The sequence below is a fragment of the Myodes glareolus genome, chromosome 19 (assembly GCF_982192425.1).
Source record: "Myodes glareolus chromosome 19, mMyoGla1.1, whole genome shotgun sequence".
NCBI lineage: Eukaryota > Metazoa > Chordata > Mammalia > Rodentia > Cricetidae > Myodes > Myodes glareolus.
Genome location: NC_142044.1, coordinates 33,657,069 through 34,084,362, shown reverse-complemented (window position 1 = coordinate 34,084,362; position 427,294 = coordinate 33,657,069). Strand labels below are relative to the sequence as shown.

General features: G+C 41.2%; 1 protein-coding gene across 3 annotated transcripts; it reads left to right on the top strand.

Annotated features, from left to right (window-relative positions):
* The first annotated feature begins 69,435 nt into the window (after positions 1 to 69,435).
* Positions 69,436 to 350,019, top strand: Fam135b (family with sequence similarity 135 member B). 3 transcript variants are annotated; one of them, XM_048457323.3, is made up of 20 exons: positions 69,436 to 69,894; positions 167,895 to 167,990; positions 220,453 to 220,532; positions 252,148 to 252,287; positions 258,241 to 258,311; positions 263,842 to 264,015; positions 270,098 to 270,224; positions 293,333 to 293,486; positions 296,136 to 296,185; positions 306,086 to 306,241; positions 306,951 to 307,024; positions 316,833 to 316,987; positions 320,502 to 322,509; positions 324,717 to 324,883; positions 327,313 to 327,404; positions 330,904 to 331,001; positions 332,345 to 332,496; positions 335,449 to 335,559; positions 337,140 to 337,253; positions 342,637 to 350,019. In XM_048457323.3, exons 2-20 carry the CDS (start codon positions 167,914 to 167,916, stop codon positions 342,840 to 342,842), a joined length of 4,206 nt encoding a protein of 1,401 aa, XP_048313280.3. In that variant the 5' UTR covers positions 69,436 to 69,894; positions 167,895 to 167,913; the 3' UTR covers positions 342,843 to 350,019. The 3 variants fall into 3 exon arrangements, with proteins under 3 accessions (XP_048313280.3, XP_048313279.3, XP_048313278.3); XM_048457322.3 differs by having other exon boundaries at positions 69,846 to 69,979; XM_048457321.3 differs by lacking the exon at positions 69,436 to 69,894 and adding an exon at positions 130,914 to 131,088.
* The last annotated feature ends 77,275 nt before the right edge of the window (positions 350,020 to 427,294 follow it).

Genomic DNA, 427,294 nt, shown 5'->3' with positions numbered 1-427,294 from the left:
CACACAGGTAAAAAAGATGTCCAATCCAACAGGGTGTACTTCTGGCTGCTCTATGAAGTGGCCAGAGTTGCCACTTCATGGCTATTTTTGTTTCCTTGCTTTCTCTCTAACCCATTGTGAAGATCCATATTGGGGGCCTCCCATCAACAGTATTCTGTAGCACAATGTACACCTTAATGTGTCAAGTTATAGATGGTGAGCTAGTAAAGCCATTTAAAGCCCCAGACCCAGCTGAGATGTGTGAGGGGAGGACTAAGGCTGTCTTCAAGGTAGTGGCCTGAATAGGTGTAGGGAAACCAAGTGATGCCTCAACAACCATATCCAGACCTGTTCTCCATTGTTGCATGCAGACATGTTCAAGGTGTTCTCGGCGACTGATTGGGTCACTCTCTTCAAATCTCATAGCTTTGAGGTTGGAGAAAGAGAGACTGACAAGGAAGACAAACAGTTCTGATGGCTGTGCTGGAAAAGAAGGCCTTGGACAACTTGACCTTTGACAAGCAAGTACCCTTTGCTTAATGGACAAGCAGTTGTCATGGAGATACCTCTCGGCTTGACTGGCCTGCTTTCGCCTTGGCTTTCTGCTGTAATGCTCTTTGTAGTCACACAAGAATGGAGTTGCTGGCAGGAAGGGCTCTGCTGGCTGCCAAGCAGTGCCTCTGCTCTGAAGGTCCTAGTATGTGGGATGCAGAAACCATGGGTATCCTTTAAGTCCTACAAACATGGTCCCTGGTGCCAAGATACTAAAGAGAACAAGTTACAGGCCCATTCTGAAGGAACCCAAAGTCTGATAAGATTTGTGCGTTTGTAACTTCAAAGGAAAGTGTTCCTAAACAGCACACAGTGGGACAGGTATACAAACAATATCTCATAATTTGATTAGTTGCACAAATGATAAGATCTACAAATATAACAGAATTCTTGACAGGAAAAGTATAGATGTCACCTGACAGTTGTACCTATTTTGCGCCCATATTTTTGTCTCACAATTGAAAGGGGGTGGGTATTTCTAGCTTTGTTTTTGGTAACTAACAATATAAAAAAAATCAGAGAGATGTGTTGCTCTAGCCACACAGCAGTTGATAGTCAAGCCCTGAATACCCTTTGGACTCTCAGGAGGTCAAGTTCTTCTGTCTGATTGTTTCAGTACAACAGCTGTGCTGAGTTTGAAACTGATACAGTTTTAATTATTCAGTAAAGAGTTGGCCCCTCCATTTGATGAACAGCCACACTGAAGCTGTCTAGTTCCAATAATGTTTCCAGGCAGCAACGGTGACCTGATTTTTGATTGGAACCCATAGAAGGAAATCATTTCGGGGTGTGTGGAAGCCCTACAGAATGTGACACGGCCCTCCTAATCGTAGATGGGGTGCTGAATCTCACAGATAGAAGGGCAGCCCACAGCCACACTCAGCTCTGCATCTGCTGGAGCAGAGAAGGCACTGAGGGGAGCCTAGGGGTGAGCCAGCAGTCTGGATATGGTCCATAAGGACCTGTGGTGCTCCACCTGCAGAAGATGCTGCCAGGCTTGGCTGCTGGAGTAGACAGCAGAGAGAAGAGTCAGAGAAGGGATGGAAGAGCTTTCAGCTCACATCCACAGAGGCTCTTTAATAGGAAGAGCACAGCCACAGAGGACGTGATGCCTTTGTTGCGGGGGGGGGGGGGGATCCTTTAGAGGACAACAGGTGCTATCAGGGGCTAGGGAACACTGAGGATAGAAACTATCTGGAGATAATGCCATACCCCTGGAAGTTGTGTTCAGAAATGAGATAATACAGGAACACATCGCAGGATACCAGATACTTATCAAGATAAGCACAGATGAATCAGGTCCCAGGTTGGTCAGGGCTGAGTAGGATGTGAATAGGAGATAGGAGGTTATTATGAGTCGTCTTCAAAATGGTGGATGGGAACAAAGACACTGAACAGACTTTATTTCATGTGCCGCTGCTGTCAATTGCTCGGAGGCAGCTAAGTAAGCCACCTTCATGGGAAAAGTGAACCGTACAATAATGGCGAGAGGTCAAGCAACCTATGCCAGGCCTAGCAGCAGATGTGTAGTGTAGCATGATCAAGACAGAGCCTATGAGCATCCTTTCTCTTTTGCTCAGGACTGCAGCACTCCAAGTCCTGCTTCATTAGAGCTCAAGGGCAGGTGATAATGTGATGAAGGTCTGGAGATACTGCCATCTGACAAGCCACGTCAACCTTTGCAAGGTCAGAGGCTCAGCTCTTCCCGGGGTTCCAGGTGGATTGACTTGTTGAAGTAAGTAAGGCATTGGAGGACACACGAAGTGGCATCGTGGTATAGATTAGCGAGGCCCAAGTCCCCTGGGATTAGGGTTCTCTTGACCATGTCTTCTTGGGAGTTTATAGGAAAGTCAAGGCTAGTGGTGAGAGCCAGGGGCATCCATGGTCCAGGCAAAGGTAAGAGAAGCATATTCAAAGCCTGAGATGACACAGAGGTTCAGTCTGCTCTGACCCAAAGAGATCATGAACTTCTGTAAGGTATTAATGATGACTTCACCAGGGGAAGATACCTAGGCTCCAGGGCAGCTGAGAGCCGCTCAGTAACAGGAACAGCCAAGGCTCACAAGGGGGATGTGAATTGCCTGAGGGAAATAGCAAAAGAGTTGCTGTGGAGAACCTGTCTTGCTGTCCTCTACAGGAGTCACCTTGGCCCCTTTACAATTCAGCCCCTTTTTTAGTTAATTTGCCTCTGTTTTAAGTAGTAGTATTACATTGCCTGCCTAGTTTTTAGGGCCAGCACAAGGTAATGTAGGATCCCCGGTGAGAAGGAACTCTGAGGATGTGAGAGGTCTCCTTAATGGCCTTAATTGATGTGGGAGGGCTAGTCTACTGTGAAGGGTACCATTCCTTGGGCTTGGAGGTCTTGAATTTTATGAGGGGGTGGGTAAAGCCTTAAAAGGACTAAGGTACACAAAGTAACTCTTTGCTGTCCACTCTTGACTAATGTGTCTGGTTGCTTCGGATTCCTGCTGCCTTGACTTCCCTATAACAATGTCCTGTACCCTTGATTACTGACAGAAATAAATCCTTTCTCTGTCAGTTGCTTTGGTCAGGGTGTTTTACCACAGCAGCAGGGAACACAGCTGAGGCAAATATCTGTGAATTCTGAACATCTGTTGAATATGCTGATCGTTTTCCCCATCACAGATTGAAATGAAAGCGTAATTACTAAGAGGAACTGTGTTCTCTGCTCAGTCAGGGCCTGAGGGCACCTTTCGGCTAGCATCCCTGGATAGAACATGCATGTGTGCTGATGGGCGTCAGAGGGAAACTGACCAGCAGCAGAAGCCACCAGCAAAGTCATATGACCTCATTGCCTATAAATGGAGTGGCGATCATGGTCCCTGAGGTTTTCAGTGAGGCTGGTAGGGAGCTAATAATATGAAAGACAGCAATGTATATCAAGACAGGATCAAGAAGGATGCTGTGTCAAGCCTTTTTTTTTTTTATTTTGCCTGGAGCAGAGGAATACGTTAAAAACATCGATTCTGTCTTTATTTTGAGTGGAATAATTTATTCTCTGTGGATTTTTCTGCATTGATTCAGAATAAGAAAACCTTCCATCTATTATTTATTCATTTAATATTATTCCTAGCATGTTTTTGAAGGATCGGTCGCACACCTATTATTGGACCTCACTCCTAGTAAATGCCACTATGGGGTGAGCTGTCTAGGATCAGAAGGCAGCACATGTAGCCAAAAAACCAAACCGTCGCCCTGGCTTGGCTGGGTTAACAGATACGTTTACCTGACAAGCTGGCCAGACTATCATAGTAGAGAAATAAACCAGGGGATGAGACAAAGTTCAGAGTGCTCTGGCACTGTGTCTGCCCCCAGACTAGAGCACAGACGGAACGCTGAGGCCAAAAGTGAGGAGTGGATGTCCAAGATGACCACAGTCCAGCACTCCAAGGAATTCCCTCCTGTTGTTCGCACAGCCCGACACTGGAGGGAACTCAGCAGTCTATGGCTGCTTCAACCGGAGGATCTGCTGAGTCTAGATGCACCTCGGCGATCAAACCAGTTTGTGGTACGTTCCTTCCAGACCCAGTGGAGCCTTCGGTCTGCCACACGACTCTCCTCTTTGCCCACATTACAGCTGCCAGCTGAGCTGCCTCAGAAATGGGCCCAGTGTATCTGTCAAGTGTTTACCATTACTGACAGTCTTTCGCCCCTTGGTCCCTTAAGCTAGTGCTTGTGAAGAGCCACAGGATCAGCGGTTGGCCAACAACAGTTGTCTGAACTACAGTTAGCTGTGGGAAGCTTTAGAGAAAGATAGAACGGGGTCCCTGAATTTGTTTGCTAAGCCTTGGAGGGAAGCGGTGGCAGGATTCAGAAGGAATGTTCAGCCTCTTTGATGCGAGGCTTACTTTTTTCTGTGTCAACTTGACTGGATTTATAATCACCTAGGGCACACCCCCACTGGGCATGTCTGTGAGGGAGTTTCCAGAGATGTTTAATTGAGGAAGAAAGATCCTCCCTAACTGTCGGTGGTACCATCCCATTAGCTGGGATGTATTTCCGGCACATTCATCCCTCTCCTTAATCCTCATTCACTTTCCCTACTCCTCATACAACATTGTGTCCTGTTTTGTTTTTTTTTAATCTGTCAAGCACACTTGGTGTTTCCCATCTACCCTTAGATATGTGGCCATCTACTAGAGCTGCGGTAAACACACTAGGACCCCATCCTTAGAAATATTGATTCTCCCTTTCTCAAAAGCTATCAGTTGTCAATAGCTTTTTCACAAGGGATGGGATTTCCTGCCCACCTCTCCTCTCCATACTGGGATTTTTTTTTCTGTTTGCACAGAACTTGTAGACATTGTCCAAATTTCTCTAAGTTCATATGTGCAGTTTCCCTTCTGTGTTCAGAAAACACTATTTCCTTGTAGCCATCAGCCCCTTCTTTTCCTTTCTCTCTCTCAGCCCTCTTCCACAAAGTCCCTGAGCCTTATTGGGTAGAGGATCTCTGATAATAGATGTCCTGTGTAGGAATGAGCATTGTGCAGCCTCATTCTCTGCCCTATGTACAGTCTTGGATCTCTGGGGTCATCACCATCTCCTGCAAAAAGAAGATTTCTCTTATGTGGGTTGAGTGACGCACTCATCTTTGAATGTAACAAGTCATTAAAAGTCAGTTTAGTACTGTTCCCATTGACCAAAATAAAAGTAAGTTTCTCCCTAGGGCCTAGGGCCTGTGTAGTTACAGGTTCATGACTTCAGTGTTAGTGCCAGGGACGGGCTTTGACTTGTGAAGTAGGCCTTAAATTCAATAAGAAAGTGCATTTTACTCCTCTGACATCTGTATGACAGTTGCACCAGGGGGCATGTCCTGATGGGTTAGGGTTGTAGCTTTGTAATGTTGCCAGTGGAGTAAGACAGATGGTTCCTTTCCCCTCTGGTGGTGTGCAGAGCACTTCCCAAAACTATAAAGACTAGCCACTAGGGGTGAAGCTTCCGGGTGAGTCGCTCCTTGATATCTTCATGTTTTCTGAGTCAGAAGTGTCTTCAACAATGGGGTTATACTGTCAGGTTCTCGGAGGTAATCCAAAGCAGTGACAATACCCTGCAATGATTAGGGCTCTATGGGATCTCACTGGCTAACAACTCCCAAGAGTTAACCTGTCCCTGGCATATGGTCTTTTATGTGTTAGCCTATAGCATCCTGTAGGGGCATTGTTGCCCCCTTATAGAGTTAACTCCATTCAAACTCTGCTTCTGTATGTGTGTGTAGGTATTTGAAGAAGGTGCTACAGTACCAAGTTTCCATATGAGTTTAAAAATGGCCATAGTGTTATCAGTCCCTGCCCTTACACCCCCACTCTATTTAACCCTCTTTGTTCCATTATTCCCCTTTAACCATTTATAGCACTGTCTTCTATTCCCATTGCTTGAAATCCCCTCACATGACTCTTTAATGATTTTCTGACCTCTTTGAGCCTTCCCAAATGGAACACACATATCTGAAGATCCAAAGCTAACATGCACGAATTAAAGAAACCATGTGACGTTTATCTTTCTGAATCTATATAATGGGATAAAAAATAAACTTTACCAGCTACATCTGACAGAGTGTTAGTATCTAGAATATACAAAGAAATGAAAATCATAAGCATCAAGTAATCAAACAAACCAATTAAAAATATGTCATGGAATTGAACATACTCTTCTCAAAGATGGAATACAAATGGCTGAGAAACATTCTAAAGAATATTTACCATGCTTCTATCAAGGATATGTAAACTAAAGTTACTTTGAGATTCCAGTCCTCTTTATTTGATAAAGCCCCAACGAATCATATTATTTTGTATTTATCTAAAATTACACATAGTACATAAAGTATTTATATATTAAGTTATCTTTAACTTTGAGATTATAATTGTATCATTTCCCCTTTCCTCCTTCCATACAGTCCCATAAAGTCCCATACAATCCTATATAGTCCCATACAGTCCCATATGGTCCCATATAGCCCCATATAGTCCTATATAGCCCCATACAGTCCCATATGGTTCCATATGGCCCCATATGATCCCATACAGTCCCATACAGCCCAATACAGCCCCCCTTGCCCTCTTCCAAATTCATAGCATCCTGAAACTAGCTCTTGTAGACCACGCTGGCCTTGAGCTCACAGAGATCCGCCTCTCCCTTCTGAGTGCTGGGATTAAAGGCATACACCACCACTGCCACTCAGTCAGTTCATTAGTAATTTCAGTTTTGTTTTTTAAGTCAAGGAATACTAAAGTGACAATGAAAGGGGAAGAATATCAAGGTAGCAGAATTACTTCAAATGGGGAGGAGGCTGCAGTGCAGAGGAAGGGACCAGAAAGAGGGGAAGATGCTGAGTCGGGAGAGAGCACTAACCTGCACCTTCTAAAGTCCTGAGTACTGAGCAGGCAGCCTTGGGCTTTCCTGGATGAGAGCACCCCGAGAAACCAGTCACATCTCCTTCTATAAGATCAAGTCTCTCAGACCCTACACCGATCCCATTTATCAAGAAATTTTTCCTCTTTTCTCTCATCCCTGTAACTTTTTGCCTCCGTTGTTCTCAAGCACTGTATAATCACAGTTCCCCAGTTGCGAGAGTCTTGAAAGAAGATAAATAGCGTAATTACCTATGTGTCAATCCGTGTGCTGTTATTGCACCGAGCAAACATTAACTTGATCTGCTACTGCTAAAACAAGATTAAAATCTAATCAAGATGTTCAAGAACTACACATCCCACCTGTAATTTGTGGTATGAATCATGGCTAATATTTTTATTTTTTTTCTTTTCTCTCAGTTGCTCATTATAACCTATGCTGTTCACGTGAAAAATGCAATCACCTGCTCTCCCTGTCCAGTTGTGTGTGTGTGTGTGTGTGTGTGTGTGTGTATCAATTGATCTTTCACATACCTATAAGTGGAGGGGCTCATGTCTTCTTATAGCATCTGTTTATACACTTGAGCTCTAATTATTTGCTCCAGCTTGGGGTGCATCCCTTTCTTCAGTGTGAGTCAGGAATGTCTATAGTGATATTTTATTTGTGTTTTAGTAAACAAAGCTTGCCTGAAGATCAGAGTACAAAGCCAGCCAAACTAGTCAGCTATACAGGCCAGGAAGTGGCAGCACACCCCTTCAATCCCAACAGCCACACTAGTTAGCCATAGATGCTGGACAGTGGTGGTGCACGCCTTTAATCCCAGCACTAGAGAGGAATATAAGGGGGGATAAGACAGGAACTTGCTCTCTTTCCAGTATGAAGATTTTGTAGAAGTAAGAGCTCTCTAGTGGTTGGCTGCTTTTCTTCTCTGATCTTTCAGCTTGAACCCCAATATCTGTCTCTGAATTTTTATTAGTCATAGTACAAAAACCCAGTCACAGGAAACTTTTCAGTACCCTGTTCATCCAAAAGTACTGGTCCAGGAACAGTAGCAGTATTATCTGTTGCATGGTCAGTGTTGGGGAAGAAACCAAAAAAATAGGAGGCAGATAAGGATGCTAGAGACTTGACCTCATAGCCAGGGATGCCCCATCCTAGACCTATCAAGAGTTCAAGGAAACAGGATAGAGGAGCTTTAGCAAAGCCCAAAGAGATTTCTTTCTACAAAGGTTTTATTAAAGTCCCATTCTACATGAGGAATAATCACAGGTTTGGGGCAATTGTGAACTTGATGGTTTCTGTCCTGAGGCATGGAGAAGAAAAGCCTTGATCCAATGGTTCCATATATGTTGAGCATGAGGAACTTTCTCCACAGTGACTCTTACAGCTGTTCTCAGGCCCCTCGGAACCCTTCTGTTCAGTTTTAGGCAACATGGCATTCCCAAAGTGGAGCTCTGCTCTTCACCCTCTCTACCCCTCCCATAACCCCTCTGCTCACACACATGGGATGCACCTGTCAACTCAGACAGCGTTCTCTACCCATGCTTCAGGTGCCTGCCTCTCTGAGCCTTCAAAATCAATTCTTAGGAAAAACATTTGCATCTTTGCTTCTGCCAGAAGCTTTCTTTGAGGCATCACAAATGCAGATGAAATCATTAGTGTTTTAAATGCTTAGGTAGATTTGCTTCCCCACTAAAAATACTATGTGACAGTAGATTCTCCATGCTCTGTGCTTGTCTGCTTGTCCTCCATCTATTCATTCCAGAAGGCTCAAAATCCCACTTCTCTCCAGTCCTGAATGCCCCCTCTCTTTAGGCAGATACATGTCCTCAACACTCTCTGAGTGTCTTCTTCATCCCCATGTCTTACTTTATTTCCCCCTTGTCCTCCTCCTCCTTCTCAGCCCCTTCCGTAGTGGATCTTTTCTTGCTGGCCTACCTACCATTTGGTCTGCTGGAATTCCTTCTCTTCCAGCAGTACTTCATGACTATTGTCAATTCCTCCCACAAATCCCCACCCCAAAAGGATTTCAAGTGTATACCATCAGATCCTATCTAGCCCATCTAACCCTATGGCTGTAGTTATTATTAGATTTTTCTCATTCCCTGAAGATTTCATTGCCTCACTACTGGTACTAATTATTGATGTGTTCCTGCTTCCCAGGCAAGCTGTTAGTACCTCATCCTCTAGACTACTTGACTCTTCCCTAGGGTCTCGTTTTGATTTCCTCCTTGCTTCTGTCATTGCCTGTGTTGAAGTTTGCTCTAGTTTTAACTGTGATAGTAGATCTCCTTCCGTAACACCACTTCAATCATTCCCTTCCTCACTCATATCTTCCATCATTCAACTGTTTTCTCTTCTGCTCTGTGTCTTCCTGTCACTCTTGTGGGAAAGGCCCCCAGCCCACTAACCCTTCCTTCTTTCTTTCCCAAGATTTTGATGTGTGATCCTTTGTGACCACAGCCTTTATGTCCATCCACCTCTGCCCTCTTTGTCACTATTTCTGCAGGAGCAGAGGCACCAATGTTTCTAACTCTCAATTTTTCTATTTTCTTATTTTTCTGCTAGAACACCCATCCACAATGATGGAAGTCCTGTAATTCTGATCAGTGCTTCTTTATATTAGTCATAACTTATACTGATTTCTTGGTCCTATTAGTCAGTATTACTATAATTTCCTGCTCCGAGATCACTGGTCCACATTTCTTGGTTTTTCTTTTTGACCCATTAGCTTCTTTTTAAAGTATATTATAATGTTGCTTCAAAATATTTTATTAAATCTTTGAAAATATCATGCATGTATATAATGCATTTTAAGCCTTAAAATATCTGTCATTAATTAATTAAGGATTTCATACAACCTATCATGATAATATGAACCATCAATTCCTCCCCTTTCTCCTGTCACATCTACCTCCACCTCCTTTCCCAACTCCATGCCTCTATATTTTTATTTAGTAAAATAAATAACACTGTGGCTCCAGTTCGGGCTGTCCATACACTTCTGAGTGTCAGGCATCTACTGGACTGTTGTTGGTCTTCCAAAGTCATGTTCTTAAAGAAAACCGACTTTCCTTTCCTAAGAAATCATCAGTCTTCCATAGGTCCTCAGCTACTGACGAGGGCTCACAAGCCCCTCCCATTCCATGCTAGAATGTTGAGTGGATTGATCTTGTGCCTGTCTTGTGCAGTTATCCACCGCTGCTATGAGTTCATGAATTTGTTGGTCCTGTCACATCTAAAAGGTACTGTTTTGCTCTGGTCCTCCCTGACCTCTGATTTTTATAATCATTCATTCCCCTCTTCCATGAGGATACTGATCCTTGGGGATGAGGCATAATGTACGTGTTTCATTTGTGGCGTGACTGAGTACTCCACAGTCACTTATTCTTTGCCCCTTGACCAGTTGGGATTTTAACCACTGCCTCATATACAAAGAAACTTCTCTGATGAGGTGTAAGAGCTGCATCTGTCTATGGGTATAGAGATCAAAATTTAGAGAGATGCTTGATAGTGTGCCCATTTAGCAAAATAATAATAGTAACTTTTTCCTTAGGCCTATGAAATTTCCAGCCACAGGTGCTTACAAGGAATTTGTTTCTTACAATAGTTTTGGCCTTAAATGTAATTAGAAAGTGATTGGGTGCCCCATTAACACTGGTACACCCATGAGCATATGTGCAGGTTGGTCATTATTGCAACTCATGATATTCAAAACCGGGTAACAGTGCTGATGACTTTTCTTCCAACGCAGTCTTCCAGTACTGTGAATACCAGCCAGCAGAGTAGAAGGTTTCTTGTCAATACCAACTTGATTTGTGCATCAGAAGTGTGTTTTCTCCTCAGCAATAGGTGTTGAAATCAAGACCTGGTGGACGATTAAGAGCAATGGTGATGGCCTGTTTTGTTTGGGAGGTTTTTAGGGTACCTTTGTCCAACAACTGGAGGAGAGGTGTCCCTTTTGGCACTGAACTTTTTATTTGACAACCTATGTTTTCTATATGCTTAAAAATCTCCACTTCCAGTTGAAATCTGAAATTTATTTCTCTTTCACTGAAGTGGGAAGATGAGAACTCACACTGTCCCAATCTCATGCACCTAGTTCATCACCATCATCACCTCCTGATGCTCAGAGTGGGATCACTCTGCTCTTTCTTGCTGTAGACTCTGTTCCTTATGCTCCATCTCCAAAGTCAAGTACAGGAGGTATCCTCTGGCTTTTTCCTCCTCATTCACACATGTCCCTTTCCTTAGAGCAGTGAATCTCAACATTCCTAATGCTGCGACTCTTTGATAGTTCCTTATTAATAATTTTGTTGCTACTTGTAATTTTGCTGCTCTTATAATTCATGATGTAAATATTTTTGGAGACAGAAGGTTGTCAAAGAAGCTATGATCCGCAGATTAAGAACCACTTCCTTAGACCGTTACAGTTAGCATGCTTTTGTAATATCTTATCATTTAAAATCATCTACAGCATTCCTTGATGTCATGCTCTATTCAGTTGATCCTCAGAAGTTTTGTTCCTTTTTCAGTACATTTCTCTAAAGAATTATGAATAGTCCCTGCACCCCAATCTCTTTTCAATCTGTCCCTATCAGCCATCTAATGATCTGATTTTTGATCAACTCATTCATATCTCAATAGCAAGAATTCAATTGATCAGTTCTCAATTTTCATTTGAAGCATAAAAATCAGAAATACTTGGCTAGGATCACATTTCCACTCTGTCAAAGTTCATTTTTATTTGGCTCGTAGGAGACTTCCCATGTCACTAATGGGCCTTGGGCCTCTGTCTCCCTCTCTTTCTCTCTCTTCAGTCATGTTCACGTCCCTCCACTCTCATTATCTTAGGATTCCGCACCTGAACCTCACTTCTGTCTTCATGACATTATTCATCTCATGGTCTGCAATACCCAATGCATGGAGATGACATCCAAGTTTAGGCTTCTCTGTATCTCCCCTGAACTCCACATGCTTTGCCTTTTGTTGCATCACATCTCCACCAGGACACTCACTAATCTTAAATGGTGTTAGTGGGTTAAGACCACATGCTCTCTTTCCAATTTCTTGTACTTCTATCTGTTCTTTTTTAACATTTGCCCATGTGTGATGGCCACCTTCTAGTCATCCAAATAACAATCCCTTGATATGAATATTGGAAGAGTCCCGAACTCATGAGAGTCTCCACGGAAGACTTAGCTTTAGTTTATTAGCCACACATACAGTCTTAGAAGGTATGGCATTGTGCCATGCAGGGCTCTGCTGGGGGTTTCCTTGAGTACAAGAACAGAGGTCATAGAAGGCAGGCTATGCAATGAACAAAGGGCAATTTGTGCCTCAGTTCCCAAGGGAAGGTATAGCTGGTTTCTTAGGATACTACTGCAGGCTGGTAGGAACCGAACTTAAGCCTGTTAGTTGGAGGACTGGGTGTCCTGATGATCTAACTGGTGGGGAGCTCATGGGTGGAGAGCCTCTTTTTCTTTTCTTTTTTTCCTTACAGCTTTGGAGCCTGTTCTGGAACTAGTTCTTGTAGACCAGGCTGGCCTCGAACTCACAGAGATCTGCCTGCCTCTTTGCCGCCTAAGTGCTGGGAATAAAGGCGTGCACCACCACCATCCGGCAGAGCCTCTTTTTCTATATGAGAAAAAGCATCCTGTTGGGCTCACAACCGCCAATGTAGCAAATAGGTGCTTAGGTTTTATAATACACCATTCATACATGGAGGTCCCATCTTTGCAGTTCCATAAGCTAACAGATTTGTCACCTGGACTTTTTGTCCTCTAGAATTCCCTGAAGCAGATGTCTGAGGTAGGAAATGCTCCTGTGATATCTTGTTTACAGAAATGGAAAGGACTAAATCAAGATAGTAAAGCTAATCACGAAGTCTCCAGAGTGTGACTGAAACAGTCTGGTTTCAGACTCAGTAATCTTAACTCCAATGCCATAAATTCTGCCATTGAAGACTTCTGTCATTTCCTTTTGAACATGGACTGTGCCTACCCTTCCATCCCCTGAAGTTGCCAATGTCATCTAATTCTTTCTGATCAAGGAAATGTGCCCGATGTGACCTATATTATCCCTTGGTTGTTTTCCAGGGTATATCAGTGGCCTCTCTCCCTCACAGATGGTAGGAGGAATTCTACATTAAGATAACAGGATGGTCAGGTGAAGGATTCTGGCAACCTACAGGTGTCTGTGATTGGTTGATTCTTCAGGCTGGCAGGGAACTATATTCTAGTAACCAGTGATGAGCTGTTAACTGGGCAGGGTGTCACTAATACAGAGTATGGTCAGGCTATGGAGGCATACTCAGGAGAGGAGAGACAGGAAAAGGCCCTCCCAGGTTCATCCAAACTTTGGGTAGCATGTAATACTGAGCTTGGATGGTAGGCTTACCACTTGCACAGTCAAAGGATATCTCCCTGTGTGCTCTAATCTCATGGTGGAAGGATGTGTGAAAATGAAACGACTCCAGATTGGGTCCCTACCAGGCTTTGAGCTGCAGAGACCTCAAACCTTTGCCAAGAGTGGCGTGGCGCTTCTGTTACTATGGGAATGTTATCTCCAAAACAGGACACGCCCATGATGCTTCTCCCCAGATCTACACTCTTCCTCTCAGGTAATTAACCCACTTCTAGTCTGAAAAGGGAGATTTGAAAATATAATTAAGATCCTTAATCACTTGGCTTGGGCCGTTGAGCTCTTCAGAGAGGTCAGACACTTTGGAATGGCAGAGTGCATGAAAATGGACCAGACTCATGGTAAGAATTTGAGGAGAGATACTAGAAATTAAGAGAGATCTGACAGATGCAAAAACAAATAGAGGGTTCCTTTAGTCCTACATGAGAAGAAATCCTGCCAAGAGCATAAGGGAACCAGCTCACCATCCTCTAGTCTGTCTTACAGATGATAGCACAGACGCAATCTGCATCTTGGTTACCACATTGGGTATCTCTGAGTAGAGGACTCTGCTAATGTCTGTTGAATTCCTGAGTGACGTGATGAGCGTGTACTCTTACAATCCCATATTTGTGGTAGTTTGTTTTCTTAATATATGCAGGTGCATTAGCTAAGCTTAGCTGGCTTAGCAGTGTTAAGATCTGATTGTCAGTCATGGTGGGTCATCGCAGCAGGACCTTTCCATTTGACCTAGTGGATGCATTTTGGACCACAGCCTCCTTTGCAACAAGGAACCCACCAGCTATCACCTAGACAGTTATTAATTTTTTGAACAGCATGCAGTATTTACACAACTAGAAGTAGGTTTGGCTGTTTAGATGAATTTTGAATCCTCAATGTTCTACTCGGAGGGTACTGAATGGATCTGTGTGAAATGAACTTAAGAAAGGAACTAAGGAGTTCGTATCCTGCAGAGACACCAAACGAGGGCCATCCATGATCATGCAGGAAGGTGAAGAAGCAGAGTGGGCTGGCAAGGTAGGGAGGGATTCTCGGCTAAAATATAAACACAAACAGGGAGACTGGCATCAGCACAGCCTGTGTGAACCTTTGCCAAGAGTGGCCTGAAGCTACAGGATGGAGTTATTGAGATGGACACTGAAAACTGCCTGTTCACAGGGAGAACTCCAACATGTTTTAAAGATCTCATACCTTGTTTCCCAGAATTTCAATGCAAGTACTGAAAGCTGTCAAATGGTATCAAATACTAACTAGCTAATGTGACATTATGAGATCTTTCACAATAAAATACCAAATATTTTCTTTCAAAATACTAAATAAAAATCTTGATCAATCATTTCGGGTCAAGTTTTTGTAATGTGCTAATGCTGAACTTTGACGAAGATAGCATTGATCTCATGATCGTCTATGATGAGAAGACACAATGGCCTGGGCCGCTGGGACACAAATGTATATTCTTTGTAGTGCAGTGCATACTTCTCTTTAATTAGAATACCGGGCTGAAAGATTGAACCTAAGCATACATTTCAGAGGCTGACTTGCTGCAACTCATGGCTTAAACCAAACCAGTAGCTTTTGTTTTTCTAGCTCCTGTTCGGTATCAGGAATCTGTATACATCTTCTTGTAACATCCTGTCAGAGCCTGATTTATGATTAAGGGCTGGAGGGAGAAGCTGTTTATCTCTCCTCCAGAAATGGAGGTACATGTGGAACACCAAGGCATGTGAAGGGGAAGCCTAGAGATATAAGCCTATATTTATTATTTTCTTCTTCTCTTCTTTCATCTTTCCCTCCATCTTCTTCCCCTTCCCATGCTATATTTTCCTCTATAATACATTAGTCAGTATGTTAGACGAAATCAGAAATATGAGACTGGAGAGATGCCTTAGTATTTAAGAGAGCTGACTGTTTTTTTTTCAGAGGTCCTGTGTTAAGTTTCCAGCACCTGCAACAGCAGTTCACAACCATCTATAACTGTGGTTCCTTGAGATATGAAGCCCCCTTCTTCAGTGTGCTAACACGTATGCAGGCAAAATACTCATCCTCAGAAAATAAAATGGAGAATGAATCCCCTGATCTCAGTGAGCTCAGGATCAGTGTACAAATGTAATTAAGACATCTGTACTACTTAGAGCATAGAGTGGAAGTGCCAGGATAGAAAAATGTGAAATATTTAGTTGGTCTACTGACATGCGCATGAAGACTTGACTCTTGGTATTACCGAGGATTTTCAAGATGGTGATGAGTTATGATGGGTGAGTGGCATTTTGTAGGAGTATAAGGCATGTATGGGATCCCCCCAAATAAGAAAAGGTGTGCACAGCCAAGATGACTTGTGTACTCACTTGAAATTATTGGAAGGTAGTACGGGTCAAGTGTCAAGGGAGGTTCGAGCATCAGTGATATGCTAAATGGGGGCCCGTTTCCCAGACTCATGGCTTTTAATGTACGGTTACTAAAAGAAAATGCATGAGTTCTGACTCCACAAGATTCAGATCCCCTTGTGTTATTAACAGGTAAGTATTTTATTTGGGAAAATGTGTATGTAAATTTAAGTAAGCAGGAAGCCAGAGGAGGCTAGTGAGATGCAGATAGGGGTTCAAGTCGATGTGAGGTGGAAGGGCAGGGGGAAGAGGTTGGGAAAATTTCTGAGTTTCTGTGTTATGGATCCCATGTAATGGCCAGTGTAGACTAAGTCTCCTGGTGTCCAGCCTGTCCCGGACTTCTGATAGTCCTTGATCACAGCAGGCATCTGTAGTAGGTGTGGGTGACCCTGTTGCATATTTAATGGATATCAGAGCATCAGAGCTGAGTCCTCCATCTTCAGTGTCTCTCTCATGCTAAAGGATAGGGATTAACTATTCTTACAACCACCACAAAAGAAAAAAAAAACCCTAAAAATGTATAGGCATCCATCAACATCCATAACAGATGAACGTGTACTCTAAGAATACATTAAATGAGTTAGCCCAGCCATGACAGAAAGGACCCCTGGGGAGGGAATGACTGGGCTAACATAAAAAGGACCCAGAATAGGGAAAGACTCAGGACTGACTGGAGTGTGAGAATACCTGGTGAGCGTGAGACAGCCTAAGAGCCTGAGGAGTCATTGAGGAGGACAGTCGAGGCACAGCCAGTTAGGGATTATGGGGAACTTTCTTTTGGGATAAGAAAAGACTGTTACATTTTGGTCCAAGGTAGCGGAAAATCATATGAACGTTATATGTGCCAAATCCTGATGGTGGATATTTGGACTACAGAGATATTAAACCAGGAACTAAGAGATGAAGCAAGAAGCTGCTCTGAAACCAGATGTTTAAAGTGGATGGCAGTTGAACTTCATGGAGGGACGAATAGCAATTGGTTAAGTGACAGATGAGGTATTTGGGAAGCCAAAGGTCCTGACTATGTGCGCTATTAGAACCAGGTGGAATGGGTGCTCTGGACAGAGGAGACCAGTAGAGAGGTAAAGGAATATACCAAGGACAAGGCTTGGTGCGAAAGACCTGCCTTCTTGTCTGAGGTCCAGCATTTAGCTCTGGACTCGCCTCTGTACATGGCTGATGTTCAGAATACTGAGTCAATGAGCCGTGGGTCTTATTCTGCAGAAGCAAGAAGAAAAACAGCCAATTCTCACCATCCCAATTTTCAGTACAGAAAAGTGATTTGCTTGAGGCCAGAGAGAAATTATATCAGGGAGAAAAAGGTTATTGGGGGTTTTTGTTTGTTTTGTTTTGTTTTTATCAGAATCCTATTAAATGTACACATCACTAAGATGGAATCTTGATTTTTTTTTCTACTAAAAATATAATACTGTGTGTGCGTGCATATGGGTATGTATGCATGTGTGCGCATGCATATGTGTGTGCACATGTGTGTGGATGCATATGTGTGGGCACATGTGTGTATGTATGTGTGTGTGGGCATGTACATATTTCTGGAGTATGCTATGGGTATTACTCATAAAAGCTTTTATACATTTTCTTGACAAAATTAATTCCTACCTCTTCTAGTATTTTGTTGCTTCTCTACTGGGGATTTTGATAATTCTACTTAGCAGCTTTCCCACTTGTGTTTTAAAGGCAATTGATTCCTACATATGAATTTCACACATCTGAAGCCCTCTTCTTCAGTATGGTCGCACATACACATAATGCAAGCAGAATACTTATACACAGAAAATAAAATGGAGAATGAATTATCTAAACTCAATGAGCTCAGAATCAGTGTACAAATGTGATTTAGAAATGGCACTACTTACAGCACAAAGTGGAAATGCTATGCCAGAAGAATGTGAAATATTTAGCTGGTCTACAGATGTGGGGTTGAAGACTTGACTCTTGGCAGTTCCGAGGACTGCCCCGCGTGGTGGATGCATTATGATGGGTGAGTGGCATCAATGGTATGAACTTCATACATACATCTAACTGAGTTACCTTGTTGTTTATGGTAGGTTTCTGTTATGTCTCTTAAGAATTACCAATCAACTCATTAGTGCAAACTGATAAATACACAACTTGTATTCCTAATATGATGCCTCTAATTATTCCTCTTCTCTAATTTCACTAGATAATTATTTTTTATGTAACACACCTACTTTACTGAGTGTGATTGACTATGCATGAACATTTTTGTAAAATGCTTACATAGAATTTATGGGAAAGGATAGCTCAGTTTTAATAGTTTAGTATTAAAAAAAACATACCATTAAATATCAAACTATCTTTGTATTCTGTAATAAGCTGTAATAATAGGTCATGGAATACGATTGTGTGAACTCTGCTATGTAAAATTTCCCTTCAGGTTTTGAATTGATACTTCTAAACAGCATATGCCTTATGTTTTAAAAATAAATTTTTTGTTCAGTTTTGGTATTAATATTGCATTCTGTAAAGATAATACAAAAACCCTTATTTTATGGTCTCTAGAATGGTTGATATGGTACTGAATTTATATGGTCTTTATATCTTTTAGGATAAATAATATATTTTGATTTTTGATTCTATATTACCTATTTGTTAATTATATTTATCTAGTAATTGTAAGTACTCTCCTGAATTTCACATTTATTTCCATAGAGCTAACAAGGTATCTCTTGCAACTGTTTTTTAATGCGCCCTGCCTCCAGTGGTTATTTTATTCCTGGTATTCATTCTAAAACATTACCTCTTACAATTGTCTTGATTTTGATTTTCATTAAAATGGCTAGCCATCCCAGGAAGCTGATGCAGCTCTTGAGAACAATCAACTGTAATAAAGGGAAGCTCGTGGGGACTTTGTTTCAATTAAGAGCAAGAGTTGAAAGTGTGACATCTGAACATAAAGGGCTCGAGTAGTTAAGAGCCAGAGGGAACCATAAGAAGGGAGCACATACCCAAGCCAGGAGAAAGGTGAGGAATTCAGCATGGTCAGCAGGCTGGGGTCTGAAGTGAAGGGTGAGGGTGGACTTTTCTCTGTATGTCCCACTAAACAAGTGGAGAGATTTAAATAGAGGGGTTCATGATCTAGTGCAGGTTGTAGATGTTTCCTTTGGCTCCTCTGGTCAGCCAGAGTGATGTGTGCAGGGGTAGAGAAGACAAGGTTGGGAGACCTCCTGCATCCAGATGAGATCTGACAGTGGCCAAGTGGTGGCTGGCAGCTAGAGTTTGGAGAAATGGTTGGGTTTGAAAATGAAATGAAGGTAGAAGTAATAGAATTTCGTGATTATTTTATCCACAATTTTTCTTTGGGGCTTTTATATGTTGTACATGGATGCTTTACTTGCATGTGTATGTGTGTATCACACGTGTGCCCAGTGCCAACTTAGGCCCAAAGAGAGCTGTTGATCCTCTATAATTGGAACTACAAATTGTTGTGTGTTGCTATGTGGATACTGCAAACTGAGCCGAGATTCTTTGCAAGGGCAGCAAGTACTCTTAACCACCGAGCCATCTCTCCAGCCATGTTTAGGGCCTTTTGAGACAAGGTTTCGTGTTGCTCAGGCTGAAATTAGTTTCACTATGTAGCTGAGGACAGCCTAGAACTCTTGATAATCTTGCCACATCTGCCAGTTGCTGGGATTACAGGCAAGCACCATCATACGTAACTAGACTTCCATTTGTGCTGGCACCTTGTGTGTACCAGCTTTCTCACGAGACTAAAGAAGAATAGGTTGCTTGTTATCAGGAGGCATAATGTTCACCATATTTTAAAAGCAGATATGGGCCCTGAGATGGTTTAAGCAGGATCAGGTTTGTGTTTCATATTTTAAGATGCATGTTTAATGAAACCAACTCAAGAGTCTTAATCAGAAAACTTTATTTCCTTCTAGATTCTTACCCCACATACTGTGACAGGGGTGTTGACTGGTCTTCCATGAAAACAGGTAGATGGATGTCTAGGTCTTGTGAAAGTCCTTCATCTGTCCCTTCTTCCTAAGGCAGCAGTGTGGAGGTGGAAAAGACATAAAATGCAACTGCCCACACCAGTTACATTACCTTCCACTGACATCATGAAGGACCTGGGATACTTGACATCAGTCTGGAAACCATATTCAGGGTCTAAAGGTGTGAATAGCAGACACTGGGAGGAGGCTTTCACATAGGACAGATTTACATACACATACGTGGGAATAATCTACTACTTCTCAGGAAGAATACTCTGGCTTGTTTATCTTGATATGCCTGGTGGTGGGAGAACATTGCAGAGGAGGTGGCGGGATGGGGAGCTCCACTGTGAAGTGCAGACTTCTGGACATGATGTGGTTGGGGGCATGAATGAGCTCACAGCAGCTGTAGCTACTTGTACAAGACCTACACAAGCTCAGTCTAGCCAGCATCCCAGCATAGATAGGAGGGACACGCTTGCCACACCTCACTCATTGCAGAAGAGCTAGTGATGGTTGGTAGCTGCTGAGGGAAGGAGAATCATTCTTTTTTATGTTTTGAATGTGTGATGCCTCATAAATTTCTCATGCTCTAGTGAATGACCTCATACCCGTACATCTGTAGGTGGAACTAATTTGACTAAATGACTTGCCAACAAATAAAATAGAAACATAACAGAACATGAAGTTAGGAGGGGATTTGGTCAGGAGTTGGGGACTTGGGAGGTTAGGCAGGAGATGTAATTATTTTTATTGTATGTATATATGTATAAAATTATCAAAAATAAAGAAAAATTAATATAAAACAAAATATATTCAGTGATTTGTGAAAATAAATACAATATAATTTAAAATGAACTACATGATACAAATGTTACTCGGTATTTCTTTAAAAAAACATGACTGGTTGTGTAAGGAGTACAGTCACCTTGGGTATCAGAATTAGATATGTGTGATGGTAAGGATTAGAGATATATCATTTATTTGCATGCTTGGTTTGCTTTGGTTCTAATACAGAAAACCATATTTGTGCTAGGAGTAAAATATCAATGAACACCAGGCAATAGAGCTTACTGGCCTGATGTGTTTGTTAGTCCTGTTTATATTGTATCATTTTTGTAAAGATAAATCACACATCTGAGCTAAAAGAAAATCAATTGTTGTTAATCCATGCATTAACTTCTGGTCTCCATTTGCTTGCTTTGAATTCAACGCCTGTTTTGCACCAGATCCACACTGGTTTGCACCAGAACTTTGCAGCAGATTTTGAGATCCTGTGTCACAGGACTTCCTGGTTTGTTCCTTTTGCTCAAGATTTTGTTAACTGTTCAGAGTAAATTCCTGGTTCTGTATGAAGTTTAAGAATGCCTTTTCTATTTCTTTGAATAGATCATTGGTATTGTTGCTGTATTATGCAGAATCTGTAGATTACTTGGGACAGGACAGAAATTCTAATAGCCATTTCTTCCAGCCTTTGAGTACAGGTTATATTTTCATTAATGACAGAGTTACAGGATTCACACGCAACATAAACACCAGTAGTATTGTGTACAAGTTACTCACATCCGAATCAAATAATTCTTTGACGACAGCAGGATCTGATCATTGCTAGGAAAAAATCCAACCAATGAATTCCTACTATTCCCAAATCCCAGTCATTTCACTGGGGACCCCGTGTGAAGGAATCAAAAGCCTTAGAGTTCTTTGATCACAACTGAAGGCCTAATGAACTCCTTTGTAGTGGGATATTTCCCTGACATTCCCCAGTGAGTTCTCTGAAGATTTGTGATGGTTGGATTGGCTTTCTATAGCCATGTTTCCTAGAATACCCTTCTCTGTCTGGTTCTTACCTGGTACTAACTTTAAGGGAAAGAGTACAGTGGGGCCTTTTTTTATGATCCTGACATTAGTGTTGGGCACAGGTTTTATGGAAACTACGCACACCCTCACATATCTTCCAGAGAAAAAAACGGGCTATGACTCCCACATTCCTCACCAGGTCCTCTCTTTCAGCTTCTGGCCCTTTGTCCAGATATATGTAAATATTGACAAACTTCCCTGTAAGTCATAGAATCATTCAAAGTGGTGGACTGTCCTTGTAAGTTCCAGTTCACCTTCATGAGTTCCCTTTCTCCGTATTCGGTTCTGCTTTGTGTCTAACTTTCGTTTCCAGCTATAGAGATGGCCACGGAGGAGCTGTTCATGGACTTTGTGGCAAGCTTCCTTAATAGTAAAATGCTGAATCCAATGACAGGTTCCTCATTATCCAGTGCTTTCTGTTGTCCCAATTCTCTAATCAAACTTGGATGACACAGGAAGTGTTATAAGAGCAAATCAGAATATAAGTTATATTTATATTTCAATACTATAGTTTATATCTTCCTATAAACTGTTGAAGAGTTAACTAGACAAAATAATTAAAACACTTTATGATATGTGTGTAGTTGCTTCTGATCACTGTGCTATTCGAAATCATGGGAAACAGGGACTTATGAGAAAATGGATTTACACTAGTATTGAGCAAACCCTTCACAGTGAAAAGTTTGGGAGACAAACTTAAAATGATAGCATTATTCAGTGCTTGCAAATTGATTTACTTTTAAAAAAAACCTGGCATAGGGTTTGCTTGTGAACCTGGCTGTTGAGCAAACTAAAGTTCTGGTGTCCTTGGGAAGGCTCAGAAGATCACTTATCTAAATGACTTATCTAAAAACACTTGGGTCTTATAAGGTTAGATGCTCCTATCTACAGAGCCTAGGATCAGAGATATAATCAAGGGGAACAGGAAAGAGGTCACTGCTGTAAGGGAGGTAGCCGGGGAGGAGGAGAGACAAGAGAAGAGGCTGGGAGATGGTGAGTGAATTTGATGACAGAGTTGGCTGATGCATGGACACAGACTGTGAGAGTAAGAACATGAATGAGAGATAACACTGGAGGACTTTAACTTTAAAGAGCTTCACATTGTTTAATCTCTGTCACAACTCACTGTGCTCAGAAAGAGTGATGTGATTAGGCACTATCTCTGATATGGAGGCCGTCACTTGGCAAAGAGGCTGAACGTGAAGATGTACCCTAGAGGCAGTCAAACCTGCTCTCTATAAAACCAGGGTTTAGATAAACTTAGAAAACTAATTTCATTTCTCTGAGACCCCCATCTTCATCTGGGTAAAAGGTTATTGCAATCTTCTTCCTCATATGTTTTTGACATTCATTAAAGAAAATACTTCAGCAAAGTACCAAGCGCTATACTCTGTTCATTGCAAATGCCAGAAAAAAACATAATATTAAGACTAGAGCTGTCCCACAAAATACAATGCTAACATCCATAGTGAATGTGCAGAGGATTTGGTGCCTAACAATGGAAGCTGGTGTATCTCTGGTTCTTTTGCCTACTCTCTTGTAACTTTTTTTTCTCCTGTTGGATTACCTTGTTCTGCCTGGATATGAGGGCTTTTGCCTTGTTTTATTGTACCTTGTTTTTTCCTGTTTGATTGTCATTTCTTGGTGGCCTGTTCTTTTCTGAAGAGGAAATGGGGGAGGGGGTGTAGAACTGGAGGAGGGGGGGATAGGAGAAATCTCGGAAGAGTGGAGGAAGAGGCAATTGTGGTTAGGATGTATTGTATCAGAGAAAAATATATTTTCGATAAAAAATTTTAAAAAACCTAAATCATAAAAAAGACTAGAGAGATCTATGTATGTCATGGACACTTTGGGGAAAAGCCTACTACTATTATCTTGTTAAGTGAATATAGTGAAATTAAGTGACTCAATGGCATTCTGCCCTACCCATAAATGAGTGTACCACTCACACTTTGTCAGAGAAGCTTCTTGCAGTAGATGGGAATTAACAGAGATGTCCACAACTGGACAACATGCAGAGAGTAAGAGACCTTGGAATGCTCAACCCCAGATGGGGTATCCTTAACAAACTGTTCCCCTCAGGGCTCAAGGATCTATGTGGAAGAGAAGGGAGAAAGACAAGAGCCAGAGTTGGTGGCTACGTCGAAGGAAACAGTCTTCCAGATAAAATATGAATGATGCATATATGAACGCACAAAGAGTGCGACAATAAGTATGGGACCTGCACAAGTTCAAACCAGACAAGGCCTGCAGTGAGAAGGGGAAGTAAACACAAAGTCCCAGTCCTAACCAAGAAGATGTTTACAACTGATCCCTTCAAGGAAGGGGAGAATCAGCTTAGTCCAGTGAAGTGACGCTGGTCATATCCACCACACTGAAGGACAAACCTCACGTTCAGGAGCAGTTGGCCAGTGCAGAATGGACTGTGTTCTTTTGGTGTGATTTCTTTGCTTTTGATTTGGTGTCCTGTATTGCTTGAGTTTTTTTTATTGTTTGAGAGAGAGAGAGAGAGAGAGAGAGAGAGAGAGAGAGAGAGAGAGAGAGAAACAGGTGGGAGAGAGAGGGAGAAGTAAAGTAAAGGTGGGTGTGTTCTGGGAGGACTTGGGAGAGGGGAAAGAATATGATCTAAATTTATTGTTTGAAATTTTAAAAAATAACTAAAACTGTAATTAAAGTGGCTTGAGCTCATGTCTAGGGCACAATGTGACTGCCAAGGAGGGAGATGCCTCACTGATGTCCTTCCCTGAGCAAGGTCCAAACAATGGGCCCCCAACCTTACTTCCGATGTCAGGTGAGTCAGTTTTCCTTCAGCCTTGGTTTCACTATCTGTAAGGATAGTGGTGGGTTATTCATCTTTAGCTTAGAAGGGTTCAGTGAACATAAGGTAAATTCTGCCTCATTTAAAATAGCATATCAGTTTCACTGGAGGCTAGTTGCCTCTCAAATTGAATGAACACATTTGGCACTAGTCAGGGGAATTTTATGTGGTTCAGTGAGGGCAACGTCTTGGAACAGGATTTTAAAATCTTCTCATTGTCATCGTTTCCTAAAAGACCATAGTTCATAATTGCTAATGACTCCAGCTTGCTAGTCCCTAGAGTCAGAGCCCTGCTAGTGTGGAAAGAAATTATACTAAGAAATATTGGCCATCCAACTTTAGTACATTAATTTCAAGCATCTGCCAGCTGCCTAGCAACCATCAAGTGTCTATTTACTCTTTATGCCAGTGTGACCGAGTCACTAAAGCCCATGTTCCATCCTGCCTGAGGGAAAATTGAGTTTGATGCCTCAGTGTGCTGATGCCACCCCTTCTCTTCCCGCAGCAGGAAGTTCATCCTGCAGGGGAGATGATCGCTCATCACCTGTCTTCCCCAGAATGAGTCCCGTCATGTGTCCTCTTGTTGTGTTCATCTCTGAGTGGCCCTGGGAGGACAAATCAGTAAATATCTCAGGTAACCATACCTCCATCTGTAACTCATCCATGGAGCCATAAAGGGTGGCTATTCTTAGTGACTCTGGTAAGTTCTTTCATGTTAAAAGAGGTAGATTCTTCCTGGGCACACTTAGTGACTGGCTACCAGCAACCAGCACTAGGATTGATTCATGTCCTTTAACTTCTTCTGCTGCTTTTTTTTGGGGGGGGGAGGGGGTCTTATTGCTTTTTTGATTTAAATTTTTATTATTTTCAGAATTATGTGCATGAGTAATATATTTAATTTTTTCCCTTTCCCTCCTTTCCCTCTTCTCCCTCAGTTCCTCCAATGCCCCCTACTCCCTCCCAAATTTATGATTTTTTTATCTTGGGTTATTATTATTACATAGATACATGTACATATTGTTGTAACCTACTGAATTCATTTAGCTAGCATAGCTCATGTGTACATATGTTTAGGGCTGACCACTAGGATTTGGATAGTGTATCAGCGAGCTTTTCTGCGGATTCTACCTCTCTCATCAGTCATTGGTTACCTTTCGCTCTTCATCTAGGGGTGAAGCCTTGTGAAATCTCCCCCATCTACGTTGATATGTCAGCTGTCGTGTGTTATTGATGCACAATTACAAGATAGTGTCATTGTTCAGGGTTTCTTTAGACAGCTGTCTTGTTGAGGTTCCATAGGTGCAAGTCTTTACCATGTCTAGATGACACCGTCTAGCCATAGGTATCCTGGTCTTCTGGTGCTCACAATAGCTCTGTGGCTTTGTCTATAATTTTCCCATGAACCCTTGGTGTAAGGGTTGTGTTATAGAGTTATTAATTGGGACTGGGCACCACTGACTCTGCGATTTGACCAGTTGTGAATCTCCATAATAATTTCCATTTGCTGCACCAAGAAACTTTCTGATGGAGGGTGAGAATTATACTCTCTGTGGGTATAATGATATGTATTTTGAATACAGTTAGAAATTATATTGATGCAAGAAAATGTCAGTAATGATTTTTCCTCTAGGGTTCATTATCTCACTGACCACAGGGAGTTGGGAGGGTTCATAGTACTAGTCATGAATTCCTGTCTTAAGTTCAATTAGGGAGCTTTGGGTGACTCCCGAGATAAAAGTGCCATTATTGCCCCCTTGTGGATATCTTGCTGGGCTGGCTATTGTTGTATGTCATTGACTTTGAAGTTTGTTAGGACTATTGATTGCTTCTCTCCATTGGCATCTTGCAGAGAACCCTCTGATATACTGAGAACTAGTCACCAGGAGTGAGACTTCCGGATCAATTCCTGTTCTGTTCTTCTAAGACTCATGTCTTAAGTGTGTGGTGCTTACAGCAAGAGAGTTTTAACTTCAAGTTCTGGGAGGCAACCAAAGGCAATGATAATAGCCTGTGTTATTTTGGGAGTCTCTTGAACTATCCTGACTAACACTTTGAAGGCAGGTTTCCCATGCATGCCACTGGGAGATTTATTAGATCACCTGTGGCTTTTGGAATGGGCATTTTCACCCTGTATAGCATAATTACATTTAAACTTCACACCCACACAATGCTAAATATACATATTTAAAGTAATTTTATAAAATGATGTTTCCCTATGGCTTTTCAAAGATCTTCCATGCTATTTATCTTTCTTCCCTTTCTCTCTCTTTTGCTGCCTTTCTTCCCAGCTACAGCCCCCATCACATTTCCTCACTTACAGTACCTGTATCCTGCTCTTGTCCTTTCTAGGACGTGTCGTCCACTGATCGTCCCTTTTTACTTTCCTGGTTTCTATGCTTACTTTGGGTTATATACTTTTATTTAAAAACTTTGGAGCAAGGGTCCACTAATGAGACCGAATATTCAGCCTTTGTCTCTCTGGCTCTGAGTTTGCTCCCTCAGTGTAATAATTCAAGGTCTTCTGTGACTGTGGTGCCCTTTTGGTCAGGCACAGCATTTGGATCTTGCTCATATTTGAACTTGGAAGCTCCATACACACAAGAGTGTCAGGAAAGACTGGAGTATCAACTTCTCAAGGTCAGGCAATGTGTCTTATTCATCTCTACATAGGGCTTAAAGCAACTCATAACAGAGCAAGACAGTAAATAATGGTTGGATGAAATCTAATTGTGAGCAGGTACATGGTAGTCTCCTGGGTCTAGATTCTGAAGTGGAACCATATCTGTGCTTCACTCGATCAACCAGAACAAGGTGAGTTGCAGGATCGATCAGCTGTTGTGTGAAGGAGTGGGTAAGCTGATGCAGTCCATGAAGGGAGGCAGGAAGGTCTAGTTGACTCTCAAGAAATAGGCATCATAACTGTTTGCTGTTGGGATCCTTGGGTTGATCAAGAGTATCACACATGGAGCTGATAGGAGCTGTCAGCAGGGGAATACTGTTTCCTGAGGCTCAGCCAATGTAGCATAAGCAAGAGGATATGGCCTTTCCAAACACGCATAGAGAAACCAATGTCCTCTGTTAGCAGCCCATCAGCCTCGCATTGTCCCAGCAAGCTCTCACTCTCTTTCGTCCCCTTTCCCCTAAATCAAGTGCTGTGCTGGGAATGGAAGCACAAGCAAAATTGTCTCTACGCTCCCGGTCATGTTTCCCTTAACCAGTTAACCAGTTTGCCTTTGGAGGTCATGAGTGGTGTGGTAGAGCTACAGAGGCCTCTGGATTAGATGTGAGATGAGAGGTGTGGATGTGGGAGTGACGATGAAGGTCCATATAGATTATAATAGTATAAAGATGTGATGTGTGCTTGGTGAGTGCATCATTTTGTGTTCATTAACAATTTAAACTGATAAACTCTGCACTGTTAATGTAATAAGTGAAATTCATTATATATAACACACTGATAATTTTTATGTACTTGATGCATATTGAATCTGGCTTGCCCTCATTTTCTATAAAGACCCTAAATTAGTGATTCTCCCAGAGCTGTTCATTAAACTTCAAAAGTCAATGAATAATGAATAGGAAATCCATTTGTTCATTAACTTGTAAAATGAAAAGAATTATATATCTCCCTCTTTGGTATGTCTTGGATTAATTTGGCCCTGAAGCAAGTTAGTGGGTAGGTAACCCTCTCCTTAGGGTTATATCTATTTCTTATAAGGGATTCTAGTCTGTCTCTGCTCTTTCTAGAAGATTTTTGGACCAGGTGGTGAGTGACCTCAGTTTTCATGTGTATGCATTTTGCTTTGTTGAGAGTCAAGATGTTGTCTGTTGATAGTGGCGTTGAGAGTCAAGATGGTGTCTGTCAGCACCACTGAAGACTCTCCTTAGGAAGTGTCCCATTGGAGGACAATCATGCTTTTAGTGGTCACTTGTTGTTTTTAGGTTCTCCAGAAGTGAGAAACCCACGTTAATATGGAGCAGGAATAGCCAACAGAAACCCAATTTGGATCTCTTCTGTGGACCTGTGGACCATTTTATATTTAAGTCTTTGTCAAATGCTGCAATAACTTTGACCACATTGCCTTTAATTACCTGCCCCATCTATGCATCTAGTGATTGAGCCCCATCCATATACTCATCAATTCAGTAATAATGGCATCTTTGTATGATCTGCAGAACAAGACCTGTAAGCAGAGAGAATTCTCCGAGTTATTCATAAGGCTAACAAAGACTTTGTTCCAAAGAACTTATTTACATTCAATTGGGAACAAATAAACAAAGCAGTAGGCCAAACAACATCATGGGTGCAATGAAGAACACAAATGGGCACTCACAAATGGGTACTCAGTGTTTCAGGGGCAAACTGTTCACAAGCTGCAGGTTGCTCTGTGGAATATTTAGAAAACCAGCCTTGAGGACACAGTTCAACCCGATTCCCTTCTCAAGCCAAGCTCAAGGGAGGTAGGAAGAGGGAAGAAAATGAAAGTGGGGAAGCAGTAAGGTTGCTAGAAGAGGAAAGAAAGAAGAGAAAGAGAGATTAGAGGACTAACTGGGTGTCACATGGTTAAGCATTTAGTGTACCATCCCTTTCAATTTTTCCAAACAGAGAAGAAAACTGAATCTCGGAAACGCTGATTCTTCAAGGTTGACCATATAGGAAGGAGGGAAACTGGTGTTTCCAGAAACAGGTGGAATATGGAGGCAGGAAGGGTGAGAGAGAAGGGGAAAGCTCTGAGAAGGACATGGCTAAGCAGGTGAGCACACAGAAGGATGAGGAGAGTAACAAGATGCTTGCTTCTTACAAGCTTTCAAACAAGCTTTTAAGATTTGACAGCTTCAAGGAAATGAATTCTCCCTACAACATAAGGAAGTTTGAACCTGGATCCTTCCAGATGGGGAGGCAGTCAAGTGAATAATTTGAGTTTAGAATTGTTGGACCTTGGCTTCTAGTAACACTCCTGATCCTTGAGACTGTGAAAAAAAAAAACAAAACAAGACAAGACAACTGACTGTTGTATTAAGACTGTGTTTTTTGGGATAAGTTGCTACACAGCATCAAAAATGCTTTCACTGTTCTATTTAAGCCCTTCCTTTGTGACAGAGAGAGAAGATGCTCACTTCCTAGCATAGCTTAGAAAGATGAGGGCTACAATTCCCATGAAGAGGAAAGACACTGATTCCTACACATGGTGAAGGTAGTTTGCATCTAGAAAGGTGAATTTCTCAAATTATGACATGATCCAGTCCTCAAACATGCAAGTATGACCAATCTGTTGGAGGCTGATTTAAGAACACAGATATCTTTAGAACAACTGACGTACTAATGACAAGGTACTTTCTCTGACTCTAGGTCCCTTATGTGTTAGAAACAGAAAGAAGAGCAGCAGCAGAATATTGTTCCCTATGATGATCAAACAAATTGTCCCAAAATAATTTACCACAACATACACTAGGTATCGTGCATGCTCATCAGGTAGGAGTTGCCTGTGTGCCTCCCTAGGCTGGCATCGATGTGTGGTAGTGGTGGTGGGCCCCCATGGACCCAAATATTGTCTATAAAGTTTGTTTATATTTAAAGAGGGATATGCTATAAGATTTGCATTGGTATGGATCTTGGTTTAATGATACAAATTTAAGGTCAATTTTGTTATATGTATATTTCTGCTCTTGATTAAGGTATTGTGTTTGTACAGCTCATTTAAAAATGTAATGTACAATTTAAAAATATAGGTTAATAGATAATCATCTATAATAGTCAAGCTTGTAAACATGTTAGTTAGGTTTTCTAAATATATAGAGATATATTTCAGTTAGATAGGTATTCATCAAATCTTTTAGAGACCTTCAAAATACAGCATTTAAAATGTTTTAAGAGTTTAAGACTTTTTATGATAATGAGACACATCTGCTCCTGGCAACATCAATCTACTTCAAGAGGAAGTTGGGCATTGAAGAGGCTCTTTATGGAGTTGGTTATCCATTTCGGCAAGAAACTGCTCTTGCCTGGACTGCTTGATGAACTGGCCATGCAAGACCCACAGAGAAATGACGGCTAAACTTGCCTAAAGGTGAGATGGTTATTCGGAGTTCCTGCTACACAAAAGAATCTGCTAGACCTTCTGCAGGACACAGAAGAAAGTGACTGACAAACTGCCAATATAGGCAGAAAATTTCCTGCTTCATGGAAAAGTCTGCTGGATACTATGGGCCTGTAGGTTAAAGATGGAAGCCCCAATGGTACAAAAGAACTTTGGGTGACTGGTCCAGGCAGCAAGATGTCTCTGTCATTTCTAGAGTTTTGGAGGTTGCTTACAATGCACTTCCTGTTTACTTAGGTAATATTATATCCTTCTGGAGTTGAAAAATTTTTAGTTATAGTTTTAAATATTGTAACTACAATTCTTACTTGATACCTGTTTTGTTATATGTAGTTTTACTATGATAAAGTTAAGACCATCCATTTTATTTAAACAGAAAAGGGGAAGTGATATGGGATTCCCCTCTGTATGTGGTAAATACCATTGGTTAATAAAGAAACTGTCTTGTCCTGATAGGGTAAAACTTAGGTAGCTGGGGAAAACTAAACTGAATGCTAGGAACAATAGAAGGAGGAGTCAGAGAGAAGCCATGTAGCCCCGCTGGAAACAGATGCTGGAACTTTAGCTGGTAAGCCACAGCCACATGGTGATACACAGATTAATAGAAATGGGTTAAATTAATATGTAAGAGTTAGCCAATAAGAAGCTAGAACTAATGGGCCATGCAGTGATTTAATTAATACAGTTTCTGTGTGATTATTTCAGGAGTCTAGATGGCCTGGAAATGAACAAGTGGCCAAGCAACCTCCTTCAACACCCATGAACTGGCATCAAGGCGTGGGTGGTGGTGGTTGGTACCCATGGACTGGCATCAAGGTGTGGGTGGTGGTGGTTGGCACCCATGGACTGGCATCAAGCTGTGGGTGGTAGTGGGCCTCCTTGGGCTGGCATCAAAGTAGGGGTGGAAATGTGTATTTTATGAGTAAATCCCACTTCTTCTTTAAAAGCTTTTCCTCAGCTTTGGAAAACTAAAAAGTTGTGGTTGGTCCTTGGTTTCTTCTAGCATCTTTCAAACTAACAGCAGTGGCCAAAGTCCCTGAGTGTCTTCCCATAGAACTTGAGCCATGGTTACATCTCTTTCTCCAACTCTGTTTTTTGCCTTTAAGATCTCCTGTCCACATTGAGCGCATAGCAGTGATTTTTTTTTTCTTCAACACTACTCCCTTTGCATACAGTGTGACTATCATCTGGATTCAGGATTAAGATATAGCCATCTTTTGTGAGGTGGTAATGATCCTAATGATCCTGCCTTGCAGGAAAACTATAACTATTTCAATAACAGATTGAAAATGAAAATGGCGTGCTGTATATTTGACACATATCAAGGGCTGAAGCAATTGTAGCAGTCATTGCAGTGTCTTGCTTTAAATTCTGGTTCCCCACAATGAGCTTGGGAAGTGTATGAGTTAGCGTAACCACTCATTTTCTTAGAGAATAGATTGGAGCCCAGAGAAGTGCAGAATTTTGCTCAAGGTCACCAGCAAATAGAGAAGGTACTTTCAGCTCTGCCTTAATAAACCTTGCCATAGGATTGTGGGATAGGATCAAAGAAAAGTTCTGAATAACAAAGCAGTTCCTGCCCTTTAAGGAGAGATAGCAAAGGCCCCAGCCATGCCTCTCTGCTGGGCCATGCCAGAACTCTAATGGAAAGCATTAGTCAAATTGGAAACAGGCTGTTCTCATTAACCACAGAGAAAACCCTATTTCACGCCCAGATGGAAAACATTCCATTATTTTCATCGGGCTGCGCTCCTCCTGGCTGCAGTCTCTGGGATGGATAATTCCTTCTACAAGCCTCACCTTGAGGGATGACTATGCCCACTCCCAAGGGTACCTAGTGAGGTTAGGAGCATTCTGAGGGTTCACAGAGGCCTGAGCATCAGCTCGTGGGGGCAATATTGGCACTGCCAGGAAAAACTTGGAAGGGTCTGGAGCAAGACCTATTCTGTGCACAGCTGGAATTTAGGTGCTGGGATTTACTGACAATCAGACAAATGGAGGCACTCTTATTACAAAGACTGTAAGAGGGTGATAAGAAGAAAGCATCACTGAGATTGAGGGCTTCATGAGTACCCCTAAGAAGAGCTGAGTACAGAGATGTGGAGATACTGGGGGAAAGTCTTGTGTTTCAGGACCATCTAGGCCAGGGGACTGGCAGCTGTCCATGTAAGAATGCCCTCTGCTGTGCCTGCAAAGAAGGAGTGCAGATGATATCAGTCTCCTGTGTAGGCCAAGGAGTGGAGGGGTAGAAAGGCTAGCAAGCACCCTGGTTTACTTGCTGTGGGACAATGGCCTTGTACTCTGTAAAGATTTGTCACTTGTATTAGTTTAATAAAACACTGATTGGCCAGTAGTCAGGCAGAAAGTACAGGTGGGTGACCAGAACAGAATTCTGGAAAGAGGAAAGGCTCAGTCTGCAGTCATCACGCAGACACAGAGAAGCAATATGAGAATGCCTCACTGATAGAATGTACCAAGCCACCTGGCTAACACAGACAAGAATTATGGGTTAATGTAGGATGTAAGAGTTAATAAAAAAAAAACCTGAGCTAATAGGCCAATAAGTTTACAATTCATATAGGCCTCTGAGTGTTTCTTTGGGACTGAACGACTGAAGGACTGGGTGGGACAGAAACTTCTGTCAACACTTATCCCCAGAAGAGTCTGTTCTTCTGGATCTACACACTCTTTCTACAACAAATGTCAGTGATTGTAGGTATTTGTCACCCTGGGGAAGTGGAAGGGCTGGGAAGATGTTACAAGCAGTCTTTCCCAATCTAGCACAGTGGTTCTCAACCTTCCTGATACTGCAGTTCTTTAATACAATCCCTCCTATTGTGGGGACCCCAACCATAAGGTTATTTCGCTTCTACTTTCTAACTGTAATTTTGCTACTGTTATAAATTGTACAGTTGGTATATTTTGCCAATAGTAAAAATTATGCTCATATGTCTAAACAAAGTTGGACAAGATTCTTATAAAGTGAGCAAACCATAAAATGTTAATTATTAAATTGTGTGATTCTATTTTCAGCTAAAAATTTACTGTGTAAAAAAGTCTATAAAAAGGAAAAGCAAAATGGAAGGGAAAAGATAGTAAAATAGCAGTATTATCTTTGGCTGAGAGGTAAGTATTTTTTTTTCTCTTTTGATATAATTTATGTGTCCCTTTGAGCCTATAATTAATGATCCTAGAGAAGCTAAATAGGAAGGTGAACTCAAAGAAAAAATATAGTTATCCTCCTGGATATTGGAAGTAGACAAGATTGCCAGGCAAAAGTTGGGAGCAGGGGGTGGGGGTGAGCAGGGAAGTAGATATCTTAATTAAGGGAGCCATTTTAAGGTTGGCAAGAGACTTGACTCTAGAGGGGTTCCCAGGTGTCCAAGGAGATGTCCCCAGTTTGTTCCTTGGGCAGCTGAGGAGAGGGTACCTGAACTGGCCTTATCCTATAGCCACACTGATGAATATCTTGCATATCACCATAGAACCTTCATCTGGTGATGGATGGAGATAGAGACAGAGACCCACATTGGAGCACTGGACTGAGCTCCCAAGGTCCAAAGGAGGAACAGAAGGAGGGAGAACATGACCAAGGAAGTCAGGACCGCAAGGGGTGCACCCACCCACTGAGACAGTGAGGCTGATTTAATGAGAACTCACCAAGGCCAGCTGGACTGTGAGTGATGGAGCATGTGATCAAACTGGACTTTCTGAACGTGGCTGACAATGAGGGCTGACTGAGAAGCCAAGGACAATGGCACTGGGTTTTGATTCTACTGCATGTACTGGCTTTGTGGGTGCCTAGTCTGTTTGGATGCTCACCTTCCTAGACCTGGATGGATTAGGGAGGACCTTGGACTTCCCACAGGGCAGGGCACCCTGACTGCTCTTTGGACTAGGGAGGGAGGGGGAGGGGGAATGGGAGGAAGGGGATGGAAAGGGAAGGAGGTGGAAATTTTTAATAAAAAAAATTATGTGTCCTTTCATTGAATGCATATGGCTTTCTGAATGAACTAAATACATCAGTAACACTACTGCAACATGTGCTAGGGTGTGTGTGTGTGTTAATGTTTCTTTCCTACCCATCTTAATGGGTATGCTCATGATAAGACACAATGAAAACCTCACCTTCTTCATTAAGGAAATCAATTTGCCTGTCTTGTGGCACAGACTCACGACCACAGGAAGTCAGTCATCCCATCACAGCCATTTGTTCATCACTGTACAATAGAGTCTACATATTATTTTCGCATTCTTGTGGAGTTAGCTTTCTTTTATTGCTCTAATAACTATCCACATTTTGGAACTCTCCCCTGTCCCAGGCCCTCTCCTATCCTTCTAGTCTTGGTCTGCTGATGTGGATATGGACATATCTACTCCTCTTGGTTGTTAGTGATTCCAAAGTCTTGCATGTGAGGCATGTGGTGAAGCATAGCGCTAGAGTGGGCCATTAATATCTGCAGTGACTCTTCTGACTCCATTTCCATCTTCCTCTTCCTCCTTGAAACCAGTGGGAAGCACTCAAGCTACCTCCACAGTGCAGCTGCAGAGTGAATCCCATACAGTTTATAAATGTGAGGATTAACAGACTGGGGAAGCCACCCTCCCTCCTTACTGTGGGGAAAAACACTGTGTATCACACCAACTCTAGGGAAACGTGGGTACCAAAAGAAGCATGTTGACCTCTGAGTTGAAAACTCTCTAGGAATCACAAAAATGGTTTGTCCCTTCTGGTGATGGGAATTGAGAATAGCTTTCCTGGAAGCCGACTGAGCAACCTGAAGCCTACTGGTAGCTCAATCTTGTCTACAACTGCAGACACATGGAACCAATTAGGCCATTCATTCTCAATAGATGCCTGGGACTCACTCACATTGCTCTGGGGGACAAGGGTGCTAATCACCTTGAGAAAGAAGGCAAGGCTCAGCTGGGCAGTGGTGGCGCATGCCTTTAATCCCAGCACTCGGGAGGCAGAGGCAGGCGGATCTCTGTGAGTTCAAGGGCAGTCTGGTCTACAAGAGCTAGTTCCAGGACAGACTCCAAAGCTTCAGAGAAACCCTGTCTCGAACCTCCCCCCCCAAAAAAAAAGCAAGACTCTTACTTTGATGGGGTGCTGTAAATAAGAAGGGAATAAAGATCACTTCGTCTTTGATCTTGTGTTTCTCTGTGGTTTGAGATTTCATTGCACAAATATGATACTGAATTCTTTCCAGGTTTTATGCTGCCTTTTCCTCTCAGCCTGCTTGTGAGTTATAACTTCAGTGTCAATTTTAGTGAAAGAAGATCCATGCCATAACTTAGTTATGAATCATGCACACAAGAAGTTCAGGATCTACCCTCTTGTAGGCAAACCTGCCCCCTAGCCTCTCACTCTTACAGCATCCACTTCCCCATCTCCAAAACAGCACTGTTCTTCAGGTCATGAGTAAGACACAGATTCTTGGATCTAGATGGTCAAGGTTTTGAGTGTGATATACTGCCAGAGGCCAATGCTTGAGACTACCCACTGTGCATACCTAGTAATATCGATGCTGGTTCCAAAATTTCTGTAGAAGAGCATGTAGATTGACCACTACCTAGTTCTAAGTCATTATTTTTTACAGACCATGAGCCATATACCTCCAGAGTTTGGCTGCAATCTCTGTGGCTGCTTGCACCCTCCCTGGGGAAATGGTCATTCTTGTTTCTGTTACCAGTAGCTGACAAGTATTAGGTCCTGGGGCATTGAAGTTGAACTAGAATGTGTGTTTAGCCTACATGCCTATTCCAACAGCACAACTCTCGGGGACCCTAGTCAGTTCTCCTGCTCTGCTGAAGGGAATCTGGGGCCAAGAGGCCTTTGCTAGTATCACCTAATAGAACATCACCTTTCTATGCTAATGGCTTTAGCTGTAGTATGCATGCATGCATTAATGTCATTTACCACTGTAAAGGGTTGCATAACTTTAGCAGCTTAAAACAATGCAAATTTGTTCTTAGTTCTGGATGTCAAGTAGTGCTGTGTTCCTTTGAGAAAACCTAAGGGAGATTCTGTCTCTTTCTTTTTCTAGCTTCTAAGAGTTACTGTTAGCCTCCGCACTTTTCTGTGGATACCCAGGTCCGATTCAGGCGCGCGCTTTTCCTGACTCGAGTCCACGAGAATGGACGATTGTCCTAAGGGTTTAAACAGACACACACAAAGAGACCTGCTCACTTACCAAAGAGTAAATGGCCACTTTATTAAACTCAAGTCAGGTATTTATACCAGTGGGCAAGAGGGTTCAAAAGGGCACGACCCCCTCCCATCAGGAGCAGTGGAATAGGATGACAGGTGCCCGGCGCCCCAGGCAGAACCTGCGGTGGGAGTCAGGCATGGCAGGCATATAGGGCCCGCAGCTGGAACCTTGTTTACAGGTGGAATTACCATAACAAAAGAGAATCAAATTCTTTCTAAGCTATACCCTCAAGCCAGTGCTAGTGCAGAATCTCCAGGGAGCCAGAGGTCAAACAGCCCTACAAATCACCAGGAAGAAAAGGGAAAAAGACCTGTGTACCTACAAGTTACTTGGAATATGTGGCTGATAGCCCACACCAGCCTAACCTCTTTCTTTCAGACTCTATTTCTGCCTTTCTTCTGAATGTCCTTAGCTCTGTTATTCATAAGGTTATATCTTACTGGTAGTGGTATTTCTTACCTATAAGGGCCAAGGAGATTTAAAATAACCTCCCCATCTAAAGATCTTCCAGTCAATAATGTGTATACCATTCCTGTGGTCATGCAAGGTGAGGTCTTCCCAGGATCTAGGAATTAGCAAGTGATTATCCTTAGAAGAGGAGATTATCCATCCCAATGGAAACTCCCTGTCATACTAACTGAAGACTCTTCGTTGTCAATTTCCCATATTCTGCTTCCAAGTTAGTCTTTACTCAGTGACAATTCTGAAAGGGAAAGTAGAAATCTAGTTTAAAATGGCAGTTGTTTAGGTTACCTACAACTCAGAGATTGCTGTAGAAAGAGTTCTATTGTCCCTTTTCAAATAAGCACATTGAAGCTTATATTAATTATATGTTCATTCAATCACTCAGGCTTATTACTAACTAGCTCTTACATTTTAAATTAACCCATATTCATTTTTGTACCCTCTGCCACATGATGGCACCTTTATTAGCATAGCATATTCATCTCCCACTGCCTCTGTGTCTGGCTGGCAACTCCAGACTCTGCCTTTCTTCCTCCCAGTATTCTCTTTGTCTGCCTCTCCATCCTAACCTTATTCTGCTCAGCTATTGGCAAGTCAGCTTCTTTATCTTTATCAATCACAGTGACAAATCTTTACAGTGTACAAAAGGATTATTCCACAGCAATATGTCTGGTGTGAAAGGTCCTTCTGTCTATTGCTTGTATTGGTTAATGAATAAAGAAACTGGCTTGACCTATAGCAAGGTAGAACTTAGTTAGACAGGGAAAACTAGGCTGAATGCTGGGAGGAAGAAGGCAGAGTCAGGGAGAAGCCATGGAGCTACAACTAGAGACAGACATGCTAAAACCTTACCAGAAGACCACGGACCTTGTGGTAAAATATAAAACAATGTAGATGGGTTAATTCTAGATGTAAGAGCTAACTAGCAATATGCTAGTTATTGGCAAGTAACTGGCCAAGCAGTGATTTAATTAATACAGTTTTTGTGTGGTTATTTCAGTTCTGAGTGGCTGGGACAAACAAGCGGACTCCTTATAACATCTGTCTTTGATTGAGACTTAAGAGGGTCTTTCTTTGCAGTTTAGTCTCCTTAGGTAGGAGCCCTCTCCTACTGTGCCCTTCTATAGAAGGAATAAAGTTCAGTGTATCTGAACTTCTCATTTTTTAAGCATTATTATTAATTCTGGGGAGCTTAGAAGGTAACCATGCATCTAAAGTTCTTCTTTTCTCAGCAACTCCCAGGACAGGACCATGGTGATATGTTTGCTGGGCACCTGGTAGGTATATCTAAATTGAACTCTCATGGTACCTGTGACATTTTGCATTGTTGTTTCTACTTGATAATGGCAGAACTGAAAGAGTGCAGAGAAGCTTTCTTCACACAGTTAGTGAGACTGGACAGAGGTGGACATAGGCCTATTTAACATAAACTATGTACACATTTGTTCTTCTTGTGCTTCCTCTATGTTGAAATAACTGCAACCATCTTGGATCAGAGAAACTGTGATCTCTCCTCATAAGATGGGCTCTTTGAATGTTCTCTCCTGGGGAAGGAGGAGCTCATATGGCAAACATGTCTCAGCTCACCGAGTTCTTAGAGTCAGAGAGCTTATGAAATTCAACATCTTTTTCAAGAACAACGAGAGGTTTTCCCCTGGCCATCTAAGAGATGCTCAACTAACCAGCTGGAGTAGTTGGATTCTCCAGTCACTGCCCATCAGTTGACCAAGGGCCTCCTGCAATGCAGTTCATATGACTAGACACTCTTGCTGGAGTGGGAATTTTCATTATTCAGTTGCCCAAGAGTCACCCAGGTGCCTGTGAGGGACTTGTCTCACAAAGCTAGGTTTGGATAGAATCCTCTCTTTGGCTTATCTCTGTCCAGTCTTGGTGAACAGAGATTCTTTATATCTGTGTAGGAAGGTCATGCAGCAGCTGGTAGACAATGTGGTCAAGACTTACCTGGAGTTCATTAAGCACGTAGGAACCCAATGAGATCTCTGGGCAGGGGAAATACAAAATAAATAAAGTGAGGGTGGGTTTGATGGATAAGAACATCCCATTTGCCCAGTATCTGCTGAAGCCACCATTATAATCCATTTGATTATTGTTTTCTTTTTAGCCCCAAATTTCGGCATAATTGTGTCATTTTTCCACTTTGCTCATTGTGTTTAAACATAGCCAAGACTTTCTCTTTTTCTCAAAGGAAAATTGGACAACAAACAATGAAGCAGACACTGGTCCAGTCATTATTTAGAGAAATAGACAGCTTCTGGGAAATGGTGTCATTGAAGCTGAACCCGAGGCCTCAATTTCCATCCTCAGAGTGAAGCAGCTTAATTGAGAAGCATTCTTTGCAAATAGACAAAGAGGGAGTAATAGGTAGGAGTCTGCTTAGAAATAATGACAGGGAGCTGAGCTTCTTAACCGTGTATTCTAAATGTGCTTTCTTTTGAGAAAATTAAGATAACGAATGGCATAATAATTTACCTTTAGTGCTAGCAGTTAGGAGCTTGTGGATGGATTTCAAAAGCAGCTCTCAGAAAAACAAATTGTTGTTTCAAGCTCATCCCACTAGGAAAATGCTTAGAAAACAATTTTCCAATACTTAAAACTAAGCCAAGAAGGTCTGTATATCCTCGTACTGCTCCAACTCGGACATCCACAGAACAGAATTTATCATTGTTTAGTATTTTCTTTTTTTTCTTTTCTTTTCCTTTTGTTTGTTTGTTTGTTCGTTTGTTTATCAGGGCCGAGACTCTGAGGACATATACTTCTTTATAGACTCTGAGAACTCAAAATGTTTCTTTTATGGTGCTGAAGATGACTTTAAAGGTAAAGGTTTAAGTGACCTGCAATGCATTAGTCAATGTCGTGTTTAACTTAGCACACTTTCTTTCTATAAAGTTAATTTGTTCATGCACAGCAGAAACACACGGGGGAAGTGATATTGATAACAGTGTTGTCTGCATAAGAAAAATAGCTACTGCTTCAAAGGCTAAAGGTGCTGTATTCTGGAGTCAAATATGAGTAACTATAGCCAGGGTACACAGATTTAGGTTACACCAAGTCCATGTCCCAAACATAGTAATAGTTCCATAGTTTTTGTGGTAACATAACAAAAAAGTATAAATCTAGACATTTTTTTTCAGATACATTGCAGAAATTTCTACTATATAGGCCTCATTGCTGACATCATTGTTAGGTTTAGGACTGATAGAAGGTACATTGCAAAGAGTTTGCCTACTAGTCACATTGCAAATTAACTCATAAATAGGGGGGCAGCAAATAGCTATGAAAGGGGAGAAAGCTGGCCCCAAATGGTTTGACTTTGGCTCTGGACTTGCAACATTTCTACTGTTCTGCATCACTAAAGCTCTGAGTAGTCAATCAGCCTTGGAGAAGGAGCTTCTTTCTGGGAACTTGTGTGTGTGTGTGTGCCTATGTATGTGTGTATGCATGTGTACTTACATGTTCATATATGCACATGTGAGTAGGTATGTATACACATACATGGTGCTTTGTTTCTTCCTTTGTGTCAGCCTTACAACCTTGCCAGCTTTCAAGTTCATGGATTGCAGGTGTCTTTACAAAGATGCCTATTTTTCTAATGTGCATGAAACTTTTTGAGAATTCTAGTTTGCTAGACAGGAAATGTTTAAACATATAGACAAAATCAGTGAGCAATTGTAGGCAGTAGGGTGAGACAGGCAAAATCAGGAAAGTGCAGAAGGTAGTACCTGTTTAAAAGTCAGGCCCTTGGTGACCGCAGCCAGTGGTTGCCAAGGATTGCCATGCAGATGTCAATGCACCTATTTTTAAGGGAAGACGAAGATCCCGGTTTTATGGGAGATTTGCATTTTTCTGTCCCAATAGGTCTGTTGTCTGAATATTTCCTGTAACTCACCACTGTGTCTGTTAGTCTTACAAACCAGTCCAGTGTTTTGCTTTATCTCCAGGTTCATTCCTAAGGCCTCATGCTGTGCGATGTGTGCATTTGGAGACCAGCGGTCAATGTTGTGTATCTTCCATAATCTCTCTCTACCTTGTTATTTGAGATAGGGTTTCTTTCTGAACTTATATCTCAACAATTCAGGTAAATTAGATGGTTAGCAAGTCCCAGAGATTCTCCTGTCTCTGTCTTACCCCAGTACTGAATTTATAAGCATGCATTACCATGCATGTTTTTGTTTGATTGCTTTTTCTTTAATGTCAATGCCAATGATCCACACTTGATTCTCCATTCTTTCCAGGTAAACCCTTCACAGACAGCCATCTCCCCATGCCCCGGAGTTTCATGCTCTCAGCTTGTGCTTGTCCTCCATCCCCTGGGCTCCTGCAGCTGCTTGCTAGCTGGTGTGGCCACAGCTTGTGTTGGCTACTTCCAGCCCAGTCTCTGTAAGAGCAAGTCTCACTCCGTTCCTCCTGTTTCTTTCAGAATAAAGAACAAAACTCTCACCTTGATCCAAAAGGGCAGTGTAAGCCTCCGCACTTTCCTGTGGATACCCAGGCCCGATTCAGGCGCGCACTTTCCCAAACTCTGGTCCACGAGAATAGATGACTGTCCTGAGGGTTTAAACAGACACACACAAAAGAGACCTGCTCACTTACCAAAGAGTAAATGGCCACTTTATTAAACTCAAATTGGGTATATATACCAGTGGGCACGAGGGTTCAAAAGGGCACGGCCCCCTCCCAACAGGAGCAGTAGAAGGAGATTACAGGTGCCCAGTGCCTCAGGCAGAATCAGCTGGGGGAGGCAGGCGTGTGGGGCCCACTGCTAGAACCTTGATTACAGGTGGAATCACCATAACAAAAGAGAGCCAAATTCCTCCTAAGCTATACCCTCAAGCCAGTGCTAGTGCAGAATCTCCAGGGAGCCAGAGGCCAAACAGCCCTGGAATCGCCAGGAAGCGGGGGGAGGGGGGGGAAGACCAGCTCTTTTCCTGTCTTATGTTTTCCCCCCACCTGTGGTAAGATGTGTTCTTTGAGCTTGTTAAGGGTTGCTTGTGTGTATTTCTCCTAGGCGAGGGTTTCTTGATCCCTACCCAGACTCTCATGGACCTAGCTTCTGTTCATAGTTTAGATCTTATTTAATAATTTTCTCTACTGTTTCTCCTTTATTTAATTATACAGGCACAGTGGATGCAGCTCCATTGCATTTGACATAGACTTTAACATTTTAGTTGGCCAGAAACCCCAGTTTTCATTGGCCGCCAGGAGAAAGTCTAAAACTATGACTATTCAGTGCACTTGACCATTACCCATTTTAGGAGGATATTTGGTTCACATGGAGTTAGAAAGTAAAACCTTGAGTCCTCATCCCATTGGCCTAAGATGTGACGAATGCCCATTTTCTAATGAAGGATTTTTTTTCTTACAGTCTAAGATTGGGTTTTATCTACTTTTATTTTTAATTAATTAAATTTAAATTAGCACACAGAATAATGGGATTCATTATGACTCTTTTCATGTAAACTCAGGTTTTTATTGAACCTCTTCCCTCACATTACCTTTCCCTACTGCCCTGCCCTCTTTCTGCTGACCCCATTCCTCCCCCTACTAATCTCTGTTCTGCTTTCTTATCACATGGAACTTATTACCCTCCCCCTCCAATCCCTCTTTGAAGGAATATAGATATTTCATCATTTATATATGATGGAATACATACATATAATCCTTCACACACATATACATACATATATACATACACACATACACACATATATATATGATCCACATGCAAGAATATGTATGCAGTATTTGCTGAGTATCTGAGCATGTTTGGGGTATCCTTAGAGATATCTGCTTATAACTCTTATACCATGGGAGTTTATTTCATGAAGCTATAGTGATGATCTTTGTGGTAGAGGATCACTCTTGCTAGTTTAAGGTCAGCTGTCTTTGTTGGAAGATGCTAAAGTTAGTACACACTCTTGCTGTGATTAACCTGCCTATCCTCAACCCATTGATCTTAATATATCTACCAACACATGTAAGTTACTTGAACATATATATCAATGAACATCTAAGTTACTCAGAAACCATCTATGCAGCCTGAGGACTGGCTGGATGCTAACAGTGTTGTGCTGATGTCTGAGTCACAGACCTCATCATGAGTGATCATCAGTATCTTTCTCTGAGCTTATACCTCCCTTTTGGAATATTAACATTCTAAATAACATTCCACCAAAAATTAGGGGGCAGGCAGAGAACATGTGAGGGACCCTTACAATGTTAGAATATCCTTTTCCAAGTGCATCTGAGGTTTACCTAATTATCTAAGAAAATTTGCTTCATTGTCAGATGATACATAAAGCATCACACTCTGTGTGACATTTCCTGCCAAGTTGTTGACCTTCTCAGGCAGTGTTATGAAATGGTTTCTGTCCTGTAGAAAGGATAGCTGCAAAGGTCATGGTTCATCAAGCAATAGAACACAAGTCAATTTTGTTGCTAGTTCAGAATATTTATTGCGCATGGTGGAACTTCCTGGAGACCACACACCCAGCATATGGAAAAACAAAAACCGCTGTTAAATCTGCTTAGATGGGGATAGAGCAAACTAAACCAGGGACTGGTGAGATGACTCAGTGAATTAGGGTGCTTGCTGAATAGCCTGGCAACCTGAATGCCATCCCAGGAATCTACAGGAAGGACAGAGAATACTCAAAGTTGTCCTATGGTCTTTGTGTGTGAGCTATGATGTACAAACATATACAGAATAAATAGTTCCTAGGAAAGAATGAAAGGAAAACTATGTCAGAATGAAATATTTTCTAGGCTTCATCATTGCTAGTTGTATTTCATTGTTTATTGTACCAGTTAGTTTAAGCTGGGCATGTACAATGATGACTTCTGACTTTTTTTACAGTTAAGAGTGATTTGGTAGTCTGTTTCGATGTTTGGGTTTTTGGAAGAAGAATCACCAGCTATTTCTCAACAATAGTTACAAAGAAAAACAACCATGAATCAGACCTTCATTGTTTTGCAGATAATCACTCGAATGTGCTCTTCAGTCATAAATGCAAGTAGCTAAGTGTTCTTTGTTGCAGGAGAAAGAATACGCAGAGCCGATGACTGGAGACACAGCCCGGTTATCTGTGCAATTAGTCCAGGCAAATAAAGAGCCCCACTGGGAACACAGAAAAGGGCTGTGTGTCTCTGGGAATAAAGTGAAGTTTGCAGAAAGGTGTAGGTTAGTACTAAGATAAAGGCTCATCAGCATCAGCAGGATGCCTGTGGGCGGCTTGTGCTCTTACCTCCCTGCAATATTACTCTTTAATGATGTTCTTTTATGTTGACTCTGAGCTTAGCAAGTTCCTTGCTTTGGCCAGATGAATAGTGATACTTGTGACATCAGTGGAGCCTGCAAAGTAGCTACATATCTGCTCTTGCTTTAAAGAAAATTTACATTATATTTATGCATGTGTGCCTGCATGTGCATTCATGCATGTGAGTACAGTGTCCTCGGTGGCCAGAAGACATAGTCAATCCCGTGGAGCTGAAGTTATAGTTGGTTATGAGTTACCTGAAGTGTGTGATTGGAATCAAACTTGGGTCTTCACTAAGAGCAGCATGTACACTAATCTCTGAGCTACCTGTCCAGGCTGCAGGTCTTGCTTTTATTTATTGCTCTTGCAATCCCACTGCCAAGTGAACAAACTCTGGAAAACTTGCTGAGTGAAGAGGGACAGGTGGCACATTTGCCCTTCTTACCCGCCTACATTTCCATAATTAATGTTGCCTTTCTTATTCCTAGGGGCAGCTCTCTGTGGCGATACCTTGTTTGTACAAATAAAGCAAGCCTGCATATCAGAGGACAGAGCTAGCCACTAGCTGACCATAGAGGTCTGGAGGTCTGTACAGTCAGACAGGAAATGATATGACTGGGTGGAGAGAGGAAGTGATACGGTGGGAGGAAACAGGGACACAGTCTTTCTCAACTTCCTAGGAAGTTGAGGGGTAAGGTGGCTGTGTGGTTTTGCTCCTTTGTCTCTCTGAGCTCTCAGCATTTCCCCGAGTATCTGACTCCGGGGTTTTATTATTAAGACCTATTAGAACTCACGCTGCAGCTCCCCAGAAGTCCGCTACAAACAGATGGATGGGAAAACCCAACCCGGGCTAGCAGGGGAACCTCTCAGCTGAGGGCAGCTTCCCAGCTCAGGTTAATTGTGCTGTGACACTCTGAGTCTGGGCTTGCATTACATAGCAAAAGCTATTTAATAAAGAGTCTATTTGTGATACATATTCAACTGAGGATGGAAGACCTGCAGATTAGAATCATCCTGCTCCAGTGCTATGCCTTGGGAAACAGCAATGGTGAGAGATAACTGTGGATCCTGGAACACTAAAATAGACCGTGGTTGGTGTGTCTGCCTGAAAGTACAACCTAACAACAGTGGACAAAGTTTGCCTAATGTATGGTGCATCCCAGTTCTCTTTCTCCGCTTCTGACACCATGAAACAGCAGTGAGCTGCTTAGATCCAAGTTCTGTTTCTATTTGACAGCTAAATGCAGCTCTCAGAAACCTTTTGCGAGTGTGTAAATACATGACTAGCTGGGACATTTAACTCTGGCTGCGGTAGGTTTGTATTGGATAGGCAAGTATCCGAAAAATAACTGAAAACATGGGACACCACAGCCATAGAAATTCCCCTGTATTTGGAATGTGTCAAATAGGTCCCCCACACTGCTATTAGATGGCTATTTTGCAAATAGAATCTTGGGTGAGATGAAAAGGAAAGTTAGCAGAGGCTTTCAATCATAAATGGAAAACAGTGGGGAAGGAAGAATAAGGCTTCCAGTGTTGGCAATTAACATCACTGCGGCCCTGGAGAAGGCTGCAAGCAACTTTCCAAATAGCTGGAAACCTCAGGAGCACGAATCCATGTGCTGTAAAAAGAGGGCAGGCCCCGTAGAAAGGAAGGAAGGAGTATGCTTTACAGCAGTGTCTGTCATTGCCTGTCTATGTGCTGGTGGGAGAGAGAATTAATTGAGCTGTGTCTCCAGTTTCTCACTTAGAGAATTGATTGTCAATATCTCGGTGATGGCAGTTTTACATGTTTAGAGCCAAATGCACTGGAAAGCACAACCCGCAGAGAGCAGGATAGACAGGCTGCTCAGTGGGTTTTGTTTAGACCGATGCTGATGGGAGGCAGTTGCCCCAGTCATCCCGACAACAGGGTTGCAGAGGATGGTTGACCCTGTGGGGTGTGAAAAGCTGGTCTGAATATAGGACAGGGATGATCGGAGATGGTGGGCAGAGCCAAGGATTTGACACTGAGATCATCACAAAAGTGAAATTGTTTTCCCTCGCCGAGGAGCTATTGGCAGTCAATAAATGCTGGAGGAGAGAAAGTCACTTATTATTATGGAGGTGGCCACTGATGGACTGCAAATGCTCCAGTAGATGACATTTTCCCATTTGTAATGGGTAGCATTAATTGTACTAAGTGGGTTAAAAATACACAAACAAATGGCAGACATTTAGGAAAGAAGACATGAAGTTAGGAAAGAGATGTGCTGTGGAATTTCTGGAGGTATTTGGAGGTTATGATACATATGATATAGATACATTGTGTACATGCATTAAATATTCAAGAAATAAGTAAAAAGTATTATTTAAAAAAGTATTATTAAAAATATATTCAAGGCCAGGTGGTGGTAGTGCATGCCTTTAATACCAGCACTCAGGAGGCTGAGGCAGGAGGATCTCTATGAGTTCAAGGACAGCCTGGTCTACAGAGCAAGTGTCAGGGCAGGCTTGAAATCTACAGAGAAATCCTGTCTCAAAAAATATATATATATATATGGTTTAAAATACAAAAGTCAGATTGAGAAACCATCTCAATCTTAAGCTTGAAAGTCATCTTATAGTAAAAGCAAACTAGGTTCATTCCTGTATATGATTAAATCTCTGTTTTTCAAGGACTAGGCTATGCCCTACCTGTAGCCTTAACTACAAATGGTTTTATACTGCCTTTTCCAGGTGACCATGTGTTTGCTATGACCAGATTGTTATTTCCACCTTGTTATGACTACTTTGTTATTTCCACCTTGTTGTGACTACTTTGTTACAACTACCTTGTTATAACCACCTTGCAACCATGCCTTTACATCAGGAGGTTGTTATGATCAATTGGCTATGCTTATGATCTGCTTCTGTTACTTTGCCTATTTGCCAGTCAAATCCCCCATTAGGAAAACCCCTATCCTGAGCTATAAAAACCTTTATCTTCCCCATGTCCAATGCTGATCTCTTGAACCCTGCCTTAGGGAGAGACAGTCTGTGTACACAAATTTAAAAAGCTTGCTTTAATAAATTCATCCATGATTTGGGTCAATGGTCTTTCTCCTCACATCTATGGGATTAACAAGACAACACAGGAAAAGGCAAGCCTACAGTGGGGGTTGAAATTCAGTTAGCAGATATAATGGATAAACTGTAGAGATTCCCATAATTTCTGCTTGCTGGTCCCTGTAAGTGCTGGCAGGGACTGTGCCTTCTGCCTAACCAAAAGCATGCAGCAAAGGCATTAGGGAAAGATTGTCTGACTATAATTTCATTGTAGAATGTTGTTATGTCCCCTCCACCACAGAAACCTACACTCACAAACTGTACACACACACACACACACACACACACACACACACACACTCCCATAAATCCTGTCTGCTCGTCCCTGTAAGTGCTTGCAGGGACTGTGACTTCAAAAATCAAAGGATTTAGGGAAGGATTGCCTGGCTATAATTTCATTGTAGAAAGTTGTAGTGCCCTTCCATCACAGAACCCTACACTCACACATTACACACACACACACACACACACACACCATAGAAAACAAAAGACTATTTATGAGTGGCAAGAAACTGTATCTACCCCCTTACAACTTCTTCCTTTCCAATCTGTAGCAACCAACACAGCCCAATAATTTCAGCTACTAGGTTTTGCTATTTATGAGTGGACTACTGTTTATACATTCCTTAACTATGTTTAACTAGTAGCACTGTTTATGTCAATAGCTATTGATCATTTGCAAGGTGGTTGAAATATTAAAAAGCACAGCAAACTTTGCAAGCCTCTGCAATGCTTACCTATGCTCTGCCTGACTGTGTCCACATGCACGCTCACTAAGAAGTCCTAATTCTGGAGATAATTGTCTTTGGTGAGCATGGATTAACTGATTCTCAGACATGTGACTGCTTTTATATTTGCAATCCCCAGCTTGCTTAGACACCCTCCCCTGTATTAATTTGTTCTATTGCTTTGATCAAAAAAAAAAAAAAGACACAATGACCAAAGACAACTTAAGAAAGAGAGAGTCACTTGGGCTTATGATTTCAGAGAGAAAGTCTATAATGATGGGGTGCATAGCAGGAGGTAGTTGTAGCAGGAATGTGGAAAGATCACATATCAACCAGACAAAGGTAACAGAGCAAATGAAGTATGGGGAGTCTGTCCTCTGGCAGGGTTCCACATCCTAAAAGTTCCACAACATCCCCAAACCGCACCACCAGTTCGGAACCAAGTGTTTCAATACACAAACCTATGTGATATTATTCGCTGAAATCACCACACCCCCTCTTTTCCTTCTTGTAGTTTATCCAGTCTTCGGGCTCATTAGAAAATAAGCCGCAGGCAAAAGCCCCCAGACATCCCATCCCGTATACCATAGAACAGTCAGAGAAATAAGGAGCCTTGCCTCAAACCTCAAAGGCTAAAATATTACGAATACTATATTATACATGCACATATTATACCCAGATGTCTGAATGAAGCCCCTGAGCATGAGACAGACAGTGCCTTTTCTATCTTTATAAATCCCCTGTTAAGGGCACAGTATCTTTTCCATCTTCCAACAAGATGAACTGGATCATTGGATGTTCTCAACAAATTCTGTGCAGTAGGCTGTCCAATATGTTGGCATGATGTATCCTGGTATTTTAGAGGTCAGCACACATATAGACATGCATATATGTATGCATATATATATGTTCATAATTTATAAAAATTCTTTGAATCAGTTTTAGATATGATTATTTTTAGTAGGGACTTGCTCCTTGTGAGTTTAAAACCTTGCTTGTTTTAAAGGACAAAAATTAAGAAGCAGTTTTTTTAAGGACATAGCAAAATAAACGCTGTATCTTAGAAACGGATTATTTAGTGTTCTCTGGTACTTCACTTGACCTCAAGAAATTTAGCACTTCAAGACTGGACTCTCATGGGCATGTAGTGTGAGACTTCTAAGGCTGAGGTGATGAGGTAATTGAGGCGACAGAGAGCCTTCTGTGGTCTTGTTGGAGAGGTGTCATATGTCCTTCCTCTACTGAAACCTCCCTCAGTTTTCTTCCTTTCCTTCTTCCCCCCTCTTTCTCTCGCACACATATTGTGACTAGCTTCTGAAGCTCTTGTATCCTTGAATGTGTGCGGCAAGTTGCTAGCTCCCTAGAATGAACACAGTCAGTCCTACATCCTACACTCAGAAACTTCTTTGATAAATTTTCTGAGAATCTCTCAATTATTAACACATCGAGATTTTCCTCATGAATAAATAAAATTCTGACATTCACTCACTTTGCATTTTTTATGATAACCAAACTTACACCTCTAGGAAAGTCCTATCTTTTTACAGTTGAATGTGTCTTCTACTGAGATGGATAAGTGCCTGTTGGGTTTACCTGCCAATCACAGGTAAACTATTGGTGGAGATGGAGACATGATTGATTGAACACAGAGGTGAATTCTGACAGGCAGTGGAGTGTTAGTGTCTCTGCTGCTGCTTTAGTTCCCGTTCCTTGATTTTGTGTTTTACTTCACTTTGCTCCATGGGCAACTAATAAGTTACTTGCTGAGACTGGGCAGAGGAATCTGTAAACTTGTCTTATGACCTGGATATCTAGACAGTTCTGCCAGTGAAATAATGGAGCATAGAGGTCATCTTTGTTAGGTGAGAAATGACAAAAAAAGTTGGTCTTTTTGTTTGTGCCCCTTTGTCCATTTGCACTCAAATCAAATTAAGAATCTTATGTCATTAGAAAGTAGACCTACTCTTTATTGTAGAGCGATTGAAGCACAGACTCTCTCTGTGTGTGTAGACTATGGGTGCATGTCTCTATAACTCAAGAAGTCCTTTACTTATATGGAAGAAGTGACACTTTCCTAAGTCTGGATGATGTCTATAAATTCACTTTCAAGTTTCATTTATATATATGCATATCTATATATGATTCTGATTTATTTATTATTTGTTAAGATAAAATTATATATCTACAGAAGTTTAATATTCTTTTTAATATTTTTATTCCTTGAGCATTTCATAGATGTATTTTCATCATATTAAGCCCTCCCACAACTCCTCTAGTTTTCCTACAACCTACAAAACTCCACCTGTTTTTCTACAACCTAACTTTGTTCTTTTTTTAAAAAATTACTTTTTAATTTTTATACCTGTCAAGCCCAATGTGTGTTACACATATATTCTAGGTCATGTATCTAGCTATTGGATTGAGATGGATTCTAAGAAAACTATTGGACAAATGGGATGGACAAGGCAGTGTCTTACAGTCAAGATCCCGGGGTGGGTTTAATTTTTAAACATCAGCACACCCCCATTCTTCTTCAAGACACAGCTAAATGCCTATCTTTTATTAAGCACTCATTCCATTCCCTGGGGTCCAATGAGACTGCCTCTTTGATGCATTGCATTGTACTGGTGGAGTTTTTTCTCCTGCCACTGAAGCCAGAAAGAACAGATGGTCATGGTGAGTGCTGTTTTGATTAAGGGTTACCAGTCTAAGATACCTCTATAACTTCATATTCACGCACTATCGTACTCACTACCCAGGAAGAAGGATCAGTAGGGGTAGAAGTTTAGATAGCTTTTAAGTGGTAAAGATAGTACTTGGAACTCAGAACGCAAGGCTGCCACTGGGCTTGTTTTTTCTCTCCTCCTGTGCTCTGCTGCATCTGGCTCATCCTAGGAGTCTGCATAGAAGGGAAGGAGGAAAGGACAAGTGGAGGGATGGGACAAAATTCATGTTGCTTGTGCCTGGCTCCTCATGAATACAATCCATGTGCTCGCATGTTGTCAGTGCCCTCCTGGGCTGCTGACTCTGTCACAATACTCTCATCACTTTTCTCCCTAGATCTTTCTTGGTGGTACAAACTGAACGTGCTATGGATCTGTGCAGTGCAACAGTATCCCTGGAGACACACACACACACACACACACACACACACACCTTTCTTGACAATGCAAGTCTTCCCCATGCTGCTGCTTCCTTCTGGAATACTCTCTACCCAAGGATTTCAGCCCAAACCCTGCCTCTTCATTCCCAAACATTTTAGAATACACTCTGTCTTGTCATTCTGAGGCTGTTCCTACTGGGAACTTTGTGAAATGTTTTTTTTTTTTTTATTTAAAACTCACAGGAGCAGTAGCTTAGAATAAAACAGTGGCAAACATTTGAATCTACAGTATTCTTCTCTTGATTCTGTAACCTGTGTTCAGGGAGACAACTTCTCTTGCTGTGGTCTAAACCGTTCGTGTGTAAGATGGAGCTGATGATACCCATCAGACAGTACTGTGCAGGGGACTAAATAGGTTTTAAGTGTTTTCTTAGAGCTGACCCTTAAGATTTGATTTGGCTCTCCTTCTTTTCTTGTGTCCATGAACACTTGTGTCCTGATGTGTATTTTAACCTAGTGAACACTGCAATGATCAGTACAAGATCCTAAGTTTTGAGCTTCAATGTAGCAGGCATGCCTCCTTCAACAGTGAATTCTATAGCAGCCTTTTGCTTGTGTAAAACATGTGCTTAATCAATAATAGAAGACTTGAATTAAATATTTCCTTATACCCTTAGCAAAATAACAGGCCTCTCATTTTCCAGAAGAAGCAGGAGAAAAATCAGTCACATGATTTCAAATCTGTTCCACACACTCCATGGGAAGTGAAATGATGTGTCAATTAAATGTCTGATTATGCAACAGATATGTAATTTTCATATTCATAAAGCAATCATCCATTATTAAGATTTCTTCCTTTAAATGAAAAGAATCCGTTAGGTAGGATGCTAGTAAATTGCTTTTATGTGGGGAGAAATGGAATGCATTTCTTTTAAACATCAAAATCTTAATTGGAGCCTTCACAGCCTCCAAAGATGCATTTGTGTGGAAACTGGTCCTTTAGGGGATGGTTGGAGTTGCTGCAAAATGAAGTGTCTATGCATGAAACTAGCTTAGGTTCTGAAACTAACAGGACTCACCTGTAGAAAGAAGATTGTTTAATGCATTTATGTGTTTTTGTCCTTTTGTTGCTTAAAAGAACCCCCAAATGCAGGTAGAACTGCAGCCATTGTTCTCTCTTACACTTGCAAGTGAAGGCAGAAGCTGAGCAGCTCCTTGAGAATCAGAATATCCACTGGGGATTTGTCCACCCAGAATCTGCGAGACCCTGAGACAGAGATGGAAAGAGTCTTCTTTACCAGGCTTTATCTTCCGGTATCCAGGCATCAGAGATGCTCTGAGCTTCATTCCCCTCCTCAGGACAAATGAAGTGCCAGCATAGAACCAAGGAAGCCTGGAGAGTAAATCCTGCTAAGGACTTTGATCAATCACAACCAGTTCCCATTGTCAAGACCATCCTATAGCAACCCTGTGGATCCCAGCTTGGGGTCTAGCTCAGAAGTACTATTGAATCTTGCCTGGCCCGAGTGTGGCCCGCTGATCCCTCACTTTACTGTTGCTGATAAGGCACAAGAAGCTGCTTATTGTGCAGCACATCAGATAGCAGGGAAAAGCAAAGGCAGGTATGGCGCAGGGGGCTTCCACAGTCCTTGCACCATGTTGTTTGCACCTGTGGGTTCCCAACACTCTCTCTCCTGCAGCTGTATACCTACCAGCAGTGGCAATAATAGGGCCAAAGCAGTAACATCTACCCTTTCCATAAGAAGAGCGAATAGAAGGATGAATGACCATTAAAATAAATAAATTTCTTAAATACAAACTTGGAGACATTTAAATCAAAGTTACTAAAAATAATTCACAGTTATTTTTACCTTGATGATAAAGAGAGAATGCATTCTACTGTGATGTCTGGATTATGTGGAAAGTGAACAGAATATAGAGCACTTTGGACTCCCCACCTATCTTGGTATTGTACATTTTCAAGTTGTTCTGTTCTGTTCTGTTTGCACAAAATTGGGATAATACCATAAAACTGTTTGCTAAATCATTTTTTCACTTTATAGACTGCTTTATTGTTAGACTCAGCCAAAGAATATTTAGAATAGTTGGTTAACAACTCATCTTTTTGTTACTGCAAAGGATGCAACTTCTCTTTGCATTGCAAGAAAAGGGTCCTCGATGACTCAGTGCTTTACTTAGACAACTTACAAGTGGGAGCAGCAAAGACGACCTAAGAGTCTGTCTCCCATGACAAGTTATTAGAAGCAAGGAACATCCTGAAGAGGAGCAGTAACATGACTATAGGATAAATAAGTCAAAATTGTCTAAAGGCCCATTGTGGCAGCTGATGGCATATACCCTGTTCTTGATTGCCCACGGAATATAGGTGTCTAGTTTTAACAAACAAGAAAGTAACAGGAAGTTAAAATGAGAAGGTGTTGCCAGATACGGGCAATGTGTGTTGGTGAGACCCCCAAGGGTCTGGGACATGGACTACAATGGCAATAAAGCCTGTATTAGTCTACCTTGATTTTATGCTAAACAATTTGAATTCTATCACATCTCAGGGCAAACATCTACTTAGCTTTCAGGGTACTTTACCTGGTAGCAGGGCTTATCAAGCATTAACCAGCAGATATTTGAGTGAACTCTCCTCTTTAGAAAGTGCTTGGTAGACCCAAGCTGATTGTGTGTGATAGCCCATGGAGAACCTCCATAAATAAGTCTGTGTTCTAGTGTCCACTGCTGTGGGCTGTTAAGATGTGCTCACATTCAGAGACCACCTCACTGGCCCAAAGACCATGTATTTCCAGAGCCTCTACACTGTTTGGACCACAGAGTCAATGCCTTGAATGAACAAGTGCTTAGCCTTGGTGCTTCCTCCTGCATTCTCTGCGTCGAAACATTCTGTTCCCAACACTCCAATGAGTCCCTATCCATATCCCTCATGTCTGCCTCTCCCTGAAGCAGCACAGATGTGAGTTGCCTTCTAAGATGTTATCTCTGCCCTGAAAGGACAGGTTGTGGGTGCAGGTACCCATGATGCAGAAGTCATGGAGAGCATTACGAACGAGAACTGAGAAGGACTTAATTATTATTTTAATGCCACCCCCGGTTGACTGATACAACTAGTGCCTCAAGGTCATCCCTGATGGCAGGGGGTTATCATACTGGGCAGGAATTCCCATCTTCTTAATCTCAGCATCCGAGTGGGAGAAGAGCTATCCTGTTCTAGCCATTTACCCTACAGATTTGAAGGACGCTGCATGGAAAGGAAGTACGGTTGGACTTTAGATGAAGGGAAGGAATATTCCTGTTCAACAGCAGAGGGGATGAGATGTACCCAGAGATTGTTGCTGTGATGGTCAGTCATGGTCAAACTGTCCTCTGGACATGTCTGTGAAGGAGTTTCTAGATTGGCTCACTTGGAGTAGAAAGACTCATCCTAAATGTGGGCAGCATCATTCCTTGGGCTGGGGATCAGGGTGGGACAAAAAGGAGAAAGTGAGCTGGGGAACAATATTCATGACTGTCCACTTCCCAAAAGTAGGTGCAGTGTGACTACCTTTCTTAAGCTATTGTCATTATGCCTTTCTGTTGTGATTATTAGTTGAAGTTATGTTGCATTTGTTTATGTGGTGGAACATTTATTTAATGATGCAAAGATGTGCTGCATTCTTTTATGTTGTATTTATTTAACTCTGTGAAGCTGGGTTACTTTGCCTAAAACTCCTGATTAGTTCAATAAAGAGATGAACAGCCAATAGCTAGGCAGAAGAAGGGATAGACGGGGCTGGCAGGCAGAGAAAATAAACGGGTGGAGAAATATGAGAAGAGAAGATCAGGGAATAAGAAGAGAATGAGAGGATGCTGGGGGTCAGCCACCTGGTTACACAGTCAGCCATGGAGTAAGAAAGAAAGAAACACATACAGAATAGAGAAGGGTAGAAGTCAAGAGTCAAAGGGAAGATGGAATAATTTAAGAAAAGCTGGCTAGTAACAAGCCAAGCAAAGCTTGTCACTCATAAGTAAGAATAAGCCTCCATGTATTTATTTGAGAACTGGTTGGTGGGCTCTCCAAAGAGCAAAAGAGTAAAAAGTAAAAAGCAAGCAAGCAAGCAAACAAACAAACAAATAAAAAACACCTTTCCTGCCATGAGGGACTGAACCAAAATAAAACCCATGTTTAGTTTGTGAGATACTTTGTCACAGCAACAGAACAGTTATTAAGAAAAGGGGCTCAGCCTCCTCCCTCCATCCTTTCCTCCCTTCCTTCCACGTCTCCCTTTTTCCTTTCATCCTAATTTTATTTTATTTGTTTCTTGGACATAATCCAAGACATATAGAACTAAATCAAAACTAGAGAGAGGATTTCTAGCCAGTACCAATGTATGTAGCATTTGCCATACACTATTGCTTCTGACCGCAGACTCAGGGGTGGTACTAGATATCCTTCTTCAGAGGCTTTGAACCTACGTAGATGACATACCGAAGCCCTATGTCTGGAGTAGTACAAGATTTACAGTGAGCTATTTCTTTCTCCTTTTTTTTATGCTCTCCAATTACAGAATATATGTAGCTAGACAAATCTCTTGATCTCTGGGCTTATGTTGTATTGTCAGTAGAGTGAGAATAATAACATTCAAGTCACATGACTGGCAAAGGGGATTCAGGACAGACATTAAATGTGAAATGCCCTCTCAGTTCTCTTGCTCATCTTGGGAACTTATAAACAGACTATGGATGAATAACGAATGGAAAACAACACGAAGACTGCTTTATTGTATTGAGGGATGGAGGAAGAAAGACCCTCAAACTGTATATATAGAAGCCTGCAGGGAGAAGTTGATTTCATAGAACAGCAGACTGTGAAGGTTACTTTTGGATTTTAAAGCTCACCAAGGACACCTACTTGTGAAGGACCCACCTTCACTTGCTGATGAGAAGGAACAGGCTCTAGCAATCCAGTGATCTTCCCCTCAGTACTACAGTGGAAGGGGCTCCCTGCTGTGCACGGCAGGATTACTTTACAGTTAGCTCCAGAAATAGGTAAACAGAAACATCCACCAGTGTCTCTACCTTTTAATAACCCTTCCTGGGCACAGGGAAACTTCCCTTCTGAGAGACTTTTCAGGGCAGTGCGTCCTCTCACCGAGAATGTTTTCCTCACCTCCTCTTATTTGCTCAGCAGTCACCCACACTCTAACATTTCTTCAGAGTCTGTGCAAACACCACCTCCTCTCTGAGGCCTCGTGGGCAAAGCTAGGCAGTGACTCCCTGGGATCCACAGCGCTGTGCACATCCTCATTAGAACTGCACTGAAATGGGACCCTAAGCACCCATTTCCTCCTGCTTTCATTGCCAGAGGGAGGGGCTCACTATCTGCTAATTACACCTCCACACAAACCTCCCTCATGCTTTGGTCATGGTGAAAGGTAGTTAGCTTTGATGAGACCCACACTCTCTATACCCTGTATTTTCTCTCTCTGCAATACCACTAAGTCTCTCTGGAAAAGTATTTGTGCTTTAAAACTTAAGTTCAAGCATCACCTACTTTGGGAGCTGCTTCATTGGCCACAAGGTAGAATATCTGCCCAAGAGAAGCTTGTTTTGTGTGCTGTTTCAGAGACCACACACTCTTAAATCCTGTCTTAGCCTTTAAGGTGAGTGCTCATGGTGGGGGCTTGTGTTGACGCTGAATGAAGAGATGCACATTCCGAGATGCTCCAGGATGGCAGAGTCATAGGTGACACCCGCCTACCTTTGTTGGTGCTTTCTCTCTTTGTGTTCATCTCCACAGAATGCATCTCTTGCTTTGGTTCTTCTTGGACTCTAGATCTTAGTCCCCACTGTGCAGCAGTTTCTGAGTGAAGGAATTCTAGCCAGCCTGAGTGTGGCAAACATAGCTCTGGAAGGTCTTGCCCTTTTTCTCATTCCCTCTGCCTTGGTTAAATGTTTTTAAGCTTTATATTCTTAAAACTAGCCACCAAGGTCTATTTCTTTATTTGGCCACCTCTTCTGCCTGAGACAGACTACCCAGGTCCAGCTATCAAAGTATTAAAGTCTCCAGCAATCAAAAGCCCCCTTTTGCTCATCTAATTAATATGCCCGATTAAAATTAAACACCTCATTTTAGAAACTGCTATTTGCCTATGGGTCAGATGGGACTCCTCTCTATGCAGAAGCAGTCCTTTGTCCGTTGAGACAAATATCCCTCCCCCCCCACCCCGTTCCCTTTTCTTTTTCTCTCTTTTCCTCATCCTCTATCTCCTCTCTTTGTTTCTTATTCACTTCTTTCTGTCCTTCTGGGGCAAATAAATCTCCTTTGTGCCAGGAACTTGGTCTTGGGGTGTCTTGTGCTAAATACTAATCCCTTCACTCAGTGTCTGTGGAAATGTTTTTCCCACTTTTCCACTGTCCTAACTATGGCATTGCTGACACAAGGACTTTCTCTCTTACTCTTACTCTGGGAGAGATTTGCATGCATTGTAAATTAAACTCCCTCATCCCTGACCTCTCTAGCAGTTAGGATCATGGCTAAGTGTAGAGATCATAGGGTTAGAAAGACCTGGGCTCATCCTATGTCAGAAATGTCCAAAGTGAGTATGGTGCTGTGCTCCTTCTCCCTGGAACAACCTTTTGTCTCTAAGACTGTTAGGACCCCTCTGTTGTGCTGTGGTGAGGATTGCATTATACAAGTATGTGAATTCTATGATGTCCTGAAGGAAAAATTGCAAGGGTGCAATTTGTTCACACAGAGTTTGTTCCATCATGGCTTGCCACTAAAACTCCTCTGTCTCCTTTCCTATGATGTCACTTAGGATTGACCCTACATTTAAGTTAACCCAAACCAAGAACTTTTACCCAGATAAGAATGAATTTAACAACAACAACAACAACAACAACTTCTTCCTCTTCTTCCTCTTCTTCCTCTTCTTCCTCTTCTTCTTCTTCTCTTCTTCTTTGCCGTCATCTATAGAATAGACATAGAACCTCTGCAACTTCTTTTGTTCTGGTCACCTGACTTTTGCTGTTATGGTACTGTGGACAATCTATTTTAACTTTCCTGTTTAGTTTTTGACAAACCCAAACATATACATAGTGTATTGTTATCATATTCTCCACACTACCCTCTTCTACCCCATCATACTCCTGATAACCTCCTTTTTATCTCCAATTACACCCCCTCCTAATTTCATGGCTGATTTGGTACAGGCAACCACAGCTCCTGTGGGTCCAGGTGTGCCAAAGTTGTATTATATCCAAAGTGCATTTCACAGCACCCAACCTCCCATCGTGCATGTCTCTAAGATTCATCTTTTTTCCCCTTACTATTTTGGCTTTTTAAAGGTCTGCATTCATCATTTCCAATCCCAGTTCTTTTTTTCATTTCCCAGCTACTCGTGTTCTGCCTCTTGTTAACATATTAAAACTTCCCTTAATTTTTAAATCTCAAGCTTTCCTCACCTACAGATGCTATAGGCCCTTCTGGAATCCAAACAATTCAAGCTCTCGTCCTTTCCCAATGAACCATACCATCCTGGAGTTCCATGTTTTTTTTTTTTTAAACATCAGATCTCAGTCCCCATTTTACTCAAAACAGTGCTCCAATACACACATACTCTATCATGTATGAATGTGTGCATGTATGTATGTATTCATCTATCTACCTATATCCCAAATAAAATAAGGTTACATCAGGTAAGATTTTTTTCTGCTTTCTGCCCCATGTCTGATAAGAAACAATTTTTCCTTTTTCCCATTCTCTGAAGAATAGGGGTGTCTCCTCTTTCTGAGATGAGTCTTCCCACCCTAGCTTAGGGCATTGGAACCATCCTCTCAGCTCCTGCATTTTGGGGACCTCCCTGTGCTTCCTTTATCCCTAGCACATCCTTAGTGGGTCTTTCTTATTGGCTTATGAATGGGTTCTAGTTGTCTCCATTCAAAGAAGCTGTTTCATCTCTTAAATTTCACTTAGTGACTTTTTCTTCCGTTTAGCAACTGGATCACTGATGAACAGTCCTCTTGCCAAGAAAATGTTAGTAGGCCCATGGTGGTTTCACAGAAGTATTCAAGAATCAGATATCACGGATACAGTGCTAAACACATCGAGAAATGAGACACAGGGATGATTGTACAACTTGATGTTAGGTGTCTGGTGCCACTAATTCTACACCCAGACAAGTTTGGTTGAACAAAGGGAAATTATGCTTGAATTTCATTCATATACAAAGTATTTTTACATACAGACATAACAGTGAGAACAAAAAATATTTGTAAAAATATGGCACATTTTCAAGAGGGGCTTATTTCAGAAGTGTAAGTGTACATTAACAACACAGAACTCATTAATGTCATTTATTATATTAATATAGGTAATGGGACATAGCCCCTTATTTTAGTAGCTATAGAGAGGAGTGTTTAGTAAAGCTAAAAAGACATTATTTAAAAACTTACTACTGTAAAAGTAAAATAAATGTACTTTAGTTGATGAGTAGTAATTATCTACCATTAAAATAAATTGTATATACAATATTGGATCATGGGCAAGCATTCTCCTTAAAGGGAGATTAAGTTAAGATCACACACTATTAATTCCTCTGCTTTATACTCAGCGAGGGAGCAATGGCACAGGAAATAAATGATCTGTATACAGTATAAAAATATTCACAACTGTAGTTATTTGTGACGCCACTCCTGCATCTGTAAGAAACCTAATGAATCAACAAACAATTGGAAGAATCAGTACATTAAAGGAAAATGGTGGATATGCTCTAAATGCCCCACGCAATTCACATGCTGAAGCATAATCCCTGGGTGTGTTTGCTGTTAGTTAGGGGAGGTTTGAGGGTGATGGCAGAATCCATGGACTTACTCCAGTCACAGAAGCCGGAGGGAGATTGTTTGTCCCTCAGATACTGTGAGGGCTCAGCCAGGAGGCTCTGTCATAAAAGCAGAGAGCCCTTGCATGGCATCAGATGCAAGCAACTTGATCAATTTTCTAGATTCCGTAATTTTCAAAACTTTTGTTTTTTATAAGCCAGTTTGTGGTATTTGGTAGAAACCCATACATACTCAGAAAATAATCAATTAAAAACAAATGTTCTCTACAACTGCATTTCACCCATCCATGGCTAGAAAGTTGTATTTTTTAAAGGGACATATTTTTAAAGCACAAACCATGGAAGAGGAAATGATGCTGGGAGAAGTAACCCAGATTCAAAAAAAACAAACATTGTGCATTTCCTGACAGATGCAGTGCCAAGATTTTAATTTTTACATTTGTCTGTGGTGGTGGTGGTGGTGGTGGTGGAATACAAGTGGAGAGAAAGAGATCCTGGGGGGAGAAATAAGTCAGCAGAATACACAAGGCACGCTGCAAAAGTGGGGGGTGGCAAGGAAAGGCTGAGGGAGACAAATGAGAAGGATCCATAAAAATGAAGTATATAAACTCCCTTTTGTGTGATAATAAAGAATTAATAAAGTATCAACACATATATACATATATATGTATATATATGGTTCTTACATTGAAATAAAAATATCCAAATGGATAAAGCAAAAAATTATATTATTGTATAGGAGTCTAAATATATAATACATATAGCCATATATATGTACACACACACATACACACACACACACACACATATATATAAGTATTTTCATAAACGTGGTGGTCACCCCTAATTACTTCGTAGACTCAATAAAATTTCAATGAACAAAAAACTGAACAGCATGAACCTAATCAAATTTCTTCTAAAAATATAAAGAAATCCTCTCCTTCCAGAATCCCTGCTTGCTCTGTGTGGTCAGAAATAACAGATGCCCTCCAAGGAGAGCCAGTTGTGTTGGAAGCCCTTCCTAGAAAGCAAAGCCCAGTATAATACTGGAGTGTCATGAAAGGTGGCATCTTCCCAGAAGGAAAGTACTGAATAACAACAGAGAAAACAGGGATCACTGAGTTGACCTCCTTGTGTTAGAAAACATGATCCCTGTGAGAGTCAATTGAATGACCTCACTGCTTGATTGGATAGAAGACTTTAAAGGTGAAAGACAAAGGCTGATGGATAATATTTAACTATGCGCGCGTGCGCGCGCGCGCACACACACACACACACACACACACACACACACACACACGATATAAGTGCTTGGGATTTTAGCATTCTAAATATAGAAAATGGTCTCAAGAAGCTTCAGCACAAACAAAGAAAACCAGGACAAAGTACACAAGCCCGGCTTTAGCAATACCAAGAAGCTCATTCATTAAGAAACCGTGGACCAGGGACTGGCCTTGACTCTATTGCCTGCTTTTAGGACTCTTTCCTCCCACCAGTTTGCCTGGTCCAGCCTTAACAGGAGAGGAGGTGCCTATTTCACTGCAAGTTTATATGCCATGACTGGCTGATATTCATGGTAGCTCTTCCCTTTTCTAAAGAGAAAGGATGGGTGGGTGTGTTAGAGGGGAGGAACTGGCAGGAAAGGCGGGAGGGGAAACTTCAAATAACAAACAAATAACAAAAGGAAACCATGGAAAAACAAAAGAGAAGTCTTGGACAAGCAAAAGCTAGTGTTCTGGGAAGGTATGTGAACACCTAAACCTGAGAAATTACATCAGTAACTGAAGAATTCCTAAAGATTTACAGGGAAAATACAAATGATCCAAAAGTAAGAATCAGTGAACATTTTAGAGAACAGGAAACACAAATGGCCAGAAAGTACAGATAAAGACCTGGTATTATTTATAATCAGAAATTTTTTAAAAAAATAAAGAAAACACTAAATATCTGAATCAAAATGCATTTCTCGTTTATTGAACTTAAAAAAAAATCAGAGCATGATCATAGCAAGGTGAGGACGCAGTGCTTTGGGGATCCATGATCCTGCTGAAGAGAGTATAAAATAAAGCAATTGTAAAAAGTGATGTGGAATTAGCCAGCACACAGGGACATGTGTGTGTTCCCTTAGCTCAGCAATTGTCTTCCTAAGTATAGATGAGACATCAGGCACACACAAAAATAGCATTTCCAGTGACACAGTGGGGCCTGGTGTGCATCCACATGGCACAAATATCCCTTGGCTGCAGACACTCGTGAGTGAGGTATGCAGGATGCTCAGAATCGAATAGTACGCAGTGAGGGCAAAGAGTGAGCCGTTAACATGGCAGTCTGACTGATTCACAGAAACACAGGCAGGGTAAAAGAAAAAGCAAAGACGCACACATACAGCATCACTCTTTTAACCAAAATACATTCTACATGACACACTTATTTCAGGTATAAAGCATAGGACATAGTACAAAATTCATAATAGTTTGCAGGTATAATAAATAATATGGGTGTGTATATTCTTATATATTTGGTCTGTTTAATTCTTTAAAAGTCTTCTAGAAAATGCACTTGGTTATATTTGATTGAGAGAAGAAAATGATCTCAAATGAGAATAACATATTTAAGTTAAATTTTGAGTTGAACTTGAAGTGTTTCTATTCCAGGCAGCAAAGCATGGGGTAGGAAGGGGATAGTGCACAGTACCATGCAGACTACCCAATAGCAGGGACTTAGCATTCATCTAAAGAGAACTGCCAGTTATAGGGTTAAGGAAACAGGGCCGAAGAGTTACTGAGCACTTTACTAGCAGAGGTGGAGCTGCATAAGATGTGAAACCCTTGCATTATCCTTGGGAGGTTGTTTTATCACTTATGGTGGACTATAAAATCCTTGCAATGAAGAGGACAAAACAAGATTACAGAGTCTGGAAGGAACTGTCCTTAGATACTCCAGGAGTCTATTAGGTGCCAGCTTCCTGGTAGGGTAGCTGTATGCCATCGTTACATTTAAAGTCCCAGACCACCTACAGGGAAAGGGCTCATATCTTATTACAAAGAGGAAAGACAAGTCTCAGAAATAAGGAGAAAAGAAACACTGGGTTCATGATAAACCTTCCTCCTGCTTTATAATTTACTGAGGCTATGCCTTGGACCCGGGCCTGGAGTTTCTGCAGGCAGAAACATTATTGCAGTTCCAAACGCTTGGATCAGAAGTGAGAATGCCCTGGACAACTCCCAAGGCTGTGTTCTTTATAAAAGGAAGAATTTGTCCCCAAAGTGCTACCATCATTAATGGAATGATTCATCAAGCTTGGAACATAGATATATTTTCATAATATATGTATATATAACGTATTATATATAATTTTATTTGTGGAGTTGCAAACGGCTTCATGAGCTCATACTTAAGATGCTTGCTTGTAATGGAGCTCACTGTCCACTCAAAAGAACTTTTTCTTTGGTTTTCAAAGTTGCAGATATTCTCAATGACACCAATGATTTGCTTCCAACTAGCAGCTCTTGTTTAGGTTGCCAAAGTGTTCTCAATAGTAAAGCAAAGGGTGTTGGTAAGTATGATAAATACACAAACCATGTGCTTTGAATTTTACCAGCTATCCACTATGCAGACATTTATAAAGGTTTGTCAGAATGGAGTCAAGTACATAGATCCTGAAGCCACGCTTTTTAGCTCTATTGGCTAGCTGCGCCTCAGATTCCTCTCCTATGAGAGGATTAGATGGCAAACCACGGAACCTCTCACATGCCGTGGTCATGGAAACTCTGAGTGTGGGTTTAAGATAGCTTATGGGTGATTAGAAGTCTGTTTCTCTGTTAATGTTATTCAAATGTGCTACTCCATGACACGTATACAAGTACACTCAAGTCTCAGTGATTGAAAATGACGGTCACTTCATCAACATTCATGGTCTGTCTTAATTTGCTTTCTATTCCTGTGATAAACACCCTGCCTGAAACCAACTCAGGGAAGTGCTTCAACTTACAGGTTTAGTCCACACGAAGGGAAGTCAGATTAGGAACGCAAGGCAGGAACTTGGAAGCAGCAGGAACTGAAGTAGAGACCATGAAAACACACTGCTTACTGGCTTCTTTCTGATGGCTTACTCAGCTTGCTTTCCTACACCTCCTAGGACCACAGTGGGTTGTGCCCTCCCACAAAGAGTCATTAATAAAGAAATTGCCTCCACAGACTTAGATTGTCCCATAGGTACTTTCTCAATCGAAACTTCCTCTTCCCAGTTGAACATGGCTTGAATCAAGTTGGGAAAAAAAAAATCTAACTAGGGTGCAGTCTGATGTGTCATTGTTCTTTGGAGCTTCATAGGGGATTTCAGGAGTGTAACCCAGGCCTACTCTGGGTGAATCCTGCCAGTTGCTTTTCTTTAACATTTTGTTTTCAGTCATGTAGATAAAAGAGGAGATGATTTTACGCAGATGTGCTGATGTTATGCCTTCTTTCTGTACACATGGGAGGTGACATCTCACTTCTGTTTTTTGTACTGTAAGTGAGTTCCCAGTTAGTTTTATGGGACAGTTGTCAGTTGCTGGAGGCTGGTCGTGATGACGGGCTGGAAGTTCTCCAAGCATATAGAAGGATGATGTCTGGAATACTGTTGGACATCCTACAGGGCACAGGAGACCCATTGGGGCTAAGGCTCACCTGGATGCAACCCTTAAGGACGCTGAGGTTGAGAGCACTGTGTTGCAGAATACTGATAAGACACCTGGATAATGTATGACTAGAAACTCTACGGAAAGTGGAAATAAATTGCAGGAGGCGCGGTATGGTGCTTATGCTATGATAAGGACTTTGGACTCACAATCCAAATCCCGACCTAGCTACTATACTTGTGTGAACTCAACTAAGTCTACCATCTTGCTAAGTTTTCTCATCACAGGGATCTCCCAGAATTACTGTAATGGCTCCATGAGATTAGACATAATATCTAGGATAGTGCGGGTGCCCTGGAAGCACTCCCCAATGTGCCTGCTATGATCACTGTTACAAACCCCAGAGAAAGCCTGGATTGTAGCATGTGGTTAACACAATGTGGACTCAAGACAAGAGATGACTCAGCAGTTAAGAGCACTTGGCAGTGTTGCAGAGGGCCCAGGTTCCGTTCCAGTGGCACACAGACATCTGGGACTCTAGCTTTATAGGATCTGGAGCCCTCCTCAGGCCCTATGGGAATCAGGAACAGACATGGTGCATATACGCAATGCAGGCAAAACATTGACATACATGAGACAAAAATTAATACATGATTTTAAAAGAAGATTTCTGGGGCTGAACTGCCATGTGGATAGAGTTTCCCCAGAGCTTAAAGAGTCGCCTCTCCTAGGTCTGCTCCAAACTCCATGTCAAACATGGCAAACAGTCTTTTAGTCAACTGTTCAGACATCGCCATTGCACAACTGTCAGAAAGACCTACATGTTTTTAAAACTAGCTTACGTGTATTGACAAGCAAGAAAACCACACTGGGAGAAAAAATAAATCTTAAATCTATTCAAATACTGTCCTACATCTCTTCAGTGTCATTTGCATGTTCTCCACACTGCGATGTGAGTTGGAGAAGGAAAGATAAAACAGAGACTATTTCCTTAAGAATTTCATTCACAAGCCCAGCAAAGACGACACAATGATCATAAACACTGGCTGCTCTTGCAGAGGCCCCAGGCTCAGTTCCCAGCACCTGGACGGCGGCTCAGAATCGCCCTTAGCTCTATTTTCACGTGATCTGAAGCCTACCTCTGACCTCTGTAGACACCAGGCGTACATGCAGTGCACACACATCCATGCAGTGCACACACATCCATGCAGTACACACACATCCATGCAGTACACACACATCCATGCAGGCAGAACACTCACAGACATAAAATCACTCCAGAAGTTTCTTTTTGGGGGGCAGTCTTGTTCTTCCCAGTCTGACCTAAACCATGAGGCTTGTTCATTTCTAAGAGAAGACCTTCTGGCTTTCTTCACACAGATGTAGTGTGTTGTCTGAGAGCTCTTCCTGACACTTGCTTCTCAGTACCACAGGGTGTCACTATTGGAAACGTGCCTCCCAACCAGGGATGATGCTGGCCTCTTCTTCATGGATTCTTTGCTCACTCACAAGAATCTCAAGCCACCTTTGCTTCTTTATGGGAGAAAACCCTCATCCTAAACCCCAGAGTCAACTTCAGCAAAAATGTTTGTCTCTCACATCCCAGACTGCATATTTTGATGCTCACCCCTTCAAAGGGACTGTTACAATTCTCTGATCCTTTATCAGCCCTCGGATTGGCGAGTGCAACACCTGTCATGGAATCAGTCTCCCTGTATTCAATCCAGCTGGTTACCTCTAAATATAAAGCCGAGGCTACCCCTGTTTCTCTACATACTTTGTAACCATAGCCCCTGATGAACCAGATTCAGAATTCTCACTGGCCTCCTCCATAGATGATTTTGGAAAAACATGCATATTGTGGAACTGACAGCTGTACTTAATGGATGTTATTAGGTGAAGAAAGCAAGGAGAAGGGTGCCTAGGAGCCCAGGAGGTCTCTGGCATCTATGATTCGATGGGTGGGGCTGGGACTCATCCCTGAGAAAGGCAAATAGCAGCATCTATAATTTCTACTTTAGATTAATTCCTAGGGAGTTTCACTGTAGACCTTGTAGTGACTTTTCCTTAGAGGCCTTTTGCATTGTCTGGTTGTCAGGGCCTGGCAATTGTCTTAGTTTCATCTCTTGTTGCTTTAAAATACCTGGACAAAAACAACTTAGGGGAAAAAGGGCTTATTTCAGCACAGAATTCCGTGCTATGGCCCATTATAGCATAGAAGTCACAGCAATGCGAGCTTGAGGGAGTTGATGAAGTCATCCACAGTCAGTAGTTGAGAATAATAAATGTTCCTCTGCCTAGGCAATGGTGCCACCCACAGTGAACAGGTCTCCCCGCCATCATTAACATAATCAAGATAATCCTCCTGATCTAGACAATCTTTCATTATATTCTCTTCACGGGTGTTTTTAGATTGTGTCAAGTTAACAATTAAAATTAAACAAATGTACCATCTAAGAAGTGGTGTAGCAATAAAAATCAATAAAAAAAGAAGATGAATAAAAAAGGAAGTGGATAGACCCAGCTATAAGACAGAGGGTGACTGAACCCAGATGCTATCAACCATCGCTCCAGCCAAAAGACTGATAGTGTCATAATGGCTGATCAGTGGGTATGGTTTTAAGAGGAAGAGCTTCATAAAAGTAATTTATATTGCCATTTTGTCACAAATGGGACAGGGGTAGGTTTGGTGATGTGTCTGATTGGAACATGTGTCATTTGCATATGTACAGGCAATCTATGTAATTTTTTTTCCTCAAAAATTAAACAAGTTTTACAGAATTCATGCCTCTAATCCCAGCCCTTGGAAGATAGCAACAGGAAGATCAGGAGTTCAAGACCAGCCTTGGCAACACAGAAAGTTTGAGACTAGGCTTGATTTTATGGGATCCTCTCTCTCACGATGAAAATATGTTTTACAGATGAGTACATGAAAAGTCTCATTCCCACTCCAAATTTTCCATTCAATTTTCTCCTGGCCTTGGCTATTTCCCCAAGTTTCTTACCTGGCCCCTTCCCCCAGTGTATTTCTATGACAATACAAGACAAGGAAAACACAGATTTGCCTGACTGTTTCTCTCCTTGATTCAGGAGAGCTAAGCCGTTTGAAACATTATTCTGCACTATGCTTTTTTCACTTAACCTATCATAGAGATTTCTAATCTAGATGTTTGAAGGATGTTCCCATACAAGGGAACAATTGCAGCATACCTGCTCTGCTGGGGACCAATCAGTGCAGAGAAAGAAACACATCGGAGGCTTGCCTTGCCTTTCAAAAGTAAGGTTGCAAAGACCTGAAATGCAAAATATTTGTCACCTGATTTAAATCATATTTCAAGGACAAATATTTGCAAAAGAAAGGCAAGCATTTCCCTGATGGAGAAATAAATATTCCTTTATTAGCCATCCTCCCAGTATTTACTTGTGTGTGTATTGTTCCATGCTTGGCTAGATACTACGGGGAGGATCAGCAAAGCAGATGGGTCATTTGTCCTGGACTCTGTGCCAACAGCCCCCTCACAATAACCCGTTTGCAGTAACTTACTGCTGCAGTAGCCAAAGAGGCAGCCTTCTTCACATGATGACCGAGCCTTTTCCCCACGTAAATGCCTTTAGTGTCCCCATTGTGTTCAAGGTCAGGTCTAAGTCCCAGTCCTTGGTGTGAATCTAGCTGATGTCTCACCTTCCCTGGCTCCCTCTGATCTAGCCTTACTGGATGTCCCTTGTGAATACAAACAGGCAAGCCAACAATCAAAATGGGACAGTCCTGTCTGTCTAGTTGTGGGGCTTTTGCCTGCCCCTTTCAATCTGGAAATGATCTTCCCGGTTAATCACCATCACCTTTGATTGTACTCCCACCTTCTTGCAAGTGTCTTTCCCTCATTGCCCTCTTGTTCCCATCCGCTTTTCTAGCTGGTGTGAGTTAGCGTGCCCTAGTCTAATAGAACACTGAACCTCCGCGTACCAGCCCTGGTTCCACTTCCAAGGCTCTCTGTTTCCTGTAACAAGTAGGACACACAAACTTCTTGACACAGTCATGTGGGATGATGCATTCGTAGGCAAACTACTCGCTGAAGGATGGCCAGCAGATGGGAGTTGCCTTATCTTTTCCCCGTTGTTCTCATGTTCTCCGTGGAGCAAATTAGCACACTTCTAAACCTCCAGTGTTCAGTATGAAGAACGTCTGCACATAATGGGTGAGTTGTTGACTAATGATCATTACATATTTAGTAGTGGTGGTATGGATCACTTGGCACTTTTAACCTTTCAGCATGTACTTGTTGCCTCCCCTGACTTCTCCCAAGTTTAATAACCCTCTCCCCTTGGGGTCTAAAAGGAACCTCCCAGTTGCATCTCAGTCTTGGTTCTAGAGGACAGTCCCTGCTTGGGGACTGAGCATGCTCCTGACCAGCTTGGGCTGTTTGGGGCCGGACTTCTCTGGCCCAGCGTCTTGCGCCCTCCACAGGCTGGGCGGGCTGGCAGGAGAGCCTGCAAGCAGGCGGGGTTTGGCCTCAGGGCAGCCTGGCGCGTCTAGGCTCTCCTGGCGGACAGGGGTGGGGGATAGGAGCGGCGCCTCCCAGCCAGTCGCACAGCCTACCGCGGTGCGCAGAGGCTGCAGGAGCAGAGCCGAGCGGCAGGGAGGGCTCTCTAGGCCTTGAGCGCGCGCTGTGTGGTGCTTAGGTTTGGGCTTAGGTCCCGGTGGGGGAAGGAGAAGCGCAAGGGCGCTGAGGTGAGCAAAGCCCAGAGACTCATCCAGGGCTCAAGTACAGGCTCTCATTCTTCTCTCAGGCGGGGGAAGAATTCCCTTAACCACATTCACAACCTTGCCTCGGGCACCTTAGCTGGGGCTGCCAGGAGGCCGCGGTGGCCGGGCAGCTGTTGCACCAAGAGGGGGCAGCTGCGGAGTTCCATAACCATAGCAACCGCATCAGTACCAAGGCGGCAGTGGCGGCGGCGGCGGCGGCAGCGGCGGCGAGGGCAGCATCCTTTTGCTCCTCCTCCAGGCAGCCTCACAGTGGAGACCTGAGACACAGCTCGCAGGTGCCGTGGACTCCTCGGTCCGCCCACGGTCGCTGCCAGTGTTGGCTGCTGGAGAAGGTGAGAAGAAGAGAGCGGGACCAGAGCTGGAACTGGGCCCTAGAAGGTGTGTGTGTGAGAGAGAGAGCCCTGCAGTGGGAGACAGGTAGGTGAGAACGCTCTGGGGTCACCAGCTGTAAAACTCTCTCCTTTGTGGCAGTGACGTTTCTGGAAGCGTGGATGCTAGTTGGATGGCTTTCGATTACTAAGTGAGGATTCTGCCGCGAAATGTGTTTTTATCTTTCTCTATTTTCTCCCAGATATCTCTGTCCTCTGATCTTGCCCCACATGTGGGCAAGTCTTGAGAGGACAAGAAGGAACATTGATGTGACTGAATGAATGAAGTGGTTCCCCGGGGGCTCATTTAGACCTGTCTGTTCAAGTCCCCTGAGCCACTGAACCCAGAGCAAGCTCAAAAGACCTTGTTGAGATGGAGGGGGTTACGGTCTCTGTTCTATGTGGGGCAGCGGACTCAGAGACCTTCTCTTTTGGGGGTGGGATGCAATGTAGTTCAGTTGTGGTACAGAAAGGGACCATATCACACAACAACTCTTCATAGGTAAAACCAGCTTTAAACACAACCACTGCAGGAGACATTTAGTCAAGGTAGTAGTAACTCTGAAGATGTGAGGACCAAGGAGTACCCCAAGAGTTTACTGTGCTGTAGATAAGATGCTTTGATCATCGGCGGATCAGATGGTAAGAGAAATAAGATTTTCAACCAGCGTTAGGAAGAGACTCTCCTCCCATCCTCCTCATCTACTTTTTCCCCCCTCCCTGATGCCAACAAAACCAAAACTGGATGGTGTTCAGAGACACCCTCCAGCCCTGGCCACTGACAAACCATCCCATTTTCAGACAGCTAGAGAGGAGAACCCCACTTCAGCCCCTAATATAAACTAGGGGACAATGTTTTCCACTGGGTTCTAATGCTCTGAATGTTAAGTTTATTTTAAACTCTGGATTCACTTTGGTATCTACACTGTATGATGGACTGTTAACTGCATCTCTGGGCCAGGGAGAGGGCTGGAGCTTTTTTGGCACATGATTTCACCCAGTTCAGTTGGGAGAAGAACCCCAAAAGACCCAATGGGAAGAACGTCGTGTTCGATGGATAATTTGAGTCAAAAACCTCTTCATAGAGTTGAGCAGATTTCTAAAGAATTTCCAGGACGGGTAGCCACTGACTGTGAGAGGGTTCTCTTTTTATATCCTAGCCTCAGGGGACTGTGGTAAGACCCAGTTAAAAGGGTATGTTCTTTAATTGGGCTTTTAATTTATGATGTGGTTATGTTACCCAAGAGGATGTGATCTGACCAGTCTTTCATCTGGGAATTTATGCCGCAAGGAGGACAGTATATTATAGGGAGATGGTACATTGTCATGTAGAGGAAAGAGGGCAAGAGTCTGGAGTCAGAAATGGGTCTGAACTCTGTTTATATCATACACCTGTTGTATGACCTTGACTTGCTCCTACCTAGTTGGGACTTTCCTCATCTATAGAATGGGATACTAGCAACCCTTGGAGTTTGGTAGGCTCTCCTAACAACCAAATGTAATGGGAGAGGGTACAAATGGGGAAGGATTTTAAAGTCTGATGACTAATACAATTTTAAGAAAAGCATCATTTTCTAAAGAACAAGTCTCAGATTAGCAAAGCATGACATAGATATCACCTATGGAAGGAGTGGAAATACTCCTCAGTGAGTCATGGCTGGAATACTGTCTTGTTCTGGAGATACCTGGGCAATATAAAGAGGGCTTTGTTTGGGTAAACACTGCATGTCCTCCTTGTTTATGGCTGCTGAAGGTCAAGAGCTCTGCCGTGGAAGGTGGTGCTCCATTCTGTCCAAACAGTGAGTTCTGTGTAGCACAGAGTGGACCAAACATTGGAGAACGCAGAGAGGTATTTGCAAAAAGTGAGGATTCCTTTAAATGCCGCACACACTGTGGGTTCTTTGTGAGCTGCAATTGTTTCAAATCCAGCTCCGTTCTGTAATGCCAGATTTATTTGATGAACCTGACCAAATCTGGACAGTTTGATTTCACTGCTGAGGGAACTGTAATCTCTGAAAGGAGCCAGGCCTGGTGTTCTGCCCTTCTCTGCTTGTTTGTGCTTCTGCTTTGGCCCATGCTGGTGTCTTTGCAGAAAGTAACCATTCCCCACTTTCTTCTTCTTTTTGTGGACCAAAAAGGCTCCATCATACCTGGAGCCTTCCCAACAGGACATTCTGTACCTGTTGTGACAGGAAGAGTGTGCTGTGTCATTGCTTGTATACACACGTCTTTTGCTTCTAGACACTATGCTTCACTAGGGCAGAGGCTTCTGCCTACCCGGCCTTCCTGGTGGCCCCACAACCTATGGTGAATGGTGCTGAGTGAGAGAATAGACTTTATCAGCAACCTGACCACATGTCCCGGAAGAGGTACCACAAAGTCTGTTCCTGGTACCTTCCTGTCTCGGGATGCAGCAAGCCTGAGTGATGTTTGCTAGTCTGCGATGCATTGTTTGGGTCAGCCCACTGAAGCAGAGTGAAAGGTACCACAGGCACAAACTTAGTCTCAAAACATTCATTTCTTTTCCAGGGACACTTTAGAATTGTTGTAGTCTGGTGCTAAATGGCTTTCATATAACATTTGCTGAGTGTTTCAGATAGGATGTGTTACATTTAGAATGTATTTCTGTTTTTTTCCATTTAACTCTTTTAATGACTTTCATAAAATGGGAAACTGTACAAACAGACTTCAGAGTGCCTAGGACTGGACACAGGTTCTAGGAGGACTGAGAATTAGGGTGCTAGACTCCCCTTTGATCTCAGTTTCCTCATTTGTAGCATATGACTGTTGACATCAAACTCACAGTTGATGCTGAACACTTAGGAATAGCAGTGCAGAAAGAAAAAAAAAACACCTTCCCATGACCCACAAAGTACTCAGCATTAGCACATGTTTTCTTTTACTTCATTTCTTCCAGAAAATGAGCAACATCCCTGAGCTTAATTGCACAGTCTTGGATGAGATGCACTCCAAAGCCCTGCCTCCTCTTCTTGTTAGCTCTCTGTGACCTTCAGTAAATCATTCTATTCCCTCAGCCACTTGCCTTCCCTGTCAGATATCATAATGATGGTTACCTTCCCAGATTGGCTCAGAAGACGTAAAGTAAGAAAAATGGCATGTGACTTCCCAATGAAAAATATAGTTGCCAATTATAGAAGGTTCCGGAATTATTTTAAATGCCCTAAATCCATTTCTTTCCTGTATTGCATCTACAAAAGAGACATTGAGATTGATGAAGGGGGGAGGGAGAGAGGGAGAGAGAGAGCAAACGAGAGAGAGAACACCTTATGGTTATATGTGAGATGTGAGAATCTATGAGGGAGGGGAGTCCAATTAGCTGTGGTTCTGGTTCTGATTCAAGAATGGGTTCTACTTCTGACATTGTTTATAGGACTTTTGACCTACCCGCCCATGTTCAGACCTTGGTTCCATTATCTATAATTGGCCTGGAGGATTTCAGTGGCCCTACTTACTTGTCTTTCAGCACTCGTATACGTTGACCTATGCCCTCTTTTCCGAGGTTTCATCTGTGGTCCTCTGTCTCTGGCTCTCCATCTATCCTTTCCATCAAACCTTAGAACTTGTCCAAAACTCTACACTTCAAAGCCTAATGACACCACTGACACCAGGAGTCTTTCCTTTCCTTGTCAAGGTAAGGTGTTGAACATGATCTTTGGCCTTTGGAATTTTTCGGATACCTTAGACCACCTCTCCCCAGGTAAAATGTTTTGCTGCAATGTCTATCCTGCAGGAAGCCCTTTATTTAACCAGCTGGAAGGTGCATATATGAACTCTGATATTATCTGAGAGGGTTAGTGAAATCTGTGCCATCTCTAATGCTTTTGGATTTCCTGGACCATGGATGATCAGCAATGCTGAATGTTTCTGCTGAAACAGGAACCATTTTTAGGTGACTACACAGCAGTCTCTGAGTTGTAGTAGAGGATGATCGCACCGCCCCCAAAGATGAATCAGTCTCTGTGACCCCCCCACCCTTGGTGTGGGTTGAGTGGGATCCTTATCATTGGGTGTGTAGAGTTTATGCAAAATTTCCTGCTCTCTGTCCTTCCACATGCCAGACCTGGAAGTTCCATCAGGAACTGGGCAAGGTCCTGGTAATAAACTTAGCATTTGTTTTAGATATCAAACATTGGAAGTGAGAAGAATGAACCAGGTCAGGTTCAGGTTATGAGTCAGGGGACATGGCCTTCTACCCATTTCCTGGAAGAGACTGTCAAGGTTGACTTTAAATAATAGAAGAGATCTAAGCTCAGGTCTGAAAGAATATCTCTGTGGAGAACAGAGGGAAAACAAGCAGGGTATAGGAGGTGACATGCAAACGGAAGAAGAAGTGCCAGGAAGTGAGTATGAAGCTGGGCTGAGGTAAAGTGTTGCCCATGGAGTCTGGTGAGGCAGAGAGAGGTGACGTCACTGAGAGTCTGCACACCAGCCTCTTAAGTGTTCCCTTTACTTTGAAGGTCATGGGAAGCCATAATAAGACCAGTAGTTGTGCAGAATGCTCTTTTCTCTCTAGCTACAGAGTGGAGGATAGATTAGAGAAGCTACATCAAATGAAGCATAGCATGGCCTGATAGGTAACCTGGCAGGTAAGAGTTGTTTGTAGTTGGACCATTGGAGCCAGGATGCAATTAGCAGGAGGTAGCAAGTCGTGTAATAATGGTGCCGGAGACCTGGCCATACCGCTTCATCTCTCAGACAAATGTCCGAATGGAGCACTGTTGGGACTGGGGACCAGTGAGGGAAAAGGAAAGAAGGGACACAGTTGTCTTCCTGGCTATCTTCCAAGACTCACTACAATCACTCTGGGTCTGGTCCTTTCACCCTTTACCTGAACTAATCAATCTGACTTTGAGTTGGCACGCTGGCCTCCCTGGTGAGCCTCTGTACACAGCAGCCGGCTTGATGGTTGGAAAATTGAAATTGAATTGAAAGCCCTTTTGTGTTTTTGTAACCCAGAGCCGAAAACCTTTCTCCAAATTTTAACCTTTTCCCACCACAAGTTAGACCCTCATAATAGTCTCTCTTAGTGTCCCCACCTGTCACAATATTCATTTTTAACCTCTGGCCATCTTGATCATATCCAGCAGTCTGCGGAGATGCATTCTCCTGGGATCCATTTTTCTTCCATAAGCAAATGTTCATTTGCAACTTATTTTGGCGGCAGCTACAGCGTCTCCTTATGAGAAAATTAGTCCACCCTTTGTCACCTACTTCTGAACGACATCTCTTCTTTCCCCTATCTTTCCCTGCAGTACTTTAAAAAGTTCACCATGGGACTCCCACTGGTAGAACAAATTCTCTCAAGTGAGGTGTGCTCAGTGTGTGCATAATTGAATAAATGGATTCATGAATAGCTTTGGCTTCTGGGAACTCCCAGAAGAACAACAGGTCCTTTCCTGATGCGAGATGAGTCCATGTTTGTCGAGTGAACAAATATATGAAGGAGTACAAGATTTCTAGACTCTAGGGTAAATGATGATCCCAACATTTAGAATGATGCAGAAGATAAACAATGACATTCTGAATAATAGATTAAAAATTAAACCAATAATCATTACAGGTTACAACCCTCTGATGTACACTGCATGTCCTGGCAGTTGGACACCAAGACCACTCAGACTAAATGCTTCATGAGACATGGAAACCCAGAGGAGACCCTGTTGGATGAGGCCCTAACTTGGCATTCCCTGGAGGGTCCGGCTGCTTGTGCTCATTCATACTATATTCGTACTATATTCATACTATATTTCAGGCATTTTTTCTCTCCAGTCTTTGATGTCAAAGTTACAGTTTAATTTAGTCAAAGTTACAGTTTTTCTTTGTTTGGCTTCACAACATAGGGAAATTGTTTCTTTTCCCCTGACAACTTTCTAGTCTGTGTTAGGTGAAGTGATGTCACAGTTTCTGAGATCAAAGTCTCCAGCTATGAGAGATTGATAAGGGTACTGAATGTTGGACATGTAGCTATTCCAGAGGCAGAGCCACCTGTGTGCCTCTGAGGGAGCATTTTGCTGTCTCTATTGGACATGAACTGTGACTGGAATGGCAAAGATGGTTCTGATTCAGACTTGGCGACCTCTTCCAGTCAGATGCATCTCCTGGAAAGACTCAAGGAAAGGCTCCCGTGGAGGCTGCATTGACATACTAGTACCTCTCTCTCCAATGTTGGTTAAATTCCTTTGACCTCAGCTTTGACTTGAGTGTATGACTTTTTTTTATGTCTAGAAGTTTATTCTTCTTGGACCAGTACATTTTAGTGAGCCGAGTATCTGGGGTCATCCTCTATGAGAAACCTGATAGAGAAAAAAATGAATAAGAACTTAAATATAAGTACTGGAGATGTTGCTCAGTGGTATGGTGCTTGTCACTCTTGTACAAAGTCCTGGCTTTGGCTATCTGTATCTCTCTCTCTCTCTCTCTCTCTCTCTCTCTCTCTCTCTCTCTAAAGTCTAAAACAGGTGATCTAGTGTTGACTCTGAAACAAATCAACTATGTCCCTCAAGCAGGGCTCTCATACCTCCCGGGGGTAACTGTCCCAACTTGTGCAGTGAAGGAACTTGAATACCCCATAACTCATCTATTACCCATAAATCTTCTAAGAACACTTTATGGCCCCTGTTCTGTCCAAGAAGCTTAGTGGGCTAAAGACAATGTTTCTTTCCTTAAGAAGTGCACAGACTATGAAAAGGAACAGAATGGAGAAATCACAGAACAGAGTAGGTCAACCACAGAAGTGGTTCTTTCAAGGATGTGCTATGAGTCTAGGTTAGAAGGATAATATTCAGTCATGACTAGGCCAGGCAGGTAGCTTCTGGGAAGGAGAGACACCTAAGAGAGGACATAAATGGTTGGTTGATTATAGATAGACAAACATGGCGTATGGAGATAGAAGGTGTTTCAGATAAAAGGTAAAGCCAGTGCTGGGACCAGGATTTGCATAGGGCACTGCACACTGAGGGGTGAATGGGTGTGAAGTACCTGGGGGAGGTTTGAGTCTAGGGTGGGAAGAAAGAAAGGTAGATAGTTAAGCACACACTGAGCCAAACAGGGATGTGGGCATCTTATAGGGGAATTTAGTTTTATCTGGATCCAAATGTGAGTTGCGGGAAAATTTTACAGTGAGGAAATAGCGCTAAATTCTGTCCTTAAAGTTTTCCATTCTGTCTACAGTGTAGAAAATGCGCAGGGAGAAGGTAGGCGGTATAGAGGCCAGAGACAGTGGTTGGATGTGGAATTATAGGGCACATGGAAGCAAAAATGTCCCAACACAAATCAAGGTAGTGGGGATGGAGGCGGTAGAAAGAACTGGAGACATGCCAAGTCGGTGGGCTCTGAGGGCTTTGCTAGATGACTCAATACACATTGCAGGAGGGTGGACGGGGTTACTAACTTATTCTGACACATGAACTTGTTGAATTCGACTGGGGGACATACGGGCCAAAAGCAAAGGTTTTAAGAGGCGGAGGATGATGAACTCTCTTTGAAAAAGTAATGTGAAATCTCTGAAACTGTCCATATACATTGTAAGTAAGTAGAGATTTATCAGAAAGATCAGGAAGAAAAGTTCTTGGATTCATATGTAGAATTAAGCCATAGGCAGACATTACTTGAGAGAACAGGAATGAAAGTTAGCAACCTAAGCAAATAAATAAAAAGAAGAACATGGAATGAGAAAGGGGATCCTGAATATTGCTAATTGGGTTTAGTGAGTTATAAAAGAAGACATGAAGGCCGAGATGAAAAATATTTACAGAGACTGGGAATCTGGAGAGAGGGAGGGAATGAAGGATAGAGGTAAAAGTCTTTCAAGTTGCAGTTCAGTAGAAAAGACACTCCAGCACAGCTCACAGTTCATCACCAGGACTGAGAGTAGGGCAGACTGAGCCATCGAGCTGATGACTGCTCCCCAGGATACTGCTTAGCCCAGGGGTGAATGTTTTATCATTTCTTGGGAGTCATTTCCTATTGAGACCAGTAATTATGGGGCATCAGTACAGCCACCCTGTTGCATTTAATCGAAAGATAAGAGCCATGTTCTCTTGGATCGTGATTCTTAACCGGAATGATGTCAAGGATTCATTGAACATGTGATAAAATACACAGCCACTCTTCTCAGACAAGCCTAATGAAACACATCCTGTTAAACCTTACCAGAGTTATCACGGAATCCCCAATTCGCTTACAGTTCCTAGTGAAGAATGTATCTTTGGATAGGGCTTCCTTGGAACTGCGAAGATTCTGCATGTACGTCATATGGTGGATGCATCCTTACTGAGTATCTGCACAGCGTCTCTTCTGAGTACATGTAAGACAGGGGTGTGTCAACTAAAAAGCATCAACTTAAAAGGGAAGCATGTCTTGGGTTGAATCCAAGTGATAGTGATAACTATCACTAGAGTTAACACTTTTTCCATCTCTCCTGAAACCTCTCAGTCCTGAATAACACAGCTGGGATGGTCACACTAGTTCTAATACTTGTTAGTTCAGGGACCCTAGGCAGTTCCTTGGTCTTGTGGATGGGTCTTGCTACTCTGTGTCTTTGGACAAGTTTCTGAGATATAAAGCCAGACATGGTGTTTTTGAGAATGATGAACTGACTGTTGAAAGAGGGCAGGGAAAGAGAGGGGTTGAGGGAGGGAGGGAGGGAATGAGGGAATATGGGAATGAGGGAGAGGGATAAGAGAGAGACGAAGAGAGAGCAAGTGAAAGAGGGAGAGGGAGTGAGAGAGGAGACAGAGAAGAAGAAGAAAGGAGAGGAGAGGGGAGAAGAGATGGAAAGAAAAAAAAGAAAAGAGAAGAGAAGGAAGAGAAGGAGAGAGGACATGCAGAGATGTGGGTATAGTTCTGGTCACAGTCTGATTGTTCCTAAGGCTCTGAGCTCCACCTGGCCCATAGCACAAGGTCCAGGATTGTGTGATGGCCTGTGAATCTGTCTTTGGCCACATTTCTTCTCAAATATTAATGAGCAAGGAAGTTACTATCAGACGGGAACAGTTCTCGGGAAACTTTATTAACTATGTCCTGTGTGTTATCAGCCAACACAAGAATTTGGTGAAGGGCATCCAATAGAGGACCGCTCATCACCTCTAATACATTATAACCTATTTCCATTGAAGCTCACTCAGTCTGTTTTTGGTATAAACCAGATGGTCAGGGGACCCTGAGAGAAATATCCAGAAAAACACACTGCTGTGCAAGGGTCCCCTAACCTTGGAGTGCTTGGAAGTCAGGAAGCCTTGCCATACCTTCCTTTTCCATCTTCGCTGCACTGTTTGTTGCTTGTCTCTCAAAAAACCACGAATGCTAATATATTTTCGCTACAAATAAGAATGAAATATTGTCATCTAGATAAATATAGATGGAGGCATCGTAAGGTCAAATAAGCCAGCACATACATAAAAACATCCAAATGGGTTTCATTCTATGTAAGAGCTTACTGTTTGGGAGAGAACTCACCCATTTGTTGCTCAAGGCCAAACGGTTAACCCTAAAAACAGAAGTGCTGAGGAAGACTCCTGCACAACAGGGGCTTCCTCCCAGATCCTGGATTAGGCACAGATCACACATAAACACCCTTTTCACAGAGAGATCCTTTATTAAGCAGGGGAGAAAAGTTAACCTGACTGCTTTCTGACTCAGGCAGAAAAACAGTAGCAAATGACCTTGCAGGTGTAATTTTAAGGAGAGAAAGAGGGAAGGTTTGTGTTAGAGTGAGCTAGGAGGCAGTAGTAGAGGAGATAGAGGACAAAGGAGAAGGGGACCAACAAGGGAGAGGGGGCGGAGATATTTGTCCCAGAGGGACAAAGGACTGTCTCTGCACAGAGGGGAGACAGACATGGCACATAGGCGAATGACAGGTTATAAAGGTAAAATGGGAAACCTCGTGTTAAGATGAGGTGTTTAATTTTACCTGGGCATGTTAATTAGATGAGCCAAAGAGGGCTTTCCATTGTTGAACTTCAATACGTCAAGAACTGAACCTTGGTAGATAGCTTCAGGAGGAAGTGGCCAAATCTGGGAATAGACCTTGGTGACTAGCTTTAAAATTGTAATCTATTTTTTTTTTAGCAAGGTAGAAGGAATGGGGAGAAGGGCAAGGCCTGCCAGAGCCATACTCACCCTAGAACTTCCATAGTTTATGGATTCAGCAACATTCTTCCCTCGGTCATGGTTAGAAGCTCAACTTCCTCATGGACCATCTCAACACTTCAATTGTGTGTGTTACTTAACTTGTGTTATGTTTGGTTTTTTTACCCCTGAAGGAGCGATAAAATTCATCTCACATGGACCTGTTACTAGTAATAAAACTATGCTAATAAAATGGAACAGATTCAATTACTATTCACAGTTCATAGTGGGAGATCATTTAGTGTTTGCTCTGATTAAAGAGTGACCTGAATACTTTAGTATCCATTAAAAAGATAGAGACAGAATCTTACTCTTTTACTCTTTAAGATAATTATTTATTTTTATTTTATGTTTATTGTTTGCACTGCATGTATGTATGTGTGTGTATGTATACCATGTGTATGCAGTTCTCCTTAAGGCCAGAAGATGGTATTATAGCTTCTAGCACTGGAGTTAGAGACAGTTTGGAGGCTCTGTGTGGGTGCTTGTAATTAAAGCTGAGTACTCTGCAGGAGAAGCAAGTGCTCTTAACCACTGAGCCACCGCCCCCATCCCCTGAAGCAAAAAAACAGGATGCCTGGGGTAGACTTTTTCTTAAATGGTATATCTCATGGAATAGACCATGGGGTGACAGTGTTTTTGTTAGGTAGCACCTTGGACCCTCTGTGTTGCACTTGGGAGATGATCATGATTTAGAAGTTCCAGAATATTTACGTGTGACCATTCTAAGCAAGGAATTATTCAGAAACATAGCTAGCAGTGAGTCTTCAAACAAACAAACAACAACAAAATATTGAACTATAGTCTATAGACTTGACTGGAGTAATACAGAAGAGAGATTTCTGAGGTAAGTCGCATCTGACACTGATGAAATTAAATATAAAGTATTTTTTATTCGAAAGATTGGATATAAGTTATCTGGAACTGGGTTTCTGGGGCACACAACATGTGAACAGAGGCGTTACTGCAGGCAGATGAGATGTGGCTTTTATGAAACCTTGTTGATTTTAAATGAGGGCATAAAACACATGGAAGAATAAATTACCCTTTTCTGTTTGTTTAAAGGAAATATATAAAGATAGGATTAACTTTGGAATCTTGGGAGCAGGGTAGAATCCGTCAAGTGAGGCATTTCAGCATGCCGGTTTCTGTTGGCCTTTGGAAGGAATAGGATGGTTATTTATGTAATTGCTTCTGAATCACACAATAAGGTTTCCTCACTTTTATTGTTGCTTCCTTTTAGTTGTTAAATTGCATGAATATTGGAAGTAAAGAGTGACCAATGCAATCATGTGTAAGGGGTATTTTAGCCTTATCAGTGTGGTGATATTTTCTTTGTGCTATAACAAATAAAGCTATCCTGAGGATCAGAGTGTGGAGTGAGTCACTAATTAGCCTTAGAGGCTAAGTAGTGGTGGCACACACCTTTAATCCCCAGCTCTCAGGGGACAAAAGCACGTGGATCTCTGAGTTCAAGTCCAACCAAGGCTACAGGAGATGGATCCAATCTAAGAGAGAGAGAAGCAGAGCCAGGCCGTGGTGGCTCACACCTTTAATCCCAGCACTTGGGAGTCACATGCATCTAATCCCAGAACTAGGGAGGTGGAGAAAGGAAGGGATATGGCTGGTTGGAGAGAGGAATATAAGACAGGAAGAAATAGGAGCTCGAGGCATTCAGTCTGAGGACTTGTAGAGAGAGGATATCCCTTTCGGTCTAAGAATTTCATAGAGGTAAGAACTAGTGACTGGCTGTTTGACTTCTTTGTTCTTTCAGCATTCAACCCCTAATATCTGACTCCAGGTTTTTATTATTAAGCCTGATTAGAATTCTTGCTACGTATCAGTCAGCACTGAAGATGAAGGAAGGGAAGTTCTTTCTAAAGCCCTCTGTGTGTGGGAGCTAAGGAAGGTTTGTTCACTCTTAGGTAACACTCTTACTTGCTCTCTGTGTAGAAGTTATTGTCAGCCACAGCAGAAGGGGTGGAGAGGAGGCACAGAGATGGCCAGAACTTGCTCTCGGTTGCACAGTAAACCTGAATGGAAGCCAATTCCACAGTAGTTTGGTCGTCAAAAACATTTCCTTTCCCTATCACTCTGCAAAAGACTCTTGTGAAATATCTTTAAAATTTAGCTACTCATCATTAGAAAAAACCAACAACAACAAAGAAAACAAGGCTTAAAAGCCACCCAAAATAACCCTCAGTCCAGTTTACCATGAATTTTTTTCTATTCAGCTGCGAGTTTGGAGGATGTGATTAAACCTTTGTTTGATGACTTGGAGAAGGTGATTCGTTTAGGGGGTTGTGGGTGATGATTAACGCCAGCTCTGCTCCAACATCTTTTGACTGTGAACATGACTATATAGAAATACCATTCATAGGATTAACAAACTGCTCGTGTTAAGTACACAAACAACAGAAGGCTATCAATCCAGGGCAAATCACGTTCTTTGTACTTATTCAGGTAAGAAGTCAAAACTCTAGCTATTTATTTTTCAATATATTATCGACGATTGAATCAAAAGTGAAGGGAAATGCATTCCCTGGAATTCCTCATCTGCCCTCTCCTCTCTGTGTGTGTGGTTTAACTCAGCATCCCTCTGGATGTTTGAATTCCAAATCAGTGGCTAATGTTTATGCTGGAACTTCTGGGATGTTAATGAAATATAGTATGTACATCTAGACTTAAAATCAATATGCTATTTTTAGGATGTGTCCCATGTGAAGTTAAAACTGAGGCTATGTTAAAAGAATCGAATGCAGTGGGAGACAGACATTGCTGAGTTGATAAGTGAGTGTGCCCAGGGCTGGAAACATCCTTTGCAGGTATTCCTGGAGCCCTGAGTTTGGCTTTCAGGGGTATAAAGGGTCAGATATCACCCAAAAGAGGTTGGTGGATTCATTTACATTTTTGGCACAACCACTCTTTCTTTGGAAGAGCATGGGCATGTGCACGCATACTTGATGTCATGCTTGACTTGTTATTAGGGTTCCGAGAATACAAACTCTGGTACTCTGCTTGCATGATGGGCTCTGCGGTAAATGAGCCATCTCCTTAGCCCATGTCTAAGCTTGCTATATATGTATTGTTTAGACATGGAATTATGAACTAGTCTCTGAGGTTTTATTTGATACTTCTCACTTGCCCCTCACAAAATGTGACATAGAGGATATCATTATTCTCACTCTATGAGCTAGGAAGAGAGGCTCAGAGAGTCCATCACTTGCAGATGGACACACAGTTGGTAAATGATGGAACTGCAATGTGTATTGTTCCAGATGCAGAATCCATACTTTTCCCCATGCATCACCCTTCGCAAGTGGTCCAAGCAACACCTCCGCTGTATTCACAGAGCAGATTAAGCATCCTCGGTCTTGCCAAGAAGGAATTGGGGCTATATTTGTTTTCTGTTGACCAGCTGTCTTTCTACAATGAATTTGCAAATCTCAGATAAAAATCACTGAGTCTATTTAAAGTTTAGCTCAAGACACATTGATATCGCCAAATAAAACATGGAATACTGGTCTTTATATAGTGTGCATAGCAAATCTGTCTGGTAGCGCTCCTTGTAGAGGTCTCTAGGGGTGGTTTATGTTTAAAGGACTCGCTCTGTTTATAGTTTTATGTGAACTCACATAATGCTTGATGAACTAAAACAGTAAAAAGAATCACAATTTGATGGGAAAGTTTTCTTTCTCATATCAGTGAGATAATGTATCTGAACATGATTAGCAATTGGCTGGGAATATTGTTCTCATTTATTTTGGCATTGTAGGTAAGTCCCTCTGATGACAGACTGATCTCTGGCAACCTTTTGATGAGATAGTAGTAGGCTGCTCTCATTGGCAACAGCTACCTTTGGCACCCAGAAAGACTTAAAGAAATTGCTTTGAATGGCGTTAGTCAGAATCTGTCTGGGACATTTTACGAAGGCTCATCTCCTCAAAGACAGAAATGAGACGACCAGAGGATTTAGAACTTCTCAAGTATCTATACTCATGAGGTTTGTGAAGGAAGGAACCCATAAGTATCAGGGCATTTATGTGCCCTAAGACATCAGAAGATGCTACACTTCATCACGCTGGCAATGTGGATCTCAGGGGGATATCCAGCAAAAAGGTTTTGGATTGTTCTTGTTGTTTCCTGTTGCAGCAACAAGGGTGTTCCTGTGGGCTGAGGTAGGCGGGGCATTTGGTCAGGTTTAATGGTTAGTTTTGGATTCTGCTTCTGGATCTAGTTGTCAGTCAGGAGCAGAGCTGGTCATACCACCACACTCCTAGGTGTAAGCAAAAGATGGAAGTAGTTTGAGTTTGGGGAGAATTCACCTGATCATTTTATTCCTGCTTCCAGAACGTGCTGGCTCCCATGAAGGGATGTACGTCTGAGTACATGTCATGCTGTCTATGTGCAGTGTAGGACTTAAATGTGTCTCATTTCTAATAAGCCATGTCCCTTTTGTCTTCAGGTAGATATAGATACCAATTAGCACATCAGTTAGCAAACTAGGCACATGGCTTTCTTGGGCTTCCCTGAAGCCGTCTGAGCTGCTGAGGAAGCCACACCTCTACCCATTGCCAATATACCATTGGAATGGTGTCAGCAAGAATCCAGCCTTTGTATTGTAAACTCAGCATGATCATTAGTATCCTTCAAGCCTTCGTAAGCTTCTCTCTATCTCTCTTTTCCCTAGTGGAATCATAACAATTAGCAATCTCCCAAATCCTGTTCTCCTTGGGCTGTGCACCATCTTCCATATTTTCTCACTGTCAAACAAGATCAGCCTCACCCCTCTGCACTAGGAAAGCAAAACGAAATGGTGGCAAGATGGGTACTGCCTCTTACTCAGTACCCCTGTCCTCAGACATGCCACTTCATATTTGCACAGATACCACGGGGAGATAGGATTCCCTCTGCATCTACTGTTCTGGATCCTGACCCTAGAGAATGACATGGGGGAGGTCTATTGCCTACATCTTTACTTGCTTCTTCAGGATATATATATATATATAGCTTTCTTTCTCCTGATCTATAGCTCAAGAGTGTCTGCAAATGATAGAAATTCCTCTCCCTTTTCAAGAGATGTGACCACAGATACATGCGCACAGTGACCCTCCTGACCAGAGACGTACATCCGACATGCATGTTGTGCCCCCTCCTGCTCCTAGACTTCCTTCTTCCTGGAAAGTTCAGCTCAGCCAGTTTGCCTAAACCGGGTGGTCCCATTTCCTTACTTGTCGTTACTCTTCACCTACTGTGTGTGTTCCAGTGCAGATCACAGAGATTCTTAAGTGAGGCAAGCGTCCAGGGAAAGTCTAAAGGTGCTCATTGGAGCACAGACAGAAAATGCTACAGTTTCTTCTTTCTTGAATTTGAGTGATGAGTTCACCGGGGGGGGGGGGGAGACAGGGGTTGTGGCCTATTTCTTTTTTTTTCAATTAAATTTCTTTCTTTATTTTACTGTTTGTGTTTGTTTTCCCCTCCCTCATCTCCTTCCATCCCCCTTTCCTCCACTCCCCCCAATTCATTTCTCCCCTATTTCTGTTCAGAAAGGGGCAGGCCTCCATTTTATCTCAATTATCTGTCTGAGTATAAAATGTGTAAGAAATTCGATGTCTGACCACATCCTGCAGGCTGATGGTGCCTATATCCATCCATCCATCCATCCATGAGGTCATAACCCAGATATATTGAGGTCTTGTAGTGGACTCCGTTATGAAGCAGGAGAGGTGTCCTTATTCATTCTTCCTATTTCAGTGTACAGTTTGCAGGAACTCATTAGACTGACTGGTAGATTGAGGTATTTCATTTTAATTAAACCACACTTACAAATGAACATGTGCCTTTAATAGATTCCTATGGCGAAACTAATAGGTGAAGACAATGCAGATAATTATATTTCTGAGTGGAAATTGAGTAACGCTTTACAAAGTCCCTCTATGAGCGACACAACAACGCTGACCCAATAAAGTTACTTAATAAACGTAATATATCTGAATTTGAAGGAGGGCTCCCTCTGGCCCACACTCAGCATGAGCCCGTCTCCAAGACTGAGACGTCTACAGAATCTGTACAGAACCTGGTATTTGTGGGTATGTGTGTGGGTTATGCATCATTTCTGTTGTCTGCTATGATGTGGGTCTAAAATGTTTCGGAAGTACTTCAGTAAAGCTGCGAGCATCCCACCCATCACAGGTCCTCTGTGGGAACTGCAGTGTTCCTTCTCACGGTGGCTTTCATATTCCAGTCAGAGACCTCCTCTACCATCTCTAGCCTTGCTTTTTAACTTACCCTCATCTCTGTCATTGTTCTATCACCTCATTTATTAGTTGATATAGACCATGGAGAGGAGAATGTCTCTGCTTTTGCTTCAGCTTCAGTCCTTGCACGCTGGCTGCCATACCCACGTGGTAACACCTAGTGAACCTCTGCAACAATGCATACGTGGCTGGTGTCTTTCCAGCTGTGCCCCGTTGGTCATTTATCGTTCTGTTTTCTCAGTTGATGAATTTGCATGTGTGAAATGCTCTGGTTTGAACTAGCCGGCAATCCTGCTGAAATCCAAAGCAACTCCCACCACTCTTTCCCCAATACCATTGATTGTTAGATATCATAAACACGATGTTGACACAAGTTTCATGTGTCATTTTGAGACTTACTTGGTGTATATATATATATATATATATATATATATATATATATATATATATATATATATATACAACCTTGCCTGAAGACATACCAGTTTGCACGACTGATCAAAGGACCTTTAAGTTCTTGGGCATGGGCCCCCATGTCTATCTCTTGATGTCCTATGAGGTCTATCCTATAGTTGCAATAAGTGGATTCAATACTTTCTACCTCCTTGAGCCTTTTCTTGATACTTGACTTTTCTATAGTTTAAGGTGTCCCACAGTACATGAGCCCTCAGGGTCATGGCATGCAGTTTTTATGTAAATTCTCCGGTGCTGAAGGCACTGGTGTTTGCTTAAAGAAGTTACAGCTTTTTGGAGTCAAAAGTCATTGAGACAGAATCGAGAGAGACACAACTCGGGAAGCCAGGTGTCTCGTATTTGATGGGCCGACACAAATATTGCATGCAAATTCCAACATCCAGCCTGGAAAATAAAAAGGAGGGGAAGGAGAAGGAGAATAAAGACAGCAGGTCCGGTGGGATTACGATGGGATGGACTGTTTCCAGGGTGGGAGGAGACTGCTGAAGATTTCACAGCTGCGCACTGCGCAGGCTTTCTTCTGCCTGTGAATACTGAGCCACAGAGTGCTCAACACATGGGTCGTGAGGCATGATGCAATTATTTCTCGCAGCTGACCTCTCTGACACATGTGTAAATAAGACACCGTTGGAGGAATGGAAATATTACCTCACCAGGCTTGGCAAGCATGGGTTTTCAAAGACAAACGGGAAGTTTTGACACTTTGTAGCTCTGGAAACTGCACCGGGATGCTGTGCCACAAAGATTTTCAAACAAAGATTTTCAGTCATGGAAAGAAGCTGCAGAAAGCTGGAATGTGTTCCCAATTTTTTTTTTTTACCGAGATTTCACAATTGTTAGCATTTTGTAATATTTCCCCTAGAAGAATTAGAGTACAGGCATACTTCTCTCGATTATTGAGTAACGAGTTAGCTGTGTTATATGTTATATGTTATATCATGGCATATACCTGTAGTCTTAGCACTCTAGAGGGTGAGGCTAGGTAAGTTTAAGCCCTGTCTGGGTTGCATTGAAACACAGACAGGAAACAAGACTATTATCTCAAAATAGATATGTAAACGAGAAATGAGAAGGGGGAAGGAGTTAAAGATTTCAGGGCAGTGCAATCCAAATTCGTCAGCAGGCTTATTATAATAATTAAATTTTCTTCCCTAACACCCCAACAATGTACCTGCACTAGCGCAATGAGCAATGCTGTAATATTGTTTGGTGGGTGCTCCATATTCGTGTTGTTCCTATTACTTGAGGAAGCTGATTGTAATCAATACCTTCTGGAAGTGTTTTCAAGTAGACTCCAACCAGTGTTTACATTTATTTTGATGTTATGTTTACATTCTTTCCAGCTAATAAAGTCGTTTCTAAATTTCCCCTTTCAAATCTTCAATGGCCTTCACTCACGTCCTCTGAAATCCAGGCTGGAGTCATCTTTGTGGCATCATTTCCCTTGACTTGTTTTTCTTCCCTGTATTTCAGAGACACTAGAAGTTATATCTAAGATGAAACTGCCCCAAAGAAAATATTATAATGATAAAAGCATTCTATATACATAACACTTTATGCTAGCAGCTAGCAACATGCGGTTGTTTATCGCTTGAAATGAGGCTAAGATGAAATTAGAAGATACAAGTAAAAAAAAGTCTAGTAAAATAATTCAAATTAAGTAACTACCTGTGTCTATCAATCTATCATGCGGTTCCAGAAGTTTGAATAAATTCAGGTCAAATATTTCAGTGATCATACCTCTGGTCTGCTTATTCGGCTTCCCGATGTTAAAGTCCGTAGCTCTGTTCACCCTCAGATGGCCACTGGCGTGAGTCCTCTAAAGCGGTCGGCTGTGAATCCCGGACTTTGCTTCACAGTTCCTTCTGCGTGTTTGTAGAACAGGCTGAGTAGTCTACTCATCGATACTGGGGGAGGCGATGGAGATCGCAAAGCGTGTTATTGACCTAGCGCTGCTTTGGAGAGAGGAGACAACTGCCGGGAAAGCCACCAGGAAGACCGGGATCATCGTCATTAGTTCTGCAATCCGTGACTGTCTTTCCTACTTCACCTCACTTTCCAAATAGGCATTTGTCTGTGATCCTAGCCAGTCTTTCAGTGGTGGCACAAATGTCTGATCCTAAACCATCAAAGCGAAGTTCATGTAAATTCGCCGCACCATTCTCATTAGGAAAAGAAAATCTTTAAGCGACTGAGGTGATGCAAACCTTTCATCTTCTGAATGAGACATGAAATAAATTATCCAGAGCACCACTGCCTGCCGTAGAGTTAACTAAAAGCTTTGAGAGGGGAGGCTTCTGATAAGCCACTCTCGCTGCCGTCTGCAGAGAGATTAATTTGCTCTAACCACTCATCTTGTAACAGGCCACATTATTCTTGCTTAGACTCTGCTGTTCGGTCATTAGCTCTGTCAGCAACCGCTGGCCAGCCACCGCCTGTGCAGCTTCGTTTCCTGCACGCTGTCTTGCTCGACGGACTCACCTGCCCATCGAGCCACCAGATCGTTCACTGTGTTCTGTTCCTCTCACTTGTCTACCATAAATCCCTCTCCGTTATTATTTCCAGGCTCACCTCACGCTCAGCCTCACGCTGACCTACTTCTCCCTCCTGACCGAGAGTCTCACCCGTTCTCTTAAACTGGGTCACAGTGCAGTCTCTCTTGCTTGCTCCGACGTCAACCTCAGCACGAAGTCCACGGTGCCAAGAACCGGCCACTCAGTCATTCGTTGGTTGTCCAAGGGGCTCAATTTGACCTTCTCTTGTAGGTTTCTTCCCAGGCCCTCTGCCTATGGGGGCAAGCTTGTCACTCATCCAACTGAAGGAAAAATAAACTTGGTCCTGGCTGACACTTACGGTCAACTTTAAGAGATCAAATGACTCATGTACCAAGCTGTGCACTTAGAAGTTGGCAGTGAGGCTGACATTCACCCCCTGAGCAGGAAGCTTGGAACCAGAGCAGGTTCAGGTAAGGAGAAGCTGTTGCTGTTGGCAGAACAGCCTCCTGCAGCTCCCGTTTGCTGTAATCTATATATTGGGAAGTATAGGGGGCCCTCGTGTGCCAGGTTCAACACAACATGACCCCCAGTCATGCTGAAGAATGGAGCCTGAATTGTTTGGGATCAGGAGAGGCCTATGGGAATGAGAGAGGTTGGGAGCAGCCCTTTGATCATGAAATAACCTGGTATCTGGGAATGAACATCCCTCAGTCTCTATTGTAATACCATAGAGTTTACTGTGTCAACCATCTTAGGACAAAGTAAGTGATGGACCACGAGCCCTGAGTTGTTCATCTGTCGGTTGGGGAGCACAGTTCATCTGACGCTGAGGATGGTGTGAAATGATGTGTCTGCAGGATCTTAGCGTGGGGTTACTACCAGGAGCACTTCTCAGACACCCACAAGGAAAGGATTCTGGAGGTCACTTAACATATGGGGCTGGTAGTGTAAAACATCCCACTCACGCAACTTCAATGTGCACTGCTCCTACCCACCCCCTACACCTAACTGAATTGTGTTTTGATGTGGACAGTGGGGATGGCTTATATTTGTTTCGCTCCTGCTTTGGACTTGACAGCTCGCCTCCTGAAACCGCAGCCTCTAATTTTCTTAATTGCTAAATTGTCCCGCGGCCCGCGATTCCAGCTTGTTGCTGTTTCCTCGCTAATCGTTCTTTAAACAATGAGTGCAGCCTGTTGATGTTTTCCCAACTTCTACTGTTCTCTTCTGTGGCCTCAAAGGTTCCGATACAGACGGTAAAATCTCAGTGCCCACCCGCACAGGGAAGGAGGCTCTGTTTGTTGTGTTGACTGCTGGCCTTGGGGCGGCAGAGGGGCACTTACGGCAGCTCTGCAGAGCTCTGGCAGCATCTCCCTTGAGGAGATGCACCGCCTTGTTTTCGGTCCGAGGATCTGGGCAGTGGGCCCACTGTCATCCGGCAGGCAGCTCTGCTGGGATCATGGCCGAGTAGCTTGAAATTGTTCCATTCTGGTTTTTTCCGTCTTGGAATTTCACTGTTGTCATTTCAGTAAACCTATGTTTGCCGCATTCAGATGTATGGTTAGCTCATCCTCTGTTTGGAAGACAGGGAAGGAACCTTAACCATATACAACTCTGAAGCCAGAGGGCTCAGAGATACAGACTGAATTGTGCCCCCAAGGGGCATGCATTGTTTTACTCTTTTAATCCCTTGTGTCTAATGGGATTAAAGAGAAACTGAGTTCTGGATCTCAGGGGAGGATTATTTTGGTGGGTTCTATACTAAGTTCAATATACTGATGAAGAAAGTGCCGCTCCTATCTCAGGAGAAAGAACCAAGCCTGGTCATCTACTCAGTTCACAAACCCATCTAGTATTTTAGCCATCTCTTTCTCATCCAGGCTGGACCATGATCAACTTGAAGTCAAGGTTGGCATCTACCTTATGTCTCTTCCAGGTTTGAGGTCTAGTGGTGCCTAGCCCCTGGCTCCCAAGGTCATGTATTTAGAGCAAGAATGGGTAAACACAGAGGTTTATGTCTCTAACCACAGACTCTTTTTCCCTTAAAGCAGATGATAAGTGTTTGTTTCTTCCACATGTTGAAAAATTTGTTGAATGAGATCATACAGTCATATAACTCAGAGACAAGGCACATTCTTAAGTACCCTGTGACTGGTCAGTACTTTAATAATAATGATTATTATTATCCCACAATGAATTTATCTGCCAGCTCCCCTCCCATTAGAGGCTTTACAAACTTTAGAATTGCAAATTCTAATGGCTTCTTAGCAGAACTCAGGCATCAAGCAGAAGTCTCCTCCTGAATTTGACTTGTGCTGCCCCTTGAATGACCATCTTTCTGTTTGTCTTCACCCCCTCTCTTCCTGGGAGCTTACTTAAGTTGTCACTTGGTTTTAGGGTCTCAATATATTTTTCATCCCTTGTATGGCCACCAGGAAATTTGTGGTGAGCACCATGCTATAACTTCATTACAGCATCCTTAAAGACATTTTCATGGATTTACTGAGTGATTAGTGGTGAAGCTGGCATCTGCGTTTTCTTGCTTTACTGGGACTGACAAATTGTTTTGTTTTTCTTCTTCATATTTTTTTAAAGTGCATGTGTATGTGTGTGCTTGTGTGTGTGGGGGGTGCATATGCACGCACACGTGTGCACGTATATGTGCCCTTGTATGATAATTCCCTCACATGAGAGTACTCATGGAGGTCAGAAGAGAGCATCAGATTCCCTGGGGCTGGAGCTAAAGCAGTTTTGAGATACTGCACACCTGGGAACTGAACCTGGATCCTCTAGAAGAGTAGCATGTGCTCTTAAGCTCTTAGCTGTTTCTTTAAACCTGGGGTCACATCTTCTTTCAGTAGGCTTTTGCTCTATGGCAAAGCCAAGTCCTACTAGTTAGTGGTTGTATCTAATCTATCACCTCATCCTCTGCACAACGGCTTGGTTATAGTGGGCCATCCCTGATGTAACTCCTGGCTGACTCCATCTTTCCTAGCTCAGAGTCCCTGCCACAGCTGTCCTGTCTTGGATTGTGTCTAGCTAGTAGTTTCCTGTTCCCCAACTGCAAATCATGATGAGGGGAAAGATAGGGTTTTGTTTTTCCACCTCTTTCCTTAATCTATTTAGCAAGAGAACCAGATGAAACAAGCCAAGTACTCAACACATGCTTTTTCACCAAAACCAACAGACACTATTAAGTGACAGGTACTGTCTTTTCAGGGTTGAGAGCTTTGATATCTTCAAGATTACTTGTTGCCCTAGAGATGTCTGTGACTTGAGATTGCAGAACATTTGAGTTACGACGTTCTCTCTGTGTTTTCTATCTTTTCAAAAACATTTCTTTCTTAAAAGCTCCAAATAATATAAACAGAATCACAGAGTGTCCTCTCTACTCAGAAAAACCATTTACCAGCCTGGTATCAGTGTTTCCAAATCAACAGGGATTGCTTTTTGAGACCACTCTCTTTTAAAATGTATTCATTAGTTGTGTGGTGTGAAAAGCATTAGGTTGCAGATTGGCACTACCAGTCAGTACTTGTGTTTGTTGATTCTGCCTCTTGTTCTTTCCCTACATCTTGTTTCTTACTCTCTTGTTTTCAAAATGAGATATAAATTTCCTGCTATTAGTTAATTTCTCCGTGAGCATAGAGCAAACTTTAGACCCTTACCACTCAAATATCAGAGCCCCCCGAAACCCTTACTTGACTCTAGGCTGGGCACTTGTCTGGGCCTGTGCCCAAGCACCCCCACCCCTCAGGTTTGGGGATAACTCCTCCTACTCTCCCAACCCCTACCTCCACACACCTTGCTTCAGTAGCTGTACTTGCCTTGTGTCTTTGCCTCCGATGCTAGTTTTGTCGGGTGGAAAGCTCCCTGTTGCTTTCTTTCTCTTACTTACGGAAAACCATCAAAAAAGTTTGTGTTTCCAGTGAAGGTGAACAAAAACTCCTTTACAGGAGGAAAGCAAGGAGGGTGATTTGGGCTGTATCTGGACTGGGAGGTCTTGAAGCTTTCTCTTGTGTGCCTTCAGGCAGTTGTCAAAGGCCAGCCTCCTCGCAGGAGGAGGGCTGGAACCCCAGAGTTCTGGGTCTCCCCACTGACTCCCCTAACAAATAACTGTGCTGCAGTAAAATGGCCTCCCTTGGAGCTGCCTTAGTGTTCACTGCTACAAGGAAGCCTTGATCTTGCCCTCTTAAAATCCTTGAAAGAACTTAGGTGCAACATGCTCCACTAAGAAGGCAAAACTGCAAAGCTACAGAAAGAAAATGAAATACAAAGGCTGATGGAGTAAAATGTAAATAAAAATAAAATTCACAGAAGGCCTTTGGTACAGTGGAAAGAAAAAGGAAACAAAATATCACATATGAAAATATATGTATGGAAAACATTTTTGTATACATTCTCTGTTTGTAGATGACTTTGCATCCATAGGAAGAAGTCCACTATCCTCCTGGGTACCTGATCTGCATCTTCATTTATCAAGCCAACCTTGAATCAGTGACTCAGCTGGTCATAACCTTGATCCAGACTTATTTTGCAGGGGGAAGGGGGTGCTGACAGCTCCACAATGGTCTATGCATCATTAAGTAAGATGACATACACATGAGTCATGATACTGTAGGTGGGTGGTTATTAGCAACCTTCTCTTACCATCATGGGTTAGGCATAATGAAGAGAAATTTATCTTTGTTCACTACCTGTTGGTTTTAAGAAAATTGGGGACAGTTCCAATGTGGCCATGCGGTGTGTGTGGGGGGGTTCTTCTGTCTATGTGTTGCTTTTATTGGTTAATTAAATAAAGAACTGCTTCAAGCCTATGGCAGAGAAGAGCAGAACAAGGTGGGGAAAGGTAGAATGTATGCTGGGAGAAAGAAGGGTGGAGCCAGAGAGAAGCTATGGACCTGCTGCCAGAGTCAGACATGCCGAAACTTTGCCAGTAAGCCTTTCCCACATGGTGATACACAGATTAATGGAGATGGGTTAAATTAATATGTAAGAGTTAGCCAATAAAAGCCAGAGCTAAGGAGCCAAGCAGTGTTTTAATTAATATAGTTTCTGTGTGGTTATTTTGGTTCTGGGTGACCAGGACAAGCAAGTGGCCCCTCCTTGCAACAGCCATGGCTGACAGAGGGAGCAAAGCCTGGGATTAGATCCCAACAGTCACAGTTGGAGATGAGTTCCTGTAATGATTTATGTTGACTTTGAGCTCTGAGCTCCACCTTTTGTCAAAGAGAATTCCAACTTGCTCCTTATGTTTTCATGAGGGTTAAATGAGTTATATCCCAAAAATCTTGACCCAAAATGGGGTAGTATCTTTATTGCAATTTTGTCTCCATTTAAAGTGCCTTTGTAAGCTTCAACCTGAATTTGAAAATCAGGAGAAATTACATACCAACAGTGAGCCCATGCTTACGTGATTTTTCCGGTAACTTCTTGTATGTGTGTTGCCTGTATCATCTCACAGTATTGTTCAGATCCTCTGCTGTCTCCCTTCAATGCAAAATAAAATGAAAATCATTATATATCAGAACTGAAATGGACCTTTATGGTCAGGTGATTTTACTTCTTTCTTTCAGCAATGAGAATTGATAGCACAGAGAGTGAGTTTGCCCCTTGGGGTCCACTGCCTGACTCTCTCCATAAGAACTTAATACCTCTGCAGACCCAGCAGCTTGGCCTTGTCAGCCCGGATTGCAATCAGCTCTAAGGAACAGTAACCTTTCAGAGTGCTCACTAAATAAACAAACCTAGAGTTGCCTAAGATCAGAAGAGTCCAGCACTTTCCTTTTGTTCTTTATTTCATATTTATACAAAGGGACTCATCCTGGAACTTTTCAGCGATAGGTGTTCCTTGACATCCTTAGCTGTTTGTTTGTAACTCTTGGTTGTGGTATATGTTTATGTGGAAGCCCTTCTGGCATCTATATATACCCAAAGAGGTTGGAATGTTTGGGATTTCCAGTTTAGTGCCCCATTTCATGCTCAGGTTTCGCTCCCCACCCTCAGTGTGCCAAGCCGCAGCCTCTCCCCTGGAAGTGCCCTCTTCAAACTCCACCACTGAGAAAGCCCGCCAAAGGTCACCCCCTCCTTAGGGTTGCTCAAGTCCATGCCTATAGGTTACTTAAGACCAGATAGCCGTATTTGCGACATGACTCCTTTTCTATCCTCCTGAGGGTCACCCAGGAATTGCTTTGCTCTGTTCATGAAACCTGGATTTAATAATTCAGTTTGATTGGCTGATTACATCATCAGTGACGGATTTCCAAGAGTCAGGGATTCAAAACTTATCAGTATAGGGACCAATGCTCTGACATTACCAGCCAAGGGAATACTGGGAAGCAAATATCTGTCTTCTTTTCTCCAGTCTCTGCAGAAAGAAGCCTGGACAAAAAGGATTGAGAGTGAATAACCCTTGGCTTAGGTAGCCAGCAGTCCGTGGCAGCATCTGCCATGCTTGAGTGAATCTTTTCCAGTTTTGAACTGCCTTCAGAATGTCTGCCCTGAGTCTTTCTCCTTTTCAGTGGAGGGCATGGGTGAGTTCTAGTCGAGGCTGAGCCTGGGAGAAAGCTGAGACTCATGGTCTGTGGCTGCTTCAATCTGTGCAGTGTAGCACAGGGGTCCTTCTCTGCCTTGAACTGCGATAGGAATCTTCCATTCCTGCCTTCTCTATCTATTATGAACAAATTATTTGCCTTGTGGACTCGGTCCTCAACATTCTCACCTGTAAAACCTGGACGCTAAATCTGTCAACAGGAGCCAGTGTGCCAGTGAGTGGAAACAAAAGCAATAATGGATGAAATAGGATTGGTAAGGAATGGTTAATGAGTAGAAAGTGCTTAGCACATTGTGCTGCTTGCAATGAGGGTTTAAACTGCAAGCTGAGAAAATGAACAATCGCACTCACAGCACAGCTCCATTGAAAGTGCTTGTGCATATATTGAATCAGTCCCCACAAAAAGCTTAGAAGGAAACTTCTATTGTTATATTCTGCAGCTGAAGGAACCAAGCAATGGTATGCCTGGTGGCTGTTTCAGGTCATCTGCACTTTTACCAAGATGCTCTGGACCCAACAACCATGTTTAATCACTACAGAAAGCAAAATTTGCAGATTTTGAAGAGAGCCAAGCTACTGTCTCTTTGTCTTCCTTTGCACTAGATTAGAAAACAGGGAGCCTGAGGTCTCAGAATATTCAAGTTTTGGCTGCAGCATATCACGAACTTGTTGGCCTCTGCCTTAGTCTAAATTTAAACCAGAATGTCTAAAGAACTGAGGTTCAGGGTGGAGTTGTCTTTCAAGAGGGTGGGATAAGAGTGGGCATTTATTTCCTCCTACCAAATGGGAATCAATAACATTCGTGCTTCATGATCTTTCTGGTCCTCAGTGACACTGTCAGTGAGGAAGTCCATTCCCATGGTGGCTCATCGGGTACTCATCATCCTCTTCGCAGTAGACTACGGAGAACTCAGATGGTCTCTGAAGTGCCTGTTCAGTCGTACGCTTAAAATATCCTGGAGTCCTCGAAGTCTACCGACTCTGACACTATTGCCATTTCTGACTCATTTATCTGGTTTTCTTTCTTGTGATCTTTTGGCAACTGGGAGCAGTGGCTCTGGACTAGTGTGCATGGACTCCCTCGTGCCTGAAGACTGGCCATCATTAGTGGTGATATGGCCAAGCCTTGTGCTGTGTCCCTTTATTTTGCCCCCAGTTCCCCCTGCAGCAGAGCACCTCTTCTCCCACGCAGGGCACTGGAGGCAGAGAGCTTTCTCCATCTCTTTTTGCTTCGGCCTAATTTTTCCAGGAGTCAAGCAGATTCAGAATCCTAGGCTCTACCTTGTTAATCTGACCTTTTCTGCGAAAGGAATTTTATACCCAGACGTCAATGACCACTTGAACAAATTGCAAGTTTCACGTGTCAGAAATCCCACGGTTTATTTTTGTTTGATTAATGAGCCATGTGCCAAATGTGAATCACAATTTATACTTTGCTCTGAGTTCAATGTCACTTCTTTTTAAACAGCAGAAAAGCAAAAGAGGCCCCAAATCATGGGTATACAAAGATAGTTCATATTTTAGGTTCTTCTGCTCCTATGACTTCTGTTACAGTTCCTTAACTCTGCTTTTGGAGTGAGACCTCAATAGACAACACAGAACCAAACAGCTATGTCTATGTTCCAATAAAGCTTTATTTATACAAATAGGCAGGGGGCTGGGTGTGCTATAATTTTGGTACCAGGAAGCAAATAAGATATTCTCTGGTCACATCCTAAACACTTTGGGCTTAATAGTCATCCCGCCACAGCCCAGAAATCTTTGGTGGGGTTTCCCCTTCTGTTAATTTCTCTTCGTAGTAACCTTTGCTGTCTTTTCCGAGCTCATCTGGCTTATCCAAGTCTCTGACAATTTCCCTTAGACTTTTATCCACTAACGTGCCATTCTGATTTCCACATGCATCTGAACTTGACTTGCTCAGCAAATGTTGGATTTCTGCCATGTGGCAGGTGGTTTTATGTTCACCACTAATGCTGTACAGGGGGACAGGTAAACAGCAACAGCAACAACATTTTCCACAATCAGGGAGCTTAAAATTTATTGTCAAAACACAGTCCATGCACTAGACCATGGTAATGTACATATGTGATAGATGATTGATGTAAAAGCATAAAGGAAGCTGACAGCTCTATAATGGAAAACTTGGGCAGCAAACTCCTGCTAAAAACCCTTCCATCCTGTGCCTGATGGAGGTTGCCAGTGCCGGGCAGGCAAACATCACTTGTAGTAGGCCAGGCACAGCATCGTGTCTATTTACTTAGCCGTGGGCAAGTTCCGCACAGTGTTGTGTCTAGTCACTTAGCCATAGGCAAGATCAATTTTCAGCAACTGTTTGTAGCCATGTCAAGGCCATTGGTTTGGATATTTCGGCATGAGAAACTCAGTTCTGAAACCAGAGTGGTATACCCTTGCTGTGAGTTCAAGTACCTTCTATGGTGTGCTGGGTTTTCACCCAGTCTTCCTTCTGCAACCTTCATGCTGGCTCAGTGAGAGAGATGACTGGTGCTCCTCACTGTCCTCATGTTGCCTAACTTGTCTTTCCTTATGTTGGCGTATATCGATTTTGTTCTCATGCCTCCTGGATTTGGCTCTAACTTGTCATCAGTGTCTAGCTGCAGGTTGGCTTACCGTCCTTCTCCTTTCCTATAATATTTTCCCTAGACTTTACCCCTCGACATTTGAATTCTCCTCTTACCTTCCTCTCACTCTCCATTTTACATCTACCCTTTTGTCACAAGCTTCTCCCCAGATCCTCCCATGATGATTTCCCTTGAACTTCCTGCGTTTCATCTTCCCATGTCAGCTATGGGAGAAATGGGGAACAACTTAAGAAAGGGAGTGTGGATCAGGGCTCCACGTCCAGCCCCCCTGCATCTGTGAAGAACTGAAGCTTGTAAACCCAACGCTGAATCATTTTGCCTTCTCTCCCGAGGCAGGCACATCCTTTAATGGGAAAATACACTTCTGAAGATTTACAAGGGAACTTGGAAGATGCACAGTTTGTCCAGTGTTCTGACGAGGAAGCCTAAAATGGCTTTACAATGATTTTGTCTCTCACTGGATACAGAATGATCGTTTGGAATTGGTGGAACCGCACATTGCAGACTGGGAGGAAACCACTACTCATCAGCACCCATCTGCTCATTAACTTGAGGGCGAGGACTCCCTGCTGAAGCTCAGAGAAAGCCCCCTCTCCAGACTGAACCTGAGCATCAACTAGAAAAGGCAAATAAGGACTCTGACAGGCTGTCCAAACTTGCCGCCTCTAGGTGACAAAAATGCTCTCTTCGCACTCCTTCTAACCTTTTCAGAAATTCACATGTTTATAGAAAATCACAAATCTTGGCTAGGGAGATTACATGACTTTGTGGATCACAATTAGCCCTTAATTTGGCTTGATGACTGGGATACATGAGAGGTAGTACATTTCTGTTACACATCTCGTCATATGTGTGAGGACTTAACACGTGTCTAGGGGCTTTGCAATTAGCCAATGGGATGATTCTTTAGGACACCCCAAGTTCTGGATTTTTCAGAGATCACTTTGATGAGAGGAACAAAATTTCATTGTTACGTCACTTCCTGTCTTTCCATGCTTGGTGAGTATCTACTCTGTGTCAGAATACCACTGGAGCCACACACGTTCTTATGAATAGATAATGGATATCTCTCAGGTGTTCTTTTTCTTAACATAAAAATTGAGACTCAGAGAGAGTCTTCATGAAGGCACGTGGCTTTTAGGGGTAAAGATGGATATTGGAGTTCAGAGACAACCTACATAACCACTCTTCTTGGCCTTTCTCCAAACCAACGTTACTGACTGCCAATTATAGGTATCTGGATTGTGAATTATGAATCTGGGAGGCCAACTCTCTACACTAAACTCACTTCATTAGTTGGTTCTAGTCTCTTTCATCCACCCATCTATTTATCTGTCCATCTGCCCATACACCCATCTACTCACCCCTTCACAAGGACAATAATTACAGCAAGAATAAGGAGATCCAGGATTTAGAGGTAGCTGGTCTATTAGAATTGCAAAATTCTGTCACAGAGTCACCTCATCCATAAAACTAGCATATTAAACTAATAGTAGACATCTAAAGATTAAAATTATGAGGATTAAATGAGGTAACTTGGAATTTACTATTATTATGTGTTGTTTCACCTGTATTATGCATAAATGTCCAGAATATTTTCTTTCTATCCTGGAGATTAAATCCAGGCTCTTGCAATTACTAACTGCTCTACCACTGAACCACTCTCAGGAACCTTAAATGATGTTGTTAGATTAAGTAATTGAAGTTTAAAGTATACAAAATCCTGTTTAATTTGGATTTCTTTGAATGCCATCTTTGATGACCATGGGGATTCATACACCCGGGTAGTTAATATTTTCCCTCTACCATAAGGAATTTATTGTGCAAATAAGCAAAGGCAGTACGACTGCTTATGAGTGCATATCACTTCAGGAGAACTTTGAAAAAAAACATGTGTCCAGATAGCACAATTCTTCTTAGTTGGGAACAATCTTATTTACACATTGAAATAGATCTCTCAAGTACTCTTTCTTTCTAAAGGTGGTAAACTTACTTGTAGGTTCTACATTTATATCTGCCCTGGCTCTGAGAAAATCATCCAACAAATCTGAGCTTTTGTTTTCCGATTTGTAACTCAGTACTCAAAGGTTGTTTAAGATTTAAGTGAGATCTTCTGAGTTACTCAACACGATTATTGATTACTGCTAAGTGCTAAGATGTGGGGTACAGTGAAGAACAGAATCTGGACAGTCACGGTCCTTTGCCTTACGTGGAGCATAAAGGAGAGCGGCAGACACACAGCCAGTCCACAGTTATCCTTTATTCCTATCCCTTCTAAGTTCTATGTGGAGCCACAAAAGCACTGAAGAGACTCTTTGCTATAGCACTTTAGTGTGAGGCTGTGGGTGCAGAATGCTCCTCTGTGTTATTCAGTTCAGATGGAAGGAGGAAAAAAGCTATACAGGCTGGCTTTAGCTCTTCTCCTGGTGTTGCGTTTACTCACTTTGTAAAATCAGCGCAGCTTTAGAGTTTGTTTGGCCTCAGTTTCTCCTTCAATTCAGTGAGTAGGTCAAACAGATAAACACCCCCGCCTCTTTCAAAGAAGATGGTGGGATTTTATGATCATTTATAATCCTTGCCAGAGACATGAAACTTTTAAATCTCTTAAAGCCACTATTCAAGGGGGCAGATGTAGGACAGCCATTTTTCATTTGATGGATGGAGAGGAAAATGGGCTACTGAAATGTGGCCCTGGTCCAATAACCCTCTTTACCTGTACCCATGCCAGTACTTAGGCTTGAAGGATTGACCACTGGGAAGATGCCTGGCCAACTCAATGGCTTAAACACTTAGGCTGCCTGCCAAAAAGGCATTTTCAAAATTAAGCCTTTCAATTTTAAGAGCACTGGTCTTGACGTTTCTGCCCAATGTCCGTCCTTCTTACCTGCCTTAATTCACTTTGACTATCTTCCTGGACCAGCCAAGCACCCATACATCTTGGGAGTCAGCATGCAGGAGATGTAGACTTGCATAATCATAGGATTCCTTGTGTTCTCCCTGGTAACCAGATTCTGCTTTAGAGATATAAACAGCATATACCTGATTACTTTATAGCAAAGATTCTATAACCCAATGAAAGTTAGCAGCTGTTTTGTACTATTGATAGGGGGAAGGAACTTTAAAAGTCAGGGCCCAGGAGAAGTTATTTGATTGGGGGATGCCTCTCTGGAATTATGGGATGCCTCTCTGAGATTGGCTCTGTTTTCTCACCTCCATAAAGTGGGTAGCTTCTCCCACAAAATGTTCATACCATGACATAATATATTGCCACAGCCAACCCCTCAAACAAGAGGGTCAACCATCCATAGACTAAAATCTCTGAAGCTAAGATTCAAATAAACATTTCCTTTCTTTAAAAATGGGCATGTTTCAAGTATTTGCTATAGTAATGGAGAACTGATATCACAGTATGAGATTTAATTTACACCTCATATTATAGAACCAGCACAATTTCCTGTGTCATACAGATAGTAAATTGGGGTGTATGAAGGTGAAATATCTTGTCAGATGTCACAAGGATAACACTAAGTTTGCTGGATCTGAATCGGAGTGGTTCCAAGTTCAGTGAAGACCACAACACTCAGATGCTTCAGAAAGAGCCGAGAATAGCTCATGGGCCTTCCTGGTTCCTCAAGTGAGCTTGGCGCTGGGTTCCTCCCCTTACCCATAACTTTTTTTTGATCTTCTGCTAAATCTTTAGACTGATTTTTCACTTCTCTGCTTCAGTGGGGATGTGTTCTCTCACACAGGGACGATCATGATTCTGTTGGCATGGTTTAATTGCTGTTTTTGTTCCATTTGAACCTAAGCGGGAGATGCTGAGGGTGTTAGATTAATTGTAGCACGTATAATAGTCTGTGTGAAGAAGCAGTATTTGCCAATGACCTCCCAGCACTATCCCAAAGAAACACGTGTTCCTATGATGACTGTGTACATGATTGATCTCAAAAGAATGCTGGTACCCTGTAATGGACAGTTTTACGGAAATAATGAGAATACATCAGATATTTCATATTTTTTGTTATTAGGCTTTATTAAGGACATTGGGACATAATGCTGACTAACACATGTCCTGTCCCTTTGGACATCTTTAGAAAATGTAAAGAAGTCATTATACAGTCAGGAGGATGTTTGTAGTCACATGATCTACCACATCTAACCAAGGAGTCAGTTACTCTTTTATTATACACTCTAGACTTTAATGTCCACCTCTAAAATGTCATCCTTCTTTTCCCTGCCCTTCTCCCCTTCCTCCTTCTCCTCTTTCTTCATTTTCGTTTTTGTTTTTCAAGACAGTGTTTCTATGTGTATCTCTAGTCACCAAACTTGCTCTGTAGACCAGGCTGGCCTTGAACTCACAGGAATCTGTCTTCCTCTGCCTCCCTGAGTGCTGGGATTAAAGGTGTGTGCCACCTGGATTCAGTGTTTTCTATCTCTAATCTTCAACTTAAAATTTCCTATTTGTTTTTAGGCTTTATTTATTTAACGTAAAATACAACAGCTCCTTTCTGACTTAGTTATTGATCTTGGGGCTAGATAGATGGTTGTAAGGCCAAGACATTAAGGTATATGCACAGGACACAAGCTGCACAGTATGAAAGTAGTCTCAGATGCAATGGATTCATGGGAGAATGCTTAGCAGCACAGTAAGAGTTAGATTTTCATTTCAGAAAGATTAGTTTGGGGCTCGTGGAAGGTGCATTTGAAGGAGAAACAAGAGGCAATGATTACAGTCAGAAGATAGCTACCATCTGCCAGGCCAGGGATAAAGGAGAGCAGAAGAGCTTTGAGAAATGAAGATAAATGAGTTTTAAAAACCATTCTGGAGATTAAATAAGTGAAGTTCGATTGTCTATTGCATATGGTATATATGTAATCAGGATAAATGTAAGGTAATTTTCCTATTCTTGAGACATGGCCTTCACAGTACAAACTTTCATTTAAACACATGTGCATTTGAATCCCAGTGCTACTACTTTTATCAGATATGGTGTTGAATAAGATGACTGCTGACTCTTAATTCTTTTCTTCCTTAAAGTGAGGACATGACTGTCCTTCCTCCCAGAGTGTTGGAGTGCTGAACAAGCTTTGCACATGCAGAGTCAGGGGCCTGGGCGTGAAGACATTCATTGGGGGACTGACATTAATGTAATCTGCTCCCTAAGGGCCTGACTGGCCCATTCTCACATTTTAATGACCAGATATCACCTTTGCTTCTTTCTTTTCCTCATGTTTCACATTGAATCACTAGATTCTGTTAAATAGTCCAGAAAATTTCATAAATTTACAACTCATGGCCGTTTGTCTCTACTGCTGTCTCAACCACCATCTCACACAAAGTTAATACCCATTTTAGGGTAAGTCACCATGTCTTTTCTCCTGAATTGCAGATAGACCTTCCAGATAGGTCTTCCTACATCCATCTTTGCCATAAACAAGTACCTACAGCATATTATAAACAATAGTAATCTTTAAGGATATAATCTTGTTCAATAGGGTGGAGACATCTAGGATTTATGTGTGAAGGTCAGTTTTTTCCTCTATACTAGCAACTGACAAATAGAACTAAAATAAAAATACACAGTAACATTTATAGTATCACATTCCAAAACAGTATACTTATGTATACATTTAAAAGTATATATAAAAGATCAAGACAAAAGCATTGTAAACACAGATGAAAGAAATCAAAAAAATAACTTACAATGAATTATTACATGTTTATGAACAAGAGGATTCATTATTGTCAATATAACACTTCTTTGTACTTAGATCTGTAGACTTGACATATTGCTGAAAAAGTTTCAGCAATTTGTTTAAGTGAATATTTGCAGGGAGATTCTAAAGTTTATATGGAGAGACAAATAACCCAATGTAATATCAGAGTTAGAAGATTATCAGGACCCAATTTCAAGACTGGCTAAAAAACCTGTAATAATTATTACATGATTATGATGGATAGAAAATAGACAAATTGATTAGTGTAATAAAATAGAGATACCAAAAGCAGTCTCACAATTGATATCTGACATAGAAGCAAAGGTAACATAATGCAGGAAAGATAGGCAATAACAAAGGGTACTCCAATAACTGGACCACCACATGCAAAGAATGAAACTAGAAACATCCTGTGATGAGTAGTTCTGCCAACTGACACAATCTACAGTCACCTAGGAAGGGAGTTTCAATGAAAAATTGTCTAGGTCAGGTTTGACCTGTGGGTAGGTTTGTGAGGGATTGCCCTGATTATTTTAATTGAAGTGGGATGGACCAGTCCACTGTGGGCAGCACCATCCCCTAAGTTTGACTACATTAACTGAGTGGGAAGGATCAGCTCACTGTGTGCAGTGCCATCCCCTGAGTTTGGAGCCTGTATTGAATAGGAGTAGAAAAGAGAGTTGAGCAGTAAATATGTATGCATTTTATTTGTTCTTGATTGTGTGTGACTATATGATGTGACTGTCTGCTTCTAGGTCCTGCCTTGACTTGCCCACAATGATAGATTGTAATCTGGAACTGTAAGACCAATAAAGCATTTGTTCCCTTGCTTTGTCAGGATATTTCATTACAGAAGTAGAGAGGAAACCAGGACACAGAATTTTCATGCTCATAAGAATGAACTCAAAAGGAAACATAGTTTTAAACATTGTACAATCAAGAGTAAAATTGCAAGAAGATAATGGGAAAAATTGAGATGACCTTGTGTCTAGAGAAGACATTTTAGTTTGATACTGATGGGTCTGGGTCTGTGAAAGATCTAATAAGCTGAAGTTGACTATAATTTGAGACTTGGGTTTGGCAAAAGGCACTTAACATTGTAAAAATGGTGGGAAAAAAGTCACGAGCATGAAGGAAATATTGGATATGGCAAATTTACCCAAGGACCAGTACCTAAAACATGTCTAGAACTCTTACAACATAGTAACAGTGATAAATAATGGAATTAAAAATTATCCAGAGTCTTAGCAGACGTTCTGCCAAGATGGTGCTTAGCTGGAAACCAAGGGAGAAGTTCCTCAACATTACTTCTTACCAGGGCATCACAAATGAAATGTAAATGTGATGCCCCTGCAGTACAAATGCTGGCAGCCTTGGTATCTGGAAAGGGCAGTGCTCAGGCAGAGTCTGAATCCATAGTGACCAGCATCCCAGCTGCAAGGCATTCATAAAGGAGGGGTTCGTCCTTATTCATGGAAGAGTAGATCTTGTGATCTATTCTGGTCTTTAACTGATCGGGTGTTTCCCACCCACATTAATGAAGATACTCTGCTATACTCAACTCAGAGTCTATCAGTTGTAAATGTTAATCTCCCAGGAATGCCTTCACAGAAAGATTGAGAAGGATGTTTGGTGACACATCCAGGAACCCTAGCCTATGATCCCATCAAGGTAATTCAGAAAATTAATCAACAAAAATCTATCTTGACACCCATCCTAAGTAGTTTCCAATCCCTTTCAGGCCTCCCTGGCCTCACTCTAGTCTTTCATGTGTAGCTATGATGGCTAATATCGGTGGTCAGCCTAAAGAGGGAACCCCAGTTTAAAAATTGTTTCCATCAGATTCCTTTGTGAGGTTGTCTGTGGGACATTCTCTTGATTGTTAATTGATGTAGGTGGCAGGACTCAGTTCACTGTGAGCAGTACCAACTCCAGAAAGGTGGGCCAGGGCTATATAAGAAAGCTGCCTAAATGTGAGCCTGGCAGCAAATAAGTGAACTGAGTTCCTCCAAAGTCTGTGCTTCTGTTTCCATCTCCAGGTTCCTGCCTTGAGTGCCTGCCCTGACTTCTCTCAGTGAGAAACTCTTAACAGAAGGTGTGAGATGAAATAATCCCTTTCCTCCACAGGTTGATTTTTTTTTTTTTTTGGTTACACTGTTTATCACAGCAAAAGAAACAGAGCAGAGCAGTTTCCCTCTTTTATCTTGGATTGCTTTGAGACCCTGGTTCAGCTCTCCAAACTGGAGCCTTGGAAGAGAACATTTCCCCCTAGGGGGTGTGAAGACAGTCTAAGATTCAAGGACTGCATTCCCTTGTGTTCCTTGGCTAATGACACCCAGAGCAGCAACTTCAGCTGTGCCTTCTGACCTCTGCTTCCTCCTTATTATGTGCAATGTGTGTAGTTTTTGTTTCTGTTGTGTCTCTCCAACCAAAGGCTCTTAGGCCCCATGTGCTCCCTCTACCCTCCTGCTCCAATTTCGTGAGCAGTGTTTAGTAAATACTAGCTGGATTAAGTAACTAATTAACGGTAATTATGGAAGGATGCCCTGGAAAGTCTAATTAGCAATTCTATTTGCAAGTGCTGGCTTCCAGGTTTGATGTAAGATTTTTGGAAGACAATATACTGTCTTTCTTGGTTAGCTTTTCTGTTTTCTGCTTTTGTCTCTTGTAGGATAAGGCTGTAATACCTGAGTATAATATGTGTAATACTGAAGAAAAGTTACTGACATCATGTTTTGTGCCTCCTTTTTAGAGAAATTTGTTGAGATCGTAAAAGAAAAAGGACATTTGAATTGGATGGATGAGATTTCAATTTCTTTCTCAATCACTTATTTCTGGGACATTAAGTTTCCTATTCTATTTTTGGTGTTTGACAAAATCTCCTTTACCCAGATGTGATGAAAAATGAAGCTATTACTGTTTGGCATTAGCGTAGATAATGGACCATATCACTCCACCACACAAGACTCCTCCATTCATTGCCCTGTCTGGAGATAGGACCTCATGGGGTCCTTACCTGCCATTTAATTCAAGCCCTTGTGTGAACCCTGACTCCTCAACGGGGGGAAAGACTTAATGACCTGCAATCCACCAACATAATGGGATGCAAAAAGCACCAGGAGCCCCCTCAATTAAGCACAAGGTAGCCTAGCCCTATCCTCCCCAAGAAGCACCACACAGTTCCTTCAGACTGGCCAGTGTACTGCATAAAAATCAATATATTTCCCAAACTCCCTTGCTGTTCATGTCTTACTGAATTACACAGTCAGCTGGAGTCTATCAGCTTCTTCCTCTGGGAGTGGGGACTCCCCAGCACAGCAAGGCTTTCTGTTGCAGTATGATGTGCTTGGAATTCATTACCCTGGGGACTTGGCGAATTGAAGATCTATTACTTTTTACATTCCACTTGCTGTAGAGTGCCTGGCATAATGCACTGGCCACTTTCCAGAATCTCTGATTGTTTTTATATTTCTGTCTGTTCCTCGTCTTTGTTTTATTTTGCTTTGTGTTTGGTGGCGGAGACCAGCTAGAGATAATAGGGTGGAAAAATAACAATTACAGAATTGGAAGGATAAGGCTTAAGTCACTTACATCCAATAATGTGCCACTTTAAATATATTGACAGTGACGGTAAATGGTAAATAATATCTACTCATAAGCATGCACTAATATGTTTGGCGTATTCTAAGTGCTTGATAGGCATGCATTGAGAAAAAAAACATTAACACAGAAACACAGACTCACATAAATATATTGTGATACAAAAGTGATGATCAGCTGCCCCTCTGGCTTCCTTCTCCTCCTGTTCCCATTCCTTGCAACTTCCCTCCTTCTCTTCGCCCCCTCACTTCCTCTCCTTATTCTCTTTCTTCATTCTCTTCTTCTTCTTGAGGTAAGATCCAAGGTGCTGAGAAGAGAGATGTTCACTACCACATCTGGTCAAGTCCTTCTTATTGTTTAATTATTATTAGACCTATATTTTCATAGTTTATTTATCTGTGGCTTCAACTAATTAGATGGCGAATATATTAAAATTGCTGGTCTGTATAATCATGCATAGATTTTTTTTATTATCTTAAATATTATACTGTAACAAATGCAAACAGTATTTATGGTGTACTGCAGCTATAAGCAATGTAGATTTGAGATATTCAAGAGAAAATAGAAAATAAAAGTGCTATATGATTTTCTATAAGAGGCTCGAGCATCCCATACTTTGGTACCCAAGGTAGCCCTTTCATGAACTTTTCCAGTCAGCAAGTAATATCTATATTTCTCAACTAAAACCATTATACTAGGAAAATCTTGATTCTCATCCTGTATTGACATACCTTACACAAGTCATGCAACATCTTAAGACCTTTTCTTTTTCATATGTGGAATTGGGGGTGAAGTGCAATCCCTAAATGAATCTTCGGAAACTCAAGTAATTGCTCTCTGCCACCTGGAAGATACCTAGAAAATGGATTGTGCTGAATAAACTTTTACATTGTTTTTTTAATAGCATAACAGTTTTTCAGTTTAACTGGCTGTAAAAACTTTAATACATCTGTGCCAGTGCATATATGTATATTTATGTATACGTATTTAAACTTTTTTCTTGTTTAAGAAGTTCATACAAGCATATGATACATTTTGATCAAACTCACCTTTTATTCACCCCCGCCAATTCCTCCACTCTTTCCCCTCCCAACTAGATCCACTATTTTTTTAAAAAAAAACCTACTGAGCAGACTTATTGCTAGTGGTAGATTCATCTACTCAGACATGGGTAGGCTCCCAGTGGCTGCATCCCTGAAGAAAACTGACTCTCTTTTCCCTGAAATACATATTCTGAATTCTGAAAGACCACAATTGTTGGCTGGCCTCCTACTATTATACATTCAAATTGAAGGAGAAATAAAAAGATTCCATGGTAAAAATTTATTAACGGAATTTATATCATTAAGCCAGATCTACAAAGAATTTTAGAAAAAATACTTGAAAAGAGAAACATTGACACACCCAAGAGATCACAGAGAACAAACAAGTCCAGAACACACACAGACACATACACACACAATATACATGTATATATTTCAATAATAAATTTTAGTATTATCAGTGTCAAACCCTCCAAATATAAGCACACTTTTCTCCCCCTTCCTATACTTCCTCATCTCAAATTTCTATTTCTTGCTCCTTTGCACACAATTTCTAATTAATCTCTTGTCTGATCAGGCATTGTTTTAAGTGATCAATAACTAAAGCAAACACAAAAATTCCCTGCTGTCTGGAATTTATGGTCTTTAGGTTGGAGGGGGTTTATAGTTGAGAAAAAAAAGGAAATAATGTGTCAGGCTGTGCTCAGTATGCATGCTAAACTCATCATATCATGATCATGATATGGATAAATTGGAAGACCAGAGAAGTCATAATGCGTTTCAAGGGTCCCATTCTTTCCATAAATTTCCAAATAATATACTCATCATTATTTATAATGCTTAGCTTGTGTCTATTTTCCTCTGTCTGGTTCTAAAATCTATGTTATTTTGTGACTTTTCCTGTTTTTATGATTAAATATCCTGATGTAAGCAAATTAAGGTAGGAAGTAGGTCTTTGTTTGTTTGTTTCTTTCTTTCTTTCTTTTTCTTTTCTCTTTTTTTGTTGTCTGATACATTGAGAGAACAGTCCATAACCATTTGGAACTCTCACAGCAGGAGTTTGAGGAGGCAGCCAGTCACACTACAATGGTAGCAGGACAATATGAATGCTTACACTCGGCTCACACACCCCACCCATGTAATGGTGCTGCTTATAGTGAAGATGGATCTCCTACCTCTATTAATCTAACCTAGATGACCCCTCACCAACATGCCCAGAAGGTTGTCTCCTAGGCAACTCTAGATCCTGCCAGGAGGATAATCAATGTTAATCATCACATAAATAAAGGAACAGTGGTTCTGATTTCTGACTTCCCATACCCGTTGGCCAAGGCACCATAAGACCTGGGCTGGCAGGGAAATCTGAAGCCCAGATGCCCTCAGTGTCTTCTTGTTATTTCGACAAGTCAGTAGGCAGTACCCCTGCTACTCAGGCGCCTGTAGTCATGAGTAGCATCACAAGCAAGCACAGGAGCCCCTTGGTTCCCCTTTGTGAGTGCTGAGAAACTTAATCTTCAATGGAAACTGCAGAGTTCAAGGTGTTTTAACTCTTTGTTTTAGGCTAGCCGTTTCTCTTTAAGGTCAGTATTTCTTGTCTAGGCTTCTTTATGGAGGGACAGGGTCTCCACAAAGAGCAAGGACTGAGGTCTGGCTCTGGAACTCACACACTAACTCTGGCTCTGTTCATTTGCTTTGTTGAAGTGGATTACAGCCAGTTGGATCCCAGGATGTGGAATCTGACTCTACCTCCCAAGGAGATAGGAGAAGAGGCCTACTGTATGAATATAGCTCAGAGGTTGAAGAGATTTTAAACTTATCTTGTCTTTTCAAGGACACTCTATGTATTTTCTTCTTCTTTTAAAATGTATAAAAAAAGGGAGGGGGTCTCAGGCATTCACATGGAGCTCAGGGGCAATTGGAATTCTTCCATCACATGGGTGCTGGGATCAAACTCAGGTTATAAGTTTTTGTGACAAGTGCCTTATCCACTGAGATATCTTGTCAACACAGGGACACCTCTCATCTGTCTCTGTGAAGGGCCATCACTCTACATCCTTTTATACCTAAAAGAGTATTAGGCAAGTGTAGTGAAAGTGAGTTATGTTGTCTTTTAAAGGTAGTAATGGAGCTGTTTTTGATGATGATGGCAAGAGCCTTTCATTATATACAGCTTATAAAATGCAACTTACTTATGCCTTCATGAATATTGTTAGGAATATTTAGTTAAACCTAGTTTTGTCACTATGAGGGTTAAGTGCAGTCTATAAAATAAAAAAAGGTCGTGCTATATTTTCATTTTGGTCAGCATAACTTCATACGAACACCCAAATAAGATAATTACCTCTTAAATGTGTGTATAGTGTTGAGCACAACCCAGATTTATGTATGTTTTTATGGTGGTTTAAGGGGCAGATTGGGCTGGTCACTTGTACATGGTGGGAAAAGCACCTCTTTTCCTGGAATTTTCAGGTCTCTGTGAGATGAGTTAACACAGAGAAAACAGTATAGTGTTGTGCTACCTCCAGGTGAGTGTGGTGAGAGGCTCCTACTGCTGAGGCCATCAGGCACATCCTCCCGATTATTATCCTAAATCCATCTCTACCTATCTTCTTGGTGATGCTCACACCTCCAGCTTTCCTCTTGCTGCTCTTCTGCATCCTTCTGCATTAATGTTCTGTATCCCAAGGGCCATGGATGATCCGGTAATGCATCTCACAACTTGAAGGAGCACCTGGAGTGATAAAGAAAAACAAGGACAAAAAACCCCACAAAGCAACAGTTTTGGACTGCCGGAGTCAAGAATGACTGAGTGCAAAGCCCAACTCTACCATTTTATCTTCCACTGTGACAATGGGCAGTCTTATTTTCTGAGTGTCAGTTTCCTCATTTGCCCAGTGAGGCACAATGCTGCATACCTAGCGCAGGAGCTCAGGATTTGGATAGCATTCCAGAGTGGCTGTGAAGCACCCAGGAAGAGCATCTGGCTCAAGTAGAAAGTTCTCTGCCCCTCGGTTAGTCTGAGACATCACCACTCACAAAAGCCAGGGATCCTTTGCTTTCTCCAGTATGCTTTGAAGTTCAGTATGCTCTCTCGTGTGATGTCATGTGGGCTAGTGTGTAATGTACTTCCCAGGTACAGAGAGAAGCTTTCTTGTGATTCAACAAAGATCATTAGGTCGGTTACTGTGGCAGAATTTAAGAAGCTATTGTCATATGCTCATTGCTCAAGGTAATCTGTCATTTATTTTACCTTCTCCACCTGCATTTTATTATCTTCCTTCTCTTGCCTCCTTTACCTATTTTTTCCCTAACTATTGTCTTTTCTTCTTGAGCCCCCTCCTGCTTTTGTGTTGTGTGTGTGCACACACATGCGTTTATGTATCTATATGTTCTCTCAGACTCACAAATGAAAGAAAACTTTATATTTATCATTCTGAGTCTCTGATTTATTGCTATTAATATATGATTATCCCAATTCTACCCATTTTCCAGAGCATAATTTTATTCTTTTTATGGCTGAGTGTTGGCAGAGAGGGCTTGTTCATTTTCAGACCACCCAGACCTGAAATAATTACACAGAAACTATATTAATTAAAACATTTCTTGGCCAATAGCTTAAGCATATTTCTAGCTAGCCCTTACATCTTAAATTAACCCATTTCTATTATTTTATATTTTACCAGAAGGCTTGTGGTTTACCAATAAGGTTCTGGGGCCTCTGTCTCCTTTAGCAGCTGCATGGTATTTCTCTGACTCTGCCTTCTTTTCTCCTCTATTTCTTCTTGGAATTCTCACCTTGTCCTCTTCTGTGCTGCCACACACCCAAAACAGCTTCTTTATTAACCAATAACATTAAAACATATTCACGGCACACAGAGGGGAATTCCACATCACCTCCTCTTTTCTGTCTAAATGAAAAGGAAGGTTTTAAATTTAACATAGTAAAATTACATATAACAAAGCAGGTATTAAGCAAGAATTACAGATGCAATATTTATATCTATTTTATCTTTTATTTATAACTAAGGAAAACTATAATTAAAACTATCTATTTTTCAACTCCATCAAAGACTCTAGGAGAATATAATATTTCTTGAGTAAACAGGAAATGCATTGTAAGCAACTTCCAAAACTCTAGAATTGGCAGAGACATTTCGCTGCCTGGACAGTCACCCAAAGTTCTTTTGTAACGTTGGAGCATCCATCTTCAGCCTACAGGCCCATAGTATCTGGCAGACTTTTTTATGCAGCAGGAAGTTTTAAAGACAGTTCAGTCTATATTGACAGATTTTCAGTGACTTTCTTCTGTGTCCTGCAGAATGTCTGGCAGACTCTTTCATGAAACAGGAACCCTGAAGGACCATCTCATCTTCTTTAGGAAAGTCCAGCAGTTATTTTTCTGTGGGTCCTACATGTTCAGTTCATACAACATACCACCTAACACTCCAGGCAAGAGTAACTTCTTGCCTAAATGGGTAACAAACTCCATAAGGAGCCTCTTTGATGCCCATCATCCTCTTGAAGTAGATTGGTGCTGTCAGGAACAGAGTCTCATTGTCATGAAAAGTCCTAATTTTTTTGTTGTTGTTGTTGTTCGTGTGTGTGTATGTGTGTTTTGCTTTTGGTTTTTCGTGACAAGGTTTCTCTGAGTCTTTGGAGTCTTGCTCCATTTTGTATACATTTTCTTTATCAGTTTACCTGTTGATGGCCACCTAGGTCAATTCCATGACTTGATTCTGTGAATAGGGTGCATGAGCATGGATGTGCAAATGTCTCTGCAGTAGGTTGGACTATCATCCTTAGCGTATATCAGAAATGGGATAGCTAGGTAGCATAGTAATTGCATTTTTGGTTTTTTTAGGAAACCTGCACACTGATTTCCATAGTGACTGGATCGGTTTACATCTCCTACAGTAGTGTCTAAGGTTTTTTTTTCTCTGCATTCTCAGCAGTATTTATTGTTTCCTTTTTTCTTTTATATATTTTTTTCTCCAAAGAAATTTTATAAATGTATAAAATATATCTGGATGAAATCCACACCTACTCTTCCTCCAATACTGCCAAATCTCCCCTCAACATCTCCTTCCCAACTTCATGTACACACACACACACACACACACACACACACACACACACACACACACAATCCACTGAGTCTGACTGGTGCTGCACCTGCCGGTACATGCATTGGTTTCTTGATAGTCTCTGCCTTGATGGGGTAAGATGGAGTCTTACTGTAATTTCATTTTCCATTTTTCTGGTGGCTGATGAAGTTAAGAGGTTTTTTTTATGTTTATGGTAATTTGTCCTCTGTCTTTTGAAACTGTCTGTTCATTCATTAGCCTGGTTAGTGGTTGCCTTTTGTGCGTTTGTAGTATTTATTTATTTTTACAAAGCAACATTTTAGACATTGGGACTCAGCATGTCAGATTTCTGCATGATTAGCTATGTAATCCCCAGTCTTCAGTCACTGTTCAATGTGCTGTGATCTCCCCTAATACCAACCAATGCCAATGTGACATGAAGATGGATAATTTGTGTGAGGGGGGGTCTACAACACGGAAAAACACTGTCTTTGTGCTGGGCCCTTAACAAAGATTTTCAAGTACGTGCCTACTGGAGCCTGTGTCTTGTAAAGTTCCCCATGAATAAACAGAGGCTTCAAATGGGCAGGAAACAAAGCAATTTCCATGAAAGTTAATTGCTATCTGTGTTTCCTGGGGGCTAATGGCCTGGTGAGAGATGTCCTGAGCCATGCTAATGTGATGATTCAGGCGTTTGTTCAGGTACCAATTATGAACAGAAGTCACATCTGTCACTGCCAACCTGTTTTTAGAGCCAACCACCTCTCCCCTACCCCTGAAAAAGTTGCCATGGCAATTGCAAGACAAGAAATCTTCCCAACAAAAGACAAGAAACAGGAGTGAACTACAGCCACAGAAGTCTGGCCTTCACCACCGAGCATTCGATCAACACTGGAGAGGTTCTGTTTACTTATTTATCTTTTTTATTTTTGTGCCCAGCATCAGCGTAGGCATAGGCTGGAGGGAAAGAAGTCACGAACCCTAGGCTCAAAAGATTGCCTTTTCACAAGGCTTGTTGTAGCTGGCAACAGGCTTCTTCAAGGAGAAATGATCAAACATTTGGGCAGCTCATGGCAGTAAGTCTGAGTTGGTAAAATTGCTGGTACTTTTAGAAGAACCTTCCAGGTTCTTCATGGGCCTTACGTCCTGCTACTCCCATTTCTCATCCATGTAGAAGTCCTAGTATTACATACTGTATGTAACTGTCACAACACAATTTGAAATGTTATTTAATTTTTTCAGTGGTATGATAGGATTCTTTTGAATTAAAAAATTAATTTGCTCTCAGATGGTCTCACTCATGCATGAAAAACATGCTGGCTGCCCTCACACCCACTTCCCTACCGCCCCTGTGCACTGCCTGCTCTTAAGTTTGGTACTTTCTGCACTGAGCTTTTTCCCTTAAATGCATATGGCTCTTCTGTCTTTACTCCAAGGATAAGACCTTACATTTGTTTTCTGTTGACTGTAGGTCACCCCTCTGAACATCAAGTCTTCAGACATTTCTGCAGGTCTATCAGCTTCTATGTTTTCCTCCAGTTTTGATCCTTACCTTCAGTATTCTTTTGCTTCAGTATCTGGTATCATATCATAATGGCAAATGCCACCCTACCTGCTTGTAATCCTCCAATCTCATCCCTGATCACTTTTCCCATTTTAGTGGCTGACAATGGGCAAGCAATTCAGAAATAGCTTTCATTCTCTTTCCTCGTCGGAACCCTCAGGGAGTGCAATGGTTTGACACTCAGAGTCATACCTTCGGCATGCCTTATCACTCCATAGAGTGTCACCATGGTCCCAACCACCAGCACCATCTACTCGCTTTATTGTAATAGCCTTCTAGCGAGTCTCCATTTTGTCTTTGCTCATCTACATTTTGTTATCTTTCCTGTAGTGAAAGGCATCTCTTAAAATACAAATGAGATCAAGTTGAGTCTCTACTCAGAACTTTCCAGAGCCCCTACTTGAACCTATCTAGCTTTCATTACCTGCCAAAATCCTTGTACTCTTACGAGGTCTAAATAGTTTAGCCTCTGCGGTCTCTTGCACCTCCTTTCCTTCTTCTTTGTACCCCCAGTCAGCTGGTTTTAGCCATGCCTGCTGTAAGGGGAGTTCTTTGTGAAAAAAAATAGCCTGCAGGGCTTTTTTGTTTTCTCTTTCTTCGCCCTATAAACCTCTGTAGGTGACCAAAGGACCCACTCTCTTAAAAATCCATTCAATATGTTCTTTCTGAGCTTTCCCTAAAAGTCCCTTTTTCCTGCCACCTCACTTCCCTCATCCTCTGTCCTGCTTGTTTCCTGAAAACTGTCACAGCTGGGAGGAAGAAGCGCAGTGCAGTACAGTTTCTCTCTCTCTGTGTGTGTTTTGTGGGTAGGATAACATGATGAAAATACAGGCAAGGTAGAATGATTTTTTTCAAAGTTTATTAAATTATAAAAGTTTCCATTTCCGCCCCCCTCCCAACACCCTCCCACTCCCCCCACTCCCTCTCCTCCTCCCTCTCCATCCCTAAGAGCAGTCAGGGTTTCCTGCCCTGTGGGAAGTTCAAGTTCCTCCCCTCTCCCTCCAGGTCCAGGAAGGTGAGTATCCAAACAGACTGGATCCCCAAAAATCCAGTATATGCAGAGGAAACAAGTCCCAGTGTCATTGTCAATGACTTTTCAGAAAGACTCCGGGCCAGCCACATTCAGAGAATCCGGCCACATTCAGAGAATCTGGTTGGATCACGAGCTCATTCAGTCCAAGTCCACCTGGTGGCCTGGAGATTGGAAATAGACAAGAGTCCAAGGTATAATGATTATATATATAGAGAGAGGCATGCAAATGTCATAATGAAGTCTGTTAGTGCATATGCAAAAGTAGTCTTTAACATAGTATGAAATAGTATTATAGTATTACCATGTTTTACTGGACAGGAACCTCTGAGGTCTGAAAGTGTGTCTGGTTCATACTACGTTTAAAGATGGTGCTGTTGTATGGTAGAAGCCCCATGCATGTATGTTAAATCTTCAGAGGTTCGGTTAGCTTGCATGCCGCTGCTCTATGGGTCTTGAATGTTATACCCAGCTCACAGACCAGAATTCTAGTCTATTCTTCACGGCAAATCTATTATGTTGCCGACTTCAGCAACACATTTTGACCTGCTATAGAGATAATCTGCTTCCTTAACTTTAATTGTCATCCTCCCATGTTATATAATGATATGTTCAACTTTCTCATGTAGTTGTCCCTGAATTTCACAAGGCAAAATATGTTATTATTTGTTTAATCTTGTTGTCAAAACAGAATGTTATAAATGAACATCCACATGAAAATAAATTAGAAGAGTTTTAGTGACAGATATATATTTCCTATGAAGAAGCAACTTCTTAATATCTCTACCAATAAAGTAGACTTATGGGGGAAATTTTAGACAATCTATTTTAGAAACATCTGGGGAGTGGAAATAAGAAATCAGACATTAAAAGACCATAATAAAATGTCTAAATTGTCAACAATGTCATATAAATGAAGTTTGAAACCCAGGCAATTATAATTGAAGTTGAATGTAGAAAACCCGAGTAATTTATTTGAGTCGATTTTTCTGCAGTTAGTACAATACCTGGAAGATGTGTATTTGATGCTTACTTACTAAATTTTCAATAATTACAATTAATATCTTTTTTGGTTTTAAGTATCTAGTTTATGCCCTGGTTTATTAAAAATAATATCTTCGGTGATTACATTTTTAAAAAACCTTCTTTCCACAATTATTTTAATTTTGACACCCAAGGAATATCAAGGTTGTGTAACTTATTTTCATTTACTGTGGATTTATTTTGAGCATATTTTTCATTATGTGAGATTAAACTCAGTTGTATGCATTCTAAATCAAGATCAATGTAGTCTCTTTTTCCATAGATACTTTTCAAAGGGTGGTTCCCAATTTCTTCTCATGTTGAACAATTTTTAATTGTGTCCTAGATTTTGTGTATGTCATGTTTTGAGACTACTTTATCTTACGCATTCAGTTAGAGTTGTAGTTGATTGTTGTTGGTCACTGGGGTTATTTCTTGCCTTGTTATAGTGGAAAATTAGCTTAGTTGAAGTAAAAAAAAAAAGAAACCTGTATCACAGATTTCTCTTGTTTGTTTTTCTTTTGGACAAGTGATAAAACTTCATTGCATCAATAATGAAATCACTAAAATCTTGGGAACCTCTGTTAGAATAGGTGAATGCATTTTAATGAATACACAGGCAGATTCGAGTAGCCCATGGGCTTTAGGTGTTGAGTCATCTTTACCCTCACATTCACCTAGCTCAGTCCTAATTATCTTTCAACATCCTCAGCACCTTTCCATTACCCTGCTAAGAGGTTCATCTCTCAGCTGTCCCAGGATTCAACTGAGTTCTGATCTTTCATCTTCATGTATTTGGTACTTGCCCTCATACACATGGTCTGGATTCAAAAGATGTGTTCAGTATTTGTACAAAGAATGTGTCCTTTTGGAGTCTTTTCTGTATTCTTTCCTTCACTTTGAAGATGTCTTCTGGTCTTTGGGATTTTGTCTTTTCTAGCAATTACTTCCTGCCTCATGTTAAAGTCACACAAAGAGTAACTTACTGCATTACTTCCCTGACTCTGAAGAAGTCAGTTCTCCTTGAGAACCTGTTTGCTCTCTTCTATACTGTCTTGCCTTCAAAGAGGTGTTTTTGAATCATTTAATATTTTCACTGGCTGGTGTGTAGGAAGATGAGCCTGGTAGGGGCTCACTTGGTCACACTGAAAATTAATTTCAATAGAACAATGTGGAGCATCCTTGAGCCCTGATAAGCGTCAGTCCTACTGGTGATTTGTAAACACATTTTAAACAGTCCAGACTCAGTGACACAGTCGTAGATACGTACAGCTATTGCATCACGGTTTAGAAAGATTTACTTCTTATTAATTTCAACCACTAATTGTGAAATGCTAATACTAGTAACTGCTACTTCCGAGATATTATTTGTTGCCAATAAAGTAGATGCTTATATATAATATATAATTATAGATTTATAGGTAGTTCTGAAGAGATAAGGACTGAAATCCAAGAAGATTTATGAATGAAATATTTAGTTTCTTAAGTCTTTCGGTCATCTCCCAGGCCTGCTTTACTTTCAGTGTAGAAAGCGAGAGGCCTTATGGTGAGGGAGGGGTTGGTGTGATAAAATTAGAGGGCTGGGCAGTTTTACAGGCAGTTGGCAGAAGCATATCAAGATAGAAAAACCCACAAAGGTGTACCTCCCATTGTTCATGATCTTTTTCTTTGATTATAGGTGTGTGTGTGTATGTCTCCACACCTGGTCTAGCAATACTTCCCCTATTAGCCATAGATTATCTAACAAAACCCCAACTCCAAGCATGATTAACCCCCTTTTGAGTTGTTGGTAAGGGCAGGCCAAGAGACAGTTCAAACTTTATAGTCTATTGCTCTTACCTTTGCTTGCCCAGTGGAGGTGGAAGGTAACTCTCTGTTATTGAAGACACCATACACCTCAGACACAGGACCCCAAGGACCTAAGCTGGAAATGTTCTGAAAGCCTTACCCTTGATAGTATCTGGTTTTTCATTATGTCTTCTCTCAAGTGATTTGTGTCCACTGTCGTCAGGAAAAAACATGCTGCATCTGTTTATCTAGGATAACCTATTCCTGATGGTTCTTCTCAATAAAGTCTCCCTTCTTCTAGACTCTGCTCCTAGACCACAGATCCATTTGCTCATGTTGAACTCAGTATTGACTTTATTTCATTCTGTAGTCCTCTGTCTCCTGTCAGCAGTGGTTCAGAAAACATTTTAAAACTACTTTATTATGGCTTTCTATTTTTTTTGAAAACTCTCAGAAGAGTTCCCAGCTGTGATTTGTAGACTTAGAAGCAGCCATCATTTAGCTGGTATTTGAAGGGAAAAAAAAATTCCATCCCCGCTTAATCTTGGCTGCTTTATTACAATATCTAACATTCCCCTGCTTTTGCTGAAGAAGCAGCATTCAAAAAACCTCCCTGGAGTCCCTGAAAACCTCATCCTTAAGTGGGCACAATGGTGTTTTCCCCTAATGAAAGGCAAGAAATTCCAGAAGCTCAGCTCTGCTCAAGCGCTCCTTGAGGAATAAGTGTAAAAATTCTGTTGTAATAAAACTTCACCTTCAAATTGCCTCTTATTCTTAGGGTGTCAAAGTGCTTTATCAACATGAATTTCTAGAAATCTCTTAGGTTAATTCAAATGAACAGGTTTCCTAGACACAGGAGGTGACTGCGTTTATTCTTGGGGGTGTTTCTCCAGGTGAGCAAATTGAAGCACAAACAAGACCTTTGACTGATCAGAGACTTTCTAAGAACCGGTGAATTCGGCATTGCCACACAAGCGAATTACCAAATGCATTGCTCCCCCGAATAGTAATGATAATAATTTTGTGGTTCTTAAGCACAGGCCTCCTTAGGCTTATTTGTGCTACCATTTATTTAACGGCCACAGGCAGTCCTGTGTTGTGCTTGGCACCTGGCTCGCAGCAGGGCACTGTTTCCTTTTCTTCGTGCTGCAGCAGTATAGGTTTTACCTGCACTTGACATCCCAGGGAACTGAGTAGCTGTGCGGCTCTAGCCAGCGCCAGGGCTGGGATGGTAAACTAGGTTCGTGAACTAGCCGTCTATATATTATTCGTTCCCGACTGCCTGGCCTGTTCCTTCTCTATTTCTACACTCCTGGACCATGTAACATATCCCCACCAGAAATAGAAGTGTACTGCAGACCTCGGGATTTAGAATCAGAGTTATACAATGGCAGGGAGAGGAGCTGAAGCCCGGCTGCTGATGGAAATCGGAACACGGAGTGGAGGTGGGGGCTTGCGACACAAGCCAAGGCATTGGACTTTTCCTCTGTATGCCGACGTGCTGATCAATATTCATGCAGCACTCAGTGATCCAATTAGCAAGGGAAGGAAATTTTGCTCTCTAAGGATATAATGCGCTGGTTACTACGGTCAAGACGTTACCAAATCTCATTCTCCCAGCAGCCCTCTCAGGTAAACTCTCGCGGTCATTTCACAGGCCATGAAATTAAGACTTAGGAAGGCTAAACGATGTGTGGAAGGTTGTACAGCCCATAAAAATGCCATCAGTTCATTGAACTCCAATGGTTCGTCGTATCAGCCTCCCATTGTTTGACGGCTCTGTACTAGTCAGACTTGGTGGCCCGAGCAGGCTGCACTGGATGTATCCTCCCCTGCCCCTCTGCTGTACATGGATTTTATATCACTTCCTGGCCCTTTGGCCACGTGATGTGTAGTATTCCTGTTCAGAGTGAGCATGCCATTGGCAAATGTGTATTTAAAGGCTTTTGTGATTTTCCAAATGGTTAGACCCCCAGCATGCAAGAGCATATAAAAACATCCCATCTTTGGGTATACCTTTGTTAGAGAAAGGCTCGCTTAGATTTAAACCTAGACAAGGCCTTTCCTTTGATCCTGTAATCAAAGAACTGTTTTTGGTGTTCTGAATCTCTGTGCCGAGGACTGATTTTGAAGCCTGAAGGTGATGTGGGATTTCCCTTTGTATGCTGTGAGTACCATTGGTTAATGAATAAGGCTGCTTTGGCCTACAGCAGGGCAGAATTGAGTAAGGCGGGAATTCCAGGCAGACTGAGGAGGAAAGAAGGCAGAGTCAGGGAGATGCCATGCAGCTGTCGCAGGAGACAGATGTGCCCTGGAATCTTACCAGTAAACCACGAACCTCATGGTAAAATATAAAATAATAGAAATGGGTTCATTTAAGATGTAAGGGCTAGCTAGAAATATGCATAAGTTAATAGGCCAATCAGCATTTTAATTAATACAGTCTGTGTGATTATTTTGGGTCTGGGAAGCCGGGAAACGAACAAGCAGCCTCCATCTATGTGGAGGATTTGAGTTATCATTACATCATGCAATGAGCACAGTGGCTGTCCACTGGTAAAGCAAGCAGGCATGTTGGTTGATTCCTACTGTCCGCCTGGAAAGAATACAAATTTACAATCACTCCTACAGAATTAGCAACATCTACATTGTGAAGGAATCTTTACGTTATAGCAAAATTCACCTTTGAGTTGTCTGGGGGGGGGATTTCCCAGGGAAATGGGAGACATGGGCATGAGACTGTGACCCCTGCACCCATTCATTGTCCTTGGAACTACCGAGTTGTTTGCAATCATTGCCGCTTTTTCTAACTCCAGGTTCCCTTATTACTGATTGTATTGATTTATCATGTGTGTTTCTTATTTCTACGCTTGCCCTTGGCCACAAAAGATATATATCATCTACTATGCTCCCAGAATGCCACCTTGCATGAAAGGGAAGGAGTCATGTCCTTAGTGACCTTGTATTATAAAGTGAATACATAGGAACCCCCACCACAGCAGGGCACACAGGTTGTCACAGATGGTGGAGGGATGAGTCAGAGAATACAAGATTTAGGAAACAGAAATATCTCTGATCAGCAAGGAAAGCAGAACAAGATAGCTCTGAAATGCTTGTTGAAACCTGATCCCTAATCCTAAGCTCGGTGTCTCAGACTGTTTATTCAGTTCTATTGAGCGGTCTGATTAGAAATCACCACAAAAATATTTAAGTGAAAATTTTAAACACGAGAAAAAAAAACCATACCTGTAATTTAGAAGCATTACATCAAGAGCAGGCCAGAGGGCTGCTCATATTTGGATCCATTTTAGTGTGAACAACCTATTTGGGGTATAATTTTAAAATATTTTGAGCACAAATGGAGATATAATTGAAAATGCATAGAAAAATTTAAAACTCTAATGTATATATAAGTATTATTGCTGCATTTAAAAATATTGAGAAATATTATTACATATTGATAGGAAGTATGGTTTTGTGCAATGAAAATTTTCCCTTTAATACAGTAGTAATAACAGGGCACACAGCAGTATGTCTGTGGGCAAGTCAACATTCAGAGCTTTGATTTCTTTGTCAGCAAAATGAAGAAAACTGTAAGCTTCAACTGTGCTTGGGGGTTTCAGAGGCAGGATCTGCGGTATGTCATCTAGCTTCAATCACGGTACATAGTTTAGCTCCACTGAGGAGATTGAAAGTGTCCCCTTACTAAGGGGAAGAGTAGGTATCGTACCGTAAGACATTTGTGATTGGTGCCAGGCAGGTAGCTCTTCTCTACCCATGTCGGACTTGCTTGAACAACAGTAGCATTTGTCCCCATGTCCCTGGACCATGTTGTCAGGGTAACCAGCTTCACGTCTATCTCTTCCTCACATACACTCCAAAGGGCCAAAGATAATTAGTGTTTAACAATTAAAACAAGGGTTCTAAGAAAGCAATAGACAGAAAACAACACTGACTGGTGGTGGGGATGGTTGAAGCTATCTCTAAATGAGATTTAAACAAACAAACAAAAAACAAAAAAAGAGAAAGGAAGGAAGGAAGAAATAAAGAAAGAAAGAAAGAAAGAAAGGAAGGAAGGAAGGAAGAAAGAAAGAAAGAAAGAAAGAAAGAAAGAAAGAAAGAAAGAAAGGAAGAAAGAAAGAAAAAATACTCATTTGGAGTCTGTCTGCTATCATTTTTTACACTGTAACCAAAAAAGTCAAGCAGGGCTGTTGATAGCAAAGCACACTTAAGGGGAATCTTAGCTCCATCTGACCACTGCCTGTGGCACTCTGGATCAATAAACTGCTCACAGGAGTCTCAGGCTCCTGTTACACAAAAAAAGAATACTTACCCCTGCCTCGCTTTTAAAGTGTGCATGGAATACATAATAAATATCACCTTAATTTTTAAAACCTTTGCTAACTCTTCTCACTCTTCACCCAAAAAGAAGGTTCAGAATTGAATAAATCAAAGAGATTCAGAGACAACAGTAGAGTCCTATTTAGGCAGCAATTGATTTTTTTCTTGGATGAGAAAAATTAGACATCTGCTTCTAAAATATGAAGAGCGGTGGCTATGATTCACGCACACATGATTCACGGTGAAATCTGGAGCTGAAACAGTGAACCTAATAATATTCCACCCTTGTGACTACAGCTTGCCTAAGCTTAGAATGTGTACCCGGAGTCAGGGCTGTCATCTCCAGGACAAGTATGGTGCTGTCTTGATTTAGCGACAGCCGTACAAGCAGAAATGATTGTGATTTCCCCGTAGCACACTTCCCAAAGACAGAGGCATCTGCACCAGCGGCAGCAGCCGCTTTCAGCACACTTGATATAGTTTTTATCTATTCCTTGGCAGAACCACAACAGCAGCTTCCCCTAGTGTCTCCATCTCGGTCTTCGCTTTCAACAAAGCTGTCCATTCTCTTATCATTGGAATGAATTTCTGTTATCAGACAGAAGTCCACTTTTTGACTCACAATGGAATCATCAACTTGAGTATGAAGGAGATGCAGAAAAGTCCTGACATTGTCATCTCACTACCTATCCTTTTCTTCTTCTCAACATCCATTTTCTCACCAGTGAAATAGTTGACAATGATTTCATCATATTGTCTAAGGATTAGATACACATACACACAGCACATAGCTCATGAAATAAAATTATCATCAATACTTTCTCTTCAGTCACTCTCTATAGTTGGAAAATCAGAGCTAATGCTGTTGACACCCGCGAGGCACTCCATGTGTGCACTGTTTATCTTTTGCTTCAAATGCATGGCCCTTGCTCCCATGTTTGCTCCCTGCACCTTTCTTTCTGACATCATCTTTTGCCCATTTGAATCTTCCCAGAACGTATTACTGCAAAGATAAATACTACAATGTCACTCTTTCTCATGTGGCTTTCTGTTGGACTGCTGAATTCTTGGAGAAATATCTAGGTTTTTTAGAAAGTTGTCACCCTGAATGAATTGAAGAATTGTGACTGTAGCCTCTAGCTACCATGCCCACTTCAGGGGACACACTGCAGGATTGCACTGTGTACACACTGTGCTACATGGTGTCATGATAAATGTGAGTGTCCCCTCTTCTGTCACTGAGTTCATATCTTAATCCACCTACAAATATATACTCAGCAGAATTAGGAAAGTACAAAGACAGGCTTGGAATCAGGTTTCATGAATCAAGAAAGGTATATATTTGGAGGACATCGTAGACTGGAAAGGACCAGGATACCAACCTGGCAGCCCCAAGATGGTGGTGGCTATTTTACTTCTTTTAGGGAGTGACCCAAAAGGGCTCTGGGAGTGTGAGTGATTGAGTGAATCTTTGAGTTTTCGTTTAGTTTTCAAGGTCTAATGGTTGTATCAGCTGGAGGTGAACACAAATCCCTATGTAACCTTTGTTCCTACATTAGGTTACTCCACATGGCATCTTCTAGTCCTCCACTCCAAGTGCTATCCAGATGTGGATAACACATCGCCTGACCATTCTAAAGACAGCAGGGCTTTTCTGAGTAGAGGGCAAGTTGTCCCTTAAGGGATTCTGTGAGGTAGCTGTTTAATATTCTCCTCAGGAGAAGGAAGGAGGCTCAGAGAAGTAAAGCATCTTGTTTACAGACACATGGTCAATGACAAAGCAGATCTTTCAGTGCTACGAAAACACAATCCTCACTAATGTATCCCAGTAGTTGTCTCTCAAGATGTCTGTAATATATTTCTAGGGTCTCCTCACATGGTCTCTGCAAAGTGGTCTGATAGCCCACTGAGAGGCAGATCCTTTCTCCAGTCCCTGGAAGCTATGCCAGCTCTGTCACAAGGTTTGAAGAACAGATCACGGCAAGAATAATATTATTTTCTTTTACTCTCTTGCGCGCCAGCATCTACTCTTCCTCCTGGGTTTTGTTCTCTCAGAGGCCAGGGTGACCTGGAACTCTGACTACCCAGTTTGCTGGGGGAATATTGACAGAGGTTAATTCAGTTTCTCACTCACATTCTAAATCTGACCCGGAGTTACCTCATGAGTTCTTTTTATTTCCACTCGTTTGCTGTTAGCAATAGTTTTTTAATTCTTTGAGAATTTTGTCAACAAGATTTTAACATTTTGCTTTTTACAAATGTTGGAAGAATCAGTCAGTTCCTGCTTTCAGCCACTCAGGTTCAAGGTTAATATATGTATCATTAGATACTTGGGGTGCACACTAAAAATACTAAGCAACAATGCCATATTTGTCAAACCTTTGGAAGAAGTGCAAGCCTAGGGTCCTGCACTTCTACTGCATAGGAAATGATCAATAATTAGCGACATGTGTTATCAGATGGAAAAGTACCCAGAGTTCAAGAGCAGGCTATCGATCAGCTGGAAGCATCGTCTCATTGTGGAGCCAGCTATCGAGAAGAGCAGCAGGAGCATGGACTGGAAGAAAGGAGGATGGACTTGAACATCAAGTGCCATGCTCAATGAAAAATCCACACTATTATCAGACCTTATTTGAAGATTCCACCTTGGCTTTGAACTCGTGATTTTTGTGTCTTATCAAAATCATTGGGGATGTTTTAAGGAGTTTTGTGTATGTGCATGCATGCACACGTATGCCCCCAAACACAATGTTGGGAACCAAACTTTCAATTTTGTTACCATCTTTGTGTATCACCTGGAATTTCTCTTCTCAGGCTAGAGGTTCATCTTCTCAGTTTCTGCTCCACAAGGGGGGCTTGGCAGGGTTTCTGAAAGAGCCCTTTAGCAGATGGCGAAAAACGCAAACACCGCTCTTTCAAACAGACACAAACAAAAATGGCTCTAAGACATAAAGCTCCTAAGGACAGATCTCTTTTGCCACTACAGCTTATTTGATCTCTGCTCTGGACTGGATAAGAACACCCTCCTCTCTGCTCCTACTTGCAAGCTGCTGTTTTAACCAGGCTTAATACAAAACATAATCACATCAAATTGGATTTGCAGGCAGCCATTAGCATAAAGCACCACTTGTGCAATTGTCATTAAAGAATCAGAGAGATGCTGTGGGTAAAGGGGCGTCGCAATGCTTGGAGGTCCTTGGCTTAGTCTTTCCTTTTGCCATCAGCAAATGGTTGTTTCTGCTCTTGAGGTACTAGGGTGCAGCGGGAACAGAGATCCTCATGCCCTGCAGACGTCTCTGGTGTTCTTCCCAGGTAGTAAATGGCACAAAACTTCTCGCCCACAAGAATGGCAGAAATAAATGTGATGGTAATAAAAGCCACTTTAAAGGAGCTCTATTAGCCACCTAACATTTGCACCTTGGTAGTTTTCTAGGGCAGAAGATAAAGGTGTTGATAAAGCATGGTCCTTGTGTCACACCTAGACTAGACTAGTATAAACTGCACACACTGCAATGAGTTCTAGCACAGAGCACAGTCAGTGCCAGGCTAATTACCTCTTCCTGGGCACCAGCAGACTTCCCTGACCTCAATAACTAGTTCTAATGCCCAATGTGCTTCTCAAAGTCCCAGTACTCTTCATTCATAGCATTTACCACAGCTGGGAATCGCATTTTTAAGCCATATGCGTTCCCCTCCACATTGGAATCTGTACAAGAGCAAAAAGGGTGGCTTTCTATGCACCACTGAGGCCTGGAGCCTTTCCCTCTGCCTCCTGCATGGTAGTTTCTTAGTTGGTTGAATGAAACAGACAATACAAGGTCCAGAAAAGATTTCCAGAGAGCAGGATGCTTGAATTGGAGTTTGGAAGATGAATAGAGAACTGCATCAGAAATAACAATAACAAAAAACAAGTTTGAAAATAATAACAGCATAAAAGAAAAGTATGCCGTCCCTGTTCATTTGGGGCTTGGTATACTTCCTACTTAATCTCTTGCATCTAGATCTTCAAGGAGGAGGTAAGGTTTGTAGTGCAAGGAGCCTGGCATAAAAGTACTGAGGGTCTGTGGATTTTAAGCTCAGTTCCTATCACTGTTTGCTATGTCTTTGAGTACATTGCTTGACTTCTATGGCTGCATTAGACAGCAGCTACAGATGTTACCCTGAGTTACTTGCCTATCTTATGACTCCTATATTAGCATTCACAGGCTTTATCCAGGGATTGACATAAACCTCTTTATCTCGGCTCCCTACACCCTACTATAAATGGATACGATGCCTGTGTGTATCCTACTGCAGGCCAGTGATTTTCAACACTTGGTTTTGAACCCCATGTTGTCCAGTTCCCAACTTAATTCACAGTCAATTATTTCCTTGTCCTGATCTGAAAATAGGATATTATCGTCCAACTCCCATGGCTCCGGCTAATTTGTTTCCTCACTTGGATATCTCAAAAATCAAAAGTACGTCCAAATTGTTTTGGAGATTATGGAACTTCAAGCTTATATAAAGCCCTTATCCCAGAGCTTTCCACGTCACTGACTCCTGCTTGATGGAAGTCTCTTATTGTGGTGCTGTTACAGCTACTAGGGAAATAGACAAAACCTAATTGAATTTAAAGAGGAGATCCCGAGGTGATTACATCGTTACAGGCATTGAGGAAAATAGGGGTTTTGGACAGAAAACTCTTTTGCTAGGCAAGGCATCCCAAGCATATGGAGCAATGTGGACTGAGACATGGCAGCACACAGCGTGTTTCAGGTACGTTGCGATGGTTCTGGTTGACGGAAAGCAGACACCCATGAGTGAGTGCATTGATACATTAGTGGAAATGTGGGAAATGATCAGAGCAAAACGCAACGGTTTCGATACTATGATTTCCAGGTCTAGATTACCATCACTGTGTCATGGGATACATATGATTTAGTGGACATGGCGTTTAGTGAGCTGTAGAATGATCACATCTTATAGTGAAAGCATTGATCCGACTTACTAACTTATTTACTCATTCACTTACACACACTCATTAATTATTTATTCATTAATTCACTCACTCATTCATTCCCTCTTTTACTCATTCACGCACTCACTCACTGTCACACACTTATCCTCCCAGTAACTCACTGTTACCAGTAACTCATCCCCTCCCTCCCTCCCTCCCTCCCTCCCTCCCTCCCTCCCTCCCTCCCTCCCTCCATCCATCTATCCCTCACTGCCGCACACTAACTCATTCCCTCACTCACTGTCTCTCATTCACAATTCACCCTCTCTCCCTCCGGCATCAACATGTTGCAGATCAATTTTATTAATTACATAACAATTCATTGTTATTTTCATAAGCCTTTTGTCAGAGAGAACCTCATAATTCTCACTTCACATATTGAGGCTTCAAATATGTATTTATGATTCTAAGTTGTATCGTCCTGAGTTCCATGCAGGTATCAACGCATTTTGAGTATATTCCCATTCTCCGCTGGCCTTTGCTTCATCATTCCCTCTCCCATTGGTTCTTTTCACCTGGATGGTTTTCTTCTTATGTTTGCATCATGTATACATATATGCTTTAATGTAGTTATAGAGTCGAGCACCTTAAAGTGAGAGAAAACGAGACCATTTTTCATTTTCAGACTTAATCATAAAATATTCACATAATATGGTCATGTCTGGTTGCGTGTATTTTCCTTCAAATGGCAATGTCTTCTTTAGATCTGGGAAACATTCTGCTGTGTGTATGAACCACCTTTTTGGTACCCATTCTTCCATTAGTGGACATCTAGCTGGTTCCAGGTTCCCTAATTTATGTATTGTGACTAGCGTTGCCATAACAATGACGTAAAAGCACCTCTTCAATGTGTTGACTAGGCACTTGTGTGCTGTCGGTTAAGAACTGTCTACTAATTCCATTAGTCCATTTGTTGGCTGTGTTGTTTGTTTGCTTTTTGGTGTGCAGTTTTGGAGTGATTTGTATATGCTAGATACTAATTCTCTGTTAGGTAAATATCCAGAGGGTAGAGCGAGGTCATAGGGCAGATTGGTTTTTATTATTATTTTTTTTTATTATTTTGGATGCGCTACTTTAATTCCAGTGTTTAGAAAAGTTGAAGAAGGAAGCTTGATACAATTTTGAAACCAGCCAGAGCTACATAGCAAGTTAGAGGATAGCTTGAGCTACAGAGTGATATATTATCTCAAAATGAAACAAAACAAGAAAATGTATATACATGTACATGATCTTGAAAACATTTCTCAAACACAAAGACTAGTTTTTACCAGGCCATGGATCCAGACTCAGAAAACCATTCACATCCCAGGAGCCACCATGCTCCTTTCCATCCACTCTCACACATTACCAGTTACTCTCTTGATACCCAGCAACATAGATTACGTTTACCATGTTTTGAAAAGATTTATGCAAATGTAACCAAGAAGTATAGATTCTTTTATTACTGACTTTCAACGTTACTTAAACATTATTTTGCAATTTGTGCATATTGCTTGTAGAGACAGCTTCGAGTAGTGCTTAATGCTCTGTCATATCTTGTCCAAAGCACAGATATGCCACAATCCATTTCTACATTTTGATGAGATCTTTGTAACAGCAGTGGAGCGTTGCAGGAAATGATGGCTGGTGGCGTTCGTATGCATGTGTGCATGCATTTCTGTTGAATACTTTGAAGAACTCAGCTTCAAAGTGGCACAGGGTTTGTATATTCTGAGTTTTAGGAGACAGTGCTGAGTACTTTTCCAAAGTGGACACATCAGTTTACACCGGAAATGCATAAATATTAATGTTAGCTTCCTATCCACACCCCCACTTGGTGTTGCCCGTATTTTCTATTGGCATTCTAGTCATTACGATGTCATATGTTGTGATTTTAATTCGCATTTACTAGATTACAAATAGGGTTGACCATTTTTCTTCATGACGATTGTTAGTAGTTGGCACATAACCTGGTGAGTTATCTGAGGCTTGGATTTTTCTTTTTCCATGCTCACCTGTTCTCATGACCTTGATGATGCCTGCGGAGCCTTTTACCTTTGCCTGCTTTCAGGTCCTGGGACAACACTTGACAAACTGCTGCCAGAACTCAGGTTCAGGGTCTACAGTGAGGGAAAAATGGATGAAGCCCAGAAGAGACCTGGGGACCTCTGTACTGCGTCTGTTTTCCATCTACTTTGGGGGGTTGACTTAGGTTGAGCTCACACTTCCATCTCTATTGTGCACAAACAATTCCAAACAGAATGTTGGATGCAGTCAGTGAGTGAGGACATTCTTCTAAAGCCTCTCTGAAGCACAGCACCAAGGTCCAGATCTGCACTTTCTCTGGATATCTTTATGGATACCTGAAGATGCTCTGCCCCTACTTGCTCCCTACCTACTTCATACTGATGAGACACCCTGCTCAGATGCTAACTTTGTCAGTGGTACTTAATGTTTCCAAGTAAGTGATCATAGCTGAAATATGGTACCAAAATCAAGTCCTGCCTCTTATCGATCCTGTTCGAATCTTGGTCAGATTACTTATAGTGGGAGTCCTTTCCATATGTACCGCTAGAGAAATGCCGTCCACCTTAGAGATCATCATAAGCTTGAGTGTCCACACAGATAAAATTCTGTGGGGGTGATCCTGGGTACTATTAGGACAGTCACTTAGTGCTGGCTTTTAATTCATTGTCAACTCTTGAAGGATGGTGTTTCAAAATTAGTAAGAGAATAATGATGACAATATTGTTGACCAAATATGGTTTTGGGATGTCGCTGTGACAGTCACATTTTGATGATGACAAATCAGTGAAGCTGAAGGTGGTATCTGAGCTCTGCAGGGGGTTGAATGTATTGATTTGCTGTAAGTTTATTATAAAAACTGCCTGAGAAACCTATGAAGTTTGCCATGATACATGTTTTAAATGATATCATGGACTCTAATTTAAAAAAAATGTTTGAAATGGAATGCTAAATACTCCTCCCCATGTTTTATATTTTATTTGTCATTGTATTTATTTTATTACTAATTATCCAATAAGTCACTGAAGTTAAGGGGATGATTTTGTGGTTAGACATACATAAATATAAATCTTGGTACTCTATTGATTTCTATCTGAGAATCTCAGACCGAGTACAATAGAGCCATAATTTTCTAATACAGACAAGGAAAGTTCCCTGCTTGGAAATCAGACATATTTCTAAATAGTACATAGAAATTATTTAGCCTAATCCTCAAAATGTAGAAAATTATTTCATAAAAGTAGATCTTATAAAAAATAATCATTTTGTGTAGATCAATGAGGTAGAACTGGAAATAGAATTGAAAATAAAGATGTATAGACATCTCTCTTCTCAGATATGAGGTATGATTGCTGAAAGTGGAAAGCATGTTTGGTTGTCAGTTCACTATCTTCAGTGCCTAAGGCAATACCTGTCATAAATTGGCACTTAATAATTTATTTATGAATGAGTAAACAAACAAGACTTATATATGAAACACACAGCTTGCTTCGTGAGGAGAAAGGGGAAAGACAGTCCAAAGCAATAACCAAACAAATCAAAGAGTGACATCGGAATAAAACAAGTCATGCTGTCACATTAGAGTGCATGGAACAGCATGGAACAACTATGGTCTGATTATGTTACAGTGTTGTGTGTTGGGAAGTCACTTGTCCTCAGAAGGTGACTGTGTGAATATCTTGCTGTGAAAGTTAAATGTTCAGGCATCAAGGGAACTTGCCCACTCACAACCAGCATGCATCAGGTCTATTTGACCAAAGCCGAAAGGTTCTCACCTCTACTCTCCTGCTATTCCCATTAGCTATCTGCTCCAGAATTATGAAGGGCAATGAAGGGGGCTGTGCCTTTGCTCTTCTGCATCATACAAGCTGAGCTGAACTTGAGAAGGAATAGAAGAGAGATCATTGCAGCCTGGGTTAAAGATCGAAACTTATGTATAGCTGGGCCAGGAGAAAGGAGAAGAGACTGGGAAGTGCAGTGGAGCCAGATGGAGGGACCATGAATGTCATGCTTGGGAACTGGACTTCAGATTCTGAACGCTGGGAAGTCAGTGAAAATGTCTGATGAGAGATTGAGACACAGCCAGATTTCAGAAGAGGAGTCCACCAAGACACTCACGATCAGAGCAAATAAACTTAATATTTTCACTGCTTCCATTTTGGGACTTAGGAGGAATAATAGACTTGCCCTGGTGAGGGGGGAGTCACAGACCCTGGAATAGCACTTCATACTAATTAACTATCTCTTGTTCCTTTGTCTTCACCCACTTTAATCTCTTAAAATATAAAAAAAACAATGACCAGCTCTTCTTAGGAGGACTTCTGGGAGGCAGGGGAAGGATGGTGGGTATACAGTAGGTTTCACACAGGTTATGATTTGCAATTCTGTGCTCAGGGCTGTCATTTCTCTCCCTGGGGTCTCAGTTTCCAAACTATAAATTGAAAGAGCTGACCTTAAGGTTCCTTCTTCAGCAAAGTTTCTATAATTAAATCTTCCATCATTGTCACCACCAGCAGCTAAACTTGGATCCCACAGGGCATCTTGCAGCAACCAGGATCAGTTGCACATCAGGGGAGGCAAGAGTACTCATTGCACACCTGTAGTAGACTGGGTAAGGAGGCTGTTCCCTCTACTTTGGTGACACATCTTGGTAATCCAGAATTAGGAAAATGTAGGTCTTCACTTGTTCTTTACTTGTATGGAAATCTCACTCCTATTCCTGCCTCCAGATCTGAGATCTGAGATGAAAACAACAAAACTCGTTTCTCCTCAGTGTGTGTGTGTGTGTGTGTGTGTGTGTGTGTGTGTGTGTGTGTGAGAGAGAGAGAGAGAGAGAGAGAGAGAGAGAGAGAGAGAGAGAGAGAGTCTTTAGTTAAGGAACAAGGAACAAGAGTAAAAATGAGGATAAAGAGAGAAAAAGAGTGTGCCAGTCCTGTCCCTGACATTTATAGCTGCAGAATCACACTTCCATCATTGGTTTGGCAATGACCCCTCAAGATTGAACCCAGGGCCTTGTGTGTGTTAGACAAGAGTTGTTCTATCACTGAGTTGTGCCCAGCTCCATTCCACACCTTCTCATGGAGCATTGGTCATTGGTGTCTTAGTCCTTATCCTCCAGTTTCTGTTTCCAGCCCCCTGAACCCTTTAAGGTCTTGTGATAAGACTTCAGCTGGTGCTGGTGGAAATATGAAGATCTTCAGTGCCCCAAACTTTACCCAGGGAGGAAGACACACAGAAGTCCCTTTAAGCCATCTCATTCTCTCATTAGAATGACACACACAGGAAGAGCTGAAGATTACAGAAGAGCTGAGCACCTCAGTCCTAAAACAAAAACAAAACCCTTTCTTCTTGTCCAGTTGTACTAAACCTGCTCTAATCTAGTAAGACCCTTCCTCATTTGATGTTAGTACAGTGGTTTTAACTGTCAGCTCGACACAGTCTAGCATCACCCGGGAAGAAGGTCTTAATGAGGAGTTAGCTAGATCAAGTATGCCCATAAACTTGTCTGCACTGATCATTATATTAATGGAGGTGGGAAGAACTACCATGACCGTGGGCAGGATAATTTCCTAGGCTGAGCCCTGCCCTGTATAAAAGTGAAGAGAGCTAGCTGGGCATAGGCATCCAGCAAGCAAACATGAAAGGGTTTGTGTTCTTTGCCCTTGACTGTGGGATGGGATGTGGCCACCTGCTTGATTGCATTCTTGCCTCGACTTCTCTGAAATCATGGACTGCAACTTGGAAAAAAAAAGGCTCATTTGTTCTCACAGTTGTTTTTGGTCAGGGTATTTTATGACAGCCGCAGAGTGTAAGTAGAACGGTTGTGTCAAGGCAAGACACTGGTTGTTTAGACAGAGGCTGAAATTGGAGTTCACACCCATATACCTACACTGTGGCACTCTAACCTAAATGAGTTGCCACTCAGTAGCTTTTATCTAATTCAAAAGTTCATTTCAAAGTTTGAATGTATGAATTCCAGCATGTCACATGTCCTGGTAACCTGGGAAATACCTGTTTACCCCATCAACTATAGTATAGCAGTGAAGGTCTGCAAGGAGAAGCAATCATCTCCTATTCAGGAATTTCCATTGCATGCTAGCTGCTATCATTGTCACTGCCACCCTCAAGACCTGGCAGATCTGCTGTGGTTTCAGTTTTGCATATGAAAAAACTTACTGGGTCAAGAAGCTTGTCATAGATCACTTACCCTAGGAAAGATCATTAAATAGTCTTGTTATTTACTATGTAGTTGGAAAATCACAGAGCATTTTCAGATAGTAATGTGGTTCCCATATTTGGGGTGTATGTGTGTATGCATGTGTGCACATGTGCATGCGTGAACATGTACATGTGTATGCATGTGTATGTGTGTACGTGTCTGTATATGTATGTGTGTATGCATGTATGTACGTGTGTGTGCACGCGCTAAAGTTTATCAGTGCCTTGCATGACAAATGTCCCAGACACCCTCCAGTCTGTTGATGTCATTGATCTCTAGCCTTTTCTAAAACTGCAGAACGTAGAGTGTATCATACTCTTGCTCTTGATAGTGGAGTCTGCATTGTCAATGGGGGTTTTGGCAGCAGAAAGGTTAGGGGAGGTGGCACATACTTGCTAGCTGGTTTTCCCAAGTTTGCTTGGTGTGATTTGCTTTGTCACTCTGATTCGCTCTTTGAACGCTCCGTGGGGCTGAACTGCACCAATGACAACAAACTCAGGGCTGAGCATGGACCTAGTCGAATGAGCGTGTGGTTTTGTTCTGACCCCCTCCTCTTCTAATACTGAAGTGCATGGATGTCAGATTTAGATTGAAATTGTTAGTATGATGTTCACCAGAAAATTCGCTTTGCCTTTCTTCTTCCATATTGGATTCACTCATTCAATTCGAGAGAGTCATTCTTTGGAGGAAGTATGAACACATTGTGAGACCCGTCCCAGCGGAGTTCAGTGTTGTTAAGAGAAATGAATAAGTTAAAGTCTGTTATGTGTTCAGGGACCTTCATAACACACAGAGAATGGGCGTTCACACCAATGGAGGGGACAAAGGGCAGATTTCCTCTGTAACTGGATGCCATGTCCCTTAAGTCGTTCTATTAAATATAAATGGTAACTAACTAGATGGTGGGAAGTTCTTCAAAGCAAGGACACAAATAAGCAAACACTTCGCACAAAACAGTTCGTGAGACAGGGAGACTCTGAGGTGGGAAAGAATGGCGTAGCACTAAAGCCACATGAAAGAGAGAAAGAAGAAATCATAAATATGGGGGAGGGGATAAAGAGAGAAAAAGAGATCGAAATTTCCCTTAATGTGATTCACAACTCGTTAAATGAGCAATTGCTTTGTGTCTTCCATTCTTCTCTGTTCCCAGGTAGAAAGTGAGAGATTTTAAAAGTAAGTAAATAAATATATACAGACATAGATATACAGAGAGAGGAGGGGGGAAAGGAGAGAGAAGTATTATAAACATTCACACTAAAAAGAAAAAAAAAGATACTGCAGTTGCTCAGTTCATGAGAGCAGGGATTTGATAGTTGCCCACTGACTAAATGCCTCTGATAGACTTTTCAAGACCATGTACTGTCTAAGCAATAGAGTCTGAGATGAAGTCTTAAATGAGCACACAGTCCTGTATGTTGCATTCCTAGGGAGCAAGAGCCAGGATCAGGGAGCAGAGTTCCAAAGAAAGAAGAGTTAATGTAGGCATCAGCCAGGTGGGGGCCATCTCAATGCCTCTTAGCCACACCGCCTGCAGGCGGAAAATACCTGGTGAGCAGAATGAGGGGAACGTTCGGACATCACTTCCAGCTGGCACGGAAGAGGAGCCTTCATATTCATACTTGCCCCTATGGCCAAAGGTTTGCACCATAATAAATTGACTCCCTTGGATGTCCATGGGGAGGGGAAAGCAGGTTGGAGGACAGGGCTGTGGGCTGAGACAGAGTCAAGGTGGGGTCAGCATCTGCCTGCATGAGGTGATTGGAGCCCAAGAGCTGCTCACTGTGAAAGCCATAATCAGAGCCAGGTGAGGGTGCAAGGCTACACAAGTGTACCCCAGACATATGCGGTAGGTTGAGAGTGAGTTATCGCTGTGATTGAGCAGACTACCGCTGGTACTGTTAGCATCTTCAGAGCAGAGACACCCAGTTAGGGTGTTGATGTGGTTAAGCCAGATGATCTAGTCCGGTCTTAATGGTGACATTAAGGGGTATTCTGACTGGGATCTTGGTGACAAAAATACATGTCCAGTTTCTCTCCAATTGTTAGCAAGATTTGGTTAAGCAGGCCGTTCTCCCAATTCCTCCCTTGTTTCCTTTCTCTACCACAGCTTACAAAATGGCACCTGATCTTTTCTCCCTTTTAATATCAGAACCAGCAAGAGACAGCAAGCAAGGCAGAAGCAGAATGCTTGTTTGCTTATCTCCGGAGAGGATTACACAGGCTTCTCGGCTGGGTCAGGGTCATTAGAGCCATCTCAGGGTCAGCTTACCACAGCACACGTTGCATTTCGCAATCACCAAAGTTTCAGGGCAGGATTCTCTTAGGCCTCTGATGTCAGATCTTGTCTTAACTTCAATTCCTTTTTCCTGGAGTTCTTCTGGATAGCACCTGAGCCCCCCACACAGAGTAGTACTCAGTACTTTCTCCATCTGTCATACACATAGAGATAGTTCTGTGCTGTACCCAGGGGCTTCTGGCCATAATCTCTGTGCTGCAGAGACTTCCATAACCACTACTGGCATAGCATCACTAGGCTGTGAAGGACGGGCTTGCCTGTCAGTGTGGGCTGGAAGGTCAGGCTGCTGGGTTCATGGATACTTTGCACCGTGCAGTTTTTTACTGAGAGTGGAATCTGAGTGTCCAAGAGCAGACTCCTGGGACATCAGACTTTAAGTGTGGGGTTCTAGCAGTGTCCTTTCCTGCCATACATAGAGCTTGGGCTAAGCAGTGAGTCTCTTTGTACATTGGTTTTCTAATCTTTGATTAGGAACATCTTCTTCCTTTGCGGAGTGGGTTGAGGGTAGGGCTAAGTAAAGGTCTGATGTATGGTGAGTGCTATGGTCAGGTTCTCATTCATTATTACTTGAAGATATACATTTTGTCTTCCAAGAAAAACAAGAATTTCCTTCTTAATAAGCACTGTGACATTTTAGGAACCAGTAGAATAGCATAAATCTGTGTTCCTAACGACAAAAGCTCGAGTCTATCTGGATGTTCCAAGTATCTTAGGCGGCAGGTGTCTTAGATCCCAGTGATTTAACTGTGGAGCCTTAGCTGTTCTTTCTCATTCCTCTCTGTTTTTATTTTCTGTGCATTCAAAAGAGCTCTATTTCCTAGAAAAAAACCCTGCACCCTTTACCCTTTCTCAGAGATAGGGACACAGAATACAAGTGGTAACTCTTAGTGCCTGGCTATCCTGGGTGCATCACGCAGGTCTGTGGGCAGCACGTCTCCCAAGTCAACCCAGCACGAGTTCCCAGAATGCTGGCTTCTCTTGAGAAGATCCATCACGCAAGCCTCTCAATTCTCAGAAATGATGGGGTGAGTTTGCCTTTGTGGCTCTGCCCTGAGACACATTATCCACAAGTGGCATCTCTGACTTGTCAGTTGCATTCATCACCTGGCTCCAGAGAAAGGAAATGGAGCTGCTTAGTGTCTCTCCCGGAAAGCACTGCATTAAACAGTAGAGTCATCCTTTATTGTCCCAGGCCTGGGCTGTGTCAGTTCGACTAAAGGTGCTTTCCCCCTCCATTGCCCGGGAGTAAAAAAGGAGATTGGAAACACACCCGAGACGGGCATTTGGCTCGGAGCCTGGACCAGTCAATAGATGGGGTCCTCTGAAGTTTTTAGGTGTCTCTTGAGAGATCAATAAAATGCTGTGAGCCTCTTCTGTGGTTTCGCATGGTGCAGATAGTTACGTTTCTACTGTTACTAGCTACAGCAGAGGTTTGTGGCAGGAGCAGCTAAGACTCAGACCATTTCAATGATTTTCTCAGGGCAACACAGCTGTCAGATTAGCCCTTTTCAGAGTGTGGCATGGACCATGGGGCAGGTGATGTCCTACGTAATAAGACTTCCACTGTCAAGAAGGTCATGCTGAATCCTATTCTAGGTCTGCTTGTAGTGGCATCTAGGGAAATACCATGGCAAAGGTTCTGAGAAGCTCTGCAATCCCCAGATCAATTCAATTTAGCGTGTCCCAAGTCTAGTTGAGCATCGCAACCCTTTTATTTTTACAATGCTAAATTAAATAGTTCATAGCACGTCAGATTTACAACATTATAAATAAGTACTCGGCGGGGTACGTGGCGCTCCACTTAGAGCCCATTTTATGAAGTTTCCAAGTTGTTTATTAACGTGTTTGTGGAATTCTGTCAAGAGGTCTCAAAGTCGTTTTTGGTTGTGTTCCTGTAAAGTCACCATCTGTAGAAAATACACTGAAAATAGAAGGTTGGCCTTCATGCTAATACTTCTCGTACCTGGTGGATGTTTGGAATGAGACGCAAGACTGTAAGGATGGCAGGTTTTTAAAATTAGAGGAGCAGGCCACTTTCCCCGAGACTGGAGTCTGTGTGTAGCCCAAGGAGAAAGAGCCTTGCCAGCCTTCGAAGGCAGGGAGCTCTTGACACGAACAGCTTTCCACAGACTGGGGAGCAGGCACGGAGAAACTAAAGGGGATCCCACGGCGTACAAAAGCAGCTCCCGCTACCCAGTGCTACCAGGAGTGGGTGTCTGACCTACTTGTTCGGCACTCATCTCCGCTCCTCCTCCCATTCTTCCTTTCCTCCCACTTGCTTCCCGTGGAGGTGGGTGGAGGGTGAGGCTGGGATAAACTAGGCAGGTCTGAGGGCATGCCGCATGGGAATGAATCCTGGTCTCTGCTTCTAAGCTGACCCTGCATGCTCCACCCTTCTGCAGTCATCACAGAAAAGTCTGCTGCACACTGTCCCCAGAGGGTTCCAGGTCAGTGCAGAAGGATCTTCTCTGTGAATCCTTGCCTTGCGCACTATTTTCACCACTCAGCTTGTCTTAGTCGATTTAGTGTGGCTCTAACAGACCACATGAATGATAAACGAAAGGGTCTATTCAGTTCACAGTTCTGGAGCCTGGGCAAGCCAGTGTCTAGGTGCTGCGTTGTACAAGAGTCTTTCTGTTGCGTTACAGTATAGCAGAGGGTCTCACCTGGTGAAACAGAAAAGGTGTACACACTTGGGTCTCTTGTCTTCCAACCCCCCTAATTCCTTCTTTGGCTCCACTTCTACTAGTGTACTAGATCCTAGTTACTTCTAAAGCCCACCTCCAGACGTGCCATAAGCAATTTGGGGTATTATGTTTCCAACATGTGAATTTGGGGGGACACATTCAAGCTGTGGCATCATCTGAGCCACGGCTTCCCTGGGATTCCAGGAGTCATCACAGCCAAGTACTGCTGGTTTCCGGCACAGAGTCCAGCACTGAGGGCCCGCTCCCTCAACACCTGTGCACCCACTTGAGCGATGCGGGCTTGTTACAGAGCACTAACCATGCTGCAGGAACCGTACAGAATAGATATGAGTGGAAACTAGTGACTGAAGGATGGCTTTGCACAGGGCGGCAGTAACAAAAGCACTCACACTTTGGGGAAGCAAGGGAAAACGTGCTTGTGAATGAACGATTCCCTTAAAGGTGCTATTAAAGGTGTGTGTTTATCCAGACAATTTTGAAGTGATGGTGATGAATGTTGACAACCTCTTTATAACCTTGCCAAGAGTGTGCCTTTGCATCCTAGGAGACCAAGGATGCCTTCTGAGATGATGGGTTTCCCTTCTGTCTCCCTGTGATGTGCTGTAGAGTTGTGATTGCTTTAGTCTGATGCGGTTATTTTGGTCAGAAGTTTTGACATGAATGTAACTGTGCACCAAGAACCTGTGTCAATCGTTTGCAAATTATTTGTCGCCCTAGGGAGTTAAGTACTGATGATAGCTGATTCTGTTGTCCAACAGGCATTCACTATAGACTCAGTGTGCTGGCATTGTTCTAGATATTTCTGTTACAGACAGAAAGTCATTTTGTTCCTGTTTTTTAGATACCAGTATTTTCCCCTAAAGGTGCTTTTGCAGAGGCCCCTGTCTCTCATCTATGAAGTTCACAGAAATGGCAGTGGAACCTTGAGGCTCCATGCTCCTAATTAAGCATATCCCAAGGCAGCAGTTCTCAACCTGTGGGTCATGACCCCTTTGACTAACCTTTATGGCCAAAAATATTTAATTTATAACAGTAACAAAACTGCAGTTATGAAGTAGCAATGTAAGTAATTCTATGGTTGGGGGATAACCACAATATGGAGAAATGTAAAGAGTCTCAGCATTCAGAAGGTGAGAACCACTTAGGGCCTAGGGGAAGTTCCTGATCTCTGGCCTGGGGCATAAGGAGCAACCTGGGACCTTGTGTTCTGCAAAGAGTTGTTGGATAGGGATGGGAGCTTAGTCCTACTTTATATGGATTGGATTTGAACAGCACTCTGTCTCCCTAATAACTAAATCCCCTGTCAGGGCTTTTACTGTCTCGTCAAAGGAGATCACCAATAATGCACTCCATATAGCACAGAGTGTAAGAGGATCAGGTGGTGTGTTAGTCAAGCCCAAATGCTTCTGGAATAAAATGGGGATGCGGTGAGCAATTCTGCTGGGAGCCTAGACCTTGACTGACACGAGACCATGGAATTAAGGACAGTTGCTTCCATTAAAATTATGCTATACACACAGAGCCCCTCTCGTTATCATATTACTCCAGATTGATATTCACAAGCAAAATACATAAGGAATAAATTTTCATTTAGAATCCTGGGTGTCTGTGTTCAAGTTCAATTGGCAACTTTCTTCTAGTTAATCTTTGAACAACAACCTGTCAGAGAAGGTACCAATTGCATGTTACGGGAAAGAGAGGCTAGGATTGGAGATACAAAACTTTGGATGCTAAGCACTCATAAAATGCAAAGCAAAGGCATTCATTCCCTCCTCTTATCTGTCAGCCCCCGTGCTAATGGGTGCTACAAACAGCTTTCCATCATAGCTTTAAAACCATGGCTTCAAGATGCTGCCTTAAAAGAAATGAATGCCCCAAACTTTGTGGAATATATTTTAAACATTCTTTCTCCATTTAGGCCCCTTCCATTACCCTCAGGAGTTTCTGGTTACATTTCCCCCATATCGAATCTGTCTGAGTTAGAATTTATCAACAGTTTAACACAACCTAAACTCACCTGGAATGAGGGAACCTCAATAGAAGATGCACGTTGATCAGATTGGCTTGCAACCATACCTGTGAGAGATTGATTATCTTGAGTGGTGACCGATATAGGAAGCTCTATATCACTATAGGTGCATCAGACCTGAGCGAATAATCCTAGACATTATAAGCAAGTTATCGGAGCAAGCCAGTGAGTTTCCCCCATTTTCCAGGTCCTTGATCTGAGTTCTTAGCCTCACGTAGCTCAATGATGGATTGTGGCCTGGGAGTGTTAAACTCGTTCCTCCCCAAGTTGTTTTTGATCTTGGTGTTTATCACAGCAGCAGAATGAAACTAGAACAAAATCTGTGTTCCACTCAGGTGGATCTGAAGGCGTATATGCTAAACCTCCTTCTCTGGGGCTACTGAGTATGGATGATCTTTGTTCATATCTGTGTCTCACTCTTATGAGCACAATGCATCAGCCCTCGGTTTTCTGGGCCTGCAAAAAGGGGTAGTGAGGTAATTTGTGATTTCTACATTGAAGAGATTCGTATGAAATCATCCATAGAAACCTTGCTATTTTTAACAGCATCCTTTTGACTACAGACACACTTAAATCTCCTTGAAAATCCATTCAGTAATCATTTTCTCCACTGGGTTCTTTCTCAAATAGGGTCAGAAGGATGCCTGCCACGTGTTAGATACCATGCTGGTAGTTCATACACTGAACCATGATCCACGGGGCTCTGATGAGTGGGGGTGGGGGTAGTGCAACATCCCATTGCACAAAAAGCGTGGAACAAATTGTCACAGGGTCAGTGGGCCATGAATAGAAGAGCCATGAATGCAGAACCATTGCCTCATCTGAATTTTCATTACTGGGGCCTGAGGGAGTGAAGGCAGCTGAAGTTCCAATCCAGGCAAGCTCTTAGTGCCCTGTTCAGGAACTTGAGACGGATATCACTTCTTCAGGTAGTAAGGATGGATCTTGTATTCCAGGGGTGCAGCTGCCACTGTGACTAAACAGGAGATCACATGTAGGGGGAAAGGAATCTTTTCTTCTAGGCAGAACAAGCTATGAAGGCAAGGAGTTGTGGCATCTTATTTTCTGAGGTTGGATGACTGAAGCATGGTTGGTCTTGTTGGAAAAAAGAATTTCAGGGACATGAACTTTAAACTTTGAGCCCCTGTAGTTCTGTCAATTGGAAAGAGATTTATCTGTGGAGTCTTAGCCAGGTCATAGAAAACAATGGCAGGGCAGTCTCGAGTTCAGAACTAAGACATAATATGAAATGATCGTAACTAGTTCTTTGAGGAACCAACAGCAGTGTACTAATTTCTACTAAATTTTGCGATATGAATCCTTGTTAGTTTTATTTTTTTTCCCTTCTGCTGTGGTAAAACACCCAGGCAAGAGCAATTTAATGGAAAGAGTTTGCCTGACTCATTTCCATCATGGTGGGCAAGTTAAAACCTTGAGAGCTTGGACCAGCTGGTCAGATCACATCCACAGTCAGAAGGTAGACACTAATACATACAGGCTGACGCTCAGCTCCCTTAGTTCACACAAACAGTGCAGGATCCTCGGCAGAAAAAGGGTTTACCCACCTCAGATAACAGATCAAGACCATCTACCATAGGCATGCCCTTGAGATTCTAGGTTCTGCTGAATACTACAGTGTACAACAGGAAGCACCACAAACATGATGATGCCCATTGCATTTTAAACTGAGGCGAAATTCATAAAAATATATTAACCGTGTTTAAATGTACCATGTATTGATATTTAGCATAGCTGCATGGCTTTGCAATTATGTCCTCTAGCTCCCAGTCATTTTCATCATTTCATAGAGAAACTCAAACCCACGAAGTAATGTCTTTGCTTTCCTGTTGCTATGATAAAACGCTGACCAAAAGAAGCAACTTGAAGAGGAAAGTGTTAGTTTGTCTCACCTATCCCAGGTCATAATCACCGAAGGAAGCCAAAGCAGGAACTCAAGCAAGGCAGAAACTGTGTTCAAGTCTGATCCAAGGCTAGAAAGCAGAATAAGCTAAACCCTTTCCTTGCACAGAAACTGAGACACATATACAGCAAACACGGCATAGCTGCACTCTAAGAAATCCTAAGGCTTAGAATGACATCTCCGTTACCTCTTTCTAAAGGCGTAAACAAGTAATTACCTGAATGTGTTGGGCACGAATGTCCTCGTTTGGGTGATAAAAATGTCTTGATAAAGGCAACTTTAACGTAGGAATTTTAGTTTTACTTGGCTGACAGCTCCAGCTTACAGACCTTCTTCTCAGGGACGTCAAGGCAGGAATAAAAGTAACTAGTCACATGCATCATCCAGAACAGAAAGGGAATACGTGCATGTGCGCTCATACTTCTCAATAGCATGTGCGCTCATACATCTCGGCTCTTTCTCTATTCTCTACAATTCAGGAACCAAATACAGAGAATGATTCTGCCTGCTTTTACACTGTTTTTTGCTCCTTCCAATATCGGCTAACACACAAGCAAGACAATCTCTGGACCTGCCCCAATGCCCACCTGGTCCAGAGAGTCCCTCACTGAAATTTTCTTCCAGGTGATACGAGACTGTGTCAAGGTGACAAGGCTACCCTAAACAAAGGGCTGTAACCCATGACTGTGTTAGCGGGATTAGTCATATTGTGATCATCACAGACATGAACAAAGCAACTTTTAGTTTCATTTCTCAGGTCACCACTATAGAGGGCCAATATGTTAACAAATCCTCCTGGCTAGCTGGCAAGCAGCAGCGAACTGCTTAAAAGCTAAACCTTAGGAATGCTGAGCCTTTTCTCCTTAGTGTCCTCCTAATGTTGGTTGAGCTTCTTCCTCCATATGACACAGAGCCAAGCATTTCATTGGGTCTATATTATGTGTTCAAGAAATAGTTGCAACCTGAGACAGACTCATAGAGATGCCCACCTGGGACCCAAAATGATCAAAGCCACCCAACTTGGCTGTAACTGGCTTTCTTTTGGGCCACCATCTAGCTCCCAAATCATGACAGAGAGACTTTTTATTGTTATGAATGCTTGGCCTTATCTTATGCTTGTCCCACTGGATCCTATAGCCTAGCCTGCTTCTCTTCATCTCTGTTTTGCCTTGGAGCTTTTAACCTTTCCTTCTTTCTGTCTCTTGCTTCACTGCTTCTCGTCGGTCTGGTTGGCAATTGCCTGGTGTCTGACCCCAGGAATGCCCCTCTCCTTTTCTCCCATTCTCCCCTCCTTCTCTCTTCCTTCTCTTAAGCCTAGAGTTCTCCTCCTACTTATTTTCTCTGCCCTTCAGCCACGCTTATTTCTCTCCTGCTTACTTATTTGCTGTACAGTTTTTTTTTTATTACACCAATCATGTGCCTTAGGCAACAAGGTGAAACAAATGCAACGCATCTTTACATCATTAAGCAAATGATGCATAGACAAAGTCAACACATATTTACGTCCTTAACGAAGCAGCATAAACAAATGTAACACCCCTTCCCATAATTAAAGTAATATTCCACAACACTTGGGTCTAAACCCTGTGGCTTACAGAGTTTGGATGAAGGTACCAAGACTACCCAGGTAGCGAACATAGATGCAAGCTGGGTGTTCCCGACCCCCACTTTCCCCTTTGCTGGAGTTCTTTTGACTTTCTGTTATTCTGTATTGGCTCAGAGATGAGCACATTTGAAATGCAAAATAGGAGAAGACCTCTGGGCTACCCAAGCAGGTGCATCTCTGAGTTGTGTTCCTTCTATTTTGGGGCTGGCACATCTGCTAGAAATTTCTCAGAGATGCACACGCTGTGAAAGGGACTTGAGAGCAGAGATAATGGCAGGGCTGTGTAGGCAAATTTATTGTGTAAGTGGCGACATTAAATATAATTAATGTAACTGCCTTCTCATTAGGTAAATCACTCTTAGATTTAGGATGTATTTTTCATATAGGCTAAAGCTACAAGGAAGAAGGGGAAGCATTAGCTCAATATACTGGCAACATGCCCCTGGGCCAGTCAGGGGTTACCTTTAAAAGGGCAGTGCAAAAGGGTAGGGGCAGAGGTCAAGAGGCAGGAAGCAAGTGGCCTAATAGTATCTATAAAATAATTGTCCTTGATTGATTATATGTTCATCCCCGTTTCTTTTAATATTTCAAGATACGTCCTGATATGACTGCTTTCTTTTATGTGTAACGTGGGAGTCCTGGCTCCCAGAACTGCTGCTTTCCTGGACAAGGCCGAGTTGAGGTCTATTTCCTGTAGCCAGTAGCAGTGGCTTCTGGGACATCATGGCCAGTGTGAACCTCTATCGCTCACTGTCCTTAATCCTCTCTGGGACTCTGATACATCCATCTAAACCCAAACAGTTGCTATTTGCTATAGTTCTCAGATGAGGATTTAGATGCTCATAAAACCTTGGTTACTTGTCCAAGGTCACAAAATTAGAAGTGGAGAGAATTTATACTTGGGTATTCATGACAAATACCTCAGAGGAGAAGCAAGGCTTTCTGATAGACAGGAAAACATCAGGGAAGGAGCGGGAAGCAGGCATCTATTTGGGAGTGCTCACCTCATGGCTCAGAAAGAATGCCAAGGTATTGGATGCATACAATTTATTCAGCAACTGCTCTAATTGCCCCCACTTTTTCTTCCCATTTAGTTATTTTCTTCTTTCTCACTTTAGTGTGAATTACCCTAATTAGTTAATATCTTCACAGGTAGCAAAGTACCACTTATGCTTCTGGCCTGCAGAGTTCCTTAATGCAGGCCTGGAGAAGCAAGTAGGGGGAGGGAGCTTAACCTCATGGGAGGGGCTTCTGGGATCGGGGTCTGCAAGGGCAATCCTTATTCAAATGAGATGGTGAAGTTCCAAGACTTATTTCAATAAATGTGTGAAATTCACCATGCAAGGTGTTTTCTTTGCATGTTTTATTCAATTAGGATTTAATGTGAGATTTCCGCCATGCCCCTTTTGGATAGGTGTTAGTGCGAAGGCATGGTGTTATAGTGCTAACTTGGAGATGTCTCCTGGCTTAGTGGGGAGCCAAAGTCATAGTGAGGCTGTCCTGGCTCTGTGGTTTTTTTTTTCTGGGAAACTTGGAATAAATGTCTATTTACCCCAGATGGGGATCCAACAAAAGGAGTAACCAGTGTTGAGTCCGGAGAAGCAATGTGTTGATCAGTGTTCCTTACAGGCGCATGTGCAACTCACAGGCAACCCCATCACCGAAAAACCCACCTCAGCATTAGTGATGACCCAAGAAAACTGAATCCTCAGAGATCCTTGCAGACCACAGAGTCTCCTACAGGACCCGGAGTCTCCTCCAGGACACAGAGTCTCCTCCAGGACACTGGGCTGCTCAGAGAATTCCTCCTTGCACTAGAAGCTGTTTACTGTTTCCATAACCTTGGGAAGGAAGCTTGTCAGTTTCTGCTTCCAGTATTCGTGAGATTTGCTTATTTCCTGGCTCTCATTTCCTCCTTCTTTCATGAGAAAATGTTTCTATTCAGATGAGGAGATCACTACACAACAGGCTCCAATCTAGCTTCCCTTCTGATTTAGTGTATGACCTTCAAGCAAACTGCTCCGCTTTTCTAGATCAGTGAAATGGAATGATGGTAATACCTGCTGCCTTGTAACACAAAGTAATAATATAAAACAGAATGTAAACTATAGATAAAATACAAAACAGAATATAAATCTGCTGCCTTGAAAAACAAAATAATACTTATTATTATTATGAATTATTATTATTATTATTAACAACAGACCTTAGGTTCAGATGAAAGTCCCCAGTATATGTCAGAGAGTGGGTTCTTTACTTGCAATGGGAACAAATAAATTGATGATTGGCAGTCCTAAAATAGTTAAAAAATTAATCCTACTAATTCATGTGCTTAGTCTTAAGGAACAGATAGCTGGTCAAAGAATTCATCTTGAAGAAAATGTGGGATTTTTTTGTGATAGAGATGTTAGGTCAAAGCAGTGGATACTGTATACAGAACTGGGAAAGTGCAAGTTATATTTGGGTTATAAAGTGGTTTTAGTCAGCTGGGACCAGCAGGAATTTTGTGAGCTGGCAGGTAGCCAGGAGATGAGATGTGAAGGGGATAGAGGAGAAATGATGCTGGAGAAGGCTGAAGGAGACTTGTCCTGGAGACTCTAAAGTCCTCCTATGTAGGCTAAGAATCATGGTACACATAGGCGATGATGCTTTCAGTAGTGGTGAGATAATCTAACATTTCACTAATCCATGAGGGTTTAAGACAAGAAATAAGAGTCCATCCTAGAAAGAATAAGCCTTGGGTTCTTAAGCTGCAGGAAGAGAGGGGCTGGTGAGCAGGTGGACCACAGCTTGGGAGATGGATTGCTCTTGCGTATGGGAATGGTCTGCTGATGCCCCTACACTCCTACCCTGTATGTCTTCTTCTCAGTAACTTGGAAAGAAAGAAGGAAAAAGAAAAGAACCCATCACTGAGGTATACTGCTTCATATCTTCTTCTGTGTTCTCCTTCATGGTCTCTGTAGATGGCAGAATAGTGTAGAACCACACAGAAATATTTGCTAAATGACTGGTTACTCATTAGTGAGTACTAGAATATTGCTAGCTGTTATTTATCCACAAAATTTTCCATAAATATTTATTCTGCACCTACTCTCTGCTCTTGGAATAAAGTTATGATGAGTGGATAAACGGAGCCATGCCTATCCACATTTGATTGTCATGCAAGAATATTGAATATATTTTGCTTCTAATACATCCCCAAATTTGCATTACTAGATTGGTTTTTGTTAGGTCTTGCAACTTCACTGGTAAACAAGTGAACTATGGGTCAGACTAAGTGTGTACACCTGTGACAAGGAAAGGTATGAATGGCAACCCACACAGGTGAGTTGGGCAGTGAATATAATACGTGTTCATCCTGACCACTGCTTGCTGAGTGCCCCAAAGGTTAGTGTTGACTTGTCCAAGAAGAGAAATTACAAAGTAGGACAAGAGGAAGGGCTTATTTTTGTTTTCCTTCAGGGTGGAAATATAAATGTGGCAAAGTTCACATAGTTCAATAGTTTTGGGTATTTTCACAATCATGGCAGTGACCACCACTTTCTAGTTCTTAGAAACTTCCAAGACCTCTGAAAGCGATGTCTCATTCATTGGCAGTCAATGTCCTGAATGTTCCCCAGACTTTAGATTCTACTGTACCTCCTTTCTGTGCAGATTTGCTTTGTCTGCATCTCTCTTATGAATGGAATCATAAAGCATATTGTACAACTGTGTATGGTTTATTTTAGTTAGAATCATGTTGGAAGGTTCATTTATATTTTCAAACAACACAGCTTTCTGTAGTTAAATAATATTCTGCACATACAGTCAAGAAAACTGTAATGGTCATTTGTATGTCACTCTGACACAAGCTAGCATCACTCAGGAAGAGGGAGCTTCATTTGGGAAGATGCCCCCACCAGATTGGCCTGTGAGCCATACTATACTTCATTTTCTTTATTGATGGTTGATGTGAGAATGCCCAGCTCACTGTGGTCTTGGGAACTATAAGAAAGCAGACTGAGCAAACCACAGGGAAGAAGTCAATAGGAAGGTCTCCTCATGGTCTCTGCATCAGTTCCTATTTTGTGTTCCTGTCCTGACTTCTCTGGACAATGGACTAATAAACTACAGGTCAAAATAAACTCTTTCTTGCCCAAGTTGCTTTTGATTGTGCTGTTTCATCACAACACTAGAAGTCCTAACTAAGACAAAAAAATCATGCAATCATGATTTCCTGATCAAGGCCTCCTTAAGGTCAAGCCAGACAAAGTCCAAGCATGGAAGAGGCAGGTACTATTGAAGTCCCACCCCTAGCTTAGGAGCTTTTGACAACTCATGGTTGCTGGGAGACGGAGAGTCAGTTTTCTGCAGAGTTGTTCCTGAGAGGCTACCCAAGCTCCAGTAGATGACCCTGATACATGCAGCATAAATGGACTACATGGGTTTGAAAAAAACGGGATGACATGAAGTTGGGTAGGTGGTGGGAAGGATAGGGAAGGAACTGAAGGGGAAGGAGACGGGGTAGATTCAAGCAAAACACATTATATATGTATGAAATTCATGCAGTAAACAATTATAAGATTAGAGGAATAAAGGAAAATTATATTCGCTTGTGTATACCTGCCATGTCTGTTCTAGTGATTCATCAGTTGATGAACCTTAATTTCTTTCCTCTTTTGTCTAGTGTGTATAACAGTTTTGCAAACAATCACACATGAAGCTTTATTTGATCCACTGTTTTTATTTTTCTTCGGTAAATACCAGGTTTCAAATTGGTGGGTCACACAGCAATTCTTGTTTATGTCACCGAAGCTTTCAAACTCCTTTGCACATTGATTGCCTCACTTTACACTTCCACAATCAATGGGCAAGGAACCTAGTTTTTCTATTATCTTGTTAGAAATTTGTATTTTTCAAATTTTCAAATTACATAGCTATCCTGGTGGGTGTAAAATTATGTTACTGTATCATTTTTATGTATGTATGTTGACAGACTCTTTTTAAGAAGAGTGTTACATTCATATATAAAAATGTAGTGGAAGGGATAGAGATTTTCTATTTCCTATTTAACTCCACACTTCTATAATTTTCTTCACCATTAATAATGCCCACATATTAGCACAATGCATTTAAATTATAGGTGTTTATTGTCATTATAATATAAATTTCATGGTCTACATTAGAGTTCATCTTTGATTCTGTACACTGAATGGTTTTGGGCAGATGTATATTGACCCCCACCTATACTGGTGTCTTACTCCCCTAAAAAATCCTCTGTACTCCATCTTTTCATGGCTTGTTATCTCAAAACCCATGACCACTACTGAAGTTTTTTTCAATTTCTACAATTTCACTTTTTACAGAATGACATAGCCACAGTCTTACAATATAAGCCCATGTAAGGTTTTTCCACAAGCTTTCATGGGATGTGAGTCCATTTCTCTTTAGCTTTAACTACCATCCCACGATCTGGATTCATGAATGTTCATTTAGCTTTCAACTGACTGAAGGATATCTTGTTTGCTTCCAATTTTGCATAATTATGATCACTGTGTTTAAACAATCTGCATGCAGTTTTTTTTTGAGGACAGTAGTTCTTGACCTTTGTGTATCTGCCAAGGAAAATAATCGCTGGATCTTGTGATAAGAATATGTTTATTTTTGTATAAAACCACAAACCCTTTTCCAAAGTGACCTCACTATTTGTATTTCTATCAGGGATGGATGAGAGTTTCTGTATCTCTCTCTACCTCTCACTAGCATTTGGTACTTCAGTGTTGTGACTTGCGGTCATTGTGGTAGGTGTGCAGGGAGTGGTGTGTCTTTGTCTTGCTTTGCATGTCCTTGATGACACACTTGATGGATGATCTGTTTCTCTCTTTGTCTTTTTCTTCTGTGTGCCTTCTTTCCTGAGGTTTCTGTTGAGATCTTTGGCCCTTTGTAAATTGGTGGCATTCACTTTGGTTTGAGTTGGCATCTCTCTCATGACTAAAGATGTTGGGACTCTTTTCAGGGATGTGGTGACCATCTGTGTTTCCTCTTTAGAGGACTTCAAATTCATTTAAAGTGTGATAGGAAGCCAACGGGATTTTCTAGCTAGGAATTTCTAGGATTTAATTTTCATATCAAAAGATCCTCTGACTTACAAGTGGAGAACACAGAAAATCATGGAGTATTTGTGAGTGTAGTTTAGGATTGGGGGATCTGGGGAAGATGGTTGGGCTTTGGGAGATAGTGGTTTACAACTTTAGCAATTTCTTTCTGGTACTGTTTCTGGGTGCACATTGCCTCCCTAAGCCCCAGTTACTATCTCTGAAGACAGCACCATCCTCTTAGGAGCAGATACAGACTAAATGAAAAGCTGAGTTGGAAGGACTCACCCTGGGATGTTTGTGCAGAAGGAGCCCTGAGAAGTGGATACCTTTCCAGTAGCATCTGGTTGGCTGCCAAGACCTGGCATCTTCAGCAGAAATCTCAAGTTTTGGTTTCCTATTTCTGTTGTATTCTCTCTTTGCTGTGCTTATGAGAGATGAAAAATGAAAAGTTAGAAAAAATTGGGTACAAAGAGGTAGATTTCCCAGTGATGAACTGTTTCTCCTGACCTATGAAACAGGTCTGGGAGTAGGGGTTACAGGTAGCCAAAACAAGAGGTGCTTATCCCTTGGGGTCTTAGGTCAAGTTTAGGTGTGACATTTTTGAACCAGGACTTAACAAAACTGGTCTACTATCACATTTTTTCTACCCATTTTGCCAGCTCAATAGATCTATGTATCTATTGTTAATTCATCATTTAGTTAATTGCTTACCATTTTTAATCCACAAATGTGTATTTGTGTGTGTGTGTGTGTGTGTGTGTGTGTGTGTGTGTGTGTGTGCTTGGTTATGTGGATGATGAGATTGGTATGAGCTCTGCTTTGGAATAAGTCTTGAAGTACAGTCTTCACTACCTAAACCTGTTCTCTTGTTCTTAGCCAAAATACAGAGATGTCATCCTGTCAACCATAAGGGATAATGAAATGACTGGGCTACTTTTGCAATTTTGAGACAGGGTCCCTTCCCTTATACCTTTCATCCATTCTACTGTGTGATGGTCATCTCATATAGTTAGTACCTCCCTCTTTTGAGTACTGGTTGTCTCCTTTACATCTCTTATACTCACTTTAGTTGCTGATACAACATGGGCTTTTAGTCAATATGAATACTTGCTGAATGATTGAGTAGATTCACCATCTCTTCATCTTAAGAAAAGAGGTCTACAGAGCCTTTGTGGGGACCTATATTGAAGAAGATTGTTTTTGAAAAGTTAAAGGCATAAGTTCATGATTAAATTCATGCCAAAAATAGGTTTATCATTGTCATTTTACAATTATTAATAGCTAAATCAGTATGAAGCTTTCAACTTTACGTTCATTCTGATTCACAGCTTAAGGAAGCTACCAAGATCTTTAAAGTTGGTATTTTTTTTCTACTTGCCTTATATTTTCTTTCCCTCTGAACTCTGCCATTATCTAAAGGTCCTTGCACACCTCTGAGTCCTGTTTTCTGGAATATTCATTATCTTCATTCTCCCCTGGCTAAGAACATCCCAATGAGAGCCATGAAGACAGTTATTAGCTGGGTTGTTTGGAGTAGCTATGGCTGCCCACCTTCACTTAAATATCATTTCACAAAAGCATGAACATGTTCATGATCCCTTGTTAGGTTGCATTTTGAAGCTGTACTAAAATAAAATTTGAAGTATACTGTATTAAGGGGATTGGTTGGCCCTTCTTTTTTTCTGATTTTTTTAAAAAAAATTTCTTTTACTATTTTATTACTTTAAAAAAGTTCCAATCCAAATTCCCACTCCCTCCCCTCCTCCCACTTCCTCCCCACACCCTCCCACTCCTCCCCCTTCAATCCTGGGAGAGGATGAGGCACCCTGCTCTGTGGCAAGTCCAAGGCCCCTCCTACTATATCTAGGTTGAGCATGGTATACACCCAAAGAGAATAGGATCCCCAAAAGCCAGTACATGCAGTAGAGACAAATCCCAGTGCCACTCTCAGTGGCCCCTCAGTCTGCCCCAATTGTCAATCACATTCAGAGGGACTAGTTTGATACCATGCTCTTTCATTCCCAGTCCAGTTGGAGTTGGTGAGTTCCCATTAGCTCAGGCAATCTGTCTCATTGGATGAACCTCTCATGGTCTTGACCTCCGTGCTCATATTCTCACTCCTTCCACTCATCAACTGGACCTTGGAGCTCAGAACATGGCCCATGGCTTAGCATCTGAGTTTTCTGTTTTTGTTTTTTGTTTTTTTTTTAGAACTCAGCCCATTCTCCCTTTTGTGCTTTCAGCACTTATGAAATCCAGTGTCTTTCCTGAGTCTTGTGCTCCTTCTGGGAACACAGCATCTCAAGAACAAAGGTTGCTCTTTTCCAGCAATATAATTTTTCGACAGGACATAGAAACCAAGCAAACAGTTAATTCTGTAGAATGATAATTATTCCCCAAAACAATAAATCAAAATGACATACCAGAGGAGAAAAACTGGGAGCAGACAGAAATTTTGGGAAATGGGCCTTGGATTAAGACCCAAAAGCAATTGAGAACCACCATGGAGAAAACCTCAGCAGCACAAGGAAGGTTCAGTCCAAAGCCTCGGGTACATCCATACAGGCACAGCTCCTGACCAGTAAGGAGCCTGAGAGCAGGCCTATCTTTCTAGGCAGAAAGTATCGGCAGTAGAGCTAGGATGAGATCATGTGGACCACTGGCCAAGGTCAGGGTCTAGAACTTTGTGACCAAGGAAGTAAGAAGTCCTTACGAACTTGCTTCTAAGCAGAGAAGGTACTTCAAGTCCTGTCTTTCAAAGGCTCCAGAACACTGTTGCCTAATTTAAAAGGGACTGTCAATGGAGGGTTAAGAAAATCAAAGATCAATATGAAGATTTATAGACTTTAGGCCAGAACTAAAGGTAGCAGCGGGGGAAGGAGGTAGTTGTCTCTAACTAGAAGTCTGAAATATTTATTTTAGGCTGGGCGATGGTGGCACATGCCTTTAATCCCAGAACTTGGGGGCAGTGGCAGGTGAATCTCTGTGAGTTCAGGGCCATTCTGGTCTACAGAGTGAGTTCCAGGACAGCAAAGGCTACCAAAGAAACCTTGTCTCAAACAAACAAACAAACAAACAAAAAATATTTTATGTGTATGGGTGTTTTTCCTGCATGTATGTCTGTGTACCACATTAACGGTTGGTGCTGATAGAGGCCAGAACAAAACATTAGATCCTTTAGAACTAACTGGAGTTCCCATGTCAGTGCTAGAAACCAAGCTTAGGTCGTTGTAAGTTTAGCCAGTGCTTTTTAACTAATAAGCCATCTCCCCAGTTCTATGGATTATGGCATTTGAAAAACTCTTGCCTCTGCTCCCCTTTTACCCATTATTGTAATACCATAATGCTTATTTGTAGAAATAAGGAATGTAGCTGAATAATGTAACCTTTGGAGAAAATGCAGATGGAATGTTGGGATCCTACTGTTCCGTCCCACATCTGATGTGAAGCTTCACTGGGTAAGGACTGAGACTGTGTCTACACAACTCATTTCTGTGTAGAGCCTTGGCATTCTGACCAGGCGGGAGACACTGGTTAAGTAAACTAGAGTGTTCAGTCTTCATGGATGTCTCCTGGATCTTCTTCTTCTTGTTGGATGGATGTCCATGATTTTACAGACGGCGGAAACTGAGTACAAAGGAGCAAGTGGTACACCAGAAAAATGCATTTTGGAGCTGGGATTTGAACCAAAGCCTGATTTCCTTTAAACACTGTGAGTGAGGAGTTCAAGACACAGAGTGGGTAATGGATATATCTTTGCCCCAGGATTCTGCGTCTTTGTCTAAAGAACCATTTATTCTGGAGCTGAAAGAGGCTGCTACCTTGTCTGGCATCAAGAAGCCTGGGTGACAGCACAGTACAGAAATGGCCATTTGTGGTTGGGGTTAAAGGAGATACCTAACTTGGTTCAGCTTGTGACGTGGCGCATTCCCTTTCACGATGGATGTATCCAGGACAAATTGATGCTCTCTCTCTCTTTCTCTCTCTCTCCCTCCCTTTCTCCCTCCCTCTCTCCCTCCCTTCCTTCATTCCTCTATGTATCTATGATCCCAGGGTAACTTCCTGCCAAGATCATGGTGTAGATAGGATTTGGGAAGAATCACTGTTAAATGAAAACACGATGGAGAATTGGCTCCAGGATTCAGTACTCTTGCTGCTCTTATGGACAGCCTAAGTTAAGTGCCCAGTACCCACATAGTGATTCACAACCACCTGTAACTTCAGTTTCAGGAGATCTGACTCCCTCTTCTAGTCTCCATAGGCATCGGGCACACAATTGGCACACAAGCAAATATTAAGGCAAAATACACTTATAAGTAAATTAAAATAATTTAAAAATTTAAAGAATAAAATCAAACCTCCCCATTTACTCTAAGTGGCCAATATTTCTAACCCGATTGAGAGGATCATTACTTTTTCTTTGTCACTATTCTTAAGTGTTGTCTTTTGTCACAAATACAATGGTAGCCATGATGACTACCTCAAGTGTTTTCTGTCTGTGAGATGCCAAACTGTTTACTATGGAGGGAAGTTATTTGGTTTTTCTCACAGTCCTGACTGGAGAGGGTTATCAACCACCGAGCACAGAGGAGAAAACTGAGAAGCAAACCAGCCTGTGCATATCCAACAACTAGTAAAGAGCTGGGAGTTGTGGTCATGGCAGTTTGGCAACACACCGTCACTCCCTCTGGACCAAGCTGTCCTCCAAACCAACAGCTGCCTCAGTTTTCCTCTTGAAAAGCAGAGGGAGTTGGGTTTGCATTTGTCCAAAGTCCTTCAGCTTTGATACCTGCTGAGCCAACAACTGAAGCTTCAGGAGAGGCCTGGACACCTAGCCAAATGGAGTTTGTGTCCCTGAAGCAGAATGCCTGATGCACAGTTGACACCACCACCAGCGAGTCCGTGGAAGACTAATCCTCTTTGGAATCTGTTTGGATCCCAGAAAATTCCAGAATACATCCCCAAGCATCACCTGTAAATGATTTCTGTCCTTTGTTTCTCTCTCTTGAGGAGAATCAGCCTGGAAGTGTGTGAGAAGGCTGGAATGAAGGCCCAAGGATCTCATGCTCGTGGGTGGTCAGCGTGGGAATGAAGTGATGCAGGCTGAGTCACGGTGCTCTTACAAGGCTAATGACAGATGCTAAATGAAATGAGATCGAAAACTATTAAATCCAGAGCGCAAGCAGAGCCCAACTGAAATGTCAGCTTTGCCTCACCTCATCGGGGAAGCCCGTGTCCTGCTTTCTTGTGGTCAGGTCCTTTACTGTTCATTCGATAAGTGTGAGCCCCTCTGCAGTGCACAAACCAGGAGCTCCTGGGTCGTTCCTCTGGGCAGTCTGCTATGAGGCCCTCTCAGGCACATAGAGTGTACTTGCCTTCCCTGTTACTCATAGACATATATGCAGGACAAAATAAGCCCAGAGTTGAATCTCTTTGTCTATGTAGATGCGGGTTTAAAGTAAGCTGGGATAATCTATATGTAATTACTAAGAAGAGTCCACTGGCTCATTCATTCACAAGAGCATTTACTTTGTTCTCCATTCCTTCTCTTGTCCATCCCTAATACTACTCTATCTCCCGTGATTCCTGGTAAATTTGGTAGAAGTCCTCTTTTAACCAGTCTATGCTTCCATGTAGATGTGCCTTCACAGTATAGGATAAGAAGAAACTTGTGTTGGAGAGGGTGATGCACAGACTGTCTGGAAAGCTGGAGAGGGTTTGCATGGAATGATAATCTATCAAGTGGAGAGGTAAAAGTTAGCCTTACCTTGCTGTCAGTGACAACTTGGGCAAAAAAAGAACAGTGTTATCGAGGAGACAAAATGCTTAAGTGAAGAATGTTGACAAGGAAATTTTGCAGGTTGACTCTGAGGTCATGAACTTACATGACTGAAGTTACTGGTTTTTCTAAGACTTCGCGTGTTTCTTGGAATAGAGGCACACTAGTGCTGGGGCTGGACCTGTGGCATAGTGGGTCTGTCTGTGGAGCCCTATGCAGCACCACACTCTGAAGTCCAAGCTATTAATGTTCCAGTCATGACTTTTTTTCTCACATGGCTGTGTGCCTACCTCTTAAGCCACCAGCAGCTTAGAAAGGGGCTGAGTTCACCTTTTTCTGAGTTTTCTAAAATCTCCAATGTCCCGAGTGCCTGGTGCAGCTCACTTCATTTGCCACACTTTCTGTTAGTGAGACTAGGCACTGTTAGGGTTTCTTGATCTTTTTTAGTTTATTCTATGACTAAGTGACAATCTGAAAACTTTGTTCACAAAGAATACTAAGACTCTGGTTTGGAAATCAAGAGGCAGGATTTCTGAAGAATGCTGAACACAGTGCTTGCATCTGTGTATAAGGATAAGTAGAAGTGTGAGCCTGGGGGCCACTAACTTCCTCAGTGCCTGAGTAGTGCAGATGGACTCAAAGGGTTAAAGGAAGAAGCACTGATCCTAGGCCCGCTGACGTCTTCCCGTGATTCAACTTGAATTGGGTGCGCTGCAGTTATGCAAAGGAAATGCTTCTGAAACATTTATAGCCATTAATGAATGCAGAAACTTAAAATTAGATGGTGTGATATTCATAGACTCTCAAAGCTGTCAGGAAGCCTAGAGGACGTCGACTCAAGGCTCGATCCTAAAGCAGGAGTCCCCTCTTTAGCTTCTGGGGCAGACGGCAGCTGCTGATACTCTGCTGCTGACTGCAAATCTATGCCTTCCAGCAGGTGTGTCTGTCACCTTTTATTTCTGGTGTGGGTCATTTCTATCATTGCTTTCAGACACCCCTCCCCATCAACCCTAATGAATGTGGATCTTACCACCTCACTGACCTGGGTTTCCTCAGGAAAGAGGGAAGAAACTTCTGTCTTCTCTAAGACTTGGAGAGATGGGAAGTCAAGTCAGACCCAGCTTCCCTGGCTGTGACCTGGACACTCAGCATGCCTCTCCTGGTGCAGGGTCCTAGTCAACGGGCCCCGCACAATGCTAAAACCTTTTCCGAGGATCTCATCTCTGACCAGTACTCCTGGTGCTTTGTGCATCTAGTATATTACTTTGGAAGTTGAAGCTCATCTTTAATTATGCTCAAATATTATTATATAATGTATACTCAATTATTGTTAATTTTTTGAATACTATCATTATATACTATTTATTAAGCAGCTATTATATGCTTTTGTTGAAAACATGTATTAGTATTTTTAAAAATTAAACCATAAAGCTAAATAATATTTCGCACACGTATTATTCTTGTAGGATTTTGGATGAAGAAAGATGGAAGGTCTAAAGCATGATTGAGGTAACCTGTGAGTCAAAATAGGATCATCAGATTTGGCAAACTTGGAGCCACTGCAATTCCTATGAACCCACATTGTCTGTGTGGGGGAACTCACAGGAAACTTTGTGTATGTGTGTACCCACACACTTAGATGCCTCTGTGTACACATGTTGTAGTTCTTATCAAGAGTCATAAGGGTGTACCTACTACAGAATGAAGAAGTGTCTTCTCTGGAGTATCTCACATGAGCTGAGAAGTTCTGTGCCCAGATCTGTGGGTGTGACAACTCTGACCAGGGCTTCCTTAGCTTTGCTTCTTCAAAGCTTTAACTTCAGCATATGAACCACTATCTTATGACCAAATTGTGAAATTTTATGTATCTTTGTATAGCAGTTTAAAGTACTGTGTAAGACAAGGGTCCACAAAACCCTAGGAAACACAAACTTGGATCCTCCTATTTTATTTGGCTTGGATGTGTGTGTGTGTGTGTGTGTGTGTGTGTGTGTGTGTGTACGCATGTATATGTATATATGTAGTATATGGATATATACATATCCATATGTACATGTATATGTATAGTATATGGATATATACATAACATATATACATATATGTGTGTATATAGCATATTTTGATTTTTGTGAAAAATGACACAAAGTCTTTAAAAATACAGATCCTTAGTCCACAACTGAATGTGCTTAATAGATGGACTTCTGAGTCCCAGGTCCTGACTTCTTTGGCATCTGGCATCGGGGAAGTCCTGAGGAAGCCTGCCAGCTACAGCTAGCTTATTGGTAGAAATAAATGATTTCTCCCATACACAAAACTGTTTGAAGTTTTTCTCCTTACACTTATCCACCGTTTGTTATACAGCAAGCTACAAAGCAGCTTGTAATGGGAGAAACCGAGTCATAAATAGGTGCCTCTACTCCTTAGGTCTTGCAGCTGATTAGGACAAGGTAAGCTGGTTTTGTAGATCACAGGCTTCAACACTAAGATGCCTGCTACAGTTCTCCCTTCATTCCCATGTCATGGTATCTGTCCCTAGATACTTCTGTGACTTGATTTATTCTCTGGTCTGGGTTTTCCGATGGCCTGGGAACCTCTGATCAGTCATTCTATATCTGTGTCTTCCTCAGTTCTAGAGCATTCTCTCAGTGCACTGAATATAATCTGCCTCTCAACAGTGGGCAAGTAATGTTTGCTTGTGGCAAACCCTAAAAAAAACTGTCCTAAAAGAGCAATGAGCATGGAGGCTCAGATATTAAAGGTCTCACCCATAGTTGAGAGTCACTCAGAATGGCTGAGTTGTCCTCTCTAGATGAAAGAGATCTATTAGAGGAATCTCCTCCTTAATGAAGACATTTTCATTGTTATTCTTTTTATTTTTCTTTTATTAAATTTTCATACAGTATATTTTGATTATATTTCCTCCCTCACCCAGCTCCTTCCAGTGCACTCACCCAACTTCTTGTTCCTACTTCCTTTCCAAAAGAAACTTCAAGCTGCAAATAAACAAATAACAACAAAAGGAAACACAGACACACGTTAAGACACAGAGACACAAATATACACATAGACACACACACACACACACACGCACCATTTGTCCTTTTAATGATGTCCAAGTGCTCCTAAGCCTGAGGCTTACCTTGGAGTGTGTTTGCTATGGCTACCCTGTGTTACTCCATAGAGGAAAACTGACTTCCCTCTGTCAGCTGATGCCAATTACAATAGCTTCTTGATTCATGGTAGGACTTAGGTGCCAGCTTCCCTTTCATGGTGATATTTTGTCTGGTTGAAATTTGTGCAGGTCCTTTGTATGCTGCCCATCTCTGAATTCATATGTGCATCAACCCTGTTGGGTCTGGAAGATAGTTTCCTTTCACTCATCCACCACCCCTGGCTCTCAAAAATCTTTCCACTCCCTCTTCCACATACACTCCTGACCATTGAGGGCAGGGATGCAATAAAGATATACTACATAGCACTGAACAATCCAAAGTATCTTACTATCTACATATTGTCGAATTGTACATCTCTGTGTTTGTTACCATCTACTGCAAGGAGAAGCCTTTCTGATGAGGGTTGAGCAGTGTACTCACTTATGGGCATGGCTGTATTTTGTTAAAAGTCATTTTATTGTTATGTTCTTTTAGAAGAATAGTAGTAATAAGTTTTCCCTTAGACCCATGATCCATCTAAACTCAAGTTCTTAGCCACTTTAGTAGTGTCAAGTATGGGTTCCATCTCATGGGGTTGGCCTTAAATACAATCAAAGAGTGGTTGGTTACTCATATTACATTTGTGCCACTACTGCACCAGAGTTTATATTTTGCAGGTAGGTCCCTATTGTAGCTCTCATCATTAATACCTAGGATGAGATTGATGAATGCTTTTTATCCTCTGGTAGTGTGTATAGTAAAGTCATGGATACAGTGTCTTCCACAATAACTTCAAAAATATTTTTTGGACCATTCTGAGAAATGAAAGGCATGCATTAAAAACTTAAGACATCAAGTAGAGAAACTTATGATGACACCAGAAGATGATAATACCTCCCATACTTACAGATTTATAGGATTAATAGTGTGAAACTGAATTTCCTATCAAAGCAATATATACATTCAGTTAAATTTTCATCAAATTTCAAGATGATTCTTCAGATAGATTGGAACAATGACCTTAAACTTCATGTGAAAACACACACATAAAAAAAACCATGATAACCACACACACCACAAAAGAAAACCTTGATAGCCAAGACAAACTTGGATAATAAAAGAATTCTTGGAGGTACCACCTCCCCAGATTTAGTGTTGCATTACAGAGCTATAGTAATAAAACATTATGAAACTGGAATTAAAACAGACATGTTGATCAATAGCATAGAATTGAAGATCTGAACATAACTCCATGCATCTACAGAACCTGATCTTTTTATAAGAAGGCAAAAGTGCATGCTGAAGATCTGTCTCTTCAACAAACTGTGTTGGTCATTTTCATTCTTAATGAGATCATTTTCCTGAGCATGGAGCAGATTCTTTCACAGCAGCCACGGCATCTGGCAAGTTGTGATAGCACATTTCATTAGAGGGACTGCTTGGAGTAATTCTCTTGAGGAGATAGAAGAGCACAGATTTTAGCGGTGAATGACTGCAAACCATCTCTGAATGAAGTGGAGACAAAGGTTGCTTGTAACCATCTCTGCATGGAATGCGGCAAAGGATTGCTCAGAACAAGCTTTTCACAAACTGCAGGTAGAAATATCTGGGACCAGTTTCTCCATGGTGTGCAGGTACAGGATGCTCAGAAAAGTAGAATTTTCAGATTCTGGGACCATCTCTGCATGAAGCACAGGAGCAATTGTTAGGGAACCATATTTGTCATTTATCTTATAGCTGAGTGAAGTCAGATTGTGCTCACACAGTGTTCTGAGTCTGGGTGTGTGGCTTTGCATGGCTACGTTGTCCTTGAATGACCTCCCATGTTCTCAACCTTCCATGCAGGATGAGAGATGTTTGCGCACCTCTCTTTTCCCAGGCACTGTCTTTTTTAGCACACTAATGCCATGTGCCCTTTTTGCAAAGTAAATGTATATAAAGGTCAACATACTTTTTGAGTTTGTTTAATGTATCAAAGGCTGCACAAATTAAATATTGAAATTTTGGATAAAAACCATATTTTAATGGAAAGCATGCCCATTAAAAAAGTTTTTCCCAGGTAGTATATATTAAAATGCTAGAATTATAATACTTAAAAAACTATATGTATTTATTTTTAAGTTAGATTTACCAAGAAGGTAACTGAAAGCATTTTAAAACATCATTGAAAAATATAAACCACTAGTTAGACATTTTACTCATAATGTAAATGTTCAAGTAATCATGAACATTTAATGAACATGGACATCTCTTCTCTAGGGGCCCCACAACCTCTAAGCTAAAGCAATCTAGTTATTTTGGAGTGGATTACATGACAGAGCTTTGAAGTCCTACAAACTATGTTGAAGAAAAATAAAAACAGCAATGCAATTTAATGCAATCTGGTGGCAGTGGCTGAAACCCTTGAATGTTTGACCATCAATAGTTATGAGGACCACCCTTCTGGGCTGAAGTCTCTTTCCCAGAACAAAGATGGGATCCCCAGAAGACCTCACATTATAGAGCTGAGGAAGGGAGATTAAAGTTCAGACTCAACACGGGAGTGAGGGTAGAAATCACCATCTTAAGAATAAGAAATTCAAAGCTATAAAATATCTCTTGTGTTACACTGAGGGCAAGGAGAAACAATTGCATGGTTCTAGAAACTGATTTATGTTCTAGAAAGCCCACTACTGTAGTGACAGTATAAGTGTTTTCTAACAGGAGCATGGGCTGGAGCAGGTGCGGGTACCCAGGAGACATGGCTAATGCATGGAAGAGGAAGGTGACCACATTCCCAATGCAGCACTCTGGAGATGAGAGAAGGGGTTGGATTCGAGGAACTGAATGTGGTGACAAGTGAAAACCATGCTTGATGGATAAAAGATCAATGTCTAGTTGATCCCAAGATAGCTAGGTAGGCAGTGGCAAACTTACATAATTTAGGAATCCTTCAGATACCGCTGATCCAAGGGTAGAATATTCTCCTGGCCCTATCTCTCAAGGTCAGAGCTGCTGGCCAGTTGTGAAAGAAAGTGAACTCATTCTTCTACTCCCTCCCCATGTTGCTCAGTTTTCAAAATCTTTGACTATACCCTTCTGGATAGTGATGACAGAAAACTAGAAGGAAATTACAGGCACAAAGGGGATCAATGAAATCTGAAGACTTATATCAAAAGAAAGCTCAGATGAAGGACTCATCAGATATATACTTATCCTGGTGGCTTAAACTTTGTGTTTTGAGGAGTCTAAGATGAGCATACTTTGTCAACCTTCTCCTTCCTATAAGGTAGATTGTTTATACGGAGAAGAAGACTGAGGCTTACAAGTTGAATCAAATGGTAAAATAGGTATATAAATCCTGGGTTACTTATATGCAAACCTGAGACAGATAGACAGACACACACATTCACACATACACACTACACACACACACACACACACACACACACACACACATGCTCATGCATGCACATTTACATGCCTCCCATGTTCACTCAATCACGGAGATCCAGGTGCCGCCTTTTACACAACAGTACACAAATCTAGACGGTCTACAGAACTCTAAAGGAAGGAGCTTGAGCCTGTAAAGAGAAAGTCTTAATATTTTGCAGACACTTTCTTGTCTTTCTTTGGTTGTACAAATAGGAAATCGATGCCTTCATCTTATCTCTAGCTCCTCTTTTAGCTCCTGGTTTTCTTCTTTACCCAATTCTCTTCAGAAGCAGATTCAGAGACTACAAACCTTACCAAGCATGTTACTCCGTCTTTTCTGGTGTTGAGGAAGTCTGACTGTTTCACTCAAAAACCTGTATTTTTAACTTTAGGTTTCTAGATGGTTCTTTTATAGGATGGGCAGGGACAAAATGTCAAGGAGAGATTTGCACTGGAGAGACTAGGTATTCTTCTGCCCTCTTCCTGAACAATGAAACCTCTCTGCAGCTCTCTCTTACATCCCCAGGCTCTTCACTCTCCTTTTACTCTCCTGTGTAAGGCCACACTGACCCATGCAGGTGAAGACTTTCAATACTATCCAAGCCAGGACCAGGCAGTAGGTAAAACAGGGCATGCATGAGACCTCACATATTGTGAAAGTGTGTGCCAAGGATGAACGTGCTGACTTCAAGTGATCTCAGATGGCAAAGACCTAATGATCCTTGGCTCCTTTTAAAGAGAGATTGCCATTGATTACTCTGAACAAATGCTTGACCAAGGCTCCCTAACTCAAATGTTAGTTCCTTAGGAAAATTCTGGGCCTCCTTTGAATTTGCCCTCCCTCTCCTTGAGCTCCCAGACTTAAAGTACAATGGTCACTAGATCACCCTTTCTCAGTCTGTATTTTGAGGGAACATTTTCCTTTAAGCTCTGTAATCCTAGTATGTGAGGATGTAGCTTCCAGGAAATGGAGTTGTAGAAACGAGCATGCTGGAATCAAATACAAAAGGATGTTTGCAGCCATGAGTCATGGGAGGCACTGGTTGCAGCAGGAATCACAGAGAATCTGTGATGTGTACAAGGTGAGTATATGTATATGGGTGTTTTGTTATGGGTGTCTTTTATGTGTATGTATAGTGTGAGTATTGTGGGTGTTTGGTAAGTAGTGTGTACACTGTTTGTGGGCACCTTGTAAGTTTCATGGACATTGTGTCATGTGTACGTATGTCAATGTTTGCATACATTGTGTGATTGGTGAATACTGGGTGTAGGTGAAGTGGGTTGTGTTGGACATGTGTCTTGTAGCTGCCAAGTGTGTGTCATGTGTATAGTTTACAGTGCACACAATACTGGATTAAACCTCTAACATTCTACCAGCCACAAAGGATGCCTTACATGGCAAGTGGTCTCAATAATCTGAATAAATCTTGTGGAAACCAGGGAAGAGGAAGTTCAGTCATCATTCAATATTACGTGACTCATAGTGGACCAGCTTAACTCAGGTCTAGTCAGCTCCAACCTTAGCATCTGAGGCAGTCATTTTCAAATGAGTGTATATGTCAGAATTTCTAGAGGATGGAAGAACCTTTGAATGAATCCTCACTCAGCAGATCTAGGTTAGGACTCAAAGTTGCTCTCATCACTGAAGTTGTGAGTTTGAGGATCAAGCTGAAAAGCCAGCAGTTTAAAATACTCATTAATTTTCAATGAGATCTGGGGAGAAAGTTGGGACCAAGGTAGATAATTTTGAATTGTTGAGCATGATTTCCATATTGTGCATTTAATTTCCTAAAAAAAAAACCTGAAGTGAACCTTTAAAATGGGTTGTTTAAAATTTGTGCTTAGCATCTTCATTTAGTGCCACGTGTTAGTTATAGTTTATCATATGGCATTAACAAAAGAATGGCCCCCATGCTTGTGATTACAATTTCCAGAACTCTGACTTTATTAAGATTTTTTTAAATCATAGGATGGTAACTTGCATTTTCCATGGAGAAAATGACAGCATCACATTCTCCATCTATTAAATACATTTTTCTTCTAAATGTTTATTTCATAGGGTTTCATTCACCCAGGAAACCTGCATATAAGCTCTGGAGCTTGAAAGGCACTGTCTTTGGGATCCTGGGTCATCACTGACTCCAGAATCGTAGCAGAGTTTGTGTGAAGCCGAATGTGTAAACTCTTTTGCCTCATTTAACATGTACCAATTGGCATTGCCGTTCTCTCTCCCTCTCCCTTTCCTTCTCTGCCCACTCCCTAGCCTCTACTTATCCAGCCCCAGGGATCACAGAGACCACAGGCTAATTAGAGCCTGGCATCCACATTCAAACGATCAGATGGCTGAGCCAGAACTGTAGGTTTGTGATCATTGAGCCTGCGAGATAATAAGGGAACAGGGAGCTTGCAGTGCTGCTTTCAGTGTGATAAGTGAGTCACAGAGAGAGCTATCTGGCCTTTCCTGGACGCGTCTTGAGATTGGTGTTAAGAGGGTGGCTTCTGACACCCCCCCCCTCAGCTGGTTCTATTATATTGGACAGGACCCTAATTTACTCTGTACTGCCCAGCACAAAGTGTAGGTTAGGAGTTTCATGATTTTTTTTTTGTCTGAAAATTCTTTCTGGGTTAATATAGATTGGTTACAAGGATATGCAGCATTCTCATTTGGTACAGTCTTCTGCATTTTCAGAAATGTTTCCTGGGAGGAAGCCCTTGCCAGTACAGAGACAAAGCGTGACAGTTTACTTAATCCTGAGTGGTCTTTGGGAGCTGGCCTAGCAAGACTCTGGGCAGTTGGGCTCTGAGCCAGGGAGAGAAAGAGAGAAAGAGAGTGAGAAAGGAGAGAAAGAGAGTGAGGCCTTCATAGAAGACCCACAAGTCCATCACCTGTGCCAGCCATGAAAAACTATGTGTCCTCTGCTTTTATCTTCTGTTCGCTCCAACCACCCCCCCTTCTATCTCTCTGTCTCTCTCTATAGCTCTTTCTCCCATAGGTCATACCTGATACCAATAACAGCAGGGCCACAGGTACATTGTCTCCATGACACATTTTGGCAAACTGAGCCTTTGCATAATGAGGAGACTTGCCAAATGATACAAGATTTTGGTTTTGAGTTGCAAGAAAGAATTTCCTTCATCTTTTTTCTTTATCTTAAAAAATAACATGAGTCTTTATCATATAAAGTCATTGTGGTCAAAGCCAGATAGTATGTAAAATAATGTATGCAACACTAAGAATGTAACAGGTGTTCTACTGATTTACTTTTTTTTCCCTTTCAAATATCTCACATCTAGTTGGTCTTACATACTCAAAAATTCAGTCTGCCTGGGGGCCGCTTCTTGGTTTGTTTCCAGTATCAGATGTGGACAGTTGTAATTTAATTTTATTCCAGGTGTCTTGCCCAACATTCTTATCAGCTTTTGCATCAATCTGTCAAATTAGGTTAGCTGTTGCCTGTCACAGCACCCACGCATTCTGCTGCCGCCTCGGTCACCTGCATCCTCAATATCTTCAGTACTGGTGATAGAGTGGTATTCAGTGATCGGTACACATTATCAGTGCTGGCTAGTGTTTATTGAGAGTTTGCTACATGCCAGGGTGTGTGCAAAATGATTAGCGGGGCATTCTCACTTCATCCTCTCCTCAGTTATCCAACCCTGATGCAGTTAGCCGTCCACACCCACTGTTGAAAGAGCACAGAGTCACCTAAGGTTTTATGTGAGAAAGCAGGTGACCTCCTGGTGGTAACTGAGGGTATGTGGCTTCCATGTCATGGGCAGATGAAAGGGCCTGAACCAGGACTCAGTTCCAGCCATAACAGGTGCTAACCGCATGGTACTCAAAAGGTATTGCGTGTTTCTGCTTTTTTTCCCTATTAGAAAAACCTTTGAACACACCATGAAGAAGACACACGGTGCTCTACTGATCCTGTCAGCCACATGTTCTTGTCCATCTAAGCATTACTAAGTTCCTAGTATTGATACCAGGCTATGTTTGGCTGAAGTAATTTTAAGCAATTAATTTATTTCTTTGTTTTTCAGGTAATGAACCTAAAAGATCATGTCTGAAGTACAAGGAACAGTTGAGTTTTCTGTAGAGCTACATAAATTCTATAATGTGGATCTCTTTCAGAGAGGGTGAGTACACTTCAAACTCTCTCTCTCCTCTCTCTCTCTCTCTCTCTCTCTCTCTCTCTCTCTCTCTGTGTGTGTGTGTTTGTGTGTGTGTGTGTGTGTCCAAACGTATTTGTGTGTGGGGTCAGAAGATAAGACATTTGGGATTAATGAAGAATTTTCATTATTTTCCTGACCATGGAAAATTCCAACTATTAGTTCATCTGAGAGTAAAATATGTATTGACTAAGAGCTAATTTATTTGTCCACCTTCATATTCTTTTGCAATTCCCTTCTCTGTTGGTCTTTTCACTGTGTTTTGAGTTGTAGGAAGTGAGGCTTGACTGTGTTGTTCTGGTAAAAATGAATTCTATTTGTAGTATTTGCTGGAGTCATCTCCCCCAAACACACAGTATAAAACTCATGGCCAGATCTTTAAAAACCAGACACTGTTTTTAATCATAACTAAAATATAATTGCTGTCATTATTTTGAGAATGTAATCTGAATTTAGCATTTTAAATGCAAAATGTCCATGAATCTTTGTGACAAGTTACACTCCGGGGTTACTGAATGATTACAAAGTTAAGCAGTTAAGTAAATAAAGCGATGGATCACAGACCATTGCTACCCATTCAAAATGGCTGAAGCCCCTTTACCCACATTACTGACGAGAAAACCAAGTCTCACAGCAGCTGGATTTCTATGCTCGCGTCCACAGAGCCAGAGGATGTCCAGGACACCTACCACTTTGCAAAAGCAACAGCAACAAACCCATAGTGCCTTTGTACGAGAACATTCAACTTATACCATGGTTCTGGGGTTAAATAATTTGGGCTTGGCTTAACTTGTGGGGGTCACTCATTTATACTGGCCTAGGCTTGCCTAGTCTCAGAAAGACATGCTCTCAGGTCTGTGGCCATTGGATAGGAGGTTATTGGTTCTTCTGCCTATGGCTCCCTGTCATATCATAGGCATCTAGATGTGAGAATTGGAGTCACACAAACTCACTATTACCCATTTTATCCAAAAGTATGAATATCTCTGGGATACAGGATGATACTTATATACTTAAACATGTGTAATCAAATTAGAACAACTGTCACCTCCTTTGCAGCAAGTATTTGTCACTTTTCGATGCTGGAATTATTCAAAACCTTCTCTACCTATTACTTTGAAATGTATGCACAATTAATTGTTGTCAGGTAATTTTTCCAAATTATAAATATTATCCCAACATGAGAAGTAATTTCTTCTATCCAAATGAATATTTGTATCCACCAGTTCTTTTCTTCTATGATCTTTTGAAGGTTCTGGTAACCAGTGTGCTTGTGCTGGCTCTATTTATGTGAAGCTGACCCAAGCTAAAGTTGTGAGGAGAGGGGACTCAATGAAGAAAATGCCTCCAATCAGGTCACAGGAGACGACCAGTTGGGCCTATGCATCGCTATTGCTAAGAGTCTTAGATAGGGTCATCCTTGAAGATTTCAGGGAGATTCGATGCACCAGGTTTTCATCTGACACCGAAATGTACCCCCTTTACAGTAGTCTCTTTCAGTACTCCCCCCTCCGTACCCCGACTCAACCTGCTCTCTCTCATATTCCCATCCCTTCCCACCTTCAGTCCACTCCTGAGATTTCTTCTAAATCCCCCTTCCCCAGGAGATCTTGGAGTCCCACCACGAACCCTCTTTGGTACCTAGTCTCTTTGGGTCTGTGGATTTTAGCATAGTTATCCTGTATTTTAAAGATAATACTCACTCATGCATGAGTACCTTTCAGGTTTGTCTTTATCAGTCTTGGTTACCTCACTCAGGATGACTTTTTTTAGTTCCACCAATTTGCCTTCAAGTTTCCTGGTGTCCTTGTTTTTAACAGCTGAATAACACTCCATTGTATAAATGTACCACATTTTCTTTATCCATTCATCAGCTGAGGGACATCTAGGTTGTTTCCAAGTTCTGGCTATTACTATAAAACTGCTATGCCTAGCCCAGTTGTTGTAAGAGAGGCTTCAACCATCAACTGATGGAAACAGATGCAGACCCAAAACCAAACACAAGACAGAATTCAGGGAATCCTGCAAAAAGAGGGGAGAAAGGATTACAGGAGTCAGAGGGGTAAAGTACACCATAAGAAAACCCACAGAATCAACTAACCTGGACTCATAAAGGCTCATAGAGACTGAACCAACAACCAGGGAGGCTGCATTGGAATTGACATAGGCACTCTGCATATTTGTTAAAGTTTTGTAGCTTGATCCTCTTGTGGGACTCCTAGCAGTGGGAATAGAGCTTGTTTCTGACTCTTTTACTGACTTTTGGGACCCTACGCCTCATTCTGAGTCACTTTGCCCAGCTTTAATACACGAGGAAGTGCTTAGCCTTACTACAACTTGCTACGTCATGTTTTGTGGATACTTATGGGAGATTTGTCCTTTCCTAAACAGAAATGGAAGAGAGGTGGATTGGGGGATGGGAACAGAGGGAGGTTTTGGGGGAGGGACTGGGAGGAGAGGAGGGAGGGGAAATTGCAGCCTGGATGTACGTAAATGAATGAATGAATGAATAAATAAGTAAATAAAATTTAAAAAGTAAATGCCTTCATAAGGTAGTGCTGTAGACAAGTCTATAGGGCATCTTATTAATTAATGGTTGATGGAGGGGACCCATGCCATTGTTGGTGGAGACACTTCTGGGATCTATAAGAAAGCAAACTTTGCAAGCCATTATGAGCAAGCCAGTAAAGAGCTCTTCTCCATGACCTCTGTATCAGCTCCTGCATCCAGGTTGCTGCCATGCTTAAGTTAGTGTCCTGGCTTCCTTTGGTAATGAACTATAATGTGGAAGAGTAAGTCAAATAAATCGTTTCTTCACCAAGTTGCTTTTAGTCATGATGTTTTATCATATCAATAGTAACTCTAAGATAGTTCTGTTCTCTAAAAATCAACATTTTCATTTCCATAAATAAGAAACAAAATGTACTATTTGTCTTCATGAGATTAATTTTACTCAATAGAGTATCTTCTCAGCTCTGTGTCTATGGCTGAAGAATATATATATGTGTGTGTATATATGTGTGTAATACATACATGTATATACATATATACATACACATATGCATATGTACACTCATATGTTCAAACATATATGCATGTGTGACTCTTTAATATATATTGTTAGGTATATATATGTGTATATTATCTTCATTCATCTCTTGATGAACATCAGGAATATTTAGATTAAATGGAAACAGAATCAAACCACTAGAGGCTACATACTGATAATTTTTCCATTATATATATATTCATGGTGGGTTTTCTAGATGATTCTGTCACTTTATTTATAGTTTTCTTGTTTCCTCTATACAGCTTTATATAATTATTGTACTATTTTATAATACTGCCAACATGTGCAAGAGTACCCTTTGTGCAAGTCCTTGCCAACATTTATTTGTCATTTTTTTAAAATATTTATTTATTTATTATGTATACAATATTCTGTCTGTGTGTATTCCTGCAGGCCAGAAGAGGGCACCAGACCTAATTACGGATGGTTGTGAGCCACCATGTGGTTGCCGGGAATTGAACTCAGGACCTTTGGAAGAGCAGGCAATGCTCTTAACCGCTGAGCCATCTCTCCAGCCCTTATTTGTCATTTTTAATAGTTTTTCTAAGGTTAGAAGAGATTTCCTTGTAGTTTTAATGGTCCTTTACATACTTAATTAGTAAAATTAGACTAATTTGTTTTCAAATACTGTTGGTCATTTGAGTATCTCCTTTTGAGAAACGTGTAATTTGGTCATTGGTCCAAACCTCTTGATTCCTAGTTTTGGGTTTTACATAACCTATTTTTAATACCTCTGCTAGGTAAAGGAAATCATAAGAACAGTATAGACTCAGGTCAAAAACATAGATAAAAGCTGTCTTTGGGTGGAGAAACCTATGCAGTTTTATAGTCAATCAATGAAATAAGAATCCAGTTCTAAAATGATAGATTAAAATCAATTCCTTTGTGTACCATGATTCCCAGTTTTACAATTTTAGGAGTACGGTATTTACCTCATTTCTACCCTACTCTTCCCTTCCTCCAGCTTCTGCTATGGTCTCCAACTCCCTGTCTAACTACTGAAGTTTTTTTCTTTAAATATGTTTACTTATATTAAAGAATATGATATATATTCCTGTGTCCAATTAATATACCTTATATGTATATGTGTTTATGACTGAATACTTGGAATTGGATAATCAATTGGGGGTTCATCTTTGGGGAAGACTAATTCTCCCTCTCTCAACAGTTATGATTGCCTGATATTCTTAATCTAGGAGTTGGGCCTTATAATATTTCCTCCATTTGTGTTGATATGTCAGCTGATGTTGTCATTCTGCATGTCTTGTTTTGGTGACTATATTGTTGAGATTTCATGGATGCAACTTCCTTCTCATATAGGGAAGACACTATCTTACAACAGACATTATCATTCTCTGGTTCTTACAGCCTTTTCACCCCTTCTTCAGCAATGTTCCTTGAACCTAAGGTATGGGGATTCTATTGTAGATGTATCATCTAGGGTTGGACATATCATGATCAGTTTTTCCCTGTATTTTGACCAGTAGCAGCTTTATGTAATGATCTATATCTACTGCAAAAAGAAGCATCCTTTGATGATGGTGAGAACTACTTTTATCAGTGGGTATATGTGCAAGTATTTAGAATACAGTTAAAAGGTATACTGGTTTAAGAAAGTGATAGCAGTAGACTTTTTTTTAAGGATTCATAACTTCACCAGTCATGCTAGGTTTATACTACAAGGTATGTATCTCTTTTGGAGTTGGTCTTAAGTCTAATTAGATGGCTATTGGTTACTCCAAGTTATGTGTCACTACTGTACTCTGGGGACATTTTGTCATGTTAGTTGTTGTTATGATTCATAAGTTTTGCAGCTGGGTAGGGAGATTACTTTTCTCCCTTGGAAGCTTGCAGAGTTCCTTCAACTCTTGCCTTGTTAAGCATGATTAATAAAACTGAGAGACAGATATTGGAGTTCAACCTGAAGACCAGAAAAGCAAAACAGCCAGATACTGGCTCTTACCTTGACCTCAGTCTGAAAATGGTGATCCTGCCTCCAGGAAACCTGAGAATGAGACTGTGACTGACAGTTGTCTCCTTTTGTTTTGTAATTCTCTCTATATCTAGGACGAAGGGCATGCACCACTACCACCTGGTTTCTATGGCAAGTTAGTAGGGCTCCTGGGATTAAAAGTGTGTGTCATTGTGGCCACTAGAATTGAAGGTGTGTGTCATTGCTGTCTGATTTGTAAGGCTGACCAGTGAGGCTGTTTTACTTTTCTGATCTTCAGGCAAGCTTTGTTTATTAAAATACAAAAGAAGTATCACTACATTTTCCCTTGTTGTCTAAAATAAAAAGAAGGCTATAACTATATATATAAAACTATATGTAATAAGTACAATAACAATATACAATATATACAGGCAATAAATACATCAACAATGTTCAATCCATTTGCATTTGACAAATTCAGAGAAAATACTCCATAGCTATCTTATCTTGGTGAATCCAAAGTTTCTTACCTAATTTACTTTCTATCATAATTTGCTTTCTGTGTCGGGCAAACAGGAAAAACTGTAACTATAACTACCTAGTCTTTCACTCCCTCAGAGACCAAAAAGGAAATAATATTAACTGAGTAAGCAGGAAGCACAAGCAAGCAACTTCCAAAAGATGTGATTAATGTCAGAAATAGCTGGTTGCCTGAGCAGTGATCCAAAGCTCCTCCGCAACATTGGGGCATCTGTCTCCAACCTTTGGGCCTAACATATCTAACAGATTTGTCTGTGAAGCAAGATATTCAAAATGACAGTCTCTCCTTGTCTTGACAATGTTTGACAGTCACTTTGTTTTGGGTCCTGCTTGTCTAATTAGGACGACATACTGTCAGCAGTTCAGGCAGTAACATTTTCTTACCTAGCGGCTTACTTTTGCCACAAAGAAAGTAAACTCCATATGGGGTTTCTTTGATACCCATTATCTTTTCTGTAGTAGATCGGTGCTGCCAGGAGCACACATGTCTCACTGTGATAAAAAAAAGAGCCTATGCTTAATTATGTTATTAAAACATATTAAATGCCATATTCTGTAGATCTCTGAAGTATTTAAAAACCTTTCTAAAATAGATCTTTGTTTGCCTTGAAAATATACCTAATATGACTACAAGTTCAATTATAATAGATGACTAACCTGCATTTCCTTATTATCCTAAACAGTTGGTAAAAATAATTTTCAAGGTCTACAGATGCTACACAGTCTTGCTTAGAATGAAGCATGGTAGGACTGAGTCCAGGCTTTACTCACGCTTCTGATAGGTTCATTGATGTTTCATTCATAGACAACTCTTCAAATTGCATATTTATGAGAAAAGGAAGCAGTTTTGCTAATGCTATCCTGGCATTAGGCACTCTTCTATTTGTTATCAAGTATTCATTACAGCTGAGTTAAGTTTATTTTTAAATATGATTTTATCTATAGACCTATGAAAAATATTCACACAGCTCATCCTAACTGTAAGCTTGGGTGGAGATATTGACAGTCTTTGACAAAATATATACCATTAGCAAAGACTTGTAGAAGAATACATGCCAGGTATAAACAAAACTTTGTGAAGTTGTAAAGGGAGTTAAAAAGAAAATATGAAAATCATAAGGTCAGAATGTCTGGAATGTTTCTTTTCTATCTGAATGCTTGGGAGGCATTGTATAGCCAAGCCTATCAAAAGAAGGATTGTAGGAGCCAGAGGGGTTAAGGAAAACACAAGAAAGCCCACAGAAGCAACTAACCTGGAGTCATAGGGGCTCACAGTCATCAGGGAACCTGTATGGGATGAACTTAGGCACTCTGCATATATGTTACAGTTGTATAATGTAGTCTTCTTGTGAGATTCCTAACAGTGAGAGCCAGGGCTTTCTCTAACTCTGATGCCTGCTTTTGGGATTCATTCCTCCTACTGGATTGCCTTATCCAGCTATAATAGAAGACAGATATCTATGGGAGATCCACCTATATCTGACAAGAAAGAGAGGAGGAGGTGTGGATGGAAGAAGTAGAGGGGAAGTGTGGGAGAGGGGATTGGGAGAAGTGGAGAGGGGAAGTTTTCATTGGAAATAAAATAAAAATGAAATTAAATTAGAACCAAAATCTGTAGGGAACAAAACTTACTGAATAATAAGAAAATAATGTTAGCACATATAATAAGTTTTAAATGGTGGGTTATTTGCAACCTCATCTTGTATTTGAACAATTCTATGTTCTATTTCAGGCTCTGTGTCATATAATAATACTTATGTGAAATTATATGTATATATGCTTGGTCAAAGACATTCTTACTCATGAACATGCAAATCATTAAATCTTAGAGATCACTCATCTATCATAAAAGAAATATTTTTTACAAACTTTCAGTTTGATTATTAAAAATTTATCTTGTGTGTCCACTTACTGAGACAGTGGAACTGATCTAATGGGAGCTCACCAAGGCCAGCTGGACGGGACTGATCGAGCATGCGATCAAACCAGACTCTCAGAATGTGGCTGACAATGGGGGCTGACTGCGAAGCCAATGATAATGGCACTGGGATTTGATTCTACTGTATGTCCTGGCTTTTTGGGAGCCTAGTCTGTTTGAATACTCACCTTCCTAGACCTGGATGGAGGGGGGAGGGCCTTGAACTTCCCACTGGTCAGGGTCCACTGACTTCTCTTAGAACTGGGAGAGGGGGAGGGGGAGTGGGGGAGTGGGAGGCAAATGGGAGGAGGTGAAAATTTTTAATAAATAAATAAAAAATACTATAAAGATAACCTTAATATATTTACGAAATCATAATACACACACACATATCCTGTGACACACACACATATATCCTGTGACAAATTCTTACACATATATAATGTATTTTGCTTACATATGCCACTCATTGCTCTTTCTCATCCCTTCACCAGTCTTGATGAATTCCTTCTTCCTCCCAACATATTCACTTGTTAATTTTGTGTCTTCTCTTTTTTTAATGGTACAAGTATTACTCAGGGTTCTCTAGAGAAGCAGAATTGATATTATTTCTATCTCCATCTATTGATCTCTATATCAATTTATCTATATTCTCTATAATATTTATATATGATTTATCAGAGTTGCTTATAGGGTGTTGTTCTACTGTTCTAACAATGGCTGTCTCTTGACAGAAATGTCAAGAATTCAAAAGTTGCTCAGTCCTCCAGGTTGGATGTTTCAGCTGGTCTTTAGTAAAATGGAATTCTGGAGAAGTAGGTTCTAATACCAGTGAAGGAATGAACTTGCTAGTGGGAGTGAGGGCATGTAAACAAAAGGAACAAGCTTCCTTCTTCTATGCCCTTCATATAGGCTGCTACCAGAAGGAGTGGCCCAGATTTGGGGTGAGTCCTTTTACCACAAATGATCCAATCAAGAAAGATTTCTTATAGGTGCATGCCCAGTAGCTTGGATTTTAGTTAATTCCAGATGCAGTCAGGCTGAAAATCCAGAATAGTCATTACAAACATGGAGTTTAATTAGAGTCATTGGCATAAGTTGTATTTCCAGGGGCATGAGCCATTAACCAGTATCTACACCACTGTAACAAAATGATTCCCCTTTTCTTGGTACTGCCAATCTTCAGTGAGAGGTAGGGCCTCATGACCTGCTTTCCCAATATTTACGATGTGCTGGTAGCCATAACCACTGTGATTTCATTTTATGTTCAGAAGGCAAAATTTCATAACATTTCTACCTATTCTTTGTATCCCAAATTCTTTCTGTCTTTTCTTCTACCATGTTTATTCAGCTTTGGGTGGGATGGTACAGATGTCCCATATAGGGCTGATCACTCAAAGTCACTTATTCTCAACCCACCGAGCTGTCACCAATCTCTTTGTTAACTAGCATCTAGAATATGAACAGAAGTACTCTGTAGTGATGAATAACGTGGCTCCAAGAAGCCATGTCTTATTAAAAGAAAATCCCAATGCCAAGTGTGGAATGCATTCCTGTGAGTTGTGGGTCTTGGGGAAGGCAGAAGTTCCTAAACAGTATAGTCTATTACTGTACTCTTAGTTACTCACTAGAACTGAACAGAAATTTTCCAGCATTTGTTGCAATCATACATTGGTTACCAGGAGTGTTAACATTTGGCCCCATTATTTATATATAGATTAGGTTTTGAGCTTATAATTAAAAATATGAGAGTATACAATAGTAAATATGTCTTCATGGGTTTGGAGAAAATGAATTCCACTTTTAGAGAAATGAGCTCTAGAATCCATAATGTATAATCAGCAATAAAACTCTAAAGTAGTGACCAGCAGCCCCCTGGATTGCTGCCTTCAGTGAGCTGTAGATGGGCTGGGCATGATGCCAACCAGAGTTCTGTATTTCTTAGGAGAGTTTCTGATAGGCACGATCCCTGAGACTCAATATTTGAGAATGTTTTTAGTGTTAATCCCAAAGGAGCCACACTTCCAGAAAAACTTCATAGAAGATAGATGGCTGCATCCCAAGCCTGGTAGGCAAGAAGAGGCCCTAGGGTACCTCCTATAAAGGAAATTAATGGATTTCTGCTGTCAGTAAGGATAACAGCAACGGTTGCTAAAAGTGGTTGATTTAGAGAATACAAGGTTCAATGATTCAATGAATATTGCACATATGATCACTAGGAGGGTCTGCCGTTCAGAGCTCCACCATTTAAACAACTTACAAAATCAAATTAGAAAAGTTTTGTCTTGGTTAACATGTTTGGAAGTTTTGGTTCAAGATAAGTGAGCTCCAATGCCTTAGAAATGTGGCAAAGTGGCACATAACAGAAGTATATAACGGAGCAAAATCAATCACTTCCTGCTGAAAATAAACAGATTGATATAGGAATTATATATATTACATATAATATATATTATAGATAGAGATGTGGTTTAGAGGAATATGGGAAGAGAGAGGGAGTGGGGAAGGAATGGAGTGGAAAGGATAGAGGGAGTCAGGTAGACAGACAGGTTCCAGAACTTCCAAAGGTATGCTCCCAATGATCCAAACAGGGCCCAAGAATTCCTATTAATTTCTCAACTATATCTCAATAGCAAAGAGCCAAGCTTTTACATACACTTATTAAGTAGATGTTCCTGATCCAAGTTCTCTTTCATCAACAAAAGTAAGGTGTGTGTGTGTGTGTGTGTGTGTGTGTGTGTGTGTGTGTGTGTAAGTATGAAAAGTATTCGTTCTACCACTAAGATCTAAAAGTCTTAATTATTTCAAACTGGTAAGATAGAGTTAAAGGATAGGCACACTGAACATTCCTACTTCAAAGTGGAAGAATAAGAAAATGGGCAATGTAGGGTGTTGCGGTTTTTGTTTTCCCATCATAATTAACTGGTATTGTTGTGATACTAAAGACACTGCATGTTTTAGTGCAAGACAGACAACTCAGTCTAGAGCTGACTATGAAACTCACCTCATTGGTTGCTTTTTATTATGCTGGAAGATGCTATCCAGGTTGCTAGATAAGAAAAGGCATCACTGGTCTTATTCAAAGCTAGACTCTGCATGTTACAATACCAACCGGTCCTGCAAAAATTTCCAAATGGTATGACAGAGTCAAAATTGTATGACAGTAACTACTCACTTTCTTGGTTGAATTTTAGACCTGATCTGCAGGAGGAGATTCATACCTGGTACTGTTAAAATGGGTGAAAACCATTGGGTAGGGAAGTCATAGGCCCTAAGGGACATCTTATTGATATTTTATTGTTTGTATAAATTGTCATATTGTCAAACTGCCATCCCAATATTTGTATTTATATTAGTAGAACTGCTGCTTCCAACTTTGTTCAGAGAAACTTCATTTTATATTGAGTAGTGGTTAAGGCAAGCACTCATTCCTGTTCATGATGCAAAGAATAAGCAACAGTGAGTGTTTAGCGATTTATTAAATATCTATATCAACTCCCCTTTCCTAAGACTCGGGGAATATCAAGGAAGAGGAGAAGACACAATGTCAGAGCTGGAAGATGGTGGAGAGCACAGAAGTGCAGAAGGTTGCACGAGAATTGTCCCTGCTAACAGAGTTACTGACTTCTAGCACATTAATATTTGAGGATGGCTTTTCTAGCTCCAGGAAGCAGGATGTCTTCTGATGATGTTTGCTTTGAGCAAACACTCAACTTGCATTTATCCAAAGTCTATATTGGCTGAGGCAAATTCTCAAAGGGGAACATACCTTTACCATAGTCAACAAATATCACAAGGTGTCACACCTACGTTCAATACTAAGACTTGTGCTAACAAAAGGCAGACATAGTCTACTGGGGACCTGGAATTTGGAAACCAGAACGGGATTTGAAGCCATGTTATACCACCTATGAGCTTTTCTTTCTTTTTTTTTTATTGAGCTGTACATTTTTCTCTGCTCCCCTCTCTTCCTCCCCTCTCCCATGATTCCCACACTCCCAATTTACTCAGGAGATTTTGTTTTTTTCTACTTCCCATGTAAATTAGATCCATGTATGTGTCTCTCAGGGTCCTCTTTGTTGTCTAGGTTCTCTGGGTTTGTGGGACTGAAGGCTTGTTTTTCTTTGTTTTATGTCTAAAAATCACTTATGAGCAAATACATATTTTTCTTACTGGGTCTTGGTTAACTCACTCAGTATGTTTTTTTTCTAGATCCATTCATTTGCCTTCAAATTCAAAGACGTCATTGTTTTGTTTTGTTTTGTTTTTTTTTTACCACTGAGTAGTACTCCATTGTATAAATGTACCACACTGTATTTATCCATTCTTCTGTTGAGGGGCCTCTAGCTTGTTTCCAGGTTCTGGCTATGACAAATCATGCTGCTGTGAACATAGTTGAGCACATGTCCTTGTTTCTTTCGTTAAACAAACAAAACAAGACAAAAGAAAAGGCATGAAACAGGGTGAGGATTGCTGATGAGAACAGGTTTAGCAGGAGTGAAAGACAGATGAGAAAGGAGAGGAGGGAGAGTGTGAAAATAATTAGAGTATATTTTATAAATGTATGAACTGTCAAAGGATAAAACCACATGAAATATCATATGGTGTGGACTGGAGAAATGGTTCAGTGGTGAAAAATAGTGGTCCATCTTTCAGAAGACTCAGTTTTGATTCCTAGCACCCACATGGTGGCTAACAACTGCCTGTAATTCCAAATTCAGGGAATCCAAGACCCCCTTTGGGCCGAGTGAGAACCATTCATGCATGTGGTTAACAGACATTTATGTAAACAAGACATTCTTACACATGCAAACAAACAAACGAACTCAAAACATATGGAGCCTTTAAGATGGGAGGAAGAGTTAAAGCGTGAGGAGAGTAAGAGACTGTAATGGAACACATGTTACATCAAAGCAGAGAGAGGACCAACTATAGAGAGGAAGCACACATCAAGCAGGAACAGGGTGGTGGGAGGGGAGGGAAGTGGAGGGTGGATAAGAAGAAAGAAGTATATTGGCATGAATATATATGAAAATTCCAAAATAAAATTTTTAACTTTGTGTGCTAATTAAAAACAAAAATGAAAAAAATGGAGTCAATATCTCATAACCTGTAATAGCTAGCCCTCTCACCATGGGAAGCTGAAAATTATAGAAAAAATACATGCAGTGAGCCAGCATGGTAGCCAGTGTCTATAAGATGCGGTTTGTTCTCTTGTTTCCAGTCTGTCTGTAATACCATTTATGAAGGGACAAACTCAGGGTTATTGTGACCATTCTGCTTTCCTGTTGAGAACCCTCTGTTCCTTTTGCCTTTACTCACTCACTTAGTTCTCAAGTCTTGTATAATTTAATCTTAAACTTTTTCTTCGTTCTCAGAACATTCTTGTTCCTCTGATGTCTATATCTACCTTAAAAATTCTATGCTAAGCAAGTTCCAACTCAAATATATTCCTCAAACCAATTTTTAATGGCTGGTATTGGCTGTCATTTTCTCTTAAAACTAGTATATTAACCAACGGTATACAAATTTTAATGACTGGCAGTGGTTTTTATTTTCTTTTAAAGCTAGTGTTTTAACCAATGCTATGTAAATGCTTTTCTTCTTTTGTTCTTTGAAAATTTCATATATGTATACAGTGTGTATTAATCATGTGGACTCCAACATCAGTCTCCTTTCATTACCCTTCCAATTCCCTCACCCTTCCAACTTCATGTTCTTTCTTTTTCTTTCTTTCTTTCTTTCTTTCTTTCTTTCTTTCTTTCTTTCTTCCTTTCTTTCTTTAATTTTGGATATGTTTAACCCACTGAATCCAATTAGTGCTGCCCATAAATAAATGACCATGAACTCATCCATTGGAACATAGAGAACCAACCAAACTATTGAGGAATAGTGACTCTCCCACAGAAACCATCAACTACCAATAGTTTCTGATAGTAGTGGGACATCAGAATATCCTGTCCCCAAATGCTGCAATTTTAATAAGCTTGATCCTGGAAGATCTTGTGCAGGTGCCATAAGTGCTGTGAGTTCTTGTATGTGACAGCCATGCCACATCCAGACTACAGCAGTTCACAGCACTTCCCACAGTGCATCAGGTCGTATGTTCCTTTCTCCCTTCCTTCCAGATGTTCCCTGAACATTGGGGAGAGGGCTGGTTGACACAGATGTCCACCGATAGTTGAGAACTCACAGTTGCTTCTCAGAACTTTGAACAGCAGTGCTTCTCTGCATCAACCACTACCCGTTATAATAAAAAGCACTTCTGACCAAAGTTAGGAGAAGAATAAATATGTGGGTTTAAATATAAAAAATTTATAAGATAGTTTGACAACATGGCCATGTAGAAGAAAAAAAGAAAAACAAAAACACCCCCTCCAAAAAACAAACAAACAAACAAACAACAACAACAACAAAAAAAACGGTGTTAGTAAATTCTTTCATAGGGCCTGTGCAATCCATAGCTATGAGTTTTGGCCCTGTTTGCAGGCCCAAACTTGAATGTTGAAGAAGTCTAAAATTCTCAAGCCATTTTGGTAGGTTAATCCTACTGTCTTTAGCCATAATTTCATAGCCTATTATTAATCCTATAGTCCCACTACTTTACTGATTCACAAGATGTCTTTTGGGGACCTACATTCAGTTCATCATTGTTATACTCATTATGACATTATATGTGGAAACACTACAATGAAAAGATTGTGCTCGTGACTTCTAGGTGTTTACCACCTAAAGAGAGAGGCAAATACAGATGTGACAATAAGCCAGAAAAGCTGTCAGCAAAGCAGGCATGTAGGGTATCAGGGAGGAATGCAGGAAGGGTAATCCAATTCATTGGCAGAGAGAAGCTATCATGAAGCAAAATTGTATCAGACTGTCACTTGAAGGATGAGGGAAGTTAGCATCTCAGAGGGCCTAACCAAGCAGGAGCAGGGTGGCTCTGATGTCAGAAATATGAGCCTGCCCTAGACTAATGATAATTGTTGAAGAAGAAAAATGGGATGGGTATGAAAGAGGTGAAAGGACTCGCTTATTCATGATTTTTATTTATTTTACTCAGGCTGTAGGATACTGGAGAGAGTTAGGGGTGTTACGTGTAGCTTGTTTACCCTTTGGTAAGTGTAAAACTTAAGAAAGTGAGGATCTGGTCTTGCCATCTTTAACTGTACCAGTCCCAAGTAATGCCTGGTGCACACTGGGAGTGAAGAAGAGCCAGCTTACATCTGATGATTTTGAACTCTGTGTTGCTGTTGTTTTATCCCTTCAATTACAGATGGCATCATGTGGATCTTAATTAAATGGTGTGAGCACAGAGAGGATGATTCCTAATTCCTCTCACAGTGTTTAAATCACCGGAGCCAAAAATGTGGCCCAAGGGCTGCTCTGCCACTCTTCCCCAGGCACGTTCTTAAAAAATGGAATCCATAGCCTCTGCTTTAGACTTCCTAAGCCAGCCCCACAGGAAACCACAATCTAGCCTGTTCTCCAAGTGTTCCTTTTTGGAGTGGGGCTGGGGCTAGTGTTACAAGCCCATCAGTGAAAGTCTAAACCCTGGAAATCCACTAGAATTGACTGAAAGCTGAAACTGGCCCCTCACTAGGGCAACAAAACCCAACATTTCCACTGAGCATTTATGCTAGGGTTCAGCCTTGGCTTGGATTCAGGTCCTAAGATGGGGAAGGGGCGTCAGCGCAAAGAAGTGAATTGTCAGACCTCTAAATGGAGTTTCACACAAGTGGCCATCTTTATCTATACATCAAAAACAAGCTTGCTTTTCCTTACTAACAAACAAGTTTTTCCCATCCTCCAGTGTTAACCTCTAGCAAAAACAAATGTTTTCTTTTCAACTTTTACATCAAAACATCTTTAAATCAAAAATGACACTTATTGTTTTGCTGGCTTGGCCAAATATCAAGCCAGGTACATCCTGTCTTTACAAAATTAAAAGGTGATAAACATAGACACACATTTTCAAGAACATTGATATTGCTCAAAACATATTTACAGAAATAGGGGTGATGTGCCTCCGATCTTGTCAGCACTGAGTCAGAACAGCTCCTGGCATCTGAAGTGACAGTTGACATCTCCAGACAACAAACCTGAGAAGCATCATCTCCCAAAGAATTTTAGGGAAAGATATTCGAGAAAAAATGGGGTTTTCAGAAAGGATTTTTTCTATCCCATGCATGGTTCACAAAATGGCTCTAAAACCACCAAGAGAAAAGAGAGAAGGCAGACCATGCAGTCTCAGCAGTATTCTGTGTTGTGCCCAAGTCCCCTGTTCCTCACCGAGTGAGACTGTCCTCATGGGCTTTTGCCTCATTTGGAGACCTGCTGGACAAGCAGTCATATAGTGCTCTAAAACTAGGCTGCATGAATGCTGTAGGAAATCCTACAGCCTGTAGCCCTTACTTTAGTTACCCGCCCATTGGGGAGTGGCTTCTTATACTATTTATGCCGATGTAAAGCATGCATCTGGCCTCTTTTCCGGTTGCGGGATTCAGTTGCTGTTCTCTGTTCCAGCAGAGGATATTGATTTGTGAGTCTACCCCTAAATAAATAACCCTCTATTATTCTCAATTCTGAGCTAGTATGGGATTTCTTTTAAGCGATCTTCTTCACATGAATCCTACCACATGAACGATTTTTAAAGTTCCCCAGGTGAATCTTCAGATTTCAGATGACTGACTGGATTGGATGAAATGAAGAGTCCACTTGGCCTTCTTCCTATCCATTATAACAGGAAGACTGTGATGTTTCATTGCCCCAAAGCCTTTACATAACCTTCTGCTGTGGAAACTGCAGAGATGCCTCAGGTTTCTCATGGAATGGAATGGTGCTGGGCACAAGGAGGCAGCAGAAAATGTCTCATTTCATAGAGGGCCACAATGTTCTCCTAAGAAAATAAGTTATACCGATAGTAATAATAGAGGAATGATTAAATACAAGACATATCCTGTTCATATTTTATTTCTGTCAACTATGTACATTTCTAATCCATCTGTATCTGTAAGAGAGCAAAAATATTCACTTGTTTGTGTTTCAAGATGTTTATTTTCAAGACAGATAACAGCACTAAGCTTTTGGAGATTCTGTTGCTGAATGAGTGGTAAAAGCTTGCTCAGCATCTCAGGGGAACACTTAGAAGCATCCTGTTCTTGTTCAAAAGGTGAATAAAATGTGCATATAAACCAAATGTCCATAGTTTCCACAGAAGCACAGAGAAGCATGAACATTATCTCTAACAAAGACATTTTTAAAATTAGCAGTAATTAAGCTAAATGTCTCCATAGCCCAGCCCTCCATACCCTTTAATGCAAGATAAACTCACAAGTAACAGTTACAAGAAAGGCAAGCACTCATTTCTAATATTGACAGCTCAGTTGGAACTATCATTCGTTATTTAAAAGAAATTCAAACTTGCTTCTAAGTCTTATTCCTCAAAAGGGTTTTAAGCCAAACTGATTTTCCTTCCGAATGATGTTTTTCATCATTTGATGTTCAGATTCATCTCTTGTCTTCCCTTGACCCTTTCTCCTTCATCTCGTTTTGAAGATGTCTCTTCAGAGGTTTTAGATGAATAACTTCACATAAAGGATTATAATCAGTACTGTCAGATCTGGTGTAGACGTTCGGTCGTTCATAGCCCTGCCAGGATGGGAATCTCTTTGGAGCAAATACACCTGCTGCTTGTCTGCTTGCACTGAAATGCTGAGTTTATAGATCCAGTGATCCCTGGGAGAAGATGCCATCTTGTGTTTCTGCCCGATGTTTCCTATCGCTGCCTAATGCCCAACGACAGCCAGTTCCCCTGTGAAATCAGCTAACTGGCCCTGATGTGCCTTAATAGACTCTGAAATACAATTATCTTTGCTTGCCAGAGATCAGCTAATTGATTTGTCTGGTTTTGTCAGAAACAATCTTGTTTTAACTTCTTTTATTAATCTATATTGAGATTCTTTTTATTCTGTCCCACAGTTTTGAGAGGGTATGGGGTTTATACAGGGGTGAGAAAAGCATTGAATAGCCCACTTCTTCAGGAAAAGGGGTAGAGCTAGGAGCAGCATGGAGGTGGACCGGAGGGAAGTTCACAAGCCTCCGTCGCAGTAATGATTGCACAAACTGAGTGGTCTCTGCCCGTGGGCAGAGACTCCGCAGAAGTGATGGATTTGATATTTCATTTCAGTCTGCTCTGCAATTTTACGTTTAAGAAAAACAATACATTTCTCCCATTTGGTTTAAGCCAGTTTTCTTGAGGATGTGTATTACCTGTAGTTAGGCACAAAGAGTAGAGGAAAATTTCATGATTTTTGACTACTTTTTGCTAAAATAGCATAACTATTATTTTAATAATTTGATCGTCCTTCATGAAATGTCATTATTATCCCTATGAGGACTGACCTGATTCAGTCTCTTGAGTCCTTATGTACATGGGCTTGGTTCATTATTTTTATAGCAAATCCACATGGATAATAACAATGTCCCAGGCCTGTTTTCCCCTTATTTGCCTTTTAATCTGTGACTTCGGGAGCCTGCTGCTTTAAGCCTTTTATCCTCTTAACCCCTGGTGAGGACATGCTCAGCAGGTGGGCAAAGCAAAGACCTTTCCAGAGGACAAGTGTTCCACTGCAGGGCTGGGAGAATACAGCAGGAGAGCTCAGAGCCACCCAGAGGGCCAAGTTACCCCCTGGTGGAATCAAAGCAAGGCACAATGCCTCTGGAAGTAGGGACTTTCCTAGTTCCCTCTCTAAAGAAAGGCACACAGTGAGCCTCACCCACGACTCCCCTTTTAAAATTTTATATTTATGTATCAATTGTGTATGGGTGGCATATGTGGGTATGTGCGTGTGCCTCAGTACGCATGTAGGGGACAGAGGATAGCTTGTAAGGTGAGTCTCTTCTAATTTGTTGAGGCAAGGCCTCCTTGTTCTACCATGTTGTGCTATGTACTCCAGGTGAGCTGCTCCATGAGTTTCCTGATGATTCTGTCTCTGCTCCCACCTCCAGTGCTTGATTACAGATGTGCACCACAGCATCCAGCTGTTTACAGGGACCAGACTCGGGTTATCAGGTCATCGGGCTTGTGTGGCTAGTGCTTTTAGCTGCTGAGCCGTTGTGCCAGCCTTCAACTAGGACTCTTAAGGAGAGCGAAAGGCCTGTGGTCCTGAAGACAGTGAAGCCCACAAGAGGACATTTAGGAAATGGTAGTGTTGGCTGCAGTTCCTCTGTTCTCTACTAGCTGAGACCTATGGTCAAGCTGTTAACGTCTCTGATTTGATTTTGTCTTTGTTCATCTTTATTAGGTGCTTATGAATATTTATAAAGTACACAGAAACACTAAGGTCCACGTTTTGCATAGCAAGTCAAGAGAGCCTTTCCTACCAGCCATTCCCATTGCATTCTGAACCAAGCATCTTCATCAGGAGAGTGTCCAGGATGAAAATCCTGGTCTTCTCAAGCTCTGAGTCTGGTTTTGTTTGAGCATTTAAAGCAGAGGTTTCATACCCACAACAGTAATCCAGCAATTCCTAAGAAAAAGACATTCTTCCTAGTGGAAAGACCAACAATGTGAAGTGGATTCTCTTTTGTAGGAGAAATTGCATTTTCTGTTATTTAAAAGTTTGTGTCCTAGGGATTCTGGTCATAATAAAGAGAAAGACCCAGTTGTGAATGCACATTGTTCACAAGGTCCTATGGGAGAGAGGGATAAGAAAGACAGACCAGTTCAAGCACGGATAAAATATTGAAGGTGAACCAGGATATTTAGTCACCTAGGAAGTATCAGTACATGTTACTTGAATGAAGAATGTCACTAGTTATACAAGAATGGAAGGGGACCTCAAGCCTTGAGAACACAGTGTGAAAAGGGCTAGACATGGAAAGGGCCTGAAATCTTATGAGCAATACTACCCTGCACAAGAGAATGGCTTAGAAGTGATATTTTTGATAGACTGGAAGGGATGGGACTGGCTAAGCTGCAGGGGGATTGACGGTGATGGTCATACGTGTCCTGCTTTGAGTTAGAAATGCATCTCAGATGAGGAGGGCTGTAAACCAGTGACAGAGAGCTGCTTGATTGGTGGGTGGCATAAATGCCAGTTTGAAGACAAAAAAACGATGCCAGTTGGGGTGGGGTCATGTTAGAGGAGGTAGGGAGAGCTCAGAGGGACGGGCTGAAGAATGCTGGGATAGTAGAATGAGAGAACAAGTGTTTTTTGTTGTGCCAAGAGAGGGAAAAGTCAGAACAGTTCTCCCCTGGGTGAGTTAGGTGGTAAAGCTGAGGAGGACTGGGGACAGCAGGAGCTAGTGTGAGTCCAGATACCTTATGGCTAGATAGCACTTGGGTGCCTGCTGGAATCTGGATGGAGATGTCTCAGTTTATGGGCATGGCTGAGCCTACCCAAAATCATGCAGAGACCATGGCTCTAGCAAAGGCTTTTCAAGCTGAGAGCACATACCGGCACCTTCACTGTGCCTACTCCTGAGATGCCATCCACAGCCCTTTGAATTAGGCATTATGATTTTCAAACAAGAACTAACATCACCTGTTTTCCCATATATGTCAGAGCATGAGCTCACAGATATGTGCCTCTAAAGAAAATCTTATTTATATTGCTGTTGGTGACATTGGTTATTGTCATATTCCAAAGAGAAAATTCATGAGTTAACTACATTTGAATGTGGGAACTTTTGCAACTAGTCTAGGGTGGTGCAAAGAGAAACAGGATGACGGAGTCATAGCAACCAAAGGATGCAACAGCAAAAAGAGTGAGCATCTCTTGACTCAGATATTATAGAGGAACAAAGGGTTTGAGGAGCAAATCTTTCTTGAATTTGGTCTCAGGAAGTCAGGACAAGCCTTGACTTGTCAGAACTCTTTGTTCAGAGTGAGAAACCAGAGATTTCAAACTGTGCATAGAGATGTGAGCTGGTTGTGAAGAGGATGCTCTCACCATGGACAGAGGCAGACTACCATAAAATTTGGTATTTACTACCCATTACCATCAGTACAAAGGTAGGGCTTATGGGAATCGTGTTTCACCTCATGGTGTCTCTTCAGTGATGCTGACAGAGCAATGGTGACATGGTGGTGCAGAGGTTTCCTGGAGGAGGTGGCCAAGCACACAAAGGAGCATGCTCCTCACCTTCTGTCCGTGTTATTGGGTGGGTAAGATTGGAATGTCTTCTGTGGTTTGGTTGGGTCCTCAAACGTCCAGATGTTAAGGGCATTGTGCTGGTTAGATTTTTTTTTGTTTTTTGTTTTTTTGTAAACTTGATACTCAATTCATCTCCAATAGATGGAATCTCAACTGAATAATTGTTTCCTCATATTGATTTGTGGGTATGTATATGGGACCGATTTCTAAAATTGACAATTGATGTAGAAAGACACAGCTCACTGTAGGCAGTACCATAATCCCTAGGTAGATAAGTCTGGGCTGAATGTGACCTTGGGAGCAATCCAGTGAGAATTCCTTCACGTTGATTTTCTGCACGCTCTTGCAGAGTTCCTCACCTGGCTTCCTTCCCTTGACAATGGGTTGCAATCCCTAAGGCAAATAAACCTTTTCCTTTTGAAGCTACTTTTGGTTGCAGTGTTTATTGCAGCAACAGAGAGCAAATTAGAACAGGAGTCAGGCCAGTTTGGTAGTACTGGGCTTAGAGGAAAGTTTGAGAGGTAGATTTTTCTGTCTTTGCGATGTGCTCACAAAGAGGCTTTGGAGACGTAAGCGTGGCATGGCTTTTTACTCTTTTTCTCCCTGGATTCTGAGGTGAGCAATCTTCTGTCTCATGCAGTTCCCAGTGCTGCCATCTAGAAGCCGGGCTGTGGAGTCACTAGGACTCATACTGGAGCATCCAGATCTGTGGTCCAAATGTTTCTTTTCTTTTATAAGTTTGTTATCTCAGTTATCTTATTAGAGTGACAGAAAGCTCTCTGTCACAGTGTGCTTTAAGTAAGGGGTGATGTGGTCATACTTGACCTACAGGACAGTTGTCTGAGAATGGAGAGGGGGCTTTGGTCGATACTGTCATTGCCCACCTAGAGCATAACAGACATTTTTTTCTTATGTTTAAATTTCTGTGCTGGATGTGGTTCCTTATGTCAAGTAGATGGGAATAGTGATGAAGACACCTACTGACCAGTAAGAGGCCTCTTACAAACTCCAGTTCCCAACAAGGAATGACTTCTGAAAGCTGGGTTTATGTTTGCAGGAAGCTTACTATCCTCTAATTTTTCTTTCTACGACCTGGTGAGCAGCAGGACCATAGGGAACAGTACTGAAATGAAAACAGCATGCTTAATTCATAGTTAAGGAAGCGTCTGGTACTCTCCTAATTCAGAAACTAAAACAGATTGAGAAATGAAGATAGAGTATATTTAACAATAACCAAATAGAATTACCTTCTGTCTCTTCCCACCTCAAGTGACACAAAACTTTAGATTTGGGACTTAAATGTTTGGAGGCTTCACAGCAGAGGAAGAGGAAGAAGGGGAAAGGAACATTTGAGAGGTTGGATGGAACCTGATTCATATATGTCCATGTTCAAGAACTGTATTTATTTACTGAATACAGGGAAACATCTTGCTGATTTATGACTGCATTGTTCTGGACACTTTAAGCAATGGAATGATATCAACTATTATGCATTTCCAAACTATATCCCACCCTTCGGCCTATCAAATTTGCAAAACTTTTTAAATCTTCACCCACAGATAGGCTCAGCTAACTCTCACAAGGTTAAAGGTCATCTATGCACCAATGACTTACCAGGTTTCATAGTTAACAGAGCCTTCAAGTAGAAGAATCCTCTCAGGATCTTAGATTTCCTGGTTGCTAATTGTGTCTTTTTCTGTTAGAAACATGTCCCAAATTCAATGGGACAATTTCCTCTCTCCTCTCTTGGGCATTTCCCTGTGGCACTATTTGTCATGGTATATCCTCTCTCTCTCTCTCTCTCTCTCTCTCTCTCTCTCTCTCTCTCTCTCTCTCTCTCTCCTCTTTGAATGCATGTGTATCTCTCCTCTGTGTATGCATGTGTATCTACTCACAGTTCTTAAGAACACATCAACAGGAGTGGATACCACCCTTATGTTGCCAGTTAATTTTCCTGTCGGCTTTATCATTTGATTGGAGGACTGGTGAACACACTGTGTTTCTCTTGTCTAGATACCTTCATCTGAATACTGAAGACAGGAACACTGACAGAGGCAAATCAGTACTTGGAGTAGCATATACTCTAGTTTGCAGCTTTGCAATACAAACAACATATCAGATGAAGAAAGGAAGGTTTAGTCAGTAGTTAGGACTTAGGCTATGTTGTGCGCAGGACTCTGAAGAATGAGAACATACTTGTGTTGACTGAGTGCCATTCTGGTGACAGAGGTTTCTGTCCCATCCGGTCCTGCAGTCATTCAGTCCCAAAGAAATACACAGAGGTCTACATTAATTTTAAACAGATTGGCCTAGTAGCTCAGGCTTCTTATTAACTTTTATAACTTATACTAGCCCATAATTCTTGTCTGTGTTAGACACGTGGCTTGGTACCTTTTCAGGTGAGGCAGTTACATCTTGTTTCCTCTGTGGTTGGGTCATGACTGTAGACCGAAACTTTCCTCTTCTCATAATTCTCATTGCCCTGCCTCTACTTCCTGCCTGGTCATGCCACCTATACTTCCTGCCTGGCTACTGGCCAAACAGCATTTATTAAACAAGTACAAGAAAGAATTCTTTACAGGGTTAAAACCATTGTCCCCACAGCATGCTTGGACAAGTGACTATGCTTTTCCTCAGTCACAGAATAAAGGCAATGGTAGAGCTAATGTTTCTGAACAAGGCAGAAGTGTGTATGTATTTTTATGTGACTGGTCTGGGCCCTCGCCCTCTACTTGGCTTTTCAGCAGTGCATGTGAGGGAACATCACCAACAAGTACATCCAAGTGTCAGCTCTGTGTCCAGTCACTGGGAAGTCTGTGCTTTCTCACACATTTGAATTTAAGCCTCTGCTTGGGTCATCTTAGGTAAGAAAAGATGCCTGCATAGCCACAAAACTGCCTTCAGGGAGAGGTTATCTGTCTGTACCTCTATTTATCAAACGATTCATCTATCAGTCCATATGTCCAAATCTATGGCTTAAATTTGAAATGGAGCTCATGCAATTATATTTAGAGTGACTCCGGTTTATAGCACTGTTTAGAAGGATGTGGAGCCTGGGTGGAAGTGTGTCTCTATAGGCCGGTCTTTGAATGGATTCCATTTAGCTAACTACTTCCTGTCTGCAGCCATATGAACAAGCAGCTGTGTATTTACACTGCAAACATTTTATCTACATCATATTGCCACATGTTGGCCTTTCATTTTACTAATGAGCAATCAGAACTCAACATACCTGAAATGAAGCTACGTAGTCTACTCTATCGAGGGCACAGAGCTCACTTCCATGTCAATCTCTCTCGAGGGATATGGTCATTTTCTTCTAATGCTTGTCCATAAACACCCCAAACTTGATTAGGCAGCCCCACGTGAGGGAGTACGGATATACTTCCTTTGTTTTGGGGGCAGCTTTTTCATAGACCAGTGGGCTCAGAGCAGGTATGAGAGTGTCCATTTGGCCATCTTGTGCTGGAGCCATGCGATGGACTACTACTCTTCTCCAGCCAGAGTTCTGCTATCCTTCCCCAATTAAGGTCAGGTGCCCAGGTTAGTACGTCTGAAAATTAGACCTGGCAGTCTGAGACATGGGTGTGCTCTACAAGAAATGGTAAAGATGCAACAGAACTGTGAGTGCCCTCTTGTTGTCTGCAGTAGCAAAGGCCTCCTGGGAAGAAAGGCCAGTGGGATTTGATATCTAGCACCAGGAAATGGACTCTAATGGGGTTGTCTTCTCTGCACAGACAGGGTTACTCTAAGCAAATATGAATGACCTTAGTCTGGAGAAAATGGGGTTCTGATGGGTGGCATCCAGGAAAGCTACCTTTCCTATCGGAAGGTAGTAGTGAGGGATCAGGGCAAAGTCTTCCATTGTTGTTGTTCTCAAGTTCATTTTTTCTTTTAGCGGGTTGACTCATTTAGAAAATCCTGGTCTGTAATAGGAGTCAGGCTATTGACATTAACTGAGAGAAAACCATGGAGGTTTATTCCCAAGCCATGGTGACTTCATTGGATGTATTCCAACCATGAGATATAGCAGTAGAAATAGTGGCAGTAGTACTTCTCAAAGCCTATTGAGTTCTGCACATCATGCCTGATATTCGTCTAGGATCTTCTGCCTATTAAATCTGTATAGTGGTAAGTCTTCTCATAATCAATCAACACAATAAAAAGAAACCCCCAGACATGCCACCAAAGGTAAACAATCTCCTACTGAGATTTCCAAGGTGATTCCGGCTTATATAAAGTTGACAAAACTTGGCCTCTCATGTTGAGAATGAGCCAGGTATGGAATCATGGACCACTGGTCTCAAAGGAGGTGATGATCTGTGTTTTCTTTTGCCTTCCCTCTAGGGAATATCCATGCCATCAGCCTTGGCAGACAAGTTCAAGGCTCATCAGACCTGTTCTGAAACGTCCCGTCCCAGCATGAGTAGCCAGTTCATCATAGAACATGAGTTCAGGGGAAGAAAACTCATTAACCTCAATTTATGTTTCTCAGGAGACCACTCTGTTCGAAGTATCTGTTAAGACATAAAAGGCAGTTGAACACAACAATGACAGTAGAGTCCTAATTTAAACTGACGACTAGAAAAGTATTACTTGAGAATGTAGCATTGAGGAGGAATCCCGAAGGTTAATTAAAAGGTGGTCAAGTGCAGGTAAGAAGAAAGAGAGTGAAGTAGGAAGCTCAGACAGGAGGTTACATGATAGGAATAGCTTATTTCAAAATAGGAAGTGAGGCTGTCATCATTGCTGTAAGATGGGATGCTGCCAGATCAGGAACAGTATCAGTGTTGCTAAGAGGATTATGGACTACTTTGCATTCAGCAGACTGTCATGTAGAATCATTTTTTAAGGCATTCCTCCTGTTTTACCTTTTTGTGTTAATTATTTGTATTTCTGTGCAATATTTTTAATATGTAAATCCATTGAATAGGTTCCTCACTTTTCACTTTTATTTACTTCAAGCATAATTGCTGTAGGCTAGAACTTACCTTGCAGACATATGCAAAGCCCTGTACATGATGGCAATGTATTGAACAGTGTACCTAGGGAAATGGAGCCCTTGATGGTCTGGGATTAAAGGAAGGCCCTTGGATTTGTTGATTATTCCCTACCTTTTCTCCAAGATAACTTAGCAGTTATCTTGTCTCTGAAATTTGCTTTTCCTCTTTCTGGTGTTTTAAAAGCACAGAAGAAGTGTTAGGTGTTGATGCTTCTCACTAATCATTGATACGCAGTATGGCTATGGGGAACAGACAGAAGGGTAGTTGAGAGGAGAAGAGAAGAATCCAAACCACAAGGCAGTCTACATTGCTGATGGTGAGGACTGTGCATCTTTTTTCTTAAATTTGATGATTCACTTTATCAGGTCTGCAAACATGACTTCAAGCCAGCTAATGTGTTCATGATTCATTAGGCATGAAGCATTTGATTTACATGATGATAATAGCAAAAGATGTTGAGGAGATTCTGGACTTTAAGCCATAAAAATCAGCATGTGCATGCCGATAGAGTCTCCTTTCTTCAGCATCATATGAATTCTAAGGGACAGCAGCAAGAATGTTCTCCTGGCTCATTGATAATAATATCCTAGAAGGACATTTTAATATCATCACAGGGTGCCATTTGTATACCATGATACAAAGCCAGGCACCTCAAAAACAAGTAGAGCTATGTTTCACAAACCAATGAACAGATCTACCTTATAGCATAAATAATAAAAACCCAGAGACAGATATTGGGGTTCAACCTGAAGATCAGAAAAGCAAAGCATCCAAGCTATTACAGAGCTCTTACTTCTTTGAAATCTTCAGACTGAAAGTGAACAAGTTACTGTCTCATCTTGCCTTATATTCCTCCCTAGTGCTGGGATTCAAAGCATGCACCACCACAGCCTGGCCTGGATGGCTGACTAGTGTGGATGTTTTGTATTCTGTTCCTCAGGCAAACTTTGTTTATTAAATACCACTGTGAGCATGTAAAGCATAGTTAGATTAAATTGTGCGTGTTGAACTTTTCTTCTGATTCTTTAGTAGTTTATGGATGAATAGACATTCTTAAGGAGTCTTATAGACACTTGTGATAGGACAAAGTGTCCATGACATGCAAACACAAATACACTGCCAGGACAAGGGTGTCTGGACTCTCCCTGCTATGATGGGTCAATAAAGAGTGATGAATGTCAGAATCAGGGTGAACGTTAAAAGGTTATCACACCATGCCATCACCATAAAAAGACATCCCCTGTTAGCTCCAGAGAACTGTTGTCAACTTTGGATATTGCTCAACATTTACTAGAGTTCAAAGGCTCTTGGGTCACTGCACTGGTACACTCTTCTGCCCTCCGTGTCTTCAGTACACCTTACACACCCATTTCTTCTCCAGGTCCACCTTACCAATAACAGTTAGTGATTTCCTCTCCTTTGTCACTTGAATTCAACAAGAATGATAGAGAGGGCAAGTGTACTCTCTGCAGCCAGGTCCAGTTCAGAATTTTTGATCTACCTAATTTTCTTCTTGTGGATTGGGATACATCCACTTAATAAAATCTCTTCAAGTACTGCATGATGTAATGTATATATGACACTGTCCGTCAAGCTAATGATAGGATTATATCAAGTGTGAATGATTTTCCCCCCCTCAAAGACAAAACCCTCATTTGGCTTCTGAGAGTGGCAGCAACCTTGCAATTATGCATCAGAGGAAATTGTGGGCCAGAAAAATTGTTCCATTGAACAGCAGGTGCACATCCAGTACCAGCAGGCTTATTCATAATACTTATATGTGCCTTTCTTTCTTCAGCCCAGATAACCAGTCCTGAACTAAGGCTACAGTGTCTATGGACTTCCCAGAATGGAGTCCTAAGCCTTGGAGCCTTGGGCTCAGGGACGGCATTTCAAGCGCAAACCTAAGCAAGGGTGCAGCTCTCACTGTGGTTTCCAAAAGCCAGAGAATAATTTTGCGAGCATCTTGGGAGACAATTTTGGTGCAGAATTTGTAGAGTTATGTAGTCAATTTCCTTACTTGAGAATCCACTCATCCTAGAGATACTGACTGACTTGTCTAAGGTCGCAGATGAATTCGTGGCAAGGGTGACTCTAGGATCCTCTGACCACAGCATAGTATACCTATCTTTTCCATAAAGTTTATCTCCTTATGACATGCCAGGGATGCCTACAGATGCGAAGGCCTTCTTTATGTTCTACATTCTGTTCAGTTGCTTTTACTTTAGCTTCAATTATACTTTTGTGGAAGAAGTAGAAATGAATCCAAACCAAACGAAACTGAGAGGCGCCCGCTCCCACAGGACTAATAGCAAAGATTTCATTACATGTTTTCTTTATTTTTCCTTGCCTTGAAGTTGTTGTCCCTTGACTGTGTGCTTCATTTTAGAAGACCATTCTTCTACAGAAGGCCTGCTGTTCAAAGTCTGAAATACTTCAGTTTTAAATCCAGGCCCACTATTTTTTGTGGTTGTTGTTGTATGACCCTGGGGAGGTCTTTTGACTTTACTGTGCCTTTTTCCTCATCCATAATCTGGGATTATGAGAGCCAGAGTTTAGGGATGACTGACATAAAACAGTATCTTCTGGATCTGGCAGAGTATTTGAATTCATGGACTTATAGTTGATGTAAGTTACCTGCATAAGACTTGCATAAGATCAAGTCAATCAATGTCTCTACATGAAATGGGGAGCAATCATAGGCCCTACCTCTAGCTGAGGAACTATTGGCTCCTGATGATTGCTGAGAGTGGGACAATCATTTTTTTTTCCTTTGGTGCGTGGCCCCTGGTAGGTTTCCTGTGCTCCATTAGAGGCTCCCAAACCTGTGTGCGTATAGGAAGTACTAATTGAACTCCATAGCTGACACCACACACACACACACACACACACACACACACACACACACACACAGAGAGAGAGAGAGAGAGAGAGAGAGAGAGAGAGAGAGAGAGAGAGAGGAAGGGAGAAGGAGAGAGAAAGAGAGAGAGAGTTTTGGAAGGACATCAAAGAGAGAGGTCTTGGCAGAGTTAGAGAAAAGAAAGTAGTAAACATAAATATTATCAATATACATTATATATAAGAATGAGATACTTGAATAAGAGATAAAATCATGTCTTAAAAGTAAATGAAGCTATTTTCTGTCATCCAAAAGACTAGAGGATTATTTATTTTTATTGAAAACTGTAAACTTGAATCTCTCATATTATTGATCAAGAACGCTCCAGGATCTCAATACGTTATATGTATGAGTCAGATGAGAAATGTGTGCCAAAGTAAATCTTGTTATAATAATGAGTTCATGAATGGAGCCTTTGGTGCCCAGGACTGGATGCTCTGGGAACGCTGTGAAGTCTGGTAATAGTCCCTATCACCTGCTGTGGATTGCATGGACTGAGCTAATGAGAGAAAAATGATTGCTTCCTTTTGATAATTTTGTCTAGAACCTGACAGAGGGCAGTTTCCATGTCCTGCCCTGCAATAATGGAAAGAGAGACCATACAATGGTGAGGATGGAAGAATTCTGTTACTTCCTGACTGGATTAATCAAGGAGCAGAGTCTAGAGAAATTGTATAAGTTTTGTGAGTTTTATAAGGAAGCAAACCTAGCCATGTTCAGGGTGTCTTAGAACCTAAAAATAATGAGTCCTCATGACTCAAGGGCTGCCATGTTACAATGTTCTCATGAATTTCCAGGAGCCCAAAGGGATAGGGTCTTCTCAGGCCCTGATTTTATAAGATTTGGTGTTTGTATTCTAACAAATCAAGACTTGGGAGGGTACAGAGGTTGGTTATCATTACCAGAGACTAATCTGGTGCCCCTGCAGTCAGAACCTTAAATTTACAGCACCTTGACTTCAGGTTAAGGGAGAAATACAGTGAAAGTCAGCTAACTATAAGAGGAAGGAGCTAGTTATGTCTGGTGTGAAGTCTAGAGCCATAACTTCACTCTCAGGGAAGTATGGTCTCTCTCTCTCCCCCTCTCTCCTTCTCTCCCTCTCTCCCTCTCTTCCTCTCTCCCTCTCCCCCCCACAGAGAGAGAGAGAGAGAGGGAAGGAGGGAGAGAGAGAGAGATGGAAATCCCCTCCCGAACAATCAGAGAGTTGTAAACTCAGATTCAAGCTGGCATTTCTGTATTTGGTTCATCTTAGCTTTACCCAGCAGTGTCTGCCTCATGGTTCTCAGTGTGTCTGTAGGGAATCAATCTGTTAAAACTCCTCACTGAGGTCTTTTCACGCCAAGCCCAGGGCTTTTCCTGCACTGTCGTAATGATCTTATGAGTCCAAGTGTGACTGAAGTGCAGTTGCATTGCTGGGTGTTGAGCTGTGCTCTCACATAGTTTGCCTTGTTAATCCTCACAGTGAAACCGTGAGAACCTGCAACTCCCCATGACAGAGTGGCCCCAAAATTGCTTCCCTACCCTTCCCATCACTTCAACCAGAGTGCCATTCTGCAGGATAATTTGCCTCAGGGTGTGTGGTATTTTGGTTCAAAGACCCTTCCTCATTGTAATGAAAGAGTACTCCTATCAGTCACATGCAGCTGAAGGATCTTTGTTATTCTGTGTGAGCAACTTTCAGGAAATAAAATTTTGATGAAGTAATGGAAATTGTTACACCTACCAGGATATCCATTTAAATGTACAGAATGGTTTCAGACCATTCTGATTTATTTCATATTCATAGGAACTTAAGAGACTTGGGGAGAGAGGACATGAAAGAATATAAGCATGCGACAGTGGCACTTCCTCCTTAGAAGAGAGACATTCTGGTGAAACTGAACAACGTCAGGGACATTCATTTGTTTCTTAATATTATTTGCTCACCTACCCATCAAGCAATCTATAGATCCATCAAACCTCCATCCATCCATCCATCCATCCATCCATCCATCCATCCATCCATCCATCCATCCATCCATCCATGCATCTGTCTGTCTGTCTGTCCATCTGCCAGTCTGTCTGTCCATCCATCTATCCATCCACCCACCCACCCATGTCATCACTTATCTACCCATCCTCTGTTCCATCCAAGATCCATCTAGCTCTTACTTCACATAGGTTTCAGTTGTAGCTTATATGTTAACTATGACTAGGTAATTAGTAGGCAATTTTGTCAGAATATGTGTATTAGCATGTTTGTATACATGTGTATATGTATTAGTGAGTGCATGTGAATGTGTGTATATGCAGTGTGTGTTTATGAGTGTGTGTGTGTGTGTGTGTGCGTGTGCACGTGTGTATGCATGCACGTGTGTGAGTCTGTGTGAGTGATTTGTTGGAGGGGAGCGCCGCTTGTTCGTTCCTGGCTACTCAGCCCCGAAATAATCACACAGAAGCCATATCATTTAAAGCACTTCTTGGCCCATTAGCTCTAGCTTCTTATTGGCTAATGCTTACATATTAGTTTAACCCATCTCCATTAACCTGGGTAATCACGGGGTAGTGACTTACCAGCTAAAGTTTCGGCATGTCTGACTCTGGTGGCAGCTCCATGACCCATGGCGTCTCTCTGACCCTGCCCTCCTTTCTTCCAGCATTCAGCCTAACTTTCCTTGCCTACCTAAGTTCCGCCTTGCTATAGATCCAAAGCAGTTTCTTTATTCGTTAATCGTAATCACTGCACAGAGGGGACCCCCACATCAGTCCTTTTGGAAAGAGGCAGAGAAGAAAATATTATCATCCAAAAGGAGATGTAGGTCACCTTGCATGTTTCAAGTACATCATTCATATCTGTCCTTTCCACATGTACTACCGCATACTTCTTGGAATATACACTGGGCTGATGGGTATTATTGTCTATCTGAAATAAATGAGAAAGCAGGTTGTCTGACAAGTGTAATGACATCCCTAATTTAACACACCTGGTAGATGGTACAGCAAAAATCTGAAGGCCATACCTTCCTGCCACCATGACTCTCTTTATTAGGATAATAATAACAACTATCAATACAGCTAATAATGATCCAGTCCTTACTCTGGGATATAGTAAATCTCAACAGCAACCCCAGTCAAACTCGTGATCTTGATTTGTTTATCTGCGTGTCACATGAAGGAAATTATGGCTCACACTGGCTGAGCAGTTTCCCTTCAGATCATCTAGTAAAGCTGTTTGAGTCCTCTTAGTGCCACTAATCTCGATGTTTCCATTCCATGATGGAAGATGCCTTCTATCATAGGTTTGTACAAGAGTGCTACGGTAACTTTGAGAAGGGAGTGACCACTTGTCCTTCCTCACTCTCTGTCCTGCTCTCCGTGCCCAGCTTGTCTGCATTTTCCCCACACTGTTTCATCATATGAAGGGTGAAATTAAATAGCGTGTGAGCTCCGTGAATATTAACTTACATGTGAGCTCTGTGAATGTCAGCTTACATCTGTGACATTAGCCCCGAGTAAGTCAGGTGTACTCATGCCTAAAGCTTTAACAATGTGGGCACAGTTTCATTACAGAGCATTCATTGCTGAAGCAGATCTCAGTGTCTGAGGGGCAGTGTCTGCATTTTTGCACCAATGCCCTCTGGGGAATGCAGACAAACCGAATACACTTGGTCCTTCTCCCCTGAGACAGCATTCAGTAAGAAACTGATGAAAACTGTTGACACTGAAGATAATTCTTTTTGCCCCAGCCTTCCTGCTGTTTATATTGGCCCTGAGGCTTTAGGATAATGTTGCTACTTCATGAGATGAGATATGAAGTCTGTCCTTATCTCTCATGACTTTTTAGCGAATTCTAACCTTATAACCTCTTCTACATTGGGCCAATTGAACATTTTCTGAAGATAACATCACACTCTGTGTTAGCCTGGCCATTCTTACTGGTGATGGGAGCCTGGGATCCTTCTTAGGCCAATGCAGTCTTTCTCTGTTTTGTGTTGAGCTCTATAGGCGGCAACTTTACCACACACACCCTTGTTTTCATCCACTGCCCTGTTGCTGGGTTCCCAGTACGGGTCATTTTTCAGCTGAGTAGAGCTAAGACTGAGATTAGTACAGAACTTGGAATGGCCTCTCCCATTTCTCTATCATGGTCATGGCTTTCTGGTGTCATTCAGCTGGTTTCCAGGACGCGCAGATTGAGTACAATTTTTAAAAATCTTTTTGTCATTGAAGTTCCCAGCAGCATGCTTGCATCCGGGTTCTTCTGTGGAGCGCTGGTTTGTGAGGAAAGTGCTTTCTGCTTTGGACTCCTGTTTCCTTCAAGCATAATGGCATTATACTGAATACCATACGATATCATTCAGGGGGAATGTGAGCCACATGCACGAAGCATCTGGGATGGTCCCTGTCACAGGCTGATTATGAAGTATCTGCTCTTGTTGATATTTGTGGAGTATCTGAAAGGGAAGCAGCAATAATTCCACTGACTTAGGGTTACTGTTACTGCAACGAAACACTGTGATCAAAAGGCAAGTAGGAGCAGAAAGGTTTGTTGGGCTTACACTTCCACATTGCTGTTCATCACAAAAGGAAGTCAGGACAGGAACTCTAACAGGGCAGGATCTTGGAGGCAGGAGCTGGTGTAGTGGCCATGAAGGGGAGCAGCTTTCTGGCTTGCTCAGCCACCTTCTTATAGAACCCAGTACCCGCAGCCCAGGGATGGCACCACGGACCGGAAAATGGCCTGCATCCTGCCCAGCTGATCACTAATTGAAAAAAGAAATGCCTTACAGCTGGATCTTGTGGCGGCATTTCCTCAACCGAGGCTCCTTCCTCTCTGATGACTCCAGCTTGTGTCAAGTTGACACAAAACCTGCCAGCACACGCACTGATCTGCAAAGTGACAGGTATTTTATTGTTTTTTAATACTCTGTGTGTATTCTAAAAGTAAATCATATCAAAATACAATGGAGTGATGGATAGAATGGGGGGGGGCAAAGATAGTAACTCTGAGTTCTAATACAAACCCTGCTCATCTGTAGTGCGTCCCTTCCCCTTTGTGTGCCTATCTCATAAGCAACACATGAGTGTGTCTTGTGTTGTAGAAGAATAAATGTAATTGTAGCTTCTTAAGGAATTGGTACAGAAGGTGTCTCACAGGGCCAGGTGTTCAGTCTGTATTATTTCATCTGTTCCTTAGAACAATTGATTTTTAATGTGAGAAAACCAATGCTCTGAGACACAAAATGAATTACCCAAGGTCATGTACCATTAGTCACTGACAAATGCAGTGTTTAACATGGGGCTGTGTGGGTCAGTGCTGGGACCTTGGGTTCTATCACGTGCTTTCATTTCGTTCTTTGGAACCCTACTTGGAATGTATGTGAGCTGTGTTTATGCCATGACCCCCCACTGCACTTTCTGCTTGGAAATGATTATACATTCCAGATTTGTCAATTAAAAAAATTCCTCTCTGCAGAGACCTCCATCACAGTATGAGATTGCAAGGCAGATTTTCTGGTCTGAGGTTTTAAATTACCCGTGTCATCTCAAGCTGCGCAAGTTGCTTGAAGGTCTCCTTCTGCCCAGGCTCATTTTGTTTTCATGATGAAATTTTTTATTGAGGATTTCACACATGCATATAGTGTGTTTTGACAAGTCTAACCGCCCCCCCCCCCCATTTTCTCCTTTCCAATTCCTGGCCTATTCCTGCTCCACTTTTCTCTCCCAACTGCCTTACTTTGAAAAACTGTTCTCACAATTACTTGAAAAATTCATATAATGTATTTTGATCATATTCACCTCCAATTTCTCCCATATTAGCTAGCCCCTATACCCTGCTCATCCATCTCTGTATCTTCAGTTTTAAAATTCTGGTTTTAGTGAAATACTCTGTCCATTGAGTGATGCCCCTGTGTGCAGTTGAGCATAGACAATCTCTCGGGGGCCACATCACTGGAGAAAACGGACTCTTCCTCCTTTGTCATCCATCGGTTGATAGTAGTTCCTCAGACAAGTGTGAGAGTTCACGAGCTCCTCCTCCACCCATGCTGGTGTTTTGGCTGGTTTGTTTCTGTGCAAGTTTTGTGCATACGGTTGCAGTGCAGGTGCTGTGAGTGCTGAGTTCATAGGTGCAGCTGCACTGCCACATGCAGCAAATGCTGCTACAGTTCAGATGCTTCCTCCTTCCCTTCTGATCCTCCAGCCTTCTCTTCCCGGAGGGTCCCCGAGCCTGTGTCATTTAATCAACAGCATGCACCCAGAGGAAATAGGAAGCTTCCCTTCTGAGGAGCAGCAAGCAGGATCATTTGAGCACACATCATGTGCCAGCATCTTGGAGGGGGAGAAGCTCTTACCTGCAAAGATTGCCTCTCTGATTGGAATGGGTGGAGAGCAGCCACTTTCCCAGAGCAACACAAACAAATGCCCGCTCACACAATTTGGAACTCCCATCTGGTTGGCTCATTAGGTAGGAAATACAGGTCCCCCAGGCAATGGGAATAGAAACAGCAGAGGAAGATGTGGGGTGGGAAGGTGCTTCTCAGTCTCCCAGCACATATTTATATGTATTCATCCCCAACCCTTTTAAAGGGGAAAAACACTTAAAAGTGAAATGATGCTCACCTAATAAGCATCGTCCTCTTCACTTCTTTTCTTTTTATTTCCTAAATGTGTTTTAATTAAAATAGATTTTCATCACTTTCCCCCTTCCTTTTCCCCCTCCAGTCCCTCCCAGGTACCTTTCTTCTAACTCCTCCCAAGCTCCCCTTCTTTCAGATTGTTTCCTTTTCTTTAGTACTGTTACATATGTGTGTGCATCTATAAATATGTATATAGATACAGATATTGATGTATATGTAGATATTCCTATCAGCTTCTGTTTAACTACACGTGTTACTGGCTGATAAGAGTTCTGCGTCGGATGTCCTTTTACAAACACACATTTGTTTTGGCACACACCAGATTTGAGATGCAAGGCCTACAGTATGGATAATAATATCCACCATTTGCCAAAACTCAGTCTTGATTTTCACATTTATTTCAACTTCTCTATTAGCTTCAAAAAGTATATGATGCTTATTTGCAAAAATAGAAATCAGATAATCTCAAGTTGCCAGGAAAACTAAACAAAACACACCACTGCTGTCCTTTGCAGTGGTTGTTTTAACTTTATGTGAGTGAGAAAGAAGGCAAACGGTGAGGTGGCCTCAAGAATACAGACTAAAAGACACATATTGTGGGTGGCCATTCTTTCTTCTAGCTTATCAGAGAATTATCTCAAGAGCCTAATTTATATCACTGTGCTTGATTATATTTTTTCTGAGCAATAAAATGGTTTTTTCCTAAAAGCTCACCAGAGATTTTCTTAGAATTATTCTAGCTATTTTCTTTGTGTGAGTTTTATACTTATTTTGATTAGAAGGATGCAGTGGTAGGTCTGGTAGGGGATGAGGAGCAGTGTTGTGCAGATAAATGTTCAAAGACTGTTTTTTTACAAAGAAAAAAGAAGAATGTATAATGTATCAGGGTCCACGCTCTGCTCCTCCTCCCATCACAGTCAATTCCTGGTGTGGGAGAATTGTCTGTATCTGTCAATCATATTTTAATAAAACGCTGATTGGCCAGGCAGGCAGTATAGGCGGGAAAGCCAGACAGGAAGTAGGGGTGGAGCAATGAGAACAGGAGAATTCTGGGAAGCAGGGAGGTTCCTCAGCCATTCCTGCCCAGACCACCGAAGAGGCAGCATGTAACTTGCCCAGCTGAGAAAGGTATGGAGCCATGTAAGGCTAACATAGATTAGAATAATGGGTTAATATAAGTTATAAGAGTTAACAAGAAGCCTGACCTAATGGGCCAATCAGCTTTTTAACTTATAGAGTTCTCTGTGTGGTTGATTTTCCTTTGGGGCTTGCCAGCTGGACAAGATACTGGGCGGGACAGATACCCCAACAAGCCAGCCCATCATGTTACAAATTCCAACATATCAACTTGACGTCTAGGAGCATGAAGTTGTGCACAATCAATACACTGCTGCCTGGTGAGGGAAACACCACTTGAAAATTCAGTAGCTGTGCTAATGGGGTTCTATAGACATCCATTTTCAAAACAACTGGATGGAACAAATGTTTATTTATTGCCAACAATTCAGATCTCCTGTTACTAACTGTAAAGTCAGGCGTGCAACTTAAATTTGTTGGTTGTTTTATCACTTCCATTTTTTGTTAGTGGTGGTGGTGGTGGTGGTGTGTGTGTATGTGTGTGTGTGTTATTTGCATCTGTGTGCACACACCTATTCATTTATGTGTAGATGTCAGAGGAGATCAAGTGTTCTGATCTATCATCCTGTGTCTTATTCTCTTAAGACTGCAGCCCTCAGCTTGTGGGCTAGGTTGGCGGGCCCACCAGTCCTAGTTATCCTATATCTGCCCCACAAAACTCAGGTTACAGGTGTGCATGGCTACACCCAGATTTTATGTGCATTCTGGACTTGAGCTTGGGTCCTCGATGTTTATACTCAGCAAATGCTCTCACCCAAAGAGAATCTTCTTCCCCAGCCCTTCTTTTCTTATTTTTTATTTCTTAAACATGTTTTAAACACAAGTATACTGATATCACTTGCCCCTTCCCTTTCCCTCTTTCAGCTCCTCCCAGGTACCTTACCTTCAACTGCTCCCATAGACCCCTACTATCCAGTTGATAGTCGTTTCTTTCTTAGTGTTACATATATGTGGGCATAAATATATAAATACAACCTGCAGAGTCTGTTTCTCTTGTTTCTGTATATATGGTTTCAGAGCACACCATTTTGCATTGAACAACCCACAAAGAGGCTCACGAACAACATTAGCTCATACCCATGAGATGCTAATTCTCCTTCTACCTATCATTAACTGTCTGTGGTTCTTTGTCTAGGGATGAGAGAAATTTTCTCCTCTTACATTAGTATCCTCAATGATATTGCTGTTGTTCCAATCTTGTTTATGAAGTCATTTCTGGAAAGCAATGTTTCAAAGCTGATTTCCTGGGATTCTGGCTCTTACTGTCTTTCCACCTGCTCTGTCTCCAATGTTTCTGAGCCATAGATGTGGGGATTGTGGTGTAGATGTGTTTATTGGAGTGGGCTCCCCGTGATCTGTTGATCACAGCATTATGTCCATTTGTGGTTCTCTGTGATGGCCTCCATTTGTTATAAAGACAGGTGTCTTTGATGATGGGTAGTATCTATTCTTACCTATGAGTATAAGGATAAGATTTAGAATGTATAAGGAATTACACTGCTCTAGCAAAGTGTTAGTAGATTCATTTTTTTTCTATTTTTCTTTCATTAAAAAGGATTTTTTTCACACTATATATTCTGTCTAGCTTCTCCTCCCCAACTTTTCCAAGGTCCTTTCCACTTCCTGTCCCATCTGAATCTTTTCTCATTAATCCTGGAAAGTTGACTGGATTTCCAATATCAGGCACGATTTCCTTCCTGTTGAGTGTGCCTTCAGTTCAATTACACAGCTGTTTGGTGCCGCCAACAAGGGAGTGCCACTTGTTGCACCTTTATGTATATCTTTCCATGCTGGTCATTGTCGTGACTCCTAGATGTCATATCTGGGTAGGGATGTTTAACTGATTCCATTCCTTAGCAAATTTCTTAGTATTTTCTGGTATCATGGAAGTCAGAATGCAGGAAGGGGTTTTCAGGTCAGACCCAGCTGGAATCATCTGAGTTTAATGTCCTAAACTGTGGTGTTTTCAGCAATAGGGGTCTACCATCAACCCCTGAGAGACAACCAAGGGTGACACCAATTGTCTATGTTGTTCTGGATGTCACTTCGGCTTCCCTGGCCAACCATTTGAAAGGAGTTTCCTTGTGCCAGTTTCTGGGATGCTTCTTGTAGGAAGCTCTGCCAATCCAAGTAGCTGAACATCCTAAAGATACACCACACACACACACACACACACCACCACCACCACCACCACCACACATATATACACCACACATATACATACCACATACCTCCAACTATATACACATACCACACACACACACACACACACAAAATACACCACACATGCACAAACTCTCACTCACACACCACATACACACACACGTCAAATACACACACACTTCACATATACACCCACAGTGTATAATTTTAGGTAAATATAAAATAATATGACCTTGAATCTTATAAAACAACCTTGACTGCTTTGTGCTTTGTTCTCCCCTTTTCCATCTTTATTGATCTCCCCACTCCCTAGTTAGAACCTTCTTCCTTTTTTTTCTTTGATTACTACTTCATATCACCTGTTTCCTCATAGCTCCCTTGTAAACCCAGCACCCTCCCTCTCTCATCTTTGGTGCCTTTTATTTTCCGGTTATGTTACAAACTCCACGTGAGGATTTGGGGTTGGTGGCGTGTAGAGAGAGCTCCAGACCTAAGAAAGGGCATGATATCAAAACAAGATAAAGTAAGAACAATTGCATTGAAGTCAGAGTTTATTTGAATCCTGACTCTATCATGGTCCGGGATAAACTGTCTAAATATATTGCATTTTAATTTTTTAGTGTGAGGAATAAAGGAATAATCATGCCTTAGAGTGAGTGCAAGAATTAAATAAATTGGTGCGTGTGAATTGTAAATAATGAAACCAACACAGAGGATTTACTCAAGTAATTGCAGCAAATCCTTTAAGTAAAAGTCATGTGAATATAGAAGATACGTCAATGCAAGGATTGAGAGGCAAATGAGACTAGAAAGTCCAGAAATGTGGAGGATTTCTGGCTTGGATGAATGTTTGATATGCATACCAGTATGGAGAGATCCTGTACCCCTTTCCAATGCATTTATCTCATACAACATTGGTGTGTGTGTGTGTGTGTGTGTGTGTGTGTGTGTGTGGTATGTGTGTCTAATCAATTCTGATGAGAAGTTGCCTTTCATTCTTATTTTGTTTTTCTGTGTTATATAAAATACTTCCCTGTTATGAGTTTTTTAACTTAATTTTTTATTTATGACTATTTTGTCTTTTTGTGCACTTCCTCATTCATTTCAAGTTTTTGTTTATCAGTAAAGAGTTTGAACGAGAAATGTCCCCTACAGGCTCAAAGTTTTGAACACTTTGTCTCTAGTTAGCTGAACTGTTTGGGTACACTGTGAAACTTCTAGGGGTGGAGCATTGCTGGCGGAAGAACATCACTGGAGGCAGACTTTGAGAGACCATAGCCCCACCCTGTTTCCATTTTCCTTTCTCTGCTGCCTGTTTGTGGTTAAAAATGTAAACTCTCAGCTTCCTCATCTCACCATGTGCCTCCATGTCTTCCCTGTCGTTAGAGACTCTCCCTCCAGAACAATAAGCCCCGATAAACCTATTTCTTCTCTAGTTTACACTGGTCATGGTGCTTTATGACAGCAAAGTACAATGAATATCATAATCAGTTATGTGCTTTATTATCTGTCTCATTCTCTTTGTTTCTGCTCTCTGAGGCATAGAATGTTCTAGAATCCATGAGGTTATGAGTGACATACAATTTGAAATGTTAGGCTGCTATTTATTAAATAATTATTTTTGCCTTGTCAGCTCTTTTCTTAATTGAAAATAAGTTTTCTATACAATACATTCTGATCAGTTTCCCCTTCCTCTTCTTCTCTCATGTCCTCCTTACCTCCCCACCCTTTTAACTTCAAATCTTTTTTCTCCTTCTCTTAAGAAATCTAGGAGGAAATCAAACAAGAATAAAACAAAGAAAAAGCACAACAAATGCACACACACACACACACACACTCACACACACACACAACCCACAGAAACACAAAATTACAAACCATAATATAAAAGCAAAAGACCAATAAGGTTTGAGATGTTAAAGATGCCCAAACAGAACAATATGAGACAAAAAATTCCAGAAATACCTCTGAGTTTGTTTTGTATTGCCTTCTATTGGCCTCTTTAAGTGTGTCTTATATACCCAGTGATGCTGCATTAGAGAAACTATTTTTTCCCTTTCTTGCAGCTGTCAGTTGGTGCTAGAGTATTGGTTGTGGGTGGGAGCTCAGATCCACTCCCCATTTCAGCACTGAAATTACAATTGTAGATGTGCTGGTGTGTTTCATGTTACCTGCCATCCCATTCCTCCACTTCCTCGCCCAACTCTTCCTCTTTTCTTCCTCTCAATCTTTCTCTTACTTCCTTCTTCCTTCCTTTTTACTAACTTTCATTGCAAAAAAACTATCTACAAAGATCCATTTCCCACAGTTTGTGATGTGTTGATATTAATGCCATTTAATTTGTTTCAAAATTTCCCTCTCATTTTTTATCTCAGATAGTTTACCTAGAAGCTTTTGAATATCATCTATTTTTTACTGTTACCATTTAAGACCAGCTTCATCGTCTTCCTGTTTAGGAGTACACAAACATGTCTTCTATCTAGAATTGGTCTTTGTTTTGTTGATGGGTCTCTAAAACAGTTACTTTGAGGGAAACAGCAGAGTACCCTGCCCTACCCAAAGGAAATAACTCACATTCTGAGCTCTCTATCAATTTTACACATGTTCTTAAGGAATCTTCTCAGCTGTCTGGGGCGAGGAGATGGAGATTGCTATGAGTCTCATAAAAAAATGCACAAGAAGGGATAAATCTCTTTAGGATATCTTTGCAGGCTGCGACAGTGCTGTCCTTAAAGAATCCTTGTCAAGTGCAATCTCATGAATTTGTGATGTAAAAATAACTTTCACATATACATTATTTCAACTTAAAGGTGAGTCTCTGCAAATTTGGAGTCATTGCAAATTTGAAACTATTTCTTGAAGAGAGAAAATTGCTTCCTCTTGAAGCTCATGTTGAGCAGACCCAGCTATGAGACAGATATTCTCATGCTTTCTAGTCAGCTGGACGGGAAGTTGGCACAATGTGTTTGGTTCTCTTATTATATTACCTCATGACACCTGTTCATAGTAATCTTGGCACCTGCTTGAGCAGATATATTGAGAAGGGCAGCTGTTCTGTCTTAGGACAAGTGTACAGCCAGGTGCCTAAGTACATTCACAGAGAAATTTTTCTCATTGTTATTATCATCATAATGAAAAAATAAAAATACTTCTTTGTGCCTAAAATTTGAGAACCGCCCAAAACACTTAATATTCTAATCACGGACCCTGAGTACTAAGGGTATCACTATCATGTTTATCCCTTTTACAGATGAGAAAGTCAAGCAGGACATTAGATTATTTAGTCAAGGTCATAAAGACAATGGTAAGTGAACATCAGAGTTCACACACCTTCCATTACTCTGTACCATTGCAAGTCTACACAAAAGATATTTCCAGCCATATCATCAGTGAGGGAATAGCAAAGAATTTCCACCATGACTCCATCATCTGTATTATTCAGATCTGAGTACCAAGGGCATCCCTGGTCTTATCCTACCCAGTACAACAATCTCTCTCTCATATTTACCCTAGGTGTGCGACTGGAGGAAAGATTGGGACCACAGATGTGGGAGGTGTCTGTTTCACACATGTGTTAGGAACCAACGACCGAGATACCACATTACTGGTGCAATGTGAGGGCCAGACACACATTGCCTAACTGTTCAGGTCTTGAAATGTGCTATGATTATGTGAGGTTGGTACATTTGAGCGTCTTTAACCATGAGTCAAAGGTTTCTTAGATAAAAAGCTTCCTGCTGAAACCTATTTGACTCTTGGAACTAGTAGTTCCAATATCAGCTTTTGACATTTTCATTATAGTGATTTCATTTCAGGTCATACCATAGGGTCAGAGGATCATTTCTTAATATACCCAAATGAAAGTGATTATTGCAAAATATTGTACATCTCTGAATTCCTTTCATAGTCTCTGGGTCACCAGAGAATTGCGGATATTGAAGTTGGGTTGTATAGCTCTGATGTTTACCAGGGGACTCTGTGCCATTGGGATTGTCTTCTGTTTATTCATTCTTTCAGTCACGTGTCCATCTATCCTTCCAGATATCCCTTTGTCCGTCCATGTATTCTTCCTTTCATCTATCCATCCATCCTTCCATCAAATCATCCATCCTTCCATCCATCCATGTCTATTGATATGGCACTTATTGTAATTTAACCACGCTAATTTTTGGAGATTTAGAGAAGAACATAAAGTAGTTTGTCTTCTCCAGCAGCTGGTACTGATAGAGCTCTCAGGAAACAAAGGAGAAACAGGTACATTGCTATTCTCAAGCTACTTCTGAGAAAACAGAAAATACATGATGTGGAGAGTACATGTTGGGTTCCCAGTAATGAAAGACTGATCAAGGAAGTAAGACAAGCCAATGAAACTGAACACATCTTGCTTTGTTTTCCCTAAAGTAAAATTCAACTTAAATGGTCTAGAATTATAATACCTAAAGCTTTAGTTAACTACTAGGTTGCTCACTTTCTGTTGCTGTATGTAATAAATACTTGTATTAATATCAACTTTGTCTTAGTCACTGTTCTATTGCTGTGAAGAGACACCACAGCCAAGACTATGAAAGATGGCACTTAACTGGGGGCTCGCTTACAGTTTCAGAGGCTTAGTCCATTCTTACCATGACCAGGGCATGGTGACTTGCATGGCACTAGGACAATACCTGAGAGCTACATCCTGCTCCTCGGTTGAGAGAGAGACTCTGGGCCTGGCATTGGCTTTTCAAACTGCCAGTGACACACTTCCTACAAGGCCACAACTATTCCTACAAGGCCACACCTCCTAATCTTTCTCTAATCGTGTAACTCTATGGTGACTAAGCATTTAAATATATGAGCCTATGGAGCCATTCTTACTCAAACCGGCACAAATTTATAAAGAAAAAAGATTCCTTGTGGCACCTGGTATTAAAAGTTTTGGTCTGCAGAATGTTGGCCAGGAAAGCACAATCTATCATGACTGACATGTGTGCTGGAAGAGGTCTATTTATCTCTTGCTGTCTGGAAGGCAAATAAAAAAAGAAGAGGAGTGAGGTTCAATATCACTCTCAATCCCATGCCCTAAATGACCTAACTTGCCTCGTTTTGGCCCCAACTACTAAAACTCCCCCGCCTTCTACTAGCACTGCAAGATGATAGCCAGGCCTTCGACACATGGGCCTTTGGGGGACATTCAGGATCATACTAGAGCACATATCTCTGTGTCTATGTACAGATCACACAGCTTCCCTGAACCACGGCTGATATATGGTAGGTTCGTTATTCTTATTATTTTTGTTATGATGAAGAAATCTGGAAGCTGGCACATGCCATCAGGATATTGTTACTCTAACACATCTTTGATTGTTAAAGTGATGTATATGGCTTATATGAAGATTCTGGAATCTGGGATTATGAAATGTTCCCCACTGAGAGCTAACCCAACATGCCAGGAATGCTGCCTGCCTTCTTTTTGGTGTTTCTAAGAGACTATCTTACATCTTCCCAGAGTCGAGAAACTACAGCATCCCTGGGAAGAAGATTCTTTCACATTTCAAAGCTACCAGTGCAAGGGGGACCCTTTCTCTCCCTGTGTTATTGTCTCTCTCCTCTTCTACTTATTACTTAACAATAATACTTACTTACTTAACAATTACTTAACAATAAGTACAGTACTTATTGGACTGGCTACATCCCAGTTATCCAGAATAATCATCCCCAGTCTCCAAAGATGTCTTACTGGATTGACTACCTCAGGGTTATCCAAAATAATCATCTCCAGACTTAAAACTATCTTATTACCAGCTTGGTTTTCATCTGAAACCTTGATTCTTTTTGACTAATGAATTAACAGGTTCTGAAGATTAGGATGAAATTAAGGGAAAGGGCACAACTGAGCCCTACTCTTACTGATGGCAGTTGGGAGAAAATGGCTGTTAATATTATTCTTTCTAAAAAGGAGCTATGCAAATTAGGCTTCTTAAACATCAGCAAAGCTTTGTTTTGCACCACATGCAATCTTCACAACTCTCTTCATGTTGAGTTGATCATCCTACCCCATTGTTCTCCAAAGGGATGACTTAAGTTCATACTCCTCCACAACATATTTAAATCATACCCTTTAGAAAATGTGTCTCTGAGATTATTTGATAATTTACGCATAAAACGAATATTGTTCTTAAAAATTTGCATTTATTATTTGCTTTCTGAATGTGAATGGGTTTCTTTATTCCTAGATATTATTTTTTTTCATACTTAGCATAGAAATAATGGTAAATTCATCCAATATATCCTGAAAAAATCAAGGGTCATTAGCTGTGTTATGTATGAATATTCAGTTTATAGGCTTATCATTTGGCAGAAACTTCAAATGAAACAAAAATTGCTACAAATAAGTTTTAAGCATTCTGCTTCATCAGGACAGACACAAACAGGCATACCTAACTAAAACTTATTTCTATCAATGAACACCTACAAAGAATATGACATTAAAGATGATGGTTGATTCCATAAAAGGAAATTCATTAAGAACAAGTGATTTTAAGACACTATAACTCAAAGAGAGGTTTGGAACCATTTATAAAAGAAGTCTAATTTATGCAATGAATAGCACAGCTGATCGATGAAGAAAAAAGCTAAAACTAAGCTTTTTCTTGTGCAGAGATTGCTTGTTGCCCTTCCAAAGTACCATGGTTTTGACAAAGGGCCATATCTTTCCAACAGTTCCATTTCTTTTGCATGCTCAGCACTTGAGATGGTCCTGTTTTTCAAAGAGGACTAACATGTTTGTGGGAACTCAAACAGGACTGCATACATACAAGTTCTTAATGCTTGTTAGTCCTAGAATGGCAATACTCAATACATCCTGAGCTCAGTCTGCTGCTTCACGTACAGTGTGGTAGGATATTGGTGCATAGCCCCTGGTGATGACTGGGCTGTTGTGCTCAGAGAAGATGACATGAGAATATGACAGTTGGTTTTGGAGCTGATGGGATTGGTGCCAGCTCCCTTGCCAGTAGAGTTTCTAAAATGCATGGGTAAAGACAGCCCCATGCATTTGTATTGAGGAGAGGCTGCAATGACTGGCCTTGAGGGAGGGAGCCTGCAAACATAGTCTGCCTTGTCGACAGTGCTTTATTGCTAGTGCTGGGGCTATGGCTGATGTGCTGCATTTTGGTTATTGATGCTGCTCCTGTCATTGTAATTGATTGTTAAACTGATACCTAGCATTTTAAAGATGGTTTATGGAGAAATCAAATGTCCTCCTCTGACAAGATAGAAGATCAGGCAACAGGGTAGTGTTCTTGCATCATGGTGAGGAATTGCGGTGACATCTCACATACCCTGTAGATGTGACAGCCTTTGCTTACCAGAATAACACAGCCGAGAATCATTCCGGCAGAGAGTCTTAACAGTTATCTAGGCCAAGTGGTCTCTAGACTTCTCTGTAGAGAGGACTGTCTTGATTGTTAATTAAGGTGGGAAGACCTACCCTTGCACTATTTCATGGGCAGGGTCCTGAATGGTCTAAGAATGAAAAGACCAGCTGTGCATACATATAATTAGCCAAGGATGTGTGTAGTCTCTTTCAACTCTTCACGGTGAGTGGGACCAGTTGTTTGAGCTCTTGCACTGGCTTCCCCTCAATGATGGACAGTTACCTGGAGTTGGAAGCCCAATAAACTTTTCTTGCCCCTATATTGTTTTTTTGTCAGGCTATTTGTTATAGCAATAAAAATGAAACTAGGGCAGTTTCTTTCCCCCGATTGTTCTCTCTCTCTCTCTCTCTCTCTCTCTCTCTCTCTCTCTCTCTCTCTCTCTCTCTCTCTGTTTATTTCGGCCTAGCGAGGCACACCCATCTACATTTTATTTTCATCTTCCCCCTACCTTTGGCAACAACTTATCTGTATTCCTCTTCTGTTATTCAGTTTTTTCAAGACTGCTTTGCCAATGAAATCATCCACCTCTTGGAATGGGCTTCTTTGGCTCAGCCTAATTGTCTAGAGACCCATCCAGGATGCTCTTGGCTCTGATTTGATTTTTGGATATGGGCCTTCCCATGTAGCTTAAGCTCTGTTTGAGCTGTCTCTTTCTCTCCTGCTTCCCCAACCAGCTAGATAGGATTATATAGTCATGTGCCAGTGTTACCAGCACACCCACCCTGCTGAATGAATTAGTATGTACAAACTACAAAACAGTGATTGGTCTTTTAATACTTGGGTTTTTACCCTTTTGACCACTCTCCCTGCTTCACCCAATGACTGTTAAAATTTAACTTCACACCAACAGCACACAAGGGTTCACTTTTCAAATCTTTATTTACAGCAACCTATTGCCTTTTCCACAATAGACAGCTTGACATGTGAGACACCATCTTACTGCGGCCTCAGCTTGCGTTTCCATGATCCCTACCTTATGCAAACTTGTTTCTTTGTTTTCTGCGGGAAGATGTCACTTCATCTCCTTTGCCTTCATTTTGTTGTTGTTTCTAAATTTGTTTCCTTTTCATTAAGTGGACAGAATAATGGGTTTCATTATGGCATCTTTAAACATACTGGGGACATAACTGTTCTTTCCCCTGATTTAATGGGAGAGTTTTATTGATTTGCTACTGTTTTGGACTTTTATAAGGCCATTCCATATCATGTTTATGAAACAATTCATTACTGGACATAACAGGTATATGATTTTCAAATATTTTCCTCCATATGAAGGATGCTATGCACTCTGTCTATTTTTTCTGCTGTGCAGCAGCTTCTTTGGTATGCTTCCTCTTGTTTGTGTATTGCTTGTGCCTTTTATGGCAGAGTAAAAATCAATCATTGCCAATATTCAATTTGTTTTGATTTTGAGTTTTTCTGGTTTTGGTATTGTGTTTAATTCTTTACTACACTTTGAGTTTTGTGAATTATCTTAGGTGAGTTTCTGATTTCATTATCCCCTTCATGGATATACAGTTGCCCAACATTATTCCTGGTAACTCTCTTCTTTTCTTCCATGAGATTTTCATGTCCTTGTCAAGAATGTGCTGATCTCAATCTATATTCTTGTTTTTTGCTCTTTAACATATTCTCTTGGCCCATGACTCGCCTATGTAGTACCACTTGGTTCAGATTACTATAAATTGTGGTGTAATTTGAAAACAAGAACTATGATATCAGCAGAACCTTCTACAAAGTTACCACAGTTAGCAAATACTGAGTCACCCTTTCTAGGTATAAGGGCTCCCATGAGCCTCTCTTTAACTTTCTTTCAACAGGTCAATACCTAACCTTGTACCAGGGAGATGACTCAGTCAGGCAAATTCTTGCCGTGCAAGCATGAGGACCTGCGTTTGATCTCTAGACCTCATACAAAAGTGCCAAGTGTGGCGATGCTAACCCCAGCACTGAGGAGGTGGACATGGGTTCCTAGGACTGAACTGTAAGCCAGTCTAGCTTTTTCCATGGGTTCCAGGGCAAGTGAGAAACTCTGTCTCAAAAATCAGGAGAATGATATTTGAGGAATGACACTCAAGTTTAAATACTGCCCTCTACGCACACACACACACACACACACACACACACACACACACACACACGCGCACACACATATACACGCACACATACACAGATGTGCCCCCTTCTGCATATAAACACCCTCCTTACGCTCTGCATACATTATCTAACCTTCCTTCATGTGTGTCTCTGTTGAGGGATACCTTACTTGCCATGTATGAAATTTATTAACATTAATTCCAGCTGTCTTCTCCCTTACTCATTCCGAATTGACTCTCATTCATTCCATACACTTCCTCTCAGGACTATTACTAGGGACATAGCTTTGGAGAGCTAATCAGCTACCAAACACCACTAGACATGGTTTTATAGTAAAAAAAAAAAAAAACCCAAAGCACAACATTCCCAAATGCAAATGTGTTTGCAGGATCAATCCCTCAATCTCCATTGCAGTCCGGATAGCAGGTGCTTCTATTGATTGCCGCAAAATTCATGTTTGTGAATAAGCAGAAAGGAGATGGAAGCTTCGAATCTGAGGTTAACTAAATGTTAACAAGTATGTGAGCCTCCAACGATAGAATTCACAAACAATGAATGCAATCTACATGAGATTTGTTAATGTTTTCTCCTTCACTGCAGCTTCGACTGTGAGCCTCAAATGTACTTGCCATGGAGGAAAGGTGTTTAATTTTAATGAAATCAGATTCACCCCCCCCTGCTTTTATAGGCCACACTTTGGATGAAGAGTCTAAGAAGTCTTCTTAGTTCTGTATTTAGAACATATTTAAAGCCTTTCTATTTTTCTTAATGCATTATAGGTTTGTATTATTATTTTTAATTGAAAATAGTTTTTTCATACAGTGTATTTTTATTATGGTTCCCCTCTCTGACTCCTCTCAATTTCTCCCCCCCCCTCCCATCTGGATCCACTTCCTTTCTCTCACTAGAAAGAAAACAGAGTTCTAAGGGAAAATATTAAAATATAATAGGATAAGACAAAGCTAAGCAAGTCAGAATAGGACAAAACAAACAAACAGAAGGAAAAGAACCCAAGAAAAGGCACAAGAAACAGATACAGATGCAGAGACACACTGGTTTGCACACACGGGAGTTCCATAAAGACACAGAACCAAAAAATTGCAAGCCATGATAAATATACAAAACCTATAGGGTAATAAATAAATAAATGAAAATTAATTCTAAAATTAAAGATAAAACTTAAGATAAAACCCTGATATAATATTATGAGACAAGGAACCTCTGAAGATGCCTTTGAGCTGAGTTTGTTTTCTGTTGGCCAATTACTGCTGGGTCTGCTGTCTACCATTAAGAGTGGTTTGCTTCCCCAGTGAGACTCTCTTGGGTAAAACTAATTTTTCATTAGCAAGATGTCTTCTGGCTTAGGGATGGGAGCAAGTGTCCGCTTCTCCTTTCTACTCTAGGACTCCATCTGGAGCAGACTCCTGCAGGCCCTGTACATGCTGCCTCAGTGTCTGTGAGTTCCTATGTGCAAAGGTGCCGTATTTGGAGGACCTTGTTTTCTTGGTGTTCTCCATATCCTCTGGTTCATACACTATTTCTGCCTCCTGCTTCCTCCTCAGGCTTCCCTAAGTACTGAGGGAAGGGGTTTGATTGAGACACTCCATTTAGGGTTGAATGTTCCTAGGTCTCGTACTCTTTGTATATTGCCCGGTTGTGGGTCCCTGTATTTGTTCCCATCTGCTGTAGGAGGAAGCTTCTTTGATGACGGTTGAGTAAAGTATTGATCTATGGGTAAAGCAGGATGTCACAAGCAAGCATTTTATTGCTATAGTCTCTTTGTAGAACAGTAGTATTTACTTTTCCTCTAGGTTCCTGAGCTTTCTAATCTCAGGTTCTTGGTCATCCACACAGTTTCAGGCATGAGTTTCATCTCATGGAGTGGGTCTAAAATCAGATATTGATTGGTTACCTCTACAGGCTTTATGCCACCATCGCACTAGGGTGTTTTACATGTAGAACACCATTGTAGATAGAAGGGTTTGTATCTGGGTTGGTGTTTACATTTCTTGGTAGTGTGCAGTATACTTTCTAGTACTAAGAGCAATAGTCAGTAGGGGTAAAGCCTCTAGGTGGGCTCCAGCTCTACTTCTCTATGTTAAATGAATTGTGTAGGTGATGACTTCATATGTTTAGATTTTTTTCATCTTTACTACTATAAAATAGATTTTTCATTTAAGTGCAAGACCAATTTGGGAACAATTTTTGGGGGAGAACATTTTTAAAATGTAAAATGGAACTTTAAATCAGAGGTTTGTTCATAATTATTGTTTTCTATGGGTGTTCATTTGCATCAAGAAAACATGTTAACAAGATGCTTTTTCCTACATTGCACACAGAATCTCTCTCTCTCTCTCCTCTTCCCCCCACCCCCCCGTGTGAGTGTGTGTGTAAAACAGTGATGGGGTCATGAATTTAAAAGGAGTTAGTGGGAGAATAGGAAGAATTTGAGGGCATATAAATGATACAAATATATTATTTGTGCATGAAATTCTCAACACAAAACAAACTAAAACACCCACAAGTGTTGCTGGTGTATTTTTGACCTTGTTACTGTGGGGTGAAGGTGGAATTCTAGGTTCCTACATAGTCTCCACTAAAATCAGCGTCATTACTATCTGCTAAAGATAAATGTCTGTTTCACAATGGAGATGGAAGTTTGCTCTCAGCTAAGGTGAAGTTTTGTTACAGCCTGGTAATTGTCACCTCTACAGTGGCTGGAGGTGCTGCCATTTTCTGTGTTCCTGGGAGAATGCAGACAGCTGCTATCTAAAAGTTTTCTGTTTTTGCAATGTTCTTCCCTTTCTGTTTGGTGTGTGTGTATGTGTGCATGTATGTGTATGTGTGTGTGTGTGTGTGCATGTATGTGTATAGGTGTTATGTGTATATATATATATATTTGGTATGTATGTGTATGTATATATGTGTATGTTTTTGTGTGTATGTCTATATGCAAGTGTGTATGTATATATGTATGTATGTATGTATGTGCATAGGTGTTATGTATGTGTGTGTGTGTGTGTGTGTGTGTGTGTGTGTGTGTGTGTGTGTGTGTGTTCAGTCATTAGTGTTTCTGGTTTGTTGGCTAAGGCACCCCCCAATATCCTGTTTAGGACAAAGGAGGTAAAAGCAGAAGGCAGGGAAGTTACTGTCTTCCTTCCCTCTGAGTTCTTAACCTGTCTGTCTCCCCATCTTTGCCTCCTTGTGCTTATTTTGTACTGAGAGAGTTTTACCTGTGCTTGGGGGAAACAACCAGAAAAACATAAGCATTGACTGTCCTATCCTTGAGGCAGACATCATGCCAGATAGTTACCTTCCTTCCTTCCTTCCTTCCTTTCTTCCTTCCTTCCTTCCTTCCTTCCTTCCTTCCTTCCTTCCTTCCTTTCTTCCTTCCTTTCTTTCTTTCTTTTTAATTGTTTTGTTTTTTCCCTCGTTTGGGGGCCTTATTTTGATATTCTTCTCATTTTACAAATAGAAAGAAAGCTCACAAAATTATGCAAAAGATTCAAAGTCATTTAGCTCACACATATTACAGAAAGTTCATGAATTTACATGGTAGTCAGATGTAGCCAGCTCAGAACTCTTACCCAGACTCCAGTCATATGATCAGGGCCTGTGCTCTGAGAGTCATATACCCTATATTCATCATGTACACATCAGAGTAACACCCAAGGCCTTCACCAGGAATATTCTGTTCTGTACCACTGACATAGTGGCATACAGCTTCCTAGCTAGGAGCACAGCGAGACACAGGACAACTGACCTGTTCACTGTCTATTTACTTCCATTTCACCTTTCCTTATTGACATTTCCCCTCCTCATTGGTTTGAAAAGTGTGGAAGGAGAGGACAATTATGCCAGAATTTATCTTTAAGTATATAATATATAAGCAAAAGAGGCATTAAAAATAAGCACCAAAGTGGACCCAGGGAGAGGTTCCTAAGAGCTTGGGAGCCTGTCCCAGCTGTGGACGTGATGGAATGAAAATGCTGTAAGACAAATACAATCGGAACATGGTTAGTGATATATTCAGAAATGGCAGTCTGGCTTCTACACACCCTAGGGAATTGTGTATGGAGAGGGCTGTGTGCTGTATTTTACAAGACAGCAAGTTAGTCCATATCTGGATTTTCAGTCTCATATGTGCTGTCTTCCTGTGGCAGTTCGTGTTTCTGAAGAAGCATGTCTTCATAAGACTGCCACATGGCCTATCTGTTCCTTTTCTGTATTGGCAATCACCTCCAGCCTTTTTCAGTCTTATGTGGTCACAAGTGATGCAACTTCCTGTCTCCCACCATACCCTGTCTCTTACCCTTTAATTGCTCCAATAAAATGCATTCTATTTTGCTTCCAGATGACTGCATCATATCCAGGGCCTTCGATGTTTTCCTGTGCCTTTCTATGTCAAGTCTAGATAGCTTTAGAAGCCACATTAAGAAGTCATATTGTTATGGCCTTGTCTCTGCTCTTTTCTTAGGTATTACCAGATCCGAGTGACCTTGAAAGTGTCCTCAAGGATTCCCCACAGACTGAGTGCTTCCATCGTTGGGCAGTCCGGTGAGTAGAAAGCATAGCTCCTGCCCATCATGTGTTCCTGTGTGTCATGGTTTAGCAGAACACAGACAGGGTAGTGCTCACTTTCAATATCTGGACCAGTGGGTTCAGGAAAGGCAGACCCACTATTGGAAGTGGATTTGTGTAAACATTGTTGTTAAGGAGGGTTGGATAAATAAAAATCATTCTTAGCAGTGGCTGGTAGCTGGGGGGAATTGTCTGCAGCAGATTGACTGAAGTCACATCCTGGATTAAATTAATGAGAAATGATATCCAGCTGATAGGTAAGGCGAAGCTGGTTGCTATGGCTTCGGGGGATTGAGTAAGTAAACAGTTCTGCTGGTACTTTCTAGGCAAATAGAGGGTCCGAATGCCATCACCTATTGTAAAAGGACCATCAAGGAAAATCCAGATCCTAATTATGATGCTGAAGATATAAGTGGAAATCCATGGATATAAGAGGAGCCAGACTGATAGAACTCAGTGAGAAATAAAGAAGCTCGTGGATTGGAAATACTTGTGGGAGACTACAGAGCAGAAGTACAGGGTAGTTCGGGAAGAAATAGGACAGAACCACACAGTCTAGTGAGTCTTAAAAGAAACGATTCGGTCTTCAGGGCAGAGAAAGAGAAAGGAAGAGGAAAAACAGGACAACTGCCAAGAACCTGTTCACTGGTAGAAGTAAGAGTGACCCTGATTGTCAGAAACAAGGTGTAGAAGAACGCTGGTCCCAGTCACACTTTATAAAACCCATATGAAATAGGCAAAAGCATCATGGTGTGTCAAAATGTGCACGTGAGACCTTATAAGTGAGAAGTGCAGACACAGAGTGAAGGCTTGTGATTATTCCTCTAACTCTAGACCTATAAAGAGAAAGACTCGGTGGGCCGCCTGCCCCTTCCTCAAGTCTGAGCTAAGCAAGCAGGTATTAGTTATTGGTTGGGTTGCCGTCTCTCATTGATACTTCTCTTTTTCATCCCCCTCTGTTGGGGGTGAGCAATGCATCTTAGGTGAGAAAAGGAGACTGTATACTCTCACACAATCTCTATGCCCCACAGTGTAGATTCAGTGTAATTTCCCTCTTTCCCATCCTCTACTAGGTTCCCTCCTTCCCTGCCTTAGTCTACAACATCCACTAAGACAGCAGGCTACTTGGACTCTGTTTTGCATAAACTCACTATATGATCCTAAGGAAATGGTTAGCACGTTTTCTTCACTTGAAATAGGAAGACAAATGTTCACCCCATGGTGTCTTTCTCTTTTTCTGGAATTGATATACAACCGCTTTGTCTTATAGAGGTGATAAATGCCATTGTGTTGTGATGGGAACTGCCCTAAAGTAAGGGCCCAAGTGTCTGCCCTAAGAGAGGCTGTAAGTCAAAGTGATGACTCAAGGTCTCTTTCTTAGAGTCAAAGCAAGATTGTGGGAGAGAGGTGGCAGTGAGAACCGGATGATTGATGGGAACTATCTGCAGGCCAGTGTGCACTTGGTCTCTTTACTCTCCGAGGTTCTCAGCAGTATGAACTCAGCTCCTGTCACTGCTACACCTTCTCTGGAGCGGGTAGTCCCAGCTGTGAGGACCAGAGACTGCTAGGCATGCAGGACCTTTTGAGGTCCATAGGGAAGGATCTGATTGAGATGGTGCTGCAAAGACAAAGAAAACCAGCAAGAAATGCAACTTCAAGATAAAGCCCATTTCCTCCCTGGTCTAGTTTGACAGGGTAATGGTGGTGATGTAGCTGTCATGCCCCTGAGTTTTGCACTCGAATTCCATTTAGAACAGAGAGCCAACTCATGCCGGCAGTGACTTATGAGCAGACAGCAGTTTCATGGGTGAGAGATACAGTGCATATTTATTTCTCCTTCAAGGTGAATTTTCTCATTATATCACTTTCCTCTGAATGTCTACATTATCCACAAATCTTCCCAAAACTTGGTGCTTAAAACAATGGCCTGTTCTGCTTGATTTTTTCAAGTGGACTGAAGTTGCCTAGCCTCAGGATGTAGTACTGTCTCCCAGGCCTTAGCTGGGATGGAGCCCTTAAAACTTCTTCACTCCCAGGTCAGATTGATCTCTCAGGTCATTACTTGAAGAATAGCTAAGCTTTTACATGTAGTTGGAGTATCAAACTACTTTTAAAAATGGTAGCTCCATTGTCAGGTGATAAAACAAAGAAGATTCTACATTGCTCCCTGACTATGTATGGATCTGGTCCAGGGTTTTTCTTCTGTATCCCATTGGTCAAACCTAGGGCAAGGTTGTCCATCATTACCTGGAAAAAGAATGTGCCTCTTCCTTTCCTGTGAAGCTTTCCCTTCAATCCCTGGTGGAGAAGACACTGACAACCATGATTACAGACAATCATCTAAGCACGCTTTCTATTGTTTGTAGATATCTCTGTATAGAAAATAGCAAATATGAATGTTTTGGAAGCAAAATATGAAGAAACTAAAAAATCTGGGCATGTCAAAGGGTCTCTACAACCCCCATTAATTGACCTGCCTTGTCAATGTCAATGTAGTTTATTTAGTTTGTTCTTTTGTTACAATTGTCTTTTATGTAAACATAGACAAAGCTTTCTGGATCTCGTGGGTGCAGGATTCAGTAGAACCAAGTGTCATCTACACTGAGATGTTCATATTCTGATTCTTCTCCCCCACTTCCCAACCATGTGAAATTAAAAGTTGATTTAGCTATTACCTTTCTAGTGCCTTATCTATAAGTTGGGGTCAGTGGGTTTTACTTATCCTCACAGGGTTTGTGGTGTGAACTAAACAAATTCACTGAGAAAGATAGTTACATAGTTGCTCAGCTCAGAGAAAGTTTACAGTAATTGTTCACTAGGCTAAGTGTGGCTTTGATGCAGAGTAAAGCTATTTGCTATATGTAGCTTTATGTAGAATCTGCTTCATGTAGAATCTCAGTCCTATCCTTAAGGATGAAAGTGTTTGCATCATATGGTCTCACAGTCATCTCATGAAATAAAAGTAATGAGAGTCATGCAATAGAGGCAGAGTTGGCAGACCCCTGAGGGAGCAAGCAAATCTCTAAGCAGGAGCAGGGCGCTAGGTAGAGGAAGAGATTCGTCATGGGACCTGGAAGATCAAGAAACTAAGACTAGATGAGGCTATAGAAGGATGGTCAGTCAGAGGCCACAGTATGACCCCAATCACTGGGACCTAAATGGATCCTTGATTCTCCTTGTCCATGTAGATTAGATCTAGCATATTGTGGGACCTGGGACAACAGGAGAGGAAAAAAAATCTGCTGAATTTGTACCACATGAAAGAGCAAAGTTTTGTCTGAAATGCATAGAAATGAAGGGAGATACTTAGATCAAATGAGCCCAGTGCTGTTCAAATGCACAGTGTTCTCAGCAATTAAACAGTGGGTATGCTTTCTCTCTCCTTCAAGCAAATTAGTTCTTTGGTAAATGTTACACATAAGCACATTTCCATGGTTCATATGGCTTAGATGCAGGTTCTGTAGGTACAAAACAAAGTCACATTGAATTTTGCAAGATAGCCTTTCGTGGTTAGACCCCGTACAGCAAATTCCGTGTGCATAACCTGTCTATCCCTGCATTACCTGTCATAATACTTTTTAAAAGGTCATTTGGAGAGATTTTTCTCTGGAAACAGATAATTTGCTCTCACCTCGGTTAGCTGAGTGGCTTGTGAGTTTGTGTTGGTTAGGAGCACTCTTTCCCTTGGGCATTCTAAAAGATCCCAGTGTCAGAGAAGGGACAGGTACTTGATTAGGTGACAACTGTAATTGAGTTAGACATGTGCACAGTCATGAATGTAAGAGACAAAGAGGGACACCTCTGTGTGAATTTAGTGACATTAGAAAGTGTAGAGTCCTGTCTCAGCAGGTTTCAGGGCCTGAGATGGGGAAGGGGCATTGGTGAACAAAAAAGTCTAACTGCCAGAAGCGCTTCACGGAAGTAACAGCTCCAAATACCTTGAACCATCTTTTATTTATACTTCAAAAACAAACATAGTTTCTGCCATCCTCCAGAGTTAACCTCAGGCAAAACAAGCATGTTTTTCCCAACTTTTAAATCAAAGCAACTTTTAAATCAAAAACATCAGTGCTCAGCATTTTGCTAGCTTGTCTAAATATCAAACCAGACATATCCTCTCCTTACAAAACTAAGAGGTGATAGACACAGGCACACATTCACAAGAACAATGATATCATTCAAAATTAGCAAAGCGTATTTACAGAAATAAGCCGGGGGGAGGTCTGCCACAAGCTGCTTTCATATAGTTTGCTTGTACTTCTCTGACTGTTGGCGTGTCCTACAAAAGGGTCCTGCATGCCTAAGCCCTTCTATAAAGGGTGAACTCTGATAAGGCACATGTTTTCCATTGTGCCATACCATTCTTAATGCTTCCTTCTAGAGCTGGGAGACATAGTGATGTTCCGGTGTTGCTTTCTTATATGAGCCCACGAACTCTTATTGCCTCTGATACTGTTAGCACTCAATCAGAAAAGTTCCCAGGGTATGAAATAACAGCTGGTGTTTCCAGAGAAGAATGCGAGAAGCATCAGTTCCCAAAGAATTTTCGGGGAAAATATTTGAGGAAAAAAAATGGGTTTTCTGAGGATGGTTACTTCTGTCCTATTTATGACTGACAAAGTGAAACCAAAAAAACCACCAAGAGTATCACCAACATTATGAGAGAGAAGAGAGCATGCAGGTCACGCCGCCCCAGCAGTATTTTGGTATTCTGCACTGTCCCAAGGTCCTCTTGTCTTTGCCTAATGAGAGACCATCTCCACAGGTTTTGCCTTGCAGAGACCGGCTGAACAAATATTCATATGCTGATCTGAAACTAGGCCACATGGCTCCCAACAGGAAAGTTTGATCCTTTCATTAGGGTCTTGATTATCAACAGAATAGGAGATTAGAGATTACAGGTAATTGTCTAGGGCATCCCTCGACTGTTCTCAAACCTAAAAGAGAATAAAGACTCAGCATGCTATGTCTCTGTTCTTCTTTTGATGCAGTTAAAACTGGGAAATTACTAGATGAAAAGAGCTGACTGTCTGAGAGGCAGGTCAGACATGCTGTAGTCAGACCGAGTTCACCCCAGCTAAAATCCCACTCACCTAACTCAAAGTCTTCAACCTCCAAGTCAGGTAGCTAAGGATTTGAGAGTTTTTTTTGATGGGACTACTGTACCATGTTTGATGCCTAACATCATCAAAGGGGCCAGCCAGATTTAATCTCTTATCATTGGAGAACCTTACCATGGGTTTAATGAGAGCTCCTGGGTAGTGCCAACACAAGGGTTCCCCCAGAAAAGGTTAATCCACTGTGAAGGAGTGGGGATTGCTGTGAGTGATGAGAGGCGAAGGCTGGATGTGGGTGTTTGTGATGAGGACATTCCTTACGGCAGCTGCATGGCATCAACTCCTTAAGGCGTTTAGCCAACCTTTTCTCAGTGCCAGGCTGTGCAGTCCTGTGTATCCTTTCAGTGTGCCTTGCCCATGGCTAGCTAGCTAAGCACAGTGGCAGTGGAACATATCGTAGGAGCCATGCTTTTTTCTTATGTAATGGGGACTCTGGGAAATCTCATCGGTTTACTTGCTGCATTAAATGAATATTAACTTCACTGTTCTTAGTAGGTATGATATGACATGCACATATTCATAATTGGTTTTAGGCAGCATTTGCATGTATATATAAATGCCTCTAGCGGAATGGTCTCTAGAGAATAGTGCAATAGAACAAATATGTATTGCAAAGGAGATTGGCTTGCATGATGCATGTTGGGTAGTTCAACAATGACTGTCTGTACACTAGAAAGGCTGAAAGTTACTGCAGCTTGGTAGCTATCTGTCCACAAATTTCGGTGATGCCTCAGCAGTTCAGAGATGTACAGTGATAAAGGCCAGGAAGATTCTAGGAGAGCCATGGGTCTAGAGTCTACTTTGTCAGGCTAAACTATTGGTGTCCAGTGTAAGTGGCAGATAGCAACAGTAGGAAAAGCCACACAGTGGATGCACTCAGCATCAGGGAGTAAAGGCAGTAGGTAAAAGCAACCTGACTTTCCTCTCAATACCCTTTATATCTGAGCTGACACCAAATTTGCTCTTCCCGCCCCCCTCAATTAATCCTTCCAGGAAATGCCTCACAGCCCCAACCAGAGATGCTTTATGTATTTGACACCAGATTCAATTAAACTGTCAACCAAGACTAAGTATCATATATATATGATATTTGCACATATGTGTGTATGTGCATAGAAAAGGCTGCTCACAAATTATCTTTCCTGTTCCTAAAATACTATTTGAATCTACAAGATCAAAACAACATTTGTCTGTGTCCAACAACAAACTACTCAGATCTTAGAAAGCAGGAAACCCGAACAATAAGGAGAGGGAAGAATGGAGATTAATTTAAATGTGAGCCTTAAGGTATTCCAGGAAAGGAATCTCAATATGAGACATTTTAACCACTGCATTATGCTAGTACAAGCTTCTCTCTCTCTCTCTCTCCCTCTCTCTCTTTCTCTCTCTCCTGAATTCAGGGTCGCAGTTAGCATGCCCCTGACAATGGAGGGATGCTAAGGGTACACTTAGCGCTGGGTATTTAGCTCCATAAAAAGATTCTGTTTAATAAATTCTCATGTTTCTTCTTCCTCTTGAGATGATAAAAAAAAAAACAAAACAAAAAGTCATTTCCCTCAGGGTGGGGGAGCTTATCAATTAGGGCAGACATGCATGGTAGGAAGGTGCCTATCAAAGTGTATTGGGGCTGTGGGAAATGATTAGGTTAAGAACAGGCATCTGCTAGTGTCTGCTCATCAAAGCAGAGGGAAAGATAGCACAGTAAATTGTGGAGATGTATAAAATTCTCCGTGATTAGTTTTCGTAATGTTTTGAGAGGTAATTTCCATTTCCACTAAGTGGAAGCACTTAAGAGCTTCACCATGTAGGGGCGGGGAGAGACATTTATTTCTCAAATGAATCAATCTAATTTCTTTTCATGGTCCATTAGAGTGCACCTAAATATCAAATACGCCTGTTTTCGCGGAGAATGCTAAGCAGGTAAAGCAGTTCCTCTCTCAGGCTCTGATCCAGGTAGGGTCTTGCAGAGAGCTAGCTCAGGCTTGACAGAGTGGCTGTCTGTCTTCAGCCCCGGAAATTCAGGGAGGCATTTCAATCTGTTACCACGCCATCGCCCCATCTCCAGCCAAGTCACGCAGGCAGCTTGAGGACAGCAATGGCCTGGGTTTCCTTACCTCTGCCCCTAACCGCCGTGAGAGCCTCCTGTGCCAGCTTCCCAGGGACTCAGCTTCCTTTTGGTCAACTTAGCATCTCGCCCATGCTCTGGTCCTGAGACGGCATCTTAAAACTGCCTGGGCCAGCGCCTCTTCCGAGAACTTTCATTACATCATCTGTCACCCTATCTGCTTTGATTGACAACTGACCCTGCTCCTGGTGCCATTGTGAACACCTGTCCCTTCCTTTCCAGTGTTCTGTATTGCTCTACTAGATGGGTGGAAGTACTGCCCGTGGTTTCCCATGACCAGGCTGTATAAGCGTTATCATGCCTGTAAGCATGAATGGCCCTCACATTAGTGTCCTTCACATAATTTGTAAAAGCAGCCTTCGTCCCTCCCAATTGCAGCTCTTCCTACTTCTGCAACCCATCTACCTACTGTCGCTTGTTTTCTCCCACTAGAAGCCATGCTGTCACTTTGGAGAATGATCCACAGGCCTCAGAATTTGCCAGGATATTTGAATCTCCCTACCTTGCTTCCCAAATGCAAGTTCTGCTATGGGCCAGTAGTTATTAATGAAGAAGCTTGGAGGTTTAGCTCCCCTGCTTCCAGAAGAGACAGATAGAAATGCCTGTAGAATTTGCCAGGCTGGCTCTTCTATCTTCCCACCCAGCTTCTCACTGCCCCCGTGACCTCACCGAGGGCAAACCGTCAATGAATTACTGATGCACACATACTGTCTCCCTCTCTACCAACAGCATCCGGAAACATCCAGTTTCAGAGGGTTGGGAGTTGCCAGACCAGACTTCGCTGACTCATTCTAACCCTGTTCCATGACTTTGGTATAGCTCTCTACATGCAAAATAATCAGAGCCTGGAGAGCCAAAGAGCAACTAAGTTGGTATATGTAGTTGACGGATTTCTTGGGAGTCCAAATATTCATATGCATATACTAAGATACCATATCTGTATACCATCTCCCATCCTCATCAAACAGGGATGATGTTTTTATCCATCACAGGTGCTCACAATTCTCTTTCAGTGTCTGCTGGACCTCCACTCTCTAGCTCCAGGAAACTGGATGTGTATGAAGCAGTTAATACACAATGCAGTGAGGCTCAGTCGTCTGCAGTGAAGGGAAAGTGAAGCGATCGGTGTTAGAGATGGGGTTCAGAAGAGACAGAGGGTCTTAGGAGTCAACAAAAGGTCCATCTGGGAAAGTTTCTCTCTTCTGGAATCTGTCTTCTGGGAGGCACATCTGATTCTGGTGCCCAGGCTCAACAGTGAACACTCTCTCTGTGTGAAAAATGAGGAGGGTCCCTCAATGGGTTTCCATGACACCAGATACCTCTGCTCTGTCCATGTACTTTGGAGCCTCCAAATCCCCTAGGATAAAGCCTGATACTCAGGCATGGAATATCACCTGTACTAGTATGTACTAGTATATTACACCGCATTTAGCACAGGAACCTACAAAGAAACTGAAAGAAATGGGCAGGATACTTGTAGCCTGCATCCAGAGATTTAGTACAAGACTTCAGAGACTTATCTCAGTGACAGGAGAGAACAGTCAAGGACAGAGGCTGCAGAAACGAGTGCCTGGTCTGCCCAGGTTACCTAAGTGACCTTCAACTCCTCGATGTCCTCCCTGGACCTCATTTTACGTCTCTGTACAATGTTATCAACAAGGCTCTCTGTAAATGTCATATTATATGTTGCATTGATATCAAAAGCCCTCAATTAGTGATACTGATAACTTTATTTTAGAAATCTGAATTGTTGGAAAAAAAAAGTCCAGGGACAAAAGTATTAAACAGATTTTTTTTGTGTTTTCTGGGAGTCTCATGTGGATCAGGTACTGTGTCCTTGAACCCTCTGAAACCCCGTGTGCTCAACTGTGGGTGCCACGGGCAGTGGGGAACATTCCAGTTTGGAAGATTCCAGCAGGGCATGCAATGCTAGACTGTGGATAGTGAAATTGTGTACCTGTCTAAGGAATCCCTGAGGTCTTTTTTTCCTGATTTGTTTGTTTGTTTGTTTACTATTACTACATACCAATCCCATTCCCCATTTTTCCTCTCCTGCCATCCCCCCTATCTATCCTCCACCAAACTCCCCATCCTCAGAGAGGGTAAGGCCTCCCATGGGAAGTCAAGTCTGTCCCATCACCTCATTGAGGCAGAAACAAGTCTCCCACCTAGGCCTAGGCTGAGCAAGATATTTCTCCACAGAGAATGGGCATAAAATCAGTTCATGTATTAGAGTTAGCAGTGGTATGCTCTCACTCATCTGGGTCTTTATAGTTCATAAACCTATGCTCAGTATCAAGGCAAGTCACATTGTCCTTCCAAGCATTTCTATTTTCCCAAAGATCAGGCAATCTTGTTTTTTATAGGAGACCTTTGATTCATTGTCTTACTTATGTGTGCCCAGTAAAAACTGGGAACACATTACTTCAGAAAGTCAAATGGAGCCAACTCTCCCTAACAGGGACAGAACAATGTGAACAAGAGGCACTTTGAGTAAGAGCAGAGTTTCCCTACAGCGGACAACTGGGAGACTTAGAGTTCCTACAGTCTGGCTTTCAATCCATCTGCACATTGCCCCTCCTGCTGATGGCAGTCAAAGAAAGGACATAGCTTAGTGTGGAAACTCAAGAATGAAAATTAGCTAAGCACATCCCTTTCACTTTCTTCTATCGACAGGACATTCAGAAATCATTCAAAAGTTCCAAAATTATGCTTTTTGTCTCTGCTAATTGAAAACATTTCGGAAACTGTAGGGAAGGGTACGTCTTTAAAACTGGTGTCTTGGGATGCTCTTAAAGTAAGAGCGTGGGCTTGATTTTCTTTGTGCTTACTTTTGGTGTAATGCACACGCTTTAGCCTGGTAATATACTTTTGAAGACTTTGCTCATTTCAGCCCAAGGCACATCCATTCTTGGGGATACTGTGAAATCCACATGCCTAACGCATCCAGCCTGTGAAGTCAGCACGTTTGTGATGTGGTGGTATGTTCTTACTGTGCTGCCGGTGGTGGATAAGTTAGTTTTAAGCCACTGATTCTTACCTGGTGCAAGGTAGACCAAGTTTCAGAAAGAAACCATGTTGGTATCTGGACAAGGAGCATCAGTTATGTTGGACTCCAGCTAAATATGTGATTCCTCTCTTGCTTTTCTCCTTTTCCTTCTCTTCCTCTTCCTCCCTACTTGTCTTCTTTTTCCTTTCTTTCTCCTCCTGCCCCCACTTTTCTCTGCCCTCTTCATTTTCTATTCTCCTCTCCCATTCTTTCTCCTCATTCCTCCCCATCATGACAGTAAATAGCAGTAGCTAATGCTTCCACAATACTGTCTCTGCCCCAGGCCCATTCTCTACTCTTTGCATTTACTGGTTCACAGTAAGAATTTTTGTGAGAAATGAATCATCGGGTGACTTTGTGCCTATATAAACATCAAAGCATAGTATCTTGGCATCTCAGGACACTGTCATCTCCTCTGGAATCTGTTCTTGTTAAAAGTCTTTAGATCATGTATAAAAACGTGTGGAGTAGATACTGTTGCCATTTTCATTGTACAGTGAGAATACTGAGAAAGTCACCACAAATTGGGAGTCAGGATTCTAACTTGAATCCAACCACAGCACAGCTGGTGCCTCTTGTCCACCCTAGACCAGTCAGGAGCACCTTATCAGGCTATAGTGTCCTCTGCACCATCTGCTTTAACGCTCCCTCACAGTCATGGCTTTTCCTCTTCTTTAGGTTCACTCCCAGGTCAGCACATCTGAATTCGAGCATCCCTTTAACTGTAACTTGATATCCTTCCCAGCATTTGTTTAGTGTTCCATCAGCTAAAGCAGGTTTGGTTCAAATGTGCCTTCCGCAGAGAGGCATTCTTGCATGGGATTTTTTTTTTAATTAGCTCCTGTTTACCTGTTGTCACGCAATTTCTTTTTCTGTTCTTCATACCAGTGCAACTAATTTTAGTATATATCCATTTATTTACTTAATGTCTGCATTTCCTATTGAATTTAATAATAATGCTACCTTAGGTAAATCATAACCATTTTAAATGGGTAGGAACCATTTTTAGCATTTATATCTGAGTAAATATAAGTCTTTTTCACTTTGATGGTTCCAGAAAATTGGGATGCTACATCATAAAAAACTGTGAGATCAAGACTCTCATCATAGATAAGACAAGCAAAGTTCCTGCACTGCACACAACAAATCAAACTACCATTTCAAACCAAAGGGAGCTGCCCAGAGCTCATGTGAACAAATCAGTTGACTTTTGTTGACTTGCTTTGGGGAGAGCAGTGAAGTATTTGGTGATTGTCTATTAGTCATGGGCACAGCATCCAGAGATGTTTTTACTGTGTGCACAAACATTTTGGCTTTGTGCTTGGTGAGCTATTGCATCATGCCATCCTCCAGGAAGTGTTTAGTCTCTCCTGTTGCTGATGTCATCAACTTACATAAATGTCTTGGTCTTATTTATTCATTTGAACCCTTAATAGTATGCTGAAGGATGTAGGTTCTGAAGCTACTAACAAAAGACAGGGGCTAGGTAGAAGAAACACCCATGTTCTCCAACAAGCAGAATATAGGTCAAGGTAAACCTGTGTTATAGTTATGGGCAAACCATTCCTCAGATGATCCACCTATCTATATTCAGAGATGAATATAGTCTGACTCAAAAGCTTGCAAGCAAAGGGAACAGATAAAATATGAAGGCAGAGATTCCAGACCTCTGGCTCATTTGAATCACCACCCATCAGATGTCTGCAGGTGCTAACTGACTTGATGCTTTTAGCAAAAGTCTGCTAAAGAGCCCAAGCAACTGCCGTCAGAATGCATATGCCAGAATTGTTATCAAGGCTGAGAAGATGCTTATGAGGTACGACCTAGCTTTGTGACTTCAAAATGGAGATTCTTAAGCCAGCTAAAAGCAAATAAGCCCATTTGACTTATTAGTATATTAGTGTATTTCTTTAATAGTACTCACGTTTGTCTCTCTTTGTCACTTACACTCTCCCCTCAAAGCTCACTGAAATGAGCTTAGTTTAGTCATGAGCAGCTTTGTAAACATTCTGTCCTTGTGACCCTACATGGTATTTTATGACAAACTTGATGGGTGAATACAAGGATTGGGCACATGATTTCATAAGTCACAGGGTAAGAGACCAATTTTATTTGCCTTTTGTCCTGCTGTGGTGATTTATATTGCTGTAGAAAGAAGGGTCTGTGCATGCCTTGTTTATTCCTCTTATTGCCCTTACAGCAGTTCAAGGATCTACAGCCCATGTGAGTGGCAGGAGCCAGCCAGCTTGTGAGTTTGCTGCCTGGACACCTGACAAACCCAGCAATATAAACCTGTACTTCACCTTGAGCCTCTCACCTGCCCTCTGTCCATACAGAGAAGAATTCCAGGGCTTATCAATGGGTCCTTTCTCCTCTCTCTTGGCTCACTTGCCTCCCAGCATGCCCAAGGGAAGGTCTTATGTAAAGCTCTGCCTTCCTGTGCTCACGCTGCTAGACAACACCTTCATCCCTTAGCAGACATCACACTGACCTGAGAAAATCCTCAATGGTTTTGTGGATGGGCTTCCAGAGCATTGCACACACTGTGACATTATCATTTCACTTTTTAAAGTGGGCACTAATGAAAGAAATGGGAATTTTCTGCGGATCTTTTAGTAAGAATTTGTAGCTGGCTGATTTTTGCAAAGTACAACTAGTGTCTGTCTGGATCCAAGCACTAGTTCAGCCTCTTTGAAATGGTAACCAACTTGGTAGACATTTGCTTTAGTTTTTCCTCTAATCATCTCATAATTTTAGATATTTCAGCTGTTCCTTGTATATATTGTGAACTGAGTACTAGAGTAATTTTTTTTCTATATATGAAGATTGTGCTTCCCCAACACCATTTGCTGAAGAAGTTGTGCTTTCCCTTGCCTACTTTCCATGCGTTTGCAGAAAGTCAACTGACAGAGAAGCACACTGATTTATTTCTGGGCTTCCAACTTGCTTATATTATTTGCCAGGCTCCTATATCTTTGTGTGTATTTTGAAGTCAGATTCTGTAATGGCTCTAATGTTCATTTACTAAAGATTTCCTTGGGTGTACATAACTACTTGTAGTTGTATATAAATTTTAAAACATTTAAGGTGAAAAATGGAATTTGAAATTGAGATAAGCATTGCACTGACTTTTTGCACTGCTGTGTGCAATATTATATGCGAATTTTAATGATCATTATTTCCTTCTACTCACGAATATGGAATATCTTTACTTTTATGCTTATTTTCAAATCCATTCTTCCATGTCTCATAGAAGATAAACAATTTACCTACTTGGTTAAATTTATTGTTGAATATTTTGTTGTTTTGGTAGGAATTTAGTTAATAGAATTGTTTTCTTAATGTTTTTTTCAACATTTTATCATTTTTTTCTGAGGAACAATTCATCTATGGGTTTTGATTTTGTAAATTGAACTTTTGCTTTCTTAGTTTTAGCAATATATGGTTGAAGTCTTTAAAGATTATTTATATAAAATTGCAACATCTACCAAGGGAGACATTATCACCTATTTCTTTCTGATTATTTATATTCAAATTTTCATGCGAAGGACTTACAAATTAAAAAATTGCCACACACTGAAACTAACCAGACCTAAAGTCTATACAACTCTTTGAACTTCTATTTATTACAGGAGCTATTCTAAAGCCATGGACTTTCACATAGGATTTTTCATTTTCAGTATCCAATATATTTTTATGCAATCATCCACTACCAAAAACCAATTTTTGAAAGTCATTTATTTTTACTTTTCCTGTTTGCTGTGACTTTCAGTACTATGCTCAGTTGAAGTGATAAAATTTGGCACTCTAATTTTCTTCCTAGCATGAGAGGAAGTGCTTTTGGTTTCTTACTATTTAGTAGAACATTAACAATGAGCTTATGACATACAGGCTCTGCTAGGTTAGACTGTATTATTTCTGTATTTCATTTATATAGGCTGTTGTGAACTCCCTACGTGTGTGTTGGGAACTGAACTCAGGGCCTCTGGGAGAGCAGCAAGTGCTCTTAACCACTGAGCCATCACACCAGCCCCTAAAGCTGATAAACAGAAGATGCTTTGTAAAAACTTTAGTGAACCAACTTTTTCTGTCCCTTAGGGAAATCATCTGACTAACTTCGAGACTACCTGTGATTGGCCAGAACTAGGAGAATCATGCCATGTGGTTGTGGATGGCTCAGCTTCCCAGCAGAGATGAAACTTAACTCATGTTAAAATACCATGATTGGAACATGATAGTAGGTCCCCAAAGATGATCTATCACAGAACATGCATGCTGGAGGATTGTGTCTATGAACAATGTAAGCAAGATGTACATAGACCTTCCTTACCACATTGATATAAATCACCACAGCAGGACAAAAGGCAAAGGGAGGGAGAGGAAAAAGTGACTGGACAAGGAAATGAATGAATGAATTAATTTTAAAAAGAGGACTTTCTGAAAGTCATCGTATGGCTATATTTCTTTGTCAGTTTATTAATTCTGTCAGGTAAGTTGTCTTTGACAGAATGCACCTTCAGAATTGTATAAAAAAAAGATTAGAGCTATCTTAGACGTCATACTCAAATCTGAGTGAAGAAGTCATAGCTAAGTTGTTGACATGTGTTCTATGGTTATCTTTAATATAACTATAGAGAGGTTACAGAGTATACATTAGGGTTTCTTCCTCTAAAGAAACCTATTTTCATGAGTTATAAATAAAGTCAGCTTGTACAAATTATAGGAACTAATGATGGCCAGAAAGGTTCTCATTTCCACTCTTGTCACTGGCTTTCTTGGACTGTCAGCCCCTAAATCATGATTTGGAGACTTATTATTAATTATAAATGCATTTGCTTAGCCTAGGCTTGTCCCACTAGCTCTTATTACTTATATTAGCCTGTTTCCTTTTCTACGTTTTGCCTCAGAGCTTTTTACCTTTTTTTCATTCCTATTCTCCTGCTTCCTCTGTATGTATCTGTCTGGCAGCTGCCTAACTGGCTGGCTCTGGGCCTCTCAGTCTATTTCTTCCATATTCTCTCTCAAGTCTTGCTTCTTTCTCTTACTTATTCTTTCTGTCCTCCAGTCCCACCTTTCTTTCTACTGCCTAGCTATTGATTGGTCACTCAGCTTTTTATTAGACCAATCAGGTGACTTAGGTGAATTATGCAAGATAAAACAATTGTAATGCATCTTTACATACTTAAGCAAATTCAGCATAAGCAAATACAACACATCTTTGCCTAGTTAAACAATTATTCTATTCTATAACATTTTCCCTTTTGCCTAATAAAAAGGAAAAGTTTTACCTTTACCATGGTAAAACTATGAATAGTAAGAACAATTATCAAGTAAAAATTACATTTACAATATCCAGTTCATTTGATTTTGAAAAATTCAGAGAAAATACTCCATTATTTATTCTATCTTAGTGACCAAAGTTTTGGTACCTAATTTACCTTCTATCATTACTAAGGGGAACTGTAACTATAACTATCTGGTCTTCAACTCCACCAAAGACCCCAGAAGGATATAATAGTACCTGAGTATTTAAGTGCAGTGCAAGCCACTTCCAAAACTGTAGAAATGACGTAGACATCTGGATTCTTGAACAGCTACCCAAGATTCCTCTGCAATGCTGGGGCATCCATCTTCAGCTCAAAAGTCTAGAATATCTGACAGATTTCTCTATGAAGCAGGAATTTTGAAAGACTTTCCTGTCTTACCTTGGCAAGTTCAGAAGTCTTTTCCCTTTGTGTACTGCTTGTCCAGTTTATACAGCATACTGTCAGTAGACAAGCAAGAGAAGTTTCTTGTCCAAATATATAGCTTAGCCACATTGACAGCAAGCTCCAGATGGTTGTTCCTTGATGCCTATCATCATTTTATGAAGTATATTGGTACTGCCAGAGCAGACATGTCTCACTGTCATAAAAAACCTTAGGTTATTAAACATCTTAAATGCCATATTCTGTAGATCTCTGAAGTGTTTGAAGATCACTTATCTACCTAAAACATATCTAAAATGACTTGTAGTTTGATAATTATAGATGACTAACCACTAACCCAAATTTCTTAATTATTCATTGCAATTTTAAATGAGGTGCATGAGCAAAATACCCAAATAACACATACATACATGCATACAGTATAACAAAAATAACTTTAAATTTGTATCAATATACAAAACTGCATATCAATGTAAAATATTTGAGATTAATAGTTGTCTTTTTATCCTATATCCTTATATCCCTTCAAACTATGGCAAACATCTATAACCCCACAATGACCAAAAACCATTCAACCCACCTCTTGGTAATGTGGGTGTTATGTTCTCTAGGCAGCTTCCTGTTGTCTGAGGGAGGGCAGTAACAGCATCTTTAGGGGATCCTGAGAAAACTGAGACAATGGTTAAATCCTGGGACAATGAATTGTAGCGTTTGTTGTCCATTCTAACAACTATTCCCATGCAGAAGGATCAGTGTAGATATCAACTGTCTTGTAGTTTTTCATTATTTCTTTATGTCTGTAGCCAAGATTTTCAGTCAGTCTCTCTTAGTCAAACCTGATCACTGTTAACCTTGAAGGAATTCATAGTCTGTCATTTCCCATGGAAACAAAAGTATAGCCTCTCCCCCAACATACATTTTCTGAATTCTATAGTAAAGTTAAAACATCTCTAAAGAATCTAGGCTGGTTTAATTTAACAGTTCCCAAAAGTTTAATGTCTCTCAGCAGCTGTCATCTCCTCATCAGTATTCAAAAGAGTCAAGGTCATCACAATACAGGATCCAGACTCCCTTGTATTTTCCATCTTCATGTAACTCTTTTCCTTTATATTACCTTACTCTCTCTATAAAGAGTTTATTATTTTTAAACTTTTTATCTTTTTCTATGACTGTCTATCCCCATTTTCTCTTCTTTATTAAACTTACAGAAATCTTTAAACTCATTGTACCCTGTTTAGAGTATTTTTCCATCTGGACATGTCTCTATTGTGTATTTGTAGCCTTTCTGACCATGTGAGCCAAACCTTAAACTTGCTAAGAGCATTTAGTCCCGCTGCTGGGGCACCCTTCTTGGATCTGTGAGAGCCAGCCTTATGCTAGCAGTCCTGGCCAAGAGCTGTGTTCAACTAGGAACTGTGCCAAACCAGGTGCTGTGTTAACTGCCCCAGTTCTAGGAAGTTGGTGCCTGTACTGTGGCAAGTGGTTTTTACTTAGCTTGCTGTTTCTACTTAATGTGCTGGCTGCTCAATTGCTTGCTGTATGACAAAGTCTCTTAAAGGAGCTGTATCCATCCTCCCCTTTTTTTTAGATTTCTCAGGTCCTATGTGAAAATTCAGGCCCTACATAGGAATACCAAATGTATGTTGCAGATTTTCTTGGATCACCAGCTACCTAATCATGACAGTGAGATTTATTATTAATTATGAATGCTCAGCCTTAGCTTAAGCTTTTTAAAGTTAATTTAACCTGTTTCTATTCATCTACACTTTACCTCTGTGCTTTTTACCTTTCTTTCATTCTTTATGTCCTACTTTTGTGCTTCCTCTGTGTCTGTCTGTCTGGCATCTTCCTCTCTCTCTCCCTCATTCTCTCTTGAGCCTAGATTCCCCCTCTAATTTATTCTTCTGACCACCAGTCCTGTCTATCCCCTTACTGCCTACCTATTGGTTGTTGAGCATTTTTTCAGCCAATCGGGTGCCTTAGGCAGACAATATAAACCAAATGTAACACATCATTACTTATTTGAACAAATGTAACACATCTTTGCCTATTAGACAATTATTCTATTTCACAACACATGCTTACATCTTTTTTCATTAGGAAATTATATAATTTTTGTCTTAACTTGCAAAACACATTTTTGACAATCATTCTTCGACATAGTATGTAGAAAAGATCTTGTACTTTATCTTTTAACTTTGTTAAGGTACTTTTTGTAATCTGCATTTGAAACTTTTAAGTTTAATATTGTTAAAGTTCTGTGCACAGTCTAAGACTAGGTTTCTTATCCCCATAATTATTCTGGTAAACAACATGACACTGGAAATTCATTGTATTTCCTTTGATGGTTGGAGGAGTTGATGTTCAGAGATGTAGGGATGTCCGGGCTTGTGCTCAGACTTGTTTGCATCTATCATTGGGATGGTTTTGAGACACAGTTTCATGTATCTACTCTTGTGTTACCTGGAGGCTCCCCACGAGCGCCTCAACTGCAGCAGCAACTCACCGACTCCATTGGCCCTGTGTCTCCACCTTGCCATTGGATATATGTTATTTTCCTACATAAGCATCCCCTGCTGGAGTCATGGCAGCATTTGAAATAGCACCACGCCAACTCTGTTTCCCATTTTCTTATTTTTCTGTTATTTTCTTGCCTCACAAATTTCTAAATATTTTCACTTAGCTTAGGAAAGTATCTGGTCTCACCATCCAAGAGACTTTAACCTTCTGAGGAGTGAGATGTGCCTTGGTCGCCAACCAGTGGCAGTTGCAAGTAAGCTCTCTGAGTGGACCGTCTTCACCTGGGCTAATGGAGAAGACACTTCTCTCTTCCCTTAGAAGTGGCTTGAATAAAATCTTCCTAGAAAAGTTCTTTCAAAATATGAGCATGTATCTTTTCTGCAAAATCCATTTTTCTTTCCAACTGACACCGTACTACTTCCCTAACCTAACTGAGGGTTCATGGTTGCCAGCCATGTGGTAATGAGATCTCCCTCCCTCTCTCTCTCTCTCTCTCTCTCTCTCTCTCTCTCTCTCTCTCTCTGTGTGTGTGTGTGTGTGTGTGTGTGTGTAGAGGGCAGGTGCCAGTGCCAGGTGTCTTCATTAATCACCCTGTCCTTTATTTATGGAGACAAAAATCTCCCAGTGAACATAGAGCTTGCTGATTCAGCTAGGCTAGGCTGGCTTGCAAACCTCAGGGATCGTCTTGTTCTCTAGCTTCCCTGGACTAGCGTTAACAGCTGTGCACCACTGTGCCTGACTTTTTTATATTATTGCTGAGGATTGGACTCAGGACCTCTTGTTGGATTGGCAATCAGTTTACCAATTGAGCCAGACCTCAGCTCTATTTTTGTGTTTTCCTTTGCTTGTGGATTCATAGATACCCTGGCCTCTGTCACGTTTCAGCTGAAACAGCATGGGAAAATACTCATCCTACTGTCTAGACGGTAAATTCCTCTATCCTCAAGCGTGTGGTATTTCTGTGTTAAGTTTTAATTTTACACCACTTACAGCCTTATAACTGAGCAAATGATCACTATTTTCTCTGTAGAAAGTATTTGTTTTGTATAGATTAAGGCCTATGGGATCAGAAATTATCTTCTGGTTGCCAGGACTTAGTGCCTGGGAAATACATCACTCCATACTTAGATTTAAGTAAAGGCAAGGCGTCTGAATAACAAAAATCAGCAGATAAGTCTAAGATCATCTCTAGACTTCATTTAGATACCTCTTCCCTTTTACTTAAACCCTGTGGGAAGTGTGTTCCAGTGTTGATGGCTTTGGTTTGAAGCAATTCAGGTTGACATTGTTAAAGTTTAGGGCATAATAAAAGTCATGAGCCTTGGAAATGAATGCTCTTGTTTACCTCCTTTGAAGTCAATGGTCTTTGCTTCAGCCTTCTGAGATACATGCCAGTAGCTGACCCATACTCTCAATGATTGTTAATAATAACACAAATACATTTTTTTGACTGAATAGCTGTGTACACAAAGCAATATACTAGGTATTTTGTAAGTATTATTTTACACGTAACCTTCTTGGAGAAAAGCCTGTGCTTCACTTTTTCCAAAGAAGACCTGGACTCTGGTGTCTGAGATTTCTTTCATGTATGAAGTCTCTTATATTAATCATGCCAAATTTAAATTCCCTTGTGCCAGATTCCAATGTATATGCACGATTTGAAAAATGCATAACAGAGACACCATTTTGGAAGAGTAGTCAGTCAATACAAGACAAGTGGCATTGTATGATATGGAGAAAAATGGACAACTGTTAGGGAGCGTCTGCAAACTTACAGATTTGTGACTAACGAGGAGACAGAGGAATGCTACCAGGGACAGGTGTGGGTAGACCAGTGACATTTCAATTCAATATCAAGATTAGAGGGTATCTCAAGAAAAGGCTTCACAACCAGTTCAGTATGAAGTGGGACATTCCTGGGCCATTTGAAAACCTGTAGGGCACTAGTCACTTGGACAGAAACATACTTAGATAACAAAGTGGACAGAAGTTAGTCTTCAGAGTGCTGCAGAATGTATGTAACATTACAGAAAAAAGAAGCCAGAGGAGACATACTTGTAGCCAGCTACTGCTTCCTAAATGTGTGTGTGTGTGTGTGTGTGTGTGTGTGTGTGTGCGATTTGGTTTTACTGTGTATTTTATTTCTGATGAGAGTGTATAGAGAAAGTACATTTAAAGATAATTGAAAAAGACTTGGGTTAGGAAGGGGAAATTCCTATGTAGAATAAGGCAGGAAAAATAACCAGAACCTTTTCATCATTTACCGTGTGTATTTTCTCAGGTCCAGGGCCAGGTGGGATGAGCAAAGAAAATATATGTGTCAGCTCGGTAGTGGGTAGGGCTGGTATGCTCTGGGGATGCACAGGGACATTTAAGACAAGTGCAAGTTACTCTGGCTGGTATGACAAAAGGCCTCCTAGAAATGGCAAAGAGGAGATAGTATTTATTTGGGTTCACGGTTCCAGAAGGTTTTAGTGCATCATGTCGGGGAGGCATGGTGGAGCAACTTGGAGGTGGTGGTGGAGGATGTCACATCATAACAGACCAGGAACCAGAGATCCAGTGACCAGAAGTAGTCAAATATAAAACAAACTCCAGGAATCTATACCCAACAAGCTGCCTCATTCATATGAGCTCTACTTACCGAAGTTGCATAGATGGCTGGGAACTAAGCTTTAAAATCATTAACCTCTGATGAATGTTTCAAATTACGTCATCACGTGCAGGCAGCACCCTGACCCTTGCCTACAATAGCTTACAAAGGGCCAAGTGGCTGTGGCCATGGTATCCAACACCTCCAGTAACTGTGTTTGTGTCATCACAACTTCAATATATGGCAGAAACACCATAAACGGTAGTGACTTGTTTTGGCTCATGGTTTCAGAGGGTTTGAGTTTATCATGTTGGAGAAGGCAAGTCAAGAAGCCTAGGTCCGGGTATCCTTGAAGTGGGTTAAAGAATGGGAAGACACCAGACCCTGCACGGATCCCTTAAATCCTTGTCATCCAAGTGTGAACACAGTGAGTGGTGTTGTCACACACTCGGCTGTCCCAGAGGCTGTGATAACTTCTTGCAGCTAAGGCTGGAAGTGCAGGAGTTCAGATCGAGAAGGGTCCCAGAGTGCACGGCATGGGTAGTGGCAGCTCTTCCCTTCCATGCCCACGATGTCCAATGGAAAATTAATGGCTTGGCTCAGCCAAGGACAGGGCTGAGTACAGTGACCTCAGAATCTAGGTCACACACTATGTCATGTCCCTAAGATATGTAGCCTGACAAGAAAGCCTGGGGATATCAATAAATCAAAGAGATGAGATATGAACCTAGAGTAACTCCAAAGTCTACATCCAGAACAGTTACACATCCAAACTGTGGTGTTTGGCATCTCTGTGCAAGTATCAAGAATAAATGCTGGTGACCCCCTCCAGTGTCCCGAAGTCAAGGGGCTTGGAACACCTTGTAATTTAGAAAGACAGTATGAAAAGTTGAGAAGATAAAGCCACACACCCGCAGGCATGGAGCGGGAGGCTAAACAGCCTTAGCTTGAAAATGCCTTGCTTATTTTAACAAGGGACAATGTTCAGTAATGGCAGCAGGTGGGAACAATTCTAATAATTGATGCCCAGCATTCTCTGTATATCTCTCTATTGTGACTTAATATTCTGGCCTCTTCCCCAGGCCTTCAGGTTCCCCACTCCTAAAGGATTTGTGCCCAGCTAGCTGATATTCTATAGGACCCTGTTTACTGCCATGCCTGGCATGCATTATGTTTAACTTGTATTTATACTTTAGGGAATGCTGTATCTTTTAATCATCATTTCTTTATTCCACACTATACATCATAGCTAGATATGTACACGAATTCTCAAATGGGAGAGGCAGCCGAGGAAAAATGAACCAGGCGAGGCCAGGTGAACACACTGATGGGACAGCTCCTCCAAGGCTTCAGTTGGGCAGGGCTACGTTCTGCCACTATGGGAACCCTGTCGGGTGCTGATATTTTCTGGGCAGTTCAGGCTTGCTGAGATGCTAGAGCTGAGGCTGTCCTACCAGCTGGATACTCTGCCTCTGTGGAAGACAAAAGCATAATAGCCTCCCTGATCCTGCCTATTCAGCCATGGCTGTGGGGACCCCAGCTCTTTGTGTAACAACCCAAGATTCTCTGCTGTATTCTGTGACCGAAGCCAAAGTCACCATGAGCTCGAGAGCAGCGCTGTGCTCCCGAGAGCACTCAGGATCAAGCAGGGAGACTGCAGCACTTACAAATGTTTGATTAGCTGCGATTGCAGCTAAACTTAGTTCTCCTTGGGAAGCATATGGCTGTGGCAGATGGTCCAGGACGGCCCAGATCACATAAGCAGGCCTTTGTTTCACATTTGCTGAGTTTCCTGATGATTTATGTGTCTATGTCTGTGTGTGTTATGTGTGTGGTTTTCTGGGGGGTGTTGTGGGTGTGTGTGTGGGATGTATGTGTGTGTGTGTGTGTGTGTGTGTGTGTGTGTGTGTGTGTGCATGTGCTGTTATGTGTAGGGGTGTAATAAGGATTATAATGCAGAATTGTAGTTATGCCCTTCTCAGAGAGTCCCATGCTGTGATTTTTGGCATAGTTCATGCCTCTACTACTGTTTGCAAGGGATCGTGTATTGATATGAACTGTAGGTCAGTATGACGACTTAGCTGGAAACACTGCATCAGCAAACTAGCTGCTTTGTTTGATGTCTAACTCAGGAAGATATGATAAACACCATGGAAGGGTCTGTCTGGGATGTAATAAGCTTATGCTCTATCTTTGAAATAAAGGTCAAGAGCATAAAGCATCATACCCACTCAGGGAAAGGCGGGGCTCCATTCATTGCCTCATAAATAAAAATGTATTAACTCTCAGAGCCAGCTCAGATTCTCCGGAGAAGAGAATTCAGTTCATGGAGAAGAAATAAATGGGTCTGGCACGCTGAAGCGAGAGGTTGTTGAAGAGGCCAGGGGAGCCTGAGTGACAGGATAGGGTGGCACGAACTGAGGTACTTCCTCGGGAGAATGGGGACGAGTGTGGGCTGACTGCTGTGGAGAGCCCAAAGGCTGCGAGGGCTGGTTTGCCTGTGAAGGAACTACAGGTGAGAGATTTCAGAGTGTTCCCTAGAGTTTTTCAGGTGCAATCCCATGAAAGGGCTTTTCCATGCTCCATCCCAGCTATGCACACTGTGCATTCAATCTTCTCCCTTTTCGGTGTGAGAAACAACAGAAGATCTCTTCCACCCCATGCCCTTTCTCCCGTGAGAGTTCTATTGGTAAAAATCCCGTAGTGGATCCTTTCATATTCACATCGGTTGCCGGTTTTCATCTAACAGTATGTCTGTCCTCCACGTTGGCTCCCCATCATACGTTTCACCCCACATCAAGTACTGTCAGAGGCCCGCATGGATGGTGGTGCTCTCCCAGGCCCTGCTCACAGCCGAGGGAATTGACACTCAGACTGGATGATGCCTTGTACACAAGTATACACTATATAGATTCCAGTGCTAAGAACAAACCCACGTCTTTCAACTCAAATCTGCCTCTTGTTCTTAAAAAAACTCAATAGATATAAGACTGTTCACCGGACTCGGTTACTGAAATGTAAATTAAAATACTTGAGACTGCTCAGCAGTGGGGACCAATCTGGAGGAAGGCCCAGCTGGTGGGCCGCTGGAGGACTACAGTGTGCTGCAGGCTTCACGCTAGGCTTTTGCCTTTGTGAATATAGAGCCGTGCACATTATTGACCAATGAAGTGATATCAAGTGCCGGACTGACTGGGCTCCATCTAATAGGCAGGTCATTGTGGCTTATAATTAAGTAATTAAACCCACTCAGTGCTGATAGGAGAACACTCCCTCGCAAATTGCAGCAACAGCTCTTGCTTATTGCCAGACATTTAGATGGTGTTTTAATTTGGCTCCTGGGTTTAGTTGCCCTCTTGTAAGTATGAATTTGTGCCAGGATATAGAACCCGCTTTCTAACTTGAGTTTTCTTGCAGAGTAAGTTAGGTGTGTGAAACCTCAACATTAGAACGGTGATCCTGACAAGAATCCCTCTGGTGTGGGATGGCTTTGTCAAGCTGTCCTCCTCCAGCCTCGCTCTCACTAGTAGCTGATAGAATTATTGTCTGAACATCTGTAGAAGGGAAGGTCTCTGGTACCTTGAGCCTACTCTTCCATCATACTATAACTTTGATAAGACAGAATCAATGAAAAAGATCACCAGGGGTGGAATGTGAGAGGAAAAAAGTTAGTAATCACCACTCAGAGTGTTGGAGAGTATCCCCTTCCATTATATTCTCACCATAAGAGAATAAATTCTATAAATCTCCAGTATGGTTAGGTAGCTGAATAGTGAATGATATATCAGGTCAATGTCAAGAAATAGGAAAATTTGAAACAACAGAACACAATCTCCAGATATGTTCTTTTGTTCAATCTGACATTGAACACAAAACAAACTATATGTTTTCTCATGATTAAAATGAAAGCTCAGATAATCAAAATGATGCATAAGTGATACATAGAAAGCATGCAAATATATGGAATATGAATTGGCAATCCAAAGCTAGTTCCTATCAACGTTCTAGAACCTGTGAACATCCAGTCATAAGCAGGAAGGGTATTATGGGAGCACCCATCCATCAAGTTGAGCTATTGGAAGTCACTGTCTTCCATGATGCAGCCAGTGATGAGTCACGTATGTATTGTGGACAGCTTCACACACATGTCCACACAAATTAGCGTTGTTTGTCGCAAAGCAAAAGCAAAAAGACATGAGTGTGGGAGGGGTACTGACAGAGAGGAGGGAGAAGCATCGATAGCAGTGGAAGGAGGCTAAGAAAGGGTTGAATGTGGCCAGAAAGTATTATTGATGAAACTGTCAAATTATAAATTAATAACAAAGGAAATGATTGCTGAGAATGCTATGTATATCAAGAACTGTTATAGTATAAAAGAAAGAAGAAGTCAGACTTTGTAGAAAAAAATAAATTTGTCTTGTATTTATAATGTATTGTAGAAGTGTTTTTGGAAACCACATAGCTAGTAAAAATATCTATTTCCCAGCTCAATTTGGTATACATAAAATGTCAACTTAATTAACAGTTTTCAATTATCCTTTGTGAGATGTTGTGAATAATACAGCATCACAAACAATGAGGCATTCTTTATGGGGTCCACTTGGTTGAATAAAAAAAATCTCATTTCTTAATCAACAGTATAAAACAGACATGTATCACAAAGAACTCTACAATGTTGTTTATTGCTGAATCCCAGTATTCTGCTTAGATCCTATGTCTATGGGTCAGCAATTTCTCTTTAACGTGTACTTGAATGGATCTAGTTTATTAAAAGTCATAAGATATATTAATCTGGGGTTATATGAGAGGCATAAACTTATACCCACACCTATAAATGCAAAACAATCAGCATTTCATCTACAGTGGAGCACTTTAAATACAAAACAATAAAAAAGGTCCAAGAGTCATTAAAATTGCAGTAAAAATGGCATTTTATTGGTTTGTCACCAATACGATGTGCTTCACAAATTGAAAGCACACACAGAATTACATTGGTTCAGTAGTCCAGATGAATGCTTGTTATGTATTCCTTATTAGCAGAAACACCTTTCCCCACCTCATATTGTCCAGAAAGTCCTGGACTTACATAGTTGAATGGCTTCCTTTCCACACTCTGGATCGGATCAGCTTCTCGATGCTGTGAATTAGATTGGCAGCTGAATCTACAGAAGTGAGGATCGCTAGAGCTCATGAAGATGCTCATGACTTAGTGGTGAGCTCCTTGATGGTTCACACATCTGGTTAGACCTCTGGAGACCCTGCTGTAAGCCCCGAGATCATAACTCTTTAGATATGACTGCACTTTAAATGTTTTTCACCTCCAAAATTGTCATAAACTTTAGTTTCCAGAATAGTGTTGTGAAGTGGGGCTTTAGGAGGCAACAAAACTAAGACTCTACAATAGGAGCAGGTTAGTTACCACTACAGAAGGGTAAGTTAATGTCTCTTTTGTCGTGGGGATAGTACAGCAGGAAGATCTTTGCCAGAGAGAGAGAGACCCCTTGATGTTGGACTCTCCAGCACTCTGGAGCCAACAGATTCTTGTTCATTAGAAAATGCCTGGTATATAGTAATATGTAACTATAACACAGAAAACATGGAAACAACTTCATATATTCATCTGTGGCTTAACAGAGTTCAACCTTTCTATCCCATGGAAGCAGGTCATAGTACAGTGAAGCCAGGCTTACCCAGGAGGGCCTAAACGTCACAGCATTGAGAGTTCTCCTCTTGGTGTTTACTTTCCTCACTTGCCTTTCTTCTTTAGACCAAGTCTCCCCTCATTCCACAGAGTATGTGGATATCTCTTTGGATAGGAAAGCTTGCCTCTTCTAATGTCCCCCCAGATTTCACATACACAGAAAGAAAAATCAAGGCAAATACATACATAAAGTTCTTGTTCCTCGGGAGTTCCTGTTTCCCACCCAGGTTGTTGCTACCTCAATGCAAGAATGGGCAGTCATATAATTTACATTGGTTATGTGTAGGCCCTAATCCCACCAGCCAGCAACATGGGAAACATATTTTGAATTTATTTTTCATTGTGGCGTTGTTTTGTCTCTTCCTTGAATTGTTAGGGAAACAGTAATCATTTCATTTCAAAGTAGCTTTCCATCTTTCTTGGAAGCAGGCAGAAAGGAAGAGTGTACAGTCATATTTAAGCTTCTCTTCATCTTACTCGGAAATCTGAGGTTTGAGAATTTTACAGTTAAAAACTTTATTCTTTATTTACCATTTCCTGGAAACTAGGAAGGACAGTTTCTTGTATTATGTAAGCTCAGATTCATTTACCCTACCAAGGCCAAACATCCAGAAAAGTAGTGGGATTGAGTGTAGAAATGACTAAATAAGACCCTAAATAAGAGAAGTCAGTGTTTCTTCTGAAATCCAGGAGGTCCAGAAGGGACTCACATTCAGATGGGCCTTTTCCAATACTTTTTCTAATAGGGGTGGGCAGTAGTCTCTCTTAGAGTGTGGGTTGAGTTCAAGAAAATTCAGAGGTGGGTTCTCAGTATTTTGTTTGGTTCATGTTAATGATCAGTGAGGCTGCTGTTGACATTGGATTCTGTAGGATGAATGGCAATTCTAGCTTGTCATCCATTGCTACCAGAGCCCTTGTGTGTAGGGGGGTATCTCAGCAGAGGAAGATCAACATCAGAATTTTAAACATTAAGAGGTCTGTAATTACGATCCATATTTATCTGATTCATTTTAGGGGGAAAGAGAAATATCAAGATAGAAAGCTTTGTTGTATTTCTTCCCATTTGACCTGAATGCGGGAACAGCTGTTGAGATGCATTCTGTGTACAGAAGGGACCTCTCTACTTATCTCTGCCCTGTTTGCTTTCCTCTGTGCCACCTCCTTCCCCCCAATTTCTTCTTTTCCCTCTTCCTATCCCTGTCTTTTCTTTCTTTATATTAATTAAAGCCCTTGCTCTCCTCATCCATGATGCAATTCCTGACATGCGGAAGAATACATAGTTCTGAAGACTTGCATGTACATTCTCGCGTAGACCACTCCGAGTAGGCTCCTTGTGTGAGGAAATTTCAGTTCGCATCAAGACATCCGAAATATAAGAAAGGACAACTCTTCACTGTGTGCACAAGTTCTTTTCTTTTTCCCATTTGGTGCTATCATGTTTTGAGCGCTTACACAGACCAGGTAACGCTTCTACAACTCTGACACTTCTCTAGTCCTACTGAATTTTTGCTTTCAGATAAATTGGGTTAAACGAAGTTACTGAGGCTAGTTTTGAACTCACTTTATAGCTCAGGCAGATGTACAATTGTCCTGTTTCTGCCTCCTGAGTAGCTGGGATTATGGACCTTTATCACAAGATCTGGCCACTGTGCATTAGGTCTATGAAGGACATAGACCATACATATTACATTTCTCAGTTCCTTGTGCCTTTTCTAATGTCTTCCAAAATTTCACATACACAGAAGGAAAAATAAAGGCAAATAAATACATAAAGTCCTTGTTCCTCAGGAATTCCTGTTTCCCACCCAGGTCGTTGCTACCTCCATGAGTGAATGAGCTGTCAGATCATTCGCATGGATCATGTGCAAGCCCTAATCCCACCAGCCAGCAACATGGGAATCACATTTTGAATTTATTTTTCAATGTGACTTTGATGAAGTCAGATGATATGAATGGGTTCCTCTAGTCTGATGTGGAAACCTCCACAAAGAGAGGGACCCAGGGTAAAATGTTTTAGTAAGTAGCTTTGTTGATTTGAGAATTGTGTTCTTTTCGAGATGCCAAACAGAGGGAGAAAGGTTGGGATATCCACACACAGACTGCATTCACCAAAGGAGAAAGAATCCCAGTGGGGCTACATAAGCAGGTGAAGTCTCATTGGTGTTCACCACTAGAGTGTCTTATGATCAGTGTACCTTCCCTTGAGGATAAACATATAATCCCTTGTTTGGTGGTGATGGAAACCAACACAGGCCCAGGCAACCTGCTAAGTGCCCTGTCCTGGAATGAGCAGAGTATTGTGGGGCTTCGGGATCTTCAGTGATGTCCAAAGGTACCCTGTGATCTAGTCTGCCAATCTGATCAGAGAACATTTGTCCTTAGAGACCTGTTTAATGTCACTGTATTCAACAGAAACTACTGAGAAAGTCAGTGCTCAACACAGCTAAAATGCTATCACCTTGTACACAGCAGCCCCTGTATATGCCTGATAGGATCCTGGTCTGTTGGCTCTTCCTTATATCCCATTTGATCAGTGTGGATATGCCTTTTTTTTTTTTCACGAGAAAAAGCTGCTGTTATAAGAGATGGTGTCACTTTCCAGAAAGGAAACAGATTGTACTTCTTTGCCAGCTGTCCCTCCTGGCAGCAACGGTTCACACTGCTCTGACCTTCAGAGTATTTACTCCATCCATCCCCTTCCACACTGTTGGTCTGATGTATAGATCAACCAGGCTCTGATAGGGGAAAGAAGAAGCAAAGGGGCAGTGTGGGAAATCAAAACAGAGGAATCTATACATTGAGGAGATTCTATTGAAAAGTCATTTCAACCTGACTCCAACAAGTCTCAATGGAGCTGGATTAGGACTGTGATTTTATTTCCTTCTGATGATGGACAAGTTAGAGCAGGCAGGTCTTAGTGGCCCCGCAGGAAACGTGAGGTCATGGTCTCTGCTTCCTACCTACAGAAGCGTGTGCTTGGACATTACCGAGCGTTGAAAGAGCATGCCAATCCTCTTAATCCTTATTTCCAAGATACTTAGACACCATGAGCAGTTTATATTTGCTATTTGAGCAAATTACTTTCTTTTCTAAGATCATTGTTTTTCAATCAAGCTTATATTGGTCACTCATCCTTTGCTATGATAAAATATCACCATCAAGACAACTTATAAAAGAATGAATTTGTTTCAGCTTACAGTCCTAAGTTAGATTACAGCATAGTGGTGGGGTCAGCATGGCAGCAAGCATCAGGTCTGGTTACTGGAGCAGGAATCTAAGAGTTCATACCCTCAACCATAACTGCAAATCAAAGAGAGAAAAAAAAAACCCTGAATGTTGGTGAGGGTTTTTACTTCTAAAGCCTGATTCCAGTGACATATTTCCTCTAGCAAGGCCATACGTTCTAAACCTCCCCATACAGTGGCAACATCTGGGATCACATGTTCAAAAGTCAGAGCCTATAGGTAATAATTCTCCTTCAGCCTCCCAGTTCTTGGGGGTCCATTGTTACAACTGTTGGATAGACAGATTGAGAGACACAAAGGTCTCTTTGGAATATTGTCATTACTGTTAGGCTATTTACAACCTTGTCACCTCCTTCCAAAGACCACTATCCTCAAGTGGTACCACATGAAGTTTATATTTTAACCTGTGAATTTGGGATAAACACAAGCATTCAGTTCCCAATAAGGAAATACCAAGGCACTGTCCTCTAATTTTAGGGCATTAGTCTGTATCTTACTTACCCTAGAGTTTTTCTTGGTCACTAAGGAAAACACATTTAAAATGCTTTGGAAACTAAGTATGTCTTGTAGATATTATTATGAATAGTAGCCATTGATTTGCATGAACTTTAACATTGTTTATCTTTTAATAATTACATGCTTTTTCACTCAGAAGTTTATGTGGTAAGCATTTATAGGCATGTACCTATTTCATGCACACGATCCTGCAGCATGGATGCACACAGGGTCTCTTAACCTTACTGTTTACTTGAATTAAATTTAGCATTGAAATATTATTTATGGATTATGAATTAGAACACACTGAAGCTCCGACATAACGTGGTTTGTTAAAGCGCTTGACAGCAGTACAATTAGAATGTGACATTTGCCTAAAATTCCAGACAGAATATTCCTCAGATCAAACAAGACATGGCATCATTTGAAGGAGGGTAAAAGGATGCTGTGACATTAAGGAGTCTTTGTAGAAAGACCTCATCTAAACCAGGCGATGGTGGCACATGTCCTTAATTCCAGCACTTGGGAGGCAGAGGCAGGCCGATCTTTATGAATTCGAGACCAGCCTGGTCTACAAGAGCTAGTTCCAGGACTGGCTCCAAACTACAGAGAAACCTTGTCTCAAAAAACAAAACAAAACAAAACAAAACAAAAACAAACAACAACAAATGATCTCAACTAGCTGACTCATCATACTTTGTTTCCTGGATGGAGGTGAAAAGATTCATAGAACTGACCTATGATCAAGTGAGGAATTTTGCAGGCACTAACTTCCTGATGGGAATACTGCTTACAGCAAGAGTTACTTTGTCAAAGTCATGAGGTATATAAGACATTGAACAAGGTTCTCTTGAGAGACAGTTTACTCCAGTGAACACAGATGTTCCCATGGCAGGGACTTGTGATCTTAAGCTTTGGAAACTTGAATGCGGGTTTGAGTCATAGTATCCCCAAGGCCAGAAAGAAACCTGATGGGACTGTGTTTTCAGGATAGTTTGGAAGTTCATGGCCTCCTACTGATTTCCCTCCTGTTTGCAGAGAGCAGCAGCCTGCATTCAGCCTGTGTCCATGAGAGTGCCGTGCATAGTCGAGTCTTCCAGATCTTATACAGGAATGAAGAAGTTCCCGTAAATGATGCCATGCTCTTCCGGGCTCATTTGCTCTTAGATGGTGAGAGGGTAAGTCTTGATCTCCTGCCAGTCACAAGAGGTTTTCTTTCCCAACTAACCATTCCCTTTCATTGCTGGATTTAGGGTGAGTGAAGAAGCTGCAGATTGATTCCGAGATCTGGTAAGAATTTATGGTTCCCATATTCGCCTGTTTCTGACGGCTTTCTCTCCTCTTCTTCTCATCACACGCGTGATCATTCCATGAAGTCTTGGTCATTTTCTCTCGTTCCTCCCTGTTCTAGTGTACCTTTGCTCAGGCATATTGTCCAGGAAACCCTCAGCAGATGGTTTGCATTATCTGCTCTTTACATACTTGGGATTAGGATAAGACACAGAAGTGAAGAAGACTTTGAACTCTGTTGACTTCAAGGGGTTAATGGCTCAGTGAGCGAACAAATTTATAAACATGTGTCTTGCTTAGCAAAACTGGCCATAGTTTGGAGGAAATCAAGTGGCTCCATGAATGGAGAAAGAATTTTGGGAATGACCAAGCTAGAGATAGAACTAATTCACAGAGGAGTATCCTTTAAGGAGCATGCACTGGATTGAGTCCATTAGACAGAGAAAGAGGGAGAACCCTTTCCTGTAGAGAGAGGGGAAGCCAGACAAAGTTTAGAGGCCTTGGCACATTGTTCACTTGGATTGGAGCTTGAATAAAATATTTTCATTCACTAAATGAATGTATTTTGAAGGCCTCCAGTATATTGTTCTTGTTCCCCCAGTCAATAGCTTGAATCTTTGTTCCCGCATTCTGGCTGTTTATTTCACAATGGAGGCATGGATGACGTGAAGAATGCCTCTACTTTAAACAAACTTACGAGCACTTCTGCTCACCCCTGGTCCTTGCTATACAGCAGACTCCCATTGGGTACCTGATAACTGCTCCTGTACTCTGGTTATTGGCTTCCTGTACACATCCTTTGTGATCTGTGTAGTGAGGCTGGTCCTGATTTGCTACTCTTTCCTTATTCATTAACTCAAGCATCTCTCCAGCCAAGGCTTTCTAAGCCCTAAGTCTGTACTGTATGCTGGGGAGAAAGTAGCACATGGGAGACTCCGCTAGGAGTTTTGGCACTACCATTTACCTATTAGATAGATGTATTGGCTCTCTAGGCATTATTCAACTTCAGTTGCATCATATTTTCTTGCACTCAACAGTTTAGAGCCTCTCAATTTCAAACTTGTCAGTTACGACATAAAATAGAAAGTGTTTTTTAGGACATATTGTTTTTTCTGCATGCCTACTTGCTTTTCTCTCTAAATTAATATGTATTATTGTCTTATGGATAATCCATATTATAGCAAGAAATGTTTCAACTAATCATTATCTCCAGAGCTAAAGTGAATAAGACCTATCTGCAAAATTACATTTGTGATGAACATATGAACAAACTAATTCTTTTTGAATGCATATTAGTTGATTTTTGAAAATCAAACTGCTACTTATAGCCTGGGCACATAATGTATTCATAGATGCTGGTAGCAATATGATGCACAACACACGTTTGAAAGATGGGTGACTAGTCAGCAAGCATGTTGTGGAAGAGAAGTACAACTGAGGCTTGCTTTGAAGGGCACAGTAGATCGCATAGACAATGGACTGTTCCAAATGGATCAAAGGCCTCAACATAAAGCCAGCCACACTGAACCTGATCGAAGACAAAGTGGGAAGTACACTTGGATGCATTGGCATGGAGACCAGTTCCTAAATATAATCCAGCAGAACAGACACAGAGAGAAACAATTAATAAATGGGACCTCCTGAAACTAGATAGCTTCTGTAAATCAAAGGACATGGTCAACAAGACAAAATGACAGCCTAAGAGGGAAAAGATCTTCACCAATCCCACATCAGACAGAGGTCTGATCTCCAAAATATACAAAGAACTCAAGAAATTGTCCATCAAAAGAACAAATAATCCAATAAAAAAAATGGAGTACAGACCTAAATAGAGAACTAAGGAAATGCTCAACATCCTTAGTCATCAGAGAAATGCAAATCAAAAACAGCTCTGAGATTCTATCTTACACCTGTAAGAATGGCCAAGATCAAAAACACTGAGGACAACTTATGCTAGAGAGGTTGTAGGGAAAAGAGAGCACTTCTGCATTACTGGTGGAAATGCCAGCTGGTACAACCCCTTTGGAGGTCAGTGTGGCAATTTTTCAGAAAATAAGGAAACAACATTCTTCAAGACCCAGCAATACTACTTTTGGGTATACATCCAAAGGATGCTCAATTGTGCCACAAGGACATGTGCTCAACTATGTTCATAGCAACATTGTTTGTCATAACCAGAACCGGGAAACAACCTAAATGCCCCTTGACTGAAGAATGCATAAGGAAAATGTGGTACATTTTCACAATGAAGTACTACAGCAGAAAAAAATAATGACATCTTGAAATTTGCAGGCAAATATATGGAGCTAGAAAATATCATTTTGAGTGAGGTAACCCAGACTCAGAAAGACAATTATCACATGTACTCACTTATAATTTTTTTAACATAAAACAAAGAAAACCAGCCTACAAGTCACAATCCCGGAGAATCTAGACAACAATGAGGACCCCAAGAGAGTTGTACATGGATCTAATCTACTTGGGAAGTAGAAAAAGACAAGATCTCCTGAGCAAATTGGGAGCGTGGAGACCTTGGGAGAGGGTTGACAGGGAGGGAGATCCAGGGAGGGGAGCAGAGAAAAATGTAGAGCTCAATAAAAATCATTAAAAACTAACTAACTAGCTAACTAACTAACAGAGTATTCATATTACTGGAGACACAAGTGATAGTCCAATGTAGTTGAGGGAAGCAAAGCTTCTATTGAATAGCGATAGGAACTGGATCTAACCATCTTATCCATCCACTGATCTTATCAACAATAATATTTCTTATTTGTTAGATTAATTCCACTGGGTTTTTTGCTGAGTGCTTTGTAATATCTCATTGTAGTGATGGGTTTTCTAAACTCCATTTGATGAATAAGGATGCAGAGATTTAGAGCTAAGATTTGTCTCTATCACATCACTAGGGTGTGGTAAAGACAGGGTTTAAATAAGGAATTTAAAGCATGTATTCCCAAAAAGCATGCAGGGCCACCATGCAGATGTGGTGGGAGAAGGGGATCCTCAAACTCTGTAGTAAAGTAAAAATAACAAAAACCATAATGCATTGCATTATTTGAAATTGGTCAACCCTTTCTGTACACTTTCTTATATAGCTACTTACTATAATGTTATAGAGTTAGTAGAATTATTTCTCTTTATGAATGGAAAACAACTAGATTTAGGATTCACACTCATACATTCTGACTTTAGAAGCTGCCTCCTTAGTCTCAAGGCTGCAGTAGACCTGGGGCGGGGGAAAGGGAAGAGTCACTGTGATAAGCATATATGTGTAGGTATCTTGCAAGTATAATACGTAGGCTTCTATAAACATATGTGTGTAGTTATCTTGAAAGTAAGGTTTAGCAAGGAACCAGTGAAAGTCATAATTAGGCTCAGGCTAGCTTCAATTCCCAGAGAATTGTGACCACTAAATCTGGTGCTCACATGTTCTCCATATCCAGACAAATGATTTCTCAGAAGGTAGTAGTAGTGTTACTTCTCCAGTCTTATTTCCAGGGAACTGGTAGTGAGAGCCTGTACTCCTTTGGGTGAATACAAAGCTAGATTTTTGGTTACGCAAAAAAAAATCCGTGAGTTATTTATAGCATTTGAATTCAGCAAAATGTTACTGTAATATTGAGTTGAAATGTCACCCCAGCCTGCCAAGTGCTTGAACTCGAACTCCCAGCCTGCCAAGTGCTTGAACTCTAACTCCCAGACTGCCAAGCACTGACCCCCCCACCCCCTCAGGAAGAGTTGGGACCACTTCTACAGAGTATTTAGGGGTCATGCAGGAACAAGGAACTTGTGCATTTGGGTTTGTGTGTGCGCTCCTCTGTCTTCCCCCTGCCATGCTCCCGGCCACTCGGGAGTCCACCATCTATTAAACTCGGATATTTAATTTGCCTTAATCTGGTTTGATTGGAATTCTTCGCGCCGGGGGAGAGGCCCTGTTAGAAAATATTCTGAACAGTTAGCTTTTAAGTATTCTTTTAAAAAGTATCATTTTTAATACCACAAAGACCTAAAGATAAATTCTATCCCTATGTCTCTGTTTGAATTATGCTTAATTAAGAAGATATTTCCAAAGAAGCCTTTGGATAGGCAACGTCTGTCTCTGTGGGATAAGGGTATTTTTGCAAAAAAGTAACCAAAATAGGTGACTGTAGGGGAAGAGTTTTATTCCTCAGAGATGCGTTGATGCTGTCTCTCCGACTCTACACTGTTTTTGGAACCTGGAGCCCACAACCAATGAGGACTGAGGGGATTAGTGGGAACACACGGCAAGAAAATAGTCAAGGCGTTTTGCCTCGAGCAGCGGAGTACTGCCGTTGAGTGTGGTAAACCAGTGGTGTTTCCAGGATTTGCCTGATCCAAGCAGAACTAACAAATGTCAGCCCTGCCTTGCCAGTTCCAAGGGATGCTTTGCTTTTCTCCCCCAGAAGCTATAAACCCACAATACAAATATGAATGTGAAATTACCTGAATTTTCCGCATTTGAAACTTGTTCAAAACATTTTAAAAAATACTATGGGGACTAAAGCAAACATGCCTGGAGATGAATTTTGGCTTATGGGCTTCCAATTTATGAGCTCAGAACAAGCTATTGTAATCCGAAGTGCTGAATGTGAAGAGGGAAAGGAAGTGGCTCACTGTGAGTTGCCGAGGAGGGCTTCAGCCAATCGGGGAGCAGACAGGAGTCTAAGCCCTGTGCCACCGGGGACAGTCCTGACACTGAATGAATCCACAGAGTCCACACAATGAAGACTGGTGCACAGTACACAATTCCCCTATAAACATGAGAAAGGAGACCCAGGGACCTCATTTTGGGGGCATATGTGGAAAAAACTCTGTCATTACATATTTTTGAACATAAAGGACATTGAAGGAAGAAGAATTTAAAATTTAACATCGATGAAAGTTGAAAGAGCTTGAGTCACCTTGGAAATCAATGACTTAACCACCCAGATTGCCAGGCTCCACCTCTTAACATGTGGGTGGTGATGTGGGTCATGTGGGGACACTTGAGTGTAAGTGGAGACTTCATGCACCTTTGGACAAGTTTTGCTGCACTGAAAGTTCGCTCCACCATCCTTCCCAGAGCAGGTGCAATGCAGTCTCTCACTCACGCCCGGAATCCATGTCAAATTCGCTTGACAATGAGGTCACATGCTTAAAAGCTTCAGCTTTATTTTCCAGGTCCTGTGATAAAAATAAGTTGACAAAAGCAAGTTCATGGAGCAGGGATTCATCCCAGCTTACATTTCAAACACAGTACATCATGGCAGGAGAGTCAAGGTTGCAGACTCTTGCAGTAGCTGGTTACCTGGCATCCACAAACAAGAAGCAGGAAGCAGGAAGCAAAATATGCAAATGGAAAAGCTCAGCCTATTTCTCCACTTCCTGTAGTTCAGGACACCTAACCAGAGAAAGTCCTGCCTAACACTTAAGATGGGTCTTCCCACATCATTTCACCAGGACTATCGCTAATTTGCATGCTCAGAGACTGAACAATCCCTCATAGATATGCCTGGAGACTTATCTCTGAGGTGATTCTATATTTCATCAAGTTGACAGTGGAGATTAAGCCTTGCAAGGATGCTTGTTTAATAATGGTTGAAAATATACATTTACCAAGCTGGCTGTGCAAATCCTTTGTGTTTTCATTTTCCATCAAATATTCCTATTCTAAGAGTTTGCTTATCTAGAATTCAATGTCTCATGCATAGATATTCTCACTATGCATCAATGGCACTTGATAGTGAGATTCTGTTTCTCTGCCTAGAGAAACAGTCGGCTACCTGCCCAATTGGATTTCTAGTTGACTGCTGAACTCTCTTGGTCTTTGTCTTTCAGGTAGAAGATGCACTGAGCGAGGTCGAGTTTCAGCTCAAGGTGGACCTGCACTTTACGGACAGTGAGCAGCAGTGAGTGTCATGGACGCCCTTGGTCTGTGTAGGGAGGTTTCTTTCTTCACCCCATACCTCACTCTTAGGTCTTCCTCAAAGCTACAATCCTTGTAATTTCTCTAAAATGACTAGTTATTAGTAATCTCGAATGTCCCTCGGATGTTCTATTTTACCAGGAACATGGTGTAAACGTATTCGTCAAGGTGTTCTAAAGGAGCAGTACTGACAGCATCACACACACACACACACACACACACACACACACACACACACACACACATGTGCACGCATACACACACGTACACATACACATAAGTGCACATGTACATACGTACACACACACATACACACAAAAGATTTATTGGATTGAATTTTGTGGTGTGGTCCACATAGTCCAACTATGGCTGACTCGTGCTAGAGTGGACAAGAACCCAATAGTTGCTCAGTCCATGATGCTGAATGTCTCTGCAGCTCCACTCTGGTGCTGAAGGCCTTGGGGCATGGGGAGAGATCCCTGGAGAGATGCTGATCTTCAGTCTGCATTAGGATCCAAAGGAAGTTGGGAGAAGTTGGTGTGATTACCAGGGAAAGAAAGATGCAGCAAAAGAATAGATAGACTTGCCAGCAAGAGTGAGAGCAAATAGGCAAAAATCCTAGTTTCCCACTTCCACGTCCCTTTTATGTAGCTGCCTCCAGATTTAAGGTGGGTCTTCCTGTTTCAAATAAACTTATCAAGACAATCGCTCACAGGGGTGCCCAGCAGCTTGGGTTTTAACTGATTCTAGATGCTGTCAAGTTGACAGCTGTGATTTGCCATCACAGCATGTCTGCCAGAGCCTGGAAAAGTCACTCATTTGGAGCCAGGCTTCTCAGGTTCTGCACACAGACAACTGTTGGCGTCTTGCCTTATTAATTGGTATCTTTTACTTAAAGCAATTTTTTCTTTGTGGTACTGACTTGGGGGTTTTAGAGTAATGTCTGGATGTACGAGATAACCAAAACCCCCTTCAAATCATCCTTCCTTGTTGGTTTTCCATGCGTTCATACTGAACATCTGCTATTGTCCTTCAACTCTCTGTGAACTGAAAATCTATTTATGTAAAACTTGCCAAGGAAATAATCAGGGAGGCGTTCTCTTTCCTTTGTTTAACTGCTTCCTTCAAGTGTGCTCCGTGCGTTCTTCCCTCTATCCTGGGCTGTGCCATTCACCTCTTAAGCCTTTCCACATTCTTTCAGGAATTACATAAACAATCTTTCTCTGAGGTATTAAAAAGTATGACACGAAAACCTTGAAACGCTCATCTCCCTTAAGGTTTATTTCCCACTCAATCGAGCCTTTTAAGCACTCATCTCATTGAAGGTCTATTTCCACTCAGTCAGGAGGTTCTCCAAATCCAAAAGGGGAGATGGAGGCTTTGTATTCCTTTCTTAGCTTGCTTTGCTCCTACCTCTGTAGCTTGTAGATCAGACACGATGAGTAAGGAAGATACAGTAAAAGGCTGGAGAGTTATTTGAGTGCAGATGAGCAGTGCCCTTTCTAGGGTAAATGTTCGGTCCTCATTAGGGTTCTTGTGAGTTACTTGATGGCATGACTACCATGCACAGCTCCTCCCCAATTCTGCCCCATCCCTGAAGTCTGTTGATAGACTTGAGCCTCTTGTGGCCACTCACGTCTTCTAGGAAAATATTTGTGGTCAATCCTTTCCATAGAATCCACATGTGGTCCATGGGGGATGTGTAAAGTTATTTTGATTCCCTTTCTAAAATTGTGAGAGTTATTCCGTACAGATTGCTTTCCCATCAACGCTATTCAAACCCAGCTATTACCCAGAGAGATACCGAAGGATAAATCAGGCACCAGAACTCTACATCCACAGCTCTAAGGTGCAGAAGGCGATTACCCTTCAGAACTTTTTTTTTTGTCTTAGTGTAAAAAGGGATGATCTTCCTTTCTTCTCTATCCTATTAGAAGGATTTTCCATTCTCTTGGATAGCTAGGATCAACATAATAAAAATGACGACACTACCAAAAGCAATCTATAGATTCAATGCAATCCCCCATCAAAATCTCAACACAATTCTTCACAGACCTTGAAAGAACAATACTCAACTTCATATGGAAAAACAAAAAACCTAGGATAGCCAAAACAATCCTGTACAATAAAGGAACTTCCGGAGGTGTCACCATCCCTGACCTCAAGCTCTATTATAAAGCTACAGTGATGAAAACAGCTTGGTATTGGCATAAAAACAAACAGGTTGACCAATGGAATCAAATCAAAGACCTGGGGTATTAATCCACATACCTATGAACCCCTGATTTTTGACATAGAAGCTAAAATTATACAATGGATAAACGAAATTTGCATCTTCAACAAATGGTGCTGGCACAACTGGATGTCAACATGTAAAAGAATGCAAATAGATCCATATCTACCATCATGCACAAAATTCAAGTCCAAATGGATTAAAGACCTCAATATCCAACCACACTGAACATGATAAAAGAGGAAGTACCCTTCAATCCATGGACACTAGAGACCACTTTCTGAACCCCCTTTCAATTTGGAAAACAGGAACTGGAGGTTGCGTGGGTACTAAGAGTGGTAGAATCGGGGCTAATAGTGGCAGGCTTGGTTTTTCTCTCTTTGTTTTTCTTCCCTCCTTTGAAGTTCAGACTCCCTCTATTTAGGACTTTCTTGAGGGTTCTCACAATAATGAAAACCGAATCATTGTGACTCTGAAGTCAAGAAGAACCTCTTCTAAGATGTCAAGAGATCTGATTGGGTCGATTCATTGAGAAGAAACATGTATTAAATTGTACCTGATAAGACCCGGTCTCTGGCATACTGCTTGGGCTCAACAGCACACATTTCTCCCTTGAGAATTGCTTGCATGTATGCACATGTGCATGCGTGTGTGTGTGTGTGTGTGTGTGTGTGTGTGTGTGTGTGTGTGCACGCGCACACCTCTGTTTCTTACTAAGAATCTTTAAGGTGGTGTTTCCTCTGTGGTGGCGGATACTAAAGAAAGTCCATCTACCCATTAGCATCAAAGTCCCTGCTTCTATTGCTTTCATGACTCCCTGTATGATCTGAGATCTCTATCATCTCCTTTCTAGCAACCATTCAGTCTGAGACCCCTAAACCTCCTGGCTTCATAAACTTCCCTCCCTTTCTCTGCAGGATACACGTCCAGTTGGGTGTAGAACCATACCATCAATTATAAGCTTAGCACAGAAATTATTGTCTGGCAAGGTCTTTCAGAAGTTTTAAAGACATATCATGTGGATACTGTAATTTAGGGTTTTTTTTTCTTGCCAGCAGAAGAGCAGTTAATGGAGAGACTGACACAGGAATCTAGTCATACAAAAACACGCAAAATATAGCAACTTTGGTTCAGAAATATTCAGTTAGAACATGTGGGACAAATCTGTGTATTTTTCCAAATTTCAGTAGCTTATAAGATGTGCATCAGGAGTTGAAACATTCTTAAGAGGGATAGATATTTCTATTTATTTATTTTTTCACTTTTTATAGCAGTGTATAGAAAACAAGCAAAAAGGAATGAAATGGGAGGCTGTTGTTTCATCAGAGTTAGACAGGCTATGACATCCCTATTATATATCAGTAGGACAATGATGTCACAAGGCTTTGACCATGTCATATTACTGAAGGTAACAATGATGCTGACATCTAGTTTGTGGAAAAATGAGGTGCTGCTAAATAGTACAACACATAGGCCAGCTCTGTTTCCCCCAAATTGTTATTCAGGCCCCAAAGTCAGCATTAATGAGATAGAGTCACATACTCGGGGCCACAATCCTATCTATACTCTCTGATTTCAAATGGTTCATGAGTACCTACTTGTACAGGGTCCCAACACTCATCCACACACAGCCCTGCCGGTCTCTGCACAGCTCAGCAGATAGGAAATTCTTTAATACTTAAAGGGGCGATTCATCTTCCTGTGGGTTCTCTCAGTTGGTCTTAATTTTATTTTGGATGTTGGCCTTCTAAGTATGCATAATGATTCTTTCTGGAGGGCTGTTCTTTCTGTGAGATAGCAACTTTTGCTGTTGTTTAATTATTTTGTTTGCTTAGCTACTCTATAAGAATCACAGACATTCTACTGCCTCATCCACCAAAGATCACCTGCATCTTCTCTACTCTGAGATTCTCTAGGAAGTTGGCTTCTTCTCCGTAAGGGTGCTGTCCATTTCAGAACACCAAAAAGTGATATCTTCTCTCCTTATATCTTCTGACGGAGGCTTGGGTTGTTCCCCCTGCCAGGAGTCAATGTCTAAGTGAGCTCAAAGCAATACTGTGCAGAAGCAGCACAGAGGAGAGGCAGAGACTGCTGGTCTGGCGTGGCAGGTTTTTCTCATGACTGGGAACAAGTTAAATAAGTCACATTAGTTTCACTTGTTCTTTTATGAGTGGAATAAGATTAGCAAGCATGTTATATGCTTGTCATACAGGGGAAAGGAGAAAGTCCAGTCCACAGTTAAGTTTCAGATCATTGTTGTCCATATTAAAGTGAGCTTGAAGGCTGACAGTTACTGACACCTACAGCTTGGATTCTCTACCTTTCTTTATCTGGGCTCTTCCTGGTAAAAGCAAAGAATGTGTTACATATAGTCACAATGGGCACCAGGGGTCCAACTGGTTGGTGAAACCTTAACTTCAAACAGCAAAGACCACCAGGAAAGACTGATACTGGGTCGGGCTGTGGGAGCCTTCGTTGTCTCCCTTCCTCTCTGTAATCTATTTGTTTATTCGTGGAGGAAGAAGAGATCATCTTTGTTGTGTTCCTGGAAGATGCTCATAGTGGCTTTCCTCAAGTTCTGGCTCTCTGCAACCTACAGAGCCACAGAGACCGATTTTCAGCAATTATGACTAGATAAACATTATTTTCTTTTTTTATATCTTCTGGGTTTGTCTGTCTGTGACCTGTATCTTTGGATTGGGTATGTATTGATTACAAAGTGCTAGAGCAAAGAAAAGGGACCACTTCCTGAAACTGAACAGACTGCTTCAGCATCGTGCTCTGGGTCTTTGTCTATTCAGTCAATCAGCTGACATTTTCATAACCATGGGCTTGATCACCTTCTCCATCATGTCTGTACCAGTGAGATGCCAGAGATGTAAACATGAATTAGTCACCGCTCCTGCCCTTGGGGGCTAGAGATCCCACACAATTCACAACCTCACAAAATATGCTCAGCATTTTAAGAGCAGTGTTCTTCCTTTGGGGTGAAAAAGAGGGGAAAGTATCCAAGAGATCTGCAGTCATGAGAGGAGCCTTGGAAAGATATGGTCATCTTTCCTGTCTCTGACATTCAGGTTTACCTTCCGCGACAGAAAAACTGAGACCCAGAGTTGTTCTGTAGCTTTCATTCTTCATTTGCCAATTGTGGGACAAGTTCTTTCAGCCAGGCCGCATATTGCAGGATTGAGTAAGATGATGAGACTATGAGGCGGAGCTACTTGAGTGACAGCATGACTAACCAACCACGCTCATATGAGCTCACTCACTTGCCTTCCAGGCTGAGAGATGTGACCGGAACACCGATGATCAGCAGTCGTACCCTTGGCCTGCACTTTCACCCCCGGAGGGGTCTGCACCACCAAGTCCCTGTCATGTTTGACTACTTCCACCTGTCGGTGATCTCTGTGACCATCCACGCTGCCCTGGTGGCTTTGCAGCAACCTTTGATCAGGTATGAAGTTAGAGGTTGCCCAAATTTTCATCCCATGCATCACGAAGAGCCATGGCTTGTCGTAAGTGTTCAGCACACACCAGAGAAGGTGGTCCATGGCTGTTGACTTTAGCTTGGGCCTTCAGCTGGCTCACAGAAGTAGTAGGTGAAAGTCTGTGGGAGCCTTAGCATCAGAGAGGACATTGGGGGATTTGTGGGGGGGATAATGTGTAAACTTGTCTCACACCTCACAGATTTGGATTCTTCCCTTGGCCTCACTTGTCTCTAGCTGTGCCTTGAGAAGTTCCTTGTGTTTCTGAGCTATATAATCCCTGTGTGTAAAATAAGAACACCAACATCTATATAAAACTTTTTGGAATTTTTAAACTCATTTGATATTTCTGGGTATCTATAAGGTTTCCAGCACTTTGTTATTTAATATTCAGTTTAAGCTTAAATAATTCATTCCTTGACACCTTCATATATGTAGAAAATGCACATTATTCTTACTCCCACCTTTTTCCTCGCCATCTCACTCCTATCAACCTCCTTTCTTCCTTGCAAGTTCCGTTAATACGATCATGTCTTTTGTTATTTTGTGACCCACTGAGTTTAATGCGGGCCATTCGTGGAACCTTTTAGTGAATCCCAGTGGAGGCCAGTTTAGTACATAACAAGTGTGCAAATCTCTTCCTCCCCCCAGTCACTGTTTGCTCAGATGCAGGTCTGCTTGTGAGACAGTTTGTCTTTGCCCTGCATTGCCTCACCCTACAGCACCTCCAAGGTGCAGAGGAGATTAGTTCTACAAGGGAAGGGAGAGAGCTCTTAAGAGTGATTGTAGTGGGCCATGCATGGCTATCCATCATGGTCCCAGGATGGCTGAATATGTCCATTCAGATAATTTTAAACAGGGAGAGTAAACAGTTGCACATGTGTGCAGTGAGGTATTTGGGGTATATTCTTGTAACCCAGAGGAAGGAAAATTGTCCAGTTTCTGTGTTCTAGACAGTTTCTATGAGTTTGCATGCAGGTGTGAGAGAAAAAGCAGAATCCTTGCTGATTTCTATGTCCATAACCTAAAAGGTCTGCTGTCTGTTAGAGTCTGGGAATAGAAAATGAGATATGATTTCTTCCCTGACCCAGTTTTATTCATCTGTGGATGGCTTTTCTGGGTGCTACTGGCCAACTGGGTCATTTCTGATTCTGAATGAGACTAGAAGAGATACTGGATATGTGTTGAGTAACCAGGATGGAAAGCATTGCCCAGCAAGAGAGTAAGTGTGGCTATTGGCTAAGGTGAGGTGATTTGTGAAGGTAGAACTGGATTTCATGGCACATGTTTAAAGAAGTGTTAGCATTTAGCTATGGAAAAGCCTACACAGGAATTAATTCAGAGCACATAGCAAGGAGAAGAGAGAATGGGGAAGGAAGAGGGACAGACAGTTGGTAAGCAGCAGCTCTGAGCCTGGAACTGAGAGCCAATGTCAAATAGTTTGTGGCCTGTAACTGACTGTGCCTAACGTTCTTCTCCCCAAAGCTTTGCCGAGCTCTTTGATTGAAGCTGTTCCTACACTGAAGGTCCTTGGTTGAGGGGAAAAAAGGGACAAGGACCAGGGGTCTATGGTTTTCATTCTTCTTCACTTCTAATGGATGTCTATGGAGGGGGGGCTACTGTGCTCTAGCAGAAGCATCAGAATCCACACACAGTGATTTTGGAAGGGTTCTTTGAAGCATGATTTATAAAAACTCAGGGTTAGAAATTGAGGTTCAATCTGAAGACCAGAAAAGCAAAGGAACCAGCCACTGACTCTTACCTCAAACTCAGTCCAAAAATGGTGATCCTGCCTTTAGTTACAGGGATTAAAAGTGTGTGTTACCATTGCCTGGTCTGCAAGGCTGACCAATAGGACTTTTTTACTCTTTGATCGTCAGGCAAGATTTATTTATTAAAATGCAAATGAAATATCACTACAACCTCAGAACAGACCTCTTCTTCAGATAGCTGAGTCCAGTGGGTTGAGCTTCTATGTGTGTGTTGAATTATGTAGGGTGAGTGTTATAGCAGAATGTTAGAAAAACATTACAAGGTAGGAACAGGGGAAAGCAACCATGACCTTGGGAAGCTGCAACAGAAGTAGAATCTAGAAAGCAGAAGAGTTCAGGTTTCCTGCAGAGCATGTTCCCAGCTGGGTGATTCCCTCTGATCAAGGATGCTTCAGTGTATGGCTCAGTGTGGGATCTGTATGCCAAGGGTAAGACAGAGCAGGTATGCCCTGAGATCAGTGTAGACTGTTCATCTGGAGACCAGGCAACAACTCAGATGGGAAAGGAAGTAACCCTTCTGGGGGTTCTGGGTCCTAGAGAGTAAACTATGCCCATGCAGCTAGAGTTAGGAACATCTGGCTGCTAATTTCCTCCATTTACTTTCTAGGGGATCTTTGGATAGTTGATCTCATGTCTTTGGGTGCCTGTTTCACCATACACACACACACACACACACACACACACACACACACACACGTAAACAAATATTTTCGTGATAATAAACCGACAGATATTATGACTGTACATAACAAAAAATGTGTAGACTGTCTCACATGATGAACATGTGTGTAATAACGGCTCCAGAAGCCATTCTAGGAATATGGAAACTAGCAATTCTGAGATGTATGTATTGTACCTCTGGCTGTTAAGAGACTCAGAGTTTAGAAGAAATCCAGGTAATAAGCTTCCAAACTGAGGGATGTGCAAAGTACTGGCAAGGCCTGGGTAAGGTAGGAGATTGAAAAATGGGCATCAGGACTGGGTAGCCCCCAGTGCCAAATCTGAGATTCTGCTTTCTAACTCTGTACACTTGAGCATCCAGAATTCAGGTTCAGTTAGCAGGAGACAGTTGGAAAGACTCAATGACAGCACACGGGAAGCCCTTGGGTATGCATGCGTCCAGGAGATTAATTTTTGTAAAGCACCCACCATATTCTGGGCCACCCATTTGGCACTGATAAACTCCTGACAAATGGCAGGAAGCTTTCTGCACAGGGATGTGCACCTCTCCTTGTGACTCAGAGGGAAACTTTACAGAAGACATGGCACTACCTAGGGGACAAGAGTGTGACAGTGAAAATTGAATTTGGGAAGGTAAATTGGAGTCAGATTTTGGCAGTGTAATTAATGATACATCCAGGGGTTGGACACAAATTAGTTGAGTATATGGAGGCACTGAAGGCTTATGCCTCAGAAGAATCCTCAAGATGCCCCCCCCTCAAGTTTTGTCAGGCAGGGGGGTCACTAGTGCAGGCAGGAGGACAACCTAGATGTCCAAAGACTTCCCAGAATCTGATATCACCTTTTGGCTCTAATGTTGCTAGGGACTCTGATGCTATCTTACCGTGGGTTTGGAACCAGGATGTCTTAGCAGAAAGTTTAACCTTTCGGTAGGAGCAGACTCGGCAAGTTTGTCGGCAGCAGCCTTCCAGATGGGAGCAGGCACAGCTGCTGAAGAGTTAAACTTCACAGATGGGGTAAAAATAGAACCGCCTTCCACTCTCTGGGTTTTGCAAGAAGAATTTCTGTCTTGACACATGGTACCTTGGAACAAAGGGAACCCTTTAAGCTTGTGGGAAATACCTGTCAAATAGGGTAAGCACCAGCTTTTCCAGAAAAGCACGCTCTTAGGATCAGTTAGGTCCAACACGGATGCAGCGGCTGTGAAACTAAAATCTCACCTCAAAAGACCCTTAGCCATTGCAGGGAAAGACCAAAAAAAATCTAGTTTTTATTCTTCAAATATGTAAAGTCAAGTGTCTCCTAGGGGCTCCCTCTAGTAGAGATGCCAACTAAAAGCCATAATTAAATAGCAAGTATTTTCGTCCTTTGTTGGCAGATATCCCAGGGAAGGGGTCATGGTTCCTTATGTACACACACTATTTTCTTCTAGAATGTTCCTACCAGTACCTTCTGGCCATATGGTAAATTCGCTTTACCTCTCAGTCCAATACAAATCCAAAGGCAGATATGGTGAGGCACTCAGGAAGTTGGGGCAGGAGGACCAGGACCTTGGCCAAGCTGGTATATATAAAAGCCTGTCTCAAAACAAAACAAATTCAAATACTATCAGTATTCTATAATACAATTGTCCCTCAGTAAGCCAGGGCATCCTCAGGTACCTAAATACCCAGAATTTCAAGGCACATATATTAAATTATAGGTTTTCCTCTAATCTATGTGCGTTCTACACCTACTTGCTTTATGTTACCCCCAAATTACTTATGATGACACTGAAGTTAAAACTGGGGAACTAAATCTGATTGGAATCCCATGAGCCAATAAACATGTAGTTATGTAGTTAGTGACTGAGTGACTTTGATCCAGTTAGATTCTCAAGAATACTTACTAGCAAATTTTATTCAGTGTCATTATTTGCTAGACCTTACACTTAAAAAACTAACTTTTGCAACTGTCAGGAGTCTCCATGATAGCCCATTGCCTAAGTGCATTAATCCTTCTGACAGGAGATGCCATAGGAGGTTCAAATCCAGCCCCAGGTTCTATTATGTTGGTGGTGCCATTGGTTAGAAACTAGCTCGTATAAGTTCCGCATTGCTGTGGCTGTCTACTGTGCCACACCACTTCTGTGTACTCAGCCCTTTCATCCAACTCACTTCGTAAACTTCTCCTCTATGTTTATTGGCTGCTGTGTGTCCTTATGACGCTCCAATAGAGACTGATGGATTTGAGTCCCTTCTGGCCAATGTGTGCTTAAGGTGAAAGTGACACATTACCACTTCGCCACTCTAACTCCCCATGCGTTCTCTGATTTGTGGCATTAAACTAATAATATTTGGATAAGTGAATTCAATAAAAATGTAACCTTAACTTTATTTCTCTGCCACTATTGCTACCAGAAGCGTGAGTTCCTTGTCTGAAGTCTGCCTCACTTATCACAAACACCCAGGGCAAAGATGGTGACATCTGAGGACATTCATGGTAGGGACTTTTTTTTTGCCACGAGAGACTATTAGTCTCTTTGTGCATGCTTAGGGATGACCAATTGGTATTGGAAAAGCTATCAGGTGGCTTGTCCCTGCAGAGGAATGATTTTTTTTTACCCCATTAGTCCATTAGTTGCCTGAAGCTCTTCATTTTGGGTTAGGATCTTGTGAAATTTCACAGTGGCGTGGCAACTGGTGTACTTACAGTGAAAGTCTTGTTTAGGCAGCTGTATTTTTGAGATTTCATGCATGCAGCTTCCCTGTTATATATAGAAGACACGATCTCACATACCATCCTGAATACATAAAATCTCATCTGAGTCAGTAGAGTTTTATAGATGATATTTGAAGGAAAGGGAAAAGAGTGTAAGCAGTTTTATTCTGATTTATTATCGGAGGAGAATCACAAAGGTTAATGGAGAAGGACTGACCATATACCTAAATATCATAAGGCCACACAATCTCATCATATTCCTAAATCTCCTTTGAGTCTAAGATTGATCATGGCCAGATGACCTGCCAGATGACGTTTATAATGAATCGGATTGGACCAAAAAAAGTGTGTTTTTCCTTCTCTTGATGAGATTACAGCATTCCCAGATAACATAGATATAGGAATACTTTATTGATTATAGCAGTCTAGGACATATCACAGGATTCTTGCATGGATCATGGAGATGAACATAGTTTTATGTCTTCCACAGAAAGGGAAGTAGAAGCAAGGAGGGACTAAGGCAGGAAAGAGCTCATGCAAGGCAGTGAACTCCATAAGGGCAGAAGTAGATCTCAAGATCATGATGAACTTGGGGGTGTCTTTTACTCTGGTCAGGAGTTCCTTCTATCTGCCTCCCAGGAAGATGATTCACTAGGACATACCCTCAATAACTTCTAAGTCAGAGGACATGCAGGTGTTGGGATACCTCTCTGTACCTCTACTGACGTGCACATCCCAGAATCCTCATCCATTAGATAGCATTGGAAACACAACATCCAGACCCTCCTGCTGGAACACCACTTAAATCTGTACCACAGGCTCCTCAGTGGTAGCCCTGAGGGAGCTGATTTAACACACAGTGGCTTACTCACCTCCTGCTTTCTCCCTTTCATTACAGTTTCACTCGCCCAGGAAGAGGCTCCTGGCTAGGGAAAGGTGGTCTAGACACAGGACCAGAACAGCCCACTATTTCTCTGGAAAACTTGGTATTTGGAGCTGGATACTGCAAGCCGACTTCCTCAGAGGTAATGTGTGCATGGGAGCCATGACCCCATGACCTGCAATTCTCACCTTGAAAGAGTGTGTCCTATGAGGTTCCTTATTCTATCAAATGTTTCTTTAGGGCCATCTTTGTTAATTTCTTTCAAGGTTCATTCATCCTTTGACATTTCACTAATCATGTTTTCTGAGCGTCAAGCTCTGTAACAGACTTAGTGAGTATTCTTCTCCTGTGGTCCCTCTTACTTCTAGTCCTTTTGGAGATAAGAGCTCTCTAGAACCTAGGTGGTGGTACTACTGTGAGGTTGTTTCCTTCACACTATGTGGTGATATTGAATATCTGTTGGTACTGGGTCATCCCTGCCTTCAAAACCTGGATCCAACTCTTCAATCTCTCTGCGTTTCCCTCTCCCCACCTCTAGAGCAACATCAGCAAGAACCACTAATCTCATGTATAGTTATGTACACCCAATATTGTCCCAAATTAAAGTTCTTTGGCTCACACATGGTCTTTAGGTGCTGTTTAATAAATCCATATGACTACCTCTCCATTCCCTTTGTTTCTTCCCAAGAAGGAACCGACTTTTCTTCTTTCCTCACTGCCTGTATTGCTCTTTAACACATGAGGCATTTTGTTAGTGTATTACTTGTTAGTGTATTCTTCAGAAATATCCAGCTAGTATTACTCAGGGTTGCCCAGAGACATAGAACCAATAGGAACGATTTCTGCATTGTTGTTGTGAATTGACTCACAAGATTCTGGACGCTGAGAAAGCTGCAAATCTGCTTCACCACGCTGGAGACCAAGAAGAGTTGATGGCAGAGTTCTAGGCCAAGTCGAATGCCAGAAGCTGAATAACATTGTCACTTATGAAGGACTACTGTTTGCTTTGTTATAGTCAGAAACTCAGTGGATTGGCCCAGCTGGGTTACATGGAGAGGCAGATCTCTTTCCCTCAGCAAGGTCTTTTGCTCAGTTCAAACAGTTCTCAGAGACACCCATCCTGGCAGCCACAACAGTGTTTAACCAAACATCTAGTCAACCCATGACCCAGGCAGGTAGACACAAGAAATGTATCGAGTTTAAGCAAAAGCAGGTATGTGAAATACTGCCTGGCCAGTTCTGTCTCCTTGTGCTACAGAATGCTCTTTGGCCATTTCCTTCAGGATAGGAAGGAAAATACCCTGCTCGTCTGGATTTTCCCCGTTTGAGATCTAGTCAGGAGATCCAATGCAAATGTGAGCCTAGTCCCATCTCTATCTGCATTAAGTTGCTATGTCACATGCGTTAAGTTCATGGTCCTGAGGTCTCCAAAGGGAGACCGCCACGATTTCCCTAAAGATGGGAAACTGAATCTATAGTCGGGCTTGTTCTCATGCGTGGAGCTGACTGGAGAACAATAAGAACAGAATGATTGTGCACGCTCAGTACTTCTGGTACCCACCAAGCTTCCTGGAAGTTAATGTGTTTACCTCCTTCACAGAAGTCTCAAATGAGTGAGGGGAAGATGGCAAAGCTAAGAGCTTGCCAGCATAACATGGGCATTTCTCTTACCTCTCTCTGCATCGCTCATGCATTTCCGCATGGGATGTGGTCTGGGTAGAAGGCTCCCCATCCCAATGTCTACAGCAGACCCCCTCATCCCTCAGTAGATATGTGGTATGTCCCCAAGTCACCTGTCAATCCCCTTGCTACTGAGACATTGACAACTGACTCCCACATAGGAACAGCCATTCTGTCCAGTTTCCAGTCACAGTTCAACTTTTCCTGTGCCAAGTTCTGTTCAATCACAGCACTGTATGGTGGCTTTAAGAGTCTCCCCGATAGACGTACCATCTAAAAACCTTCAGTTCAGTGTCCTGCCGAGGGAATATGGCCAGAGATATTGATGATTGGTAGAATTCACAGCAAATAATTCAAAACATTTACAACAGGTTCCTCACATGCTGAGGCCTTAGCTGATGCCGCTGAAGCATTTGAAAGTGGGCTGCTCCATTTACTAGGGAGGTTCTCTGGTGCCCAGTGTCATTGGCATCAGCCAAAAGCATTTGTTCCAGCACTGCGCAAATGGTGCTGTCTGATTCCCCAAATGCTTGATTGATCTCTGACTCTCCCGTGCAGGCGCTCTGCATAGTTCAGTGTAGGGACCGTCTCATTTAGCTTCTTTCTCTAGGACCTAACAAGACACCTGCCCTATAAAACCAGTACTCATGCCATGTGTGTTGAATGGAAGGGTTGAAACAACTGTGTACATCATGTTGGTGCAGAGTTGAACAGCTAGAGATTCAGGAGAGAGATCATTCACTGTAACGGACAGAAAGTAAGGGAGGAGCCATGGTGTAGTAGGCCATGTTGAAAGATTACAAAGACGCCAGAACCAACACTGGGCAGGGTAGCCAACACTGTAGTTCATTCCAGCCCCCTGAACTTTTCCACATGTCCTGGCACACTGCCAGAGACTGTTGTAACGTGTCCCCTGCTGTGACAAACGCTGACAATTTGTGGAAACTTGGTGTTTACAGAAACTGGAAGTTTGTTCAGCTGTGAAATGGGTCTGCCTTTTAGGAAGATTTCAGAGATTTATATGTGTACATCCTTTATTTCACTGGGCTTGGCAGGCAGATGGTGCAGTATAGTGGGAGTTTGTTTGTTTGTTTATCCACTTTTTTCTTGGCCGTTTCTGGGCCTCTGTGTCAAAATTAAATGTGCCCGCCTTTCATATGTTCAGAGAGAAAGACTGATTTGTGAGTCTTGGCACTGGGCTTGCTCCTGAAAGTTGGCTCCATGAGTTGTTTTAAGGGCTCCGTTCTTTTCCTGTGTATTTCCCATTTGGGTCCCATCCAATGATGCAGAGTCATTGCTGTGTGCCCACCCTGCACCTTCCCACCAGGCAAGGCTGCCAAGCAGAGAATCCAATCTTAGTTCCACATTCCCTTGAGAGCATTGTATCCACATCTCAAGCAGCCCGGAACATTAGCAGGCAGGAGTGGAATCCGCACGGACTGCTGCATCAGCTGGAGGCATCAGAGACAGGTGCTCCTCTCAGTAAGACCTTCCTGGCAGAGGCCTGGGAAAAATCAGAGATTCGTGGCCGAGTGAGCTTGTTGGAACGAATAGCATCCCAGGAAAGTAAGGGGTGATGTTGCAGTGGGACCTGCCCCATTTCTCAGATCACTACAACCACTGCTTCCACCATCACCAACAGCAAACATTTCCTGTAACGGTGAGAAGTGTGATGTTGGCCATTTCAGTTCACGTCTATTGTCTTCTGCTTTCCCTTAAGATCTCATTTACAGCTGCTCCCTGACACCAGGTGAATGGAAAGTCAGATGATATATATCTCTATGTCTTCCACTTACAGAGTTCCCCATTCAGGTCTCGCTTCTCTTTAGCCCCCTGTGTGTACATGGCTCCTAGTGTTTCCTCAGAGAGCACTGGTTGAGCTGTTGTCTTGTCGTTTTAATCTCCATTTCACTGACAATTACTAGTGGTGAAACATTTCACTGAAACTTATTGCTCCCCCCCACCCGGCGCTCCATCCCCTTTGGAGGAATGTCCATGTGAACAATTTGTCTATTTGTAAATTTGCTCATCTTTGATGATTTACTTTTGTTTAGTCATAGGAGTTCCTCATACAAGTTGGATATTAGCTCGTCCTCAAATCGCAGTTGAAACTGGTTACCCCATATCTTCCATGTGTTTGCACTGCATCGCTTGTCACTTTGCAAAAAGAAGCCTTGTTTGGCACAGCCCCGCTTGTCTCTTCCCTTCTGGCTGCCATGCAGCCTCACCAATGTAAATGTCCTCAAGTTTCCTTTTACATTTCCCCCAAGGCTTTTTATAGTTTCAGGTCTGACACTACATTCCTCAATACATTTGAGATGATTATGGTGTATGGGGTGAGAAATGAGTTCAGTATGGATCCATTTTCTTATGTATGGTTGTGCCATTCAAACACTGTGTGAAAGTCCATCCTTGTCCCATTGTGTGGCCTTGGCACTATTCAGTGACAAAGCGGATTTATTTCTGAGATGTCTGCTATTTTTAAAGGTGTGTTATAGTGATACGAGTTCTGTGGGGGAAAATGCAACATGCGTACCCTATTTAATGACTGAGAGTGGGCTTGCCATTCTATTCACTTGGTTTCTGTGCGGTGTCTATGGCTGTAACTCACCGTGTGAGCCATTGCCATTCTGTTTTCTATTCTGAAATCATAGGCTACAATACCTCCTGCTTTATGCTCCTCTCACAGTTGCTTTGCCTGTTCAGGGTCCTTAGTGTCCCTTAGGATTATAGTCTATGACTTAAGTCAATCACAGAAAAAAAAAATACCGTGTGAAATAGCTAGAGACCAGCACGTAGCAAGAAACGGAACTGTGTCTGTCACCAGGGATGTAGGGAAGGAGAAGAGGTTGGAGTTTTGATCTTGTGTGAGGAGAGAAGTTCCCTGAGAGCTGTTGCACTGGGCTGCTCTGCCCTCCTTCCTGCTTGGTGTGTTTACACTTTGGTTAAAAGGGTGGATCTCATATTAAACACTCTCACTTAAATTTTAAAGAGCAAAAGAAAAAAAATGGTATAATCAGAAAGACCAGAAGAAAAACACCAAACCATAGTTATTTTTAAAAAATGATTTGTAGTTAAAAAGCTAATGCATTTTAATATGTTAGGAATTTGAATGGTGACCATTCCTGTGCGTCCCTCATTGATGTAAATTGACTGACATTTTTCCTCATTTAAATGCCTGTCTGGTTTAAGGAAATCATACAGAAAAAGGAGCAGGTTGTTTGTATGGCACAGGGGCTAGGGTGGGCAGGTAATTCGGTAGAATTCCATGGGTCATGTCTAAAAGGAGCATATGCATCTGTTGACAGAAGGCTTTGCATCCAAACCGTAAGGTATTGTCTGTTTATGTCATGCTTCCGTGGCTGGAGACATCCCTGATTTCACGCAGCTGAGGCTGGCTGCCTTGTTCCTGACTAATTCACATCACAGGTCTCAGGAAGGAAGCTGTGCCTTTCACAGACCACCCAGTGTCACCCATCACCTCCCTGGTACCCAGCATGTCTCCTGGTACACCGCAAACACTTAACGAAAGGGTTTCGAATAAACGCAAGGCGGAGGATCAACAAGGTTACAGGCAAGAGCAACAGACGTGGCGTGAACGCCAGGGTGGGGCTAAGGTAACATTTTTCCCTGTGGGTTACCTGTGGGTGTCTGCTCCAATCCTACCCCTGCCTTAAATCTCTGTTTCTCTATGGGGAGACTGGAATCTGCTCACATGGGAGGTTTGTCTGCGACTTGTGATGGCAAAGCAGTTCCCATCTCATCCCACCTTCTGCTTTATGCCTTCTTGTTGGCTACCCCACGGCAGTGTGACGGCAAACACCACCAACCCATCTAGCTGCTCACAGACGTCTGCTTGCTAAGTGCCGTGATTCTCATCATCTGACTGGAGAGACTAGAAATCTGCTGACTGAAGCAAATCCACCAGAGCATGAACCCAGATGAACCCTGTGGAGCTCTTATGTTATCTGTGTTTAGACTCACCTTTCTCCTGCTCATCCCCACAGTGCCCAGCTCGGGCCATGCTCTCACGTTCTCCACTCAGGACTGACTGCTCAGCAACAGGTGCCTCCCCAGTAACTAACCATGTTAATGTTTGCTCCGCATTGGATGGCTGAACCTGCGTTTTCGCCCATAGTCACATGGTGCGCATTCTCCTGGAGAGTGCTCAAGTCTAATGCTTCAGTTAGGAATTACAAGGTGGTCAGTGTGACCAGTCAAGGGGCTGAAAATGTTATGAGTGGGCCTGTTGGAGGCATACATTTGAGCCTGCCCATGTGTCCAGGGTTGTGTGCCCCACAACATAGAATGAGATCAGGTACACCTGACAGGAAATAGAACATTTTATTAATAAAAATAAAATACCCTGGAGAATGGGCTGGGGTGGGGTACTGAGCTGGGGGGGAGCACAGATGTTTATAACCCCTGAGCCTGGAATGGCATGATCCTTGACATGGCATTTGCGTGGCATCCAACTTTGTATATTCTGTGCTTTTCTTGAACACCCTCTGTTTGTTGACTGATGCCTAGGTGGGGAGGGGCTTCCGGGCTTTCTCTGCCTCCTGGTTTCTTTTATATTTTATTCTTCATGTAGCTTTCCCAACCTCTCTTCTCCTGCCACAACCCAATGGCTTGGGGCCATGTGAAACAGGTTAGCACAGGGAAGTCACAAACAGACTGTAATCGGGATTCTAAAGACAGTCGTAATTATCATCCTTGCTTGTGGCGTACTGATTGGTGGTAAAGCACAGTTGAGGACAGAGGGAAGGACAGCTGCTGAGCAATCCCAGAAACAGTAGAGTAGTGGCCAGAGGCAAAGGGAGGAAAAGGGTAATTAAAGCCGAGGAGAGACAGACACAGATGGTGGAGGTATGGCTATAGTAGAAGGGAGGGAACCTGCAGCGAAGCAGACTTAAGAATTTTCTGTCATGAACTGCAAAAGCCTGACCAGGAGCTAGCACCTTACTGAGGAGAATTAGTAATACTGATTTACACTAAAGCGTGAATGACTGAAACTATTCCTTTTGAAATACCTTAATCCAGGTTCTCTCTCTCTCTCTCTCTCTCTCTCTCTCTCTCTCTCTCTGTGTGTGTGTGTCTGTGTGTGTGAGGGAGAGAGAGAGAGAGAGAGAGAGAGAGAGAGAGAGAGAAAGAGAGGTGCATGTTACATGTCCACTTACATACATTTACATACATTATATATATATATATATTTAAGTAAACATAAAATAATATCTCCCTGTGGCTTTTAATCATCTTTAGTGTTCTTTTATCTCTCTCCCTCTGTATGATCCTGCTTCCCAGCTCTCTAGATAAAGCACACCTTCCCCCATTTTTCTTATTTAGCCATAGTAGCAACTAATAACTCCTGGAAGATGGAAAATTAGCCCCTCCCAGGATCTTGATGCAGCCCTTGGTTGTTGTCTCTCAGGGCCTGAGGGTAGGTTCCTATTGCTGATGATGGCACACACTTACATATTGGGGGTGACTATAGCCGGCTGTCACACAAAAGCATCTTTCTTGTCATTTAGCTTCCATGATTGCAGCAAGTATTATGCAAGCTGCCAAGGGAGGGAAGTAATTAAACTGTTCTATCCAGCTTCAGGACCCATGCATCATGGCAATGACCAGCACGGGATAAATACAAAAGGTGAAATAAGTGCTACTTGGTTGGGGGGGGCAACAGCTGCCTAACTGGATTCACGGTCCACTCCACAGTCTTGCTAGTACTGGAAACCTAGCCAGATTCTCAGGGAGAGTGAGGTCACGTGACATAGAAAAGAATCTCACACTGTCACTCACTGTGAGCATTTTAAGAATTCTCCACACTGCTTTCCAGGGTGGGTGCACGAGCTTCCATCCCACCAACTGCGAGCGAGGGTCACCCTTTTCTCCACATCATCCTCAGCATTTGTCGTCAGTTGCTTTCCTGATCTAGTGTCTTAAACCGCACTTCTATTTGCAGCCCTGTCCCAGCATTCACAGTTTACGGTATTTACAACATTTATAGCCCGCACTGAGTCACGGCTGAGTTCATAGGCGTTCTGGGCACTGGTACCAATTGCAGTTCTAGTAAATGACTAAAGACAGAAGTCAACTCTGTGATGAAAGAAAGCTGTGAGGGTCAGGCTCCTGGCTGAACAACTGCAGCGAACTGGAATTGTGAAATACGGTTTCCACGTGCCAGCCACTCTTCTCACCATAGGTACCCTCTTCTCGCCCTGAACAATCAGCAGGGCCGAAGAAGCACTGAAGACCCACGCTTTCTCTCTCCATTGCTATGAATAATTGACTATATTTGATAGTTTCTATCACCTTGAAAAATCGCTTTTCAAAGATTGAAATAATAAAAGATCCATCTAGGAACAGGGATGGGATATTACCTTCTGTTTCCATGGAGACCAAATTGCCAGGGTTCTCTCTGTGATTTTTATTGACAGTTGCTGAGACCACACTTCCTGGGTTAGTTTGGCCAGTAAGTACATGATATTTATCATTGCCTGCAAATGTATGGAAATCATCCCAAGTTGCATTTACTCTTGGAGTTTTAGAAGTAGCCTTTCCCCAGTAGTTTGTATCAAATTAACTCAAAGTGGTACTTTCCTGTGCCAAGTAAGCAGTTCCTTAATCTGTGCTGTCTAGTTTGATGTGTGTGTGTGTGTGTGTGTGTGTGTGTGTGTGTGTTCTTTGGGGTCCTGTAGCATCCGTGGAAATCTGTCTACACATGAGAAAAATCAATGCTCTGAGAAATAGCTTTCTTTCTCCCTAGACACTGTGACCTCCACAGAAGTCTATAATGCTCGCCCCATTTGTATACATCCACAGTTGACCTGTGATAGTGAACAGACACATTGCTAGCTTGGTGGGTTTTCACGATCATCCTCATGGTTAAGACACTTATGGTGACTGACATACAGTAAATATTACACAAATCATAAGTCCTTCCTCTTGTTTCTTTTTCTACTGTTTTTAATTTTCTCTAGCTACAATGAGAAGCACTAGAAATAAAAATATTACTATTTTTCCTATGCACAGATGATACTCAGTTAACTCAAGAACTGCATTTATATGAATTCAGCTTTATTTTTCCCCACAGTCTCTTTTCTCATTTATTTAGAAGTAATTAAATTATCCTATCCCCATGAACACTAACACTCTTTTATTAAAATCTGCTGATTATGCTTAGTATGGGGGTTAGATGTGTCTTCATTACTGGTCTCACTGTTTGAAATGGAGAGGTAATATTTGGTATAGAATTTATTTTACTTACATTTAAGAAGCTACCACGAAGGAACCCCAAGGCTGGTGAATGTCTACCATGGGTGTTTCATAGCAGCACCAGGTTTCTTGTGTGCCGTTGTCTCTCTTCTTTTATGCCTTATGACAAAAGGGGCTATGGATTTTCATAATACTGACATATTCTCAGCCTTGTCATGTAGGAGGAAATGCACATTAATAACTTCAGGAAGAAGGGGACCAGGCAAAGATTCTCACATATATGGGGAATGTTTGAATTGAAACATAGCTCTTCCGGTTCTTAGGACAAGAACTCTTTGACATAATGTTTTAGTGTCTAGTTATAACTATCTGAAAACATGTAGGTAACTCTAGCCATAAATCATACTTCCCACTTAGTTATTGTTTATATAAACACAGATTGCAGCCAAAATTCCCAGACTTTTGACCTTAAGCGGGTGTACTTTTCAGAATCATGGTGACAACTGTCGTGGTGACAGCTGGCGTTTTTAGCACTCACAGCAACTGTGTGGTGTTAACTACGTCCCAGGATCACACACATCAGAAAACTGCCTTTGCGCAATTTGATATGGGTCACACAGCTGTGATGAGTTGGTAGATACCACAGCCTGTGTCATTCTGTCCCTCGAATATCAACAGTTCCTGTGATTGCTTTTCAACCATGAGATAACGCCTTGTTATTGTTGTTTCTTCTTCTCCTTGGAACTCTGGGATCCAGGACAAGTACTATTTGTCCAGAGAGGCTTTGTCTGCCTCCCTTTCCTTTCTACCTAGGGCAGAGATTATTGTCCGGTGAATATTGTTCACTTTAATGCAAACTGAAAGTCTCTCTCCCTAAATTCATCACTGTCTACATAGACAGGAATTTATCTTTCAGTAAGTGCCATGTGTGCAATTGACACTGTTTCTCTGAAGATTTCTAGCACTGAATTCAAGAGAGATGTCAACTCTCACTTAAATTTCTTCTCTCCTTCAGTGACTTGTTAGCAAGAACTTTATATAGAGATTTTCATTGTAGCCATTTGTGTTTATCCTGTTGGAAGTATGTTTTTATTGGTGCATATTGCATATAGAATAATATATTATGAAAATTTCAAACCTTAATATAGTGTAAATTTATTATATTCACACCCCCATTATCTTTAGGCCCCCCTTTGGATAGTCTCCTTTCACTTTCCAGGAGATCCCATTTCTAGTTTGGTTTAATTAAATTGATTTTTTAAATTTTATTATTAAAATTATTAGATTCTAGATAGTGTCTTAGTCACTGTTCTATTGTTTTGAAAAGATACCACAAGCAAGGCAAATTTTATAAAAGAAATCATTTAATTGGGGGCTTGCCTTTTGTTTCAGTTCCATATCTTCACGGCAGGGGGCTAGGTGGGAAGCACAGTGGGGGAGCAGTAGCTGAGAGCTACTGGTCTATAGGTAGAGAGACAGAGGTAACTAATCTAGGCCTTGCATGGGCTTTTGAAAACTTCAAATCCCACCCCAGTGACACACATCCTCCATCAAGGCCACACCTTCTAATTCTTCTCAAATAGCGCCACACTATAGCTATTCAGATATATGAGCACATGGGGACATTCTTACTCAAACCGCCACAGTTAGCATACAAAATAATGTTTTACTCTAATATTTGAGCAGCTATGCACAATATGCTTTGCTCATAAACAACACCTCAGTGTCACCTAGCTTAACTGACACCAAGAACCTCACAGCCACCTCCTCCCATAGAAACTCTCATCTCTAGAGGAGGTAAGAAGCATGACCCTCTTGGATCCAGGTATCGGAATGCATTAACTGCCATTCAGTTTCTCAGTCTACTCCAACATTTATTAGTGGAGAGTGGCCTCATTCCTCACCATTCACAATTACCACTGCCTCCTGAATTGCCTATCACAGTAGCTAGAGAACTACATTACATACTGATCTCCTTCTCTTTCCCGAGAGAACTTTCGCACCAATCAATGTTTTCTCCAGGCTGTGAGAAAGTGTTCTGTGGGCTCCAAGGAATTACTCTAAACTTCACTCAGTGTGACTTTTGGTATGGGAGTCATTTTTAGAAAGGAGGCTAGAACAGTCGGGAGTCCAGGTACCTTCTTACCGAAGGGCATCAGTTGAGCTTTCTACAAATCAACCTGGACGTTTCCAGCAAGGACAGCATGTGACTTGGGCTCTATTATGTTTTTCTGGTCCCACAGTGTTTGCATCTGTTGCATAATCCAATGGTCATCGCTCTTCCTTCACACATTTGGAGCCTGGAAACACGACATTGGCATTACTTGCTGAGGGTTTTCTATGCGCTACAGAATGGACCTCGGGCTTAAGACAAGTCTAGTTCTGTGTTTGCTCTGTAGCCAGAAGAGCAAATTTATAAAACATCATCTCTAATGGTTATGGTAGTAGATTTATGGTTACAAAAAGATATAGCTGCATGGATAATATTCAACTTAGACTTACTTACACTAACACATAGTTGTATCTAAAACATAGCATTGAGTCTTTATGGCCATCGGACCTCTAACCATGTCAAGCATCTGCAGACATATTCTGATTTATCCTGCTCTAACCCTCTATCAGGGAGCATTAGTATTTCTGTTTTACATGAAGGAAAAACTGTCATTGAGGAATAGCTGTCCCAAGACCTATTATACGAGGATTTGGAATGGGGCTGCTAGTCTAGACATCTGTGGGGACATCTTGGGCCCTGAATTTTTCGCTAAGTGGTTTCTCAACTGCTTCACCAGAAACCTCAGAACCATCCCCAACCCACGTTTCCTCACCTCGGAGGGACTGGTTCCTACTGACATATATTTGTTTCCACACGTCATTCTCTCCTTCCTCCACCAGCTGAGCATCATCGTAACTGCCTCTTATTGGCTAACACAGCAGTTTTCCAGCTATTCTCTTTCCTTTCAGGCCTGTCCTTACAGTCCACTCCATTCTTACCATGGCTAATTTGAGGTGGTAAATCTTGTATTCTTTTTCATGAGACCAAACCACGGAAGCCTCTGTACTGTTCTCTAGCTCCAAGCCTAATCTCAATCCATCTTCAATGTATCCCAACCCTGCTTCATCATACTACAGCATTGGGTTGGATTTTCACTCCCACAGAGGCTCCCCTTTACATCATACTGACTCATATTTACCAATGGGATTGGACTTTTTTTTTTTACTCTGGTCGGGTACCTATTTCTTTTAAAAAAAAATAGAATCACTGTTCTCACACAGTGCTTTTCTTGCCTTTCCTAATATGACTTGAGTGTCTCTTATCTGAGTTAAATTAGCATTTGTGCATCAGATTATTACAGAACGTACCAAGCTGTCTTGAAATCTATGTGCTGCCTCATAAACTAGACTAAAAGGGTCTGAATGCAGAAATAATAGGCAAATAATTTTCCCATTTCTATTTCCACTTAGTGCTTTGACAGAACAATATTGAGTAAATTATTCTTGCACACACAAATGATACACATATACTCTAATTCTGAAATATAGTTATTTTATGTAGAATGACGAATGAATTAAAGAAGTACTAGTAAGTGCAGCATTTGAGGTAGGAAAGCAGCCAAGCCATTCTGAGATGAGGTAAGCTCTCAAGTATTTGAGTCTCTATGAAGAAACACTTGGACTAGGACCCTGTCACCTAGAACATGATGAGATAAGGCAATGCATCAGAGTACTGGTACTCAATTTGGAAAAGACAAGTGATTCCAAGACACAGCATGCTCATTTGGAGGATACTAAGGTCATAGAAAGGAGAGAAAATTAGGAAAGAAATCAAGTTTTAGATTTTCATTCCTGTGGTAGAAAGAACTCTAAATAAAGCCACTGATGTCTACAGGAAAGTCACTTCAGAGAAGGTTGAGATCAGACCTAAATCTCTGATCTCCAGGGCAGCAGAAGGTGCAGAGGGTCCATCACTCCTTCCTATCTACAGGGAGCTACAGCTCACTCTGGGTCACTGCCTCTTCCCTGCTCCTAAGATAGCTCGTTCATTGAACTTACATGGTTTATAGGCTTTCATTGTACTTATCTATTTCCTCTTCTCTTGCTTAAGGCGATCTTTTCTCACTTAAATACATACATGGGCATTTGTAAGGCAGATGAAATTCTTCCACTTCTGATCCTTAGTAAACTAAAATCCAGTTTTCAGTGCTATCACATGCGAAAGCCAAGACCTAAAGTAATAAAAGACATCAACTAATGGAGGAATAGGAGGAGGCTAAAGAGGAGGAAGAGTGAAAGAAAGAGAAAAAGGGAGAGAAGGAAGAATAGAAAGAGGATGAGGAAGATTGGGGAGAGAAGGAGGCTGTAAGCGCAGGAGAGGAAGAAGGGTCAGAAGAGGAGCAAGGGGAGAGGAATTGGACATATTGAAAGTGACAGATAAGACAGCTGTCATTCTCTCTCATTCCATTAACTATCTGCCTCCCTTCCTGTAACTTGTAAGTACAATCTTAGTGTGAGCAGCTATGAGACTATGTGCTACTAAGATTATTATAAAGATGGTAATTGAAAGAACGCAATGGATTATAATGACAGTCATCGTTATGGCTATTCAATTCATTTTGGATATATTCTGTTAGATTTAATATATGCATATAAGCAGCTGACAGACTGTGTCATGTATCAGTGGTCTTAAATGTCAATGGTATGTGATTCCATAGAGTCAGCATTTCCACAAGACGAGCTTATGAGGGATGAATCACCTCTCTTGCCCTTACCCTTGATCTTAGCTTTAATAATGTTCAATGTTTTCACGTTAACCCAGGTAGAGGCCTGGCTGGCTCATTACACTGAACACACATGTCTTTTGTCTCTAACACAGCTTTTGTGGTGATTGTTTGATATATATTCAACATTCATATTCATATTGAATCAGAGAGTTATAATATTTTCCCTTAAATCACAACCTTCCTTCAAGCAAGAGTGTAAATAAAAAGACATTCATCAAAATGATGTTTGTGGTCTTAGGATGATCTGACAACTAAATTACTTGTTTGAGTTGAAGACATTCTCAATTAGATTAAATATTAAGAATCCCATTTCCAACAGCTAATAAAAATCATTGACTACCATGGCATTTAGGGAATTGCTTTTAATGAACAAATGAAAGAAAAATACAGAGAATCAAAGAGAGGACGTTGTAATGTTTCCATAGGTAGATTCAGCTCTTTCAATTGTCAATTGTTAATTATTTTCTACATTGCCATGTTGTACTGACATCAGTCTCCTTAATTACAGCTTTTACTGTCCCCAGGGCCACTTTGATAGTCCCATTTATAAAATGGTCTATACATACCTTTTGTGGTCTATGTACCAGAATCTTTGTTTCAGATGAGGGCTCTGTCTACAATAATGAAGAGATCTAGGCAGAAAGCAGCACCAGCTATGAGACCGTGGAAACGTGGTTCCAATTCTCCCTTACTTCCTCCTCCTATGTTCCAGTCCAGAGCAGAAGAAAGGAGGAATTATTTGTGAAGTGTGTTTGTGCTATACTGGCCACCATCATCAGTTTTCCTGGTGAATCTTTGTGTTGTTTTTCCTTTGCATTTAGACATTTCCTGAGGCCATCTCTCTGACCCCTCTGAGCTGGGCTGCAGGTGCCACTTGTGGCTCTCCCCAAGACAAATAGCTATTCTTTGGTCTTTATTCTTTGTGAGACTCTCTAGGACATCTGAATTGTGATCCTGGTTTGCCTGTTTCTTATCACATCAGCAATGCCCTTTTGTTGTAGAGACTGGGTGGTGTAGATACACTGCCTGTGGATATACAGTGACATGCCATGCAGAAAGCTGCTCACTGCATCATCAGAAGACCCACAAACAGTCAATGAATGCCAACCAACACCAAAATGAATTCACACACAGTAACCTCAATGACGAAAGGCCGTAGTGCAGTATTCAGTATACAGACAGCACATCTTATGCCACATGTGTGTACAGATAGTTAAACTGTTTAGCAATATTTGGATGAAATATGAGCTTTATCATGGCTCAGCATTACTTAAAATTTGTTCAGGCTATTTTCAGTCTATTAGTTTTGATTTTCAAAAAAAAGCATTTGTGGGAATTCTTTATTCCTGCATTGTCTGTGAGATCTATGCTGTTTCAACATCCAACAAGAGGTTAATAATAATACAAACCTTGTAGAGTTTATTTAAATGCCCTAGGTAAGCTATGATTTACTTTGTGCCAATAGTATTCATTATTTTGGTTTCTATGATTGCTATCATTATGCGGTTATTTTCCAGACAGGTTTTGAGATGGTTTTCAGCGGAACTTACTTAGAATGTGGGTGGGGAATCTGTGATCTCTTCTGTGGCTCAATAGTCTCTCAAGGTAGCTCTGTCTGTTTTCTTCGGTTTGGAGACAGATGGGCCCCTTCTGCTTCACTTCCCACAGTCAGGTAAACTCCTACATTCTATGTATTTCAAGTTAGAAGATCCATGAGAACATACCTGAGCATGTGACCCTTTGGGATCAGAATAGGCATTACATCTTCAATGTTGTGCAGCTTTAATCTACTTTCCAGACCTACAGATTGGGTGACATGTACAAAGACATCAAGGGTGGCATGGTGAGAGATAAAGAGCACATTTGTACAATAGACCTCAGACCTCATCATTAGACAGCAATTGTAGATGATAATTGTTGATGATAGTGATAGAAAATCACAAAAGTGTACAATGTTGATGTATTTAGTCACTGGGCTGACCCTCAGCAATCGCCCAGTATGAAGACACAATAACCACAGTGTCCCTAGGCATGGGCACCGGAGAAGACTATGGAGACTTACAGTTCTGCAGAGATATCTGGAAGTGTGATCTTGAAAGGAGCTTCAGGGGCTTGGAGTGTGCTTTGTTGGCCCTTCACAAGGTGTATAATTAATCCTGCTTCTCTAAGGCCTGTTTCTTCTTGCTGCTGCAGTTTTCATTATCTCTGTCCACGCTGTCTTGTCTCTCAGTTCAGAAGCTGCCAGTCAAATTCAGAACTCTGATCCTAGTGAGTATAAGATATTACCTTGAGAGTGAACACTTGGATTTAATCCAGGGATGGTTTGGAAGCCCAGAGTTATCTCTTAGTAATTATGAGACTGGAGGCCATTTACTCACTGTCTCCAGACCTATATATTTCAGTAAATATATGGCATGATTGCAGCTGTCTTAAGCATTGAAAGAACCAGCAAAGGTTAACAGTGGGAAGCGAGAATCACAGAAGAGAAAAACTGGAGAATTTTAGCTAATATCCTTGATTAAAGAAACTCGTGAATTTTAAACCCTATTGGTTGCTACAGAGATGCAGTGGTAGTGGACACTATGGTCTCCCTTGAAGAATGCCTTCACTTGCAAGACAGGGAGTTACCCAGATGATTTTCCTACATTCATAATTTCTTCAAAAATATTAGAGAGAGGCTAGGATTATTATGCTGATGCTATTTCCATGTGGGAAACAGATTAAGAACAGAGAGCTGGTGTTCCCAGCAACAACACATTCCCTCCTCCAGCTTCTTCTTCTGCGGGTAGCCCCCCCTCAAGCAGGTCTGCAGGCACTGAGCACACAAGAACCAGCAGAGAGCTGAAGACATCTCCCATAGTCCACCAAGAACTCACTCTTTTAAAGTGTGCTTTAATCAACTACACAAAATCACAAGGTACGACAGTGTAGAACCCATATACAGCAGGAGAGGGGCACAGAATCACCTTTACTACTGCTATGGCCAGAGTCGTATATACTCATGGTGCTTAGAAGTCATTAATTTGATGATCTGGGAAATCTAAGGTCTCAGAGATTTTATCATGCCTATAGTCATAGGATTGAGAAAGTACCACATGAGATTGTCTTAATTTCTTTGCTATTGCTGAAAATAACTTGAGAGAGAAATGGTTTATTTTAGCTCAGAGGTCAAGGCACAGTCTAGCATAATGGGGAAGTCAAAGCAACCATAACTTGAAGTAGCTGTTAAATCACATCCAGTCATGAAGCAGAGAACCCAAATGCACTCTAGTACACAGCTCATTTTCTTCCTCTTATACAACTCAGGATTTCACGTATTGTGTTGCCTCATCCATATTTCAAATGGATCTTTCTCCATCTGTTAATGTGATCAAGATATAATTCCACACAGGCATGCCCAGAGGCCCTTCTCCCAGTGGATTCTGGAGTCTGTTGAGTTGATAATTGGCACCAACCATCCACAAGACCTCAGCAATATGTTTCTGGCAGAGAGGGCACTGGAATCTGGAGAGGGAAAGCGATTTTCCAAGATTACAGCTAGTTAATAGCAAAGGTGAAACTGGTAACCGGGAGATTTGTTCTATTTGTCCCTGATGGAGCAGGTATCCTCTTTAAAGGTAAACCCTGACTGGGTGGTGAAGTCAACTCAGTGGCCTCTTGTACAAAGTCAACTCTTCGAACTGAACAAAGCACTGGGTGAGGAATGTCAGAGTCAAGGCTCAAAGTGGGTAGACTTTCAGTGCCCGCTCATTCCTGAGTTGTTGACCTGCCGACTGTCTAGCCTGAGAGCTGGCAAGAGTTACTTCCCACCCTACAAATGGGGTGTAAATAAGGAACCTTATTTTACTCTGTTGTTATGTGTGAAGTCCAAGCTCCAATATCAGAAAAAGAGGAAGAGTAGGAGATAAGTCACATTTTATTTACTCCAGGCAAAGGCCATATGATAGACTGTAAGTCAGGCAGCTGGCACACACAGGCTGAATAAAGGGGAGAATAGACATACATGCAGACCAGCAATATGCCTCATGTGGGTAGACACACAAGCTAAACACACACAGACATACACACAGAGAGAGAAGAAGGGGAGAAAGAGAGAGAGGAGAGAGAGCTGTTTCTTTCTTGCTAAGAATTTTTAAGATGGCATTTCCTCTGAATTTGGAGCTTGACTTGTAAATGCTGGGTGATGAAGGAAGCCAGCATATGTGGTCTATGAGTCCAAACACAGGGGAGCTCAGAGCAATGAGACCCTGTTAGTAATTTCAGGGAACAATTGAGACAACTGAAATTAGGGCAGAGCAGACAATTGCCAGAGGTAAAATCTCAGCGTATGTGACAGGTTCTTGAAGTCAGCAAGAAGCTTGCAGCTTAGAACTTCCTGGGTTTTTTTTTTTGGGGGGGGGATGTTGGACACAGTGACATTCAGTAGTGAATACCAGAGGGAAAGAAGCAAAGGTTAGGTTTGGGAGTCATAATCAGCTGGTTTCAGATGTCTCTGTGAACCCGACAAGATGCCCAATCCTAAGTGAGAAATTCAGAAATCTGGAGTCCAACGCTATATTCAGATGAAGCAGTATACATTTGAGAGGTGTGTATCCACAGGTAGTATCCAGAGCACACAAAATTATGCTTTGATATATGTATATACTGGTAGGTAATAAATGTCATACAAAGTAAACTTAACTGGCATCTGGTCAGTTAACTATAAACCACACGTTGTTACTATCTCCACTTCCTCCATTGGGAAATTTGCTCTTCTGATGTTAGTGGGCAAACTTACCATAACATAGCTAATGAGGTTCTAATCCACAAGCAGAGATCTATTTGAATCCAGGATCTGGGCTGAAAGTAGCACATGTCTACAAGTTACCGATGGAGACCAGTTAAGTCACTCTTAGTTAATACATTTTTAGTGTGTTGATCGTTAGGCTGCATTATCTGTGGGCATGTTCACGAATCCATCAAGGACTGTGTCTCTGAGTGTGCACAAGTGTGTTTCAGCAGGCACCGACTCAACATTTTACCTGAATGCCTTCATTTGCTTTCTAGTAGTGGCCTATCTATAATGCCTGTATTGTGAGTGGTCCCTTTTTGTTGACAATGTATCTGCAGTCCTGAGATGGAGGAAACTGTTCAAGGTGACAGTAGCAAAGAATCAAACCAAAAGCTCAGACATCCAAACTCCTTTCTCTGTTGACCAAGGACTCCATTTCACTTCTATCCACCTGTATGAATATTTTCTACTTACACAGGATTTGATTCATCTATAGAAAGAAAGAGGCAGCTGTCTTTTGTTGTGTATCTACCTGTAGATGGAGTCCAGTCCAGGGAATGTCACCATTTGTGAGTTAATGTATTGACTGGCAATGTGCCTGCCCTGTTTGATTCCTCTCTCACTGTTTACATATCTTATTCCAGACTTAGAGAAGTTGACTTCTAAGTGTGTTTCCTTACACTTTGGGATACTTTGTGAAGCTCTGATGGAGGATACTGGTTTTCTGCATATGTATGGGTTCTGCAGGCCTGCAGGGCAGCTGTGTGATTTTATATATTATATTGTCCAGTTTCAAAAAGCTACACCCTTGTGTAACTTATGGACAATGGGATTTAGTGTTTAAAATAATACTCTCCAGCCACATTTCAGTATAGCTGCTTAGATTAACATTTAGACTCCTTACCTTCCTCCATACTGATAATGAACTGACCTTATGAAGATTCACCAATTTTTTTTGTCATTCTTAAAACATCCATCTGACACTGAGTCCTATTTTAAAATCCAAACTTACAAAACAGAGACTGTCACATCTCCCCCTTCAGTTCCCAAAGGCTCTTCCGCTCCCTCTTCTGAAATGTTCTTTGACATAGGTATTACATTTCCAGTCAAGATATCAATGCAGTGGTCGTCACTACCTGTAGGGAGTTTACAAAAGCAACCAATCAAACCACAAACAAAAGCAAAAAAAAACACCACTGTCATCACCACCACCACCACCACCACCAATCACAAAAATAAAAGCGGCAGGCAGGAGGAAGGGGAGGAGGAGGACCACCTGAGAAGGGGAAGAGGAGGACCACCTGGGAAGGGAGGAGGAGGACCAGCTGGGAAGGGAGGAGGAGGACCACCTGGGAAGGGAGGAGGATGACCAGCTGGGAAGGGACTGGTGGTGGGTGAGGGGATTAGAGAGAGCAGCAGCGTGGGCATGTGAATACGATCATAGCGTATTGCGTTTCAGTGTCACGTTATCAAGAATTAAATGTGTAAAATGGAAGCCAAACTCAGCATATTTCAAGGATTCTTTACCCTCTTCATTAGCTTCTGGGTTGCTTTTCAAAAGAAGGCCATGGCAGTAAGAGGATGGAATTTTGAGACAGAGGAAGAGCAGAAAAATGGAATCTCAGGACTTCCAGAAGCATTATCGTGACTACTGGATCTGAGGTCCTTTATCCTCCCTTCCTGCATTTACTGTTGCTTAGTCACAGCAAATGAAGACACTGTGGGACTTCTGTGTTAATGCCTCTGTCAAGACAAGCAGACTTCTGTTGAGCATCTGTTCTCTGTCTCTGACAGGTGCAACTTTCTCTCTCTCTCTCTCTCTCTCTCTCTCTCTCTCTCTCTCTCTCTCCCTTCCTTCCCTTCCCCTGCCTCTTTCTCCCTAAATAATTTCTCTGAGTATGCACCCAGACATAGAGCTTTTGTTTCACCATAGACTCAAAGAGCCATTTCTGCTACTGGAAAATGGGGTGACTTTGTCTTGTCTGGGGCCTTTAATACTTTGAGTCCCAGTCTTTTGATCTATGGAGTGGAAAGAAGTGTTCTTGTGACTTGGCCTTTTGTCTGATCCCAAAGAACTCCATGTCACATTGTTGTAGAAGAAAATCCAAAAATAATAAGATCAAAATAATAAGATCATGTTCCACTTTATGGGCATGTCTGTATATGTTTACACATGTATTAATGCACATACCTGTGTATATATGCATATATGTATTAGGATGTTTTGTAGAAAGGTCTACAATAATTTTACTGGACATCGGTAAATTACACATTATGTTTTGTGATACTAAACTTTTTTCCTCTTTCGAAATCTGTGTTCAGCTTTGAAAAGAGAAATGTAAAGTACCTATTGTCCACAAAACTTGTTAGAGATCAAAGGAGATCAACACAATGGAGTTGTCTTCGGGGTTCATTAGGGAGAATTTCCTATGCTCTGTGAGTGTGGGAAAGCTGACATACTTCTTGGTGTGAACACGCTCTGCTGGTCTTTCTACAGCTACACCTGCTACTTGGTGTTCAATCGGAAAATATTATGAGAGGTAACAAACAGAAACAAGCAAGTGATCCTCGGAGCTGGGCAAATGAACACATTCTACTTGGTTGAATTTTCTGGGTAAATCTCTTGGTTCCAACAATTTTTTGTTATTCCTTAAGAAAATCTTTTTTATATTTTTTTTATATTGATATCCTGTTAACATTTAAGAACTGTAATTAAGAGCATGTAACATTTATTCTTGGCAAGCAATGACTGGAACACATTTTTTTTCCCCTGTGGAGTTAATGTTAATCTTAATCTACTTAGCTTTCTGTCATCCCTTTCCATGACGAGAGGTAACTTTTCACAAGTATATACCAGAGTTAAACCAGTACAGTGAGAACAAGGGTTCACCTGAGGTTTTAAAACAGACACGACTTATAGAAGAATATAGATTCTTGGGGGGCGGGGGAACCCCTCATCCCGAGCCAGTCTCGTCACTTTCACCCCCTCTTTACCTCAGTGTCACCCCATAGTCTAAGCCAGTTTGCACCGAGTAACTAAGACATCCTTCTGTTTGATTCTTCATTTCTATTATCGTTTTATACAACGCATTTCATTGTCTATGTGGTATTCTTAATACTCTTTGTAAAATAACAGTCAAATTATTTGAAGTGCTTGTTTTTGATCTTCTACAATTTAAGTTTTTAGAAAAGAACTTACTGTTCTTAGAATTGTTTATGTTATCTCCTTAATTTCCAGTTTCATCTCTGTATTTCCTACTTTACCATGCAATGTACACATAAACTGCTCTCATGATTTATTGTTACCCTTGTGTAATTTTTCTCTTAAGTTTAAATTAGAAAGACCAGACAGCATTGTGGTATAAGACAAAGTTATAGAGCTCAGGGAATAAAGGCATTAGAAAGTAGATACTGTAGCAGAAGGTATTTGGGGTGGTCATGAGATACAATGTTCAGGTTCCTTTGGGGTAGTCATGAGATACAATGTTCAGGTTCCTTTGGGGTAGTCATGAGATACAATATTCAGGTTCCGCCTCAGTTCTGAACCAATCCATCCATGCTGGAGATTTTGCAGGCCAGCTACTGATGTCTGCTCTACAAAGTCCTTGCTTACCCAAGGACTCACATCTTTCCCTGGGGTGGCTCATACTCAAGAGTGTTGATTTACCATACCCTTCCTACACCAATTCAGCTGAGTTATCAAAAGAACAGAGACTGAGTGGGACAGCAGGCTGCCGGAATCACCACCCACACAGACCCACACACTGAAGCCAAGAGGGTACATGTCACCCCCTCCCAGCCAAATCTCTCTCCAGAATGAACAAGGCAGCATCAGGGAATCACGAAGAACAAGTGTTTGCTTCCATTGTGGCCGAGGAGGAGAAGACAAATGAGCAGCCGTGTAACACCTCCAGATGTTTTTACCACTCAGAATCTTCAATTTTCCATGGTCCACATCCCACTCCGTGCTTCCTTTCTCTGCTCTTAGAAATTTCTCCATCGATTCACTCTGGAATATCTTTTTCTTAGGCTGGAAAGAGAGACATATTGTGTCATTAAAGACAAACAACGCTGTCTTGTTTATACTTTTCCCCCACACTGAACTGACTGTGGACTTGGGCATGTTCTTGCTGTTGCACAAATCAAGATAGCTTTCTACCAGCTCTTAGGCCTTAAAGATTCCACTGTGCAGGGCCTTCCGAACGTGCTCAGACTCAGAGCTCTCGCTGAGCACATTGGCACTGAGGACCCGACTTCGCACTTACAATTTTAAAATTGTAAATAAATTGTAAATTTATGTAAGTTTTATTCTCCCTTTGTAGCGCAGACTGCTGCTCACCCATCTGTTCTAATAGTCCGCCTGATCCTCCCCCCCTGCACACATAAAGGATACCACTTCTTCTGTCCCCCAGCCCCTTCTACAGTGTATCCTCTGGGAGTCAGAGAAAGTGACTTCTAAGAGGGCGACAGTCAGGAATCACAAACCTTGATGTGGGCCTTGTCAGCCTCACCGGCTTCTTAATCACCGTCGTCTACCGTTATGTTTAATATTATAACTATGATTATCTTAATGTGAACATGATGCAGCAGAGGCATGGCATGCCTGTGGTTTTTCCTACTTGGCATGGATACAGAAGAGGTTTGAACTCAGTCAGATTTCTTCGTGAAGTCTTCCTAGTATCTAAGAACCAGACCTGCTGTCGCGAAGCCTCAGGAAGTCCCTTAATAGTGGGTGGAGGAGAGGAGCTCTGTGAAGCCAGAGTGAGTATTGATTCCTCAGCTCTGTTTCTTCTGTCTCTTCAGGGAAGCTTCTATGTCCCCTCAGAGAACTGCATACAGCATGCACACAAGTGGCACCGGGACCTCTGCCTGCTGCTGCTCCATGCCTATCAGGGCCTCCGACTCTATTTCCTGGTCATCATGAGAGACATTCCTGAGCTGCCCACCATGGAGTTGGGTAAGGGAGTAGGACCAGTAAGTCTCAGGCCTGGAGCTGGCTTTCCATGTTGGAGTGTGGATGGAGAAAAGGTGGTGTACTTTTTCAGAGGTCCTGCTGAAAACAGGTTTGGTCATATAAGCATTTCTGGGTTCTCCCTCACTGTATTAAGAGAGATACTTTGCAAGGACAAAGGCAGTGAGAAAACACATGAGTGCCCCAAGACACTCACACATGCATTTATGCATTGAATATTTCTTGAACACCTCCCATAACCCTGTCCAATAATTAAGTTGTTTTCTTAGAAATAATCTGGGTATTATACAAAGGGACACATGAACAAAGCCAAAGTACCTCATAAAGGCAATTAGTTTTGAAAAAAGGACGTGTCAGAACCAACACTGGGCTAGAAACACACCAGAGCCACCATGGCTCCTGTCTAGCATCCCTAAAATAGGTGGTGACTGAAATCTCGCCTCATTGGTGGGAGTTCATCTTCGTGATCTAAAGTGACTGTCTAATCAAGCCAAGTGGAAGGGGAAGAAAGGCGAGGGGAAGGGAAAAGCTTTTTGAGTCCTTCAGTCTGTTTCAGATTACCAACTACCATTGGGTAGCATGTGTGCATACACGCGCGCACGCGCGCGCGCACACACACACACACACATATGCATGTACACACACATACACGTTTTCAAGAATAATATGTGAGGTTAAAGACTTATAATTATAGAACTGCAACTTATAAACTTGTATAACAGCCTTACCAAAGAGCGCTATATCTGTAGAAAACTAATTTTGCATACATATACATTAACACATATAGGCATTCATATCTATTATATTGAACTATCTCATGGTCTATCCTCTGTAGGGTTTTAGGAACCTGCAGTGACATAACCTATTTGTTTACAGTGAAAAACAGATTTTTTTTTCCCCAAACTGAACATAATGAAGATTAGTGACCCTAAATACCTCTTGAGTGATAATAAGAGAAGTCAAACATGGGAAGTAAAATGACTACTGAAATCCATACAGCACAGTAATATGTAGCCACACCAGAAGCCCTAAGATCCCGCACCGACTGCCTGGGGTAGGGTGCTTCAGTTTGGTTAACCTTCTTTATAGCATGCTATGCACTATGGTTCTGCCCCAAATTCTTTGGATCAGAGGCACAATGCAGTGCCTAGGATTCAAGGATAATGCATATTTCAATGTCAGACTCCCACCAGTGCTTCCTTCTTTGTTTGTTCCTCTGGATACCAACTTCTGTGAGAACCATCTCATTTGGTAGTGTCTGTGGCCTGTGTTTTATGAGAAAGTTGCATGACAATGTTACATTTACCAGTTTTTCTTTATCATCCGACTATGGAGTTGGTGATAGCTGGATTTCCCTCAGATTCCTTAGACTCTGTCTCTAGTCTACAAAGCAAAGGAGTGTTTGTGGTGCTTACATTGGATTTCAGGAACTCTTGTTATCTAGTGTCATCAGCCAGGATAGCTGATCAAGCCAGTGCCAAGATCTTTGAATCAAGTATCCTTCGACTTGGATGCTTTCAGAAGCCAGTCTTGTGCAGGCTGTACAGACAGACACAGGAGACTCGGGCGGTGACTCTTCAGAGAGCACTTGTTTTGCATATGTTAATCCTTAAGTTGGCATCCAGTTCCACATAAACAATGCGAAAGGACAGTGCAGAACCAGAGCTCCTTACATGCCTCAAAAGAAACTAGATTTTATTCAGCAGGAATTAGTAATCGAAATTTCTGTTACCTAAAAGAGCCAAGGTTATTTATTCACTCAAATATTTTTCAACACATTTTCGTTGAGCATCTTCTGCACGTGGGGTGTTATGCTGGACACTTAGAATATTGTCTTGTTCAAGAGAAACAAAGCCTATTGTACTGGTGGGCCATGGATCTTAGGTCACCAGTCAGGTAGGAAGGTCAACGGAATGCAGAGATGCTAAGGGGTTTCTCAAGTTGCCCTAGACAGTACAACGACATGCAACTGACAGCACTTAGCATTGGGGAGCTAGGAGAGAGTTCAAACCCTGTCAAAGCCCTGACCATTAAATCACAAATAGCTGGAGGCCGCTTGTTCAGACCGAAAAGCTGGTGCCTTGTGGGCCGCTCTGTGGGTGGCTTGGATGGTTATTGTGCTCGTTAGTCTCATGGCTCCTGGAGTCTGGAGTCCACTCACATATGCCACTCATCTTCCTTGGACTTTTGACTTTTCAGCTCCATGATGGAGACACAAATCCATATTCTCTGTTACAAAATATATGTTTGTGAAAGCTTCGCTCTGTCTCTGTCTCTCTCTCTGTGGGTGGGTAGGTGGATGTGGTGTGCATGCACATGTGTGTGGATGCAACTGGAAAAGCATATATAAATGTAGACTCATTTAGGGCACGCAAAATGCTAGGCACACTTAGGGGTCGATTATAATTATAATTCCACACGGTAGTCCGCAGTCGGTTTCCTCTTGTGCGCAATCCACGGTGTCAAATGAGGCTGATTCTCAAAATTCTGATTTTCAGAGTCCTCTGTAGTTGCCTTTGTTTCTCTCTGACTTCACTATGTAGAGCATGAAATGTAGGCCTTTTCCTTTGGTTAGCAAGTGCAGCATTTAAATGGGGTCTGTTTAATTGTGTGCTCTTTGTTCTTCCTTCCTAGAGGCCCTTGCTGTTGAAGAAACCCTTTCTCAGCTGTGCTCAGAGTTACAGGTAATTACTGTGCTGACCCTGAGTCTGAACTGATGGAAGTGCTTACAGGACTGGACCAAGTTAGTTCTGTCTGCCACACAGCATGCCGGTCACTGAAGCCACAATTTTTCCCAATGAGAAAAAGTGATTTCACAGGTACTGAAATGTGGGGACGAGCCTGATGGCAACTCTGCCACCCTGAGGAAAGGCCCAAAAGACTTCTGTAGTGTAAACAAAGAGGGTGTCTGAGGCCATGCTGGGAAGTAAGATTGGCAACAGAGAAAACTAATTGTGCTTTGAAGATGTGCAAGAGACTTTGCGGTTGTTCACAGGCAGCGGGTTCAGAAATGGCAGCCTTAGCACTGTATGTAGGTGGAGTCTGCAGATGCCAAAAGATCATGCATCCAACACTGTGCACGCTCAGTGAAAGGGTTGCTGGCTTCAACCTATTTAAGCAAGACAAAGCTTTCTCCGGGTCCCTAAAAACACAGGTCAGGGCACTGTCTGGAGCGAAGCTAGTGATGAGCGTGTTACCTTACTGTTGACCTCTGTGACTTCTGTAATCATTTAAGCAGTGAACACTAACCTACAACCTGGGAATCAAGAGGATGTATTCAGGTTTTTCCTGGGTTTCAAAAGGAAGAACATTTTAGTCTTGGTGTTTAGGTTTTAGCCGGCTAAAGGAAAATGACTTGACAAACTTGCAATAGGGAAAAAAATAGTAATTTCACGTTGGGGACTTGGTTCCAACTTTGTAAAGCAAACACGAGTTGTGCCCTTGGAGAGTGGGTGCAGAATGCATGTGCTTCTGTTGAGTCACCTGCTGTGACTGAGTATGCCCGGAGCACTCTGTAGAGTGAGACAACCACACTTCATGGATGTAGGCTAGGACCACCGTCCTTTCCAAAGGAGAGAAACTTAATATTGGAAGGAAGTTGGTAGACCTGGTGAGTGACAGAGATATTCTTTGCTGGAAGTTAGTCTCAAAACAGACGTTTGTGCCACAGTGTTGACAAGTTGTTCAGTCTTTATCAATTTTGGTTTTCCTATGTATGAAGCAGAAATGGGCTGGAGAGATGGCTCAGAGCATAAGGTGCTTGCTGGCCAAGCATGAAGACCACACTGCAGATCTCCAGACTCATATGAAAGAATAGGAAAGCCAAATTTTGTGTCTGCCTGTAATACAGTATCCCAGGGGCAAGCAGACCAGCTAGACTAGTCAGAATTGTCATGCTCAATGTGTAGCAAGAGACCCCATCTTAAGAAATAGGGTGAGAGCCACTGAGAAAAATACCCACTGTCATCTTTGGGTATCCAAAAAGCATAAATATGCATGGACACCTGTACGCACATGCACCTACCTATACATGTACAAACACATAAACACCACAGACAAAGGCAAAGAAAAAAAATGCACCTGGCTTTGGATCTCTTTTTTATAGCTTAAAGCAGGCACGTACCTGCCGGTTATCGGCTGCTTTTTAATATACACTACATGAAACTTCCTCTTTTAATCAGCAGAAGATTTTCCGGAGGAGGGATTAGGGGATGAGCTCACAAAGGTGAGCTATTTTACCAGGGATTAGCAGAGCCGCCAATCACCATGTGGCAGTCTTTCACTCCCCAGCCCAAAGAGAATGTAAGAAACAAAACTGGTAAGAAGAAATAAAGGTAGAGTTTTGAGCTCTGCACATTGGACCTGGTGGAGGACAGAGGATTCAGGCAATGGTAATGTCAGGTTTGTTTTTACCACAATTACTATGGTGCCCTGGCTTGCCATTTCCTCCTTCACTGAGTAGTTTCTAGTGCTGTATGGGTTCTTGGAAGGCAGTGTGGTCAAACAGTCAACTCCCCCCCCCCTTCTCTTTGGCATTCTCATGAAAGTCTCCTTAGGAACTATGGCACCTGTTGACCAGGTAAAGTTTGATTCTTTTCAGTCAGCATTTTAAAGTTTCCACGACTTGTGAGCACCTGCATCAGCCCTGGGGACTTAGTGGTGATCCCTTCCTCTGGAGCACAAGGTGAGGGGAGGAGTCTATTCACTCTTGGGCTTTCACTGATGAGTAGCCCATGAATGAAATAATATCTGGACAGAGATGCTGTACGTGGTGGCAGGATCCCAAGTAGTGTCAGTAATTCTTTTCAGGAGGAAAATCTCAGTGGGCTCTAATGAAGAAGCTGCTTTGAACTCACGAAGTGAGAGAATTAATAGCAAACCCTTGTGCTTTTGCACTGGGAAAGTGATGGAGATCGGAAGTGGGAGGATCCTTGGTGCAGGGCTACAGGAGGGAGAAGTGTGATCTCTGCAAGGGGGGGTGTGTGTGTCTGAAATTGCAGGGAGGGAGCTGAGGCTAATGATCAAGACGCCTTACTGCCCCATTCACCATGGAGCCAGGATGAATTCTCCAAGTCACTAGGAGTCATGGAGTAGGAGGAGGGCACATCCTTTGGGGCCCATGTAGAAGAACTTCCAACATCTATGCGTGAGGAATTGTCTCATCTCCATCAATTTTTTTTATGCTAACTGCATGCCCAACCGTGTAGTTTAATTCTAGCCGTGTTTGCCTAGAGTCAGAATTGGGTCCCACAGTTAAAGAGCCAGTCTTGCAACATTGTCACTCTTCAGATACCGTTTCTGGGACTCTCCTACTTTGACCAATCAGCTACCAAATAGATGTGGGAATCCTAACTTTTTCAATTTAGATAATTTCATTTAATGACTTAGAAAACTCGGGAAATACTTTTCTAATCATTACCAGTCTAACAAAAAGGACATTACAAAGGACATTACAAAGGGCATTGGTTAACATCTAGATGAATGATACATAGGTCAAAGTCTGAAAAGGAGGCCAAGAGTGGAGTTTCTTTTTCTTGAGTTTACCTGTACCAACTTCAGGCAGGTGGGTACATTCACCAGCCTGTGAGATCTTAAATTCCCAACTTTGAAGGTTTCTGTATATTAGAAGCAGATCTAGGGCCCCAAGAAAATTATCGCATAGTTACCTTTCTCCAGTAAGACAAAACATTTCACTACACCAGAAGGATGTATATTCTGGTCATGTTCAGCAGGTGCATATCCACACCCAGTGAGGTCTACTGGGTTTTTATTCCTAATGCAAAGGGGTTCTCTTTTTCACTCAGTTGGCAGAGCTTGGTCTCACACTCTTACATGGCTGGGCAAGTCAAACCAGAGTGTTGTCAAAGTGCAGTCCCCAGAAAATGATACAACTATGGACAAGTTTTATCTCAAAAAGAGCTAGGCCTGGAGAAATCTGAATTTCTGTCAAGTGGCTTCTTCACAATTTTTCATAAAAATTTGCTTTATATAAATGACAGTACTAATTTTTCCATGTGTAGAGGCTCCAGTCAAGAGACATGATTAGGTCCTGGGCATTGATGATTCCCTCAATCCCCAACACTTTTTTCCTTGAGATCCAGGGACAGTTCTCACTCCCCAAACCTGAGCTGTTTTTGTTGTTGCTGCTGTTGTTTGTTTTGATTTGATTTGATTTTCTGAAAGCAACCTCTACCCTGTGGCTGACTAGGGGCCAGCAAAAGCCACTTCATGAGTTTGTTAAAATAGAATTTCATGATAAAGCTGCACACCCTCCCATCTCTAGGGAGTTTCCAGGGGGTTAAGGCGGTCCTTTCCAGGAACTGAAGCCTGAAATGCACCTTGTGCTCTCCAGGAGAAAACTAAGATAAAAAGTGTGGCTAGGGTTTATCCGCAGTTACAGCAGTGAGGCTCACAGAGCAGCATCCAGGGTAGGAAAGGAGATGCTCACACATACTCACAGTGACAAGTAGACACTAAGAACTGGGGATGCCTTAATGTTTCTGAGCGAATTGCAGCCCTTGGATGAGATTACCAAACGGGACAGGGTTCAGTGGCAACCTCTACTTGGTAATAGTGAACATCATGGCCTCGGTCCCTGGAACGTTTGTCTTGGACAATTTTGTCACCTCTGGTGACTGCAGTGGTTTAGGTGAGAGGTTTGGAGGACAGAGCTGTCAGTAACTTCATCAGACACAGTTCCCAAGGGACGTACTGCTTACCTCCATCCCTTGCTACAGAGTCCCAGACTGTCGGAAGGTTGTGATTCTACTTTTTAAATTCTCTGACACTCTCATATATGCATATAACTAATTGTATTTTTCACTTTATCCTCTACTCTCCTCTTTTATGTCTCCCTCCTTTTCTGACTGACGTTCTTCTTTCCAAGTTCCTGTCATCCTTTCATGTCCTGTACGTGTATGTGTGCATGTGTGTATGTGCATGCGTGTGTCCCATTGAATTCTGTAGTTCTTTTGCTGAAACAGGATTTACTTTGTAACCACATTTTATTGGAGAATTTTATTTTGTAAGAAACTCTAAGAATTGATGGAGTGTAAGGTATCAATGGGAAGGGGATGAACCTTATTGCTCCTCAGTTTGCTTAATGGAATGACTGGCCTGTAGCTTGAGTGGTGGAACTATTGCTGGATACTCAAAAACCCTCCCAAATCATAGCTGGAATTTGGTTAGAGATGAAACAGCGCCACCTGCTGGCAAATGTTGAGCAGCAGCGAATGTATTTTTCTCAAGGCTTTCTATTGCTGGTGGTGAAGAGTTGGATGGTTTCAGGTGATTTAGGCACTGGAAAAACCTAGAGGTCTCTAGCAGGAGAGTGCTCCCGAGACATCTTTACTTGGTGTGAGAAACTGTTTGGTGCTGGTCACTGGCCACTCAGATGTTCTCTCTATACATACAATCAAGGAGGAGACCGCCCAGCACTTACAACTTAACGAGACATTGGTTTGCTCTGTGATAAGTCAGACTCTGCCCATATGACCAGAGCAATAGTCAGGGAGTGGAAGCAGTGGATAGCAGAGCAGGGAGGAGAGGAGGTCTTGGCTCTGTCTGGGAAATGAAGGTGCCAACAAGGAACAGGGAAGAAGGTGTCAGACACCTGGGAGGGAAGTAACGGCAGTGTGAGTGGGAAACCCATGTCACACACGATCATGAGCATGTGTGTGTGGCCAGCTTCACTGCAGCATGGAGACCATGAAACCTAGATATAAATAGTAGACTGGAAATCTGGGTTGGGGCCCCTGCTGGGGAGATGCTGAGAGTCTTCCCATTACAAATTAATTAAACAGGGTAGCTTGTTCCTTACTAAGGCTCTACAGGGTCTCCTTCGGTTTGCTGAGCAGCATTGAAAAGTAAGTCTCGTTAGGTTAGGTTTTGTTATTTTGGAATAGCAATGTAAGATTTTTTTCAAAGATATAAAAGACTATCTGCTATTTACCCCATGAACTTTGGGGAATTACTCAATTATCTGGTGGTTGTTCCTGGAGCTGCCCTTTTCCATTGGGAAATATCCAAAGAAAGGACAGAGCAAGAACATGAGACTTGGGTTTTGTCTTGTCTGTGTCAGCCAGATCTCTTGTCAGAGGCGAGTCTTGGCTGTTTTCCTGTTACTCTAATAAATCGCCCCATCAAGAACAACTTTTAGGAGAAAGTGTTTACTGTGCTCTGCGTCTTCAGGAAGTTGATCATCACTGTGGGAAGTCACAACAGAGGCAGAGGCCAATGGACACTGGTTACGAGCTCACTGTCTGTCTCCTTTCATCCAGTCCAGGATCCTAGCCCAGGGAATGGTGCTGCCCACAGTGGGTGGGTGTCTTTCTACCTCAGTTTACAGAATCAGGATTATCCCTGACAGGCAAATCCAGAGGCTAGTGTGCAAGGTGATGTCACCAAGTTGACAATTGATGTTAACCGTCACAGTGGGTTTGGAAGTACCTTGCTTCCAGTCAGAAAGCAACCTTAGAAGGCTGATTGTCTGAGAGGATGCCCTGGTCTAGATGGGCCAGGTGAGCAAGATGACTTCTCAAGTCCCTGCTATGGAGGAGCTTACCTTAAGTTCAAGGAGGCAGAGAATATATTAAGTTAGAGTCCCGTGATGACCACACACACACACACACACACACACACACACACACACACACACCATTCAACTCATTTTGAAATGATGAGAGGAAGATTCAGTTGGGAGTAACTTTAGAACTTCTGTCTCTATGCTTGCTATGGTTGTTATTTCTTCTGCTCTTGTCTAGCCAATCCCTTGGGAGGCCAGCACTAGCACTTCATAGGTACATATGAACTCTCATTATAAAGAGGCTGCCGGGGGTAGCGGGGCAGCATAGGGTTGCTGTGTTTCTGGGTCTCTCTTGTGCCTGCATGCCCCTGTGTGGCAGAGACTTTGTGTATCTCCCTTTGTACCACAGAACGTCTCATGCAGCCATCCACACTGTCTGGACATTGACCTTATTTAAGCTCTCGTGGTATTGGTCACCCACAGAAGGAAGGTCTGATTGCCTAGCCAGGATGACAATGCCACACAAGCATGTCCTTTCTTCTGTCCATCAGATGCAGTAGGCTTCTTACACTCCAGGTGTTTCAGCAACTCCTGGGGACAAAACTAAACCCCAGTGCTCCTGGTGGTCTATTTTCTCCAGCTGGGTTCTACCACAGAAGCCATGTTCCCATTCCCTTCTCAAAGCATTGGTACGAACTGGGAACAAAACATTTAACAAATGAAATTCTGAGGTTCGCTTTATATATGAGCAAAGGCAGGGGTCTCAGTCAGGCAAGAGATTTAGGAGCAAGGTGTCCATTAGGATGATCTGTGAAGCATTTGACAAGTTCTAGTATCTGGACTGCACCTCAGAGAGTTTAAGATGGATGCAGTCCTCTGTGGATACATGGATAGACCTTAGCCTCCAGTGGCTATCATGTGCAGCTGAGATGGAGAAGCATCTGAAAGAGCCCGGTTGATCCAGGAAGCAGGAAGAAGCCTGATCACCTGGAAGGCAGAATGCATCACTTTTTCAGCAAGTTTCCATGGCCACTACATGACATCTAGAATACATACCCTTTCCAGAACTCTGTAGGTGTATTATAGCCAAATATGTAGTTATAAGGGAATAGAATGTTTATTCCCAGGTGTACTTGTATTTGTGTGTATTTATATTTGGCTTTTTAAAATGTAGCACACCCTGTAGCCTAAAATGAGAATGGAATAAACAGAGAAAGGGCTTTAGAGGGATGAATGTGCCCAGAGCCCAGATGATCACGGCTTTGGGAATGGTCAAGGTAGGTATGTGAGCCTTGCTCCAGAGACCTCACCTGTGATAGCAGTGGCCCAAGATTGCTGGCTTGTTAGCAGGTAAGGCCCCCCTCCTTCACTTGCTACAGAAAGCCACCCACGCTTGTGTGTAATTACATAGGTCCCTGTGTCGGTGATGACAGAGAAGTCCTCCTGTGGCTTAATTAGAAACTTCTGTAACCTCCTCTGAAAGTGTTTCTATAATCAACTAGGGAGGAAACAATTCTCCCAAAGACTCGTTCAATGAATATCCTTCTTTTTTTCCCCTTTGCTCCTGTTGAGCTCAGAGTTCATGCTGTGTCTGTCAGTGCCACTGTGGTGGTGTGGGATGTTTGGAGTGCAGAATCAGAAGCCAAGCAAGGCAAGGCAACATGCTGGAGGCACAGAGCATCTCTCAAGGTGCTCATCCATATATTTCTAAAGTAGAGGGTTGCTGAGCTCAGATTATCCATTACTACTGTACTGGAAGTAGGGATACTTAGAGGTCAAGCTTCCAATACAGACAAATTGAGACGTGGCAAGAAAGCAAGCCACACTTATAAGAGGGATCATGAGGAAGGTCTGTATGGTCAAGAACACCGGTTCAAGAAGAGGTCAAGAGAAAGGAGAGTCTTCGATGGATTGCATAGTGTCATTAGAAATAAGGGAAAATAGAATTGACCCCCAAGTCATTCCCACATTGATGATAGACCATACCAAAGTGATGAAGAGGATAGGAGAGGGAATCAGAAGAGGACAAGCCATTTTAAAGAGAGGATGTTGCCTGAACAATGGTCTGGTATTGCAAATAGACAGATATAGCATGCTGCTATAGTAGGTCATCATGGCTGGGATAATTATTGTACATTGGATAAGAGGCATGGTGACCTTGGATAAGGCACAGATTATTTCCAGGGGCAGAACAGTCCTGAATATTGGTGTAGTATATTGGCTGTCATTATTGAAGATTCTGGTAGAGGAATCCAACTATGAGCTACTTGGTTTGAATTCACAAGCCCCACTTTCCAGTCTAGAGTTTTCCCAGCGATGCAGCCTATTCCTGAGGTCAACACCCCTGCCACTACCTCCTATTTCTCTGACCTTTCATGATGCTGTATGGGACTGTGCCACCAATGTCAATGGTCGTCAAAGGTGAATGCACCTCTTAGAAGATGCTGTATTTAACTGGAGTCTTGCATTTGGAAGTTAGTCCTCATAATAAAGCAAGAATCTCCATGTGTTCGGAGCTTCACTGTCCAGCACACATCTCTTTGCTGCTCCCTTACTCTTAGATACCTCCTTTCACCTGCTCTGCCTTCATCCAGAATCAAACCTCAGTCCCACAACAATTACAACACTGTATCTGGAAACAGCTGTTTGCTTTGCTCCTTCAGCGAGGAAACTGGAGCACAGGTAAAGGGGAGAAAGAGACTGGATTTGAATGGTGTGGCTTTGGAAAGCCTGGTACCTGCCGGTGTGCATTCCTATCTCTGTCATTACGGAGGCCCTCTCTTCCTCAGCAAGGGTGCTGCTTTCACCAGACATGTTAGCAAGACAAAGAGGGTGCTCATTAATTGTTGTGTATTGGTGAGACCCTGGGCAGGCTTCTTGTTACTCCTCAGAGGAGCATTTGATCTTCTCACCTCCTAGTAATTCAAGTTTTCCCTTTAGAATATAGTCCTCCCCATTAGAAACCAGCTACCTGTCCAACATATTCTCATCAAAAGAGTCTTCCTCAAACACTCCAGGCCGCACTGTAGTCTGACTGACTTATATTGTAATTAAGGTAGCCTGGAGTCTTCCTTAAGAAGTGGTTAGTGATGGTTAAGGAGATGATGATGTCTAGTGACTTGGCTAGTTAAGTACTCTGGGACTATAAGTAGTACCTTATCTACTGAGATACTGCAAAATACCTAGTGAGGAAGAGCATGTGGTATCGTGGGTAGAGAGTTCTTGAGTTAAATCCTAGCTGGGTGAAAATTGGACACTCTAATAAATCACTATTATTTTACTTTACATGAAAGGATGGTTTTACTACTCTACCTACAAGATGATTGTATGGATTGAATGGGAAGCCTGTACAAAATGTCTGGTCCTCCACCTGCAAAATAATCAGTATTAGTAAATGGGAGACATTGTGTTTATAAAACAGTGAGTTCAGAGTTTACACTGAGTTCAGAGTTTAATGAAATACAGAGTAGATTCCAGTGCAAGAATCTCTGCTATGGATGTGTGGGTCTATGGGAGGATACTGTGGCTGATTTCCCTGTGATATAATAGTGCATGCTGAAGGAATCCCAGTCTAAGATGCTAATATTTGGGAAACTGGGTTCTGAAGGGATTGGATAGGAAGTTTAGGGTAAAGAGTTGAAAATGGCTGGCAACTATTTATACTATATTATAATATACTAGACAAGACATTTCTGGAAATCTAGAAGTAACCCACACTTAAAATATGCATGAAGAAGGAAGACATAGGCTTGGGATAGTTACAGGGTATCTTGCATGAGACTGTGGGCTTGGAATGTTAATCTATAAACGAGAACTTCCAAGTAGTTTATTCTTCTCATTGCTGCCTCTCTTAACTCCCACACTCAAAGGGACAGGGCAATTCTACATTATATAGTATGAGATACATTATGTAGTATGAGATACACACTACAATACCACATTGTTACAGCACGTGAGGCAAAGGATAGCAGGGAAGAACATCCGGTAAAGGTCCCGAGCGGGAGGGCTGGAGCAACACAAGAGAGCTAGGTCTTTGACGGACACTCTTTTACCCCTGCAGATGCTCAACAACCCAGAGAAGATAGCTGAGCAGATCAGCAAGGATCTTGCCTGGTTGGCCTCCCACCTGATGGCTCTGTGGACCCAATTCCTGGACACAGTGACTCTGGACTCCCAAGTGACCACTTACCTTACCCAGGAACACCACACTCTGAGGGTAAAATTCTAAAATTCTTTAAACTCTCCATTTACATGCATTTATAGTTGAGAAATTTTGCAAGACTTGGTTCATTAAAAGGAACATGACTTGGCTTTGCGCCAATTTGTCAGTTTCAACACTAGTCCCGCTCAACTGTGAGTGAGCATTGTGATATCAAAAACTCACTTAGCTATCCAGCCCTATTCTAGCATTCATAAAACATCTCCCTTATCTATGTCTTATGATAGCTGAGCTTATAAAATTAACTATTACAAGTGTGTCATTTGTAAGGTGTTGCCCTCATCCTTGCTGTAAATGTATAGGCATGCATATATGGACTAATGTGGATCTTCTCACTCTGGGCAAGAGAAATAAGTATCTGAGAATCAGAGTCCACAAAGCACATAGCAAATGCTGCTGGCTTTTGTAATTCTCCATTATTTATAATGCCCATTTGGAAAAACTAGTATTCTAGTAGAAAGAATAAAACTTGAATATAAAAAATGAAAGCAGAACATGAATGAGTTTATAAAGATACACCACACTGTCTGGGCTAAGAGCTGTAAAGACATATGGGCAGCTGTGGAGGGTGGAAAACCTCTTATTTCAGACCCCTGTTGTATTTCTTTCCGTTAAAACACAACCCTTAATCTCCAGACTCTCAAGCTGAGAAAATGGAGGTCACATCCACTTGAGGAATTAAGCTGTTTATATTGTCATCCCTCAGGTCCGGAGGTTTTCTGAAGCTTTCTTTTATATGGAGCACCAAAAACTTGCAGTCTTGACCTTTCAGGAAAACCTGTAAGTAATAAATTGCACACCCACTTCATCCTGTTAAAGTGGCCACCCCAAGGCATTCAGCTCTCTTGCTTTGTTCCCACATCCCTTTCCTTTCATCTCTTGCTGTGAAACAGACACTCTGCTCCCTTCTGCACACACTGTCTACAATTCTGTGCAGGCAAAGGAAGTATACATACTGGGGAGACAGAAGCTGCAGGTGGCAGGGAAGGTCGATAGCCAAAGGTTTCTTTTGTTGCTTGCCATTATGTTCTATAGAGAAAAATCTAGGCTCCCTAGGTCTCTGCAGACATCTGTGCTCAGTCCTCTGCAAAATGAATAGAAGCAGGTGGTAGGGCCACATGCAATGCCAACAAAGCCCAATGATGCAGTAGCTAAAACATATATTTACCATAGTAATTAAGCCCAAGATCTCCAATCAGAAGGAAAGTTGCCTTTCTAAGATTGCCTTCTTCCAGAAAGCATTGAAAAGTATCAGGAAAGTGTGAGTGCTGATGAGAGATGAGGCTTCTCAGGTTCTCTGAGGAAGATGGGTGAAGAATCACCAAGATCTCTTGGACACCAATATTTTGTTTGGTATAATCTGTTCAAAAAATAATGGCAAGAGGAATCACGTTTGAGAGACCACAGCACATCTACCAGAAGAGGATGGGGGAGTTTTCAAGTTGCTTAAGAATGATGCAGAAATCTTTCTTCTTTGTATATACAATCCTGTTTCCTACACAGGTTTTATCTGTATGCAAACTACAGTGACATTTAGTGGTTGCTCTTAGGTGATGCAAGTGAGTGGGATAGAAAGGAACATGAATCTGCTGTGAAACAGTTTGTTTGGACACCATTAGAGTCTTCAGCAAGCACATCAACGCATGCAATCATTTATTCATTCATTTCAGCCTTAGGCTAGAACTGGCTGACTAATTCTAAAACTAGCATTGGAAGTATAAATCTGTTAAATTTAAATATAACTTTGAGGGACACTGAGCAAAATACAGAAACTCAGGACAACAGAAAAACAAACAAACAAACAAACAAACAAACAAAACCTATGACATTCCTGTAAGTCTTCCCCAGCTTCTTCTGGTAGATGTGCTGTGACCTCTCAAACAAGACTTCCCTTACCATTATTTTTTTAAACAGATCATTCAAAACAAAATATTGGTGGCCAAAAGATCTTGGTTAGGTCTCCATCTATATTCCCCAGCAAACCTAAGAAACCTCATCTCTTATCAAAAGGAAACCCTTGGTGTTTGCGTTATGTTGTGTGAACTTTTTTGTTTAGGGAGTATGAACATATGTGGAAGTGAAAGTCCCACGGGTCGTGGCTCTCTATATTTATTAATTTTCTTATTACTTGATTAAAATACTAAAGAACATCTACTTAAAGAAGAGTGGTCCACAATTTGAAGGGTCATCATGGCAGGAAGTCATGGCTGATCACATGGCATCTAAGTCAAACAGATCAAAAAACGTCCTCAGATCACTTCCTCTTTATACCCATAGTATTCCCTCTGGGACCCCACCCTATTGATGGTACCACATTCAAAGTGAATCTCTCCTTCTCAGTTACATTTTGGAAAAATACTCGCAGACATACCCAGAGGTTTTTCTCCTAGGTGATTCTAAATCTGGTTGATTAGACATTGAAAATTAACCATCACACTCTACATGCACAGTTTGGTTGGAATGGCAGCCTCTAGACACCTATACAAAGTGCACATAACACAAGGTGTCAAGTGATGTGCAATGAGTGAGTTTTCTTCTGTTGTCAATTTAATCTTAACTGGAGCTAGTTGTTTTTGTCAATTTTACAAAATTTAGCATTACCCAGGAAGGGAAAACTAAAATCAGATGGTCCAGATTAGGTTGGCCTAAGGAAATGTCTATGGGGATTGTCCTGATCAAAATGGTGGAAGTGGGAAGACACGCCGACTGTAGGTGACACCATTTCCTGGGCAGGGCATCTTGGATTATATAAGTGTAGAGAAAGCAAACTGAGTGTAGGACGCATCTTTTATGCCTTGATCTCAACTTTGATGGTCCAGCAGCTTTCATCTCCTGGGACTTTCTGCAATGAAGGATTATAATCTGGAAGTGTGATCCAAATAAATTCCTTTCCCCTTAAGTTGCTTTTATCACAGCATCATGAAAGGAGATCGATGTACTGCTCTTAGTTTCCTAATACGGGATGCCCTTCTGTATGCTGTGAATATGTTTTTTTACCATTAGTTAATAAAGAATCTGATTTGGACAACAGCCAGGCAGAATAGAGCCAGAAGGGATATCCAAGCAAAGAGACAGGGAGAAAAAGAATGAAATCAGGGAGACACCAGCAGCTGCCGGGGAAGCAAGATGTGAGGCAATAACATGATCATATGCCAGTACATAGATTAATAGAAATGGTTTAGTTTAAGATGTAAAAACTAGTTAGAAATAAGCCTGAGCCACTGGCCAAACAGTTTGTAATTAATATTAAGCCTCAGAGTGGTTATTCAGTAACTGGTGGGTGGTAGAGAAACTTCCAGGTATGGTTTCCTTCACAACAAAATGGTCAAAAGTAAGAGATGAAAGGAGAAAGTGGGAACATCCACACATGGTACACGGAGTGCAAACTACAAATCCTCCAGTGTAAATGGTGATGGAAATGTAGATTGTGGTTGATTAGTAAACATTAATTGTCTTGTGGTCAGTAGATGAGGTAAAGAATGCTGTCTTTTAGATTTCCCATGCTAACAGATAGGTAGCTTATAAATTAAGTCATTCGGGTAGTCACAAGTATAAAAAAATAAGCAAGAAAAAATAAGGGTATAAGAAATGAGAAAGGGTATGGCTAGTATTCTTTTTAATGGAAATTTAATTTTTATTTTATTAAAAAAACTGTTTTCATTGTAAAAACCAATCCAGGTTTTCATTCCCTTCCCTTCTCCCATTCCCTTCACCTACCCTCCCACCTCACCCCCCATCCACTCCCCAGAGAGGGTAAGGCACATTGCTTTGTGGAAGGTCCAAGGCCCTCCCTACTATATATATGCTAAGCAAGATATCATCCAAAGAGACTAGGTTCCCAGAAAGCCAGTACAAGCAGTAGGGATAAATCCTGGTGCCACTGCCCGTCTGTCTTCCCCAGTCATGCAACTGTTGACCACATTCAGAGGGACTAGTTTTGTTCTATGTTTGTTCCTTCTTAGTCCAGTTAGTGTTGGTGAGCTCCCGTTAGCTCAGGCAGACTGTTTCAGTGGGTGTACTCATCATGGTCTTGACCTCTTTGCTCATATTCTCACTCCTCCCACTCTTCAGCTGGACTTTTGAAACAAGCCCAGTGCTCTGATGCAGGTCTCTGCCTTTGTTTCCATCAGTTGCTGGATGAAGGGTCTATGGTGATATTTAAGATATTCATCAGTCTGACTACAAGGCAAGGCCAGTCCAGGGACCCTCCCCGCTATTGCTTAGGGTCTTAGCTGGGGTCATCCTTGTGGATTCTTGGGAATTTCTCTAGAGCCAGGTTTCTTGCTAACCCCATATTGGCTCCCTCAATCAAGATATCTCTTTTCTTGCTCTCATCTCTGTCCTTCCTCCATCACGGCTGTCCTGTTCCCTTAAGTTCTCCTCACTCCTTCCCCTCTCTCCTCTTCCCCTTCTGCTCTCCCTTTTCCACTCACTGGGGTAAAGATGGTATCTCAGAGTTGTTTTGACTTGCATTTCTCTGAAGGCTAAGGATGCTGAACATTTTCTTAAGTGTCTTTTGGCCATTTGATATTCTTCTGTTGGGAATTCTTTGTTTAGTTCTGTACCCCATTTCTTAGTTGGGTTATTTGGAATTTTGATGTCTAATTTCTTAAGTTCTTTATATATTTTTTTGTCTAATGTGGGGTTTGTGAAGATCTTTTCCCATTTAGTAGGTTGCCTTTTTGTCTTATTGACTCTGTCCTTTGCTTTACAGAAGCTTTCCAGTTTCAGGAGGTCCCATTTATTTATTGTTGCCCTCAGTGTATGTGCTACTGGAGTTATATTTAGGAAGTGGTCTCCTATGCCCATGCATTGAAGGCTGCTTCCCACTTTCTCTTCTATCAGGTTCAGTGTATTCCGATTTATATTGAGGTCTTTAATCTGTTTGGACTTGAGTTTTGTGCATGGGGATAGATATGGGTCTATTTTCATTATTCTACATATTGACATCCAGGTATGCCAGCATCATTTTTTAAATATGCTTTCTTTTTTCTATTGTATAATTTTAGCTTTTTTTTGTCAAAAATCAGGTGTTCATAGGTGTGTGGGTTAAGATCTGGGTGTTCGATTTGATTCCATTGGTCAACCTCTCTGTTTTTATGCCAATACCAAGCTGTTTCATTACTGTAGCTATGGCTAGTGTTCTTATAAATGGTTAACCACAGTTCATTTACTATATAGCATTTGTTGATTTTTGTCCTAGTAATTCCCCACAATGGTGTTTCAAGTTACTTATGAGTTATCATGAAGTATGAAACTAAAAAGAGACATACACAGTTTGCTTCTATAAGCCAGCGATAACTGTCCTTTATATAAAATTGTGTGGGGGCCATGAACTGATTTTGACAAAGTGGTGACAGAGAAAATAAATTAAGGAAGTGACAATTGACCTCAATTTGTGGTTATAGTGACTCAGACTGTGAAAACTGCCTTTTAGGCAAGTAAGTACTTCCAGTAATTTTCTGAATTTGAGGAGTATTGGATGAAGGGAAATAGGAAAGTAAAAAGAAGGGCCAGGAAGAACCAGGTCATATGGTGTCTTATGCACTACAAAATAATTCAGATTCATGTTAATTTCAGTTTGTATATTATTAGCCTGAAAATGAACCTTAGAATTTGAAGTCCCATTTGCATGTTTTAACTTCTTCATTCTACTTAAACTAGCAAGCATTCCTCAACCTCTCTTAGCTAGTTTTTAGATATAAAAGGAGATTACTTCTTTCTATAAGTATGTACATATTATTGACTGTGCTCCAGATAGTATTTCAATTGTGAGCTATTCAGAAGTGAACCAAACAGGCAAAATCCCTCTGTGCAAATAGACATGTTGACCACATGGTGATGGTCATGATTAGTATCTACTAATTTAGCAGGAATTGATACTGATTATTGATGTGTTTGTTAGTCTTGATCTCCCTGCCAACTTCACATAGGAGTGGAGGTCTGAATCAGGTTGAAGTTCTCTAGGAGATTATTTCTTATACAGCAAATAGATTGGGCAATATTGTAAGTATTCAGTTGACCATCAATATCAACACAAGCATCAAGTAGAGAATAAATTTCTACAGAGAGTCTGCTTAATAGGAAATAAACTTTTGTCCTAGCAAACCAACAGGAGGCAGCAGAGTCCAGCTCTACTGACTCCCTGCCAAGGTTCAGGTCAGTTCCCTCAGCATAGTGAAAGGACTTAGAAAATTTCTAGTCTAAAAAGTGTGGGGTGAGTCAACACCTGTGCTGTTCAAACCATGTTCTTTTTCTTCTTTCCTGCCCTCCCTCCCTTCGTTCTACAAAGTTTCCAGTTTATATACACAAAAAACAAAGACAAAACCTGGTAATTGCAAGGTTACAAACCTAATGTTTTTCACAGGGTCATAAGGCAGATGGGGGCTGTCCCAAGTGACAGAGTCAGCAGTTTATAGTTCTGGGGGAGACGTGGCTAAGAAGACGCCCCAGAAGCACTATGAGGCAGAAAGGTTGATTTAATAGGCTCTTAATTTTAAAGGGGCTTCATACACAGTACCACATTTCTAGGTATGTTTTGGTTAACTAAGGTATAGATAAATGTAAAGGGAAAAACGGGTAGGTGTAGAGGTATAATAGCTTTTCTTTAGGGTTAGAGCTGAGGGTCAGCTGAGGTTGCACTTTCCCAAATCAGCTGTGGGAGAATTAGGGCACTCAGTCTCAAATGAGCTTGGATGTCCCTTTGTCTTTGAAGGTCACAAATGTGATCCACATGAAAGACTCCTTTCCTGATTGTGCGTCCTGCCAAATGGAAAATAGTTGTAGGGAGTTTAGCTCCTTTTGTATCTCAGGTAGCAGAGCAAAGATTAGGCTGAAGGAACCCGGGTTTCTGGCTATGTGACTGAATTTTCTCACTGGAGGTCTTACAGGGTTGGGGAAGCCATCCAGTAAGTAAAAGAACAGGCAGGCTTTTGAATGTCAACAGATCCAGTTATGAAACATGTCCCAGAATATATTCTACATATCAAAACTAAATGTAAAATCATCTACCTGATCACTCACAGATTTATGTGCCCAATAGATTGAGATGCAATTATGACATTATATATATACACATCACACAAGATTACATAGTACAATGCAGGTATTAGGGAGACATCAAGCTATTTCAGCAATCGTGATCAACAACATTCAGAGTTGAAGGTCCTACAGATTTTGTCTGGATAGAATTAATCCTCCATCAGATAGCCATGCCTCTGATGGTTTGACATCTGAACACTACTTGTCACTTGCTATAACTCTCATGGCCTCTGAAAATAAACTCAAGAGGAAATGAACTTTTGTCAAAATAAACCATGTCACCAAGAACACAGAAAGAAATTTCACCACAGAATGAGAAAATCACAGGAAAGGTGAATAAGTGCTGTCAACAGATTGAGTCTTTGGATAGGATATTGAGCAGGGACTTCCTGTGGCTAAGCAAATGTGCCCAGACACAGATCTGCTCATTTTTGCTAGGCAGCCCAGTCACTATTCGGATTCACATGGGAGACAGAACTGCTTCCGAACATCAGGATTGATAATGGAGTGTCAGGATGCAGAGGCATAGGTGATCTCATCTCTCAAAAGTCATAATAGTCTGGCCTGGAAGAGATTTCATGTCATAGATGAATCTTCACCACCTTTCAGTAGGCTGTAAAATCAATGGATGGATTTGGGGCAGATCTTTATAAATGATGTCTGGATGGCACAGGATGAGATACAATGTATGACTTGGGGGACTTGTGTTTGCCTATGTTTCTCAGTGTATATGGGTCTGAGAATGTGTGTTTATCATGAAGATGACTGGCCAACTGTCAAGAACAATTTGCGAAACTAACATGAGATTTAGCCTCGGTTTATGGCAAGGCTGCTTGTAGCTGGCTGTCTTCTATGTTTGTCCCATGTCTCAATAATGCCTTTTACATGAGAAGGAGGAATACATGACTGTACGCATGTTGTAGAAATTCATAGTGCTATGCCATCCTCTATAATGGGGAAGCTGAGATATCACCTCAATTTTCACAGTTCCTGTGTTAATGATTATAATAGTTTTACTTTAATTTTAATCGAATTACTATTTTATCACTTTCCTTCTTTTCTTTCTTCCTCTAGCTACTCTCATTTCCCCCTTGATACCTCTCAAATTGATAATCTCTTTGTTTTGTACATTTATGTGTGTATTCAATATATACATATATATAATATGTATACATAAATATAAAAGTAAGACTGATGTTAAGTAAGTGTTAACCAATGAAGAAGCTCATTTCTGTGGGAGAGACTAATTCTTCCGCTTTTCGTGGTCATTAGTTACATGTAGCAGCTACAAAACACCATTTAACATTTAATAGGACCATCCCTTCTGGGCCTGTAGAGATGTCTCAGTTAGGAAAATGGTTTCCATGCAAACCTGAAGACCCGAGTTCAGATACCCAGTCTCTATGTAGGAAACAAGGTGTTATGGCAAATACTTGTAATACCCGCACTGCAGAAGAAGAAACATTAGGATCCTTGGGGTTTGTTGACCAACCAGTTTAGCTGAATTAGTGAGCTTCAGGTTCGGGCTGATAAGCTCCACTATAAACTGTATGGAAGCTAGAGACCCAGAGAAGCTAAGGATGTGGCTCAGCCATGTCTGAAGATCTTAGAACCAGAGGACCAGTTTCATGGCTAACAGCCTGAAGACCTGAAGGGTGAGGGTGCTGCTATGAGCCCCAAAGTCCAAAAGTTGGAGAACCTGGAATCATGATGTCAAATAAAAGGAGAAAACAGAGATATCCTGGTTTCAGGAAAAAGAAAATGTGTACCCTGTCCGTTCACCTTCTGTCTAGGTGCTCAGCCTGTCAGATGGTGGCTGTTCACCCTGAAGGTGGATCTGGCAGGCCTAGATCACCAGGTTAGAAGCCAATGTCTTCTGGCTACACCTTTCCATACTCAGGAGATCAAAGGTGGGATGGAGTGAAGAACTGACTGAAACAAAATCATATTTAAATATCCAAGTAATTAAATATTCAAAGAGGCATAAAGATACAACAACCTCTAGAGCTTTGAATAAGAGAAAAATAACCCATTTTTGTGTAGAAAATGAGAAAAATGTAAAATATATGACAGACGAATTTAATCCATAAATTTATATGTATTGCCTTAATGAACATTTTATATGTATATTTATATGAAATTTATATATGCTATCAATCATACATGTGTATGTGTTGAACTCATGTTTTGTAGTGAGGAGCTGCGGGCAGGCCTGCTTTTCGTCCCACCCGGCTCCTGCACGGCTAGCTTATCCCCGGAAATAACAACACACAAATTGTATTCATTTAAACACTGCCTGGCCCATTATCTGTAGAGAGTTAGTTACTGGCTAGCTTTCACATCTTGATTGACCCATTTCTAATAATCTGTGTAGCACCACGAGGTGGTGGCTTACCGGGAAAGATTCAGCATGTTTGACCTGGTGGCTGGCTCCATGGTGTCTTCCTCACTGCCCTCTTCCCAGCATTCTGTTCTGTTTACTCCGCCTACCTAATTTTCTGTCCTATCAAAGGGCCAAGGCAGTCTCTTTATTAACCAATGAAAGTAATACAAATGACAGATAACCCTCCTCCATCAATGGTTGATGATGATGTGATGCTTAGAGAATTTGTTGTGAGCCTGTGTAGAGTTACACATCACATTTATTTAATGGAGGTAAATAGTCCACATGGCTGGGAAGTGAGATGAGTGTGTCTAGAACACAGCCTGTTACATAGGGAGACACAGGCGGGCAGCAGGCAGCCAGCCACGCAGACACATGGTCAGTCTTCTCCTAAACCTACAATCCCATAAGTTCTCTTTCCTTGGAGAAAAGTGATTGAGTTCTTATACACAAAAATTGTAAAACATTATTTATCTTTTCTTTCATGAGATAACATGAATTTGCTCTATTCTGAAGAGGTAAAGTTGCATGTCCCTTCAAACTTTTAAATTGTAAAGTAGTAATAGCTTCAGATTCTGAAATCAAATTATTATTTATTGGTTGAAGGATGTTTAGGTCAGGAAGAATAAATACAAGCTTTTAGCGTTCCTTTATAGAGAAACAAAACATATGATGCCTGAATTTCATTAGCTTACACACCAATAAACACTGTCAGTATCTACATAGTAACAAGTACTTCAGGTGGCTCTTCATTTAGCTGCACCAAAATATAACTCAGACTCTAAGTAGTTTAAAAAGTTAAAGATGCTGGAGTAATATATGAATAAATTTGCCTTTCTCTTCCAAAGCACACATTTTAGATCTGTAGCCTTTTCCTAGCTAGCCTTTCAGCAGCATGATGCTAATCCCTTCCCACTAACCAGTAGGAGTAGCTCAGTACCACAATCCACTGCACCAACCCTAATTCCTGGAGCAGTTCCTCAGCAAAGCAGACTGTCACTTTGAGTGACATCTTATATGGAACAGGCAGACGGTCATTACCTAAGCATCAGCTAACATCATTGTTAATGCTTTTGGGGGGGGGGGCATAAGACTAATGAAAACTTCCAACCCTGTTTGTTTGATTACCTTCTGTGCACCTCTCCCCTCCCCCCCTGCTCCCAGGATCCAGACCCACAGCCAGCTATCTCTGGACATCCGGAACTCAGAGTACCTCACCAGCATGCCCCCACTGCCCGCAGAGTGCCTGGATATTGATGGTGACTGGAACACCCTGCCTGTTATCTTTGAGGACAGATATGTGGACTGCCCTGTCTCAGGTTTGTCTTTCTCTGTTGTTTTAAAAACACTCAAGAATTAGGATTTTCATGTAAGTACTAGTGCATTAACAGACAGTACCATTGGAGATCTGCGTGTGTGTGGGTCACTGTTCACAAGAGTATGAGCAAATTGAGGCTGTATTTTCTCTTTAAAGGGGAAGGAAGAGTTAGCTTACCTGACTCCTTCTCGATCAAAATGGCCTTGGCACTTGTGGTTTCACCTATTGAATTACCTATATAATGAGAAATACATAAACACACACACACACCTACACAAACACACACACACACACACACACACAACTTAAAGACTGCGGAATATCTTTTGTTTTCTCAAGAGTACAATTTTAACTATATTCATTTCATTTCTGTCTTTCTTCCTTTCTTTCTTACTTTTCTTTCTTTCTTTTTTTGTTTTCTCAAGACAGGGTTTCTCTGTAGCTTTGGAACCTGTCCTGGAACTAGCTCTTGTAGATCAGGCTGACCTCGAACTCACAGAGATTCACCTGCTTCTGCCTTCCAAGTGTTGGGATTAAAGGCGTGCGCCACCACTGCCCGGCAGTATATTCATTTCTTATTGAACTTCAGTGACACCGCACTAGTGCTTGTTCTGTGCTGTTGTTGGTGATTGAGGTTGTTTTGTTGGTTGGTTAATGGTTTCTTGAGAAAGGATTTTTCTAGGTCATTCTAGATGCCCAGTCACTAATTCAAGAACTTGTTTAATGATTGCCTCAAGGCAGGTCAAGGACTTGAAAAAAATGGGCTGTGAAACTATGAGACATCATGAACAAAAATCTCAGGGAGAGAAGGAACAAGGTTATACGTCTTGTTTGTATACCTGTGTTCAGCATGGCTATACTGTTTGTCAGTAAACCCAGAGATCAACTGCAGAATGACCAGACATGAAGAAATGAATGTCCCCTTTCTGTTCTCCCTATAACTCGACCACAGAACCCCAACACCTTTACCAGAATATGTCAAGTCCTGTGTTGTTGGTTTAACCAAGTGGTTTATTTATTTAATCCTTTAAATAATTTATACAGCTTCAGAGAAGGAGACTGAGGCATAGGTAGAAGTATGTGGGAAAGACTGCATCAATGAGCAACCAAAGTCAACTCCTCAACTCCGGAGTCCAGGCTCTGCTCTATTAGCTTCCTGAGGTGCTTTAAGCCAGGCTAGTTTGTTTGTCATTTTATACAGTGGATCAAAATGGCTACATTTCAGAACTACTGCATCAGCAGACTTAGAGTCTGGAATCTAGGGAATGTGTAGGGACACAGCAAGTTTGCAAACATGAATTTGGTTTCTAGCTGTACTCTGACACCTAGCGTCAAGTAAATGTATGACAAGTGAAGTGTATTGAACAATACTAAATCTCCAACCCAAATGGTAAGTTTTAAACATATGTACACACGTATGCATGTGTGTGCGCGCATATTTATGTGTGTTTATATGCTTGTGTTTTCATTAATGCATGCCTCTTATATAATTTCCAGAAAAAGTCGACAGTTGAAGCAACTAAGCACCAATTATAAGAACCTCTGATATTTGCACAACAGAATTGAGTGCAGATTGTTTCTCAGTCTTTTTAATATCAAATATTTCTAAATATTCCAGTGAGCATAAATTTAAGTCTTTATGCATGTGATTCTTTCATACACACATAATTCTTAACAAGACAACTGTTCCTTTGAGTGCTTCCCAATATTTTGAAAATTCCATCTAGGCAAAAGCTTATTTACTGTTTTTTGCTTGTTTGTTTCGTTTTGTTGCTTTTTTTCGAGACATGGTTTCTCTGTGTAGCTTTGGATCCTGTCCTGGAACTCGCTCTGTAGACCAGGCTGGCCTCAAACTCACAGAGATCTGCCTGCCTCTGCCTCCTTATAGCAAATGTCCACTTGCCATCTTGCCAACCCAATGCCTAGTCATGCTAGTATAGCCCTGGGTGGAGCTAAGCATCACTGTGATAGTTATGTTCAAACAACTTTTACTTTGCTAGATTCCTGTTCTTGGCTTAGACCCTTTCAGGAACACAGTTCATCAAATATGTACCACACAGGATGTCAGCCTTCAGGCTACAGGGATACGACACAAGCTGTCACTTTCATGGGAACAAGAGTTCACAATTAGATCATCACATGGTGATAGGATTTACAACACTACCTGTGTGTGTGAGGGACATTGGGGAATTTTCAAAAGAGTATACTGGTCTTGCTTCAGGCTGACGAAGGTCTTCAGAGGAAAGCAAATGCTTCCTATTATCATTGGTTACACCCAGGTAAAGGGGGAACTCATTCCTCCCTCAATCTAATTACAAATTGCACTAAATGTTATTAGAGAATCATGTATCAAAGCCTCATGTGGTTTGTAATTAGTATATGTATGGCTTAATTCATGATAGCATTTAAGTTGTATTGATTTAGCTTATATTAAAACCACATGAAGCCTTTATCTTATATTTTGATTTTTAAATTAACATATGAGGTAATGGATTTCTTTATTATATTTTATACCCATTTCCATAATTTTTAAATATTTCATATACTATATTTTCTTCATATTTACCCTCTCCCCAGCTCCTCCCTATTACCCTACCCACCCGACTTTCTCTTCTGTTAAGAATCCCCCTCCCCCACCAAATTCACCAAGTCAATTTGTGTTGCCCAAATGTTCTTGGAGGGATCGTGGTTGACTTTCTTTTCCTCACTGCCCTCATTTGCCCCATTGCTCCTCTGCAGATCCCTTTTCCTCTTTGCTTGCCTCCACAGTTGCTAGGAGTATAAACTGCTACATGAATTCAGGTCACTGGCTACAAATTCTTGGTTCATGTAATTCACCCATGTTTAACGATATTCTGGGATGACTCAGAGAATTTGGAAAGGATGCCCATGATTAAAGTTTTATTGTTATAAATAAAAAACAACTATATCCCCCCAAATGAAAGCAGGAGATGGAGGAGGGAAGTTTGAGAGCAGAGGGGCAGAAAGAGAGATGGGGGAGAGAGAGGATTTATAGGTTGAAGCTTAGTCAGAAGTTATGGTGCTCTTAAGACTTTTTCTTCTCCTGGAGAATCCATCTTTGTTGTCAATCTACAAGTCTGAGGAGCTCTTCCGAGTCACAAGATCCTAACTGTGCATTGATGTTTTCTTATGTGGACAAGATTGTGCGAGCCACTCGCCTCACATAAGTGCAATCCTTTCACAGGGGTCTGATGGATATTTCTTTGCTTTTGCCCCACCCACTAATCACATGTTTTGTCATGTCCATATCCTCGATTATCTCACCAACAAATTATTTGGGATTTTAATATGAGTCGCTTGGTTAGCATAAACTATCTGTATACTTCTAAATAAGAAAGTTTCTCCTATAACTTGATAACTTTAAACACTCTGAAGGTCATCCCCTTCAAAAAGTAGTAGTACATGATTGTTCAATTGTTTTCATACAATTAGGCATTTGAATAATTTATAATATTTATTTTAAGCTACAATACAATTTTCTTATTTTGTTTTAGGACATAATTTGAGGGTTTATCCTAATTTTGATATCCCAGTGACAAGTCCTGCAATAATGAATCTAAAAGGAAAAGAAAAGAATCTTATAAATCAAAAGTCAACTTCGAAGAAAGACCTTCCATTATCTACTACAAAAGCACCCCAGCTGAACTCCGATGAGGATGTTATTAGGTGTCCAGAAATGGAAGAGAATGTCTCCACACAGAATCCTGTGGATGTATGCTCAGAATCTCAGGTGTATTTGACCATTGGTGAATTCCAAAACAAAGCTGTCATGCCTGAAGGTGAATGCTGGACTGGCCCAAGGTCTGATGCTGTGAGAGAATCAGATGGGGGCATCCATAGGAGGAGTCCAGGTCCGGAAGATGGGAAGACTCCAGCATTGACCTACATTGATGTACAATCTAGCAATAAGAACCACCCTAAAGCTGAGTCTATGCAGGGCCTTAATGTGCAGCATGAGCCCAGGCGCTCTCAGGACAGCTATGATCTTGTTAAGACTCTGCCAAACAAAACTGGAGCAGGAACAAGTCAGAATAATGCTGTGTCATTAAATGAAACAGCTGCCCTTGAGTTCAGGACTCTAGGAAGGGGAGCAGACCAGGAGGGAAAGCCTGTACTGCTGAGCCTGAAGCTCACCCCTGCTGAGCCCTGTGACTCATTGAATACTATGCACAGGGAACCTTCGGACACCGCGTCTTCCCTGCAGGACCATGCAGAAGAGCAGGAAGATCTGTCAGCGCTCTCTGGCATCATCAAGAGGTCAGCCTCCATCATATCTGACTCAGGCATTGAAAGCGAACCAAGTTCTGTTGCCTGGTCCGAGGCCCGAAGCAGGGTGTTGGAGTTACCCAGTGATCGTGAAGTTTTACACCAGGTGGTGCGAAGGCATGCCCACCACAGGAACTCTTTAGAGGGTGGCCATACAGAAAGCAACACTAGTCTGCCCAGTGGCATCCAGGCTTCTCTTACCTCTATCAGCTCTTTGCCTTTTGAAGACGAAGAGCGCGAGTTGGCACTTACTAAGCTAACCAAGTCTGTCTCTGCACCTCAGATCAGCAGCCCGGAGGATACTGCTGAAGGTGCAGACACCATGAAGCACACAGGAGGATTTTCTGAAGACCTGGACAGTACTAGCAAGGACAACAGTTCACCTGGACACAGTTCTCATTCTTCTGGTGACTCCAGAGTCCAGGATGTCAGGGCAGGACATTCTCTTGCAGATATAACTTTAGAATCTGACAGAGCCCAGGGTCCTGGGTACATAGACATCCCCAAAGGTCAAGAGAATCAGTCTGATCCTCAAGGACCCTGCTGTCTGGATAGCACAGCTGGGGACATACCAAGTGTTGAAACCAAAGGTCTTAACTTAAAAATACCATATTCTATAGTGCTTGAAAATTCTAGGACCAGATCTTTTCAAAGAACAGTCGTGGAGACCACAAAAGGCAAGCCTAAAGAATCAAGTGGTGGTAAACACATACTCCCCAACCACAGCATCTTAGAAGCCAGGGCTGTGTCTCACAACAGGGTGCCTGAAATTAGGAGTGTGGCTGCTCTTGAAGCTGGCAACTTGAACTCTACAGGGGTAGGAACTGGTTCATCAAGTGTCAACGATGCCATGCCGTTGAATAGAAAACATAATGCCTCTCTGGAGGTCAAACACGAAGCCGGCACTGTGTGCCCCACTGTGACTCACGCTATTGCCTCCCAAGTGTCACGAAATCAAGAGCTGAAGGCAGGAACTTCCATCTCTGGGTCCCACTTGAACTCCGCAGAGGCCTTTACTCTGGACAGCCTAAAGGCAGTGGAGGTCGTTAACTTGTCTGTGTCTTGCACTGCCACGTGTCTCCCTTTCTCATCTGTACCCAAGGAGACCCCCGCTAGGGCCGGACTCTCTTCTAAACAAAGCCTAGCCCCCATCACTCATCAACCTTTGGGTTCTTTCGGAGTTGTTTCGACCCACTCCAGCAAGTTGGAAGATGAAGTCAGTGAAAGGATGTTCAGGTAAGCTTGTGGATAGCTCACAGGTCATTGAGTTTTCCCGAAATTTTCTCAGTCTCATGCATATATGTAAACACGAAGGTGTTTGTTGTTTTTGATTCCTTAAATAGAGCAATAATGTACATATCATGCAATTCGGAATGTCTAAGTAATTAAAATAATAATTACAAATAAGCCCAATATAATGTGACGTAATTTTATACAGATATTTTATATATAGATATTTGTCCCTTAAATATATTCATTTTTAATAATAATAGGATTATTGTGGCACTTCTTAATTATTTTTCTTGCTTAAAATATTTGAAACATCTTTCTCTATAAGTTAATTTTCATTTAGTATTTTAATGTTTCCATAGTAATCCATTGTATGGATGTACCATAGCTTATTAACCAGGTTCTTAATGGGTAGATATGGAAATTTTGTTACAGTTTTATTTTGATATACAACTGTCTTACAACACTACTGTGACTTCACCTTTTTATATTTTGAAAAAGGAGATTTTAGGACCTTCGAGGGAATAGAACTCTGCCAGATTTGCCTCCCAGTTTCCCTTTAAGATTGTGGGCTTCTTGAAGCCACCACTCTTTTTGGTAGTAGAATATATAACTTCCTCATTGGCTCGCACTCTATTCTTTTTTTTTTTTTTTTGGCCCTCAATTGTCAGCTATAGATTTTATTGGATACGTAATAGGAATATTTTATCAGAGTACCTCATACTCATTCTTCTCTTGCCAACTGCTAATAATTACTGATTTTTACATAAAGAAAAAGCTAAGGCAGGTAAGCATTGGATATATTGTTAATAAATAGCATAAAATACTTGTGACAGTCCTATGACACTTGTCACCAATTCAAGAAGTCCAGCTAGACACAGTCAAAAAGCTGGGTCAGAATCATCCCTGAGCTAACTGCAGGAAAAACCAGGCAGACAAGAATAACAACCAAGGCTATAGTGTTGGGCAAATGTGATTATTCCTTCATGCCCAGCGGAACCTAAGGGTTTTTTTCCCCTAGAAGCAGTATCTGTACATATAGAGAAAGCAGGCAGAAAAAACACTTTAGAGGACAGACTGTCTTCACAGAGGGGATGTAAATGAGGTTGCTAATGCTAATGCTAGAACATCACTGACTTGAAAATCCAGAAGTGTACATCATCTAAGATCCATACGTTTTTATTTTGTTTTGTACTGCTCTAGAGCAAAACTAGGGCCTTGCTTTATTAGACAATAAATATAAATTTAAATTGTATTTTCATGCTATTGGAATCTAAAATATTTTTACGGCTGGTGTGACAACACATGTAGAGAATTTTGCACCATGAAATTATTTTATGTTCGACATAATAAAACTATTTTATGAAAATACCTTACCTCAGGTAATGTGCTTAGACCACATAGAAAACATCGTAGTTCTGTGTATAGACATGGTTCCATCCTCAGGTTATCTCAGTATGTTTATGTATATATACCTAAATCTTAAAAGCAGCAACAACAATCCCAACTAAAAACTGAAACTCTTCTAGTCTCAAGCATTTCAGATAACCAATAATCATCAGAAGTGATAAAACCAAGATTCTAACCTTCATAATCTTATCTGTGAACCAGTGTTGTTAACCACCATCTTGTCAAGTGACCAGAAAAATAACATCTTAGCTGGGTATAAAAGTCATTTCTGGAATCCAGAACACACCAAGGCCTAAAGAAACCAAGCCAAGCCAAGCCAAGTCAAGCCAGCAAATAAGCCAAAATAAAACAAAGAAACACAAAACCTGCATTGGTGTTGGGAATGGGGGATCTAGTACTTAAAAAGAAGATGAAAGCCACACCGTGGTGGGCTTGTATGATAAAAAAGAAACTTACCCTCTCAGGTAAGTTATCTCTCAGGAGATAACTTTAAAGAAGTTCATGTCCTATAGCTGTACAGCGTTTTATAAAACTCTTTACCCAGTCTCTTGTTAAATGCAAGACTAGAATAGAAATTTGCAGAATGAAGCTCTTTCTGTGGTTCAGTCGGGGGTATTTTCCTGCTCTCTTGTTAAGAATGAAGCTTTGCTCACCAGCATTTCCCCCAAGGTTTCATTTAGCATTGGATGCTCAGAAGACAATTTGTTTGTGGATACAAGTCACTCCTGCATACCAGCCCCACTCATTCCCATCTCGACATGGAACATACGGCATGGCTTGTGATTAATTGGTATATTCTCCAGTTTTTATCAGGCCAAAGAAAAGTTTAAAAAAGAACTGAAGATTGGAGGATTTCTGTACAGTGACTTATCTGTACTAGCTTCTGATATGCCATATTTCCCACCAGAGGAAGAGGAGGAAAACTTGGAAGATGGGATTCACCTGGTGGTCTGTGTCCATGGCCTGGATGGTAAGTTCTAAAAAAGGTTCTTTCTCAAATTACTATACAACATTCAGTTTATGTCTCTAAAAACAACCAAACAACAACCATGAAAACATTGCTGTCAAGGGAAATGGCATGGCAAAGGTTACATACATACATACATACATACATACATACATGCATACACATTTCATTCATTAATTAATTCAATGATGTGAATTTTGCCAATAAATGGAATAGGTAAATGAATTGTATAACCAATGGAATTAGTATTCTGGATGAAAGAGAGACTGGAGTAAATGATTGAAGAAGTGGACGTATTGCTAGAATGAATACCTCAGTGAAATGCTGGAGTTGATGGAATTTATGAGTGAATAAAATAGTCCTAGAAGAAGACATGGAGGGGAAGGAATAGATGATGCATTTTTAGGATCTTGGATTGGTGATTGCAACTATTTTCTTATTTACTTTGTTACTCTCTCGCTTATGCAGAACCTTTTATGTATTAGACACTACCATGATCTAGCATTAATAGAGATAAAAGTCACCACGACATTCATTTGCTCAATGTCACTAATAGTGATTCCTACATCTCATTTTGAAAATCCTAAAATTCTTTTCAATGTAAGAAATCTGGGGGTTCAAAAAATGGCTCAATGGTTAAGAGCACTTGCTGCTCTCCCAGCAGACCTGACTTTGGTTCTCAGCATCTATGATGAATGGCTCACAAACTCTATAACCAAGGTATCTAATGTCTTTCTCTCTTCTCTGAGACTACTTGGATATCTGTGGCAATCACTCACCTAGACATACACATAAATAAAAAAATAAATATTTAAAGTAAGAACTCTGATCTAATAATAGGGTTTTTATGTTATCTCATGCAAATTGAGAAAGAGTTGTGTAACAAAGGTACAGACGATTTGCCTGTATTGCACTGATTCGGAGAGATGAGCTGCCCGTGATCACATCCCCTGGGTCACAGATCAAAAGAAAAGCAAGTGATCACAAAGACAGCTTTCAGAATATTACTTCTGTAGTTCAAGGTACATGTGTGTAACCTCTTCAGAGTTTTATAGGATCTGTTTATTCAAATCTGTCTAATAGCATGATTATATTAAGAACTGAGCACATTAAGACAAGTTATGAATAGTTACACAAGCTCTCTGTTGTGCCAAAAAGCTCAAAGCGTATCTTGTTATAAATGTTCTCAGTCTAACACATTATGAAATAAAAATATTTTTGAAAGCTTTAGGTTCCAGAAACTTTTTACTGTTAGTATCCTGAGTAGAGAAGGATATTTTATTCCTAAATTCTCCATGTTAAATATAAATTGCATCAACTTTTTAAAAGACCACTCCTAAAATGTCATTAGGAAGATTTAGGCTATAACATGAGTGAATCTGGAGGATATTTAGCTGCTGACATAAACAAAGTTATGAAATTTAACTTTCTAAGAGAAAACATGTATCTCTCCTCAAAGAACATGACCACCAATGACCTTGAGCCTACAAGTTTGAGCAAGTGCTATAATAGGTTACTGGATGATTAACATCTAGGAATATTTACATTGAGGTTTGTCTCTAATCTTGAATTCTTCCAAATATCATGCATTTTTGTTAATACACCTTTGCATCATTGGGAGAATTCATAAAGAATGATATAAAATTAGTTGTTACTTGACTTACAATATAGAAGTTCTCTGATACCATGACCTGTAGGGTTAATTTACATGAAAAAGTATGCTACCAAATTACCCAAATAGGTTGCAACTTCTTTTCAACTCTACAGGGACCCAGGAGAGGAACATGCCACAAATTAATGTAGATACACTAGAATGCCCACGGGCAGAATGAAATGTATGCCTAATTTATTCTGTTATAACAAATCCACTTGCCATGTGACATTTTATGCCAACAAAATATTCCATTTACTGTTTGTGCCTCTCATACTAGTAACTTCCTGGAATTACCAACTTTTTATTCCTTGACCCTTGATGATACACTTGGACATTTGCAAACTTACTAGTCCATTATTCCTTGGCTTAGGAGTAATTCTTCTATTTATACAACTGAACTAGAGTTGATTATTCATCTCTTCCTGTTATCTATAAATAATAAGCAAGTAGTTAAGAGGGGACTGCCACACTGTGCCAGCTCGGCTACTAGGTAGCTCCTTCCAAAAAGTTGTTGAGAGAATAGTGTTCTGGGAAAGAAAGAAAACTGATGTGGCAGGTCTAGGAATAATCCCATTGAAAAAGGACCATTTAAAAGGGCCCACCTCTGTGTGTGCATGGGCTGGGGTAGCAAGAGGGGAGGACAGAGAGTTACTTCAGCTATTTCTGTTATCTGCTCACAAATGAAGGGAAAAAATCTAATTGTAATGTGAGAAATGGTGAGAAAGAAATCCTTTGTGACATGATTAATTATAGAACTGGGGTCATCTGTCATTTTCAGGGAACAGTGCAGACCTACGGCTGGTGAAGACTTTCATAGAACTGGGGCTCCCTGGGGGAAAATTGGACTTTCTAATGTCTGAAAAGAATCAGGTATGATGGTAGAAATGTTGGGTTGAGAGAACATTGGGTTTGAAAGAGTCTCCTAAAGGCACCAAGATGATGTGTGGACACATGAAGTGAATGGGGCATCTTCAAGGATAATAACCAAGTTCTTGGGTGATTTGGAGAGAAAAAAAAATCTTACTGTATTGTTTTGGGAGTTTAAGGAAAAATACGAATTGATGATAAGAGCTAGCATGTATCAGCTGACTGGAACTTTTTGACTTAATTGGACATTGGGAGCATGGCAGCTTAGAATATCTACTATGTGGCCATTCATGTGGTCACAGTGGGGACAGAACATTGTCACCTCCAACTATGTAAAGTAAGGAGTCAGGTTATGATTGCTTTTTAATCGAACATGGTAGATTGAAGCTGCATCTGTAAAAAGAGCTAAGAGTCAAAAAGACACTAGCAATTCAATCAACAAGAGCTAGGGATGACCAGAGAGTCGGGTAAATGAGTCATAAGCATCTTTATGGAAGATGCTAGAGGAACAGAGTTGTTAGCAAGCAAGAGGCCTCATGAAAGTGATAGTAATGCAGAGAGGCATCAGACATCAAAGCTAAGACATCAAGCTAGGGAGATGATTCAGAGTGAAGGCATTCACTGCCAAGATAAATAGCCCGAGTTCAATACCTGAGTCCTACATACTAGAAAGTAAGAACTAACTCTCTCAAGGTGTCCTTTGACACACACACACACACACACACACACACACACACACACACACATTAATAAACGTTTAAAAGCCCAAAACACCCAGCTTATCACTTAACTGATTGTGCTTAATTTCTTTGCCTGTTTTTCACATTCTATGCCCAAGGTCACATGGCAGGCAGGATAAGGTACTATGTGAGGGAGGAGGAGTTCAGAGAACCATCATTCAAGGGCACACTATCTTCAGCATAACTTCCCTCAGTTAATTGTTCCTTATTCCATCTTCAAAGCAGCTCTGTTGCTTACCAACAGCATCAGCTCTTTAGAGCACAGGGCATGAATCCCAGGACTTCTGCAGAGAATCCTTCCCCTAACTTGAAGAACTGCCATTCAAAATTCCAGAATATTTATGTCCTAAGGGACATGTTTCATATGTGCTCATGTCCTGAGGGCACTAGCCCAGGGCGTTCAGAGAAGGGGGTAGAATACTGACTGATTAGTGTTCTGTGACCTTGTGTTGACTTTACCCTAGTGAAGTTTTCTCTTCAGGGATGATGGATGTAGTTAATAGCAGATATCTGGCCAGGAATTCAGTCTTCATTGTGTGTCTCTCCATATACTCTGCGATACATTCCAGGACATCTGGATTCTACATGGTTTCCACAAGTTTTTTGAGCCAGGACTCTGTGCAAGTCATTAATGGGAGGTACTTGTCTCAATACTGATCAAGTCTGACTGTGCTATTTCACTGCTTAATATTGCAAGTCTTATAAAGGGCTCAGAATGCAATGATTCTTTCAAAGCATTCCTGGCTGTGAAGGTCCCATTATTGCTTTTATACCTTACTGTGGTTTTTAGAACATTTTTCATCATACTGAGTACAGTCTTCGTTATTACAATTGTAAAATAGTGAATATGCAAACCACTAATTTGAAAAGGAGCAAAGAAACTCTTGGAGACTAGAAGGTCATGATAAAAGCATCACCAGCTTAGGTACGTTGACAATCATTTCAAGAGTCTTTAAGATACGAGGAGGAATATATTGCATTCTCCATTTTTAAAGGCAAGAAGATGAAGATTCAGGCTATAGAAGCCACAGAACCTTGATACAGCCTCTGGGAAATTAGAGCTACAGAGAAGATTGTATTTCATGAAGCATAGCAAGAGCACCACTGTGTTTTGTCTCTTTCATGCTGCAGGCTTCATAGAGAGATGGGTGACCATCGACATAATGTCACTCATCTCTTTGCTGCTCCTTCCTCAGGGGTGCTTGCTGCTTCATCACCATAATGAATATTTGTTAGAGTTTTTGGCTGGAATCTCAGACATCCCAAGATGCTGTTGCTCCAGCACTGTTTATGAAGGATATTTTTGCTTGTATATATGACCCTAAATACTTGGCTGTGTTGCTCCCAATAATATTCCTAAAATTTAGTTATATAGACCAATCTATTATGTCTTCAAATACCTAGATGCAAAGACACAAACTGCCATCCGGAACCTTGCTGGTAGTCCATAAGCCTCGTGGCAAAATATAAAATAATAGAAATGGGTTAATTTAAGAGATAAGAGTGATCTAGAAAGATGCATAAGCTGATAGGCCAAGCAATATTATAATTAATACAGCTTTTGTGTGATTATTTCACTTCTGGGCAGCCAGGAACAAACAGCCTCCCCACAATATAGATGTACATGAAATTTCCCCATCTTTTTGCACTTCTTTATCATTTGGCCATCTTTCTGGTGAGGAAAGGGTTTATCTCATTTCCAATTCTACATCACAGTCCATCCTTGAGTGTAGTAGGGCTAAGAACTCAAAGCAGAAACAGGAGCCTTGGAAGAACACTGCTTACTGGTTTGTTCCTCATAGGTTGCTTAGCCTGTTTTCTTATTGCATCCAGAACCACCTTCTCCATGATAGCACAGCCCACAGTTAGCTAGACCCTCCCACATCAATTATCAGTAAAAAAAAATGCACTATAGGCTTCTCAATGGGCCAGTCTGATTGAAGCATTTTCTCAATAAGATTCACTCTTCCCATATCTTTCTATCTTGTGTCAAGATGACAAATACCAACCAGCATGAGACTCCAGCATGTCTTGGTGTGAATCTGGCTCACACAAAGTGAGCAAGTGGCCTCCTTTCACAGGGTCTGTTTCCTTCACCAGACACAGTGAGCTCATGTTGAGGCAGCCGGTACCACATTCACACATTCCAAGAACATATACTCCCATCTTCCACCTTATTCCCCTAACTGAAAGTTCTTTAGCAGATGCCCAGGTTCTTCATTAGAGACCCAGTGGACTTCATATCTTGAAGTTATGTCTCAAAACTTAAAAGATGCTTATATTCTTCTCTAAAAAAATGTCATGCTGTTTAATGAAAGAGGATTTCTTACATAGAGGCCATAGTGTGGGAGATCTTTCTGTCTATGTGTTACTTTTATTGGTTAATGAATAAAGAACTGCTTTGAGCCTATGGCAAGGGCAAAAAAGAACTAGGTGGGAAAAGCTAGGCTATATGCTAGGAGAAATAAGGGCAGAGTCAGGGAGACACCATGGAGCTGCCACCAGAGTGAGATGTGCTGAAACTTTAGCTGGTAATCCACAGCCACGTGGTAATACAGATTAATAGAAATGGGTTACATTCATATGTAAGAGTTAACCAATAAGACACTAGAGCTAAGGGACCAAACAGTGATTTAATTAATACAGTTTCTGTGTGATTATTTTGGGTCTAAGCTAGCTGGGTGGCCAGGAACTAACTAGTGGCCCTCTTCCAACAGAGGTCATAACTTCTTCCAACATCTTCTCCTCTTCTCTTCTTACAGATGGACACATTTGCAGATTTTGATACCATGACAGATCGATTGCTGGATGAAATCATTCAACACATCCAGTTGTACAACCTCTCCATATCCCGAATTAGGTAAAAGGAAACCACAGGTAGCTAATGCTGAGGGAAGATGGGTGACATGTTTTTGAGTGTTTGCCATATAGTGATGTTTAGATACTTCTATAAGGCACTATGATAATTGAATTTTGGGCTCTTAATGAATCTGATTACTTTTAGATAGGAGTGAGTGAGTGAGTGAATAGCAAGTCTGGTTTCTTCCCTGAATATCTCTCATAATATGAATGCTAAGAATAAATATTTTGCTGTGGAGCACTAGGAATCTTAAAATTAGAACAACTGTCTCTAGGTTTGAATTCATGTTTGAATTCTCCCAAGTTTAGGATCTGCCATGTGCCGAATGTGCAACTTTTTGCACACTTTTCAATTCCTTGAGCCACCCTTTGTTATGTCTTAATTGGATTATCAGGAAATTAATGTACTAGAACCCTGCAGGACTCTCCCATCCAATGAGAGGGTTTCAGCCAGTGCCAGTTGTATCCTCAAAATATCGCAAAAGCTTGGTCTAAAAATTTAGATAGCTCAGACTAGCTTGTTCTGTTTTAGCATGTAGATACATCAGCATAGGACCAAAGTCATGGTGCCTGTTGTTGTTTTTAGTCTCCAGGGCTATGAGATCACGTATTTATTTCACAAATCAGGATTCTGAGGTCAGGAATGGTTTGGTGGTAATGGCATCACACAGTTCAGGCAATCCAATTGTATAGGCTAACATCTGTGTCTTTATTTTGTTGGTTTTATGTTTACTGTGAGAAGAGGTAAGATGACGCACCTGCCATATTATAGAGTTTTGAGAAATGACTCATTGAAATCTGAATGGCATATTGAATTTATGGGTCCAGAAGGAGCGGGAAGTTGGGACAGAGCATGGAGGAGAATGGTCAATCAGTATAAGAGGGAGCAGACAGCTCAGTACATGTGCAGAGAAATGAGGAGCTGAGTGGGGGCAGAGCTGGGATGATGAGTGACCTCTTGGGAAAGTATAAGAGACGGGGGTTTCATTTTGTAAATGGCCAGGAGAGCGCAGTGCTTAGATAGATGGATTTCAGAAAGGACTCCATGCTGTCCCCAGATGGGTTGAGAGGAGGTCTGGGGACTAGACATCAGGGGCACTGCTCTCATAATGGACCTATGAGGTAAACACCACAGTTCTCCTGTACCTCACTATATTTGCCTAGAGCAAAGTTTCCATTCACAAGCACCAACACTGGGCGATAGTGAGGCTGTAGTGGCCATTTTTATGTCAGGTCCTCCGTAACTGGGGGAAGATGCTAAGACCTTGAGCTTATCACTCTAGCCCATCCCCGGGCAGTGGTTCCCTGCCGGCACTCACATGTATCACTCCTGCCTCTAAACAGCTTCATCGGTCATTCTCTTGGTAACATTATCATCAGATCCGTCCTCACAAGGCCCCGGTTCCGGTATTACCTCAACAAACTCCACACATTCCTGTCACTGTCTGGGCCTCACCTGGGGACTCTGTACAACAACAGCACCCTGGTTAGTACAGGTAAGGCTTCATCACCCTCATTATTCTTCAGAGTTAATCAGAGGCATGAGGAACTTAGAACTGGAGACAGAAGTGTTTGACGGGATCTTATGGCTCTCCGGAATGTGGGATGGTGGATGGAGATTTGGTCTGGCAGTGTGGTACCTATACACATGGGAGTTTTAGTCAACCAAAAAAGGAAAATTAAATTATGGAATTTCCTGAAATAAATAGGTAGAACTGAAAAATATTAAATTAAGCTGATATCCAGACAAATACTGTGTTTGCTCTCATATGTGGAGTCTGGCTTCTAATTATTAAATTTAGCTAAGGCTACTCACTCTACAATATTCATTTACTTTCTGTGAAAGGGAGACTGCGTGTGCATGCTCGCATATGTGTATATGAAGCCCCAAAACAATCCCACACCAGTTAAGAATTAGGGGTCATAAAAGAAGGTTATTTATTTGAGGGAAAACCTTACAGATCACCATCCCAAACAACAGTCCTCTCCTCGCAAACAGGAAGCAGAGTCTAGCTGTGGAAACGGGCTGGAAGAAAGAGAGGCCTGGTTCTGCTGCTTTTTAAAGTTTAAGAGACCACACCCCAGTGGGCTGGTATCTTAAAGGCTATTGGCTGAAGGAGCAGAAGGAGCTCCTGCAGCATGTATACATATTTACAGTATATATATGTATGTATGTATATTACAGTGCATATATAGTACACATATGTATTTAATCTTATTACAAATGTTATGTGTGTGTTTAAATATTCATGGAATATATGTGTGTGTTCATATTTATATTTTAGTATCTATTGCTGATGGCTTCTCGAACCCTCACAGACTCAAACAGATGAGAATTCCTAAGTCTATCATATAAACTCTCATAGTTTGTACATGTAACCTAGAAAACCCTTTTTCATGTTTTATATCATCTCTAGTTTTTACCTCCTAATAAAATTCAAATGCTATATAAGAAGTTAATATACAGTGTTGTCTATGGATAATGTCCAGAAAAATTATCCAGGACACGCAACTATTGAAAAAAATACTTTTAACCCTTGGTGTGTTGACTCTGCAGGTGTGGAACTCATCTGCACCGGGATCTGACTTGTGTGGGCATACACATGCATACATGCATTCGTGATTGTGTAAGAGGTGAATTCAAAGGGAACATTAAGAAGCTGACTTGTTATCTATTGTAGGTGGAGGAAGGGGCAGCAACGGGAAGGAGGAAGAGAGAGGCTTGATGTAAAATGAGAGGCAGATTGTAGGAAGCTTTGCTGGTGTATGTAATGACCTAGAAGGCTCATCTAATCAGCAAACTGAAACAAAGTCTCAGAGATAGAACCACTGCACTTCACAGGGCAAGACGGATGAAGTGCCTGACCACAGCCAGATGATGAAGGGCCTTGCATGACTCAACAAGGTGCTAGACACACATGCAGACCCCAGAGACAGTGTTAATGGGTTTTAGCAAATGGTTTCACATTCAGAAACACATACAAGATATTTATACAGTGATGGTAAGTGTTAGTTAAATCATATATCCTTAACGTATTTTTTTACTAATTATTTGAGAATTCCATACATGCATACAATGTATTTTGATCATATTCATCTACTCCTTGAGATCCATCCACTCACATCCTATAGAGTGAAAGGCAAATATTTCTTAGCTATGCATCTGACAAGAGAATTAGTATCTAGGATGTACAAAGAACTCAAAACACTAAACCCCAAGAAAACAGACAACCCAATTTAAAAGCAAAACAGCTTTCAGACTGAACAAATAGGACTGCATATGTTATGATTGGCTCGATTCTTCATGTGGTATTGAGGTCACCTCAAATGAGCTCTCTCTCCCTGCCATGCCTCCATTCCTCCCCATATTTCCCAATCACTCTGCAACTTTCTTCAAGGTGTGACTTGGCTTCATGATTATTCTCTCCAGTATCTTAAGGATGATACCTGTGCTCATGGCTTATTTTGTACTTTTATACATAAGAAATGTCTTTTCTTCAGAATAAACCCAAAGCCATCTTTGGACAAAGATAAATTTATTTAGCTACTTCCTCCAAATAATTATAAGCTTGAAATAATATTTTAAAAGCCTTTAAAGGATATAATACCCAGTTTATTCAACCTAGAATACCTAAAGTAATTAATTCACTGTGGTTCTTATATTTTTCTACACATGTTGACATTTATATCAACAACTATCGTATATGGTTCTCTCTCTATAATGTTTTATGGCATTCATTCCTTTATTGTTGACATCTATTATACTCTTGTAATCATCTGCATAAGCACTTCATGAGATGTGTAAACAATATGTATTCTAGCTTTCCAGTCTGTGGACCTTTGGGTGTTCTTCCCTTTAGCTACCTTTACTGAAGGAGACCAAATGACTATCAGAGTATGCCTGGTTTCATGGTCAGAGAAGCCATTGCTGTGTAATTTGGCAGAACAATTTTATACTCCTGCTACCAACACTAAGAATGTAAATTTGGGGACTGGGGACACCAGTTATTGGATAAGAACAGTGACTGCACAAGTGTGAGGACTTGGGTTCAAGTCTCTAGAATGTTCATAAAACTCTGGATGTCCCCATCATCCATGCATAGCCATAACCCCAGTGCTGTGGAGAGAGCAGATAGAGATGGGAAGGTTTCTGGGGTTTGCTGCGGCCAGCCTTCCTCTGTGTTCAGTGAAAGACCCGTCTCGGGAATATGATGGGGTGTGATATATCAGACACCTGATCCTCAAACGACACATGATGTTCTCCTTTGACCTCTATGTGCACATGCAAATAAAACACACACACACACACACACACACACACACACACACACACAAACCTAACTCTTGATTATCTGATAAAAGTCCCATTGCTCTGTTTTAAGCTAACTGAAAATATCTTCTTTGTTTCAAGTTACTTTTTCATCTTCATTTTCCATTTCTCTTCCTAGGCTTGTGGCTCATGCAGAAACTGAAGAAATCTGGCTCCCTTTTGCAGTTGACCTTCAGGGATAATGCTGATTTGCGCAAATGTTTCCTTTACCAACTTAGCCAGAAAACAGGTGTGTGGCTTACTAGGCCCCTGAGGATGAGATCTTAAGATAGATTCACTTTGACAGTGTGTTCGTTTGCTCCTGTGAGATATGTTGAGACTCTCCAGCAGTGTCTCTTCAATCTGCTGAGAGGCTGGAAGATACCCAATGTGTCAGCCTGTCTCTACCTGCCTCCTGTATAGTGCAGGAACCAAGGTGTGTGCAGGGCTGATGCAGTACATAGAAGCTGTGACTTCCATTCCTTGCCAGTCATGTAGTGTATTCTATTGGCATGCCAGGACTGTGGTCCACCCTCACCTTGTATGTATGGATCCATCATCACCCTGTGTGGATCCATCCTCATAAAGAGTGGGTAGAGCATTGTCTGGGTTCCCACACGAGCTTCCTTTTCTATTTTTCCTCACCCTGTGGTGGTGATGTAGAGTAGTGTGAAAACCCAGCCTAGATCATAGAGTCCATGACAGAGGGAAGCATCAATAATGGACCAGTAGTCTATGTTCAGGAAGGGAGCAGCTATTGATACCCCTGTATCAAAGTCACATACAAGATCTAACTATTCCTTTTGTACTTGTGTCTCCCTATTCTAAGAGGATTATTCAGTTAGCTGCTGTAGGAGAAAAGAGGTAGGATTGGGCATACAGAGATGCCGAATTGCAATGAGTTCAACACAGAAGTCTCAGTTTATTTCAGGCATGGAGCAGTCAAGAGCTGGAGTGTTGTTCCAGTTCTGTCCTGAAGGAGATCTCGGGGTTACCATCCTTCCTGGGTCCATATCAGCCAGCCATAGCCCTGGATTCTGTCGCAGTGTGTGATGCTCAGTTCTGACCTCGGATATGGATGTGAGACCATATAGAGAGGGTCAGCAAGAACAGTCAGCCAGTGTCTTGTTCAACTGTAGGTAGGATAAGAAGCGCTCCATCTTCAGGTGGGGGCTGAATGCAGTGTGCTGTGCACTGTTCCCAGATGTCCACAATGAGTGCTGAGGGCTGCATCACTTAGCTGTGCTGACTTTGGGTTGGAAAATTGTCTATATTCTCTGTGGGAAACAAATAAGGAAGGCAATGCTGGAGTGGAGTGAGGCTGGAGAAGGCAAGCTTGGAGGAGGGGAAGTTGGAGGAGGCAAGGGAAGGCTTTCCTACTGCAGGTGACAGGAGAGGAGAGGCTAGGATTAAAGAGCCAGGAAGAAGGAGAAAGATGAAACCATCTTCCCTGTAGGCTCCATATTTTCCTAGCTTGCAGAGACAGGTTTTGTTCTCATTGCAAGGTACTTTTTCTGCATTTTTCTCAGTATTCACAGTGAAACTCCTTGGCTTCTATACTCTTGAGGTCAAGGACTTTATCTTATGTCCAAAACACAAAAGTCCTAACATACTGAGTTCCGTTCTCAGCTTCTCACAAGTGCCTGCTATGTCTCCTCCCGAGTCATTAGTATTGACACTCGGAGCATTAGTCCTGGGTAAAGGTACAGCACAGTGCCCGGTGTCTCCTCACTGCCACTCTCTGGGGGAGACTTCTAAATGTGTACACCCAGAGGGGGTGTCAGTGTAAAGGACACAGATAGAAAGCATTCACCTGCCTTCTTGTTCCAGGGCTGCAGTATTTTAAAAACGTTGTTCTGGTTGCTTCTCCCCAAGACCGCTACGTGCCATTTCATTCAGCGAGGATCGAAATGTGTAAAACCGCCCTCAAAGATCGACACACAGGTAAGCTACATTTCCTTTTGACAGGGACTTTCTAATTTTCCAAGTGAAAGCAGATATATGAAATCCAGAGTATATATACTAGCTAGGTTCAGGCTCTGGGCAGCCTACACTGCTGCCCTGATTCTGGAATGGAATGTTGGGATAACCACACTCTGAGTATGCACACAGATTGCTGATAACAGTATGAATGTTTCCTTTGTGTGATGTGAACATCCATTTGCTTGTCAGTTGCCTGAAACTGGTAAACTCCATTTGTGTGTTGTCCATGGAAAATAGAAGGATGGATACAGACTTGGGAAATGGGCTCTGCCCTGTAAGGACTTTAATGTCTAGTTAGAGCAGGGAAGCAAGAGTGTTGAGAGCAAAGTACAATGGATAAGGAAAGAAAATAGTGTGTAATACATTCCATTTTTACCAGAGGGAAATGAGACAAGGGCTGGAGACTATTGAGGTTCCGGGGAGAGGTCAGCTGATGAGGGTGTAAGTTTTCTAGGCAACCAGAACCAGGAGATGGGCTAGCATTCCTTGTTTCTCTGGCTGGTTAGTTTATTTCTATATAGTAGTATATTTTACTGTTTCAAAATCAAGTGCTTTTGTTATATTTTTATTTTTTTTACATTATGAATTTTTTAAAGGGTCTAAGACCCCCAAACTAGGTACTTATATGTAAACATTCAAAATTTCTATTTAAATCAAGGGAAACCTAACAAAACTTGAATGAAAAATTACCTTAATAATTTAAATACAGAAAATGGTCTTGTGGTTTTTACGGTCTAGTATGTGTTCTGGAAAGTAACCTAAAGTGTGTCACAAAAAATACTTATTTTTTAATGTTTGTTAACTTGTTTTTTTGTTTTATTTTTGTTTTGTTTTGTCTTTTTGACAAAGTCTCAGTATGTGCCCCGGCTAGCTGTAACTTATTGCATAGACTAGGCTGGCCTTAAATTCACAGAGATTCTCCTGCCTTGCCACCCCATATGACCAGAAAATTATTCTTTAAAATAGAAAACTATTAAAAATAAATCTTTTTCAAAAAGGATCAGGTAGAAAGCTCGGTGATGAAGAACATGTATTGCTCTTTCAGGGGACCTGAATTCTATCCTGGTATTCATATCAGGTAGCTTACAAACACTTGTAATTCTAACTCTAGATAATCCAATGCCCTTTTCTGTCCTCCAAGGACACCCTAATACACATGTCATACACAAATGCCTACACACACACACACACACACACGAGAGTGTGAAAACACTGATGCACTCTCACACACATTAGAGTGTGAATACACAGATGCACTCACACAATTGAGAGTGTGCACACACACACTCAGACACAGACAAATACACACAAACAGACACATACACACACAGAAACATGCATGCATAGACACACACACAGTCACATAGACCTATACACACAGACACAACACATAAATCTGAAAAAATAGAAAAATATTCCTTCATAGAGTATTTGGAGAAATCAAATCTATTTTATCCAACTGTGATCAGAATTAATCCTTTCTGTACTCCCCCTTACCTCCACCTCATTTTCTTTTATTCTCTTTGTAAGCATGAGTCTACTTACAAGTGGTAGATTTCCAGGGTTTTGATGATGACTCAGGAGTTGAAGTGCTTGTTGTACAAGCTTGAGTACCTGAGTTTGGATCCTAAGCATTGGAAGGCTGGGCGTGGCTTTGCTTATCAGTGAGCCCAGTGCTGAGAGGAGAATGGTTCTTGGGCTCACTGCTCATTGAGTTTAGCCAACTCATGAGTTCCAGATTTGGTGAGAGACCCTCTCGAAAACAATAAAGCAGAGAGCAAGAGAGTAAGACACCTGATGATGGGTGTCCTTTTGCTTCACTCACCCATGCTCACACATACTCAGCAATGTACACACACATACACACGCACACATGTGCACACACACACACACACACCACACAGAGCTACAAGTTTTTTTTATCATGGTTTGTTTAGCGTGATGTTATACTTAATTGCCCATAATTAAATTATTATATATACATACATCATTTTAAAAATTCTGCTTATTTTATGAATATATTACAACCTAAATAAAAATTTACAATTTTCTGAACTTTTATGACCCTTCTTGTTTAGAAGCATAAAATCCTATTGCATTAGGAGCCTTTGTGTGTTTGTGTAGTGCTACCAAAGCAAAAATAGTGATAAATCTAAGCCAATTGTCTTTTCAAATAATTATTCCAGCTATTCTGTTCTACCAGAGTGTCTAAGGATCTCTACTGTTTCTGAGATATTAATTTAAAGACCTTTACTAATAATTTTCAACCCACACTTGATTTGATGCTTTTTGATGATTGATTGATTTTTAGATTTATTATTTTCCCAGAGCACACTACTCTACTCTAAGACCAGAGTAAAAGAGTTAGTGACCTGGTTTTAAGTTCAGACTTGATCAGAATGCATCACTGCTACAAGACCATGTCACTGCTAGAAGACTGCCAAGCCTTTTCCTTCTGTGGTCATTCACTAGCTTTCTTATTTTCTTTACTTCCAGTAATTTTGGTGACATTTGAAGTTTGTAAACGCTTAATACAGGGCCCCTAAATTTATGCCCCAGGTGCTAAATATAACCCACAGCCACACCTCTTTGCTTACCCTGCAAGCTTCAGTTCCAGATTTGAGCCTCATGTTGGTGACACTCCTGAATGTCTTGTGAGCCTATGGCATGTGCTGGCAAGTTTTGCCTGTCCTTTATTAGAGCAAAACTGCTGAACACTGAGGTCTTCATGTGTCAGGGACAGTTCTAGGCCCTTTGCATGTTTCATTTCCTCTTCGTGGTGAGAGACGTAATTCCAGTTTCACAGAGGAAAAGAGAGGCGTAGGTTGGGTCCCCAGTAGGGTCTGCAGATGATGTTTTCCTCTAGAATTGGAATGACTCATTGTGCAAGCCTCTGAGAGTTTGTCAAACACTAGCCTAAAGCTATTGCTAAGATGCATCCTTTTATACCACTCTCTTCTGTTTTGGAGACATTGACTTGCTGCCCCTCTTTAAAGGATATCCACCTACAATTTGAATCCTTCTAGTGATAGGGAAACAGCACCCCTTTTTTTCTATGGTCATGTTTACTTGACACTTTTAAATGAGTTATCAGAGCCACGTGTCTTAATTCATAAATTTACCTGACCACATGGGAATATTTGTTCATTTCATTACTTTTGTTTTCATTAAGTATTGCTAAAAAAAATCCTACCTTCTAAAAATTCTGCGATAAATCTTCTGATCTCCCTTGTCTCTTTGTCACTTCTTTTAGTCACCAGATTGTTGTGCAGACAATTTTATACCAGCCTGAAAGTTGATCAACAGGAAAGGGGTGCTGTATTTGAGAAAAATAATTAAGGATGTGCCATGTATATTTAAAAATAATTACTAGGAGTTAAAGGCAACAATGTGTCTCAACAGTATCTGTCTGAGTTTTTATTAATCATGCTTCAGGCCCTGCTGCATATATAATATAAACAGATTATAAAATTGGTAGAACAGTGTTCTCCTTCTGTTTCTTTTTATGTTACAACACGCAGGTGTAATTCTTGTTATAGGCGTCTGTGAAAAGAGGCAGGGACTTTTCTGACCAAAACAATAAACATGGCTGACCTATTACTCTATCAGCCATTCCTTTAAAAAAGTGTTTTATCTTTATTTCTTAAAATTGTCATGCATTTATTCAATATATCTTGGTCATATCCATGCCCTTTCCCTCTCTCCAACCCCTTCTGCTAGCACTCCCCAACACATTTTTTCATCCAACTTCATGTCTTTAGTTTTAGTAACCCACTGGGTCCAATTAATGTTGTTCATAAGCACATGGGTATGTGGTGACCAACTGGGGTCACCTACCGGGGGCTGCACTTCTAAAGAAAATTGAGCCTTCATCCCTCAATAGTCATCTGGAGGCAATAGCTCTTCATAGGAGTGGGGCATCTGGAGCCCCTTTCTCCCTCCGTTTTTAACAGGCTCGATATTGTGCAGGCCCAACCACTGCTCTGAATTACAAATGCAGCAGCCAGGCCACACCTAGAGTCCGTCCTTTACACCCGTTGCTCATATCCAGTTCTTTGATACTAACTTTGGATTGACTTCAATGTCCTCTCTAAAAGCCTCACTTGGCGCATATGATTTTATGACATAAATTTGCTGCGATTCTCAGGCAGCCCTATTGGCTCTTTCGAAGGAGAATTCCTTTCATTCCAACCACAAGCCATTTCTGTTCAGACAAATTGGTAAGATCAGGGCAGATACTTTCACAAAGAAATCCAAGACTATTTCAGTTTGTATTTTAGCTTCCCCAGCTTCAAAACTACCAGGGCCTTGAAAGAGGAGAATAAGAGGTTAAAAGCAGTGCTCTCTGCATCCGGTCCAGTCCAGTACCCTCCCACTTAGGGAGACAGCCCCGACAGTGGGCACTAATGATAAGTTGAGGGGAAGGGGGAGCAGTGTAAGGTTGTCGGTGTGGAATGGAGCAGTATCTGGAGCAGGGTGACATGATGGGACTATTCAGTAGGGTTGCCCTTGTCTGTGAAAACGGAGCCCTTTAATGACTTTATGCCATGAGTCTTAGTTGGAATGGACACCTGGAGACGTATGTTACAACTTACAGTTTCCACCGTTCCCACTGAGTCAAAAAACCACCTTGGCCCTCAGTATCATCCAGCAGGTGTCCCTGTATGGCATGAAGTTTGTCATGAAGATGCTGCAGGAATGCAGCTGATGGAGGAGCGATGTGGACTGCAGACGCTGGTGGACACGCTGCTCTTTGCTCAGTGATTTCTGTTACTGCATGTCTCTATGTCCCGCTTTCTAAAGCAAACCTGAAACTGTGTTTTAGATAGAAACACAGTCAACTGAGTCTTTTAATTATAAAAATAATGGAACCTAATAGCAAAAACCCCTGCACCCCCCCCCCACTTCACCAGAATCAGGGGATAGTGAAGTGCTGCTTGGCCTTAAATTTTGACATCAGGAAGTATCAGTTTTCATAAGTGATTCACATATGGATCCAGCCCCCATGGTGTTCTGATGCAGAAACTGAATCTCTGACGGCATTTGCTTGTGTCTTCTTCCTCTTAGTCCCTTGCTGGGAGACAACATTCTTTTAGGGATTCCTCTCACTTGTACTGTGACGTCTGACACCAGGGAGCTATGTTATCCGAAGAAAGACATGATAACCCCACCACGTGCAATCTCTAGAGAGACACTGGATTCCATTCCTCATTTATTTGCACCCCCTAGCATGAGGTTGGAACTCAGTCTCTTATGGGCTGTGCCAACACACGTGCAGAGATGTTCTCCAGCCTATATGGCAACCCTCTGCTCTAACTTCCTCTGTTTTCTTTCCTCCTTCCAGGGCCAGTGTATGCAGAAATGATCAACAACCTCCTGGGCCCTCTGGTGGAAGCTAAGGGCTGCACTTTGATCAGACACAATGTGTTCCATGCTCTGCCCAACACTGCCAACACTCTGATTGGCCGGGCAGCTCATATCGCTGTGCTGGACTCGGAACTCTTCCTTGAGAAGTTTTTCTTGGTGGCAGGACTCAATTATTTCAAGTAGGGCCTCCAGGGAACAGCCGGGTGACTGGCCAGAGCTGTTTAAGACCAGCTCAGTTCTTAGCTATGTCATGCTTTTCCATACCTCTGAATTCCAGAGTGGAGTAGAAGGAGATGGAGGGTGTGGAGGGATGAAGCTGGGGTGGGACTGGACACTAGAGATATTTGTAACTGAGACATTGGGAAAGCTGAACAAACAGTGTAAACCACAACAGTGTTCTCGTGAATTTGTCTAGCTACCTAGAGTCTCATTCAAGTTGTTTCTAGGGATAATAGAGAAAATAAGAAACAGAACACACTTGCCATTGGTGAGCCCAGCTTCATAACCACCCTGGCTCACGGGAATTGATCCAACTTAACTAGATTTTCCAAGTCTGTTACTAGGTCATAGCTTTATCATGTGTTAATTCTATTAAGTGCACACAAACATTTCAGAACTCAGGTTAACTTCTGTGTGGAAGTGGGGCATCTTCCTATAAATATGACCCCTTAGTAGTTCAAACATACCACTTGTTCAAAAAAAAAATTATTCTGTACACGCTCTTATCCTCTCCATGTTTTCTAAAGAAAGGACAAGAGAAAGTGTGATAAATTCACATTTTGTTTTCTAGCAGCAATAGGTAGGGCGACTGAATAAGAGGGGAGATAAAGGTGACGCGACGCTACTGGTCAATACAGGTTTGGTGTAAACAGAAACAGCTGCGGGGAACATATCGAACAAGTTGTTCCACCTACTTCCTTAAACTTTTTCTATGCATTGCCTGGTCCACAAATTGGTTTTAATGAATGCCTAAAGTCCTGTCGGAAGTAGGGAAGACAAGAGAGGCTCTACCTGGCGAAAGGAGGCAGTCGGATGAATGTATGCATGTGTGAAACTCCTGCTGACACACTTCCAAAGACATGCTGTATTAGCCTTGAATGCAAGGGCAACCATTCAAAACCATTAACATGGCCAGCTGTTTCTCTTCTCCCTGGAAGGAGAAAGACAACCCAAGAGAGGCAGGCTGGGTAAAGAACCTCAGGGGAGCTTTAAGAAGGGTGCTGTTATCTTTCAATAGTGATGTCTTCTTGCCTTAGGAAAATAAAGGGCTAGGAAAGACCACATTTGTAGAAACTAATAGATAGCAGAGGCTAAAGTGAGATCAGACTGGAGAACAAAAGCCAGACTGGAAACCCAACTTCAAGTGTGACTGGTGGGTGATGGACACAAAAGTTTTGAAAATACCAAGATATTTAAAATTGTCCCCATTTAAGTGCATTATGTAGGCTAAAGACAAAAGGATGAACATTTAGAAGAAATGCACCAACCAGGGCAGCATGAATGAACACATTGGAGACAAAGCCCATGGATTTTTTTTTTCTTTTTTCAGAAAAACCCTACATGGTATGGAAACCTGTCTGCTCTGGGCACCTGAACCAGGTTCCCAGGTCACTGATCCTGTGGGAAGAAAGCCATGGGAGTCTGGGTACATGCTAGAACCATAAACACACACACACACACACACACACACACACACACACATACACACACAGTATATAAATTCAGACCATGGGAAATGAGTGCAGATCTTTAGTTTGCAGAGCAACAAACTGGGAGGGACTGAAGGCTTTGCAACAGTAGACCTACAGTGAGTTCAGGATTTCTCTGAGGGTCTTTTCTGCATTTCTTAATGTACTGGTCTTGATGCATGCATTTCTCATTGGACATTTTTCTGAGTTCCTGAGTCATGGATTGGCACAGGCTCTTGTCTAATCAATGGCCCTGACATGTTGGCTTTGTTTCTTGGAGAAAACTTTTTTCCTCGCCACGCAACCCAGGATCTTCTGACTTAGACAAGCACTGCTGCTTCCCGCAGCATAGTTAATCTGTAGCAAGTTCTCCTTTCTGGATACGTGCGGAGCTCTGCCTGTCTGGTCTGAATTGCTTGTTTCCTGTTGTGTCTCCAGCCCTCAGCAGCAGCACTTGTCAACCCCCGGTCATGTGACAGACCACGTAGTACTTACGGAGTCAGAATGAGTCTGACGATCATCGTATTTTCCAATAATCAGATGCCATTTTTAACTTCAATATGCTGTCTGGACTAGTGAGAAATCATGGCAATAACCGTTCAGCTGCATGGCACGCCTCTTTTAGGTGTCCTGCTGTCTTTGTAAACCCTAACTGGCATCTGAGAATCCATTCTCACCATGTAGAAGGTGTACTCATGTCCTGTAAATAAGAGTGTCAAGTATTGCGTGTCATGCCTCATTTGAAAAGGCTTTTTTATGTCTCTTTCTATTAAAGTATATATATATATATATAATATATATATCAGTATATATAATATACATGTATAATGTAAACATGGACATTCTATTATTGGTTATAAAAATGATAAACAAAATTCCTGTCAAGGTAATGAGCCAGTATGTTTCCTTCCTCAGTTCTATTTTTAGGTTTTGTTTGTTTGATCTGTAGTTTCCCCAAACTAGTTAGAAATAAACATTACTGACCTTGAGCTTATTTGGAATTCGCTGATCATGAACCAAATAAACTCAAAGAAGAAGGTAGAAAGCTAAAGTCAGTCTGGAGTCACATAATGACCTCAGTGGCAGGCTGAAATCAGGGCAGCGCTGAGATCATGGGAAAGTGTAGAAGGGACAACACATCGTATGCATTTCTGCAGCTCCTTGACATTCTGAGCTTCTGTCTGTGTCAGACAGGACCCCAAAGACACGTGAAGGACAACTCTTGGGTACTCAAGAAGGAGCCACCAATTATTGTGATCTTATTAAGGAGGAGCTGGACTGGAGCCTTGAGATGGAGCAGGGTGTTGGGGAATTTTGATTTCCATTGTCTGGGGAAGAGCAAGAAGATAGCCATGAAAGTGAAACTGTAAAGAAGAGCCCCATTCTCCCACGCACGCAGCCATCATTGCATTCTTTCATGACATCATTCCTCCACTGGATACATCTGTATGAGGGCCTCCTCTGTGCCGAGACGCACTGCTGACTCCAGCAGCTCAGGGCTTAGCAAAATCAAGCGATAACTAACATTGATGTGCCTCACCGATGCTGTATGGCTATGAGAGGTCAGACCCAGGCCTACAGCCTACACCAGAAAGGTACTGGCCTTCAGGAAGTCCTCCTTGGGGGTACTTTATGGTGAAGCCTTGATATAGCCCAGTGAAGGGTTTTCTGAAGGAACCTCCAAGACAGGGAACCAAATAAGACATTACGGAATGGGGAGAGAGAGAGAGCAAGAAGAGGAAATGACGGCACATTAAAGAACACATGGGGAGTATCTGAGCAAGCTTGGCAAAAGGAGCAGTGAGAATTCTACATTCACACAACACTTTCTTCTCGTGTCAGGAAGAAGTTACCTCTGTGATCTCTGACAATGAGATGCCCAGGTGGCAGTCCTGCCCCAGGCTGTTAAAATAGCCCTCACCTATTCTGGTTCTAGGGATCCTTGACCCCACCCCTCCCTCAGCCTTGTGGTAAGTCCATGGCCCTGCTCTTCCTATCATGCTGAACTGTTGTCATCTGGAGGTGCATAGCAGACATAACTTCCGCACTTCCCCTTGAGAAACCCAAGAAGATGACAACAAATAAGATAATACAAAATGTGGAAGAACAGCTTGGAAAAAACACTTTATCTTTGATTAATTCTTTAGGAATTTCATACATATATACAATGAGACATGATCATACATGCTTTCTCTCCCCAATTCATCATTCACACTTCTGTAAAATCATCTCCCAGTCCTCTCCCTCCTAACCTCATGTCTTTTAAAACTCATGACTTAAGTACAGTTAGTAGTACTGCCCATACATGCCTAGATATGTGGTCATTCACTCGAGCATTAGAAACCTTTGAGTAGCTGCACCTTCAAAGGAGAAGTATTCTCCCTTCTCCCAGAAGCTATCAACTGTTGATAGTTTTCTAGGCAAGGACTGAGACCCAGAGATCAGCTTCTCCATCTCTGTGGGAGTTCTGCCTGACTTTATCTTGTGTAGGTCTTATGGAAATGATCAGAGTTGGTGTAAATACAGGAGCCTGATAACCATGTCATATCCAGAAGATAGCATCTCCCAGCATTCTTTCCTAGCCTCCAGTTCTTCTCTTCTTGTGTCCCTGCTCTCCTCTTTGGCAACGCCTGTTGAGCCCAGGTAGGGTGGAGTATTGCTATAGTCATCCCATTTGGGGTCAGCCCTCAGTCTCTCATTCTCAGCACTCTGACCAGCTATACATCTCTGCTATCCACTACAACAAGAAGCTCCCCTGACTGAAGCGGAGAGCAACCCCTGTCTGTGGGTATACACACACATATTTACAAGACAAATTGATGATTGTGATCCTTTACCTAAATGAAAAGAGTAGATTCTATCCTAGTGCTGATGACCCCTCATGTCTTGGGCTTTTGACCAGCATTGCAGTACTAGATGAGGAATTCCTTCCTGTGGCAAAAGCCTAAAGTTCAGTCAGAAAACTGCTAGTCATTCAGTGTTGTTTATATTATGTACAAATGATATTGAGGGTGAAGTCAAGTATTTGTTTTTCTAGAATTGAGGTTTAAACATTGTGCTTTCATTCTATTTTGGGATGAGAGAGCTATGTTTCTTTTAATCCAGTTACATGATTAGAAATGACACAATTAAAAAAAATCAAAACCAGATGTCAGATTACTCACAACCTTGTGAGATTCTAAGATCCTGTGTAAAACACTTACCTAACCAATAAGGTAGATGCCATAAGAAATTATTTTCATCAACAAAAGTGGTTTCACAAATTGTTGTCAGTGAGAGCAGCTGGGGATAGGGGAAGTGTCTCGTTATTGGCAGACCATCTGTGTTACTCCGTCTCTCTGTCTCCAGATTGTCTTTTCTCTTTATAGTTACAACATAGTTTCTGAAACTGTGATGTCTGTACTTTCTCTTATTCTCATCCCAGGCTAGCAGACATATATTCATCCACAAATCAAGTCCCTTTATGAAAGGGCTTGAACCACTACTCAATTGTCCACAGAGAAGATGTTCCTCTAAAGAATAAGTTGAAGTCACAATATCATGATTTTATCTTTGTGTTCTCAAGGTCCTATAAATTCATTAACTCTTGAGATTGTCATCACAGTCATAATTCTTCCATATGTACATATCATTCCTTGAGGCGAGCATCATGTGTACTCTTCTGGAAAACCTGAGGCTCAACCCCTTGCTTGACACAGAATAGGGATGTGATGTGTGTGTGTGTGTGTGTGTGTGTGTGTGTGTGTGTGTGTGCTGTTTTGATGTGTCTTGTTTTAAAAGCCCATTCCCTTTTCTCCAGTTTCTTATATAAGCCACAGCAACTGACATTGATGCAGAAACAATTCAGCACTCTTGTAAGTTGATACCATGAACTTCTGAATTCACAAACAGCAGCGTCACGAGATAATAACTTACAGTAGACTTTCATGTCATGAGAGGAACCTACCTTCTCACTTAGGAAAGCAGTTCAGATATGGACGAGACAGGAAAATGAAGCTAAGATAGAGAATTTGCTGAATCAGGAATTTGAAATTCTGGGGTTAGCTTGGAAATATTTTGTAGCAAAAGGGTTTCTGGAGGCAATTTTGTAGGAAAAAATTAATAAACATTCTATGTGACTTAAATGTGATTTACAGAATGGCTTGAGAGACAGTCCCTTGTTTGAAACTATAGGCTTAGGCTTTTATCAGTTGAAATATTGACTCCAAAGTGTTTTTACTCTGCACATTTGGAAGTTAATTCAGTGCGTGATTGGTTAGATTATCTTTTTTCTACTCAGGGCACATCATCAGCCATTATTAAGAGTTGGGAAAAGTTTGCAACTTTGACTCACATCTAGGAAATGAATTACATCTAACAGTGTTTGGAAGCTGAAACCTGTAAAGGTCACTGATTCCTTTATATTGCTCCCAATTGCAGAGGTATTTTTTAGTGTCTTTTTAACTCCAGGCTAAATTGTTGCATATGGAAAAATAATTTTCCTCATTTTTCATATCCCATGGAGCTTTAATAATAAAATATATCTAACATTGTATGCTTATATGTTTATATGTATATACATATACATATGTAAAGGAAAATACTTGCATTATTTTCCTATAAAAAGTATAGCTCATGTAGTCACAGTCATTTTCTATGTTTTGATGAGAAGTCTATGATTTTACTTTAACCCATTTTCCCCCATAATTCACTCTTGAATATATTTCTTTTATAAACATAATTTATTTGGTATTTCCTTGGCTCTGTCATAAATCTAGGTGGCCATTAAAAGTATTAGTTTAGAATGCTTCCTCTAATCTAGTGGGAGGAAAAGATGGCTACTTAAGCAGCCTGGGATAGAATGAACTAAGAGTGTTGGGCAAAACAATAAGGATATGATCCTGTGGCTCTATAATCGAACAATACTTCTAATATTGGGATTTTAGTGCCCTATGTGGGTCTTGATACAGATGATTGATCCCCAGGAAATGTCAAAGTGATTTCAACTCTACTCAGGTAGGATTACAATGCTTTCTTGAACACAGCTACTGTTCCTTCATCAGTGTCAAAGGAGATGGATGGTAAGAGATGGATGGTGTGTGCCAACATCTAGTCTGCCAAGAAGTTCTTCCTGCCCAGTGCCATATCACTTGGCTGTGATTTTATAGTCTTTGGATTTTCTAAAGACTCTAAGGACTTTTTTTTTCCATTTAGCAGATAAACTAGCTGTGCAAGCAAATACGAGGCACATAATGGCTTCACAAGCATGGCCATGCTTAGACAAGGAGCTGCCTTGGACCAATGTCCTTTGATAGCATAGGGTAAGGCTATGAGATGACTTATTTTAACTTTTATTTATTTTTGCAAATATTACGTATTTAGATGACGAAGAAAGGTAAGGTATTTTGTCATGGTCTCAAGGAAAGAACTTGTATGTATAGCCTGATGCCACTGTGATTTCTAACTCATATTTACTCTGCTGAAAAAGAAAATATATACGGTTTCCTAAATAAACTTGCCAATTGTCTGTGACACACAAAACCTTAGTCATAACAAAATCATTCGTGCCAATAAGTTCCACTATTTTTCTACACTTGCTTCCCGGTTGGCATTTTGTGTAACATGTGATATAAATGTGTATAAATGATAAGCAAACTAACAATAATAAAAACCCTTTGATTCTTTTACCAGAATTTGTGTGCATGGGGTGTGTTAATGTTATACGTATGCGTTGTCTGCGTCAATACTCCAGTGCTATAATAAAATGCTGGCTACAGTCAACTTATCACGAGGAAAGCTTTCCTGTGGTACATAGTTTTACAGGGAAGTCCATGGTGCCCTGACCTGAATGTTTCGAGACTGTGGTGACATTGTGAGACAGAACAAAGCTGTTCATCTTGGTATAGGCAACTGGGATCCTAATATTCCCTTTAAGAAAACACCCTGGTGACCTCAATTAATTTCTTTCACTAGTCCTCTTCTCCAGAAAGATTTATAACTTCTCAAAAAAAAATGGGTGACCAAGCCTTTAACAGTTGACCATTTAAAATGTACACCATGTTAGAGCTGAACAGTATTTTTCCATAGTTGGTCAGAGGACATGGACCACATGGGTGCTATTAGGGGGGCGGGGCATACTGCATAGAAGGCTTTGGGTGTTCTGTTGTAGCTGATAGAAGCGTTAAGATGGAGAGGGAGGAGGGATCATATGAGCAAAAGGGTGTTCAAGATCATGATTGGAAAAACCATAGAGACAGCTGACCTGAGCTAGTGGGAGCTCCCAGACTCTAGACTGACAACTGGGGATCCTACATCGGACTGAACTAAGCCCTCTGAATGTGGGTGACGGTTATGTGGCTTGATCTGCTGGGAAGGAATGTGGTGGAAGTGGAACCAGGATTTATCCTGGGTGCATGAACTGACTTTTTGTAGCCCATTCCTTTTGGTGGGATACTTTGCTCTGCCTTAATTCAGGGGGTAGGGGCTTGGTCCTGTCTCAACTTGGTGTATTCGACTTTGTTGACTCCTGAAGGGAGGCTATAACCCCTCTGAGGAGTGGATGGGAGGAAGTAAGAAGGGAGTGGGAGAAGTGGAGGAAGAGGGAACTGGGGCTAGTATGTAAGATTAAAAAAATGCAATTTAAAAAAGAAAGCCTTTGTCTGGATGCCAGGAGAATCTGGCTGGTGAATAGGATATGGCATCCAGTGACTGAGATTGTGGCAGTCAAGTATGTAGAGATTTTCACATTCAGGGAGGCTCTTAAGCCTCTCCGGCTCAGTGTCCCCGGTCCCTGGGTGGTGACTCTGTGGAGTGTGCCCATGTTGTAGGAGCAAGTCCATCTCCTGTTTCCTACTCTACTGAAAGCCACCAGGGTATCTACATTCCCAGGAGGAATGACCAGTGACAACAGCTGTGACATACTGTCTGTGCCGGCATACTCTCTGAGCCCAGAGCATCATGAGCTCAGCTCAGAGGACCACAGCTGGACCATTCAGAGAAAGACAGAGGTTCTATGACCTGCACCAATAGGTCATTATTCAGTGATGGGGTCTAAATGGGGAAGTACCAGAGGATGATAAAGACAGACGGGTAGACAACAGTTCCGTATGCCTACCTTGACTTTGGATAGGAGGATGGGCAGCCACATGGAGCAGTGATGAACAAAGTAGACCAAGCTGCCTTCAGTATTCCTCTGTCATAAACTGGTATATGGTGTGACTCAGTATATAGTAGGAGAAGCAAATACAGAGTCACCTAGGCACATGCCAGAGACTTACCAAGGGGCACTGGTGAGAAGAGGCTCTGCCTACCAGAAATCACCCCACCCTGAAGCTGTTCCAGCATTAATACCATCTCTCTGGGAGCCTGAGGACGTTCACACTGGGTTTTCCATGAGATACCGAGAAATCTATATCAGCATCATGTCAGGTTCACAAATGCAAATTCAAAATGCAAATGAGACAGATGTAGGTTTAATCTGTCAGAGTATACCTGAACTCTGTAAGTTCTATAGCTTTGCTTTTGAATGACCTTTTATGCACTTTGCTCCAGGCAAGGATGTAAAAGAACAAAGGTAGACATTATTTCTCAGATTTGGATAGAGTGAAGTGGAAACTCTAGAAAATTGAATGAATGACTCACTGTCCCCAGCATTGGTCACAGTCAAGATGTATCCAGCTCTAATGTCATCCAAACGTACTAAGGGTCTTGAGCCTGAAGTGCAAAACTCTGTGAAACTCACATTGACTTACAATCCCGGGTAACAAATGACACTTCTCTACATTCTTTTTTTTTTTTTTGAAAGTAATTTTATTAAATTATAAAAGTTTCCATTTCCGCCCCTCTTCCCAACACCCTCCCACTCCCCCCACTCCCTCTCCTCCTCCCTCTTCGTCCCTTAGGGCAGTCAGGGTTTCCTGCCCTGTGGGAAGTTCAAGTTCCTCCAACATCCCTCCAGGTACAGGAAGGTGAGTATCCAAACAGACTGGATCCCCAAAATCCAGCATATGCAGAGGAAACAAGTCCCAGTGTCATAGTCAATGGCTTTTCAGAAAGACTTCAGGCCAGCCACACTCAGAGAATCCTGCCAAATTCCGAGAATCTGGTTAGATCACATCCTCATTCAGTCCCAGTCCAACTGGCTTTGGTAAACTCTCATTAGATCTGTACCCTTGTGTCAGTGGGTGATAACATCCCTCGCAGTCCTTATTTCCTTTTTCATTTTCTTCATCCTTCTGCTCCTCATTTGGACCTTGGGGGGCTCAGTCTGGTGCTCCAATGTGGGTCTCCGTCTGTATCGCCATCCTTCGCCATGGTGATAAGCAAAATATTCATCAGTATGGTTATGGGCCAAGGCCGGTTCAGGCACCCTCTCCTTTGTCTAGAGAACAATCTGGGGATCTCTCCTTGGACCTGGGATCCCATTTATAATCAAGTCTCCTGTAAACCCTAAAATGACTCCCTTAGTTGAAATATATTCTTCCCTGATCCCATATTCATCCTACCTCCCTCCCCTCCATCCCAGTCCACCGAGCTTTCCCCATTCCTCCCCTACTCTCTTCTCTCTAACCCTCTCCCCTTCCAACAACCCTCCCACCCCACCCCCCCATGCACCCGAGGTTACCTGGGACTCTTGTCTATTTCCTACCTCCTGGCGGATAGCTAAATAGTCTTCATCAGGTTCATCTTCTTATTTAGCTTCTCTAGGATCACGAATAATAGGCTCAAAGACCTTTAATTAGGGTTAGAATCCACTTATGAGTGAATACATACCGTGTTCCTGTTTTTGGGTCTGGCTTACCTCACTCAGTAAAGCATTTTCTATTTCCATCCATTTGCATGCAAAATTCAAGATGTCATTGTTTTTTACCGCTGAGTAAAACTCTAATGTGTATATGTTCCACACCTTTTTTAACCATTCTTCTATTGAGGGGCACCTAGGCTGTTTCCAGGTTCTGGCTATTACAAATAGTGCTGCTATGAACATAGTAGAACAAATGCTTTTGTAGTATGTTAGGGAATCTCTAGGGTATATTCCCAAGAGTGGAATTGCTGGGTCCTGAGGGAGGTTGACTCCCAGTTTCCTGAGAAACCGCCACACTGATTTCCACAGTGCCTGCACAAGTTTGCATTCCCACCAACAATGGATGAGTGTTCCCCTCATCCCACATCCTCTCCAGCATAGGCTATCGTTGGTGTTTTTGACTTTAGCTATTCTGACAGGTGTAAGATGGTATCTCAAAGTGGTTTTGATTTGCATTTCCCTGATCGCTAAGGAGGTTGAGCATGACCTTAAGTGTCTTCTGGCCATTCGAAGTTCATCTGTTGTGAATTCTCTGTTCAGTTCAGTACCCCATTTTTTAATTGGGTTAATTAGAGTTTTAGTGTCTAGATTCTTGAGTTCTTTGTATATTTTGGAGATCAGACCTTTGTCTGATGAGGGGTTGGTGAAGATCTTCTCCCAGTCAGAAGGTAGCCTTTTTGTCTTACTGACAGTGTCCTTTGCTTTACAGAAGCTACTCAGTTTCAGTAGATCCCATTTTTTCATTGTTTCTCTTATTGTCTGTGCTACTGGGGTCCTACTTAGGAAGAGGCCTCCTGTGCCTATATCTTGTAGACTACTTCCCACTTTCTCTTCTATCAGGTTCAAAGTGGATGGATTAATGTTGATGTCTTTAATCCATTGGACTTGATTTTTGTGCATGGTGATAGATATGGATCTACTTTCATTCTTTTACAGGTTGACATCCAGTTATGCCAGCACCATTTGTTAAAGATGCTTTCCTTCTTCCATTGTATACCTTTAGCACCCTTGTCGAAAATTAGGTGTTCATAGGTTTGTGGGTTAATATCTGGGTCTTCTATTCGATTCCATAGGTCGACTTCTCTGTTCTTATGCCAATACCAAGCTGTTTTCAATACTGTAGCTCTGTAATAGAGTTTGAAGTCAGGGATGGTAATGCCTCCAGAAGTTCTTTTATTGTGTAAGATTGTTTTGGCTATCCTGGGTTTTTTGTTTTGCCATATAAACTTGATTATTGTTCTCTCAAGGTCTGTGAAGAAGTTTGATGGGATTTTGATGGGGATTGCATTGAATCTATAGATTGCTTTTGGTAGAATTGCCATTTTTACTATGTTGATTCTCCTAATCCAAGAGCAGGGAAGGTCTTTCCATTTTCTGGTATCCTCCTCAATTTCTTTCTTCAAAGACTTAAAGTTCTTGTCAAATAGGTCTTTCACTTCCTTGGTTAGAGTAACCCCAAGATATTTTATGCTATTTGTGGCTATCATGAAAGGTGATGTTTCTCTGATTTCCCTCTCTGCTTCTTTGTGTATAGGAGGGCCACTGATTTTTTGGAGTTGATCTTGTATCCTGCCACATTACTAAAGGTGTTTATCAGCTGTAGGAGTTCTTTGGTAGAGTTTTTGGGGTCACTTATGTATACTATCATATCGTCAGCAAATAACGAAAGTTTAACTTCATCCTTTCCAATACGAATCCCCTTGATCTCCTTATGTTGTCTTATTGCTATTGCTAGAACTTCAAGCACTATATTGAAGAGGTATGGAGAGAGTGGACAGCCTTGTCGCGTTCCTGATTTTAGTGGAAAGGCTTTGAGTTTCTCTCCATTCAGTTTGATGTTAGCTGTCGGCTTGCTGTATATTGCTTTTATTATATTTAGGTACGATCCTTGTATCCCCAGTCTCTCCAACACCTTTATCATAAATGGGTGTTGAATTTTGTCAAATGCTTTTTCAGCATCTAGTGAGATGATCATATGGTTTTTTTTCTTTCAGTTTATTTATATGATGGATTACATTGATAGATTTGTATATGTTGAACCAGCCCTGCATCTCTGGAATGAAGCCGACTTGATCATAATGGATAAATTTTCTAATGTGTTCTTGGATTCGGTTTGCCAGTATTTTATTGAGAATTTTCGCGTCGATGTTCATGAGTGAGATTGGTCTGTAATTCTCTTTTTTGGTTGTGTCTTTTTGTGGTTTTGGTATTAGGGTAACTGTAGCTTCATAAAAGGAGTTTGGCAATGACTCTTCTGTTTCTATATTGTGGAATACGTTAAGGAGTATAGGTATTAGCTCTTCCTGGAAGTTCTGGTAGAATTCTGCATTGAAACCATCTGGTCCTGGGCTTTTTTTGGTAGGGAGATTTTTGATAACAGCTTCTAATTCTTTGCGACTAACAGGTCTATTTAGATTGTTCACCTGTTCTTTGTTAAACTTTGGTATATGGTACTTATCTAAAAAAATGCCCATTTCTTTTACATTTTCCAACTTTGTGGCATATAAACTTTCATAGTAAGATCTAATGATTCTCTGAATTTCCTCTGTGTCTGTGGTTATGTCCCCCTTTTCATTTCTGATCTTATTAATTTGCATGTTCTCTCTCTGCCGTTTGATTAATTTGGATAGGGGTTTGTCAATCTTGTTGATTTTCTCCAAGAACCAGCTTTTTGATTCATTGATTCTTTGGATTGTTTTCTGTGTTTCTATTTTGTTGATTTCAGCCCTCAGTTTGATTATTTCCAGTCTTCTAGACCTCCTGGGTGAATCAGCTTCTTTTTTTCCTAGAGCTTTCAAGTGTGCTGTTAAGTCTCCAATGTGTGCTTTCTCCATTTTCTTTAATTGGGCACTTAGTGCTATGAACTTTCCTCTTAGCACTGCTTTCATAGTGTCCCATAGGTTTGAGTATGTTGTGTCTTTGTTTTCATTAAATTCAAGGAAGACCTTAATTTCTTTCTTTATTTCTTCCTTGACCCAGGGGTGATTTAGTAGTTGACTGTTCAACTTCCATGAGTTTGTTGACTTCCTGGGGGAAGCATTGTTGTTGAATTCTAATTTTAATCCATGGTGATCTGACAAGACACAGGTGGTTACTAATATTTTTTTGTATCTGTGGAAGTTTGCTTTGTTATCGAGTATGTGGTCAATTTTCGAGAAGGTTCCATGAGCTGCAGAGAAAAAGTTATATTCTTTCCTATTTGGGTGGAGTGTTCTATATATGTCTGTTAAGTCCATTTGATTCAATACCTCCAATAAATCTCTTAATTCTCTGTTTGGTTTCTGTCTAATTGACCTGTCCATTGGTGAGAGAGGAGTGTTGAAGTCTCCTACTATTAGTGTGTGTGGTTTGATGACTGCCCTGAGTTCTAGAAGAGTTTCTTTTACATATGTGGGTGCCTTTATATTAGGAGCATAGATATTCAGGATTGAGACTTCCTCCTGATGAATTGTTCCAGTTATGAGTATGAAATGTCCATCTCCATTTCTTCTGATTGATTTTAGTTTGAAGTCGATTTTGTTAGATATTAGAATGGCCACACCCACTTGTTTCTTAGGTCCATTTGCTTGGAAAACCTTTTCCCAACCCTTCACTCTGAGTAGGTGTCTGTCTTTGTGGTTGAGGTGTGTTTCTTGTAAACAGCAGAATGTTGGATCCTGTTTTCGTATCCAATCTCTAAGTCTGTGCCTCTTTATAGGTGAATTGAGTCCATTGATATTAAGTGATATTAATGAACAGTGGTTGTTGACTCGGTCATTTTTTTTTAGGTAGTAGAGTGTGTGTGTTTTCCTTCTTTGATTTGTGCTTGTGAATGGTCACTAGATGTTTGAGTTATTGTATGCAGTGTTGGGAATGTTGGATTCCTTCGGTTGTGATTTTCCTTCAAATATTCTCTGTAAGGCTGGATTAGTAGCTACGTATTGTTTAAATTTGTTTTTATCCTGGAATATTTTGTTTTCTCCGTTGATAGTGAACGATAGCTTGGCTGGGTATAGTAGTCTGGGTTTGCATCCATGGTCTCTTAGTTTCTGCAGTACCTCTATCCAGGACCTTCTGGCTTTCATGGTTTCCATAGAGAAGTCCGGTGTAAGCCTGATAGATTTACCTTTATAAGTTACTTGACCTTTTTCCTTTGCAGCTCTTAAAATTCTTTCTCTAATCTGTATGTTTTGTGTTTTGATTATTATATGGCGAGGGGATGTTTTTTTCTGATCCAGTCTATTTGGTGTTCTGTATGCTTCTTGAACCTTCATAGGAATATCGTTCTTTAGGTTGGGAAAGTTTTCTTCTATAATTTTGTTGAATATATTTTCTGGGCCTTTGATCTGCAGTTCTTCTCCTTCTTCAATCCCTATTATTCTTAGATTTAGTTTTTTTATTGTGTCCCAGATTTCCTGAATGTTTTGTGAAGAGAATTTGTTGGATTTGCCATTTTCTTTGACCAGAGCATTTATTTTCTCTATGGTATCTTCAGAATCTGAGATTCGTTCTTCTATCTCTTGTATTCTATTGGTTTGCTTGATTCTGTAGTCTCTGTTCGTTTACCTAGGTTTTCCATATCCAGCCTGTTCTCGGTTTGTGTTTTCTTCATTGCCTCCATTTCAGTTTTCAATTCTTGAACTGTTTCCTTTCCCTCTTTGATTGTTTTTTCTTGGTTTCTCAGGGTCTCATTCACGGATTTACTTATTTCTTCAAACTTTTTTTTATATTTCTCATCTATTTCTATACTCATTTCTTCAAACTTTTTGTTATATTTCTCATCCAATTCTTTAAGGGAGTTATTCATATCCTGTTTAAGGGACTCTATTGCTTTCATAATGGCACTTTTTTCCAGTTCTTCTGGGTTAAGGTGTTCAAGTCCTTCTATTGTAGGGTCCTTGGAATCTGGTGTTTTCATGTTGTTTTTCAGATTGTTGGATGAGGTCTTGCCTTGGCGTCTGCCCATCTCTTACTTCAAATGCTCTCTATTGGAACTTCTGGTACCGGGTCAGGTTCCCTTCTTGGGCAGGAACTTCACTGACAGAATGCCCACCTTTCCTCAGGCAGGCTATTGAAGCACAGGCACTCCCTCTTTCCGGGATGCGCTTACAATGCAGGTGAGCTGGGGAAATTTTATGGCCCCAGGGGGAAGGGAGAAATATAGGAATTCGTACCTGGATGGGAGCTGGGATGGCAGGCGGGAGGGGGGAGCCAGCACTGCAGGGTGACCTGGGCGTCTATGGGGTCGGGGAATGCTCAAGTTCCTCCTCACGGGGACCCTGCCATGGGCCCGAAGCAAACTCACTCCTCTGATGGCCCTCTGCTAGAAGTCAGGGCCCCTGCTGGTCAGGAATGTGGCTGAGCTGGCACCTGGTTCACCTGTCCTCAGGGAGGCCTTTAAGACCCAGGAACTCCTTCCAGCCGGGATGCGCCTACAGCCCAGGCCCAGCTCGCAAGGCAGCTGAGCTGGGGAAATTTTATGTCCCCAGGGGGAAGGGAGAAATATAGGAATTCGTACCTGGATGGGAGCTGGGATGGCAGGCGGGAGGGGGGAGCCAGCACTGCAGGGCAACCTGGGCGTCTATGGGGTCGGGGAATGCCCAAGCTCCTCCTCACCGGGACCCTGCCACGGGCCCGAAGCAAGCTCACCCCTCCATGGCCCTCTGCCAGAAGTCAGGGCCCCTGCTGGTCAGGAATGTCACTTCTCTACATTCTTCTCTGAGAATGTGGACTCTGTGAGATGTAACCAGTGAGCCCACAAGGGGCAGAGATCTCCAGTGTCTGAGATTCAGTTCCTGGTGGCAGAACCAGCCACCCAACCCTGGTCTCACGTCTGTCTTTAGTTGTACTATCCACATTACTGGAGATGCAGTAGCTTATGATATCTGTGTGAACAGCACCTTCAGTGTACAGAGGTAGACAGGGAGAACCATGGTAACAATTTCACTAAGCCCCTGAGGCAGACTTGTTTCAGACATCTTTCAGCCAAGGTTAAAATATGGTACTAGGGTTAGATAGATGTTGGGGCAATTACGAGAGACATTGTTCACTGGCATCACTTTGGTGTCTGATGGATGGTCAGGTGCCTTCTTAATCCTACTGCTCAGCGATGTTATTCATGTCCTAAGGCTATGTGAGCGATAGTCAAGTGGCTTGCTTGAGTTCATATGGTTGAGTGTCTGAAGTTCTTCATCTTACCCCCCGATAAGATTCTTTGCTGCTTTCGCAGCCTTCTCAGTTTTTCCACCCCATCTTCTCTCCTCCCTCACACACCTCCAGCTTCCTTCTCTGTTCTCTCCTACTCCTAGTGTAGAATGTTTTGCAGGTGGGCCTGAGCCCACAGGCATGCTGACCCGGGGGCTTCTGGGTGTGCATCCTCACATCCTGGTGGTATGACTCTAGGTAGCTGAGAACTTGCTTTTCACCTTTTGCCTGGATGTCATTGCAAAGTCAACTTCCCCCCGCCCCACAAGACTTCTCTTGGAAACTTGATCTCAAATGCTTTAGTTTCTTACCCTGTCCTGGAAATTCTATAGTGCCCACCTCCTATGTGCTTCTGTCTGCATTTACCACTGTAAAGTTTGTTACCCATTTCATCCATTCATCTTATTGCTCCCTTTTCCTCACTAGACTGTCACATTCACAAAGGCTCAGGGTTTGTTTGGGGAACCACTTTGCCTTTGGTTGTCCAATAGGCCCATTATGAATCTGAAGCCAGTAGACAGATGAGTCTGTATCTAATGCACACCTGGGACTTAATGGAGTCTGGGTAAGAAGTCCCCAAACCTACTCTGCCTCTGCTAAACACATGGTGTTTCTGGGACATCTGCAACTAGTTTTCTTCAGGCACAAGGATTCGTTCCAATGCTCTCTCGCAAGTTATCTCTCCCTCACAGCAGAAAAACATACAGTTCAGCCTGTGACTGTTAAGTAAGGCTCACCAGAAGTTGCTCCTCTGGGCATCATATGCCTAGGACCATACAAGTATGAGAGGCAAGGTTATCCTTGGCCTGCAGAGGGCTCTCCAAGCTTGGAAACGAGCAAAAATGCTCTCAGGAACTCAGTGCCCTGCTTTCAAAAGATTTGACTGAAATCTGTGCAATAAGAGGATACAAGGAAATTTAGTTTAAGGGGGGGGGTACAGGGAGGACAGTTAGACTTGTGAGGGGCAGTGACTGGGGTGCCCAGCTGTTACTAGCATAATGAATGAATGTATTCTGATTGAGTTCACAAACTGACTCAATAATTTTGTGAAATCTAGTGTGTGAGCTAGCAGGAACCCCTGTCCAACCACATGCTTTGCCTATTGAGACTGACTTGTTGCTACCAGCTGGAATACTGGCCTATCAGGATTCTGTTTCTATGTAACCCTGAAGGATGGAATGATGACTAATCTTGTTGCAATTGAAAAAATGTTTGGCCGATGAGTAAAACACATTTCTAAGGAAGCCTTGAGATCATTTCCATTAATTAATAGGACCCACCTTATATGAAGATAGCATCATCCTATAGTCTAGGACTCTAGATAGAAGAAATGGAGGGACAAGAGGGAAAGCCTACATATACAGGCACATATTGTCTCCCTCCTTCCTTGCTGATCACACATTCCCGATCACCCCACATTTGGACTGACACCTCCAAAGTTCTACTTTTTATCTTTTAGGTGTGTAGTTGCAATGATGTAAAACTGACTAATACAGAAAGCATCAATTTATTTTATTTCAAAGAAATCCTACCCGTAGGGGCAAAGGAAGAACTCTAATGAGATTTCTTGGATTCATTTACTATTCAATTTCCTCATAATAAATAGTTACTGAGTCCTTTTGGGTTATGATTCAAGCTCTTGCCTAATCATAATCAACTGCCTAAGCTGGCAAGATCCCTGCTTCCTTACAGCTTTTAGCTTCATGAGAGATTATGTCATGGAGACAACCATGATAGTTAAAGAAAAATGGTGGTTTTTATTTTAATGCTCCTACTTTTTTTGATAACTTTTCAGGTAGAATTATGTATCCCTCACTATTCTCTGTTATGTATTTTACCTCCCTCACAGGCCATACTATACTGGTCCTAATAATAGCAATGATGCTGGCTTCCTTTATTACTGTATGTCCTTTTACCCTGTTAGATGACTAAAACTGTCACATGGTGACAGTGTTTGGACCTCAATGGAGAATGTGAATACACATTGATTGTTGTAGCTTTCTACTTTCCTTGCATGTCCAACAGCAGTATTTGACTTATAAACAAGATATCAGAGATATTCAGTTACCCCTGTACAACTAGAGACCCTGGCCCTCACCATCCTTTTGTTTTCTCAAACTGTAAAGTTCCATTGCTCCTGGAACAGGGATAGAGATTATAAAGGGGGAATATTCAACAAAGAAGTTAACAAGGAAGGTAAATAATCCTCTGAATCTCCTTCATTTGAGTTTCCACTTCTCCCCAACTGAGAATACTGAAGCAAATACTAGTTCATGTAAACAATGAGAGGCTGCTCTGGATGTCTTATTTCCAGAATCTGTTTCCACTGAGGTAGTGCAGGTACATAGTGTGAAGGTCAAGCAAGAAAGTAACTTCCTTCCTTTGTTTCAATTCCTCACACCACAGACAATTAGAAATCTTACAACAGCATACTCCAGAGACTTCAGGGAAGCCCAAGCTGCCACCCTCTCTTTGTGCAAGTTCCTAGAACCCTTACATTACTTTGCCATTCTTGCCTCATGAAAGATTCTGTGAATGTGTGTTCTCCTATTTAGACAGAGATAAACTCAGACTCACAAATCATACAAGGTCACAGAATGTGCAATGGACTCGAGGACACAGATGCTTTGCAGACCAGCAATGATTCTCAGGGACATGAGTGAAGGAGGGTACATGCTGGTGTGGAATGTTGTAAGGTTGTAGACAGTGATCCAGAGCTTTCTGGGTGGAGGATGGAGAAGGGTTGAGCAAACACGGAGAAAGAACACTTACAAAGGTACAGATGAATCAGAAGGTTATTCTAGAGATTGGTTTGATATGTCTTATGCTTTGGAAGAGGGGATAATTTGGGCTATGCAATGCCTAGAGGTAAAACATTAAGAGCATGATAATTATTGTTTCCTCACTGGGAGAGGGGATGCACTGCTACCATGCACATAGATCCATAAGGAGTAGATCCTGCACTGAGAAGACTGTCTACTAAATAGAGATCTAAGTAATACAGCAAATAAATGCCAAAAACATTAGAAGCAGTAGAGGCCATTCATCCAACAGTTGTGCTGATGACCACATATGAATGAGCTTCCATTTTGACCACATTACAGGGCTAATTACTCTGTTCCTTATTATATGAAAACCTCAGATTGTCAAAGCTTGAGAATTTCCATTAAATTGTTTGTTTAATCACTTTATTTTACCAGTGATAAAAACAAAAAGAACCCCATAAAATACAAAAAAACAAACAACAGAAACAAAACAGAGGTACCTCAGAGAGGATACCTCAACTGCCCTAGGACACGGTTCACTGTGAAACTCTGCAGAAGTCAGGAGAACTAGCTCAGGCTAGACCCCTGTAGTCATCCAGGCACATATTTGCTGCTCACTGACTGCCTCAGCCTGAACTACGCCCCTGCCCCTCCGTGGCTGGAAAGTGTCATGGTAAAGAGGGTTCTCATAAATTTCTTCACCAAAATGTTCTTCCAGTTTGTATATTAAAAAAAGATAAATGACACAAGAAGTAAATAACAAAACCTATGTCTGACAGAAGACCAGGGTGACTTTTCTTCATATTTTAGACACCAGGCTCCTCCATCGCCTTTGGGTGTAAGAAGTCATTTTGGAATCTCAGGATTACACATCCTTCGGTCTTGGGATTGCAGGCTGAGCACACGTTTGCTGTTGGCTTCTTATCATCCTCCGGCCTGCTGTCATGTGTTTTTCAATAAAAGAGATGTGAAGTCCGTGGCCAGTTCTCTCCTTTTCATGCCCTCCCTTGTCTCCTCCTCAAACCACCCCGTTTGCAGTCGCTTCTGAAAAGGATACCATTAACCATGAGTTCAGATATTTGAAAATAAATATTTGGCTCAAAATGTCACAGGGGGAAAATTTAGTCCTTGCATTTGTAAAAAGCCCATTGCTGTTTAAAGTCAAAATGCAATATAGCATTTTTTACTTAAGAATCAATGGGCCTTCATTCTTCAACACCCCCACATTGTTTGTTTGTTTGTTTTTTGCAAAGAAGCCACTCACACTATACCTCATTAATTCATGAATGAATCCAACTATATTGCTAACTGGTTAAGGCAGAATACTTCCTGGTCTCCATCCTGACCTACCTACTTTGTAACTTGTCAAAGATGTCTAAATTTATCATGGAAGAGTTAAACCAGATCTGGCCTGCTACAGTTTTCATGTGTTTTGAGAATTCTCTAGCTTTCAGCTGTTGAATTTTAACTCTCATGCGAGGAATGATATTAGAGGGGGGCTGGGAGGTGGCTGGGATTAGGCAGGATGAATCCAGGTGTAAGAAGGCAGGAGGACTAGAAGAAATACATTTGTCTTCTTTGTATCTTATCCTGAAATGTTCTGCCCTGTTTGTGATGCTACCAACAGTGTCGTCACCATCAGATAAGCCTCTTGACTTTGGAATTTCAAAACTCTGTGCCAGAATCAAACCTTCCATTTTAAGTCCTTTCCACTTTGCATATTTTAAAGGAACTAAGAAAGACCTTAAACTTTAACCAAATATTTTCTTAACAATCAGTTATAACAGTTTTTATTTCAAGAAATAAAAAGCTTAAAATAATGTTACCCCCAGTTCCTATGGGGGATGAAAGAATACTTATTTTCAGGGCTGCATATTTTCAAAAGTCATCAGAGAAAAGGGTTCCAATCTGGGAGGACCAGCTAAACGGGATCAGTATAAACCCACAGCATGCCAAGCAAGACAGTAACACCGATGTCATTCAAGCATCAGGATGTGGAAGGAATGGCACTAATGGATTAAGACACACAGTTACTACCCACTAAGCGGTACAAATGCAGAACAACTCCAGGGTAAGTTCATAGTGTCCAGGTTGAAAGATTAAAAGCAAGGAAAAGATATTTTAGTTGGTACATAAGCATCCTATACTGAGGGGAACATATACCACAGAATTAATTCTGTTACTGTATAAAAGTAAACAATCAAAGAACTGCTAACCTAGAAAGAGAAAGCAGCATGCAGAGTGACTGAAATATATTACTTAATAAAATATATTATTTAATAAAAGATTTCAAACAAGGCACAAAAAGAAGAATGAAATGATGAACCATGGATAGGGAGGAGAAAAGGAGAAAAATGGACTTCCTTTGAATAAACTTCATATTTGCTAGCAGAGAGTTTACCTGACATTCATGTGACCCTGGGTTTGATCCTCAGAAATGCACCAAAGCAGATGTGGTGGTGTTCACTTACAGTTTCAGAACATAGGAGGTAGAGAAAGGACAATCATAAGTTCAAAGAAGTTCTTGGCTACAAGCAAGCTCCAGGTTAGTGTGGGCTGAATGAGACCCACTCTTAGCTCCAAGAAAGACCATTGGGAGACTACCAGGGGTTCCTGGCCCATGCAGCTCTCATCACAACTACTATGTGGAAAGGTGATTCAATGAAAGGATTTCTGTAGGTCTATTTAAGGAAGCGCCCATGTGGCTGGTGTTCTACTTTCTTTTCTGTTGCTGCGATAAACACTCTGCGATTTGTGATTTATACTTCTAGGTCATTGTCTGTAATGGCGAGCAGTCATGGCTAGTGTTTGGAGGAATGTTGCTTGTTATCTCATTTACACACCATACTAGACTAGCTTCCTTATCAGTCCAGAACCACCTGCCTAGGGAATAGTGCCACCCAAAGTGAGCTGAGCCTTCCTACATTAAATAACAAAAAGATAATCCTCCCAAAGACTTGTCAACAGGTCAATCTGATCTGGACAATGTCTCAATTGAGACTCCCTTCTCTGGTGACTGTGTATCAATTTGACAGAGGTCACTGGGACGATAAGTGTGTGAAATATTTCATTTTCCATCTACCAACACAATTTTTAAGATGCAATATGCCATAGCAAAGCACTTTAGACGTTTCAGTACAGAAGGTCATGATCTTATAAACTATTTGAACCATGAAGTATAAATTCTGTTAATCAGGTCTGAGTTACTTAAGAATATCAGAATAAATGTTTCCTCTACATTTTCCAAGCACTAGATTAGATTCCTGGGCAAAGAGGACAGCACTCTTAGAATTGTGTGGGCACTGTTCACCGTCTCGAGAGGAGCATCCTTTTCTCTGGCTCATACAAGCACCTGGGACCTCTGACCTGGTAAACTGACTCTCCTAGAGTTATATGTGTGCAGATGCTTCTTCAATACCAGGATCCCTTTACTGTCACTTCTAAGTGTTAAGATTTTTTTTTTTTGCTAGTGTTCTTTATTTGAATACTTCCACAAACCATGGTCATGGGTTATTGTTTTCAACGAGAAGACTAATCTTGTTTGCCACCTTGACAAACCCAGGAAAAGTCAGTTGAAGAACTGAAGAACCACCTCCCTCAGATTTACCTGTGGGCAAGTCTGTGAGACACTTTTCTGATCACTAATTGATGTAGAAGAACCTAGCCCACTGTTGTGATGTAATTCCTAGACTGGTAGGCCAGCTAGAAAAGAAGGTTAACTGAATAGTAGCCTGGCAGCAAACTATTAAGCAACATTCCTTTGTGTTGTCTGATCCAGGCTCCTGCCTTGGCTTTTCTTAGTTATGGACTAGTACCTGGAAGTATAGGATGAAACAAAACCCTCTCTGCCTCTAGCAGATTTTTATCATAGTGTTTATTATAGAAACAGAAAGCTAACTAGGACAGTCAGTAAGTGATAGTTGCTATCAGCAGGCTCAGCCGTGGAAACTTGGACCAGAAACCCATTGAATACAATTGTGTGAGTTTCCTAACTTCATTTAATACCTACCTTGCCATTTACTCAGATCTTTCCGTGTTGACCTCCAGCCTTACTGTCACTATGTGGAGTGCAAACAGGAAATATGACCACCCTTCTCCCGGAGTGCCTAAATTTCTGTCTCAAGTATTTTCCTCCGCCAAGCAAGGGAATCTTCCAGCGGAAAGTAAGGAACTTAGCAGCTGCTCTGGTGCATTGCTCACCTTCCTGTGCATGCTCTAGTCCTCTGCTTCTCGAGCTCCACAAATCTACACTCACTGGCATTTCTGTTGTCACAGAACCTGGCTTATGTCCACCGTAACCGCCAGTAGGCAGTTCATGAGAGCTCATTCGTACCTCTCACTCATGAAGAGCTGAAACATCGGGAAAGCAGATGCTGAGCAATGGATTCTGTTCATTAATCAACTAAACCTAAGTGACCAAAGCACTCATAACACCATGTTCTTATATTGTTTAGTCATGTGTTTACTTATTCATGAGCTTATTCATCCATTCATTCATTAACTTGGCCTTGCTGAGAACCTGATCTTTATTATAAGCTATGATAAGTGCCAGGGAAATTACATAATATATGAGCCCTGCCTTAAAGTGGTTTGGGGTTTTGTGAAGGAGTTGAACACAGGGGAAGATAAATTAGAGAGCTGTGTGATACAGGCAAACTGGGGGATATTAAACAGAGGGAGAACTCAGCAGAGAAGTGGTGTTATAGGCAGTCAGCCTTCTCTGGGGAAAGAAAGCCATCTACCAACGTGAAGCTCCAGTGTTACGTGACAACAAGGGTTGGTTAGATCTAGAGAAGGCAGTGCTACCTTCTCGAGCACAATAAATATTCACTCTGCAGTAGTCTGCTGAGTACCCCCAGGATACAGAGAACAGAAATAGTGGAGAACAAGCCAGAAAGAATGTCTCAATCTAATGGAACTTACATATTCACAATAGGTTAAACTTTAGCGGCCAAAAATGTGGTTGAAAAACAACATATAGAAAGGCAAGGTAGTACATACAGCTGCCAGAGAAGGCCAATCACTGATCTAAAAGATAGCATTTGGTTGGGTTTGGACAGTTCTTTCTCCGTGATGGGCATACTCAGCCCTGGCAAGGTAAGCAGATGTGACTGAGTGATTCTTTCCTACAAGAAAGTCCATTTCACTGTGGGACCACTATCAGCTTCCCTGCCCTATATCCAATAGATGCCAGAAGCAACACAACACCCCTCCCCCAGGTACAGCAAAAAAATATAATAATCTCCAGTCATTACCAAATGTGTCCAGGGGACAAAACCAACCCATAGAGAATCACTACTGGGTTACAAGTGGGGAGTTTTGATGGGTCAAGTATCAGCTAAATACTTATGTGCCCGAAGGGATGCAAAACCAATGCTCCATCTGCTTGTATGCAATACTGGCATATCCCTAGCTTCACTTCTGTTCTTGGGGAAGGATGTAGACATATTTGTTTGTTCATATTTCCTGTGCCCCCCTACCATCTTCAGGTTCAGTATGCCCTCTTCTTTTGAAAGCAAGATTATTTGTTGAGATTTTTGAGGACCATGGTCACAGAAAATGCAAGTTCTGGGCCTCAGAAAGTCTTGTTTCTCATTGTATTTGAAATGGAGTTCCACAGTTCAAGTAGAAAATAGAAGGAAAATAAAAATTTGAAACACTTGGCAATACACTTATGGAACTTTGAAAGCCTACCTCCATCAAGATCCTTTCAAAGGTCTATAAAAGCTACAAAAAAATGCTTCTCACTGGGGCTTGTCTTCTCAAAGAAGCAACAGAAAACATCAGTTAGAAGGACTGAAATGTGAAAGCAAAAAGGATCTGAAATTACTGCTGGCTTTCAGGATTCACTTATGACTGTGATGGCTAAGTATCTCGTCATCTCCATCTCTATCTCCATTCCATCTCTGTCTTTCTTTTTCTTAACGCCCATCAGTATTAATGGTTCAATATAATATCACATAGCTTTTCACTGGAACCAACTTCATGTTGATCTCCCTTACAGCCTGGCAGATTATTATGGTTGGAAATCAGGTAAGCCCAGTATAACAAAGACCCTTGCCGTTGGCAAAATTTCAACAAAACCTATAGCAAGCTTTTTCTTTTGGGTCAATGACCAGATCCCAGATCATAATGTGGTGACCTCTTATTAGTTATAAATGCTCGGCTTAAGCTTGTTTCTAAGCCTTCTTTGACTTCTAGCTCCTTTAACTTAAATAAACCTGTTTTTCTTTATCTGACTTTCCCTCTGGGCTTTTTAATTTTTATTTTCCTTCTATATGTCTTATATTCACTGCTTCTTGTGTCTCGCTGGCAGGTGACTACTCAACTTCTTGCCCTGGGTGTGTCCTGCTCTATAACACTCAATAACGCATATACTTTATTACTTATGTTTCAAAGGTAAGAACAAGTTTGTATATTTTCAATTTTTTTAAATATTTTAATTCGGAGTGATTACACAGATACTGAATCTGCTGCAGGTGTAGAGAAAAGCTTTACCCAAAGTATAATGACCGTGTGACCATTTGTTGTTCTAACTTAAGTCACTTTCCCAGCATGCTTTGAGAACCTTCTGATGTGTGCATCTGGGATTTTTCTTATAGTTTCAGATGAATTCCTTTGGAATCTGTGGCATAACACTGTTTAGAAAACACACTTACACAGTAAAAAATAGACTCCACAGATCCTGTTCTCTCTGGTCACATAGGGAAAGCAAAATCCACTCAGGTATGTGATACAAATGTCAGAATACCAAAATACTGTGATCACATCTGGGTTGTCAGTTTTGATAGTGGTTCATGGTCTCCTGAGTCCTTATGATTCCAAGAACCCCTGACAAAAGGGAAGGGCTAGTCCCAAAGTACACCCACAGCTCTAAGTGAGACCCAAAGTGTGTAGGGGCAGGAAGTTATTGCAACAGCCTCACCAATTTATCATGGCAGAGTTAGAAAGTGACAAGCATCCTTCCTATTAAAACTTGACTTGTCTATGTAGTCTATCATATTCTGCATACAGTGATTATGGCCCAGGTCTTCAAGTTCACTGGATCCTAAAGTGTAGCAAGATTTTAATGTGGTATTCCATCATCAACTCAGCAAACTCCCCATTTGTAAGTAAAGACTTTCTTGGCTACATCTGGAGTCACTGTATCCTTGTCCCTATAAAATCTCAGTAGCTGGATGTTTAGATCATGTGCTGTAGAGCCTCCTCATCATAGATTTCTGTGATAGGCCCTGGAGTTGCCATAGCAAGGCATAATCTGAAACAGGGTCTACCTTCTGACAACTCATCATTCATAGTTGAGAGAATTACACAAGAGAAATGAGTCTGATGGTAGTGGTGACCACTGATGTCCCAGATCAAACCTTGGATGATATTAGGACAGGGTTTCCCAGCATCACCCCATCTAAGATTTTGATTTAGATGATTCTTGATTGTGGGTGACTGGCCTTCACATTTTGTAATGTTTATCAATATCAATGATCTCAACTATAGATGACAAGAACTATCCAGCTGTCTCCCAATAGTGATACCTCTAGATAATACTAAGTATTTCAGGTTGTTGGAGGAAAAGTGTAAAAATATATGTGACAAGAACAAAGAAGGAAAGGCTTAATTTGACTCACAGTTTGAGAGTGATGCTTATCACGACAGGGAAGGTATGGTGGCAGCAGCTTGAGGGCACTGATCACATTGAGGTTTTGGATGGAAAATAGAGAGAAATGAATGATGGTGTTAGCTCACTTCCCCCCCCCCATTTAATTTAGAACCTCAACCCACTGAACGTTACAGAATACATTCCAATGGATCTTACTACCTCAATGAACGCAATCTCAAAACCTCTTCAAAGGCATGCACAAAGGTTAGGTTCTTGGTGACTCTAGATCCCATCAAGTTGACAATACTAACAATCACCAGAAAGAACAGCCTGGGATTAACAGTCACTGTATTCGGATGTGGTTGACTCTCACTGTGTTATACAAGATTTTTGGGACATGATCCAGATAGCTCTGTTTCATTCCTCCAGAACATCTGGAAAGGGGATATGATTTTTGAATGTGTTGCCACTGAAAAAGATGAGAGGTTGGAAGAAGAAACACAATGTCTATGACTGGGTTTCATCCATTCCTCATAACTAACAGATAATGACTTTTAGTTTCCATTTCCTCTAAAATGAAATCAGGCTAAGTCAAGGTTAAACAGTAGTACTGAGGTAGTCAATGGCAGTGCAAGGTGATGGCTCTTCTGTTCAGGGACAAGTGTTTCTCATTTGACCGGAGTACAGAGGGCATTCAATCATCTCAGAATCTAACCATGCTGTAGAAAAGTAAGCACAACCCCTTCCCGTGACACATAAAGAATAAATAATTTAAGATGAAAATACCAAATAAGCATCATCTAGGACTTTGCTCACACATAAGCTGGGGAAAAGCACTTTCATGAAAGGAGTCGGTGTCTCACAGTTCACCTGGGTATCTTCCTGTATCTGTTGAACAGATATTAAGACAGTGGAATAGGTCTGTAGGGGAACAGAGTCCTCCTTTTTACATATTTTATTTGTCCAAATGCTTCGGTAGGATTTGCAGGCTGCAACTATCTAATGAGGCACAGATTGAAAATGGCTCAAGACTCTTGTAGTGAAACCAGCCTAATGGTACCCAGAGGCTCTGGGAGGAAATGTCTCTAATTGCAATTTTTAGTTATTATCAACATGATTCTCATACTTCAGTGATAACCAAGGAACTATGCTCACTTTTCTCTACATGTTACAGGTCTTTTAGGAAACCAGGAGATTCAGAGTCACAAATAAACTGAGGATAAGCACAGCCCTGTTTTTCTTTAGAATGCTTGTGGTGCTCTTCAATACTGTCCTAGATGTGATTTTAGAGGGTGATTGATATATGCTAGGCTTTGGGATAATGTTGTCAGGTTTAGTTCAGATAGTCACTCAAAACAATGAACACTGATTGCTTATCACATTTAGAACATCTACATTCTCTAATATTGACTAAATGACATGGAACAAGCACTGTGTATTTAGTGTCATTTGCTGTGTTAAGTGGTATTTCCCTTAATTATTGTGTTTATTTTAATTCCTTCAGTGATTGTATGACATGGACAATATCTTCAGATCTTATGTCATATAAAACACCAGGTTGGCAATGATAAGTGACTTGTCTATAATCACAACTACTATGGAGAGAAAAATCTAAAACCTCAAAGCTGATTCAACTTTGTGAACAGCTATGAAACAATCCAAAATCTCCTGTTTGGTTTTTTGTTGTTGTTGTTGTTGTTGTTTGTTTTTCTATGCTGTGACTAAAGACCCCTGACTAAAGCAACTTTAATGGGAAAATGTTTGTTTGGCTTACAGTTTGGAGTTACAGTCCACAATTACAGGGAAGTCATGGTGGGAACCTGAAACAGTTTGGTACGTTGCTTCCATAATCAAGGACAGAGAGAACAAGTACATTCAGGATGCTGTTCAACTAGCCTTCTGTACTCTTTTACAGTCCAAGACTCAAACCAAGGAAGTGATATCATCCACGGTGGGTTGGGTCTCCCACACTGGCTAGTGTAATCAAGACAATCCCCCACAGACATGGCACAGGTGGTCACCCTTATCTATATAACCCTACATTGAGACTTCTTCCTGGATGATTCCTGATTGTGTCAAAGTGACAATTAGAACTAAAGGTGTGGTTGCACATTCTTTTAATCTCAGCATTCAGGAGGCAGAGGCAGGGTCTATGAGTTCGAGGCCAACTTGGTCCACAAAGTGACTTCCAGAGTAGCCAGGACAATACAGAGAAACCTTGCCTGGAAAAACCAACCAACCAACCAAACCAAAAAACAACCCCCCAAACAACAATAACAACTACAACAAAACAAAAACTGACCATCACAAAGTAACATTGCATGATATTTAAAATATGTGCAAGAAGCTCTATGACCACAGGCTCTGTGAAGCTCTGTTTTACTGATGCAGATTTTGTAATCATGAACACGCAGAAGCCATGGTCACTAGCACAAGACATGCACACAATAGAAAGAACCAAAAGTAGAAAGGGGACTGCTGGGAAAGAGGGAGCTCAGTAGGAGTGGGAGGGCGATGGTTGAGGGTGATGGGGATCAATGTAATCACACATTATACACTTGCATTCTTTTTATCATTGGTGTTCAATCATTGTATATAATATAGGGTTTCATAAAGATGTTCTTATAAATAAATATTGTTCTTGGACCATTTCCTTTCTCATACTCTGACATGGGTGCTGGGAATTGAAAGAGGGTTCTCTGAATGCTCGGTATGTGATCTTAACCACTGAGAAATCTCCCCAGCCTACTCTACACATTTTCTTTTTGGAGACAAATTAGATCCTGCTTTGTAACTCAGGCTAGCTGTGAACTCTTGATCCTCCTTGTTCTAGCCTCCAGACTACTATAGCTTTGGGTATCTGCCACCATATCCAACACTTTTGTCCTATTTGGTAATTCTTTTTTTCACCCCAATAGTATTGAGACATTTCACTGTCTTTCTCCAAAATTATGCTTCCACTTTAATAGAGACGTTAAACTTTGTATCAAATTAGATGATACAAATTTCTGCCCCCCATTGGAGCATTCTCTGACAGAATAATTTATTGAAAAAAACAATCTGTCCTTTCCCAAGTGGGCAAACTGTCATCTTCTCCACAAGGCATGTAATCACACATGTGTTAGTCCGTTTCTGAACCCTATTCTTTTCTGCAGTTTCCAGTTCCTACTGGAACCACAATTTCATAATTACTGTTGCTCTGTAATAAGTCTTCCTATCCAACAATAAACCACTCAGCTTTGCTCTTGCCTGAACATGCCTTAGGTTCCATGCTCACTTTTCACTTTTGTGTATAGTTTATGATCTGCTTATCGATCCCCGCCAAAGACTAAACAAAATAAATTTGGTAACCTGAGCAGAGTTACTATGAATCTAATTCAACTTGGAAAAACTAGGTAAGTTACACTGGTGATTCTTCGAGTACACTGCTAGCTGTGGTCCTCATTTCATTATGCTTTAGTAAACTTTTTTCCTTCCTGTTTTTTAACACTGTGGAAGTATGTGTGAGCATATGTGTGTGTGTGTGTGTGTGTATTGCTTTTCATTAGATTTGCTGTTGAAATTTATAATTAAATAATTAATTTGTTTATTTTTCAAATGCCTGCAGTTCCCACCCCCCATTCTCCTAGTCCCTCCTGCCTACCCTTCCTTGAAGGAAGAGAGAGGCTTGTTGGTTACTGCTGCCCAATTCCTGGCTGCCCAGCTACCTTAGCCCTGAAATAACCACACAGAAATTGTATCCATTAAAACACTGCTTGGCCCATTAGCTCTAACTTCTTATTGGCTAACTCTTATACTAATTTAACCCATTTTTATTAATCTGTATATATTCACGTATCTATGGCTTACCCAGTAAAATTCCCAGCATCTGTAACCTGTGGCTCCATGGCTTCTCACGATTCCAGCCTTCTTCCTCCCAGCATTCAGTTCAGTCCTCTCAGCCTACCTAAGCTCTGCCGTAGCAGGTCAAGGCAGTTTCTTTATTCATTAACCAATACAAGCTAACACATAGACAGAAGGACCTCCCACACCACTCTCTTCTATCTCTATCCCCAATCTACTTTTATTTTTGGAAAGGGCAGACCTCCCATGAGTTTCAACAAAACTTGCCATATCAAATCGTAGTAAGAATAAGCACCTCCAAACATTGGGCAAGGCAACCCAGTATGAGAAGGGTTCTGAAAACCAGCGAAAGGGTCAGAGACAGTCCCTGCTCTATTTGGAGTCCCATAATAGGGCCAAGCTACACAACTGTAACATATGTAGAATGCCCGTGTCAGCCCCATGTAGGCTCCCTGGTTGTTGGTTCTGCTGCTGTGAGGCACAGTGAGCCCAGTTTAGTGGATTCTGTGGGTTTTCTTTGGGGTACTTGATCTTTATGACTCCTACAACCCTTTCTCCCCCCTATGTTAAGGAGAATCAGCTAACGGAATGAGAGTAAATCTTTGCCAAATATATGTTTTGCTCCTATGAGCCCAGATTAGTTGATTATTTGTCACCTATTTATATGACAGGTGATTTATATCTAGAATATAACCAGAGCACAATGAACAATAAATTAAATAGAAAGAGCAAATAATGTTATCATTGAAAATGAAAAGTCAACTGAACAGATACCTGTGAAGTGAGATGCAAATGGTCAATAAATTTTTGAGTTTAGTGTCTTTAACTGTCAATAATTACAAGTTAGGAAATAGGATTACATCAAGTAAACATTGTGTTCATGATGATAGTATTGAGGTTCCACCTCACCTTTGTTTTTGCTATTAATAAGAAAACAAGTATCTATAAATGTTGGATAGTATATGGATGAAAAGGAACTTTATCCATTGATGCTGGGAGTGAGAATTTGTTCAGTCACTATGGAAATTCTTTAAAAAATCGTCAATAGAAATATATGACTCAGATTTACCATTTCTGTGTTTGAAGTCAAAAGAATAAAAACCACAATTCAATAATGATTTGTGCATGCCCATTGCTATCATAATCCTATTGATAATATTTAAGACTCAGTTTAGGTGCCCACTAGCAGACATGCGAATCAAGAAATGTGATGTACACATATGGAATTTTATTCAGCCATAAAGAAAATAAACTATGTCCTATGTAAGAAAGTGGGAAATAGACTACAATGACAAGTGAAATGATCCAGACGAAAAAGATAAACAATAATTCCTGTGTGATACATAAAAAGTATAAACAACAGAGACTTGAATGTGAAAGGATGTCATTAAGGATAATTAATGGGAGGAGCCAAAGATGTGAGTGGGTAGTCGGGCTAGATCCGATCTGATCCGATCCTGTGGTGCAAGTATGAAATGCCATGAGACACTAAAGGATGTTAATAAGAGGAAAAAAAATGGAATGAGTTTATCAGCAAAGTCAACTGTTCTAGAATCACTACTGTGTACTTAGTCAAGATATTAACATATGTGTTTCCTCAAACTAATTCTATTTGTTGTACTTTTAAATAATTTTATTTTATAAAACTGTACACTTTCCAGTATTTGGAAATTTTTAACTTGTGCAACGTTAATAGTTATCTATGTATAATCATTATTACAAATCATTAACAATTTATGATAAATTGATATTATCATATACAAATATATTATATAATCTAAGAATAGTATTTTCCTAGCTTCTAGAAACAGAATAAATTTTCCAATCATTGATTTTCAAAATCAATTCATTGATACATACTTAAGTGAAAACTCAGTTATTTTAATGAATATTGTCTACTTTATAAACTTTTCTTTCCTTTGCATTGGTTTACTTAAGCTAGACTTCTCAGGATGTATGCCACTTTGTTCATGAAGTTGCTGATAGGTTGTCATGTCTGAGTGGGCCGTGGAGCATCCTTCTTCATCTAAGAACCCTATGTCTTCTGTGTACCAGTCACTCTTAAAAGTTTATAATTTGTTTGACACTCTTTTAAAGAATCATTACCTTTCCATAGTTTTGTCTTTTCAATTTCATTGATTTTTACTTTGTCTTATTTCTTTTTCAGTGTGATTTATTTTGTCTTTCCATTTTTTTTTCAATTTCTTTTGAGATAGGATTTCTCTGTAGCTTTGGAGCCTGTCCTGGAAGTAGTGCTTGTAGACCAGGCTGGCCTTGAACTCACAGAGATCTGCCTGCCTCAACCTCCGAAGTGCTGGGATTAAAGGTGTGTACCTCCAATGCTCAGAGTTATGACAGACTCTTAGAACATTATTTCAAAAACCCCTTTGATTTTTAACAGCAACATCCCTGGAAATGCTGTTTAACTGAATCCTGCATTGACTCTATCATATCTTAATCAAACTTTATGTCACTTTTCACATCATTCTTTCTCATGGTTTTCTACATTTTCTGTTTAATTTCCGAGCATTTGAGAAATGTCCTTATAGGTATTTCCTATTACCTACCAGTCACTTTTAAGTTCCATGTTGCCACAAATATATACTTTCCCACCAGAGTATATTTTACCACACGATCCAGACCACAAGAAAACATCTTTGTGGTTGTGTGATCCCTGAACCTCTAGTAAGAGAGGGCGGTGGGAACATGTTATGTTCTGTATTCTATTAATTTTCTTTTATTTGTTTCATCGATAACTTAAACCAAAGTGTTGAACTTACAACCAGAATGACAAGTGTGTTTTCTTCTACTTTTATAGATATCAGTTTGCTTCGTGTATTTTAAAGCTGTGTTGACACATAGCTTTTTTTTTTTTTAACTCGTGATGGTTTTGGAAGCCACTTTTTTAAGGCACTGGGTAAAATTTCTCTTTTCTAAATCTTCTTTGTGTGCTATTTACACTATGCCAACTTGCCTTTAATAAGAAGAAAGTAAAATCATGGAGTATATTCTGTGGGTAGTTACTAAGGCTTTGATATAGGAGCCTTTGTTTTAGCAAAGCTTATGGACTTTCTTTAACTATTTCACTTGCCTTCATTCAACTCTTTTCAGTGTTGATCACTTATAAAGGACTACAGAAAAGGATTTCTGTAAGAAAAATTACTGAATGGACTGAAAATTACTGGCTCTGATTTGCTCAAAAAAATTTAGTTTTATGGAAATAAAAATCCACAGAGCATTTTTTTCTTAAGAACTAGATGGTTCAGGAGGGTGTAAAGGAGCCATATTAGCAGAGCTTTCAGTCTGTGGCGAGAGTTGCTACACCAGGATGTCACTCATATTCTCTCCCTCATTTCTCAAAGGTCAACTCTAAAACATGGGCACATAGATCAGGTTAACAATGAGGGTGTCAAATCAAGGTTGCCAGAGGTTTTGTGAAATATAACTGATGGTAGGAAAGTTCTGAGATCAAAGTTTTGCAAGGAGGACATTGTCGCTTACATTAGCAAGGTACAGGGTCTTAGTGACCATAAAACTATAGAAGCAACTCCCCATGTACCATAGGGATCATATACATAAAATGATAGATGTGAGAACATCAGAGTTGCTATGAACATCAGAGTCTCAAGCAGTAATACATAGTTACTAGGGTGGCTTTCTTGTCCACTATTATTAGGAATCTACTCATTTTAACTGAATGATGGGTGTTGGTCTTCTAAGCATGGACATAAAGAACAGTTGAGGACAGTTACAGGTTCGGTTGCAAAGTAAAAGAGAAGAAAGTGTGGAGCCCCTACAGGCTTCTTTGCTAATCATCTTTCCCTAATGAAGGGATTTTTTCTTGAGTATCATTTGTTTGAGGTCATGATCCTCCCCATGGGAGCTGTGCAGGAAACCAAAAATGATATGCGCTGTAAAAAAGTTCCGTTTCATTAGGTAAATATTTTCAACTCCTTTAGGATTTCCTAGATATATGGACATCAAAACACTTCCCTCCATAGTTTCATTCCTTCATGACTTTCCACTAGTAACTCCCCAATAAATGTCAGCTATAAATTTTCCTTGAACAAATTGTATTATTCTTTTTAATCATATACAGAAGAATTTTAACCTTGTTTCAAAACATGCTGCTCTTAAGCCAGGCTTTGTCTACATCTTTCTTTCTCAGTACATCCAGGCCTCTTAGAGAAAAATTAGACACACATTTGGAGAACATACTTTCAAAGACAAGTGAACACTAAGCTCATCTGGGTTCTTGATACCATGTTTATTTGCATAAATTTCTGGACGAATTGCTGCTGGTAGTGCAGAGGAATATAACATGTTCCTAAACAATATGATAACCACCATCTTGCACCATGATGATATTGGACTAAACTTCCAGAAATGACTATGTAGAAAGTAATTTAATAATGGACAAAGATGTAGTAAATTTCTAGGAAGGTAGTTGTTGCTGGAATTTTCCTGTCCCTACTACCTTCTCTCAAATAGTCACTTACAGGCTTAATATAAATTATAAAAGCTCTGCAAATTGCTCAGACTTACTACTAACTAGCTCTTACATTTTAAGTTAACCCACATTCCTCTTTTGCATCCTACCATGTAGTGGTACCATTATGAGCATGGCACATTCATCTCTGTCTCCCTATGTGTCTGACTGGTGACTCCAAACTCTACCCTCCTCCTTCCCGGAATTCTCAGTTTGGCTTTCCTGCCTAACTTTATCCTGTTCAGCTATTGGCCAGTCAGCTTCTTTATTAAACCAATCACAGAGACAAATCTTCCAGGTATACACAAGTATTATTCCACACCAGGTGTCAGGAACTGTCTGTTGTCTCAGTTATCTGGAATGACTTTAAAGCTACCAGGCATAGTAGTCCAAAGAACTGTTGCCTTTACCAAGGTCAGGAATTAGGAGAATCAGGAAATCCCACCTCGTGTTCAATACCATGAACTATGGTGGCATGACTACAATCTTTCCTAGTAAAATGCATACTTATTGCCCTACCTATGCCCTCTTGAGTGAACGTCACACCAAGCTTTACATGGGTTTGGTAGGGCAAATGCTATAAAGGCACAAATCAAGCACAATAGTCCAGGTGGGACGATGTATATATAATAGCAGGAAGTGAGGGAGAAGTTTTAATAGATTGTCTAGGTATACAACAGATAAGGTGTGTTGATAATTCTTAAAATATTCTTTTATCATCAGAACATCTGGAGAAATGTAGCTTTTAGCTTTTATTCCTTTGCATACAAAGTAAACATGGGAAGGAACAGTGAGGGAGTCAATTTATCACTTATGTATTCAGACGGACACGTTTGCTTTTGAAAAATCTGCTGGCTCCTTTCAATCTTTGTCTCTGTCTAAAATTAGATCTGTGCTTTGTATGGCCTACTTTAAAAGCAGGTGGACAGAACGAGATGTTCAATGTCAAAGATCTTTGTAAGTAATAACAAATATCTACAAGACGCTGCACTTGATGCAGATATTGACAATACATGACTAAAACAAGGAACTTATTTCCAAGATGGAGAATTTCACTGTGCCTTATAAAGGCTGAATCAAGGACATAGGCAGGTTAATGTACAGAACAAACCACGATCCAGGGACCACTGTGATTCTATCATTGAATCTCCTATTATTCACAAATCATATTGATGTTGGAGTTGAGAAGCAAATTCCCCAAGCAAAACATCAGACACCCTGTGTGCTCTAGATATATGGGTAATCACAGAGTAGGCATCATTGTTTTCCCAAAAAGATTTGAATATTATACTTGTTAAAAGTATAAAGAACACTATTATGCAAGGAAAAAATGACTACCGAGTCTCAAGGTGCAAATGGGAATATCTCAATCCAAGCTACAAAAGTACTTCTGTTCAGTTGCTGTCTGTTATTTTCTTGTGTGGCTCCATTAAGAGTGAGCTGGGATTTTGCATGAAGTATAAATATGAAGGAGAGAAGCTCCACTTGCAGCTATCATGCACTCTAGCATTGTGGTAATGAATGACTAAATAGATAGGGGAGGCACAATTCTCAACAAACACCAAATGAATCAGATAAGTGAAACTCGGAGTTTGCCAACTGAGATTTTAAAAGGCACAAATTCCGAATCTAGTGTTAATCTTCCCCATCCCCAAATGTAGACATGAATGTTGAAGTAACTTCTGTAACAAAAATTACTTCGCATTCTTTCAGTTGCTTTTCTTTAATCAGGCATTTCAAAGAGAGAGTATGGTGAAGTGGAAGCACAGAATACAGAGAAGGAGGCCTCCTTTACACTAACATTTATTTGTTTGTTTATTTTGGTGATGTTAGAGCTCAAACCAAAGGCCTTGAACATGCTAGGGAAGTATACTAGAGTGCTTGGCACAGAAATTGACTCCAGTGCATGAAGTGGTGGAGGACAAAGTTAACAGAGGGCCAGTAGTAACCAGGGTGATGGGCACTGATTCAGGATATAATAGCAGCAGAGATGGGGTATAAATAAAACACCTCTGACATGATAATTCTGTATCACTATTCCACTAGCTAAATGGTTGTCTTTAGAAAATAGTAGACAGTAAGACTCTTCCCCAAAGGCATAAAGAACAGGAGTAGCTTGATCTCAGGAGTTAGAAGAGTTGCTATGAAGACAGTGTATTGACTATATTCTAGAGACTGGACAATGGAAACATCATAAGAGAGAAAGTGAGGAACGAGTCACACAACGATTGTTTAGACAGAGAGTCAGTTAACCAGGTTATTATAGGAGTGAATAAGGACCATAAATGGGGCTTCAGAAGGGTGTGCACAATCCAGAGCTCATGAATCAGAATGGGGCATTCTGTGTTCAGGTCAGAATGACTGGCCAGAAAGCTGATTCCCAAAGAATCTGGTGAGAACTTTTGTGGGACAAATCATGATGATCCGGTAGAGTTCATACTTTTCTGGACACTGAAACTTCTACTAGTTTATTTCGCTATCTTTTTGTACAAGATGCAAAGCATTTCTCAGTGTCTTTTGAACCTACATTTGGGTCCAGAAGGACCAGTTCTGCTTCTTGTGAGTTCCTTGATTTTGTGAAGCAGTCATAAAGCACTCTCTGCTCAATCTGTAGAAATGACTGCATCGAAGGATTTGGTAGTGGGTAAGAGGGAGAAGTTACAATTTTCTGCTCTAATCATGAACTGGCAAATACATCAGAACTTGTGGTTTATCCAGTACCCATGAAGTATTAACATTGAGATGTTCCATTATGCAAAATATATGCTGTATTTAAAGAAAGTGTGAATAAAAAACAGAGAATATTTCAATAATTTATATTGTTAAAATAATGTTCTCTTTTGGATTTTGTTTCTATGACCTGGGTCTTACTATGTAGACCCAGACTAGATTTGAACTAGATTCTATTGTCTGAACTTCCCTAGGGCAGGGATTATAGAAGCCCATCACTATGCCTGACTGAAAAATAATAATTTAGATATGATTAATAAATAAAATGTATTGTTGAAATTAGCTTTATTTGCTTGATTTTGCCTTGTATGGGGCTGTTAAAAATGAAAATTCATGTCAGGGGTGTTGGTACATTCTTTTAATCTAAGAGTTCAGGAGGTAGAGGCAGGTTTATGAGAACTTAAAAAGCTTAAACACCTTTCTGCTCCACATACAAAATTTACTAAACATTATTAAAATCTATTCCCAATATGAAGAGGCCCAACCTTCCTTGCTTATGTTTAATATCTAAGGAGGTGCTTTCATGCACAGGGGCTACATGTTCTTACCCTCCTGCTCAGGAAACACCAAATCTTCTCCAAAACTAGGTTCATGATCTGAATCAGAAAAAGTATTCCCCCTGTCCCAAGTCATGGGAGCACCACAGCTATACTGGCAAAGGAACACTATATTCTATGTTCAAACTCCAGATCTACTTTCAGGTTCCCTTTAAAACATGCTGCCTTCCCTAGCTTTGCATGAGATAAGCTTAATCAATACTGACTCTGAGCTACCTTTTTTTTCTGGTCACAGTTCAGAATATATTAAAACATTTCCATGTGTGAGTATGGTCTCCAAATGCCTCTGCTGCTCTAAACTCTAGATCTGTTATTTTGAAGGAACCCTGATTGATACCCAAGTTTGAAGACATTCCTTGGATTTTAAATTATTGACTAAGTATTGGGGTGCTTTTGCTGTAACTGTGGGCATCACTATTTCTCAGTGGTGGGAGAGGCAAGAAGGGTTCAGACAATAAATAAGGCCCTTGGCATTGAATCATCAAAATGGTGAAGAAAGGTTTCCCACTAACAAGAAGGACTATAGACGTTACAGCAAAGGTATGGTCACAGAGATTTCTTCTTATGTGTCCTCACATATACTAGCTTTTCTGGCACTTCAATGCAACGTTGTAATTTCCCCCTAAGTTTTATACTTTCATTCACCTTCTTGGCCCAGTGTCCCTGAATGATGATCCTAGGAGGAGCCCAGAAGAAGTCCAAGCATGATTATTATGTGTGCTATGATGTTTTGGGCACAGAGATGCTGCTTTTAGTGGGAAGCCCATTGTATCATTTCACAGGAGAGAAAATGAAACTCAACGATGAGACACTGTTAGTGCATTTTTGAAAAATATAATCAGTGTACGAGATTTGGGGAGAAGTTCTTGGAGTTTGTACTTTATAACTATAATTAAAACTTGTGCATAACAACCATCTTGGAGACCACTCAACGTGATGTGGGAGCTCTGAGTGCCAGAGAACATCTGTTTCAAAACATCAGCCTTCTCTCCTTTCTCAGGAGGTGTCTGGGATGAGACTGGCCCTCCTTGCACTCATTTCCATATGGAAAGGGCTCACAGGCTGGCCGCCTCTCCCTTCCCCTGGAGCTTCTCCAGGACCAATTACATATTGCATTTGCAGTGTAAATGAACAGCATAAAACACTAGGGGTTCTTTCAAAGATTAGCACCTTGATAAAGATGTGGAGTTTTGTTTCGTTATTCTTTATGTGTGATTTCATGTTACAAGTTTCACATAATGAGATGTTAAGAGGATGAAAACAGAGAGAAGTAAGCCATGTGTTCTCAGCCTCCTTGTAAGCTGGATAGTTATCTGAGAAATGTACACAAACTATCTGTTGTGAACAGAACATATCAGTTTTGTTGATCTATACCCCATCCTTCTGTGTGCATTCCTGTCTGTGGAGAAACAAAAACCCAGGTATTCCTTACTTGCTTTTATGGTGTTTGATATTTCGTTCCTAGCCATGATTGAGATCATTCCAACATATGCTTCCCATGAATTCAGAGTTGGGTTCAGGCAGAGGTATCTGCCTTTTGACTATGAGCATCTTTTAGTTCTTACTGGCTGTAGTTGGTTTCCTTGACTTGCCAACAGCTATATGATTCTGGAGTTTCCTGGTTGTCCACAGTACAATGGTACCCAAGGATCTGGTCCTCTAGTGGGTATTGTGAATCATTCCTGGAAGCCTGGGGGCTGGAGAGATGACTCAGCAGTTAAGGGCACCACCTGCTCTTCCAAAAATCCTGAGTGAAATTCCCAGCAACCACATGATGGCTCACAATCATCTGTAATGAGATCTGGTGCCCTCTTGAGAAAGAAACCTGGTCAGAAGTCCTCATCAACTTAGACCATGAATCCCACTATGGACAAGTTCAACAGAATCGCCATATACAGGCTGCCCATGCATACTTCAGCATTGCCTGGGCATAAAATTCATTTTCATTTTCCTAGATGACCAGTCTAGTTGATATGTTTTGAAATCCCATCAACCTCGTTACTTGTTTTATATCCTGTAGTTAAACTGCCAGGAGGATAATCTGTTTTCTACCAAAAAAGGACTCTGAAACAGGATACTACAGGATACTACTCTCGAGCAGGACTTATAAAGAATGCCCCAAGTCTTAATTCACTTGGCAAATGTGTGGACATAAAGTGTCTATATGAATAAACCCAGATAACAGTGATTCTGTTGCTAACAAGCCATGCCCAAGAGTGTGCTGAGGTAGTTTGCGGTTGCAGAGTCGCCTTCGCCTTTACCTAATGCCAGGAAGGAAATGGAAAAAGACCTTTTAAACTATTTAATAAATCAAAAAAGACATAGCTAGGTTTCTTCCACAGAAGGGAGTACGGACATCTGAAATATTGAAGTGTCCTGTGGGTGCTGGGAGACTCTCCATGCTTGTGTGGGCATGCCCACGACTCCCTATATTCTCAGTATGTACAATGACACTCCTGTAAGGGACATGCTGCCAATAAGACTTCTTTTGCACACGATCCCTTGGCATCAGTTTCATAAAAAGCAGAAAGCTTTAAAAAAGAGATGCCATGTTGAGAACCACATGGGTAGTATACAGTCAAAAAACTTTGGTATAAAGAATAGCAGATTGATTTCTTTAAAAATTCAGACTAAAAAATTCAGGAGGCAAAGATGGCCAATCTCACTTCTGAGGTCTAGATTTTACTTTAAATATATAGATAGATCAGAATCATTGGTTTCAAATAGTGGGATTTTTCTAAAGCTTGTTGTGCCTCAGATTAACAGCATACATCCCTCAGCATAGTAAGTATGTCTTTATGCAACTATTACACAGACACATACACACACACACACACACACACACACCCACTGATGGGGCTTCTTCAATGCAGGAGTTTTGGTTGCCACAGTTGTAAGACAAAAAATTTTAAATGAGACTAAAGCAGTTTCAAATGCATCCTTAGTATGCTTTTAATTCTACCTTTTACTAGAATTTTAAAATATTTTGTTGTATTTATTATTTACATATTTTACATATTATATTCATGGTGTATTGTGGAGGTCTGAGGATAACTTGCTCGAGTCAGGTCACTTTTTTTTTTTTTTACATTCTCAGCCAATACACCAGCCATTTTAAGAGAGTTTTAAATTTCCACTTGCCATGGCTACTTTATTAGGAGGATGGGAACTCCTCGGAATGCACTCACCAGTTTTTCAGCACAGGAAGAGTCCCAAAGACAGACAAAATAATGAAGAACGATGCTTAAAAGAAATTCCACACTAGCTCAGAACTGACTATTAGAGGGTTATTTATTTATAGGTAGACTCAGATCACAATAGATCAGATAGGTAGACAGATCACAATGCTCTGCTCAAACAGGGAACAACAACCAAATGCGGCAGCTGGAAGAAAGAGAGCAGACACATGTTTTACATCAACATATATAGTATATGAGGCCCTGCCCAAGTGGGCGGGTATCTTAAAGACTACTGGCTGCAGGAATTTCTACAGCACCTCCCCCTTTTGTTTAAATAAAAGGGTTCTAAGCCTAATAGAAAATTATATACAATAAGAACAAATATATCCAGCAAGAAACATGTGATAAATGTTTTAATAATTATTCTATCCTGATGAGTTTAAGTCTTGTATAATAAATAGCTTGGCAAAGTCATGAGACGAAAGTAACCACAACTATCTAGTCTTTAACACCATCAACAATCTGAGAAGAGGAAATAATATTACTTGAGTAAACAGGAAGTGTAATCAAGCAACTTCCAAAATATGCAACAAATAACAGAGACAACTAGCTACCTAGGCAATCACCGAAAGTCTCATTTGCAATGTTGGAGCAGCCAACTTTAGCTAAGATCTAGAGTAACTGACAGACCATTTTCAGAGGCAAGGAAATTTTCAAAACCATCTTACCATGTTTTGGCTAGATTTGACAGTCTTTTTTCTTATATCCTGCTTGTCCTGTCTGAACATCGTGCATTTTGTCAGTGGTCAATGCAAGGACAGTTCCTTGCCCAAAGGTCAATTTTGCAAAGAAGAAAAAATGTTCCAAGTGGAGTGTCTTTGGTGCACAGCATTCTCTCAGAAATAGGTTGGTGCTGCCAAAAGTAATCGTGTCTCACATCAGCAGAACCCTAAGTTATTTAAATGCCATATTCTACAACTCTTTGAAATGGTTGAAGATCACCTATCTATGCAGAATACAATCTCTATGTACCTAAAGAACCTGATTAGTCTAACTATAAGTATGACAAACATAGATGACTATTGACCTGTAATTCTTAATACATATAAAATTTAAAGACTAAGACTTCATATTAAAATATTAAACAATCTTTAAACAACTGTACAACAAATGAGAACAATGATTTCAAAGTGTAAACATTGTATAAGTATCTTGATCAGAGTTAGAAATATTGCAATATGATAAATATATTCTAAAATTATAACAATATACAAAATGTCTTAAGCAGAGGTAGAAGCATGCATGCATACAATATGATAAAATAATTTTGCCAAGGTATACAAATATTGTAGATGAAAATAGGAACATATTCAATATAATTTAAGTTTATATCTATACCAATGTAAATAATAGCTCAGAAGTATTTACTTCATTACTCACTATTAATATTAATGTGTGTGAGCTCACACTAATCTATTACACCATACAATTTCTTCCCCCTTCTTTTTAAAGATATCCCTGGGCCTACATAATTTTCCCCCAGCTTCCAACTCTATAACAGATATAATTAACCCCTATATAATATCCCTAGCCCTGAGGAAAAACTTTGTTGGGAGAGGGGACATCTCCTTTTAGAATTACTTCCAGTTGTCATGGGGGCTATGTACTTTCTGGGAAAGTAAAATGACAGTTAAGTTCCAAGATTATTGTCTGATAAAATTGCAAATAGTCTCTGAGAATTTAGTAGGGTTTTTTTGAGGTTCCTATTTGAAGTTCCGGCCAGAATGTTGTAAAAATATACACCATTTCAGCTTACCAAGTTGGAACCATCTTAAGCAGTTGATAGCCAAAACAGGTCTTATAGTACTGCTATCAGCAACATGACATCATATCAACCAGGTGGAGCTGTTGTTGTGTGGCCACATCTTCTTCCTGGAAATTTCAAAAATTACTGCAGGAAAATTTATTGAATCCATGTTGTGCACCAGACGAAGAAGGACACTTAAAAGAAATCCCACACTTGCTCAGAATTGAATATAATAGAGGGTTATTTATTTAGGGGTAGACTCACATATCACAATGCTCTACTAGAACCAGGAACAGCAACCAAATGCCACAGTCAGAAGAGAGACAGCCGATGCATGCTTTAGATCAGCATATATAGTATATGAAGCCATGCCCATAACTTAAAGGCTATTGGCTGCAGGAATTCCTACAGAAAAATAACAGCTCGATTTGAGGCCAGTCCCAAATGGTTATTGATGTTACTCACAGTGCTTGAATGACTTGAACAGTTACATCATGGAAAACCCCACTCTAGCATTAGTGATAACTCATAAAACTGACATCTCAAGCTCTCTGCATGAATTTCAGGCAATTTCACCAGAAACTCCTCCCTGCTAAAACAGTTTTAAAACCAGAGAGGAGTCTTATGGCATTTTTGTAATACTCATATAAGCTTTGTGAGCCTTATGTCTTCCTTGTGTGGAAGGAAGTATTTCCACTAGAAGAAAGGAAAACTTCAATGTGTTAGCATGACAGTGACTTGTATTTCACAAACTGGAATTAGACAACATTCTTCAGGAATGTAGCAGAGTTTGGGCTTCATGGGATGCCTCCAGAAGATCATATAATCTGTTTGGTTTCTGCTGGTTTTGCTACTGGATTGGGTTATCCATTGAATAACAGCAAGTGCTAATTAATTTGAGTCCATGAATACAGGACCTCTAAATCAAAGGAAACAATTAGTGCAGTGATTTACTAGACTCTGATCATATAGCCTTGGACAAAATGGTGTTTGTGGTGGTTGAAAGAAAATGGCCCCCAAACAGAGTGGCACTATTAAAAGGGATGGCCTTGTTGGAGGAAGTGTGTCACTGTGGGCCAGGCTTTGATGTCTATTTATATTAAGCTTCTCTCAGTGTGACAGTCAGTTGATTTCCTTTTGACTGCAAGATGTAGCACTCTCAGCTCCAGCACCACGTTTGCCTGCAGGCTCCCAATCATCATCATAATCGATTGAACCTCTGAAGGTGTAAGCTTCCACCTCAATTAAGTGTTTTCTTTATAAGAGTTGCTGTAGTCATGGTGTCTTTTCATAGCAATAGTAAACCCTAGCTAAGACAATGTTCCTTACCACAAGGGTCTCAGTATAAAGAAACACTGCTACAGAGACATCATCACTGATGTCTGTTACATCAGCCAGATCGTAACACCAGCCTTTCTCCCTGACTATCAGAGGAATGTGAAACTTACTCTTAAGCCATCCTTGATTTTGTTTTCTATAAACCTCACCTGTCCTTGACTTTAAATCAAGAAACAATTTGCATATGATAATATGTCTAAGATAACATAAATCACAATTTCAATAAGTATGGGTATTATATATCTCAAGTCACCATAGTTTTTCTTAAAAATTTTCTTTTTAAAAAGTATATGTGTATAGGTATTTTGCCTACTTTGACTAAAAGCTTATCTTTTTTGTTTAAGCTTCTTTCAGTGAAAAATTTTATTTGCAAATCTCTCCTTTCTCCCTTGCCTCTTTCAAATTTTATATACATCATAGATTCAGCCATACTGCAGAATCTAAAACCCAAGTCCTGGTTAATGATAACACTTAAAGTATGTTGCCACATCACACTTTGAAGTTTTTGTATTATTTAGCAATTTAATTTCTAAGTATACATTATGACTTTATAATTCAGTCTTTTAATTGTAATTATCTAATGAAAACTAGCAATATTAATATTTATTATACCAATAGAGGATTTCCATGTTTCGTTGTTTTGTGAAGGATAGACACTATTTCATATTCAGAGGTTAAAATAGCCTTTTTTGTACTAGTTTGGTCAATAATTACTAGTAATGGTCATCTGTGCTTATATAACAATTGTTTCAATGCAAAAAATAAAAGAAGTATTTTCTGCATGTGGGTGTTTGGCCTGCATGCATGTTTGTGCATTATATGCATGGGTGCCATTAGCGAGAGCCGTATCTCCTGGAACTGGAGTTGCAGACAGTTATGAGCCACCTTATGGGTGTGGCAACCAAACCCTGGTCTTCTGAAAGAGCAGTCAATACTCTTAACCACTGAACTATCTCCCCGACTCCTTCTACATGTTAACATTTAACTGACTTCCCGTCTCATGTATTCCCAGAGGAATGGTATTCGCCTAGCAGGAGGGTCAGAAGGTGCAGGGCTCTGGGACTTGGTCTGTGTCACTCAGTTGATGAAAACAAAATCCCCTATTTTCCTGAATACTTGTTGAGCAACATGTTCTGTGTTCTTCTCCATACCTCTGATTCTTATTTAGCAGCCCCTTTACTGTGCCCCAGTAGCTTGAAAACTAGAGTTCACACTCTGGCAGGTGGGACAGAATCAACATTTCCTAATATCTCAAATTCTCTCTTTCAATACTTTTCTTTTTCCTGCTCCGTGGAGCCATCTGGTCAGACAAATCTTTTAAAATATTTTCCCTTTTATTGAAAATAGATTTTTTTCATATAATATATCCTGATTACAATTTTCCATGTCCCTATTCCTTCTAGTTCCTCCATCCCTCCCTCCCTCCCATCTGGATTCACACTTATTTTGTCCCTCATTGGAAAACAAACAGGTTTCTAAGGGAGAGTAATAAAATGAAATAATACAAAAACTAACACTCTGGAATAGGGCAAAGCAAACAGACAGAAGGAAAAGTACTCAAGAAACAAACGCGGACATAGGAACCCACTTGTTGGCGCATTTATGAATCCCACAACCACACTAAATTGGAAGTCATAATATATACCCAAAGGACATGTAAGGTAAAAGAGAGAAAAATATATAAATAAAGTAAAATTAAAATTAATTAAAAATGAAAGTAAGATATAATTTTAAAAACACAAGACAAATGCCATGACACAACTTTATGAGAAAGAAACTGCCATAGATACCTTTGCGCCCGTTTCCTGTTGGCCATCTACTGCTGGGCATACAGCACACCTTTAAGAGTAGTTTGTTTCCCCAGTGAGACTCCTTTAGAAAAAACTAAATTTGCATTTGCAAGTGGTTATCACTGGAGATGGCTTCTGGGTTAGGTTTGGAGCACTGTCCATTTCTCCCCAGCTCTGTCTGGTGCAGACCCATGCAGGTCCTGTGCATGTTGCCTTAGCTCTGAGTCCTCATGTGCATCAATTCTGCTGATTTAGAGAACTTTGCTTTCTTGGTGTCCTTCATCCTTTCTGACTCTTACACTCTTTCTACCGCATCTTCCATACGGTTATTTAAGCCCTGAGGGGTGGGAGACAAATTTCTTCATCACTACCTGGTTTTATGCACTTTTATACTATGGAGGATTTTAGTCTTGTTCGTGTAAACCAATTGTACTTCGAAGATATTTTGTTGCAAGGACGTTAAGACTTACGTGAAAAGTGCGGCCTTACTTCATCAGTCTTCATGGGTGAACTAGCTAGGGGCATTGAAATACTATCTCCTTCTCTGACCACAATTGCAATACTAAGGTATATGGGATTCTACTATCTTTGCAATATCAGGGTAGCAATTAAATAACCCTGGTATAAAGCCCAACGGTCTACAGATTAGGATTATTTTTTCTAGTGTTTCTGGAAGCGATTTTCCCTGATTTTCTTAAGAGGTATGAGAGATATTTTCAGGGGACTTGGAAGCTACTTCCTATGGGAAAAGAGTTTAAAGTAGTGGTTCTCAATTTGTGGGAGACAACCCTCCCCCAATACATGTGAGTCACGTATCAGGGGTCATGCATATCATATATTTACATTGCAATTCATGAGGGCAACAAAATTACAGTTATGTAGTAGCCACAGAATAATTTCATGGTTGGAGGTCACCACAACATGAGAAATTGTATTAAAGGGTCGCAGCATTAGGAAGGTTGAGAACCATCGGTTTAAAGGAAGTTAAGACTCTTCCTTTGATTAATGCAAATAGGCTGTGAGAGCAAATATTAGGTATGGGTGAAACCTTCATGAAGGATAGTTTTTAAGTTGTGTCTTAATATAGACATTCTTGACTAACCTCATTTTCATGTCTTCCTACCACAATCTAATACCAGCTTCTCCACCAAATCTTCAGCACTGACCATCGCTTCTGTCTTAAGAAATGGAAGGTCTCATACACAACTATTTAGTTATAATGAAAAAGAAACTATGGCTTCAGGGCCTTCTAAATAGTGTACGTGTTCACCTTCTAAGCAAGAGAAAAATTGAAAGGTGGGGAAAGCAGGGAGAGAGAGAGAGAGAGAGAGAGAGAGAGAGAGAGAGAGAGAGAGAGAGAGAGAGAGAGAGAGAGAGAGGAGAACTATTAGGAGAAGCTGGTTCTCCTAATGGAGATGGTTCTCAAAATGGCTCACTTCTATTTCCTTTCCAATATGCCTCCAACCTCTAAAATATCTAGAAGTAGGTGCTGTCCAGAAAAGAAAATCATGGGTTTAAGAAAACAGACCCCTGTTCTCTTTTCTGTTTCCCTCTCAGAGAGGCAGCTTTAGTCTCTCCTCTCCCCCCACTCTCTTTCTCTCTCTCTGCCTCTCTGTTCTTCTCCTCTTCTCCCTTCCTTTCCATAACCACTAAATAAATATCCAACCTCAAAAAAAAATACAGACCACCTTAGGGTAATGAGACCTCCATCAGCCTCCAAATAACTAATTTTATCTCCTCTGGGGAGAATTGGGGGAGAAATTTGAGAAGACAGTGGTACCCTCATGTGTTGATCTCTCCCGCTGAAACAAGGACAGAAAACTCTGAATGCCTCTGCCCCAGCTGAACTGCACGCAAATCCTGCCTGCTAAGACCACTTTGTTTGTCATGCTTAGCCAAGTGGCACATTATAATTGTGCAATACAATCTTCTTGTTCTCAATATCAGAGTTCAGTATACAGTTGTTAAGCATTATGTCAAGTGCAAATTGTTGTACATTTTCATATTGAAATTTAAATAATTTACTTCTAGTCCCAACTTGCTTATGATTTTTGTCATGAGTATTAGAATATGATCAAATTCTTTTCTTAATTAGTTATACAAACACATTTGGTTTTTTGATAGAGTGTATTGCATAGATCAATGTTTTATTTATATTTATATACAATTTTTATTTGTGTGTGTATATATGTGTATATGTGGTCACAAACATGCTAAGGTTCATGTATAGAGGCTAGAAGGCAGCAACTCCGAGTCCTTCTATATTTGGGTTCTGGAGATGAATCTCTAGCTATTAAGTTTGGTGGCAGTAATCTTTATCCTCTGAGTCATATTACAAATATCTGAAGTAAATCCAAGCTGGGAACATCATGTATTTCCTTTTATATACATGTTCATGTTCATTTGTGTATGTGCATTTGTGTGCACACATGTGTGTAGGCCAGAGGTCAGTGTTATCTGTTTTTCATGGTCACTCAACACCATTTGCTTTTATACAGGGTCTCTCAGTAAATCTGGTGCTCCCGGATTCCAACTGGTTTGGCTGCCTTCCAAGCCCTAAGGACACTGGAGTATAAGGCGCCTCACACAGGATGCTGGTTTCCCTTGGGAGAAAATGGTTAAAGTCAGTTTTATCTGAAAAGGAATGGCCGTTCCAGGCATTCACATTGAATAGACTCTTAATATGCAGCTCTCTTTCCTCATTTTGAGGGAAAATACTGAAATTAGTACTTTCCCCATAGAGCACAAACATTGTTTAATGAATCCATCTGCTTGCTTGGTCTCTAAGCATTCCTTACTTTTCAGTTTAGATATTCCTCATTATGCAAACACTTCCTGGTGGTTAGCAAATCCTAGGCTCATTTTGTGTTCCTCTTCTAATATATCAGCCTTGACTCTGTTTTTTATTACCCCATAGGAAGGCTGTTGTTGTTGTATCTTTTTCCTATTAATTACATAAGAGACTTGGCTTCAGGGAATTGAAGTCATAGTTTGCTTGTGAATGAGAGGAGGAGGAAGATGAGGGACTGCATGGCAATGAGAGCAGGTGTTTTGAAGTGGGAGAGGCCACATCATGAGTCGTGTGTCTACGTCTTCCTGTGAGGTGCTGTGTGAAGTATGAAATAGGAATGAAATATATCCTCCTTTTTCTCTAAAACATTAAAATATTGTTACCACACTTGTTTTTATTTACTTATTGTTTGTTTTGAGACAGGATTTCTCTGTGTAATAGTCCTGGCTGTCCTAAAGCTTGCTCTGTAGACCAGGCTGGCCTTAAACTCAATGAGATCCATCTGCCTCCCAAGTGCTAGGATTAAAGGCACGTGTCATCACATCCCAGAACAGACAGTCTTGTTTTTTGTCTTTTTGTTTTTTGCTTTTTTTTGTTTGTTTTTTGTTTTTTTAAGCTGAGTCTGGTGACATGAGAAGATTTTATCTGTAGCCTCTGTTTTCTTCCTCTCACACCAACCTCCCATGTAATCTTTCCATCCCTGGCTCTTGTCATCTTCTTTATCTTTTGCTAAACCACCCCTTCTACTTTTACCTCAATTCTTTCCCATCTACTCCCCACTTTATTAACTTTCTTGATTCTTTCCTTTTTTTCCCCTGAAAAGCTTCCTTCTCTATTCCTCTTGTTCTAAGCTTTTAAACTGTAGAATATTGTTTGTTATTAATAATAAATCAAAATATTTCAATATAGGCAAACTGTCACATGTGCATGTGTGTATTTCAACCGTGTGAGTATAGAAAACTTACTGTGCTTTAGGAATCTTTAATACCCATGCTTAAAAGAAAATGCATCCTAATACGTATAGTAAGTGTCACATTGAATGATGGAATGACCTTTTGCTTTAAGTAAGAACTACCGTTTAAGAAACTTGTAAAATGAAGAGTAGTTAATTACATAGAAACTCACTTAATCTGATGTTTGAAATTCTTTTCTGGGCTATTTTCTTTCCACTTATAGAATTACACTTTAGTCATTCTTTAAGGGTTTGGTTGTTGGAAAATTACTCTCAGCTTGTCTTCCTCTAAGAATGTCTTCATTTCCTCTAGTCAATGGCTTTCGGAAGTCACAGTTGAGAGTTCTTCATGTAGTTTAGAACCCTGTCGATTCTAGGTGATGGTCAACATTTCATTTCAACTTCAAAAGATTGAGCATCACCTAGGAGACAGACTTCCGAGCAGATCTATGAGAGGTACATGGATTAAGCTAACTGAGATGGAAGACGCATGCTGAATATGGGCAGCACCATCCCACCCATTCTGGACTGAATGAAAAAAGGGACATCTAGCTAAGCTTAGGCACGGCTTGCTCTCTGCTTCCTGACAGCAGATGCAACGTGACCAGCTGCTGCAAGCTCCTGCCACCAGGACCTCTCTGTTATGATGAAGGATCTGTGAATGATGAGCCCAAATAAGCACTGCTGTCTTTTAAGTTATTTTTGTCGAGTGTTTTGACAGAGAAACAGGGAACAATACTGATCCTGGTGTCGCCTGACTTCGAATTTCCCTCTCTATGCACCATTTCTCTCTGGCTGTGCTCAGTGATTTTCTTTGCTTCTGTATTTAGAAGTTGAATTGTGATGTACAATGGAACACATTTCTTTGTGTTCGTCTTCTTTTTACCCAGCTTTCTGAGCCTGTAGATTTATGTCTTTTGCCAAGTTTAGGATGTGTGAAGCCGTTGTTTACTAAATACTTCTTCAATTCTGTTCTCTTTTCTTTCCACATGATACTTGAAAGACACATGTTAGATTTTGTAATTGTTCAATGGGTGCATGAGACGCTGTTCCATTGACCTATGCTATATTTCCTCTACATGATTCAGAGTATGTGAAATCTATTGATATGTCCTGTTGGTGAAGGCTGCTTGTTTGTTCCTGGCTGCCCAGACCCAAAATAATCACACAAAAACTGTATTAATTGCAATACTATTTGGCCAATAGCTTAAGCGTATTTCTAGCTAGCTCTTCCATTTAAATTTACTCATTTCTATTATTTTATATTATACCATGAGGTTCATGGTGTCTTTCTCCTCTCTCAGAGAAGAAGGGGGGTGTGTCTGAACCTCATTATACTTACATATAGGATGGACATAATAGAAATGAGTATTCATAAAGATATTGGAAAGTTGGTTGATCCAGGTTTCAAAAATACCCGAGTGGTGGTGGTATGTTCCTGTGATTTTGATATTCTGTAGGTTCAGGTAGGTGGATCAGGAATTCAAAGTTAGCTTTGGCTACCTTCCAAGTTTGAATACATCCTGGGGTACCTAAGACACTCTCAAGAAACAAAACAACAAAAACCACAAGCAACAGCTATACCAAACCAAACAAACATGTTGAAAAATGTCAGGATTGTCATAGGTTTTATCACTTCACCTCTTACCCAGACACTGAATTGAAATGACAGGACAGGACTACAAAAGCTTGTGCACACAGAGGCCTATGACACCGCTATTTCCCGTGAATAGTCACACTGAGGAGAAGTCAGGTGATTGTTGTGTAAAGAATAAACAACCAGAATGCACCTTCTTCATGCATCAGAATACTGTTTATCACCAAAAAAAATAAAGACCAGGCACATGACAACATGGGTACATCTTAGAAAAGAAATAACCAAAAACTCCATATTCCTTCGTTTCCTTCCTAGTCTGTGGTCAACCTTGGCAAAACTACTGAGTACTAACAGGGCCCAAGCTGCCACATTTCAATCAGAGGTGTGACAGGAAATGACAGTTACCATAAAGGAGCTCATTGTTTTGGATTTGTTTTTTGTTCTTACGTTTCAACTAACAAAATTATTTGAAAATTAGAATGTGATAATAATTGCATGGTGTCTGTATACGCTATAGCTCATTGACTTGAAGTTGGTCCCCTGCGTTTTGTGAAATAACCCTAGTAACAATGCTAAAACAGTAGAAAGATCCATTTGAGTGAGGGTGATTGTTTTTCCTAAGAATTTTTTTTATTACTTGAAACCTTTTTGGGTTGTGAAGATCTAGTTAACATGGAAGATTTTTCTGTTTCCTTTTCAATAACTTCTGTTCTTGTTTCATATCTTAATAGTTCAGTTAAGTATGTTCATGTTCAGAACTGTTCATCTATAGTATGTCTTTTTCTTTTAATCATTTATGCAATGTGTTCTCATTATCTCTAGAAATCATATTTGTGTGCTGAAGTACAATATATCTGATGTTAATTTGATCATTGATTTAAATAAACGTTTGTGTGCTGTTTATTTTTCCTATTTAAATTTTGACTGCTATTATATTTGAATGAGTTTCTTAAAATATAATTTAAATGATTCAGTAGTTATGTGGTTGTACACTATACCTCTTACCCATTTATTTATTTGGTTAATATTTGTAGCACAAACATTGATCATTTAGGACTTAATCGTCTATTTGGTTAATACTTTAATTTTCTTTCTTTTTTATAACTGTTGTTTATTTTTCTACTGTTATATTTAATTTGTTTAGTTTTCTTTTATTTTCAATTATTTTGTTTATAAAAATTGTTTGTGTGTGTAAGGGTGGGTCCTGTTATCAAGGTGTATGGAGTTCAGAGCACAACTCTGTGAAATTGATGCTCTTAATTAATGTTTTCAATGATTAAACCCTAAATCCCAGGCTTATATAGCAAGCTCTTTTATTTACTGAGCCATCTCACTGCCCTTTCTAATTTTTTTTTCTGGTTTAGCTTATCTAACATGTTTTTGAAACATTGTGTCTTTATTTTACTGATTGCTCTGGGGATGATAGAATACATAGAGAAATCACAACAATTTTCTTGGATTGATTAGTATATTGGTGTTTTGGCATTTATAGGATTATTACCACCATTTTTAGTTTACATCATCCACCTAGCTTTACGTCACGATTTTTTGAAGCAGTACCTTATTAATTTCCACTATTTTAAGTGTCTATTTCTGTCTACTTCTATTAAGTATTTTGCCAAATAATCCTGCATTGCTAATTCAGGGGTCTGACTCTCCCTGCTACTAGGCTATTTTTCAGATGATTATTCACAGTAGTCACTATTTTTTATGATGTGAAAACTTGAGCTCAGAAGTGAAATATTTTACCCACCATGACACAATCATGTGCTGTTGGCAAGATATCCCTCAGCATCTTTATGAATTTATTTACCTCATATGTATACAAGTATTAAAAATTTTGTACAAGTCCAATATGTATGTGCAATTATCATGTGTTGATAATGAATTTTTAAAGTCTAGATTGTTAGTTATTTCTTGTTTTCTCTTTCTATATGAAAGCATTTGAGGATGATTATCTCAATCCTCACTACTCACTGTCTCACCAGTCTGGAATCGTTTCTTGCCAGCAAGTGTCAACAGCAGTAACTTTATTGTCCTTTGAGGCTAAGTGCTTTGATTTAATTGCCGTGCAACTCATTTGGTAATGATGTCTCAGTTTCAAAATAGGACAGAGGCGTGTTGTTAATATATTTTTGTTATTTAGTTTATTTCTTTGTTTTTCAGTCAAGGTTATGCTCCAAACCTATGTTCTTACGGCTTCAGTGTTCCAAGTGCTGACTTTGGAGATGTGATCCGCCACATCCAGAAAATACAGATGTTCTCAAGTGAAAGTGACAGAAACCAACTCAGTTCTGGCCTCATGGCCTCCAGGATGTAAACTCCAATGTGTTTTGTAGACAGAGAAGTAAAGGTTCTGCTGTCAGTGTGTCTGAGAAGAGCCGTCAACTCCTTTTAGATATAAAAGATGCCCTTTCACCCACCGTATCCAGAAAATGCTGTTTATCTGTGTGGATCCAGAATCTTCTAAGTAGAAGTCCCATTTACAGTATGTATACTGCCTCAACACAATTTGGGAAAACATGTATTAAATTTACCTACCTTAAATGCTATATCTTAGAGATAGGTTTACTTGACTAGTTATTAATATCTATGGAGGAAGGCACTAAAGAAAATGTTAAATGGTTGTTTTATCTTTATCCACTTTAGGTGCATGTGTGCCATCCAGTGCATAATGGATGGTTATCCATCTGGTCCTTTCTGACTTGCCACCTAAATGTACTTTATTCTGTCCCAGTGAATGAGAACATTCCCTGTACTGATCCTGTTTATAAGAGTATATGCCAATATGTGTGGGATAATAATGATCAACACACCTTAATTAATACTTGATTAATAGTAACATATTAGCCACTTCTCTGGCTTCAGAACCAGGAGCTTTTGTCAGCTAAGAGCCTGAGACTAATGAGGCACTTCTGCTGTTGTAGAGGATGATGCACGGCTCATTCAAACCCCATCTATTATGTGCACCTGTGTATCAGTCGTGGTCTGTAAGGACTCTAGCATCTAGGATTGTATTCAGCTCTTCAAACTGCTGAACATTTGTTAAGAGCAAAAATAGCATCTCTCTTTCCGTGGTAGCCTCAGCACCATGTGCCTATTTGAAAATGTGATTAAAATATACAGAAGTAGCTTTAAGCTTTACATCAGCTTTTTTTTGCCCTAGAAGACTTTGGTAAGAAAATATGGATAAGACAGAAAGACACATGGTGATTATAAAGTCATTGGCACCATTTACTTCTGTGGTTTGAGTTGCCCATGTCCCTCAGCAACATTTGAGTTATTCTGAGGTCAGTTATAGGCCTGTGTTTAATTAGAAAGCACATGTATTCTAAGTCTTGCTCTCTGCTGGTTCTATGTTCATACCATGCTTTTCTGCACATCACGATACTGACTTTGGGTATTCCCCATTTGTTATACAGCTATAGAAAGAATGCCCATTGCTCTAAACTTTGCTGAGACACCTTCTATCTCTATCATCTCACGATCCCTCCCAATGGTGCAGCATTGTACTTAGCATATTCAGAGCACAGAATTCTGACCTCCTTTCTCCCTAAATCACAATTTTATACATTGTAACATGCCAATTATGATTATATGTCCATTCTATCTCACACAGCGAAGATACCATGGGTTCACCCCACTCAGAAGACAGTCTACTGATATGTAAGACAGTGACTACTGATGGTGTAAGAGATATTGTCCACTTCGAGGCCTTACCTAAAAGGACCATGGAGTATGTTCTTCTGCCTGGTTTTCCATCTCTGTATTTTGTTTAAATAATTCATGAGTATTAATGTATTTGGAATTCTTTAGAACACATAGATGATCACACACTAATCTCCTGCCACAAGTCTCATGTCAGCCACTTTTGCAATAATGTTCTTGTGCTGGGAAATGCCTGTCTAACTCTTCTGACTTCCGATCCTATTTCTTCTACTTCTTCACCTAGTCCCTTCTTCAACATGTGCCAAATACAAAGACTTCCCTAATAGCAGAAGATCCCTGTCTGGAGTTGGCTTGGGATGCTCCCTTTATGAGGGTGATGACCTATCATCAGGTCACAGGACTCAGTAAGTTGAAAGCTAGCATGGATCGCAGCATGGGGGGCATTATTTTCTGGCTGGTGTACTCTGAAGCTCATCATTCTGCAGAAGATGCCTCTCCCTATCCGGCTCATCTATATCTACAGAGTCTAGAGGCACAGCCACCTTGCAGCTACTCTTTCTCAAACTGCCCTACACTTAAACAATCTTTCTTTCCATGTTGTACACCCCTTGAAATTCTCACTGTCCACCAGCTATGACAACTTGACTTTAAATATCCTATCGACTGGCTATGATTCTACTACACAAAAGTAGTTTTCGTCCTGTGGAACGAGGTGATTAGGGTCTTAGCCTTTCTCAAGCCCGTGCTAATGTATTTAAAATGCAAACTGCTCTTAAGACAGTTTGACAGCACGTATAGCAGAGAGTTAGAAATTTGGGATTTAGCCTTCCTGGGGTTGGAGATCAGCTTTTCCTATATAAGCACACTGTTTTCTGACCACAACATTGGTTAACACATTAAACATTCGGAAGGAGGCCATGCCATAGTGGTTACTATTGTGACCTGCCACCTCTTCCAGGAAGCCTTCTCCGGCTTATCTTCAGTACTTACCTTATCTCAGGTGTTTGCAAAGTAAGTCTTGGGAGATGATCTTGGAGGCTCAGGAGCCCTTCCTGTTCTTTCTGTACATCGTGGATGTGGGGAGCTCCCTGACGTGATGTTTTAGTGCTTGACTCAGGAAGGGGAATTTGGAGCTGTATTGGTCGAGGATTAACCTCTATGTCTAGTAGAGAAGTGTAATATGCTATCCAAATTGGAGAGAGGAAAATCTAGTCCACAGATGTCCATAAGGTGGCGCTGCATGTCCACAATGACAGGGAGCAGGATTCTGTGGAGAGACAGTGGGGTCTATAGCAAGGCAGTCCTGGAAGAAGCTGCTCATGAATCAGTTTGGATTTACACTGAGACCTCATTCCAGCCTTCGTGAGGCCCTTCTTTGGGGGTCTTGGAACTAGTATTTGGAATTTAGATGCATCAACCATTTATGATATTATTTTAAAAATCAAGTGTTCTTTACAAGATTTATGAAAAATTCGCAAAAGCTGTGAGAGGTTGGTAAATATTAAAGTAAATATAGGCATTATGGCATCTTTTGCATTTATGAAGTTTGATTTGGTTGTTTAATTAATTCATAAAGAACAATAATTGCTTTGTAAATTGTGCCTTTATTATACTGAAGTTTCTAAACAGAGCTATATACAACATTCTTAAGGCTGTCAAGTCCAGATGCAAACATGGTTTTTCTGGTTTTGGGGCCGCACTTTTGTTCGCTTCTATATGACACCAACTCAATTACAGTGTCTGCTTTTCCTTGAACTGGCAATGCATCCTTGGATGAAATACTCATGCATACAGGTCTATAGATGCTTCTTCCACCAGGATAAGTCATGTTCATAAGTAGCTTTAGATGATAGAATCACACAACCTGAGTTGGCCATTCATAAACTGGTGGGATGTGCAGATTGTTAGAACATAGCTTTTATTCCATACCAATCATCGATGATTCATTCTCTAAATATTCTCCTTTGGTGTGTACAGAAATGTCTTCTCTTCTCTAGTGAGTCTGTTGGTTGTAGCACAGCCTCTTTACAGTGGCACAGTAGCATAGAAGAGATCAGGGGATTGTGTTGTGGTCTCTGTTTCTCACCACTATGACCTAAGACAATGCACTTACCTTCTCATAACCCCACTTGTTGATTTCTGAGATAACTTAGGTTTTGGGGAGATTTATTTTCCCAGGCATGACCACCATATATTTTATCTTTAAAATAATATAGATTCTCATATATGGACATTTCATGATAATGATTGTTCTGAAAGTTTTATACCCTCTTCACAATAGATCACTGTATAATGTCCACATAGATTTCGTTCAATACTTCACTGCATTCTGTGTGTTTGTGTGTGTGTGTGTGTGTGTGTGAAACTATCACTACCTAATTAACAAGTAGATTTCATACACAAGAATCCCCAAAGAAAATTATATAAATCTCATGATTAGGAAGGAAAATGCTACCATGTGCCAGCTGGTTTGATCTAGGACATTGGAGATACAGCAACCATCAAAAATGTCAACAGATATAAGAGTAAATATGTGATGCCTTCCTTTATGGTGGTAAGACAATGATTCACCCTCTACAAAGTGAGGTGCACAAGACCACACCCCACCGCTCTGGAGCTCAAGAGTCACTGTAGATGGTAATGAAAGACATGGAGGCTTATTTCTGCTGCTGCTCTCTACAGAAAGCACAAGCTGACTTTCCCTGGGAATGAAGCACAGGAGCTTCATTTTTTTCCAGCTGCACAGGCCACTCTCCATGATACTGACCTATATGTGCGCAGCCTTCTGTTTACTAAGTAAGAGCTCAGGCTTACTCTCTGTGGCTCTGGGGCTCAAGAACTCACCCTCCATTTTACCTAAGAACTCTAGGCTGCTTCCTGTGATTCTAAACCTTAAGCACTCACTCCCTATCTTTTTGTAAAACTCATGGTGTTCCTCTCCTTGGTTCCCTATAGGAACAATCCTTCCAGATCCTGCTTTCTGCCTGAAGATAAGCATTCTCATACACTGGGACACTATTTTGTGGTTTTTAAAAATGAACAAACAACACCCCCAAAACAAAATCAAAAACGTGGTTACAAAGACTTTGCCCGCTGCCAAGTATCCTACACATCACACACTCCTTCACCATCAGTGGGAATTCCCTAAACTCATAGTGTGTGCTACAGTGTGTATTTTCATGCAAATACTTTTTCCATCAGATAGAGTTGTCATTCATAATTGGGCCACATCTGCTTTCTACTCTTCAGAGACAATACCCTTACATCCTTTCCCATGTTTATATTAGTGAGGGTTCTTCGTTTTTGAGGCTTCATTGACTTGATAGGGCTCATGTTTATACTCCCATATAGGCTCACTATTTCAGTTTCTTAATATAAATAACTTTATGACATACCAAGTTACTTGTTCATGCTCTCAATATCCAAAGATGAAGCTTTCCTATAGAGAAGCACACTGCTACGTAGCCCATGGTAGCCATTGTGTCTTCCTGAATAAACCCATCTTGCATTTAATTTTTTTCTCATGTAGAGTGAAGGAGACAAACTTGTCAGTTGGTGTAGCTAAGTAATTAGAGCTAGTTTCAATATATGAATATTTTTATTAGTAGGTTTTATTTTTTTGCATATGACTGTTTTACCTACATGTGTGTCTATGTACATGTGTGCCTGCTTCCAAAAATGGCCAGAAGAGAGCAATCAGATGCTGAGAGACAGGGTTTACAGATGGTTGTGAGTCAACACGTGGGTGTTGGGGATTGAACCAGGAAAACTGATCAATGCTCTTAACTGCTAAGCCATTTCTCCAGCCATATTTCACTAATATTTAATGAGAGATTATTATGAACTTTGTCTGCATTGCTTACAGATGGTGATATTATTTATTGGCGTCATGGCTTTTCCTAAACAAGAGAAAGGTCTCAAATGGCAGGTGCTGAAGCCTTTGGTAAGTATATTTGGAGAAAAGTTACTAAAATGATTAGACATTTTCTCAGGTGACTTGTCATTTTCAGTATTGCTGTGCTCGCAAGCCCTCAGGCAAACTGGAAATAAGTATTGACAATGAATGTTTAGTAAGTATAGGGTGAAACCTAAAGGTATTTGGCCAGCCTAGGTTGACAGGTTTTCACATATTCATCTATATGAATACTTAGATACATTAAGTTTAAATTGGAGAAGGAAAGGAGAGGGAGAATTACAATCTAATCTACTAGGACTGGAGTGAGGACTCAACAGTTAAGAGCATTTCCTTTACTTCTAAAGCGCCCAAGTTTGGTCCCCAATATCAACCTGCTTGTGACTCACAACCACCTGTAATGACAACTCATAGGGATCTGACAACCTCTTCTGATATGTGCATGAGGGGAGACACACACACACACAATCACAATCACACTGTCATACACACCACAGTCATTCACCGTTAAAAACATCAATGTATTATCCTCTTTTATTTAACGTTTATCCTATTTAGTTAGCTAATAGTCATTTGTTGAGTATCTGCCTAAGATATAGAATGTGTTAAAAGTATGAGCATAAAGAAGAATGAATGCATTTTCTATTCTTAAGATGTTACAGTGTTGCATGGAAAGAATATTGCTAAAGTCTACTGACCTGCTCTAAAACAGAATTCTAGGTAGGTTGGTGATTAGAAACATGTAGTGAGCCACAGAGAGCCATGGTCATCAGCAAAGTCTGGAGAAAGTGTGATCAGGAGATACACACAGAATTCCCTAGTTAACTGAATAACTAAGTTAATTCCAACCCATTTGATGAACCTAAGTTTTTTTCACAAGAAGTTAAACATAATTACTTGGAAGCATCCCCATCTTTAGAAAACAAGTGTCTGCAGGATCTAAGCTCTGGCCACGTGGCCACTGAGTTCTCTTTCTAGAAGGTGAAACAGTTTTAGGAGTAGATGGCATGCCCCCGGTGAGTGTCAACCTGCTGGGCTTGATGATCTCAGTTCTTCTAAAGACTCATTGACTTATTCTCTCTTTATAAACATAGAACTTCAGGATAATTCATGTTGAGTCTTAGAGATGAAGAATGAAGAAATCAGTGCACTTCACTCCACCCTCACCCTTTCTCTGAAAATGAAGCCTCTCATGCAGGGAAGGAAAGGTGAATTCCCAGCGAAAGGCCATCCCAGAAGTGTAAGACTCAGAATATGTGGTATCTGTAAAATGATTGTGGCCAACGTGTTTAGTCTAGAAAAATATGAACTTTTAAATGAACCCCTACTAATAAAACATAATCTAAAGGTCAACCATCCAATAACATTCAATAGAGCATTATGGAGACAGGGTGGCAGAAACTGGCCCTAGAGATGAGGTTGTGGAAAGGAGTGCACGGACTTTGTCTACGCAGACCTGACTTTTGGTGGATAGAGAAGCACAAAACAGGAAAGAAGTAAGAAGCACAAGAATGAGAATGAGTCAGGGAATCAAAGACTGCAGGGTCTATCAATAAAATAACATGGAAATGACTTGCAAACCAAAGAAGGCAAAGAGTATTTTACCAAAGTCTTGATGGTTTAAGCTTGCCATGAGCTTTAAACTGGGTATGGTTGTGGATTTGCTTTAATCTCTGCCATGGAAGAAGGCAGCAGAAGTCTGAACTCCCTGAAACTGTTTCAAAATACCTTACGAAAAGAATTTGAAAGGTGATTAAATCCTAAGGACTTGTGAGATGGAGCGATAGACACAGAAATAGATACACAACCACTCCCAAGTACTGATCAAGAAGAAAAGCATTGACTATAGTTAGAATGCGTGGAAACATCAGAGGTAGATTTGAATTTTGACAGGGATCAAAGAACTCACCTGCAGACTCCTCACAGAATTACTATGCTCGATAAATTGGTACTGCAAAATTGTGAGCTCTCCATATTTTGTGGCCCCATTTTATTAGCACCATTATTTATTTTAAATATAAATAGAGAGGAGGCATTTGTCAATGGTTTGCTGTGCACCTGGCAGTGCAAATATGTAGCATTTCATGTGGAATTTTCAACATGGGAATTCTTTCCAATTTTCCAAATATATAATTTTAGTCCCCGAGGAGAGAAATCTCACTCTTAAGGTGACACAACAGCAGTAAGAGATGTGAGATTCGAATGAGGAGTAATTTTCCCGAAGTCAATATCTTTACAGGTGTCTCATTTAGGTGTGAGTCGAGGGGAGGGATTTTCTTCAACTCTGTGCTATTAGATTTGAAACACCTAGTGCTTTAGCTAAAGTTTCTTTTGCTGAGAAAAACCCAATAAGCAAAACAACTTGGTTAATAAGCCTTATTAAGTGACAGTTCAGTGTTACAGTCTCTCATTTAAAAAGTCAGGTAGAAACCTGTGCTGAACGGTGATGGCATACACCTTTAATCTCAGCACTTGGGAGACAGACAGAGTTAGGCAGATCTCTGTGAGTTTGAGGCCAGCCTGGTCTACAGGAACTAGTTCTAGGACAGGCTCCAAAGCTACAGAGAAACCTTGTCTCAAAAAACCAAAGGGGGAAAAAAAAGCAAGCAAGGAAGCAAGAAACCTGGAGATAGAAAATGGTAAAGAAGCCATGAAGGAGCTGCTATTTACTGGCCTGCTCACATGGCTTGCTCAGTTGTTTTCTTTCTTTTTTCCCTTCTTTTTATTAATTGTTGATTGAGGCCACTTGTTTGTTCATGGCTGTTCAGCCCTGAAATAATCACACAGAAACGATATTATTTAAATCACTGCTTGGCACATTAGCTCTAGCTTCTTGTTGGCTAATTCTTACATATCAATTTTAACCTATTAAAGATTAAAGATTCCATTAATCTGTGTGTTGCCATGTGGTTGTGGCTTACTGGCTAAAGTTCCAGTGTCTGTCTCTGGCAGGGTTACATGACTTCTCTTTAACTCTGCCTCCTTTTTTCCAGCATTCCATTTAGTTGGTCCCGTCAAGATCTGTTCCCCTATAGCTCTGTTTTACATCCTAAAAACAGTTTTCCCTCTCTCCTCCCTTCTCATTTCCTCCTCTACCTCCTCTCTGTTCCCTCATTCACTCCTCCTCTGTATCTGTACTTACAGAAAGGGACAGAGCTCCCAAGGATGTCAACAAAGGATGACATATTAAGTTCAGGTAAGACTAAGCTCCTTTTGTATTAAGGCTGGGCAAGGAAAACTAGTATAGGGAATAGGCAGTACCTGACAATCACTTGGCCAAAGGTGATAACTTTTGAAATGATATGGGCCTTCCCATCCCATATCAATGATTAGTCGAAAGTTATCACGTAGAATTATATTCAGTATAAACTGTTGGAGTTATTTTCTCGATTAAGATTCCTTCTTCTCTGTGTCTGGGCTACCTCACTCAAAATAACGTTTTGTAGCTCCATCTATTTTCCTGCAAAATCCAAGATGCCGTTATCTTTTCCTGCTGTGTAGTACTCCATTGTGTAAATGTACCACATTTTCCTTGTACTCACTCATAGGCGGTTTTTAAACATAAAGCAAAGAAAACCAGCCTACAAACCACAATCCCAGAGACCTTAGACAACAATGAGGACACTAAGAGAGATTTACATAGATGTAATCTACATGGGAAGTAGAAAAAGACAAGAAATCCTGGGTAAATAGGGAGCATGGGGACTTTGGGCGAGGGTTAATGGGGGAGGGATGAGGCAGGGATGGGAGCAGAGAAAAATGTAGAGCTTAATAAAAATCAATTAAAGAAACAGTTCCAGGGGGTTTGATGCCATTTTCCGGCCTCTGAGGGTGATGCATGAATGTCGCACACACACAAGAGAAAGATTTCTTCTTCTTTCTTCTCAGATATATCTAGATATATTCAAAAGGTATCGATTTTGTCAATTTGGGTCAAATGAACCCAAACCAACCAGAATAGCGAAGTTTTTTTTTTCAGCGTCTCTTCCTCTTACTAGATGTTAGAAGTACCTTGTCCAGCCAAAATATTACAGATAGTACAGCGTCCCACAAGGGTGAGATTTCTCCTGTTTCAGAGCTGAGAAAGACTGATCTGGTGCTACACTTGATATTTGTGGAACAAAATTTTTCAATATGATTGTTCCCCGGGCACTCACTATGATTCCTCCTAAATCTTCCCCACTTGTGTAATAGATTTTTTTTACAACAACACTATTATCCATCCATTACACAAAACAGAAACTTGGGAATCATCCTAGACTCATCTCTCCATGCTGCGTGAATCATTTGCTTCTTCAGAAGGAAGAAGCTTTCTCAATATATGAAGACTTACCATGGCTGCCCAGAATTCCTCAAAGAAGACAGTGAAGAGGTGACATGTCACTCACAAGTAGCATGCATATTATCGCACAATCACTAAGTTTTATCAAAGATTCAAACATTTTAGTTTCATTCAAGTCAAATGTCATATACATCCTGTTTCATTATTTTCCAAATTTCTTTTCACAAATCTCTGCATATACTTTTTTCCCCTCATTTGATTATTTTTATACACAGCTCCATGGGCAAGGACTGGTTCTCAATGAACAGACAGGGAGGACATGGGGGAAAGAACTGTCCTTTTAAAAATAAATACTACTACTTTGTTTTTGCTTTTTTTCTTCCTTCCTTCCTTCCTTCCTTCTTTCCTTCCTTCCTTCCTTCCTTCCTTCCTTCCTTCCTTCCTTCCTTCCTTCCTTCCTTCCTATTTTTCTTTCTTTACTTTTTACTTTTCTTCTCTTCTTTTTTGAGACAGGGTTTCTCTGTATAGCTTTGGAGCCTGTCCTGGAACTTGCTTTTAGACTAGGTTGGCCTTGAATTCACAGAGATCCACTGCCTCTGCCTCCCGAGTGTTGGGATTAAAGGTGTGTGCTACCACCACCCGACTTGCTTTTTCTTTTGAGACTAGAACATCCCTATTCTTTGCTTTGACACTGAGAGTGATGGCAACTTATGTAGTACTTCTATCTAAAAATGCTTTGATTTATTGTTGATTCATTCTTCATTAAGATGTGTTGTAAAGAAAAAATAAAAATAAAAGATAAAGAAAGAAAGCATGACCCATGTACTTATGGACTTGCATGTTCTGTGCCACTTTTCTTTCCCACTTTTTTTTATTGTGTTTGCTTGACAGCTACAATAACATACCATTCTGAAGACAGGGGTTGAATTTGGAAGGTTGTTCAAGAAGTATTATATAAGAACGATAGCAGGAGGCAGGTACGGCCTGGAAACCAAAATGATGTTCATGAAATTAATAAACACTATTGGATCTTGGACCTAATTGTTGCATACATTGTCTTAAGGCTATTTTAACAAATGCTTTTGCATCCCATATAAGGCAGTGGGAAGACAACAACAACAATTGCACCAAAGCCTGATTTGGTGAACCAAGTTTTAAGAGATTTCAAACAGGAGACTAGGTGACTCGAGTGAGCCCCATCATGGAAAGGCCCACCTCATGAAAGCTGTGTCCTGGAGCTTCCTGTGCAGAAGGCTGGTAACTCCAATGAAGATGGTCTATTCCCTGTTTATTTAACTTCAGGGAGGGTCCTATTAAACCTAACAATGTTCTAAGTTTTTTGAGCTTTCCTGCTCTTTCAGGAGAAATGTTCCATTCAAAAGAAATAGGTACAGGGCACTTACCCAGAGCTGAACTCCAATCAGGAGGTAGGGAATAGATTAGATTTCGTTTTAGAGATGCATAAGTCCTGCCATGTTTTCTGGATCCCATTTTATGTAATTGCATCCAGAGACCTCTTGATCATCTTATCCTCAGCCACCTTAGACTAATTTGTTCTTCCAAGTCTCTTCTAAACACACAATCGTCTTTCAGTTCAGACACATCCCTTCTTTTTGTATCCTTAGTGCCTTCTCATGGACCCTGTCAGCAGAAAGAACATAAATTGAGAGAATTGCTCTAGGGTCATAGGAGAAGAGAAAGGGGTCAAGTAATTGATTATTGGATTAAGAACATGGTGTTATTCTTGTATCTGATGGTGAAAATTCTTACAAATTAGTTCATAACTTGGTATGGACACTGTGTCCACACACTGATGCTCTGAGCAGGCAAATGATGTTGTCACTTTAGAGATAAGGTACCCAAATTTCCTGATGGCCGAGAGTGTGTGCCAGATGACCAAACTAACTGTGTGTCAGTGACTGTCTTGGGTCAAGGTGACTCTGAGGTTAAAAATAGAAATATAATAGATAACTGAGGTGAAATAGGTTTCATATTGAGTTTCATATTAAGTTCAAATAATAAAAATTCAATCTCCTCAGTTTTATTATTTATATTTTAAGGACTTAATATTCTCAAAGATCTGGTGTCACTATATTAGGTTGTACAGACACAAGACATTCTCATCCGTACAGAAGTTTCTGTTTTACAGAATCAATTTATGGATCCCTCTCTCTTTTCCTCTCCCCTCCTTTCCCCTTTCCTCCACTCCCTTCCCCTCCCCTTCTCTTCTCTTCTCTCTCTCTCTCTCTCTCTCTCTCTCTTTCTCGTGTCTGTGTGTGTGTGTGTGTGTGTGTGTGTGTGTGTGTGTGTATCACATGTTTCTGGGACCTCAGGGATTTCAGAAAATCAGAGCAAAAGACTAAAGATCAATGTGTTCTATGCCACTAGACAGTGATTAGTGAAAAGCCCAGCTGTCTTGAGAGCAGCACGTTACCTAGCACTAGATGTAGCTTTTCATTTTTGATAGAGAACAGCTTTTGTTCTCATAGTAATTCTCTTGGAGTTGTATGTGAGTAGCTGTATAATTATTTAGTTTTCATCTCTGGGCCAATGATTATTTTCCATGCTTGCCTCAGAGTATAGACAAAACAATTATTTGATGACAATTTAATAGAGCAATGAACATTCATAACCAGAAATATTGTGTCTATGACACTATTAAGGTGTTTTTTTTCTGTTTTATTATGATAGTCTGGGTGACATCAGCAATTTATAGGTGAGAGAACTAGAGTTTAATCAATAGACAATAAAGGTCTGGAGTAGAAAATCTAGAATAGAAAAATTGGAGAAGAGATGACTCAGTGGTTAGGAGCAATTTTTTCTCTTGCAGAAGACAACAGTTTGGTTCCCAGCATTTATTTTAGGTTGCTAACAAATTCCCGCACCTCAAGCACCAGGGGTAAGGATGACCTCTTCTGGACTCCATGGGCACCTGGTCTTACTTACTAACATGCTCATACACCTGTATGTGTGTATGTGTGCATTTGCATGTACATGTGTGTGTGTGTGTGTGTGTGTGTGTGTGTGTTAATCTTTAAAAATTAGGGGATTCAGTGATAACTCTACCTGAAGAGCGAGCATAAGGCAGATAAATGATAGAGCAAGAAATCCAATACCCTATCTGGTTTGCATATCTACACAATAACCATGTATGTCTTGATATACCCATATAGCAGAGAGGGAGGTACAGAGACAGAGAAGCAGAGACAAAGAGACGAAGAAGAGGAAGCAGGTGATTGCAGATATATAAACACGATGGAGGAATTTTGTTTGTGGAATCCGCATGCACACATACTTTGTGTTGTGAGGGAGGTCTGCACTGTAGGAATGGCCTGTCACTGAGTGTCATGTTGCATTCATGCAAGAGAATAATGATGAGCTGCTATTGTAAGGGGGATACTCTGAAGAAATATTTTTTCTCATTTTTTGTAATGACAGTAAATAACTTTTCGATTGTACTTGGGTGAAGAATGCTGGATGGAAACAAGTGAGAAGAGACAGTTTGGAACTAGGAGCGAGTCCGTGTAAGGTAAGGGGGAGAGATACCCTTCTCTAGCCGGTATTGAACATGTGTAGGAAGACATGGTGATAGTTTAGCCACATCGTCTAGGATGTAGTGGAATAAAGTCAGACATGAAAGCAGCACAGAGAATCACGCTCTGGTGGTGGTTCTTCTTTATGCCCCACTCCGCCTGCGCACAGGGTTAGAGAATCTACCCACCACTCATCTCGTTGAGGGTAGCATTCACTTTTCTCAACACATTTCTCTATGCTCTCAGACTGTCCCCAACCTCACCGTGGAGGTCACTGCCATTGATTCTGAATTTACACAGCAAGAAAGGCTATACTTCATTTTAATTTGATTCAATCAATATTTACCAAAGGTCATTCAGGTTAATGCATTTAATAAAGTAGTTTCTGCAGAGAAGAATACTGCAAATGAAAGGTAAGGGTTTCTCACTTTCGATGATTATGATCTAATGGATATTTAAAAGTAATGCAGGTGATCCAAAAAACGTGTATCTTTCAGTTAAAATTCAAGATCTATGTATGAAAATATTTAAGATAGTGAACACTTTCAACTCTATACATTTAAGAGTATAACGAATGCATATAAAGTGGAACGTTCATGTGTGGGCTTTGATGATCAAAAAATACAGACAGGTACCATTGCGAAAGAGTTTATTATTGGAATTAAAGAAATACTTCTGGAAAGACAAAAATAAATGGCCGCTGATAGCCTGTCCTTTAAAATTCAGTTGTCTTCTCTGGGTCTCTCTCCTTTGCTCTGGCAATTTGGTGAAATTTGTTTTATTTTGTTTTGTTTGTTTGGTTTCAGTATGTCTAATGCCCCTGTTTGACCTGTAGACATCTGAGGCATGACCACTGAGTTTGGGCAAAGGCAGACCACTGAAGAATGAGTGCTATCTCGCCCACAACCTCTCCAGCGAACATGAAGCCACACTCATCATGAATGTTCAGACATTCATCGCTTTCACGTTAATGTCAACTGATTTTCATGCCCACAGTTATTTGCAGCATTTGATGTGGTACATTTTCTTCCTATCAGGTAAAATTTGTGACATCCTTCAGATAGGTGGCATTTTTCATCGAGGATGCCCAAGATCAAGGTGTGCGTACTGCACCCAGATAGGCAAACACAAGTGGGGACAGTATTAGCAGTGTTTGAATCATGGTGGATAAAAGTGGGTCTTAGTGTCACCTGCAAATTAGAATTGGTGTTTCAGATCATCGATAATGATGATCTTCCTTCACTAATTAGGGGCAACCTTCTGCTTCAAATATGTTCTTGGGTAGTCTTATTTCTTCTATCATGTATAAAACCTTCCAAAGCAGTCTTGAAGTATGCATGTGTAAGGGGGTAGGAATTAATTTTCTCATTGTTGCAACCAAATATCTTACAGAAGCAACTCTAGGTCAGAGGATTTATTTGGCTTGGACGGGAATGCATTCAGGGTTCCTGGCAGCTACGTTGCCTCACAGCTGGGTGGATTAGGAAGCAGAATACAGGTAATGTCAGCACGCTGGTAAATTTCTTTTTATCTATTTTTATTCAGTCTGAGACTCCGTCTCTATCAATTACTTTTCTGTGGTTCAATGAAACACCGTGACTAAAGTAACTTAAAGAAAATAAAATTATTTGGATTTATGGTTCCAGAGGGGTGGGAGTCCATTGTGGCAGGGGACGGTGGCAACAAATAAGAAGTATAGCAGAGAGCTCGTGTCTTGAATCATACATACAAGCACAGAGAGAGGGGTCAGGAAAGAGAGAGAGAAAATGAGGTATAGCACTCGGCTTTGAAACCTCGGTGCTTACTCCTTGTGAAATACTTCATTCAACAAGGCCACACCACCTCAACCGACACAAGCAGCGCCTTCCCCTGGTGACCAAGTAGTCAAACACCTGAGCCTATGAGAGCATTCCCATTCAAGCTGCTATACTGTCAAAAAAAAAAAAAGTGGTGCCCACATACAGTATGGGTCTTTTCTGTTAAATTTTAGAGGAAATATACTTGGCACACCTAAGTCAAATGCAAGTGAAATGGATTATATACGTCTTGTTCTCTTACATCCAGGTGATAATGGGAGACCTGCCATGCTACCTTTATTTCTTTCTCACACACACACACACACACACACACACACACACACACACACACACCAAAAGTCATGATAGTGAGAAAAAAAGGTCTAAGAAGCGGGGGGGGGTGCTAAAAGTAGAAGAGAAATAAGAGAGGGTAGGACAGGAATCTGAGTAATTTCAATGCATTATATACGTGTATGATATTGTCACAATAAATTTAATTAAAATAAATAAAAAAAGTATTAGTGCACACTAATTGTAAAGCGTTTCTAGTTTCCACGATATCATGGAACATGTCTATGCATGGGAATAACATGTATAACATGTCTATACTTGTGTATGATATGTTTTGATCACTCCTTACCCTCTCATACCCTGTATCTCTCCCGTCTCTCCTCTTGAACAGAGGATACCAACTGCTTTGTTTGAGGCAATGATAAAAGAACAATGTCTGTTGCTTTGGGAAAGTACCCACTGAGGCATTGTGTGTATCTGATGTAGATATGCCGAAAGGAGGGATGTAGTAGGAGGCTGCTTGTTCATTTCCCGGCAACCCAGACTCCCAAAATAATCACACAGAAGCTATTAATTAAATCACTGCTTGATCTATTAGCTCTGACTTCTTATTAGCTAGCTCTTACATCTTAATTTAACGCATTTCCATTATTTTATATTTTACCATGAGGCTCATGGCCTACCAGCAAGGTTTAGTCGTGTCTGTCTCCAGAGGCGGCTCTGTGATTTTTCCCTGACTCTGCCTCCTTTCTCCCAGCATGCCATTTAGTTTTCCCCGCCTAGCTCTACTCTGCCCTATCAACAGGCCAAGGCAGTTTCTTTATTCACTAATGGTATTCACAGCACACAGAGGGGAATCCCACATCAGAGGGATTTATGCATTCATACCATCATGGGACAGAGATTATGATACTTAAAATTCAAATTAGTAAGGGAAATAGAACTTTATTTCAAACAGAAGCTAAAGAGGACAAACCAGTTATTTCTAATTTTTGTCTTGACATCTATCCTAAAGGCCTTTCAGCCACTGATGTTAAGCATGAAAGGAACCCACCTTCTTGCAAGGGCCAGCATGACTGATGTCTGCAGATGATCTCTGAGGACCACACCACCAGGGACTGCTGATAACTACTCAGCTACGGGGTCAGGGCTGCGGATCTCCCACATTTGTTTGATCCTAATTGCTTTGTGTGTGTGTGTGTGTGTGTGTGTGTGTGTATGTGTGTGTGTGTGTATGTGTGTGTGTGAATACAAAGCCTCAATATTTATATATTAATATATGTATATAATATGTAAATAATATATGTATATATCCTAGTTGCTACAAATTTAGGATCCTCCTGCCTCTATCTCCCCAGTTCTGTTATGTGCCTATGCTACCACATTCATTTGAGAACCTTTGTTTATTTTTTACATTTGTTTGTGCTAAATCAGTTCTTTGAATACAACCAAGACATTGTCAGGCATTATCTGTTAAGCAACATAAATCTACGAGAAGTACGAAATGATTCACAACACCCTGCTTAGCCCTCTTCATCCTACTGACATTGTTTTAATCAGGACGATGCTTGGATAATTCAGATGATCTTGGCAATTAGAAAATGCCTTCTCCAGAAAGACTGTAATTTTTAAAAGGTAGATTTTCTTTTTCTCAGAGGAAACAGTTAGCAATCTTGTAAAAAAAAACCCACAAATCCCAGTTCTGTGTTTTATGAAATAATTGCTAATTTTGAACAGATGTGATTTTCTTTAGACTGCATTAAACTCAAACTTTTGAAAACTCTTAAATAATGTGTTAACGAATAAAAAGCTTTCCTTTCTGGCAATGAATTGAAGTGTTTGATAGTTCAAAATGCAGGAGTTCAGGTTAACTTATACATGTAAGGTCGTTTGCCAAAGAAAGATTTGTGTACCTACTTAGAAAATAGGTGCATTTCTTTTTAATTTTATTTATTAATGTTATGTGCATGAGTGTTTGTCTGCATGTATGTCTGTGCATCATGTGTATGCAGTGCCCATAGAGGAAAGAAGAAGGCATTTGATCAACTGGAACTGGAGTTAAGGATGACCGTGAGCTGTCATGTTGGTGCTGGGAAATGGATGTTGAAATAGACCACAACTTGTAAGCCACTCTAATACATCACAGTGATACAGTGATTGTGTGTGTATATTATATATGTGTGTGTGTGTGTATGTGTTGACATATCCATATATATAGCACATATGTATGTAATTTATATATTTGTGTGCTACATATGTGTTAAGCATAGTATAAGTGATTTATAGATATTAATCAGTTCTGTCTTATAGAGAACTATCACTAACATATGAACTAAACAGGGTATATTTAGGGATTTTTATGTATATACATATATGCATGCATTAGCAATTAGTGAAAAAAGAGGTCATGAATTTGAAAAAGAGAGAGGAGCAACATGGGAGAATTGGAAAGTAAGAAAGAGAAGGGAGAAATGTGATTAAATTATAATCTCAAAAATTAAAAAAAAAGTATTTTCAAAGAAAAGAAAGAAAAGCGGCAGTATATATAGAGTCCACATGCAGACACACAGAAGTGTCAGAGAAATGGACAGCTACTGCCCCTAACAGCCACCGTGTAGCAAAGCCTGAGAGATGCAGAAAACAGACCCAAGCTTTTTTCCAGCGCAGTGTGAGGTTCACAGTGAAGGAACCTACATGTAATGCACTCAGCCAATAGATCCTCCCCACAGCCTTCTAGGGAATTGTTAGTATTTATTTCTGCTTATAGTCCAGTGGTCACTAGGGGTTTGGCTGTCAGTCAGAATAAGACTGGACTCCTTGCCTCTGTGTAACACCTTAAATAATGAGATTGATGCTTAATAAACCAATTACTCATGGGGGCATTTACAATGAGGTGAAGCTTGTGGAATTTATGTGATAACACAGGTCTGTAGAATGTTAAATCTGAACTTCATGTGTAGTATCCTCCTCCCAAGGGTATAGCACATGAAATGCTGAATGATGAAGCCTTGCAGGCTCTTCTGCTGGAAGATGTTTGTCAGGTTTCAGGAAAAAAATCAAAAATATTTTAAATGACTCACACAACAGCCTTTAATAGCTTTTCCATATGGCAAGGGGATGAGGAAGCAAGATGGCCTTTCCACCGATGACATAGTTGAAGCTCCTCCCTGACTCTAACCCTTGCATTTTAACAGCCTGTCTTCATCTTCTACACTAGCATTAAAAACCACAACTGTTCCGGAGCAGATGAGGTGTAGATTCTGACTCTCAGAAACTTCCCAAGTTCAGCTTTACAGCTCACACTAGTTCATGTTTGAGACCGACTTGCTTCATTGTTGAAAGTAGTTTATGTCTTCTGAAGAAGGGTGTTTGCATGATTGTGAGGGCTTTTTCGTCAATCCAAGAGTTGGGTTGGGGGGGGGGATATATGTCCTAGAGTTAACCAATATATCTTTTCCTCTGTGTCTTACCCAAACAAAGGACAAATTAATTCTTACATCCCCCGGGGGAAAAATAAGGGAATCGCATTAAGATCCCCTCCCTTCCTGGGAGATTGACTGTGCCCTGGTTCTTCCGTTCATTTGATGAGAATAAGATGGAAATTTCAGAAACTTCAGAAACCTCTGGAAGTGCTTTTCTCTGGAATCTCAGTGACTGTAGGCTGATGTTTCTCCTCTTTCATTATTCTCACTACACCCTTCTTCCTGAAATCATTCCACAAAATATGACTCTTCTGACCATGCAGTGGCCTTGGCTTCCCTTTGGTTCCTTCAGTTTTGCTTAGCAGCTGACAGACATCTGTACCTAGAGTTGCTAAAGTCCCAGTGCATCAGATAGGTCTTAGCAGTGGGGGGATTTGCTTTCCTGGACTTGGACTGGTATCTATTTAGAGAAAAGTTTTGCTCCACTATGGTTTCTTTAATGTACTCATGTAGCACATAGCTCTAAAGAATCAAACAGGGGCAATTTCATTATTACAAAGAAAGAAAAAAAAGAAAGAAGGAAAGGAGGGAGGGAGAAAGAGAGGAAGGAAAGAAGGAGTTGCAAGGAGTTAGGTGGAAGGAGAGGGCTGATATTTTTTTAAGAGGGTATTTGTAAAGAATGTGGTGCACAGGAAAAAAAAAACTTGGTGTGACTTACATGAGAGATCCATTAGAGTGAGCTGTTAAGTCTCATTTGCTCCTGGGAGTGGATAACACTTTGTTACCCAGCTCACTCAGGCAACATCTGGGGACTAACGATGCTTATAACAATTGAAAATTAATGTTTCCACACGAAGACTAAAGCAGAGCACACATCTTTTTATGTAAAAAGGAAAACCAGTTCTGGCAGTTTTCAGTTCCCCTTTTGAAGTGTTTCCCAGATCCCCTGCAGCCTCTTATACATGAAAGAATAAGAAACAAATTGAGTAAAGTCCTCAGTTATTCTTCTCATGATAATAAATACAGCATTGAGATCGACACGCATAGACAGGTGTCTGTTAGGACCCGAGAACACAAATAGGCTGGTGTAGGACTTAGGAGGAGAATCGGCTCACTGTTGCTAAACACATTGACAGTCTGTAGGGACAACTTGTGTTAGCTTGAGCATTCTGTACTTGACTTTTACTTGTCCATGACAGAACTTTAAGGCCTTTGAGGAGGCTGATTACAGGGTGGAGCTGGAAGGATTGAGGGTAGGTGAGTGGCGGGTCTCCCATGCTAAGCAGTTTCCAGTTAAGGCAGAGCGGAGAGTAACCAAAGACGCCTTGTTTGCTTAAATAATTTACTTTAAAGAAGCCTAATGATAGAAGCAGACTTCCTTTCTTCGGAAATTGCAGTTTCATAGTAAAGCTCGAGCTGGGGTGGGGTGGGGAAGGAAGCTGCAGCATCCTGATTAGAACACTGCCCACCCAGGAGCTTCAAGCAATCTGAGTTTTTTATTGCTGTGGAATTGGCAAGCAGTGATGACTGAGTGTACTAGTTTCCCCAGGAAGGTGTATCTGGACTGTCATTGTAATCTAATTATAGATCATAGCCACCCTCTTGTCTACCAGAACTCTTATGTCTGAGCTAAGGCCCCTCTCTGCTTCTACCAAAGCAGTTCCAGTTGGCTCTACAGTGGTGGCTTTTCTTATGAAACACTATGTTCTTCTTTCTTTTCTTTTCTTTTCTTTTTTTTTCCAAGACAGGGTTTCTCTGTGGCTTTGGTACCTGTCCTGGAACTAGCTCTTATAGATCAGGCTGGCCTCAAACTCACAGAAATTTGCCTGTCTCTGCCTCCCTAGTGCTGTGATTAAAGGCATGCAACAACACCACCCGGAAAAACACTATGTTCTTGAAAGCGTCCTTATTTAATTTCTTCTGTGACACTTGAATTGAACTCGAGGCTCCTTGTATGTGCCCACATTTAGAACTGTTACAGCCTTTGTCATCATACCATTACTACTCATTCCCAACTCTTTCTGTGAAGAAATGGATAAACAAGCCATCATGATTAAATCCCGCAAAGAGTGCTTGAAAAGGCAGAATAGAAACCATTCCACATCTGAGTTCATGTACTATGTGTCATACCACAAGGATCCTGTTAAATTTATCTATTGTCCAACATTCACACTACAGATTAACAAGTTGTCTCTATGTGGGAGGGGTACTACATGTGCAATCAAGTGAGAATGAGGACATATGAAAGGGCAGTAGTGCTCAGCTATGTGGATACCCAGTCAGTAGCCTCAGAGGTAAAGTACCTTTGCTCCAATGGTGGTAGAGTCTTCTGTAGTCCCCATCAAATGCATATCATGTCTTCCTTTACAGAGGCCTGACAGGCTATTTTAACTTGCAAAAGTGTGACTTCATTTTATTTTGTTTTGCTTTGCTTTATTTAATGAGACGGGGTTTCTCTGTGCAGCCCTGGCTGTCCTGGAACTCGCTTTGTAGACAAGGCTGGCTTTGAGCTTAGAGATCCACCGGCCTCTGGGGGCCAAGTACAGGAACTAAATGTGTATGCCACCAATGGCCAGTTTCCCTTACAAAAGGGAAGGGAGAATTGTCATTGACTTTATCTCTGAGTCTGTTTCTAGCAGTAGAGATCAGCAAGGGAAGTTTAGAGATTAAGTTTTTCTCTCACTTGATTACTTTTTTGGAAAAGCAATTTAATTCTTTTACCCGAATTCTTGAACTTGAATAAATGGACATACTGCAAGTAGTGACTAATGTTTTATTATTACACTTGTGAGTTTATATATGATAGTCTGTGTTTGTCAAATTGTGTGGTCTTTCTTAGAGTGGAATGAACCCACCACAGGCTACTCTCAAAGTGGAGCATGAGTAACTGGATATATTGACTGACTCAAGGGAATGGAATTTAATTAACACTATATGTTACTGTTGGCTATGCATTATCACTATATGTATACACCCCTGCATTTCTCATTGCACATGTATTATTATCTATTATAAGTGTATACTTTATCTGCACATAAATATGATGTGCCAAAGTAAATATGAAGCTCTAGTCCTGGCTGGTTGCCCCCGACTGGCATAACTGGCTAGAGTCTGGCCTATTTTTTAATCATTTATTCTTTATTAATACACTCTAAGCATGTCCTTATGGCCACAGAACTGGCTCCTAAATGGTCAACTTCTGTTTTTCAAGCACCTCATTTCACTGTATCCTCATTAATGACTCTCCATGGTCAAAGCTAATCCTACAATCAAACCCATGGGCTGGGAATTACATGAACTTTCTAAGGATTTCCCCTTTTAGGTATCTGAAAGAATTACTCAGACTCTACAGAACACCTATGAAGCTTTCTTTAAAGACACAGGGTACAAAAGAACAGGCAGGCAGGCAAGGGGTCACAGAGACATCTCCAAACACATTCATGGACCTCTGTTTTGCAAGATTCAACCCGCTGTTTTAGCTGTCAGCTGCAAGTGATTGACACATTTCTGGAATGAGAGTGCTAATTCTAAATATACTGAGGAACACGAGGAGAACCCAAGGCAGGAAAGTGGGAACAACTTTACAGCCATTAGCATCTAGCTATGGCTAGGATGACACAATTTTTAAAATATTTGGGAGCTCAGTATCTTTCAAGAAATTTAGGAAATTGTTGAAATTTGTTTCTCCATAAGAATATGTGCACTCACATGCAGGAATTTGAATGCAACGTTAAAATCTTATACAGTCTTGATTCTTAGTCATCAACTCCCTGGGAGGCTCTGTATTGCATCTTGTGAGTTGAAAACTTTAATGGGGCAGCCATTGGAAATCTGGAGTCGATGTGAGACAGACTCTCGGCTGCAGTCACAACATTCCGCTTTCCCCTTCTTTCCAGGTGCTGCAAGCGTGGAAACTATCCTACCACCTTAATTATTCCTCCTTATTAGAATTCCTCTTTTCCCTGGACACATTTGCCCTGCTGACTTTTCCTTCTGCATCTCTTAGAAGAGAAAGAATAGGCTTGTTTTTCCCTTTCTTTCTGGTTTGCAAGGAAAAACGTTGCATATTTCTTTCTTGCCTCACAGCGTGTGTTCTAAATTAGCTATGATTACCAGCCAAGCCACTGCGTGTCTGTGCTGAGTTACACAATACCCATTGTGCTGGCCTCACACCCAGCTTACTTACATCTTACTAAAACCTCTCGGTTCCCACTGTTCACCCTGCAGAGCATCCCTTTCTTTAGCATCCATAGAGGCCCACAGAAATAGCATACAGCCTTTGGTGTCTGGCTAATAGACAAAGCCTTCCTGTTGCTTTCCATTATGATCAACAAAGACTCACTTGCCCAGTGAATGAAAGCTGTGAAACTTGAGCCCAGAGATCAGTATTAGCTACCCTTGTTTTAGAATAAACTCTGCTTCCCAATTGTCTGCCATATAGTTTCTGAGACATCTTTGATGACTATGTCCACACTAATCTTCCATCTTTAAATCCTCTGATCTAGCTATGGCCAAGTGAAAGAGGGGAAATAATGTCTCATACCAAAGTGAATCATAATTGCCCTGGGGGTTTCTGTACCTACATCGTTCAGGTCCTGATTTTCTTTCTTTTCTTTTCTTCTCTTTTCTTTTCTCTTTTTGAATTCTCATCCCAGATATGATTCTACTTCTGGTCACAGAATCTACTCTTCAGGTGCATTATATTTCACCAGTTGGCCATCACTTTCTGTGTGGACATGAAGATAGTTTATTTCATGCCAGACAACCATTATATACTCAGACCTTATTGTATTGTGCTGAACTCCGAAGGAGCAGAGGCATAGGAACCAAAAACATATGGACTGAATGCTAGTATGATCATCTATCCATCATGTATATTTGGAACAATCCCTGTGGATGTCCATGAGCTCAGTATTCTCATCTGTGAAAAGGTACTGTTGACTCTAACCTGGAGCTCCTTTCAGTTCTTTCCTGAGACTCAGTTTCTTTACATGGAAAATATCTGGCAGTGGTCCTCTATAGATGTGATGTGAACAATGAATGGACTTTGCATCCTCAGTATACTTCCAGAAGCAACAAAAGTTTATCCTTTGTTAGCTTTAGTTATTGCTAAATATAGACAGTCTACTAAACTTAAAAGTCAGGCATTCAGACTATAATTAACATATGAACTACCTAGACTCTCCAAGTAAACAAACAAAGAACAAGACCTAGAAAGTCAGAGCTCTACCTTGGTGGAACTCCTTAATGTAACAGTAGTGTTGGTCATGGTTAAGATGTCAACACTGGAACTGAGCCTCTAGTGCATTAGAAGAAGGGACTGAGACTACCCCGCTCCCTTCACTTAATGGGCTCTCTTCCTTATATTTTCTTTTCAATAAAACAAAATAAATGGATTTTATTTAAATATTATTTGAAATAAAGTTTATATATGTGATAATAACAATAAAATAATGATGATGATGATGATGATGATGAAGGGGTCATAAATCTGAGAGCTAGTTAGGGAATATGGGAAGAATTGAGGAGATGGGATCTGGAAAAGTTTGGAGGGTGGATAGGGAAAGAGGAAATTGATATAATTACATTTTAATTGATCTTTATTTAATATCTTTCCACTTTACAGTAGCAGCATTCTTTTGTGAGTTCTTTCCAGACACAGTTGGTCCACTCTCCACCCCTTTACCCTGTGGAAGTACTTCTTACTTTTCCCTGAGTTCTGAAGCTTGCCACTGAAGACTGTGCTTTGGTACCCCTTCTGACCTCCTTGATCCAAGTCACTCCACTTAAATCATCCCTTTCAGAAAGAGGTGGAAACAAAACTTCAAAGCAGTTCATTTGACAGTGCCTGGGCTTCAGAAATAAAGGAGAGTTGTTGGTAGCTTGAGTGCTCTAATAAGCTTGCAAGGGGAGTGTGAGTCCTAGGTAGTGACCTTGGTTCTGAGGGAGAGTCTCACTGCCCATAGGGAGGTAAGGTTCTTGGGAGCAGGTGGTTTGCGCTGAAGCATCCTAGAGGGAGAGTTGGACTCTGATCCTGGCAGTGTTGCCCCTTGTCTAGATGACCTTTGGACACATTGCTTCTGAGAGCTCTTCCTCTTTAAAGTTATTTCCTTTGAGCTACACACCATAGTGAAAAGAACATGATCTTATAATCTGTTTTAAAGACCTATGATCATGGTTATTTCATCAGCACCAGGACAATCTATGAAAAAACAGTGGCTTACCACCCTCCTTCCATGCATAACTTACTTTATTAGACTCGCATAATTGCAGGATACAGAAACATGATTTAGCAACATTGATCCATTTCTACAACCCAAAGGACAAGTGCAGAAAAGTCAGAAGAAGTCTATGTATAGTCAGAAAGACAAATGCTCACCATTGTTTTCGTTACTTGATGGACTCAGAAGTTCAAACCATTGAAATGGAAAAGAAAAATAATTGAAGAAAAGGAAAACAGCTTAAAAATGGCCTTTAGTTCTTGCAGTGTTGTGATTTGAATGTGAAATACCCTTCACAGGCTCATGCACCAAAGGCTTAGTCTCAATCTGGTAGTGCTAATGGGGGCTGACTGGATCACGAGGGAACAACCCCACACTTGGATAAAGTTTCTGGCACAGTCACATGTGGATGAGGTCTTAGAACGTGGGCCTGGTTGAAGACATCATTCTCTGGTATCAGACCTTCAATAGATAAATCTAGTCCTCAGCTCTTTTCGGGTTCTGCGTCTGCTTCCAAGCTATCATAGGGTGAGTATAGTTCATCTACTGTGCCCTTCCATCCAAGGTGTTTTTGCATAACCACAAGCAGAAAACTCCAGTACATGTGGACTGAAACCTTTGAATCTCTGATCTAAACATAGCTTTCATCTGTGATCTTACTTTTCTATGGCAATGAGAGAAATGTCTGACACCTGCAGATACAAATATTTAGAGAACATTGCAAAAGAATTTATAGATTATGATGAATAATAAAGTTCATTAGATTTTCTCGATACATAGTGTAATAGATTCAAAACTCAGTTGACTAGGTAAATCTTAACTGCAAATTCACAGTGAGTAAAGTGTTTGCTGTATAAGCTTAAAGATGTGAGTTTGAATCTTCAACACCTAAAAAATGCCATGCATGATAGTGTATAGCTGTAACCCCAAACTAGGACATTGGAGGCAAAGACTGGATAATCCCCCCAAATAGCAGGCCAGCCAGTCTAGCAAATCTGTGAGCTCCAGGTTGAATGAGAAAGGTGTATTGGTGCGGGAAAATTATCTGTATTCTGTCAATCATGTATTTTAATAAAACGCTGATTGGCCAGGCAGGAAGTATAGGCGGGAAAACCAGACAGGAAGTAGAGATGATGCAATGAGAACAGGAGAATTCTGGGAAGCAAGGAGGTTCCTCTGCCATTCCTACGCAGACCACCGAAGAGGCAGCATGTAAACTGACAGCTGGAAAAGGTACCAAGCTGTATGGCTAACATAGATCAGAATAATGGGTTAAGATAAGTCATAAGAACTAATAAGTAGCCTGACCTAATGGGCCAATCAGCTTTATAACTTATAGAGATCTCTGTGTGATTGATTTTCCTTTGGGGCTTGCCGACTGTGGGGTACTGGGCAGGACAGACACCCCAACAAGCCGGCCCTCATACTATAGTGTATAAAAAAAGAGATGGAATGTGTTAGAGAGAGAAAGAGAAAGTCATTCCCTGATGTGGTGGTTTGAAAGAAAGTGGCTCCCAAAGGGAGTGGCGCTATTAGGAGTTGTGGCCTTGTTGGAAGAAGGGTGTCACTGTGGAGGCAGGTTTTGAGGTTTCTTTTTCTCAAACTTCCCTCAATGTGACAGCCAGTCAATTTCCTGTTGCCTGCAAGATGTAGCACTCTCAGCTCCAGCATTACTTCTGCCTGCATGCTGCTATGCATCCCTTCATGTACATAAAGGACTGAACCCCTGAACTGTAAGCAAGCCACCCTCAAATGTTCTCTTTATAAGAGTTGCCATGGTCATAGTGTCTCGTCACAGCAATAGTAAACCCTATCTAAGACACCTGCCCTTCATAGGCACATGAGCACATACATGTGCACATGCAGAAAGGCATGCACACATACATACAAACAAATACATACATGAGAAAGTGCTATTGGACAAACTTTTGAAAGCAAAGTAGTAAGAGGGAGGACTAAGAGGCATAAAAGGGAGGAGCAGGTTGGAGTATGAATGTTAGAGGGAGGAAAAAATAAAGAATAAAGGGAAAAAGTAAAAAAGAAGGGAGAAAAATATAGAGGCTTCCACTTACAATAGCAACAAGAAATACAGTGTGCACAGAAATAAACCTGAAATGAGTACATCTATGAAAAAAACAGAAAATGGCTTGAAGGGCAGTAACTTCTTAGGAAAAACTATTACCTCAGCACTGTATCTGAGGGTGTTATTAATTGAATGCCAGGAATAGAGGTGGCCCAAATCCTACAGTTTTCAAGCACATCTCTCACAAATATATGAATTCACTCAAAATTTCTAGAGTTCTATTATACTGAGAAATACTGATAATTAAATAGAAAAGTAACAGAAATTAATATGTGAATATCAAAAAAAAAACAGGTTCTGTCTCAAAAGGATGTGAACTTTCAACAAATTAAGTTTTTTTGTTTATTTTTTTAAAAAATCAGTTGACAAAAGGGGGAAATTATCATGGGCTAATTAGTCTTGGAAATGGATATGCTTTTTCCCTGATTTCCCATCTCACAGTATTATGGCAAAAGGTTCTTTCACCGCTCACAGCAGTAAACCCTGAAGAACAGAGAATGTGTGGCTGTATTTTCAGGGTGTCGAGGAGGCGTCAGAATCCTGGCTGCGACTTGTAGGATCATTTGCCTATCTGTAGAAGTTTGGTCATTTTTATTTAATCATGTGATATTTTACCTATAACTTGCTTATTTATTAGATACTACTATGATATGTTATTTTTATTTTCTCAGACCTCAGTAAAAAATGTTAAAGAGTCCAAGGAAAGACCTTAATATCTTATGTAAATTTTGAATAGTAGAAAAAAGTGTGTTTTATTTTACTATTGATATTCCAAAGTTGTAGAACACTGTGTATTTATCTAAATACAATGAACATTAACATTCAGACAAGAAATGCAAGTACCTGTGGATGGAAGGTCATAGACCCTAGAGGAGTATCTACTATTGACATTTTCCTAAACCAATACAATTTCTAACTGTATTCAAAGCATGTATCCTTCTACCTACAGAGAAGTGTAGTTCTCGCCTCTCATCAAAGAAGTCTCTCTTTACAAGTGATGAATATTATTACAGAGATTCACAAGGGGTCAAAATGTAGAGAATAAGTAGCCCTGTGTACTCTGTCCCAGCTGATACATCTATAATCCATTTCCCATAGCTAAGGCTCAGGAAACATCCCAGGAGCGGGTGCAGAACTTTAAGATTCAGCAGAGTGGACCAGGACACCTGCTGGAAGACAAGTGCATCCTCAGTGTGCGCGTCCTGAGTTCCAAGTGCATCCTCAGTATGCAGTCCTGAGTTCCAAGTGTGTCCTCAGTATGCACGTCCTGAGTTCTAAGTGTGTCCTCAGTGTGCGCGTCCTGAGTTCCAAGTGCATCCTCAGTATGCACGTCCTGAGTTCCAAGTGTGTCCTCAGTATGCACGTCCTGAGTTCTAAGTGTGTCCTCAGTGTGTGCGTCCTGAGTTCCAAGTGTGTCCTCAGTGTGCACGTCCTGAGTTCCAAGTGTGTCCTCAGTGTGTGCGTCCTGAGTTTCAAGTGTGTCCTCAGTGTGCATGTCCTGAGTTCCAAGTGTGTCCTCAGTATGCACGTCCTGAGTTCCAAGTGTGTCCTCAGTGTGTGCATCCTGAGTTCCATTTAACAGAAATAAAAAAAAAACCACCTTTCTTTTATTTTATAAATTATGGGTCCACAGCAGAAGGGGATATTGCATCGATGAGCAGTTCTTCCATGGCATTATGTATTTATTTTTAAATGTGATTTTCACCACAGCCTTCAAACTAAGTAAACGTAATTTCTATTTTACCAGTTTGGGAATGGAGGCTGAGAGAGCTTAAATTACTTGCTAAGCTGCCGCTGGCTCTAAGCCCTGGCATTGATCCATCCCAGTTTTCTGCACATATCTTCTTAAGGGAACGGGGTTTGTAGCCAGTGTTTGCCTCTTAATGATCAAGAATGAAGGGTCATTAATGTCCATGTGACTCTATGGCTGTGCCCCAGTAGTTGTGAAACCTGCCGGCTAAGTTGTGGGTATTCTATGGTGACACTACTCCTCCTCATTACTGTGTTCTCTTCCTTTCGTTCTCTAAAGATGAAAGAAAGGGTAATATATTCTTACTTTTATTTCTAAGACTTAAAAAAATCCCCAATATAGATCCAATACCGAATAGAAATCACTTTATTACAGGTAGCTCTACTTCAGTAAAAGAATGAAAAAGTAATAATATATATTTATGTATTTGTATTTGTATATGTATTTATGTGTATTATGTTGACATCTCACTTAATCATGTCAAATTCTTAAATTTTAGTACATGAACAAACATGCATACTTGAAGGTGTTTAAAGCTACCAGAGTAGCATATGATAAAATAATTACAGTCAATATAATATATTCAGGGTCAACTGGCTCTGTTGTCAAGTTACAGCATATTCATAAGCTTGTGGACTCAGTTTGACCCTCCTTGTTTTATACATGATGCTTGAAATGTAGTTTATAAAAGATCTGTGTTGGATGTGGTTTTGATCTATAAAACTGTGATGTTGGAAGCTGTCAAGTAACAAAGAGACTAAAAGAAGAAAATACACATGAACTGCCTCAGTGTTGGGGCACATCAGTGATTCCTTAACAAATGCCATGTGACTACAACGTGAAACATTCAATTGAAAGAGGTAAAAAAAGATCTCATTGAGAGAAATCAAAACAAAATCATGCTTTTCTCTGTACTGTGTTGAGTAGAGAACACCAAGATCTGCTTTATTACTCTATAATGAGCATAATCCATTGTGGGTAGAAGCTTTGGCAAAAGATATGCATGGTCAACCACTCACATGCAGCATGCAGGATTAACCACTCACATATAGGATGCAGAATTAGCCATTCACATGCAGGATGCAGGATTAGACACTCAAACACAGGATACAGGATTAGCAACTCACATACAGGATACAGGATTAGTTTTTCATTTACAAGATGCAGGGTTAGCCACTAACATGCAGGATACAGGACTAGCCACTCACATACAGCATGCAGGATTAACCACTCATATACAGGATGCAGGCTTAGCCACTCATATGCAAGATTCAGGCTTAGTCACTCACATACAGTATGCAGGGTAGCTATCTGCACAACTTTACAGTGTTGAGAACTAAGTAAAGTCTGTATCCTTGGAGGAAACTTTTAAATTAACATGTCCAAAGTTCCCCTTTGGTTTCACTGAAACTTTTCATTTTGATGAAAGAAATTGTGCATGGTCAGAAACCCTCCCATCTGCCATATGTGCTCCATGAGTTTGAGAGAAGAATGCCCAAAAGTCTACATGCCATCTTTCCTTCTTGAACTATCACATTAAACGGAAAAAAATCTCAGAAATGTGTATCTTATACTGAGCTAAGACAT

Excerpts from the sequence above, each read along its gene's own strand:
- Fam135b (XM_048457323.3), top strand. The coding sequence starts at position 167,914 with ATGTCTGAAGTACAAGGAACAGTTGAGTTTTCTGTAGAGCTACATAAA. Across the intron at positions 252,288-258,240 it reads TGCTCTTAGATGGTGAGAGG|GTAGAAGATGCACTGAGCGA; the intron begins GTAAGTCTTGAT and ends TTTGTCTTTCAG. Across the intron at positions 322,510-324,716 it reads GTCAGTGAAAGGATGTTCAG|TTTTTATCAGGCCAAAGAAA; the intron begins GTAAGCTTGTGG and ends TATATTCTCCAG.